The sequence below is a fragment of the Takifugu flavidus genome, chromosome 5, assembly GCF_003711565.1.
Source record: "Takifugu flavidus isolate HTHZ2018 chromosome 5, ASM371156v2, whole genome shotgun sequence".
In the NCBI taxonomy this organism is placed as follows: Eukaryota; Metazoa; Chordata; class Actinopteri; order Tetraodontiformes; family Tetraodontidae; genus Takifugu; species Takifugu flavidus.
In genome coordinates this window covers 6,736,294-7,288,910 of record NC_079524.1, presented here as the reverse complement: position 1 = coordinate 7,288,910, position 552,617 = coordinate 6,736,294, and the positions used below count along the sequence as shown (strand labels likewise).

Below are 552,617 nucleotides of genomic sequence, written 5' to 3'. Positions count from 1 at the left end.
GGTTCGCCTGCTCCGACAGCCAACTCCGCAAAAAAAAAAAAAAACAGGGTGGGGGGATTTGGAATTAAATGTATTTTCTACTTTATTCAAAAAGAAGTGAAAAAAACGTGACAAGCCATGTTTATGTGTCTTCTGAAAACCCAGGTGACGGACCGACACATTTCAGCATATTTAAATGAGCACTGGCCAACATTTGGACAACATTTTGGCGTGTGTCTCATGTCCCCCAGACTCTGACACGGCCTTTGCGTCTGCAGCCTCATTAGAAATGCATATCTCACTGTTAGCGCTGGCCCATTCGTGACCGAACTGCTTTAATTGATCGGCTCGGTCGAGCTCGTTGATTGACAGCTCAGCAGAATGTAAACATCCCGAAATTCCGTTCAGACAAGCTGCGCATTGACGATTCTTATCAGAACTGTGGCTGTAAAACCTATTACTGGAAGATCTCTGATTAAAATGCAGAGAACTATTACTCAGGGTCTAATTAATATGGACGTCGCAGCAGTAATTTCCGTAATTGTTCGTGATATCAGACACTGAGCTTCTCACAGATTCAGAGCAGATTAGCCCCGCCCACAGAGATTGTGGTTGCCATTATGAAAATGAAATCAAGAGCTTGTCACTTGTGCAGCGGGGTGAGATGAGGAGCAGCATCGAGCCCAGGAGAAGATGTCTAGCTTGATTATTAAAGTCTTCTTCTGTCTATATTGATTGGTCCCCCTGCCCTTGAGGGAGTCAGGCTGTTTAGTGGTGTGACGAGCGTAGTGAGTCATAAACATGGAGACAGAACGTCAATGAGCCATAAAAACTGTCACCCTGATACTACTGAATTTGTTTCCTATCACATATAAATGGGGCTGAACTCGGCATTTCACTAAATGTGTTTTTTCGGGGAAGGGGGGGGGGGGGGGGTTACATTTTCATTTGGCTTCAATAATATTTCTAATGTTTGTTCATCATAGTTTTCTGTTCGTGGCCAATTTGGGAGGGAGAAAACTGGAGAACATGTAAATTCCACAGTGGAAGATCTGAGCTGGAACCGAACCCACGACCTTCTTAATGAAATGACCACGCTAACAACCACAGCAGCAATTTATTAGCTAATATGTGATAGCAAATATAGCTATCGTGAGTTAGAGAACAAACAAGAAAAACAAAGCTTAGCCATACGAAGTCAGGGCAAAGAGACGATCGAGACACCATTTATTAATTATCCCAAATATGAATCATTTAATCAACTGTTACTTAGTAACTGGAGTTCATTTACACACAATCTCTCATGTTGGAGACTCACCCTGACTCCAATAAAAATTCAGAAGTGAAAAAGGACACAATGTGTCTGAAAACATGCTTAGTTTTTGATTGTCTCACCTCTTCTAGTGTTTTTTTGACCCCTAATTTGAAGTCAAATGGCTGTGAAAACAGTTAAGCAACACAGTGTCTGGGCTTTTGATTTCAGCAAATTCTTAATACCAACTAAGCAACACAAACCTCTGTGATGAGACATTTGCCGCCTGTTGCTAATGAGATTAGCTCAAACGCTGGTCACCAGCACCACAGTGACACAGGATTAGGCCAATTTCACCAGCCTAATCACGACCCTCTGCCATGATATTTGTGTGCTCTACTCTAATCCATGTGCTGCCCTCCAGGATTAGGAAACACACATTAGTTAATTAAGATTTAACGGCATGCACACACCAGCTGTGTTCACCTCTGTTAACCAGAAAGTGAATCGCAACGCACGTTTTTCTTACATACTTTGATCTTTGATGCTTTGATTCAGTAGAGATATGATGCTGCTCTGAAATGTGGGTTTTTTTTTTTTTTTTTATGGTTTTAACCCACAATTGTGAGTCTTTTTAAACCCAGCACTATAAAAAAAAATCTATATGTAGCAGAAAAGTTAGCATCTGCTTGAGCCAGCTTGGGCTACGTCAGGTTTATTATCTGTTGGTGTTTAATTTTTGTTTCTGTGTTTGAGTCACACCTGCAACGGTTCAACACTGTCTCAAGGAGCAGCTGCGCGCTGAAACCAACCCAAGGAATTAAAGATGTTAACAAGGACAACAGTCTGGAGGAGACAGCACAACAGGAACACGGAGAACAACGGTTCAAACACAACCAACTGAAAGAACAATGTGTCTTCATCTGTTATATGCTCGGAGTTAGAAGCCTGGCCAAGACGCGTGCTGTTGGAGAGGGAGAGGGTCTTGGCAGACATCGGAGTGACAGAAGGTGTCCCGGACCGCTGTCTTCCCTTCCCTTTCTTCTTTTTCCCTGTCTGTCTGGAACAGGAGTGGGCAGGAATCGTCATCGTTCCCCACCTGAGACAGTGATCCAGCTGAGACTGGGCAGCAAATCCAAATGCGCACTTTTGGTCGGCAGTGTTTGCTAATATCGCACATGGAGGAGAAGCTACGACTGATCCAAAGCGCGAGATGCAGAGCGAAACAATGACCAGCGACGTACGTGGTCACTGTGTCGGGTTTAAATGTAGTCAGATTTATGTGAATAACACAAAACCGCAACTTCTACTGGTCAAAAATGAGAAAGCAAAGGAAGAAAGGAACATGCTGAGGAACAGAACATGCTCATGTAGCTATTAAAATCAAAGGATTGATTCAGGAAGGAAAAAGGATTTTTGAACTATCTTCATTAACAAACAATACATATGCCTTCATCACCATTTTGGTTGATTTGTTCTGACTTATTGTAAATATTAAGGGAGATAATTAACACAACAAGAGGATTATGTCAGTTCAAGAAGGAAGACGTGTGGAATTAAGTTCAGATTAAAAACATGAAACTCCTTCTCAGTGATCTAAAGACAGTAAATAATGAAACGAGTCCTCAGTTTTCCAGTGGATAATTAATAGACCAACTCCTGATATAGTGTGTGTGTGTGTGTGTGTGTGTGTGTTGTGTGTGTGTGTGTGTGTTGTGTGTGTGTGTGTGTGTGTGTGTGTGTGTGTGTGTGTGTGTGTGTGTGTGTGCGATAATAACATTTGTTTCCTGTGGTCGATCAGAGACGATGGAGCTTTAATGGATCCTATAATAACACCAATGTGCACTCATGAGGGATTTTGACAGGAACCATAAAAGAAACAGTAATTAAAGGAATTGTTTGGAGTCATGAAAAGAGCCTGGCTTCATTTGGATGTTGTTTTGTCATGAGGGGGTCAGACGTACGGGCTGACCCCTCTGTAATCATTAGAAAATGTCTGTGTGCTGACTAAGCAAATCACTGAACGAGCGCTTCCTCCCGGCCCAGACGGGTAGAGTCTACCCGGTAGACACCACTGGCCTCCTGCGCCACTTTGATCTCAGCCTCGTTTCCTCTTCTGCTTTATCTCATAGATACAGTTTCTCTCCAGCCGCCTCATCAGCGTTGCTGTTTTTAATCGGTCCATTACGCTCTTCGTCTCACACTCATCGATTGTAACACCCCCTCTTTTGTCCTCTCCATCAGTTTACTTGTCTCCCCTCTTCTTCCACCTTTCCTCCATTGTCATCCTCGTGCTCCCATTTGGTTTGCAGGTCTGTCGTCTGTTTTTTCTCCTTCTTTCATGCCAGGTCTGTGCTCGCCGTCGCCCCCATTTTCACATTGCACATTTTCAACCTGGATCAACATTGCATCTTATGTCTGGCTAAGCTGAGATCAGCTAACGACATGACAAATGTTGCTATGAACTTGATGTACCGCTAAAGAAATCCATATTCATTTAAATATTTATAGGTTGTTAAGCTATTATCCAGGGCAGGTAGCTGTTGGTTGGTCATGTTCTCCACGGTCTCTGTGATTCTGTTTCCTCTGCTGCAGGCCGAGCTTCATCTTTCTGAGCCTAGCAAAACGGCTCCTTCGCTAGAAACCAGCAGCTGTGGCGCTGAAGATGTCTGAACAAATTTAGCATCTTTCAGAACTTCGACCAGCACCAAAATTGTGTTTAATCACCTTTGAAGCCTCACTCACAGTATGCTATCATACTCATGGACATCGTTCACTCAAAAAAACCCGGAGGGGCGCAACAGTCAGCGCCATCATGCCTATAATTCATGCAAGGTATCATGGGAGCCAGGAAATAGGTTGCTGGGTTACAAATATGCATAATGTGGAAATCTATCAGTCTCAGCACTGTACAAGCTGTTAGCAGGAGCCAATGTTCAAAATTAGGCTAGCACTGTAGATTAAAAGGGGGGGAAACAGGTTTTTACAGGACGTGCCAGCGCCCCCTCCCCCAGAAACAGTGACAGAGTCTGGACTGGATCTGTCTGAGCAGATGGCTTCTCCTCATGAAAAGCCAACAACAGGCCACAAGTCTGACTCAACAGAGCAAATGCTAGCATACTAACGGTAGCGTCCTGTGTAAATATCTCTCTGCAGCTACTTCCTCCTCCATTGTTCATCCGTCCAAAGAGGTCACTGAGGGGACTGAGCTCTGGCGGTTACACTTTCAAAGGTTTGATGGGAAAAAGACTGTCGGTCGGTGAGGAGAAACTAAAGATTAAAATCTTTGGAAGCAGAACCAGCGACAGCATATGAAGCACACCCGGCAGGCGGCAAGAGGTCACTTGTTGGCCAGCTGACACGCTGGTTGCCATGGTTGTTATGAAAACCAGGGGCAGAGGTGACCAGGTCGCAGTCTCCACAGCAACCGCGTCGGTTGAGTTCCAGCGCCCGGGCAGATGGGCATCAGTGATGGGGGGGAAGGGGCACCTTGGTAATTCACCGCAAAAATAGATCAGTTTGAGAAGCCCTTTTTTTGAACAAGTTAAACTTGATGTAAAACAACCGGAAATAACCGATTGTTGATTTCTCGTCTCTCTCAGGAAGTCCTGACCTGAAGAACGCTCACCGCTGTCCAATCCGACGGCATTTGTTCGCTCCGCCACAGCTCTGACAACAACGATGCCTTTGAGAGGCCTATTCACACGCTCACTTCAGAGAATCTCCAGAGAACGCGTGCGTTCACACATGCTGCGAACAGCAGAAGAACGGACGCCCTCACAAACGTTGGGGACAATGAGACGCTTTAGCAGCAACACCTTCTCACAGAAGACACATTTGTCTTCTGCTGCATTCACACATGGGTCTCATCTGGAATGTGGAGGACGTGGGCAGCAACAGTCGTGGAAAAGCGTACCGAGGATTATGTTCGGGAAGCGCAGCTCTGCATACATGCATGTGTGATCTGAATGTAATCTTAATAATTAATACGATGAAATCAAACAAATTCAGAGTGTGTGTGTCCTGGGACTTTTTTTTTTCCATTTTAAGAAGTCGTCGGTCCTGTGAGGCTTGGTGGCGGACGAGGCTCATTTCTCTTTAATATGCAAATATATGGAAAGGCAGTTCTTTTCCATGCCCCCGAGCCTGAGCGTTACATGCTGAAATGGAGGAAGCTCAACCTGAAAATCAGTGACGAAGCAAAAAGGCCGAGTAAAAGGAAGACGGACAGGAGGGAAAAATGTGATGACTGATGTAGAAAAAGAAAACAGGACTCAAGCAGATCTCATGCTAAGCAAGGAACATTCTGTTATTGTTGGCATAATATTTTGTGGCTTTGAGGCTTGATGTCTTAACGCTGAGCGGATTTTCAGACGTCCAAGACCGAACGTTGATTTTTACTCAATATTTCAAGGTGAAAACTATCACATTCATTATGCGAATACACAAGGAAGCCAGTGTTTTTGTGCATGCTACATATTGAGCACCAGAACAGGTGTTTCACCAAAAAAGTGAGGACCTCAGAACTTAAAAGACGTGTTTAAAAGTTGGGATTTGGTTTGAAGTTTAAGATTGGAACCAGTTTAAAGGGTACAGTGAGTTCTGATAGGGTTTGGGTAACAGGCTGGGGAATGTGGTATGTCACTGACTGACTGACTGACTGACTGTCTGTCTGCCTGACTGCCTGCCTGCCTGCCTGCCTGCCTGCCTGCCTGCCTGTCTGTCTGTCTGTCTGCCTGCCTGTCTGTCTGTCTGTCTGCCTGCCTGTCTGTTGAGTGTGTAAGGAGCTCAGTACCAGTTTATCTATACATGAAGGGTATCACACCGTCTCCATCTGTCAGCCTAATCCAGGCGGTGTGAAGACAGAAGGGACAGAAGAGGAAAAATGTGGGAAACATGCGGATAAAACAGCAGAAGCACGAGGACACAGCAGGAAAACACCCTGCTGGTCGTTGGTGCGTAATAACGCAGTGGTGAACCTGATCTATTATACGATGAAGATCACATCAGAGATGTTAACCCAGCTCTAAGTCAGAATGTGTGTGTGGAGGTGGTGTGTGTGTGTGTGGGGGGGTGTCTTTAAACAAAGGGCTGTGTGGGAAGTTTGAATGCATTATATGTTTGAAAGTTTGAAAGTGTGAACATTTCTGCACCACTTTAGTATCACAGTTCTAGAGAATCTTTGAGGAGAGCGTCTTCTGTGCAGGATCGTTCCTGTGATCAGGAAACAAATCAGAAAGAACTCCTAACCATCCGTGTCAGCCTCTCCCCATGGGTTCTGGTGATCTGACAGAGCATAAAGACTAGATTTGTCTCCCTCCGGGCCTTCTGTCTCTGTCCTACAAAGCTAAACTCCCTCAGTTGTGCAGGGCAGGGAGTTAGCATCCGGCTTTGATGCAGCAACGTCAAACATATGTGACCGCGTCACGTGTCGCTTGGCTGTGAGTGAGCGCCATCGTCCCGCTCTCGTCCACAAATCCCCCTCTGAAGACTGCCGGTGCTTCTGTGGGCTCAACGGCCAAGAAGATAAAGGAGACGGGCCATTTTGCTCACATCGACATCTTAGTCAGAAGGTGATTTAGTCACAAACGTCGTCACCTCTTTTGAGGTAAAGGTTACTGCTTCTCCGCTTCTATAGGCGGGGAGGACGATATTGACTTTACGTTAATGACGGGAAGAGCTCCGGGGTCATTCCGAGACAGCCGGACTAGAACGATCAATGAAAGAGAAAAACATGCTACGTATGCTCGGTGTTCACGCACATCTCCGACAGCTTCCACACAACACTGAAACTCGCTCAGTGCTTTGAAATATAGTGAAGCGAACGCCATTTTCTTCGGTGTGAGGTCCTCCAGCCTCTACATCGCCCGTCAAACCTGGCGTTCGCTGACCTCTTGATCCAATACGGTGCCAGTTGTCAGGAACTCGCCTTCAGTTAGAAAGTCTATTCTGTCAATCACTCCTGCTGCTCTCCCGACCATAACTGGAGCCATGCTGCCCTTAAGATGCAGAACAGAAATGTCACAAGCATTTTATTGAAGGAATGTTGAAGGAACTTTGAAAAGGAAAGTCTGAGCGGGCCAGGTGATGTTCTGAAGGTTAACCTAGTCAAAGAGACTCTTCCTTCCCTTAAATTTGGGGGCGGGGCCTGTTCTCCTAACTGCTTATGTTCAATGTCCGTATATGTTCAATAATAATGTAACAAAATCATTGGCCCAGTGATAAACGTATGTTTTTTAACTCACACGAATATCAAAAAGATGAATCATGGTTAGTTTGATTCATATAAACTATTATTACAGTATGCGTTCCCTCGTAATTCATCAGTTATTAATTCAGATCTATAAAAACCCGCTCTTTGCCGCTTTCCTGCCCCCCACCACCCCTGGTTGCTTCCGTATAGATCTCAATAATGTTAGCGGTGACACTCCCTTCCACGGTCATTCATCTGAGACAGAATTACATAAGCCATTTACCACCCGCTCCCTGTGATTGATGGCAGGGCCGCCAGCCAAAGCGCCGGGGCCCGATGGCTCGCTGAAAAATATCAGCAGACAGACACGCGACATGTTGTGATTCCTTATTGTTTCAGATGAGAATACAGTCGTGATGGGAAAAGGCAGAGGGAACCGTTCAGAACGTGACTGGCAAGCTCAGCTTTACAACAGGTGCAGGCTCCGCCTCCGTCTCGCTCCTCGTGTCAAAACCTCTTTTTCGTTGCTGCCAGAGTTGCAGCTGATGGATTGATAAACTAATTGATGTCACACCGTGTCGTGTTTGTTTGCGCTGAAGAGAAGGCAAGTGCCTCTAATTGGATCAAGGTGAAGGCAGCTGATTTGAAATTAATGGCAGAATGTGGCCAAAGATCTTAGCTGCACGCCGTTGTCCATACGGGCACGTTAGGATTAAGGTTAGTTGGTTACAGATGCAGAAATCAATGCAGTTACGTGGCTGATGGTGCGTTTTTAACGTTGGAATTCTTGCTCAATGTCGTCAATCCGCCCTCGGATAAAAACGGCACATTTGATCCTTTGAGATGGACAAAATGGAGCCTGAAGTTTACGTTTTGAGCATTTGTCAGTCGGGAACTCAATTTAACAAACAGATCCATCCTGGGCAGCGGGCGCGCACGTGTGTGGTTACAGGAACATTTGAGCGCATGTATAGCTGGCAGATAGAATTTAAACCTGTCTGACGGATGATTTATAGGTGCAATTTCAGCCGGCTGTCATTGCCCTTTTGGCGGCCTCGTGTGCTGTTTGTGCGGACGTGTGCATGTGACCGTGCGCGTTCCTCCACACCTATATAGACGTAGAGGCCTGCAGTGCGTCTGGATCTGTGTTTGTTTACGTCTGTCACCTGGGACAGCTGAAGGAAAGCTGATATGAGCGGAGACGCAGTTTCTAAACTCATCACTGCGACACACAGAAATGGCTCCTGTCATGTACAGTACATCTCTATTAGATGCTTCCCCCTTCAATCGTACATCATCTCCCCTCTGTAATTCATTCTCGTTGTCAGGGAAATCGCACTCATTTTACTTAATGTGATGCTTTTATGTGCAATTTCCTTCCCCTCGTCCCATTATCATGCACGATGCTACAGTAGCGCATAATAAAACCATGGACAGTCTGAACCAACCACAACAGAGTAAATTAGAAGAAACGCTTCAATGAAGCCATTTATTAAAGCTTTGACGAATGTCTACCAGCAATTTTACACAAAGGACACTTTTGTTGCAGTTTCAGACAATTAGGGAATAAAACAGTTTATTAGGGAAAAGAACTATTAATTGAGTATCAGGCTGGTAAGAAACACAGACGCTTCTGGATTCTGTTGGATGTGGACTGAAAAGGTCAGAGTGTGTGTGTGTGTGTGTGTGTGTGTGTGTGTGTGTGTGTGTGTGTGTGTGTGTGTGTGCGTGTGTGTGTGTGTGTGTGTGTGTGTGTGTGTGTGTTTAGGGTTATGGGTTGTCATCCATCCATCGGTTTTGATCCGTCATATCCGTCTGTTATAGATCAGAAATCAAAGGGGGGCCGACCAGCTTCAGTCCCGTGTGTGGTGAATTTATGGGGAAGTGGCTCATAAAATTCAAAACCAGCATCTCTGAAACAGCACACTAGAGCACCCGAGTGTCCCCTCACCTCCTCCACTGTTATTTGGGGACTCGGAGCTTTTCTTTCATTGGTTCCTCCACACTAACAGGGGCCATAATGGCGCTCTCGGGGCCCTTCACACACTGAACCTTGCACCATTTACCCTATCTACTCAGTTTCCACATCTTCGCAGAGGGTCTGCCACATTAAGTGCCATCCCAAACCAATTACCCTGGAGTGGAGGTGGCTTATAAAACATCCCCACAGTGGCTCTGCAGCAGCGCTGGAAATGAAATGCTGTGTGAAAATAAACTGCACCCTCAAAAGGGCTGTGTTGATTCTTTTCCCCTTGCTTTTATACAAATCAAACAAATTGGGCAGCAACACTGTTGTGCTGCATTTCTTACATATTTTTGCTTTCAGAACGCAACAATTCCTCATAATGAACTGCGTGGTTGTGATTCGGTGTGTCTGTGAGTGTGCGCCTAAAAATAAATAGTTACACATTTGGGCCAGTATGAGAACATGGCTGTGCACTAATATGTGCAAATGATGACAAACTATCGCAATCTGCATGGCAGGAAACGACATAATCCTGTTACACACTCAAAGGATATATGAAAACAACTTCTGCACGTGTGGAGAGGACAAATACACACAAACAGTGGAATATTTATGCATTTAAATGTTTTCAAGTGTGAGATGGCACGACGGGGGATGTTACTGCGGAGACCGCAGAGCTGGGATTGTTCTGTGATCACGTCTGTGGACACGTGTGTCCGTGTGGTCTCTGAGTGGACGTGGTCTCTGAGCTCAGCTCTGCTGGTTGGGTGGACGACGTCCTGGATGATCGATTGAAGGCTCACAAAATTATCTGTCAGGATCAGAAAGCTGTTGAAGGAGGAAAATTGGCAGTGTTGTCAAAGACAGACTCTTCCCCACCCTCCATCATAGGAGAGTGTGTGTGTGCGTGTGTGCGTGTGTGTGTGTGTATACACACGACAGAGACAACCAGAATATGCATTTCACTGTCAAAGTGAGGACATTTGGAGAAATGAGGACAATTTGGCTCCAAAGGTCAGTTTGAAGACTTGGTTTAGAGGTTTAGAGTCAGGTTTAAGTTAAGGTTAGACTTGGGGGTTTCCTTTTGATGGCCAGGGTCGGGGTTTGGACCTACCTGTCTGTCAAAGGACTCACAACAACAGACGCTCAAATGTGTGTTTACATCTGTTTTTTGAGTATTTATTCAGTTTTTGTGTGAATTTGATTTGCATTCTCACATCTCAGTCATTTGTAAGAGCCGGTGTGCATGAGCGAGCTTGTGCGTGTGCACATCTGGGCCACTTCATAAACATTCAGCGACACGGCCGCCCAGCAGGTGGTTCATTACACGGCCCGTAATTAGGCTGACTTGACTTTCTGCTGCCCTGATTACAGATACAGTACATGTTGACTTCAGTGGAGCTGCCGAAGACGGGAAAACTTTTCCTCATTATTCGTATTTTATGAATTCGGTGATGCGCTTTCATTCGCCGCCTTGTGTGCAAATGTTATTTAAGACAACATCAAATACTAAAATGCTATGATGAGGCAACCTCCCAATGCCCTGCACGATGATTTCTACACACCTTTAGAATGTGTGTGTGCGTTTCCTCCCCCAGTTTAATTCAGTTTTATTCATAAGGCATCAAAAACAATAGATTGTCTCAAGATGCTTTACGGAACCCAGATCATACACAGATTTACATGCATACATTTATGGGGTTCAAGCTCTGGGTTACTAAGACAACCGTGGTAGTCACAGAGGCCATATGAATAAATAAAGCATACCTGCTGTACCTAAAGATGATACACACAAGGATGCAGTCACCTGGGGACTGTGTGATGCATGAAGGACTGATGACCGATGAATGGGTGGATCGAACCAGGTACAAAAGTGACAGTTACAGAAGATTACTGGGTCCATACTGTTCACTGGCTGACTATTAAGAAGCAGAGAAGCTGAAAACACCCACTGGGAGCTTTTCAAATCCACGTCCAGATTATTTTAGGGCAACAGTGGACACCAACACAAGTTCTAATTATTCTGTCCTGACCGTACGCATGTCATTTAAAAAGGAAAGCAGCGAGTGGCGCGGTCACACTGAGCTACCGTCTGTACATTTTCACATAAACAGTCATCAGCTGTCAAGCACCCGCTCACATCAGAGCCATTTCACAGCACCGTGCAGTGGAAAATGAGGATGGCAGACGACTTCCTTTTCCTCTGGCAGTCGTCAGCGTGAGGTGAGTCACAAAGTGCCGCCTGACCTAGATAGAGTTACAAGCAGGTTGTGATGGAGCGATAGATTACATTTAAGGGTGTGGAGAGAACATACAGTAGCTAGAGCCCGTTTATGAAGTCCCAAACATCTGACCGGCGATAGCAGCTTTGCAGCATGAAGAAGCCTTAAACCAAGGACCGGAACTGGACAGAAAAATAACTATACTTATTACCCATTTTATTTTAGGTCTTTTAAAGCCTACAAGGATGCCTGACAAGCCATTTCAAGTAAACAGGAAGTAACGCTAAGGAAAACAGTAGAGAGGGATAAACCGCTACGATCTGCAGCCAACTGAACTGCGGACTATTGCGCCCAGAAAGTGGCTAATTATATATCATCAAAGATGATGTTGCTATATCAAAGAAAATTCAATCTATCCACAAATTTACAAATTTGTGCAGATTATTTAAGTTTGGGTGGGGAGTCTATCCCAGCATTCACTGGGTGGGAGACAGGAATACACCCAGGACAGGTGACCAGTCAGTCACACACACAACACATTCACTCACCCACTGACACCAGTTCAGAGCCTCCAGTCAAACTATTGTGCCTGTTTTTGGACCGTGAGAGGAAACTGGAGGAAACCCACACAGACACTGTTCTCCAGGGCTTCAGAAGACCAGCCGACGGCCCCTCACAGCTGCAGAGAGGGCACAACTGGCGAGGGTGAGCAGCGAACTGTGGAAAAACAGCCAGTCGCTGATGCCATTTCCCAACCAGCATCATCAGAACGGAAGCACTGCTGACGCCGCTCCTCTCCGTCAGCCATTACTCTCTGGGCACGGGGCGAGTGAAAGGCTTCATTCCACACCTCAGTGGTCTGATAAACTCCGCTGTTTGCTTTCCTCGGCGCCGTCACTGCTGCGGGTCGTCACAACGCAGCCTTGATGGATGCATCGCAGCAACAATAAAAGACCTTGAAACTGTAGATGTCTGGTTCCATTACAGAAGTCCAGACAGGACTCGGGTTCATTTCTTTGATGGAACCTTTGTGTTCCTGTCTGAAAATCCTCTAATATGAACAAAAGTTGTAGCCGGGATTAAACATCTATATTTTTAAACACTGTGCACTCACACTCTGACCCAAGATCTGACAGATTGCTTCAAAATAGAGTTGAAAAGAGGGATCGGAGGGTAAAATAATAAAAGAAAAGGCTTTTAGAGAAAGGCTGAAAGCTACAGGCTTGATAATATTTTGCCGTCTGGATATATCTGAGTTGCATGGCAGAATTTGACTTCAGGCGTAGGAAAAGCACTTGAAATGTTTCTAAAAATGTCGAGCAAATTTATCACCTTAATTGGCTGGAGTCTAATAAGAATTTACATGAAATAGCTCTATAGAATATACGTCATATTTTATAGAAATGCATTATTTAGTTCACTTTGCTGCAGGGGTTTTCTCACACTTGACATTTAAAGAAATAGGCAATAAAAACATTTTTCTAATTGTGTACTTGCTGTAATTCCACTAAACATCGGACTTTAATGACTGTTTCATTTTACAGGTCGATAAAGCTGCAAAAAAGCTCTGAAGTTGTGGTTTTGTGGGTAAATGGAGGGAAGAAAAGAGCAAACCAGTATGGAGAGCAGGACGGAATTGCAAATAGGGAGAAGATGTGATAGCAGGGACTATATGTCCCCGACCCACACAACACATGAGAACCGAAGGGAGGAAGTGTGACTCAGCTGGAATAATGGCAGATGTTTTTCCAGTTTTATTCCTCTTTTTTCAGTGCTCACTTGACACGCATTGTGATTAGCCAGCCATAACATAAAAACCTGATTTAACGTGAGTCTCTGGTGTGTATAGATGCTCCATGAGATGCTCTGACTCAAAACGTCACGCACAAGAAACTTCCCAGCATGCTGCACTTTCACCAGACGACCATCGCCGTCCACTTGTCCGTTCGTTTGTGACTGTGTGGTTAATGTTGCGGCTGATGCGACAGGATTTATCTATAAATCACGCCTCCGCCGAGCCCAAGCCGCCGCTCGCCAACGCAACTGTTCTGTGCAGATGGACGCACGCCATTACCCTGCATAACATGAGCAGCATCTGAGGGGTCTCTGTGAAGGAACCCCCCCACTGGGGCGGAAGAGGTGGGCTTCTGTATGCAGTGGGCAACCATCATGTACAGTTAATGTGGCGATTTCTCTCCATTTGACCACACCGGTGGAAAAGAGTGGACGTTCAAATGCAGGGGAGGAGCGTTTAGTGAGTATAGAGTCAATTAAAACCGACATCAAGTCATGATGGCTGCGTTTTCATTGCGGAGACAGTGATTTATGATTCGGCGTGCCTGTATCATATAACGACGTGAAGTCGCCGTGAGATCGTTATTAACAGAGCACATGCATCACTACTTTAATCCCCGACATGATGGCCGAACTGAATAATTAACCACTTACATACGGTTACTTCAATTATAGCAAAGTGATCGCACGAGGAGGTTTGGAACGGAAGCGGAGCGATTGAATTTAAAGAGAAGAAAGGGTTCAGACAGGAAGTAGCATTGAATGCACACGCGCAGACCCCAACCTGCACGGATGTTGCCAAGCGCTCATGCACGGAGCTAAAACGGGGAAGAAAGTTGGAGCTAAACTTGCCCATGAGGGTGGAACGCCACTGAGAACAACAGGATGTGTGGAGGTCAGCGCCAGTGGCTCTCCACTGAAAACAAAATGTTCTGTGCACCAAAGCGAGAGAATACGCTCTGAGGTATGCAGGATTAGAAAATATACACACTGGTAGCATATAGTGAATTTTTATTAATAAGAAAAGGAAATCAAAGCTTGCTAAAACAGGAGAGTTTTCAGGGGAGTGAAACGAAGCCTCGGCTGGGATTTAAACAAAAGGCCTGGACCTGTTTTGACAAGGCAGGTGCTCCTTCATCTGCTCCTCATCCTGATGTTCCTTTATGTCCCTATTAGGGATCCAGTTAGATTTAGGATAAGGACCCGGGGACTGGATTGTGTCAAGGAAAGTCCTCACAAAGGCATACAAACAAGAATGTGTGTATGTGGGTGTATGCACATGTGTTGATGACCTTTAGACAGCTGGAACGTCACTGCTTTCATCGCGTTTTCTTTTCTGTCTTCATTAAATAACCGTGGCTGGTCAAGGTAATAATGCTTCGTGCGCTCTTGCTGTTGCCAAGACACTTTGAAAGGCTGAGGAATTACGGCCTGTCGGTTCACCATGAGATGCCCGGTGCCTCAGCACTGCTGCTTGCTCATTATCGCCTCTGTGTTTACAAGGTTCTAGAGTGAAAACTGAGTCCCATTTCTGATGCAGATGGAAATCAGCCGTCCACTGATGTTGAACGTACAGTCTCCTCATTATTACAAATTGGAATGTTGTATTTCATCTACTTTCTACCACAATAGTCATAAAAATATATGGAAACGTATAAAAACCTTTATATGATGACAAAAACTCAGGAAATGGGCTTGTAATATTAACAGTGTTTCCCCATTAAATCTCAATAAAATATCAAAAGTGGAGTTATTTAAAATGTTGCTAACAGCTCTAGGTAGATCTAAACTCTTTACTTCCCAACTAAATAAAAATACTGATGTCCATGAATATATCTGATGGTCGATAGGACGCCACAAAGATGGGCGGCAAAGTGCACCAGCCTCCACCGATTCTGCACAAGGCGACGATCCAAACGCACAACGCTGGTCCTTGTGTCGCGTTGATCTCAAAATCATTCAGAGGAAGAAAAGTGATTTTAAATGCTGATCTGGTGGGCTGAGCATCAGAGACAGGCATTATTAACGAAGGTCGGTGCATTTCAAGGGCGAATGTGAGACTTGATAAATGCAGTCTGTGTGTGTGTGTGTGTGTGTGTGTGTGTGTGTGTGTGTGTGTGTGTGTGGTGTGTGTGTGTGTGTGTGTGTGTGTGTGTGTGTGTGGTGTGTGTGTGTGTGCGCGCGTGCTCTTTTCAGCTCAGATCACATTCTGGTAATATAATGGCCTTTTCTGAGAAAATCACAGCTTCAATATCTGAGTGTAACGGCTGAATTATGAATTATAAACTTAATTACTAAAAGCTGGACAGGAAACAAAAGCCTTTTGTTTTACAATAAACTGTTGGCATTTTGCTGTGAATCATCTCCTTTGTAAATGTTACGCCGATTGCCACAAGTCGGTTTCGTCCCCGTGCAGTTTCCTCTTATCATCTAAAGAGCATCCTTCTGGTAAATATCACCGTCGGTCCTTTGTGAAGCCTTGGGAAGAGCTCAGATGTGCACTTGTGCCACCCGTCCTATCAAGTATGCATCAGACATGACTTGTTTGGACTCGGCATAGCCAGGTATCCCACAATGCATTTCACCTCGGTCAGTGAGGGCAGCAATGGCTGAAAGAGCATACTTCAGTCGTTAACAAGTCCCCGCCTGCGTACTCGTTGCTAGGGAAACAGCTTGGGCCTTCAAGAATACCAGAGTAAAAGCAGCACTGTTGTATCATTATACATGCTGTGTAAACAAAATTTTAATAAATTCTAATGGACAATGAAGAAAACAACTAAAAATACACATTCTACAGTGACCAGCTGACATTTATACAACATGTGACCAACTTCAGTTGTGGTCAGTGTGAGCCAACCAAAGTTTTTAATAACACAGCCGTCTAATTACAGGCACAGAACAATATCCCAGCTAATGGAGGAAAACTGTACGTTATCAAATCAGGCAATCGCTGCAGAAAATGAATCACTTCAAGTCTGGTGATTCTAATAATCTCCTGATTGTATTATCTTACACGGCCCAGTGGGAATCTGTGTGTATTATATTATAGTTATTATCATGTTTACTGTTGGGAGAGTATGTGTACCCCATTATCTTTGTCATTACCAACAATACTGTGGGTGCCCTGTAGGCTATGTTTGGAGGCTACATACACTCATCCACACACAGTTACAGCCTGCTTCTTAGGCTAATTGGAAGGGAAACCGTGGTGGTGTGGGCGATCACACCAAAGCCCCTAGCTCATTGACACAAGGTTAAAGACCCATTAACTTGCCTTGTCGAAATTGAATAGAGGGCAAAGGGAGGGCGAGTTAAGGAGAGGTGTGTGAGGAAAGGAGAGTGAAGGTAGCCGCGCACTAACCCAATTCAAGCCGCTCACGTTCCTTCTCGTTCTCGAGGACCGGCTGAATAACAGAGGTTGAGTGGTGAAACTGTAAAGGCCTCATTAATATGCTGCATCCTTTTAGCCTAAAAAGGTTCCTAAATAGATGCATTTCCTGTGGTTTGAACCAAAGACAAACATTTGTGAGATATCAATGGTCTCCTTCACAGCAAGAATACAGATCCCATCACAATCTGGACATGAAACCACTGGACATTAGCATCATTAGCACCAGAGAACTCTACACAAACTCTACACAATGTCTTCACTTCCGTGGTGCGTTCACTGACTGATGCACGTCTCAAAATCACCTTGACTGAGAAATTTCAGGGCCAAGTTGAAGGGACAACATAGACTTTTTGGTACTTCTCGGCAGCTGCAGACCTCATTTTACTGTACTTCAAAAAGTTTAAAAAAATTTAAAAAAAGATCCAGTCAGTGACTCTTGGTATTGGAACGCTAGGGTGAACGTACTCGCCGCCATTAGTGGACAACAAGTTCAACATCAAAGTGCAAGGACAAAGTTAATCAGTTATTTTGTAGCTCAGCTCTTGTTTATTATAAAAGTTGTATGTTTTTGCTATTGAAACTACATGAATGAGCTTGTTGAGGGTGTTTTTGAAGCGAGAATAATTAAGATGTGACTCCGCTTCTAAGAGAATCTTAATTTGGCCGATGTTGCTGATGCACGTGACAGTTGCTGAGTTTCTTGTGAAGTCCGCAGGAGGTCTTGCAGAAAGTGACACGGGGAGTTTCTGTGTTGTTTCACACCGAAATGAAAGAACAACGTAGTGTCTTTGTTTTAAAGCAATGCTTTTAAATCCCTGTTTTATCAGTCAAACGACTCATTTTTGCTGTCATGACGACAGTAGTCCCACAGGTCAGGCAGAAGTCCAGATAATACATATGTACGTGAAAAAGCAAACCTCAGGACTATAAATGGAAGTTTGAGCTCCCTTGTAGTGACACACGTCAATGACAGAGCGAATTCACATTTGATATGTGAACTGTCCACCTGTCTTGTTTTTGCATCCAAATGGATTGAACAAATGTGACGTAAAAGGAGGTAGAAGAGGAGAGGAGGACGGGCGTGGAACAGATGGCGCTCCGCTGCAGAGGAGGAGAGACGGTGGGAGGGAGCGGAGGGAGCTGGAAGATTTAGGGAGAGAGGAACAGTGTGGAATCAACCCACGGAGCTGCAGGCGTAGGCGCGTGTTGATGTGAGAGGAGGGAACTGGGTCTGAGGCTGAGGTGAGAGGCAGCGGGGCGCGAGGTGACCGGAGGAGATGAAAGGTAGGATTGGACGGACACAAAGTCAGATCCACTCATATCTCCACCACCGTAGGGAGCAGGAGGTCAGGATCGCAGATCAGGTTTTCACAAAAAGTCCTTCAAAGTCAGGGAGGTCAGAGGTCAGAGGGAGACCGACAGCCTCCGGTCTTCGTTTGGGGTGTGTTCAAAATCTTTCCCAACGCAGATGAAACTCTGGGCGTGAGCCTGAATCCTGGCTCAGAGCAGCAGGACGTGGGCTGAGGACAGCTGTCCCGTCTCATTAACATCTCCGTGTCGTTTAAACACGTGACAGACGCACACTTTCCCTGTGAGTTACCTCTGCGGCACTATTCTATTTTTTGCTCTTTCTAACTTCCGAAGCTTGACGCCATATTTGCAACAGTGTGAAGGAAAAACATTCCTTCGCTCGGCAGAAACCTCGGACGGACCCGCTCTCTTAAAACAGTCGCCACAGAGCCCCGATCATCCAAACACTGGTGTGGTGAATATGATGGGAAAGGAGTTGGCGTCGCCTTGGCGTCACGATTCGACAGCAAACGCAACAGTGACAGGAGCGAGTGGGCGGAGCATCTTACGTGACGCCCCCAAGGCTGGGGTGACGCAGAAGGTGACGCGAATTCACAGCCGTCAGTTGCGTATCATCATCGTTTGTGTAACTCGCAATCTAGCGTGTTCGTTGGGGGCTCGGCGCCGTTTTTGGCTCTCAGTGGTGTGACTTGGCTTACATGAGGTGGGGTAATTAGTGCAGCTGTTACCTGTTCTCTAATTACCCTCTTTCCTTCTTTGCCCGCTGTTGAAAACAGCTGAACTGAGACAGCTTCTTTGCCCGATATGGCAGCCGACGCGCTGCATCACTGGGGGAACTGTACACTTGGATGTTTGTGTAAACGCACCAGAAATTCCAAACCTTGTTTGTTCCTCCGGATCAGCGGAGCGTCTGCGTTTAGCCAGACACCAGTTAGCTTTGCTGGAGTGGTGCTGGAATGCATTCATGAAAGAGGGGTAGAGAGGCTTTACACCCCTGTATACGGAGTCCAGGGCATCCACGCCCCCCAGAGCACAACCTCCTCCTCTTCTTCTACATGTCCGGTTTATATCACTTTGACCTTACGCTTCAGGTCCCTCAATTTTGCAGGGCGTGAAGTGAGTCGGCAAAATGCTGATGTCTGCACAGCCTCGATTCTTCCTACACATTTGGATAAAGGCGTGGGGATAATGTGGGAGGGGTGGCAGGAGGGGGAGGGGGGGCGATATCTACACCAGCACTTTCAGTTCTTTAATTCATATAGATAGGACACATGAATGGCAAAGTAACTCCCTGGAGCATTTCTCTGCGCAGTTTGGCTCTTCATTGCACAATAGACTAATGCGAAAATAGATCTGCAGCTGGAAAATTGGTTTGTGTGTGTGTGTGTGTGTGTGTGTGTGTGTGTGTGTGTGTGTGTGTGTGTGTGTGTGTGTGTGTTTCCATTATATGACTCTGTGTGACTTACAAAGGCCTTCAGAAGGAGAGCTGCAGTATGATGTGTTTGTTTTTCCAGGTGTTATTTCTAATGTTGGTAAAAAATCGCATTACAATAGACTCATGATCAAAAGAAGGTCTGCTGCAGTGACCTTAAACCACACTGAGCGTGTTAGAATAGCCAAAATCTGATCTTTTTATGAACTGATACACCCGTAACCAAGTAGCGCTGCTACAACTAAAGGTCAGCCGTGGGTGGATGTTTTTCCTCTCATTTTTTTGGGCATGAAAACAGCTTTAAAATGTGGAAATAAATAGGCAAATGTGTTTTGGCCTCAGAAAGTTTCGTAAAAGCTCGCTAGCATCTGATGGAGAAAACGTCCCCGCATCGTTAATGGAGCAGGAACGAGGAGGACGAGGAACGCGGCTGTCTGAATCAATCTGTGTCACAGATGACTGTTCCTCAGTGTCCTTTGATTCACTGTCCTCTTTTCGCTCCTCTGGGGACAGGTTAGCACACTGGTGTGTGTCTGTGTGTGTGTGTGGGGGGGGGGGGTGACCCGGGGCAAGTGCCAGCTTCGGTGACCAAATTTCACCACCTCTGAGCATGACACATTAGCTGCTGGCTGCTGAGGGCAAGGACACTATCTGAGGGTTACATAAAGGTCCGTGTGTGTGTGTGTCTGTGTGTGTGTGTGTGTGTGTGTGTGTGTGTGTGTGCATATGTCAACATGACAAAAATTAGTGCCAGTCATTGCTTTAAGAACACTCCTGATGATTCTTGGATTCGGTGATTTGCTTCAAACAGCGTCACACAGCTAACAGTAACAGTTACAGTAAGACCAGTTCCATCACGTCAATGTAAGAGGGGGGAACCGGTTTATTATCCTTTTATAGAACATCAGAAAACAAACGTGATGAAGTCAAGTCCAAAGTCCTGCGAATATGGAGTGAACCATCAGAGTTATAGAAAAAGGGTAAAATAGAATACATGTTCAATATATATAAAAATATAGCGTCGAGCAAAACAAACTGGATATATAAAAGTGTTTCGTCATACATTCGTGGGACTGAGCTTGACTTTACTGTGACTTTCACACTCGGCAACAACGACCAGCTCAGACTAAAGGAATTCACCTCCGAGATCTCCGACACCATCGATAACGCCTGATCCATGTAACCACCGAGGATTGAACCCGTCCAACACCAGTGTGCAAGTGTGTGCATTGTTGCTGACACAAACAATACATATGATCTCACTCTCATGAATACACACATACCGGCTCGATCCGCACTCACCAACGCACTCAGAGTTACATAAAGGGCTTGTTTGCTGCCCTCACTCTGATCTGCTGCACTGCTAAAGTAAACAGCAGGAAAAACAGACTCCAGAGCAGAGAGACGGCGGCGAGAGCATCAGATGAGACAGAAGATGTGCTGCTCAATGGCCAATGTGGTCCGAGGACAAGGTATTCATCTTCAGCTCCCCTGTGAGAGCTACAGACAGCAGGAACTACAGACAGGAGGAGCAGCACACCTCCGGTCTTTGTCCTGCTCCCTGCTCCCATCACTTTTAATCTACGCTGCTTTTGCCCGTCTCTGTGTGCAGCAGAGCCGTCATCAGACGAGAATGGAAACACGTTGGCGTGTAAAGTAGGAAAGCCTGTATAGGTGTGGATTTATACTACTGTATTTTGACCTCTGTGTGCAAAACCTTAATCACCTCGAATCAGGCGACCAGTTGAGATGATGTCTAATAATAAGAGCAACGGCACTAGGAGTCAGTGTGCAGCTGGATAATCTAACAATTACAACGCGGATGTCGGTGAAATTCTGGTCTCGGGCTGCCTGTGTCAATGTGCTGTTGCATTGTTGAGGCCCTTGAAGCAGCACGCAGGTGAACCAACACTGTACCGATACCTGGGATTCCCAGATGGCCTGAAGCTCCGCCCCTCCGTTGCCAGGAGGACGTCGTCCATCAATCAAATTAATCTTTATTTATATAGCGTCTGTTACAATCAAAATTGTTTTGAGGCGCTTTACAGAATCCCAGGACTTGACCCCCAACAAGCAACAGTAGCAAGGAAAAACTCCCCTTTAACAGGAAGAAACCTTGAGCAGGACCAGGCTCATGTAGGGGGACCCTCCTGCTGATGGGGGAAGGGGGTAGAGAGGAGAAGAAATGTTCGACGAAGTCCAAGTCATGAAGGAGGAGCTGCTCCACACTAAATTTAAAACTGCTCACCTTTTGCGGATATAATAATGGGTTTTCTTATCTTATCAAACCATATTCTGATATGTTTTGTTTATTTTCTTTTCAGCAAACACACGATAAAACTAAAGTGGGATAAGTTCATTAAAATTAGTCTGTCATGACATGACTGCATAGATATTCCTTTTCCAAATCCCAGTGTCTCCCAGTGAACAAGGGGCAGTGAATGCCTCACAGGTGATGTCACCAGCAGTTTCTGGGGCTCTGTGAGGTCCTGTCACACATGGTGCCTCTCATTAGGAACCACTCATCCATATTTAATTTTTTTTTTAGATTATTAAAGGGAAGAATTATGTTTGGCTCCCAGTAAAATAGTGATCCGTCTCAGACGTACAGCTTGTTAACAACACTGGTATCGGATCACTCCTCCAAGTTGATGTTTCACTGCCAAGAAATGTCTCTATCCAGTGTAATAGTGGAGTTGGCCACCAACGGTGACAAAATTACAGAAAATATCAGGACGGCTTCTCTTCGAGAGATCGGAGCTAGCATATTTCTTCTTCTTTCCTCTACTTTTAGCAAACAAACCACATTTCATCATCAGTGTTTACTGTGAGGATGAGGATGAGGATGAAGATGAACGGCTTTTGGGGAGCGTTATCGTTTCTGAGGACAGGTTGTTGAATTTTGAATTGAAGTTAGGAAGTTTGAGGTGTAAAATGAACTGCTGCAGAGAAAAGATAAGGATCTGATCCTGACTAAATGCTTCATTTCCTGTCTGTGGTGTGTGTGTGTGTGTGCGTGCGTGCGTGCGTGCGTGTGTGTGTGTGTGTGTGTGGTGTGTGTGTGTGTGTGTGCATGTGCGTGTGCGTGTGTGTGTTTACTGTAGAGGGAAGCCATGTGACATAAATGTAGTGTGTCTGTCTTCTTTATCAGCTGTCACCACAGTTAATGGAGAGGACAGCTCCTTAAACACACACACACACACACACACACCACACACACACACACACCACACACACACACACACACACACACACACACACCAACACACACACACATGATGAAGCTAAGTCCTTGTGGCAACTTTTATTCCACTATCCACCTTGAATATCCTCCAGTCCACGCTGGACATGGGTTTTCATCGTTACTATTAGCTTGTTTGCACACAAAAAAAGACCTAGAAAAATAAGAAGTGGAAGAAGTTCCCTCAAGTTTCTTATCAAAGAAAAAGTTTGCTGGTAGAAGAGGAGAAAAGTGCCGCACCCTGGAGGACCGACACAAAACAGGCAGAGAACCACACACTGGCACAGCGACACACACACACACACACACACACACACACACACACACACACACACACACACACACACACACACACACACACACACACACGCTCTGATCAGAACAGCTTGTCGTAGTCAGTAATACACAAGTCTTCATGGACCATTAAGTTGCTCCAATTAAAACATGAAGCAATATGTTGTTTTCCTAGCAGGAGTTTGCAGACTCCTCCATCAGCCCTCGGGGATGACACCTTGAGCCCATTCCTGCGTCTCATCCCTCCAGTCCTTCACATATGTTGCTTGGTGGCTTCTCTCAGCTGACAATATGTTGAAGACAGATCTGGTTACTTCTTCCTTTGCACGTGTGAGGTTGTACACCTACTGGCAGGAGTAGAGGACAGCTTTACAGGGAAGTATTTGGATCGTATGAACCCTGTCAGAGGGAATCTGGTAAATTTAGTCACAAAATGGTGGGGGATTACCCTTGTGTTACAGATGCCTTCATCTGTCCTCTTTTTTGAGAAGAGGAAGTAATCATGCGCAGTGTTTTGGAGCCAGTGATGAGGTGCTTGCTGGTAACTGAAAGGTTAACGCAGCCTTCAGGTGTAGATTAAAGCACAAGCTGCTGCACCAGGTCCAAGGATTTCAAACCTTGAGCCCTGTCGGCCCACTGGAAAACACTGAAAACCCACAGGCCACGTGTGACACCTGCAGCCGGGCAGAGCAGCCCGGCTTGTGTGGGTAACAGGGAGCATCACTGACCCTATCAATCAAACGAAACCTTTCTGATGCCGGTAAATCCGATATTACTTTGGATTAACTGCACTGAAGCAAAGCCGCAGATATCTGGGTTGTATTATAGGAACAATTGTTGTAGTTTTGTTGTCCCGTGTTCCAAAAAGAGACTTGCAGATAAGCAATAAGTTTTGACTGTATCAAATAGTTGAGAGGAGCCCATGAAGGAAGCAGGATGCAGCCTCACTACCCATAATTCAGCTGCTGTATCCATTTGCTCCTGGCTCTGACCTGACATCTTTGGCGCCACCCAGTCCCTTCATCAAAAGCGTGTTCTAAATCAGCTGATTCCATCTGGTTGTCATGGCGACTGTACGCGATACCGGTGCCACGCCCCTTCTCAGGTGACGTGGCCACTTAAATGGCCCCGTTGTCCTTTCCTCACTGGTTCCTGACCTCCATGGGCACCACTCGAGCACAGACGGGGCAGGTTCAGGGTGAGGGCTGACAGTAGCAGAGGTTCCACTGGGGAAGTAGAGTGGTGCACGGGTTCACTCCTTTGCCCATGGAAGGTTCAGGGTCCGTCTGGCTGGAGCTTTCATATTCTTTTTTAGAGAAACTCTCGTGGCCGTTAAAGGTCTAAAAACATTTAAGGCAACCGAGAAAATGAACAAAACCACCGATTTCTGCTCGGTTGTATAATCGCTTTACCAAAGCACTCAGAATTTCAAGGTGCTTCTAAGAAAATGGAGCAGCGCGCAATATGCCGAGAGGGAGAAAGATGTGCTGCATAATCTAAATCTGAGACAGAGACGGCGAGATTAGCTCTGCTGGGGCTCACGGGGACCTCCAGTCAGCTGTGTCCCACCACAAAAGGACATAATTGGCCGTTGTTTTGCCTGTCCGACAGGTTACTGAACGTGGCGCTCAGCACATATAGGTCCAAACAAGAATTAAAAATGGGACACGGATGAAGAGAAATCCCCTTCAACTTGCAAAATATGCCCAATATAATTGCATTCTTTTGGGGGGAAAAGAAGGATCTACAAAGCTGGCTTTATTGTCGACCTCGTCTGGACATTTAGTTCAGATTAGGAATGCAGCAGCAGACGGCGTGGGGATACCAGTGGGAGGCTTATCTACTGCGCAGAAGAAAAACAACACGATAAAAGTAATAAAAAGAGATGAGAATCGCTTGTGTGGTTCGACCGTGACGGCTGGGAGGCTTCAGATTGTTGAAAGTGTTTTAAAAAACATATTTTGGGGGGGTTTGGTTTATTTTTGAATAAGACATTCAGAGTAAAGAGAAAGCAGGCGAGTATCTATTTAACGCAGTTTTCCATTCTCACCACTAGATGCCACCAACTCCTCCTGGGACCTTTAACCCCCAGAAATATTTTGTGTCGGCCGTTTCCAGGTTGTGTAAATGCACCGCGGCTTGTGTACAGTATAGGTGATACGGGAGGTAAGGCTGAAACAGACTGCTGCTCCAAATGTCAAAGGTCACGTCCCTGGTCAGATCATTAAGCATTGAGGTGCCCTGGAACACCTGGCTGGGGGGGAACAGTGGATGATCCCACATCAGATAAAACTAGTGCAAAGGCTGCGTTACAGCTGGTTGGGGCAGTAGAGGGCAGATCCCACCTCAGGTCATTAATGCCTTCCACAGAGGCGAACCACAGACGGGGGCAGAGAACAAAAGTAGAGGTGGAGAGCCACTTTTTCAAGACCCTTTCGAGATCCTCGAGGAATACTGGCCGCGTCTGCCACCAGGACGAGCGGGGGTGGGGCTGAAGCAGGAACTGTGACCAAACACTGGCGGCTGAATTAAGAGCCATAAACGATCATCTGTAGATGTAAATGAGAGGAGAACTCCGGTGTACGGCGAGGATGGAGAGAGGAAGCGGAAGCGGAGGGGGGTTGTGAAAGAGACATCAATCTTCTCAGCGTCCCCTGTGGTCTGGAGTACCTGTCCTGTTCCTGACATCAACAAAGCCAAGCCTTCTGGGTAGTAATCAATCAGTCAGAGTCCGACAAGATGGCGGAACTGAATGGTGTGCGCGCGTGCACGTGTGTGTGAGAGAGAGAGAGAGCGAGAGAGAACTTGCCTGTAATGCTTGAACTGGACTACAGGACAGATTTAGTGGGCGAGGTATGAGTCACTCCTGTAGCAGACAGCACTCAGGTGTGTTATATACTGCTCAAAGCACAAATGGAAAGGAGGGGGCCCTCGACAAGACAGGACCCATTAAGGAATGGTTTTGAAGGTGGTGGCGATAGAATGGCGACGTGCTCGTCTCTCCGTTGTTTGAATCTCCTCACCTAATTCTTTTATATTTTCAGCGGTAGCGCGTGATGCTGTCTGCTGCCCCCAGGCGTTGCTTAGCTCATACAGTCCCCTCAGGGGGCGCGTCCACACATGCTAGGGGCAGAAGCTTCCTGGCCAGGACACCAGGAGAGGTGAAGGGGGTAGTAGGACACTAAGCCGTTAGCAGGACCGTCATCTGCTCCGGTGGGGGTTCGTTTTCACCAATAGTTGTTTGAGTATTTTGTCCTCAACTAAACGCTCTATGTAAGGAAAAGTTTCAAATATTTCTTTGTCAGCTAGGATGTGCGTACGTGTTCCGAGCAGTAGCGGCTAAATGAGAGCGCGGTTCAGAGGATGATGTGGGCGGTTTGTGGCGTGCTGCTGAAGGATGTCGGTGAGGCTGCAGCTCTCATCATCATTCATCTCCAGCCTTTATCTTTCGGACCAGCAGACCTCCAGTCGCAGCACAATCAACTGCTCCTCATAAATTACCGAGCATCTTTATCGAATTAGCCCTGCAGCCCGATCAAATATAGGATAATAGGCTAAATGCATTATGTTGATGAAGCAGTTCTGCTGGCTGGAGGAACAAGCAGCACGAGGACAGCCGCTGTGACACAGCCACTGTTGTTGGCATCTTTCCTCATCTAGTCCTGACAAATCTTTACAAATCACCTGACAATTGAAAGTACCTTTACTTTCTGTTTCTTTATCTCTCACTCCGTAGCTTTGATTGTTCTTCCAATCTGTGTCTCGGGCACCTGGTAATATCACAAGCCGCTTCCAGCTCATTATCTTCCTCTCTGTCTCACGATGCACGAGCTTTTAGAATGAAAAGAAAAAAAACTTTGCCCAGGCAATAAAAGTGTCTGTTCTAATGAGGAAAATGGCGTTCTTCCATCTTATCGCAGCCGCTCCATCATTGAGTGCTCCTTACATGCCGCGTGCATCTTTAAAGAAAGCCATTGTGCGCTGAATAATGCCGTAATTACGGAGCACATTTTAGAGGCGCGGCCACCAGCTCTTTCATTCCAAAGATGTTAAACAAATTTCTGCTACAAAGGAGAAAACTGTCAGGCTGCACTTCAGCAAAATGGCTAAAAAGCTTCCCATTCTCCACTGTCTCCTCACCATATGTGCATTATATTCCATTCATTTTTCCTCTTCAGTGAGTGTGCAAGAGTCTTTTTTTAAAGCACAATATATTAACAAGCCAACCGTGGAGGATGTCACAAATACCAGTACTCATCAGAATTCCCATTCCAAACACGATTTCCTTCATGCAGGACTGACAGCAGATTGTCATCAGTGCTTCAATTAGAAGCGGCTGCCCGATGATGCCAAAGAGCCGCTGCCCCGTTTGCATTAGGCGCATTTGTAAAAGCAGCACGAGAGCTTGGACACACGAGAGCAGACCTTGTGAGTCCCGGCAGATAAGCAAAAAAAAAAACTTTGAGTCTTGGGTCAATCAAGCTTTCGATTTTTTTTTAGGAAAATCAATCAAAGCCTCTTTCAAATGAGGCTCGTGTTCTGTGGTGGTGGATCAACAGGCGATATAGGAGCTCAGGTCCCAGGAGGGCTACGTTTTAGCGAGCCTGTGCCAGGTGAATGCCAAGAGTCCTGGGTTAAAGCTGGCAGGAACGCTGCATGGCAAAATGGAGATATCTAAAACACACCATCTGTCATCATTACAAACCACCGTCCTGTTCTGAAGAACCACGAAGGTAACAGAGGCTGCACTCAAGGTCCACTGTTCAGTCAGTAAATACTTCTTATTGTTCTTTACAATCATTTTGATGATTGCACGTTACAATAGTTTCACAGATTTGTAGCAGTTGGTGCTGCTGAATATTCATTTTATAATAATCTAATGTAGCCCTCTGCTAATGCTAACAGTAGCAGGGTGTATCTGAAAACAGAGATCTGCATGATTCCATTGACCTGACAGACAAGAAGCATTGAGTCCCGCAGCTCTTTTATGGTGTCCTCCGACCGGTGTGGAGGGTCACCCTTTGGCCTAATTTTTCCACTGTTTCATGGTTTTAAACACACACACAAACTGTGATATTTTGCTAAACATTCACTCTCAGCCTCAAGGTCCTTTTTCCACACTCATGTGTGAATGGTGAAAATTTTATTTTAGTTCAGGTTCCATCTGCTGAAGAAAAGAAGAAAATAGAAAATAGAGAAAATTTTGAGGCAGATTTAGGAGCTTTCCTACATGTTCCCTGATGTAGCCTCTCCCATTAGAAGGAAAAAAAACACAATCAGTATTTCTTTGTTTATTTCATTTTTGGACAAGACGTCAGCTTTTTTTTTTTTTTAAAGAGAGTAAAAGCAATAAAGTCAATCATCTCTCAGAGCAGCAGCAGGGTACATTTACCGTTGTGTTCTGATACAGAACCAGAAAAATCCAACAAAGGAGGAAAAATCTTGTCAACCGCATGATTAAACAGCCAGCGAAGAATAGAAAAAAGCAACATCTCCAACCTTTGAATGTAAAATAATGAAATCCACTTGACCTTTCGTCTGTCTGGCATGTCAAAGCACTCCACGTTATCTCCGTCCATCAGTCTCTGCTGGAGGAATAGAAACATGGCTTCAATTCACATTTCTTTTCAAGTGTTTCCTGCCTTGTTTCCACAGCAGCATTATCATCCGACAGTCTGCCTTAAGCTCCAGAAAATGATAATACATTCATCTCTGGACTCGGTCCTGCCGCGACGCAGTGCGGACGTGGAATTAGCTAGCATGATTTAGGTTGTGTTGAGTCTGATCCTTACCCAGGCTGCTGTTTTCTCTCCTCTCACCCTCAGGTGATCACACTTTGAAGACATTTGAAGCTTTCTTTTCAAATTGTTCCCTAACCTTGTGCACTCGCCCTCGCTGATAACTCACTCCTGCTCATATTTCATTTTCCTTTCCACTAAACCGGCACCTCCTCTGATCTGCCTCCACATTCCACCGAGGAACCTGATGCACTCACCTCTGGATCCTTGATGGTCTGGATGGAGAAGATAACTGTTGTAAAATTTAAATTTTAAACTCCCCGTGTGTATTTTATCGACATCTTTCCTGTAGCCAAACAGAGCGCCGAGTTTTTTCCCCAAAGGAAAACTATGGCAGTTAAACTATAGATAAAATCAATGTATTTCAACTATTGTTATTTAAATAACACCCCTTTTTATCAAATATCCGTGTTGTTACATATTTGAATTAAGGAGTAAATGTATTCCTTACTCAAAAATTTAAATTTAAATTTACCTTTGAAATGTGCTCATTTCACTTTGTCACCAGGTGAACCAAACATTTTGGAAAAGCCACTTCCTGTTCCTGTCACATGACTGTCACATGATCACCAGGCCAGGAAGTTTGTTCAGGGACTAATCGAGTTAACCTCAAACCTAAAGCTGGATAAGGTAGATTTTATTGTGACACTGGTGTCATCACGGGTTCTTGTGGATTTTTTTTAAAACATCAAATTTACATTTAGGGCTTCACTGATGAACCAGGCCTGTTTATCTCTTGTGGGTAATGAGATATTTTAGAATATTCAAAGCAAACACCAATCAGCACGCACTAATCAGGACAGTGTTTTAGTCATTCCCTCCATAACAAGCCAGCTACAATCGCTCTGATTAGCCCGCCGAGATGAACAGATAAAATCAGACCTCCATTCTTTAACCACAATCTCTTGATGAGGAGAGCTCGATCAAGAAAAGGAGTGATGAAAACACCCAGAGGAGAACAGGAGCACGTTGGATGAGCAGCAGAACAGGACAGGTTATTCATCTGCTCCCAAACACAATCCAACAACCTGCCGGGTATTCGGAACCCTTCATTCCGACCACAGAGCTTGTAAACCTCCTGGGCAATTAAATAGGACATTATAGGGCTTTTGGAATAACACGAGGATTTTAAACATATATACAATGTACAATCCATCCATCTGATTTTATCTCTGATCCTTAACCATTATCATTATCGGGCTTCACAAATGTGGCGTTACGTAACTAAGCCGGCTTAGTTGCGTGCAGCCTCCTGATGTGTGCAAACAGAGAATAAATGGCTGCACACTGGCCACTGGATTATCAGGAGGTGACCAGGAGGAGGGTCAGGGAAGCGCCCGGCAGCAGTGCTGACTTTATTCTACCGGCTGCTTAAGAATTCCCCCCCCACCCCCACGTCATACAGGAAGTGGGCTAACCCCAACAACCCAATGAAGACTTAGACATGAAAAGAGAAATAAATGCTCCTGTGAGATGACACCCCGTCACAGTCCTCAGCAGTCGCTCCAGTCCTCAGCAGCTCCTCACAGCGATGTGGCCCAGACAAGCACGTCGGAGTTTTTCGCTCTTCATTACCATGTAAATACGGTTGTGATCCCGACCTAACCTGCTGACGCCTACAAGCGCGGCGTCGGTTCGACGATTCGCTGTTTTACATGATTTGCCACGATACCACGCTGGGATCAGGCCGACGGCCCCGATAATGAAGGATAAAAACAAAACGGAGAGACCAAATCAGACCCCCTTTCCTTGAGGCTCAGGCGCCTCAGATGAGAAAAGACAAGGAGGGAGGAAGGCGGAGGTAAGAGAAGAGGACAGGCAAGGATACGTGGAAGAAACAAATGTATGGAAGGAAGGCTGGGGGGGGCGCAGAGGGGGGGTGGGGGGTGCAGTCAGATGAAAAAAGGAGGCAGCAGGAGGGACCTTCAAGGAGGAAATCAGCTGCTTTCTAATAGGTGCTGATTACATCTCCTAAATGTCAAGTACATTTCCATTTAAAGTAGCTCGCAGCTTAAAAAATAGGAAGAACCCCCCCACACACACACACACATACACACAGAGAGAGAGACATACACACACACACACGTCATGTAAAGCCACAAAAACACACAATTGCCAGGCGGTAATTTAAAACCGCGTCTCTGTTGGCGTGTTTGGAGGAACATGCGTCCGCGTGGCCCCGTCCTGCACATCACTCTGGCAGGTAGCCAGAGCGCCGCCACAGCTCATCAATAAAGTCAGGGCACGTGCACGCACTTCTTTATCCTTCGTTTCAGACCGCCTCCAAATCTGCTCCGAACCAATGAGCCGTGTCCTCCCACCTGGGGGGTTTGGTGATGACTGCCAATCAGGATCACCGTGGCCGTGGCCGCCAGCAAAGACTGGGAAGATGGATGAACGCCCCCCAAGGTCTCCGCTGGAGCAAACAGAGCTCAGGGATGGATTCAATATGTCACAATAATGCACACGTGTGGCCACACACTCCCAGATGCGCGGAACGTTCCATGTGGAAGAACCTGTTGGAAAACATTGTCTGATATAACCAGCTGACAGTAGGAGGACGTATTGCAGACGGAAGCACGATATATTCAACTTCCTGTGGTATTTAAAGTTACTTCCTGTCTAGAAGACTCTCACTTGATTCAGGCAGGTTCAAGTGAACAAGTGAACTCCGGTCCACCCAAAAATACGGGTCCCCGTTCGCTTGCTCGCTCCAGATGTGGTTTGCTCACAGCAGGGAACAAAAGAGAGTAAAAACGAAGCCAATCAAAAACAAAATCCAAAGAACTGAACATCTGGGATGGAGATGGTGTATGGGCTTTATTAATATATAGATCTGAGGAATCGGGCAGGGGGCTGACAGAGAACAGAGTGGTTTCACGGGTCTGGGGGAACCAGGCTGATGGGGGGGGGGGCAGGAAATCAGTCTGAATAATAACGCTGGAAATTCAGGCATGAGACTCAAAGAATCTGGCAGAGAGTGTGTGTGACAGGGGAAACCGGCGTGCTAGTTTGGCTGTGGCGTGCTGGGGCAGACCGTAGCGGTCTTCCATTCCAGCTGATTCTACGATCTGCTGTCGCGTCCATGGGTTGATTTACAGGACAGCAGACATCTGGGTACAGTAAAGCCTTAATCCTCCTGCGTTCGCCTGTCGATGAAATAAAACTCACAACACGCGCGCAGCTCGGAGTTCTTTAAGCATCGCCCTCGGATTCTCAGCCGGCAGGCAGCCGACATTTGTGAGCACAAGAGTTTGAAACTTTTAATTAGGGAGACAGCTTCAGATGAAACCGGGTTTAATAATTTATTAGGAGCGGAGAGCCGCGGATGAAATGGAAGGAGAGAGCGAGGAAGTGCGAGGCATAATGAGGGGAAAAAGACGACTTGTTAAAAACAAGGTAGCTTGTTTGTGTGTTTGTTTGTGGGCGAGAAATCTACGGCGAGAGGGGGGTCGTCTGGAACTACACGGAGAATCGGCGGCGGCGGCTCCAGGCAGGAGTTTGGCAGCGAGTGCAACTCCTGTTTGCTTCTTCCTGCCGTGTCTAAATGAAGCCGCCGCGTCTCTTCTGCCCTTGTCAGCACTTGTTAACCTGCACATCGATTCTTCTCTCTTACTGTACATCTCCTTTAATTAAACACAGCCCAGAACCTGAATCCATCATCGTAGGACAAGTGTGACTATATATAAACCTTTACATTTACATGTATTGACAAAATATAAGTTAGAAGGTCGGCAGAAGCTTAAGAAAATGACCTCTGCTCTCTCTCTCTCTCTCTCTCTCTCGCCTCTCTCTCTCTCTCTCTCTCTCTCTCTAAAGTGGTGCATTCAATAACTGTTTTGAACACGTGAATTCTCCTTTGACATAAACTACCAGGTGCAAATCTCTCTTTCTACCGCAGCGCCTCCTAAATGCTGCACGCCGCAGCGTCCATCCGAATGTTTGTCTCAATCTGTGCACATTGTCTAAAAATAAAGGCTGCAAACCTCAGAGATCTGCAGGAAACGGGCTGAAGCCACAACGGTGCGCTAAATATTTCAAGGCGAAACACAACTCAACAGCTGTCCCTGCTGTAGCATTCATGCTCCTTCCTGTCCGAATCTCACGGACGAGGCACCGAAATCCAAAAGGATTCTTCTAAAAGGAACTGAAGAAGCCTTCTGGATAGGCGAAACGTCTTCAAGAGAAGAAACCCAGTCCAGTTGACAGAGAAAACTACCTTGGATTCTTCTAAAACACAAACTCTGTGTGGCTCAAACAATCAAAGACGTGATGAAAAGCCCAAGCAGGTCTGAGCAGACGGCCCATCAGCGGCCCGCTCTCCCTCACCAGACTCCAGTAAAACTACAGATGAAATTAAACTACCAGGACATGCGATCACTTCAGCGTTGGGGGGGAGATAATCGGACGTAACCCACGACGACGACGGCGGAGGAGGCACTAAAGACGTCCGTGAAATCACAGCATAAGGACACCAAATATTTATGGAAGCCACGTTGGACATCTGTAAGTGAAGGTTCCTGGTGCTGTGTGGGAGATGAAAGGCGAGAACAGGGAACAAGGGCCCATTTGAGCATCGATCACTTTTACGACCTCGGTCTGTTTGCATATTTTAGGCCTATAAACAACATGAATGATGTGCCGTGTAATGCACCATAATCGAGATTTATTCAGTCTTGGGTGGCGGGGTGGCGGGGAGAGGACGTTCACAACCCCACTGTGAGAGGACCGGCGAGGCTGTGCGCGCGCACACGTGCACATGCCGTGATTTATTTGATTTAATTAGATCGGCGATGTAAAACAGCTCGCAGGGAGAAGAAAGGTAAAGACGAGTGCCGAGGGAGGCATAAATAATGCCCGACTTTTCCTCCCTCCTTCCCGCCGTCTTTCCTCGCCGGCCTCCTGTTTTCTCTCTCGTCTTTTTTCCTGACGGTGTACAATCTCATTTTTTCATTTTTCTGGGCTTTCTTCTGGCTTTCTTCTGTCTCCATCTTGCTCTTTGCGACCCCCCCTCCCCGCCAACGTCCTCCACACTGCTCCCAGCTGAATAATGAGCAGGGGTAAACTCCTCATTAGGTTAAAAGGCCCACAGGAGGCATCAGGGAGGCATCAGGGTCTCTGGTGCCCTGAACACTCATGGAGACAGTTTGATATGATCAGACCACATCCAGTGATCACTGCGTGATCTCCAGAAGGGTTGCGCCTCCTTATTGCACTCGCAGGCACACGTGCACGTGTAGCCGCGGACAACAGATTTATGGTAAGTGATCAGAAGAGGAGAGGAGCATAAATCTACATTCTTCAGTGGTAACAGCCCGTGAAAGGGGTTGATCTGACAACCCGAGGCACCTACGCTCCGTCATCCGCGTCCTCGTCTCCGCCTCACAACAAGTATACAAGGTCGGGAACTTTTTAAATTGCGTTTACTGTAGCGACATGCTAATTATGACACCTTCCGGCACTTTTAGATATTAATGGCTACTTTTCCACCAACATTTCCAAGAACTTTTGTTTCCAGGAATTTATTAAACTGAGTCGTGTTGTGTGTGTGTGGAGGGGGGGGGGGGGGTCCTGGCGATCTGTGACATTTGTGTTTCCTCCAAACCTCAAAATTCTGGATGATGCTTTCAAACTGCACCCTATGGAGGGGTGCAGTCCTGAGCCTGGACCTCCTCATCCGTCCACTTTTCAAAACCACGAATAAGTGGCGTTTCATTTGTAAATGTAGACATCATAGCCGTATTGCCATGGCGTCCTGGTGCTGCTAACAACAGCAGCACGAATGCGAAGCGCTTCAGGGCGGCACCCTGCTGACCCTTAGACGAGGGTGGTTGTTTGGGGTTGTTTCTGGGTTTCTTTGGATAAATATGAATGCAATTCATGCGTTTTTGGAAGCATTCTAATGCTGCAACCTGGCAGCAACAGGTAAAAAGAACACGCTGACTTGGTCCGAAGGTGACAGTAATCTTCAAGGGGCTCAGTATCAAAGTCTTACAAACAGCACCAGCTCTTGTTTACATGGATTCGTATGATGACACTTCTGACTACGCGAGGCTGCTGGCGGGGCCTGAGATCAATCAGTCAATCATCTCTGCTCAACCCTTCCTCTTTCTCAGCTTCTCCCACCCTTTCCTTCAGGTTCCACAGTATGAGAACCTTCCACAGTGGATATTTCACACCAAAGACAAAAACAACTCTCCCACTATTCCTCCAGGGGAGGCGTGAGCCCGAGAACGCCGCTAAAGACTGGCTCATACATCTGGACTCATGAATGCATGTATGAGCAGAATATATGACCTGATTCGGGTACGTGCTCCTGCAGGATGGTGGCGGGTAATTCCATTAAGAAGCATAAACACAACAAAAGAAAATTTCCAGGGTTCTTTGACACCAGTTTTAGCACAGATGCATCAATGTGTTGAATGTTAGGAGCTTCTAATGCTGTTTTAATGTATACTCAGATATGCGGTTTTGCTCTTATTAATAAAACATACTTTCAGTTGGTGCTCCAAGTTAAGACAATAAAAGTCCACATAGAGCTGGAGGCAGGAGGTCCCTGGCTACCACTTAGCCAGCTTCCTGTCGTTAATCAGTGAGTTAGCGTTACGGTAAATTACTCACGAAAACATTCCCTTTATTCTAATCTTCTAATCTGTCGTATTTATGTCAGAATTGATTTTGAAATGGTTGCTTTAAGAAACAAAACCCCATTATAGATGCGATATCTGTTTTTGAGAGGCCTCGGGCAACATTCAGGATAACAGCTTTTTAATTGTTATTGATTAACAAAGTGGGTTTTACCGGGAGAAGTAATCGGCAGAAACAGCTGAGTCAGCGTGTCGAGCTTGTCATTACTGCCAGAAAGCAATAAGAAAACAATATGGTGTCGATGAAGAGTCCACACCACCAAATCGAATGAATCTTCCTCTAATGTGCTGCGGCGTGGCTGCCTTCATTTGTAGGATCGGTCTGAAAGCTAAATCCAACCCTCAAGAACCACATTAGCATAACAACAGCTGGAGGCGGCTGTACAGCACAGTGAAAACAAACACGACGCTTAAAGTAAACACTGAAGCGGCGAGTGGAAATAATGAAACAGGAATAAACTTGGAAATGTTTGAGCGGCAAGCGTCATTATCCCCACCAAATGAAACTGGTGCTCGCGCTAACTGGCGCTGTTGTAGTATTTAAATCTCATTTCTGCTCCCTTCATCAACCGTAAAGGTGGACCTCGCTCCCTATGTATTATACATAAACCATAAATATTCATGGGAAAAAATTGCTTTTAACAGAATAAAAAATGAAATCTGGCGACCTTGTGGGTGCCCTTTTCAAAGCGTCTCACCTGTGACCTTTGACCCATCAAGTGCCCTGAGAGGTGCTGGTGGTGATGAAGGGGCTGGTCGCGATGGCGCTAATGGTGGGGCGGGTCCTCGAAGGGACGGGTTCCTCCGAGGCAACCCTGCGGCACCCGGAGGGTCGCCAAGGGTCACGTTGAAGGTGCCTTTCATTACTGTGTTCATGACGCCCGGACTGAGCTGCGGAGACACAAACAGGAAGGAGGGATGACGATTTACGACGTCAGTAGCGACGACGTCTTCAGCACAGCGAGCCAGTCACACTTCAGGGGTCCTAAAAGGCCGTAATCAGCTATTTTACAGGGAACCGTGGACTCGGTCCAAAGGATGACTCACTTACGTTCGGAGGAGTAATGGCCCCTAATAACTCTTCTCCTGTCGCTTCCTCGGACCACAGATGATTGTGGCTTCTTTTAAGGACGTCACTTCACTCTTTCGGATGTTAGCTTATATACATTAGCAGATGTATTTCCTATTCAAGATCCCAGCTGGCATTATGTCCAGGGTATCGGGACTGCTTGATTTAGGTGCCTCTTGAGTATAAAAGTCTCTCTCCTCTCTCTCACCTCCTCTCCCAACCTCCCAGCATGCACGGATCAGTATTCCAGAGGTGCCAGAGAAGGATTTAGGCACACTGGTGGGGCTACTCAGATCTCAGTATTGATCTGGATGGGAAAAGGGTTGCGGGTTCAACTCCAGGTCACCCTCAGGGTTGCCCAGAAGGGTGGGGGTGATGAGGGAGAACTCTTGGAAGTGACGACACTCTCAGCATAGCAATGATGAAGGAGATTATGGGATGTTTTACTAGGTCAAAGAGGGGAGAGGAAAAAGGGGATGGAGACGGAGAGTCTGCCTGGCAGGAAGGAATGCGGGATCGGAGACTTTCCCACAGCACACATGACGAAAAAAGCGCCATGAGCATCATCCTCAACGGATGATGAAATCTGCACCTTCGGCCCCCCTCCGGCCCCCTCCGCGTATCACTGATTACACTAACTCTGATTTGGTTATCAACCGAGGCGCGAAACGTTTGCAGAGGAGTCGCTGTTGGTAAACCTGCTCGTTAGGACAATATCCCAAAACTCGGGCCCAGTCTCTCCACAAATTACCAACTCAGCGAGGCGGGAGGCCATAATTCTCACAGGCAGGTCGGTGCCGAGACAGAGAAGATAATTGGGCCATGAAAAATCCAGATGCTTGAGAATTAAATGGGAACTTCAGGTCATTACTGGCCATCAATCACAGGAACATTAGAAAGCTTCCTGTCACAATGGAAATGAGGGTAAAACGATACAGAATATAGAATAAATAGAAAGAAACTTAAGAGTTTCGCTGTCAACACTACCTAAGCAAGATTATTTACCTCACACACCTGTGATGCTAACAGAAATCCAATATATAATCAAATGGGAAAGGTTATAGGGAGTCCCAGGCACACGAACACACCATATTTACTTTGATTATTACTTCATAATAGGAGCCCAATAAAGCGGCGTGCTTGCAGGGACGTACCGTGCAGGCGAGGGCAGCACATGGAGTCCCGTAAACGCTGAAATGTCAGCCGAGTTTAAAACACCATCTGCTCCGATTTATAATAAATATCAAATAAACTGGGGCTTCTTGTCCTCTCTGTGCACGTGCCTCGCCATCAGCACGTTTATTTATTAGGGGAGAGGGGAGAGACGAGGAGTCGTTCTCTCTCTTACAGGTTGTGAAGCGTCCAAGTTGAACATCGTGACATGAAATCATGTTTCAGAGGTGAAAGTAACAGAAGGGCCGCTCATGTCCGTCAGGCGTGGCCGCCGCTACGTATGCGTACGTGGATTATACATCAAATACGGACCGAATACAGTTGAAATGGAGCCGACGGCAGCAGCTGAAGACACTCTCGCCTCTTCAACGGCCGCTTTTCCATTTCACAGCCGCGTTTCATGTTATCATCTATTGAATTTTACGGCCCTCTTCGGCTGCGATCTGTCTGCTCCCCCCCCCCCCCCAGGAGCTCTTCACTGTCTCACCTCTGCACCCTGTCTCCATCCTCTCTTTAGCCTTCTTGTCTCCCACTCTCGCTCCCTCTCCTCCTGCCCGTCCTCCATCCTCCCTGACCTGATTGCAATATTCTGACGATGTTGGACGGAGAACCGGAGGCAAAAGTGAAGGAATGAATTTGCGGAGATGAAAGCGAAGTGCAGCCGCAGCTCTGCGGGGAGGCCGCCCGACTCCCCGCCGAGAAATAATGTCCAATCATGCTGATGATCAAGTTCTGCAAATTAGTCTTTTGTGCCAAAATAGGTCTTGACAGCGGCAAGCAGAGAATCAGCTGAGTAGACCTGAACTTCAACCTGAGAGGAAGGAGCTCCGAAGACACGCGGAATGTGCTCGGGGCACGTTGGCCCCTTCGTTAGCATCAATTTGATCGAGCTGATTGCGTCTTTGGAGCTGCGTTTGATTAGCGATTAAACGCCACGCTGTTGCTCGAACCTGTTGAGGATCCACGGAGGACCTGGCCTTTTGTGCCAAAATGAAAGACCAAATCCGTCTGAAAGGTCAATTCCTCCACGCGTCTCTTCTGATGTAATTGCCTCATGCTTGACATTTTTGATAATTATGACTCCTGCTGCAGAATCAGTCCCACGTCCCTTTTGGTTGGAATAGTCTGATAGCTCGAGCGGCGAGGACAATGGGCAGGAGTGGGGGGGGAATAAGGTGGTCATTAAACGCAACACAGTCTGATCAACACCAAATGAGCCAGACAGCCATAAGAAATAGAGGCGAAGAGCACGGGAGGAGCCTAAACAGGCAGGACGGTGGTAACTGGAATCCAGCAGGTGAAATGAATCCAGGCAGAGAGCAGACGGACAGACGGACGGACGGGGGGGACGGCAGAAAGAGGCCGGTGGTCACACCCTTGGACACCAGCCTGGCGGTGAAATGTGTTTGATGTTCATCCCTCGCGGTCCGCGGGGACAGGGAACGGCAACATTGGCCGTTCCCATCATGCGTGACTCCCGTTAAAACACACCGGAGCCCAAACACAGTGTGTTGAAGTCCGTTAATCTCCGTCAGCCGTCCGCGATGGACCCGATAAACCCGTTCCCTCTCTTCAGACGTGATCTGTGTTGATGCCTGTTGGATTTAGTGAGGCAGGGATTAACTGAAACTGCAGAGTCCGACGCAGGTTGATTTTTTCCCGCTCTGTTCAACATTACACACATAAATTCTCTGCAGATGATGTGAGACTCTCGGTCAAGCAGGACACGATTAAAATCCAGCAATATGCAGGCAGACAGTCAGATCACATGACGTCTGCCTGCGGAGTTGTAGAGACATTTCTGGGTTGGATACCTGATAGGCAGCAGGTCCAGGGTTGGAATCTGTGGTGACTTTAAATCTGTCTTGTCTGGAGGTGATCAGGGCCATTTGTGGGTGAGAGTCCATCCTGACGTCGTACTGACCAGGGCCTGAGGACACAGCGCTAAAAAGAATCATGCTCGCCACACAATTCCAGCTGCAGATTCTGGATCCTTTTTTCCAGCCGTCTGTTCTTTGTAAGCGTATAGTTGTGAGGAGCTACGCTAAAGTGAGTCTGCTGGATCCAGGTTTGCCCACTTCTCCCCTTTGCAAAGCTAATATTCACTTTTATTTCAACCAGCATCGGGCGTATTTGGGGTCTTTTTCACGTGCGTTCATTAAAAATCGACCTTGTCTAAGTCAGCCGAGTGTCAACTTGCTCCTGACAGAGATGTGTTTTGAACAGTTTGAAGATCTTCACCATTATTCCAAACAGAAGAGGGTGGGGGCCGCATGATGGGGGCTATAAAGCTCCCTAATGCTCCGTGTACTGTAGGTCTATTCATAAATGCAAATGCAATAATGGGAAAAAGAGACTTTATATCAGTTTCTCTATGCACATATCAATGTGTTTGCTGCACTGTGCGTGCGCGCGCGTGCATGTGTGTGTGTGTGGGTGGGAAGTAGTAACACTATTGCAAACAGTCCAAATCTATTTATATGCAAATTAGATTTTGGTTAAACGGGTGGGGGCTCCTCACGGGTTGAGTCTCTTGGTGAAACCGAGCTGGTCATAAATTATCCAAGTAAGGCGTGAATCTATCTATCTTTGAAACAACAATCTTCAATGGGAGTGTAATTGAGGTAAATATTAGGTTAGAGTCCCCGCAGAGATGGAGCTAATTGGACCGGATGATTGTGAACGAGTGGAGATGGACAGTTCCCGCGTGTGTGAGGCTGCAGCTCACACGCCATCAAACGGTCATCAAACGTATGCATGTGTACATCAGTCTGGGTCCTGAAATGAAGGGTTCTGATAACATCCTGGCAGAGGAAACACATTTATTTAACAGCTTATCCATCTCCTAATTAAAGCACCCTCGCTGCCTTGACTAGATGGAGTTTCTGCACCACTGCCGTTTCAGGGTGTGTGTGTTTGGGGGGGGGGGGGGGGGGGGACGATACCTGGTACGCTGGGGTCACATGGGCGGAAGACTTTAGCCCGCGGCGCTGCAGACAGGAAGCAGCTCTGGCGCATCTTGGCTCCTTCGCTCCGAGGTTGAGGACAGGAACGACTGCCTTTATCGAATGTTTGGCTCAGATTATAAGAGTTGGGAGGAGGAGAGTCCTGGGGAGAGGAGAGGAGAGGAGAGGAGAGGAGAGGAGAGGAGAGGAGAGGAGAGGAGAGGAGAGGAGGGGGGGGGAGGGGAGGGGAGAGGGGAGGGGAGGAGAGGAGAGAGGAGAGGAGAGGAGAGGAGGAGGAGAGGAGAGGAGAGGAGAGGAGAGGAGAGGAGAGGAGAGAGAGGAGGAGAGGAGAGGAGAGGAGAGAGAGAGAGGAGAGGAGAGGAGAGGAGAGGAGAGGAGAGGAGAGGAGAGGAGAGGAGAGGAGCATGTGTTAGCCTGGTCAACTGCGAGGAAAGGAAACATCTGGATCGCTCTGGGTCAGGTATCGCCAGGTATCGCCAGGTATCGTCAGGTATCAGTCTGTCAGGCTCTTGTGACCTGTGTACTGAGCACCTCAGTGAAAGAACATGAGCACGTGAGGACAAGGACACGCAGGACACGTCCCACCATCTACATGCTAATGAGGAAGAACACACACGTACACAGATGTGTCACAGCTGTCATCGGAGCAGGGATCCAAACACGAGCGTCACGTCAAAGGTGATTTCAAATAAAGAGACTCTCTAATCAGGCGATTAATGAACTGGTAATTATCCACAGCTGAGTGACAGCTTAGCTGATAAGAACTGGGACTGATCCCAGTTTAGATGGTGACTGTGAGAAATGACGCGCCATCACTGGGGAGGAATCTGGAAATCGTCCCTCTTTGTTGGGTCCGTGAATAATTGATGCCCAAAGCCGATTGAGGCCTCTCGATCCATTTGTCCCGAACGCGGAAAAGCTGCCGCTCAACCTCAAACCCTCATTTTGTGACGCTGCTTCCTCCCGGGGTGGTGGTCCCACCCTTTAATCACAGCCAACCGCCTCCGTTTAGCTTTTCATTACAGATGCGGGGGGGGGAGACATGTGTGAGACAAACACATGCGTGAAAACATGGCTTTACACACACACACACACAACACACACACACACCTCGGCATGATTGTGCGATAGAACAAATGGAGTTTCTGCAGTGCTGCCCTGTGGTGGATTTTGAACACACACACACCCACACACACACACACAGAGGCATGCGTACACACACACACACACACACACACACACCATTATATGTCATAAATTTAATGGTGCAGAGCCGTCATTCACATCTTCAGCCCCACACACACATTGATACACACACACGCGTGCGAACAAACACACACCTGTCACACCTGCGGTCCGTAATTACACCTGAATACCTGAACATGGAGCAGACTGCTGCTCCCAGCAGCACTTATCATCTATTGACAGCACTCATGCTGTCTTTAATTACTCACTCTTGACATTTAGGCAGCTCGATACTCATCCTCACACACACGCACACACACACACAGACACACACACACACACACACACACACACACACACACACACACACAGACACAGTACACCTAAAGAATGCTTTTGTTTGCTAGCTAAGACACATGTGACGAGCAGGACATTGGAAATCTGATGATTAACGAAATGACCATTTAAACAATTACTGTTCAAAGAAAGATCGAAGGCCAAAGGGACGATTCACAAAGCTACAAACAATGAAAGCAACTACCAGGGAGCTGCTAAACGATGTGCAAACCGAGAGGCAACACTGCAGCCCATGATTCTGAGTGGTCAGTTGCTGTGGACAGTAGCCTCCCAGAAGAGACCAGATCCTCTAAATATTCCAGTGCCGATACTTTCCCTCAGAGCTCATTCGTGGCTGCAGCGTGACCAAGAGAGGCGCCTCGGTTTCATTTTCAGATGTTTCTCTGCACTTGGACCGTCACACTCCGACTCTCCCGGTCGGAATCCTCGCTAACGCTCCTCCTCTGATCTCCTGCTTGCCCTTCTGTTAAATAAACAACAGCAACTTACTGTTTGCGGCTCGTTTTAGGAAAAAGGGAGCGTTTGTTTGCCTGTTTTCCTTGCAGGAGCTGGCTGTCTGTGTCACCCGGTGTCATAAGCGCAGCTGGCGTCCCATCATGGAGCTTGATAACCATCTGTCTGATTTTAGCGGAGGAGGTGCGGCTGATGTCCTGAGGCTTTAATGAGGTTTTAGACAGGTCTTCAATATCGATGGAAAGGCAGAAGGAGACCATATGGGTCCCATTCGCCTCCTATTTGCAGCTTATAGGCAGCAGTTAGTTTAACAATTTGCTGACAGTTACAGTTTTCTGCTGCATTTTATTGCCGTGCATGTTGTGCTCACTCTGTTATTTCATTTGTTCCTTGCTTTATTCTTTATTATCAATCCTCCATCTGTTCCTATTTCCATATTCCTGGTCATCACTCCCGATGCCTACTTACTTCCTTAGTTTCTATTTATCAGTCTCTTTATATTTAACCCAACTTTGAGCACTTTCAGCTGTTTTCCTGGACACCAGAGCTTCCTGGTCCCTCTAAAGACGTTCAGTGGAGTTTGACGCCAGAGTGTCCAGGCTCTGAGGACCGGTCCAAGTCCAGAACCTCCTCAGACCCTCCTCAGGTCCCAGTCGGCTGCTGCTGGGAGGCTGCTCGCCTCTTAAAACATCACCTGCTGTACGACAGCTGTCCAAAACCAAACACATGAGTCCCACAGCTGCTGAGCAACACCCATACCGGCTTACATCTGTATATGAGCACACACACACACACACACACACACACGTGCGTAAGAGAACATATACACAGCTGCCTGTCCCAGATGTTGCCAACACCGTGTTTGGAAAACACTGTTGCAGGTCCAAAGAGGGCAAAAGCTAGGAATCAAACCCATGGATTTAAAAGTTGGAGAGATCAAACCGTTTAAAAAGGTTCAAATCGCTCACGTTGTCGAGCCGGAACAACCGTTTGATTTATTCAGACTAAAGTTGTTTGTGGAGTTTTTGGTTTGCATTTTTCATCCCGGTGTTAAAAGAGGACAACAGCGCGTGGGTGTTTCCTTTCAAGAGAAAAAAAAACCCAAATAAGTTTCAAGTTTCCTCCTTCACTTTTAACACTTTATTCAAATCAGTTTTCTCCCTCTGCGCTTCATCCTCGTGGACAGTCAGCGATGGCGGAGATGATTTGTGGACCTCTGGAACCTCCCGTATTTCTCTCTCTCTTCCATTTCAGTCCTTCCTGTGGATTATTCAGAAAATGAAGTTGCGGCAGGTCACGACGCGGCTCCTGTGGGTAAAAGCCCTGTAAATGTTATACAGTAACGCTTCGTACTGCGAGCTAATGAAGCGTGCGGTGGGCGCGGACCCTCCCCTGGCGTACGGAAGCCTTTTATTTTAAGTCACAGGCTGTTTTTGAGGAGGTGCCGTTTTTCTCTTGACTTGTTTTACAACAGCAAGACAGCAGGGAGGTAACAATAACCGGAACGGCGCAGCGAGACACCACGAGGAGGAAAGTGACAGCAAGAGTAACGTTGTGATCTTTTCCTCCGAGCAACGACGCCAGGATCAGCCACACATCACAAAGTCTGAAAGTGCCACGCAGCCACATTCTCCATCTGCTCCGTAATGCGCGTCTTAAAGCGCTCCTTCATTTCTCCGACGCTCCCCTTCCACATACTACGTGTGATTTCACTCATCCATTTACTTTACTGCCTTCTCCGCTCCCGTATGGCGTCTCTGCAAATCTATCTGGAACGCTTTGCTAATGCTAGCATAGCTTAGCGTCGTGATGATTTCATTCGACGCAGCTCGGCAGACAGGCCTCCGTTTTACTTAAGGCCAGAGATTTAGATAAGTGAAACCTAAATGGCGAATCAGAAATGACCGTCTGACCTTTGCCAGAACTGTTCTTTAACTTTGCACGTTAACTTTTACCTCCTCACGGCTATAGACATCATTTTGAGCATTAATCACGGGCATGAGAGAGCGGATTTGAGTCATTTTCTATTCCAATCAGTCGCCGCTCTTCAGGCTCCAATTTTCTGTCATATATTTAATGAGAAAGCTTTTTTTCTTCTGAGCACCACTGACAGGAACGTCCATCCAGTGAGCGGCGGGAGTCAAAAAGTCCGGGTTAACGAGGATGTAGATGGAGGAAAACCAGTTCAGACAACAGTTTAAACCAGTCCCCGAGTTATGCGCCTGAAAATGTTGTTTAATGTTGTTCATTCTCTTTCACCTCCCACTTTTGCGTCTGCGCCACAGGTTCTGCTGCGCTAACAGGTGAGCTAACAGGTGAGCCTGAAACACACACGATCAGCTCTGCTGGGGAGGACCAACGTTCCTCATTGGTCTTCAGGTGGAAGAGATCATCAAACCCTCACGCAGGGGCAAAAACTGCCCCTGCACGTCTTAAAAGCTGATGAAGGATGCGTTATGAAGACGAGCGGGTGTGCACGGAGGCACTCGGCAACACCGACGCACGAGGAAACCGACTGACTCGCCTGCTCAAAATCAATACGCCGCTCGTCCTTTCCTTTTGTTTTGGGTTTGCCGCCGTGAGCCGAAGGGGAAGAGAGCGGGCAGGAGGGGCGGCGGCAGACGGGAATGAAAGAAAATTGCTGTAAGAAGCTTTTGTCAGGAAGACTAGTCAATATGGCTACTGGCCATGACAGCTCCACTCCTCTGTTCCACCTCTCCTTTCCTGAAATCCATCCATCACGTGTATGAATTGTTCGGGCGAATATTGGCGGGACTGTTGCTGTCTGGAGCCTCGGGCTGGAGGTGTCGCTAAGTACCCCCGCCGCTCGCCTCGCCCGGTCACTTCCGTGAGCGTCGGCGGGCCTCCTCTGGGTCCGCCGGGCGCCTCCGTGAGCACATTAGCATGGCACGATATTTGTGCAGCGTATGCGGAGGAAGGGTTTCATAAATATGTGCGTACCTTCATTTGCGCGGCTCCCTTCACTCTTTGCAAGTCTCTCAGGGCCTCGCCTCATCATCATTACCCTGACAGCTGACAGTAAAATCCATACCCGATCCATAACCCCATTTTCCCATTTTGTTGCATTCTTTCATCAGCCGACTCCCTCGTCTCCCCTAAATACAGGCTGCGCCGCAACACGCCATTAGCTGTCCGCGGCTACGGCATAAAAACGCAATGAAACACGCCGGCAAAAAGTCAATAGGTGACAAATCCTGAACCACTGCACCCCCCCACCCTCCTCCGATGGTTACATCATTACCTTCACCCTCTGTGACTCAAATGCTTTTAATTTAGCAATAATTTCTCTGGAGAGACGCTAATGGCTCATTTCTTACTCCAGTCCTCAAAGCTGAGCTTTCTTTATCACTTTTATTGGAGACATCCCTCAATCTCACCCTGCTCTCTCACAAAAGTGCCATTGTTGCAGTTTGGCCAGGGCTGCTCCCAAGTTTGATGAATGTATGTTTAGCAAACACTGTAATTATCACAAGCAGAGCTAATAGGACAGATAATTACACATTATACACGGAGGCTCTCTCCCATCGTCTTTGTCCTTCCTTCACTCCCTCCCACTGCTTCTTCCATCCACTTGCGTCTCCTCTTTGTCTCCCTTAAGCCTGCCGTGTGTGGCGTCTGCTCCTGAGAGCGTCGTGGCGGTTTTCCGCTGCTAATTGACGTTAATGGGGTTTGAATCAGGGCTTCGAATGAAATAAACCATAGAATAGATCAGATTTTCCGCAGTAGATTACATTTATCTTGATAAAACTAAACCCAACCAAAGACAAAACCAGAGCCGGCTCCTCGCATCATTCCAGGTGACATGATAGGATCTGCAGAACAGAAATATCAGGGCTTTTCTTTGCATGAGTCAGCCACTCAGCACCACCGCCTGTGATTTACTGTCGCTGTGGAGTGCAGCATTAGCAATGCTGCTATCAGAACTGTAGGAAAGGAAAGCAACGCATGTCGGCGCAGTAATGGAAATGATTGCATTACCTCTGTCAGCGCGTAGGAAGCTGTTGTCAGGTGCATGCAGTCAGCGGGGACTGCAATGAACGCGCATTTTAATTGTGTCCGTCCGTTTCCGTCAAAGCAAAGCAATGGCAGAGGAAAGGCGAGCGTTGTTGATGGATTGGTGGAGCAGATAATAGCACAGATGAAGTCGAAGCTGACTTGCAGGGACATTATTGCTCACTTCCATCTCTTCCAAGAGTCGCAGACGTGAAGCAGCCCGGCTGGAGTTCATCATTCTGAGCCACAGGAAATAAATACAAATGCAAAACCAACCTACTGACACGACCACGTTGCTAACTTACTCTTCCAAAGCAGCAACTTAGCAACACGATGCAGCTCGGTGAGAGATCATCAAACTGGGTTCTAAAACAAATTTAGCTCATTGACGACAGTGGGAAGCCCTTGGGAACACATCACAATTGAACCGGTGCCCTTGCCATTGATTCCACCCTCAATTTCCCTGAGTATAACAATAACCATCAGGACCTCTATTAATCTCAGCATCATTGGCAAGAGAATCGACCTGGATGACAAATGGCAGAAACCTATTAGCAAAAACTGATTGACAGACAAAAGGGCGCGGGGCCTCCCTCCAGCTGCTAAAAGGACGGGGAAATATTTCATCCATCCCTACGACAGAGAAATTCCAGAGCCTCGGGGTGAGACGCGGGCACAAATTTAATTCTACAGTCTCGCAGCTCTGCCTGGGGGAGACCGGTGACCTCCAGAACAGAGGGGGTCATCGTTAGGACGGTGGAGAGGAGGGAACCTGAGGTGGGAGACGGTGGGTGGGGGGGAGCAAAACAAGGAAGTACAGAGGAATGAAAAGGAAATTCATATTTAACGTTGCTAAAGGAGAGAAGATAAGAGCTGTGATGTGTCTGGGCTGAACGTTCTTTCCACCCCCATCAGATCCACAACTGTGGCGTCTGATTTACATGATAGGAAAAGGACGTTTCTTAGATTTAACACCACAGACGACAACGGGATCACGAGTGGAGACACGGTGGACAGAAGACACGTCTGAACCTCCTCAGAATGTCAGCGTTTGATGCTCGATGCTGCTTTGAAGCCAAACTGCAGAAGACAAAAAAGGCTCAATATGAAGGGGTGAAGTTGTGTTTGGTGTCTTTTCTCCTTCTTTGTTCCTCCTCCCTCCTCACCATCACAACCGTTTCCCGATCAGACATTTAATATCCGCCCCGAGAGGGAGGGGGGCGTTTCCAAGGATACAGCCTTGGCCACGGCACTGCATGTGGCTAACTGATAGAGCTCAGAGATCCCCGGGTGGTTTTTTTATTAAGTGGTCATAAAGGGAACTCTGTGTGGAGCCATTTCAAAAGGCCCCAGTTATTCCCGGCGGAGCGTTCTGCGGACACACGGGAAAATAGGGAATTGCGCGGTGGACAGAAATATGGAGGTAATAGATCATTTCTCTCCGTTTTCTGCTCTGTTATCAAGTCCAACTCTTGTCACTCGGCGTCATTGCTAATGCTGCTCTCAGCCTGAGGAGGGGAGCGCAGCAGCGTGCGCCGGACGGCGCCGCCGGCTGCTTCGCTGCACCTCTGCTCTACCAAAACTCTGCTGCGATTAGGACCAATTATGTCGGTGGGAACACAAAACCACATTGCAAGTTGCGCCTGCGGTAAGCGAGCTAAGTTAAAGCCATTACAAAGACATTTACTGGCCTGTGTGTGAGGGAACGTCGCCGCTCCGCCGCCTAAAATCTACATGAGCCTATTCGTCAAATGCTTTTCCACAGAGATGCCAGCACGTCTCACCCACACCGCTCCTAACGGGGACATGTCCTCCTCCTCAACACTAGGTGGTGACATGAGTCTTTCAGGGGGTTGCTACAGCCCCTTTCCCGCCTGATCGACACACAATAAACAACTAGAGTCAAGCGGCAGAGCGGCATCTTGAACAGCAACCAGATGGATAATCGCAGATAAGATGCACACGGTCCCTCAGGGTCTTCGTCTTCCGCTCGCTTTTTTGAATATTCTGGTTCTGGGATCGTGCTTCAGTGTGGAGGTGTTGCAGCATCCACACGTGCGTTCAATTCTGATTTAAGGAGTATACATGCTGGATAAAGTCGATTCTCAATCGGTGTCTTAGTGGAATACGAAAAGCTCTGATATCAGTTGGACTAGCAGCACTTCAGTTGTCCAGTTATAGTTGGAATAAGGCAATAATTTGCTTTCCAAGCTTTTGGGAAGGCAGAGGCACAACACACGATGGAACTTGTGGCTCCATATTTCCTGTTAGCAATAAACATCAGCATTTCTCAGACTGCAGAAGCATTTTTTACCAGCTGGAGGCTTCTCAGAGAATTTCAGCCACACTGATAACAGCGAATGACTCAAAGCAACTAATGTGTGGACTCAACATGGGCCCTCCTCCATGTGCGCTAAAGGACAGAGGCTGCTGCTCGGAGCACTCCAAGAGTCCTCACAGCCCAGCTAGAGGCCAAAAAACTGCCATCCGGGGAGTTGACATCATCAGCTGAACTACTCCTGAGCAGTGCAGGACCAAACAGAGACCTTGATTTTGTCTGAATTAAATATATTGACCCAGCCGAGCGCCGTCCCTTTAACCCCAATGGTACGCTCCAGTGCGCCTCTGTGGCCCACGAAAGAAACAAGTCCCTTGTCTCAAGCTATTAAAAGCCATTTGTAACTTGGACAAGTGCTGTTTTTGAGGCGTGATGAGCTCTAAAACCTGGCTGACCTAAACCTAGCACGTCCTCATCAAGAGCCAGGAGCAAAATTAAGACAAACTAATATCTGGATTAACACGAGAGTCAAAACAGTCTGCACGCTCAAGGTGCAGAAGTGCATATGAACCACCTACTTATACCCCCCACACCACCACCAAGACGTGGGGATAACAAATAGAGTTCTGAATATAATACCTGTCTAATCTAGTAGTAATCTGCCAACATGCCCTTGAATGTTTTTGATCAGAGATAAACATGCATAGCTATTTCAGAAAAGCTGATGATCTTCAATAACAGGCGAGAGCGTGGTGATACCCATATTTCTGGTTTCCTTTTGATAAACGCAGCATCTTTACGTGTGAATCTAGCGAGAGGCTCTGATGAGGCAGGTGGCATCAGGAACTGTGTCATTATGCCGCAGGCAGTTAAAGGTAATGAAGGCAGATATTCTGGTCTGTTGTTGCACGATCATCCGAAAACACACCCGCGAATTAATGAAGGAGCTGGGGGACGGCTGATAAGTTTATACTGCGGCGCAGCAGGGACGGGCGGGGTGGGCCAGAGCGGGCTGAAACCAGCAGTGAATCCATTAGAGATGTGGCAGCTTGGTGAACCACAGTACCCTCAGGTGCGCCGCCTGGGCCGCACCTTCCATCTGCCCTCGCTTTAAGACCTTTCACAGGTTCTGGACATGTCCAGATCACAGCGAAATCACGCCTCTGACAGCTGTAAGACAGAAGGAGAGACGGCTGCAACCATTCATACGCCAGGACAATAAAATCCCAGTCACCAACACATCCATCGCAGACGCGTTTGCCAGTTCCAGGGCCTTGCTGGCCCAGTTCTGTTAGTGGAGGGGAAGAAAAATACCTGCTGTGATGTTCTTCTGAGGGTGTCAGTTAACATTAGCATCATATGTGCTGCGGGGAACACGGAAAACAAGTGGCGGTGCAGGAGTGCAGCGAGAGTGCTGACAGATATCGAGTTTTCCCAACCGTCACGTCTCCAAACGCAGCACCGGTTGGCTTATATCTATGTTGTGCTGTGTTTGCTATCACACACAGCCTGTGCGTTAATCACGCTAAAGAGCGAAGCCCAGCGACAATCATACTTCAACTCTCGGCATTGATTCAACCTTTAAAACTGACCTGGAGAAACGACACAGTGGCTTCAGTTGTCGTCTCCCTGTCAGCAGAGGGAAAAGTCGCTTTAAGGGAGCAGCTCTGGTCAGGAAATCACCATCGACCCAACACAATGCTAGCAGTGGAAATGAGGAGAACTATTTAAATCCGGGAACAGCAGAACGGCCGGGAACAGCGGAAGCAGAAGGGCCGGGAAAGAGCAGGGACCTTACTTTGGCCTCTAGCCGTAGACGTTCCGTGGCTGATCTGAAGACCGCTGTGCGCTGCTTTTTGTAGTTTTCCTCCATCTTCTTTTCTGCCTGAACCCACACACACATTTTTAAATACAATGTCGACAACTAACGGCGGGACGCTGTACTGATGGTTGTCCTTACTTCATACTGTGCTGGACCTGGGCTTTTCAACAGCTCCTTGTTGTAGATGAAGTCCCGCTGGACTGTGGAGCCGAAGCCTCCCTTTCTGCTCCGCGCGAAAAAGGCCTGTTTGAAACTTAGCTGGGCTAAACCCCGCTCGAACAGATCGTAGGACCCTGGACCTGAACACAACAGTGTGAGAACACTCACGCTGATGCTCAAAGGATCCTGCACAAACACACACACACACTGTTTCTCCCTCTGACCTGGTGAGGAGCGTTTTTCATGCTTCTGGCTGAAGCGGGAGGCTCTGACGCCGAACGGGATGCTTTTCGCCCCTGACGCCTTCTTCAGAAGCTCCAGCGCACAGCGCGGGTCATTATACGTTCCAACAGGGGGCGACACCTCCTTCGTCTGGCTAAATCTCTGAAGAAGAGAGAAAAAAGGGGATTCAGAGAAAAATAGAAGGAAACGAGGAGAATTTGAAGAAAAGGAAAAACGCTTCCCAAAAGGGGGCCAGATACGGTTTTAATTTCAAAAACTGGACAGAAGTGCTGAGAGATATACTGAATGCGTGTGTATTTATGTGCTGCGGCGGAGCGGCGAGCCTCTCCCCTGACACACAGATATGTGCACTTTGCATGTTTCATCTCACCACCCTCGGAGCAGGAAGGGGCCGGTGCACAAAGCTGAGAGTTCTGCTCAGGAGACACTGATAAAAGATCATCTGCTCGTGGGAAGAGAAGCGCTTCAGCTGGAGGCCGAGAGATCTTCTGAGAGGCCTGAGCTGTTCGCTGGCGGTCGCTGTGGTGGCACGCGCCTGTTTCTTCTGTTTACTTCATAACTCGAGCTTTCTTTCAATGAACCACCTCAGTCAGCGTTTTCTTTCTTTCCGATGGATAGACAGGTGATCACCAGGACTCGATCAATGAGAGACAGGGCCCAACAGCCACGGCTCGAGACCGTCCAATGAGGACAGATGGCCAACTGTCTGGTTAGTGTGCAGCGGCTTCAGAATGAGCATGAACGTGGTATAAACACTTTGGAACAATAGCATCCTGATTTGTCAATCATATGAATGAAACCGTAAGCTAGCCGTGCTGTAGCATTCCTAAATATTAATACTTTGCAGTCTGCATGCATCACTGACAACAATAATATAGATATGTTGGACTTTGCTGATGACAACTGGCCTATAGTTTACACACAGAAAGGCCTGAATGTAATAACCATTTTTATATATGATTATACACTGAATTATCACTATCACTAGTGTTCTTGCACTTATTGTGCGTGCCTGTAACACACATGCACGAGGCTGAGCTACAAAGGGCTTTGTAGTCTCCTGTTCTCTTGAGATGCCATAAAATCAAGAATGAGTCTTGCGTGAACTGAAATTTGCAATACAGATTTAAAACTGAGATGAGAAACAGACGAGCGTTACGCCCTGAATCCATGTCGGGATCAAAGGAAAATAGACTGCTGTCACATACACGCGCGCTGAAACGTCATGCTGAGGAATTTGTGTGTGGAAATGAGGACGAGAGGGGAAGAAAGGAGAAAGCTTGAGGTTTCCAGCTCCCCCCCCCCCCCCCCCCCCTTGTTTCATGGTAACAGTGTGAGATGGACACTGGCTCACAGGAAGAGGAAGATCTAAGACAACTGTCATTCCCAGTTCGTCTTCAGAGATGAGTGGCACACACACACACACACACACGCACACACACACACCACACACACACACACACACACACACACACACACACGTGACTGTGACAACACAGTATCAACGCAGCAAACAGCATGTGGCCATGGAAATTAGGTCAGAACTGGCTATCACCCCCCCAACACACTCAGAACTCCCCAATCTCGCACTTGTTATCACAAAGAAACAAGCTAGGTGTAAATCCGCTGTGCGTCCACGCACGCCGGCATGATGTTGCTCCGTGTCTGAGCGATGATTTAATCAGCGCTCAGATGGTTCCACAGGAGTAAATCTGCAGAGCGTGGCGGCGCCACAGAGGACTCGGGTTATTCCTGAGACACAACGCTCCATTTTTCGTCTCCTCTCCTTTGAGCCTCCCAATCAACTTGTTTTCGCCACCGTCGGCAGGAACCCTTTCCTCCCTGCGCATCAATTAAACAAAAAACAGCCCACTTAAGCGCCTTGGATCTTAAGTAGAGGTGCACAGTCTGTATTTAAGTATCACAGACGGTGTTAAAGAAGTCCCGTATCTCCTGCCTGGTTACGATAGTGCTGCTGATCTCAGCGAGGCTACAGATCTGTGACCACTGAAGGGCAAATCAAAGAAAGTGTCACCATCCCATCCCAGGTTTGGAGGCCTTGCTGGCTGCAGGTGGAGCGAGCTGCTGATTCACGCACCTCCGCCTGAGAGAGGAACGGACCTCGGCAATCCTGAGGCTCAAACTGTCTTCTGATGTCATACTGGCCTGGACCAGGAACCCCCTGTGTGGAAGCAGACACGTTTACATCAAGATGGGTTTTAGAGAGGACAGTTTGGTATGTAAGCATCGACAGATCAAAGGAAGCCCGCTTCACGTTTTAAATACATACATACATGCATGATAGGGATTTTTTTTCACACAGAAGAGAAACGAGCACATTCAGTGCCAACTGCCCCCAGCAAGATCCACAAGACGGACCTCCGCTGGAATCAAGAGCGGCTCTGACCTAATCGATCTTTCAGCTTGGCGAGAGGTCAGCTCAGAGTTTAACGCGGGTCTGAAAGACGTTTCAGATTGCAAATGTATGCCGGCGATGTCAGATGCTTCAGTTCGCAGCTTCCTTTGAGCTGCACATCAAATCCAAGTTATGCATACAGATGTGGGGTCTTTGGGAGATTAATAACCCCTTTTTTCGTCTCCTTTTGTGGCGGGATGAGCGGGGTCGGACTGATTTTCTATAGGAGTTCATGGGCACTGTTGAAGTTCACACAGAATTTCCACCTGAAATCTGCCTTTGAAACCAGGCTAGACTGAGCTTCAGCAACAACAATATCTCCAGGCACATTTTCCCAAGATGAGATGCACAATAGCCCTAATTCCAACATAATTAAGCGCAAACACACATACACATGTAATCAAGCCATTCAGAATTTGCATTTTGTTCAAACATTATGGTTCAAACGTCACCATAATCCTGCATTAGACATCTGTGCCGAGTTGTTTCCCCTGATTTTCACCCTATAGCAGCAGCCCTTTTCTCAGAATAATGCGCGAAAAACATTACATAATTAGGTTCACCGGAAAATCGTATTTTAAAAGTGAACTCTCGGTGAACCTACAGGTTATTCACAGCCATTCCACTGGTGCAGGATGTTCTTGATTGAGGAGACTGTCAGAACGCTTACGTAATGTTAACATTCTTAAAACACAATCTCGCAGGACAACAGCAGCTCCAAACGTCTGGAGGAGAAGGCATCAGGCTACATTGTGTCCTTATAGCTATAGGGGGTCTCTATAGTCTATAGGGTGACCCCAGCGCCCCTCGGAGGCTCCCGCAGTTTGAGGAGGAGGAAAACTGGCAACGGAGGTGCAGAACCTCGGAGCGAGCGGAGTGAATAATGATCATGACCGTGTTAAAGTGCAATTCTCTGCTGGGGAATCTCCTGTGGCAGAGACACACGCTGCCCTAATGTGGCTGATAGGTGAACATTTACATTTGCAGCAGGCAAAGCTGGAATAGCTGCCGCAGCAACGGTGGGCCCCATAGTGCGTTATTGCAGTCATTGCCACAGGTATCGTTACTCAGTGCACGCTGTTGCATGTAGGTGTGCACGTTTGTGTTAGCCCTGTGACAAAAGCTTGTGTTCTACTGCCCCCTGTGGGTACACATTAAAATCAAGGGGGGAGGGTGATACTGTATCCTTCACCTCTGTGTATCTCTGGTGTCATTGAAACTTTGAGGGAGGGCTGTTTCTTTGCCCCCTGATGCTCCAGGACAGGTTAAACCTCTGCGTCCTCAGGCTCACCTAGTCTCCTGCTGTGGAGGCACCATTCCCGGAGTCAGAAGCCTCTACCGCCCCCCCCCGCCCCTCCACCCCCCCCGCCCCCCATCCCGTCAGCCATGGATCCGGACTAGCTTCAGGGCTGTTAGGTCATCATTGCACTTTGTAATGAGGTGACCAGCAGTAGTGCCAGTATCTCTGTCCTTATCAAAGCTAACCTGTGACTATGAAGACTGAGTCTAAGAGCTGATGCAGCTCAGACGGGACCACACACACACACACACACACACACACACACACACACTTTCAATAGTACTCACCCTCTTCTCCGCTTGTTTGGGCACCAGCTCATGGTAGCGAGGAATGAGAAGCTCGTGTCGGCCTTTCCCGTCCTTCTGAAGGTTCACATTCTGATAGTGTGTTTTAAGATTTCTTTGAAAACAGTGATAAAAACACACACAAAGAGTCCAGAACTGAATAGAACTGAACAATGCAAGAATAAAATGGGAGTACGACTAAACAGGGAGCTCATGTGATCGACATATTCGGCACGGTTTTAAGGAAGGCACCATGGATTAGCCGCCAGTGTGAACCTGTCCGTCCGTCCACCTGCCTGCCTGCCTGTCTGCCTGCCTGTCTGTCCGTCTGTCCACCTGCCTGCCTGTCCGTCCGTCCGTCCGTCCACCTGCCTGCCTGCCTGCCTGTCTGTCTGTCCGTCTGTCCACCTGCCTGCCTGCCTGTCCGTCCGTCCGTCCGTCCACCTGCCTGCCTGCCTGTTTGTCCGTCTGTCCATCCGCCTGTCTGCCAGAGAACCAGAGGGATGAAGGCACGTCTCTGTCCACCAGGTTCAAGCGTGCTATTGCACCTTAAGTCTTCTATTGATTGTGTGTGTGTGTGTGTGTGTGTGTGTGTGTGTGTGTGTGTGTGTGTGTGTGTGGTGTGTGTGTGTGTGTGTGTGTGTGTGTGTGTGTGTGTGTGTGTGTTACTTCATAAGGGGAAAGAAGCGCCGATGAGGCCACAGGTCTCACATGTGAGGGTCGTAGTGTCCTGGACCTGGACGCTCCTCCACTCTCACCACACCTCTCTTCTCTGTCTTGTTGCCAAAGTGGACACCTTTGTATTTTTCTGCAGAAACGATCTCTGACTAAGGACAGGGGATTGAGAGGACAGAGGGAAAGGATTTGAGGGTGAAAGACAGGAAGGCGAGAAAGAGGAGAGAGAAAGCAGGAGTAAGATTCTCCTCTGTGGAAACATGAAGGAAGGAAGAAGCTGGAGGAAGAGTTGATGCTTCCAGGCTGCACAGGAGAGACCTGCACCCTCTCTTATCTCTTTCAGTCTTCTGCCGTCTCCCCTCTACCCCGGGGAAATGTTTTATCCTGCACCTTAACACCTCCACTGAGGCTACGCCTGCAAACGGGCTGGCCGCTATCAACAAACCCTGCTCACACGGGCTCTGAGCTGGGTTTTTCTTCTTTTTATACTCAACCAAAAAAGTTACACAAACTCCTGTGAGGACTCAAGTCCTGGCATGGATTACAGAAATCTTTATCGTGACCGCTGGACTGGTACATGTAAAATCTTTAAATCTTGTTCAACGTTGTTGGACTATCATTGTTTTCCCCTGATGATTTTAGCTTGAATGTGATCGTTGACATGAATATGAAGACTGACAACACTTCTGCCTGTAAGTCAAAAAGCCAAATATTGGATAGGGTGAAAAGGACGTTTTTCCTGACAAGTCCTCCATTCCGTTTTAACAACGTCCCCCTGGCCAGACCGACTGTCAATTATGCGAGGCAACATTTGAATATTCACACTGGAACCTTGACAACGTTCTAACACCATGTGGTGGCTGTCTCCTCCGTCTTCCTTTGAGAAAAGGAGATGAAATGTCTGCATCTTCCTATCATCCGAGGGAGGGAAAAAAGGAGATGAGACTTTTCAGATGCTAACAGTCAAAAAAGGGGAGTGTAACTCTGCACACAGAAGAACCGCGATGGCATTTTTTTGTAAAATAAAACCAGCATTAACCACCCAGACTGAAGTAAACTGTAAAACTCTTATAAAAAAGAGAAGAAGGACCCATCGAGACCAGAATGTTGATCATCAAAATGTGCACGAATAGAGCTCAGGTTGGCGTACCACAAGTCCACGGGCTAAAATGTGGGTGCTGGTGGATGAAAGCTGGTTACAGAGAGAAGGAAGTAGGACTACAAGGACAAGAAGAGCCAGCAGGAGTGGACACTGACTGGAGCCGGCCTTTGTTTCTGCATTCTGCAGAGCCGCTCAAGGCTCCTCTGTCCTCCCCTACCCCCTCTCCTCTTCCTCTACCCAGCCAGCCCTCAGCAGGAGGGGTCCTCTTTATCAGCCTGGTTCTCCTCCTGCCTGTTAAAGGGAGTTTTTCCTACTGCTGTTGCTTGTTCGAGGGTTCAGGCTCTGTAAAGAGACTCGATCGTCACAGATTCTGCAGAAAGAATTGAAAGTGTAATTGAATTAAATCAAGAGGGAGAGTCAAAGAACCTTAAGTAGCGTGAGCTGATGGATTTGCACGATAGAAAAGGATGTTAGACCAGAATGTATGTGAGGTGGTGCGATTTAATACAATCATAAAAAAAAACTGTAACTCAGGGACGCCTTTTTGTAACTGATTTTGGTTTGGGTTTTAAATAAATGAAGTGTGAATCAGCGCTAAGACGGGTGTGAAACGCCGACTCGCTACTGCTGCACATTAGTCTCAGTATCAGCCAATACAATAACCAAATTGTTCTGTCGATACAGATGAATGTGTGTCCCTCGGGAACATGCCTGGCTGATTCCTCCCTCACGTTTCATCATTCAAAGGCAGCCTAGGCCACTCTGAACTCGCGACCTCACACAAACACTTAATTCTGCCTCTCCAGACTGTTGAACCCAACCCGGGGAGCGTTTGAGCTTAAAGAAATGAGCGTCTCAGATGAAAAGACGGACGCAGGGCGGAAACAGAGGCTGAACTTTCAAAGGGAGTCACAGAAGTTGAGTGGGGAGGGAAGAGGAGCTGCGAATGGATGCGCCGCTGATGGTCTTAAATCACAGTGGGCCTCTGTGCCTGTGTTGACACAACCTTCGCCAGCACTCAAGGACGCCACTGACTTGATATCGCCCGATGAAAAATGACTTAATTGAGACACAGGCCAGCAGGAGTGAGCATTATTTTAAGTGATTATTGCCATATAGCTTGAAGAATAATTACTAATGGGTTTTGTTGATGGCATATCAAATGAATGGACATTGGCGTGTTGGATTTTTTTTTTTTTTAATTGGACCTGCATTCATTAGGTGCGTTAATGAGTTTTTAGATAAATGACTGGCTTTGTTGGTGAGGCAGGATCGGGGAGGAGGCGTCTACCTAATGGACTTTCCCTCGCAGACAGAGGAGGTGCACACAGATGTTGCCTCTGAGAAAGGCACAAGCACAAATGGACATGGGGGGAGTACATATGCTCACCAGCAGGGGGCGGTAATAGGCTGGTCCCAGGGTGGTATCGTAGGTCGGAGGTTGTTGCTTCCTGAGCACCCCCAGGGCGTCCTCCTCGTAGCCACAGGCCTGACCCGGGAAAGGAATGGATGGGATGTCTGACTGGTGGAGCGGGCGGAAGGCTTTACCCTGCAGAAACCAAGAAGTCACAGTTTGGAAAAGGAGTGCAAACTCTTCCAACTCTAAGATCTGGTGCAACGTTGTTGAAAGGTTTTCTGCCACTGCTGAGAGAGCCTTGTCTGCCATTTTCAACACATCCACAAAACATTCGTCGTGCCAAATGTGGAACGCGCCACAAGGATCTGTTTTATTTCCCTTTGATGAGTAGAACGTGTTTTTTTTATGATCGCCATCCATCCTCTGGACGCCGAACCTAAAACAGCGAGGGGATTCTTTTGCAAGAAAAAAGAAAGAACAAACAAACACATGGCTGTTTCCAGGCATCAAGCCAACGGTGGAAGAGCTGTCCCCAATACAATCAGGCCCAACGCTGCCACTGGTACAACTACTGAGACAGCGATACATAAACCAGCCCACTCAACATAACAGGACTTCTGTTTCACCGCCGTCGCCGCGGCACAAAGGAAAACAACAGGAGAGCACCGCTACATCCTCCTTAGGAGGCTGACAACAGGCTGCCAGAAGGTCAATACAGATGCTAATTAGGAGAGCCCTCACGCAGTCTGGGCCAAGGAAACTTGAGTAAAACTTTGGAGGATTTCGCCACTATCATCACCCTCCAGCAAAGCTGCCGGCTGTGTTTACAGGTGGAGGGTCGACAGACACATCATTGTGTATCGCGTGTGTATCTCGGTGAGGAGAGATTCCACCTCTCCTTTGTTTTGTGCTCTGCGCTCAGTCAGCCTGGCGCCCTGTGGTATTTAAATGTTAAACTGCACCAGGTGGCGGTCTTTTTGCAAGAACAATAGAGGCACAGTTGCCAAACTTCTAGAAAGTTTTAAAAATATCAGCCTTTAATTCTCATATATATATATATATATTGGCAGCAGGGCTGAGCGCCTGGCTCAGCATTGGCTGCAAAGCTTGGCAGTGACTGTATTTGTGGGAGCAGCTGCTATTCTTATCTGTTGTTGGGCAAATGGTAAATAAATGAGGATGTCACAGTCCTGAGGAGAGATTCACGCGCTCACCTCTGCGACGTTTCGTGTAGGGAGAGAGGGAACATTCACAGCAGGAAATCATCAAAAATTCACTTAAATTTGTGTGGCGAACCATCAGTGAGGCGGAACTGAGGCAGCGTAACATGACGGAGGCCCAGAGAATCGCAAATGATCCTCTTTAGCTCATCTTATCTTCATGCCCTCCCAACTCCAAGCATCAGCCACGTACCTACCATCTGTCTGTCTGGCTTCTCAGGAGCAGCCCCGGGTGTCTTCTCCAGAGCAGGAAGGACATCGTAGGCCCCGGGGCCCGGAACCTCTGACACCACCTCCTCAAAACGCTTGGAGCGGTTCTGGAGACTGCAGCCGCCGCGGATGTTCAGCTGAAGGAACAACAGGCATCCTCAAGCAGTCTGACATGAATGAAAATATATGCCTTTCTTTATTCTGCAAGACACAGATGTTATTGTACATACTAAGCACCAAAATCCACATTCTACTAGTAGAGTGAGGACATTTTAGGAATTGAGAACATTCTGGCTGGTTATAACAAGATCAAAGGACTGTCAGACGGTTAAAACATGGTTACAATTGGGTTTAGGTGTGGTTGAGGTCAGGGGATTAGCTATGTTGGTTTAGAGTTAGGAGCTGGGGAATGGATTAATGTATATGAAAGTCCTCACAAGTATAGAATTACAAGTGTGTGTGTGTGTGTGTGTGTGTGTGTGTGTGTGTGTGTGTGTGTGTGTGTGTGTTACCTTGACAGGTGTAGAGTCATACTGTCCAGGTCCTGGAAGCATCTCACTGGACTCATCGAACACCGACGGTCTGTTGCTCATGGACAGAAATGGCGCATAACCTCCCAAAATAATTAAAAAGTTGTGGTTTGGTATTATTGCGTTCATCAATATCACACCGTGGTGCCATTTATTCTCGACGTTCTTTAAAAAGGGGTGTTATCTCTGCTTCTCACCGGGTATCTTGGAGACGTGCCGGGTGACGTCGTAAGAACCGGGTCCGACAGCAGACGAGGTGCTGCCTGTGGGCCCGAACGTCGCTCTTGGGGCTCGGTCATACATTTCTTTTTCTTTTCTAACTTCTCAGGACTTCTGCTTGGAAGGAAAGACGAGTTCAACGCAGCGCGGAGGTTCTGGATGGTCGTTGGAGCGCATCGTTCCCGCAATAATGGAGCAGGAGTTGTCCTTCAAAGTGTTTCTGCGCCTTGTTGCGTGGTTACCGCATGATTACACAATCAGTGCTGTGGGGCAACGCCGCAGAATGTAGAAAGATTTTTAAAACGGCGACAAACTTTCAGTGCAACCATGGTTCAATTCTACCATCTAGTGGATGCTTCTCAACGGTTAAATAAGTGGTTGTTAGTGGTTATTAAAAGGGAACGTCTACTAATACTCCTGTTCACATGACTAAACATGTATCATCAATAATTATTTTTTAACCCCCTGTTCCAACACTGGGTCTGGTGGCAGCGTTTTTGTCGCCACTGCGGTTCATTATTTGTAATCTTGACCCACTTCTCTCTGCACCATTAGTCTGTCCTACAATATACTGGAGATTTGGATAATGAGAACTCAGGGGAATGTCATCAAAGTAACAAGTGCCTCTCCTGAACAGCAGTGAACTGCATCTTTATTTGGACATGCTGCATCTCATTCGCATGAGGTGCCTCCTGCATACTGCTGTTTGATTTGACAAATGTTAATACACCCCAGGAGGATGGCTTCATCACAAACGAGCCATCGGCAGCAATAGAGCAAGACATAAAAACAAAACCTAACAACTAAGCATAACATTGCCAGAAAATATATAATTTATTACATGTTTGCCGGGGCTTGTCACTATATTGGGTTTGGTTTAAATGTGCAATAGGTCTGAAAGGGCCAGTCCGTCACTTACAGTCACTTACAAATTCCTTCTGTTCTAGTTCTAGCAATATTTAGAAGTATGCTTAGTCCAATGACAATCGAACAAAACAGCTCTAACATCCTAAATATGTCAAATATTCAGATATTCTCTCAAGTGAACAGATTCAAATCCCATAAACCCTGCAGAGGACATCAGCGAGCAACAAAGCGCCTCTGCGTCCTTAAATTTACAAAAATTCAAATGATGCCTTCACGTGTCACCGGAAATATATCTTTATCGATTGGACTGACGCGAGTGGTTTTGTCAGATGGTGATAAATAATAAAAGAAAGTTAATAAGTAAATAAAGTTTAACGTCGTAAACCGTGGCAAGTTGTATTTGTTGACATATAGGTGTTAGTGTTAGCATTTTTTAATGCATAAAAGATATATCTAAGAAATATCTAAGTTAAAATGTGTTGTCATGTGTTGCTTATTTCTAGTCGCCACAATAAATAGTAATTGTCATTCATTTGGTTGGAGTTATACAGATTAAACAATAGTGATCAAAAGAATCTATTGCCCTTTATTATGTAACTTACTACAATAAATATTCACTACACGTGTATTGCGAAAACGAGGCGCAGTGAACGCACCACGGTCAATCGCGCAGTACCTCAGCCTGTAAACGCCAGCAAGGTGTCTCCTGCGGCAGCTAATATTGTTTATGCTTACACTCTCCTCCATCTGTTCTCATACATTCCTGCTTGACATCTTGGGACATTAGATATAATGAAGGGAATCAAGTATTTCATCGTGTTTTTGGTGCTCTCTGCGTCTCTGATGTGCACATCCGAAGCAGCAAGGAGCCGGACCAGCAACCAGAACAGCTTCCGACGGGCAGCTAATGGCATTTACCAGACTCTGAGCAGTGTTTTCGGGGAAGACAACATTAAAGGCTTATACAAGGTAAGACACGAGCTTGTATTTCCCAACGTTATAATTCTGGCTCGGAGAAACCAGCACGTTAGGCGGTCAATGGTTAATGGCGGAAAGGGAACCAGCTCAGGCCCGACCATCAATTTAACGGATGCCATTTTGGGTTATCGGGTTTATCCAGCTTCAAATGATATATCGACGTGGGTCATTCAACACAGTGGTTACTTTTCCCCGACATAACCTTGGAGATGTCGCTAAACGGCGGTCATTCGTTGTTAGCATGTGTAGCATCGGTGCACCGATGCAAATAGGCGCCGCTGGTCCAGCCAGTGTGTAGACCTAAAAAGACACGTTTTCTCAGGAAAACCACAAACTATGTTCATTTCTATGCACTCGACATCTGTCTTAGCTTGGACTTCCTCGTTGTGAGGCCGGTTGCTCTTCCTTCATTTTGAAACCAGGTCACATCCTTCCGAAACGCGTCGCCGATGACGTCATAAATGCGCGAAGTTTAATGGCTTTATTATTGTGATGGAACCTAAAGCAACCCGTAAAAGCAATTAATCAATGTTTTATATATTTTCTGTATAGTTTTTCTCCAAAACGACAGACCGGTTTGTCCACGGAGTCGACTCTTTTCTGGACACCGTCTGGAAGATCTGGTCCGACTTACTGGATGTTATGGGCATCGATTGTAAGTTTTAAAGTTGATGTCGAAATGTACAGTGACTTAACATGTATTAACTTTCTTCCCATGTGCTCTCCATAGCCTCAAACCTCAGCCACTACTTCAGCCTCGCGTCTCTCACCAACTCTCCTGCACGGTTCCTGCTCCTTGCTGCCGCCCTGTTCCTGGCCTACTGGTTCTTCTCCATGTTTCTGGGGGGCTTCTTTTACCTGTTGCACGTCCTGTTCGGCCGCTTCTTCTGGCTTGCCCGGGTCACCATCTTTGCCCTGTCTTGCTTGTACATCCTGCAGAAGTTTGAGGGTGACCCTGAGCGTGCTGTGCTGCCGTTGTGCTTCATCATGGCCGTCTACTTCATCACTGGACCCGTGGGGGCGTACTGGCGCCGAGGAGGTGGGTCGGGTTCTCTAGAAGAGAAAATTGACCACCTGGACACTCAGATCAGGCTGCTTAATATCAGGCTGAGCCGCGTCATTGACAGCCTGGAGCGTCCTGGAGATCAGTAGGTGACAAGCAGGAGGGCGGGGTTAATACAAGGGGGAGGGGTTTGTGTAAGGGGGAGGGGTTAATACTACTGCAGTGATGTCAGAATCCTCTCACCTGCACACAGCAACACAACTACTGGGTATTTACAACTGTATCAAAGAGGGGAAACAGATTTTAAAATGGTATTTGAACTGCTTGGGCCAATTTTTAGTTTATCCCAGGATCTTCTTGGCAAAAATCAACCAAATGTTTTCTTGTTTCCTCCTGAAGTTTTCCAGCATTTTTGCAGAGATGTCCGTGGTTTTCTAAATGTCACAAATGCTCGTACACAAATATTTTTGCCCCTTTTGAAACCGTTTAAAATGGGAGAAGGGTTAGGTGTCTAATGCAGGGGACCAGCGTGACCACTGTATTTCTATCCATTGTGTCAGAATTCCCCATCTCTTTGGGTGGGCCTTCAGCTGCGAGGCTGATTGATTCCGTTTTCCACGTCGTGATTTCAGTTGTTTGAACGGAAGCATGAGCAGACTGCAGCCGACCTGCCGCGCACAGCAGCATGTGTAGATGGATTTATTTGCGTCACTTTCAAGATTGTGAAGTGGAGGTGATGAAAGCCACACTCAGCTGTGAAGAAAAGGCCGAAATATCTCAGGGATTCAGCCGAGACACACACACACAAACGGAATATTTTAAACTCTTTACTTCAGCTTGTCAGATGTAGTGTTATGCTGCTCTATGGAGCAGGTTTAACATGCTTGTTAAGGGATTCTGCTCTGGAAAGTGAACTGTGGGTTTAACATTGCAATACTGAGACTTACAGGCAAATTATAACTGATATTGGTTTGGTTCAAGCTTGAAATGGTATTTATTGAAGGTTTTGTTGCGACGGGATCGCGGTCCACATCTAAACCTAAAATCAGTTGAAATTGGGACCAGTGCCTTCGACCGGGTGGCAAATCCGCGCTCGTGGCTGTTGGCAGAGTCGTTTCCTTCCCGTTGGCGCTCCATCTCCATGGTTGAAGGCGTAGGAGAAGCTGACCTGTGCATCAGTTCCAGTCTCACTTTCTTTGCATCATTTGACCCAGTGAAGAAAGCTCCCCCTCCTCCACAGAATATATAAACTAAGGATGCTCTTGCATGTTTTGACGCATTCACGTTTTTCAGTATTGTGGTAGAGAATCGCTCTGAAATGTTCGGTGTGTTGTGATGAATCTATCAAGGATTTGTGAGTCTTAATTTAATCCGTTCTGATTAATTGCACTGTGAATGACGACAGGACTAAAAACATTGACATTGAAATTTTTCTTCTGATGTCTTAAAGGTGCAACCTTTATTATTACTATTATTTTTTTATATGATTTGAGTCGGCGCTGATGCGAGCGTGTGCTGTGTGACGTAGTTGTGACTTCTCTTTGATCGTTTATGAAGAAGTTTTAAATCATGTGATGTTAAAGGAAATTTGCTCTCCGGGACTTTGCAGGTACTGAAAACTTGAAATTGAATAAATTAAAACACTAGCAGCCATTTCTGGAGAAATAAAACAGACAACCAGATTGTGATCAGATGGGATCTGTGATATTTTTAGTGGATCTTAGTGTCAGGACTGGATTAAATGATCAATTCAGCTCATTTATTACATTAATGCTCTGTGTCCCCTGTATTCTTCTCATTTCCATATAGCCAATTCAAAATCAGTAATATCTATTTTTCTTTAAAGAAGCTTTTTATGTTTGAATGATGGTTGTTTTTTTACTTTTTTTTTTAAAGAAAACATGGCAACTACTGCTGTTTTTATTGTCTGTACATGGATAATGTTTTTGTTTTTCATGTCAGGTGAAAATGAGGTCATGTTCTAAATAAACAAAACACATTATGACAAATTGTTCACATTTGATCATTTTATTATTATCAATGTTAATGCAGTGCGGTCAAAATGTTTCATATTTTAGATGGCGGCTTTATGCTAAAATAAAATATTTTCTGCTGGGTTTATACCCAACACAAGAAATGTTTGCAAGTATTAAAAATAACTAAGTTATTACATTGACATATCCCTGCCCTTTGCTGTGACATTTAAAATTGAGGCTCGTCTGTTTCTCGCCTGAATGAGCTTCATTCACAGTTACGCGTTTCTACCACTAGGTGGTGCTATAATGGACTTATACCGGGAGCGTTTTCGGTGGGATTGAATCAATTGTGGAATGTGACAATAAGTGTGAGACGGGGCTCAGAGAGTTACCTGCACCATGCATAGTGAAACAAATATATACATATCATATATAGTGGATCCTCTAAAGGTGCTTAAAAACATCCTAATTGGTGCCTTTTTTTTAAGTAAACATATACAGGGGTTCAGTAGGAGTTCACCTACATTTCTCAGTGTGACACCTTAAAGGACATATGCAGCTTTAAATGTCACGTTTTGGGGTTTTTCTTTTTTTTTTTAAAAAAAAAAAAAGGGTTTCACGAGCAGCTTTTGCTCCTAACACATTTATTACCTAACCACAATCTGTTACACTCGAAAGATAAAATTGGCTGCAGTCAAATCCTCACATTTAAGTCTGATCGTCCTGTTGCCTGCTTTATAGTTTCAAATGTAAAAATATGGGCGGAATCTTCAGCATCGTAGCCCAAAGCTACGCAGGTTTAACATCCAGTTTGGTAGATCTCTACAAATGCTGTTTAGGATTTGCTAAAACTGAAATCGTGAACAGGCTCGGCGTCCTGATAATGAGTTAAGGCCATTCATATAAAGATTAGCATCTCTCTGGTTCAAATACAAGATGCCAGTTTAATACCAGGTGTTTTGAAAAGGAAAACGCAAAATTTGAAATGGTTGCAATATGTTGAGTCCAGTTTGTTTTAAATAAAATCAACATAACAAAGAAAATGAATCTGATCCTTTTGCATAGTCAGCTTTAAAACCATTCTGTTCAAATGTGCAGACCAGAATAGTTTGGCCTAAACTGGTTTAGGACGTGTAAATACTGGACATCAGCACTAGTGCCAGGGAAATCCTATAAAAACCATACAAAACAATGCATGGATGCGTATGATGGCACCAGTGCATGTATTCATCGTAGCACGTTATAAAAATATCCCTGTGTTCCTCTTTAATCACACTGATGATAGATTTCATTCTGACTGGTAAAAAACCTGAGGAACAATGAGAAAAGGTGTTTCCGTTTTAATCTAAAGGCCTTCAAACCCGACTGTGATGTCACCATGGTTACGGCCGCAGCAAATCCCATGAACTTGTTTTGCTATTTTAGCTGTGTAGAAGTGGCAGGAACCTGATTCCGGGCTTTGACAGCCAGTCTGGCTGCACCGCGAGGACCGATCACATGACATTCCATTTGTCTTCCAGCTCCTTCGAGGAAAATTGGCCATCTGCTTATTTTGCTGCTGTGATGAACCGTTCTTTAGCACTGACGCTCCCTCTGCCAAGTGTGTGTGCTGCGGGCGCCTAATCTGGCCGGGTCCAGCAGCCGTGGGACGGTGACCCATTCATGGAGGTGAATCACAGTCAGAAGCGCGCCACCACTTTAATATCCAGGCCGACGGTGCCACCTGTGCCAGGGCCTTGAGCCTGGTTTAGAACCGGGCCCAGTTGAATTTGGTGGAGGCCGCAGCTGAAGCTGGCGCACAGCAGGCTGCTGCAGTCAGTGGGAGACAGAGACACCAGTGGGCCGGCACCATCCAGAGGTAACGTGGCTAAACAAACTGGAGAGGTTGAGAGTTACGTTTAAAAAAGGTGTTAATGGGTCTTGGCATGCAGGAGTGTCCAGACCCGGTCCTCAAGGGCTTCGTTCCAGCCGGGATTTCTGCCCCCCCACCTGGTACGGCTGGATTTAGGCTCTCGAGGACCGGATCTGGTGAGGTGTGGGTGGGTGTGTGCGCCACCTGCTGAGTTCTGATCCCAGATTCTGATGGTGCTGTCATGGGAGGACGTCGCGACCCGAACTGTGCCGTCAGCAAGCGCGGGGAGGAAGACGCAGCAGGCCGTGGTCTGCTGGTGACCTCTGTACTCCACAACTTTACAGCCGGGCTGCCGCAGGTCCCAGAGCTGAGAACACACGACCGGACCTCAGAACAGCCTGCTCGTAGCAGAACTCGTTTCAACCTTCCACAACAAGCTCGTTGAGAAGCTGCTTCATATTTAACTCTGACCGACATGTTCTCTAACTCACAGTGTGCTTAGTTATAAAGAAGCACAGAGAATATTGTACTGGCTGGCATTTGTCTGCTGTCGCCATGGCAGCGGTAACAATTCCTCCGCTGTCGGTCTGATTCATTCTCTGAACGAGTGTACAGGAACGTGGCTGAGGGTCTCACCGTGGCCTCACAGCCCTGGCCTCCAAAGCCGTTACTGCTGGATACCAAGTAGTTCCCGTTGGGAGACACGTCGCAGTGGGTCTGGATGTACTGCTTGGCTGGAAAAGTGTTGGTGACCTGCCATGAGCGGCTGTCCCACACCCTGCACACATGCAGGAGGAGACAGTGTGCAGGATGGATTGAGTTAAACTGGCCCCACACATGGCCCCCACTATGGATACCTTTGTTAAAAAAATGTAATTCAATGCACGTTCAAGAGCGCTTTATGGTTAAAATGAGAATAAATAAAAGGTAACTTGTAAAAATGCACATATGCATGTATACGTTATTTGAATTACTGTTATTAGTATCTTAATATAAAGCTAAGCTACATGACAGTGGTACACTACTGTCTGCAATCCAAATCTGTACCATAACACTAATAATAATAATAATCATGATGAGAATTTCATCTGACCTCACACAAGTGTTGTTGCTAGGCTACAGTCAAACTAGCAAGAGTTCATGGTGGTGTACCGTATCATTTTATCCTCAGAGGTCTGGGCTACAGAGGAGCTGCCTGGCACCCAACACACATGAGTGACCTGGACAAAGAGAAGCGATGATCTAAAGATGAAGTGTGCACTTTTTTACGTGGTCACGTACATGAAGCAATTCCTCCAGCTCCATCAAAGCAACACCGACCAGACCAGCTAACTCACCAGGTTTCTGGAAATGTTGCGTCTGTGTTCGCATTTGGCAGATTCGATGTCCCACAGGCACATCCAGTTGTCACGTGAACCGGTGCACAGCTTCCTCCCATCTGCAGAGAACCCAATAAACAGATCCACGTTCACATGGAGCAGATGGCAACACACAACATGATGTCATCGCAATTCAATTTAGGTGTGACTGTGGCAAACGGAGGAAATCTGTGTGTCCGTGTGTACCGGGACTGATAGCGACTCCGTTGACCACTAACTCATGACCGCAGAACTCCTGAATAGGTTCGTCCCCCTGGTTTAAGTCCCACATCAGAACCGTCTTGTCCCTCGATGCGCTGAAGATCCACGTACTTCCTGGGTAACACACCACCTGTCCGATAGTTGGGGGCAGAATTAACAGGGGGAATGTGTCACTGGCCACTCAGACACCTTTATCAGTGCGCACAGGCGTAATATTGACGTTACCTTGGTAACCTCTCGGTTGTGGCCCTGAAAGGACTGACACATCCGGCCTTGTTTCCAGTCATACACGACCACAGCCTGTAGGGACAATGACGCACGCCATAGTCACTGTTTGTGTTTGAACTTTGCTTCTTTAACTTTCACTTTTCCTTTCAAACAGCACAATGGTTGATTTATTATGTGTACTTGTCTTAAAGCCGGAGAGGTTTACCTGGTCACTCCCACCAGAAACGCACAGATCTGGGCTCAGATTTGTCACAGTGTTAATGGACCCTTGATGAGCAGGTTCATACTGCACCACCTGACTGTCAAAGGTGTTATCGGCCTTCTCTCCTTGAGATGCCCTAAACACAAATATTTCAGTGTGAGTCCATATTAGCAAGTGTTGTTGGCCTATGATCTGTGGCTGTTTGTCTTTCTGCAGATCTGCTGTTAAAACCGGCTGGAAATGAACTGAAAAGATTTTTGTTTATAGCGCAAGATTTGAAGATTCAGTTTTTCCGGGAATATCTATACAACGTATTGAATAAAATGTGAAATGAAGTCAAAACAGCCCTGCGAGCACTTTGAAACCCCCCATAAATATTCAGTTCTTCTTGAGAATGTTCAGGTATTGATGTCTACGTTTGTTTTATTCACCTCTTGAAGGAAAGTGATTCCATTGTAGGTGCACAACAGATACCAACCTGCTTACAGGTGGTCAAAGCAGGCCAAAATGGAGGGCGTCCTAATGTTTTCCACAACTGGAGGACTTTTATCAGTCGTATGAACTGTGTTCTGTACTTGCAGGCAGTCGAGGAGCATGCAGGGATGCAGAGGCTGTCTGAACTGTTTTCTCACCTGTACAGGTCAGACCTCTTGCGAAACTTGCTCTGTAGCTTTCCCATATCTGCTGGGAAACAGCACTCGCACTGACAGAGAGGAAAAATCTGTTAAAACAAAACTGTCTCCATGATAAATGTCTGTACTTCCTTTGAGATGAGGTGACTATATAATAGATGTCCAGTTCAAGCCAGGACTATTATTAAGTGTTAAACTGAAGATGTCATTAAAGCACACAAACTGAAGGCTGCCGTTTATTATTGTAACGAATCAAACACTAAAATTCAATTCTTATATATCTGTTATAATAAAAGTTGGCTACACAAGCTTAAACAAGAAAGGGGACTACAAATATAGCAGAAAAGTATTTACATATTTTATATCAAACGCATTAAGCTCATTAATAAAACCAAACAACACCAATAAGAACTCCAATGGTAGACGTTAAGACTCAACTAAAGTTAGATTAAACCTCACACTCTTACGCAAGCGCTACACACACACACACGCACACACGCACGCACGCACACACACACACACAGCCTCGTTATGTGGTATACAATAGACAGGAAGGAGAGAGCGCTGAAATCCTATTAGGGCGACATCATTACTGTCACAAGGAATTAACTTAGTCACCCGAAAACACCTGCTATGAGCTGTCCTACAAGGCATTACGCAACAAACCACAGACCATTTAACCGAAGGCACTAATGAAAATAATTCCTCCGTTTCTACATATGTGAAGCAGAATGTCTTACATGTCACAGGCAGTTCTGATCGCTGAGCGACGCCGAGGCTATCTCGCTAGCATGCTACTTTGGTTAGTCGGTGACGCTAAAATAATGTTCTAACAACCACAAAACACGGACATGCACACGGCTAAAATACGCAAACTCGTAGCTGAAACGTCCGAGAAGCCCGCCCTGTCAGACAGCTGTCCGAAGTGCACTGAAAGCGTAACATTTTTACTCCACGGTCCCATCCCTTCCTCCGTAGCGACCATGGAACGACGCTTTCTCTGGTAACTAGGAGAGTGTCATGTGACACGTGACAGGAAATAAACGATTTATGCTTTACAAAATAAAAGACAAACGTATATTTTGAAACGTTATTTATGTGTACTTTTCCGGTAGTAGTTATACATCAGCACTACTACTATACTACTACTACTACTACTTCTCTACTACTACTACTAATACTAATAATAAAAATAATATAATAATAATAATAATAATAATAATAATAATAATAATAATAGAATTTCGCTCAGCAGACTTGACACAGCACATATGAGGCCGAGCTGAATTTCAGGTTTCGTTTTAATATGAACCGTAACAATAGACTTGTATCCGGGATGTAGGTTCTTAGACTGAACACTGCTCATTTTAAGGTAAAAGATGACTTCCTATAAAGACCACACTGAGCAGCAGATGACACCCTAGCAACAACCACGTGAATCAAGCACTGGACACTACAGTGGAGATGAACCACCAGGACAGGCCTACTGGTATTGAGCGCTTTAGTCATTCTTTTAGTTTATGGGCTCAAATTTAAAATTCCCAGTGCTTGAAGACATATAGGTTATATACTTCAGTATAGTCAATAACAATGATCCCAAGAGTTCTGGCAACAACGCAAAAGCAGGACAGGGTGCATGTCTGAGAACAAAAACAAGACCAAGCCAACTGACAATTAACTGACTGACAATTAGTTTCCAAATTATTGTGTGATATTAAAACTAGGTGTAGCTAAATATACATATATATGCTAATCATCCTCACTGTGGTTTAAAGTTCTGATAGACACAACACGTGAGCACCCCTGATGTTAGTATGGGCAATAATGCATGCACTCACAATCACCTTCACCATCAACACTTCCATTGGTGACAGAAGGCCAGCAAGCCAGACTCAAAGAGTCAAAACTGGACAAAATGCCAAATTGTCCTTTGATTAAATCTTTCCAATTTAAATATGAATGTAATTATTTTTGACTGACTTTTTGAAATGGGAGTCTTGATTATGCTGAGGATCACACCGGCTGAACATGCTCCTGACCTGTGCCTGGATGTCCCTCTACAGGGAGCGACTGTCTTTCATTAGACACAGGTTAGATCCCTGAGCTAAAAAAAATATGGGACAAATGAGACAGGTCCCTGCAGAAAACTGAATTCGACTAGAACCAATTTTTCTTTTCATAGCATATTTCCCTGGAGTTTAGTCTGGTCATATTATCTTTTCCATAGATAAAAAGAACCAAATAGAAATCATCATGAGAGCATCCCTGATGAGCTGGATTTAGACAAAAGCATTACATGCACTTAAGCCTACAGTCAGTTGAATGATGTCATTTAAATGGCCTAAATTGGGCACTTAGTTAGAATGCAATCAGCACTGCTCAATACCTGTGTGAGATGACCTTGATTCCAACTACATGCAGCGAAAGGATAAAGTGAGTCAATGCAGAGGCTCCCCAACTTCACACACCACAATAAAAGTTATGCTAAACCAAACAGCAACGTTATTTGTCCTCACTAACTTATAAACGTGTGCTCAGTGTCCAATTATCCTCCCCTACAACAAACTCACTCAACCTGTTGGAACCGGTTGATTCACATTGAATATTAACTTTGGCTAGCTAGCTAACTGAGGGCTTTTTGCATGTTTGGATGGGTTGTTTGTTTGTTGTTTTTCTAAGAGCAACATGCGTCTGTTCTTTCACCACCACACAATACGTGACCCGTTTCTTCCGGTTTGTTTACACCCACAATAGCCGAGTGCGTAGTTTGTACACGAATATGTGTTAACATTTATGCAAATTCGATTTGGAATCGGAGGAATTTAAGTTCAGGTGTGAGTCACAGGAATCCGTCACAGCGGGTCCAGTGAAAATGGCGTCCGAGTCGATCACTCCTATCATTGGTTCCGTTTACATTTTAAACAACCGATTTATACAAAAATTCAATTTTTAGAAAGGGGGGGATCGATTAACAGTTGGACGAAGCACTTGATAAATAAAAACACAACTGCTTCTTCTTGTGCCTGGAAAAAAAAACGGTTTCATCTTTATTGATAAAGACGAGGCTGCACAAACATCCCCATTCATAAACATCCATTCCACAGGTTGGGGTGTAAATCCTAGTGTGGCGTTTGTTTGACGTGACACTCCCCCCACCCTCCCTGGTCAGTCGATGGGAGGCCGACGTCACCCAGCCAGCGGAGGAGTGGACGGCCTTTGTAATAAAAATACATGAAGAGAAGCGAGGAAAAGAAGATTGGCAGCGGGGAAGCAGCAGCGGCAGCGCGGGGACTGGCTCCGACTCACCCCGCTCAACAGCCTCGGTCGCTTTTTGGAAAGAAAATTTAAAGGGAAAAAACAAGCAACGCAAGCTGGGATATACCTCCGTCGAGAGCTCCGGCCGAGCTACTACATTTTATGCGCTTTCCTTGCTTTTTTTGGAGGGGGGGACAGACCCAGGGAGATAACTGTACTGTATCCCAGCCTAGCGGATTGGAGTGAAAGTCCGCCATATTCTGCCTTACCACGCCCGGGAGTCGAGCCACTGGAAAATAACCCACAGTTCTACGCATGTGTTTTTCACGTTGCCAACACCCACGGACCATAAGTTGAAGGCAGGAGATTTTCTGGTGTTTTTGTTCTAATTGGGGGGGTGGGGGGGATATAACACCGTCGGGCCGTTTTAAGAGCCGCCGTCCGGCCGCGGACGGGAACGCTTAACGAGATCAGACGGAGCAGCGCGGAGGATGTGTCTTAACCGGATCCGCTGATCGCATTCAGAAGGAAAAGCACATAATACCAATCAAGACTGCACCGATGTTCGTGGACGCTGTCTGGAAGCTGTGGGGAGGCCCATAAAGCGTGCAAGAGCTGGGGGTCGGTCATTTGCCAAGTATCTATTTTTCCTTCCCCAGCACAATCTGCTGTTGGTTCTTATTTGGGGTGGTGGGGGGGGGTTTAAAAGGGGCGATCGCACGTTGTTCCACCCCAGCCGGGGCCTGTATGAGGACGTTATTTGGCTCCCAAAAGGCCCGTTTTCTCTTTTGTTCTACTCCGGTGACTCCCGACATCTGAATGAGCCATTGAAGGAAGAAAGGGCGTAAAGTCTGTGCTTCTAAAGGAGAGAGAATGACCCTGGAATCCATAATGGCGTGTTGCCTCAGCGAGGAGGCGAAAGAAGCCAGGCGGATCAACGACGAGATCGAGAGGCAGCTCCGCCGGGATAAGAGGGATGCACGCCGGGAGCTGAAACTGTTGCTTCTCGGTAAGCTCGACGGGGAGAAAAGGGGGTCAGGAGCAAATTCCCCCCGGTAGAAGTGTCACAGGGGTGGGGTGAGATTGACAAATGAGCATCTATTAAATGGACTTCCACCTGAGTGGAGTTGGGGAGTGGGTGGTTGAAATCTCAGCGTTTGGCTCAACCCCCCCCCTGCCCCCAGCTGTGGGTGAAATAAAAACACCTGATTTAAATAGCTGTGACAGGTCAGGAACATTCTAATGCCCAGACACTCTGAGGGCCTGCAGTCTTGACCCTTCCCCTCTCCAGGACCTCCTGGGCCCTTTTATTGGTCCCATCCTGACGGTGTGACCAAAGTCTAGCGTTTTATTGGAACTGAGCAAAGCTTTGCTGCTGCTCAACACCTACTAACCCTGGCAATGATTGTGTGTGAGAGGCAGACTAGGGACTGTTTCAGCATGTATGGAAGCTTGTGTGATGGTATGCCCACCTAGAAACTCTCATGTGTGTTTTGAATCATCTGTAGCCGTCCCACTGTGAATCAGCGTGTTGACACCAATCCCATAATTAATGATTCATAATGTCTTAATCCTTTGTGTATATTGGCTCCTGTGTATGTTCGCACGGTGGGATTGAACATGCCTATCAGGATGTATTAGTCACGCCGGAGAAAATCTAGGAGGAAAACAGGTTGTCCTGTTTTTTTTAAATGTAACCGGGGTGATGACCACAGTTGGCGGCGCCAGAGACCTTTGCCCCCCTCCCCGCTACTCCGAGAATGTGCTGAGGAGATGGTGGTTCATAGCAGCCAGACGCTGAGTCTGGAAACACGTAGGACGGTAGTCTCGGACCTCTGGCTGGCCTGAACTGTGTAACGAATCCTCCCTAACAGGATATGATGGAGCCAGCTGGCATCTCCTTTGTTAACAAGGAGCAAAATATTATGTTCTGGTCACACTCCAGTTGATTTTAATACACAGTGACTTTGTCGTTAGGCCTGCGCAAACATCCATCCCTGACTTTTCTGCTAACTTTTGTTATTCCCTCTAATACGTCAAACCTTCTACTCCTGTGCACAATTAACCGTATGGTAATTTGACAGACGTAGTCCTCGTGTTTGATGGCTCATAGACAAGAATGATTCTATTTACATGCAAATTCTTTATGGTCTCTGCCTAATGGATCCTGTTGCTATAGGGCGCCATCGTTTAAGGTGGACTGGTTGCGTCAGCGTGTTGTAATCAGTTTCCTGCATGTGGCGAGCATATGTGTGACTTTTGGATGGAGAAATGAAACTGAAAGGTGATGGGAGTGCTGTCCTACGGTCGGTGTACGGTCAGTAAATGACTTTAGATTGCCAACAAAGTTAATTATTACTGCATTTTTCATTGAACCCTCTCTCTGCCAAGAGTGGAGCTCAGCAGACGAAGCCGTAACTCTCCAAAGGACCGGACTCTTAAAACGGCCCGACGGTGCGGAAGCTTCTCTTTGCACTCTTTTTCCTTAAGATAATGGAACACTTGGGTTTTGATAACCGTCAGTCACGTGGATTTAATCAGCGAAGCAGGCCACTAAACTCACTAGTCTGGTTAAGGTGGAACTCCTTTCTAGTGCTTGTTTTCATGAATGGAAGAACTTTAGTCGAAATGATCCAAAAAGGCTGAATCGTAAATGGGCAAACCTCTATAATAAAATGTAATTTAATTTTATAGATTCACCACAGGCTCCATTTAAATCAGACTGCCTTTCCACCAGGCTTCTGTGGAGAAGTGTGTGCGTGCGTGCGTGCGTGTGTGTGTGTGTTTAGTCAGCAAGTGATCATTTTCACAGTCCGCTGCCTGATCTGTTCCTCCACAGTGTCGTATGAAATATGAAAAGGTTGGAGGCACTTGGCTCAAGATGAGATAAAGTGGAGCCCCTCATTCACCCTTCCAGAAAGAGCTCAGTGTGAACATTTACAAAAAGAAAATCCAAATATTCCAAATGAAAATGAAAGTACAATGTATTGTTGGGCAATAAAGCGGAAACTAGGGACGTGACCTTGATGAACTAGTTGAAACGTCTCGTCCAGTAGCCTTATTGATTTAAAAGTTCAATCCCATCCTTCCAAATCCCAGACGACCATTTTGACTCTCCATTTAAATTCTTTCTAATAACTTTACGCTACGATAAGAGGTGTAAGGTGGCTCCTGGAGAGCCGATGGTTCAAACAGCCTGTCCGCTGACCTGTGTGCTGTGTTTGAGCTGCATCGCCGCCTCATGTCGCGCACGTCTGACCTCGTTTGCTAAATAGATTTTTGAAATTGCTACAAAAGTGGCACAGCACTGTTAGACCCTCCTGAGACATGAGGATCTAGTTTATGAGACAAACCTAGAAAAATTGAGGCGAATCGGTCCAAGACAACAAGTAGCGACGTCACGTGAGTGAAGGAGGCATCGTGTTGGAGGAGTCTCACATCTATATAGTTCAGCTCTAACCTCTGCCCTGATGCTTGTTCAAACATCTGCAGCGGCTCTTTACGGTTTTATCGGGCGAACGAAAGCTGTGCGAACTCTTTTGTAAAGTTCTAACAAACGCATGTGTTTGAGAGGAAGCCCTGAAGAGTCGTATGATCCTTCTATGAACGCAGCCCAGTTAGCAGAGCGGCGATACGAAGCGCGGAATTATCTCATCTTGCAGCGCAGACAGGACGCAAACTGCATCTCGCCGCTGTTGCGCAACACGAGAAGACGGCGCTGCACATGTGCACGTATTTACATTGCGAGTGCATGAGTGGATGCCCGGCTGCAACGGGTTTTTATTAAAATCGTGCCTCTGCATTTGACTCGGGAGCGCTGGTGCTTGCACGAAGCTGCACACTGAATTGATTTAACACGCGCAGGAATGACGTGTCTAATGAAAGGAAGGAGGAGGCGTGACCGCCTTTACGCTCAATTTACAGCTCTGAGGAGCTGGAAGAGAAGAATTGCCATGTGGAATTTCATACATCCAGACCTCAGTGAATGAATCACGGGCCTGCCCAGCAGCAACGCCCCAAACCCCTTTAGACGGATAGAACCGTCCAAAACGGTGTGTGGTTACGAAGTCAGTTCATCGAATAACGTCAATATACACATCGAGTCCCTTATTAGAAGAAAGGATTAGTATTCCTGAGCCAGTGATTTGTTTAATCAGTAGATGAGTCTGTTTGATTAAGTCACAGGAGAATCCTGGACTCCTTTTTCAGGGGTTGTGATTTGCAGGGAGGCGGCCTCTAGATCTGACTGACACACACATCATGATGGCGCTCTGCAGTAATCACATTGGGGTCCGGGTGAAGTATTTTGGGACCCCTGTATGGGGGCCCTCTGCTCTCCTCACGGGTCAGCAGCCCGCTCTTCTGTGCCGGGACCGAAATGCGGTGGTGTGTTCCAGAGTCTTGGGAAATGGGCCATTTTTAGACATACTTTCTGAAAGCCAAATTTAAAAAAAATATATATGTTGACTTGGTCTGTGTGGTTCACCTCTGTTTGGCCACTTAACGTGCAGTTTTTGCCTCTGTAGGTCCACATAGTTGATTTAAAATGAAGATCTCGCCATTGTGGAGACACATTTAGCTTACCAATGTTAGATTTTGATGAATATCTTCTGCTTTGGCGAAACATTTCTGACATTTTAGCCGAGTTACATCATGGGCTTAGTCCCGTATGGTGTCCATGCCGTTACATCCAGAATGTGCTCCACATTTGTTCTCCATTAAATCCAGTCAGAAACATTTGCTTCTTCACAGATTAGTAGCATTTTTGTTGTTGCTTGCTCAGAAAGCCAGATGGTTTGAATTGTTATACTGCCCCCGGAGCATGGGAGGAGCCGTGTGTGCGTCCAAAATTCAAATGCAATAGTGGGTCGTAATAGGCAAAACTTTTTCCACCGTCTCATGACAGTCTAGAGTCCACCGGCGTCCACAGAGGTTGCGTCTGGTCTGGAACTCCTCTTCTGATGGTACCAGATGCCACAGCCCGTAACTTATCTGCCTGATTTGGAGGCGTCTACGTTGCATCTTCACGTTCTGGCGTCCCTCCGAATTCATGTGTTTGTCAAGACGTTTCTATACCTGCCATATTGCATCGCGCCCGCTAGAGAGAAACCTGGTAGTCGGGTGACATCCCAAGACCCAAAGAACGATCTGTTTCCGCTCTCTAGCAGCGATCAGAGGCACAGCCCCTCAACCACCTTTACCGACATGTGAAACACGTGTAGCCCAGCAAAATCTCACATCCCCGTCAGATATTTTGATTTCCATCTACACTCGCCTTGAATTTTAACGGACTCTTCGTACAGAATCGGTCGGCTCCACTTCACACGTGTGCGTTGCAGAGCTGAATATTAAAATGCTTTGAGTTTCCAGGCTTAAATCCTCCCAGAGGTTTGATCAGACTGTCCTTATATTTGGACTGTATAATCTAAAGACACTGGGGATTGCTCACAGCTCAGGGCTCAGCTTCCTTTGGCTGTGGTCACCTGTTCTGAGCTGGACCAGACATGTTTACCTCTAATGAGTCATGCCAACCAGGCCCACCTCAGATACCTGGTTAATCCAGCTGTGACGCAGCACCTCATGGGAAGACTTGGCCGTCTGCTGCCATGTTACCTCATTTCTAATAATTGTGGGGCTGGAAGGCAGCTCATTGATTCATCTTGCCAAATGAACGTGTCTCCAGAGGACGCATGTCAAATACACCTTCCGCCTCTGACAGCATCTGTTTTGTGATTCATCTCGTCGAGTTTCGCAGCCTAAAACTCAGCAGCAGCATCGCAGCACCGGTTTATTTAATGTGTTATTGGACATCCCACCATTTCTCCGTCAGGATCTCAGGTTTGTTGTTTGTTTTGCCGCGATTGAGCGGCGGCGACATCAGAACCACACAAATCCAAAAACACACCGGCACAGTTGATTGGAAGTTTGCGCTTTGCTTGTTTGAAAAATAGAATGTGTCTATTTTTAGCGTGGATGCTGTAAGTCATTAACTCTTGTGCAACATCACTGGCAGCGCGCGGTGACTAAGCGCCAGCCGTCGCCGGGGTTAATTCAATAGTTGATTATAGGTGGACGGAGCGTGTGGGGGCGTGAAGCAGGCAGCCATGTGACCCCCCCGCCTTTACTGGCTCAGGTGGATGTTTCACATCCATGTTGTTGGGCATCCCAACAAAATGTGTAGCGTTTTCTACTGTGTGCAGTTATTTGTCATTGATTTCAGCTCAAGAATATAAATATAAATTATCTCACATGCAGACATTGTAATAATGTGCATGTAATAAATGTGCATTTCTGCTACTCTTTTCTGTTACAGCTTTATAACAGAGCTGAGACCATCTTTTTATATTTAAGTGTTCTATATGTGCCACAACATCAAATAACAAATGCAGGTGTTCAGGCTTTTCATGCCAAACACTTGTGGAAAGTTCCAGCGGGAGCATGATTAATTTCCATAGCAACCTGCGACACCACCACTAATGCGGCATTTTTAAAAAGCTCATATTAGCCAACGCTAACATGGCAGCCTCATAGAAAGGAACAGCAAAACAGTTCAGTTCACACTGGAAATGTGTTTACTTTTGGATCTACAACGGGAGGTGAAATGAGCAACAACATCTATTACTGTAAATCACATGATCACAGTGTTCCAACAGTGGACACTCCTGTTATTATTTAAAGGAGTTTTGGCTAAAAGAGCACAGATAAATGATGGTTTCCTGCTTCTAAATGGATCATTCTACTTTAAAAGTGGGATTTGATGTTGCAGCGGTGCTGTTTGGGTGGTAAAGTGCAGAGGAGTGTGTGTGTGTGTGTGTGTGTGTGTGTGTGTGTGTCTGTGTGTGTGTGTGTGTGTGTGTGTGTGACCCTGGTATGCGGCGGCTGCTGTGTAAAACAATCGCTCACTCCCTCCTGCCAGAGTTAGAGGTGAGGTAAAGTCAGACCGCTGCCAAGAGTTTCAGTGAAGCAGAGAGCAGCAAATATACACTCCCTTTGGAAGTTTAGAAACATTTAATTCTGCATTTTGTCAGTGGTCCCTGCCCATGTTGCCACTTGGTCCCAGATATAGTTTTATTTTTTTACAGAACTGTGGCAGAGTTGCCTCAGTTTTATTTCCCTTTTTTAATTCCAAAGAGTTGTTTGGCAGTTGGAAGGAAAGCATCCGTTTATCGACGCAGGCCTCTCAGATCCTGGCAGCTGTAATTAATGTTTAATGCTGTATTATTGGGGGGGTGTTTTTAAATCCTCAGTTAGACCCACAGATTCTGACACAGGGGGATGCGTGTGTTGCTTTGTTTTCAGTGAATAACCCAGACTGCCCGTTTGTCTGCAGGCACCGGGGAAAGTGGGAAGAGCACCTTCATCAAACAGATGAGGATTATCCACGGCGCCGGCTACTCAGACGAGGACAAAAGGGGTTTCACCAAACTGGTCTATCAGAACATCTTCACGTCCATGCAGGCGATGATCCGCGCCGCCGAGACGCTCAAGATCCCCTACAAATACGAGCACAATAAGGTAAACCGGCCGTTGGACACAGAAATAACCACAGTGGTGAAGAGTGACAGCCAGTCGTCCTTGTTTATCTTTGCTGCGCCGTCTATCACTGGGAGCAGCCGGCCGTAACCGTTTCCTGTCCCTATTTGACACTTCCTGTGTCCGTTTTATCCGGCACGTTTCCACACGAACGCGAGTCGACTGTTGCTTCACCTTTCTCGTGCGCGGTCGGTCACGCGCGGCTTCAACAAAGAGTCCTCTGTGGACGCCCGAAGTGACAAATGAAAGGAAGTGGGCGCAGCTTTCAGCGCCATCACGGTCCATTACAGCTGACAGCCGACGGCCTCGCTCCAAACGGTGCTGCTGAAACCTTTCTGAGAGGTGGGGGGTCGCCCGGAGGGGACTTGGTAGATGCAGCGCGGCGCCCTGGCACGCAAGACAAGGAGAACCTTCGGAAATGGCCCATGGTTTGATCCCAGGAGAGCGGTCAGAGTCGGTGGATTCCCGGGCTCGTTCCGTTAGTCAGGAACGGGGTGGCAGTGAAAGCAGAGCAGCGGGGGTTCGGCGCGGCTGCAGGAGCAGCTTCACAGCGTTGGGCGTGTGCTCAGCGGCGTGCACGTGTGCTCTGGCTGCCTGAAGGAAAGGGAGACGCAGAGATTTCCCCCAGTTCGTGACACGCTGGTAAGCCCCATCCGAAGCGTAGCCAGCTCCCAATAATCTGCTGCGGCGTCAGTGGGTCTACAGCTGGAGCGGGAGCAGGCCTCTTCACTGCTACAGAGGAAGTGAAAATGAAACCTGTCAATCATGGCCACAGCTACAGACGGCACGGGGCCCAGCAGGGGAACAGAGACGTAACCCAGAGTGGACAGACACTCGGTCTTCACCAGTTCTTCATTTCTGGAAAACCGCAACGTCGTCATTTTGTTCTCTATATCCAGTGCAACACTGGCGGCTTTGTTTTAGTTCATTTAGGTCCCGGCGAGCAGATATTTATCTTTTGTTGTGGGACACGGGGGAGTTTTAATGGGAATCTGGGACAGCAGAACTTCCCCTTTAATGGAGCCACTGGGAATCAGATAATAGGTCTGTGTGGAGCCTGAGGGGCCAAGATATAAAAGTGATAACTAGATCTACACAACTTGTATTGATTTTAGGAAGGAAAGTTTGAGGGTTCATTAAATCAGCGTGTTTGTGTCTCGCGCGTTGACTCGGTCCGCCTCTGTCTCCCCTCAGGCCAACGCCAACATCGTGAGAGAGGTGGATGTCGAGAAGATCAGCATGTTCCAGAATCCTTATGTGGACGCAATCAAAAGCTTATGGAATGACCCGGGAATCCAGGAGTGCTACGATCGGAGGAGGGAGTACCAGTTGTCTGACTCCACTAAGTAGTGAGTAGATGCACGTGGAGCTGTGGTTGTGGTTTAAGGACACAAAGATAAAGCACCTCTAGTGGGCGCTGATCTGTCCTCTCTGTCCTGCAGCTACCTGAACGCTCTGGACCGGATCGCTGACTCGGGCTACCTGCCCACCCAGCAGGACGTGCTGAGGGTTCGAGTCCCGACCACGGGCATCATCGAGTACCCGTTTGACCTGCAGAGCGTTGTGTTCAGGTTTCTATCTGCTGCTGTTGGTCTACAGTTTCCAGGGTTGATCATGTGACGCCAGCATTAACGGACTCGCCGGGACTGGTTTCTCTTCCCCTTGACAGGATGGTGGACGTGGGAGGTCAGAGGTCAGAGAGGAGGAAGTGGATCCACTGCTTTGAGAACGTCACCTCCATCATGTTCCTGGTGGCCCTCAGCGAGTACGACCAGGTCTTGGTGGAATCGGACAACGAGGTGAATGAAACGCCCACGTGAAGTCAGAGGAGTTCGCGAGGAAACTCGCCAAAATATTTATGAGCATTTAGTCAAAGCGTCGTGTCGGATTATCAAAGTCCTGTCTGGGGCTTGATCCCAGAAGGCTTAGGCAGAACTCCTGGAGCTGCGTTAGTCAGCCTTTTCCTCTCTGCTGCACTAAAATATACATTAATGTATTCAGAAGTTCTCCCTGAGTGATAAAGGAGTGCATTTATTGACGTGATTAACTGGTTCTGACTCGCCCTCTTCTGCAGAATCGAATGGAGGAGAGCAAAGCTCTGTTCAGGACGATAATCACCTACCCCTGGTTCCAGAACTCCTCCGTCATCCTCTTCCTCAACAAGAAGGACCTGCTGGAGGAGAAGATCATGTACTCTCATCTGGTCGACTACTTTCCGGAGTATGACGGTGAGTAAAATCGAAAACGCCAGCGGAAAAAAACGTCTCACAGAGTGTGGGAAATTGCAGTTTCCCCGGCCCGGCCCGGCCCGGCCCGGCCCGGCCCGGCCCGGCCCGCGTTGCTTACGTCAGCTGAACATCGAGCGATACTACAGAACACATGCGTCTTCACCTATTTTTCAGCGTTCCTTTCTGATTTAAAGCGTTTAAAGCCTGGCCTCTGCCCTCGTGACGAGCGCGCCCTTCTTTCCCGCCCCACAGGACCGCAGAGGGATGCCCAGGCGGGCCGCGAGTTCATCCTGAAGATGTTTGTGGACCTGAACCCGGACAGCGATAAGATCATCTACTCCCACTTCACCTGCGCCACCGACACGGAGAACATCCGCTTCGTCTTCGCCGCCGTCAAAGACACCATCCTGCAGCTCAATCTCAAGGAGTACAACCTGGTGTAGAGCCAGGCCGTGCACGGACCCGTGCACGGACCCGTGTGGGACGGTGCACCGGAAAACACACAGGAAAAGAAAATCGGAAAAAAAAAATTCAGTGGTTGCGTAAATCCTAATTTATTTGCTATTTGTGGACCTCCTGGGTCTGGAGCGGAGCAACGTCGATGTTGTCTTGCTATTTAATGAGTTAATGAAATCTGCAGAGGAGTTTGGGGGGGGAGGAGGGGCTGCTGCCCTCCCCGTCTCCCAGCTTTGTGCATCGTGACGTTTTATTCCTTTATTTTCCAACCTAATGAACGGAGCTCCGACGTGCACAAGAGTTGAGGGCTTTTTTTCCTCCCTCGTTCTTCTCGGTCACACTGATACACAAGAGGTGGAATGAAGGCCACGTTCTCACCCCTCCCTTTTCTAAACGAGGAGGATTTTAATTTGTTTCTTTCGTATCCTCATCCCACCTGCCAGGTCGGTTTTTGGTGTTTTGACGTGGCGGTCTTGACCCGGTGGCTTATACCGGGCCTACACTGACCCCGTTTCTTTGGGCTGATTCCGAATAGGTTCCAGTCCGGGACCCGACGCTGCACTGACCTCTTAAAATTGAGCACGTGTGACGAGGTCTGTCCCAGCCTGTTGGGGGGGAGGGCGTCCACGCCGTGCGTGTTTGGGGGGAGGTTCTGGAGCTCTCCTGCGTCCAGGTCCAGGAACTGTCTTATAGGAGTGTTGACCTGTTGCAGAGCTAGTGGGGGGGGGACTTAAATGTTCAACGGTGCCACTCTGATGAGTTCATCCTGGGAGGACGTGTATTTATTATCGATGCCAAAACAACGGAAGCGCCCGACTCCGCTGTTTTTTCCCCTCTGCTGGAAAGTGCCGAGGGCCTGAGGCCCGATGCATCGACGGACCGGCTCGCTCCGGCGGGGCTCGAGGTACTCAACGCCCCCCACAGCTCGGACTGACGCCGGGAGGTCAGAGAGGAGGTGGCCGCCCCCGCTCAGACTGTCTGACCACGCCCGCAGGTGCGGCCGCAGGCTCCTCCCACTGGAGGCCGGCTGGCGGTGGAGATGTGAATGATTTAAGGGTACGCGCCGTCACCGCGCCGGTGGGACGGAACCACACACTCGCAGTGTTGATGTTTGTACCAAAGTTAGCCCTTCTGCTCTCTGATTGGTCCCTCTGATTTACACCCATTCCCATGGCAACATTAAGTATTTTTTCAACTATTCCTGAAAACGTAAGCCTGTAATTTCCATTTATTGAGGCATAGTGCAATTATGGATGCTATAATCATTGTACATACATCTCTATATATATGGCAGCAACTTTGTTGGCTTTGTAATCATTACTTTTTGGGCAGACTGAATGTGCAGTATTGAAAATATGTATCTATGTAATTGTATTGTACGTCTAATGGCTAATTCAGTTTTGGAAGAAAAGATATTCTTAACTTGTTTGTTTATGGCTTCTTTTTTTAAGAGGAGAATGTAAATTTTGAGTTTCCCTCTTGGCAAAGAACCATTGTTCGGCTGCAGGAAGAGGAACGTGGTGCGACGATGATGGAGCAGTGCATAAATGAGCAGATCATTCCATTTTAAAGATATATATTTAAAGTCAGATATTTAATTGTGATGGTTTAGTTCTTAACTGGCCTCAGAGGTGTGACCACGCCACCCACTCATGTGTACATCTATATTTTTAAATTCCCTCGTGATTCTTCTCCCCCTCTTCACCGGTTGTTGCTGCAGCCCCTGCGTGTAACCCCCCCCCCCATTCTTCTCTTTAACTCCACGCCACATGATGTCTGGCCTCATTAGAATGGTACATTTCCAGGTGCTTTCTTTTCACCGACCCCCCCCCCCCCCCCCCCCCCCCCCCCCGCCCCGCCCCATCGTGATCGCCACCACTCTGTTAGAATGTACAGTATTACTTTATTTATGAAGCGACCACGTAGACATTACGCAACACTTCACGTGTACATATTGCCTTATTGAAATAAGCTGTGCCTCTGGAGCTCCGTGCACGGCGTGCGTGTTTTTATGAGAAGTGCAGCCAATAACGCCCCTTTGGTCGCCCAGAAGCTCGTTTGGAGGCTCTGTGCCCCGGCGAGCCCCGCAGGAACACACGGGGAGACGTGGGAGGCCTCGGAACGCCTCGGAACGCCGCTGATGATGGCGCGGTCTGGGCCGAGGCCTGGCGGGTAACCAGCCCTCAGTGGGGAGCCAGCTGCTTCAGCTCCAGTCCTGTTCGCAGTGGTGGGGGCGATTTAAGATCACTTTGCTAAGAGGGTTCGCTGCCAGGTGTTTGGAAGCTGGACGTTCACACTTCTCGGGGTTAAATAGAATATCGCCTGTCTGCAGTTGCATTAATCAGTAACTCGCCGCCACGCCCTGGTCGGAAGGCCGGTTGCACCGTTCCTGCTTTGATTAAAGGGAAAATCCTGCCGCAGACGCAGCTCTGAGCCCAGTGTGGAGAGAGGAGCCGAAACATTGAGTCGGCTCAGAGACCAGAAATGTCTGCTCCTGTTGGGCCGGGTTTGAGTCTCGGCTGCTCTCCTGGCAGGACCTTCAGGAACGTGAGCTGTTGGATCCAGTAACTCCGGAACTGGAGGACTGCAGTCAGCCTGGGGAGTAAAGAAACAAAAAAAAGGCTTTGCATATTCGGGCTTTTTGACCTCCAGACTCTGGAAACATCTGCATTTCAACTGATGATAGTATTATTAACATGCTGTCATGTATTTCCAACCCTGGTTTTGTTTTTCCAACATGATTCTAGTCAAAAGTACTTGGATTTTTCTCTCTTTTTTTAAAGTCAGGTGACATATTAAGACGATGCGTTTGTGTGCTGCCTGTCGGAGGTGCGTCACTTGTTTTAATTGCTTGATGAATGCTTTTTTCCAGACAAACCTGCCGTGTTTGTATTTAAAAGTGTAAATCTTTTACAGCGGGACACCGATCCGATCTTTGCGTTATGTTCCAACACCAGTTTCCCCGGGCGTATCGCCAAGCAGCCTGCTGGGTGAAGTCGCTTCTGAGAGGGGATCCGAGTGTTTTTAAATATGCAAAGCCTTTTGAAACATTTGAAACGGAGTGGCGAAACTTGGCCGGCGCAGAGCTGGGTTGTTTACATTCATGAAATTACCTTTATTACATATTTGCCATTGTTGTCGTAAGTAGAAGCAACACCCACAGACGCCCATCACCCCCTCCCCTTTTTTTCATTAATTCTCTGTTTTTCCGCCATTGACGTGTTGACCTTCTGATCTCTGAAAGGTCGATCGGGTTTTTCATAAGCCAGACCTTCTCTGACCTTCAATTCAACTCCAGAGAAAGGTGAAATCTTTGTTATAACTGTTTCTGCTGATGAGAACATGTTGAGTCTTACTGTTTTTGTAAATGTTGCAAAGCAATCATGATGATAGTCTGGACTTCTCAAACATGTATGTACTGAGAATGCTGTTCAAAGAGAGGACACCAGTGTGGATAAATAGAAAGTAAATTGCACAAAAAAGCCCCCAAGCTGTGTGTCATTTCTTGTAACCTTGTCACATTATCTATCCTAATAATTTAAGGCTCCATTGGCACAAACTGACATCTTTTATGTTTTTAAACAATATTCTTTCTGAAGATCAGGTAGTTAACGGTGTAACTATATTAGTCTAGCAGGCATTCACAATAGTGATTAATTTGCAGACTGAAACACATGAACTTTTATGTAGGTATCGTTATTTTCGTATTTTATTAACGTGTTTTTCAGATTTTATTAATAGTTTTCATTCTTTTTGTAATTATGAAATATTCTGCCCTCTAGCGGCTTCGTTTAGTAATTGCGCCACACCGCGACCAAAGCAGGATTTTAATTTTTCTTCCTTGTAGCCCAGGACTCGTTTTACTGGGATTGAATTGATGTACTCCGGTCATATTGGTTCCATATTGCGCACGCACGCACACACGGGCCTGGTTGCTTCTTGCATCCATCTGTCGCCCTTCGTTGATTTCCTCATTACGGCCGTGTGGAATAATCACCGCCTGCTTCCCAATTTCCCAGTGGATCCCGTGTGTCCAGCTCTGGCCGCGCCCTCCTGGAACACCTGGAGGATATATTCCAACCAGATCGCGCGCACTTCATATCAAGCGCGGAGCTTTATCCAGGACAGCTGCACCGTTTGGACCCGCATCCGTCAGCTGCTGTATCTATTTAGCCATTAATTAATCTCTCAATAAACTTCCCTTTCTTCTTCTTTTGAAGATTGCCTCCTTCTCCCCCTTTATTTTATTCATTCATTTATTTTAAAGATGCTCTGTGACACCTGCCCTCTGTGAATTTGGAGCCAGGCAACAGGTGAAGCGGCGCGGCGCTGAGAGCAGGCGGAGGGGGAACCATGGCCGGGTGTTGCGCGTCTGCGGAGGACAGAGAGAACCAGAGGATCAACGAGGAGATCGAGAAGCAGCTGCGGAAGGACAAGAAGGATTCCCGCAGGGAGCTGAAGCTGCTGCTCTTAGGTGAGCATCCTCAAGGCCCACACCAGTGACGCCAGGTCATAAAGGGGTTAAACTGGTTTGAAGCCCCCCTCTTAGGCTTTAACGTTCCCATACAGGCACATTTAACTATTGTTCTAAGTAACTAAATAAGTCAGGTCCTTTGTAAACAGCGCTTCCTGGACTAGTCCTGGTCTGGAAGTGAAGACACAGAACAGGTGAAATAACAGACCAAGCTTGAGCAAATGTACCATATTTTGAGAAGATGTGAGGTGGCCGGACCTGTGGTCCTTCCATGACCCATCTCCACTCGCTCCTTCTGAGCGTGGGGCCGTGCAGCCGTCCGTTTAACGCTAGGAAATACTTGTTGACGTGGGGAATGGCACATATACTGAAGATGCCGCGTTTGTTGGATGTTTTTGGTTCCATAATTAATAAAAATGCCCTGTTTAAGTGGAGCACTGGGAGAGACTAAGGTGAAGAGGGGATCCACTGCTAGTTCTGCTTGTCCTGGGGTTTTTATTCCCTGTTTATTTCTTTTAACTGTGTATTCTGTGCACACAAATCTCTGAACGTAGAGGGAGACACCACGGACTCCCTGAGTCATTTATTTTAAACCCACATCAACACCGGTAACGCTCCGCCGTATCTGAAAGCCAGAACTAGCTGGTGCGGCTTCACCTCATGCAAATGTGATGCAAATGGTGCCAGTGCAGGACGGCAGCTGTGGGTCCGTCTCCGCCAGAGCTTTTCCAGGGTCAGATTGCTGCCCACAGCCGCAACCCTCCTCCTCTTCGGTGGCAGATGGCAGACGTGTGGCAGATATTAAACTTCACAGATGACTCGAGTCAGAGCGCCTCCTTGGATCTCCTCCACAGCCTGGGAGGGAGAGTGGGAGTGTGAGAAAGGTCACTTCCTGCCTCTTCAGCCTGACCGGATTTAAAGTGTCGTAGGGAAATGTTGCACTAGAGATCATGTAGCAGAGCTCTAGAGAGCAAAAGGAACAGGAATACTGAACGCAGACGAGTGTGTGTAGGAGCCTCAGAGCTACAGGAACAGTGTGACAGAAAAAGTCAAAAACAAGAGAAACACTAAGGTGGCGAGGTGAGAGCCCTGCGGCTCTCCCGTTTTCCCATTGCTTTCTTCAGTGCAACGGCTGCAGGGAATCGTGACGTCTCAGGGTTCCTCTCGTGGCCGGGCCTCCCAGAACCTTGACTTGTAAACCAGATGCATTCAAATGCAGCAGGTTCGTAGGAGCCGCGCTGCCGAGATGCAAAGACGAGGAGTCGGGATGTAAAACAGGCAGCCCTGCGAGGGTCAGCCGGGTCGGGGGGAAGATGCAGGCCCACGTTCGCCATCATTTGTTAAACAAATATCGTCCGCATGGCTGGATTTTGTTTTTTCTGTTGGTGAAAATCCCTCCAGGATGTTTTTAGTTTGGAATCACAGTAAGCGATTCAAACCATGATGGGAGCCTTGTTGGGAAGACCAAACCTGCCTTTATTACCCTAAAAATTAAAAAGATAAAAATATTGTTGTCACACTAACCAGAACGGTGTTTTTCTGGGTGCAACAGGTACCGGAGAGAGCGGGAAAAGCACCTTTATCAAACAGATGAGGATCATCCACGGAGGCGGATACACGGATGAGGACAAACGGAGCTACGCCAAACTGGTCTACCAGAACATCTACATGTCCATGCAGACCATGGTGCGAGCCATGGTGCCGCTCAGCCTGTCCTTCTCTGATCCTCAGAACCAGGTAGAGGGACAATGGGTGCTGTGCCCCCCGGGGCCAGGACGGATGGGTTCTGATGGGTTCTGTTCTGGGTTGTCAACAGGGACACGCGGACGAAGTCCTGAAGGTGGAGGTGGACAAAGTAGAGGAGTTGGACCCAGACCACGCGTCCGCCATCGGCAGTCTGTGGAAGGACGAGGGAATCCAGGAGTGCTACAACCGGCGCCGGGAATACCAGCTGTCGGACTCCACCAAGTAGTGGGTGGATGGATGGATGATGGGTGGATGGATGGATGATGGATGATGGATGATGGATGGATGGATGGATGAGTGGGAGGATGGATGGATGGATGGATGAGGGGAGGATGGATGGATGGATGATGGATGGATGGATCGATGGATGATGGATGGGTGGATGGATGGATGAGTGGGAGGATGGATGATGGATGGATGAGTGGGAGGATGGATGGATGGATGGATGGTGGGTGGATGGATGGATGGCTGGCTGGCTGGCTGGCTGGATGGATGATGGGTGGATGGCTGGCTGGATGAGTGGGAGGATGGATGGATGGATGGATGAGTGGGAGGATGGATGGATGGATGGATGAGTGGGAGGATGGATGGATGGATGATGGATGGATGGATCGATGGATGATGGATGGGTGGATGGATGATGGGTGGGTGGATGATGGATGATGGATGGATGGGTGGTGGATGGATGATGGATGGATGGGTGGATGGATGATGGATGGATGGGTGGATGATGGATGGATGGATGGGTGGGTGGATGATGGATGGATGGGTGGATGGAGGATGGGTGGATGGATGGGTGGGTGGATGATGGATGGATGGGTGGATGGATGATGGATGATGGATGGATGGATGGATGGATGGATGATGGATGGGTGGAGGATGGATGGATGGATGGGTGGATGGATGAATGGATGGATGGATGGGTGGATGGATGATGGATGGGTGGTGGATGGATGATGGGTGGATGGGTGGATGGATGGATGGATGGATGGATGGATGAATGGATGGATGGGTGGATGGATGGATGGGTGGTGGATGGATGATGGATGGGTGGATGGATGATGGGTGGATGGGTGGATGGATGGATGGATGGGTGGATGGATGGATGGATGGATGGGTGGATGGATGGATGGATGGATGGGTGGATGGATGGATGGATGGATGGATGGATGGTGGATGGATGGATGAGGGTGGATGGATGGATGGATGGATGGATGGATGGATGGATGGATGGATGGATGGATGGATGAATGGGTGGATGGATGGATGATGGATGGATGGGTGGGTGGATGATGGATGGATGGGTGGATGGATGATGGATGGATGGGTGGATGGATGATGGATGATGGATGGATGGGTGGGGATGGATGGATGGATGGATGGATGGGTGGATGGATGGGTGGATGGATGATGGATGGATGGGTGGGTGGATGATGGATGGATGGGTGGATGGATGATGGATGATGGATGGTGGATGGATGGATGGATGGATGGATGGATGGATGAATGGATGGATGGATGGGTGGATGGATGAGGATGGATGGATGGATGGATGGATGGATGGGGGATGGATGGATGGATGGGTGGATGGATGGATGGATGGATGATGGATGGATGGGTGGATGGATGGATGGATGGAGGATGGATGGATGGATGGATGGATGATGGGTGGATGGATGATGGATGGGTGGATGGATGGATGGATGGGTGGATGGATGGAGGATGGGTGGGTGGGTGGATGGATGGATGGATGGGTGGAGGATGGATGGATGGATGGGTGGATGGATGGATGGATGGATGGATGATGGATGGATGGATGGATGGATGGATGGATGGATGGGGATGGATGGATGGATGGATGGATGGATGGATGGATGGGTGGATGGATGGATGGGTGGGTGGGGGGTGGATGGATGGGTGGGTGGATGGGTGGGTGGGTGGGTGGATGATGGATGGGTGGATGGGTGGGTGGAGGATGGATGGATGGATGGGTGGATGGGTGGGTGGATGGATGGATGGGTGGATGGGTGGGTGGATGGATGGGGATGGATGGATGGATGGATGGATGGATGGATGGGTGGATGGATGGGTGGGTGGATGGATGGATGGATGGGTGGATGGGTGGATCGATGGATGATGATGGATGGATGGATGGGTGGATGGATGATGGATGGATGGATGGGTGGATGGGTGGATCGATGGATGATGATGATGGATGGATGGGTGGATGGATGATGGATGGATGGATGGGTGGATGGATGGATGGTGGATGGATGGATGGATGGGTGATGGATGGATGGTGGATGATGGATGGATGGGTGGGTGGATGGATGGCTGGCTGGATGGCTGGATGGCTGGATGGGTGGCTGGCTGGCTGGATGGCTGGCTGGATGGGTGGGTGGCTGGATGGATGGATGGCTGGCTGGCTGGATGGGTGGGTGGGTGGCTGGCTGGATGGATGGATGGATGGATGGGTGGATGGATGGATGATGATGATGTAACCACCTCTGCTCCTTCAGCTATCTGACCGACCTGGATCGGATCGCCCAGCCGTCTTACCTTCCGGACCTGCAGGACATCCTCAGAGTGCGAGTGCCAACCACCGGAATCATCGAGTACCCGTTTGACATGGAGAACGTCATCTTCAGGTGGGATGGGACGCCCCGGTGGGTGGGGGGTGGGGGGCGGGGGGGGTAGACCGAAATCTGACACATCTGTGACGGCAGGATGGTGGACGTGGGAGGTCAGAGGTCAGAGAGGAGGAAGTGGATCCACTGCTTCGAGAACGTCACCTCCATCATCTTCCTGGTGGCCCTCAGCGAGTACGACCAGGTCTTGTCCGAGTGCGACGACGAGGTGCGAGTCCCGGTGGGCGACACTCCAGTTTGGTTAAATGGCGCTTTAATAAGTGGGTGTGCTTTCAGAACCGTATGGAGGAGAGCAAGGCCTTGTTCAAAACCATCATCACCTACCCCTGGTTCCAACGCTCCTCCGTCATCCTCTTCCTCAACAAGACGGACATCCTGAAGGAGAAGATCCTGTACTCTCACCTGGCCACGTACTTCCCAGAGTTCACAGGTTGGTGAGTTTGGTCCGACGCCGCCATCGCCGCTTTGATTCCTAACGCCGCGACCTCTGACCTCTGCAGGACCCCAGCAGGATCCTGGCGCCGCTCAAGAATTCATCCTGAAGATGTACCAGGAACAAAACCCGGACAAAGAGAAGACGCTGTACGCCCATTTCACCTGCGCCACCGACACGGAGAACATCCGCTTCGTGTTTGTGGCCGTCAAAGACACCATCCTCAGACACAACCTGAAGGAGTTCAACCTGGTGTGAGGAGCAGCAGCACCGCTCCGACGCCGTGGGAGGCCCAAGAGAGAACATCTGGTTCCTACAGACATCTGGATCATCCTGTCATCTGGATTAGTGGTTGATATTAGTGGTTCTGGTGTTCCTCTGTGACCCACCTGTAGCTGTTTTACTGTGGAGAGATTTGAGTGTTTGACCCATTGACCCTGTTCCCCAATAAACCACCTCTGTAGCATCAGTCCAGCGCTTCCTTAACAAATAAAAAGGTTGTCGGATTTTGAGACATTTCAATTTTTATTTTTCTGAAAACAGCAGGGGGCGCTCTCCTGACAAACGTCAATTACAGACAAATATTCCTTGGTAGAGACCTGCCCATCCCGTCCTCCCGTAGGAGCGAGCGTCGGTCTCCCATTCTCTGGCATTTCCCATAGTTTCTCTGCATATTTGGCATTGCATACGTGTGATATAAAACATAAAAAAAAAATCTAAAAATTACACCCTTTGATGCCCTCACCCAGTGTGACTGAGATGTACAGGCGTTGCATTCATGTACAGCAGTGACGGACGCCAATCCCGTAGTGAGCAACAGGCGTGTCGGAGTGACACGGAACAGTCTCCGACGGCAGAGACGTTCTGAAGGCCTAGAATTTCCCTTTCATATAATCCAGTGCGGCGTGACGGGCGCTACAGTGTTCTCGTCTGATAGCACCTCAGTAGTCGGGGGGGGGGGGGGGCTAAAGGTGTGGATGCTGTCCGGTTAAATGATTCTATTCCATTCAGTCCTCTTCTCGAGCGACTCATACTGTTGTAAACTCCATGTAAATGCACTTAAGTCGGCATGCAGGCATCAACGCTCCGCCGCTCATCTCCACCTACACTAAAGCAGCATGCAATGTACAAAGGCACTGTTGTCCCGCTCTGGTGGACGAGCTATTTGGGCAGATTCTCTCTGGCGTCGTCCAGTTTGGCGAGGACCCACTGAGGGAGAGACGAGAGGCATTTAATGGCGAGTGTGCGGCGAGGGGCTGGCGGAGGCTCACGGGCTGAACTTACCTTGGCTATCTCGGGGGTTCGGAAGTTGATGATCTTCCCAAACTCTTTTGCGTGGAAGACGGACTTGACTCTCTCCTTCAAAAGGAAACATAAGTCCACAGGTGAGCGGCAGATTTTGACAGATTTCGACAGCATTATGGACGGCGGGAGGGTTTCTACTTTGGCTTCAATGCGAAGTCGGCGGTGCTCGACGATCATGGGTGGATGGATGGATGGGTGGGTGGATGGATGAGTGGATGGATGGATGGATGGATGAGTGGGAGGATGGATGGATGATGGGTGGATGGATGATGGGTGGATGGATGGATGGATGAGTGGATGGATGGATGGATGGATGAGTGGGGATGATGGATGAGTGGATGGATGGATGGATGGATGGATGGATGGATGATGGGTGGATGGATGGATGGATGGATGATGGTGGAGGGGATGATGGGTGGATGGATGGATGGATGGATGATGGAATGGGTGGATGATGGATGGATGGATGGATGGATGGGGATGAAGGATGGATGGATATGGGGTGGATGGAGATGGATGGGTGGAGGATGGATGGATGGATGGATGGATGGATGGATGGATGGTGGAGGGATGGATGGATGGGTGGATGGATGGATGATGGATGGGTGGATGGATGGGTGGATGGATGGGTGGAGGATGGATGGATGGGTGGGATGGATGGGTGGATGGATGGGATGGGAGTGGATGGATGGGTGGATGGATGGTGATGAGGATGAGTGGATGGATGGATGGATGGATGGGGATGGATGGATGGATGGATGGATGGATGGGTGGAGGATGGAGGGTGATGGATGGGTGGATGGATGGATGGATGGATGGATGGGTGGATGGATGATGGATGGATGGAGGTGGATGGATGATGTGGATGGATGGATGGATGGGTGGATGGATGGGTGGATGGATGGATGGATGATGGTGGATGGATGGATGGGTGGATGGATGGATGATGGATGGATGGATGGATGGATGATGGATGGATGGATGGATGATGGATGGATGGATGGGTGGGTGGATGGATGGATGATGGATGGATGGGTGGATGGATGATGGATGGATGGATGGGTGGATGGATGGTGGATGGATGATGATGGATGGATGGGTGGAGGATGGATGGATGGATGGATGATGGATGGATGGATGATGGATGGATGGATGGGTGGATGGATGGGTGGATGGATGGATGGATGGATGGATGGATGGATGGATGGATGGGTGGATGGATGGATGGATGGGTGGATGGATGGGTGGATGGATGGGTGGATGGATGGGTGGATGGATGGATGGATGGGTGGATGGATGGATGGATGGGTGGATGGATGGGTGGATGGATGATGGATGGATGGATGGATGGTGGATGGATGGATGGGTGGATGGATGGATGGATGATGGTGGATGGATGGATGGATGATGATGATGTAACCACCTCTGCTCCTTCAGCTATCTGACCGACCTGGATCGGATCGCCCAGCCGTCTTACCTTCCGGACCTGCAGGACATCCTCCGAGTGCGAGTGCCAACCACCGGAATCATCGAGTACCCGTTTGACATGGAGAACGTCATCTTCAGGTGGGATGGGATGGGACGCCCGGTCGGTGGGGGTGGGTTAGACCGAAATCTGACACATCTGTGACGGCAGGATGGTGGACGTGGGAGGTCAGAGGTCAGAGAGGAGGAAGTGGATCCACTGCTTCGAGAACGTCACCTCCATCATCTTCCTGGTGGCCCTCAGCGAGTACGACCAGGTCTTGTCCGAGTGCGACGACGAGGTGCGAGTCCCGGTGGGCGACACTCCAGTTTGGTTAAATGGCGCTTTAATAAGTGGGTGTGCTTTCAGAACCGTATGGAGGAGAGCAAGGCCTTGTTCAAAACCATCATCACCTACCCCTGGTTCCAACGCTCCTCCGTCATCCTCTTCCTCAACAAGACGGACATCCTGAAGGAGAAGATCCTGTACTCTCACCTGGCCACGTACTTCCCAGAGTTCACAGGTTGGTGAGTTTGGTCCGACGCCGCCATCGCCGCTTTGATTCCTAACGCCGCGACCTCTGACCTCTGCAGGACCCCAGCAGGATCCAGGCGCCGCTCAAGAATTCATCCTGAAGATGTACCAGGAACAAAACCCGGACAAAGAGAAGACGCTGTACGCCCACTTCACCTGCGCCACCGACACGGAGAACATCCGCTTCGTGTTTGTGGCCGTCAAAGACACCATCCTCAGACACAACCTGAAGGAGTTCAACCTGGTGTGAGGAGCAGCAGCACCGCTCCGACGCCGTGGGAGGCCCAAGAGAGAACATCTGGTTCCTACAGACATCTGGATCATCCTGTCATCTGGATTAGTGGTTGATATTAGTGGTTCTGGTGTTCCTCTGTGACCCACCTGTAGCTGTTTTACTGTGGAGAGATTTGAGTGTTTGACCCATTGACCCTGTTCCCCAATAAACCACCTCTGTAGCATCAGTCCAGCGCTTCCTTAACAAATAAAAAGGTTGTCGGATTTTGAGACATTTCAATTTTTATTTTTCTGAAAACAGCAGGGGGCGCTCTCCTGACAAACGTCAATTACAGACAAATATTCCTTAGTAGAGACCTGCCCATCCCGTCCTCCCGTAGGAGCGAGCGTCGGTCTTCCATTCTCTGGCGTTTCCCATAGTTTCTCTGCATATTTGGCATTGCATACGTGTGATATAAAACATAAAAAAAAATCTAAAAATTACACCCTTTGATGCCCTCACCCAGTGTGACTGAGATGTACAGGCGTTGCTTTCATGTACAGCAGTGACGGACGCCAATCCCGTAGTGAGCAACAGGCGTGTCGGAGTGACACGGAACAGTCTCCGACGGCAGAGACGTTCTGAAGGCCTAGAATTTCCCTTTCATATAATCCAGTGCGGCGTGACGGGCGCTACAGTGTTCTCGTCTGATAGCACCTCAGTAGTCGGGGGGGGGGGGGGGGGGTAAGGTGTGGATGCTGTCCGGTTAAATGATTCTATTCCATTCAGTCCTCTTCTCGAGCGACTCATACTGTTGTAAACTCCATGTAAATGCACTTAAGTCGGCATGCAGGCATCAACGCTCCGCCGCTCATCTCCACCTACACTAAAGCAGCATGCAATGTACAAAGGCACTGTTGTCCCGCTCTGGTGGACGAGCTATTTGGGCAGATTCTCTCTGGCGTCGTCCAGTTTGGCGAGGACCCACTGAGGGAGAGACGAGAGGCATTTAATGGCGAGTGTGCGGCGAGGGGCTGGCGGAGGCCCACGGGCTGAACTTACCTTGGCTATCTCGGGGGTTCGGAAGTTGATGATCTTCCCAAACTCTTTTGCGTGGAAGACGGACTTGACTCTCTCCTTCAAAAGGAAACACAAGTCCACAGGTGAGCGCAGATTTTGACAGATTTCGACAGCATTATGGACGGCGGGAGGGTTTCTACTTTGGCTTCAATGCGAAGTCGGCGGTGCTCGACGATCATGGGGTCCTTGGTGAACTCTTCAAACAGGTACTGCCACTCACAGGTGAGCTGGCCAAACGTACCTTTGGTCACAAAAAAGATTCCACTGGAAGCAGAGAAATCTCTCAACACATTGAGGATTAGCACCAAAATGTCTGGGATTCCAGGTGTGGCGACACTCACCGCTTGGTGATCATGAGGATGTCGGACTCATTGACCTTCGCGTGGGCAAAATATTTGTACTTGGCGTAACGTCCGTTCTCGATTTTCTGAGGAAAGAGGAATGAGGGATATTTTAGGCAGGACGGTCTGAGGACTGGCCAGAGGTCCCACGGCTGGAGAGACACAGTAATATGGCAGCGATGAAATGAAACGAAATGAAATGAAATGAAGACTAAAACAGGTAAAAGTTGTGAAATGTGAATCTTTTATTAGACAGGATGGAGTGACACAATGATAAAACGACAACAAATGACAATAAAATGTTTAAAACAATGGAAAAAGTAAAGAGAAGTGTGTGTGTGGGTGTGTGTGTGTTTGTGGGGGGGGGGTGTATTGATGTAATGATGAAGGAGAAACTTTATTGTCCCTAAACAAATTGAACAGCGGACGTTGGAGGCCAGTTTGAGGGTCTGGAGCCGCTGCAGCTTTGGCCTGTTTGCTCTGAGGCGCTGGGGAAACTGGAGCAGCCACACACACACACACACACACACACGCAGAGGGAGAGAACACTAACTCTTGCGTAACTAAATGGATTTCCGCTAATGGCCAGATATTACCAGTTACTAGAAGACAGAAATTACACACACTCAATAAAAGAATACCAAAACCATGCTTTTCTTATGTCCAGTAAAGAGTCGAGCTCGTGGAATTCCTCAGAGGGGCTTTGGCTTGTTTAAAATGTCTGGGCTGAAAGACGCCGCTACACATCGACCTAAAGGCTAAACTACGGGGGCCGTTATTGCTCCTCACACTCATCCTCCCAGTCACTTCTGCCACTTTCACTGTGGGTCAAATTCCTCTGTGGACACCAGGACAAAAGGAGACAGGAGAGACAGAATCAGCGAACAGAGAGGAGAGAACCCTTCATGTGGAGCTAACTACAGACCCGCGCTGCACCACGGCCTCAACACCATCTACTGATGCTGATGAATGTTGCCGTAGAGACCGTTTTTACAGCCAATAAGGTGTGAGGCGCTTCATTTAGCAACGTTAGCGAGCGTGGAGCCGCGCTCATCCCCGTAAAGGTGTCGCTCCCTGAAACGGGCCGACGCTGTTGATGCAGCGATTTCTGCCTGTCAGTTACTGCGCAGGTAAAGTTTGGCTGACGACAGCGGCGTCGGGGGCTCCTCTATGAAAGCCAGCTCAACACAAGGAGCTACGACGACCAGAGCGTGCAGAACGGAGGCACCGGTTCGAGCCTCACTATCAAGATAATGAGTGTTCCACAGATGAGGTTAACGTCCATGTGAAGACCAGATGTCCACATGGATGCCACTTTAGAACCGAAGACGCCTCAAATTTCTTCAAAGGTGCTTAATTTCCGGTGGGATTTTGTCAATTGAATTAACATAAAAAGATGATTGAATCCGGGTGAAGTCCAACCCTACGTCCTTATAGACTGACAGGAAGGGCGTTTAAACAAAATTTGAAAGAACACAGGCAGCGAGACACACAGAGACAATATTCAGCTGTATGTGAACAATGTCAAAATGTTAAACCTGCAGTCTGTGTTCTCACCTGGAGCATCTGACTGCCGAGCCCCTCCCTCTCCTTATACGGGCGTATGACGCCGTCCTCGTGGATGAAGCGAGGGGGACGCAGGGACTCGACATCTTGTGACGTCTCTGCTGCCCTAAAATGGAGACAAGACGCACTTCATTGAGACACAGGTGCAGTGAGAATGTAGGAGCCCTTTGGGTACATCAGCATCTACCTGCAGCGTCCCGCGCACCTGTGCACGTACACGCGCGCACACACCAGCTCAACATACCTCTTGATTCCCTGGAAAGTACTGCTGGCCATGTCGATGATGCCTCCGGTGGGTCTGGCTACTGCACCCACCAGACCTTTTCCAAACCCTTTGAAGAAGCCGGCTGCGCCCTCCCGCTGCGCTCCTGCAGACCAACGTTAGCATAAGTCAGGGGAACATCACCAGGGCCGAGCGACAGGTGGCGTAATACCTTTGATTGGTTTGGTGACGATCCCTGTGATCCCACTGACAAAACCCTGAAAGGAGAACACATCCACACTATCACAGAGCTGACGATTCATTCAGTATTGCAGAGTTCCTCTCTTCCCGGTCATGTCCTCTCATGCTAAAGCCGACGGTATGGTTTCTCTACATTTACACAAGTCTCAACACGTACAGACACCAGTCCCTTTCCACCCCTGGCCAGCCCCTCTCTGAGGCCACTGGGCTGTCTGTTCATAGCCTCTCGTCTCTTCTGCTGGTATTCCTCATCCATCGTTATGGCTGCTACACCCTTCGCCATGGCGCCTGTGATGCGGGAGGCCGCGCCCGCTATACCCCCTGGGAGACAGATGAATACAGACAGAAAACAAGTGAGAACCTTGAGAATGCAGACCAAGATTTCTCTGTTTGTTACTGCTGATCCATTTATGATGAAGCCTGAACTTACCTACGGCCCCTCCCACCAGAGCTTTCACCCCAAGTGCCATTCCTTCAACAAACTCCTCAGGTCCCTGGATGGCTCCCTGGAACAGTGGTCAGAGTTACACAGCTGGACAAGAACAAAACCCAGCTGCTAATCTGCATTTTTCCTACATCACAAATCTGTCAGAGAGGTCGTGCAGAGATCAAACTAAGGCTCTTGCATTCACCTGTGTTTCATTTCAACATTCCTACCTGATACGGCTCATAGAAGAAAGCTTCGAATCCTTCTGACAGCCCCCTGATCAGGCCAAAAGGATTCCCAAGTACGTCCAAGCCAAGCACCAGCACGTACATCTGTTTAATAGCCTGGAATATTAATGCACAAAAGCAGATGAGTCCGCCAGCATCCTTTGCCTTCACTGTTGTCTGCTCCCCCAGCAGGACCAGTCCACTCCCTGCCTTTGTGACTGTGGATGTGTTACCTGCTTAGAATAATGTCTGATCACCTCCCACTGGAGCTGCTGAGTGGTGTAAAATTGGAAATTCAACTCAAAGAAGGCCAACCTGGAATGCAGAAAAGAATTAGGAGAGCGCGACTACACCAGGGCCTTTTGAGATTCAGTCCTACTTGAAGACAACGTCCTGCACGTCCGTGAGCGTGGCACCGATGCTCTTCAGCAGCAGGTTGAGCGACTGCACAGGAATGAGCTCCGTGTCTCGCTCCTGCTTCATCCCGTCCTCCCCTCCGGTGCTCAGGGAGAGACTCAGGTGCAGCTGCACAACCACAGACACAGCTGAGCAACAGAACTCTTGCTCTGCAGGAGGTTGGAATTTGGACCGTTTTATCACTCTAGTCTGGACAAACCTTGATGGGGGAAATGTGAAAATACTCGTAGAGGCTGATGGGAGAGGTGTCAGCGGCAGAGACACTGTTCAGGACCATCTTTATGTTTTCCAAATCTGTCTCAAACAGCTCCGCCTACAGAAGCACAAGGGTGAAGTTTACGTTACTGTAGCACAGATGCTCCAGAAATCAGAAAAGTGTCTGCAAACCTCCTGTTCCGGGCTCATGACGCTGGCGTTCTCGGGTGAGAACAGGTCCAGTATGGCGTAGAGGAAGCCAAGATCCAGCTTCAGGTCCATCTCTTGGATCAACACCTTGAAATACCTGAGAAGGCGTTTGCATCACGTCGAGGTTAATGGAGGGTTTTTTTTTAAATGATTGTATTTTTGTTTGGGGAAAAAAAGTGTTTTTTACTTAATGCGAGAGATGTTAGAGTGTCCGGCTGTTCTGGTGACGATGCTGATGTCAGTAAGAGGTTTGGGTTCTGTGGAAAGAAACAGCAATCCCAACTGTTAGTCAGAAACACAGCAAACAGCCAGCACATGCAGGACGTCAGAGACCTGAGTCCATGGTGATGGATTTAGGTAGCTTTACAGGGTAGAACACATAGGGGAAGATGGCTCCGGGAAGCTGATTCTGGATCTGTCAGATGAGAGGACAAACGCTCAAAGTCTTGGGATGCAACAAATCCTGCACTCATAGTGGAGGGGGGGGGTGATTCTCTTAAATACAACGGCTACACAGTTGATAGATGTGGCATCTCTTACCTGAATTCGGTGGATTTGGACACGGTAGGCACTCTGTCGCGGTGACACGCTGTATTCCACCTTCACTGCTGGCAGGAAGTGCCTCCTGAGGGGAGCGCTGCACGGCTGCAGCATCCGCATGTCCACACCGTTCGGTGTGAAAGACACCTGCCAGACCGTCAAATTAAACCAACATGTGCATGATGAAACCCTCATTTGTGTTCCAGCGTTACAAGCAGTGATTGCTGCCACACCTGGTAGCCGTTTTCCAGGTCGACGATGCCGTTGTCCAAGGGTTCAGTGTCCACGTAGTGTTTGTAGCTGTTCTCCAGCATCTCAGTTTCTTTGGTGCTCAGAGTCTTCCAACGGTTCTTTTTCTTCGGCTTCAGTTCCCAAACCACATCAGAGCTGAGACAACAAAAGGGTGCAAAAAGATGTTACAGACTTCAATGTGAACCCAGGAGGATGCACAAATACACAGAGCCCTGCCCGGCTATGGGAAGCAGGTGTAAGTGCCAGGTTTTTGTTGTTTGTTTGCAAAAATGTAGGTCTTAATTTCAGTCTGGGCTGCTATTTCCTCAAATCTGAATATATGTTAGAGTCCAGGCGTGGGCGTGGCGTCTGCGCTCCACAATGAAAGTGGAGCCGAGTGCGGAACAGGGAGTCGGTGCAAAGAGAAAGTAAAACAGAATTTATCATCCAGTAATGTCCAGTAATGGTGTGGTTTAGGGGAAGGCAGAGAATGGAGCGGACACACAACGCAGCTGTTCTGCACACAAACACACTCAGAGTATTATTTGGGTTGTGGCCACTGATGCAGAGTCCAGGACTTTAGGCTGAAGTCAATTCAGCATCACCTCAAGGCTTGTGCCGCATACAGTGAACGCTCTAGCTACCTTGTGATCCCAATAAAGGAGACTTCCTGGCTGCTGTTGTTGTTGACTAGGGACACGCCCATGTTCTGTAGCGACAGGAGGATTTCCTGCTCAGCCAGCTGCACCTTCTCGCTCTCACAGAGCAGCTTGTAGGTGTGTTGGTCCTCCGTGAACAGCACCACACGCTGGAGACCTTCAGATCAACGGTCAGTACATACTGATTTAACATTTAATCATTCCATATAGAAATGTATATTGTGAGCTGTGTCTTTAGCAGCAGCTGTGATTTAAAGAGGATTTAGGTTCCACTAGTTTACCTTCATAGAAGGAGAGCACAAACAGTTTCTTTTCACTGTTGATGTCTAGACACACATCCTATAGGAGCAGACACATTAACAATATGTTCATTTAAACATCTTCGTTAAACTCTACAGACATTTATCTAAACTGTTTAAGTTTCCATATATAAAAATGATGAATAAATATGATGAAACAAAGTCCTTCAGCAAAAGACAACAAAAAGCATAAATAACAAGAAAGCAAATCTAGCATCAATCACTGGTATGTGAGGGGTGGCCCAGTACCTCCTCGCTCTTGAGCTTCCCACTGTATGTCCCACACTTCCAACACAGCTCTCTGGACCCAGTGGATTCAGCCCAGGTGTAATACACAGCTTTCCCAGGCTCCAGCTCATCCTTCTCTTCCTCCTTCTGAGAACTGCAAACAAAGATGAAATCAACCAACACTCATCTGTCAGCAACAATTCCACAGGTGGAAACTCGGTCAAGGAGTGAATTATGAAATATTGAGATGGAAAAAGGCACAAAAAGGCAGTACAGCATCATCATAAAAGAGAAGGCAACGTAACAGAGCCGTCACCAAGACCCTCTCACTATCAGCACCCATCAAGACATCCCTGCACAAACCACCAAACTACAGCAGAAGCATGCAGATATATATGAAGGAAAAATATCAAAACAGAAACGTCTGCAGTATCTCCTGGAGAGGTAGATTCAGCCCTTGGAAAGCGGACGGTAGAATTCAGAAAGTCTTAACCTACAAAAGGGAAAACAAGCAGAACCACTGAAAGAAGCAGGTGGTGCGATTCCGCTGGCAGAATCCCACCCGGTCAAAGCAGTCAAAGCTAGTTTAAGGAGTAAAGAGGAATCAACAACAGCTCAAAAGACAATAATCCTCACTAATCTGGTTTAGAAGATGCCTGACCTGCATCTATCACTCAGCTGAAATGGTGATAAAATGTCTTAGATTGTTTCAATTGATGTGCTCTTTAAGTTTTACATAAAAAAGAATAAATTCAGTAGTTGAAAAAGATGAATGCATGATTAATGTGTTGTGTTTTGGTCAGGCGTTTAACACAATCACTTGTCATCAATAAGAGTGAGGAGCAGATCACACACAAACCAGAATTGACCCATTACCTGCACTCTTCACGTGATCACCCTGCACTCAGTACGGCTGTTTGTGAAAGTGTACGTGCACATTTTTGTACCAAAAACAGACTGACTATGTCTTCAGTTTTTACAGTGCTGAGTTTTCTGCTTCGTACTGAGTTCAGAGTTTATCAGGAGAGGTTTCAGCGGTCACTTTTTTTCTACCTGTCCTCCTCCATTGAGAAGGAGAGGTCGAGCAGGTCGTTAGCAACCCAGGCGGAGTCTGTCCGGGCACTGCACAACGATAAATCACTATCAGCAACACAAAAACCCAACAATAAAACTTGTTCTATGAGGGAAAAGAATTATAAAACTAATATATGAATGAAATTTGAATAAAGTGCAGGAGAAATGTGGAAAATAAAGATGTACAAAATAACAAGACAGATGTGGAGCGGTCCAAGTTACTTTTAAGTGTAAACTGGATTGTGAGAATGGCCGTCATAGTGTTACATGTTAATGTTATGCTACATAAGCTCTGATTGCTCCTTAGAGGAATCATAACCAACAATGTATAATTGTTGAAACTGGGACCCGGACTGACAGCAGCATAATTCAGCAAAACTCTATACAACCTAAAACATGATAGAATATTTTAGTTTTTAGTTGAATATTTATGTTGCTCATGTCATGTTTGGCCCATCTGAAACTATACCTTTAAAGTAAATGCTCCGTCTGTGACATATATGGACTATTCACAAAGAATAAAACAAGGAAACGTTATATTCCAGGAAAACGGTGGAGATATCTGTGATACAGATCTTGACATTTCAAATCAAACAGAATCGTTTTGCTGAAATCATTAAAATGCAACTTGTCCACTCAACATTTCACTCGGTCAGATCTCTGACCAACAGTATTTAATCACTAGGATTATCTCTGTTGACATTACAAGTTCTTTTCTCTCTGTCCTCTCACCTCTGATAGAACTGCAGAGTCTGTCCTTTGGTGTGGTTGATTAAGAGGAACGGGGCGGCACCGTCGTGGTACTCCGAGAATCGGATCGTGGCCGAGTGCTCCGACAGGTTTACGTCAACGATGATCCCGCCAAGCTGCAGAAAGGGAACAAAACAGGCGAGCAGTTGTAATACATCATCACAATCTCCTTTGTTTCCGATGGTGACGGGATCTTGTAACTCTTAATATTTGACACTTGAACGTGAACGTCTACTTACAGAGTTGTCCATATGGAGCAACAGACAGTTTTCTTGTCTTGTGAAATCGATGGAGCAGGGAGGCAGGGTGCAGCCTTCCACCTTAATCTTGAGCCGTTTGGTGTCATTCTCAGGCCAGAATGGAATACCCGACTGAATACAGGACAAAATCAAATATTGGAAGTCTATACAACATTGCTTGGAAATGTTAGCACGTTACTCTGAAAAATCCAACCCGATACAAGAATTCTGACCAAAAAATTTCAACACTTGAGTCATGTCAGTGATCAGTAACGTGACATGTCTCACGTTTAAGCATATCTCTGTAAAAACAAGAAGATGTGTGAGGCATCGCAAATACAAACATTAACTGTTTTTGTTCTCTGACCTCTTCTGGTTGAGCCTCGGTCCAGTTGTCCAACCCGTCCTCGCATATGAACACGCTTTCCTTAGTTTTGTTCACCAGCGTGTAAAACGGCACAAAGGTCACGATGCGGGTCAGCGTGAAGCTGCTGGCTTCAATCTTCACGCCGACCTGAAATCAAACACAACTCAGTACAGAATTAAATTGTCTATATGAACTTGGGGACATAAAGTGTGCGGGTAGCAGCATCTTACCAGGTAATCTTTGTACCGGCCTTTACATTTGACATCTCCGTGGCTTCCAACTGTATCCAGAGAAAATTCGTCAGACAGTTCGCTGTCTGAGATCATGAGACGAACCTGTGGAGCGACTGTATTAGTCTAAAAGCACTTTGATGAGTCATGTTTAATTTAGCTTTCATCCTAAAATGTTGCCATCAATACCGGTAATAGAAGGATGTGTTAGCATGCCAGACGTTATCAGGTCAATTTCTTTTTACCTTGTTGTTTTTCAGGAAGTATCGGGGCTTGAAGGAGAAGAGCAGGGGCATGTCATAGTCCAGGGGGTGTTTGCGGTGAATATCATCAGCTTTGTACTGCAGCAGCCTGTTTGTCTTGTTCACCATCCAGTAAGGCGAGTGAATAGCAACCACCATCTGTCCCAGGTCATATTTGACGTGCACAGCTATGTCCAACTCGGCTCTCTTCATCTCTGGGCCTTCGTCGTCTTCATTAGGATCTCGCACAGACTGGAATACTATGAAGGTGATTTCTTCTTGGTCACTGAGGAAACTGTTTGACGAGATCATTTGTTTATTCCACGATAGGGAACATTTTGTTTTCCTGCCCTGGTCTAATTGATGTGAAGTTATTAGTGAGCGCCAATGAGAGTAAACAAGTGAAATCCAAATAAAATCATCCCAACCTGTACACAGAAGACCAGTCCTGAGACAGGTAGTTTAGAAGACAAAGATCAACACTGGACTGGTTGATGACAGCAGTGTACAGCTGAGCAGAGTGGCCTGGGTTCAGAGTGGCCTCAGGAGCAGAGACTCCGCTGTCCTATTGAGCAATAAACAGGAGACTGAGCATGGCGGTCTGTAATACGGTAGCCTAGAATTAATGAAGATGAGTCTAGCAATTATCGACAGAGGATTTTCTTATTAGAAGGCCATTTACTTGTACAGACATGGAAATGTGTTCTTTCAATATTGGATGCTGGCAAACGGGCAAAATGACCTAAAGGAGCAGTGAAGACCAGACACATCCTACCTTTAGTTTGTAAGAGATGGGGTATGGAAGGAGGTTCCGTAGCAGGATGGAGGGCCACAAGTGCACCACAAAAGGTACATCAAAGTTCTCTCCAACATCTCCAGTGTGTTTGAATGTCACAGCATCCTTAACCGGCACCATATTGACCATTAGCACTCCTCCCTCACCACTACGGCGACGGCAGGTCTGCTCGAGGCGTTTGGTGGGCGGCTCGATGCTGACATCTTCATAACTGAAGCCTTCCGAGCACTCAAACTGCTCACCCTGATCGTCATCTACTAGGACTGGCTGTAGACTCAGTTCAGACCTGAAGGGACAGCAGAGAGACAAGAATGAACAAAAGGCCAATGTGGAAACTCAGGAGGAGACATAAATAATTTTACAGTGCATTTATTCACCTATATGAATCCAGTGGAACGCAGAACTCTTCATTAGGGAGAGCTTTACCCAGACATGTGGATCCTTCAAAAACTTTAAAAGGAATTTGAAAATGATTGATGATCTGTGGGAAAGTAGAAGCATAAGAAAGGTTTATTTTTGGCATTTCATCTTGATTTGTAATCCAGTTGTGTTTTAATATACAAGTTAACCTTTAGAGTTTATATGTATAATTCAGGTGCCAGACAAAAATGTATATAATATGGCCTTAATTTGTCTGGAGCAGCTTGCCTGAATGAACATGCATGACCATCTAGAAGAATGAGGTACCTGGAAAGGTGAGCGGATCTTGATGTATTTGCTGCCCTCCACAGAGGAAATCTGACAGACCAGGAAACAGGTGACTCCTGACTCTGTGTGCACAACACTGTACATCCCCTTGCCCACCTTGATCAGGGGGATCACACTGGCTGAGGTGTGACCCATTGGAGCTGCAAAGAGCCAAAAGAAATGAAACTCTTTATTTTTATCTCCTAATTTAAAAAAAAACAAACCTCGTGTTTCTTTCTTTTTTTTCTTTAAACGGTGACCAAATAAATAAATAAAATTTCTAGTACTAGTCTTGAGATATTGAGACACATATCAGAAGACTGGTCAAGACTATTTAATTTGTTGGATCACTGTACATCTGTAAATCTCCAAACTATTAATGTTTATTAATGACAGCAGTTCAAAAATAATGTTTCATTTCTTCCAATTAGTTTCAAGCAAATGCCAAAATTAGATATTAAACATTTCAGTATTAAAGTATGTCAGCTTACTTGGCTGAATGTAGTACTCCTTTCCGGATAATGAGATCATTGCAGAGAACTGGTCAGACTCTGTCTTAGTGGAATAGTCCATGCCAAGTGTTTCACCATCCTGTAGCTTCACAGTGAATGTGGTGCTCTGTTGGCCGATGGGAGAAAACATTTCACTGTAGCGGACAGAGACTGGAAGGCCCAGGCGGTTTTTGACTACAAACGGAGCCTCTTCCTTCTGGAAAGAGTCTGATGTCTGTTTGGCAGCCTCCGCAAATGCCTGGAAAGAGGAAGAGGATTGAGGTTACAGACGACCTTATCACCTCTCTTGGCCAACAGTTAAAGCTGCTACAGCCCGCCTCTTACCTGGCCCAGGTGACTGAGCATAGTTAGTCCACATTTAGAAAGTGTGATGTTGAGCTGGTCTTTACTGCTGATGACAATGACTGTTTTATAGTCTGGGATTTGGTAATCCACCTCATCAGACAGTCCTGGGAAACTCACTGGTTTCTTTTTCATCTAGTTATATAATGGTATAAACTGTGAATACACAAATAAGCATATATTATACAATAAATGTATGTGTGGTGTAAGTACCTTTAAAACCAGTCTCCAGGGTCTGAAACCCTCTCCTGTCTCATCTTCTAATGGCTCCAGCAGCGGTTCCCACACTCCCATGATCTCATTGTAATAGTGAACCTAGCACAGACAGGTTTAATTGCAATAAAATCAAAGGAAATGTGGCAAAAAAAAACCAAAAAGACCTCCAGTAAATAAATATTTTGATCGATTATTATGATCATTATGTATATTAACTTTGCTTTACCTCCAGGTCAAGCTTGCTATGTAAATTAATTAATGTGGACCAGTTTTTCACATCTCCGTTGAACGATGACTTGGCAAGAAGCATGGGGATGGTGCGGTGTCCCACTCCAGCTTCCAGAGTCAGACAGATAGATTTAATATTCATCTGCAAGGACAGAGAGTCAACTTTTAATATGCCAAACTATAGAAGAAACCATTACCACATTAAACAAGTCAAGTTTTTGAGGTAAATTTAATTTAAATGCAGTGCAATACCTGCAATGACTCCCCCTGGGGTACCAGTGGAGTTAATGATTTTGTGTCTTCATCTCCACCCTCTTCTAGGAACCAGAATTTTAGGTCCTTCCAACTTCGTTTCTCCCACAGATCTACGGGAACTGGGCTATCAAGCTCCTCTGGGGTCTCTGCGGCGGGGCTCAATACTGAAAGAATTGTGATCACCGTGTTGATGATGAGTGGGGATACCTGCCACATAAACATAAAAAAGTTTTTAGTCTGGTTTTTGGGCAACACAAGTCACTCCTGAATTCATGTATCCATATGAAAACAATTACCTTTAGTGTGAGGGCATTCATGGAGACCTCCATAGCCTGTGGAGATGTTGGGGTCTGAGTACTTTGGAAGAACACCTGACATGGCTGCAGCACAGTGGTCATATTATTTTTCCTCTTCTCTGATAAAAAGGGGCATGCCATAACCTACACAAAAAGGGGGGGGGGTTGAGCTCAGTGACTGAGGAAATATTTTATTCAAGCTTTTTTTCCTCAGAATGATATATTTGCCATTCCTAACCTTTAGATCGTTGATAACGGCGGTGATCTGTGACCCCTCTGCACAACTCTTCATTAACAACTCACACTGCGTAGACAGGACCAGGGCTGGGGCATCAGCACGTGTCAAGTCAGCCACAAACACGATATCCGGGTTACGGAGCAAAAGACTGATCTCTGTCTTTGACATTACGTCTGCAGAAAATAAACTTACCAAGTCACTACGGCATCATGCTATGCCCATCCAAGCAGTTAAAACAACAGGCAGGTATAGCATGACATAAAGGTGTGACATTAATCACAACACATTAGAAACAACAGCTACTGTAAGGAGAAGTTAGTGCTGACTCACTGGGCTCCTTAGATGTGACAGTGGAGTTGACCTGCTTTTTCTCCCCTGCTCCAGCAGAGGTCTTTGGTTGTGGCACTTGGGCAAAACCGTGTTGGGTAGCTTTAAGAAAAACATCTGCGACCGTGAGCAGGAACTCCATGCTGGCACACAGATAGACATCTTGTACCACTGTTTCCACACTGATGCCTTCACGGCCCTGGCGGTAGTGCACCTCAACCATCTTGTTCTGTTCTCCTCCAGGCCTCAGGCCCATCATCCTGGAGAAGACATTATCAAATATTTCTTTATCATCACAGAGCAAGATTCCTTTTCTTATTTATTAAGTCAAATGCACACAAGAACGTATGTGATGTGTTGCCCTTGTACCTTGGGGTGACTGTCTTGATCTTGGGTCTCTTGTCATCCAGAAGGCAGGTAGCGAGCTGGACAGAGGCCTTCATGGAGCTATCTGAGAACCTGTTAACGGAGGTAGAGATTGTCCCCAGAGTAAACTCTGCCAACTTCAGTTGCTCGTCACGTGAATCCACCAGGTGCACCTATGTAACGAGAAATAAAAGGTTAGATTAGTCATAAAGAGGAAAAATGCATGTCAAGTTATCAAGTATGTCCCAAATGCTTTGAGTGAACATGAGCCTTACCACATTCTCATCAGGGCTGTACAAGCTCAGCGTCATTGAGTCAAACTTGAAGTCTAATTTAAGCGTGGTCTTCATCTTGATGTTTTGCTGGGTCTCCACCACAGCAGCTGTCACCACTGTGTTACCTATGAAGCGATCACAGCACAAATCCACACCTCCTATTTGTGTACGTAGCATTTACAAATTCCGTTCAATTCTGCAGATCTGCCACCTTCATTTGTCAAAGTCAATCATTCCACTTTAGTGGAGAAAAAAACTCAAGCAACAAAACAAGTAAAATCAAAATCTTACTACTGGCTGGTCCAGTGGAGCCCTGTGACTCTTTGTTTGATGCAGCATCAGAGGAAGCTGCACCAGTGGATGGAAGAGCTGGAGGGGGGACATCGGAGTTCTCTGACAGATTCTCACTCAGAGTTCGCAGGATCACTGTCATGTCAGACTGACTCAGGATCAGCTGTTTTGGACAATCATGATAAAGTCTTATGTGATAATTGGGACGTTTAACGATAAACCAATAGGGACAAACAGCTAAATAAGATTAATAAAAAAGTAGAAATCAAAAATAAATAGAAAAATAAAATATTTCCCAAGCTACTCCATTTTCTCCCAAACCGTGATTCCTTACACTAATTGGTTTAAGATGAGCAGTGATCCCAATGTCAGGGATGCTGTGGTACCAGTTGGAGGAAAGATTTCTCTGGATTTCCAAGTCCAGGTTGACGGGCTCCAGCAACTGTATCTCTCCCTGAAAGCCCCCATTTATATATGTGGTCCTGAAACACAGGCAGAGAGCGTTTTAATGAAACCAAACCACATTTTTACTGTTCTCCCATGATGCTCAGTTTCTGACCTGTACATTTTGAGGTTTGTCAGTCTTACAGTCATTATGTCCACAACAGGCGGAATCTTAACAATACTTTTAAAGGGCTGCTTGGCAAAACGGTTCTTGACAGACAGAAGACCGAGATCAGCTACGATGACATTGGAGGAAGAAGAGGACTGCGGCAGGAAGATGACAGGAGCATTAAAGTGGACATTTAAACGAATCCGACTGCTCCTCTCTGCCAGCTCTTTTACACCAGTGGCTGCCTTTTCAGCAGCTTGGGCTGTCACCACAACCAAAGCTTCTTTAGCCTCCTGGAAGTTGTTAATAAAGGCCTGCGATGGAAAAAAAAAAAATTGAAGTGACAAATTCCAGAAAAATACACAATATTAAATCAGATTCAAACAAAATGTGAAATGGAGTATGCATCTGATAAGTGCTAATATGGGATATAATCTTGAACAAGAAATTTTTCATCTTACCAAAATGGTGGAAACAAATTTGTTGAGGAAGATGACCTGAATGCATCCCACATTCAGGGTGACGGCAGTATCAACTTGAGACATGTCCAAATAGGCGTCTCCTTCTGTTGCATCTGTATAATTTACCATTTGAAAGGCAAACACCTCTTTATCTGCTATCGACACAGCCTAAACAACGAAACACAGAACATCAGCTGCACTGTGTCAAGCAATATCAATAAGGACTCATCAAAAATAAATGATACACTTTACAAGGGTATAGAAGAAAAAGACATGAGTACATTAATAATACCGTTCATTAATGGATTACATGTACATTAACACAGGAGGAAGGACAAATGCTGCTGATACCTTCTTGTACATTGCATCTTGGGCACAGTCTAAGATGACAATGCTCTTCAGGTTTGCCTGTACCTCCATCTCCTTCTTCTTCATCAGTACTTGGGAAACTAGACCTGGATGTTGGGAAGTTGAGAAATTAAGAAACATTCTTTCCATTTCTTAACAGTATGCTCTTGCATCCTTGCTAGTTAATACCATTGAAAAGGACCAAACACTGTGCTCACATGTATTAGACATTCATTTAACAGCACTTACATACCTTCAATAATGATTTCAGAGATCCTAGCTTTCTGCCCTCGAATGAAAACCTTCAGACATCGGAGATCTGCTCTGATATGCAGATTTACCACATCTGCAAACTTTGTAATCTTTGATGCTGTAAAAAAAAAGTGTCCATTAAAAAACAGTGAGTTCGTAGTGCAAAAACAGTATGAAGACTGCAACATTTGGAAAGAAAACCAACTTTTTTTCTTGGTGACAACAGTTTCCATTGTCTTCTCTTCCTCCTTTTCTGTCTCATCCTCCTCTAGGATGGTGGGGAGCTCCTCCTGCCCTCCTTCTCCTTCCTCCTCCTTCTTAGCAGGAGGAGGAAGGAGGTTGTTTAGGAAGTTCATGGCATTGAGTAGGGCCTCAGTATGTAGATGGACATCCAGGGATGAAAAGGTCACCTGTAGGATTCCAACATCGCAATATTAAAAAACTGGCACTGAAGAAACATAAAGGGCATGCTTACTTTTTAGGCACTAGACATCTTTACTGATGTCAAGTAATTGTCAGCTTTAATTATATGGCACAAAACCTATATTATTACAATAAAACACAACTGTCATTCATTCAGACTATTAGGCATGCTAATTGTTAATTAACCATTTACCTTAATGAGCTGCTCTGTATTTTTGTGCTGAGTCTTGAACTCTGGGCCAGTTTTATCAGCCTAAAAGAAACATAATCCACAATGAGGGGTGATTTCAAATTTAAAATAGAAAAATATTTATCAATAGGTATGGAATTTGTGCATACTTTAATATACTCCAGGATGAGCAAGTCAACCTCTGAGTTGTCTAAGGTAGTGAGTAACTGAACCGGCTTGTTTTCAGAATCTACAGGAGATTAAAACATAAAAACATGGCAAAAAAAACAGCTATGATGAAGCAGACAAATAATCTTTGGAGCGTTAATTGTAAAATCAATATCAAACATTTAGGCTAAGATATGGAAGTAAAATTGTGTATTAGCAAACACTGACCCATGTACTCGGGGCACTTCAGGCAGATCTCTCGCAGATAAGTGTTTGATGTCATGTCAAAAGTGTTAATTTTCAACTCAGTGCCCAGAGTTTCTATGTCTAAGTGCAGTACGGTGATCTCCTGATCTTCTGACAGGCGGCACAACTCGACAGAAAACTAGATGACCAGAAAAAAGAGCAGGACGGAAAAAACACAAAAAGAAAATAATCAGGTGAGAAAAGTGGGACAACAGGAGAATTACTAAGCTCAGGAAAGCTGAAAACAACTTTTCTATACCGTGTTGATGACAAACGTCATGATAAAGTCAGTCATGTTCTTTGGAATGTCTTCTTTGACAAGACTTCTTTTGTGTAGGTCTGCGTAGCGTAGCGGCAGCGGATTATCAGAAAAGAAGGCTCGATCACCGATGGGAGAGCTGGGAGCATCATAGAACAAATCCTCCTCTGATCCTAACGCAGACATTTAAAAAAATGCAAGAGTGAAATGTAATCCTGCACCTGTAAAAGGATTTTTTTAACATTGTTTGTCCGTATGATCATTATGTGAGTGGAAACGAGGCAGGTAAAGTCAGAGTTGGTACCCAATGAGGTGATGCTGATGGCATCACAGGACTCAAACATGAGCGATGAGCGCTGGTCCGGTAGGTTCAGGAATTTTCTGGGAGTGAGCTGAGGAGTGGATTTTAGCTGAGGAGAAAAGGAAACCAGGGTGAGAACCACACTAGCCAAAATGTACTTTTGAATCTCTTCAGTCGTTATTATCGTGTTATTTCCTCATCTTAATTAATGTGTATTATAACATTATAACTGCACAACTTTTTAAATTTGGCTCAAGATATTTGTCTTACCTTTAACACAGGGGCTTGAAGACTGCCAGGGGAAGGGCCAGTGCTCTTTGGCAGAGGTATGCTGTATATCAACCCCAAAATACTTCGTAGTTTATCATCAGAAATGCGAAGTGACAACAGAGGCAGCGTTCCAGACATTTTGTACCTGGAACATAGATACACACAAAAGTATCATTTTGAATTTAAGTCTGACAGCATCTATTTCCTATAGTCAATTAGGAAAAAAACGTACTTTGCCATGCGGGAGTCTTTTACAACCATCGCTCTGCTGAAAGTGACTGTCAAATCGACCGGCTCTAAGATGTGTAGGGGTGACTCTCTCTGTTTACGTGCCACTTTCCAATCGCTTTCTGCCACACACAGAAATTGTTCATTAAGTGACATCACAGGGGGGTTGTTTGTGCAAGAAATATGGTTTTATCTATAACACCAAAGTCTAGTGTGCATGGTCCCAGAAGCACTTTGAAAAAATGGATTTATAACTCAAAAGTAATAAATCATGATTGGAAATTCAACCACTATAAAAAAAAATCTATTTACTTTTTTCATGTGTAAATTATGTTGACATATAAATATGCATAAAAATGTTAAACCGCCTCTTCTATATTTCTCTGAGTTCAGGGGAGTAATAAATACACTTTGAGCCTGGATGTAGTATTTATAGTATTTGCATCAGTGGAGGGACCTGGTTTGCTGTACAGGAGCTGCAGGTTGCTGAGCTGCACGTCAAAGCTGTCGTAGGCTCTGGACATGATTTCTTCAAGGTTGCTCGTGTTCACGGTCAGTTGAGGAAGATCTTTCTTGCTTAGACTTGTTATCTGAAAATAAATCAAATAGGTCGGCTTTTTATTTAGATGTCCGTTTCAGAGCTAAAGATCAGCATCATTCCTCATCATCTTTGCACAATATTCCCTCAATGTTTATATTTTAAAAAAAGACCAGATACAAAGTATGGACAAATCTTTTGTAACACTAACTACAAACTGACTTAACAACTTCCTTTCTGACCTTGAAATGACCAAGATCCAACAGCAGGATGTTCTGAGTACCACTGTAGAAACCAGTCTCAGGAACAATGACATAGGAGGCCATTAGGTCCACTTTCAGGTCAAGAACTTTCTGTGTTTCAATCACATACAGTAGACCTAGAAAACAATTAAACAGCCTTTAAACAATTACAAAAGTATAGATAAATATGTAGCAAGGTCTCAAGGTCTTTTCACAAAAAAGCCCAAAAGAATATTCTAGAAAAATATAGTTTTATTATGTGTTATAACAATCTATATGGGGGGGGGGGACTTTGGGGGAAAAAAGTGCAATTTTATGTGAACTGCAGCCATCAACTTTCAGAGGAAATAATCAGTCAGAGAGATAAACAGGAACTCCAGACTCCGGCTGGGTGGATGAGATAATGACTGATATGTAAACACAGAGGAATGTGAGCATTTGCTCATCAGAGAACCAATAGCAGAGTTAAACTGACCAGTGGCTGTACGATCTCGAAACTGCTCCAGTTTCATTAGTGTTGCGTTGGTGAGCTCATCCAGCTGCACGTCTCCTGGAGCCTTGAAGAACTCCGACATGGTGTTCACTGTAATCTACACAGCATCACAAACAAACTTTTTTTCCTTTTCTTTTTCCCTCTGTAATTTGTCATGGTTGAACGTGCAGCGTGACAGGCAGCACTCACAGCATCGTAGATGATTTCTAAGGGCTGCGACTGCACATGTAACTTCTGGTTGGAGGTTTCGTCTATTGGGTTGGTCTCAAATAAGAAGGACAAGAGCGGGGTCCCAGCTGTAGCCGCCTTCCTCGATGACAGGAGGGTAGGGGCAGATCTTTGGCTGGCCAGGCCTGTCACCTCAAACAAACTGAGCTCTGCTGTGACTCTTAGAAAAAGACAAGAGGGGTAACAATGATAGGATTCACAGTAGGAAATGTTACATTCACACTGAATTCCAGGATTTTAAACACCTAGACTTATAGACAGCTATAACATACTTGATGGCTTCTGCCCCAGACCGCTGTGTGAGTGTGGACTTGAGCTCGCCTACAGTAACCTTCATGATCTCGTTTTTGTCCTTGTCCTTGTCTTTGAGGGACAGCGACAGCCTTTCCATGTGAAAATTGATCTTTGTGTCCTCAAACTAGAACAAAGACACAACATAGTGTGAATTTAACATCAAGTATATAATTTTTCTGTTCTTTGAAGAACTATTTCTGTTCTAGCAGCACTGGATCATGAATAGAGAGACAAATAAAAATGCATGACTAAGGAGGTGGGAGTCAGGAAGGAAGTGACTCACATTCTTTGGCAGGTTGTGATTGACATCTGTCTCACTGTATCCAATGGCAGTGTACAGCTTATCCTTCTCAGCAGGCGTCAACAGCTCATCAAAGCCTAAGATACAGACGGAGAGCAACGGGGAAGAGAAATGCTAAGAAAAGTGAACTAAAATGCCCACTTTCCTGACTTTTGATCCAGCACATTATTCGTATTACTCATTTCTAAAGGTCGTCGACGATCATAGATGTAGTCACAGAAAAAGTCAGTGGAAGATGCAATTGCCAAAAACCTAAAAACTACATCAAGATTTCAAGCCATATTAAAGTGCTCACTGAGACAATGGACTCTTTCTGTAATCACAAACATCCATGCAGGTGTTTTGGATTTTTGTCCTTCATGTCATACCTCCACTTTTGACATCTTTTGGTTTTTCAGCCTCTCCTCCCCAGTTCCACATCCAGCTAAGCCATCCCTGAGACTGCTCTTCCTCCATCTTCATGCCCGGACGGTAAATGCACAACCCTGCCTTGCTGGCCTGGGGAGGAGAATAATATGACTTATGAGAAACGTGGAATTTATTTTTATCTTGTGACTTCTTCATTTATTTAAATTCATGCTACAATGACAGAACAAATTGTGACAGTGAAGATACTCATTTTTTTGGGGGGGGGGACTGAAAACCCACCTCCACCTCAGCCTGCTGTCGAGCCAGAGTGATGTTAAAAATATCCAATGTCTTTTCCGGTTCCTGAAATTAGATATAACACAAATTGATTACAGCTTTCAGCGGCTCCTTGTTTCATGTCACCGTTAATGACATCAGGAGAGGATGGTGCTGTGCAGAGCAGAGACTGAAACCCCCCAGTCTCTTACATCAAAGGCTTCATTGAGAACTGAACGAGAATCAAGCAGAAACAGCTGGACAGAGGTTCAATTTGCATTAGCAGTAATGTTTCTCTGGATCAATAATTGGACAAAAAGAATGGAAGACAAGAGTACGGAGATCAATGCTTCACAATAGGCAACAAATCCTTGGTGGTAAAGTAGGAAATGGACAAGCCTAAATGCAGGTGCAGTGGTAAGTGGACATGTCTTCAGTTTAGCCAAATTAATTGCACAGGGTTATAAAACAGACTATTTTAAAATGTGGTCTCACTTCGAGGGCCTTCAGTAACTCCTCAGTTGGTTTCTTGCTGGTGATTTTGGTCTTGAACAACTCTTTGTAAGACTTCACCATCTGCCGATGGCAGCGGATGTGCCACCATGACCACATGTGTAGCCGAGGCTTCACATCGACCTCAAGAACGCTTGTGATCGCATAATTCCACCTACAACAGGCAACAGAGCAGAATGTCACTATGCAGTCATCACTGTGTGGCCTTTTAAAATCGAAGGGGCTTGCTGACCATATGGAGGCATTCCTGTGAACCTGGACTACGGGTCTGTACTTCCTGTACGGCAGGTTGCGTGACATCATGTACACGGATCCCAGCAGCTCCAGGACACTAACATACTGGAAAGACAGGAAATCAGCAAATAAGAGGGATTCTGTAAATATTCATCTTTTCACTATTTACATTATTTCCATTCTCTCGCTCTTTTCACAACTCATGTACGCGTACTTGTGATCTGTTGAGCTCAATGGCCACCTCACTCAGATTGACCGTGAGGTCTGTTTTGGGAGAGGAGAAGTCCACATCTGACCTCGGATTCATCTGCAGTTTAGCATCCACTGATATTGGACGAAAAACTGCAACACAGATTAAAAAGATGTTAAATTTACACCATAAAACTCGTGATATGAGGCCATACGTGGCTTTCTGCTTGTATGAGATCACAAATCTGTGATATCGGATGACACACCGCACTCGCACGCTAGAAATGTGTTGGTGGTGAATCACGTTGTGTGATATCTATTTTTCACAGAAATTACAGTGCAAAATATATATCCACATGTACTTTGTATGCAAAAATAATGACGTGCGTAGAAATAAAGATGTTATACCGCGTGGATTTAGGTTGTTTTTAGGGAAAACGTGCAGAAATGAGGTGTGAGACACTCACTGAAGTCGTGATTGCTAGAATCCGAATCGTAAACTTCCATACTCCTCTGGAGGCATTGCTGCAAACACAAGGACACAAGGTTCATTTTCCTGTATTTTCTTTTTTCTGTTTCATAATCCAGTATTTTCCTAAACTCGTTTACACGACTTTATAATACATTTAAATGGTTCTTTTCCCAACGGTTCCCATGGCATTTGAATACTGAGACATCACAGAACACTGCTTTTCATATTGTGAATCCTTAAATTGCAAATTCTTCTATAGAAATTATTTTTTTTAACTTTACAGTGTTTTGGATGCAATTTTGTGAGTCTGTGTCTCAAAAGTGGTTATCAGACTCAAAATAAATCTATGTTGGCAGAGACAACGGGTCATTTTAGCAGTGTGACTCACCAAAGCCTCCTCTGTGCTATAATCGGAGAAGAGTACGGAGTTGACGTTCAAATACGAAAATAAGTTGTCAAGACGAACAAGCTGGGGAAACAGAAAAAGAAAGCAATGTGAGGAGGAAGAGAAGGACAAATAGGAAGAGTAGTTTACAATCATCACTCTGGTACTGACTGTTCACAGCAGAGAACAAAGGAAACTGCTGAGACCAGAGACAAGATCACTATCACACGGCATTAATGTGAACTACCGATGAAAGCAGCACTCTCGCGTCCATGAGTAGACATTGTTTACCGTGAGATGACCAGTAATACAAGTAGCTGAAACTACTAGAAAAGACAATGATTCCAGTTCATTTTACTCTGAAGTGGTTGAATTTTTTTACCTTGAAAAACAGCCTGGAATTCTCATCCAAAAGGCTGGGGGTCCAGTTCTCATCAGCCGTCTGTGAGTCAAACAAAGAGTTACGGGGGGCCTTGAAGAGCCCGATTTAAGGTTTAACATCTGTTACATGTGAAGCTGATTTTAGACCAGGAGAATGGAGCTATTTTCCATGTGAAAGCGTTTGCTACTGAATCTCAGTGGCTGCACTTTGCACCGTCCCGGAACATTAGAGGTCTGCATTATCGAAGCGCAAGGTTGCAGAAAAAGAAACATTAAGACAGAAGACGTGCAAACGCATCCACAGACCAGGTTCTATATAATGGAACAGGCCTGTATATTTACAGTCATATCTACTTATTTCATATTGATGCAGCACTGACATTAAGTTTATTGATTTAGCATTCGCAAAGTAATTTATTGGCAGCTGACTTCGCAGCATTTGGCAGCTGCAGCTTTATTTATATTCACTTCAAAAGATTATCCATCAATTGTAAATTTGGTTGGTGTAAGGAATCAGATGTCCAGTTAATAAAAGCGTAAGAGCTTCATTCTGAGCCAACTGGACGTCTTCTCATGTATAAAGATGTTTTATATCTCTATAGTTTTCCAGGTCTGATTAACAAAAAGCGGTCCTTTAGAGAAAACTGGGACATTTTAATGGAGTTAATCACCAGGTTACAGAACATTAATGTTGGTGGTTAAATTGAAGGGGGGGCAGAATAAATACTTGATGGACAACCCATCCATACCTGAAGACTGAGGTTTTTCAGTGACACTCCGATAGACAAAGGCGAGTTTGGATTCGTGACCTGTGAAAAAACGGAGGCGCTCACTCGTTTTGCTGATTACCTTACGGCCCAAATTTGAGCTGTACTGATTCGATATGGCAAACACAAACTTGCACGATACTCACGTTGTCTTCATAGCGCACGTGGATGTTGGAGATCTGCACCTGCAGGTTTTTGATGATCTGAGTGACAAGCTTTTCCACAAAGGTGTCCTGCTTTTCCAATGTAGAATTTTCTGTTACAATCAAACACAAAGTGATTTCATGATCTGTTACCACTATAAAACAAATACGTGTTTAGTGTGTGTGAGAGTTTGGGGGGGAAAATGTTTTTCTCCTTGTAAAATCAGCCACTTAACAAGCACATTATGACCTTCAAAGGACCTATCAACATTCATGTACATCCTATTTTATATGAGAACATTGTTCCCCAAACTAATTAACCATTTAAGTGCATTTGTTGGGACGTCAACGCATGACAGTGCACAAAACACGACAATAAAGTTCAGGCTCAGCAGTGCTAAATGTCAGAAAATAAAAAGTGTGAACATTTGGGTTCTCCGACATCACAGGAAGTCACAACCATGAAACCACAAGCAGATGCCTTGAATCTCTGCTTTAGCAAATTTTCATACCACAAATCCAGTTTTGCATACTTTTCATATATTTAACAAATGTACTGCCCCACCACCTGAAAAGAACAATTCTTCCTCCCGCTAGTTGCATCTTACAGTTTGACCAAGAGGACGACTGAAGCACCCCTAAGTAACATGATCTCCACTTGGGCAGCTAAACAAACAAAAAGATTCACCAGACTCGCACACGTTCCCCTTTTAAATCAGAGCTGAACCCTGACCTTGGTCATCAGCAGTCAACTTTGTCTCTATCTGCTGTAGTTTTCTCTGACGAGCCTCTTGAAGTTGTTTTTCCTCTTTTTCTGCATCGTACTTTATGCCTGGAAATAAAAGATACTCAATGTTTTGTATATTTGTGAAAAATGGTTCGCAAGCTTTGCTCATTTTTTGTGCTCTTACTTGCTAAGGGGACTATGAGGAGATAGACACCATCCAATGTCGCCTCTACTGACTGTGTGTAGAGGTTCTTCCATGGGATCTTCAGCTCCAACCGTCCTGTCAAAATAGACGCAAAGTGAGAAACCTGCTTCTGCACAAATAAGACAGCTAAGAGTAACGACACTCACCTATATGACCAGCTTTCACTTTAAAAGGAATGTCAAGCTGACTCTGCAAAAAGAAAAGGGCAAAATCTGATGAAAATCCAAAACGCGTGACTTATTTGGCTTATTTATACAATTACTGGATACCTACCAAAGCATTTTCATTTATCTCAAGATTAGTGAGAACTGCATCACCTGTGATGGAGGGAAAAGTGCTTGGTGATGAATGCTGCCATAAACACAACAGGATGCATTTAAGGCAGACCGCACTTGTTACATGTCTTTCACGACAACTTGTCTTTTTATGATAGTTAAAAATAATGAGCGTGACACGAAAAGTCAGAATTTTGTAATGATTTGGATCCTTGCAACAAGTCAGTACACGTTAGAAGCGGCTTCAAACCCTTCTCTGCTCTCGTGCTACGTGTTTACGAATTTTTTTTGTTATCTTGAAGCTCATAAAAAAGAGCTAATGTAGTAGAAAAGTGTTCAGTCATAATGGCAGTAGTCTGGAAGGGTGTGACCCTGCGTTCTCTCAATCTGAAATGTTGAGGGGAAAACGCCAGGGCTCGAGGAGAGCTGTTTTTAACATGTTCAGCGTTCTTTTCTATCTACAAATTAAGCTTAACTGCATTGGCTTGCTCATTCTGGTCAGTAAAGCTGAACAAACCCGCAAAACTGACACTGACAGCTGAGGGAGACTGTCACAGTGCTGCCTGCTAGCGTTATTAGCTTTAGCTAGCTAGCTAGCTCGGCGAGCCAGTCCAAGTAGTTAGTTCGTCTTACCTCCCCAGATGCCGAGCTTTAACTGAGAGCTGTCAAGGTTGACAACATAGTCTCCTAAAAACCGGTTGAGGACATCGACCACCAAGCTTTCGAAAACCATTGTGCTTCTATTTATTTCATCTGTCTATCACCATGTTTACATTCAGAGGTGTCGCCTGCTTGGAAGGTGACAGGTACCAGATCGGCTCGCGGACCTGCGCTTCTAGATGACGTCACGTATTGCGATCGCCTACACGGTTTAGTTGACGTCACGTTCTATGGCGACGGGGAATGTTTGTAACTGGCAGCTTTGAAGAATCCAACTATGTATGACACGGAGTAGAGGATTTGGCTGCTAATGTCAAAATTAAGAATAAATGTAGTGCCTCGTTTCTGTGGGCGTGGTGTGAAAGGATCAAAAGGATTAATAATTGATGATTTTGTTCTTTGATGATCAAAAATTGAACTTGGTATTTGACTTATTTTTCCATTTTCTCCTAGATTAATGGATTTTCGGATCGTTGCAGCCGTTCCAAATTGACAACTGACAAGTACTTAATAAAAATCACGATACACTGTTGAATGTTTTCCCTGCGTGCACATTTTATGCGTGACTGTGTAAAAGGTTTGACAATTAAAATAAGGTTTAAGGGGCGGGGGGGGGGGCGTGTACGTGACGTCATCTGGAAGCGCGGGATCCCGTTCGCCGTTCCCGAGTCCAAGTGAAGTGAAGTTTGAGCACAACAAAAACTGAAGAAAAAACTGCGATTTCATGGTTTTCATGCACTTAAACAAGTTAATATAATTTTGAAATGTATCGAAAAGATGTATTAAATATGGTCCAATGTTTTGAAACGCACATAAATGAACAAGTTGCCACATAATTTGAAAGCAAGCAGGAGCCCGTGCGGTTATTTAAATATATTTTATTATCATATTTCAATAACATGATCAACTTTGGCAGGATGTCAAATAAGTTGAGTTGTCACATAAAATGCCCCAGTTCTTTTCATTTTTAGGTTACCGACGTCACCAGTGTCCTGTGGCGTCTTTGAAATTTTCATTTTAAATTGTTAATTAACCAGTAACTGTTTTACAGACCATACAAACACCCTTAAACATTTTCCTTTAGAATATGCTTTTTTTGCAAAATGCCGGCCACAACCATAGTTCTGTAACTAGTGCGTTTATTACATAGGTATTGCACATTTATTATTTCCATCCATGTACAGGTATTAATGACTTAATGGTATAACCCTACACATGATCATCTTAGACTGAACCAAACTGAGTCACTCCTGTGTTTGTTTTAATATTCAGTAACTGAGATAATGGTTTGGTGATCACACCAATAACTTTCCTTTTACTGAATGTTCCAGCTGCTGGCTTGTTCAGGACTCGTATTCTGAGCTGTAGCTCCAGCACGTCTTCTCCGCTGAGCCCCGTAAAGAAGAAATCTTCATTAAAGACAGAATCCGTGCTTGTTGCACTCTCCCTTTGCTGTATTTTCCCCGGGATCAGACACAGATGCACTGCACAGTTTAATGTTTGCTGGTCATCATCGTCCCTTTTCACGGACTCCACGTGCACTCTGACTGTGGAGAGTGAGGAGACGGGGTTGGCAGAGATGATTCTCTCAGCCACGAGATGCACTTTGATGCGGCCCTGCAGGGCGAGGCTGTGCTTCTGCTGGAGGCTCTCCTGGGACCGCAGAACGTCCAGAGGGAAAAAGACGGACGGAACTAAAGTGAGAGAACTTCCCTGCAAGCTCGGGGGGCAACTCGGAGAGCTTATCAAACTTAAACTATCCAGCTTCCTCTTTCCGATATCCCCTCTGCTGTCGATTAATGAAGGGCAGGAAGACGCACCTCTAAGAAATCCTTTACCTGATGAGCTACAAGGGAATGATTTAGCACAATGGGGAGAGGATGGTTTTTTAGCCTCCCGCGAGGCTCTGGACGCTGCAGCAGCATTGCCTCTATCAAATACGTACACGGGGCACTTGGAGAGAAACAGAGACTCCTTCCTTCGAGTATTGGCGCTCCCAGACATCCCAGCGAGGCCATAGGCCTCTGCAGAGAACGGCAGAGGTTTCTTTGAAGGCTTCACTGCGTCGCCGTTCTTCATCTCTGGATCTTCCAGGGTTGTGTTTGAAGAGGCACCGATCCTGGATGAACGGTTCTGATCCTGCAGGCAGGACGCCATCGCATCAGCTCTCAACGGGCTTCTCTTGCAAAGCCGCGGGGGCAGGCAGAACTCTGGGATTTTGTCGGGGGTGAGGACGTTGCTATGCAACCTGTAACGGAAACTGGCATCGGAAGAGGGAAACATCTCCTCCGTGCTTCTCCCCATACGACTCAGCTCCAGAGGAAGCTTGTCCACGCTTTCCTTGATCTTCTCAAGGACCCACATTTTTATCTCCCAAATGCTGTCGGCTTCCTCCACACATCCAAAATTAGCTTACTGCTGCAAGAAAATAAAAACGAAGAAGGCAGATCAATGCTAAAAGGCATCTAAGACACCTAAATTCACATTAAATAGAAAAATATAGTCCTCACCTGATGGGGTCTCGATGCGTCCGCCTCCAAAGAGAGTCCTGTGTGAGAGTAACAGCTGAGCCGCTGATGTAAAGGTCAGTGCCTGGCTCAGCATCATCGCTCTTCCGCCCCCATCTGCGTGTCAGGGGAGAGGCCACGCATCACCGGCCACGCATCACCGGTGCACCAGGGTGCAGTTATTTGCATTATGAGGATGTGATGTCAGCATCTACGGTTTAGCTCATTTTATACGGAAATGCGCCTTTCTCTTATAACCAGTTTGTTATATGCAGTTAATTATAAAGTTCAACGTAGATTCTGTTATTACAGGATCTATGAGAATACTGACGATGGTTGCGTGATCAGTCGGTTTAAATGCCTCAAGTCTTCATCTCCCGTGAAGAGCTGACCTCGTGTTCAAAGGTAGGTCAAAACAGGGAACGCTCCAGAGCTCCAGAGACCACCGACCACCAGCTCCGTCATCAGTGACATTTAAAAAGCCACCTCACCCGAGGACAGGCGCACCACGGAGGAGGATAAACCCCGAGACGGCCGTTTGATGTTTCATAACTTCCTCCCGTTGGTGGACTTTTGTGGATTGATTTAAGTGCCACTAAAGGTTTTGATTAATTTAAATGACAGATTATTCTCATCGCTTGTCCCGGGTGGTAATAATCACAGTTTCTTATTCATATGGAGGAATCTGCTGATGGAATACCACCTAAAATATATTTCCACTTCAAGAATCTAATTCCACGTCCTTGGCTTAATCTACATTTGACATAATTCATTTATGACGATGTGCTCATGGTGCAAGGAAATGATCTAGATCCATATTATCTTTTCGTGAAGATTACATCCAATGTCCTCCGTAAAATAAAGCAGACACAGATCAAAGAACATTACAAACGTGTTGATGTTGATGTTGATTATCCTATTTCATATCAGCTATAACAAACAATGCAGAGAAGTCTGCTCACCATCCATATCGAGGTTTTATGAGCAATACTTTAATCAACCACAAGAGAGCATACTGTACATGGTAGATGCAGTCTCATTTGTCATCCTGAAGATATTAGTGGGATGTAGTTAATGTTTTATGGTTCTATAGTTTATACAGTTTGCAAGGATTTATTGCAAATAAATGGAAATCCAACAGTTATTCAAATCTGATGCAGTCTGCTCGAAAAAGCACAACAGATAAGCACCAATGGAGGGAACTAACCACCTGTTTTGATATGTGTGTGTGTCCGTGTGTGTGTGTGAGCGTGCGTGAGAGAGAGAGAGAGAGAGAGAGAGAGAGAGAGAGAGAGAGAGAGAGAGAGAGAGAGAGAGAGAGAGAATGGTGAATAGAATGAAGAGGATTCAAAGCACCCAGGGGTCAGGGGGTATTTTGTGGTAGTGGAGATCATTTTTATTACACTAATAAAAACCCAGAGTGCTCTCTGTAACAGAGAGATAAATGACCTGGAGTCAGAATGGGACCTCTGTCTTTAACTCTTGCTGCAATTCCAATTAAGACTAACAAGAGAACTGGGCATTGTTGCCAAATGCAATTAAGTGCATTAGAGTGAAAACTTTTTTGTTCTGAACTATATTTTTGGTTCCGAATGGAGGCGCCGAATATATGAACAAAATATCTCCCATTGGCCATGTTCTCTAATTCTAACATGAGCCAGTGCTAGACCCTCAATATCATGCAGGTTTACAAGTAAAACTCTCTTTTACTAAATCATTTTGGCAGCATGTATTGTTTTTTCCTGCACTTTGAAATTCCTCATCCTTAGAACAAACACAAATGGGAATAGATCATTTTCAGGACTTGTGGTTTAGGCTCTTGGTAGCATTCATTCACATGTTTGTCAGGTAACCTCTGTTTAGTTTGAGCAACTGGGACTGAGGACGTGAACTCCTCACTGGTGCCACAATGAGCAGGTTGGTGGAGGGTTGTGGGGCTCGAACCAACAAGGCAAAATGTGAATTCTTAAAATCCACCGTCCACTTCTTTACCTGGGTACATTATAATTGATGTATTACAATTTGTAACTTCATCCCTCCAACCACCTGCCTGGAGCTAGAAATGACCCTGTAGCCTTAATTCATCATAAGAGAGGAACAATAGAAAGACCGTCTCTCATTTCATGGAAGTTTATTTCTCGCCCTACCTCAGTTCAGTCGGACAGGAAGTGTCTTTGCTGCTTTGTGATCAGATTTCAAAGGGAAAAATCTTTTCCTCTATTGTAAAATCCCCAATCCAAACATCTGCTTACAGAGGGAAAAAAAAATAAATGAATGTGATTTAGATGCACAGCAGGAACAAAACTTTAAACCTACACAAAGCAGATCGTTCTTCATCCACCGGACCTCTGCTACCTTGTTAGAATTGACTAAAGGCAGTTTTGTTAAAGGTTTTCCTTGGTTTGCTCTGTAACTGTCAGGTCTCAACAGTTTTATGTGAGAGTTTGGTCTCCAAAGAACTTCTCAGAGAAAAGAAAGAAGTCAGAGAGGAGAAAGGATGGGAAGGAGGCCAAAATGACTGAACCAACGACCCATATTGAATTGATAGTAAAATGTAATAATGGCTAATAAGGTGTAATAATTTGGGTCAATAAAGATGGCTGGCAGATTGAAGATGATTCAGAAGACCTTTCTTGAAATGGCGATGGCGAGACAATACACTCCAGCCAGGAGGGGGCTGATGGAATTTGACCTCGGACAAGTGAATCATTGTCTAATTACTAAAGAGAAAGTAAAAGACTCGGGGGAGGAGGGGGGGGCTGGAGATAAATCTACAAAAGAAGGTAAGCGATGATTAGAGTAGCTTTTAGAGGAAAATCGCAGAAGAAGAATCCTCTATGAAGAAGGAAGTCAGTGGGGAAGATGGGGGGGGGGGGGTCATCAGAAATCTTAGAAGTGTGACATTGATGTGGAACAGGACAGATGATTTACTCTAATGCGCTGCTGTCCAGGATGACCTGTCGTAAGGACTCTCACTCCTGACAGCTTTTCCCTGTCTCCAGGCCTGATGCCAATATGCTAATTCCTCTCAGATGGCCTTTTCATTGGTGGTGGCTGTGCCACCATTAAGGACCACCGCCCCGGTGACCATTACCAGGATGAGAGCGGTTGCAGCCGTATGCCTGCTGCCGCTGCCACTCCATCATGTCCCAATGACTTAGAGGCCTGCTGCCCACACTGAGAGCAGACGTCCATAACTCCACGTGCGCGACATCCGCAACCACAGCAAATATTTGCTGCAGCGTGTATCTAAGTGCAACTTTAGGAGTCTTTAGAAAGGCCCATCATGACCAGGTGCTTGGATAAGTGGCGCAGATATTCTCTGTTCTTTCATTATTTGCTGAATTACATTTGTTCTGCTATCTCAGGATAAATCCCAGTTGTTAATCAGTTTGAAACTAATGTCTTCTGCAACTATTTTACGTCTAACTGGAATTATAATTAGAATTTTGTCACCATAGCTTGTCTTATATTTTCATGCAGTAGTTAAAATGTTAATTAAACCAGTTGTATTTAAGAGTATATAACATATGAACTGATAACAGAATAAATTAAATTTTCAGGTCGTTGCTATTTCAAAATAAATGAGCATCTTTTAGCCCTAAATGTAAATAAAGACTATACAAACTCCATGCACCAGAGTGCTGCGTTATTCCGTTCATCTGTCCGTCTGTCAGTCTGTCCTCTCTGCTCAGCATCTCTTCCTGTAATCTAACTAATTTAGAAAAAGAAGAAACCTCTTAAGAATATTACACTTTCATTAGTTCTGTGGGAGGACACAAAGGCTGAGTGACCTTGTGGAGCTGTATCTCTGTCAACACTCCCTCCTTTCTTTCTTTCTTTCTTTCTTACTTTCTTTCTTTCTTTCTTCTTTCTTTCTTTCTTTCTTTCTTTCTTTCTTTCTTTCTTTCTCAAGAAAGGATATTGAAAGTCATTCTTTCTATATTTTTAATCCTGATTTTGTAAAATGTAAAGCTATTTGAAGCATTTAATCTTCCAGTTAAAACATATTTATTGAGTCGATAAGATTTCTTAGATTTGGCATCGTTGAAAGTTTAACAGTTAATTTAATGTGGATTCATGCCTCATTTTAATGTTGAAATGGCTCCACTAATGTATTTAATCATCACTCAAAATGTGACTGAAGAAGGAATTCTTGTACAGCAATTATAGGTTTAAAGAAATTAGAACAAATTTATTTTGCAAGGTTGCAGCCGTCGGACAAAAGACTGCCGTCTGGAACAGAGAATAATATTTAGGGTTGTTTTTTTTCCACGTTTGTGTGTGTGAATATGTGCACACATGTCAGCACGCTTTAGTTAGTGCGAACAGATCCGATCAATGAATTAAGTTGCTCATTATGATGTCCTGCTCTTGCTGGTCATTAAAAAAATGCATGTAAAATTTGCCACCCTGGCCCCTCTGAAGTGTGGGTAATTACCACTAATGTATCATCGTCTATTCAGGAGCGCAATGTTTCGATTCAGAGGGCTGACAGTGAAACACCTCTGACCTGAATGTTTTATTCATTCATATAAATCAGATTATTCATTTCTGGCTCATATTTCACCTAATGAACAGACTTCTATTACTTTAATGTTTCAGACTGTTTTATCAGCAATAACAGTTTTCCCTAATGACAAAACTGTTGGTTCATGAAATCAAACATCAGCTCCTCTAAATCCAGAACCGTCTTGACATAAACAGTACTGATTTATTTCCATTTCTCCAGGATTAATTATATTGGCTGGTTGAAGACTTTTTAATAACTGAAAAGTGGAAATGAGTTTCAATGTCATTTCTTTCTTGGCTTTTTTGATTATTGTTATTGTCACTATTAAATGTGTCCTGTAAGCAGTTGTGATGTCTGCAGGCTCCTGTTGGCTCGTCAACAGTTTTGAGAAAAAGAAATAAAAAATCAATAAACTGCTGAGTAAAATCAAATATATTTTCTACATATGTATCTGACACCAACAAGCCAGCCGAGTAGGTTCATATTTACTAAAGGAAAAGATAAATATAGATAAAGATAAGATAATATATGCTGTCTGTGTGTGTGGGTGTGCATGCGTGTGTGTGTGTCTGCGGCGCGCACGTGTTTGTGTTTATATATAGTGATTAAAAACATTTATATATAAAGACATAATTAACCTCTTACACAAACCTGAAGAGGAGATTTATTGTTGTTATTGTCTTCATAAGGATATAAACAAAACATATAAACTGTGCCCCCTCCTCCAAAACATTGCATAAACACATATGCACTTTAGGATGTGCACGTGTGTTATTATGATTCCACAGGCATCTAATGCCAGTGTTGGGAGGACAAGGAATCATGGAGGGTAATAATGGCTGTATTATTACCCCTCTTATTGTGTTAATTAGTGGCATTTAATTATGCACTTATGCAGTGAGGGCTATTAAAGACACTGATGCCTGCTGATTAGGGAATTAAAGCACGCACACACACACACACACACTCACACACACACATCACTGCTTCCTTTAACTAGGAATCACAGACACCCTGCAGCAAAAAATATGGGTGAAGCGTGTAGATGACAAAAAGTGTAGTAAGAGATCACCTCTGGCTGTCTATTTGTGTTAAAGCATCTACACTAAAAGGTTGTTAAGATCTATATGTTGGAAGAACATCAGGGCCATCACGATGCTTTGCAGCCTGCTCGTTAACGGTGACACCCAAATTGGTTTTAAGATGCCACGCCTCTCCTCCAGCAGTGCAGTGGTTTGTTCAGAGGCTGGTGTGACGGCTGCGTCAGGTGTGTGTGGCTGAGGTGGTGAACAGAGGAGCAGGTCCCGCGTAAGTTATCTCCAGCACGCTGAGACCTTTGCTTCATGATGCCGGAGAGGTGGAACTTCAAAAGCTCGACTTAAAGAGAGGAAACAAAAGAGCAAAACCTGATCCAGTCACTTTGAAGTGGAGCAGCATCCACTTATCCATCGACTGAGGACAATGTCCATGCTTTAACACACAATACACACACTTCTTAGAATGATTGAATGATATAGTCATGATTTACTGTAGCAGAGATGGTGCCCTTGGAGCGTAACCTCTCAGTGTGGAGAGTTTTTCCCTCAAATGGAGGGCACCCATTATTCTGGCATGGTCAGCCTTTTTAAAGTTAGTCATTCTCCTGAATTAAAATATTCAATAATATTTTGCTTGTAACAAATTCATCGCTTTCCAAGGAGATTCTTGAATTTGGCCCTCATTAGCAGGTTTTATGTTACTGGATTCAGTTACAATAGACAAATTACTGCACAGTCACGTTGCACTTGTCATTTTATCACTAAGATAAAGAAAAAAGTAATAAAATAACCTGCTGCATTTCTAACAAAAAATAAAATTACTGATCTGAAAGTTTAAAAAAATGACATCATCCTGTGACAAATGTAATGATTTTCCCTATTATTCCTCACTATCATATAATTATTTTAAAAAAATCAAAAATATATTTCAGTTCTAAATCTCAGGTCCAAATAATCAAATATTACACAAATTCTTCTGATATCTGAAAGAAAAGTGGAATTTAAATTTGGTGCTGGGGGTGGGGGGGGCGGAGAAACATTAAGTGCGCAAATAACTACGACAACAGAGATGGTTTTAAATTCTTTATAAATATTCTCAGATAAATAGTATTATGATGCAAGCAGAACGATTTCAATAGAGCGCTGTAAGACACAAAAAGGTGCAACCAACAGGCCAAAAAACCCCAAAACAAATACAAAAAAACAGCATGGAGGCCTCAAACTGTTCGGCCACTGCAATTAGATAAAATAAATAGAATCAGGCCAAAAACGATGAGAGTTGTTGATTTACATTTCGGGGGAAACTTTAAGTCTCTTAAAGCGTTCTTTGGGTTCAGCTAATTCTTGTCTGATTGTATTTATCAGTGCCACATTATAGTATGTGGTAAATGCCCTCACAAATTGTGCAAATAAATTCAGGTTTTGATTTTTTTTTCTTTTCAATCACCGGGAATCTAACTAAAATAAAAGTGTTACATATAACAACGTTCTCACTTTATACATTTTTCCTATAGCTGCTCAAAATTATTACTACGTATTTTGATGCAATAATGTCTTCCTTGTTTGCGTAACGTTTCCCCAAAAAACGACCCGTTAATTACCGGGTTAGGACAGAAGGAGTGCCGGGTGTAGTGAGTTGTTTTTCCCTTCAAGCAGATCACTTTTCTCCATAACTGCAGACGGCGAGCAGAGTTGGGTCGGGCCGGACTGCAGCCCTGTCAAAGTGGGCACGGGACCCAGCGATGGGGTGGGTTTTATTGGCACCGGGACGGCTGGCAAGCTCTGCGCATTGGCGTACAGGCCCTTTGCTGACATGCCGAAGGGTGCATAGTCGGATGTGGCGGGCACTGGCATGCCGCTCATGGACTCCGAAAGCATCCCGACGTGCGGCCACATAGAGTTGACCACGCTGTTGAGCTGCGGGGGGACCGGGTAACCCAGGTGGTGCATGACCGAGGTGAGTGGGAGCCCGCTGGCCATCACACCTTTATAATCCCGTCCTATTATGTTCTCAATGGCAAACGGGTGTTTAAAGCCACCGGGCTGCGCGCAGGTAATGCCCCCGTAACCCTGAAAGTGAGGAAGGCGGCCCACCGTACTGACCGGCGCCACGGAGCTGTCATGGTGGCCCGATGTCGCACCCAGCTTGCTGCCGGTATGATGGTGGTGGTGGTGGTGAAAATAATGCATCATCTGGGAGCTCTTACAGGTCATGTGCTCTGCCCGCTGCACCTTGAAGCGTTTCCTCCTCCTCAGGAAGCTGCCGTTCTCAAACATGTCACCGCAGTCCGGGTGGAGAGCCCAGAAGCTGCCCTTCCCCGGTTGGTCGGGCCGTCGGGGGATCTTGATGAAGCAGTCGTTAAAGGAGAGATTGTGTCGCAAGGAGTTCTGCCACCGCTGGGTATTCTCACGGTAGTATGGAAAGCGGTCCATGATGAACTTATAAATGTCACTCAGAGGCAGCATCTTGTCGCTTGAGTTCTGAATAGCCATCGCTGTCAGTGAGATGTATGAATATGGGGGCTTCTGGTCGCTGTAAGAGTTTTTCCCGGGACGTGGCATGACTTCTTTAAGTTGTAAAGTCTGGATAATTTAAAAGACGGTTGTTTTTCAAGTATTTAAAGGGCTAACAAAGTTGTGAGCCATTCGATCAATACTGTTTTGAGTCTATAAAGGAATAGAATACAATAAAAATGCTTCCTAAAGAGCCGCTGCTGTCATTTAAAAATCCCGAAGAAGTCCCTGCATCCCGGGAGAATATCTTCTGAAGACTTTTCTCAGCCAGATCGGGCTCTTGCGCTGTGCGTCAAAAGAAGGTCTGTGCGTAAAAGTTGAATGTTCGTTCCAGTTCCTTCCCCGTTCCACTCTCGGTTGGAAGATGTGAATGGGACCAATTTGCTCCACCATCTGTGTGTGGTGTCCGCTCCTCTGTTCTTTTCTGGCGTGGTGCTCCGACGCACTGTTTTTGTAAGACCCCCGCAGGTTGCAGAGTGTGATCCGGGCACTTAAGCATGCATCAGGGACGGTGGGAGAGAGGGGGCAGAGAGAGAGAGAGGGAGAAAGAAACAGGGAGAGAGAGAGAGAGAAAGAGGGGGAGAAAGAGAGAGAGAGAAAGAGAGGGAAAGAGAGAAAGAAAGAGAGAGAGAGAGATGGGGCGTTTAAATGTGTCAAAATTAGCGGTGGGAGGTGCATTTATTTCACCTCTAATCTGTTTGTCAATCAAGAAACAAGCAAACAAACAGGAAATGCATTAAAATTGCTTTAAACTGCTGACATTAATTTAGAGTGACATTCAACAGCCTCAGAGAGCTCATGATGACCTTTGACCTCTTATTGAAAGGCTGCCTTTCTTTTTAAGTTTGAGCCCATAGTGTCCATGATGATTCCTTACTACATAGCGAAAACATTCTGAGAAAAAAAAGATACAGTTTATTTCAAAGATTCTAAAATGACTCCTGGGAAAGTAAATAAAATTAATATAAAATTGGCTCATGATTGTTGTATTTGTTCCACTTTGAAGACAAACAATAATTCATATATGGCACAATCAGAGAGAAAGAGAGAGAGAGAAACGTAGGGAGAGAGAGAAAGAGACAGAGAGAGAGTTGTTGATTAATTGTTGAGAGGGGAGTCCAGCGGCTGTCTATCTGTTCAAATACTCTCTGGTGACTCCTACAAGGATGTAAACAAACTTCCTTCCCCGAATGCTGCTCAGGAGAGAACAACAGTTGCTCCTTCCCCCGTTTATTTTGTTCTCCAGCCAGGTGTCACGGCTGGGTCCTTGACGGCTTCTGTCTTCCAAGGTGCCCCGATGGGCCCCCGAATACATTAAAATAATTAAACCTTGGGTGATTTAGCCTCCTAGGAGAGAAGTCCAACAATGTAATTAAAGACAAGCTCGCTGTATTAAGTATGAATATTCAAAACTGTGTCAATTAATTAGCTGTATTCTTTCCTGTTACGTCTCAGTCCTTCAAGCTCACTCGAAAGGTCGGCCGTACCCACGCAGAGCATAATTTAAAGACGCGCGATTGCACTGAAGTCAGTTTCAGTGCTGCCTCCTTTCTAATCTTCGGCTTACTAAAGACATCCGCGCGCGTGTGTTGTTTTCCTGCGTGCAGTTGTTTTTTTAGGGGCCTGAAAAATTTGTTTTTGCGGGAGTGAGGCCCTCAGAGGCCAACATGGGCAACAGCATCGTCTTTAAATGCCCGGGAAAGATCAATATTATATCTGTTTTCACAAAGGGGGCCGTTAAATAGACACCGTGGCTGATATGCATAACAAAATTAATTAGGTAGTCTTCGGCTGCGCCCAACTCGTGGACAAATAAGAAGTTGTAAAGTGCACCTTCTGGGCATACGGAACATATGCTGGAATTACCCTTAATTGACTAATTACATAAATTACTCATTAGGTTTACAGCACATCAATTATAAAAGATGTATCAATTAATTTTGCATAAATTACAAGCAGCACTCTGCATGAAGGGGGCAGAGGGAATTATGGGTCGACAGGAGGGGGTCTAAGGTAGTGTGTGTGCGTGCGTCTGTGCGTGCACGTGTGTGCATGCATGTGAGTGAATGACGGCCGTCTGTTTGTTTCACATCTCTAATAATTATTTGCTCGGCTTAGGGGCAACAATATCTTTTCTGCCCGTCTCCCTGGTAAAGTGTGGGGTAATGACAATTACACTGATAATAATAATCTTACAGATCTCTCTCTGAGTCATAACAGGCTCAATCACTGCAGCGAGAGCCATTAAAATCAATTAAAGCTGTTTATTGTTTTCAATGGAAAACAGCTTTTGGTACTTTAACATAAGCGGTTTTTGTGACGGGGATGTACAGATTTTTCTAGTCGGTCATTTAAAGAACAGGTGAAACAGCAATAGTCAGGCTGCCGTCTCAGGTTTGTCAAACCTGGTCAATTTTGCCTGGTTAACGTGTACAATGATATTAAACGTTCTCTAAGTAATGAATCACAAACATGCACACTGCTGTGATGAGCAGTGATCCATTGGTTCCTGTTCCAGGGTAGAAACAACAAGTCCAAATTCATGGATGACAGCAGCACGTTAACACATTGTGGCACCAGTTTTAGGATTTTTGGTGACAGTTCTTTGAATAACGCTGCCTGTGGAGGGTCTGCTGCGCCTTTGCAGCACTGACCATGAGGAATTGAAGCTCAGATAACCTCGATGATCTCCAACAGACGATTGGAGGGACGTTCCTTTAACGCATAACGTGCTCATTTAAGATTGATGAAAGTCCCTGTCTAATAGAATATTTATAACTAAATATTACTCACACCTCTTCTGAATTTCCCTTTGGTCTCATGCTTACAAAAGCCTAAATAATGTGTTTTCTAAGCTCTACCGTTGCCCTTCAGACATTCACCGGGATAGTCCAAATTATGTTTGTTCTTTTGAAATGATGCCTCTACATTGTCCTTTTCAACCTCATCAAGCAAAGTTTGGTCATGTTTGACAAGCCAGATTCGCTAGATGTTGCTAAAACTTACAGTGTGAATTGACCTTTTTCCCCTAAACCCATCAGTTAATTATGATGATGATGATGATGATGATGATTATTATTAATATTATTATTATTCCACTGTTTGTTGACCCATCACTATCAGAAACCATAGAGGAAAATGAGGAGATAGAAATGTCAGTAATGATGGCAGGTAAAAAACACATCAGATAAATAGGATCGTGTTTACCTTGTTTACTGTTGCTGTGCAATCACTTTCCTCTGTATTTTAAAAAGATCAATTAGGTATTGACGACAGAGACAGGAAGATGTTGTGTTTCCTTCACTCAGCTGCTCCACAAACCCAACTCAGCCATTTAGGACTTAAAGACCAGAGGAGGAAGAGGAGAAACTCAGCATGAGATGCTCCTGGTGCTCCACTGCTGTAACAAGAGTGTTCCGTTATCTCCATAGATAGATAGATAGATAGATAGATAGATAGATAGATAGATAGATGGATGGATGGATGGATGGATGGATGATGGATGGATGGATGGATGGATGGATGGATGGATGGATGGATGGATGGATAGATAGATAGATAGATAGATAGATAGATAGATAGATAGATAGATAGATAGATAGATAGATAGATAGATAGATAGATAGATAGATAGATAGATAGATGGATGGATGGATGGATGGATGGATGGATGGATGGATGGATGGATGGATAGATAGATCGATCGATAGATCGATGGATAGATAGATAGATAGATGATAGATAGATAGATAGATAGATAGATAGATAGATAGATAGATAGATAGATAGATAGATGGGCGGACAGACAGACAGACAGATAGATAGGGAAGGATTGGTCAGATGAATATTCATTTTCCATGTATGTTTATACATAAGGCCCTGTGGTGCAGGGCCTATTATCCAGTCTTGCTCATATATTAGCAGAACAGAAAGGGAAACAGCAGGATAACCTAAAGCTAACGTGTTTTCCGCGCACCTTTGAGCCTCTGCAGCTGTTCTATCCGCGGTGTTAAAGCGCCGCTATTCATCATTCACGCACATTTCGCTGCGCTTTTTCATTGGGTGACGCTGCTGGTGTAAAGCAGGTATGCATGCGTGCGTGCACGTGTGTGCGTGCATGTGCTGTGTGTGTCCCTTCTACCGCAGGGAGCGCGGTTGAACCATGGAGCGCGCCTCCGCCGGAGCTCCTCTCTCTACCGTCACACCCACTGCTCGGCGCGGCTTCACCCCAGAGAGGCGGACCGACGGCGCGCACAGCAGCACGGTGCTGCAGTGCGAGCGCAGCGGGGGATCCGGGAGCTGAGGGAAAAACGCACGCGCGCGCGGACGCACGCGCCCGCACATCAACGCGCGCGCGCACACACACACACACGCATCCTTTCGTCGAAACTTGGTCCATGGAGAGATCTGCGGCGACAGTGTAGCGACGCAGGCTGGGATGGAGGCGTTTCTGCGGAGGGTCCGGCGCAGACTGGGGGTGAGTTAAAGAGCCTTCAGCGACAATATGAGCAGATTGCGGGTGTTCATGAATGAGACCATGACGCTGTGCTACAGGCTGCGTTCCTGTTGCTGATAAAGCTCACAGCACCGAAAAAAAGGAGAGACTCTCACATCATCGGTGCCCACAAGCACCTGTAGATCGACGATGCGACCATATAGATGCACAGGGAGGTGTGTTCGGGCCCCCGGATAATAGACTCAGTGTGTTTACAGCAGCATTAGGGAGCGAATCTGAACGAGGAGCTGATTTTTAATGAGGGGGAGGCGTGACATCGACAACTTTAGCCAGAGGCTGTGCTTCCCTGCTATCACTGCAGATACTGGGGAAATTTGCATTCAATCAGGCACTGCCTGTGTCCTCATATCAGTCATCATGGAAATACTGATCTATATCGCCCACACTGTGAGGCGGAGGGCACACCTGCTACACTGTTGACGGTTCTGTGTCCAACCATAGCCCGTGTCCATGCTGAAAAGCCTGCAGAGCAGTCGGTCATATCCTGACATGAAGGGTGTGTATGTCTCAAGGCCGTAGAGTTGAGAACTGCTCCTCATGCATGTGCTTGTTAAAATGGGATGGCCATGTCCTCGGTTCACGGTCGTGGCTGTGCCGTCTCAAGGTTTGGAGCTGTGGAGAATCGCAGCTCTAAAGCTTCTGTTACCATGGTCGACAGTCACGATATGATGAAACCGTGTGTTTTAATGGTACCGGTTGTTCAATTACTTAAATGGAATCACTCCAACACACACCAAATCTGTCTCTCCCATCATCAGTTTACTCTCCAAACATGTCAGTTTTCCTCTTTAACCCAAGCAGGATGTTTTAAAGAATGCACGATGACTCTAATCCAAGTTGTTGACTCTCTCACTTCAAAGGCCGCGCCGTGGAACTTCTCATGCTCTTCATCAGCAGCTTGGAATGACCAATATTTAGTTTCGTTGGCAAATATTGGGCTGCGGCGTTCATCCTCTCACCTTAAAGCTCCAGATTAAGTTTGCGTGTGCGTGCACCCATTTGCTAGCTGCACATCTCACCGGTTCATTCTCGTCACGTTTCCGGTCGGACCAGCGGGAGTTACAGGTCAGCACAAGCGTGCAACAGCCAGTAAGTAACATCATTCAATGGCATTAGAGAATCGGATGTGCTAATCCACATATCGGAGCACAGCGGGGGGGAATGGAAGCATAACTGGTGAGTGGTGCGGGGGCCGCAGATAAACCGATTACCGTCCTCATTTTTCTCACGCGCTCATGTGTCGTCTCTGATGTGCCTCAAACCTTGATGAGTCACGTTCATCCCCCCCCCACCTCCCCTCCGCCTGCCATCTTTACCCTCTCCATGGCCTCCGTCCAGCACATCCATACCGCTAATTGGCCCTGGCTCTCAGCGTTTGCTGAACTTTCTCTTGGTTTTTGTGCGTAAAGCTCCACTCAGCTCGCAGCATAAGAAAATGCTGAGTGTACTTCCTGCATCTGTCCACACACACACACACACACACACACACACTGCTCTGCATATTTAATGTTTCTAGTTGCTATAATTTCTCTCCCTTTCATGCAAGATGGGCACAGATTGATTGAGTGGCTAATAGGGGATTGGCAGTGACATTGTTTGACATTACTGGGCAGGAAGTTACAACAAAGGGTTCTTCCTGTAAACGGCTTCTCTGCTTTAACGTTTTCCCAATTTCAGCAGCCTGAATGGAGAGTTTCCTCTTCCACCCTTTAACCGTGAATTTGAACTGCACGCCGGCCTTCAAAGCAGGAGAGGAGCATGTAGCTTTGCTTCTGGAGTGGCGGCTGATTGCTGGGAAAGTAAATGACATTTAGAGGAGAGGAGAAAGGAAGAGGAGAGGAGAGAGGGAGGGAGGGAGGAGAGGAGAGAGGAGGTGAATGTAGTTAGATGGGGAGATAGAGCTCAGAGCACTCAGATTGAAGGATATCAGATAGCTGATGTGCACACACACACACACACACACACACACCTACATACACACTCTCTCTCTCTCACACTGGCCTTTTCTCCTGCTAATGTATCCCTTCGTTTCTAGTATTGATTTATCCTGCTTCTCTCTCTCTCTCATTTTCTCTCTCTCACTCACATACACACTTCCTCTCTGATCACTTCATTCCTTATTGTCTCCTATCTTCCCATTCCCACCTCTTCCCTCCACATTTTCGCTCCCTTATCAGATTTCTCCCTCTTTGACTTTTCTTTTCTTTCACTCCCACATTTTTCCACCCAACCCTCCTTCCGTCTTTCTTCTTCTCTTTGCCTTCAGTCCGTCCTTGTCCGACCTATCAAGCCACTGCCCATTTCGAAATCTGTGGCTTGGCTTCCCTTTTTATAAGCCTCTTTGAACCCATCACCCTTCTTCCTGCTCCTTCCTTTTACATTTTCAGTCTAATCAACGGGCTCTAACCTCATTCCCTCCCTGCGCTTTCTTCTCCCATTTCCACTCCCCTCATTTCATTTATCCATTTGATTAGCTGAGCTTTCAAGGTGATGATTCGTGGATGCACTCTAAATCAGCCCGATTAATCGAAAGTGTGGGATTAGATTATATTTTCAGATAAAATAACCTATATTGGCTGGACTCGAACTTTCCCTTGGAGTCGTTAATAAAGGCAGATTTTGATGTTTCTGACTGCATTACGCTCAGATTGATTGGTTACTTCTGCCATCCAGTAATTACAGCAGAGACGTCTGGGGGGGAACGTAGATCGCAGACTCTTTTTTTTTAGTTTTGTTTGTTAGAATGTTTTTCAGCCTGGGGGTCCCTCAGTCATTTTTTCCACTATTCTGTTCCTCTGCTAGTTCTCGATGCAGATATATAAGTGATGAGCAGCTCAGGCTGCAGGGCTTCAATCAGCTTTCACATGAAACAGTACACATGAACACCCAGAGAACCTGCGTTTATAGCAACACTATAGAATCAGGCTTTTACACCCAGACAGTTTCTATCCTAGATTAATTTTCTGCCCGTTTCACTCAGAAATGGTCTAATCCCATAATTGAGCTGACATTAATGCATACTTAACCTAAATGAGATGTGTTTTCTGGATTGTTTGGTAAAGATAATGGAGCTCATCGCTTGTTTGATAAAGGGTCTCACTTTGTACGTCATTAATAATGAAAAGGACCATCCCAACTGTTGCTGCCCTTTAGTGCACGTTGATTACAACTCTCTTTTAAGGACAGAAGCTGATCTCGCAGCACTTTCATTATTAATGCATGCTGCTGTTGCGAAGCAGTCCTCTAACGCGGCCGTGCTAGCTCAGGTTTCAAGCGATGCATCCGTATGAGCTATTAAATCAAACCTTAACCCTCATGTCCCAGCCTGTCAGACAGTGTGCTGGATCAGAAGGAGTCAGCCAGCCAGGACCATCATGTTATATTTGTGTTTCTGCAGGAAGGTGACGCTCTGGTCCACGTGGTCCTGGGCGGCCCAGAGCCCGACGTCGACACTGTAGCTGCAACACTGTGCTTGGCGCTACACCTCTGCCAGGTAGAATTATTGCGTTTGTTTATGTGCTGGTCTTTGCTGTGTGTTCATAAAATGCAGCTCTGACCACTTTACGTCTTCCGTTTGCTCTGCGCGTGCGTGTGGTCTATTTAACAGCAATCTCTACACCTACTCTAAAAGGGATGTGTTGCAGTGCCTCTGCGGCCCACGAGGGATTCAGATTCTTCTCTTTGACAACTGGACTTGTCACCTGAAAAACAGCTTTTTTAAGGAAATAATGAAAATCAAAAGCAACAGGTGTCCTGTAGCAACCAATGCTTCTTATGCTAAACAGTACAGTGGGGAGGAAAGATTCCTTTATGTGCAGCTCTCAGTGAAACCGAATACATTAAACAACATTAAATACAGCCGAGTGCTCGGAGAAAGTTTTACCCACCTTGTTTCCCTGCAGGATACTTAATAGTTCCGGTTTTTTGAAACGTTATCCATAACCTTCTTTATGCCTTCCCGCCGTTCTGCGCTTATATTTCTTTTGCTAGTCTTTTTCTCTGCCACCCATTTATAAACAGATGTGTTATTCTGGTGCAGAAGGAACCGTCGAGCGAGGTGTGTGTGCCGGTGCTGAGCAGGCGCCCGTGCGATGCGGCGTTGCCCCAGGAGACAGTCAGGTATCTGCGACGGTTGGAGATCTGCGAGGACTCGCTGCTGTGGAGGGAGGACGTTGACCTCATGAAGCTGCACCGCGCCAAAAGACTCTCGCTCACGCTGCTGAGAGAAGGGCTGCTCCCGAGGTAAACACGCAAAGCCGGCCGAAGCCCGAGCGGCAGCCGGGTCGCCCGGGCAGATTCTCTTAGGGACGAAATAAAAGATCCCGCTGAATCTAAGGTCAAAGGCAAATACGGCGCTCGACGCCAACGGAAGGAGAAGCTGCTGATGTAAAGATGACACGGGCGGTTTGAGCCGTCTGTTTTAACCCCGCGTGAAAGTGGTGCTTATGCAGATCTTCTCCACAATCATCTCCCCTTCCCCTGCAGCCACCCGTATCTCCTTATCTGCTCCCTCTCCCAGCTCTGAGTGCCACTCTCTGGAGCCCAGCATCCAGCGAGTGGTCCATCACGGCGGGCAGCAGGACGCGGCGGATGATGGCTCATCGTCCGCGGTGACAACAGTCACCAGGGAGCTTCTTCAAGAGGCAGCGGAGCACATCAGAGCAGCGCTATGGGAGACTCTCGGAGGTGAGGGAGGCGCAGGCAGCCCCCGTAGGGGGAAGTAATGGGGCAGTGAAGGAGGACACACAAATCCGCTGACATGACTCGCTTAACACCCACCAGGAGAGATGGAGAAGAGGTGGTGGCGAGCGTGAGTAAGGGAGAGGGCAGAAAAGGCACACAGAGTCCTGTAATGTCATTTTTTTCTCCCCCTGCAACTTTAGTTTGTTAAGATGTTTTTGTTCCGTGAAGTCTGGAGAAAAGTCGGGAACTCTCTGGGGGGAGAGGTGAGCAGCAGATAATGAAGAGCCGAGCGCAGGCAGGGACAGAGACGCGTGTGTGCTTTAGCGGAATCAGCTGGTGGGACGCTGATGGCGAGGCGGGCAGGGGACGTGATTTATGGCTGTTCAATAATGGGCGCGCTGTTTTCTTCCCATAAGGACGGACAGCCATCGCCTGTCTGGGGGGGGGAATTAAATTGTTCTGAGAGAAGTCCAGTCGAACTGCTGCTTGACGGCGCATTTTCAGGTTCATTGATTACTTCAGCAGGGCCGGCCGTCCAGCCCCCCCCCACACACACACACACACACACACACACACAACCCCTCCAAACTCTCACAGAACACAGAATTACCGGCAACACAATCGCAGGGTCTTCAACAACTGGTTATGACCCAGGTTTGGGTTTCCATCTCCTTCGGTCACAATGTTGTGACTTCTCTAACTTTATTAATGACTTCTCTAACTTTATTAATGACTTCTATAACTTTATTAATGACTTCTATAACTCTATTAATAACTTCTATAACTTTATTAATGACCAACGTTGATGGATTCTCGTCCGTGCAAAAGCTCCCAGGGGATTCAGGAGTTAGCTCTTCCTATCAAATATACGCTGATCATTCCGGCCTCTGGACATAAAATGATCCAAATGCTGTGGAGTGTCTGGTTTCCGCAGCTTTTCAAAAGCCAAAATTCTCCAAATTTTCAAATTTGCTCCCGTCAGTGAACCCTGAAGAGCGCTTCAGAGCGCAAATGTTGTCATTTTGTTCCTCTACAGAGGCCTTGCGGCTACAAAGCGAAGCCTTCCGGAGCAAACACGGCCATCGGTCTGCACAGCTGGAAGAGCTCCAGAATTCCCTGGAGCAATGGAATGGCGTCACCGTGGGTCAGCAGGGCGACGCAGAGCCACAAGGTGTGTATTTACACACACACACCGCAGTGTGGCTTTGACTGAGCTAGCAGGGATTACACAGGCAGCAGTGGAGAATGACGCACGCCGCGTTTCTCTGCGGTCGGGATTTTCGAACTTTGTAACCAAACTAAGTTAATTTCCAAAAGTTCATCAGGAGCTTCACTTCATCTGCTTCGTTTAGATCTGAGTGTTTCCAGCAACACCAATAAATGTACTTGAATCATGACTTGAGGCACTAATAAGATTATCTGCCACCGTTTACAAAACGAATATTATGTCATTATTTTCTCATCTCTGGAAATTAAAGTCCACAAAACATTTCACTGGGAAAAACCATTCCGCTGAATTTCCAGACAAAGAAATCAAGATGCAATTAACTCGAATGATTTAAATTTCCTTTCATTTCTTTTTTTTTTTTTTTTAATTCAGCGTTTACAATTTGAATAATGCTAAAAGAGTTTGAGGGGAAAAGTAGCGTGTGCATGTAAAATAAATGTTACATCTATTTTTACATTTTCCAAGTGGGACGTCTTATCGTTCCGGACATATTTTTCCCTTGTTTTTGTTATTTGGGTCAGACATCAGATCTGCCGGTCACATTGTGACTGCCCCATCTGATGGTCCCAGTGTCCCAGGTACTGCCCCATCTGATGGTCCCAGTGTCCCAGGTACTGTCCCATCTGATGGTCCCAGTGTCCCAGGGACTGTCCCATCTGATGGTCCCAGTGTCCCATTGACTGCCCCATCTGATGGTCCCAGTGTCCCAGGGACTGTCCCATCTGATGGTCCCAGTATCCCAGGTACTGCCCCATCTGATGGTCCCAGTGTCCCATTGACTGTCCCATCTGATGGTCCCAGTGTCCCAGGTACGGTCCCATCTGATGGTCCCAGTGTCCCAGTGACTGTCCCATCTGATGGTCCCAGTGTCCCAGGTACGGTCCCATCTGATGGTCCCAGTGTCCCAGGGACTGTCCCATCTGATGGTCCCAGTGTCCCAGGGACTGTCCCATCTGATGGTCCCAGTGCCCCAGGGACTGTCCCATCTGATGGTTGCCTGGACAACCCCCCCACCATCGCACACTGGCTCCCTGTTGTCTTGTCCCACGACCGTTGTCATGTGTTCCGTTGCGTGTGCCTGTTTTAACTGTTGTTGTGCTTGTGTGTGTTGTACGGGACCGGATGTAGACTTGGAGCAGCTGCTGAGTGTGGAGCTGAAGGAGTTCTCTGATGGAGAGACGACGGTAGCACTCACCTCAGTCACCACAGATGTGGAGGTATGGTCTTTACCATACAAGAGCTCATCAATGCTGCTTCGCTTTTAGCTAAACATCATGCTAACGGGGAGAGTTCTCACAGCGGGGAACTTGATTAAATACATTTAACTATAAAACATTTAAACATGTGACGTTTGTCTGTAAAAGAAAAGCCAGCGAGGCGCTTAAGAGTAGAGGGAGATTATAATTCACTCTTCAAAAAGTTACTTTTGAAGCCTCTAATGCGTTCGATGCGATAAAACCTGGGCTGTAAAACACTATATCATTCTGGGGAGGTGTTGCGGGCGTCTAAAGGAGCCCCCTCTGATGTTGTGATGCTCTGCATTTGGATGAGATGCTGATGAAGGACGCCTCACACACAACCAGGTACACCCCCCGAAACAACGCTTTCAAAACACACACACACGCACACACACACATATTTGGGATATTTGTGTTGCAATCGAAGTCAGTTTTTTTTTTTCTCCTTGTACCTAACACACACAAACACGCACACACACACACTTTTCTCCCCGCTGAAACTTCTAATGTGTTTTTGCCCCCTTCTACCACCCCACCCCCCCAAAAATAAAAATCATTCATTATTTCTTTTATATCTTCTTCTCACTTCCAAAGCCCATTTTTCTCAGCAGCTGCCTAGCGTGCGGTATTAGGCTATGTGTAAAATAAATGATGTCTGTAGCCGTGGGGGTATGGCTCTGCCTCCCCCAGAAAACTACCTAACGTCCAAGGAACATTAAACACCCAGATCCTCGTTTAGCGAATAAATAACCATTCATTTGAATGGCTTTGTCTGCGTGTGTGCGCCGGACTTTCTGTGCATATTTTACCATCGCTGCGTCTGCATGCTGTGTGTCAGGCGAGCGAGAGAGAGAAAGAGAGACAGATAGAGAGAGAGAAAGAGAGACAGATAGAGAGAGAGAAAGAGAGACAGATAGAGAGAGAGAAAGAGAGAGAGGGGGCCCATTAGAGACTTAATATAGAATAAATGGCCAGGGGCCTCTGTGTCGCCAGCGGACCCTCCAACTCTGCAGCCTCATGTTGGGTTACTAATGACCTGAGATCAGCTCCAAAATGAACTCCTTTTATGCATGTCATTTGCAGTGTGTGTATATTTATATATTATTTTTTAATTGTGTTTGAGAAGAGAGTAAAACGGTATGAAAGTGTCATTTATTGAGGGGGCTTAGGGAAGTTCTGCCTTAAATGATTCTTTTGCGAAAACTAAATAAATTAGATTCAATTAGTCTTAATGGTCTATGTGCTATGTGTGTTTTTGCCTGTGTCCCTGTATGTGTGTGTGTGCGTGTGTGTGCATGTGTGTGTTTGGTGACAGTCAAAGAAGACACAGTTAGATTACAGTTAAAAAAAAGCCTGTTATTGCCTCGTTAGCTAAAAGAATGAGCTGTAGTGTACGTATCGTATAGATTCGAGGAATCTGTGGATATTGGATCACTTTTCCTATCAGTGGTTTTGCGTCATTGTTCTGTTTAACATCTCAATACATCAGCTGACATTCTAGATTTTATAAGTTGCATTCAAACATATAGAAATAAGCAATGCGTTTTAAGTCCAGACCTGTAACGTTAGCGCGCGCACACCATCTGACATCTGTTTTATTAGCTTTTATGGAAAATTACGTAAAAGAAATGTAACTGAGTACGTACGTTGATCCTACGTTTCTCCAATTAGATGGTGAAACGGCATCAAAGCTATTAAAATTTGTGAACATATTTGGAAAAAAGAAAATTTGCATTACGAAAACGCAAACATATTGACAGTGTGTGTGTGTGTGTGTGTGTGTGTGTGTTGTGTGTGTGTGTGTGTGTGTGTGTGTGTGTGTGTGTGTGTGTGTGTGTGTGTGTGTGTGATGCCTTGGTAATTAGCACCAGCAGATGAAGTGCTGGTCGAGTAAAGCGTTACCATGCTGTGGAGTTGATGATCCTTACGAAGGACAGGCGTGAACCCACTCTTCCTTGGTTTTGCATGTTATTAGAGATGTTTTGGGGGGGTTGTTTGTTTTTACTTCTTTTAGCTCTTTGAGGCGGCCAAGTTTTGTTTTTTATAACCGCTGATATAACTTCTGCAATTGTGGTGTGAACGTTTGAGAACCCTCTTGCACGCTAATATACAGCGACTTGATTATTGTGGGAGCGCCAGTGTCCATCTCTCTGTCCACGTTATGTTTTAAGTTTCATTTGGCCCACGTTGATTGTGCTCTAATGTGTTGTTTGTTCACAGTCCTCCGGCCCTCCTGTTTGTTTATGCGGGGCCAGTTTTGCCCTACGCCACTTGCACAAATAATTACGTTCACTAATGAAAGGGCCCGAAGCAACGGCACTCTGTAAATGCCTCTCTGATGAGAGGCACAAGGAGACAGCAGGTGCAGTGTTGGCCTCCCAGGGACTAAGATTGAAGACCAGGAAAGCAGGGCGTCCCGCCTATCCATCCTTCCTTCTCTCCACTGACTTCCTGGTTGGTGGTTGTGAGGTCCCTGTTCTTCATTTATTTGCAAAAATGCGAAATTTTACCTGTTCTAAGGCCGTCAGGACCCCGCTCACATTCCTCTTAATGCAGTTATGCTGTGTACAAAGATGCTAGTAATTTGTTTGGCTGCAACAGATGTAATAGGATTTGTTCTGTACACAAAAAGAAGTCATTTATTTAAATAGGTTTAGAGAAGTGCTGCAGGAGACGTCTTAATGCAGCGTCCTCAGCAGCTTTCGCTGATGTTTTTGTCTCATCATCACACTGCTGAAACTCATTCTTTCTGGCCTCCGATCTGCATTCTCTCCCCATGGTTTCCCATGGGCTTTGAGGGCAAACAAATAAACAAAACAAAACATTTATAGACCCAGCGCTTGCATCTATAGCCCCTAAATCCCTGCACTCAGATCTAAGTGAAGGAAGCATGTGGAGAGGGTCCATATGAGAGAGGCACAAAGACATTTGGGCTTCTTTTTCTAACTTTTACCCCCTCTCATATTTCTCTCTCCCTCCAAAAACTTCATAAGCTGTTACTGCTGTGTGTGTGTGTGTGTGTGTGTGTGTGTGGTGTGTGTGTGTGGGGAAGGGGGGGTTAGCGGTATATGTTGCACATGCGTGCGCGCATTTGCATGCATGCGTGTTTGAGCTGGGTGGTGTCAGCTCGCTCCTTGCCACCCCATTTGCTGTAGCTGTACCGCTGTGATCACAGACAGATGTATAAATCAAACCTCGCTTGATGGATTCATCAGGGTGGCGAAACGATCGCCTGAGAAGAACTCGCAACTCACTTAGCATTCTGTGTTCTGACGGAAAGGGTATGCAAAGAGCCTAAATGGATGAACGCTTGATTAATTCTTTGCCAGAGACGGTGGCGACAGCAGGAAATGTGTTTTTGCTTTGACTGTGTTTGCACGGGAATTTACGCGCACGGGGCGTGAGTTATGAGGCCCGAGTTTTGTACCTTAGGCTATTGTGCATAATGACGGCAGGTTGGGAGAACTGCAAGCCGCCGCTAAAGACTTGCTACCTGTGGAGCAAAGACAACCAAAGCGCGCGTGTGTGTGTGTGTGTGTGTGTGCGCGCGTGTGTGTGTGTGTGTGTCGGGGCTTTGTGCAGGAGAAAAGTGAATCAAGCGTATGAAAGCAGGAGTTGCAAAGGCAAAGTGTGAGGGGAGAACAGAGCCAGGTGAGGCAGGGGAAAGATGATGAATGGAGATATACAAGAGAAGAAGAAAACGCTGCAGCACGAAAAAGCCACGAGTCATTTCATGCAATTTGTGTTTAAATGTCTTTGAGTTTGGATAATGGCAGAGACTGTTGCTAAAGCAGCCGCCAAACCCCTTAAATTGGTGTGAACTCTTGTACTCCTGTTCAAAATAGCTCCAATATTGCCAGTTGTCCTAAACTGTCCTGAGTGTGTTCCTCCCCGATCATCAATTACTGGACCTCCCCTGTCAGTCGCATTTATTTATAGTAAAGGATCTTACTCGCAATCTTTGTGACTTACCACAGACCCAACAATAAAGAAGCGCTATAGTGTACTTGGAGGCTGTTAGCAAGTGGATTTTCGCAGCGATCGTGTTGGTAATTTATAAGAAAAGGCAATCTGTGTATCTGAGGGTGGCAGAAAGAGGGAGGAAGCGGAGGGGTGTGCAATATGAGTAGTAATTTACGCTGTTAAGAGCCAAATGGCAGACAGACTGTCGCCCTGCGTGTTATCAGGGAGATTTGCACTCTGCTCATTTTCTGACTACATTTCCCTGTGTGTGTGTGTGTGTGTAGTCAGTATATCAGCATTATTTTAGGATTTCCTTGCATGTTCAATTGTAAATCACAAAGGTTTTATTGCCTCATCCCACAATTTTACATATAAACATAATTATTGGTGCAGCTCGCCCGCGGTCGGTACCGTCGTGCACACGTGTTTGTGTCTAGAGCCTCCTCGTTTTTGTGTGTTTGCACTTATGTGAGTGAATATGTATGTTTTAACAAATCTCGGGAGGCTTCATTGCACTCATCAGGGTATCAGCGATGAGAAATGGGAGTGTCAGTGGAGACACGAGTGTGAGTTGGTGTTTGAGCGTGCGCGGGTGAGGATGGATGGGGCCCAGTCTGACAGCAGCCATATTGTGCAGGGAGAGAAAACTGAAAGGGTGGAGGGAGGATCAGAGGAAGAGCGCTGCAGCCCGACATCCTCCCAGGTTAATATTGACACAGCCTTGGAGGATACGGCGCCTGCGGCGCTCATCACTCACTTCCAGTAGACCTAAACATATACATATACATCACACACACACAGGCCAGACCAACAAGGGGCAACACACACATTCCAAGCGAGTGTAACCACGCAGAAAAGAGTCTCCTAAACTTCCTGCGCTTGCTTCGTTTCACTTTTGTTTAAAAGTTCCTCTTAAATAAACTTGACAACATCGATTCGGAAAACCTGACAAAATAAACAGTCGCACAACAGCTCTGCATTAATCAAGCAAACATGTTTTCCAAAGTACAGCTCTGCGCGCTGTATATGTAAGCCGGCGTTGCAAATGATGGCTTTCCCAGCGCTCGTTGTTAATCATTCCCGAAAGAAAAGAAGAGGGAAAAAACAAGTTCGCTTGACAAACAAAACAATTAATTAATGCAACTTTCTCTCCATCAATCATCGCGCCTGGCATTGAATTACCATAATCTGTGCATGGTGGCACTTTTAAGAGCAAACAGTTAATTTCCAAACAATAAATCACAAATTGTCTCTCTACCCCTCTGTGCGTCTTGACAACTTCGTCTTTCATTGCCACAGATGAAGGCTTATGGGAGAGAAGAGATTGCGTGTGCAGTAAACGTCTGACAAAGTTTCTACAAAAGCCGTAACCGCAATATTGCCATGTCAGTGGAAGTTAGGATGTTCAGAACTATCGTTGTATCGTACAGTAAATGCCGTGTAACTGGATTTTTTTCCCAGGACTGGTACGATGATGTGAAATCCTTCAGTGAACAACACGACTATGACGGGCTGGTGGTTCTGTTGTCCATCACTGCTAAACATCCTCCTGACCAGCAGGTGGCAGTCTTCTCATACCACACAGATCTCCTGAACCAGGTACTAATTGTAATTAGGGACACTCTGACCCTCATACTCGTACCTCATATGTAAAATTCGGTGACATTTCCCCGATGACAATCAGCATTTCCAGAGCCATATGTTGTTTACATATTCAGCCTTTTTAAAGTTCATCATCTATATTTGGTATTACTAATCAGGGTCACTGGCTTTGCTGGTTTATCCCAGACGTCACTGGGTGAGAGGCAGGAATAAACCCTGGCCAGGACACACATACACACACGCACACACACACACACACACACACACACACACACACCAAGGGTTTTTTTTCAGTCTACAATCAAACTAATAGGCATTTTGTGATTAAAAGGAAGAATAAGCAAACTCGTTGAAAAAGATATCAAAGCATATTTCTTTAACATTACGGTTCACCTGCTAACAAGTGCAAAATCTGGCCAATGATGGATGGATGGATGGATGGATGGGTGGGTGGATGGATGGATGGATGGATGGATGGGTGGGTGGGTGGGTGGATGGATGATGGATGGATGGGTGGGTGGGTGGATGGATGATGGATGGGTGGGTGGGTGGATGGATGGATGGATGGATGGATGGATGGATGATGGATGGATGATGGGTGGGTGGGTGGATGGATGGATGGATGGATGGATGGATGGATGGATGGATGGATGAGTAAAAACTTGCACTTTTGTGGCTTTGATTACAGATCTGCTGTGAGTTGGAAGAATCTTCCAGCTGGTGTCTTTCTGGTGCACTGGAGGCCAGAGACAGTCTTCAGGTGTATCACATACCTTTAAACACCCCCCTGTCCTTTGGATCTCCTCCTCCGCTTGTAGAGGACATAGAGGAACTTCTGAAGGGCTTCGTCAACAGGCGGAGCTCGGTGTTATCCTGCCACCCCAGCAGTAGGACCTCATCCACAGAAGGAGTAGCGGGAAGCGTAGAGTTCTCCCAGGGGTCATCTGGTATTAATGACATGGACGGCTCTGACATGGAGCGACTTGAAGGAGGCACCGCAGATATGGCGGCGTTACCTAAGTAATTAAATGCATCTCTTTGATTTTCCCTCTCGCCTAAAAATGTAGCAACTGTCATTAGTTTTTATCGGTATTTTGAGGTGATTACATTTTAAAACCTTTTTCTCCCTTATTTAGTAGAGCCACAGCAGAAGATGACACAGGAGGTGAGGTGGGGGCCGTGGTGGAGCTTGTGAGCCCCGACAGCGGCATGACCACCATCCGTAGCAGCCGCTCCTCCAAAGCGAGCTCCGTGTTCCTCAGTGATGAGAGCCCAGTAGGCGACATTACAGCAGGAGGGGTGACACCTGGGGTCTTAGTAAGAAACCAGTCTCCGGTGGTTTTCTCTTGTCTCTCCCCTCCTGTCCCACCTGAGAGGAAGAAGCATCGCCACAGCAGAAATAAAAGTGAAAACCTTGACTTGTTAAGCTTTGATCCTCTACGCGGCAACGATAACTCAGCGGGAAAGGAAATGACAAGCTGTAAATCAAGAGGAGCAAAAAGAGAAGAGAGCTCCAGCTTTTCAGAACTTGAAGAACTGAACTTGGTGGACTTCTCTGGTTCCAGTGCTGTGGAGGGGCTCCAAAGAAGGATTTCCTCGGTTGACCAGCACGATCAAATCCAGAGGAATGACACGATGGACACTGTGGTTCCTCCAACTCCGGTCAACAGCGTGGTAGGTAGCCGTCCGCCCAGCAGTTGTGGCGTCAGGTTCTTCCCAGAAGATGTTGTTGAGAGGATCAACAGCTTACAACACAAGGACAGCATGTCCTCGTCTCTGTCGGAGACCTGGGATGAGCTTGACACGCAAGGCGCATCAACCTCCAGCGACAGCACTGCCTGGAACCTGACCATGGATACCGAAAGTCCGATAAATATCATGGAGGAAGTCAGTGGGAGAGAACTGACAGAAAAACGAAATGAAGATGAGTCTTTACACTCAAGGGGGAGATTTCAAACCCTCGAACCCCAGCTTAGTCTGGTCATAGAGCCAACTGAATCATATGACACCTGGAACCCAGATTCTATAGCTAAAGATCAATGGAATCCCGTTTCTTTGTCATATCTGCAGTTGACTCCACCGGAGGAGGACGAAACTGGAAAAAGCAGACTTGGTGTGATTGGAGTGAAAGAAAAGACATCTTCACTGTCCAGGAAGAAAGCCGTGTTCAACACTTTGACACCAGATACATCAAAAGAAGAGGATGAAGGGACGCAAGGGAAAAAAGGAGACAGACAGATGGAGCTCCTGGACTTCTGGACATACACAGCTCAGAAGGGATTTCTCAAATCCGACAGCGGCACGACCACATCATACCCTGATTCATTAGATATGTGGAATATGACCATCCGGGATGACAGCCTTTCACCTCTCACCACCCCTGACAACGCATCTGAGACTTATGGTTCTTTCTGTACACTGAGCCCCACTGCTGGTGCTGAAGCCACTGTGGACAGTCCACAAGGATTCACTGATAGTGGGATGGCAATGTGGAACACGACCATACAGGAAGACAGCTCCTCTTCTCTAACAACCCCAGAAGCATCTGAAAACGGAAACGTAAATTACATGGCAGCACTGGAGGGTATTGTTTCTCCCGAGCCACGTGAAAATAAAGAGAAAGTTACAGAGAAGGACATAGATACACACAAAGGGCTTCAGCAGACTCTCCATAAAGTGGAACCTGACTACAATGTGAAAATAGTCATTGAGTCAGTTGAGGATGGAACACTGGACGAAGATAAACATCCACATATTCAGAGCCAAAAGGATGATCTGCAAGAGCTGCGCAGTGCTGACATGAGCATACCTGTTCCTGGTATGGTCACCTCTACTTCAGAATATGACAATGTAGGTTCTAGCAATTGGAGCCTCGCCTCCTCACCCGAGGCCTACGTCAGCCCTGTTATAGACCTTATACAGCTGGAGCAACAGACCAGCCCCTTTGTAGCCGTGACCAAACCCAATCAGATCAATGAAGAGCATTATCAATCCCAACAGGAGGATTATCTGGGGAAGACCGCATACACAGCAGGGCAACAACAGGAAAGCCAGGTGTTCCAGTTTGGAGGAACTAGTGAGTCTGGTCATTTAAGCAGGGGAAGTTCAGTTGAAAGTAAATATGACAACAAAAGTGGAGAAAGGTCAGAGGAAGATGCCGATTGGAGTGAGCAAACCAGTAATCACTCCCCATTTCTTCTGGTAGACATCCCCGTAATCAGTCATGACACCTCAGCCGACCACCAGTCGAGTCCAGGGATGATGGATCTGACCGGAATAACGACTATCCTGGCGGCGGGCAGTGGCAGTGGTGATCACAAACACGATGGAATCGGGTCAGCTTTGTCGCCACCTGACTTTCAGATCGCAATAAGTCATCAAGACGATGGGTCTATCCATGATCTTCAAAATAAACCTACCAGTAAGAGTACAGGGGGTGGGACAGGTATAGAAACAGAAGCCACTTCTCTTCATTCCAGCAAGTGGGGAGAACAGGAAACACTGAGGTGCAGCCGTGAGAGTCTTCATCCCGGTAGTCAAGATGACCTCAGGTCCAATTCTGATGGGGACTCATCCGGCCTGGAAATGGAATACATCATTGTGTCCGGCACAGTAAAAGAGGCTGAGAGAGAAGGCTGCAGTAGGCGCAAGCAGGTTCACAGGCAATCAGATGAAACAGGAAAGGTAACCGAGATGTTTAGCAGGGTCTCCTATGCTGCCAGAGTACAGCAAGACCAGCTTCAAGCTGTGCATCGTGATCAAGAGAACTCTGGAAGTGCTACCAGCAGGCATCCAATGATGGAAGTAACTAGTTACACCCAACCAAGTCATTCTATTCAGCCACTGGTAGAAGATGGAAACCATGATGGAAACTCCAGCAGCCTGTCCAGCAGCCTTTCTCCATCTTTAAGGTACCCATCAGATCACTTCCTGAAAGCCAGAGAGGAGGTTTATGTTCATTCACAAATCTCAATGGAAGACTCAGACGAAGGTGGGCAGTCCCCCTCTGCACCCCCCACTTCTTTGGGTGACATTCAGACATGGAAAGGCCAGTTAGCAAGGACGGAAACACCTCAGACCACATCTGAACCACAGTCCCCCATCATTAGCCACAGTTCCCTGTCCCGCACCAGCTCCTCTGGTACCCCACTAAGTGAATCAGGTGTTTCAACGGACAGAGGTCTTGGTTTGCCATTTTCTGGAGATCTAATGGAAGAGGAGAACGATCAGGCGGAACATGAAGAAGACATTAATCCAACACCGGATATTCTGGGACAGTGGAGCTCAGAAGGACGGAATGGAAGGATGGAAGAAGGACACCAGTCTGGATCTGCTCAGCTCTTACATTATGCTGAAGAGCTTAACGAGGGTTCTCTGCTTCCAGAAAGGGACAAATTCCAACAGAATGCAGCTGATTACTGCGGCGGACAGCTCGTCAGTTCTGTCCTTGTTCAAGACAAATGGTCAATCAAACAACAAATCAGTGACCAGGAAGCTTCTCGGGACACCTACCCTTTCGATTTAAGGTAGAGTAATAACGCTGAACACATGCTTTCGGGAGTAGCACATTAGAGATAAAGCTACTAAAGCATAACATGATGAACGTATATAAGCAGATCAAATTTATACCTAATCTAATTAAGTTCTTTCTCCCAACTCTTTCTCTCTCTGCTCTAACTCTCCCTCTTATTCTCTCCATATGATCATGTTTCTGAAATGTGTGAACGAGGGACTATTTTATTAGCGTGACAGAAACGGATTACGCGTGAGAAATGGTGCATGTGCACGTTAGAGGATTTCATGCATAGGCACCCTAAAAGTGCGATGGGCGTTCATCTGCGCTTCTCTGCGTGTGTTTATAAATCTGTTCACGCCTCATTAAATATGCATTACCTGCCTCATTACAGCCGTAGCTTCACCACAGCTAATAGCAACTGCTCCCCTAATGCTACAAGGTGTGTTTGTGTTTGCGTGCACGCTAGGAAGTGAGGGCCAGAATACACTTTTCATGTGATACGTGAGGAAATGTCTGTGGTGGGCTGACAGTTGCCAAGTCCTCTCAATTTTAAATTGCTCTTCGAGTGTTAAGACCTTAAGTTAGGGTAATTAGAGTTAGGCATTTAGTGGTGACGGGGTTAAGATAAGGGGCTGCAGAATGTATTATGTCTATGAATGTCCTAACAAGGATAGAATTATCAACATCTATTCCAACATCCATCTATTCCATACAACTGTTGAATAGAAGTCTAAATTTCTTTTGTCTCTGCCTCAACTTTCCTAAATGAAGGCAACGAAAAGGCGGATCTCAGTTTCCCGCCCAATCAACCAACCGCAATGCTGCACTCCAGTGGACGGGAAGTGACAGTGAAACTCAAGGTCACACCCAATATGGCTACAATTACCATCATATTGACCAAAGAACAGAAAACCAAGGTGCAAGCTCAGCCTGTCTAGATATCAAGCCCAATTACCAATCAAACAATTCAGACGTTTATGCTGAGTTTACTTCTGATGCCTCAGTCATGCAGTATGGACCTGAGCAGGCTGAGCACTATTATGATTCTGGAGTCCCTGCTGATTACAGCTTGGATGAGCCTGGTTCCAGGTGTAATTACATGTCTGGAAGCCAGTATGGAGACTCTAACAGCAGGTACACTTCTGGGCTACCGCTCTCTCAGGATCAAGCTGATGGCCAATGTCAATATGAGCCCAATCACACTCAGTACCAGTTTGACGGTCATCCGTGCAGATTAAACGTCTACCCAGAGAGAGACGTTCATCCACAGTACAGGCCAGAGGAATATGTTGACTTTCTCCTGCAAAGGTAAGCCTCAGTTGTGCTCCAACAGCACTACACGATTGTCGTCACAAGGGGGCAGAAGATATCCTTTAGATAGGTCACCATTTTATTCCCGTACCAAAGAATTTGACAGCTTACATCTTTTTTTTTTACATGTTTTTCATAGCTTAATTAATGCCATCATTTAATTCTAGTATGTTGCCTCCACAAGGAATATTTGTGCCACTGTACATGCCTGTATATATTAATCTGAGTGTTTTAGATGATCTTTAGTTGCAACACTGTTCACTATTGTCAGCACAACCCACACACTGCCTAGGAATGAAGGAGTGACATAATTTCCTTCTGTCTGCTTGTCGTCTCTTATCTTTTACAGAGTCACCATATTTCCCTCGCACCCTCTCATGAAAAGACTTAGATTGATTGGCTTGATAAATGTTTGTCCTTGGTGTGTTTGGCCCAGTATTATTTGTGGCCGTGACTATGCTAGCAGCAACGATAGCAATGTTTATTTATGCAGTGGCTCATTACTGTGTTTCTGTGCCTTTGCGCAGGCAGACCCAACAGGGAGAGGGTTCAGCAGGGATGAAGATGATGATGAAAATGGTGCCCAGTGAAGAGGTTGCTGAGCACATGGACAACAGCGCAGGTAAATAAACAGAAAATTCAGCTTGTACTGTTAAACATCAGAATGTGAGTTGTTGTTTTGGTATACTGTATTAATATTTCGATTCACACTTACAGTTTTATTTCAGGTGATCAGATTTTGAATATTAAGATAAAATATTTGGACTCAGAATAGAATTAAGTGGGGAAATTACATATTCAGAAATAGCATTTTCAGTTTAAATGAAAAAGAGCCAAAGAGAAGCAAATGTAAGAATGGGAACATGTTTGTGATAGCAGTCCTCTCAGCCTCTCTCCTGTAATGAGATGGCAACATGAGTAGAGCACTAGTGCTCTGCTTTTATCAAACTGACACAGTCCACTAGACTAGATCCAAAAACATCCATTTAAAATGAACTAAGGGATGGACGACAGCTCTGTGAGCTGACAAGTATAATTCCTCCTCTGCAGATCTGCCCGCTGGGTCCCACCAGAGCAGAAAGTGGTTTTCTCCACAAGCGGACGTGTCGCTGGAGCAAAGTGAGGGTTCTGTCCTGTCAGAAGATGCTCTCGACACAGAGGACGATGCTCTGGACACCGGTGACGACCTGGATGTCAGCGCCGATGAGCTGGACACTCCGGATGAAGCCGACCGACACGGTCATTTCACCAATAGAACAAACAAGTGTATCATCAAAAACGTGGAGCATAACTTTAGGAACTGTAATAAAAGTCTGTTAATGTCTTCCTGTGGCAAACAGGGGAGTTAGAAGAGTCGAACCTGGGTGCAGGAGCAGAACCAAGTGGAGCCGAGAACGGCGACGACAGGATGTGGAGGAGCATCGCGATGGGAGAGCAAGAGCATCGCATTGACATGAAAAGCATTGAGCCATACAAAAGAGTCATTTCTCACGGAGGTATTCAAACGAAAATGATGAAATTTCATGCAAATTCTCCTGCCTGTCTCATCGATTTAAGATAAAGTTAAGCTAAAATGGTGTCCCCCCCCCAGACAGGCCTGGGCCTCTTAAAATTGTACAAGTTCTGAGCACTGGTAAATCCAGTGTTGCCAGATTGTGTCGTATGCGTTAGTTTGAAAGCGCACAAGTCTGCCCTCTACTGGATGCGTGCGGTGCTCACAGTCAAGGGTCCGTCTGGGTTTATGTGGTGCGTTTTCAGTGTTTTCTCTCTCGTTTACAGGCTTTTACGCCGAGCGAAACGCCATCATTGTGTTTTCAGCATGCTTCCTGCCAGACAGCAACTGTGACAATTACAGTTATGTCATGGAAAACCTTTTTCTGTAAGTAGACGCCACATGGAGCAGTATCCTCCAACAACGTTCATTTGGTCTGTTTTTGCCAGTTGTGTTTTTTTTTTGTTTCTTTGGTGTCAGACACCAAAAGTGTCCAAGAGTGAAGCTCAATAGTAGACAGATTTGAGCTCAACGGGGGCATGGAATTATGTTACAGTGACACAAACGGCTGTTTTCAAATTGTGAGCAGAGAGAGTGTGAGTTACCCTGGTTTATGCAGGTACGTCATAAACACCTTGGAGTTAATGGTGGCAGAAGATTATATGATTGTGTACCTGAATGGCGCCACACCACGCAGGAGACTACCAGGATTTTCATGGATGAAAAAGTGCTATCAGATGATTGATCGAAGGTAAGATTCACACATGCTGCCATCAAGGCCTGTTCTTCTGCATTCCTGTTTGCTACTAAGAGGCAGCAGTCAGGCTCTGAACGTAAACAACATTTATGTTTTTCTGGGACGATTGTGTGTTTTATGTTTGTTTTAATTCTTCTTTGATTCTCCTCTTTTCCCGCAGGCTGAAGAAAAACCTTAAAATGTTCATCATTGTCCATCCTTCCTGGTTTATACGGACTTTGCTGGGGATCACAAGGCCCTTTATTAGGTTCCAGCCCGCTTTTTTAACTTTTAACGTTCCTTATAACCACTGACGTGCGGTCATGCTGACCAAAAAAGAAGAAAGAAAGTGTACATAATTAAATAATAATATTTTCCACTGATATGTGTTAAAAATGCATTTGGAGTATGACTACACATTTCTGCCATTTTATTGAGTAAAAATTGCTGAATTTGAGTTTTTCCGATCAAATCCAGGGCAGAAACCGCGGGTGAGGCAGGGGCGAATTGTGCCTCACGTCTGACTGCATGATCCAATACAAACTGGGTTGCATGAGGTGTGCCAGTTATTGTTCCTCAGCATATCGCTAATATGAACTTTACAGAAATAGTCGTTATACACCATGACTTTCTGCAGTCTATGTAATGTCTTTTATGCATGTGTGAGAGAACTTTTCCTGCTGATCGCACAATAAAGTGCAGAGAAAAGTCAGCAGGTGAGGCAGGCAGTACTCTGGCTCACCTCAAGGGGGCGTGCGCAGGTTGGCAGGTGCTTTCTTGCTGCAGCGCTGGCTCATTTTAATAGGCAAACTTTATTAAAATTTATTGAAGCACCAGAATTTAAAGTTTGAAAAATAACAAAAATTCAATTCGTGCTGCAAACATCTCTGCACTTTAATTTGTTTACAGTTTATATGAATTTCTTAAAACACAAGGTGGGTGCTCTATCCATAGCTATAAAAGAAAGTTCTTTATAGGACAAATATGTTCCTGTCTATATGTTTGCGTTGGTTTGTGAGTGTAATTGAAAGAGGAATGCTGATGGGATATGAAGCATTATCAGTAGTTGTATGCTGTTGGAAAAATAAGATGCTTTTTTCAGTTCTTACAATCATAAATCTGACTCTTGAGGAGTCAGTGCCTCACCAGCCATGAACCTCACCGCACGTGACTGCTTATAACTTATAAGGTTACTTCCTCGTAAATCCGTTGATCTAGTAAACTCCACGTCCCTTCCTCAGAGTGGCATCATTACCAAAATATGGAAACATTTCACAAGAAAATAAAGATCAAGATTTTGAATTTCAGAATGTTAAAAGAAAAGCAATTTTGGTGATTCAAAAAAATGGATTTATTAAAACTGAAATGAAACATTTAGAGGAAATGTTCCACCCATACTCTGAAATGTACGTCGGTAATGTTGGAGCAGCTCACCTGACAGTTCACCTGAGTTTGTAGCAACTTTGTGACGGCACATTTTACATACGTGACGTGACGCTTTTGTGTTTTTCTTCAGCACAAAGTTCAGCAGTAAGATCAAATATGTGAACAGCCTCCAGGAGCTGGGACGGATCATTCCGATGGAGTATGTCAACATTCCAGCCAGCATCATCCGGTCAGTCAGTCTGTGTTTGCTATAAAGACAGAATGAAACATGTATGCTATGACAACAAACCGCTGTCATTTTATTTTATAACAGAGTGAAAGGTGTCACATCAGAGCAGCATTAAAGCTTGTTTGAGAAGCAGGTGTAGATGGAGCTGCCTTCCAAATCTGTCGCTCCGATTTAAAGCACAAAGTTCAGCACAAATTTAATTTCAAATGTAATTATTTGCATTCTGCCGGTAACCCGTTAAGCTGATTGGCTGTGTCTCAGGCTCTCAGGGCGCAATCACCCTGTTAAATACAGCAGGTAAAAATTCCTTCCTGTACAAACCAGACACCTGGATGTTTCCCACAGAAGAAGCTGTCTAACCTGTCGCACTGGTTTGCTTAATCTGGGCGTATATCGAAGAGGTACGCACCCAGGATCTGTGTGCCAAACTGAAATCAGAACAAATAGAAATCTGTGTGTGGGGAACAAAATGAGAAAACAGAGAAAAAAGAGCCCCAGTTGACCTTTGCTGATCCTTGCCCACCTCTCTCCTATCTTCTCTCCAACCCAGAGTTGACAAGAAGAAGACCTGGGATCTTTGACAGCCAGCGTGCCGCCCACACCTACACACTATTGTACTTATGTGTTAAGCAGATGTAAATTGTGCAGCATGGTGTGACTACGTGGAAACGGGGAGCCAGGCATCGAGCAGAGGGTGTCACCATGCTGGAGTTGTTCAGCGAGGAAAATAAAACTGCACTGACAACATAACTGGCTTAGTGGTGTGGACATTTGGAACTGACTGTTACAAGGTCGAATGTGCTTTAAACTATACTGATGTATGTCAGTCAGTCTGCTCTCTTTTATTCTTGGAGTTCAACTTAATTCAGTTTTTTTATTCACACAAAGGAAAGGCAGTGGTGTCATCCCCCCGTCGTCTAACACACCAGAACGCTTGCTTGGTCTTTTCTTCTCCCTCAGCGCCGCAAAAAAAACTTGCTAATTTGTATATCCAGTGTAGCACGACCCAGTTATGAGTTGAGTTTTCCGTGTGTGTGTGTGTGATAATACCGAATGACCACAGCGCAGGAGTTAGTCTACTTTTTAAATTTACATTTGTATCCCTTTTGGCCTGAGGTGGGATTCCTTTATTGTAAAATATGCCAAGTACTTCATTAAAAGGAGATTCTATTCAAAACTGCCCATTCAAAGAGTCCCAATGTGGTTGTTTTGTGTGTGTGTGTGTGTGTGTGTGTGTGTGTGTGTGGTTGTGAGACCATGTACGGCATCAGCTTTTCCCTTTTCTCTCTCATTTTCTCTCCTTTATTTTATGTGGCACCAGCAGCTGTGCACGCTGGCAGATGTGCCCAGATGTTGCCCTGTGATGGAGACACCTGAGTGGAACGCGCTCATTTGATGCAACACAGCAGCACTGGCGTCACATTCTGTCCTTCAGTAAATGTGTGGATGCCAAAAAAAATACTGATGTACTGATTCAACTTTTCTACTCAAGTAAAAGTAAGAAAGTAAAGCCTCTGAGATGATTAAGCTAAATAAGTAACAAGGATTGATTGATTGATTGATTGATTGATTGATTGATTGATTGATTGATTGATTGATTGATTGATTGATTGATTGATTGATTGATTGATTGATTGATTGTTTGGTTGATTGATTGATTGAGAAACAACACATCCTTTGATCATCTCAAAAAAAGACTAAAGTTCAGACAGAATAATCCTGCTTGGAGCTGCCAACAGCCCTTAAAGAGTCTTCTTGACCTCAGCCACATATGTGGATCGTCTTGCTTCTCCACATGCTTTGAGGCCATGAAGTGCAGCCCTGAAGCGTTTGTACATCCCACCTTAGTGTGGGTGTATCACAGTATTAGTCAAAACAAGATTTAGTGCCTTTTAATCCCTGGCTTATTTTATAAAGCAATGGGTTTGCTTGGTGTCAACACTCATTGCTGGACCTGTGAGGAGATCAAATACCTTCTGCTTTATTTCAAATATTTCTCCGTCTCTGCGGACTCAGTGTTTCAAGCGTCTAAAGATGGCTGAGGGGAGCTTTCAAAAGGTTTGTGCCTGTGGTCTTCCAGTTTCTCCATTGTAGGTCCTTTTAGTGGCGTGGGCATTTGTAAATGAGGCTGCCTTACCGGACCGGTGTTAACGGGCCTTTGGGAGTTTTCAGAGTTGTGTGTGTGGTTCTGCTACTGTGTTGGTATTTTTCTCAACCTGCATTGCATCGGTCCAGTTACCTGGTTCTTGTTCGTGGGTGAATTGTGTGTTGTCCGTGCTGTCTGTGGTGGTGAGAGGGGTTCCTGGGTTTGTCCAGACTTTTCTATTTCTAGTGATCCTCTACCTGATGCCTCAAGAGTGTTGGTCTGTATCGTGCAGGTGAAACCTGCATTATTACAGCTATCATTGCATTATTGCAGCTATCATTGCATTATTACAGCTATCATTGCATTATTACAGCTATCATTGCATTATTGCAGCTATTGTTTGCAGCTATAACAGATCCATGTGGAAGGAGCGACCAGATCACAGACGGGGACGAAGGGAAAGTCATCACAACTGTAACTAACAAATCTAGAAGATGGAGCGAGGAGTCTACCGAGCGGAGGAAGTGGGACCATCAACCGGGTTGAGGGGATGTTCATTCCAAGGACGGAGTGAGGGGTGGGAGGAGGGACTGTGTCAGCATCCAATGGGACTGGAAGAAGAAGACGAGGTCATCCAAGAAGAAGGACTGGATTGGACTGAATTAGCATCTGTTGGATTGCAATATCTCTCGTGTGTCACTGCCATTCCGTGTGTTCTTTGAATGAAGACTTCAAGATGAATAATGCCAATTTCAAAATGTATTTAACAATAGAACCAATTCAAGATACAAATATTACAGAGCTCCGGGCCAGTTCATAACCCTACAATAACAGAGTCAATTGCCAGGGCATGAAGTCTGACAACCTAACTATCCCTTGGCCCAATCTTTTATAGAAACACATATGTAAATTATTGATGCTAATTCAGTCCAATCCAGTCCTTCTTCTTGGATGACCTCGTCTTCTTCTTCCAGGCCCATTGGATGCTTACACAGTCCTTGCTCTCCGTTGTCTCCCAAATGGCCAGTTCAAAGTTCACCTTCTTGCAGAGGAACCTATCAACACCAGTAAACTATTCTGTCACGTTTTACGATGGGGGTTTAAACCTTTCCGTCTGACTGTCTCCTCGTGCCTCCAACTGTCTAAACAACATTCATGTCAAGGAAGAGTCAACTGACTGCTTATCTTTATTCCACTTACTAAACATTCTACCATTCCTAACTTCTAAAGTGCTTCTAACAGAAAACAGAAACATATGGTACAACACATGATAATAAAATAAAGACAATTCTCTTCACATCAATACTTTACATATGGGTTTCTATGAAAGACTGGGTCGAGGGATAGTTAGGTTGTCAGACTTCATGCCCTGGCAATTGACTCTGTTATTGTAGGGTTATGAACAGACCGCTCGGTTATGAACCGAGCGCTGTAATATTTGTATCTTGAATTGGCTCTATTTGTGAAATACATTTTTAAAAAGTCTTCATTCAGAGAACAGGCGGATTGGCAGTGGCACGTCATATATCAATCCAACAATGAACATGCCCGGAAAATCTGTTTGACAGAATGTCATGCAGTGTCATGTTGCACTTGTCTGCACCTGCAACTACAGAATATTGTTGTTTTGCTCATTATGTCCTTTTTTTAAAACACACAAACACACACACACACACGCTAGTGACTCCTCACAAGGCTCTTCGAGTTTCTTCGAGTGACATCATGTCGACGAACTGCTCGAGCCACAAAGGGGCGGGGCTTCGCTCAGGAGTTACGGCAGCGCGCATCGAAGGACAGGTGAGGGAGAGGCTGGCGGCCCCAAAACGGAGGTAAAGTTCTTTATCCTGTCGAAGTTTAACGCTTAGTTTTATTAAAATGGCTTTGGGAGGCGGCTCGAGCCCGCAGCATGGATGTGTTTCCGGTGGCTAAAGCGACTATTCCTGTTTCTAGGGTCCATCATGACCGTCCTCAGCACGGGCGTGTTGCGAAATCTGACGCTGGTGATCCTCATCCTGTCCGCACTCACGGTTCTGTTATTAATGTACTTCAAGTCGTCCCCCTTCCCCAAATGTCATCCTTCCCCGGTCGAGTGGTCAGAGACTGAGAAGTCGGGGAACGCGTCGGCAAAGACCCGCCGGAAAAAACCCGTGTTGCTCGTCTGGTTCTGGCCCGAGAACAAAAAGTTCGATCTGCAGGATTGCAAGACGCTCCTGGGGATTGGCGACTGCCAGCTGTCGGATGATAAATCGTTGGCCTCCGAAGTGGACGGGGTTTTGATATATCACAAAGCAATCAGCCAGGACCTGTCCAACCTGCCCACCTCCCGCACCAGAACTCAGAGGTGGATCTGGTTCAACCCAGACCCCCCCTTGGTCTCCCAGCAGATCCCGGGCATACAAGCGCTTTTCAATCTGACCATGACTTACAGGAAGGACGCCGACATCCAGGTACGGTGGAAGGTCTCCGCCAGGAAAACCCCGGAAAAAGGCTTCACGCCTCCGCCGAAGCGGCGTTTGGTCTGCTGGATCGTGGACAGCAAAGAGATGACCAACACCTTCAATCAGACCTACAACGCCTACGTGGACCTCCTCAAGCACATCGCGGTGGACCTCATCGACAAGATGGAGGGCGAGGACTACCTGTCCACCATCAAAAGCTGCAAGTTCTACCTGTCCTTCGAGAGCTCCATTCACAGAGATTACATCACCGAGAAGTTCACCACGCCTCTGGCCCTCGGGACCGTCCCGGTGGCCCTGGGCCCCCCGAGGAGAAACTACGAGAGTTTTGTCCCGGGTTCTTCCTTCATTCACGTGAACGATTTTGCCGATTCCGCAGCCCTGGCCGCGCACCTCCAGAGCCTCGACCAGGACGAGGAGGCCTACCTGAGATACTTCGACTGGCGGAAGTTTTACACCATCGGGACCCCGTTTGCTGACGAAAAGTACCGGTTCCTGCACCCCATCTGCCAGGCCTGCCACCACCTGAGCGTGAGCAGGGTCTTCAGATACGTCCCTGACCTGTACAAGTGGTTTTTAGTGGCGACGTAAACACGCGCACACACACACACACACCACACACACGTGTGTAGCTGCACTTAAGAAGAATAATTTGTTTTTACTAAATTAAAAAAACCACCACATTCTCTTTCCCACTCTCACTTCATAATGAGGCCCGGCTCTGACCCAGGACTGTTGATAGGAACGTTTTCCTCTTTCCTGAGCCTGTTGGGGGGGGGGGGGGGGGGGGGGGTTTGTTTTTCTATTTAGCTCTGTGGTTTGATGCAAATGTTCCCGACTGTTCGTGAACAGTCCAGTCCCACCGTAATCAGTGACCAAGTGAAGTACAGGTTTAGCTGGGTAGATTCTCAGGTTAGGTGGGTAGATTCTCAGGTTAGGTGTGTAGATTCTCAGGTTAGGTGTGTAGATTCTCAGGTTAGGTGTGTAGACTCTCAGGTTTAGGTGGGTAGATTCTCAGGTTAGGTGGGTAGATTCTCAGGTTAGGGGGGTAGATTCTCAGGTTAGGTGGGTAGATTCTCAGGTTTAGGTGGGTAGATTCTCAGGTTAGGTGGGTAGATTCTCAGGTTAGGTGGGTAGATTCTCAGGTTAGGTGGGTAGATTCTCAGGTTTAGGTGGGTAGATTCTCAGGTTTAGGTGGGTAGATTCTCAGGTTTAGGTGGGTAGATTCTCAGGTTTAGCTGTATAGATTCTCAGGTTCAGGTGGGTAGATTCTCAGGTTTAGGTGGGTAGATTCTCAGGTTTAGCTGTATAGATTCTCAGGTTTAGCTGGGTAGATTCTCAGGTTTAGGTGGGTAGATTCTCAGGTTTAGCTGTATAGATTCTCAGGTTTAGGTGGGTAGATTCTCAGGTTTAGCTGTATAGATTCTCAGGTTTAGGTGGGTAGATTCTCAGGTTTAGGTGGGTAGATTCTCAGGTTAAGGTGCCACTAAACAGCTACTTTGCGTTACAGATTGAAATGTTCTATAATGATTTTGCTGCATACGGGCGTTGGATATTTTGCCCTTCACTCCAGCCGTGCAGGGTGTGTACTAAATGAAGTGTTTTACAGCTCTGTTCCTTATTTTATCAGTTTTATGTTGCTGGACTAAACTGGCATGTGTTTGACCCTGACTGCTAATGATTAACACACAATCAAATAATAACACACAATTATTTTTTGTGTACCGGTACTCAATAGAAAATCTGTTTTGTTGTGTTTCTTTGCAACTAGGTCTTTTATAGAGTTAAATAGAAGAAACAAATGGATTGATTTTTTAAAATTATTTTTTCTTAATAATTATTCGTGCATTTTAGGGTCAGAACGGACAAAAATTTCAGCTTTAAAATTCCGTTTGTTGTTGTTGCTGCTGCTCCTCATATATTCATCCAAAATCGGCAACTTTAATCATCACAGCTATGATCCGTGTAAGTACGTCCTGCTGTGTTCTTTCATTGAATGTTCTTATTCAGTTATCATCTGGCACCTGACTGTTGAATGACACATTTTGCAAAGATAAGTTGTCTGCTCGGCCTCCGGTGCCTCGTGTCTTAATCGGAAGATGCTGGAAGTCCGAAGCCTGGAGAGGTACAGTGGCCGGTGAGCGTTCAGGTACCTTGGGGACCGGAGGCGGTGCAGCCAGTTGACTGATTTTTGGGTTTTGATTCACAACAAGGTTTTTGTTCTGTGGATCTTCTTTTATTTTTGACTCATTGGCTGCATGAAATACATGAAATACAAGAACTAGAGACAATTTATCATTTGAAATAAGTAAAACCATGGTGGTGATAAGACACGAGCTTAGAGGGGGTTCAGTGATAAAAGAACAGTACACCACTGACTTTCACATGTTCACATGACTTTCATCTTTCTGTTAAGAAGCCGAAGGCAGCAAATGGAACCCTGGATTTACATTTTGGGTCCTAAGAGAGTGAAAAGCCCCAAATGTATACAAATGCCCTCGTCCTTTAGCATACATCGTATCAAATTACCATCAAAAACCTTCCAAGACTGCAGCTGTGCTTAGGTGGAGCAGTTACCAACAAAGTTCATCTAGCAGTCAATCAACTTTTACTGGATCAACAAGTTTGCCTGACTTATTGTGAGCAGTCTTTGTCAGTGTTCATAAATGATTGGGTGTTGGCATGTATGCATAGCCGGGCTGCAACATTGCGTGTCGGTCCATTGTTGCCCTACTGACAGTGACCTGTGTTGGTAGGGGAGTCGACACAGGAGCAGGATGAGCCAAACTAATGCAAACATTTCTATTTCTTGAGTATTTGTTTGGCTTTTCTATTGTTTTCCTCATGGTGTCAGTAAAAATGTTCCCCCTTCAATTTTTGTTTGCATATGACACCTGTTGGTGTAACTTTAAGCACCAAGTTACTAGTTCTGTTTGAGATCTTGACGGCAGACACCATGTTAATTGAAATAACTGTGGGCACAAAAAGTTCTTAAAAAAAATCTTAAATCCTTGGGTTTATATGTTAATCCCTGTGGAGCACTTTGGTAAACTTTTATGTATTTGGACACGTGTTGAGAAAAAGTGAATTGTATTGTCTTGTCAATCACCTTAAAACAAAACTTCATTTCCTTTTATTCTCTTGTTGTAAAGACTATCACTTAGGCTAGAAATACTTAAATTAGGAGTTTGCTGTTGGTGGTCGGGTGCGTTGTGATATCAAGCACAACTGTGGTACACCTTTATTACACTGCAGATAAGAACCATTCATTGCATTTCACCTTTCCGTTTAAAAAAAAAAGAGCTACATCCAGTTTTGATTTTATTAGTTCTGTTTTTTGAAGATGGTGCGTTAAAGAGGAAGTTGACTACACCAACGTTAATAGTGTTAATCAGGTGGTGGTGGTGTGGTAAATTTCTTCTGGTGATATTTCAGATGTGCTGATGAAAAAGGAATCTTCGTAGACACCGACTTGGTTATGACAGATGTTTATTGGAGAGAGCAGTCAGGCTTCAATCGGACGCTGAAGCTTGTCCGAGGGAGGTTTCGTGGTCCCGATGGTGAAGATCTACGAAGTGCTTTGTTCGGTAGACCCTTATATATGGTCAAGTAAACGTATTCCTTTCTTGTGACCTCGTGACACAATATAAGCAACCAAATGGTATAGAGTCCAAGAGCCCAAGAGCCTGCGGACCCCTGTACTCCTTCACAGCAATTCCACTTAGGGAATAACAAGACATTAAATCACGAGCACAGAAAAGCATAGGTGACAGGACACAGATGGAACATGCTGAGATGGTGAAGATAAGATCTCCAACGCTAGGATCCTCAAAGGTCAAAAGTAAGGATCTGCTAGGGACAATACACATTCTTCAGACACTACAGTGGCAAATGAATTCGGCCCCAAATCATTGGTTTGTGGGTCATGATTCTAGTTTTGCATCTGACCACGGTTAAAGATCAATTTCGCAAAACTTTCCCAGTCCTGGTAAACGTCAGGTGGTGGGCAGGCCAAACCATGTGCCACCAGTTTCTGTGTGGGAGCGTTGCCAAAAACAAACTCAGGTCACTATTGTCTGAGTGACCTCTGGATGAGGTGTAACATTAATGCATAGCTGTTCTTCCTAGGGTCTTATGGAGGTGAAAACATATATCAGTCAACAATGTAACATTTTTACCATTGAGTGATTGGCTGGTTGGACATGACTGAGTATATTTACAAAGCTTTCAAGCTTTTTCTTTCTGGGCAAGTGCTGGGCAAGTGCAATTCACTGTTTTTCACTGAATGGGCCATTACAGGGGGTTCTGTTCACAGTTTCTTCCTGTTCACTTTTTTTTTTTCCTTTGTCACTGTGGCAAGCAGCTACATTTTGCTCTGGACTTCTTCAATAATGCATTTTGGATTGTCCTTCAAGGTTTAAATCTCACATAAAGTTGAACAACAGCCATTATTTAAATAAAAAAATCCTTTTAATGTATATTATATCCCCCTCCAAAAAACTGATAAAATAATAAAGTAAATCTAAAATCCTTCCTATTCCTGAAACACATTTATCTTAAACCATTAGAGAAGCTTCTGCTGGGGTAAGTCTCCATTGATATAGTGCCACAGAGGGTGGAAAACTCCAGTAAAACTCAGATCCTGACCAGAATAAAAACATACAACCTTGAATTCCCTCAAAATATGAACCTATAAATCCAGAAAGCGAACACATCTAGTGTATTTCAGCCAGTGCCTTTCGTCTCAGATACTTTTCCAGGCAGTAGATTGCGAACGGATCGATTTCGGTGTCAAACTTGTTGGCAAACAGATGGCGATGTTCAAGGACCCACCAAAGGTCTCCCACGCCGTATACGCAAATCCCCCTAACATGTCTGCCTTCACATCGGGGGTACACGGCATCCCGTGAGTTGTCGACCCCTTCGTGTCCTGCCCACTTCACCAGTCTGGCAATGGCGTTGAGGTCTGTCATGTCGAATTTGGCGTGCGGGCGCCTCGAACCAGGGACACCAGGCATGCGTTGAATGGTTGCCCAGAGGAACTCATCAGGACTGTAGGTGTCTTTGGCCCACTCGATCAGTACCTGCACCCGTTTGTCCTCCAACACGCTGCGGATGTAGCCCCGGCTGACCACTATGTAAGCATTTCCTGACAGAATAGGCAGGTCGAAGGGGGGAGGCTCTTTGATTCTTCCAGTACCCTGAAACAGTTGAGACAGAAAATGAATGTGATGTTTGAGCAGAAGCCCCAAATAAGATTGCAATTTGATGTGTCAAGATGGAAGAGACAAACACCTGAATTGTCCCATTGATCACCTCGTGAACCTTCGTCACCCTCCACTTCTTTCCCTCGGGCATTTTTTCAGATTCCATGCTGTTTTCGCCCTTTAGATAACGCAACAATTGTACCATCTCCCAGTTTGTTTTCAGCGGAAAATCCTGGCCACAAACGTTAAGAAAGTATTTCCATTTGGTGCTGGAGTTATAAAGATCAGCCATACAGTTAATGTCAGCTTGAACGCGGGACCAGCTGGCATAGACCACATCCACAGGCCGGCTGACGATGAAAACGTTGGGGAAGCAGGAGACAATGGCCCTGACGGCAGACTGATAGGAGGGCTTGGATTTTTTGTCCACATGAACACAGTAAATGTTTTGAGGAGCATAAATGGCCCTCAGAAGTCTCTCAAAGTTCTGCACCTAAAGTGTAAGCAAAAAAAATATTATCACCAACTTCTCTCATGCATCTCTCCAACAAAGCTTTAAAAGGCGTCAGCATTCAAACTGCAGATATTCTGACTCTATAACGTATGGCTCCTCCACCTTGTAAAACCCAGTAAAGACTTATTGGATTCCCATACTTTATGATGCACCACCATTGAGTAGGCCAGTGGAAATTCCTCTTCTTCTTTGCTCAGTGGGTATTGTAAATACTTCCTCATTATCTTGAAATTCCTGCAAATAAATAGAGAAATAAGATCAGGAATACGGTATATGGAAAGACTGATATTTCAAGCTGTGACAGACCTACAGTCCTGAGTTGCATTAACATAATATTCATCTGGGACCTGGATGGTCTTCTGGAAGTCACGCCTGATTGCCAGAATTTTGACCTTTTCGATTTCCTCCTGGTCTCGGAGCAGGATTGCCGAACAGTTGCACACCGCATCCATGTTAACGTCATCATCGGTGATTTCTAGCCAGCTGTAACTAAACATGTGGGTGGTTCTCCAGCTGGTTGTGTGTCTGAGGACCACGAGGATCCCCAGGGACGCGACCACAACAGTCAGCTTCAGCATCAGCTTCAGTTTGATGTATTTCAGGAGCCACATTTTTGTGACCTGGTCAGAAACACGCACAAAAGCATGAAACAAAAGTAGAATTTGCACAAACCTGTTGTGAACTATATGCAAAAAGAACTGGAGATTAGCTTTTGGTTTTTTTACGTGACATTCACACCACCTGTAGAAACTATGAAGACCCCTTCTTTTCTTTGTCCTATGTGGCTGTCGATTAACATCCCATTAACCTAAATTTCACGTGAATAAGAAACGTACAATAGACATGAGTGCTGATCAAATGTGAAAGGGAGCTCATCCCTTGACACTGCTCCGCACATTCTGTGAAGCAAGTCCTAAGTGTTGGAATTAAGTTAGTCCTGATGACTGAGCAAACCTGATGGTTTACAGAACTGGTGGCACTGGTGACACTGGTGTCAGTGGTTGGGGTGAGTTAAAGGAGAGCGTGTCATCGAACAATAGATTCTTATTAAAAGACAGAGCCTCAAACTGTGCTGTAGCATTGGAGCTCCACCAATATTTGAAAAACAGCGAAGCCAAATAGTGACCCGGATAAAAGAACAAGCCACCAGAAAAATGAGTAAAGTTGATGTATAGATCACGTCTGCTGTGCAAGCTCAAAAAAATGGTTTTAGCAAACAATTTGGTTCGTCCTCCTCATCTAAATACAGCCTCCCTACTCACCCCCCCTCCCTCTCCTATTCTGCAAGTGAACAGGTGAATTTATTAACTTCTTTCTCCCAAACTACCTGCTGCACCACACCCACCTCACAAGATAACATGTTTGCACTTGTGGCGACCGGCTCCAACACGTCCTCTTTTAAAAAACTATGAATACTAAATATTATTATTATAAAACTATATTAATGAGTGTGTGTGTGTGTGTGTGTGTGTGTGTGTGTGTGTGTGTGTGTGTGTGTGTGTGTGAGTGAGATAGAGAGAGTGAAAGTGATCTTTACTCAATTTGTATCACTTGTTGCCCCCCTCACAACATTTCTTTAGTTATCTATACATTATTATACAAACATGGGCAAACTGTTCATTATTCAAAGTAGAACTACAACTCAAGTAATACACAGTAGTTATAAGGCCACGTTTATATATCATCTATACACGTTTTTCTTATCATTTGTCTACTATCAGTGAGTTGAAGTTGACTCCTAGTGACTAAAGTACTTACTACCGATAGCGACGTAACACTGTGTAGCCTATAACAGGAAGCAAGTACTTTACTTTCAAGGTGTTTTCTTGTTTGGTTTTTCATATTCAAAATTTGATTGGCAAATATCAGTATTTGGAAATAAAATGTATTCTTCTATATAATATAGCCAAAACCATATAAATTAAATATAACAACAATCAAGTGTTTTTGGGTTTTGTGTAATTAGATTATTGAACACTCGGAATAATCTTTCATAACTAACTAAAATCAAAAGTTTTTTTAAAGTTTTTTTTTTAAAAGATATTTAGTAAACTATAAACTTGGGTCGGGAAAATATTTAGTCTGTTAAGTTGTCGACAATGTTTTGAGATATGATATCAGAACACCAATCAGTGTCTTGCACGAAGTGTTTGATTTGTATAAAGTTACACATCATCATATTGTAGTGTCCCCTTATGATTTGATCTAAACCTGATAAGGAGAATGGCACACCAGGGTTCACGCAGATTATGTGGATTGTATAGTCACAGGGAAGTTGGGTATTCTTTATTCTACTGAGCACACACACACCCATTTATACAACAGGATATTTGCGTTCTAGATTACATGAATCGAACTATCCATCAACATCAGACAGCAGCTTGCATTACAGAGTCATTTGTCTGTTTTTCCTGAAGCCACAAATTTGTCTTGAGCTGCACTGGCATTGATTTTACTTCCTGGTAGATGAGACTGGCTCATTTGTATTGAACAGCTGATTTTAAAGAGTTGGTTGTTCTCCTCATCTAAATACAGCCTCCCTACTCACCCCCCCTCCCTCTCCTATTCTGCAAGTGAACAGGTGAATTTATTAACTTCTTTCTCCCAAACTACCTGCTGCACCACACCCACCTCACAAGATAACATGTTTGCACTTGTGGCAACCGGCCCCAACACGTCCTCTTTTAAAAAACTATGAATTCTAAATGTTATTATTTATATAATATTATTATAAAACTATATTAATGAGTGTGCGTGTGTGTGTGTATAGAATTCAAAATTCATTCACCGTGGAATCAGTAACTATAAGAGGCTAGAATACTTTAACTCTTAAACTGCTATTGCTTAATATACACCGCTGAGAAAGTGCTCTTGTATTCAGGGATTTAACAAATGAATTAATGAGTTCATCTCAGAATTAAAATCAACAGTCAGACAGCAACAACAATTCACGAGCAATATTTTAATCACCTTCTCAAACGCAGCAGCTTCACAGATCAAGGAAATGAAGCATTTATAATTGGATAAGGCTCCGACCATGCCTTAAGAAGGAAAGGTTTCAAATACAATACAATATTCTAGTTCTTGATAGAATTATCAGCAAGTGTGATCAACTGTGTGTGTGTGTGTGTGTGTGTGTGTGTGTGTGTGTGTGTGTGTGTGTGTGTGTGTGTGTGAGTGAGATAGAGAGAGTAAAAGTGATCGTTACTCAATTTGTATCACTTGTTGCCCCCCTCACAACATTTCTTTAGTTATCTATACATTATTATACAAACATGGGCAAACTGTTCATTATTCAAAGTAGAACTACAACTCAAGTAATACACAGTAGTTATAAGGCCACGTTTATATATAATCTATACACATTTTTCTTTTCATTTGTCTACTATCAGTGAGTTGAAGTTGACTCCTAGTGACTAAAGTACTTAGTACCGATAGCGACGTAACACTGTGTAGCCTATAACAGGAAGCAAGTACTTTACTTTCAAGGTGTTTTCTTGTTTGGTTTTTCATATTCAAAATTTGATTGGCAAATATCAGTATTTGGAAATAAAATGTATTCTTCTATATAATATAGCCAAAACCATATAAATTAAATATAACAACAATCAAGTGTTTTTGGGTTTTGTGTAATTAGATTATTGAACACTCGGAATAATCTTTCATAACTAACTAAAATCAAAAGTTTTTTTAAAGTTTTTTTTTTAAAAGATATTTAGTAAACTATAAACTTGGGTCGGGAAAATATTTAGTCTGTTAAGTTGTCGACAATGTTTTGAGATATGATATCAGAACACCAATCAGTGTCTTGCACGAAGTGTTTGATTTGTATAAAGTTACACATCATCATATTGTAGTGTCCCCTTATGATTTGATCTAAACCTGATAAGGAGAATGGCACACCAGGGTTCACGCAGATTATGTGGATTGTATAGTCACAGGGAAGTTGGGTATTCTTTATTCTACTGAGCACACACACACCCATTTATACAACAGGATATTTGCGTTCTAGATTACATGAATCGAACTATCCATCAACATCAGACAGCAGCTTGCATTACAGAGTCATTTGTCTGTTTTTCCTGAAGCCACAAATTTGTCTTGAGCTGCACTGGCATTGATTTTACTTCCTGGTAGATGAGACTGGCTCATTTGTATTGAACAGCTGATTTTAAAGAGTTGGTTGTTCTCCTCATCTAAATACAGCCTCCCTACTCACCCCCCCTCCCTCTCCTATTCTGCAAGTGAACAGGTGAATTTATTAACTTCTTTCTCCCAAACTACCTGCTGCACCACACCCACCTCACAAGATAACATGTTTGCACTTGTGGCGACCGGCCCCAACACGTCCTCTTTTAAAAAACTATGAATTCTAAATGTTATTATTTATATAATATTATTATAAAACTATATTAATGAGTGTGCGTGTGTGTGTGTATAGAATTCAAAATTCATTCACCGTGGAATCAGTAACTATAAGAGGCTAGAATACTTTAACTCTTAAACTGCTATTGCTTAATATACACCGCTGAGAAAGTGCTCTTGTATTCAGGGATTTAACAAATGAATTAATGAGTTCATCTCAGAATTAAAATCAACAGTCAGACAGCAACAACAATTCACGAGCAATATTTTAATCACCTTCTCAAACGCAGCAGCTTCACAGATCAAGGAAATGAAGCATTTATAATTGGATAAGGCTCCGACCATGCCTTAAGAAGGAAAGGTTTCAAATACAATACAATATTCTAGTTCTTGATAGAATTATCAGCAAGTGTGATCAACTGTGTGTGTGTGTGTGTGTGTGTGGTGTGTGTGTGTGTGTGTGTGTGTGTGTGTGTGTGTGAGTGAGATAGAGAGAGTGAAAGTGATCTTTACTCAATTTGTATCACTTGTTGCCCCCCTCACAACATTTCTTTAGTTATCTATACATTATTATACAAACATGGGCAAACTGTTCATTATTCAAAGTAGAACTACAACTCAAGTAATACACAGTAGTTATAAGGCCACGTTTATATATCATCTATACACATTTTTGACTAAAGTACTTGGTACCGATAGCGACGTAACACTGTGTAGCCTATAACAGGAAGCAAGTACTTTACTTTCAAGGTGTTTTCTTGTTTGGTTTTTCATATACAATATTTGATTGGCAAATATCAGCATTTGGAAATAAAATGTATTCTTCTACATACTTTAGCCAAAACCACATAAATTAAATATAACAATAATCAATTGGTTTTTTTGTTTTTTTTTAACATGTGTAATTAGATTATTGAACACTTGGAATAATCTTTCATGTATTTTTAAAGTTGAATAATCTTTTATAACTAACCAAAATCAAAAATATTTTTTAAGTTCGTTTTTTTTTAAAAAAGTATAAACGTGAACTGAGCAAACATGTGCCTGAGTTGCTTCCTACCTTTGCCTGTATCCGCAGAAGACACTTTTAGAAGACTACAATTGAGACACCTTCCGTGCATATATTCCTCGGCACAAACCCCCTCCTAACAGCAGGAATTCTTTCAAAATAATAGCACGTTGAATTGTTTGTCGCATGAGGTATTAAAGAACGTTCACATGTCTTTTACAGGTATTACACAATGTGATGATCTTCAGCCCATTAGGTGTTGGTTTCAAACTTTTAAAAACTCTCAGCATAGACTATACTTTATATTAAATCTAATACTGATAATACGAAAGAATGAGTGAATGTCGGCCACCTTGTGGCATGCTCAGGTAAAATTAGACAGACGTTCCCCAGTTTTCTCTGCTCAGTATCAACATAGATTTATAGGGGTGACATTAGTCACAGCATATAGTGGCTTTCAGAAGTAGTTTTTTTTTGTTCACTTGAATCAAAATATTACTTTTTATTTCACATACACCCTGTAATATGAATATTTAAATATGCCGATAAAACAGCACTGTAGACTGTTACCATGCATAAATCATCATCCTGCAATATCAAGGTTTTCGTGGAAAGATTCTAATTTAGTGTCATTCATGTTCTATAATTTTGATTAACTTAAAAACGAGGAAAAAATGATTATTGGCGAACGGGCGACTGACCGCGTCCTTTTTACGGCACGTAAAAGCAACACGTGATGCTTTTTGGTCACGTGATCAGTGACGTTAGAAACATTTACGGACGTGGTTGTGTGTAACACATGCATCCACCGGCATTCAATTTTTTTTTTTTTTAACCATAGTGACCCAGAGGACGTCATTTATTATTTTAGAACTATCATTATTCGCTTAACATTCAACTTCTCTGGATAAATCTCACAGGAAGGTGGGATCTTTCATGCCGCTAACAGTCGCTAGCTTAAAACTAGCATACAATTAGCTGAAGACATTATGTCATTGCTACCCGGGGAATATTGGGAAACTTTTAACTCGGGCATTTAGTCTGGACGTTGACGCTACAAGAGATCAGGACGCTTTGGGAATAAAACCTTCTGTGTTAGCTGCCATAGAAGTGTTAGCCGCCGGGGAGCGGTTGGTTAATCAGCTAGTTTGACTTCCTGGTATCCTTTCGAGGTCGTTCTGCCATCCATCTAATACTAATAGGCAGCGTTACTGTGTGGCCGATATGAAGAGTCTCCCATACTTTTGTCGGGGAGAAGTGATTAGAGGCTTCGGGAGAGGAAGCAAAGAACTGGGAATTCCTACAGGTGAGTTTATGAGGGCTTAACAAAGCATTGCGTAATATCTCCAGCCCTTATATACAGTGGTGGTCAAAAGTTTACATACACTTGTAAAGAACATAATGTCATGGCTGTCTTGAGTTTCCAGTTATTTCTACAACTCTGATTTTTCTCTGATATAGTGATTGGAACAGATCATTCTTTGTCACAAAAAACATTCATGAAGTTTGGTTCTTTTATGATTTTATTATGGGTAAACTGAAAGTGTGACCAAATCTGCTGGGTCAAAAATATACATACAGCAACATGAATGAGCAATTTTGGAGACTTAGAAAGTTGTGTCAATGACATGAGCTTCATAGCATGGCCTCTTAACTTCTTGTGAGTGGTCATGAGCGACTACAGCTGGTGACTTCTCTGAGGCCATTTAAAAAGGGCTCATTGGATAAAAACACCCACAAACGCTACAATGGGAAAGTCAAAGGAGCTCAGCACAGATCTGAAAAAGAGAATCATTGACTTGAACAAGTCAGGAAAGTCACTTGGAGCCATTTCAAAGCAGCTGCAGGTTCCAAGAGCGCAAGTGCAAAACAATTGTTTGGAAGTATAAAGTGCATGGCGCTGTTTTGTCACTGCCACGATCAGGAAGAAAATGCAAGCTGTCACCTGCTGCTGAGAGAAAACTGGTCAGGAGGGTGAAGAGTCAACCCAGGAGCACCAAAAAGCACATCTGCCAAAAATTAGAAGCTGCTGGAACACAGGTGTCAGTGTCCACAGTCAAGCGTGCTTTGCATCGCCATGGACCGAGAGGCTGCCATGCAAGAAGGAAGCCCTTGCTCCAAAAGCGGCACCTTAAGGCTCGACTAAAGTTTGCTGCTGATCACATGGACAAAGATAAGACCTTCTGGAGGAAAGTTCTGTGGTCAGATGAAACAAAAATTGAGCTGTTTGGCCACAATGCCCAGCAATATGTTTGGAGGAGAAAAGGTGAGGCCTTTAACCCCAAGAACACCATGCCTACCATCAAGCACGGTGGTGGTAGTATTATGCTGTGGGCCTGTTTTGCTGCCAATGGAACTGGTGCTTTACAGAGAGTCAATGGGACAATGAAGAAGGAGGATTACCTTCAAATTATTCAAGAAAACCTAAAGTCCTCAGCCCGAAGGTTGGGTCTTGGGCGCAGTTGGGTGTTCCAACAGGACAATGACCCCAAACACACATCAAAAGTGGTAATGGAATGGCTAAATCAGGCTAGAATTAAGGTTTTAGAATGGCCTTCCCAAAGTCCTGACTTAAATGACATTATGTTCTTTACAAGTGTATGTAAACCTTTGACCACCACTGTACATCGTGTGGCGGACTTAGGACGCATTAGGTTAAATGAAGTGTTTATAGCTAGAGTATACAGTATATTTTGTGTTGTAATTTCAGCCTTCCCCTATCGTGTGTATCACCACGTTTTAAATCATGTGAATGAACTGAAATGAAGCAACATCCACGCTGTTAGTGGACAGATGTTATGTGTTCAGGGTTTCCAGGAAGAAGATGATGTGTAAATAAGAGGCCCTGGTGCTCAGATATCAGATGTGTTGCAATATATGAACCTTTGACGCACAGGAAGAAGCATTTGCTCTAGTCAAGGTTACACATTGACAGCTTTTACGATTGTAGCTGAAGTAATGGTGAATGTCAAATATCACATTTCATTTCATTTCTGTAATCATTCCCCCTTCCCGTGTCCCTTCTCCAGCCAACTTCCCAGACTCGGTGGTGGACAATCTTCCAGCCGACATCAGCACTGGGATCTACTATGGCTGGGCGAGCCTCGGTAATGGGGACGTGTACAAAATGGTGATGAGCATTGGCTGGAACCCTTACTACAAGAACACCAAGAAATCCATGGTGAGCAGCAGAGCGTGTCAATTTACTAAATGGGAGAGAAAAGAAGTGCACATTGTAGTTTAGTTAAATTTACACATGTCACATGGTCCAAATAAATGGTGGCGCTCTTGGGATCTAGAGCAGCTGAATAGGCTCTCTTTCTTCACATGAGAAGTTTAGTACATTAGAATGTATGATGACACTGGTTTTTGTCTGTAGGAGACCCATGTGATTCACACATTCAAAGAGGACTTTTATGGGGAAATTCTCAGTGTTGTCATGGTGGGTTACATCCGTCCCGAGAGAAGCTACGACTCACTCGGTAAGATGCTCATTTCTGTCCGTCCATATGACGTTATTGTGATTCAGGGAGTGGACTCCCAGTTTTCTGCCCGTCATGACCACATGAGACCAGAGTAATCACTCTGCTGCGTCTCTCCACACGCTCTGTGGTAGTGCAAGCAGCCAGGAGAGATTTGGGGAAACGACCTCTGTGATTCGATAGTAACACTAGGGTAAAGATTCCAGACATTTAGTGTTTAGGCGTTCCACACGTGCAGTTCACATTATTGAGAAACCAATATTCAGAGTTTTCAGTCTGCTTGACCTTGTGTTCACACACACTGTGCATCTGCCCAATGGGAGGCGTGTGAACGGTGTGTGCTCTGGCTGCGTGTGCGGAGCATAATCCAAATTTCCTCAGCTTCTTTAGAAAGGCCAGTCTCTGTTGAGCCTTCTTGCCGTGCGGTGAGTCCAGGTGAGATTAGGGTTCTCCACCCCCCCACACCTGAATGTCATCAGGTGCCATCGTGCTCTGGTCTTTTCCTTCAGCCATTAGTCTTTCTCGTGTTCTTCTCGGCATTTAAGCAGAGATTATTATCCCAGTATGCAGATCACAGGGGGACAAGTGTGCACAGGACGGACTCTTGTCTTTTTTATTTTTTTGATTTTGTTGAGTCTTCTGCAAACTTTGTGTGTTCTCACTCACTTATTTCTGACCCTTTTCTCACTTTTCACGCTTGTGTTTTCCTTTGCAAAGACGCCCTTGTCACGGCCATCAACGACGACATCGAGGAGGCCAAGGTCAAGCTGGACCACCCAGAGCACCTCAAATTCAAAGAAGACAACTTTTTCACCAGTGGCCCCAGTTTATCTTCAGCTCCGCCCTCCACCACCTCAACAGTATCACAGACTATAATGAACGGTCACTGACTGCTGGCTTCAGAACGTGTGTATATATGTCCTTATTCAAATGCACAACCTCCTCCTCAGACAAGCATGTTGCTGCTTTGACCCATCGTGGACATTGTCATCAGTCCGCCGTGTTTGGAATATATTTCTTTGAGCGGTCTGTGGTCAAAAGGCTTAACACATTCTGGAACGCAGGATAAGTTCCTCACATTAACTCTACTTCATAATTTGCCTTTGTACACGTTGCTTCGAGTAAATATTTTTATGGAACCTGTTGGTTTGTCGTCTCAAGATAACGTACCCACTGATATAGATTTTTGATGTGGACGACATTACCTGTGCATAAAGCTTAAGATGTTTATTGAAGTTTAAGGCTGAAGCTGAAACAGCGGTCCAGTCTTTCCTGTTTTGAGAGATCTGGGGAATAACTAAACTCAAACATTGGTTTCAGGGTTAGTTGACTTTATGCAACAATAAATCAGAAATCATTGGGTCAATGAAAGTTTAAGTGTCCTTGCGTTCCTGTTTTATTCCTCTGCTGCTTTGATGTGATACAAGCACTTATTTGGACTGTCCCGCTGTACTATGTCATTTATGTGATAATACCACACGTATAAAGTCGTCAGAGGTTTGAAGGCAGCGTCAATAAATCCTATATCTTTATTGAAGTGCTATTGTTTTAGTTCTCATTCTTGGTTTGAAATTAATTGGAAAAGAACGTTGGGACGTACACATCTTCCACGGTGACACGCTGCAAACCAACACTGATATTTTCTTTAAATAAATATTATCAGGCCTCATTTATTTCAAATTGGACCTCCAATCAAGGCTGGGCTCAATCATTCTACAATTTCATGAAGTAAATCGCTGTAAAGGTGTTTTGAAAATACATTTTTAAAAATCATTTGTAGGAGTAACTTTCATCATCATAGTCCAGCTCAATCTCCTCTTCATCCGTTAAAAGTCCGTACTTGAACTTCCTGTAGACTGTCCCATCATTCGACATGTACACGATGTCCACGTCCTCCTCATCATCCTCGCACTCCACGACCCGGTCTCTGTAGTCCCCAGAGAAGGAGGAGGAGGAGGTGTCGGGTTTGGAAGCAGCCTGGCCATTAGACTCCACCTTCTTGTAGCCTCCGGCTTTGGGTCTGGGCGCGATGGCGAGCGATCTGGCCCGAATGCTGAGGAAGATGAAAACCCCAAAGCCCACCGAGAGGCTCAACAGAACGCAGATGGTGGCGACCCGCTTGGCGGCGCTGCCTTGAGCCTCCAAATCTTCAATCGGGTCAAAAACAAAGTTGACCCCCAGGATGCATTCATCTGAAAAACAGGTGAGATATGTGATGAGCCACGTCTTCAGAGCCTGGAGGGCATCAGCGGGCCGCCTGCTCGCCCACCTAACGCTGCCGAGCAGTTGCAGCACTCCCGGGAGATGGCTCTGTCGCCGTGGCGCATGTCATTTCCACAGCAGCTGAGGCAGCGTCCGTCATCAGACAGTAGCTGCAGCGCCGGGCACACGTTGCAGTTCCACGCACCGGGACCTCTGCAGTCGAGGCAGGACGGGTGGCATGCGGCGCAGGTCGGCTCGGGGGACTGGGGGCCCTGCGGCGAGAGGAGAGAGAGTTCATCTGATGGGCCCCTGAAGTGTGGGGAGGGTGAAGCAACACACGAGCTGTTTGTCACCTGTGGGATGGGATAGTAACCAGTCAGACACGGGGAGTTGCAGATGCCGCTGGAGTATGTGAAGCCGTCAAAACAGGACTGACAGAAAAGGGCGCCCTCATCTGGACGGACGGAGAATTACACAACCCATTTTATTTGGTCCTTCATGTGTATTTAAAGTGTTCTACTCTCATATATCTATTTAATTTCATCCTTTTATTTTTTTTCTTCTTTACTCAGTGTCTAATTCTGTTGGGATATTTTTTTTCTTCTTTACTCAGTGTCTAATTCTGTTGGGATTCGTGCTCATCGTGATGGGTTGTCTTTACCGCTGCAGGTCTTGCAGGTCGGGTGACATTTGTGACAAGTCCTGGACCTCTCTACCAGAAAGAAACCAGTGGGGCAGCTCTGCAGACATTGGCCCCGCTTCTTCACCAGGACAAAATCCTTCCGGCAGCTCAGGCACTTCTTGTTGCCGCGACCCCAACACTGGTTACAGGAGGGGTCGCACGTCTCACAAACCATGGTGATGGTGTTGCCAAAGTGACTGAAACGAGGAGAGGAAGATTAGCGAGAATAGATGGGGAGACGTTGAGCGTCCCTGTGCTCCGCGGACCTTTCCGAACAATGCTCGACACAGCTGGACCCCTGTCTGAAGAATCCAGATTTACAGGTGACACACTTCACGCTGTGACGGCCGGTGCAGGACTGACAGCTGAAGTGACAGCGCTCGCACTCTCGTTCGTCCCTGTCCACGCTGTAGTAGCCCACAGGACAGCTCAGCACACAGGTGCTGTCTGAGGGAAACAGCAACAGGAAACAGGAACCTAACTGTGTTAACTAGCATGGCTACATTTCAAACTCTGCTTTTTAAAAGAAAAAAAACATACTCAGGAGGAAACTGGGCTTGTTACAGCTCAGGCACTGGTTTTCAGCTGGTCCTGAACAACGATGACAGGTCTTGTGACACTGGTGGCACTGACCATCCTGGTCCATGTATGACGTCAGGTCGCACTGGTTTAACCACACGCAGTGTCCGCTGGCGTCTCTTTGCTTGTTGGCGTCACAGCTGAGGCAGGAGGAGGGTCCGTGTCCAGAGCAGGTCAGACACGACCTGTCACAGTCTAGGAAAACCAAGACATGTCAGAGTTCCTCTTTATTCCTTTTGCACCAGTAAACATCAACCAGTGGAGGTGCACATTCCCCACCTCTGCATTCGTTGGTGGTCTTGTCATGGTAAGTGTTGCTGTGGCACTGGGACAAGCACTCTCCGTTGTAACGGACGGCTCGCGGGTTGCGACACACGTCGCAGTCGTCAGAGCCCGGGCCGTCGCACGAGGCGCAATCAGAGTGGCAGCGCACGCACTCCTGCTGCTGCTGGCTGGCAAAGTACCCGTCAGGACAGTCGTCCACACACTGACCAGCCTGGAGGAAGTAGAACTGGTCGCAGTCTGGGCGAGAGAAAAGGTGGTTAAGGTCCACTGATGATCTCACGTCTCACACCGACTACTGAGAAACAGTGCAGGAAACAGTGCAGCTCAGGTTGGGCTCCCAAAAACAAAAAGAGACAAATCAGTGGCAGCTTCGATCCATGGTGCTGTTCTTAACTACACCCACATGCTAGGGTAAAGCTGTGTGATGATAACAATGGGTTTGTCTGTTTGAAGGTTGTGGTTTCCATCTTTTCTCCTCATCTTTTATTTTAAATAAGCCATTTTAAGCCAGTATTATATGTAATGCACTTCTCCATTTATCCAGCTAACCTGTTCTACCGACTCTACCTCCTTCACCACCCTCACCTGTACAGAGGCCATCTTGGGTGCAGGTGGTGCAGTGAGCCGGGCAGCGGTGGCATTCTCCCTCTGAGGGATAATACCCTTTCAGACACTGTGATCTGCAGGAGTTGTCCTGCAGCAGGTACTGCTGCTCACAGCTCAGACAGTGAGAGGAATCCCCCTGACAGGACGCACACTCAGGGGAACACGGCTTACATAGTCCACCTTCAGGAAACCCTCTGAAATATGAAAACATTAGCGGGAGCTGCTGCTGACGTGCAATCACGGTGCGCCGGGATGGGATGAAAAGTGTTGCACCTCTGACAAGCCTCCACACATGCCCCGTTGTCCAAGTAGAGGCCGCTGCGACAGTGCTGGCACTGCTGGTCGGTCTGACACACAACACAGCCCTGGGAACATTCTGCACAGCGGGCAGACGTCTTATTGGCAAAGGTAGCAGAGGGACAGTGAGCTGTGCAGCTCTGCTGGGCAGTCAAAAAAAGACCTGAAGACAGAAACACAAACACACTTAACATTTTAGTGAGAGAGTGAGCGACACAACCGTGCAATTGAGACCAATGTGAGTAAAATACTCCTTTACAGTCCTCAACTAGCTAGCTCAAGCGCTTCTACCAACTAACAGTGCAGAGCTATGGAGAGGGAGGGAAGAGGGATATAAAGAGGAGAGGAGAGAGGCGGTGAGAGGGGATAGGAGGACAAAGATAAGTGCTGGTCAGGAAAAGCAGGAGCTCAGTTTTTGAAAGGTTAAGTTGGAGGTGGCAGTCCTGCATTTAGGCAGATATGTCCAGGAGACAGTTTGAGATCTTGTCTATGACTGAAGGCTCATCCAGGGGAGACAACAGGTACAGCTGGGCTGCGTCTGCATAGCAGTGGCATGAAGAACCATGAGAGGGGAAGACCGTCCTCAGCGAGGTCCTGTCAAGAGCAGCGGCCCTAGCACTGGTCCTCGGAGGACCGACAGCTGACCTTGCCACAGGGTGAACGAACACCCAGAGCGGTAAGATTCAACCCAGGAAAGAGCCAGAAGCATGACTGCAGTTTATGCAGAAAAAACAGAAAAAACTCCTCTTTCTGAAGGTCCCATCTTTACCTGCATCACAGCTGCTGCAGTTCTCCTTAAATGCACCAAAGCAAGTCTTACAGGAAGGGTGGCACGGCTCACAGTCCCCCTGAACTACACAGGACAAAACAAATCACACATCCAGGCAAACCCAGTTAGAGACAACATGGCTAATGTCGTTGTGCAAGCACGCGCACACGTGTGCGCTTATTGGGAACAGCGTCATTCCGTACATTTGCTAAAACACCCGCAAAACAAAGTGTTCACCGAGGCTTTGTGACCTACCGGCGGGGAAGTGCTTCTCAGGACACAGGGTCAATTGTCGTTGATCTAGGCACTCCCCATCCTTCAGCTTTAACCCGTCCCTGCAGGAGTCGCAGTCTTCGTATCGTGGCCCTCCGCAGGCGCGACAGGAGGCGTGACAGGGCTCACAGTCCCGGCTCTCCTGGTCCGCGAAGAATCCCTCACCGCAGTCTTCCACGCAATCTCCATCTGGACGCGCACACCCTGAGGTCATTTACCGTCTCACACGCATTGGGAAGAGCACAGAGAAGAAAGGGCCCCGATTACCCAGAGCATAGAAGCCGTCTTCACACCAGTAGCACTGGGACGGGTCACAGGTCACACATTTAACATCTTCACAGGGAGCGCACGTCATGGTGGTGTCCACACTGTAGGTCCGGTCAGGACACGATCGGTGGCAGTCTGTGCCAAACCTGACAGACAGACAGACAGACGGAGGGACGGACGGACAGACAGATGGAGGGATGGACGGGCAGACAGATGGATGGATGGTGTCAGCATGACAGCAGAACTTTGGGGGACGGTCTGTTTATGAAGGAGACTCACTGGTAAAAATCCTTTTCACATGTCAGGCAAACTGTTCTCCTCGAATCGTCCGGTGACTCTTCTGCGGTGAAGACCAGACAATAAAATCATGAAGAGAATGAGCAGAAATACCTCCAGACCAGCCTCAGTTTTTGTTGTTTCGTCTTCTGATCTAATCGTGTCCCGTCAGGAGCAGTGAATGAACAAAGGACTAAAGGCGTGGAATAAAGGTACTATTACAGTGCTATTTGACTTCAATAAAACAAATAAATTAATAAAAATAATAAGGTATGGAAAATCACTTTTCACATAGCCAAAACTGTGGTTTCCTAGGTGACCAACAGGGGGCACTGTGTCACCACTCAATGGACATCTTTGTGTGTGTGTGTGTGTGTGTGTGGTGTGTGTGTGTGTGTGTGTGTGTGTGTGTGTGTGTTGTGTGTGTGTGTGTTTGTTTGGGGGGGTATTATACCAGTGTCAATACTATCAGATATATTTACACTACAAAAACGTTATTCTTGTGTCATAATTAATTCACATCATTGAAAACCATTAAAAATGGATGCTGATCAATGTCGCTGAGGTCATCTTTTAGTGGAACACTGTCCAAGGACGGCAAAGCCAAGCGGGAAGTGTGTGTGTGTGTGTGTGGGGGGGGGCTAAAAGGGAAGGATTAGAAATGAAGGAAGAGATCAAGGTAAAGGAGATTTAAAAAAGAGATGGAAATAACCACTGAAAGGACCTTCTGCAGATTTTCCCCAGGGATATTTTGAAGCAAGAAAATTCTCTATCGAGGCCCCCCCTCCCTCCTTCAGGTTGCTTCCTGCGCCCACAACTTAACACTGCACTGGTTTGCACTTCAATGCAGCCAACAAGCCTCTACCTGTGAAAGCAATTACTCACAGATGGGGGGGAAGGGGGGATACTGGGAGAAAGGAGTGGTGGGAGGGACAGAAGAGCTGAAAAATCATAGCTCTAGGCTGTGCCTGTATGGAGGGAGAAAATAGTGCCCGCATAAATATTAACTGAAACTGGAAGGGAAGAGATGAGGGATTTCCACAGAATTCAAACCGGCATAGGTGTCCTGAGGCGTGCACTTGTGGAATGTGCCGGCAGTGACCGACCAACGCAGCTCTGGTGGGACGACTATATCGACTATATTTGTGCTCCACGATGGAACACAGACAAAACATCTGGTGTTGAAAAGTGCACAAAATGAAGTCTCAACGATGCGGCGGAACCATTACATTTAACTAAATTACGTTGGCGGGAGTAAAGGCACGGGTTCCCCCTGAGAAAGGACCCGAGAACATCGCTGCTGAGCGCCAGACGAGGCCAAATTTTAGTGCCGCCCCACCGCAGAGAGAGAAAAAAAAAAGAGAGGGCTTATTTAGCCACACGCTGCTCACCGTTTTGGTTAATCACACAGGGCAGGAGCATATCTGCACACACAGAGACCAGGAACGGGCATAGAACTGGGCAGAAGCCCGCCCTCCATTGGCGAGGGAGGGATACTTTGGGACAGAGTGAGAGCTGCTGCGTCTTATCGAACACAGTCAGAAAGACGCTCAATTAAAGACGTGCAAGAGGCAAGGCTGACATAAATGTGTCAGATCTCCGATCTGCTCACAGGCGTGCTGGGCTTGCAGAGCAACGATTAGAGGTAGCAGGTGGGTGGGGGCGAGGCTCGGGGGTGGGGGGCAGGATGTGGTGATGACGTAATAACAGCTGTCTGCACCTCGGACTTTATAAGTACTTTCTAAGGATGCGAGGAATCATCTCAGGTGAGGGAATTGAGAGTTCACGCCTCTGAAGAAAGTGTCTCGGTGATCGTGGTCGCGGGACAGAGGAAAAGATCTGCCGCCTGTAACGTGGTGGGCGTGTCCTCCCAGAGGAGGACGCAGCAAAGAGCAGAGAGGGGCAGCAAGGTCCACACAGAAACAACCACAGCCTCATTTTCTGGTCACATGGTTGACCTCTTGACCTCTGATGGGCAACACCAAGGAGCACTTGGAAGGGATGCAAGTGCCTGTGCACATCAGGCGACATTTACCAGTTCAGCTGTTAATAAAATGTGACTCATTTTGTCAAGCACGGATGAGGTTATGGTAGCGGCGGCGGATAGCCCTCCAGCCCGCTTGGTGTTACGCTGCGGTTTCTTTGACGATGAAGGCGAACGGAGCAGGAAGAGACGAAGTGAACGGAGGGAAAGGTGATCTGCTCACTCTGTTTGCATTGCTGGCAGCCTTCATCACAGTGGAGGCAGTCCACCTCACCGGCGTCCACCACCTCGCCTGGCGAAATAGGCAAACAAGCAGAGAAAAACAGGTAGGTTACGGAGCTTTGCGTTGGAACGCCAACTCCTAAATCCCTCATTTTTGTGATAACTGAAACAAAAGTGAACCCAGAGCTTTTCCCCAAATGCTGCTGGAGGTGATTGTGCAGCGCGCTGAGACCTGCTCGCCTCAGATGTTTGTCTTCAAGGACACTTACAGGAGTGTCACAACTCGGCCTTGTAACACTGCGGAACATTTTCAAATCTTAAAATCCCAATGCTGCAAAATAGTGACAGTGCATTTTAAAAAAATAAAAAAAAAGGAACTCAACAGTCGTGAATCCGTGCTGTTACTAGTCTGACTATGGTGAAGGGGTGAATTCACCAGCGCGCGTGGGGCTGGTTCAGGGTTTCGGAGGTGGGTCATGTCTCTCACCCTCGCTGCACACCAGAGGGACGCACTGGTCGTCTCTCAGTTTGTGTCCCGGGCTGCAGCTCAGGCACCGGTCTGCCGCCGCACAGGCGCCACAGTCAGCAGGACAGGGGTCGCAGCTTTTTCCCGCGGAGTGGAAGAATCCTTCTGGACAGACATCCCGACACTGACCCTGGAACAGGTATCGGGCCACCCCAAATTTATCTGAACATGAGAAATGAAAGACAGGACAAGATGCACACATCAGGCCTATGGGAGGGCGACACTCAACCCACACGTTTGCACGGGCAGCGTGATGTATGCAGGGACACGCTTACAACCCCACCCTGCTTCATCAGCTCCTCCACGATCGCACATCTTTGATTATCCCTTAATCTCATCACCCGCACACGGCGAAATCATGAGGAAAGCTCAGCGGGGAGAAATGGTCTGCTGTCGGACGCATCAGTACACGTTTGTGTGTGTGTGTATGTGTGTGTGTGTGTGTGTGAGGGAGACAGAGAGAGAGAGAGAGAGGGAGAGGGAGAGAGCGAGAGAGAGCATTCACAGCCGACCAGCTCAGGTGGGGGCAATTGTTGTTTGAGAGAAATGATACAGAAACTCTGTGGTATCATTGTTGGGTCTCATTATGTCTTATGCTGTGTCTCATTGAGAGACAGAGACGGGGACAGAGTGTATGAAAAGGAAAAATGAAATCTAGCATTAATCCTCTCACTGGTTGTGTGTTGTCGTCTAGTGTGTGTGTGTGTGGTGTGTGTGTGTGTGGTGTGTGTGTGTGTGAGGGAGACAGAGAGAGAGAGAGAGAGAGAGAGGGAGAGGGAGAGAGAGAGAGCATTCATAGCCGACCAGCCCAGGTGGGGGCAATTGTTGTTTGAGAGAAATGATACAGAAACTCTGTGGTATCATTGTTGGGTCTCATTATGTCTTATGCTGTGTCTCATTGAGAGACAGAGATGGGGACAGAGTGTATGAAAAGGAAAAATGAAATCTAGCATTAATCCTCTCACTGGTTGTGTGTTGTCGTCTAGTGTGTGTGTGTGTGTGTGTGTGTGGTGTGTGTGTGTGTGTGTGGTGTGTGTGTGTGTGAGGCTCATCAGAGTAACAGGGCCATGCTGACAGCCACATTATTACCTGACACTGTGATAAACACAGTTATTAATAACAGCAATCACCAGCCCGCCGCTGCCTCGGCTCCAGCCCAATAATGAGGACGTTTGTTGAAAACAATCGCTGTTCATCACGCCGATTGTTTCCACACAGGGTTGGCTGGAGCGGGCTGTGTTGGCAGGCGAGGTTTCATCTTCACAGGGTCTTCTTGAGAAGCATCTTTCACCCCCCCACCCCAAAAAAAAGAATTGCTAAAAACCAAAAAGAAAGCCACTATGCTGATTCTGACTATTCCCTGAAATAAGATGTAAAAGATCATCAAACTGTCATTTGGAAGAAAAAAAGATAATAATCAATATTTGCACAGGGGTCTCTTGCAGGAGGAGACAAACAGCCGGATTTCCCTTAAACGCATCCATCAGTCTGAATCAGCACTTTAATTAGCCCGGTTTTATTCCAGAGGATTAATAGGTTGAGTTTGGCACTAATGAGCTTCGGTTTGATCCATGTGACGTTGGGAAAAAGCTTGATTTCACTTGACTCCTGCGTGCAGGTGGATAGAGGTTCTATTAATCCAGCACGCTGAGCGGAAGCAGGACTTCCAGAACCGAGACCGGGCTGGTTATAGAAGGTGGGTGAGAACAAATGTGCTAAAAGAAAATAAATAAAAATAAAGCACACGATTCTGCTCATTAGTGCAGCAGTGTTTACTCCAAACGACCCGATCGTGAATCTTTAGTTTACTGGAAATATGAGAATCTGAATGGAATAATTAGCCAAATGTTGCTAAAGAATTAAAAACTTTCTGTGGATCTGACTTTCAGCCCGGCGCCTGCGCCCCTGGTCACCTGTGTCACAGCTGGTGCAGTTGTCGGGGCCGTCGTCGGTGCACTCCTGACAGGTGTGGTGGCAGAAGGAGCACTGGTTCCCCTCTGCGAAACGCCCCCTCTGACACCGGACGCCACAGCGGCCCTCGTCGAAGAACCTGCAGGTTTGAGGGGCGGGGTTCGAAATAAATACAGGAAATGGACGTGCGTGTTTGGAGTGCAGGTGCCGGTGCGTCACCATGATGTTGCGCAGCTGGTGCAGTCCTCTCTTTCCGGGCCCGTGCACTGCAGACACGTGATGTCACACAGGTGGCAAGTTCCATGCGGACTCAAGTACTCTCCTGCAGATGGTGAGAAGACAAGAGCGCCCTTAAATCATCTACGACCATTTCAAACGAAATGCCACGTCCTGCAGGCCAGAACAGCATGAGCAGGTTCTACTGTCAATTCCTTTTCAAACTAGCCTGTTAGCACGCGTTCCGTAGGCCCAATTTGTGGTTTAAGTGATGTCCTGATACCCCCACCTCCCCTTTTTAAAATGATTTCAGCTACTTGGTTCTGCACCAGTTAGTCAGTGTTTCCTCACCTGTGTTGTTTAGGTCGCTGTGTAGTCCTGCACTGGTAACTGAACCTGGAGTTTTATTCTAACATTTGCCTTTGAACCCCCCCCCCCCCCCCCCCCCACACACACACACACACACACACACACACACACACACACACACCATCTGGGAACCTCCTGGAAAATAAAACCACCCCATTTATTGTAGACAGCAGAGATGCTGCGGCTGCCCTCAGCATGAATTTAATAACACTGAAGGTTGACACCTGCCTTCACCCAGACTCCTGCACCCTCCACGCTTGCACGTGTGCACGAGGGTTTGACAGGTCAGGAGGTTTTTGTGGTGGGAGCGAAGAAATTGTTTTTCAATTTCTGCGATTCTAAAAAAAAAAAAAGAAAGAAAACGGCAGCAGTCGGCTGTGGTGACTGCCAACGTCACAGCGAACCATCGCCCAACAACATGCAGCGGTACAAAAACCACACTAGCCTTCAGTGAAGAGGCGGGACAATGAGATCTCCCGGAGCTTTCTCTCCCGGGGCGACGGATACAAACCCAGGCGATAAGGACCGATACTTGTGCGTGAACGTCCTTCAGGGCGGCAGCAAGGTTGTCCGGACTCTCTGAGAACCCCTCGATCCTTCTGCTCTGAAACAAAAGGGCTCCTGTGCAAACAGGAGAGGACGGAGCGTCCCAGTCACGGACGCTCGGCTGAAACCGTTCAGAGCGCCGTCGCCCCCTCTCTACACCCCCCTGGCTGTCTGTCACCCGGACAGAGACACAGGTCAAGGCTCTCCGCGGACAGAAAGACAGAGCAGAAGCCATTTTGACTCCAACTGTCAGGAGGGAGGAGAGGCGAGCAGAGAGAACAGCCGTCACTCCCGGGAGGAAAACTTTTCCCTGCTATGGTTGACCTTGTGAGGACGTCAGAGGCCTCCTGTGAGAGGAGAGACAGATTTCACGCTCGCACCCAGCGCACCTGCTCCTGAATCCCAATCCCCCCCCGCCCCCCCGCACCACCATCCGCTGATACCTGCACAAGCACGGTTCAACAAAGCGGACGGGCCACTAAACCCTGCAGGTGGTCCAGAGAATATTAAACACACCCATCTGATATCTCAGACCCGTCACCGCATACATGATTCAGTAGAACAGGTTGAAAATGTTTGACCCAGCCTGGATTTGCTTCTTTTCTTTTTTTTTTAAAAGCACCAGCTGGTGGCAAATTGTTCCCAAAGAGTCATAAAATCCAGGTGTAAGCGAAGCAGTCATGAGGCCCATTGTTGCATTTTCAGCTGCTTTTCTTTTCAACTGGGTTGATGGTCAAATTCAAACTGCTCGTTTAGGTACGGAACTTGCACCCTCATCTCGTTATTTTTTTAACTTCTGTCAATCAACCGACTTAAAAGTTTAAACCAAGTGCTTGTTTATGGCACTTCACACCATAAGAACTACCTTTATTAACCCAATACAGTACAGTTACATACTTAAAATGTGCATCACATTTTTCTTTCATTATTGCAAAAATGGCTCCGATCTTTGTGTGTGTGTGTGTGTGTATATATAAAAGCACCATTTTAATATTTCAAAATAATCTATTCACATGGTGAAGACTCTGGGTCAAAGGTTACGGACCATGTGCACTCAAAAGGCAGGTGGAAATACTCCGAGCTGGTTATGATGCTTGTCATTATTATGCTAATGTTGGCCATTAATGCAACAAACCTTTGCCAACGGATTGTTACTGAACACGTTTGGAATCCTCATTCTAATCAAGTCCTAATTTAAAATCAAATAAAAAGCTAAACGCAAAGACCTGTGGTTTAATAATTCCCTTTCACACATCTGTGGAGTTTTCAAAAGACTCAATGTAACTTAAACATGCACGTAGAGGTAACGTGACTAGGCTACGCTGTCTACAACATTAGTGTCCAGCTGAAAAGATCAACTGAAACGGGGAAAAAGAGGAACAGATTAAACATTTTAATAAGAACACTTAAGTAAAAAAAAAAGAAAAGAAAATTCAAAACTAGGACTTTTGAGTAACATTAATTATGCATGGTCACAGATATGTCACAGGTACACAATAAAAACAGCTTTTATACGAGGGGTGTGTGCAAGTCTACTAACACGCAATCTAAACTTACTTTAAGTCATTTTAAACAATGACCAAAAAGAAGTTTTTGTTAACCAAAAAAGGGGAGTCATCAATCTTTATTACAAACCATCAAGAACCATAACCAGGTGACAATACAACAATTTATCTAATACTGTAAATGCTCAAGCTGCAGGTTGGAAAAACCCACACGAAAGAATTTTAAACATTAAAGTTGCTGTTGGACAGCGGCGCCGGCGGAGTCTCGTCGGGACGACTTGGCGGCTTTTCCCGCCTGCTAACTGATTGGTTTTTCACGCCCTCCTGAGCCCGCCGCCATGCCGCCTGCTCGCTTCCAGTTCTAATGGCAAAAGCGGGCCGAGCCGGGGGAGGGGGGGGTTCTACCGCCATACGCGCTCGCGTCTGAACACCGCGATCAAACAGGAATCCCTTCTTGTGAAGTAAGCGAACGCAGCCCGGACGTGCGCTCCGCTGCGCCTCGGGCGCCGTCACCTGCAAATGAGACGCAGCGTTGCAATATTTCCCTCCACGGTCGGCGACCTCGTGTGGCCCGATGGAACGATGGAGTCTAGAAACATCTACGCCTCCTTTCTGGAATGCAAACCGAGATGTGAAGGGATCCCGTATCCCGTGACTGCGATTTGCTAATGTGGATGCACGACCAACACAGAAGAAATATAACTTATATGGGTTTATCCAGTGACATCAGGTTTTACACAGTTCGGACAGAGTGATGGATGGAATCGGGATGGAAGTGTGGCCAAAAGGTGGAGCATCTCCGTACCGTGAACTGAAGCTTTCTACAGAAGGAACGACTATCGACTCATCCAGTTGTACCTCTGGAATGAGCCGACGCCGTCTGGGCTTACATTAAGAATTAATGCCGTTCTCCTACGCACATACACACAGAGACACACACGTTCCATTAAAGACAAACACGCAATCTATTCAGAGGGCAGGTCTGTGGTTTTAAATAAAATGAGCTGAGGTGGTTTTGGTCAGTCATGTGCATCAGGCTTGGGTTATGGTGACACCGTAGCATCTTCAAGTGGTGGCCGACTGGTGTGTCCACTTCGTGTTTCAAAGCGCATAAGAGTGTGTGTGTGTGTGTCTGTGCTGTGCAGATTAATAAGGTGTGTTTGTGGGTGTGTGAATCATCTTCCCGCTCTGAGCCCAGATATTGTTTTCACATTACTAAGAGAGCTTTAGTTTTTGTTGTTGTCTACTTCCAGGCAGGAAAAGTCAGCCATTCCTACAACATGGCCACCTTCCCTCTGTTTATCGTTAACATTGCAAAGAGAGGAGGAAGAGGAGCCAGAAATTTTTTTTTGTTTGTTTGTTTTTTTTAAAAATGCACACAGACTTATTTATAGATTCACAAGCAGAGCGGCTCCTGGTTTATGCTATGTTTCCTACACTGGCAAGAAAAAAAAAAAAAAAAAAAAAAAGAAGGTTCAACTATTTTGGCATCGATGCTTTGGTCACAAAATACCGACCCTTTTATTCTTTTTTGTTTTCACTTATGTTTTCATTTGCTTGTGTAATAAGTCCCAGTCCTTTAAACCCTGACCACGTGTGTGTGTCCCAGTACAGAAAAAAAGGTAGGTTTGTTGTAGTCCTGCCATCACACCTCCGATGCAGTCCCTTTAAGAGGCACAGATTATTTTATAAATTATGTGACTGTGAATGAGTGGGCGGGGGGCTTTGAGACGGAAGGGTGCCCGCTGTGCCCCATGTTCCTCCCCCCCTCCCGTGCTCCCGCTACGCCCAGCGAACACGTCCCGTCAACCCTTTTGCGAGCACGTCCTGCAGCACAGCTGCTGCAGCACCTTCCTCTGGCAGAGATTGTTCTTTTTAACGAGCACGCAGAAGCTGCCCTCCGCCCAAGATTCTTCATTTGCTTTCCACAGACCAGGAAGAAGAAGTTCAGGGGTTGGGGTGGAGGGGTGGGGTTTGAAAAGAGGGGAAGGGGGAGACACACACACACACATGCAGAGACACGCAGGGGACCAGAGCCACGTGATTGGTCAGGAGAGGTTTCAGATGACAGGAAGAGGAGTTTTTTGATCCAATCACAGGTGATGTTCATCGAGGCGGAAATGATTGCGGTCCAGTGGAGTGATTGGTTCCACGTCAGGAGAGACAGAAGATAGATTTGACAGAAAACAACAAAGAGAGAGAGAGAGAGGAGAGATCACACAATTAGCAATTTGAAGATACTTGAAATTCAACACTTCAAAGCATTTTACATCAGAGAAAAAAACTTAAAGTTGACCCAAAGTCTTGTAAAACCTTTAAGCCAATTCTCCATAATATGGCAAAAGTAGCCAGTCCCCCCCACCTCCCTTTTCAAATGGAGCTTGATAAAATGACTGAGTGTGCACTTTAGGTGTAGGACTCATCGATAAAAGGTCACACAGTAAAGACGCATTTTTCTTGACAGTTTTATCTCAACCCATGTTTTTCCAGACAATCTCCACCCTCAGAGGAGAGTCTAAAGGATTTCAGCAGGAAGTGAGGCCAGCAGAAAATGGAAAATGAAGCGACTAAGGTAGAGGGGGAAAGCATTCAGGAAAGCCAGGAGCAGCGTGCTGCACAAACGTTGGTAGCTTATGCAAAATGTAGTCTAACAATCAGGACAAAAAAAAAAAAAATATCACAAAGAAGGTTAGATTTGAATCCTGCGGATGTAATATTAGTCGCCATCAGAACACAAATTAAGCCATTTGACAAAAAGCACAGGAGTACAAAGCAAGGATGAGCTGCCCTTCTGCTTTCAGGAGTTAGTACAAGAGCTGAAAAAAAATGAATCCCAAAGGTGAACTGAATAAATCTGCCTTGTGCATCGAATTTCCGCATTCATTTTCAGGCATTCGCAAGAGTTGTGAGTGAGAGTTAAGTGGTAAAAGCTGCACCTCAAAGGACTTTTCCTCTGTGGTTTGTATGGGAATTTTAGTGAAAACCACCATCATTTCTTCACATCTAGACACACACACACACACACACACACACACTAGACAAGTGGACGACTCACCATCTTTGCAGATAGTGCTGACCACACAGGCTCCGGCCTCCAGGTTGTAACCGCTCACACAGCTGCTGCAGTTTCTTTCACCGGGGCCCAAACACTCGTAGCAGCTATGGTCGCACCTGTGGACGACAAGGTGGATCAGAAACACGCCACCCTTAAATCGTAGTTTGGCTGCCGTGCACTAAGGGCGAAAGAGAGGCTGACTCACTTCCTACAGGAGCGCTGCACCTGGCCGCTGTCTGAAGTCTGCTCCGACAAGTAGTAGCCGCTGCTGCAGGTGGACACGCAGCGCCAGTCCTCCAGTAAGTAGCCCACTGCACATTTGGTGCACGCCTCGACCCCCGTGCCTGAAAAGTGCACGGACAAGGGGGAGGTTTAAAAAAGGAAAAAGGGGGGAAGTACCCCCCCCCCCAATGAAACGGCGGCAATAATTTTGAGGTACCTGCACAGGTGGCACATGCAGGATGGCAGGCTTCACAGGTCTTTCTATGGCCGTTATAATAACTCCCCAGGTCACAGGTCAGCTGACACCTGTTTCCTTGAAGACTGGAACCGAAACAGAAAATACTTGGTCATAAATCCCAAAGTACAAGTGACTGAAAAAAATGAGCCACGCCGTTAATAATAATAATAAAAAAAGGCGACAGTTGTGCCTGTGTATTAATGAGATGCTGCGTTCACAAACGTGGAACGGAAAGTCACCTGACCTTTGACCTCCAAAATCTAATGAGTTTCTCCAATGAGTCCTTTGTTCAAAGTTGGAAGAAAATCCCTCAAAGCATTCCTGAGATGTCTTACTCTGAAGGACGGACCAGACAGACAGACGGACGGACGGACGGACAGCCGGAAAACACAATGTCCCGGGCCCCGGTGTTCGCAGCAGCGGCGATATTGTGTTATGGAATTCCAAAAGATTAAGCAAGTGTCCAACGTGGGAGCTGAAGTAAGCTTGGAACTTGTTTTTGAGACGTCTGTGAAGTCACTCTGAGGACACTTGGTCAGACTGCTGTGCTAAACTGCAGAACAGCTGGTCGGTGTTAGCGAACGTTTCCCAGAAACAATCTCATCTGGTCTTCTCCTTCTCTTTGGCACTTAACTGCTGAAGTGTGTGTGTGTGCGTGCGTGCGTGCGTGCGTGCGTGTGTGCGTGTCCTCGCTGGTGTTCAGAAGAAATTACAGCTTACAATCGTCCCCATCTCTGACAATAATCAACACTTAAGAGTCAGGTTCAAGACCACAATGTGTTTTACAAGTGTTTCCTCTTGGACCCAGCAGAAATTACAGCACTTTAAAACCCCCTGACCTCAAACAGGTCGAGTGCAATTGGTGAAGTTTAAACAGACTTGTGGGGATGTGCCAGAATGTGTCTGCATAGAATCCCAAAATGTTAAAAACAGGTTATGCAAAGCCCATTTCATAGTTCCAAATCTAGCAGGTCATTTGAATTTGTGTAAAAACTTGGGCTTTATAACGGAACGTGTGTGGGATTAAGATATAACGGGTGCTAACAGATGCTTTGGTTGACAGCAATCGTACAAGGTGCTTTAAATCGAACAGGATCTACATGCAAAATACAACATGGCTGGAAATGGCTACGAGCAGATTCTCAGCATGGCTCCCACCTCACCTCAACCCGGGTTTACATTCCGTGCAGATACTGGCGGTGGTGCACCTCTTACAGTTCTCTGGACATCTCCTGCAAGTGTTGGAGTCTGAAAGAGACGGAAGCAGTCGGTTATAGTGGGAGGCTAGTGGGAAGCAGAAGTGGAGATGCTTTTGAAATAAATATGGGGGCAGAGGAGGAGGACAATGATGAAGAGCAGACAAAAGGGCGAGAGTGAAAGTGGAAGCCCTGTAGGAGAAAAACAGGAGGGGGAGGAAGAGAAATGAGCCGGAGATGGGGCTGATGAACAAAGCAGGAGGACAAAAGGCCACAAGGAAGAGATGGCAAAAGAGATGGAGAGCGCCATAAGCTAAAAGCTACGTGGAGTCGTTGAGAGAGGACAAGAATGTAGATGGAGATTTCAAAAGGCAATAACACGCTCTGATAAAATGCACATGGGCATTTCTGCCTCCGGCACTCAATATTGCCTCGGAAGACATGTGAATAATGTGTTTTGTTTTTCCATAAAGTGGAAAATGACCATTAATCAAAAGTGCTGTTTTTCAAAATTTGGGAAAAGAAGCCTTTGCTTATGTATGACACAAGCTTTATGGTTCCCTCTGTAATTCATACGGACAGAGTTAAGAATAGGAGACTATGAGTAAGGGAGCATTGTTTAAACTTAAGAAAATCTGAAAATCATTACAGGGTGGAATCCAGACAGTCACGAACACATTTCCAAGAAAGGAAAATGAATCTGTGTTATATTTCCTTTAAAACTACAGAACCTGTGGGCAAAATAAGAAGGGAGGAAAAGGGGATCGGAAACAATAGTTTGATGGGTTTTCTGGTTGGTACGCGCCAAGACTTCAGAGTTGGATTTTACTTTTACTTTGAAAACTCGATAAAAACACAATATTCCACTAAAAAAAAAAGTTACTACTCATCACAAATAATGAATAAGAGTGAATAATGAGTGAATAAGATGCTGCAGCTGCAATCTGGCACCCTCATTACACGTTATACGGACGAAAAATAAGAAGTCAACAAGGGGACAGACATCATATCCAGGCTCCACCGTTTCCTTCCTTAAATCCAGCCTTGATGTTATTTTCATGTCAGGCTCCAGGCTTGGAGAGCTCGAGCGTGGGCAGGCAGCAGTGAACCGAGTCTTAATTTAGGGTTAAAAATGGTACAAAACCTCAAAATGACACGAAAACGTACCGTGGTCGAGGTAGGAGCTCTCAGCACAGCTGCTCACACACATGTTGGTGCCCTCGCTCAGATGGTAACCAGCCCGGCACGACGTGCACTGGTCGCTGCGGCTGCCGACGCAGGTCTCGCACACCGACGAGCACTTCTTGCAGCGCTTCTTATCGTCGCGGAAAAAGCCGCTGGGGCACTCAGACACGCAGGTCCTGGCGAGGAAGGAAATTAAAGAGAGAGGAGAGGGGGAAACATCAAAAGCAGTTGATAAACTGTACAGAAGTGTGTGTGTGTGTGTGTGTGTGTGTGTGTGTGTGTGTGTGTGTGTGTGTATGTGGATGCCAAACAGGCGCAACATCTGTCAGACAACTTCACAGCCCTCCATCACAGTACATGCAAACACACACACACACACACACACACACATAACATAATATTCACATACTGTGGCCTTCTGCCAAGAAACCCAACATTAATGCATGTTTATGTACAGGCTGCCACCTCCTCCACCCTTACCTTGACTCTTCTCTGCCATGCGGAAATATTTATGCAAGTCACAAAAAAGAATAGAAAAAAAAAAAGTAGCAGGAACTGGACCACAGACCAGCCGTTTCCAGACCGCACAGCCAAGCAAGATGTCAGCATTTAGGATTATAGAGATGTGAAATCACAGTATAATATAGAAATAAGGGGAGAACTTTTTCTTTCTATAAAATCAATGGTGCCGATTGTCGGGACAAATACATTCTGCAAGTTGCTCAGGTCAGGGTTAAACGAGATGGTTTCTGTTGAGACGGGAACAAATAGAGAACCTGGACACGTTCTCAATAAATCAGTGAACATCTAACAAACGCCACAGCTGCAGAGACGGGTTTAGTCGGGTTTCAAAGACCTGCGCCGTCTTTGGGCGAGTCTCGAGCATCAAACACGGATGTAGCCATGTAATTATCTCAACATTAAACACCACCACCAGCATCCCTCCTTCCTCTCTCAACTCCCCTGGTCCTCATTCATCAATTGCTCCCTGTGGCGGCAGAAAAGGGCAACACACCCCTAAAGTGGGCTAATGATAAGGAACATCCAAAGCTTGCACATCTCATGCACCTTCATTGGTTTGTCTTTTATTAGTGCAGAGACCCACAGACACAAAGGCAATTAGAGCAGACTTTGAACCTAATGGGATCTTAAGGGCGCGCACACACACACACACACACACACACACACACAAACACACACACTTAACAGGAGGAAGGAAGAGGTGGAACACGATATGACTGACGGTATCCGTTTTTATGAATCACTAACCGACGTGTCACGTAGTCATAGAAGAAAGGCAGCATCCAACTGGTACCGCCGTTCTTTTCTAACCATTAAACACAGCTGAAACACCGAACTTGTCCGACGTTCTGTAACACTCCTCCGCACTCAGAATGTTTACATTCACAGTTTAATTGAGCCATGTTCAAAATTAGACTGAGACTAAGTTGCATAACTGACCACCTCCTCCTCAACGCTAGGTGGCGATATGAGTCTTTTCAGTGGGTTAATGCGGCCCCTTCTTTCTGTCGACATATTACGTCACGCAATAAATAAATCACTGACGTCCGGTGGCAGACTGACATTTTTAACAACAGCGAGATGGATAATTGCACATTCGTCTCATACGTAATGTACACGTGCCTGATCTAGATATCATTCACCCCATCTCTCTGGGTCAATTTTTTTATTCCAGGGTCACATGCCAATGTGAGCATGGTGGAGCATGTGCACAAATGTTGATGTCCAATCACTATCTGGGTGTCTTAATCTGGTAAAGAAGACTCTGATATTAGTCAGACTAACTTGATGTCCAGTTATAATGGGAATAATTGGGTTTTGCAAGTGCCATATAAACGTGTTGAGTGATTAATTATCACCCTCTGACCTGGTGTTGTTTTTGAACTTGAGGAAATAATGGAGGCAGTTGATGCAGTGATGGGGTCCAGGACCTTCACAGCCACGCTCGTTGCACTCTGGATCGCAGGGTCCTACAAAGGCAACCTTTAATGATTTTACCTGCAGCAGCGAAACGGAAGCTTCCAAAACGATGGTTGTACTCTGGAAAGCTGCGACAGTGGCTACGCGTGTGGAGATTTATCACATACCGTTGTACTCCTCTGTGAACTCCTCGTTGGTGTGCGTCATTATTTCTGCAGAGCGAGTCTTTTCACTTCGCAGGATGTACGGGTGCACAGAGGTGCCATACAGCACCAGCGACCACTCCTTCAGTTTGCCTGTGGCAACAGGAGCAATGAGATTGTAGAAGATCCACAGCAAGCCTTGTTAGTCGGCCTTTTTATGTGTCTGATTCTTTAAAATAGTGCATTTGATGGCTATGACATGATAGATTTTGTTCCCCTCAAAAAAAAGAAACAGTCACAACCTCCTACTTTAAATCCTGATACTCTCAGCTTCATAAGTAATGCAGGATTAAAACTGTATGGTACGCACAAGAACCTCAATCAAATGAAAGAAACCAAAAAAACTAAAAGCAATTAATAACAATCTCACCACCTACCTGGGACTTTCTGGCTTCGCAGTTGAGAAGGTGAGTCGTAGATCTCCAGGACCCAATCGCCTGCTGCCTTCTCGCCCCAGCAGTGGGTGGTCATAAACTCCCAGTTCTTAAATCCCTCCATGGAGTGATCGAACAACCTACACGCACAAACATCCGAGAGGGCACAACTCAAGTAGGAATAAATGCAACTCAGTTGAGTGTCTAAACACCGTAGAACCGGTATCCATCATGTACCTGTTGGCGAGCAGCTGAGACTTGGTCCCTGAGGGGGAGGTCAGGTTGATTGACAGGTCACCACGGCGGGGGTGTGTTATTGTTATTCGTACGACCACATGCTCCAGGTAGATCACATGGTTGGGGTTATCGGTGCATCCCGTGGCCTTGTACACAGACCGGACCACGTGTTCTGGGCGGATAGTTCTGAGACAGGAGGGGTAACAAAAGTACATGTGATGAGAAAAGAAAAAAAAAAAGCTTCTTAAAGAGCAATTTTGTGATGCTAATTTGACGGGTTTGTATTTGTAATAGGGATCATTTCTGGTGAGGATCAGTAGCTCTCATAGGTCTCACATTCAATATTTGGTGTTGGGTTCAGGGACCGGACAAAGCCAAGTTAGTTGATTTCCTAATAAGGTGCTGTGTAAACCCACAGCCGTTCTGACAGTCTGGCCAAATTAAATACAACGTGATAAAAATTGTTGTTTCACTGTGATTAATGTAGTCGGGTCTACATATTTGGCAATAAAGTCACCTACTATCTAATAGTAAATAATAGCAAATCCTAAAACATTCTCGTGGTGAGCCACATTATGCGTCATTTTGTATTAGAGACTTGTTTTTTTTAGTATTAACACAGCTAAAATGAATTTAAAATTCATCATATTGCCACACATCACTGACTATCTTCTTAGTTTTGAAGGGAGTCATGCTCAAGAGCTTCTAGGGTGACGTAGAGGAGAGTGTAAAGAGTCAGCGTTCTGAAAGGTGAGGGGACTAATACGAGTCTGATGGCGATGAGTTAACACATGGGCCATAGGAGAGCAGATCCACTTCTGAGGTGAACCCACCTCAGAAGTTCTCCTGGTGTGCGCTTCAAGTGGAGTGAGGCGAACAACGCGGAACACCCATTACCAAATCAAACACCATAAGAGAGGCCAGCCAGGGAGGGGGGAGGGGTGTGTGTGTGTGTGTGTGTGTGTGTGTGGTGTGTGTGTGTGTGCGTGTGTGTGTGTGTGTGTGTGCTGGAGCACAACTATGAGGTAGTCCACTCACGTAGTAGCTCGGGAGCCTGCAGCACACGTAGAAACACTCCCAAAAACACAATCACCCCCCCCATAACAAAAACAACAACCGCACAATCACAAGCTCTGTTTTCAAACAGTGCTTCGCGGAAACTTTCACGATTCTTTGCCTGGCTTCCAAAAACCAAACAAAGCCTTTTGTTTCCCGACGACTGCCTATTTGCAAGCCTGTTATTTGGCCCGGATGGACTCTGTATTCTGTTTGTAAACGAGGCTTCAGCCGCCAGGCACCGACCGCTGCGAACAGCTCGGAAAGCTACTTGCATCGAAAAGGAACTGCGCGCACTTTGACGCAACGGCAGCGGAAACCTCTCCAGAAGATAACGCGTGCAGCATGTCTATGGGGTGACTCCCTCTAGCATAAGCCGGGCTTCCCATAAGCCCCCGTTATGGGCCGACTTGTGCGCTGGAGCAGAACAGACAGAATGACACTGACAATGCTGCGGTCGCTGGCCACCGAGACTTGGGCTGAAAGCAAACCAGTGGAGAGAGCCCGGGATCAGCCAGCCAGCCAGCCCCACACAGAACAGCGCTCAGGCTTCCAGCTGCATCAAGAATAACAAGCTGTGAAGCCTTGGCTCCGTCTGGGTGTGTGTGCGTGTGTGTATGTGTGTGGAAAAGGTCTTATGTGAGAACCACCCTGCCAGAACTAATGCTTGGCCCCTATCAAGGTACGGCTTGCACAACGGCGGCCTCAACCACATGTCTGTGCATAAAACACCAGGGAAATAAAGGAAACAGAGAAAAAAGTCAGAAAGCCATTCATGGTCTGGACATCAGACAGCATCCGATTCCTATATGAGAGCAGCAGGAGACTAAGAAATGTATAGTTCTAGAATTATAACGGCAGGAAATATGAGGGCAAATCCAAGGGTGTGGTAGAGGAAACTGGCAACGCAGTGATGATTCCAGAGCCCTACATTTATTTATTATTTCGGTTGACTAGGAATAGGATGTTGGGGTGATTATAGGTCCCCCCCCCCCCACTGAACCTGAACCAGTGCATGGTTCCTACCTGATTTGGCGGTCTGCGCTCTCGACACAGACGTGCTGAGCAGGAACTTGCTTCCATCGCTCCGCCTCCTTCACCATCGCCTCCGCGTCCATTAGGCCGAAGCCGTACAGGTGGCTGACTGCAGGAAATGGCGACAGGATATGACAAAATTCTTATTCACATTTATAGTTTTTGTCCACAGTTGACTAAAAAAAAAAAAAAAAATCATTTATTTAGTTGAGCAGCAGAAACACAAATTCCTTCCATACTTCTGTTGCCCCCACCGTCCTCATTCTGTTTCTCTTTAGTTCCTCTTTGAAAAACCTGGACAGTCTCCAGACACACTGGGCCTGCAGCCCGACTGACCCCGAGTTTTCATTCTTTCACTCGCACACGCACAGATGCAGGTATGCACGCACGCTTCAGCAGACAGTCGCAAAGTCAGACAACAAGGCGACCAGCACGCAGACCCTGACCCCCGGCGGCTGGCACAGAAGAATGCTTAAAGAACCAATCTCAACAGGAACACGAAACCCTCCGTATCAGACTAACATATCGCTATTAATCAGAAATGCAGCTTCATTTTCTCTGCTGAGGAAATGCCCATAGAATATTTAGCGCTTCAAAGCCAAAATAAATAAAAGTGAAGTGCAGCCGCTCAGAGAGTTTATGGAAAGCTAAAATGTGTGTTTGTACCATTATAGCCAGCGGCGTTGGTCTTCCAGTCAGGCGCGCTGAGATGTCCGGCTTTGGAGGTCTTCACTATGATGTGCTGAACATCTCTCCATGTTAGAAGAGAACTAAAAGAAGAGAGCGCACAAAACAGGCAAAAACACATTTATTAATTTAGCGTGTAGCAGAACCTCCGAGGAGGATGTCGTAACTGATGGAGGGTGAACAGAAATCTGGCAGGAACGCTCGCGTTGCCGAGCAGAAAAATACATTTAATCTGTACATCCGCGCTGATAAACTGGACAGCGGCGATGACAGGAAGCTGAATAAAGCTTAGAAAGGAAGAAAGAGAGCGAAATGCAAAACATGGAAAAGGTCATGAAGCTGCGAGGGAACATGCCAGAGAGACCTAAATGGAGCGCCCGATCACTGGGCCCTCGCCTCCCAGATCTCATGTGAGATCCATTACGAGATGGCAGCCATGTGTCTCTGCTTCTTTGATGTCAAAAATGCTACATTAGAGAGAGAAAAACCAGGAAGAAGTGGGTCACTAAGTTTCCTGGGATTCCCTTTCAATCTCATATGCCGACCAGATGCTCCATTCCCTTCCCATCACGTCCCTCAACATCTGCACTCCACATCGGCCGACCTAAAACCATTAAGGGTATGCTAACCAACGTTCAAAGATTCCAAATTTTAGGAAGATGCATTGATATGATGGCGTCCAGGACTAGAATGAGCCTGGTGTCGTCGTCACACATCAGCTGCCGTCACCTTAAAGTCATCGCTCATCGCCAACCACTTCTGTGCAGATCAATGCATCTTTTATTAAAAATAAACTTCCCGCACGTTCGCTCGGGAGCAGAATGTCGATCTGCTTGTGCGACGCTCCACAAAAGACAGAGGTGTCTTCGGTAGAAGCTCAGATAGCGCCTAGAATGGTCACCAGGTTATTAGCCGCGCTGCAGGTGTCACATGTGCAGGAGAGATATATTTTCTGTCGCTTGGCTCATGCTGATCAGATCTGGCTGGATATGAAATGTTAAGTGCTCTAAATAATGATCAAAAGGTTGGTGGCACTCAGAAATACTATAAAAAGTAAATTAATGTCGCAATCAATATTGAATGTCAAGCCGCTACCCTGTCATTATGGTTCCATGAATGTTTTAAGGTCATTAATTAAAAGTGGTTTTGGCGTCGTTATCTGGGCCGCAACAGCCGTCTCATAAACAAGCCAATACTAATTAATAGAGTAGCTCGCATACTGGGGAAAAACCAGCCCAGTCAGATCACTGGGTCTGGAGTCAAATGTGGGTTTACTGGTGCATCTCCAAAAGCTAATTATGGATGAAAAACCAGGAAGCAGCAGTAAGAGCCAAAGACGGAAAACATTTCAACACCCTATGATACCTTATTTCAGGGCAGCAATGTGAGATTACAGTGGGGGGGTGACAGTAACAGATAAAAGTGAAGTGTGTTTGGAGGAGGAGAAAAAGCCCCCCCTGACGCTACTGGAGGCACAGTTAGCATGTCAAGGAGGACGCGATGGCCACCAGAGGAGAAGATGGCAGTTGGCAGAGCGTGATAATCTTGTTACCGGAACAGGTTTACGCGCCCGGTTCTGCCTGGAACCGGAGAATATTTTGTGCTGGATTGGATTATCCGGGTTAAACGAAGTGACCTCCATCAAGTGAGCGGCTCAACGTGTGGCGATCGGGGGAAAGCCCAGTTCAGCCAAGTGTGTGAAAGTTTCAGTCAGGACGGATGCAACACTACTTTTCTTGCTTAATCTTTATTCCCCGATGCAGCAGAGATGCTGATATGTGCTGCAGTGGCCACATAAAAGGATAAAACACTGAACGGCTGCGTTTCAGCCACAGTTTGGTGCATTGCTGTCTGAAAACAGCTTTCTGTACACAAGCAGCTTCCTTCCTGAAACCTTTACAACGATTGTGAGGCATCACCACATTCTGCACCTGAGGGAAGACAGCAGGAGGTCTGGAAACATGCAGTTCTCCAGCTGCCCACCAGGGAGAGCATCCAAAACAGAGCAAACCTCACTTAAGAAATGCGTTTTCACACCATAATACCAAAACATGGCAGCACTCTTATTTTGATATCACTATAGTGTGATAGCGTCAGCTCATACATGTGATATAACACGTACATTATTTCATACGTATTACTGCTGAGCAAGATGCGAGAACAAATCCAGAGGGCATTGAAAGGCAAGCAAGAGAGCAACAAGAGGAGGTTAAGTGGATCTTACTTTGCCTCCAGGGCCAGGGCAATAATAGCAGCAGCCATGGGAGCTGACGCTGATGTCCCTGTGTGACTGTCTGTGCAGCGGTGTCGCAGGTCCGTTGTGATCTGTAAACAGAAGAGAGAGGAGTCACAGATGCCGGAAGAGAGGGATGAGAGGGTGGTAGGAGAAAACAGCAATAAAAACAGGGGTTGGAGTTTGAGAAAGAGGAGAAAATGGCGATGGCAGCAGGAAGCAGCAGGAGAGGGAGGAAGATGAATGAACAGAGGGGATTTGGGGATCACAAGGATTTAGGCACACCTGAAACACACATTCCAGCTTTGATGCCAAAATGTGGATAAAGCACACACACAAACCCAAGACACAAATGATTGGCTACCCCAGGAACTCAAAGAATCAATTACACAAGGTATATAAAGCATGTCCTATATGTTGTTTGTGCGGTATAGTGTTGATATTCCACCATTCTCTGGGAAAACACGCACCCCATTGATGCAATGCTAACCCTAACCCCACAACAAATTCTTAACCCTAAAGCAGCAAAGACACACACACACACACGAGAGAAAATCAAAGTATTGGCTCCAGTAAATAGGACCAATAAAGACACACATCCTACTGTGTGTATATTAAGCCAGAAGGAAACGATAAACATTGTGTTAGGGTGTAGCATCAATATGGGGAATGTAGCAAGACGGTTCCAGTCAAACTAGCTCATAGTGTCACAGCCCATTACACAAGACCAAATCAACGCCAACAACAGCGAGAAAAAAGTCTGGAAACCATCAGATAATTTTGCCGATGGTGTGAGAGAAATGGAATGACTTGGCTTGGGCTGAGAGATGGCATCTGTTCTGGTGAATGGCTGCATCACAGACACACGCGCACGCACGCACGCACGCACGCACGCACACACGCACGCACGCACGCACACACTCTTACAATCTTGCGGTCGTAGTTCTCCCCGCTGCTGTAGGTGGTGGTCAGCGTGGAGGAGCACTCCTCCAGGTACCACGGCTTGCGTCCGCTCTCGGCCGTGCTGGAGATGGAGATGGTGTAGATGGAGTTGGTGTAACCGTCGCAGGAGCAATGGTCCCTGCTGCGCCCGCCGTTACCTGAAGCCCACACGAAAATGGAGCCTCGGCCCTTCCTCCCCTGACAAGAAAAGATGCAGAGAGGTTCCAGTAAGCGGCTGCACATCTGTCTCACCGCTGCTGGCCAGACCACCGCGCCTTATTGGTCCAAAATGTAACAGGAGCGGCAGCGGCGTGTGTCGCAATGATGAGGATTAAGGTTTCCAGCAGCTGTAATGTAATCTGATCTGAATTCACTTATCGTCGTCTTTAACACAGCGAGTCAATATTTCGTGCTCCTGGGGGGGGGAAAGGCATTTGTTTACGAGAAGCCCTTTACCGATTCTCATCCCGTTTAATGTAACTACACCCAAAGCTGTCTAATTAGGTTTCCATTTTGGTGCCTAGCACAGCCGCTTGCTCAAGCAGGTTTTTTTTTTTTACATTTGTAAGTTTGAAGTGTGGAGCGCTCTGTATTTTACAGACAGAAAAAGAACCAAAAAAAGAACCAAAAAACCGCAAAGAGCTACTGTTGAAATCGAAGGAATTGTACACAAACGTGAAAGCGAGCAGCGCGGTGAGGCCAGACTAAGCATCGCAGAAAGACGTCTCGTTCATCTAAACTCCAAACTGAACAGAATTTGTCCAACATTCTCTGTGGGTGAGGAACATGGAGACATTTCTAGCAAGTGATTTGTGGAAAAACTCAGCTCAGCATGAGATATACATCCCAGTTATTCCATATGTATCGCTCTACCCTGATTCCAGGCCAAACGACTGCGATTATTCACTGCGTTTCCAGAAATGAAGCAAAGTTCTTTAGAAATGATCTAAACAGGCGGAGCTTAACACACGACGCTGATGAAGACCGGCCGTCAAGCGAAGGCAAAGTTCAGCCAGCAGTCAGCAAACTGACCGAAACAGTAAATCACACACCCAGAAATACAAGATGAAAGGTGGTACGGAATCCTCCAAACACAGGGCTGCACATCAGGTCCGAGCAACAAGTTTAAGTCTCGGTTTTTAGGCCTGTGGGGCACCAAGACTGAACTCCCCCTTCACATAGAGCAGCACCAGCCAGAATAGAAACTGTTCCACAGCTGTGAGTGGTTTCCGTGACGCCTCATCTGTGATAAACGCTTCAGACACGGCGCCGCGCTCGCCAGCCTGCCACCCTGACTCGGATACAAACGTGCGGCAGCGAAAGGTCGTGTGTAGCCACGCTCAGATATCAGCTCCAGCTCTGTCGACATAAAAGGCTAATCTGTCAGGAACAAACACTCGTTCACTCACTCCATCTCCCCCCCGTAACATGCAACACTTTCTCTTTCTGCGCTCTTCATTTTCTCTGTGGAAGAAAACCAGTAGCAGCACGGGCTGCGTCTGTGTCCATGTGTGTGTTCTAAACACATCCAGTAAGTGACTTCGCCCCTCTTAGCTGGGAAATTTAGCCTCCTCACTCCACTCATGGAGCGTCACAGACGCGCCTTTTCAATATGCAAAATGATCTATGAATATGTAAATGAATCTATGCTAATACAACGCTGATCCCTCATCTCTGCAGGTAGAAACCACCGGGTCGGCCTGTGGAGCATATAGATATGCTTGAATCGCACATCACATTTGTGCGTCTCCCCCGCTTAGCATCTGCATACCAGCCGAGCAATGAACGATATGTTCGGCTGGACTTGTTTCTGTCTCTCATCGTGCCCGCCCGCGTGCACATGCTCACCAGGCGGATGCCATTCTCAAAGGCCTGTCTGGCCAGGGATGCTGGCCCGTCCACGGTCTTCCCGTCATCGTCCGGCCCCCAGCTGGCGCTGTAGATGTCGATGTGCTGCGGGTGAAGGCTCAGAGACTTGGCTTCCACCATATCGGTGACATCTCCATCCAGCATTCGCACACCTGGAAGACAGAGACAGAACACATCATTAGAGTCGATGAATGCAAACATAAACAAGTATGTTCAGGGTAGTGTGACTGTTTCACAGTGGACAAGGTTGCTGAGCTGGAATGTATGCGTATAATTCATATAAAGCAACAACTGTTTCTTTTTTTGGTCAGATCTGATGTCAACTCTTTCGCTGCCATTTAGCATTTTAGCATTTGTAGCAGCTCCTGCCAGCAATCAGCCTTTTTCTACATGGAGCCAATGTTCAAGTCACTTGACAACATCAGCTTTTCGTCTAAACTAGTGGAAGAAGTCTGACATCAAGAGTGGACAAGTAAGGAAAGTGGATTCACTGGGATTATCGGGAGGTTTCTGAAGTAGTCTGAAGTACATCCAGCCCAGATGGATGCTCAGCATCAGTCCAGTGATGACATGGTTCCATTAAAAACAAACTTCCAAGACACCACAGAACAACTTACCTCCTATTCTGGCATTGTAGGCAATTCCCACAATGCAATGTGAATTGTTTGCCGATGCAGCAACTTCTCCTGCACAACGTGTCCCGTGTCTGTGGAAAGAGCAGGGGGAAAAAAACACTTTTACAATTCACACATCGGCCAGAGGTGGAATTTACGATCCACGTTTCACTGATGATTCTCACGAATGACCGACTGATGCCTTGTATTTAAAACATTGCAACTTCTGTCACTATCTTTGCAATTCTTGAGAAAACGGGGACGTTCCTGATGTCGCAACAATCAAGTTCGGCGTTCGCAGCCAACAGAGGCGCACGCAGCCTGGCGCATTAACCGCTGCAGATATCAGTGATCCTTTAATCACCTCTGCTCAACACATTTGTGGATATTCTAGCACACCCACACAGCGAGGTAGCATTGTACCAGTAACTGCAGTGGTGCCAATCAGCCTGGGTCAGCAGCCGGCATAAACAAACGCCGCCTCCCTAAAACACCATCATCAGAATCAGCACGCACCACATACAGGGAACACCTGCATCGAGACACCCATGGAAAAAAAATCTGACCGCTACCATGGAAACCCTGCATCTATTATCCCCCCCACCCCCGAGAAGATCTTGGGACGATTCACAGTGCAGGGAAGCACTTACTGTGAGAAAAATACCGACCTACAGCTTTCAGGTGAACATTTATTGACTGGACAACCTGATCAAAGGCTTAAAAGAAATCCATCCTGAGACTTAACAGTTTTGGTACATTTTAGGGCAACATCCGTACTGGGCCGCTGGCCTGGATAGGTTTGCACGTGAGCCCAGACTCACTCAACCCTGAATCTCCTACTTTGACAAAACTGATTCAGGAGTAGAAAACTAATCCGGACTGACGTCCAGATCCAGATCCAACAGATGTTGGATGTGCTGTCAAACCAAACCACCTAGAAACCTTCCAATTTCTTACCAAATGGAACATGTTTGCCATTACAGTCTGCATCTGCTGTCCACACTTTCAAAACATTTTCTTTCTTAGCTCTTTTAATTCACCGCGAAAAAACAAAAAAAAGAATCAAACAAAATGGTGGAAAAAAAGCCTTTTTTTTTTAACCACAGTTAATAAACCGCTGGCTTGGCTCCCTTTCCCAAAATGCTTCAACAGTCTGCTAATCCATAAAATTGTCTGTCTGGCCTGATTCCAGTCTTCGTGTTTGGCTGCAGTGGTAGTTTTTCAACACATCTGTGTCACAGTCACTCAGGGATTTCTCTGTGTTTGAGCCAAAGTTTTTGCAAGGGATAATAGAGGGAACGGCTGCAACACCAACTAACAACTCATCCTTCCTCATATGCTGTGTAGGTTTGAGTTTGCACCCTCGTGCCCACCGCTGCCCTGCCATGACGTCTCCAAAACGGCTTGTACCCTCAGTCTGATACAGTGAACCTGTAAGGAGGAATTTAAGTGAAAGGAGAGTTGAAAGAATAAAAAAAAAAATACCTTTGGGAATTCGAGCAGATAAGCTCGTCAGTGCTTGGCATTACCCCTGCCAAGGAGGTAATGTGATAGCCAATGTTTATCTGTCCGCCTGTTAGCAAAATAACTCGGAAAGTTATGAACGGATTTTAATGAAATCTTCAGAACATGTTGATAACGGGCCAGGGAACAGATGATTAAATTCTAGTGATTTTCCAGAGGGACTGTGGAGGGACCCTTGATCTTTCATGGATCGAGGCCGAGGCCGTTGATCATAAGGCAACCTACTATGGTATTATGTAACCTTGTATTGTTGCTTGTCCGACTGCAATTCTAGTTTAAAAAACATGTGGGCCCAAGTGACCTGTGGACAGATGTTGCTGTGCAACATATACCCACATGTGCGACTCCAGAGATGCTTCAAACACGATTAGCTGATGTGACTTCCTCCGTCTAAAAATCCAGACATCATGTCATTTCAGCTGCTAACCAAGACAAAGTTTAACGGCGTGCCAGGTGTTTTTGTTTAACTCTTCCCTCCACGTGATAACGCCTACCAGTGATTTCCTGCAGTAAGACAGAAAGTTAAAAATATTCAACACACGTGACTGGAGTCTGCATAAGACGCATTCGTTTGCATCCGCAGGCCTCGTGTCTCTTTAAGACAATACACCGCCAGGATTCCGCCAGGATTGCGCCACCTTTAAAGCACACGTGCACACACATATCAACGCCAAACGGGCGCTAAACAAGTGCCAAGCGAGACAAGCGAGGCTGCTTCTCTCCTGCTGCCCCCCCCCACCAAACACACACACACACACCAACGCTTCCCATCACAGAAACCACAGTGTGGCCGCGAATGTCACAATCAAACCACTAATGTCACTTGTTGCACCCACAACAATGTCGAGACGCAGCTAAATACCAGCAGAGCACAACACAGAGCTTCTGGAAACAATCAATCAGGAAGTCACGGATGCAAGAGCGCTTGGCAGACTGTTGCTTCCAGACACTAAAGCCACATCCTAAATTTAACTTTGGCTTTAAATTACAGCTCTCTTTGATGCAGGATGGATTTTCGTCCTTACTTGTTCTCGTTGCTCGCATCGTATCGCGGCATGGGATCCATGTCGTTGCCGTTGACATCGTAACTGGCCTGAGGGTCCTGGAGAAAATGCAAAAGCAGAGAAATCTCAAAATGACAGAGTGTAATCATTATCAGAACAGAGGAAACATCCAAAAGGTAAATTCATTAGAAAAGGACGCCCGACAGGAGCCATTTGTAGGTGACATATGCAATAGACCTGTGGAATGCCAAAAGCTCCTCTAATCCAATCAAACAGTTCACATTAGCATCACTCATGACAGTTTCGCAAATCGAATGCAATCAGAGCTAACTGGAGCTGCAGCTGTGGACGGCCTTCGGCATAAACAATTCCAGCAATAAGAGTAGCTAATAACAGGGACGCCGGCCTTGTCAAACAAAGAGTAAATCATTTTATCTGCACAGCTGATTGATGACCTCTTTAGCCGCCTGAGGATGAGAAGTTGCTCAAATGATCTGGTCTCAGTCGCCTGTGGGTGCACATTCAAGGCATGACTGTTGAGGTCAAATCAAGCTCTGCAAAGTTTAAGTAAACATAGCAGAGTTGGGAGGGTTTTTTTAACAACAGTTAATAAAGTGTTGACAAAGTTGCCAACTACTATGCAACCAAAGGCCCACTAATCATCATCTCTGGGTTTGACTTCAAGTCCTGGAGGTTTGATTCTATTCTATAAATAGTTTAAGATATATCTCGCGGTTAAATTTAATTTGACTGATGACTATCTGAGGATTCACAGCTCTCACACAATCCCGGTCGTGTCCAGAGCGCACATGCATACATACACACTCACGTAGTTCTGAAGGAGGTCCGGGTGGTTTCTTTCGATGCCGTCATCTAGTATGGTCACAACCACATTTTTACCCGTGAAGCCCCTCTTCCAGGCGCCCACGATGTTCATGTCTGACTGGCAGTTATGAACGTCATCGTTGCAGTGCTGGAGAGACCATGGTGGAAACGAGGAAAAGAAAGGTGAGTCCGGGTTGCAAAAAGGTAACAGATGATTTGGGTTTTTTCATTTATCTACTTAAATCAATGTGAAAATTTATCAACTGGGGGAATGTTTTTGATTTCTGCATGAGCCTTAGGGCACAAGGTTCAAAGAGTTCTGGTTTCAGGCTAAATAAAATCTGTTTAAATCCTCTGGTCAAAGTATTGGGTATTATCTATAGGAGGTTAATGATCGACAGATCTGAGGACGTTCAACGAACTACTCCCATGCAAACTAAAGGAGCAACGATCTGAGGGTGTGTGCAAACACTCACGATAAGCCTGCAAATCTGTGTAAAATAACGTTAATGTGTCTACGTTAGTGAGTGTGCACATACGAGAGCATGAGCACGCAAACGCACCGCTGCAAATCTCAGTGGAAAGATTTTGCAATGCAGCAAAATGAAAAATGTTTCAAATATAAACTACCTCTTTTAAAGCCAAAGAAGGTCCAAAACACACACACGGCTCCCTCATTGAATGTGCAGTCATCAGGATCCTGCTAAGACCTCCAATGACCTTTGACCTACAACCTCACTAAATGTGGGCACGGGCCTCTGAGATGAAAAAGGCCCTTAAAGCGACGTGATAATTGTGAGCGTGTGGGACATTTGTTGGGTTTCAGTGAAATGCTGCGAATAGGCAAAGGGAAACAGAGATTCCCTGATAGGACGTGCACTCACAATGTACCACATACTGCTCCACTTGGCATCATTATAGAAGATGTTGCCCTGGGCGGGACTGATGTGGGCGGGGCTAGACAGGGAGCGGGGCGGGGCCGGCTTGTAATCCCTCTTGATCCTCCTCTTCACCACCTGCTGCTGGATCCACTCCACCTGAGACACACGCAGACACAACCCGAGTGTGCGTCACACAACGCGTAAAGCTTCATTTGATACACAGTGGAAATTTTGATTCCGTCCCACCATCTTTTTTTTTTAAAAACATATTCCATGACACCAGAAATAGAGATGGTGGAATTTTCTTTATCAGGCAAGAGAAAATGTCCTGTTTTTGTGTCAAGTTTTAATGAAAAACTTTCTCAAAAGATTTCAAATAACAGGGATAACAGGAATCCCCAGAGTCCTGGAATATTCAAGATATCCTGGTCAGTGTGGAAGAGCAACTTTTCACTCAAATTCTTTTCACCCTGTGTGCAAAAAAAAATAAAAAGACAGGCCGACGTGCGCATGTGCTCCGATGACATATACGCCTCATGTGTAACATCAATCTCTCAAACGTTACGAGCCTGCTTCAAGGCTCAAGGCATTCCTTGGCAAGGACCTCGCTCCATTTTCAGACGGAATTTTTCCGATTTTCAAAAATCAGCATTGTTGGACGTGAACGTGAGGGCTGGACGCACGCGCTTGGCTCTGGCCACGTCCTTTAAAAACCTTGGAAACTTGTGTTTAGTCTGTCTAAACTCAGAGGACTTCACCCGGCTGAAAGCTAAAACCTCGATGAAAGGCTGGGCCGCTCCAGAACGACCACATGTGCAGACACAAAGGTAACACAGCACATGGGGGGAACATGTGTGACGGCGATGAATCATTTGATCTAATTCCTGGATTCTTTACCCCACCTCTGCTGTCTGCACAAATTTAGCCCGTCTACCTTTGAAATTACTGCCCCCAAAAAAAGTAGGGATACATCAAATGGCTTTTGGTGAACAAGGTCCAAATTTAAACGGATTCAAGTAGGATTTCTTCACATCAGGACAACTCGAGCAGACAGGGAGCAAGAAAAAAAAAAAAAAGCTGGCAGGAAACGCTGCCGAGCGATTATCGGGTGTCATGCACTCAGACTTTCCTGAGAGTTGCAGTGAGATGCAACAGGACAAGAAAGGAGGAGAGAATGACGGACACAAGCACCACCAGGGGCAATAAAAAAAGAGGAAAGAATGAGGGAGTTTAAACTAATAGCAAGATGGAGCAAGAGACAGCGAGAAAGGAGAGGAGGACTGATCGTATAAATAACACTGATTTAATAACTGAAGTATGAAGCTGTCCAGGCTTAATGAGGAAGGAAGAAGAAAACAATGCCTCGGGTGGTGTAATTTAATAAAGAATTCACACCTCTGGTTCAAAGAACAGAATATCCGATATAAAGAGAGTAAACCAAAATGAGGCATCAGCACAGGGCTCAGCTCATTTCACTCCAGTTCTGATCAGATTTGGCTTTGAAGGGACAATTTACTCGCACCATTAGACTCAAAGCAACACAGCCATGCACACTTTTATCATAGACTGGACTTGTAGTCTTTGATAGGGAACGAAACGCATAAATGCTGCCCTTTTTAACCTTTTCCTTGATTTTTGGCGTCACCGTCATCATTAACCATTAAATCCTCCTCCAGGTTCGAGCGCTTTTGCCCCCACCTGGGTCACCGCTGGGGAATTCTGGCTCCGATACGTCCAGATACTCTGCAGCCAGACCTCTCACCTGAACACAACCCTGGAAGCACATCACCCTAACCCTTATCCACCGCTGGCTTTCTGTCAAGACGTGACTTACTGCCAAATCCTCCCGCTCACTTACAAATGCTGCAGCTATAAGCTAGCTCATCATCGCCACCGTTATACGGGTTGTGCTCGTTGCCTTTCAGCACCCGTTCGACACCTCCCCGAGAAATGGGTAATAAGTGGTGTTTTTCTTATTACTAAGAGGAGGATTTAATGATAAAGTGAAAGCAAGGGAGCCCTCCTCCTCCTCCTCCTCCTCCTCCTCACGGTGTCAGGAGACTCATATAATAGTTTGATCACAAAAGACAATGAAACAAATGCAGGTATGAGGATGGACCAGGCTGCGCGGCTACTTGGGTTGTCGTCAGTAGCAGTTCAGACCAGGAGGTTACAGCAAGTATCGAAATACTGATTGGCTGGAAAACATTTTCCGTCTCACACATAGCACCGACTTCTTATACGATCGTATCGAAGGCCGTTAAAAACAAATTTGAGGAGAGTATATTCAAATCTGAAGGTAACAACGCTGCCCCCTCCCACACACACACACACACACACACACACACACACACACACACTCTAACTGGTCTTAAAAGCTTAAGTGTTTAGACTCCACTCTCCCTGCTCAGTGCTCGCAGATTTGGATCTGTGCACCGTCTGTGGCAATGCATCATGGGATGATTTCATTTCAGTACCTGTAACACAGCAGCCAGGCCGCTTCTGATACAAATATTTGCATCTCCCACTTGGCACCTTTACAGTTAAATCTCTGAAAACTGAGCCAGTTTCTCCTTTTTCCTCAAAGGAAAATATCATTAAGATGTTCTATCCTCCATATTGATTCATCATTTGGAAATAACAGTTAGGACAACTACCCTCATTTGTCATTATTGTGCTGGTCTCCAAAGCTCATGTGTTTAGACTCCACTTTTCCTCCCCGGTGCTTTCAGGCTTGGATCTGTGCACCAAACGTTGCAGTGCATTATGGGAATACATCATTTTAGTACTGCATTTCAGGCCAATAAATAGATAATGTCAGGGTCCGGTAGTACCTTGAGCCAGGTGTGCTCCTTGCACCCTGAGGTTGATAGCAGTCATGATTTATGATAAGATACAGTAGTTTAACGGAATGTGGGATAAAAGTGAGTGTAAGGGCTCTCATTATATACTGCATATCCATTCATTAATAATGTGACTCTTTGTATTCAGAAAAAAAACTATAATTTCTGGTCAAATCATTCGTTTCATAATCTGCATCCTTGAGACGTCTGCTGCGTGTTCCACGTGTCTGCAGGAAATTCCTCGGTTATTGACGCCACCCTCGCCATCAAAAGTAATTCACAGTAACAGCCGCCGGTTATCCAGATCAGCTGTGTCACGTTTGGGCGTCTCTGTCCAAACAACAATATTGCCTCTATAACGGCTCATGTATCACAGCCTTTGTTTCGGTGCCAACTCTCTGGGAGGCTCCGGCGCACTGGGTCGGCTCTAGGATGGGCTCTACTATTTAAACTCCAGCTGTAAACACCTGTACCAGCATCATTCATACCTTTCCTCCAACTCCACCCCCCCCCTTTCGCAGCGTGTCGGGTCTTCCTCTCCACAGACGCCCACTTTTCACTGACACCGATTGTCTTTTTCCCTTTCTCTCTCTCTCCCCCCCCCCTCTCTCTTCCACTCCAGTCCTCTCCCTCCTCCCCCTTTCTCCCTTCTCTGTGTAAGGGTTTGCAGGTGGCCGTCACTGGCTGGGTCAGTAACCAGGGGAAACTGGGGAAGAGTTCATTTCCATAGAACAAATGGGAACAAATTGATCTGCTTTCACTGCTGTGTTTTGGAGATGGTGTTTTGAGGTTGAGGTTAAAGAGCCAAAAGCAGCATTTTTTTTTAAAGGGTTGTGAAAGACTAATGCAGCAAAACACCCAGAACAATCCTCCGACAACACCGAAAAGTTTAGAGACTGAGCACAACTTTTCTCTGCCAAATCCCATCACCGCCGTGCTCAGACAGATTTTGCATCACATTTGCATCTAAGAACACCCGAGTTTGCAAACCAGTTATTCTGGCCTAGGTTCTGCCAGGTGACCTGAACGACCATGTACCTGTAACGTTGTCTGTTACTATAGTAATGCTGTCCATGTACAGCATATTCTGTTTAAAGTCCATATTCTAGTACAGTGCTCCAAATGGCATGTTTACACAAGAAAGTTCCCATTTACATCCACCAGCAGATCCCAAACAAGCAGGCACCCTGTGAGGCAATCTGACATCATGGCACCGAGCTTCAGTTGTTGGAAAACAACACTAAAATAACTGAAGCTCGGGGCCTTGCGATACTTTCAAAGCTGTGGAAATGATCCACTACAGAACCCTGTTTCTGCTTTTCCAGAGAGCTTAAAATGACTGGGAGTCCGTTTGAAACGAAGCATGGCTACACTCTTTCACAACAAAAGCTAATATCACTGCACAGCTCCGGCCAAGAAACAAACCCAAAAAGAATCCTTCCACAAAACCCATCCAAATGTTTCTGGAACTCCCAATTTACTTGAGTCATGAGTCCACATCAGCTCAGCAGTGTAGAGGTGCAGGTTTGTCCGCACCATTTAAACCGTCACATCAGTTTCAACTTTGTGTTTACGGGGACCACGACATGTAAAAGGCAGGAAAAAAAAAACATACGATTGCACCAAGTTCTGTAAATGTAACAGCTTAAGAAAACCCAACAATGCTTTCTGTAAAAACTGACTAAAGCCAAAGGATGCAGCGAAGACATGTTTGTGTTCCTCCTGGGCCGAGCGCCTTGGCAGAGTCATCTGACAGCCTGGAGGGAAAAGTAGCCTTTGGCCCGAGAGGCAAGTGACACTGCAGTTTGGCAGATGCCATTAAGCAATAATATGTGCTGGGCTGCATCACCATGGTAATAAGCATGCCAATAAATACTGTGGATGGTAGGGTGCGTCTTTCATGGCACCGCTACGCCCATCTGACTCACACAGACACACACACAGCTGTCATTATTATAAAACCTGATTGCAAAACATCATTAGCGGCGTGCCAGACCGAGCCGGTGCCAAACTAGCCATCGAGTGGATCCAAAACCCACAGACAGGTCTGCAGATTACGCTGAACAGAGCCGCTCTTGTCTTTATTTGGATTTTCTGATCCATCCTCCCTCTTTCCCCCTTCTCTTCTCGGTTTGTCTTCGCTCTCCTCTTTTGACAATGGCTTCTTTTCACTTTTCTCTCCTCAACCTCTCCTCCCTGAGCCACTCTTCTGAAACCTCGGTCCCTCCACTGGTTGGCATCAGGACATAAAGCTTCTTTGCGATTCACTGCCCGGCCCAAGAGAGTGACAGAACCAAAGGAGCGTGCGGGCCGGGTCGGTTGGATTGAAAACCGTCCCGATGAACTCTGGCGCTGTGCGGCACCGTGCTGGATCAACGCTGGCCGTGTATCAGATCGCGGGCAGGCTTTCATTTTTGTAGGATTACCAAAAAGCTGAATAACGTAAGCTTGCAGTTCTGTATGATTGATGCACAAAACCTCCGAGACCCGGCCAATCAAAACGCTCCCCAGCAGCTGCAGCACTGCTCCATTTCCAAACTCCAAATCATTTCCAAATCATTGACAGTGACAGATACGAGACAGATAACAAGCATTATAAAGAAAGCACCAGGATGACGAGCACCCTGCGTCGGCCAGGAGGTCAAACTGTCCAAACTCAAATCTCCCACTCGGCAACTTTCAGCTGAGCCAGTTGTGTTTTGTACAACTTCTGAGATCCAGCAGTGTAAATTAAATGCTGGCAAGAGCTGTGTTTGCTTTTTTTTTTTTTTTCTTCTTCAAGGAAAATATTAAGAGATGTTTTATCCTCCCTATTTAACAGCCATTCGTCACTTTGGAAATAATATTTAGGACAGCTACCCTCATTTATCACTGTTGTACTGAAGTTGTGAGCGTTAGCAAAATATTCCAGCAATATAATATTTTCTGTAATAATAGACTGTCAGACACTAACGCAAAGTCTTCTAAAAAGAAAGAGAAAAGATGAGTCAACGGGTCAATACTGCACTTTATACATCTAAATGTGCAATTTCTGAACCAGCGCAAGTTTAAAACGTCATGAAATACAAGTAAATCAGGCAACTGTCATTGAAAAAACAATTTTAATCAGAAAGTAAACCACATTCGCTGCTGTCGAGTCATCCACAACGGCTGCAGCATCTTCAACCCAATAATTGCCCTTCAAATCTTCAAATTAATGTGTGGTTTGCATGTGTGCCAGACTACGGGATGGAAGCCGAGGGCAGTTATTTCTACATTCCAGCACATCCACAAACAAGCGCCTGAAGTCTGCACAAAGTATTTTCAGGGCGGCCACTAATAAAAATACACTTAGAATATATCGTGAAAATAGTTTAACACGATCAATCAGTACACCTTAAAGTAAATGACCCCTCCAGCTACAGTGTAAATATTACACAGGGAGGCAAACGAGTGACCTCCACGAGCAGCGAGCAAACCCGACCCACTCAATACCCCCGGGTATCCTGGAAAAGTATGAGAACTCTGACTTATCTTGGATTATTAGGATAGTTGTGCATTATCCTGCCTTCTAGGCTGGATAAGTACCATTGAAATTCACAGACTCAAAGGAAGGTCAAGAGTCTCACCTTGGGCTCCATGGAGATGAAGCTGTGACGCCCACGGCTGGACAGGGTCGACCTTTTGATGGTCCTACTATGGAAGAAGTGATAGTGGTCTTTGAGATCGCCGATCTGCAGAACACAGAAACAATTATTACCTTCGACAAAACCTTCCACATTTGTTTTGACTTTCTATTCTTGGTCTTTCTATTCTTGGTTATCGAGTCAACGTTCCGCCGACTCCACAGGCGCCACGAGAGGCTTCGTTCCGTCCACACGCCCAGTGGGCCATGTGAGTGACCATCGCTTTACGTGAGCGGTGGTGGAGGTCGTGTCAGATGGGGTCTGAAGTCATATTTAGATGCGTGTCGAGTCTGAACATTTTCAAAACAGCCCCGAGAATTAAAAGTCTAATGGTGAGCGAGTAACAGACTGGCTGCAGGTCGGTGATTAGTTTTAATAATTGATTAAGACCACATAGTGCCTCAAATGATCAGACCGTCATGGCTGCCAAGGATCTGATGGTATGTCACTGATCCACGGCTGGGCTCCGGCTCCCCAGAGCCCATTAGATCAGCTTTCAGCTCAGCACACACGCACTTACACACATTCTGCAACATCCAGAATAATAAAATTAGATACCCGAAAGCGGCGGTGTTGCCGAATCACCTCGCCACACAATTAGTAATCGGACTAAGGAGCATTCTCCTGCCTTGTAAAGGTGCTGCTGTGAAGCACTGGGAATGCTTCTCATAGTGTAAACAGGTCTCAACATATCGTGCCGCCAATCCTCATTTAATATGAGCAACATCTCAGCTATTAAGGCAGGAAGCTCTTCCCTAACTGCTGGTAAAGATCCAGACACAGAAATGAATAAAATGAGGTCGTTTTTCTCCATCCACCTTAAAGAAACGATTAAAGAGCATCTGAATAGAGATGAAAATGATGTTGACTATAAACAACATTCTGGGTCACAGGCAGCCGCGGTGGGGTAGATTATGTTTACGTCTGTCAACAGCTGCTGCTACTGTACTCTACAATCTACTCTACCCACTCTGGCATCAGGTATTTATCTCCAGAAAGTGCTTCAAAGTGACGCACACGCATCACAGATAGCGATTGCTTTTCATTCTTAGCATAGCCGTCATTCAGGAGCGTGTTGGATTTACTGTATAGTCCAGATCTGAACATTTTATTTGTCTTGCTGCTCTCGCGGACCCATTTTAAATATTTATGCTGCGCCTCGGATAAAGCATTTGTCAATATTGCCGGACTTCCGCTGGCTGGACTGACCGAGAGAAGAGGGATGCGGCGTTGGCAACCTTTTGCTGAGTCTGCAGCGGTTTACCACACATCAGTTTCACTTCAGCATATCTGGGACGCCACAGAGACCCCGCAGCCACCAAGCACGGCGCACGCTTACCGGGGCGAAGTGATAAGCGTGGAAAGGTTTCTTTCTTTGCCACACGGAGCTGTAACCGGCTGCACTGTCACAGTCCTCGTTCGAATCTCTGCCACCCAGCAAAGACGCAGGAGAACCACACAGTCAATCTGGGCCCTGGAGCGTTAGCGCTGATGTTACTGGCATAAATATCGAACATTCTGATAGCGCCCAGCTATCTTGGTGTTTCTTTACAAGTCGTTATCAATGGAAGCACCTCTAGTTCACACAGGCCAGGAGGATCAACACCACCCTTACTCTCCATGGCTCCTGAGGCCTTGTCAGCTGATTTTGACTCAATTTGGACCAGTGTCTCGGTCTGGAAAGGGGGCTCCATGGTTAAGAGGATTACCCAGAATTCCCCAATGAGGTGCTCGGAAACTCCATGCCAGTTCTTTTCATCTATCCCTCCATCTATCCTCCCTTCTTTCGCTCGCTCCTCCTTCCATCTCCCAGTGTGTGGTTATCTTTGTCCGTTCTTACCCCCGTCAAGACGATATTGTCCTTCTGTCGCATGTTTTCCCCACCCATCCCCCCTTTCACTCCGCCAGCCGCCCATCGCGATTTCAAACCTGCATTTAGGCACATAACACGCCCGTGTGAAGCGCTTCCAAATTACTTTTACTTCCAAGCAAGTTCAGGTTAGAGACGCGTCCCGCAGCGACTGCATTTACAGCGGTGTCAAACAGCCAACTTCCCAAATATCTGCCCTCCATTTGCTAACTAATGTGGCGTAAGAGGCAACAGGTGACGGCGGAGGTGTCAAAGTTCACAGTGACAGAGCGCGTACCGTTATCGCTCCCAGAGGAGCAGCTTTCAGATGACCCCACAACCAGGAAGTGAAGCAAACCTCATCTATGAGGTGTCAAAGTCCAATGAACGCTCCATATTGAGATGGAAATTAGGGCGAACAGTGGGGGTTGGGGGCAACACTGGGAAATTCCAATTGGGGGCTGGTATGGAAAAGGAAGGAGGGGGGCTCTACACATTAGTTCCTGTCAAAGAGAGGGGATAAACGAGGCCATTAAGGCTGTCTCTCTGAGGAGTATAGTGGGTGGGCGGGCTGGATAAGGCGAGGAGGAAGAGGGGGGGGTTCAATAGCTGTTGACTAGGCTACCCCACAACAACCTGTCAGAATGCCCCCCTCTGTTCCGTGCCGTCTTCACGCTGAGGGCTGGCAAGTGCAGGCATGAACCAACCACGTATTTCATTCATGATGCTCCAGAGTATGTGTGGGGTCCAAGTTTGTGTTTCGTATTTCTTTTGTTCAGAGGGGACACAGATTTTCTCTTTGAACTCTGTCAACACACAAATTCAACCTACAGAACCGACCCCCCCTCCCCACGTCAGCCCAATTCTAGGCTGACGTGTAATTTTTGGTTTGTTTGGTTGGTCGTTTGTGGCTGCTGCAGTTGTAAATTCTAAATTCTTAGACTGGGATTATTCTAATATGTTTTTCAAAGGTATCTGCTGTATTTTTTTTTGCAAGTTTGGTAATCTTTGGTTTTTAGGGAGAGAAGCATGACACACATGTAACACTTCTGTCGTTGGGCTGTCAATCATCCGTTTCGAATGCGTGTTTAGTTTGGAACTCTCAGCCCAGGGGGAGAGAAGCGTCCCCGCACCTCAGACCCATCTGGATCAGCAGTGAGACCTTTAGATGGGAAACCCAAAAGCGGGCAGCACCCGGGGGCTGTGGGGAGCTCCGAACCCAGCATGATCTGCTCGAAGCAGGCACCTGTTGTGCCGCCGTGTGGCGACTCTTTGTTTCCGAATGGCTTTGAACGGTGGAGAACTCGGGACAGCACCAAGTCAGACCATCCGGGAGACGGTTCCTCACTTTGGTTTGAACTTCAGACGTTTGACCGGCGAGATCACCGCGACGCGACCTTCTCAAAGAGTTGATTAACACCACATGATCATGACACACGAACGAGAGGTTTACTTTCCATGGAGCGGACTTACCTGTCCCATGTTCCTATAGCCGTATTTCTCCGCTATCCGCTCGGCCACGTCGGGTCCACCGCCTATCCTTACTGCCCAGTGGTTGGTGTAAATCCGAGCTTTGCATGGCGGGGACGCCAAGCCGAGGCTGAGCGCCAGGACGCACAGCAAGCTCCTTCTCCAAGCGGCGCTGCGGACCATCTTCTCCCACTTTTAACCCGACTCTTCTCCTCCTCCTCCTCCTCAGCCGACAGCCAAACAACCAAACTTCTCTTCTCGCCGAGCAAGACTTTCATAGAAACACAACTATCCGGACAGAGACGCCGAAGAGAGAAGAAAAGGGAAATATGTACCTTATCCTAAAACCTCTGCGTGCCACATGGGAGAGTTGCAAGTTTGCGTTCCGTGTGCCCCGTCTCTGATCCCCCCTCTCCTTTTTTTTTCCTCCACGGCGGAGGAGGAGGAAGTCTATCGAAGTGGACGTGTCCACGCGCCGTGCGTCCTTGCGCGCGAGTTTGCGGACGACCGTGTGCACGCGGAGCTCCTCGAGGCTGCTCTCTGTTCTCCGCGGACAACTCGGATGTCGCTCCGCTCCGCTCGTCGGGCGTTCATGTGGCGAAATGGCCACAGCGCCTCCCCGCAAATAACTCGCCGACGCTCGGAGGAGTAGAAACGAGCCAAGCCGCGGGGTTTCCCGGCGAGTTCCGCTGGGTCTTAAAGACACCCTGCCGGCTGGCACCGCGCGGGTGGGGGTGGGGGTGGGGGTGGGGTGGGAGGCCGGGAGGGCACCAGACAACAGGCCTCTATCTATCTATCTATCTATCTATCTATCTATCTATCTATCTATCTATCTGTCTGTCTGTCTGTCTGTCTGTCTGTCTGTCTGTCTGCCTTGAACAACTCTGACCCCCTCTTGGTGCCGTTTGGGCCCTCCGCCCTTGGCCTTGTTGCAGGCTTCCCCTCGTCAGCGGGGCTCCATACGTCAGGCTCCTCCATGGCAACACGGGCCACTAAATGCTGTCTTGACGGAACCCATCTTTTATTGTCTGCAGTTGAGCCGTTCGCTCAAAACCGTTTTGTTGATTGATTGAGTTCTTTTTTTTGTTTTGTGTTGCAGCAGTCTCTCCCCCCCCCCCCCCCCCCCCCCCCCCCCCCCCCCCCCCCCCCCCCACCACCACCACCACCACCACCACCACCACCACCGGGAAGGTCTGCCCGCTGGACACAATTGGGCTAATTGCAGGCAATTTCTCATTGAATAGAGCCCAGAGTCAGCAGGACAAAAATATCTCATGGTAAAGGGCAGATGACGTAAAAAAGAATTGAGAGATGGCCGCACGTGCGTGTGCAGGAGGGATGGAGTGTCATGTGACAAAACCACCTTGTGCACCACGGGACGCCGATTTCTATTGATGTTATGTTAAAATATAAAATACCCCGCATGAACCGACTGAACCCAACAGAATATCCTTGTCCACATGTGAGGGCCCGGATCACGGGTGTCAACAAACACGCCAAGGGGCATTCCTACGAGCATTCCAGCACCTCTCCACTGAAATAACAGGGTACATCTTGTGTTCAGGCCAAGTACAACCAGGAAAAGAAGAGGAAACTTTTCATTGGACACAATGTAAGGGCCCATAGAGAAGTCGCAGTCAACAAGCTTTATTCACCGAGGGCACAGCTAATTTGTCCTTTCAGTATCGAGCCCAACATTTTCAAGGAGGGACCCTCCCACATGATTCCCCTGTCCCATCAAGACAAGAGCTTTATCAAACATGCGCGCCTGTCTTGCATTCGAATGCCGCAGGCTATTCCCTGTCCACCGCCGCTTCCTCGCCTGTGTTTGCTCATCAAGTCCTTCTTGTTTAATCCTTTCATCTTCGTTCAAGGTGTTCTGTTTGTCTACGTCTTGTTTTTTTAATGAATCTGGATCCTTCTCTTCCACTCATAGTTCTACTAAGTGCTGCTTTCTCTCCACTTGGTCAAGGCTGCCTCTTCGCTCCAGTTGTTTCCTAAAGCCAGTCACCTCTGACACCCCCTCCCATCTTTTATCTCTCGGTGGGTGGCTTTCTCACGAGTTAAGGTTGACCTTTCAACTTCACTTTGACCCCTGACCTTGTTGTTGTAGGCTTTTCAGCCGCAATACCACTTGCCACTCTCTGACGTGGCGTCCTCTCTACACTGCATCCCGCCCTCCCATCGTCGCCCTTCACGTCCTCTCCTCACGCTCTCTTTTGTCGGTCACATACCAGGGTTATACAGCCTATTTTCAAAGCACACACTAAATTCAATGGCAAGAGGTGAAAGGACGCGTTGACAGAGAGTTTTCTAAAGCCCAGAAAAGGCATTTGAGAAAGTGAAGTTAAATCAAATTCAGCAGCTGGTAAGCAATGAGAAACAGAGCAGCACAGACACGCTGTCAGGGCAGATTATTCAGGCACTCTCAGACAGACAAGTAGCTGAAACTTTATTTTCCTCAAAATTTCTGGATACTTTTGACAACCTAACATTTGTCACAGATGTGCAGGACACTGCTTGCGTATTCAATAAACTATGAAATGTAATATTTTTAAACATCAGGCATCCCGTCCTGTCAAGCAAATAAAGTTGGTACCTTGGCTTTATATCGCCACCTCGTGGTGATGGGTACGATTACACCTGTAGTTCCTCTCGTTTGGATGGTTTCAAATTATTCCTTTACTCACTGCATATTTATAACATCCTCTGAAGATAAGGTTTCAGGTTAAAGCACTTAAACCAAGATGATGTCATGTGTTTCTTACTTAAAATGTAATGAGTAAATTAAAAGCATTCTCAAACAGCTTCTTCAGTGACATGAGAACATTCTAAAGTTTCATTTTTTAAACAATCCAAGCAAATCAACAGTTGTGTTAAGGTGCTCTTCCAGTTTGTTGCATCTCATATTGAATATGCATTGAAGGTGGTTTCGTGTTGGACTCCTTTAGTTTGGAGAACAACCTGTGTCCAACTCACGCTGGGCCACCATATGGCACATGGCTTAAAGCAAGAACACATTTTTGTGTAAATCCCTTGTCAAACAGGTCCGCAACACCTACCTTTTACAAATTTCACCCCCACATTAATTTAAAACAAAGAACCTTTTGTTTTTTTTAAATCAGAGCGTAAATGAGAAAAATCGCAGCACCTCTAAAAGCGTGAACATCAGAAATCAGCTATTGGACACATCTTAAAATGAGACCTCCTGACGGACAAAACTTAAACATCCCGTAGGACGGCCACCTGACCCCCGCTCAGCAAACTCCAAACAGCGAGACGCACGTGTGAAAAACCAGCCCAGCTGCGCACACAAACACAAAACACGGAATTCCAACTGCTCAGAACTTTTTATTTCAGCGGGAAATTTGGATTAAAATTAAATTAAACATAAAAAATTTAAATGGGTAAAGATGTCTTTAAAGGAAAGTTGTTGGCCAAAGAAAAAGTAGGCAGCCCCCCCAGTAGGAGGAGAGACGGGGAAAGGCCAGAAGTTACAAAAATAAAGTTCAGGGGCAGAGCCAAGTCATTCAGGAAGGTATGTATAAAAAAGAAAAGATGATAGATGCAGTTAGTTATTATAAACCCCACCCCCATCTAAAATGTCCTCATATGTATTCAGTGCTAAAGCTCTCTCCCAGTCCAGGTTTCTTAAAGAAGATTTAGATCTTTTCACTTTTTCCACTTGCTCTCGCCATCATCACATTAATGTAACATTTTCCTGCAGTTTTGAAAAAGTAAACAAAAGTCCTTCAAAAATAAAATGTAGCAACCACATTTCATGATCTACTATTACATATACAGTATATATATATTTATATAAATACATACATAAATATCTTACATGTACAACCAATTTTGAAAAGGGGGGAAGAGAGAACCTAAAAGACTTAATGAGGACTTGTGGAGGTGGTGGAAGGTGGGACGGGGTGAGGGGCCCAATGTTGCCCGCTGGAGGGTATCGGGCCTTTCCGTTTTAGCTTAACACACTCGTGCACACACAGCCTTTCAGGGAGGGGGTCGTTTCAATTGGCCCAGTAGGGGGAGCTGCCATAGTTGGACTTGCTGCCTTGGGTCTTCTGCTGCATGCTGTTGGACTGACTGCGCTGACCTGGACCCCCCTGTAAGAAAAGAGTAAGTTCAGCTATCGAGCTCAAGACTCCAAATTCACATTGATCAAATAGAAATTCCAAACAAATATCCAAACTTCTGTGTTCACATTAGTTATTGTGTAAAAGGTATAAATCTAAGGTTAGACCCGTTTTGTCATTTAGCTCCAATAAAAAAATGGAAATCCAAAATCCAATTTTTGACCATGAAAAAAAATACCGTCCACATTGTTTACCTGTCCGTCCTGTGTGAGATGATGGTGCAGCAGTTGGGAGTGGGGCTGTTGGTGTGGTGGTAGGATATGTAGGAAGGGAGCAGGGGCATAACCAGGAGCACCTCCCGGGTTCAAGGGCCCCGTTCCTCCCAACGCTGAGGGCAGGCTAAAAGGAGGTGGAGTCCCTGTGTGGAAGCCCTGCTTGTCAAATGACTACAAAGAAAGAAAAGAGATCAAGGTGTTACCCAACAGAACACTATACAAACTTAATTTGGACTGCAAGTAAATCCAGAATTTAAAAAGCAGTTATAATTTTATGACAGGTGCACTCACCTGAGTTTTGTTGTAAATCGACCCTCCCAAGTCAGGAACTCCACCACTGTTCCCCGACCCCGAGAGTCCTGGTGCTGACAAGCGAAAGAAGAGAGAAATGAGTTATGATGAAAGCAAGAACGCGCGGTGGCCACAGACAGGGCACTGTGGTAAAATGCACGCGTACCTTTCCCTGGGCCGCTGCCCCCTGACTTGGCCTGTGCCTGGGCAGAGCCTCCGTAACCCCCTTTACTGTACTCCCCGTGGGCTTGTGACAGGTCATCAAAGGCTGGACCAGGAGGATGAGTTGTGGAGGAGAGAGATAGCAAAGGACAGGACAGGAGTGAGAGGGACAGGACGGGCAGAACTATGTCCAACTTCAGCAGCGCCTGTTAGCGCCTTCACATGCTGTGACATCACACTGTTCAGCATCATTTCAACACAGATTGGGACTCAGGACTGGTCTTTTACCTGTGCCATAAGCATGCTGTCCATAACTGGGCTGATGTTGCTGGTGGTACTGATTGGATGGGTTTGCCAAGCCCATTGCAGGCTGCTTGGCAGAGGCAGGAGGGACAAACACAGTAGGCCCATACTGGAAAGCAGAGGGAACCCCTGGCACACCAGCATAATATGGCAGCCCTGCAACAGGGTAACAAGGAAATATTTTAACGACTAAAAGTATTTTAAAAAAAGTCCCACACAGGATGATTAACTACAAAGAATGTGTTAATTTAAAATAAATAGAATACATTAGGGTAAATATATAAATAATGAGATTCACTAGAGCCGAATTTTTTATTTATTTTAAACGATTTGTTCATCCTCACCGGTGTATCCATAACCAGGGGGCAGTGGGGGGTTGAGGAAGGCTTGATTCTGTGTTTGCTGGGCCTGGTTCTGTCCCTGGGTCCCTGACTGTGGTGCCTGCTGGGGCTGTGACTGCACACCAGCTGTTGACAGGCTGGTCGGGGGAGCTGGAGATGAAGAGTCATTCCTGCCAAACTTTGTTGGCTCACCTGAACAAATAAGTAAATAACACAAAAGAACTTAAATATTCATCTCACAAAGCTTTGCTGACACAGCCGTCATATCAAGAACAGACCAACATCAGCAGGTAATTAATAACCTAAAGCTAAAGAGGAAATCTGTTCGGTAAAGGAAAAGAGTACGAACAAATCTGTTTTTCATGAAACTGGAAAACACTGTCAAAAAGCAGCTGTCTTTAAAGATAACACAAGGTTAACCAAATATAAACAGGCAAATGGGATTTACTGGAATATGGGTTATTTCCTAGGCCATCTCTTCCAGGTAAAGTAGCCGCCGTTCCAGGGAATGGTACCCCATAATAGTCCTGTGGAAAAGAGAAAGCGAAACCTTTATCTACTTGAAAAAGCAGCAACACTGTCATAAAGGGAAATAATGTCAATGACCTTTTTGGATTATTTTTTTAAATAATAATGTCAAAAGAAAAGACAATGTGTATTTGATGACAAATGCTCACCATGGGAAGCCGAGACTGCAGCATTTGCAGGTCCTCGTAGCCATAGATCTGCTGTTGACATGAACAAAATAGTACGGGGTTTAACCACTGGAGCTCTTTAAACCTACAAATACGCTGAAAGTGACTGAGGAACTGAAGCATCAATTTAAAGACGGACAAGTCCTTTAATAAGAATACTATCAGCAATATAATGAGCTAATGAACATAAACACACCGGGTAAGCAGGAAGCAGACCACCAGGGCCCATGATGTACTGGTTGGCAAGGAGAGGAGGGACCCCTTGAGCCAAATTTGGAGGGGTCTTCCCTGCAGGAGAGAAAAATAAATTTCAATTAAGTTATAAGTCATCCCTTCTGATAGAATTACTTGGATATAACTCAAATTTTAGCTATTTTATACGGTGATAATTGATGATAAGTGCATTGCTTCAAATAGGCTTTAATGGGATATGAAAATGAAAAGCTACAACTTAACAAAATAACATCATGCAGATGATCTTTGTTTTAAAATGCTTGATTGGGGAAAAACCAACAAAAAAAACCAACAACCCTAAACTAGCAGTGCTGTTGCTCTTATTCTTTTTACCAGATGTGGTGGTCAGCAGGGGTGCAGTACGGCTGCCTGCTGACAGCGAGGCGTTTGTGCCGTTAGGAGTCAAGCCCGGGGCTCCAGCTGCGTGTAAGCCATTGGTGGCTGAGCTACCACCAGCCTGGGGGGCGGAAGGACTGGCGCTGACAGCCTGGCCGGTCGATGACGAGGACAGGGTATGATGGGTACTACTGCTGCTGCTGCCAGCCTCGTTATTCACCTTGTCAGACGATACAAAAGCAGGCAAGGAAAATAAACCAAATTGTTCAAGAGTCGACTCTTCCGGAACTCTTCCTAAACTTACGGTGTAGGATGAACTTGAGGTGAGAGTTGATCCAGACGTGTGAGCACTGGTGATGTGACTACAAAACAAGAGCCAATCTGTCAGCTACCCCATGTTTGATGAAGCAACAATACAGCGATTATTGAGAGATTCAGTGAAAAGATGTCTCTACATTAAGAATCGAGATATGTGCTTCATCATCATAATTTTCTGAATTAAGAACGTGTCAAAACCCTATTTAGTCCGTGGAAGAGGTGAATACATCCACTTACCTGCTGAGTGATGAGATGGGGGCTGAATGTGAGGGGGTAACAACAGGGGAGGGGGCGTGGTGGTTTGTTCCACTATCACTTGTCAGAACAGGAGACTCAGTTTTCACCGTTCTTGATGCCGACGTCGCTGATTTTAAAGAGGGTGAAAATATAAATACATTTTTGTGTACAACATATTAAAATAGACTTTTACTCATAAACAGATTACACTGGATTATAATGTATTTCGGAACAATACTGAAGAATTGGCGATGCCGGGAGTACTTACGGTCCTGGTTGCCCTGTGTCTTCAAGCCATTATATCCATTCTGCAGAGATAAAGATAAGTCCCAAGAATTGTTTATCACTGTCAAGTATAAAGCAGACGACAAGCTCTGCGGAAGCAGTGGAGAGAATTTATGACTTTGTACTTACTGTAAGAGCAGATGAGGGAACATCTTTGCCTTGAGGGAATCCCAGATGAGGTGCCAAGGACCTTGGCCCGCTGCTTTCCCCACGACTGGCTGCGGTAGGGGCAGTGGAAGAGGCTGGACTGGCAGCGCTGGGAAGACCAATGGAGGGGGAGGGTGTTGCACTCGGTAGGCCCAAAGATGGTGAAGGGAATTTGGAATCCGAGACGGCCGAGGGTAAGCTGCTCATGTGCTCACTGTTCACAGGAGAGGGAAAAAGATGGTAGAAACAAGGGGGCAGTTTTACAAGATACAAAGGTGGAAAAGTCTACAGAGATACTGTAACGCTGTCAATATGGATTACAATCAAGGAAAAATGCATCAGAGTACGACAGTGAGAGTCTCTGCAACAACAGGGTCACAGGAAAGTCCCATATACCCACCTGATAGACCCTGGCTTGGGGAAAAGGCTGCTCTGTGGCTGTTGTGTAGAAACAGCAGCAGGAACGGGCAGAGATGCTGAAGCTGGGATTTGTGCTGGACGTTGATCCCTGCCGGCCTCGGACTGTGCCATATCTGCCATTCCACTACTGGTCTCAGACCCAAAGTCTAATGCTCCAAACTGGACATTCAGTCCAGGCACATCTGCCGAGCCCGGCATCTCCACGGCCGATGATGGGATCTGAGTAGACAATCAGAGGATTTCTCACACTAAGTAGGTCACATTTTCACTAAACTGTGCAATCTATTAGCAAAACAACCAGAATTATTTTGAATGATATGAACAATTTCCCCCCATCAGTAAGAAAAATAAAATAAAAAAAAGCTGCTAAAGTAAATGAATTGTCAAGCAAATAATTATAAAAATTTAGTTTCAGAGGATCTTGAGTTTCCTGATTTTCAAATGTTCAGTTGCGCATTTCTTAAAGATTAAGAACTTAGATTTCCTACCTTTGAAGGGGGAGGTCCTCTGCGTTTCTGTGCCTTGAGCTGTCTCTGGGGGGCCTCTGCACCTTGGAGCTCCAAGCCAGACAGCTTCCCTCCAGGAGAACCTCCATCTCTTAGAGGAGGGAGGGATGACTCGTGACCTGAAGATAGGACACATCCTTTAAATAAAATCAACATAAGTATAGTTTCAATTACTTCAGAGATAAAAAAAAAACATTCCAATGTGACGCAATGTGGTCATAATTTATTAATGAGACTGAGCCGTGTCAAAGTGCCCTGTCGGACCAATATCCAACGTTTTATATGATAGTTAAGTGTTGGCCATCTATGATGACACTGAACAACTGTTCCAAAAGATTGATGCGTGTGATTTATTTAGCATCTGCTGGAGTTGCCTTTCCTTTTTTGGCCATTATGTCAAATCATTTTTTTATTCTTTCAAGCAAAAAAATTTGGGTATCACAACTTGCCAACAGTCACCACCACAGTAAATTTAGCTCGTTGGATCTGTTATGTAAATCAGGCACGAGAATACTGAGCGTGCATTTTTCTTCATGGGCACAGGTGCTTAACATTTCATAGTTAATTGCAAAGATGTTTTGCTGTGTTACAAACATGCTGGCAACAGCATTACGGTACAACACTAGTCCAACCTGGGGGTGTGGGGACCTGTGGAGCATGCAACTGAGACAGGCCCAAAGGCTCTGTGGAGGGTAGACTAGAGGACTGTTGCTGCCTCGGAGCCAGCTGGCTGAGCACCGCTGATGGTTCTGGCTGAAGCTTTATTTCCACTGTAGAGAATGAGAATTAGAGTCAACATGTGCAGCTCAGTGTTTAGAATATTAATTCTTAAAATTACTGTATTTGGTTTATTCTTTTAACTTACTGTGAGGGGCTATAAGGCCATTTTCAACTCTCTGTGCCTTGACTTCTACAGAGGTAGAGGAAGCAGGAACTGGATTCTGTAGCAGATGTTGCCCTGCGTCTTTGGAGACACTGCTGTTGCTGGAGGTGACCAATGTCTGACTGGCTCTTTGAGAATGCCGAGGTCCACTGAGCTGCTCTGGCGTCCTTATGTCAGAGGTGGGTGCTGATTTTTGAGCATTAAATGATCCAAATCCAGAGCCCAAAACTGAGGACTGAAAAGATGAAAGACTGATGAAATATACAGATATATCACATAAAAGGTTGAGAAGTGTTTACACAAGGGTGAAGGCATGTATGTGTGGCTATATGTACCAGGGCAGCATGTGCATAGGTGGTACCACCAGAAGCTGCATGAGCGTAGCTGTTGGCTGTGGCATGTGCGTAGCTGTGTGTTGCCGTGTGTCCATTGCGATGAGAATTGGTAAACACCAGACTTTGGCCAAGATCTTCAGCTGAGGGTCCATCAACGATCAAGCCCAATTCAGAGTCCAAAGAACTTCCGATGCCCACTCCAGCCTTGGGCAGCAGGCTAGCCAGGTTCACACTATGAACATGAGGTAGGAGAAGGAGTTGAAGAAAATGGGTTAAGGAACAAAGAACAAATACATCAAATGTTGCAAATGTAATGAATTTAGTAAAATGGAGCTTACTTGTGTTTAGATGTGATGTGGGCAGAAGAGGCAGTAAAAACTTTGGTCTCAGACAACTGTGAAAAAGAACAGGAAATGCTAAAGTGTCTTAATGCAAGTCAATAAACAGCATTATTAACAGTCAACTCTCAACAAACAATAAAACCAGACAGGAAACAGACAAAGGAATTATTACAATATCAACTTTTAATTGTTTTCTTACATCCTCATTCCAGTCCTCTGAGGTCCAGTCTTCTGTGGGGCCTCCCCATGTTCCTGTAAGCAGCAGACAATCACATTATGATATATAAAATTACAGATTAAATATAGCTCAAATATTTTGCTAAGCAAAAGACATCGGACAATTTATTTCCTTTTCCTACCAGTTTCCTCAGCAGTATCTTTGCCCTCTCCATCCCATGCTTCCTGGCGATTTCCAGGGTTAGCTGTGTACTCGGTAGGATTGAAGGTACTGAAATAGAGCAAAAGACAAAAATAATGAAACGGGCTGGACTATAATAAGCAAGGAAATTGAGGCAGCAAAAATCTGAAGAGATTCAGAATATTTGATTTTCACCATGGTTGGTTTTAAGATATGTGCTTGTAAACACCATCATAATCTCCCCACCCTACTTCATAATTCAGATTTACGCTCATCATGTGTTCTTACCCCATTCCCTGGGGTCTGTTACCAGCAGCTGCTCGTCCTCGACCACGACCCCCTGCAGACAGAAAAAACAATCAGTTGACCTCTGCTGATTAGACCTCTTCATCTAAAGCTTTTCAAGGACTTGTTATTAAGTTTAAACCTCAACACAAAGTTTAAGGAGAGTTATATTTGCTCTCAGAATATACCACTTACACCAGAAATGGTACAGTGAGGTGAACTGATACTGAGCACGTTCTATTCTGGCTGAATAACACATATTTCTCAATGATTCCAGACACTCTTCACCTCACCTAACCTCCTTTCTCTATTAACAACTCAGTAAACCCAATATACTTGAGCAGCTGCAGGGATTGAGAACCTTCCACAGATGGAGGGCGAAACAGCACATCAAATATACACCGTACAACATGAAAGCCAAATCATATAAGAATATAAAAATTTGATGTTATTGGCAAATCCTAATTAAACGCAATCAAGTATTGGCTGGGGTTAGTGTGTCATTTGCCTTAATCTTAAAAAACTAATAATCTTTTTATTATAAACCAATATGCTAAAAATAGTGCATTCATAAACCACTCACCTCTCCCTCGGCCTCTACGGCCACGATCTCCTCCTCTCTCTCCAGGTGTAACCTCAAACCCATTTTCTTCTGCGCGACCTGAAAATAATTAAGAAACAAAGTGACAATAACGCCAACTAAACCTCAAACAATAATCAACCTGGCAGGATGTTTCAACGTTGCAAAAACAATCCTCGAGTTTTAAGATTTTTTACCCTCACGACCTCTGCTGATGCCTCTGCCTCTCCTGTTGGACCCCCCACGTCCCCGACTGGTCTCCCTGTCTCCACCTTTCTTCTCATTAATCTCCTTGATTTCTGAGGATCCCCCTTCTTTACCAAGGTTTCGCTTCTTTCCCACCGTCTCCCAGGAGGTCTGTGACAGAAGAAATAAATAAATAAAATCATAGACTTACAACTGACAATAGTTATGGTTTGTTTTATTAAAATAGTCTGCCATATTGGTTATTGCATTATCGTTTAAAAAGCACTGCTTGTGCCACATATAAAATTAGATGGAGTGTGCTGTATTTCTATTCAGTGTTTTGCTTAACATCTGATTACTATCTCAAATTATATCGTCCTATCATGCCTTACTCTCATACTATGAGACACAAGAACAAAGATCGCGGGCTTAGTAACCAAACTGTTGACACTGCATGCATGTCAAGTCAGAGCCTTACGGTGTCAGAGGTGCTCTCCAGAAGGAAATTGATGGCTCTGTTTACATCCTCGTTGCAGTCATGCAGGGCTACCATGCACTCATCTTGGGTTTTCCCAGAGACTTCAATCAGCTAACAAAAACACAAGCAGACAGCTTAAGGTTAAAATACCATTTAACAGGATGTGATAGAGGAAAAAGGCAGCCATCCTGACTTGTCAGGAAACAATTTTGTTGTACCATACTTTAAGAAAGGAGTTCATATTTATTGACTAACACTCAAAAGACGGACTTCAACTGACCTGTTTGACCTTGTCTTCAAAGTCAGCATCGTTTTTGTCGTAGATCACTTGGGCTAAACGAATCTGTTCTGCTGTGGCCTGGGGGGGAAAAAAAAGGAGTAATGACAAACAATACTAACTACACTAACATGTTCATCACTGCATTAGTCACCATCTCATATTAATATTGTAAAACAATACAATAGAGTATATGTAATGTTGAAAACCAACCTGTATCTGTTTTTGTGGCTGTGTAGTCTGTGTGGTGGTGGGCAATGTTTTATCCCGAGTCCCCCGGGACTGATTGCTGACCACTGATGTCATCATATACAGTATATACAAAACAATGTATGTACAAAATAGAAAAATCTGTGGAAGAGACACAAAATTTAAAACATTCCCCAGTTAGTAGTTATATTGCGCAATACTTCCCAATATATACATTATCCTGAATATAGGCAGCCTGTGTCACTGTTGTCAAGTATACCATGTAAGACTATAAGCCCATCTGTTGCCCTTACCTCCCCGGTTATATTTAGCCAGCCAAGAGGTGACTGTACTAGTGTCAGTTTACAACCACTGCCGTCTCACATAAACACACAGAGGAAAAAGGAGCGTCCGTAAACACGGTTTCACTAGTAGGAATAGTAAGTTTACCCTCCCGATGGTGGCAGGATACGAAAATCGTTTTGTTCAATGGCGTCAGCTACAGTCCGACGACCCTTATTCTCAACAATGTCGAAATTAAACGCACAACGAGCAGTTTAACCGACTGTTATCTAATAACCACGACGTTTTTCAAACCCTCAGTTGAAAATCGTTGGCATGGAACGACAACAATCCAGCCGCGCTACTGCTGCCCACATTTACTATTGTTCGACAATATAATCACCTTTACATAAAATGATGACTAGGTAACGTAACCGTAAATAGGAAAACACCCAAGTCACTGAAAAATGTCAAAAGGAAGTTCCAGAAAATAACCCGTGCAGGGTTATGTGGTATTATTATTAGCGGTAGTTTGCCTTAGCTCAGGCTAGCGTGGCTAGCTGCTTGTCTTTGTTCCCTGTGCTCAACAACATACATTTGGTTTACGGCTGCAGTGCCCGATTTTGCTGACGAGATTTGAAAATAAAAAGGGACAAACAACAGTGGAACCACTCCAATCATCGGTGTATGTATCGACAAAAAATACCAAATGAGAAAACAGCAGTAAAAAATGAGTTAATAAACAAACAAAAACAAAAAAACACTAAAGTGCCCTTTACGTAAACCAGCAGGAAAGCTAACGTTAGTCACTCCGAGCTAATAGTCACAAAAACAGACGGGAGTAGGCAAAATACTGTTCTGTAAGAATACTATTAACACCAGTCGCTCGGCAACATTGAATTACCAGTGAATCTGGAAATTTTCAGAGAAGTAAATGGTGTCGAAATCGAGTGGTCCGTCAACGGTGAGCTACTGCCAGCAGCATGCTATGCTAACTGCCCGGCATGTGAACGGCCTATCCCCGTACAATGCGACGCCAGACTACGCGCACAATGCCGAAAAGCTAAATACCGCGCCAATAAAAAAACTCCGCGAGTCAACCTATATTTTATTAAACAACTAATCGTTGAAATATGAAATAATACAACAAGGGTATAACACTGGCATTTACAATTACACCATTGGTAAAACGTATTTTATTCCTTCTTTTACCTACTAACACGCTTCCCTCAGCCAGCAGCAGCAGTTGCTGTCACGTGACCCCCACCGCACCGTTCTTCAGTGTAGTGAAGCCGCGCCAGCCAATCAAAGCGCAACAAACTGGCCACGTGGTTCTACTCACGCTTCCTGGGCGTGCGCATTCCCACCCGGAAACGGGCATCGCTGAATTCCGCTTGAGGGAATGAACTTGAAAACTTCAATCTGATAATGTGTGGCCTCATCGTGCGCAAAGCTCGGTGCCAAGGTTGTTTAGACCACAGCGAATCCTCCTAAAATTAATCCAGAATTCCTTCCAGAAAAGTAGCCTTTGATTCAACCACAAGACTATTTTCCTAAATAATTGAGCAGTAAATTAATATATGCAGTGCAACTCAAGTTACTCTTTAAGGCTCTATACAAAAATACGAACGTGGGTTTGTTTTCCCAAGTAAAACATAGTTTGCTGAAGTAATGAGAAAAAATTCTTTATTGCAAAGAAAACATTCCAAATTGATTCATAAAACGTGAACAAAACGAATATTTGTACTTAGTTTAAAAAATATTTTTCACATTTTACTTTTTTAATCAAGTAATGTTCAGTAACACAATACAGACATCATACATCAACAAAAATTTGAGGAAAAGTACCAAAAAAATGAGCGATGCATCTACCTAATACAAACATTTTCATAATCAGCAATGTTGCGTGTAATGTTCAAATAAATAAACCCATTTAGGTAGATTGGTAATTTGACTATTCATTTAGATTATTAATGACTTCTTTGTGTTTGTTTCCTTGATTAGAATGGATGCCTTTAAGATATGGCTGCAGTTGGACTAGCATACCGTGAATACATGTCGCCTTTCTCACCATTATCTCTCCCAGCTTGTGGATATACTCCCCAAATTCCTGTTCAGACAGAGAAAGACATGGTAATGTAAAACATGTTAAGGATCGACATCCACTGTAGCTTCCAGAATTCTGACCATGTCGGGTTGCTGGTACAAAAGTTTCCCTTCTTTACGAAATAAGGTTTCCATCTCCTCCATCTGGTCCCAGTGAGCCTGAACAACCCGACACCTACAATTAGAGTAGTGCAGCAAGAACTTGATTTATTTCATATAAGAATCTTTAGAAGTATTTTACACTAGCATGTATCAACAAACAATGATGTTTTATGACAATTCCAAGACTTGTGTACTTACTGGGCATGATACATGTCACCCAATGTAGACGGATGGACAGATGGTCTGATTTGGAATTCACAGTTGCTTTCGTCAACATGCGTCTCAGCTAAAGTGTTTGGCTGGACTGAGATGTCGCTGGGATGGTTCGAACGCCCTTCACAATGCCAGTTGGGTAAAGCGTTTCGGACACTCTCTGATGTGGATTGTGAAATGGAAAATTCAAAGTTGTTGCACGCGTCTCTCTGAACTCCTCCACTCCCAAAATGACTTGAGTTGCTCTCTTTGCCATGAAGAAAGGAGGCTGTAGCAACCTGTTGATCCACTTCAAGCAAGGAGATGCTGAGGGGGTCCATGATGGCACTGGCACAATCTGCCTTTCCTTGAGATGAAAGAGACATTTTTCCAGCTGTATCAGGATGGCTGCCGACCTGATTGCAAGCTGAATCTTCTGTGGAACAGAACACGCTGAAGGCTTCGGCAGTATCTTTATATTCATTATGGATGTTGGGTGTATTGTGAGGGAGTGTTTGACTGTCACTGACAACCACCCATGATTCTTTCACTCCGGAGTTTGTTGACGTCGCAAGGTTTGAGGCGCACGTTCTGCCTTTTAATTCATGGGGAAGCTCAGCTCGTCCTTTAGTGGCCTTGAGAGTGTCTGTATCTCCACAGGGTGGTGAAAACAAGTGTTCTGCTGATGAACAGTAATAGGCCGACTCAGTATCAGCAGTATCAGCAGTACAAGCTTCAAACAGTGGGGTCTCCATGTCCTCTCGCCTTGCACTGGTCACTGCATTGATCTGGGGACTCCCTGCTGGTGTCTCCCAAGCCCTCCTTCTCTTCCCTCCCGATTCCATCCCGGCTGACCTCCTGTATTCCTGTGTTAAGATGAACTGTCCTTCACCTGTTGGTGTTTTTGTCCTCTCCTTTTCAACATAACCTGTTTTTTTCCCATATTTTGTTTTCCTGTCTTCCATCAGTACCCTCACATCTTTGCTGGTATCAGCTAGAGTGCCATGGCCGAGCTCGTGCTGACCTTTATTGTGGATGCGAAGCCCTTCCTGAGTGAGGGACGACAAGGGTCCCCTGTAAGAGCTCTCAAAGTCAACCTTGGTTCCCAATGGAGCCGAATCTGTTTCTAAATCAAAGGAATCTCGAGCAGAAACTGAGTTTTGGGACACATGCTGAGATGTAGAAACCTGAGGAACCTGATGGGAGCAGGAGAACGATTGACATGGAGAGGATGACAAAAGATGTTTGGGTGTTGGCTCAAATGATGGCATAAGTTGCTGGAGCTGTTGATGATATTCTCTCAGGTGCCTCTCCTTCTCCTTTTGTTCAGTATTTTGTGAGCTTAATTCTGTTGGCCTATGTATTTCAGGGCTTGTGTCTCTGTTTTCTGAATGTCCTCCCTGACATTTACACCCTGTGACCCTGTTGGAAATTCCTAGTTCCTTCTCCAGTTCCCTGTCAGAAAATTCCAGTTTCTTCCGTGCGTCCCGTAGGTGAAGTTTCCCCAAGTTTGCCCCTGCCCTTATGCTTTGGTCAGGTTCACCATTGTTCTTTTCTTTTCTACCACCGTTTCTATCTGCGCTCTCCCTCTGAACAGAAATTCCCAATGACCCTCTGATGGGTGTCAGCTGTTCCACTCTGGTCCCAAAACGGGCTCTTGCACAGCTGCTGTTCTTGGGTGTGGAGCAGAAAACTGTATCATCTGTGGTCAAGGTCGATGTGGAAGAAATAGGGACAAAATTTTCACTTTCTCTTCCAATCTTGGGCCTTTTGGGAGGACTTTTACCCCGGGCTGCGACACTGGTTTTATTACAGCCGATGTTGACAGATAAGTCGTATTTAGAAGACATTGTCTTGCTTCTTCTTCCTCCTTGTCCTTCTTGTCTCCTTAACTCCTTCACCCTTTTCAAAACAAAGAAGGTGTGACCATTTCTATATTTACATGCACATAAACACACAGTTTATTATACACAATGGACATACCGGTCTGCATATCTGAGAGTATTAAGTGTATGTTCAGTCGCTGCTTGACCGGGTGAGATATTGGCGATCATACATGTCATTGAGTCCCCAAGAAAAGAGTCTTTTAAAACCTACCATAAACATACAGGAAACAAAAACAATTTAAACTGAACAAGAACAAAAAAAACTTGGAAAAGGTCCAAAGTTGTGAAGCACTAATTACGACTAACGAGTACCTGAGTGAGTTTACTTTGTCTGAAAGGCGTGTGCGACTGGGCTTGATCAAGGGAACGGATGCATTCCTTAAGCTGTAAAGAAAAAAAATACATATGAGAAATGATCCTAAAAATGTGTTTCATGCTCTCTTACTCCTGTTCTGTCCACTGAAATGACTGATCTCCTAGAAATATCCAGTTTCCAAATTTGAGGGTATATTCAACAAAATAGCCACAAATTATGAATTTCAATTAAATGGGTGCTTGACAGCCAAAATAAATACCTTTTTAATGTCAAAGTTTAAGAAACGCGGACTGCTATTATAACTGCAGATTAAAGCAATTTACACTGGGCTTTGAGGGGTCTCAGAGACCCCCCATCATCATCCCTGCACTTAATGTATGAGCATAATATATGTGCACATCTTACTGCCAATAAACTCTGATTAATCTCAGCTCCCTCCATACGACTCTGCCTGTCTGGGTCTTTGGTATCCGACGCCCTCTCGCTTCCCGCAAGGTCCACAAACCACATTCTACACACACACACACACACACACACACACACACACACATTTGCAATACAATAGCCATAAAATATGTGAATAGATAAGAGGCAAACCTTTGCACACCACAATAAAGCTTATATAACATATATTCTTCCTCACCTGCCAGCCATCTGCTGATTTTGACCTCTTAACTGAATCTGGAGCATGGCATGGGAGCGGGAGGAATGTGCGTTTACTCCGCTCGTCCCCTGAGTACGCTCAGCCATACCGTGTGATACCACCTTAGTCAAAGAATGAAGTAGGAGGGATGAAAAGAAAGATTCATTTGATTGATTGGTTAAGTTGAATTGAGAGTTGTATGAAAACAATAGCGGAGTGTTTTATGTGGCTGAAATAATGAGCAAACCTCCAACAGTGAGCCGACTGACTCCACTCTGACTTCATGCAGACCAGCAATGTGAACCACCTTCTGTTGGTCTTCTCTGGCAAACAACCTTATAGGGGCGGGACAAGGAAAGCTCTTCAGAATAAGAGGGGGAAAGAATTTTTTTTTAAAAATTGCAGATGCAAACATATACCTTTTCCTACCGCCCAAAAGGTCATAAAGTTGCCCACAATAGATTTCAAAGAAGCTGACAAACACCAGCAAAGATGGGTGGGTCTGTGCTTTGGAGAGGTGAGCGAAAATATCCCGGACCGCCAGAGCATATAACCCCGGCCTGCCTGGAGAGGAACCCAGCATGGTGTGAGTCTTCCCTGATCCTGTCTGGCCATAGGCAAAACAGGTGGCGCTGCCTCTATGGGTGCACACAACATTGATACTGATGGTCACAGAGCACGGATGGATGGATGGATGGATGGATGGATGGATGGATGGATGGATGGATGGATGGATGGATGGATGGATGGATGGATGGATGGATGGATGGATGGATGGATGGATGGATGGATGGATGGATGGATGGATGGATGGATGGATGGATGGATGGATGGAACAACAACCACCCATCCATAAGTATAAGCCTACCTATGGAGCATGTGCTGCACCAGAGGATACGCAGTTCTTTGATACACTTCTTCGTTGGTGCTTTCCCCCCCAAAAACATGATCAAAGTAAAACCTGTGCTGCAGAAACATAAGGATATTTACCACATCGATATTTCGATATAATTGAGGCTTTGACTAGATTACCAATGTGAGTGCCTTCTCCCTGAATATCAGTGTATGCAAGAAGATAAATGATATACCTGTAGCACATACTGGGAGAGATCTACAGCCTCTTTTCTTTCATTTACTGTCACACACGCTTTATTCAAAGTTGCCACGACGTCTGCTTCCCCTCTCCTGCACTCTGTATAAGTCAGAGGTCTTTTCCTCACGCATACGCTGATTCGCTGTTTCCTCGGTTGCCTGGAAATCACACAGGGCAATCACACCAAAGAAGAAAAATCCTGAATCATTTGGTTGGAAGAGAAATGGTGCGCCACATGTTGGTGCAGTACCATGTTAAACGTTTTTCAAAAACACAATGGTAATGACATCTTCTTGTTCTTGTAGCAGATATTTTGAGAGTTGATGGAAATGGGGAGCATTCCCCCGCTGATATTCACCTTTTGTTTGGGGCAGGAGGAGAACTCAGGGGCAGTCCATAGTTGTAGCCAGCTGTCCTTGATTCATAGACAAGCGTTGTCACAGCCTTCTTTTCCGAAGCCTTTTTCCTGCTTTTTTCCATGCAGGGTTTTTCCTTCTTTGAAATTCCTTTTCTTTCTTTGTGCCAAACCTGTCCGTTGCTAGGCTGCACGGATGGCACTGTATCCGACCTGAGCCTGTGGGGTAAATCACGTGGTGGCCTGTGACAGCTGTGTGTGGACGTTTCCTCTGCGTCTATCTTGGTGTTATGATCACGGTGGTTATGATGATTGATCCCGCTGTTGCTTTTTCCTGTTAGCTCAAGACATCCAGTGACAAACTGAGCATGCAGTGGTCTGGCTGCCTCTTTGTGCTGAGGCAGGGCAGCACTGAAAGCTTTACCACCACAATTAAGGCGCTTGCCCTCACCTGACAGGTCATATACATCTCCATCAGGACCTAAACAACTACAGTGAGTCAGGCCATCATCAGCTACATGATAGTTTTCCTCACTATCACTACTGTTGCATTCACTATCATGAGCCTCACACCAAAGATCGAGAGATTTGATCATTTGCACCAGCCGGAAGAGTTGAGTCCTGTCCTCCATTGAGGAGATTCCGAGGATGGGATAATCCTCCATTCTCAGCCCTGAAAGATGGGCTGCAGAGTGAACCCCCACCGCAGTAAACCTGCACAGGAGGCAGAGTAACAGATGGTCCATGGAGGCAAGGACAGGATAGAGGGGACTTTGAATGTGCAGCGAGTGGATGAGCTTACCTGGCATAGTGCTGCTGAAGCCCAACCGCTTCTAAACACTCGTACAAGAAAAAGTCATTTTCCTCACCATCCATGTCTTATTCCGTTGGTCGTGTCGCACTTGTCCTGTAGGCAACAGACATCTCATTTTAATCACTCCATCACTTATTTGTATGAAGCACATCCATATAAAAATGACTGTACAGAGACAGTAATTCACTAACGATGACTTAAAATAACCAATTGTAACTGCACGTACCCCAAACTTGTTTTATTTCTACTTCCTTTTCGTCTGTGCAGCAGTAATTGCCAGTGCTGCGAGCAGAAAAAGCCAGGTCCCCTGTATGATTCTGAAACCTGACACACGATTAGGATGGGGTCCGGTGGGGGTACGGCCCAGTTATGTCACACATTTCTGTAATGTGGCAAATATGATAAATATAGAAGGCACATGCATGCAACTGTTGCTTTGACAGCTGCAGGAGTGCTGGTAATTTGGTGAATCCATCTAACCATTGACCCTAAACAGTTCTAAATCATCTATCAGATCTTGTAGTCTTTTAGACTAGGAGACGTGGAGTGTCACTTTTATGGAGAGAGGACGACAACTAGATAACTACAGAGATTATCTTTAAAACACCCTAAATATAGCAACAAAGTTGGTATTTTGTCATTAAAAGAACCATACACACCTTTAACAGTCAGGTGCATGTGTAAAACACATAGAAAGATTAATAGATTATTCAAGAAATATAAATAGACTAACCTCACATTTTAACAACAGAAGACAAGTCCACGTGTCCGGTGGTCTAAAAGTGCAGCCAGGACTGAAAAATGCTCCCCCCCCAGAAAGTTGAGAGGAGCACCACCATTTCCGTACACAACCCGGGTCTCCATAACGACAGGGACGGTTAGGGGAGCGCGCTTTTGCGCGTTCTTTTACCCTCCCCTGAACCCGATCAGAACAAACAGCCTTCGGATGGTCGAAGTGCAGAAATGAATTATTTAAACTCGATCATTTTAACCTTACCGATACATACAAGATTGGATCGAGCACAATTCAAAATGAAAGACACAGATAATCCTTCGGAAGGCTAATGCTCACCAGCAAATCTGTTAAGCCAACAACCCCCTCAGACTACATGACTGAGACATTTGTGCACGGGCATTACATTAGAAGATAAATGTAATGAAAATTATGTTACAGTTAGAAAAAATCCACTAGTTATTAATCACTAGTTATTCTATTTAGTAGCAGAATATTATAATAATAAAAGTCATCACACAGAACTTTGAAATGCTACACAATTTTATCTTTGCCATTAACAGACAATTCCATACCAAGCCGCTGTTTTTCTTTTTGATTGGCTTCAATCATGGTTGCGTGATGGTTTAATCATGGTGGTTTGGTGGATGGTGGTTTGGTTGGTGGTTTGGTGAATCATGGTGGATGGTTTAATCATGGTGGGTGAACGAAAAACACCCATATGTCGAATTTAAAGTGTGTAAATTAATTAAATAAATGTTTATTCTGTGTTGGTTGACTGTTGATAAGTTATTAAACTGTCAGTTTTTATGTCTTCCATCAGTGTGTCGTCAAAGTTGACAAACAATCATCCTCCCACTGAGACACTAGGGGCAGCATTGCACCACGAATGAATAGAACCGTATCAGGTCGCAGTCTGATGACGCACCAAGAAGTTCGTGCAATCGGTGCGTCAATTTACTGTAGAATTGCAATTCTTTTTACATTTTGTTTTCAGGTATATACCCTAATATCAAGCACAAGACTTAAATTGTTGATACGAATTTTTAATTTAGCATGGAAGCTTAATGTCTACTGGGGTGACGAATGTTAGCATTTCTTTCCTTTACTTCTCCAAATGATACATTGCTTTGATGGCTTCAGGTATGTTTTCATCCTGTTTTCTTTGGCTGTTACATAAAAATATGCTCGTTTTTATTCACTTGATGTGTACGAGTCCGTTGCCGTTTTATACATATATAATTATGTTTGCAGACGATGAAATCAGCCTACTGGTTATTGTCGTGGATGTAAATCCGATATGGTGGGGGCAGCAAGCGCAACGCGAATCAGAGGTAGAACCCTCAAGTCTTATTATTTTATAGAATTAATGTTTTCCAAGATTTTTTATTAATTTTTTTTTTCTGTGCATTAAGTTCACACTTTCGAAGTGCCTGGACTCAGTGATGGTGTTGGGAAACTCGCACATGGCGATGGCCAGGACGAATAAACTAGCTGTCATCGCCAGCCATTGTCAGGACAGGTGATATATATGCACTTTATATCTCTCCAGATGGGAAAAGCACTTTATAATTGACTTAATTGACAGTAGATTCATTTAATGATTATGCTAAAGTTTGAACTGTAGATGTACTCACTGATCTTAATGTTGCACCTGTTCATACATAAACTGGCTACAGCAAAAATTATTTTAAAAAGAAAAAGTAAACTGGTAGTCATCTAATGATGGCATTAACGCATGTATCAGGCCTGACCTTTCTGCAACCCTGTCCCCTGTTTAATGCAGTTCTACTTTATTTCAGTCACTTCTTGTACCCCAGTAATAAGTTGCAAGGCGGTGAAAATGGGGAGGAAAATACATCTTGCAGCGGAGATGGGAAATATGAACTCTTGTCCATCGCCAATAACAGTATCGCTGAAGAGATGAGGAATCTTATGCTAAAAAGTAAGCCTTAGCTATTATTGTCTTGCCAAGAGTAATAAACTAATCATTATAGCAGATTATAAGAGAGATTTTTAGCAACCTAAAAGTTGGGGGCAAGTCTTTGCAATTAAATAATTCTGTAGTTTGTTTTATTTTCACATATGTGATCAATTTTAACATTCATGCATAGAAATGAATGTGTTGTGTGATTGCAGCCGAGGTGAGGGGGAATTCAAATGACACCTTGCTGGCTGGATCCCTCGCCAAGGCTCTCTGTTGTATCCTCAAGCCTGAAAGTGTGTACGGAATCATGTTTAAGTGACGTTATTCGACGCTCGACTAAAGTGAAAATAAATTCAGTAGTACAACACAGGACCTTAACTTCATGAATGACAGATTTTCTTATACGCTTAAGTGTTTTCCTTGACTCGTTTAATATAAAGATATAAACAGGGTCTCGAAAGAGATGGAAGGTAAGAATTTCCTTATCATTTAGCTCATTCATACTTAATTGATGTATTTCTTTAGGCAAACCTTTTAATTTTTTTTTATTTCTAAGTTGGACAAGAGACAAAATCAAGAATACTGGTGAGTCCTACTCAGCCTGTTGTGCCGTTATAGACCAGTTCTTTTCCCCTGATTGACAGCACGTTTGTAATTCTCTGAATAGGTGATAAAAGCTGCTGAGGACTGTGCTCTCCAGTATATGAACTTCATGAATGTCATTTTTGCTGCGCAGAAGCAGGTAACATCCCTGCATGTCAACGAGTTCTCTTTATATTGTAGGACGCGTAAGAACGTTTTCTTTTTAAATACAGAACATCCTGATAGACGCGTGTGTCTTGGACATGGACTCAGGTCTTCTTCAGCAGGTATTTGGTTTTCCACTCGTTTCTCCAAGCAGAATCATTGAAGACACCACACTGGGGAACCAACCCTCTGTTTTACAGGCTTGTGATATTACTGGAGGATTGTACCTCAAGATACCACAGAAAGCTGCCCTGGCACAGTACCTCTTGGTAAAGTCTTTCTGTGCTCGCTTTACCTCGTCTTTGTCCTGAAGATTCTTGTGCTGACCGTTGTTTTTTTCCAACAGTGGGTGTTCCTGCCTGACACCGAGCAGCGCTCGCAGCTGCTGCTGCCGCCACGCGCACACGTGGACTACAGGGCTGCGTGTTTCTGCCATCGAAACCTCATCGAGATCGGTTACGTGTGCTCCGTTTGTCTATCAAGTAAGTTCTAATCCCAGTTTAGATAAGCAAATGTGAGCCAAAGGCCGTATTTAACCCGTCCTTGCTGACGTGTTTGCCTTGTAGTTTTCTGCAACTTCAGCCCCATCTGCACCACCTGCGAGTAAGTCTTCTATCAGCAGGTAGAATTTTAATCCAGACTAATTTCTGAATCTTCATTATGAGCCTTAATCTTTTGCTTTTAGGACTGCCTTCAAAATCCAGCTACCTCAGATGGTCAAGCCCAAAAAGAAAAAAGTCAAACTGTGACGCGGTTTTATAAAAATGACACATTTTGTAAATTTGAGTTTCTCTTTTGATATTCTGACTATTATTTTGTTTGGATTTGTGTCATGTTTGACCTTTTACGCCGACCAACCCTGTTTAGGTTCAGTATTACGCTCTACTAAAGTCCTAATTCGTTATTTAGCTGTTAAATGAATTTTCTGGTAATCCTTCACCCAAAAATGTACATTTTGATGCTTTAATAAAACTGTTCATATGTCAGTTTTTTCTGCCGTGTTGAACAGAACTCTGTTGATCGTGGTTGCTAAGACTAAACGTCTCGTGCAGACCATATTTAAAATGTAATCGCAGCAATGAAAGTGGCTGTTTTTATTTATTTATTTGCCATTTGAAGACGGAGCCTGTAATGAATCCAGCAGAAGCAGATTTGCTTTGAGACCTAGAAAAATAAACAAATGAAAGCACAGAGTTTCTGGTGTATCATAGGTGGAGTAAGGGATGTCAGTGGTGAACTTGGGCTAAACCTGGTGATCATCGATGAATTGGAACAATGTTGCATCTGAAAGACAGAATAGGGAATGACGAGTTCACACAAATGAACTATACCAACAGAAACCAACATAAATGCTATGCAATTCCATTATAGCCGTGTTAAAATGAGTGATTGATGCAACCATGTTTACATCTAATTTCTTTTGGTCTCATCCTCAGTCATGAATAGCAGTGAGAATATTTGGAATCAAGAGGAGAGTGGGGGAAGACCATCTTCTATGTTTAGATGTAAACACTGACGGAAAAGTTAGCAGATACAGTCCAATATGACCAAAATTATAACGAGGCTTAGATTTCAGTCTTATTACCAAGAAACAAATCAGATTCAAATCAATTCAACGCTCACCCTAGCAAACCTCTGCCAGACCATCGCTGTGGAGTCAGGCTCATCGCAGCTTTCTGCCCCTCTCGGATAACTACCACCCGCAGGGGCTTCTGCAAAAAAACCAAACCAAACCACCTCATAAACATGCAAAATCAGACCGACATAGAATTTTGATCACTAGAGATAATCAAAATGCTATCTGAATGTTAAACTAATGTCAATAATAAAATTCCAAGTGCATTACAAAGGTCAGTGGCTTACCCCTTCGCTGTGCTGCACAACAGAAGCAATGTTTTGAAGGTTCTGAAAGTTTGCTGCCGTCACAGACCCAAACTCAATAACCTCATCGCCAACGTGGAGTCCCTGTAGAATTGTTGGCGATAACCAGAAGGTCAACCACCACACCCAACATTAAACGTGGCAACGTTAGGTGGTGTCAAAGTTACTCACGGCTCCACTGGCGGGGGAGCCTTGGGTCACAGCGTCCACCAGTGCAAACGGAGGCGGAAGACTTGTCTGTTGTTCCATCGCCTCCTCCTGAGCTTCGGTCTCATCCTTTTCCCTCTTGGCTTTCTCACTGGCGTGCAGCCTGTGCAAGGCCTGTTCAATCTCCACCATGATCGCCTTATGATCATTCTGGAGACCTGAGAGACAAGATAACGACTACATTTTACTGAAGAAGTCCCTTGCATTCAATGTCTATGAATATATTGACAGCATACTGCACAAACCCTGGCTGCATCCTTTTATCAGTTTATTTCATCATTAAGATCACCATCTTGGTATTTTGCAAACCGTGTAATGCAACTACTTCAATTAAAAACAAAGAATATCTATATCTTTGTCTTGGGCAGGTGATTTAAACTTAAATATGCCACCTTATCATTACATCACATTGGAGTTACTTTGTAATATGACAGTTAAGATTGCCCCAAATGACTGACTATACCTTTTACATGACATTAAAACAAACTACTGCTTGTATATGCCGTCACTTACATGAAATACTGTGTCTTGCTGTCCTGATTTGGTATAGATTTACATCTGCTCGGGGGTAGCCCTCTTCATCAACTAAAGAGTCTTCGATTCCGACACCTTGCTGTAAAAAATAGCAATATACGTGCGACACGTTTTAAATTAATTTAAATCGACCGATATTTGGCTATAGCGTTGATCCGCGTATACGTCATAATGAATATCTGTCACACTTACATCTTCCAGAACATCAAAATAAGCTTTTATCTGTTCTTCGATGTTATCTTTCTTTTTAATGAGACTTCTCACATCATCCATTGTTATTTCTGACTCTCCAGCACTGTTTTCCATCGTCACTTTCATGTTCGCGTGTTTTCTTCCGATCATGTGATTCCTCCCGCACATGCGCAGACGCGTCTATGGGATTTAGGTGACCGCACATGTGCCTGTGAAATTCTATTATAAAACTTTTCTTGGGAGAAACTGCATGCGGGTATACTTATAAAAAAATACAAAAATAAAAACCGAAGAAAAATGAGGTTTAATGAACTTTAATAATTTATAGGTCGTGTCATTTCAACAGAAACCTTTTTACAGTTGTAAACAATTCACCCCTTGCACATGTAGTGTTATTTAACGATTAAATGTACCCATTGTAAAAACAACTTGACAATGTTCTAACGTGTAAAGATCAACAACTGCCATTCCACCTGCAGCACATAAGGTAAATTCACAGTGATCTTCATGAAGGCACAGTGGTGTGTAAGGTACAGGTTGTCTTCAGTTTTTTGTTTGTTTTTTGGGGGGGTTAAATACGAAAGGTGTTGGACATCGCCCTGAGTCTAAATTATTTGCATAGAAGATAGTATTCTAAATATACAATAGACTGCTCTTCACCCTAAGGATGGCCCAAAGTGCAGATTATTCTTCTAACAAACTATGACCCACAGACTGTAAACACAAAAAACAAAACAAAAAAAACCTTCCATAATGTAATCCTTCATATTCAAGTGGAAGTGACATTGGCAAAAAATAAATCAGATTTGCAGCCTGTAAGTTGGAAAGGATAATCAAGTAACACCAGCTTTCTTCTTTAGATAATAAAACAGTCTATTATTCCTGAACTACACCTTGAGCTGTTACCACAGAATGGTCTTCGCTATTTTCTTGAAGTGACACTTCATCAGATAAGGATGAAACATCTTGTGAGTTCTCAGCCTGAGAGGATAGTTCCTGCTGTACCAGGGAAAACTGGGTTGTTACTTCTTCGAACTGGGAATGAACTGCTTGGACCCACTGATGTAGCTCCACTTTGAGGGCATCCACCCCTTGGTCGAGCCTCTCCTGTCTCCCTTTCAGCTCGTCCAGCAGTTGTTGTGTGTCACTGGCAACCTGTTGCCTTCTGCTCCCAACACCAGGAGTGTAACGACGCTGCATGTAGCCCTCAAATTCCTCTGGAGTGAGATTGAGAGCTGGTCCATCCAGTTTTTCAATAAATGCCACAGCACAAGACTAAAACAGAAGAAGGTTGCAGAAGCTTGAGCAAGGGAACTTCCTCATTAGCTACTCACTAAAATTCCAATAACCTACCAAATTTGTGAAATAGTAGCCGCTCTCTCCTGCCATCAGACTGTGAGGGAGACCAAAACGAATCACATACTGCATATTAGAATGTAGGCGAGGTGGATTGGCTTTTAGGACCACGTATATCAAGCCTGACAGGAAGTCATCAGCGTTAGCAGGCTCACTGTTGGATGTGGACAGAGCTTCAAATATGTGCTGACTGCACTTGGACACGCAAGCAAGTTTGTCCTGAGGTGCTCGTTTTGCATCCATCTCAATTATGGCTAGTAAAAAAAGAAATAAAAAAAAAATGGCAAGATGAAATGTCAAAGAATAAGATAACACGTGGTTTTATGGATCCGAACAAGAAAATGGCGATACAAAAATAAATACACAAATTTAAGACACATCAGAGGAATGATGGTGACAAAATGTGATTCCATCCTGAAACTCACCTGTTATAGCAGGAAGGAATGGGTCACCTGAAGCAGAAGTCTTTTTATTTGGAAAAGGTACAGCGAGCATCTCGGGAGTAACCCAGTTTAAGGAACTGCAAAGCAAAAAAAAAAACCCACAGGTCTAAAACTGGGCTTTTGCCTAAAGATGACAATTTATGAAACCTGAGGGGGTTTTTGGCAATGCGGGCTACTAATACCGAATCCTCCTCTGTAGAGCCAGGTCCTTCTGCTCATCATCGCAGCTGTCATGGCAAAAAACCCACTTGTGCAGCCGCGTCATCATTAACTTCTCCAGATGCTCCATTAACTGTGTGATCTGAGCCTCATGAAAACCTGAGGTGCCCCCCCCTGAAAAGACAAGTTATATATTACATCATCTTTCAGCTTAACTGGCCAACAATTATTAAACTGCTCTGTACTCACTGCTAAAGTATTCTGCAAAGGACTGGTAGAAATCTTGCACTAAATCAGACTGTTTCTGTACGGGCAGATCCTGTAAAGGTGGTGACTGTTATCTGGATAGCTCTGATACTTCAACGTAAAATTATAGGAGTTTTAGATGTAGGTAAATAAAAAGCAGAGGTGGTTACATGATTAGTCTCCATTGTGTCAAGGAAAGTTGTGCATCGAGACTGCAAGCGGCGGGATGCAGGACTCTTCAGCAACTTCAGGAAGCCAGTGAAATCTCCAGGCTCAAGGTTTTGGTAGGCTTTCAATACAGCTGCAAAGCTCTCAGAGGGTTCTAGAAACCAAACCAAAAGGTGTGATTGCTGCACATGCATTCCATTTTTAATAGGAAAACTCATTCAAACAAGGCACAAGCTTTTGTTACAAGGAGATAGGGTCCTTAAACTGGTCATGACCCAACTGGTCATTTTACTTGATACTGAGTTGAAAGACCTGGTAACAAGAAAATCTTCCAAAAATTGTAAGATATATTCTGCTTTTGAAGCAGGACTGCAAAGTTGTGTAGCTGGAAGGGTTTAACAACAGTAGAAGACATCATTTAAGCAAAAATGATTCATTATTAATACATGTCTATGACAAATACAAACCACCACACAGGCCAGCAGGGCTGAATTGTAAACCCTGCAAAGCAACATCTTGAAGGCAACGTGAAATGATTTCTAAATCTGTGGATTTGATCATGTAAAAGTGCCTTACCTGGTCCTTTTGGGGGAGGAGATGGGGTACCCCAGAAGAGCCTCCTAACAGTATTGATTCTACGACCTTTTTCAGCATTTTTCTTCTCCTCAAACTTGGTGAAGGTGACGGGAGAACCGTCACCGGTCATTCTACAAAGGGCGGCAACAAACAAACATTTAATCTGAACCCAAAAGCAAATATTTTCCTCCAAACCCAAAGCAGAGATATGCCGAAGCCTCTTTGAGCCCAACAGACTTAACAGTTTTGAGCCACGTTACCTTGTGTCTTGTCTTGGGGTTCCACTTGTACGTGACTTCTCTCTCCAGCACTTGGAGCAGAAACCTTGCCATGCAGGGTTTCCATAATACCCGCACGCATTTTTACATAATAGTTCCTCTTGAGAAACTCGAATTCCTCTTTGCTTATCTGTCCACATTGTAGAGATTTATCACAGTTCCTCCTATTATTTCAACCACAGAGAGGGGTTTAAATGTCTCAAGAACGTTAAGCAAAGTCACTTTAATAAAGTTTGCCTCTAATACCGGACCTACAATGCTGTTTAAAACACCCCTATAGAAGATTAACAGCTTTATATAAGATTAGAAGGTTAGGAGTTCAGTAAATACTAACGTTGTTAGCTAACAGACCCAAAGCTAAAGATTGGCTGACTGTCACCTGACGGGTTCGGACCCTACAGGATTCTTCATGACACATCTCACACGTTCGTAAACAAATCCATCTGTCTCCGATATATCCGAAATATTTTACCAGACTGTTTCCTCAGCTGCTAAAACCAGTACTATCCGCTTTTACATTCAAACAGGTGTAATTATCAGCGACTCGACAGATTTGAAACTGCGACAGCACAAATCCTCAAAGACATGATGCTAGAACCGAAAATAAACCGATGTAAGTTAAATGTAAGAAAAAAATAAATAACCTAAATAAAATAATCTATACTTGGGTGTTTTTTTCAAACCTGTGCAATTCGGAAGCACTTGTTGAAGCCGGCTGGAAACTAGTCGGAAAATTCTCTGACGTTTTAGTTCCTGTAAAAGTCACGTGGGTCCGAAGGCGCCCACCCCTTTGGGAATCAGGAAGGAGTACTGCCATCTAGTGGATGCAATGGAGAATTAAAACTAAACTTTGTTTTTCTTAATTTAGCTTCAACTTTATAATTTTACCACGAAAAATGCAATTGAGAAAATAATTACAATGAATAAGTAACAATAAAAATAGCTGTGAAGGTCGGACTGAATAAATGTATATACAGTTTGGAAGAGATCTAGCCAAAATATTGGTTGCTACGCCACAAAATGTGATCCACCACTAAGATGTTTTCTTATTTGATATTACCATGGAAATATTGTGCACAATAAATCAATGAAAAGAAAGATAAACTGGAGACAGCTGTAACCAGATGAGTTGGGGATCAGATAAGATGGATTTATTTGATACATAATATTGTGATATGCTAATGATTTTCCAACAATTTGCATTAATGTCAAATAACGAGAACCATATATTATTGCTTATGCTTCAATGCATATTTTAAATCTTATATTCCAACTAAATGAGCAATCGGCTGTGGCGGAAGATGGTAACTAGGCAACGAAACTCCTCATTCGTCATAGGGTTTCGTTTCACCTTCTCCATGGTAACGGTGGAAATTCCAAATCGATTCCTGCATCAGCTGTGGTTGAAAAAACAAGCAAAGCATTTGTTCCACAGTGAAGGTCGACTTAAAACTAAGGTCGCGGGTGGGAAGAATCCTGGGAATATTTCTCCCGTTAAACACGTCATGTCTGAAGAGGAGCAACAGCGCCAGACCGCTGCAGCTGCGGACCTGCTGTCCATGAACGGACAGTCTCAAATATACACTGCTACTGAAGACACACTCTTCACGCAAACGGCTCCAGTCTTATCTAAAACACATTCGTTGGTAAGCATGGTACATTAGATATATCCCATCCAAAGCTGAGAATTCACTTAATTTTGTTTTTACGCAGACTTCAATCTTAGCGCAAATATTCAAATAAGTCCCCAGAATTTGCCGTAATTTTATTTTGCTGAATTGTGGGCCCCTGTAAATGACTTTGGCGAGGTCAGTTTACTTTTCTAAGATTAAAGAAGCTTTGATTAAAAGTAACTTGCTATATGACAAGTATTATAAATTGCCTCCTCCATCACTGCTGCCTCATCCACGGTCAGCAACTATGACAATAAATATACAATAGAAAGAGGTTATATTCTGTAAATAAAAAAACCCAATCCATTTTCTGTGCCTCTATAAGAAATGCAAGGACAAAACATGGTAATTTGGGATTTAACTGATTTTTGTATTTTGTTGAGACGCAAACAAAAAAAATAGACCAATAAGTTAGTAATGACAGGAAAGGATAGGAAAAATGGTTGAACAGTGTTTGTTATTCTGTTTGCCTCTATGTGACATGCAAGACGATGAAATATTACGCTGGCGATGGATGATGATGCACATTCTGTGGGATTGTCAGTTAACAACATGGCGAATTTGCTTTTCAGTCGCTAGAATGGGTATTTGGGATGAATCCTGCTCTTCCTGCGCTCTGTCAACAAGATGCTGATCAGCTGGTGATCCTCTATGCTGGAGCTCATTTTGGGGTCATCTACAATCACACCTTGAATTCCCAATATATGCTTCAGGTGTGGAAACAGGATAAAAACACCCCGATATGAGCAGTAGGTGATGCCGTGTTGGATTCAAGAGGCTTTTGTGTTTCCAATCTTTCCAGGGTCATTGTCATTCCATCTCTTGCATGTGCGTGAGTAGAGACAGGCGCTGGATCGCAACAGCAGACCAGGGGCCAAAGTGCATGGTGGTCATGTGGGACTCCTACTCTGGGTAAAAGTCTCCATGTCTCCATGTTGTTATATTTATTGTTGTTGTTGTTGTTGTTTGGTCAATACTGCAACCGTGGAGCTGATACGTGTTGCAGAATTCCTGTTCAAACGTTGTTCAACTGCCACCCCGCGGGAGGGGTCACTGCGATGGCGTTTTCAAGCGACACACAACAGCTCGTGACCCTCGGTGCCGAGGAAATTCAAGTGAGTGCGACAGTGACGGAGCGAAGGATCACGTTAAGCATTTTTCTTTGAATGCAGATATTAAATGATGCTCAGTTAAGATGAGGAAAACAAAATGCAACATGTTGGTTTGTGGTTTCAGGTGAAAGTTAGTAGTTAATATTTTCCTTCTACGGTGGATTCAATTAACACAGTTTAGCGTTAGTTTTTTATGCGGAATTTCACGTTGTAACTCTTTATCACAGCGTGTGTGTATCTGGAAATGGATGGATGAAGCAGAAAAACCTCTGTGGTGCACTGACCTCGACCCAAAACACGGTTTTCAAGTACGTCAGCGCAATATTTCATTTCACCTGAATTTACCGATGTGAAGTTTATGAGATTATTGATTCAACTGTATTCCCAGGTCAACATCATTTTCAACCCAAGTGATAACACACGGTTGCTCAGCAGCAGTGACACTCACGTATTATTTTACAACACCGTGAGTCTCATTTTGCATCTTTGTTGGCAGATACGGCAGAAGTGTGATCTGCTGTTGTCATAATGCAGTGTTTCTTTTTTTTTTTCAGGTCCTGAAACATCAAGTCTTTGCTCTGGCCCATAAGAAGGTAAATCTCACAGGGAAAACGGACCACGGCACATGTCACATATATTTCTGTCAAATAGGATGTTATTTATCGTTTTGATAAGTATTGAAGTGTTTACTCATATCCAGCTCTGCAAATCAGCTCCCAGAGGATGTGACACTGCTCCGGACCGCTCTGAGATTGTCAACCTGGCTGCAGGATCGCTCAGCACGTCTGTGTTTCACTATAAACTGCCCCTCATCCTAACAGCAACCGCAGCAGGCAGCCTCCTGATATGGGATGTGAGCGCTTACTTAACTGCAACTGAGAAGCACCCCAAGGTGAAATGCAAGATCTTACCCTTGCAGAACGCCCCTATCACTTGTCTCGCTGCAACAGACAGGTAATGAAAGCCAGGGATTTACATATGTATTATGTATATACAGTAAGAATGAGGTTTGTTTGTCTCTGTTACAGCTATTTTGTAACTGGCGACACTGAAGGACATATCAAATTTTATGATGAAGAGTTCAAACTTCTCATCAGATACACTGAATTCAGCCTGGACACCATCGTTTTCATCTCCTTCTCCAAAGAGTGCACAGAGAGGCCTCTCGACAGCTGCGGCCTGCGGGCAGAACCGCGCATTGTCAGGTAGAAAGAAGGGATGATATACTGTCATTGATGCTATAATGTGAGGACAACCAAAATAGGACTGTAAAAGAAAAACACCTCCATCCCTTCAATGATCTCCTTAACAGCCTTGAATGGTATAAAAATGCAGCGTTCGAGGTGTCATTAAGCCTATTATCAGCTCAAACGTCAGTGTTTGGGAGGGTATGTTGGTTTATTCCTGTGCATTACTGATTTACAATAAGGATTTATTTGGCATTACAACAATGGCAGATCATATTACGTGTGCAATAAAAACATCTGGGTCCTACCGGTCGGACTACACTCTTCATATGCTGCTGCGACCTTAAATGTGAGAGAGGGGACTTTAAAGTGTTGGTTAGCTGAACTTTCACAACATTAGTGATTAAAAAAGCTTTTGAAATCACAACATTAAGTCTCTTCAGGTTTTCTTGTTACGATGCAGTCAAGAGATGAGCTGGAGCAACCATGGGTAATGACCCCTCCAGACCTTAAATGACTTTTTCTCCCGCAGGAACTTCGTTGTGACCACTGTCAGCTCCATAGTGCACGTGAAGGCTTTGGAAAGCAAGACAGAAATGCTGCTACAAAAGGAATGCGAGCCTCTACGCGCAGTGGACTGTCACCCGAAACAGTCGACCGTGGCCATGGGGAATGGAAACGGTGTTTTGAAAGTTTGGGACTACAACAGTAAAACGATTGTTTGCAGCAGAACGTTTGAGAATTCAGATATTCGGTGCATCGCTTTTGATTCCCAGGGTAAGCCAACGCTCACAGACTGGCTGCTTTATGAAGCGTGTCCTTTTCCGCAGAAGTAGAGGGATAGATTTGTTCCCTCTTTTTTAACAGGACAAAACTTAGCAGTTGGCTTTGAGAGTGGAGCTGTTCACATTCTGGATCCACAGACTCTAGAAAGTGGTCCGGATGACTGTTTCCATTACAGTAAAGACAGAATTCATCTACTGGCTTTCTCGTCAGACTCAAACTATCTTGCTACAGCAGTAAGAAAGCTCTTTTTGAACTTATTGTTGAAGTAACCGCCGGTGAACCATGTGCAAATTGTCTTATTTAAATGTATTATGGCATATATACACACCTCAGAATCAGCTCTTGTTTCTAAAATCCACTAATGACAGCCTCGGGTGTATGCAATACAAAATGAAGTAATTTGATAATAATGAGGTTGGAGCTGTAAGAAGGCATGTTTTAATAACGTGCTACGATCTCAAAATTGAAATGTCCTATTTTTTTAAAATAAATTTTGCCTGTATATGATTCTATAAGGCTATCTTTAATATTTGCTAACTTCAAGCATGACGTAAAGTGTTTTTTGTCTCCTGTCAGGATGCTGGAAATGCCGTGACTGTGTTCCGCCTGCAGGCTGATGAAGAATCTCTTCATCACTGGACATACGTGGGCAGGTACCGCTCCCATTACAAGCCCATCAGAGACCTTCTTTTTGGTGTTCACCCGAAGAGCGGCCAACCCAGACTGCTCTCTCTGGGAATGGACCGCCAGCTGGTGAGCCAGACTACGTCAGTATGGTAACTGCAACATATTTAACGTGCACCTTTAATTTGGGGGCTGACTTGTAGGTAGAGTATGACCTGAAGAAGAGTACCGTGGATAATCTTCTCATTCTGAGCTCTGTGCGCATCGAGCAAACTGCTGTGCCAATGTGCATGGCGTGGTACCCTCCACTCACTGCAGAACAGTTCCTCCTGACCGCCTCGGACCAGTACAAGATGAAGCTTTTTGACAGCACCTCCATGATGTGCAGGTTTGTTAAAATGTAGAGAGAGAGTCAACGGTCTATGCCAACAGCCTGGAGAACAGCGTACATGTGTGTTTCAACAGAAAGACCATCCTGGGCCCAAGATATGGCTCTCCTGTTGAGAAAGTGTTGGTCCTTCCCATGTCAGCGGACACAAACAAATATTACCTGGCATTTATCACGGAAGACAAGGTCAGTGCTGGACTCTGGGGACAGAATTATTTGGTTTTTTTACAGTCAGGAAGTTCTGTGTTCAACCTGAAGTGTATTATTTTGATTAGCAACGATCAGAAAAGCTTTTAATCTTCTCAGGGTTGATGTCTTTTGTGTATTTCCAGCTGGGGCTCCAGATTTTGCCTCTGGATGGGAACCCCTTCAAGTCCAACGCGTTGATTTGCCACCCGTCAGGAACGTCTACTCTCACCTGTTCTTACGACGGCCGGTTTGTTTTCACTTCAGGCAGATTTGACTGTACTGTCCTGTCATGGGAGCTCAATTTAAAGTGAGGAGCAATAATGCAGACAATCGAGGACCGCGGTGACGGTGTTTCATGAACTCACCCTGTCGTTATGAATGCAGTGCGCTGGAGGCAGCAGCAGCTCTGGGCGGAGACGGCATGCTGCCCTTTTACACCATGCTAGAGGGAGGCAAAGACGGAGCCTTCAGTGTGAGTGAGACCATTTCCCTCATACAAGGGGGTCTTCCAGCTTTGAAACAATCTTACATTTTTAATTTAACTTGTGTCTGCACACGTTTTCAATTGTTACATCAGCTATGTGGACAAATGTAGGAAGCTAATTATAAATAAATATCAACATGGAATCAAGGATGAAATGGTTCAGTTGAAGCCAAATATCAACTATTAGGACAAAAACAAAATCAGTTTTCTGCCCTACTTGATTAACTCCACAGTCCTTATCTTTATCATCTTTACTGTCTGAGGACACCCATTCATTTCAGTTGAAGTTTCATTCCATAAATATTTAGATTTATACAGTTGCAGTTTTTCCTCTCATTGTTTAAGTCACATATTGTCATTTGATTCCTTTGCTATCTTTAGAAGATGGAGCAGTTATTTTTTTACTGCCAAATACGCAGCCAAGGCATTGACACAATGGAGAAGCGACAAATTTCCACCAAAATCCCCCTGTCAGAAGTTTCTTCTCTAATGCAAGCTTTGGCCTACTTTCCCACACACAAAGAGGTGAGGTTTGTTAATGTGATTTGTAATGACAAATCAAAGGTGTTTGAAAACCAGACTTACACTTGTGGTTTTTCATTTTTGACCAGGTCAAAGATATCGAAAATGAGATCAGGTTCAGTAAGTTTGCTGAGACAGGAAAGTACGTCACCAACATCGATCTGGAGGAGTTCATCAAACTTTACATCAACCACCGACCAGCTTTCGGTATCTGCGATGAGTTTATGCAAGCTTTTCACGTCCTTGGTATCCATGATAGTACAGGACAGCTCGCTCTAAAGAAAGAGGAATTGCTGAAAATGCTGAAGAACCGAGGTCTGTCTCATCATATATTCATCATGTATAACAATCTCACGTTTTATCTTCACATTTATATTTGCCATTTTCTTTAACAGGCGAAGCCATGACTAACAAAGAAGTGAGGCAGTGCTTTGCATCACTTTTAGTCTTGGATGGGAAGGAAGAGGGAGAAAAACCAGGTGGGGAAACAGAGCGGCTTCCCGAGCATGCCCTTGATACACCCGAGGGCATATTTAATATACCTTAATGTAACCCTAATTATACATAACAAATGAAAAACATCATCATACATTGATGTGTGTTTCCAGGTCGACAGTCAGAATATTCTCTGGAGCTTAAGATGCCAGAGTGGATACCTATGGAGGCTTTTGCCTGTGGCCTCCCGGGCCTTCCATCTTCAGCAGAACTGAATAGATCACCAACATCTCAGGAGTGAAAAAGACACTCTTTTGTGTTGATATTGCTCTCATGGTTGCCCTATATATTGTGTTCCAATGGAGATCTAAACATAAGCACAATTGAACAGGTCTATGTGGCCCTGAATTTTCTTGAATTTCTCTATTAAATAAACAGTGAAATGTAAATGAATCACCAAGTGTGTTTCTTTCTATCAGCAGATGACACACATTGTCCTGGACTGAACTGAGGGTGTAAGGTGTGTAATCATGAGTAATGTGGTGCAGGACAGATAAGCTTCAATGTCTTAACTACACTGTGACAGATAGTCACAGTAGACATAGACTTGTAGGGGAGGAGAGGAGAGGAGAGGAGAGGAGAGGAGAGAGAGGAGAGGAGAGGAGAGGAGAGGAGAGGAGAGGAGAGAGAGGAGAGGAGAGGAGAGGAGAGGAGAGGAATCAAAAGATTCCTCACAGAGAGATTAGATGCTAAGGAGATACCATCTAGTGATCATGTGATCTAATCTATCCATGAGAGGTTCAGGACCAAACACCATGACCTCAGTTTTTCCTGAGTTAAGGAGGAGGAAATTTGAAGACATCCAAGACTTTAAGACAGGTCTGAAGCTTCACTAACTGCTCTGCCTCCTCTGGTTTCATGGATAAATAAAGCTGAGTGTCATCAGCATAACAATGAAAATTTATCCCATGCTGCCGAATAATGTTCCCTAAGGGAAGCATGTACAAGGTGAAAAGGATTGGTCCAAGTACAGAACCTTGTGGAACTCCATGGCTAACCCTACTGTATGAGGAGGGAACACCATGGACATGAGCAAACTGGTATCTATCTGATAAATATGATCTAAACCAGTCTAGTGCTGTCCCTTTAATCCCAATCACATGTTCCAGTCTATGTAACAGGATGCTGTGATCAACTGTATCAAAAGCAGCACCGAGGTCCAGCAGAACCAGCATAGAGACCAGTCCATGATCTGAAGCTATGAGAAGATCATTAGTAGCATTAATAAGTGCTGTTTCTGTGCTGCGATGAGCTCTAAAGCCTGACTGAAACATCTCAAACAGGCTGTTCCTCTGCAGGTGCTCCAGTAACTGAGTCACCACCACCTTCTCAAGAATTTTAGAGATAAAAGGAAGGTTGGATATCGGCCTATAATTTGCTAATACATCAGGATCAGATGGTTTTTTAAGCAACGGCTTAATCACTGCCACCTTGTAGGACCGGGGTACATAACCTGTCACTAAAGAACAATTGACCTGATCCAGGATAGAACTGCCTATCATTGGTAAAACATCCTTCAACAGTATACAGTATACAGATAACCAGGGTTAAGGCTAATACTATTATAAGGTCACTGAAATATTTTTTTTTCTAAAATGTTGTTCAAAATATTTAACAAATGAGTCTTGTCTCCATCAATTGACCACTCAGTCGTTTAAAAAAAATGGTTTTAACTCTGATTTATAGCGACCCCATTATGGTGTAGTTTATTTCTTTACATGTTGAGAAACACAAAATTCTTTGGTTTGACCATCCAGCCTTTGAAATCGCTTCTGTCGCCATGGCAGCGCCGTTGGGGGAGTGGCTTTGGCCTGACCAATCAGAGACGTTCTAAAGCAGGAACTTCCTGCCCCAGACTCGGGGGCCTGGGTCTTGCTTTTTGTCAGCTGCTCATTCCTACTTTTAGTTACGTCAACTACCGAGACGGATTAACTCCTGGTTAAAATAATCGACGAGGAGTTTCCAAAATGGCGAAAGCGAGGAGTTTGTGTGCGCGCCGCAAAGTTGTCAAACTTTAACCGTGTTTTTTTCCCCTGCGCACTCGGCCGCCCTAATGAAAAAACAAGAGTTGCTGTCCTAGCTTGCTGGCTAACGTTAGCTATTTGTCTGCACACGAGAGATGTTCTCACGGCAAGAGTACCGTCATCCGCCGGCGATCATAAAGCAGGAGAATGAAGACGACTCGGACATCGACGAGACAAACCTGGTCCTGAGGAGGTCAGATGGGATGGAGTGTCAGATCATCCACAGCGGACACTTCATGGTGTCTTCGCCCCACAGCGAGCACCCTCCCAAGAAAGGCTACGACTTCTACACTGTAAACAAACAGACCTGTCAGACCTACCATTTCGGAAAGGCCAGCATGTCGCACATCTCTATCGACGCCTCGCTGACAAAACTTTTTGAATGCATGACTTTAGCGTACAGGTAAGTTGTCTACAATGGCGACAGGTTGGAAGCTGTTACTGGTGTGTGAATGCAGTCAGGAGCACCCATTTCTTTAACTTCCTATTAATCCGGTCAGAGTAATCTGTTCTTTTTATTATACCGAGCAGAGGAAACACAAATCGGCTTATATTTCTAGTTTTCTTCCTCCAGCACAGCATCCGCAGCAACACGACATCCTTGGAAACGATCAATAATATGTCAATATATTCCTGCACGTTTGGAGATTTGTCTGGAGAGGGTCAGCAGATTTAAAGAAAGGCTCAGATAGTCCTGTTTTTGAATGCACACTTTACACACTCATGGGAGGAAAAGAAAACATGGCAAATCACTGGGATTGGTGATGCGAAGCCTTTATTTTGAAAAATAACTAGATTCTGCAAAAAACCACTGTGCTTACATTTGAATGTCTTGTAAATTAGTGAAATGTGTGGAGTAAAAAAATGCTTCTAGCATTTGAAGTTAAATTGTGTTATTAAATTTATTTTGTAGTGTTTGAGCTGCCACAAGCTGAAGTGACTGGAATGTTGGCTCTGCTTATCAGCTCATGAAAGGGTGTTTTATGTTTTTACTGGGTGTGGAACAAATAGAACACATAACCTGGAGCAGGAGCAAGTTATGTTCTTTTGGTTGACAAAAACATGTCTTGTCACAGCTTAAAAATGTGTGGATCCTAAGGGTCCGAACTGGCTTTAACCTAGTTGGTACACCTCCCCCCCCCACACACACACACACATGTCTTCATGCTTAATCTATTTCAACTTTGCATCTATATAAAAGAGAATGTTGAATTTGGGGGATTTGACAACTATTCATTACAAAGCTCATGATTAAAATAAGTAAAAGATTTAAATCCGTGAAAACAAACAAAAAAACAAGCACAAATCTAACCCAGATTAGTCAAAAGTAATGGATTTTAGGTCAAAATCAATTGAACGGACTCCTGTTAGTTCTGTGTCCACAACTGCAGCGTGTGTTTCTTTGCCAAATGCTTCGAGGATTCCCTCTGGCTTGGCAAGTGACACCCGCACATGTATTTATAGACCACCCGTTACTCTTCTGCTGTTGCCATTCATCTGAAAACGAGAAGTTCATTATTGGAGAGACTTATCTCAAAACACCAACGCATGGATCTAGAGTAAAGAGCGCACTGTCGCAGCCATCACATAACCACCTGTCACGAACACAAAGTCAACTTTATGAGTTTTTATCCATGTTTATTGTGAACCTCATACACTCCATAAATCCTAACAGCTGTTGAAAGTGGTTCACAGTCCATCCTGCTCAGGAAGTCATTTATTTCCTCACTTCCTTGTTTATGACGGGGTTGTTATTCAACTCCTATCCTGACCTCTCGAGATTTCTTTGTGTATTTTTGCCGTGCTAAAATAAAATGCAAATATTTACCATTACTCATTAGATGTGTGGATAGGGAATCAGTCAGTGTCTCTGAAAACTCAAGTCTATTTTTGCCCAGCTGCCCAAGAACATTACATTCAAAACAACGGGAGGAGAGGAGGGGGGAGGGGGGCAGGAAGCCTGAAACATAATGACTCACAATCCAAATATGAACAGACATTATTATCTGTACATTTGGAACCTCCAGAAAAACTAATGAAATCGGGATTTTCTGGGATGGAAAAACAGGCATCGGCGCACAACACAGATGATCTGAGCTGCACATCCAAGCCGAGCTTCCGGTCCTCATCTATAGGACGTATTGAACCGCCGATTGTTTATAGCAGCAATAACTTTAGTTTATTTCCAGCGGCAAGTTGGTGTCTCCAAAATGGAAGAACTTCAAAGGGCTGAAACTGCTGTGGAGAGACAAGATACGCCTGAACAACGCTATATGGAGAGCCTGGTACATACAGTGTAAGAGACGCCCATTTTTTATGACAACATGTAAATTCCTATTAAGCTGAGATATGTTATTTTGATGTTTCTACCGCCAGATGTGGAAAAGAGAGATAACCCCGTGTGCCACTTTGTGACTCCGCTCGACGGTAACGTGGACGCAGACGTCCACCCACCCGCTGAAGTGAGCCCGCTGATCGTCTACAGGCGATGTTGCTGCACTGCAATTATCTGCCCCTGTCACCACGTGTTTACGTTTGTTTCCCTCTACGCGTCCCCACGTTGTCCTCTCCCTCTCGCTTCTGCAGGCTACAGAGAGCCAATGTTGGAAGACCAGGATTAAAATAGTCATAAGAGAATACCACAAGTGGAGAACATACTTCAAGAAACGGGTACGCTCTTTCAGTCAAATAATGCCCGTTGGTCTCATATATGTAACTAAATGGGGGTGAACATAGATGTTTATTTAATGATGGATATTTAGTTACAGAAACACAAAGATGACGACCTCTCAGTCCTGCTTGAGGTATGTTGCAGTGCATCATGCTCCACTCACAGAACTGCTATTAATATCACCATTAATTCAACCATCTGTTGATACCAAAGGAATTAACTTGCACTTATCCAGTTTTACACCCACTACTTGTGATTTTCTTTACTTAATCTGTGAATATAGTCAAAAGTGCATACAAAATAGTGTCCATTTTATTCTTATGTGTGTTTAATTTGAATGCATGAAGCATGCATGCAGAGCACTGCATGTTTGCGTGTAAATTATTGGCTTGCTTGTTTGCATTTTGAACATCCCAAGGACCCAGCGGAGCAGTTTTTGCTGTTTGGGGAAATCTCTCCAGACAAGCTTCGTGTCCCCCTTTATCAGGATGAAGAGACCACGGCGCGACGCGTGTCTCGCCGTAGCAACGATACGCCCACTCCGATGGAGATGGACCCCATCTTTGACATGGATTTGCTGATGTCTGAGTTTTCAGACACGCTTTTCTCCACTTTGGCCTCGCACCAGCCCATATCGTGGCCCAATCTCAAGGATGTCGGTGAGGAAATGCTCAGCCTTCTTTGGACTTAATTTTAAGAGCAGCTTTCAACTTTTATGTGTATCTTTGTGAACAAACTTCTAAGATCTGATTAAAGGTCAGGCCGTGTTCCCTATCTCTGCCCCTCCAAAGCTCACGCAGGGAATGCTGACATGATCCAGCCTGGACTCATCCCTTTACAACCCAACTTGGACTTTATGGACTCCTTCGATCCACTACAAGGTAACAGCACGGGACCAGCCGTGTCCGCAGTAGTTCAGCTCGCCCTCATTTTGAGCACTTTAGTGTAATCAAAAGCACATATTCCTGTCACGCTACTGCAGCAGTTGGCTTAAACCTAACGCAAAATAGTAGCTTGGATTTACTAACCTCTAGCTAACATAGAGACTCTTGTTCCAGACTTATTTCACAGCCTCCGCCCGCCCATCTTCCCCTCTGTTTCCCCCACTGCATCGTCTGTCTCCCCTCTACCCAGCAGCAGCTCTCAGTCACAGGTAAACACCGACCCGAGGCACAGTCCCCAACACACACCACTGCCGCGAGAGCGTATGCAAGGCCTGTGTTTTTACCGTCAGATGATTTATTGCACCCATTTCAAAGAAGTTTTACCACACCTTTTAGCACCTTTGTTTAGCTCTCCTAAGAAATCCGTATAACAAAATAATAATAATAATAATAATAATAATAATACTAAACAATTGCATAGCATTTTCCTTATGAATCAAGTTTTTGGACTTTTTAACGCAAGGACACTAAATGATTTTCTTCTCCTTCATGCCACCATCCTCTCTGAACATCCTCTTGAAGTCAGTTCAAATGTTGTCAATTTAACATTTCCAATCTTATTTTTTGCTCCACTGGTGCAGGACTTGAGGGTGAGAAAAAGTGTTTGTAAGGTTTCCAGCGGAGGAGGTGCTTCCAGTTGAAGATAAAGCTCCTGGTGTATTTTATGCTGTAGGTTGTTATAATAGGGCTTCCATGAGTAGGAAGAGAAAAAAAAGTGTTTAATTTGAGGCAAAAGGAGCCTCTGGTCCATGTTTAAAGAAGGACTGTTCCCTCTTTTGTCGTCCTGTTTCAGGCCCAGTTAATGCCTCCCATGCCCCTCCCGAGCAACCACATGTCAGCTCCTTCCCCCGCCCCCCCCTCGATGACTGGCCAGACCAGTCGGACTGTTGGCAGCGATGGAGATGCTGCCTTTGTACAAACCTACATACCTCTGTTTTCTGCGCCCGTGGCGGCCCCTGATCACACGGTTCCTCAGCCGTTGTCCCAGGTTCCTCTGGCACAGTGCCTTTCAGATCAGGATGCCGCTGCCTCGGCGCTGACCGACCCCTCCCAAGGAGGCGAGGCCGCCGCGCCGTCCGTGATAACGCACACCGCCACCTCAACCGTCACGCCCAGCGATGCGGCCACCACCTTCTGCCACGGCCCCAATTATGGCTCCTTGTCCACCCCAGTTCCACCTCCGCCTTCACCACTCCAACACCTTGTTTCAATGCCGGGGGCCACAGTTCAGCAGGCGCACAGTTTCACTGTCCCTCACCCCATACGGCCGTCCAGCAAGAACCCCTCCGTCCAAAGGATCGCTCTTTCCAACGCCGTCCCCTCACCCCACCTCATCCTCACAGGTCTGTCATTTTCCCTCTCAGGTTTGAATTCAAGGTTTTTCCAGGGGTTTTATTTTAACTTCTTAAACTACTACGAGGTCGTGTTTAGCCACCCTGGAGATTAAGCTTTTCTCTTTCTAGATATAATGATTTAGCTACAGATATGAATCTGTATCTAAACCCGTTTACTTCCCTAGCCCCTTTCTCTGGTCCCGCTAATGCCGTGATTGTCACACCACCATTGAAAGCGGACGCGGCCCCCAACACAGGATTGGTTATCGCTCCTCGTCTCGGTGGGGTACGTTTTCACAATCCATTTGAACAAATGACCCTGGTGTTGGTCTTTATTAAATGAAGATTCTTGATTCTCATAACTCAGGCCACCGGGTTCCGCGTTGTGTCTCGGTCACAGAAGACTCCCCAGCCAATCGTCCCTAAGGAAAGCCGCAAAAGTCCAAAACATTCGTCAAGTGCCGGTGAGTGCTGGCCTGATCCGCAGAGAGCAGGTGGAAGTCCAAACGAGCGTAGCTTTAAAAAAAGAACCTTTTTGTTATGCAGTTCAGGGTCAGCCAGGATCGGATGAAGGCTCTCCGTGCGGGTTAGATCAAGTCCCAAGTCCAGGATCGCTGATCAGCAGCAGCTCGACACCTTTGGTGAAGAATGAACAAAAGCAGGTTGGTTCACTTCCCTGCATACACGTTTGGGCAGTTTCTGAACAGACTGGATTTAATAAGACCGACTCTCTGTTCACGTTTGTGTCTGTTCCACTGTGGCTGCGTGACAGAGCCGCAGATCAACACACATATCTGCCGAGCAAAAGAGACGGTCCCACATCAACATTGGCTTTAAAACGCTCTGCAGCCTGGTTCCCACCCTGAAGACCCAATCGAATGTGAGTGTGTGCGTTTGCCTGTGTGAATCATGGGGGTGGGGCGCTGCTGTGGTATACCCCATGTCTTTGCTTCACCTTCTCTCTTTCCAATTCCACCTCGGTGCGTTCAGATCAGCAACGCGGTCACCTTACAGAAGACGGTGGAGCACATCGGGAAGCTCCAGCAGGAGAGGCAGCAGTTGCAGGAGGAGGTTAAGAGACTGCGAGAGGAAATCGAGGAGCTCAACTCCTCCATTAAGTAGGTCCACTCTTGTGCGGCGTAGAATCAGCCGCCAACATTATTAGAGCGGTTAGAAACTCTTGGCGCTCTCTCGCAGCTCGTGCCAAGAACAGCTGCCTGCTACAGGGGTTCCCGTCAGACAACAGTACTTCGACCACACGCAAGAGTTCAACGACTACATCAAGGCCCGCACGCTTCAGAACTGGAAGTTCTGGATCGTATCCTTCTGCCAAAGGGCCAGCCTTCGTCTTTTTATTCCGTCTTGATATCCATGTTACACTCTGGAGCTGTTGTGATTGGCCTTTGACCTCAGTCTGTGCCAGTTCAGCATCATTATCAAGCCCCTCTTTGACTCATTCAATCGAATGGTGTCAACCACCAGCAGGGAAGAGTTGTGTCAGACCACCATGCGGTGGCTCGATCGGTATTGCTCCCTCCCGGTACTCCGGCCCAGTAAGTAAATGACTGCTTTCCTTTAAAAGTTATGGAACTATTCACTATATTTGGATCAGCAGGCTAGGACGCACAACGTTCAACTGAAATATCTTATATAAGGGCACTTCATCCCTGAAATAATAAAAATGACCCCCGCTTCAGGGGCCCTGAAGCAATTCTTTAAAAAAAATCCAAATTTGACATTTAGGTTTAGGTTTCTGATGAATATTGTGGTTGCTTGATGTTTGCAGTGGTGCTGTCCAGTCTGCTACAGCTCAGCACAGCCACTTCCATCCTGAACAACCCGTCCATGCTGCCTGAAGAAGCCACCCAGGCCGTCACGCGGAGAGACTCCTGAGCATCGCTGTCAGGGCTCGACTGGCTGACCCAAACACATCGTAAATGTACCTTCTCGGTATAGAAAGGTCCGATTATGGGGATAAAATCAAGGATTTGCAATGGTTGTATATTTCTTTTGTTGCATATTTGTTCATGTGATTTATTCAAAGAAAGATGCCCAGGAACGTTGTATCATGTATAATTTACATGGATTTGTGTTTTTATTTCCAAAAAAAAGATAACTACGATTTTTGGGGGACTGTTTGGGAGCGGGTAGCTTGGTAAGATTTAAGGTTGTTTGCCGTGTTTTTCCGTCCACGATAAACATCTTCGGCTGTTTTGGGATGTTTAACCTGTTTCTGACCTGTTGGAATGCAAACTGTGTGAAGAAGCCCTCATCTTTTGTCCTGTGTACGGTGTGTTACATGTGTCCTTGTCTCCTGACGGGTCAGAACAAAACGCGTACTGTTACAGAAACTAGCAGTAGGGGTTCCAGTCGCAGCTGTGGGTTCTCTGCTGCCTCGGTCTCTCAGGGCTGCTTGGGTCACTTATTTTTAATTCAGCTTTGACCTCATCAAGCACGACCGAGACGATGACTCTTAGAGTGACTTTATATCTCCTGGTTTGATTCAGCTTCCACCCATTTATGGTGTAAAAAGGCCGCACACAGGAATGGATAAAAGCCATACCCTCGTCGTTTAGCTGGTTCTGGTCCACACCAGGATCAGAGCTGGAGACGTTGGGCCGAGAGCCCGATGGGAGTCGGTTAGAGCACTGAGGCCAGCAAAGGGCTCTTTATTTGGGGTTTTGGTGTCTCTTCAGGCACGACTTTATTTATCTTGCTCAGCAGAGCGACTTTAAAAGTTTACTCTATGTATTTGATGAATGTATATATTTTTGTGTGCAGTGTTATACTGATGTCAGACGTATTGAATGGCAGGTTTTGCGTCTCCACATGTCAGAGGTGATCGAACAGGCCTGTTTTCTCACCTGTGCAAAATCAAATGCATTTATACAAAATAACTTATCAACCGCCTCTGAATGCAGGTCAACATTTTTGTCCTTTGTGCTTCCTTTCTACCTTTTAAACTTTGAAAAATTCCTTTCAGCTGCAGCTGTGTGTCTGCGGTGGTATTTTAGTTTCTGGCTGGGTTTAAAACTTTATCTAGCATTTCTGTATGGCAGAGAATGTTGTACAATATTTCAGTGTAGATTATATTTTCCAGACTTGGTTCTCCGCAAATGTACAATACTTCCCTTGCTGGAAGAATTAAAACTATTTTCTTATACTGACTTTGAGCGCTTCTTTCCTGCTAAAATTCCATAAATCCTCGCTAAAACAGGCCTGCAATACATATATATTTTAACATAATTGTCAAATAACATCAACAGTAACATCCTTGGTTGTGTAAAAGTATGTGGTATTTATTTTATTCAGAATAAGTTAGTACATGTGTATAAATATATCTTTGAATGCGACAATGGTGGTTAAATAAATAAAGTTAATCTTAATCTTAAATAAAGCGCGTTGCTTTGCTGAGGACCTGGTCCAGAAGCTTCAGCAGACATTGGGCAAACTCAAAACTGTCCTTGACTTGCTCGAAGGGAGGCAGGTTGCAGTTGCTGTGACTGACGTATCCAGGCATCTCTGCCGCTAGAGTCTCACAGTGCTGGCCCATCTCCGTCAGGTTGTCCTTCAGTTCGGGGATGACCGCGGACGCCTTCATCATGTGGCAGCGGAACAGGGAGAGATTTTGGGCGCTGAGAGGCTGCTCATCTAATCCAGCCAGCTCTGTCTCATTCAGAGAGGAGCAGGAGTTTGTGGAAAGGTGTCCGGTCTCCGCCTGCAGGAAAGAAAAAGGTAAAAGCTTTTTGATGGATTTACTAAAGCATCAAATCAGGCGGCAACATGACACATGCTGAAAATAATGTAACTCATAAAGGAGCAAAGAAAACTTCATACAATCGCTTTCAGAGACGCATTTATCCTCTTTTGCATCAGAGAGATGGTCGATTTGAACGGGTTGCCATGAGGTCTGCACGACACGTGTGATGTGAGCACACACATGAGGAGTGCCGCAACTGTGGAGAAGAATACAGCGGAGACTCGGTCAAACAGACACGGGATAACAATTCTGTCCTTGGAAAAAGTACAAGAGCGCTTCTACAGACCTGCACTTATTTTTAAACTGCATTTCAACCAATGAGCAGGATGATCCATGACAACTACTGGCTGTTGATTGCAGGAGTCCCTGAGACACTTTGACTAATCCATGTGTCAGGAGGTCACTTTTATACAAACTCACGAGATTAAGATCTACCCTTGGTTTTTCCCCGTAACGTTTTAGGTGGAAAGAAACGCTAAATGAAAAAAAAGAAAAAGCATCGAAGGTCCCTGCGTGAGATACATGATCAGGGACGTATGAATGAACTGTAGCTGCGTGATTTTAATCTATAAGTTACGCGAGGCGACTTATCACAGACGTGTCATCTCGGCACGTTTTACATTGGTTATTTCTATAAACCACAAAACTCATCTTTAAAATTATTATTATTGGCCTGGAAGTGGAAGGATGGTGATTATTGCTCAGCATTTCTCTTTTGCTGTCTCATCCCCACGACCCCCTGCTGAAGGATACAGGGGTAGAAGAAGGATGGATGGGGTTTTATTGTGGTGTTCAGGTACGGTGACGGTGGTGGAGGTTGCGACATTCCTGGTATGAGACAAGTTCAAAGGCCCACCCAGGATGAGCAGGTGGGATTCCACTCCGCTATCTGGTTGACCACCTGCCCTGGCTGATTATCTGCTCTCCTATTATCTCATCATCAACAGGGGAACCAATGCTCCCTGTTTGGGCAATTGTGCCGTTTCGTAAGTGGGAAACCGACTTGGAAGAATATCAATCAACCAGAGTAGGAAAAACCTTCAGATGAGAACTTCCACGCCCCCAGTTTACTCCGGGAGGAACAGCTCTGCAACAGTTACATGTTCCACACGAACAGGGAAATTCGGTGGGTTTCATGGGCAAGAGGGCTTAAGCGTCTGTTTTCCAGCCGTTGCCTAGCAACACACACAGCTAGTCGCCAACTCTAGGCACAGGGACCTTTTCTGGGACTGACAATGAGCCCCAACTCAGTTTCTGCTGTGTTAGAGAAGCTGATCCGTCGTCAGGATCACGCATGGAGTCCTCAAGCTGCATCCTTGAGAGAGCTGGCCGTGCACGCTCCTGGACGCCTCCACGCCAACGTGGCGTACACCTACTTCACCACACTACAGATCATGGGAAAAGATGTGAGCGTCTCAGTTTTCATTCTTACTTTCACCTACATGATTAAAGTAAATCTTGAGTCTCGAATGATGTGTCGGGGAGCAGGTGGGAAGGGGAACTGGTAGCCGTGTAACTCCACGCTATGAATGTGGAGCTTCTGAATTTAGACATCAGGTTTTATGAACAAAAAACACCGTGATTATAATAATTCTGTCATTTGGAAGGGTTTGTCTGGATGTTTTATTCAGTTTAAAAAGCCTTGATGCTCGGTGTGCTCAGGTGTCAGTCATTGACGAGGGGCTGCTGAGGTTCTCCAAGTTGGAGGAACTGGTGCTGAGCGCCAACAAAATAACAGAAGTCCCTGCGGAACACCTGCCCGGCACACTGAAGGCGAGTTTATTGGAACAAGAGAACAGTCCCGTTTCCTTTGCTTTCACGAGATGTTCTCCAACAAAAGGTCCTGGAGCTCCGGTCCAACCTTCTGGGTTCCCTCGACAGGCTCGTCAGCCAAACCGCTTCCACACCTGGAGTCCCTCAGCCTGGCCTCCAACGCTCTGGGTTCCTGTGAAGACACATCTCGTCTTACTGGAACACATTGGTCAGTCGTCTCTACAGAACTAGATAACATCGCACACACACACACACACACAGATTTAACAGATATTTGATGACAAAGAAATGGAAGAGATTAACACTGATGAGGGGAAGGTTTGTACATCAGTGGTTTCAGTGGGAGTAAAAGACGTTTTTGTCCATAAGTTATGAATTGTCTTATCCGTCAATAGGATCTTGAGACAGTCAGGCAGCATTTGTGAAAGACAATTGACCTGGTAGTGTCACAAAATAATAATGAAGTTAAATAAAATGTATCAAGGTTAAAAATAAGGCACGGGACACAGTATCATATTTAATTTAATATTTTTTCCAGGCCTCAGTTGGTGTGTCTGGACCTGGGTGACTGTGAGTTCCAGGACCAGCGGGCCCTCCTGGACGCCCTGAGCACGCTCCCCCGCCTCAGAACTCTGGTGCTGGAGGGAAACCCCTTCCGTCTTGCTTCCTGTTACCCCGGCTTCACCGTGGACAGGCTCCCGAAGCTCTTTTATCTGGACTCCACATGGATCTCCCCCCAGGAGAGAGACTGTTTCCGGGGTCTGGCCCAGATGAGCGGTGAGACTCGAGACTATTTATCGCCTTCATGTCATTCCAGCGACAAAAATCGACTTCAATTTTATACATTCCATCATTTTTCTTCCTCTGTGAAGGTTTGACCTTTGACTGGACATCAGCTATTGTGAGGGTGGGGAAGTTAAAGGGAATCCCGGATCCACTCATCGGGACAGAGAACAACACATCCAGTTTCCCTGCTGCCTCGTACCACTACTATGTCACATACTGTATACCTTTTTGACTCATCAAGTGGCTCGTCCTGCCCAAACCCTGTCACTTCACGGGTATTGCGCAATTGCAGCGCACACCAGGGGAAAAGGAAATGCAGGGTTATCTTTTCTGTCTTTTCCTTTTACAGATATCAGACGGAATCTAACTCAGCAGCCAAACACAACCTAGAAGATGAAGACGTCACATCCAGCCATTCCAAACCCGAGTGGAACCATGAGCACGACACATCCACCCCCGATAGAAACGCCCTGATGGCGGGGGCGGATGTCGGATGCGGTAATAATTGAAGTAGCAAATCCTGATTTTACGAAACACTTCCTCTGTACCAGTTAAAACATTCATCATGTTCATCACGTGTGACGTCAAATTTAGTTTGAAAGACAATCTAGGGACAAATCTCTATGAAAACACTTACAACCTCTTTTCTACAGTGTCCACATGCAGCACGTCTAAGGTCACATGGTCAGAGGAGATGAATTTCAGGGACACACAGACGCACGCCGTTCTTGATCTGGACGGCTGAAAGAGATTCTGCCTTCGAGGCCTTGACCTGAGGATCGTGGAGGAAAAGGTAGAGAGAGACTTTGAGGTCTCGAGACTCTTTGAGGTCTCTAGGACTCCGTCTAGACTGTAAATTCTGAAGAGCCGACATCAGTCAAACCTGGCATCACTGTGAAAGTAGATAAGGTGCAGGAAAGCGGTGAACCTCATTTGTCTCTTACACTCAGATACGTTTACAGTTAAAAGAATTCCCCAACATAAGGTCACCGCTTTGATTCAGGACTTATCAGATCAAAGTTACCTTCATAGAAAGAGGTTTCACGCCCAGTCAGATGATGAAAGATTTCCAATCAGCACACTCGATCTCACACATTAATTCATGCGTTAAATCCAACCAAGGTTTATTGTCAACCAAGCGATTAAACGCCTATCGTTTGTTAGATTTGGTTTAGATTATCAGTTCCTGGGTGAGCTTCACTTCTTCTTCTTTTCAGTCTCCAGTCAAACCCGGGTCCATCAAGGACAGATCCAAAAACAAGAAAAAACCTGCCCCGCAGCTGCTCCAGGACACCCCCATCAGGAGAGTGCTGGGCTCTGTCCATGTCCCTCTGCAGAGCCTCCTAAGGAGACCTCAGAAGGTTGATGTTCTCTGTAACTTTGGGCATCTGCGAGGAGTCCGCGGCGGAAGCGACGCCACAAGAACCCGCAAGTGAACCCAGGAGTCCCAGATCAATACAGGGTGGATATCTTTGTAACAGTTGTCAAATTTCAGCTGTTCTTCGGCCACTTTTAGGTTCTTAAAACCCAAAAGGACCAGGATGGTGGCAGAGAGAAGCCTTCTACACCTCAAGGTCTGTTTCCTGTCTTAAACAGCAAAAACAAAGATATTGCCGTTGTAAAATCTGACGAGCTCTGCGACGTCGTGCTCTGCACATGAAGGAAAGAGCAGAGAGGAGCGGGGGGCAGAGCCGTCGGCAGAGGCGTCCGCCAGCGTCCAGACAGAACCGGCGACTGTGGAGTTCAGCGTGGCGCTGGAGAAGCGGAGGTCTGCAGCCGACGCTCACCATCTCTCAGCCTGCGGCCACATCAGACTCATTTGAACTGAAGATTTCAGCGTTCAAACGCACCAAAACCTGTGGAAATTGGAGGTTTTCATTGGGTCGTCGCATGTGGTGTTCTGAATGTTCTGGGAATAAAAGACGGCAAAGCGCACAAACTGCGCACAGTACTGTAAACTGGACGAACACGGGAGTTTTTAATACGTAAAATTTATTTATATACAGATATTCAAAACCCTTTTAAAGAATGCATTTCACAAATCATACAAATGAGCTTTGGAAAGACCCTTTCGCTGGAACAAAGAAGTTCTTGATTTTGAATCATTCCTCCGCGTGAGAAGTTCCCTCGTGAAGAGCACTGGTGAACAAACGGGCTTTCACCGCCCCACAGCAGGAAAGAGTTCACAAGCGTCTCACGACATCGACCCTCACACGCTTACAAACATACTATCAAACGATTCACCATAGAAAAATAAACTATCGCCCACCGTCACGTCGCGACTCCCTCCAATACTCGTCTTTGCCCCCCCCACCAGCTGTGCAAACTGTGAGGATGGTGATTAAATTAAGTGACCTCCAATAATATCAACATCAATACAGCATCTTCTCACCCCCCCAAATCTTTGACAAATACAGTTGTTACACCACCTTTCTGTTAGATGGAGATATTCTGAGATTTAAAACAACAACAAACAAACAAACAACATTCTTGCGCTTTAAAGGACCGACGAGGACAACACAGACGCCACACAACAACGCACAAATAGAAAGCAACACCCCGAAAAACACCCTATACCGTCGTCTAGCGTGTGCAAATGTACTGATTGTGCAGGCGGGGGGGGGGGGGGCGGGGCTTTAAAAGGTCTGGTCATCGTTACAGGAGTCGGTCCAGTGACCGAAGACCTCGCAGATGTCGCAGTAGGGTCGCTCCTCTCCTTTACTGCCGTGGTAGGTGGTGTGCGGGGGGGAGTCGGGCGTCTGCGTCTGGGTCGGGCAGTCCTCCGTGTCGTGGAGGTCGAAGCAATCGCAGATGTCACAGAAAAGCCTCGGGGGGAGCTTCTTCTTCACGGGTTCCTTGTCGTGGCTGCAATGAAGAGGAGACGTCAGCCGTTCAGCGCCGCCACGGCTGCTCTCGTTTAGGAGGGAACGGACATAAAGGGACTCACTCGTCATAGTTATTCTGGTCACTCGAATTATTTCCGTTCAGCGCCGCGGCGGCCATTTTCTCCAGCTTGTCCTTGAGCTCCTCGTTCTTTCTCTGGAGTTCGACGATGACTGAATTCAGAAACTCTTTCTGTGAAAGAGACGCACGAGGTCAGCACCGGAGCGGGGGAACCATTATTTTATAATGACAAGACAATTTCTACCAAAGTTCCTCTACAGTGACGGAGCCCAACAGGGGTCCTCAACTATGTGAGCGCTATAAAAGACCCTCTTTTGAGGACCGTTCTCTGTAAACATCTACAGCAAACACCAACGTGATTTACCACGGTCATCGTGACTTTGGATCGTCTGGGGTTCTGACGTCACCTCTAATGTGACCCAACACCCCCAAATGTCCCAGGGACAGAGACAGACACACATGCACGAGTGAAGCTGATGAAAAACATGAACAAACCGCTGCCTGATGGTGGTGTAGCATTGCCAACATCAGAGACAGGGCAAAGGCGGGTGGAGATTTAAGAAAGAGGAGAGAGGGACATGAGATTCCAGTTAGGACCCACTTCATGTTAGACAGTGCACTCAATTCATCACAAAGAATACAGCATAACATCCTGGGAGGAACGAGAATGACGACACAACTCAACATCCCGCCACCGCTGGACAAAAGGCTGCAAGAGGATAAAAGAAACCAGACCGAGGTCAGACAGACGTACCTCATTCTCCGCAGTCTCCTTGTCCTCTCTGAGCTGGTCCACCGCCGCATCACCTGGATTACAGGGGTAAAAGGGGTTGTTGAAGCCAGTGGAGGAGAACGGGGGCACATACGAAGCGCCTCATAGTTTACCCGAGGGCAGGATGAGCGTGTTTTTTGCTGCAGCCAGTTCCTTCTCCAGCCTCTGAGCGCGCTCCTCTAGGGCCGCCTTGTCCTGCTCCAGGGCCTGAACGGCCTCCTGCAGGGATCGAACCGAAGCACCTTCGCTGTGCAGCCCGGCCAGCTGTGAGGAACACACACTTTCTTCAGGATGCAGCAAGGAAAACCAGCAGCAGCCACGGCTGTGATGCCTTTGACTCCCACCTCGCTCCTCAGGTTTTGTACCAGCTGCTCCTTCTCTGCAGTTAAGGCACTGTTTTTATGGACGGACCGTTGGAGGGCGGCCTTCTCGCCATCAAACTGCTCCTTTAAGGTGCTCGTGCTGCCAAATACACACCAGTGACTATCAACACTTAAGTATGTAAAAAAATACACGTGGACACAGGCTAAATGGCAAAAACAACAAAAAGATGGATGACAAAAACGTGGTCATGCGTGCTTGTTGTTTTGCCTCGATTGTTCCGTGACGCTTCTAATTAAACTGTTTCGTGGGGAAAATGTTTATAGAGGTTGAAAAAAGGTTAACCGAAATGACTGTGGTTTATCTAGTTATGGGGATGAACCATATTACTGTAATAGAAATACCTTAAGGCACTATGTGGGAGGCTTTGTGGGGAGAAACGACAGAATGGAAAAGGTGAGAGTTTCAGCTAATAAATTGCTTCAATACACACTTCAATACGATTTGAATTAAATGAGGGGGGAAATAACCTTTTTTGACTCTCTTCCAACTGATTCTGGAGTTCTGAGTTTTCATTCCTGAGCTGTGGTGGAAAAAAAGAAATGCAAAGTGAGCAGGTTCAGTTTCTGCATCGCTATGACGACGTCAGCGCGCGGTTGACCTTGAGGAGTTCACTTTGGCCTTGGCGGCTGCTGTCAAGCTCTTGTGTCAGCTTGTCGTTTTCATCCTTCAGCACCTGGAGGGACCGCGTCTTCGCACAATCCTCCTCTTTAAGGATCTCGCTGAAAGAAACGACTGAATTAAAATTCACAACCTGATAATTCACAGAAACAACCCAGCTGTTAGATTTAATACTCATGGACAAGAAATGAAGAAATACTCACATTTCCTGGCACAGACTCTTTGTCCTCTCAGTTTCTGTGCAAAGTTGCTCTTTGGACACATTCAGGTCTTCGTGGTACTTGGAATTTTCATCCCTCAGCCTTTTCAGCTAAACCCAGTTAAAAAAAAACAACAACCCAAAAACCTCTGGTTATTGAACATGGATTAAACCAAAAATCCTTTTCCCCACATTGCTCAAGGGCGGCTTCATTGAGATGCCAGGACAGATTCCTCTCACCTCATTCTGCATCTCCTGCTTGGAATTCTTGAGCTCTTCCAGCAGTGTCTGGGCCTCCCTCTTCTCCTTTATCAGTCCGTCTTTTTCTTTTGTCAGCTGTTCAAGAGCCTCGGCAGTTTTGCCAGAGGTCTCTGTGGCCTAAAATTTGCCGAAAAAACAGCACTTTCTTAGATCAAGTTCAAAATAATGTCAGCGAAAAGGTTGTTTGATGTCACTCTTTATTTGACATCAACCAACCACCAACCAGAATTAAGATTACAGGCCTTGTAATCATCGAAATTATCTTTTATTAAGCATTTATTGAATTCCTTCCATGCTTAAAGGTGCAATCTGTAAAATATGGATGGAACTTGAACCCCCCCCCCCCCACACACACACACACACACACACACACACGTTTTTCCACATCCTGCTCCATCAAATCAGAGACAGACAGACAGGGAATAAACTTTGCTTCAGAACATCTAAATTAAGTGTGTAAGATCAATCTTTTGTGATATTTTTGGGTTATATTTAAGCTTGGGGAGGGGGGGGGGGGTGATTACATCACCATTCTAATGGCAGATGTCTGTTAATCACGTCTACGAGTACATCTGTGGTAACACCGAGGTGGCCAAAGGGATTGTAGCGCTATTCTAACCTTAGCATGTAGCTTAAACCAAAATTATGTCCAAATTTCACACATTGCACCTTTAGCGTGGCACTTTTTAATTATTAGAAATTATTCATATGTCTACATGCAGTTTCCAAGAAGATACAATTCTGGTTGGTAAACATGAACAGGTAGAATAAAATTAGTATAAACTCTTTAACCGTCTATGACCTGTGGCCTCAGAACGGATCCTGACAACCCATCACCTAGGTAACGTGTCAGACAGTAGATCACTGCCAATTATCATTATAACCAGGTTAGCTGCTTTCCATTAACTGTAATTATCTAGTTTTTACCACGACGATCGACCCGATTATCATTCTACAAAATCCCACCAGCCAACAGAGGCTCCCACAGGTGAGGTCACGTTATAAACCCACAGGCAAAGGCTGGGAGCTAAAGACAATTAGCAACCGTTAGCAAATGACAGGTGAAAGTTAATAGTGATAAAAACAATTTTTTAAAAAAAGGCAGGGGAAAATAGAATTAAACCAAGAAGCATGCGGTGATGAGGTGACATAGCTCCAGCCACTCTACGGGTGTGTGCAACAGTGATTAGCGGTGGGGGAGGAATACCTCAACCTGTTTGGCAAAGGCATTTTTCAGCTGCAGCTCAAGCTGCCTGATCTGTTGGGCTGCTTGGTCTCTCTCCACCTGCAGAGCGCTCTTCTGGGCCGTCAGGGCTACGATGCTGGAGCTACACTCTTCTCTCGCAACGGCAGCGGCCGAAATCTCCTCAACAACATTCTTATACTGGCTTTCCAGCAGCGCTTTATCCGTTTGAAGACCCTGAATGTTGACCTCCAGCTTCTTCTGGAGGCCCCGCAGCTCTTGGAGCTCGGCGAGGAGATGCGAGCGCTCGGTGAGCCAGTCCTCTTGGCTTGAGCGGAGAGAGGAAACCTCCGCCTCCAGCTTACCACGTCCGTCTAATAGCTCTTCCTGCTCCGTGGTCAGGGAGGTCATCCGCTTCTCCGTCTCTTGGAGTTCAAGCAATCGCCGTTCCTTTTCTTCCGTCATCTGACAGACGTCTTGCTCTTGTTGCCTCAGCTGTTCTCTCAACACCTCTATATCCGCGACGGAGGACTTGTTTTGCTCGGTCACGTTCTTAAAGTTTGAAGAAAGCTCTTGGTTCTCTCGTGTAACTTGGACCAGTTTTTCCCGCAGCTCTTCGATTCGTTCGGCGAGCTCGTCCCTGTCCGACACCGCCGTGCTCCGCTGGCTGGATTCCGCCTGTAGCTTAGTCTGGAGGAGATCCTTGGCCTCCGACAGGGATCCGGTCTGGTGTTTTAGTTCCTGGATCTGCTGGAACATCTCCTGCTTCTCTTGTTGCAGCGCCTGAAGCTTTGCTTCGGTCTCAGAGTGCAAACGCTGGCGATCATTTCTGAGCTGTTCGGTCTCCTGAACAAAACCCGCGGCGCTCTTCTCCAACTCCAGTTTTAGTCCATCGCGCTCCTGTGCGAGTTCGGTCTTTTGCTTTTGGAGAAATTCCATGTCCCCCTTGTGTCTCTGCAGTTCAGCTTCTAGCTCGGCCTTTTCCCGTTTCAGGGAGGCCACATCTGCCTCAGCCGCAGCCTCTCGCCGCCCGCTTTCCTCGAGTTTTGCCGTTAAGTCCGATGTTTCTTGAGCGCCGTCTCGGCAGCTTCTGTCCAACTGATCTCTGAAGGACCGCACGTCGCCAGCCAACTTATCGCACTCCAGAGACAGAGCATTTTTCTCCGCTGCGGTTTTCGTGTACCTATTTTCCAATTCTCCCTTCTCCTCCAATAAAGACTCATAATCTATTTTCTGTTGCTCAAGTGTCGACTCCAGGCTCATCTTCTCCTTGCGTAGAGCGTGAAGGGCCATCTCGGCTTCAGAAGCCTGCAGGGAAAAGGCTTTCTTTTCGTCCTCGAATGATGATAAAGTGTGCTTGAATTTTTCTTTGGACTGAGAGAGCTGCTCCGTGGTGACTTGGAGCTTCTCCTTTAGCTCTTCCATCTCCCCCTGGAGCTCTTCCTTCTCGCTGCAGACTTTCCTTTGGTTTGCCAGCAGCTCTTCCTGCTGCTGCAGAAGGTTCATCCTTTCAGAATCCGTCACTTGACTGTTCTTCTTGAACTCTTCCAACATCTGGGCCAAGCTGACTTTTGAGGCTTTCAGTTCTTCGCATTCACGGACGGAGCTCTCCAAGTCTTTCTTGGTCCCGCTGAGCTTATTCTGGAGCTCTTCCTTTGCCGCCTCCAGACTCTTTTTATCCTGGAGCGCGGCGCTGATTTCTGAGGACATCTCCACCTTCTCTTTTGTTAGTGTCTCTGTGAGGGCCTGCAGTTGGCTGTTCTTCATTGTCAGGTCTTCTTTTTCTAGGTTTAAGGATTTTAGTTTTGCCTGCAGCTCTGCATTTTTAGCATCTAGAGACTTTTTGGCATTCCTGGCAGAGTCTCTCTCTAGAACCAAACTGTCCTTCTCACATGTGAGTTTCGATCTGCTTTCACTGAGTTCACCTTCAAGCTGCTTGTGCCGACTGCAGACACTTTCATAATCTTGGAGCAGCTGCTTGTATTTCCCTTCAGTTTGCTCGATTTGCTCCCGATGCTTCAGCAACGAATCGTCCTTCTCTGCACTTTGTGTCTGAAGCTCCTCCACTTCCATCTTGTGCTCGCCGTTAATCTGCTTGAGGGTTTGGTTTTCGCTCTGCATTTCCAGAAGACCGTCTCTGAGCTTCTCCAGCTCCACGTTGAGTTTCACTCTGTCTTCATCTGAGCACTTCAGCTTGGCGAGTAGCTCCTCTTGACTTTTGGAAAGCTCGTCTTTGACTACCTGCAATTCTTCTTTCTGGCCCGACAGCTCTGCCCGAGCGGTCTCGAGGGCCGAGAGCTTACTCTGCACATCTGAAAGCTCTTTTTCCAGTTTGCCTTTCTCTGCCTTAACACAGTCCCTTTCTTTACACATGTTATCCAGATCTAGACTCTGCTTCTCCAGATTTCTGGACAATTGTTCAACATCATGCTTGTGGGAGTCAAGCTCAGCAGAAAGACACTGGGGGAAATAAAGTTGAAAAGGAGGGGAATATATACAGGGAAAAGTGAGATGAATCCAAAAATAAACCAAGCAGATATGGACATGTTATATGCAATTGGAAAGGTTAGGCTGCAGAAGCACCAAAATGGATCCAAAAAACCACCACAACGTACACACAAATGATTTTCAAAATAAAAGCTTAGTAGAACATTTTCCCTTTGATATGTAATCAAAGTATATAAATGTAGTATAGCTAATCAAATAAATGAAAATAACTCTACATTTGCAAGGTTTAACAACAGATAATAACAATCTTGATTTTTTTCCTTTTTCCAGCTATTTTTTTTTTAAAGTTTTTTTTTTTTAAAAGTGAATAATCAAATATTAACAGTAAATACACAAAGAGAAAATGCTCTATTTCAGTGAAATGTATGGCTAATATGGAGCTGGCAGGGGTACGTAGCCAAAGTGGATATTATTTTATGATAAATGATGCGAGTAAGATATAAAAAAATAAATTCAGGTCGCTTTGTTTGTTCCCTTTCTTAAATGAGTTTAGATATTAGATTACGCTTTATAAAATACCATCGCCGTGCATACATGTTTTTAAAAATGTTGCAATTGTAATCTCATTTGGAGTACCCCTCCAAGCATGAAGCACCTTCAAATATTGAGTGAAAAGGATATGGAAAACCAAGGTATCTGAAAGTTGGGGAACGATGATCAACAAACGTTAGAGGGGTTATGCTGTTATGGGTGAAAGTGTTGAGGGATCCATCTAGACTGGGTTACTGCCACTCTCCTTTACAGCTAACTAGGTGGCTTTAGGCTTCGGCATTCTTTTTGAGTCCAATTAAAAATTAAAATAACATACCTAGACGGATGGCTGTGCCTTGGAAATAATAAAGTAAAAATACACAAATGGGAGTGAACTTTGAAGGTTCTTACCTGAGCCTGTTCCTTGTACGCCTGTAGTTCAGATACAGACTTCGCCAACTCCTCGGATTTGTCTTTGGAGGAAGAAAGTTCCTGCTTCAACTTGTCTACCTGATTTTGAAGCACCTCAACTTCCTTAGCATGAAGCTCGGAGGCCTGAGAGGCGGATTTCTCCTGTGAAGCCGTCAGCTCCTCGGCCAGGGTCTCCCCCCGTTTAACCTTCTGCTCCTGCAACACACGGATCAAAGCAACGACTGCTCACACAGAATTCTTGACCCAGTTATTGGAATGGCCGAAGAATGGCACCAAGTCCAACACTACCAGGCCGCTGATCTTTTCCTGAAGGTCATTTATTTGAGAATGATGCGTCTCCCTGGCTTCTTTCAGCTCCCGCTCTTTGTGGGATTTTTCTTGTTGAACTTGCTCGTTCAAATGTGCCACCTTATCCTTCTCCTCCGCTAACTGACCCTGCAACTCCTCAAGCCTCCTATTGGAAAACAGAGTCAAACAGACACTTCAGGACAGATCTCCTGTTCTTCAGTCATATTACTGAATAACGCTTCACAAATGTAGCAGTGCACTAGTACAGTGTTGTACCTTTCTTTCTGTATCAGGTCTTCATTCATTTTGGTTAGCTGAGCAGAACTGTCACCAGACTGCTTCATCATTTCTGATATGTCCGTTTCCAGTTTGCATTTGTCCTTAGAAAGCTGTTCGAGTGCTTCAGCTGCAGTCTTCAGCTTTCTCTCCAGGCCTGAGTCAAAGCACGGCAACTCTCATTTAGGCTCTTTTCAGCAGACGCAGAAAGGCAGACAAACTATGGGACATTGAACATGGAAGAGTTCAGCTATTCTCACCAGCGAGCTGACTTCGGAGAGTCTCTGATTCTGTAGTCAAAGACGTACATTCCTCCTCTTTCTTACTGAGCTTGTCAAGAGTTTCTATAAATGAAAAAATGTTGGGAAAAATGAACGTGACCGTGGAGGAGAAAAAAGCCGCAGTGGAAAGCTCAGGTTGTTTACCTTGCATAGTTTTTGCTGACTTTGTTTTCTCCTCTGTGCTTTCAGATAAATTCTGTTTCTGTTTGAAAAAAAAAACCATTTATTTAATATTACAGATTTACTGAAAAAATTCAGACTTTTATTCCAGATATTTACGATAAAGCGTGACGTAATTGATTAATTTATCCTTCAAATGCCCTGAAAATGGATCACATATTCCATATTCCAGTAAAAAGCTCACCACACATCCAAGTTCTTTCTCCAGGGTCTCCTTCTCTTGCTGTGATGCAGTGAGACTCTTCTGTAAAGAAAGAACTTCTTGCTGTCGGCTCTCCAACTGAGAACTCAATTCTGCGACCTATCACACACACGGAGTTCAAGACAAACAACATAGAGATCAAAAAATTCAATCCAAACAGGAGTCTGAATTTGAAGGGGAGAAGACGGGAGGCTCACTTTAGCACCCTGGTCACTGCCTTGGCTCTGAACCGAGTCCAATTGCTTCTTCAGGGTAACCATCTCCTCTTTATTTTGCCCTACTTGGCTACGAAGCGCCACCATTTCTGCCATCTGCTCTTTGGTTTCTCTGTCTTTGTCTTCAGCCTGCCGTGTTAACTCTGTTTCTTTCTCTTCCAGCTCTTTCACCCGAATTTCTGCAGCATGAAGTTTTCCCAGAACGTCCTCCATCTCCACCAGGTGCTGCTCCTCTGCTCTTTCTACGCTAGAACGTAGGGAATCCTCCAGCCTTTCCTTATCCTCTGTCAAAGACAGCAGCTGCGCGTCCATTGCCTGTTTCTCCGTGGCCCAAACTCTGGCTTCAGCTTCACGTTTTGCTCCAGCCTCTTCCAAAGCTAGCGTGTGCTCCAACTTCAGTCTTTCTAGAGCACTTTTGGTTTCCAAGAGTTCTTCTGTCTGTGCACCTGCACCTTTACTAAAGGACACTTTCAGGTCTTCTATGGCTTCTTTATGAGAGGCGACGGCAGACTCCAGTTTGGATCGCCAAAGTTCAATGTTCTCAGCGTTTTCTTTCTCGGCATGGCTTAAACGCATCTGCATCTGCTCATTTTCACCAGAGAGCCTCACAGATGTTGCCTGGAGTTGAGCGACAGCGTCACTGTGGGATTTTTCTTCGGTTTCCAACTTTTCTTTGTATTGTGCCACCTCTTCTTGATGCTTAGCCTGCTGGGATGCTAACTGTTCCCTTAAAGAGTTTATTTCTTCCAAGACGGTGGTAAGAGCGGCATCCCCCTCAGAGCCCTGTTGGCTACCCAGACGCAGCTTCAGGTCGGATACTTCTCTTGTTCGCTGCGAAAGGTCTTTCTCAAGCTCCATAATACGGGATCTTTCTGAGACAGTAGCAACCTTTAAAAAGCATAAATTAAAATATGAATCAATTGTGCACTATGGTTACAGCGTTAATCATGCCATATCATGCTAAATTAGAGGCTAAATAATAAAACACGATGCATCGATACAAAAGTCTGTTTACTGAAAAACTGTTTGCTTAATGACGAAATTGTTTCCCCCAAAAAGGTGTTTTGCTCGCCTCGTGTGGTTTTAAAGGTTAAGGTCCAAATAATGGAAACAGAATTCCGTGACCTTCATACAGGTATTCTAAAAACAAAGGTTTTAAAGGAGCAGTATGTAAGAAATGCTTTTAAATGAATCAGAAAATGGCCTGACACGATACTAAGGAATCATGGTGATTTCAACTACTGACAGCACTGACGACAGTAGTGCAGGCAGAATATTCTCCTTTCAAAAGCAAAGTGTTAAGCCCTGACATGAGGTTTTCTAAATTTAGCATTTTCCAAGTTGCCAGGTACCACTGATCCGCAGCGACCAACGTTTTGGTTCGCACATATGACGTTACTACACCTAAAAGGCCTCGTTATGATGCCGAACAACGTCAAGACAAAGTCAGAAAGACAACAAGGATCTGTACAGGAGATGCCTTTGACAGATGAGACGGCTGAAAGATGAGATGAAATTATGACCGACAGGTTATTGAATGGAATAGTTAGCGTTGCTAACATTAGCATTGTATTATCACAGCCCGTTTCTCTGGCATAATGCGCTGTGGACATAGTTAGAACATTAGGACGACAATATGGTGATAAGAAAGGTAAATAATGACAGTACAATGACAGTTGTAGCATCAGCCACAAACTTACATACTGCTCCTTTAACTTCCAAAAGATATAAACTTGGGGGAAAAAAATCATAGTTACATGTTCAGTCTCTAACTAAGCATAGCCTTTTATTAAGTCTGGCAATATTAGACATGAACATAATTATCTGTTCGACAACTCCTCTTAACTATTTCCAATTATACAGGACTTTTCTTGGTAAAATAATCCATAGAAAAATAACAGTGTCGATACTCCTTTTAATATTATCCATGCTGCATCCATGTCTTTGCATAGTCTGAGGGTGGGAATGGGACTGGACTAAAACACAAAGGCACCAAATAAGTTTGACAATGTTTGGGAAGGACTGTGGAAGGGCTGAATCTGGAGATAATGTAGGCAGGACTGGGAACAAAACGTCAAATAAAAATACAAAAACTTATGACAGGGATGAGTCTATCGTGTTGTACAACGATAGAATTAAAGTTTACGTTCAGGCTCAATATATAATATGGAAAAAAAAGCTTCGCTTAAAGACTGCTGAAAGATTCTTGACATTTTTAGGGAATCTTAATTTTCAAAGTAAAGGAATTTAAATCCTAATAAATATCTGAGTATTCATGACTACAAGTACTAACTAAATAAAAGATGGTGTCTTGGATACAGACAACGAAGCTGAAAACGCTCCAGTTGCTGTTTGGCACCTCTCTGTACTCCTGGAAAAAAACTCTTTTTGGCCACTTTTCCCCAGCCCAGGCCCTCCTTTTCCAAGGCAGCACATGGCAGAGGTGAATTCATTACCCTAGTGTCTTCTAACTCTCTTTGGAGTTTCTCAGCTTTGGTCTTTTCAAAGAGCAGGCTCTGTTCAAGCTCCTTAATGTGGACATGCTCCAGTCTGGTCTGCGTCTGTTAGTAAACAAGGGGGAGAGGAAGAGAACACACCAGTGCCACCATCACATGCCAGCCATATGCAGACAGAGAGGAAGGGAGACAGGAGAGAGGACAGTGAGGTCTGAACGCTGGTAAAGGTGACGGTGCACTTATATCTTAACACAGGAGACAGAAAGGACTGGGTGAGGGTGGGGAGTGGTGGAGGACAGGACATGGGAGGATACATGCAGTATTTATGCCGCACAGTGGAAATGTTGGGAAACAATGTTGGGAAACATCAGGTGAGCAAAAAAAAGAAAAGAAAGGAGAGCATGGGCGATGCATGTAGAGGAAGTATTGATAGATTAATGGTGACCATGCAGCTGACACCTGGTGAATAAAGCGAACTGACAGTTAACAGACATTTTGGTAGCGTATCAAGCCAACAGTCGTTTCAGTAAACTTCACCACCTCAGTGAGAGAAAGCAGTGATGGTCGCCCCCGACACAAAGCCGGGGTCTGGAGGTTTCCAGCGTTTGACACGTCACGTCGGCGTGATTGTGGAAGAATTAGGGGAAAAGAATTCCTGCATTATCACACGTTCACGTGATTTGTTTTTGCTGTAAACTGGTAAAATGTGTTGTTGCTTTAAAGCCAAAACTGTTTTCTCTCTCGTTACCATGCCCGACCCTGAGAGGCATTCATAAGAACCCACCAGCAGTTATTAGACCACCATGTGCAGGATTTGTGACCAGCTTAACCAAAATGAGTCAGTGCACAGAACCATGTTGGGCTCAAGGAACAAGTGTTCTCTATTAAAAGGGAGGGTTTGATGCCAAAGTAATAAGCCATTTTCTGGCATGATTTGCTATCTTTTTGGAAGTGCAAAGTAAGTCAAAAGACTGCATCTTGAAGGAGCTCGCTAAAGAATAATGAAACTGAAACCCATTCTCTGTCAACCGAATGTCTGAATTGTAAAGTTGAGAGTTATGCACCTTAAAGCAGAGCTACTGAACTAAGTGAGTTAAGGTCTGTGACTGTGCAGTGAAATGACAACGAGCATTTCCAGTGGTTCCATGCTGAGCACTGGACCAACACATGAGACGAGAATAACAAGAAAAAGAGGCGATAATGTCACATCACTGACCACACAGGAACTGAAGGTTACAGCAAAACATCAGCTTTGAAGTCAGTACAGCCGTTTTTAAGGGTGAGATTTTGTCACTGCGTGCAGCTTTAACATCCCCAACGGAGTAAGAAGGGAACACGTTAGTTTTGGTGGTTAAAAAGAAGATAAAGTGCTATCCAAACCCTGTGGCCCTCAACTTGAAACACCTCTTTAAGCTCAAATGCCCTCAGGGTATTTGAGGTGTCTTCTTCCTTATTAAACAGTGATACAGGATTAACATTATTTTTTTTATCTTTGCATCATGGACTACATTCTCAAAGACTTCAATTTGAATTTTCAATTAAACAATAGAGGTTTAGTCACCTCCTGGATAACAGGCTTGGGAAAGTATTGATATCCTACGTGTAATTAGGACTTTTACAGTACCGGTACCCCATGTGATGCAACGTGAAGGCAGGGTCAAACTATCCATGCAAACATGGAGCCTAACATGATGTAGTGAGTTATTCTTAGCTCAAAATGACAGACAAGGCAATTTCCCTGCGTGGGCTCAACTGTAGTTGAGACTCATCATTAGGAGAAAGAAAATGCTCTCACGTCAGTAATTTTGTGACCAGCTCTAATTTGAGTTAGTAGTAGTAGTAGACTAGATCACGTTAAATCTCATGTTATATTTACCTAATTGAAGAAAGAAAAATGATTTGCATTCTGCTTAAATCAAAATATTTCTAATAATAAATTTGACCGCCTGTCAAGACACCCAAGGAGGCTTAATTGATGGTTGCAGAAAACACAACTTACTTTTTACTGTGTTTATTAGCTGCACTAATGCTTCACACTTACCTCCAGGTCTCCTTTGGTAATGCAAGCTTCCTCCACACGGAACTGAAGGTCCTCCACCTTCCTGTTCAACAAAAATATACATCCCCTGTAGAACTTTGTTCCCGTTTTTAACCTGATCATAACAACATAAAGTTTTAATCACGTCTCACCTTCTCTCCTCCTCCAGCTGGTTCAGCAAGTCAACTTTGTCCTTGTCTGCAGCTTCCACCAGGGTCCGCAACTGGTCCATTTTAGCCTCCATCTTCAACACACAAAACAGTGTCCCTCGTGACTTAATAGCTAGCAAACACAGCTTTAGCACCTTAAGCTTTATTTCCAATTCATACGACATGCTAATCTTTAAAGTTGTGACCAGCGGGAGGTTCTTTCAGTGAGAACAGTGGATGATCTGACCTGTTCTTGTTCCTCCCTCAGCAACCTTAGCTCTACTTCCATCTCCCCAGCATAGCCAGTGGCTTTGGCCACCTCAGCCCTCTCCATGTCCCTCTCGGCCATTAGCTGTTCAATATGCTGCTGCTTCTCCTTCAGGGCCTCCTGCAAGGCCGTGGTGCCGGAGATTTTACGGTTATATCGCGACGATGTCTCCGTTAGCTATAAGAGGAAGAATAGAGGAGCAGGAGACCGATGAGAGAGGGCAGCACCAACATATACTGGGTCCATTTACTGACTATGAACGGGTCGGCACGTCTCACCAGGCCTGTGCGACTGGGCTTGGCACTGACGGAAGACGCGACGGAGCTCATGGTGCTGATGGAGGACGAACTGGGGCTCCGCTTCATCCCGGATGGCGTGGCCACCGTTTTCCGAACTGTTGTTTTTGCTTTGGCTGGCGTTGTGGATGGAAAGCCAATGCGTGTGACTTTGTGCACTGGAGCGAATAACCCGTACTTGGGTTGGCACTGGAAATATCTGGGAGCAAACGTCACAATAATGAGGTACAAACACAAACCGTAGCGCAGTACAACCGGCGACCTGAGTACCTCGTGCCCGCCACTGCCCCGTCATTCTTTCCTAAAGGTTCATCCAGTTCCACGCCACACCATTCCCCTTTGGCGAAATCGGTTTCCCCAAGAAAACGAACCACTCCGGCTTTGGTGCCGCCAACCTGCGAAGGAGAGGGGATGTCATCAAAGTAAGGCGATTCTTTAAACGCACAAATACCGTGTCGACGTGTAATGAAGTTAAGGATACATTGTACTGAGATCAGGAAGAATTACCAGAACACGGTCACCGATCTTCAGCTCTCTTTCGCCCTTTTTGACCGATCCGCTCTCCGAGAGGTTGGAGACGGACTCGCTGTTTGTGCGTGCCAGGTTGGAGGGCGGAGTGGCCGGTGGCGCTGGTGCAGTGGACGGGGTCTTCTTGGCTGCTGCGGTAGTCGAGGGCAACGCTGACTTTGCGTTCGCTGCTTGAGAGGCTCCGGTCCCGACCGAGGGAGTGGGTGATGCCGCTCGGGAGGGCGGCGCCGTCTGATTTCCATTTGCTTCCCCTTCGGTGAGAGACAACTTGGACGGGCGGGTGAATATTCCTCGCAGCGCCTCACACTGGAAGTAGCGCACCCCTGCCACCGAGCCGTCGTTCTTCCCGATGGGCTCATCCAAAACGATCCCTGCCCACTGTCCCGGGGCAAACTGTGTCTCTCCCAAAAACTGTATGTAGCCCGGCTTGTTGCCGTTCACCCACACACGGTCTCCAATCTGGAAGTTCTCCCCGGCGCCCTGGGCGTCTCCACTGGCACTCGAAGCCGACTTGTCAGCTGCAGCAGCTTTGGATCCAGCTGAAAAATAACATTTGTTATTTCTGTCCTTTCATTTATGAATTTGAGAGAGAGGCAAAAGAGCATGAGGAGGGAACGTATGAGAAAAATGTTACCTGTACTGGGGTTGGTCTTGGGGGCTGTGGTCCCAGAAGGTTTAGCTATCTTGCTGGGCCCCTTCATCCCAGTGGACTTGGCTGCACTCATGGTTCCTCTTGTGCTTTCTCAGACCCAGAAGCCTCGTGTCCGCTAGCGGGTTCAGACTGAGCCCAGACCATGAAAACCCTCCTGAGCCGAGAGATCCAAAATCCAAATCCAAAATGAAATGAATGAGAAATGAATGCAAAAATAAATAAATAAATAAAAAAGGTTAACCAAAAGAAAAAAAAAATAGGAAAAAGGGAGGAGGGAGAAATGGGGCTGCCCAAAACGAACCCTGAAAACAAGCAAAAAATCCCATTACTGGACAAAATTGTGTTAAAATCACGATGACTAAATAAAATATACGGGGGTGCAGACCAAACTACTGCCTTTTGACACCAAAGCTTCACTGGCAAACCTCACTCTGTTGGGGTTTTGGCCTCATTTATTCCACCCTCTGCTAATTTCCCCAAGTACCAGAGCCAGGATTTGGACAACCCGGTTGCCAAAAAAGGTACCAGCACCACACTGCAGCCGTGGAAGCAGATAAATGAACATGACCTTTCATATAATCTGCCAACGAGCGTCACTACGAATAGATTTAGTGTTTTATCTACGTGTTACAGAAACCTCCGGAGAATAGAACAACTCCGAACAGTTTCTGCCTCCCATGTGGAGAGAAATAACAGGACAAACTTACTTTATGGATGAGCTTTAAGGCATATTGGCAATAATTGTGTGCAGCGTTCTGTTAATAGAGGCATTTTGCTTCTGTTATGACAACACGGTCCCTACACTCACGCACACGATGTCACGGTCACATCTAAATATACCCTGACAAACACCAGCCAAAATGCAACCTCCCGAAAGGTCACGTTTTCAGGCTCATGTGATCTTAAGCGTGTCTGGGTCATGCTGTACATTGTATTCTGGTGTGGGAATAGCATAAATCTGGTGGAAATTAGGATGAGTGCAGAGCGAGACGACCTCCAGCAGCAGATTATTGGGCTCATCAGATTATCTGAGTGGATGGTGGATGTAGAAATGAAGCCTGAATTATGGCATCCAGCGCCGGTTTATAGACCTCTGACCTGAACTACAGGAAACTGGATGTCACCAGACCAGTAAAATAGACTGAAACCCTGTGTACGCAGCGTCCCCTCCGAGATCTTCCTCAGAGGAAAGTGAAGGATGGCCGTCTGACAGCTCTGACCTAGTTGAAATGCAGCGTTCCAGTTTGCTCAACTGATTTGTTCCTTCAGGTCTGGAGGAGGCCAGAGGAAGCAAAAAACATCCAAGGTCGGCAACGTTGACTGTTGGGAGTAATGTTGCAGCGACACAGCCTGAATAGCAGTCGGGAGGACCGTGATGGTTCGGCTGACTGGAGAGATGAAGCAGTCAGCTACAAATGATCCCGAGGCTGGAGAATTTCCCTCCGCAGTAATCTTAAGCTCGTCTGCTAATGACTATGGCTCTAATCAGGACTTTGGACATGAGTCGAATATGAGCGAAAAAGAAATTATTCAATATATGTTCTGTAACATAACAAAAAGCTTTAGACTCAGGGAGAGTCATTCAGGACTCCAGCCTGTCTGCAGGCTGCTGTTTATGAACCCAGTCAAACAGAGATAGATGGGCACAATCAGCTTCCTTGTTAGTGCTGAAAGGACCAGTGTGTCCAAGAATTAGATATGAAGAGTAAACGCCTCCAAAAAGACAGTAGCTGATGATGTGGAAGCTCCCAGAGGCAACGTGATTCAAGATTACTGGTGAAATAAATGAAACCACACGTGACGACAGAAGCAAATTTAACTGAAACCACACCTGGATGGACATATCCACAGAACAACCAACCACGGACAAATTTGAGGTTGACCAACTGCGTCAACACAAAACAGACAGCAGCGTCGACTGAATAAACTCCTGAAGACAGCAGAATCGGCTTCTTTGCAATTTCCTGTGTGAATTTTGAGAGGCTGAATAATGGCACCACCCTGCAGGTTATGCTATAATTTCTTTAATAAGTTTCTAACGTCAGCCAGTCAATTACAGGCCGTTTTGCAGTTGGCCAAACAAGCTTGTCAGGAATGCATTTGCATCAGGGACACAGAGGGAACAGCTAACCTGAAACTTGTAAGCCATGCATGGTATTATCTGGTGTCACACGCCTGCTCAAATTTGTATCCAGGTGTGTTCGGCCGCTGACGTCACCCACATACACACAGGTTCAAGTGCTTTATTTTGGTGTGAGACGCCTGTAATATGTGGTTAACCTCAGACATGCACCCTCAAAGGCTGTGTTTACAGATTCTCCTGCTTTGCTCTAAAAGCGGCTGTAATCCTGTTTTTGCACCCACTGCATGTCAACATGGTCCTGTCTCCTTCAGGTGTCACATCTCTACCAGGACACAGGGAAGAAGTTACACAAGTATCAATCAAATGTCATATAAGCGAACTCGGAAACCAGCAATGGCTTCCCTGTACTGCACAATCTAGGAACTATCACGGCTCATTTTAGGAAGTCCAAAGGAAAGTCGGCGTCAGCTGCTCGCAAAGTTTCGACCGAGGCGTCTCTGCAACGTCAGACAATCCGAAGCAAGTGAAGCCGCCTGGTGTCGGGGACAAATGTCTCACCTCGGAGCCGCAGCACGCAGGAAAACTGCAGCTCCTTCGCTTCAAACAGCGAAGCTACGCGGATTAACACTTATTGAACGACCGGGCCTGCTTCGCCTGGTCACCTTTAACTCCAGCCAAAGGCTTTGGAGCGGTCGATGAGGTGGCACAGGGTGAGTGTGAAGAGCAACCATTAAAAAACAATCTAATAAACCCCCCCTGACCACGTCAGACAACTTACCTTAGCGGCTAGCGGTGCTACGTTCGAGGTGACACAAGCTACCTGCTCGACCAACGCAACCTCCACATGCTTTAATATCCGGATAACCCCGCGATCGACCGCTGCCGTCAGCGTTTGCTAGTTCCACAAGTGCAAAAGTGTCGGCAATGCCGCCGGATCTCCGGCAGGGTTCACTACTGCTAACCCTCCAAGTTAGGAGTCGGTGACACGGGAGGTTCAGGACCAATTCGGCTGAGACGATAACTTGGTAGACAACGTCGGGGGAGGGTGAACCTTTCATTTAGCGGACGCTCGCCCAATCTGGTTAACACCTGGCGTGGTTAGTTGCTAAGTAACGTTAGCGGCGAGGCCCGGGCAAGTCGGCTGGTTAACGGTAACAAGCTAGCTTAACTACACCTCAAGTAACGTCGCTGCCACCTGAATAAGTTTTACCGCGCCCCTTAATTTCCCGGTTTGTCACGGGCAAAAATGGCCGCAAAAATGACCGATACACACGGCGCTGAGTTCCAGTAACACTGACCTGATATGTGTGTGTGGCGTCTACGTCCCGGGAGGTGGTGGGGGGGGGGATCCACAGCTAGCGACCTAAGAGCGGAGCACGACGGCACTACGGTAGGATCGAACCAGGCAGCCACAGCCCGGCGCACGCGCTGCTCGTCCGACGAAAGAGGCGGACGTCAACGGAAGGTGCCGAGCAAAGATCGTACAAGCGTTGAGATGCTCCGCTCCCTTTGAAAGCGCGTCCCGATTGTCAAACAAGTGCAGGCTCCTGTCGTGAATCGATGCCCTGGTATTGTTGAATGGCGCTTTTGTAATGCGGATCCGGGCATGTCGCATTATATTGAACTATAGGACATTGAAAGGATAGTGTAGTTTTATTCTATGGTTTTGTTTTAAAGGGGTCAATTACGTCAGTGAAACCTACAATAGAATTTTTTCACTTTGCTCCATTTTTCTTGCGTATGTAGTTTTTTTTAACCGACCTTTCTCCATAATGTATACATTAAATAAGTCACTTTAATAGTTGGAACAACACAGGGATATGTTTATTGCTTGATTTTGTATTTTTCATTACTTTATTCAGACAACAGATCGCATTGATAATAAATTATCAAAAGTGCAGATGGATCACAACATTATTGTCGCCCTCACCTGCACCCGAGTCCACATTTTTCACCGTACAAGGTTAAACACCAAAGTAACTAATCCAGACATGGTGCAGACGTAAAATTCCCAACAGCTAAAATGGCCGGTTTTGTTTTCCGTTCCGTTTTCAATCATTAAAATCCTCATTATCAGAGGTAGACAGGCTTGGTCCCACTAAATATGGACATTATGCTTCCTGGCAGCCTGACCTCATAGTGTCAGGCTGATGCTAATTGAAAGAACAAAACAGAAATGCTCAGACAGTGGTTTTTCTTTTTTTTACATATTTGTGGGGGAAGGGAATAAAAAAAAAAAAAAACACCAGGATAAGTTTGAACAATTCATTGCCAAATTATGTCTAAAAACATAAGCGATCAAAACAAATGATCACTTCCAATATTTATCAATGTCTGTCCCTAACTGCTGACACAGCAATTTTTCCTGTACAGACACTTCACTAAAGACAACATAGCTTTAAAAAAAACAAAAAAAACACACAATTTAGGTAACTGCTGTTCAAAATGTTGCTTAAAAATATGAATGCATCTTTCTCATGTAATTCCAGTTATTTTTTCTTTCCCAAACTTCGAGGGGAACTTTTGAGCAGGTCTCTGATCTTAAGGTAGGTTCCTGTGGCTTCAGCGACTTCAGTGTATTCTGGAGTGTCTTCGAATGGAACGATGCCTGTGGCAAAATAGCTCCGATGAGGAACAGCTTTCACCTTTCTGACATCCTGAGAGGAAGAATCTGACACCTCCTCAGGATCTGTAACAGGGAGCTGCGCTTCATCTTCTTGGCTGCTCTCAGGCTTTCTCACCTGGCATTCAACTGGATCAGGGCTCTGTGGAGAGTCTTCTTCAGTGACGACTTGACCAGGACTGCGAGGTGCCTCTTCCTGAGCTTGGACCGGTATGGGGCTGTGGGGGCCGTCATTCTCGCCTTTAGCTGGCCTGAGTTCCTGTGGAGTCGTTTCCTGAGGCTCTGGCTGCTCTTCATTTTTGTGGCAGGGTTCTACAGGTTCTGTTGGAACTGGTACTTCCTCAGTGTCTTCCATTTCTGTGTCTACATGGACAGGTGTGGACACACATGGTGACACAGGTGTCTCACAGTCGCTGCTGGGGGTTGTGTCAGCATTCTCTAAAGCCGCCCATATCATTCTTTGCTGCTCTTCCAGTTCCTCAAGCGTTAACTCGTCCTCTGTTTTCTCCCCGATCTCATCAACCACCTTCCAGTTTTGCCCTCTTAGAGCTGGAGAGCCATTTCTGGGTGTGACTGGAGGGGTTTCTTTTGGTAAAGGTGGGGGAGTGGGTGTAGCAGGAGGAGTACCCTGGGGTAGAGGTGGTGGTGAGCTAAAGCAAGGTGAGCCGGGGGGCAGAGGAGGCTGGAACTGGAAATTATTGGCATATGGTGCTCCTGGGTCTAAAAGAAGAATCAGCAGTCATGAAAAGTTCTGAAATAACCAAGGACCTAACCAAGGACCTTCTAACCTTAACTTAACTGCTGCTCTTGCACATTATAGGAATACACATTACCTATTCCTTACTATTTATATATATATATATATATATGTCTTATTTTATTTATCTTATCCTAGTGTTGTCTTCTCTATGTTGAATGTTGCAGTGTCACACCGAGACAAATTCCTAGCTTGTGTAATACTGTGTACTACATGAACAATGGCAATAAATAAATCTGAATCTGAATCTGAACATCAACTCATTTAAGTGTTATTGGATTTGTTCAAAATGAAAAAGATCAAGAGCCAAACAAAATGGCTTCCACTTATATTATTCCTGTGAAAATGAAGTGTGTCAGTTGATTAACAGTAGGGTGAACCCATACCTGACTCAATGTCCATGTCGGAACTTTCATTAGGACTCCGTCGTGTCTTCTTTCTGGGCTTTGGGGACGAGACATTTTCATGGGGTCTCTTGTTGCAGGTTTCACCAGGCTGTCAGCAAGAAAGGAGCATTTGGATATTTATACAGCTTTAAAGGAATAGTTCAACAGGTTTCTGATTAACCTCCCCATGATGAAAGAAACCCAGGGATGAGTTTACTAAACAAGTAATTAATGTTCAATTGGGATACATATAGTCCTCTCTTCAAAAATACAGTTACTGCATTACCTATTAATCACATTATCTAATATTAAAAGTAAATCCAAACTGCTTTAATTTGTAGGACGCCTCAACTAGATGGCCTATGTTACAAGTAACGCCCGAGTCACTGTTTGTAGTCAAACATTTTTATGAGGTGTGAGCATTTCAGAAAGGAAACTGGAAAAGGAAGCAGATGTGGGCTTTATTTGTAGAGAGGAAAAGCCCAACCACTTGGGTTTTTAAGATGATTACCTCAGGGAAGTTGTTCGACAGATAGGCTGAGAAGTTTTGCTTCATGTGGCTATGCTGCATGGGGATTGAACCGTACTGCAAGAACTCCTGTAAAAAAAATAAAAGAAGGAAAAATGTGTCAATTTGACCAGTTGCCAAAGTCTTTAATTATGTCAAGACAGAATGCTGAACTTTTTACAGTTTTAGATTCTGAAGCCAAAAGTAAACTGAACCATGTCTTCCATACACTACTGGAATAAAATGAATGTATAGTAAAGCACAACATTATATAGGTTAACCTGACTTACATCTCTCATTCCACGTGGTGCAGGTACATTAAACCCTGGGAAGTCCACCAGTTTAGACACATCATAGGAGATGTTTTGGGAACTGGTGTGATCTGTTATATTCCCATCATTTGAAACTAAGGGAGGGGAAATAACAGATTTAATATTACTGTGTTAGTTACACCCATAACAGCTTTGTGGTATTTTGGATAGCGCAAATTAAATAGAATCCAAAGGTTTTGAAGTAATTTAAAACAGACCATTTCCATCGTAGAGTGTTAATCCAGAGTTTTCCATCTCTGCCTCTTTGAGCCAACCTGGTGGGTAGCCCAGTCGTCGCATGCGATAAATCAGAGGTGGGATGGTGTGGCCATCGATTCCAAGTGCAGACAACAATTCATCACTGCATAAACGTACAACACAAACAACATTATGCAATGTTTCATGTAGTATCCATTGCTAAATGTTGGGTAATGTTACCTTATGATCCCTGGTCTGTATTTGGAAAACCTTTCCTCCACTTCATCAGCGTGGTATCGCTGGTTACTCAGTGTGACCTGGTTGTTGTTTTGATTGAACTCCTTTCTTCTTTCATTAATTGCAGCCATATTTTTAGGCTAAAAGTTGATGTGGTAAATCAACTGAATTAGTGCTGATTCAATATACTGTATTAAAAAATTAAGTTTTCATTTTCAAGTGCAGTTCTCATTGCACCAGTAGGAGGTGCTGTTGAACCTTAACCTGAAGGACTCTCGCAATACTATTATTAATAATTTGGACAAATGGGTTTACTTGTCTGTACCTTGGGACAATCTCTCAGCTGATGGCCACTCAGTCCACAGTTGAAACATACAGACTTAGATCTACAAAAAAATGGATGTTGAAGAGCTCATAAAGTATTAAAAATTCTAATTTGTAAGTTTTATTTAAAACCACAAGCATACCTTTTGTCTTTCATTTCTAGTTCTACTCCTTCCGCACCAATGACTTGTTGGAAAGTTTGGTGATACCTTTGCAGAAATTCATGTTCATTAATAACAAATTCAACAAGTAGCATACTGTTTTGTCAAAGGTTCTACTTCTAAGATGGATTATTATGGATAGTGTTTAGCCCCATTTAAAAAAAATATATAATTGCAACAATATGTTAAATCTTATGATGTGTGAGTGGATCCAGGGTATGATAAACATACAGGGGAGTGTCCCATCCATCTGTCGTCTGGGGATTTTCATTTAGCAGAGGCTGTCCAAGTTTGTCGAGACAGAAAGTTGTAAAATATGAAACACTTCCTACGACCTATATCAGAGAAATGAAATATAACGATGAAGCACCTCGACTAAAGTCCCATTATTTGTTAACATAGAGAAACTACTTACTTTAAAGGCTTCTGCTGTTGATTTTACAGCACAGGTTGAAGAAGGATCTTCATCCAAAACAAAAGCTGAATGCTTTGTAAAAGGGTGAAAAGAGTTGCATGTAAATTATACCAGTTTTATGCCAATTGTAATTCATCATCATAGAAGAAATTCTGGTACTAACCTGTGGTTTTATGTGAAAACTAGATTTTATCATTTCTTTGCGTGGAAAATGGTGCTTTGCAATCACATTACAAATACAATCCTCAATTTCTTGACGACAGCTCCTTAAGAAAGAATACTCGTTATTTAGCCATTGTAATCAACCAATATAAGATCAACAAATCATTAACACAAGTAAAATGCTTACTTTGAAATCACGTTGTTTGCATAAAGAATTTGAAGAACTGGCCCGTCAAAATTAACATCTTCAACGATGATGCCGCTATCAAGTCAAAAGATAATTTTAAAAAACAATTTCGGTTTCACTTATGCATCCTTTTTGTATTTACCTCGGTCGCGTCAAAATGCTCTGTTTGCGTTTCAAGCATTTATGTATTCTGTGAGTTAAAGGCGTAAATAAAACATGAAATGTATATTTTCAGATCGTACATTTACTGTTTTGATAAATAGCTAGCAGCCATTAGCTACTGCCAAGGCTAATGACTGCCCACAGTAAGGATATTTTCTTCGATAAGTCTCTGGTTGCAGTCCTCACATTCCTCCAATCTGCTCCTGAGCTGGCGGATCTCATCACAATCGTCTTCGTCATCTGTGAAGCGAATGTGTTGGGACACTGGCGGAGGGGAATCGCCGAGTTGTTCAAAAAGCTCGCTATCGCCAAAATCAACTTCAGCCATTTTTACGTTACATTAGAGGTCAGAGGTTAAAGAGACCAATCTTTCGTTTGATTGGGCGTTCACAACCCACGTGACAGGAAACAGGAAATAGTTTCTCCAGGGAAATTTGCGATGTTTACATGTTACGTACTTCGTTGCAACTCAGATGTTTTTTTTGTTTTTGTTTTTTAAAGCACAATGTAATTTATTTAACTTGCAAGTCACTATCATCTAGTAATATTAATCAAGACTCTTTCATTTAGTCTCAATTTCAAGTTTCAACGTTCCAACAAAAATGTCAAGTTGTGCGACCATTTACTTAAATTTACCGCAGTGGGATGGCGGCTCCTGGAAAATCCGTTTTATTTACTTGGTGAATCAAACATCGTTTAGGCTGACAGAATGCCCCGACAAGGTGAGTGTTGCTTGTAATTTCCCATAGCTCGTCAAAGCATCCTCGGCCATCTTAATCCAATTATGCTTTAAACATCAACTCCACCAGACTCAACCAAAGAAAAGGATTTGGATAAATCCTGGGATGAAAGTGATTAGTTTGAGTGCGATCTGTTTTTACTTGCTACACTGTTGTTGTTTTTTGTTTGTTTGTTGATTGCTACATCAGTTCTTCCTGTAACGTTTGGACTCAGGGAACAGTCTAGGCCGGCTTTTCTAAACTGTTGAGAAAGTAACATACCTATATCCTGTGTTTCAGATTCCAGCAGTTCCTCTTTATTTGGGAGCTGATCTCCTTTCCAAAACTAATGTTCGCACAGAGAATCATCCCAGATACCATGCCAAATTTGCAAAGAAAGGATTGGCAACCAAAATAAAGTTTTCTCCTGGTAATACACTGAACACTAAATCATTTGGAAAAATATCTTTTACTCCCATTAACTTTGCTACTGTATTGGACTTTATCAAACTAAACAATACGGCATGATTGTCAATGTACTGCAGCTTTTAGATTTCACGGCTTGAAAGTGCCAACAGCAAACAACAGCCTGTGGTTCTACAGCATTCAAGGACTTTTTCGAGTAGCCTTTGAAATGTACAGTAAAGAAGGGCAGCTTGCTGTGCTGGAGAACTTTCAGGTATAATTTACATCAATATAATGTCAACATGATCAATTGGGGTGTGTTCCTCCTGTACCCAAATGAACTATTTGATGTGAATAATCTTTTCTTTAAAGGATGTTTGGAAATCACAGTTACATGACAACTCTCTGAAGAGGAGCTATATCCTTAGTGTACAGCTCGATTCTGCACCAGCCAGCCGTTTGCAAGATCCTGAATCCACTAAAAAAGTGTCAGGTCTCCAGGACTGCCAGATGGAAGGAGAAACGTTTGAGACTTCTGCAGCTCAAGATTATTTCTGTTCCTTTCAAAACCCGAGATTGGAAGCGGAGCAAAGCCAATCCACTGTAGGCACAATAAAACAAAAACTACTGGGTATTAGCGACAAACTCTGCAAGAGTCAAAGCTGCTCGAACCTTAAGATCGTCTTGCTGCTTTTGAGGAACATTGAACAGTGCATGAGTGACAATCTGGAGGAAAAGGCTGTGACAGAAACTGTATTAGCCTTGTTGAAGGCCAAGGACTGGGGCTGCTTGTATTCCAGTTCCCTACTCAATTGTATTGGACAATGGCTCGGCCAGCAGTTTCACACAGCCAACAGCAAAATCAGCCAGAAAGTGGAGGGCTTTAAAGTCCATCATATTGATCGAATCACTGACTTGCCACCTGCAGAGGAACTTGCAACAGACCTGTTCCCTGAAGCCATGCAGACGCTGCTGCTCCACTGGATGGGCTTGAGTGAGGACTCCGCCCTGGAGAAGAGACGTACGGAGTACCCGATCCTTCTCCTCATCCTGGAGTTTGCCAACCATAACCTCATCACTGGGGTAGCCCATGTTCTCTACTCCAGTCTTATTTGCAAATGACATGTGTCATGTTTTCGTTGCTAGTCACTTCATCTGCCTTTGGTCGGCCATATTTTTGGCCAGTTTGAACCAGGTATAACTTTGGGACCACTGTAAAATGTTATTGAAAGAAAAATATTCTCTATTCAACTAGAGCTGTCTAAATTGCACTATGGCCATTTTTAATTTGCACTGTTAAAATGAGTTTTGGACTAACATTAAAGATTGTGAAACATTTTCTAAAATAATTCTGCCCATGAGCAGAGAAATTGCCCGTTTCTCACCGGGCAGTAAAAAAGCAGGGTCAAGTAGAAATAAAAATTCAACACAAAACTAATTTATTTCAAAGAACATCTGAAATGTTATTTCTAAATCCCATCTTTATCCAAGCAAGCCTGATGACATAGTTTACAACCCCCTTCAACTTTCCTCTGGTTGATTTTTAAAAAAAGACTAAGATGACACCAGAGTCCTTCTGCTCAGTTGATGTAAATAATGTTCACTTGAAACTTCACATCAGTTTATGGTTGAACAATCACATCAAAGATACATCATTCAAACAAATATCTAATTTCAACTGGTAAAACTGAGCATCCTTTTGTGAGGATGAACAGAGTAACACTGAGACAAACTCAGCATCTAGTTATTTACAATGCAATATAACAACAGGTGAGATGGCCGTCTATAAATAAATTGCAGTTTTAGAGCAGAGTAACCATGCACGCTTGAAGGCTGGCGATGTGGTCCTCAATGAACAGATGATTGGCAAAGATGTCCAATATGTGGCGCTAGATGGAATCCATTCCACGAGAGAAAGAAGAGGAGAAGCCGAGGCCCATTCCTCTCTGGGTGTGCGTCTGAGACCGAGCCATCTCGTACTGAACGTCAAGGTTCCTGAACATCTCCTCCTGCTTCTGAAGAGTCCTCAGGTCTTCATCATTGACTGGTTTAGAAACTTCTGCTTCATCATCATCACCCTGCAAAAAAACAATCCCATTTACCTTCAAAGATAAACATCAGAGTATTTCAGGGCTGACTATCACCCATTATACTTACTTTAATACCCATTAATTTGCGAAATTTAACATTTTGGTCCTTGTTTCCAAAGTTAAGCTTCTCCCACAACTCTGCTGTCTGAGATTTGTCCTTAAAAAACAAAACAAAATTAGAATTCAACAATAGGACAATGCAGCACCCTTTCTAATGTGTGGAAAGATGTTTGAAATGGTACATGGAATATATTTTGTCAATTGAGCGCCTGTTTATGTGAGTATATGCAATAGAAGAATATTCTTACCCCATCCTTCTTTCCCTGCCACAGCTTTTTCCTCTTCTTCTCCTGCTCTGCAAACTTCATGGGGTTTACTGAAGATGGGTTATAGTAGCTGGGCACAGCGATACCAGTTTCTGCCAGTGTCTTTGCCTGTAGTGCTGCCATCTGAGCTGCCACAGCGATCTGAGGTGTCACCTGGGTGCCAGAGGCCAGAAGGGCTGCCACATTGAGCCCAGGATTTGAGGCAACTGCCGCAGCCGCCACAGCAGCTGTGAGGGCAGCAAGAGAAAAATGAATACACACACCAGCCTGTGGGCAAGTTCCATTTCAGAATGTGACAGTCAGCGACTCTTGCCTGCAGCTATCTCCTGCTGTTGTTGCTGCTGTTTCTCAAACAGTTCTTTTTCCTTTTGTTCCTGTAATTTCTTAGCCCTCTCCAACCTGTGGAAAGACATTTTATTCCCACAGTGTATCTTAACACCTTTAGAGTAAAAAAATAAATAAAATAAACCTCAACATATATGTAGAAAGAATAAGGTGAAATTGTCTAAACATTTTTCATGTTTCATAAAGTCTGGTATTAAGAATATTACTATACTATAAGACATTTTATAAATGCCGTCATGTATTCCCTTGCCTTCTGGCCAGAGCCTCTTGTGCATCCATAGCTGTATTTCTGCCCCTGAAAGCAGGTGGACTAGGAGACACACTATGACTCCTCCTGTGTATTTTCTCAATCCTTTTCTTTCGTTCTCTGGTGACAAAGCAAACAAGGAAAAAATCTAGTTAACTCAAAGTTTATGACAGTTTTTAAAGAAAATAAACACTTACACCCACCTGCTCTTACTACGACTTTTACTGTGATGACGGTGCTTGGTCCGTGAAAGCGAGCGAGACCTCGCCTTCTTCTTCCTGTCTCTGCTACGTGATCGACGTTTGTCCTTACTTTTGCTGTGATGATGCCTAAAAGCAAATATATCGTCATCAATATAATTTAAATATAATCTTTGCTTAAAAAAGGCTCTTAGCGGCCCTAACTACAGCTGCTGTACACATTGTAAAGCACTTTATTGACAAACCTTTCGCGGGAATGCGACCTGGATGAGCTTCGGCCCTCCTTTGAAGACCTCCCATCTCTGCGTCTGGACCGCTCCTCTCCACGCTCTGTCGAAAGTCTCTCTGTGTCTTCATACTCTTCTGTTTTTCTGTTTGATTTGGAGGGCTTCTGAGAATCTCTTTTACGTGCCTGTTTTAAGAAGAAGTTGTCTCTTTCAGGAAAATAGTGCAACAAAAAGAGTTAGTACCATGGCTTATAGCAGAAGGTACATCATGAAATCAAACTACTTTCCCGTTTTTGATTCATTTTTAACAACATGATAGATTTTCTTTTGTGTGACAGCTTCTGATCGAGACATTTCTCGGATGTGATCTAATCTTTTTATTAATTGTCGAACCATGTTCACTCTGCATGCAAACCATTGTTTCTTGTTTCAGAACAGTGATGCCTTCAATTTTATATAAATGACTGAATGGACATCCTAAAGCCAACAGTTAACTCACAGAGATAACGTTGCATAAAACGAATATATTACTCATTTGCCCCCAAAATGAATAAAAACATTGATTTTTTTATAGTCAATCCTTGAATTACCTTGTGAAAAATAGTTTGAAAATCAGCAACACATACATCTTGTGGTATTTAAGAAGTAGAAAGATGTTTTTATACCTTATTTTATGCACTAGAAAAAAACCACGTTTGGCATCACTGAATGCTTAAATAGTACATGCCCATCTTGAGCTGTAAGAAATCCAAATGTTTTCTTCTACAGAAATGTGAAACAAAGAGTTTGAATGGCAGATAGTTACCTTTCCCAGTAGAAGACATATAATTTTGCTATGTCAGCAGGGTCTTCAGTTCAGTCTCTTCGTGCATTAGCACGCTGAGTATGATTTATTGTAGAAATGTTATCATGCGATCTACACAGATGTTTTATCAAAAAATAAAATAAAAAGGAAAAAAGAAATCTAAAATTGACTATTAATAGCTCTTACAACCATTGAGAGATACCAGAAAATAGGAACCTTTCAATGTCAGTATCCCCATTTAGTACAAACTGCTTTGCAATTTGTACTTTTTTTCTTTTTTCTAGCATAAAACATACTCACCTTCGAATACATTAAAAAGGACTACATATCAAGCCTGGAAAATCACAAACAAGTTTCTAGTCACAGAAATTAATTACCTCTTTGCTCCTGCTTCGACTCCGTCGGTGCTTCCTGTCACCTGGCAACAGCAAAAAGCAAAGTGCTGACACAGCTGTGGTACGCATTCATAGGCCATTGAAATTGCAGAGTTTTGCAGAGATCTTGATAGATGATAGAAGAGTGGGTGTATCAAACTATCTGTGGGACTGCTGAAGAACACTTACGTTTTCTGGAGCGCGAGCGTGACCGCGAATGGTGGTGTTTGGAGCTTCTGGGAGATCTTGACGACTCCATCGTGTGTTTTCTGTGATGAACCGGGGACCCTGTTCTGGTCAGTTTCACCGAGTCACTATCGCTTCCCTAAAAGAAGACAAAAATTGTGCACCCTTACTAATGCATCAAAGCATTCCTGTACCTGGGGGGCAGTGTGAACAATAGCCTACATTCAAAATTAACTGTATTACAGAGTGAGATTATTGAGATCTTCTTAAATTGTTCTTAATCCTCACATTTCATATGAGACCTACATCAATGATGTTTCCCCTCTCAAAAGCCTACAAATATAATCGTCCTACTACCTTATAAACGTTACCATTAGTAGTTTAACACTACTGTTACGAAATTCTAACAATTAAAGTGCCTAAAATTAATATAACCTTGCAAAAAAACACCTCATATTACAACAGAGTTATATATAGGAACAGGAGTCCTTCATTCGTTTTATATGAACTGTTGTCGACTTTAATGCATCGGTGAATTTCCCTAAAGATTCAACTGGAGATCCCTCATTTCATTAAGGGTAGACTGCAGTGTCATCATTCATTGTTTAAAAGGGGAAATTATCCTGCTAGAACGTACTTAAAACACTTCAATGATGCGCCGAAGGTGCAATAAATAATAACAATAATAACGTTAGAACCATAAAGTTGTTCCCATCCTCGGGGTTACAGCAATCGCCGGAGTAAGGTGCTTTAATGTGGAGGCCAAAAGAGAATGGCAGAAGCTACAACAAAGCTTAAAACTACGGGTGAAATGGTTTAAAATAGGCATTAACGAAGGGCGAAGAAGTCTCTCCATGTAAGCGTTACCTGATACAAGAAGTGATCGATAAATCCAATAAACCCTGTCCAAACACATACAACGCACCCTCCTATTTGATGGTACCGTCAGAAATTCTTAGCATTAGGCCGCTGAACACACTGACGCCATCTTTACAGCGTTATTATCCAGAATCAAAATCCCGTGGAAACGATGCGTCTACGTTGTTGCAGTCATACGTGACACTACTACGGTGATCCAATCTTACTTACCGACATAATCCAGAACCTATATATATATTTTTTTTCGTATAGACGTAATTTAATCAAACGAAGACGGAGGTAGCTAGCTAGCTACGTGCCTCTCGTTGTCGAGCTCGGTTGAATTTTTTTTTAATCTTGAGTTGCCAGTTCAGGCTTCACACCCCCTTGTTTTCAATAACGCTATCAATCGAGGTGTGGGGGTACGGTGATTATTGTATATGTGTAGACAAAGAAGTAGTATAACTCATCAATCATTTAAAAACATAATATAAATACCAACATATATAGTCAATTTATAAACATGTTAAAGTACATTTTCAAACGGACTGTACAATGGTCTGACAAATATCCAACCTGGCAACAAAAAGTCAGATTTCCGGATAATCTTGCGGAGCCTCTCCCCTTTGTTAAATGGATGTTTTGTGTCCTGAACTAGGTCTGCGAGGCAGTCGTTTCTGTGACTGCACCGACTCACTAAGGGTTGTTCATAAAATAATAACATAGACAGCGTAAATATAAACATAATATCATAAGATATGGTTATTTTAAAAAATATATAAGTCCCAACCTATAAATTATAATGTACTTGCAACCCAGTAGAGCGCTGTCTTGTATCTTAAAGACAAAGCCCTGGGAAATAAATACTCGCTTTCCTTTTTTTTTTCCTTTTTGACGTCGTTACCGTATAATAACCCGCCAAATTCTAAAACGAACGCTGTCGAGTCTTGCGAGTTAATCGTGTCGTAATTTTCTAATTATTACACTCTGATCGAGTTACAGCTTCTAGAGTTTCATATTTCCATCGAGTTTGTTTTGGCAATCTTTAAAGCGCAACTGAAATTAACAGCTGTCATCGATGGTACAACAGTAGGGCCGGTAGCTAAATGTAAGCGGAGGCTAACATTTAGTTGAGATCCTCACTTTCCTGCAATAAAGCTGCACGAAATGGCGACGTGGACCGACGTTGAACTTCTAACTAACGAGGATACAAACACTGTCCGTTGGAGCAATGTGTCAAAGGAGGAAAACGGCAGTGGGCTTTATCAGGTGGATACCCTGGTCAAAATCTCAGCCAATGAGGTAATAATGCATCTTTTTACTGATAGAAGACGGACCTGCACGTCTTCTTTTGTGACTCTCGATCCTTTTATATTTTGTTATTTCTATAGCCTAGATGTTGCTAAAAGTTAAGTTAATGTCACCTTTTGCAGGTTCAATCAGATCCTCATCTGTCCTCCTGCAGTGGTTCAACTTGGAGTGTTGTTGCTATTGACAAGACTGTGATCCTGTTTGACCAAAGTTATCAAAGCATCCTGCTCCTCCTTCACTTTGGTACACATCTCAATCTGCATCTTTTGTTTATCGTAACAGCATCTTAATTCAGAAAGAATGTAATTGAATGAATTCTCTCGGTTGAATCTAAAGTAAGACGCTAAAAAAGCTGCAGTAAAACATCCACATTTGCATGAATTCGTTTTGATTTCCTGCACATGTGTTTATTCATTGTTTTTTTTCTGTTTTTTTTTTTTTAAAGAAACTGATGTGGATGTTATTGATGTATGCCTGGGTGGACAGTTTTTGGTGGTCTGTGAAAGAAATGGAAATTTCCATCTGATATATGTTCCACAGAAGAGAATTCTGCTCACCAGGGTAGGATTTTTCCTATCATAATGTAGCCTAGTATTATGAAATAATTTTATTTTGTTCAGTCTCTGCAATAAAGCAGGTTTTGTAGAAAGCAATTGACAACAAGTGATGTTATAACCTCTACATTTTTGGCTTTACTCTTTTTTGGGGGGATATCTTAGGCTCTGTTGGAGGGACCCTCCAGTAAAGATAAGAAAACATACCACTGTCTTATCACAAAGGAGGACAAGGACAGCATAGGTAAATTGTAGCTTAAGTTAGTATGGAAATTTAATGAAGGAATAAGATTTGTTTTTATGTCTCCTAAGTTTTTATTTTATTTCTTTCAACAGGAATCTTCCATGTGTTTCTTATTGTAAAGGATGGTTTTTTCCACATTAAAAACCTTGATCTGGCAAAGCTCGAGACAGGTATGAAAATATAATATGTTTTCTCATAAGTATTCTTAAGGCACTTGAAAAAACTTAAATGATTGTTATTTATGTTCTCACAGCCATAGAAAAAATGGATCTGGCTAAATTAAAAGAGGTAGGATACAAATCATTCTTTTTGCATTATCCAAATGATTACTTTGCAGATGAGTGATCACATGTTTTCTCAAATCAGCTCCAGTCTTTCATCAAGATAGATTTCTGCTCCACCAGAGATTACCATGAAGAGGGTTGCAGCACAGCAGTGATGTTCAATCTAGGCCATCAAATCCATTTAATGATCGGGGTTTGTATCTGGAAAAGGTTTCTACCCACTGTTTTGTTTGTGCTCTTTACACAGGAAGTTAATGCTGAAGCAGACCAAAATTTACAAATTGTAAATTATTTTATTTTGGATATTCATATTTTTGAGAATAAACCTTTTCAAGGCAAATCTATAGTTGTTAATTTTGAAACGAGTGATATTTTTTGAAAAACTAGAGTATCCTTGGAACAAATGGTATGCAAATATATTATTTTAAAAAAATGACTACTCATTTAAAAATAATGAAACATGTTTGCTTTAGATGTCTCCAGTCATCACTGTCTTTTTCCTCACAGGGGGACAAAGAAAATGTTTTGACTCTGTGGAAGATGGACCCTCATCAGGCCAGAATGAGCTTTGCTCGGGCTGTTGACAACAGCTTAATTCCAGGTAATCCCGTGTACAGCATATGCTGTTTGAAAGCTTTAGTAATATCAATTTTAGCATGCTTTAATTAAAGTATGAATGGTGGTAGGGTGTTTTAGAACCATGCTGCAACATTTCCTAACAAGGAAAATTCTAAACTTCTCCTTAGAATATTTTTGTGATATTTATGATTATAATGTTAAATCCTTAATGTTTAAAGGTGTTAAGAAGATGGTGGTGGTGGACAACCTCCTGTATGTTCTCGACACCGAGGTGAGCTTTATGATTCCACCCGTTGATACTGTGTCAAACACTACTGAATGACTTTTACATAAGTTTATTTGACAGGACACTCTGAGTCTTTGGGACCTCCATTTTCTTGTCGTGATTCACTGCTGGCCAGATCTTACCATCCATGACTTTGAACTCATCACAGAATGTGGCTCTGCCTCCATGGTGTCGTGAGTGTCACTGTCTTATATTTCAGCTGTCCACAACATACCGAATGATGTGTATCAAAATAAACTTAATCTGTGTCACAGCCAAGACAAGGGAAACATGAAGATAATTCTGTTAACAAAGCAAGACACCAGTCAGGTAAGTGTATGAAAAATCAGATAGTGATAATATTCCTCACCAAGTCTGCTTGTGAAGTCCACCTTCTGCACTCTTTAAAAAAAATCCCCCTAATTTCTCTCAGGTCGATTTTCTGCAAATCAGATGTCTGCCGTCAATGAGTGTTTGCTATTCTCTGGACGTCTCCTCTGTGTCCTGTCTTGTCCAAACAAGACTAAACATGGTACGCATCCCCTTGTTATTAAAGTGATGTTTGGTTTTGCATGTATCATTTCTAGATTTTAATATTTTAATCGTTTCCTATTTTTTCAGGACACCATTTATTTAGTTGAAGGGATTTGTGAGAACCCAGAGAGGTAAGAAGCTCTGTGTAATAATTACTTTGAATATTTGCCAAGATTTAAGTGTAATGCAACTTAGACTTGTCACTTTTTTAATACAGTCGGGGAGAGCCCATATCCTCTGTAGTTGTCAGATGTTTCACAGAGGCTTTGCCTGAGAACAGGTACCTGCAGTCATTTCAGCTGCCTCCATTTCTGTATAAATGTAGTTTGTGTGACTGTCTGATTTTTTTTTATTGTCTTCATTTGAATTACTTTTCAGATTAAGCAGACTTCTTCACAAACACATGTTTGAAGAGGCTGAAAAGTTTGCAATCACATTTGAACTGGACTTAGAGGCAAGTATTAGCCACTATCCCATTTTGCTCTGCTTTTATTTTTGAAATGAGGGTGTTTATAGTGCCCCACTTTCTAATAAGCTCTTTGAATTGTTGTTAACAAGAACATGTACGATATATCTGGTGTGTAGTCTATCCTACTTTCCTACCTTCTAGTCACCATCTGGTATACACCCAACATTGGCATCCCTTTTTCCAAATTGTCTGTTTGTTGGAGCTGCTCTGAGTATCTTTCAGCTATAGATTTTATGCACTGTACACATACATCCTATGCAAGTTCAGTCAGAGGCTTTTTGAGTGTTGCAATAAGAGAGCAGCAGAAGTAAGATTGATTCCAGCGTTTATACCTTTTGGAACTCTAGCTGATTTTTAGTTTATATTTACTGCTTTATTGCACATAGCATCACTCAATCTCCAAAAATAAACAGGTGAAATGTTACAATCATGTGTGAGTTTCTTTGATTTGTGTGTAAATAGCTTTATTGAAATGATTTGAGAAGCTTTAGCTGAACACAGTGAGGTCTGTATTTTCATTAATTATGTGATAAGTTCTGCACAGCTAACAAATCTCTGTGGTTTTTTCAGCTTGTTTATAAGGTGAAGCTTGACTTTGTGCTGGAGCAGCTGGCCTCTGCATCAGTGGGCGGCTATGGACACGATGTGTGGTCAGAACTTGTGGAAGAGGCCAAAACCAACCTGATGAAAATCACAGTCAGTGTGGCTATGTTCTGCTTGTAAATTATTTTAATTTTTAAATTCACCAGATGATCTTGTTCATTTTAAAAGCGCATTAGGAGAAGGAGTATGATCTAAAGTAGTGACATGGGCTAGAGAGAGTTTTCAGATTTTAGGACTATAGAGCCAATTCAGCTAAATGTATGTAAATCAAAAAGTAGAAACAAATTAACATAATTGTTAGAATAGAAAAATGGCTTGATAGATGGGAAGTACAATACACAACAGCAAATTCCAGGGCGTGGTGAGATTTTGTGCAGAATTTGACTTGCGCATCATGTAATTGCACCTTGAATAGACAGTAAAGAAACTGGTGCTCAGACAGGTTATCTTAACGCTCTATCGAAAAAGGCCACCAAGAAAGGCTCTCACCCAGACTGTGTTGTGTAGGATGAACAATATGTGGTGGACTACTGCCTCAAAGCTCCGTGGCCAACATTTGAGACAGCAGAGAAGATGCTGAATTACGCACTCACACAAAATTCATCCCTACAAATCCAAGAGGCCTTGACGAGACTGGCAACATTCTGCAGCCTCCACAACACGGAACATTTCAAGCAAGTTTTATTGGTCTTATTTTTGGCCAGCTCAGGTTCTGTATTATGGTCGGAATGTTTTCATATATAACCTAAAACATTTTCTCTTTCATCCATAGTGCTATAGCCTGGATAGAGTTTCTGAACAATAATGATAATTTAGGAGAAATTCTCACCCACCTGAGAGAGGGAGATATGAGGGGAGCACAACTTCTCTGGCTCAGATATGAGGTATGAATGAGTGAAGAATCCACGACGTTGTTATTTTTGGCCAGACTTTTCTGGTGCCGAAATTTATAAGAAGAGCGAGAACTGGGAATAGCATTGTCTCCTGCCATTATTATGTCTAATGTGTGTGACAGGGCCAGATAGCAGCACAGTTTGATAAGCGCAAGCTTGAAGCTGTGCTCGGTGCCATTCCAGAGGACCTGCCATCCCAAGACCTCTGTCCTTGGTTCAAGACCGTTTTTGTTCCATTTGTGAGGAGAGTGATTCCATCAGGACAGGTAGAATCCAAAATCCCCACTCAGCATATGCTTGTATGTTGAGGTTTTTAGCTGTAGAAGCCTTTTTGTCTTTTCACATTAGAAATTATTGGCAAGATGGCTGGAGCAGAGAGCGAGGAACCTGGAATTAACAGAAAAGGTAACGCAGTATGGGTACATGACCATCATGTGGGAATTGATTAAAAAGTGTGATACTATGCATTGGTTTAGGCTGCTTGGCCCCAGAACGGCCTGGATATGGCAGTGCTCGGGCTGCCCTCTCAATGGACTTGGATGAGATCTGTAAGTTGGCCCACAAACTCTTCACAGACTCCCTGTGGTTGTTGATTGTAACTTCTTTGCGACATGCAATAACCCATTTGTTATTTGTGTTCCTATGAAGGATGATAATTATGGCGCCGAAGAAATGCAGAGCCTCCAATCGCTGGTGTTGAATCTCCGTCAGCTTCTGGGCCTCCATCAAAAATACAACTGCAGGCTTTCGCTTTCTGTCTTTGAGAAGGTTTTTGTGACTCATCAAACATGCACCCTTGAGCATCATATGAGTCTTTTATTACTTATTTATTAATTATTTTTGAGAAATCATTTAAAACCAAGTAAACATACACATATTGGGGCTGTGTTTATCTTTGCTGGTTGGCTTTCATGTTTGATTTTTTTTTTTTTCTGCTTTGTCTATATGGGGATAATGTTTAATGTACAGTATATGATCATCTTCATTCTTTTTCACAGGGAAGTGTACGTAGTGTTGCCTTCTTTATGCTGGATAAAGTGCCAGCTCCAGAGCTGATTGCAGCTACAGTGGAAGGCAGCATCCAGCCCTATGCTGAAGAGCATGAAATTCCATTCGAGGAGCTGCTCCTCCAGTACATCAAGGTGATATTTGGACTGCTATAAAGCCTACTGGGCCCAGTGAATTTTCTGAACATGTGTCTGCATCTAAACTCGTATAGGATCTGCTGGCTCGCTGCAGTTCTCAGACCACAACACTCTTCACAGAATGGGAAGCCAAGGCGATAGCTGTGCTGGGTTGCATGACTGATACCGATGTAGGTTACTATAACATTAACATTATGAAGAGGGTTATCAATAGGCATTATTGTCAAGCTCTTAAATTAGAATTAAATATAAAGCCATTCAAGATTTAACGCAGATTGTTGTGTTTTATAACAGCTGGTGGTTGATGCCGTGCTAGAGATCATGCAGAAAGCTGTAGTGCCCTGGAGCAACATGGTAGAGAAGCTGGTTCAGCAGTACTTGCAGATGGATGGACCAAAGTATGCTTGCTTCCACTGTTTTCAGTTTGATTGGGAAGTTTGCAGATGTTATCAATACCTGCTCTATTTAATCTCTTGCATCTCTCAGGCAAGAGCTTTTAAAGGAGAGTTACCGTCTGATGGAGATTAGGAACCTTCTGAGGAACTATGGGATCCGCAATTTCAACCTCTCCAACACCACTCAGATTATGGTGATTTTGTCTGTGCAATATGACCTTTATTGTGTCACCGATATATACATTCATCGTTTTTTTTCTTCTCCAGACATTGATAAGATACATCCTAAAGCAAGACTTGCCAATGTCTTTAGATGACTCCTTGACATTGGCTGATGCTTACAAACTTCCAACCTCACACATACATTATTTGTATCTCATTCAACTTATAGCTCAAAGCAAGGTAGAGTACGGCATCAAAATGCACAGTATTTAAATCAATTCAAGTATGAATATCATTGACACACTTAAGAAGCGTCTTTTGCTTTCAGTCTGAAGAATGCATGAGCCTCTTGAAGAAACTACCAACCTCAGAGGCAGAGTGTGTCATTGAGCGTCTCACGTCATGGGCTCGACTGCAACTGGAGGACAAAGAACATATATCTGATGAGGTAGAATGGACTTTCACATCAAGCATGTGATATCATTAATGTTTCAAACTATTTTTGATAGAGAGAACAGCTTTTGGAACAGGTGGTGGGTGGGGCTAAACCAGACTCCAAAACTTGCAGCAATGTTTTGTGTTTTTGTATCCAGAACTACGGTTTAGTAGCAGTAGTAGTAGTAATGTCATTGATTTTTGTCCGTACAGAGGTTGGGAACTCCTGATACAACGCATACCTTGTATTTCTTCATGTTTAGCATCTAACTCAATTATTATTTTTTTGGATAGCACAAGAAACATCAGATGATTATGTCTCAGGTGATGGTAGAGGCTCTAAAATATCTGCATAAAATTCAGAAATGTAAGTACACACTGCTGATGGCACAATTACAACCGGCGAGATGTTTTATCGAGCCATTTTGAAACAACTATATCACTTTGCTGCTTTTGATTGACTTCTTTCCTTCTCCAGACGATGCTCTCAAAAGCATGGACTGTGAAAACAACCTCAGCATGTTCAAGGCTATTTCCAATCTACAGGTGAATTTCTTATAAGTTCTTAGCTCTCCCGTGCTCTGGCCTTCACATTTATTGTCTAAAACTCCCTCAACTTTCATTTCTTCAGGAGGATTTTGATGTTTTCTTCACCCCCTCCAACTATGAGGATCCAAACATCAGAAAACAGATCCAGGAGCGTCACATCACAGCTTATGAAAACACCCGTGCCCGTCATTCTTCCAAGGGCAAATCTATGGCAACTCTAGTGGTAGCCAATGATCCCGATGGTAAGACCAAGACCATTTCCACTGAAGCTGGATTGCGCCGTTTAGGAAGGCAGCTGCAGCGAACAGAACAGGAGCTGTGGTCTGATTTGGCTCTGCGGGCTCTGCGCGTGGGAAAAGTGGAAAAGGCTCTTAAGATCCTCAGGTTTGCACATGCCAATGTCATCTTTAGACTTAATTAAATTTAGTTTTTAGATGTATTTTTAATTGATTTAATCCAACATCAACAATGTATGTTTTCCTTCTTATATCCAGTGAGCTTTACGAACATCACTGCAACACCAGCACAGGAAAGGTTTTATTCACATCTGCCAAGATGTTATGTCAGATGCTGGAGGCTGATGATCCCATGGTGCTTACTCAAGACACAGATCTGCCTGCAGTTATTCATGATCTGGCCTGTCAGGCCATTACTGTGTGCAACTCAGGTGGGGGGAAAGTCCACATTTTGCCAAAGTTTCATTATGGTTATTTTTGATTATTAACACACAAGCTGTGTGAAGTCATTGTGCTGAAGTCATTTCCTGTATTCTTGTGTTTAATATCTAATTCCAGCTCATTTAAACTTAATTGCAAATGATTCAAATAGACAAACAATGACTGGTGACGTCACAACAGCATTTTTTCACATCCGAAAGACCATTGAAGCTTCATGTTTTGGTGTGTAATTTATTCTTTGTGTTGTGATTTTCTTGACTGTTGCAGATCTTCTTCTGGATTGTTTGGAGCTTTGCAAGAGCACACGGATGGCTATGGATGTCTACCATCAGTGTCAACTGTCTGACACCTATGGATTTATTGGCAAAGTCAGTGTCACTTTATCAACATTGCTTGATGTGTCATTTCTTATGACTAATCTTCCATCTCCTGATGGTAGCTTATTCAGCTTTAATTGTCAGAATATAAACTAGAAACCAGTATAAACCAAAGTAATGTCAGCAACCTTTATGTGACATTAAATGTTCTACACTTGTGTAATTGTAGGATTTGACTTTGGGGGCAGAAAAAGATCAGTATTCTGAGTGCAGTTTTCAGGATATTTTCAGTGAAGATTGCATTGTACTGGACCCAGTGTCTGTGCTCCCAGTTCAGTATGAAATTACAAACTGCTTGCTCCCCATTTCTCAGGGTAAGATGCTCCAAGATTTCATATACTGTATTGAATGTGTTTAATGTTTATTAGGAGGTTACCAACATTCTAATTCAAATATAATCCTGCAGATACTAAACTGTATCCACTGGACTGTTCCTGTTTGTCACACTGCTCATTTGAAGATGGTATGAAATTCACATTAATGTGCATATAAATATATTGCATCTGTCCTTCTGTGAATTGTACAGTATTATTTTAGAGTTTACTTAGTGTGTTACCTTGGACACATGCAGGCTCAAACTACCTGCAGCCCCTCCTGGGTCCCCTGTCCAACATGTTACAGATGTTACAGGAGTGCAGTCAGCTGGAGCTGGCCCTCAGGGTGCTGGTCAACTCATATGGCAGCTGTCTACAGCACGTCACTTCCAATGTTATGGACATCAAGTTGAGCATGCAGGTATGGCTGCAGCATCAAGTGTTGCTGCTGGTATTTCCCAGAACAATTATACTGTAAATACATTATAGTAATGTTTGTGATGAAATTACCACTAAAAACTGTTAACTCGTTCAGCTTTTTGATGCTCAAGAACTTAAAAAGTACAATGGATGGCTGAGCACACTTCAGAAAAACACTGCCTCAACTCTAAATGCTGTTGCTGTGGCTCTCCTGAACAAGGTCAGTCTGGTGACATGAGACTTTATGGTCAAATCTTTCCAATTTTAGTGTTTTTGAAACGCTGTATCTTTGGGCTGCAGGTGTTCAACTGGAGGGTGGTCGATTGTGAGTTGGCTATTGGCCTCTGTACTCTACTTTCCAGAGCAGAAGTCCTCAAAATACTGTGGAAGGTTATTGACAACACCTGGCAAAACTATGACAAAATCTTGGTAGGCAAGAGGAAGATGTCTTTACATGTGACACCAGTTTTACAATATGCAACCTCCGCATATTGTTTTGACCAGGAAGTTCCCTCAATTGCTCAGTGATAACTTTTATTTTTTTTATTTTTTTTATTTCAGGCTTTAGCCAGGATTGGGGCCAATCTCTGTTGTTTGTATGGTGAAGTAGATGAACGGAAGAGGTTTCTGTCTGTCATCACTGATGCTGAATGGGGCATCAAGCTCGGGAAACTAGAGGTATGTGAATTAAAATCATTTCATATGTAAATCAGATTTACCGTACATCCCTCACTACCCCAGTGTAACTGCAAATTAAAAGTGACCCAATCTTCCCACAGATATCCATCCAGCCAGTTTTCCGTCAGCGGCCTGAGCTGAAGAGTAGTCTGATCCCTGACATGGTGAAAAACTCAAGGATCACTCCTGACATTATTCTCGAGTACTGCAGGTAATGTGAAGTTTCAGTCTGAGCCTTTTTTTTTTTTTTTTTTCTGAATTTTTTTTTTCTCTTCTAAAAGAGTTGCTCTGTTTGCAGAACCTTTGGTCTAGATCATGACCGTGTGATCAATCAGTATATCACCACTTTACTCCTGCTTCAAGAGGATGAGGAAGGGGCGGGTGATCATAGCGGGGACCAGGAAGAAGCGCAGCCTCTGTGCCACGCAGATACACTGGAGCGTGTGCTGCAGGTCATCCCCATGTTACACAGCATCAGTGAACTCACCGACAGTCTCTGTGCAGCCATGCTGAAGGTTTGTCTGCAGAAGACAAATAGAAGTCAAAGTTTCAGCCCATAACGGAAAATTTGAATTTCTGATTTATCATAGCTACTTCAAAACTGCACGTATCCTTAATTGTAAAGGGAAAATCAAGTAACGATGATGCTACATGTTGATTAATGCTTTCAGAATCTAGGATTAAAGTCACTGGTTCTATCCTAAAGGTTTGGGTAATATTAACATTTCCTTTCTCGTGCAGCTCAGCCCTTACAATTACGAGAGGATCGAAGTAGTGCTAAAAATCTTACAGGCTGCAGATGAAAATGTGGCAAGCTTTTCTGTTGTTCAGGTACGAAAAAGAGGCAATTTTTCATTACTTAGTAGATTATCTTGTAAACCTACGCAGCACCATCTGTTCTGTGTTGTTCCGCAGGCAATGGGCCTACTTCAGCATCTCATGTCCTATAAGAGAATCTCTCCAGCCTCTGATGTTGAAAACACATATCTTTTGGAGAACGGCCTTCTGCCAAACCCTCTGTCCAACAGAAGGCTGCCTTTCCACCTACTTATGCAGAACAAACATTATTGGAAGATTATCTGTAAGTTTTACCAGTATGATTAATCATTTTTTCAATCTTCACTTTTATTGACTGGACCACAGCTGTTTCTCCATTGTTAAGATGTGGCTGGTTTATTTTCTATATTTCCTGTGTTTAGCTCCTGAGCTCAGTGAAGAAACCTTTCCTACACTACTTCTAATAAGTAAACTGATGAAGGTAAAACATAAAATGAATTGAAGTGCACTTTTAATCCCAAATAAAACTACTTATCTATTGATAATGGCTGTTGCAGTAATGTACCAACTCTGTGTCCAGGTGAGCCTCGACAAGCTGTATATGTCAGCAGCAAACCACGTGTTTGAGAAGAAGATGAAGCCTTTACTCCTAGAGCAGAGGAAAAAGGGTCACGGTCATTTCTACAATAAGGAGACTTTGAAGGTTGCCAAGGCCATGATGACGTACATTCACTGCATCCAGAGCGCCGAGTGGGCGGCTGCAACGGCGCACAGAATCACACAGGAGCTGCCCCCAGGTCAGATTTTGCCCTGAGACTCGTCCGCTATCCTGATCTTGTGTTTGTGTGCACGTACTGAAGTGTTTTTGTGCTTCACAGGTTATGAGAAGACACAGTCGCTGAGATTCTGTTTGGCTCTTGGGGATGCCTGGCTGAAAGATCCAAATCTAGAGGTCAGTATACAGTATGTGACAGCGTAAAATCTCGATCCCTCGCATTTTATTTTGGCTTTTCATGGTTGACCCTTGTGTGTGAGCAGGAGGCAGCACGGGCAAGAGGAGAAACCTTTCTGTCGAAGTTGAAGCTGCAGTTCCAGCGTTCTGCCACTGAAAACGCTCTGATATCCAGCCAGCTGAACAGCCCAGAACTTTTGAAACTGACTGGGCTGCCAGCCAGACTCATCGTGGCTCTGTATGAGCACAGTCGTTTGGAGCAGTATTACAGAGACAGCGGAGGTCAGATCTGTCCTGGTGAGCATTCATTGATTTCTATGTAAAGCTTTTAAATGTATGCTAATATTGCTTGATATGATAGAAGTTAAGAGCAAATATCCTCAATTTTAAGTTTTTTTTTTAATGGATTGTTCATTTCTCAACAGATATACATGCAGTAGTTAAAGAAATAGCCACCATCAACAATGTGGATCTATTAAAAATCCGCAACATGATGTTGGAAAAATGGATCTGCAAAACTGGCCCTGCAGTCACCAAGGTTTGTCCCTCTAAGTGGTCCTTTATTTTAGTTTGTCATTGTTTCCCAGTATCATGTTTACATTGTGTTTTAACATCTTTGGGACACTAATTCTATAGTTTATGTTCTTCTCTGAAGGATGCTGGTAATTATGAAAGTGTCAGCAATATTGAGGAAGATCCAGATTTAATGAGGTACAGAAACTTTTACTATTTTGGATGGAATGTTTCTTCTCTTTTCTTTTCTTTTCTTTTTTTTAACCTTATTTTACACTTTCTATTAAAACATTGATGTATTAGGACCTTGTTGTAGTTTGAGTAGAGAGCAGATTTTGAAATGTAATCATTAGGTTGTTTTTTAATTGTTACTATTGTGATCATTTGATTCTCCCAGGGTGGTCTACATACTACAGCCTTACCCCATGGATGATGCTGTCTGTCTCCTCAAGCCCATCTTATCTGCAGAAACCTGGGTCAGTAACACTTGAGCAGCACTTGAGACCGACTTGTTGGCTCAATGGACAAAAAGTTGCTCACCTCAGTGTTCTTCAGCCTCTCAGCAGTTCTGGGCCTCGTCTGACCTTCTGCCACCGGACTCGAGCTCTGCTCTGTCTTGTCCGGCTTGCTGATGCTGCCACTCTGGATACTCAGTTTCACATTTCCAGGAATAAAATTCAGTAAGACACCTGTAAAATTAGTTTATTATTCAGAGAATGTTTAATTTCATCGTTTATAAAGAAGCTGTATCATGTTGCCATGCAGGTATTACCTGAAGTGCTACATCTTCATCTCTCGACTGGAGGCCTTAAACATCCCTTACACAGTGCAGTCATTCCTCAGTAGCCCCAAAGAGGGTTTGGTTAAAGGATTGTGGAAGAACCACAGTCATGAGCCACAGGTAACCAGAAACATGAGCTCACTGCTGGAGCTGTAGCGACAGCGTACCGATGAGGCAGCCTTTGTGTTTCACAGGCAGTGCGGTTGGTGGCAGATCTGTGTTTAGAATATCAGGTGTACGACCCTCAGCTGTGGAACAGTCTGCTTCAGAAGCTGCTGAGCTTCAACTTGGTGAGCACAAGTTAAGAATTATTGTGCATTTTCTTGTTTTCAAATGTAAACTTGACACGCGTCTGTCGCTCCGCTCAGATCAGTCACCTTCAGGGGGTGCTAGAGGCAGTAGTATCTGTGCCTGCTCTGTGGGAGGTAATGCTACACTTCATGCTTTTTAATGTCTGAATTGAATGAAATGTGGAATGATTTGTAGGTTGAGGCTTTGCTGGAGCAGCACAAACTGTTTATCGTTTTTATTTTCTCCAGATTCCTAGTTTCTCTCGGACCTGGAGGAGTACGATACTGGCGCCTTTCGTCTCAGGTATGTGTGTAATTGAAACAGAATCTCTTTATCCAGTTTTAACAGATATATTTATGCAACATTTTGCTTCCTCTTGTAATAGTATTCTTACTTGAGATTTTCTTTATTTTCCTGAGAATAATAAATACTGACTGGTCAGAAATAAACTGCTAAACTCAAGACATGACCACAGGGTGGTTTTACTTTTCTGAAGGTCTTTGATGTAAAAAATAAAAATGACTCATGCGGATGTTGACACAAAAAGGTGCCATGGAATTACCTTATCTCTGTATCAAGTGTCATTTTCATTGCTGTGGTTTGAACCCAGCAGTCAAAGCAAGAATGATCATGATGATAAAGTCAATAATTCTGATAATGTAGCGCCGCATAAACACGCCAGCAATGCTTCCTCATTTTATTATCAATAATAACCATAACTAGTTGTTATTCTGAAGAGGAGTGGCAGCAGTAGTGGTAATATAAAAGCTGTGGAGGTTTTCTTTGTTCATTTACTGCACAGCCACACAAAGAGAAAAACAATTTCTTCCTGTATTCACGAGAACATTCTAATAGGTGCAGGTAAAAACTACATAATTATCTAATAATTCATTATTTATCAGTCTTTATTTTATTTTTTCCCATCAGCTTCTCTCCCTCTGAGCCCTGATCAACAGAAGACTCTCTACAGGAGCTTTGTTCTTCTCCTCAAGTCAGTTTCACTTCAACCATTTACCACCTTCTCTTCTTTATATTGTTCATATTGATGGGAGAAAAACTATTCCCTACTCATTACCACTTTTCCCTACTCCCCTGACTCATACCTTTGTTCTCAAGGTGCCCCTTCCTGCTTGATTTAGATCTGGTAGGAATTGCTAATCGCTTTGCACAGTTCAATCTACCAGCGTTTGCCCTGGGAACCCTCCTGCTCATCCCATCTGCTCAGAAGAAGGCCCAACAGATCCAAGTGAGTCTTCCCACGTTTGCAAGATCAAAGCCCCTCGGCATTGTTCCTTGAATTAAAATTTCATGAGAATCTTTTCAGAACTTTTCAAGGTATTTTATTTTAGATAAACAGCTATTTTCTAAACTCCTTGGGCGGTGAATGTGTCAGCCTTGGCCGACAAAGTGGTGTCACACAGTCTTTTGTTGTCTGCCACATTTCCTTCTCTTTTTTTTTGGTCCTGGGAAGGTTTTTAACAGCAAGAAAAACAGAAAATTGCAGAAATTAGATTTACCAGGAATAGGCAGCATCAGTAGAATCAAGGCCTTGATGAATGGATTACAAAATAACATGAGCGATTGTCAGTGCAGCCACATCATTAGCATTCAATGCTAATCGTGGTCGTGGTGTTTCCAGGGCTTCCTGTCTGTTTGCAACCCCGTAGCTGTGCTCGAGCAGGTGGATGAGCTCATGAACACTGGTGAACTGGCTGGAATTCCCTCCCAGGTTAGATTTCTTCGGCTGGATGTGGCTACAGCCCTTTTTTTAAATCTACAAAATTATGATAAAACAGAAGTGGCAGCTGTACTACGTGCCATATAAAATGTGTTGCCCTATTTTCTACATCTGTGAATGCAACCTATGGTGAGAGCTGCAGCCAAAGGTGTTAAAAAGGAAACTGAGTTGAGATAAGTTACATATCTTAAGTTAAAAAACAAGCTGCACTTTCTGGAAGTTAAAAAAACTCATCCTATAGGTGATATGGGGGAAGATTACTAGGGGTAAATGGTCATCAGTAATCAAATTAAAACTATCAGACATGACTGGTGACTCATTTAGACTCGGGGTATTACCAGTACTTTCTTTTTTTTCACGTAGGTGTCCTGATTCTTCTGAGGCTGCAGCAACAAACCTAAAATATTAGATGTTTGTAATCCTTTAATAAATCATTCTGATCTAAATGAACTGCAGTAATCACTCATAAACACTCAAACCTTCTGCCACTGAAATGTTTGCTTTGTTTGAACTGGTGTTAGTTGGTTTTATTTCTTGCTTTTGTCATTTATTAGATGGTTTGACAGTATTTTTCCCCTGGTTTCTCAGATCAGTAAGACTGTATTAACCTTCGTTAGCAACACTGGAGCGCATCAGAAACTGCTGAAGACCCAATACTTCAAGCATCTGAAGCAGCTGGTTGTGTTGGATGCTCAACCTCACCAGCTGAAGGACCTGATGGACTGTTTGATTAGTCACAACCGGTAGGTCAAAGCCCTAAAGCAAATTCATTTGTCATTCTCCTTTAAAAAAAACAAGGGAAAGAGGTGGCAAAACTGCAAAATCAGATATTTGTAAGATCCCAAAACAAGCGTTGGAAGATGCGTTCAAACCGAAAAGGGAAGTACAGACGTGCCTGTAAATGTCATCTCGGAATACCTCCGAAACCGCCGGTGTCTTCAGTTAAAAATTGTCACCGGGTAAATTTTTAAAAACTTTCTTCAGTCATGAAGACGCTGAGTCGCTCGTCGGCGACTACGTGAAACACAGGCAGCATGTCGGAGGGAAACCCCTGACGGACGGCTCCAGCTCACCTGGCTGCATGAAGGTGGGTGAGGCCCAAGTCCTGAACTTAACATTGATCCTTTTCTATCTGCCCTGTTGCTGTTCTGGTCAGCAGCAGTATTCAGAAATGTCCTATTTAACCTGTTTTTCAGGAGTTTCTGAAGATGCCAAACGGAGTTTAAGATGAACTGATCCCGTTCCTGCAGCTCTGCCTGTGGACTTTTGCTTCAACTGTCTAATCTGTAATGCAACATTTGCACTTGACGGCAATCATTCATCTTTGTTTCATATTTAATCAATTTCTATATTGGGTGTCTTCAGTAAATCCTTAGAATCAACTGTATTTATAGTTATTTAGTTCCTTCAATTGATAACAAAAGAGGCAGTTCTCACAAATGAATAGAACATTTTAACCCACAAAACAACCTAACAGAATTATACTAATGTACTTATTTTTCCTCTTTGGACTGTTTGGAACTTCTTTGTTGGACTGAATTTGCAAAATAAAAGGATGGTTTTATACTAATTTCCTCAGTGTTTTCTTGCTTTCTTTAGTCAGAATACCTCCTGATGATTTGGGTTTGCCCTGATAGGACAGACAGCCATTCACAGCCGGCTGCAGATATTTATACATCAGACGACTCAGCAGGGAAACTTTCGTCTAAACATGTATTATTATGTATTTTTATTAATAACATTGAGCATCAGCACATTTTCCCTTTGCACGAACCGATCTGCTGAGGAGCAAGTGGAACTACATGGTTTTTAGGAGACATTTGAGGACATTGACTTTGACAAGAGGGCGTTGTTAGAAAAGGTTTTATTTGGCTGAAAAAGGTCTTAAATCTGTGAATACATTATGCAACATAACGGAGCATCTCATGAGTGAAACACACATGCATACGTGCATTTTTCCCCAGCGTGAAGGACCGAGAAGGTGAAGCTGCAGATGTGGAAAAGCACTCGCAAAGTTCATTTACTACTTAAGAAAAGAAGCAAATTTTGTGTTTCTAAGAGGTACAAAAGGCACGGTGCACTTTGGAGGGAAAAATGAAGTCCAAATGGAACAAATGTCCTTTAGTTGGAGGTTGTGATCACAGCTGGCTGAGAGACAGGGAGCCTGTTTCACGGGTTCTCCTCTCGGTGCTTTCAGCAGTGTCGGTCTGGGGCAGGTGAAAGGTTTTACGGAAGAGGTTTTGGATGGCGGGGCTGGAGAAGTAGTAGATGATGGGATCCAGGACGCTGTTGAAATAGGTCAGACTGATGGAGAGGAAAAATCCGTTGGTCACACCTTCCAGGGCAGGACAGAACTCCGACACGGGCAGGTCGGCATATTTGTGGGTCTTGATCCAGATCAGCACCTGCATCAAGTTGCTCGGGAAGAAGCAGATGGTGAAGAGCACCACCACCACCATGAGGAGCCACAGGGCTTTCTTGATCTTTGCGTGCTGACCCAACTGCCCCCTCCTCAACTTGCTGACGATGCACACGGTGCAGTAAAGAATCATGACCAGGGGAACGAGGAAGGAAAAGAGAAATACGAACTTGTGCCAGGACAGGTTATGGTGCGGTTCGGTGTCCACCATGAAGCTCTCGCAGTAGGTTGTGTTGGCGTGTTCCAGAGAGAACACGTGAGCTGTCATTGCAATGGTAATCAGCCAGAGTCCCAGCGCCGCGCACGCGGCCTTGGGGACGCTCAGAGAGTTGATGGGGTGATGAGGGTGCACCACGCGCATGTACCTGTCGCCGGCGATGGCCATCAAGAAGACGGTGCTCCCGGTGCGGTTCATCGCCAGCATGAAGAGACAAATGTTACACATCGCTTCTCCGAACCTCCATGTCAGCCTGGCGTAGTAGTAGCTGGCGCGGAGAGGCAGCACGGTGATGAGCAGGAAGTCGGCCACCGCCAGGTTAAAGATCAGCACCGTGCTGCTCTTCCAGGGCTTCAGGTGGCAGCAGAAGATCCAGAGCGCCAAACCGTTCGCAAGACTTCCCAAAACGAACTCCACTCCCAAAAGTGAAGGCAGCACATTGATCAGGAGGGTGCCGTTGAAATGGCACTTTGTGTCGTGCATGTTGGCTGCAGATGAGAGAAATAACCCCATGGGGCTCTTCACTTACTTATGAAAGATTTTTTCTTTTTTTTTCTTTTTTTTACATTTTGCGGTCAGAGCATTTGACAGGAAACTGACAACTTCTGCTTTTAATGTTGCCTGATCAAAACAGAAATGCTATATTAGGTTTGCTAAATCCATTACTGTGGGTGGGGAGTGTTAATTAAAGTGATAAAACATACTTCAAATGACTTAAGAGGGCCTGGAGATGTTAATATTGGGTGGTATTAAAAAAATGACGTTGATTATTTGGTCTGAATCAGGATATTTAAATGCAGTTCATTCACCTGTTGCAGAACTAACACTTCCCAAAATATTTAATTGGCAGCATTTCATGATTTTATCGGAGCACTTTTCCTTTTTTTTCTTCAGCTGAAGATGTTATTTTGGTTTCTCTCACTCACTGCATGAGAAAACTCAGCGTGAAGCCACATGTGTTTGCACTAAGGATACTTTAGAGCTAAACGCTCACGAGAGCAGCTGTAGCTGGGAATTGAAGCTTATTGTGTTCTTTATTTGGGTCGTACAGGAGAAAAAAGACCAATCTCAAAGATATAAGGAGGAAATTTGCACACACACACACATAAACCAGACCTGAAGTTTTGAGGACGAGTCAAAAGTCCCTCGTTTTGCAAGTTAAATTTATAATTTGGCCCTCACATTGTGTCATTAACAAGAACAGGGGCAGACATGCACAAAGTCTAAAGGCACCTTTCAGAACATCCAGGAAATGTAACACCGACTTTCAGTTTGAGTGAAGTTTCCGTATCATCTGGGCCAAAATGAGGGGGTGAAAAAGCTCGACACATCAAAGGGTGTGTGGATCGCTTCACACATGGAAGAAACTGTGATGCTTATGTTTTACATCAGTCATTGAGCAGACACTCTTGTCCAAAGACCAATGTGAGTAAAATACTACCTTACAGTCCTAAACTAGCTAGCCCAAGCACCTCTACCAGCTAACAGTGCAGAGCTATGGAGAGGGATGGAAGAGGGATATAAAGAGGGGATGAGAGGTGGTGAGAGGGGATAGGAGGACAAAGATAAGTGCTGATAGGAGAGCAGGTGCTCTTGGAACAGCTGCTTGAAAGAAGACGGTTGTCCCTGCTCTAATGGACCTCAGGAGGTTGTTCCACCATTGTGGGACGAGGGATGAGTCCTGGGATGAGCAACTGAGTGAGTGAAATTGTTAAAGTTTGAACAGAACAATGTCAGAGGGTCATAACGGTGAGTTTGTCCATTGAAATTGTATTTCCTGGCTGAGACAGCCCTGCTGAATGGTCTGGTGATTGATGCAAAATAGAATCAACTCATTCATGGTGAGAATGTGAGAAGAAGCTCACATTCTGCCCTGAGCTTCCTTCTTCTTTATTTTGAAAGCTCTCTTCTTGGCAGCCTGGCTATTCTTGCAGACCTCCAGCTCAGTGCCCACACACACACACACACGCACACACGCACACGCACACACACACACGCACACAGAGTTTTCGAGCCTCTGCTGCCGCCTGGTGGACAACGTCTGAAAATGCTGCTTCATCTCTTAGAATTGCAGTCATTCACCAAAGCAATGGACCTCGGTGTAAGAACGTAGCAATAATAACACGACTTATCATTTGTTCCTTTCCGGTTCAGAGACAGAAAAGGGTGTAAGACAAGACGGGAAGAATTGTTATGCAACCAGTTTAACCTGCAGGACAAACACCCTTTTGTGCTTGCCTCCCGCTGTCCCATCTAGTTTTGCGCCTTCCTTTAGCTGCACGCCACAAAACACCAGGTCTCTGCTCCACCCAGTACAACAAACTTGTGATTCCAGTCTTGCGACCTTGTGAAGTCAATTGTAGCAGACAGGGCATCTAATGAGCACATGACACGTTTTTCCTCCACTATGAATGCAGTCAAATTGCACATAAACACCACAGAAATAAAACCCACTCTATAAATGAACATTGGCAACCTGTCACTGTTGAATAGGAAAAGAATAACTACTGTGTTTGATAAATGATGGACGTGAGCTTTAAATGACTCGATTTGTGAAAAGTTTGGACTGAACCTGTGAAATGAAACTGATGGAGGCAAACTGGTCGGGCTGGATGCGGAAGTTCAATTACTTTTTCATGTGGAAAACCTCAAACATGTCACTGATGTAAAAGGGGGGAAAGGAGATGGAATGATAACTTGATAACTGAAGAGTTGATTTGATTCCGTTAATTAGTCGTGATACAGATGAAAAAACAGATGACGTCACACCCCAGAAATAACCCAAATATAAGGAAGGGTGCAGCTTTTCAGAGGTGGAAGACCTGACTGTGAAGATTTATGACGATGAGGAGGATGATGGTGGCGAGGACGGTGACCACATCGGGGGAGGTCTTACGCAACGACACAAGGCAACCTAAAATGGGAATCCCAACTACTCCAAGTGAGCCGGATCATTTGGCTCGCTTCAACGGAAAGGGTCGCGTCTGTATTGTGGCACTTTTTGCCGCACAAATTAACTGTGTAAATTAGTCACGTTTGTTGTTTTTACCCGAAACGGAAATATATTGTTAGTTTTGCTATAATTTTTTTTTTAGTTGCATTGCAATTTTGTTTTAGTCAGTGTTGTAGCAAACATGATCGAACTAAAGATTTGAGGGAAATAAATTACCTTTAATCAGTGCCAGAGCTGCAGAAAAATCATTTAAAAACCTCTGATTATTAGAATATCAAAATCGTTATAAATATACACCATTGGCTGATTTTAGACTATAAAAGTAAAGAAATACAGTGCAATAATAGATTATCTCCCAGATAGGTTTATTATAAACTCACCACTTTGTCATTGAAGTGAATACGATGGCTGGATCCAAAAAGAGATCATTAAAAATATTTTTTTTTGAAGTTCTTGGGGAAGGTACTGATAGCAATGCAAATAATTCATGTGCCCATTAAGTGTAAAAAACAATATGCAAAGTGCCAAGCCATTCAAGTAAGACTAAAAACGAGTTAATACGGCATGTTGGCAGCAATATCCACAGGGATGTGTCCTGTAGTACCATGTTCACGTTCATGTTTGCTGTAATCACACTGATCACACCCCAGTGACATGAAAACAATAGCAAATATGGGCACTGGGTATATAAAAAAAAGCTCTATATCTAGAAGACAAAAAGAAAAAAATGTATAATACAGTTAAAAGATGGGTCTGAATGATACAGCTTGTGGACAACACACCAGTTTGTTTTCTGCTTTTCCACACAGTGGAAAATTTACTTCAGGATTTTGTCAAATGATGCTTCTCTCTAACTCTTCAAGTTGTAGGTACAAGAATCTTTTATTAGATAAATAACCCCTTTAAAGTCTTGATTCAGTTGTTTTGACATAGTAACTTGTAACTGCACCATCGCCTCTATAGTCAATTTTTGTGTCCCTTAAATTGTTGTGGCTCCACAACCGGAAACCCACTTCCCATAGCGGAAGTGGGTACCGGAAGTGGGTTTGGTAGACGTCACAGAGGTGGTTCAATGAGGCGGCTCTTTCTCCGACAGCCCACGGTGATAGGCGACAGTTTGGGTTCGCTCTTCCTCCTTCAGCTGCAGTGATGAAGCCGGGGTCAGAAGTGGAACCGAGCTCATTCCCACATATACTCCGGCCTCTAGACAGCGAAAGACACCTTTAACTGACCTTCTGTGAGGCCGCAACTTTTCTGCGTCCTTTTTTGTTTGCTAGTGTCCCTGGATAAAGGCGTCGACATCTACCCGGGAGAATGAACAGCATTAAACAGGTGCCCACTCGGGTGAGAAGCCGCCGGGTTGAAGCCAACCTCGGGGCGGAGAGGGAACATTTTGAAAAACAGCAGGTAAATGCCGAAAATCGGGGCTGCTCGGCTCCTCTTTTGTGTGTTTTATGAGAAAACGTCCGCTGTTTTTACGCCCGCGGTGGCTGCGCCACTGTAGGCGCGCGCCGCGCCACCGCGCGCGTCACTGCAATCACAAAACTGCGACTTTTGTGTCTGAATTCACTATACTGGCATTAAAAAATGAAGCAAAATACGCTTTTGAGCGAAGCTGCGCGCAACTTTTAACTTAGTAGGGAGATGAGCTACATTAAGAAAGCGAACGCGTCGCGTTTATTGCACCATGAAAGCCGTCTGACGCGTGATGTAATGTGTCGCACCACTCATTCCTGACTTAAATCTGTCCATCATGCTCATCTCGTCCTTCCTGTTTGGCCACCTTTTCCCACATTTAGTTCATTTAACAGTTGAGGTGTTGCGGGCTATCAGGGGACCTCAGGGGCCGGGTCAGAACAGATCTGGCCCTTGTGTGGTAGTCTGAGCTGGTTCTTTCTAAATATGCACCTGACAGAATGATGTTTCTTTATGCAGCTACGGGTTTTTGGTTTGTCCCTCATTACAACTTCAGTCACACCCTACTGTCAAAGATGTGGTTATTTTAATGTGGGGTGTGTACAGACGATAGAGGGGTTTGTTCTGTTGTTTCATAAAGGAAAGGCAGGTTTGAGGTTGTAACCTGATTCAAAACGGTATCAGGAGACTAAACAAGCTGCCTTGGAAGCTTTTCCTTATTTGTGTTTGTATGTTATCTCTGTTAATATTTTATCTGGCCCTCGTACACCATCCAGGACAAATAAATAGATTTACACAACACATTTATTGTGTGTTTGTTCTCTTATTATCACATATAATGGGCTTATTTCTCCTGACCCCCTTGCATTTAAGAGTCCCCCCCCCCCCCCAATGAAGACCATTGTTGGGGATTTCCCCTTTTCATTCTAAATCTTCCCACTTTACTGGGGAATCATTCTTTCCGGTGCACATTCTTTACACAAATTGCACCAAAAATGGCACCAAGAAGTCCCCTTTTTTTTTTTTTTTTTTTTACCAGCCAAGCAGCCAAAGCTGCTGGGTGCTGAAAACGTGCAGGTGTGATTTGCTCATACGGCGCCGCTCAGCTGAAGGGAACCTTTGGATGATATGCAAATAAAGTCGCCAGCACAAGGAGGTATCTCGATCGCTGGTTGGCTGTTGCTGTCGTCAACCACCTGTTGATCAGGACCACAGCAGGCACTTTTTAAAAGGTTTGCACCGTGTAGGAGAAAGGAAGGTTGTTATCTTTAATGGGAGTGATATTTTCTTTTTGTCGATCAGGGAGTACTGCTGATTCACCCACTCCTCTCTGACGCCTCACACTCTCCTGCACTCCCTCCTCTCTGTGTCAACACGGTACCAAGGTGAAACGTCTCATGCAGCGTCCTCTGTGTGCATGAGTGTGCACACTTGCAGTGTTTGCTTTCCCTTGACTCTGTTGCCTGAGCGAGAAGGTATGGGGCAGGGTGGGGGATGGGAGTCCATGAGAGCAAACACAGCTACAGAATGGAAACCAAAAGACAGTCTGAATAACATCGGTGACAGTTTCAGGATGGAGTACAGCCACAGCCTATTGGCTATAACGACTGGTGTAAAATGACAGCCGACGCTAATGTATATTATTTTTGAGGAAAGCAACATAAGTTGTAATGTGGTGTTTTCACGCTTTGTAGTATCATGGGTTCAGTGTGGGTGACCCCTGGCTCCTGAAAATAGATGTGCGATCTCTGTGAAATTGCATATGTCGCAACATACAGCTCTATATAATGCATATGTTCATAGTCCAAGAAAAGAGGCGGTGGTGGTTGGTGCATACATCCCAATGAAACTGATAGAAGACTTTAGTGCATCAGCTCCAGTCATACTGCAATGTACTGGGCTGTCACTGGTCTTCAGTATTGGCTATGCATTCTTAACAGAAGCATCAGAATATTAGACTTTGAAGATGAGAAATTAGAACCTCTTTTGCACTAAGTGACTTTAAGCCAGCTCCCAGGCTATTGATTAGAAACGTATTACCACTGAAAATGCTCGCTGCTTATATAACTAAGTGGGAAAGTAAACTATCGCAGACATCCTGCGTAACTTATTGATTTGCCGGATACTTTGAGCACTAATTATAGTCCGAGGTGTATCTAAACTGGACTAATAGCCGTGAGCTGTGTTTGTGACCTTGTTAACCAGATCGGCGACAGTCGTCCGTTGAATTAAGCTGATAAGAATGTACAAACGGCGCTCTTGCCTCTGAGCTGCACAATAAATGAGAAGCAGCTCAGGTGTAGCCTTGATGCTTTCACTCCATTGACTCAAATTGTGCAAGGACAGGGTGTCGGAGCCCATGGACGTGCTGCTGAAAAGCATAGACAAGGTATGTGAGGTCACCTGGAGGCAGGGGCTTTCCGTGTGGCGTGCACCAAGCCTGTGGCTACGCTGCTGTCAGCCGGCAGCAGACATCACCGCAAACCTCGGGGATTAGACCAGGCTTTCCTCCCCTCTCGCTTGTCTCTGCTGGTCAGGGGGATTTAGCCTCACTTAAGGCAGATGCAGTTAACATTTGTCACTCGTTGCCACACAGTTTAGCCTGTCTAAGAAGCTCAGGCAAAAAGTGCTGGTTTGCCTGAGGAGCAGACCTCCCTCAGCATGTCCTAATGAAGTGCTCCCTGTAGGAGTGTGTGACCTCTGTGTAGGCTATGACATAATAACCATCAGGGTGCGTATGAGCCAGTTCGGGCTTTTAGTGTGAAGTACTTTGAATAGCGTGGAGGCTAAGTGCAGTGCAGTTGTGCCTCTAAAATAAATGCGGTCTCTCCTCCCGCCGACATGCTGCTCTGTGACAGCCATTCTTAATGTACTGTATGAGTCTCCCCGCAGCCTCTCTGCTCCATGGCCATCTGTTGAAGCCTCTGTGCCAGCCTGCGTGTGCCAGATCACAGCCCCCATCCAACAGAGCCTTCTCCCCCAGCTGTCGGCCTTCCTCTTCCTAAACAAGCCCCTCATTGTCACACAGGCACCCACGCTCGCCCACTGCACTTTCGCTGTGTAAACCAGAGGCTCACAGCTCATTTGCGTCAGAAGCAGGGGGCAGGAGGGGGAGGTGGTCTCCCGATAACCACTACACCCCTCTCTCACGAAGCAACGCCACAGTAGCCCCTCTATGCTTTGTGCTGTAGTCATGCATGCATTGGCATGGCGTGTTAAAGGAAGATTGGTCACTACTGGGCTTCTGTATCAAAATCAAAATCAGCTTATGCAGCCACAGAGTCGTTCATGTTAAATGTTTGGTGTCAAGTTCTGATTCACGTCTAATTTGGCAGGTTTTTATAAGGCTCTACTTCAGGGCTGAGATGATGGCGGCCGACGTTATTAGAAAATAATGTGTGAGAAAACAATTTCTAATCAAAAGAGAAGGAACCAGAACCTCAGTCCCTTGACAGATAAGACCAAAACCAGTTCATGCATGTTTTTAGAATCTTGGACCTGTGTTTTGGTGTAGATAAGACATTGGTATATTTAACCTGAATACAGTTGTGGGTGTTGTGGTAGTCAACTCCCCGGGTATTTGCGCTGTCTGAGGATTTAGGGGTTACATAATCGTCATGTGTCGCTCAGTGACCGGCTGAAATCTCTCATAGACAATGCTAAAAAGATGCCTGATGCTCCAGGATCTGCACCCAGCATCAGTGGATATTTAGTAGATGATGTTGGTTGTAAAAGACAAAAACGAGGGGGGAGGATGATACTGACATAATAGAAATGACCGATCTAGGTTAACATGTCTAATGAAAAATGAGAAAAAACAGAAAACCCAGCTGCTGCTTTTATATTCCCATAAGCAACATTGGCTTCCTCCAGCCTGTTTCATGTGCTAAATCCCTTTTTTTTTTCTCTTTTAAATAAACTGGAATTGATCACAGCGCATTGACAGTGGTTGAAGTAATCTGCAGCTCCCGTTTGTGTGTTTTTCCTTTCCTGGAACACTTGTCTTTCCTGATGAACTGGTTTCAGAGCACCTCGCTGATTGTTGTCGCTCCTCAAGTTCAGGAAGGACTTTTCAAATGTTAAACTATTTTTAACTTGGGCATTTGGAAAAATAAAGATAACAAAACTCAAATGTTTGTGGTTGAGGAGTTTCTGATTGTTTTGGATCGCGCCTGCCTGTGAGGTCACTGTCAGTCTGTTCTGTATGTGTTCACGCTGCAGAGTCAGCCTCTCTGATTCATCCCCGTCAATGCTGTGCAGCCTGACATCTATTCACTGACTCACCGCTTATTTTTACCTTTTCACCACTTGTGAATTTGCTGTTGTCATGTCTGTAAGTGGGCGGAGAAGCAGGCAAGCCGCCCCAGACTCATTCCTGTCATGTGCTCTCCACGCAGCTGAGCAGCATCAGTAAAGCCATCAACTCTACCGAGACGCCTGTGAAGGAGAAACATGCTCGACGTATCCTTTACAAATACAAACAGAAAATCACGTTTCCAAACTGAGGTCACCTGTTCGGTCCACAGTGTTGGTATCCATAACACGCTTTATAGAGTCTAAGATGATCCGACCTATCAGTGACGGCTTACAGTGAATCACACGGGAGTAACCGAAAGTATAATGCTGTGCAGCAGCTGCTGAAGCTATAAATCACTGTGGGAAAACACTCACGTTTCATCACACCAATGTGACAGATGTGTTGTTACTATGTATCACCAGTGCAGCCCTCATAATCCTGACAGGTTAGGATCCAAGTATGAATAACATGGTTAAGACCGGGGCATACATTGCTATGTACAGTAACTCCATGACCTTGTAGGTAGAATAGCCATCCATGCTTTGAGAGTTTGGTTCGTTAACAATGCGACTTCAGGAATCATCCTGGGGACTCATAGGGAGAAAGGAGCTCACACCTTTTGGTCCTACGCTCTGGGTCTCCCTCTGGCCAGCAGCTCCGTTCTCAGCTGGAAGTTCTGCCACGTGGTACACAAAGTCCTGCGGGATGGACATGCAAATGTGAGAAGACACTTGTTTTTGTTCCTCAGAAGTATTGATGTTAATTCAGCCTGAAAGTGACTCTCTATACCATGGTTGGGCTTAATTTCTGACTTTTATGTGAAGGCGTGTCCCCATTGTTGGTTTTGTCACCTTTACAGGTTCTACAAGACTGCATGAGACACCACAGTTCTATTGTTGAAGTGGGGAAACTCTGGGTGAGTCCATTCATCCTTCTGTAAATTTGAAAATTATTTTAGAGAAATTCTAAACTTATTTTTGGGCTCAACTCTTTCTTTTCTGTGTTCAGGGCAACCTCCATGACAGGTATGGACAGCTGGTGGGTCTCTACACCAAGCTGCTCTGTACAAAGATGGAGTTTCACACAAAGGTAATGGCCTCTTTTGTCATAATAGCAACACACTGTCTGCTTTGTGGTTAAAAATGTCCTGAAACCCCAAATGTTTCACAGCACCGACAAATCCCACCAAACCTGGAGGTAACAGATGAAGTCCTGGAACGCACTGCAGGAACTGACATCAATAATGTGTGAGTTTCCCAGGAATAGTTTTTTTCTTCCTCATTTCAGTGCAGACATATGCCGCTCTCCTTTTTGCTGCCTGGAGAGTATCACCTTTTCTCCTGCAGGTTCCAGCTCACCGTGGAGGTGTTCGATTACATGGATGCAGAGCTGAAGCTGGCCGACACAGGTGAAAAACAAACCCTCCTCCCTCCTTTCTAACACTGGCTTTTTCAATGACGGGAAACCTGAGCTTCTTTTTAAGGCTGCAGCTCGGTGACATTATCTATTAATGTTCAAACGCAAGGAAGCACTAAAGGGGGTCAACGTCTGCAACTCTTTTCCTGCCTCAGACTTCCTGAAGTCGGCCCAGACCCATTTTCCTTTTTGGCCAAACTTGTTTTAGCTCACGAGGAAATGCCAGCAATCACAGATCATTAAGATGATTTCCTCTGATTACAATGGTATGCTGCTTCAAGACCCGGGGTGGAAGCACATGATTACAAATCAACAATATACGATTTTTTCCTTTAAATGGACTCTACTTATAGTCACTGGCATCTGAATTATTTTCTGGAAATGACAAAAGTGCTGGCTGGAAGGAGTTAATTCAGTAATGTGTAGGAAGGGTCAGAGAGTCTGTCCCTGTTTCCAGGATGGACAAAAGTGCAGCATATGTTATCCATCACAAGATGTCTCTGTTGGTTATCTTATTAGAGTCCTATCTTCTGCAGCACAGATGCCTAACACAGGATGTACGTTCCTTTTTTGATCTCTGTCCTAGTGATTCGCCAGCTCAACAGCTCCATCGCCATCACCTCGCTCACATCAGGCCAGTGTCGGCTCGCACCGCTCATCCAAGTCATTCAGGACAGCAGTCACCTCTATCACTTCACTGTCAAGCTCCTCTTCAAGCTGCATGCCTGTAAGATATATAAAATCTTTAAAAAAAAACAAAAAAAAACAACTATTTTCCAAGCCTTGACTCATTTCATATTTCTGAAGGTACTGTGTGATAACAAAAAGTGCTGCTTTGGGTATTTCAGGTCTGCCTGCTGACACTTTACAAGGACATCGTGAACGTTTCCACGAGCAGTTCCGCAGGTGCGTCATCCAGTCACAGACTGTAAAGGAATGTTTCTGTTCTGTTACAGCGAAGATGTTTTCACTAAAGGGTGTTGCATAACAGCAGCTTTAAACAATGCAGATCATTTCCCCCATCTCCCAGCATATGTACCAGCTGCTGCGTTGCTTTCACGCAGCCACAGTTTCACTGATTATATCTTTGTTGTTAAAGGCCTTTTATGATGGTGAAACAGCACAGTACTAAACTGTGAAAATGGCTTTGGTCGTGGGTATGAAATTATCATTACTGTCCTTTTCTCCACAGCCTCAAGACTTTCTTCAATAAAGCCAGAGATATGCTGTACTTCAAGAGACTGATCCAGATCCCCAAATTACCTGATGTAAGAGAGCAAGGGGCTGGAACACACTAGTTGCACAGTTTTTTGTTGTTTTTTAGAAAAAATCTATATATTGCATTATGCATGTGTTATTAATTTTTTTCTGTGACTCCACCTGATTACAGGACCTTAAAGACTTTTTGATCAGACACAGTCTTTTCTTTGTCTCTGATCAGGCCCCACCTAATTTTCTGCATGCAGCTGCACTTGCGAAACACGTGAAGCCAGTGGTGGTCATCCCCGATGAGGATGAACCGGAGCAACAGGACGATGATGACGACGACCCGGAGCCGCTCATCGAGATTAGCGACGCCTCGACATCCAGTGTCCAGACACAGCCACAAGTATGGCACATGATGATTAAATGCACACAACCCAGCTCAGTATAATCATGATGTATTTTATCTTTGCAGCAAATGGATATATTTGATCAGACATTCGGACCCCCAAATGGAGGATTTGACGACAGGTGAGAAACCCCAATTTATGAGTATTACCCCCGTTTTGATCCATATTCCTATATACATTTAAAATAATGCTGTCTGTTTATTTATGCTGTTAATTGAAATGTTTGCCCAATTAAAGCAACCAAAGAAGAAAAAGCACAGCAAATATTATATATTGGGATAAGCCATTTTCCTGGTTTCTGAAACCTGGAGATCTGAGTCAGACTAGGCAGTATCAGACTGTTGTCCACTCCACTGCATCCACTGTTATTATTGTCTGGCAGGGATCTTCAGATAGAGAGTCTGAAGCGGGACCTTGAACTCTTGAGAGCAGAGCTGGAGAGAATCAAAGCAGAGGTAAGGGACTTTAAGCATACTGTTGGTTTCAGACAGGAGAAGGATCGATTATAGTTCTGTTCCTTTTGTAAAGGCTCAGCGATACGTCACGCAACTGAAGTCCCAAATCAACAGTTTGGAGGCAGAATTAGAGGAACAGCGTGCACAAAAACAACGTGCGCTTGTGGAAAATGAACAGCTGCGTATGGAGCTGGAAGCTTTGCACCGGCGTAATGTCGATCATGAGAGCGTGCAGATGTCCTACATCGAAGCAGAAAGTACGTCATGCAGTCTGATGGTTTTTCTGATTATTTTGATTATCCTTTGACGCGGTGCTGCTGCAGTCATGCTGTCATCATTGTGCAGAAAGATCACAGGCCACCGAGCAGCGGTACAATAAACTAAAGGAGAAGCACACGGAGCTGGTGGCCAGCCATGCTGAACTACTTCGTAAGGTGTGAACAGATTGAGATGTTTGTTTTAAATGAGATTTGTCCCAATGGACATCTGTAGTTACGGTAATTAATGTGCTAACAGAGTGCGGACACTGTGAGGATGCTCTCAGCCACGCAGCAGACTCAGGATGAGGTGGAGAGGACCAAACAGCAGCTGTCATTTGAGATTGATCGTGTAAAGCAGGAATCTGATATGAAGGTTGGTGCTCAGTTATTTCATTTTACATCAGAGCCATGGTGCAGGCCTGTGTGACGGTGGATTTTGTTGTTGCTGTAGCTGGAGGAGCAAAAGTTTGAAATGGAGAAACTGAGAAGAGAGCTGGAGGAGAAGATGGCTGAAGTGACAAGGATCAAGGCAAACCTGCAGAGCAGCGAGAAGGTGACCTGTCAAAGCAGGAAGGATTTTTATATTTCATCACTTCAGCGTTCAGACTTGTGAGGCAAACGTCTGTCTTTGTCTGCCAGGTGTCGGAGCAGGCGAGCAGCTCAATGACAGCTCTGCAGGCAGAGAAGGAGCGACTCATGCGATCTGTGAGCGAGAAGGAAGCGGAGCTGTCGTCTCTGCGGCAGGCAACGCAAGTGCAGCAGTCATCACTCCAGCAGGAGCGAGAGAAAAACACCAGGGAGCTTGGAGAGCTTCAGGGCAAGCTGAAGGACAAGGTCAGCGGTTGCCGACAGCAGGGTCCCCAGCACAGTTTCTCCTGAAAAATAGTTAATGTTTGACATTTAAATCGTCTGTTAATCTGTGTGTAGGCCAGTCAGGAGGAGCAGCTCAAACAGAAGCTCCTGGACGAGCAGTTTGCGCTGCTGCAGGGCACTATTACAGAAGCTGAGGACATCATCCAAGATGCTGTCGCCAAGTTGGACGATCCCCTGCATGTACGCTGCACCAGTTCTCCAGGTCAGACTTCAACAAAACAAAATTAAAAAAAAAAAAAAAAATCAATGTCAAGGTGAACTATGATCGTTTGAAAGTTAAGCGAGGGCAAATATGACGACAACTCGTGAAGCATCTGGGTTAAAATTGTACTCGGACTTTTTTGTGGTTCAAGCTTTAATTCTGTTTTCTTAACACAGATTACCTCATCAGTCGGGCAGAGGCCACACTGAGCTCCATAGACAAAGTGAAAAAAGGCCATGCAGATTATCTGAGGAATATGGGGGGTAGGTTTACTTCCAATTTGTTTCACCGTCATCCTGTTAACCTGAGCCCAGCTTTGCTGATATGGCAGATCTCTTGCTGTCTGCTCTTGTATCCAGAGGCTGGAGGGCTGCTGAGGGCACTGACTCAGTTCTCCCACTTGGCTGCGGACACAATAATCAATGGCAGCGCCACTGCACACATGGCACCCACTGACCATGCGGACCGTAAGCAATATGCGCCCTTCATACATTTCTAACTTGGCATTCCTTCTACCATGTGTCCCGGGGTGTAACTTGATGATAATGGTGACTCTCTTTCATCCTGTAGGTCTGACAGAGAACTGCAGAGGTTGTGCCACCCAGAGTCTGCAGTATCTAAAGGACCTAAAGACCAAGACCACCCTTCAGAGGGCAGACCCAGCCTCCATACGCATAGTCGTTCAGAAGATCCTTCACTTGGGCCAGGTGAGATACATCAGTATCTCTGGATTCTGTGCCCGTTCAGAACACGTTGCTGCTTGTGAATACAAAGATTATATGATTGATTGTTGTTTTCTTGTTTGTCTTCAACAGGAGCTCAGGCCCAAAGGCATGGACGTTCGTCAGGAAGAACTGGGAGATTTGGTGGATAAAGAAATGGCCGCAACCTCGGCAGCTATCGAGGAGGCCGTCCGCAGAATTGATGTTAGTGCCTTGAATCAACGACGCTGTAATAAGTGTTATAATATCCAGCACGCAAGAACTGTGGTATTTGCTTCTGTTTTTAGGAAATGATGAATCAGGCGCGAAAAGATACAACAGGAATAAAACTGGAGGTGAATGAAAGGTTTGTGCTTTTTCTTTTTTACGTTTAAAGCTTGTTATGTACCTGTTTGTATCCTGTATCTGCCTGAATGTTCACGCCATCGCTCATATCATCCTACCATCGGTGTTTGATGTTTTTCAGGATTCTCAACAGCTGCACAGACTTGATGAAGGTAGTAGACTTGAATATGTAAAGAAATAATACGACTGTAGCACCAATGCTGACCAAATCCAACTTCTTTTCTTCTGCTGATTGGAATCTAGTGAAAATGTGTGTTTTTCTTTCTCTGTGTTTTCTGTCCTGCAGGCTATCCGTATGTTGATTATCGCCTCCACAGACTTGCAAAAGGAGATTGTGGAGGGTGGCAGGGTGAGTCACTGTTCTAAGTTTAAAAAGCTGCCTGCTTTGTTTTTCTTTACTTTTTTAAAGATCAATTGCTTTTCTAAGATGGACAACAAACAGGTCTGAGAGCACTATTTTTTCCTATTAAGGGTGCAGCAACCATTAAGGAGTTCTACGCCAAGAATTCTCGCTGGACTGAGGGACTCATCTCTGCTGCCAAGGCTGTAGGATGGGGAGCCACAGAGATGGTGTAAGTTATAACTGCAAGAGCAGCAAAAGATGCCTATCCGAACCATTAAAACCCCGTTTGTCCCTCGGTGTGTTCTGCAGGTGAGCTCACGCCATGGCCACATCCAGCCACCTGTCTTGTTTCATGCAGTAGTAATAGCGTTTCCTACCAATGTCATTTTTAAAAAAAACAAAAACAGATTTTTGGACAATAGGCAGTCACTGAATTGTTACTAACACTCGCTTGCACAAATGCAGATTAATTCAACAAATAAAGCAAAATAGCACCAAATTAGTGTTGAATTGAAATCAGATGCTCCACATGTTCACTTGAGGTCATATGCAGGAAATATTGGTTGTGCCCTGAATTGGTCAGTAAGGATTCTTTGATTTATAATGTAACACTCGGGAAGATTGAAATGTTACTTAGAGGTCAGAACTGCATCCTTATCAAGTCAGTTGGAATGATAAAATGTCGTCACCTGCTTCCTTACAGGGAGTCTGCTGATAAGGTGGTGCTCCACACGGGCAAATATGAGGAATTGATTGTTTGCTCCCATGAGATCGCTGCTAGCACAGCTCAGCTTGTTGCTGCCTCAAAGGTGAGAGGCTAATAAAGAAGAAATATATGTCACAGCGTTGGTCTGTCATCATTATCTATTGCCACAATGAAGCCTGTTTGAGTGTGTATCGTCTAATCTGGGCTCTGGGCTCCTCTGATCAGGTTAAAGCTGACCGTCACAGTAAGAAGCTCTCAGTCCTCCAGCACGCTTCACGCAATGTGAACGAAATGGCAGCTAACGTGGTGGGTTCCACCAGGACTGGCCAGGAGAACCTGGAGGAAAAAGGCGAGTACAGACTAACGTGTGTGTACACTCTGAGGAGCGTCTCTTCTATAACTCTGAAACGTGTACCTTACAGATACCATGGACTTTTCTGGGCTGTCTCTCATCAAGTTGAGGAGGGAAGAGATGGAGTCACAGGTGAGTCGTGGAGATGGTTTCAACTGCAAAAATTTTTACTTTTTCTATTCAAATGATCTAAATCATCAAGTCAGAGAATAAAGAGATTTTTCAGCAGCGTCTAAAACCACCTCTTGATATCCCCCTCCTCAGGTGAAGGTGCTGGAATTAGAAAATCACTTGGAAAACGAGCGTCTGCGTTTAGGCGAGCTGAGGAAAAAGCATTACGAGTTGGCCGGAGTTCCCCTGGAGCAGATTTCCGAAGGAAACGGTGACGCACCTTCGGCTGATCCTGCAACCATGTCACCGAAATCCAGAAAGCCTGCGCTCATGAAGAAACCTGCACTGGCCCAGAAACCCAGCATAGCAGCAAAAACAATAGTGAGTGACGGGAGCATGTTGGGATTTTGAGAGATGTTAAGGTTTGAATTAAAATCATTTCTGTGTCTGTGTTTCTGTTGCAGTTTAAGTGATATCTGAGCAACAGAAGACGCGGCTTCACTGCTGGACCAAGTTATGATTCATACCTTAACTCCCATTATTTTTACGCCAAAATTATCCAGAATCCAAGTTTTTTTCCCCGTTACCTGTAAGAAAAATGTTTTATTTCTGGCCACAAGAGCAAAAATATGTATAATTTAATGTTGTCATTTTTGAGGAAATTTTGAGATGATCTAGAATTGTTGCTGCTTTTAGTTTTCAGACCAAGTTAATAATCATTCAAGGAAATGTGTTAATGCTTAATTTTGGTGTCTTATAAATCACACCAGTTTTTTTTTTTTTTAAATCTTCTGTTATTTATGATGTGGTGGGTGCTAATGGAAACTGGGACTCGTGTTACTGGTGTGTCCATGTTACTGCAAAGATTTTATGTACCTTTGGTTTTGCCTTTCCGACGGACGGCTTTCTTTGTCAACAGTACGTGTCTCAGAGGCCTTAATGTACTGTGATAATGGACTTAATAAAACCGTCTGAGTAAAGACACTTTCTGTATAGGGATGTGAAACATACCGTAATATAATTTATTTCTAGATTCATTGCCCTTAAGTTAAGATTTAAATGGTAAAGCACACCAGTAGACTTGAATGTAATGCTTGTCCACCAGTGACAGATGTAGTCAACCATAATTATTGAATGCCTGTTTCAGGATGAAAACATTTAGGGTTCTAATAATGTGAATGTTTTCCATGTTCACGATGCCTCCGGGAATTCTTCGTACAGGGTCTTAAAATGCTTTTCTGTTCTCTATCCTCTGAATATAATTGTCTTTATACACTCAGATCTTTTAATATATTTTAGTGAAGATGATGGTGGTTGCTCTTTGTAAGAAGTGTAAATGTAAAACTAACAATAAACGTTTGATTTTATTTCCTGTACTCATTTTCAGCCCATTTTAAAAAAAAGCAACACATATCTTTCTAGGTACAGGTTGGTAGTGTGCAATTTTAGTTATATATAATTAACGTCAAGTTTCATTTGCAGCTAATTAAAGACCGTGCTGTATTTAAATTTATTTTAGTCACACTGATATACATGGTGATAAATGCTGAATGTCACTTCCAAAGACTACCGTCCGCACATGCGCAGTATAACTTCAGCATAACGCCAAGGCTGCTGCGACGTTTGGGAAAAATCGGGATCATATTTTGTTTTCTATCCACGTTGAATATCCACTGTCATGATAACGCAATATTCGAGTTAAATCTGTTTGCCATGGCACAAATCGTACTTGCAGTTTATATTTGATCAATAAAACACCAGGTAACGTTCACCTAATATATGTTTAGGTATTCTACACAGCTGCGACGTGCCAGAGTTTTAGCACAGGTGAGTGGTACGAGTTTTCAGTGTGTGCTTGAACGCAGCAGTGACAGTACATTTGACACTTGGAGATCGCGTTTTTACTGTCAACAAACTAAACCAGGCCCTTGTGTTTCCATACCCTTCAACTGGGACATGAAAACTACATTTTTTACAGGGAATATCACTGCAGTTGGGATGTGATCGGGAATACGGACTATGCTGAATGTCGGATGTTTTAATAAAAGCAAGAACAGATATGGAAACGCACGTTTCTACGCCGCTGGACAGAGCGGCGACCGAGCTGACCATTATGGACGTCTACGACATCGCTGCTGTGCTCGGACACGAGTTTGAACGAGTCATTGACAGGTTCGGCTGTGAGCCGCTGGTCGGCCTGGTGCACAAAGTTGTGAGAGTTCTGGAGTTGCTGGAGGCGCTGGTGAGCCGCGGAGGCGCCGCGCAGGAGGCGGACGAGCTGCGCAGGGAGCTGGACCGGCTGCGGCAGGAGCGGAGCGACAGATTCAGGCATGAAAGGAAGCACCAAAAGGTGTGTGTGTGTGTGTGTGTGTGTGTGTGTGTGTGTGTGTGTGGTGTGTGTGTGTGTGTGTGTGTGTGTGTGTGGGTGTGTGTGAATAGATAATGCATTTCAATGGGATTTTTTTGGGGAAGCGAAGACATTGACAAGACATTTGTTTAGGTCAGGTTAAGGTCAGATTCGGGTAAAGGTTAAGACTAGGGTTTGGTTAGGGTCAGTATAAGCGGCTGGGCTATTCAGTATGTTAGTAGAGGTCTTCAGTACCGACATGTCTCTGGTGCACTTGTGCTAAAATCAGGAAAAACATCGATGTTGAGGTCCTGTCATATATTGATGCAACTCCAGTTGATCCACTCTTTCCCAGTGAATACCAGTTCTCTGCACACTGGTGTTTTTCTCCCTCCCTCAGAATTGTTTTTCTGTTATGTTTAGGAATTAGAATCAGTGGAGGATGTGTGGAGAGGGGAAGTTCAGGACCTGCTCTCCCAAATCTCTCAGCTACAAGCGGAGAACAAGAGGCTGCTGAAGACCCCTCCTCTCAAAGAGCCCCCAATCCACGAGGAAGAGCCAGAGAAGCAGGAGGGTGGGTTGTCTGCAGCTTTTCCTCAGAATTGGATTTTTGACCTTTTTTCTGTAGATTTTTCCGTGTGTAATGACACAAAACATGTTTGCTTGTCAGTGAGAATCTCTATATGGGTATTTATCCATTCTGTAGGTGTTCCTATATGTTGCAAAACAGCATGTAATAACATGTAACAGCGGTGGTGAAGAGTGCAGGAGCTTGTAATTTAGGCTATTTTTGAAGCAGACCAAAATATACCGTAGCCCTTGTTCAGACTTTTACAGTAGTGGCAGACAGAATTACTGTCTGTACAGTTTCTTTCTTTAAATAAAATACAGAATTCTAAGACTAAAACAGAGTTCTAAAACTAATTCATAGTAGCCTCTATTTAGATTGCAATCATGTGGTTGTGAGTTAAGTGCTTTTTATGATACACACAGGAAGTTTAGAGAAGGAACAGCAGATTATGAAGACGCTCAAAGATTTAGTGGATAAGCAGAGGGACGAAATCCGGGCTAAGGACCACGAGCTGACCAGCAGAAATGAAGATGTGGAGGCGGTGAGAATTAAGGCCCAACACACATGTATCTGAGGGAACGTTGCACTTCAGGGTGACCCTTCTCCACTGTAGCTCCAGATGCAGCAGAGTCGTCTGATTAGGGTCAACCAGGACCTTCGACACAGGGTCGGAGCGATGGAGGCGCGGGGGAAAGTGCTGATCCAGCAGAAGGCCGATCTGGAAGCTGCAGCTCAAGCGCAGCAGCAGGAACTGGGGACGCTGCAGCAGCAGGTGACCAGACTGAGAAAGGAGCTCCAGGGGTGGGAACTGGAGAGAGAGGTCGCCAATGTTCTGCAGCCCTCTCCCGCCGTACCTGAACCACCAGTGGCTCCATCACCTGAGACGCAGGTAAAAACATTTAAAGTAGCTGCAGGTATAAATGATGTAAAACTGTGACTGACAGGATCCTTTGCTTTATTTGTTATAAATCTAGTCCCCAGCAGCAGCAGCAGAATCTAACTCACCAATCCAAGCACGCTCAGTGTGGGTGGAGTGTGGCTCCGATCCCAGCTTTGTGGCTAACTGCTATGAGCCCAACAAAACTCTTTATCTGTTACCCAACGGAGACGCCACAGCAGAACGGCTTCTGGTAAAACCTGCCGAACATTCTCCCGTAAAGAGCCGCCCTCTTGCAACGCCCTGTTGTCTAAGTCCTGCCAATTCATTGCTACTGTTGCCTTGTTTGAAGTGAGGAAAGGCCACATGGTAGAGAAGCAGTTAAGAGTGACTCTGCAGTAATGGAAGAGGACCAACCCAATAGCTCTTCTGTGTCGGACCGCTCATGTCATGCAGGTCAAAATGCCGATTCTGTATTTTGCACACAGAACAGGTCGACTGGAGGGGAGCAGGAGGAGGATAAAGACAGCCTAGAGGAGGAGGAGTCCGGCAAAGCCCGCTTCACCCTGCAGGAGCTGCGGGATGTCCTGCATGAGAGGAACGAGCTCAAGGCTCAAGTGTTTGTGCTCCAGGAAGAGCTGATGTATTACAAAAGGTACGTTCACGACTGAAATAGCCTCAACAATCCTGACCGGACAATGACGGTGATGCACTCTTGTTACGCCTTAGCGAGGAGGCCGAAGAGGAGCTCAACTTTGGTTTCCGTGCCCCCTCTCCTCCGCCGTGCACCACGTCTACCGACCGCCCCGAATCAGGAATCAGACGCTTGTGAGTCATGAAAGAGTCAGTATTTTATTTACAACTCTGTAAAGCTGCAGCTACGTGTGTGTGGCCAGTTTCCTCAAAGAAGGACAAGGTCTGGGATGTTTCCTTCCTGTTTTACCTTCTATACCACCATTACACCATTTATCTTTGTGAAAATGATCCCTTTGATTGGTGGGAAATCCGATCATGCTCATGGCCAATATTGAGTGACAAAGATGGTCATAAATGCAGTTTCTCTCCGTTTCCATCTCCGTGCAGGCTCTTCACCGCCATAATGCCGATGGTGGCAGCTGGTTGGATCGCTGATGATCCCACGTTGTTGCCGATCAGGAGACTTCTTTCATCTGTATGATGTTTTCAACACACCGTGTCAGCACCAACGCACTTGGCCAAAGTTTAAATACCTGAATTATTGCCATCGTTGCTCCTTGTCCAGAGCTTTTATCTGTTTTCTACATTTTGTAGCATTTAAATATATCAGAGCTTTTTAAGACCTGAATTAAAGTGAGGGATAGCTGCTCAGAGGTGGGCCGACTGAGGCACTGTATCAAGGATTTTAGTTTCTTTTTAAGTTATCAGCTGTTACTCTGACTTTTCTGCAACATCCGGTTTCAGGTTTCTTCATTGTTTAATCCTACGTTCTAAATAAAAGCTGCTTTATAGAGGGAAAGGGATCTGCCCAGTATCAAGGTTGTTGAAATGATATCAGGAACCCATCATCTCATAGTACATTTCTCTGAATTTCCTTCTAGGTTATTCTGTTAAAGTGATTGCAGTTTAATGACAAAAACGCCATCTGGAATTGTGGCATTGCAAAAAGGATGTCTTAATAACCAACCTGTGCCATGTTGTATTTTGTAAAATGAGAATGTTTTGATTAAATGTAATAAAGCTTAGTTTCCATCATTTGAGTATGTCTTAATATACTGTCGTTGTGTTTCCCAATGGAAAATAAACTATTTTGAAGATCCAAGTAAATAAAAAAAGAATTTGATTATTTAGACTTTTTCTAAATCCCCAAATTTTCTTTTTTCCCCGTGTCTCAGTAGTTTCAAATGACATCATTTTATTACAATCAAAGGTAAATATTCCAATACATCTAATATTTAAGTTGTTTATTGGTAAACTGAATAAAAGACAAATAGGTAAATAACTGATATAGAAAAAATAAACAGCAAGTATGACATTTTAAACCATGACTAGCACTATGATAGATGTGGAAATGGTGTTTTATGTGGAATTTACACGTGCCCATTGAAATAATGTATCGCCGGGATAAGCGTCCCCTGACTCCTCTGAGAGTGAGCTCTCTTGACTCATATACGATCTCTGTCCCCACCTGTTGCTAGGATACTCGGCCCTCCTCCCGCTGTCCGCCATTGGTGGGCGAGTGATGAAGGAAGTACAGCGCTTTCTGCCTGGTTACCTTCTGCTTGTAAAGTCTTCAAACTAGGGCAAAAACGAAGAATGCGCTTTTGTAACCTTTTCCGATAGGAGCGGAGCGGGAAAAGTGGACTTTTGTTGGCAGCTTGAAGGTTTGTCGCTCCGCCATGGAGTTCGGTGAAGAGTCATCGCCCGCTTTGGCTTTTGAGAAGGACGTGTTCGAGCTGACTGTGGAAGATGTTTATGACATTTCCTATGTGATCGGGCGAGATTTGCTGAAAATCCGCTGCAAAGGTGAAGAAGTGTCTGATCTGCAGTTCAAAATAGTGCGCGTTTTGGAAATGTTCGAGTCTCTGGTCACCAAGTACAACTTGTCCATTGAGGAGCTGAAAATGGAGCGGGACAATTTAAAGGGTGAACTGGACAGAATCCTCGCGGAGAGATCTTCTGGACAGGACACGGTGAGTTTGGGTGTGTGGTGGCAACCGTGGAAGCTTTAGCTTAGATGGAAACGTGCATATAGATACACGTATTTAAATGTGACCAAAGCAGACACCGGGGCCGAACCAGATGGTGGTGGACCTGACAGACCCCAACAGGCCACGCTTCACCATGCAGGAGCTGAAGGAGGTCCTGCAGGAGAGAAACCAGCTAAAGGCTCAGCTCATGGTGGCTCAGGAGGAGCTCCAGCTGTTTAAGAGGTGAGTCTGGACAATGCCATCATTGTCAGCCATCACGCATTCGTGTCAACGTCTGGGATTCTAATTGTCCTGTCTGCAGCGGGATTCTGCCACAAGCTGAGCCACCCCTGGTGGAAGTGGACCTGGAGACGCCAGAATCCACAGAGCACAATTCAGCCAAGATAAGTGAGATGAAAGAGGAGAGGACCACCATTGGGAGACTGTGAGTATGGACCTGGTCATTAGCCGAATGCAGCAATCAAACGTTCAAATGTTCTCCAGTGGAATGATTGATTTCAGCTTTTCCAGGGTGATGTGGTGTTATTTTGGCAGCAGTTCTAGCTGCTAGTTTGCTCTCACAGCCTCCCCCCCCGTCTCCTAATGATATACATGTGACCCAGTGAATGTGTGCTGATTCAGTGGACGTTTGCATGAGCAGACAAATGAGAAAAAGCCTGAAATTGTTGCCACGTCTGCCAGAATGCTGCTTGGTGTCAGTAACACGGACTTGCAGGAGAAAGAACTACCATCAGTCAGTCGGGGGGGCTTAACTCTCGACTGTTTCTCTTTGTAGATTTTCATTCAAGCGAAAATGAGGACCGAACCATGCCGGGAGATGGACGGCGTTCATCTGCTCATCACTTTTATCCCAAGTTTTATTTTTTTAAAATAACGGTCGGTTTGACGAGGATTGTTTTCTACCACTCGTTTTAGCTTTGATATATCAAAAAGTAGAGTTGTTACAGTGTGAATCACGAGTCTTTCCTGGAAGTTATCCAGGAATTGGAAGGTTTTATCACCCACTGATGTTTGTTTATTGCTCTTAAAAGATATATATATTTTTTGTAGATTGAAATGGACTTCATGAAGGAAAAAAGGCACAACCCCCAATGTTGTTTGATTTTTTTTGTTTTGTTTTCAGCTAGAATGGACTTTAATGTGTTGCAGCAGGTGCTACATTTTAACTCGTGACAGGGACGTGGATATTTAAACCATATATGTAAAAATGAGGTTATGAGGCTGAAGTTCCACCTTCAATCCCACTGCAGAATTATGACTCTATAAAGCTACAGAGCAAATAGGGACACAGTCAAACTCATGTGAATTTAAACCTCAACAATGTTTTATTTCCAGACTTAAAGAGCAGGAATTACCCAGAAGCGATTAATTCATTCAAAAAAGGAAATCATTTTGACGTTAAATATTGATTATTAAGGCGGAATACAATTAAAAGGTTGTTTTTAAAAAAAAACCCTGTTCAAAAACAAATAGATTCTTCATGAATTGAAGGTTTAGTTTATTTTAAAGAGAGTTTATTAGTATACTTACATGGACATGAAGGAAAGTTCCTGAGGCATTTTTGTTTTAAAAAAAACTATATTCCAAAAAAATAATAATAACAAATGAGTTCATCAAACGAGCTGCATTGGTGGGTTCAGTATTTGAGCCAAGGATGAGCCAAAACCGAGGCCTTACTGCGGTCGCCATAGTCATACAGCAGTTCCTCGTCTGCTCTGATGTCTCTGGAAGCCACCAAGATCAGATGAGGGCTTCCGTTAATGGGGTGCAGCTTCGTCTGGCAGTTTCCAGCTTTACTGTGGTTGACGAGCCTCCCGAGACGGCCCGTTTCCTTTGTAGCGTCCACACTGTTGATGTAAACGAATAAACGCTTCATTTATTAACATTCTGGACATTAAAGAAAAGGTCAGCCTGGCAAAAGAAAACTGACAACTCTAACTAGATGCTAAATGATGTATAAAACCAGCTGTGACTCCGATTGAATGGTCACAGCTGAACTTACCAGTAGGTTTTAGTCTGATATTGGAAGTAATACATGTAACAGCCTGTTTTAGGGTCCTCGGCGTACTGGGCTTCTCTTTTCTTGGCCTCAGACAGTTCCAGTAGGTCTCCATGGTACTCCACAACAAAATCTCCCTTCTGGAAGCCATTGAGAGCAAACACCCCTCTTCCTTTTCCTTCTATGTGTCTGACCTGGAAGCATTCAGAGCCCACAAACCGAATCCCAAGAAAATGTTGAGTAAATGAAATACTTTAATTGTTTAATTTGTGTATCAGCTATTATAACAACGTGCACAAAATGCAAAACACATTGAAAGTCTTCACTTTTAAATTACCCTCAATCCTTCTTCAGTGCCACTCTTGATTATGCCGTCGAGGTGTCTATGTTCTTCACTCTGTTGGTCATTTGGGAACTGAGTCAAACTTTTTGTGTATACTTTAATAAAAACATAGAATTTTTTTTTTTTTTTTTTTTAAATACACACCTTTAACTCCGACTTGGTTTTTCTGTTACTTCGTCTCACGGGGAAAAAGTCTGTCACTTTTCTATTTTGGGAAACCTTATTATCTGTTCTAAAAAAAAACAAAAAAAAAGTCATGATTTTTCAACTTTTAATGAAAGTTGGAACGAAACTTAGAGAAAACGCATATACCCAACTTTTTCCCAGTTTTGCGACTAGTTTTACTCCCAGTTTTGGGAGTTGAAACTTTGCTGTGTGCCACCTGTCTGGCATCCGTTTGTGTTGTCGGGTCGACCTGGTCACTATTTTGCTCTCTCATCCCATGACTCTGACAAGCCGTCTCGGTTTTCTGCTCCTGGGACTCGCTCTGAGACTTCTCACTGTGTATTTCTAGAATGAGGAGGAGAAAAAGCAGAGTCGTTAATGGTTAAGTAGTGTCATAAGATTTCGGGTCAGTGAACACTGCGGTCATTTACGCAGCGAAGATCTGGTGACCACACCATGACACAGGCAGATCACGTAATACAAATGTATGGACCCGATCATTTAATGACTTGCCTTTTCTCAGCTTTATGATGTCAGGATTCCTTGCATCGGTGTCAGTTCCTTCCTGAATCGTCAAACTTGAGTTCTCACTGAGGGGGGACTTTGGTTTGTTTAGATGCAGCACAGTTTGGACAGCTGACTGCCCTTTACCTGTGCGATCCTGTAGAGTTCACACGCACATTAGGCCCTGTAGCGTTCACACACATTTACTGAGCACGAGTTTATGGCAAGATGCAAGTCGGCAGGACGTTAGAATAAAAAGCGCACTTGTGCAGACCACAAATCAATCTACATACGGTTCCTTAACCAAACTATGTGCAACAGATTGGGTAGAACAATGTTTAGCTTTGCATTAGTCAGAAAGCATTCCTGACAGCTTTCTATAGACATAAGTATTTTTTTTCATCTTATGAATTACTCAATGATGTGGTTGTGGTTCATATGTAAAACCAAATATTGTAGGTGTCCAAGCTTGACAGGTATTCTCGGAGAATTATTAACTGGGTACTATGGGAATAAATCCCACCTCCTTTCTGACAGAAATATGTTCTCTTTGAGAAATCCATGTGTAACAGCTACAACACGATGTATCTGAATGGATTCCGTTACGGATTTTAACGTATTGAAATTTTGCTATATGCCAAACTAATCAAAGTGGATTCAGAAAACGTCCCGTTCAAAATTAGACGGCTAGATTTAAACTGTAAAGAAGACATTATTTTTGGAAAACCCCCCTCCGTGTTTCAACTATAATGGTGCCATATGTGACGGCCCCTATTCCCTGTTGCACAGGTATTCTACGTGGATGCTGCACATCCGGTGAGTTGGAGCGACAGCTGGGAAGCTTCCTTATTCTATAGATACAGAATAACAGTAACTCCTGGGGACTGTTTCTCTATTTAATACGAAAAGGGGGAAAGTTTTGTGCCGACCTGCTTTTGGGTGGTGTTAAATAGACACCTATTTTCCTACTGTAAATGTTTAGAACAGAACATACCTGTTCACGAGATGGTTTGTTTTCCTTTGTCTTAGTTTGTGCGTCGACCTTTTGTACAGCGGTGTTTTTGGTTCTCAGCAGGTCTTTCCTTCCTTTAAATTAAAAACGTGCACACAAATAAACTAGCACGCTACTGTTAAAACACTGTACAAAACATGTTACTTGCGCGTTTTGACACCAGCTGTTTATAAATGAGGTCCTCTGAAGTCATTTTACGATGCATGTTTGCTTTGTGCCGAGTTACAGTAAACAAATTACATCACGTAAACAAGTTTACCTTTTGCCATGATTCTTTCTCTAATAAAATATGAAGTCGACGGGCTTTTTTCAGTTGTTCTCTTTATCGGCCGACTTTAACTTTGCTAACTTGACTCACGAGAGCGTGGTGGATTTAAAAAGATCACCTTAGGCGTCATTGGCTATTTCGTGCACGTGGGAGGGGCTCGAGCATGAAAACGTGCCCTGTCATTGGCTGCAACTCTCATGTCCCACAGCGACCCCATCGGGCAGACTGGCGCCACAACAGCAGTTCTATTGCGAGGCAAGTTCATAGATTTTAAAGAACATCATGTTCTGGTACAATTGTGTAGGACAGCTGTCCAAGTACAAAAAGATACTTGAGGCATTTTTGTCAGGTGGTTTGTTATTGGGAAAAAATCCTCTATGCGCATTTTGTTAAAAACATTATGTGTTCTTTTGCCATGGGGATCATAACAGCCCTATTCAGTGTCTTCATTCTCTTCTATCACGTCACAGAATCACCTTCGGGTTTGGGGTCTGCAGCCAGTGCTTCCTTAAACAGTCTTTTTCTCTCAAGGTTCTCATTCACTTTCCTCCTTTTGTCTTGTTTCCTCAGTTCAGACTCTTTTTTCTTTAAAATAACTTCACTGAGTTCCCCCTTTTGCAAAACATCCAGCTTCTCTTTCATGATTTCCCGGGCACGCTTCCTATTGATGTCCACAGATCGGGTTTGATGGCACTGCAGGGATTATACATCAAAGACATAATAATAACTCAAATTCCATTTATAAACTGTAGGAAATCATTCATCATTACCTTTTCAAATGTTATTTTAATCTTTGAGAGGGTTTACAAAAAAATCAATTTTTTAAGTTGCTCGTTTTTATCCATTTGAACCACATAGGATTTCTGTATTTGTATACACTATTTTAAACACATTTCTATAAGTAAATATCTCCGTGAAACATTTTAACACAATTAAAATCTTAGCATTGTTGGTGGGGAACCACACGACTGAAAACACTAGAAGGGCTAAATTATACAGCTTTGTCTAACTATTTTAGAAACGAACAAATATTAACCTTCACAACAACCCCACTGGGAATGTGTTTGAGCACCACGCAGTTGCTGGTTTTGTTGGTCGCTTGTCCTCCAGGTCCAGATCCTCTCACAAACTGCTCCTCAAGGTCGTCCTCGTTCAAGACAGGGAGATCTATCAACCCCTTTTTACTGGCTGCGAAAAGACACGGAAGCCCAGATGGATGCGGCCTTAGCAGCAGGAGAATATTGGAAGAACCTGTGAATGCGACACGACTGGTCACCCTGTACATGATCGGGAGGAGACGTGACATCGCCATCCTCAAAATAAGTAAAATAAAAAAATAAAAAAATCCAACGATGTTGTAGATATTAATCTGTTGTGGGCGTCATGACAGAGGAAAAATAAATTTCTAAAAGAGGAGACATTGTTTTTGAATTTTCTCTGTGGTTCACGACCCCATCTTTAGCTCATGTTTTGTTTTGGGGTTCCTGACTTCCGGTATTTTATTCATCAGCCAATCAGCAACCGCTTTTTTTTTCTTCTTGGCCAGAATAACATGTTGGTGCGACTCTCTGCTGCCGCCACATGTCGAGTCTTTGAACCAAAAAGTGTGATTTTGATCAATTCGATCGATTTAAGTTTCTTAGAATTTTCCAAAATTTCCTACGCAAAAACGGCAATGTAAAGATAAACCTAATACCCCCCCTTCACCAAAAAAGAACATTCAAAGTGAACATTTTAGAATTGTTTACATAATTGTTTAAAGACGATGGGTTGAGATGTATCTGCAAGTGACGCTATAATTTGGACTTTAGACCCTGTCCTTCAGGAAACGTGACAGTGGTGAGAACTCTTTCAAATCGACCTTTTGATTTATGCAGGCAGACAAATGTTAACCACATCTTTATTAGTCAAATTGTGTGTTAGGTAAATATCTTCTGTGGGCTAAGGCTAATCGGTAAAAAGAGTCATATTTTAATGACAGACCTTTTCAAAGAAACAAAGCTAGTTTGTATCTGCAAATCATATTTGCTGAAATATTTTGATTCTTTTCCTTCAGTTAAAATTCAATTCAAATGAAAGTAACTATTACGTTGAACCTAAGCAGAATGCATCAACTATCTTTAATATGTATATATATATTTAACATAAATGATTTCAAGTACAGATTTTATTTATTTTTCAAACTAGAATTTGGTATGAAAACGTGACGTGGCACGAAGGCAATATTTTTGCAGGAATGTTGAGCAAAAGAAAAAAAGCAACCTTTCAAGCGGTCGTTACAAGTCGGCATGCGGAATTGCGCAACCTCTTGTCAAACGAGAAGTGATGGATTACATATGTAATTGCCAGCAGGGTGCGCCACACTGCCAAAACTCCTGTAGTTTGACTCATAGTTTGGTAAAACTCTCGGAAAGAGAGCCAAACACCGGAAACGATTGAGGTTTTTAGATTTAAGCCATAAATCAATTCTGTCGCTTGTTAATGGTCTTTTACAGGTCATTTAATTTGTAAAATGCTGACACGTCTAGTCCTAAAATGAGTTGGGTATGGCACAGGTTCGATGTCTTTAACGTTTCAAACCTTTCACCTCCCCAAATCGGTGTCGCGCCATGCTTTTATTTTGAAAGGCAAACCGGAAGCTAGGCTCTACTTGACCGTAACTTTAGGGTTCCGCGTCGTGCTTGAAGGACTGTGAAGTCTTGCAGCGGCTTCAGACTTTAGGAGAGACAACTTACGATGGCGACTGCTCTCCATTTAGCGTCTCTTCGCTCTTTCTGGTTCTCCGGACGGCCACGACAAGGCCCGCAGTGAACTTACAGACGAGCACCTTCCCTTTGTTATCCAGAGCGAGCCACATCGCGCACCCCTGACAGGATACTGGTTATTCAAGGACATTTTAACGTAACCAGTGCCTCCTTTGCTTTTTCTGACGTTCGTGGAAATACGGCGTGTGTGCCTCGGTGCAGTGATGTGGCCGGATTCTCTAAACACTGACAGAGACGGCGTTTGGCACTATGCAAATTAACACGCCCGACATGATGAGGTTTCTCTACGCGTCATATTTACATGTCGCAGCCCTTCCTCCGCCGAAGGGCCAACAGCCAGCGACGTGAGGGGTAATCTTCCTGGCACTGTTTACTCGTCCATTCTCATCATGGCATCGTTTTCGGACTCGGTCGCCTCGCTGGATTTTTAGTGCCAGAAGAGGAAAAAACAGGAAAAGAGAGAGGAACCGCGTCGCTTGTGAAGGCGGTGACTCTTAAAGGTGGAGAGAAGGCCAGTGAACTTTGATTTGCAGAGTGCACAGAAGTGGCGGAGCCCGAGTTGCATCACTGGCGTGCATCAGGTCCAGGTATGTGACGAGCATTGTAAAGCATCAATTTGACATTACCGTGCTGCCATGTTGCTAGGTAACTAACTGGATTCTGGTTCAGTTTTGGTCATCCCGCTTCTGGAGACGCGCCACGTCAATAAAGGCTTCCTTCACAGGTTCTGGCACCGCGCTCATCGCTGCTATGACTGTCCGAATTTGTGGAAGCGTTTGGTGCGTCTAGAAAACTGCAACCTGTTTCAAGCCCCGACGCCTGGCAGCTTCTTCTTTTTGCAATGTTTGCCTCCATGCTGACGTCTTTAAGTTATTACAATAATATAATAGAAGCACGAGAACTATGTGCAGTAACCTGAATCATCATATTTTACTGCAACGATGGGGGTGCTGTCATTCCAGATTTTTTTTCCTTTTGTCACCCCACTGGTGCATTTAAATGTGATTTTATGACTTTCAACACCGAGTGACTCCAGTTGACTCAGCATTGCCAGGTTGAGTCACGCTGGCCTCCATCGCCCAGAGGAGCTGACCCACTCCCTACCTTCCTGTAAACACATTATGACTTGGTAATAACAGTTAACAACAGGACAGATTTGTAGTGTCGTGTTCCCAGAGACGGAGCCTTACGAGAGCAAGGCTGCCGACAACTATTTCCACAAACAAAAGATTCTATCAAGCGCTCGGATTTCGCTGCATGTTGTTTTCGGGCTGAGGAACGCTGGAATAGTAACACAGCAACCCTGGCGTGTTGCAACTTGTGTCTGGCTTCCTGCTGGTGAGGGTTGTCTCAACTGCTCTACGAACTAGTTATCATTGGTTTGGCACTATTGAAGGAACATAATGCGGAAGTGGTGAACTTCAGCAGCTCCTCATTAGGTTATTTCTCAGGGCAGTCGTGCTTTGCCCCCTTTACTTGCATCAAACTTTTGTTTACTGAGCGTAGAAAATGCGTGAGGATAAGACCTTTTCTGGTGACGCTCATCTGTGAGGAAACGCACCCCGTCTGGTGCTGCTGCTCTTCAGTCACTGGAGGGCTCTTCTAAAGATAAAGGACTCGAAGCGAAGGCCATCGATCATAACATCGCTGTTTACCCAGAATTCAAGTCTTCCTTGGTGCTGCCTCAGACTCTTAAGACTTTTCATATAAACGCGGGAGCTCCTGAAGACACTCGCCTAACCTGTTTTTCTGTTGTGAAACTAGCCCATACCAGAGACGGGGGAAAAAACTTACACAACACATGAGGGAGACAGATTTACGTAGAAAGCATAGAGTTGAACATAAGAGGCAGCAGTTTGTTCAGCTCCAGAAGGCGTTGAGGCTGTATAGTTAAGACAGGTTTTTGCCCTCACGCTCTCTCTTTAATCTACGTTGGATCTTGTTTGTGCCGAGGAAGCAGCCCTGATGTCCTTTAAAAGCTATCGCAGAGAGGAAAGTGCAGACGTAGGACCCTGCTTGATAGAAAAAGAGGAGGCATTTCCAGCTGCATCTCTTTGTTTTGGGCTGTTGAGCTGGAGAAGGTTGTCTATGCCCGAGTACAAACATTACCATCAGTGTGAGAGAGAATATGCAAATCCAGGTTGTGTATTTGTTTGAATGGAAAATTCCTCACAGAGGATTCTGTCCTTGTGTGCTTTATTCTGTGGCTTTGTTTAAGTATTCATAGCAGAGCGACTGTTTAGTTGTTGTCTTTTTATCCTGACATGCGACAGGTCCTCGCTCTGCTACAGCTCACAGTGTGCTCATGATAATCCAATAGCTTGTGCCAAACGTCCCTTCGCTGTTCTGACATAAGGAACGCACAGCGATGCTGTCGCCGAGGAAGTGAGACGGGCGCTCTTCCTGTTTGAATGACGGGCGCTGCTGCTCACCACATCTCTTGGTTTGGCGTCTGTGCTTGAGCTACTTATTGGAGATGAGTTTGCCGTTGCAGGAAGAGAAACCGCGCTCAAAAGAACGGCTTTGATGTAGCAGCAGCAGCACAATGGGCTCTAAGTCACTGATTCAGCTCTACCTTCCTGTATTTAAGAGCCCCCCCCATCATTTAAATCATGTTGTTTAAGCAGAAGTGCAGCTTAATCTTTAATGAAACCAAGCTGCTGTATGTTGATCCCCCTTTAATATCCTGCCACCACACAGCATTACACCCTGACGTTACACCCACCCAAGGCAAAGGTGACGGTGTATTTGGTTGCCAGGAAAAGCTGATAGGATGTTGTTGATAGCGTTAATGAGCAGTTGTACAGTTGTGACACAAATGTACAGGGAAGATTTATTGTGTCGTGCTCATTAATAAATGAGATAAACGGAGCTAATGGGTTATTAGAGACTTTGACAACTAATTATCGGCACAGATTTAGATTTTTATGAAAGAAATGCAAAGAGTAAAGATCTTAACTTGCACTTTGAACTCATCTGACGTTGTCAACAGCAAAAAAGGAATATTATCCATCACTGCTCCCTCGAGGGTACAGAAATATGAGGTTCATGCAATCTTATCAGCCACAACAGGCCAATAACGTTTGCTTATCAATCAGATTTACAGCGGCCACAAAGAAAAGGCTGAATAATCAATTTACTGCTGCCTTGCAGAGACTTTTGTCGTCTTTGGGGCAGACTCTTCTGAGGGGTTTTAGCAGCGATTGCATTTTCTGTCATGAATTTTTAACCCAACACGGAAGTCTTGTGTTTGACCGTTGGCTCTGGACTCTTACGCATTATCTGTTGGAGCACGTTATCGTTATCGTTATCGTTTGTCGTCAGTTTGCAACGCTCAGATGGGGACCGCTGCAACGGTCACCAGTGACTGATTCCGGCGTGACAGTGTGAAATGTAAATATCTTCTTTTTTTTTCACCAACAGTCAGCATTTTTTAACTTGGAGGTCGGAAGCAGGACTAATATCTTCTGTTGTGCCGGGCCTTACTCAACCTTATCGGTGCACCTCAGCCATCCAGGTCATGGTCATCTGATCTGGCTGCTTTTTTTAATTCTTGAAGAATTTTCTAAAGTTGCCTTTGACTTCAGAGGACGGTTAAAATGAAGACCTCAATGACTGCCTGTTTTAATCATTCCAGCAGCTTTAGGAGTTGAACACAAGTCCCGGGTAGACAATTCATAATGTTCTCGAGGCACGGCCACTGACGCGTTGCCAACTGGGTAATTGGGTGAGCATCTGATTTGTCTTTAATTAATTGAAAAACGAGGCATCCGTGTTTCAGTTGAGCCTTCGTCTTGCACCTGGATGCCAGCCAGCTGGGCCTGAACGGAACGTTTTGACTCCTCCATCGTCACGGAGCCCCTTCGCTCTCAGAGCAGGTGATGTCGACGACGGGGACGAGGACGATGACGCTGGGGGACAAACTGTTCTCTTGCTGTTCCTAATGAGCCGACTGATGAATGGCACATCCTCACTAATGTTCCAGCACTTGTGTTGTCTGGGTAATGAGACGAAGACAAAACACTTTGTTCAGGATCCGCTGGCGCCTCGTCTGTTAGGACGCCGGTCCCTGTGACGATGTGGGTGAACCCCAGGGAAAAGCCCAGGTCAACCACCATCCCCCATCCCTACATGAGTTTAATTAAAAAAAAAAAAAATCTGTGGATTTTTTGGGTTAAAAATGAGGTGGAAAATACCGTCCAGTGTGTTTTCTCTCACCAAAAGCTTTATCTCCATCTGTTTCTGTCAGGATGTGCTGAATCCCTGGAACTCTCCTATTGGCTAATCTAATTTGGAAGGCCCATTGACTGATATGAATGTGAAATTCCGCTTGCACCACCCTGTAATTCACCACTACCGATTAGCGGAGTGCATCGTCTCCATCTTTCAAGCGTGCACATGAATTTCCAGTCTATGCGTTTCCCACTGCGGTCCATATCACTACATATGCCGTTTTCTGTTTAGATTCTGTTTTGTTTCCTCACATCCTGGGCCCTGAAGCGCCCGCTGACTCACATGCATCACGCAAAATGAAAACGACAGCGTTGTTTCACGTCACGTGACCTCCACACTCCACTTTTTCCAGTAACTCAGAATACCTGATTTCTCTGGGTCTAAAAAAAGACTTCCGCAGACTTCCCTTAGTCCCGCTCCTTCACCCTTTTTCCTTTTGTTCCTCTTTGTATACAGGCTTTTACTGGCATGCCTCACTGCGTCATGGCCAGCCGAAGCCCCTTGTCTTCACTGGAAGTGGGTTGTCTCTGTGAGAGAGATGCCAGAATATTTTGATGGAGAGTATCTGGTTTTACCCAGGCTCTGGGGTTGTTAATGAAATCCCAGGGTGATAAAGCCCGCCTTTCCACAGAGAAGCAAACCTGACCTCAGAGCCCATTGAAATGTTAGCCAAAGTCACAGGGCCACGAGCATCTTTGAAAATGACCTTTTATGGTCAGTCTGAGAGACAGCTTCTGTCTTTGGTCACTGGGTAGAAAGCTGTTGGAAAAGCCTGCGTTGTTCAGGCTGCTCAAGAGGGTTGATTCACCAAAGGTCAGCAGATGGCTTCGGCTCTTTACAAGCAGCTCCCTTATCTTTGATAGCTAATTTACCCCGATGCACGTCCTCCTCTAATTGAACACAGGCCCGCTCGTTGAAATGATGACTCCGTAATCCAATTTGCTTTTAATCAATGTAGCAGTGCATTTATGAAACGCTGGCAGAGGCCATGGTAAACATGATTTAAAGGGTTGTTCCTACATCCGTCCTTTGTCAACATTTTTGAGCTGAACAGCTTTATTGCCGCACCTGGGTAGGGTTTCTCTGCTCTGAGCAGGATTGGACAGGCTGGTATGCATCCAGAACCATTTTAGACGTGGAAAGTTATTCAGTTACACATGCACACGTACACACTCTCTCACTCGCTCTCTGGGTTTCTCACTTCTTTAATATACTTTTTATCTGACGCTTGAATGCCAGATTTATCCTGTGCCTCTGCACAATAATATGACTTGTAGCTATGAGAAATATAGCCTGTATAAACTATTTATAACCTCCTTTAAAGCTTCCGATAAAGCTGTGATAAACCCTGCAATTCACAGCAACCTGTTTTTTTTTAGTTGTTTTTTTTTATTGCAATAAATATCGAAGCGGTTCATGGGGACACTGGAGTTTCCAAGAGACGGTGTTGGAATCTGGATGTTGTCGTTTGGAAAGGATAAAGGTGCAGTGCTGGAGAAGCTGTGAGATCAGATTCACAGGAGGAGAGTATCAGTCCCTTCAGCATCTGGGCTCCACTTTAATAGCCACTCTGACTTCATCTTGGCACCCGCTAAGGAAAGGCCTCTCAGTGTCTCCATGGTAACTTCCTATTTAAACAGCGATGAGATGAAATTATTAAAGTGGCAAGAAAGGGAATACAGGGAAAACATTTCTTTTATTCTTAGTGGTAAAGCAACCACTTGATGTTTTCTGGAGGTCCTGCTTTTTGATTTGGCAAGCTTTTTTTCATCCTTAAATCACACGAGGTGTATTCTGGTTTGGAAGATCTTCATAAATACTCTCATCACATTTGAAAGCCTTTGCACAAATGTGTGTGATTAATAGGAGCAGAGATCCAGGGAACTCTTTAAGCTTTTATTTTTGCAGCAGTAAGGTCTGCAGTGATCTGAATCCACACCTAAAGGTGAAAGGCAGAGATGATTGAGAGAGTTTGTCAAAATCTACAAAGCATTTCATGCTCCCGGGCCTGTAGGGTGCAGGAGTCAGTTAATGGGATGGATAAATGGGATGGAGTTATGTATGCTCCCCCTTTCTCTGTCTGCCCAGGTTACATAAGACTGATTCAGCTGATTCGGTGCGTCTGAGCACTTGGAGGGAATGACGGCCAGCGCAGATCCTCATTTAACCTCGGCGCATAACTGATTAATCCAAGTGTAATTTGCATGTAAGGTCGTCTAATTTTGGATTTCAGAGTGAAGCATGGTCTCAATTAGAGCCAGTGTTGGTATGTTTTCAGTAAATTACAGGCTGAGCAACGCTGAGGCTTTATAAAGCAGTGGGTCCATTAATTAAATCAGCTTAAAGTTATTGGACATCAAATATATTTAGGTGCAATTTTAATTACATGCGGGTGCGAGGCGGTGGGGGTTTAAAGGGGCGATCATCCACAGCGCAACTTTTTAGTCACACTATATATACCGAAGGAGTGAATCCGAGTTGCTCTGCTGTCTTCATAACACCTTATTCCTGGCAGTTGCCGTGCACGGTTCTTGTTCGCCCTCTCTCCGGGTAAACGAGGATCTTTTTTAGAAGCAGCTCTACTGTAGGAGGATGTGGGGAAGGAGGAGGAACACAATGGAGGAGATGCTCACGGGGTGTTGAGTATTTTTAGCGATTCCTTATGCTGGAATGATGAGTAAAAGCACAAGGGCAGGTTGTGCATCCCACGTCCTCATCCCGGTGGAGGAGAATACAGCCCTAAGGGACAGAAAGGGATGGCCTTGTTTTAAGGTGCATCGTGGGAATATGTTATCAATTTTGTATGCAGATCACACTGTGATCGTCTTCATTTCTTGTGTTTCTCCCTTGGAGATATTTATTAGGACGTATCTATGTATCTGTTTGGTAGGAACCACTCAGGAAGTTTCCCCACGCTCCCACTTCACTTCAGTTCGTCGCCCCATGCGGGACAGCTCATAAAACCACTGGGTGGCTTTTTTATTATGGAAACAAGAGCAATGTTTGCTCTTCCTTCGGCTTTATTGTCAAGTCAAACAATTTCCTCCATCCCAGCTGCACATATATTGTAAAGAAATACTGTTGTCAGTGCCCCCATCCAGCCTGTAAAAGGTGAAACCTTCCCCCCATCAGGGGGAAATGTGTTTGTCTGAGGCCCTTCAGATTCATACTGTAGCAGCAGCTTCCCAGGTTTTCATCCAAGGGCTTAGTATTGATTTCAGGAGATGGATGAAGGCAGGAATAAAGGATGGAATGCAGTTTGTATCGGCAAAATGAATTTCATTTTCAGCATCCGTTGTCTGAAACGTGCTCCTCGTTGTCTTCGATCGCTGCAGGTGGCTGCTAACTCTCTCGCTATTGACAGGGAGCGCGCTGGCTCCAGCACCGAGCGCATTGTCTTAAGCTTTTTGACATTTTAAATGGATTGGCGGGTAAGCCCATCAACTCAATCAAGGCCTCCTGTCACGCGCCGTAACTGCCGCCCGCAGCTGTCGCAGACGGAGTTACAGTTTCAAGGTGGCGCAACGTGAGACCGATACGTGGTATTTCAGGCAGTCTGGGGTGAATATTTTCCATGTGTAATTTAAAGGTTGTCACTCATGGGGGAACCCTCGCTCCCTGCGCACCGGCTTCTCTATTGCTAAATTTAAAGAAGCACTTTGATTGTGGTAAACCCCTCCTGTTAGTCGGCACCTCCCTCCTCGTCTTCAGAGCTGTTGTGTCAGTAACAGAGCCCAGCTGTCCCGCGGTTGAATTTACTGGTGAACATATGGCCTTCAGTCTTAAGGTATATGTTGCACTTTCCATTATAGTCATCTCCACAGTGTATAGAGTGCTGGTCAGATGCAGCATGTGTGCCAACACTGCTGTGCGCTGCAGTATAAAAGAGCTGGCTGGATGCACAGCACTAATATTTGCTGATAACAACCCTGTTGCGGTGTTTTATTTAGAGGCTGTGATTGCCCAAACATGTGGTAAAGCCAGATCAGATAGAACTAAAATGAAAATGCTAAATCCAGATTATGCTCGGGTGTGTAATTTATTAAATAATTCGAACACGGCTAACACAAAAGGTGCCTCAGGGGTCTGTTTGTCCAGCCGCGTAAACATCTGGATGAAAATGGGAAAATTAACCTGGGTCCGGTTTAGTCCGACTGCTCCTGTTTACATCTGTGAGGCTTTAGGGTGTGGAGCATAATCCAGTCTTTGCTTTGTGAAGTAGCCGCTCTCATCCCTCCTTGCCGAAAGGTTGTGCAGGTGTGCGCGTCCTCATTCATGCAGGTTCTACGGCTCAGCATCACGTCGAGTTGGACTGACCCTAAATAGTTCTCATTGTACACCATAATTTGATGATTTTTATGAGATTCTGAATGGATGGGAATGTAAATAACGTGGTTATAAATATGCTCCACACCGCTGCTGCTGCTTCACTGCTTTTTCTGGGAAACAGAAGAGAGTTCCCAGTGCTTCTGCATTCCTACTGCTGGCCGCGGTTCACGCGCGAAGAAGCAAAACATAAATGTTGTTCATTGTGAATCATTTCGGATCCTCCCCGGTCGATACCGACGCAGGAACATTGGAGGCTGCATTGTCATGAGCGCTGTGCAGCAGCGTGTGCTGCTATTGCGTCATTGCCTAGAGGAGGAGGGGGGTAGCGGCTGTATTTTTAGAAGGGAATGGGCATATTCTCTGAACGAGCAACGTCAAGCTTGCGTATGCTATGATTATTGTGACCGAGCTATTTTTATGCTGCGAGAGAGGGAGGGAGGGCTTTTTTTTCTGGGTCAAGCACTGTGCAAGTAGTCTCTCGAGCCTGCAGGTGGATGGAGTGTTACAGGTCCTATCCTGCGACCATCGTCTGCACACGTTATACAGAAAGGATTGGGGAGAGGCTTAATGGGGGTTTTTAGTGGACGATCTTTTAAAGATGTGATCAACAAATTCAACAGTGATTGAAATGTTCTGAGGAAAAACCTAAATAGTTGTGAATTGAGAGTAATGGTGTCCTGCCACTTGTTTGGATGCTATGTACACAGATGTCAAAGTAGTATTTAATGTTTTTAAATCGGAAAACTAATAATCCTGCTATGCAGCTGGTCTCATAATTTACATGAATCAACGTCACTCAAATCCCCGCACTGCATAATCTTTTCTAGGCTCCTAATACTTCCTGCTGGAGTGCCAGGTTATGACTATGCAAGTCTCTGCGTAGCTCTTGGTTACAGTTTTTTCCCATCCTTGATGTCTTAATATTCCCCGTAGTGCGTATGTCATTATTGCCAGTTTGTGACATCTTGCTATAAATATATACATTCATATGATACGTATAGAGACTAGAAAAGATCACTTTGACCTTCCCATTGACATGCAATGACATGTACGGGTCTCTCTGGTTCTTCCCCTCCCGGCTTTTCTCCGGACCGCTGCAGGTTAGCCCAGTTTAATCCCTGCTTTTCCCAACTGTGCAGTTATTTTTACGTGGCTTTCTGCTCTGAATTTTTTTTTTCTGTCTGCGTAGGCAAAAGATACGACCTAAAAATGTATAGAAGGCAACGCTCAGTTGAGTTATCCAGAGCACGTCCCTGTTGGACGGGGGAGAGGCAGATTAACCTGACTGCATCTCTGCACTGGCTCCGCTTCAGTAAGCTTCGCAGCTAAACATGTCTTCAGAGGGGAGCGTTTTTAGCTAGCGACTCAGTACAGACGTAAGTGTGGATATGTGAGATTACACCGAATGAGCCGATGCCAGATATTACGCTGGTGCTATCCTGTTGTAAATGTTATCTCATCCTGAACTCTGCACTCCGCTTTCACCAGGACCATCTGAAAACAAGCTCAATAGCAACTGCGAAGCCGTTTATTTAGACTTTAATGGTCCATCAAAAGCGTGTGCTGCTGTGATGACTGAGGTCACCAATACATAAATGTTAAAATAAATGTTATTGCACTCGTCGTGGTCTCGCTCAGTGTTTTGGAAACCTGTGGTTTGTGGTGCAGCTCCAGAACACCGACATGTTGATAATGTACGTATATCCCACGCCCACCCCCTATCTGCCCAGTGGTGTGGAAACAATGCACCACGCATTTCTTAGGCTGCTATTTGTGAAGCCTCGATTGTGCACAGGGGGGCTCTTGCGATGTTGCGTAATGTTCCCCACTCAGCCGTAATCCTTCTTATGCTGGGTGAGCCCCTCATGTGATGGTGCTGAAGGGCCGGGAGAAACTGGGTGGTTATAGAGGCGTCAGCAGGCTGCTTTCTGTGGACCCCACCCACCCACACACACACACACACACACACACACACACACACACACACACACACACACACACACACACACAAAGCTTTGTCCTGCGTATAAGAAGAGAAACTTATCCTAGAAAGTACCTAACTTGTACCTGAGACGCTGGATGGAGAGTTGACGCCGGTGCTTGTCCTGCGATGGTTCGGACCAGATGTATGCTAAGTTATCCAAGCCTGAGTCCAGCCCTTCTTTTCTCTTCGGTTGTCTGTGAGCCATGAGAAGGGCTGTTTGTCTTCAGATTTGTATTGCGGAATGTGACAGCTAAGTGTTGACGTGTTACCTGTTAGCATTGATTGATGTGTTTTTTTGACAGCTTCCATCAGGGTGGAATTTGTTTTGAATAAAAAACAATACATGTCGGATTTCTTGTTCTTTTAAAAAATCTGTTCATCTTTTGTGTGCTTTTCTTTTGTTTTCCCTACAGGAACCATCAATGTAGGCTTCAGCCGGCTGTTTGACAAGTCACACATAGGAGTGTCCCCGTGCCTCTGTGGTCCTGTCACCTTTCCCCTTCCTTCCCGTCCCCGCTCCCCTTATCGGTCTTCTCCCCGACCCTCTTGATCCCTTTTTTCTCGCCACTAACGCGTCACAATGCTCATCAAAGAGTACCGCATCCCCATGCCCATGAGTGTGGAGGAGTACCGCATCGCCCAGCTCTACATGATCCAGGTGAGGCTACATCGAGAGCCAATAACTTTCAATGTCCGTGTGACCAATCATGAAATTAAATGATTGGTCATGGGGCATCTCATGCCTGCACACAAACAGGGAGAGCTTGTGCGCTGAGCCGATATAAATTCTGTGATGCAGGCTTTTTCCACTCGTCATTGCCTGTGTTTCTTTCATATGTGTGGGGAGGTTAGGGTGGGGGTGGGGGGCTGCTCTCACTTTAACTGTCCCGCACACAGACGCTGCCATTGTAGGCATTAGACTTAGCCGTTTTTAAAGCTTCATTTGTTTAACTAGGCATTTAAAAGAGGAAAAAACCCTGAAAACCCCCCCGCGTCAACAGATTTTCTTCTTGCGACTCGTGTAAGGAGGATTTAGTTCATGCAGAAATATGCCGTACAGATAGGAAGTGTGGGGAAGAAAATATTCTGATGTATTTTTTACATGTGTGTGTTCAGGTATTTAGGTGTGCTTGGCCCCATTTACAGGGGTTTATCATTCCAGGCAGACTCTGAATAAACATTAAGCAGTTGTTTTGGGATTTGAACTGGGTTGTTACATAACAGGAACCATAAGTGGTTTCACATTTGAAGAACACGTTGAGATTAGAGGCTCATGCGATCAGTTTAAGGCATTTTTCGAGAATTTTGGTGCGCGTTGCTACTTCAGCCGCCTCTCATGCATTTCCCCTCATGTTAGAAACACTTTGAATATTTAAATTTCTGATAGAGACTAAATGAGAGCTTTTGAGAATAAAACTGGGTCAGCAAGTGTTTGATAGCTAGCTGTCTGTCTGTAGCACAATTGATTTCCCTCCTTGAATAAGATTTCTTGTGATTTTCTGAACTTCTTCAAAGTTGTCAAAGCCTGAGTTAAATCACAGGATGTGTTATTCACGTGATACCTTCGGGAGTCTGAATTTCTGGCATCTGGGTGGAAAACAGCCAGTCTGTGTTTTGCTGACACGGTGCTGATCATGAAGAAGCACTTTTGTCCAAAATTGCTCATCACAAGATCTGCTTGAATGACTATAGATCTATATTTAGACAGATAAAGGGGAACTACTCTACGTATGCTCCCGTAAATGATGCCCCCAGTAGGGACTTAAATCAATAACTTTACCTTAGAAAGGAATCTCATAATGTAGGTTTATGATAATAAAAGTCTGCCTGTGGATGTCATCTTGCATCACGAGTGACAGGCACACAGATGTTGCATCATCGTCTTTAGAGGCGGCATCTCCTGTGACATGTTGGGAAAAACCTTTTATCGCATCAGCAGTGTTACCACCACCGCCGCCGCCACCTCCTCCTCCTCCTCCTCCTCCTCAGTTGTCTATAAACCAGACAGGTAATCCAATCGTAGATTTTGGAGAACAGGAATCAGCCCAACAAATCATTTTCGACCAACAAAAGCTATTAAGCTGCTACTATGGCCACTTGATCATTGCTTCTGTAATGTTATTTACTCTTTGATGCACTGTTGCATGTTTTTCTTTAAATATGCAAATATGTGCCGCAAGCTGGTTTCACGTGAGCAAGACTGTGGAACCTTTTCATATGGTGGTAGCACACCTTTGACCTACAGTTACCCTTTCCCCTAACCTCACCCTAACTCCACAGCCTTGTTGCTGCGAAGCTTCTGTCGCCATGGCAATCGTGACATCAAGCGAATGCCGGTGGTCAGGTTTTGTTCAAGAAGGCAGCGAATGAAAAGAGGAAATGGAGGATAAAAAAGAGTCTATGAAAGAGGGAGGGTAAGAAATCAGAGTGGGAGTGGAAGGGAAGGAGAACGATTGAGCTGGTGTCTGTAGATACCCATGCTTCATTGCTGTGTGTTACCAGGGCAACTGCAGCATGTAGGCCTGCCTGCTGGCCTGTGATCCATCCTTGTGCGAGTCTCAGAGATGAAGTCAGGGCCGCAGAATAGCTCGGCCGTATCTGCACCTCGGCAGCCCGCTTCCCGCCGTGCCCCCCCCCCTCGTCCCTGCTCCGCCTCTGCTGCTGGGATCGCCCATGCGGTTTTGCTGCAGCACGCAAAGCAACGGAGGAAAGTGTGAAAAATGAAATGAGAGAATGTTGCCGCGCCTCATATGTTCGCGCACATCCGTCACGCTCTGCCTTAGCTGCTGTATCTGTATCAGGAAATGAAAAGCAGCATCTCAAACAGGAAACATGCCTCGCTAACTTAATAGGAGAGGAAAAATATCAGGATGTGACTCTCTTCCTGTCAGATCAGTTGGATGTAGCGGGTTTAATGGTACTGGCCTTTTTTTTTTATTATTTCAGGAGCATTTCGCTGCTGCATAAGAAAGGTGGGTGAGAAAAAGCGAGCGTTAATATGGCAGCGTTGTAAGGGTAGACGTTGGACCCACAAATGGTATTTTTATTCCATATAGGTTTTCACTACTCTAAGATCTACGCTCTTTCATGGCCTTTTGACAAATGTCTCTTCATTTCTGTTCCTCCCCATTAATTGAATAAATACTGTTCCATTAAGGGCATAACATCGCACACACTGGTGAATTCATCTGGTTCCTGCCATGCCTATTTGAATGTGCTTTGTGTCCATGTTCCCGGTAAACTGGAAAGAATCATCTGTCGCTCCAGGGGGGAGAAGAAGTGACACTGCTTTTGGCACACTGCGTTCACTTGCCTAATTAAAAGATCAGTCTAGCGGTTCATCCATTTAAAATGAATGCTAATAGTACTCACAGTAATTCTTTTTTCTGCCTGGTGCAATTGAATAGCCAAATGATAGCTATCTGTTTATATAGAAACGTGCTTTATGTTACCCATTTCCAGGTCACACACTGGATTTGGTAGGTGATTAATGCATAGGCTTGGATCTATTTGATAGATTTTTTTGCTAACTGTGTTTATTGCCTGTGATGCACTGTAGGTCAGATGGCCCTGTGGCATCTGTGTTGTGTCTTTGGAGCTGTTGAGAGAAGACTGGGTGGCTAATGAATGACCTGTCATAGGTAATGAGGTCTGGATTGCTAGATGCCTCATGGCTTCCTCCTTTACTAGCCCTCTGCTCATTGGCTGGGCTGGATCCCTTAGACTCATTAAATGAGTGACTGGTAACCAACATTAACAGTTGTTACTCTCAGTGTTTTTAATTATCAGCACTTGGACTTTGATCTTTGGTGAGAGGTTCTCATTTATCTGTTTTTATTTCTCATTTTCTCAAGTGCTATTTTTAGGTGTGACTCATGTAAAGAAAACTCCACCCAGCCCGTTTGCATGAACTTTGAGATCGTGATTGAACAAACCTTTATAAAACCTGTTATTGTTGTTGGTCATTCTGTTTGGTGCATTTTTGCAGCCAACTCAGCTTATTTTATGTAAACGTGTCAGCAGAACATTTACACTTTGTTCTTCTTGCAGAAAAAGAGCAGAGAGGAGAGCTGCGGTGAAGGTAGCGGCGTGGAGATATTAGAAAACAAGCCCTACAAAGATGGACCTGGTGGCTCAGGCCAGTACACCCACAAGGTCTACCACATTGGCATGCACATTCCCAGCTGGTTCCGCTCAATTTTGCCAAAAGCAGCTCTGAGGGTTGAAGAGGAGTCGTGGAACGCCTACCCTTACACCCGCACCAGGTGAAGTTTGCCGCTGCTCTGAAGGCCTCCTCCACAGCCCTTCAGAGCAGGAGTGAGGGTGTTTTAAACCCTGCCAAAAAGAACTCAAAAATAAAAGTTTTTGCACTAAGTAGGTGGAGACACTGTTAAAAGCAGTGAAAAAGTTAAACCCCATCACCTGATTCAGATCTCGTGAGGGATGAATGTGGTGAGGGGGTCTTGACGGTGGCCACAAAGCCAAAGAATAGCAGAGCTCAGTGTGTGGCCTGTAGCGCCTCCAGGCTCTTGGGCGTCGTCACTCTCAGGGTGACTGTATAACCCCCGACAATTATAGATGCAGAAATGTTAAAAATCCATCCACATTTACCAGATGCTCCAGTGTGTTGCTACTAACACGTTATTACCCAGAGGCCTGCATCTGTCTCTTTGTTGCAGTGGTCTTTTCTAAACCTTTGATTGCATTTTGACCTCCAGATACACCTGCCCCTTTGTTGAGAAGTTCTCCATTGACATTGAGACCTATTACAAACCAGACACTGGTGACCAAGTCGACGTCTTCAATCTTTCCACTGCAGACAAGAGACAGAGGACTATTGGTGAGAAAACCTGGCTTTCACTTTGATTCCCTGGGAAAATAAAAACAGTTATGAAACTGTCTGGCGGCATGTTTAGACTTCTGTAAAATTGAAATTGATTTATTTTGCGCACGTGGAACCGCTAAAATAGACAAATATACCAATAAAAATGATGTGTTTATTCTGAGGCGTTCCAAACTTTAGCAGCAGGTAATGCCCACCTGTGGCAGTTTAGGGGTACTGCATGTGTTTGTTGCATTTTAGCTGAACATGAAACCGGTTTAAGGGCAGGCGGTGACCCAGTTACAACCCTGATTGTAATCATTTTAATCAATAATTTATTCCCGTGCGTTCACAGCCAGAAATATAGTCTAAAGAATGCTGGATTACATGATATAGTAATTAATAATCAAATATCTTTGCAGATCCGATTGATATAGTGACAGATCCAATCCCGCCTCATGAATACAAAGCAGAGGAGGATACGCGGCTCTACAAGTCGGATAAGACACAGAGGGGTCCCCTGCGGGATGACTGGATCGAAGAATACAAAAATAACCCAGGGAAAACTCCCATTATGTGTGCCTACAAACTCTGCAAGGTGGAGTTTCGCTACTGGGGCATGCAGACTAAGATTGAACGCTTCATCCACGATGTTGGTGAGTACACAAAAAAAAACGGGTCACACGCTACCAAAAATGCAGTGCACTCTATAATTGTAAATCCAGGAGTTGTTTCTCAAGTCTTTCTATTATCACTTTCCAGGTCTGAGAAAAGTGATGGTTCGTGCCCACCGGCAGGCCTGGTGTTGGCAGGACGAGTGGTACGGTCTGACCATGGAGGATATTAGGCAGCTGGAACTGGAAACCCAGCTGGCCCTGGCCATGAAGATGGCCCAGTTCAGTCAAGCAGAAGAGGCCACAGAGGCCAACGGAGCCGCTCCGTCCCAGGATAAGAACGAGGAGGTTAAAGAGGCAATCAGTTCCATTGAGGCAGAGGAAGTGGTTGTCAGCTCAGGAGAGACCCTCCAGCCTCGAGGCGTACTCACAAAGCAGTGGTCCACCTCGTCTCGGTCCTCCCGCTCATCCAAGAGAGGAGGTGAGGAGCAACACTTCCTTACACATTCATCCCCATCGCCACTTTATGCTTTATTAAAAATATTATAGAAACACTCATCCCCTATTTACATATATAACTTCTATCCAGGTTTTTAGTTCCTCTCGTAGTACCGGCATTTTTCTCTCTTATAGTCTTGAAACAACAAGATTATGGATTAATCCTGATTAATTACACAGTTCAAAAATGTGCCTTATAAATTAAAAACTTCCCTAATCATAATTATGGAAATGGCAAGTTAAGTGACAGAGGGTGTCCATATTATATACATTAACCAGATGTGGCTGAACATGCACGCTTGGCAAGCTTCTCTGCATTGTGTGCAGTTTCTTTTTATTCTTATTAACTTCCTGCTTTGTTCTTCTTGTACCCACTGAGCAGGCCGGAGTTTCCTTGTTGTTTCCTTGTAATATGAAGGTTTTAATCCGCCTGCCTCCAGGTTTGCTCTATTACCCACCTCGTCTCATCTTTCCCAAGCAAACAGAACTTCACAGGGATTATTTTCCCACTAAACCACAGACGTTTCCAGCGTCTTCCACGTGACACCGTTCACTGCAGTATGCCCCCATAACTCCCCCATGTGGCTCTCTCCTGGACTATTTTTAGCAGTTGTGTTGACATCACAGACCAGAGGACACCCCCCATTGAAGACAAATAATAACAGCCGAGACCTGATTGCTGTTTTCTTCAAAATGCATTTGTCAGTCGATGCTTTTAGCTTGTCTGTCAGAACGGACCACGCGTTTTGTGCACCCCTCGACCATGAAGCGCTCCATCTGTGGTGAAGCCATGCACCGCGGTGACTGTTACATGTTTATATAACACTCTCCGTGTGTGGGCCGGGGGATTTTTTGCAGCATTTCTTTGTCACAGTGACTGTGTGTTATAAAAAGGAAGAGGGAGGCTAAAACACATGTCCAAAAATAACAACTTTTTTTTCCCGCTTTCGTGTCATTTTGCAGCGAGTCCGTCACGTCACAGCATCTCAGAGTGGAGGATGCAGAGCATAGCACGAGACTCGGACGACAGCTCGGATGAGGAATTCTTTGATGCCCATGGTAACCAAAGATTTGCGTTATCCTCTTAATTCCAGACAAAACATTGTTTTTGTGGTCAGTCTTGCGAGCAGCTGCTTGCTTCCCTTTCCCTTGACTCTGCATGCGTTTCTTTAACCACAGATCAATTCTTAAGCTTCCCAGATACCCAGCATGCTTTGGGGCTGCAGTTGAAATAAGTGGGTGTGTTACCTTACCTAGGCTGTCTCTGCTGGATGAGCTTGGCCAAGGACATGTGCCAGGTGTCTCACCCTGACGCCCAGTCCAGAAATCACACTCTTCTCCCCCCAGCAGTCACCAGCTCACCCACGCCCTTGTTTACACACTCCCCACACACACACACACACCACCAAGCAATAAATGAATCCGTGCAAAATGATTCATCAATATTTTGTGTTTAAAGTGTTTCCTTTCTGTCACAATGCTAAATAAAAATCATCTTGTTTATTTTATTGTTCCACATTACAAGTTTACACCCGTTCCAGCATAAATAAATCCTGTGGACATCAGTTTTTTTAAGTGGGAATCATTGAAATTAGTCAGATATTAGTCAGTAATTGAATAGTGCAGCGTGCAGGGGGAGACAAGCTGGGGACTGATTCTTTAACAGAAATGTAAGCACGTTTACATTCATGACATACATAACATTTTCTGGAAGAAAACATGAGGTTTGCAGAGATTAAAGTTGATATTTGATGCTTTGTATGAACACAGAAGAAGTCAAAGGTTAGTGTCCACGGGGTCCCTGAATAATCTGAATATTACTGAGCTGCATTTTCCCCATATTTGTTTGGTACAGTAGCATTAGAATTAATCAACGTGAAGCGAGTTTTTAATTAGTTTAATTCTTAAAGCATAAAATCTAAGGTATTCAGATTTACTGTAGTGCCACAATCACACTACTTTCAAATAATACTGAAATTGAACATCAGTATATGACTGGATTAGAGTTTAACAAATATGAAACTATTTTATTTCCATTGACCTTCTCTCCCTTAAGGATTATGTTAGCAAGTGGGGGAGAGGAAAACAAAGAATAGACTTCCGTCATTGATCCAAGGACCCGTGTCTCTGGCTCTGAATGCCGTCAATAAACAAATTAAAAATTAGTCTGGTTTCTTTTTTTTACTAGAAAAAATGTAAAAACTGTTAGTATTTTCTTCCAAAGGACAACAGCGAAATAAATTAGGCAATTCTATTATTTTAAGAATAAGAGCAGCTTAATTCCTTTTAATTACGTCACGCATTGTTTTGAAAATCAGATTGGGATTCCTGCCAACACCAGATTCCTGTTCACCCAGCCCCCTCAGTGGTGACAAATTTAACCTTAAATAAAAGAGGGTTCAGTGATGGCAGTGAAAGAATAAAAATGCGCTGTTATTTGCAAGTAATGTGAAGACTTGTGGCATTGTGGTTTTTTCAACCTGTTAATTTGGTGACTTCGTGTTTTTTCACTGCAGAGGATTTTTCCGACAACGAGGATTCCCTCCCAAAGGAAATCACCAAATGGAACTCCAATGACCTCATGGATAAAATCGAGGCTGCGGACACGGACGAAGCTTCGGGTGTGATGCTGATCCTCAGAATTATTAAGGATGTGATTAAGTGGCCTCAGAATCTAACGGGACTCCTGTGTTTGTAGGGGAGCTGCTGAAGGACATGACGGTGGATTATGAGAGATCAGTCAGCGAGGACCGACTAGATGAGGTAAACGTGTCCCAGTGACGACACCAAATCTGATCTTCCTTCACTGCAAGCTCTTTTTTTGTTTATGAGTCCACCCTAAAGGAATACTGAGGTGTTTATGTGTCGAGGACCCAGAAATGTCAGTTGAGCTAACTGAACCCTTGCTGCATCAGGCTTTTCACGTTGGATAAGACTGATGAGAGGAGGGATGCTTGTCCCTGAGCCTTTCTGTCCTCTTGTATTCAGATGCGTGGCTCACTTAGAGGCCAGGCTGATAGCTCTCCCATTCCCACCATCATGGTTACAAGGCACCAGTCAGTAAGTAAACGTTGTTGGCCCGCGTGCACTGTGGTATGCCTCAGCTCCACAGAGACCCCACTTCTAAAGTCCCCTGAACAAACCCAGTACTGACAACCCCCCCCCCCCCAGCCCTGTTATTCCTCCCATTGCCTGATTCGTTGTGTAAAAGCAGGCGTGCGTTCAACTCCGATGTACTGGTGTTGCAGCTGTGGTGTGAAGGAAGCGTTGTTGTTGTTTTCGTTGTGTTGTCCATGTGGCGTGGAGGTTGGTTCTCTGCACATTTCTGTGCAAATCTGAAAACAATAAAACACTAAAAATCGGAGGGCATTGTCTGCCGCTGCCCACACTCTGCAAATGTCTTTAAACACCACTTCTTTTTTTAAACATTATTTTCTCAGGAGAGTTCATCACAGCAGTGTCTGCAGCCCTCCAAAATCCACGTGCTCATCTTGGTCCTGCATGGGGGGAACATCCTGGACACGGGAGTCGGGGATCCGAGCAGCAAGCAGGCGGACGTCAACACCATTAGCACAGTTTTTGAAACGGTCATGCGCGTCCACTACCCCGCCGCGTTGGGACGCATCGCCATCCGCTTGGTACCCTGCCCTGCCATCTGCACCGAGGCCTTCTCTCTGGTGTCCAAGTAAGGCGGCACGCGCCCCTGCACGTTTCAAGCACTGTTGATTATGACCAAGGATTCAATGTATTTATTTGGAAAAGTTTCAGTGGCCTCCTGTGACCTTCGCCCCGTGTGTTTCTTTCTGTCTTCTGTGCAGCCTGAGTCCATATAGCTACGATGAGGGCTGCCTGTCCAGTATCCAAGACCACATCCCCCTGGCCGCTCTCCCTCTTCTGGCCACCTCTTCCCTGCAGTACCAGGAGGCCATGTCCACCGCCATCGTGCGTGCCAACCAGGTGTACACAGACTTTATAAAGTCTCTTGACGGGGCAGCCTTCTCAGGCCAGGTCAGTCCTCATCTTCTGTATTGTTGTGTGTTTCCGTTGTCAGTCACTAGTTACTCTGGTTTGATCTTTTGGTTTCAACATTTATGCTCATGTCAAAGAAATATATCGTTTTATTAAATACTCCTCTGGAATTGAACCTCTTTAGGTCTGTCTCATTGGAGACTGCGTGGGAGGAATCTTGGGATTTGATGCGCTATGCAGCAGCACTCAAACAGTAAATGAAAGTCAAAACAGCAGTCGCAGGGGCAGCATTGTCAGTGTGCAGGTGCGTGTTTTACAACACAACCGTGACTTTATTGAAGATGAAGCTGTCATCTTTGTGCCTACATGAACAGTTCTGTTCAAATTTCTTGTTTCCTGTTAGGACCAGGACCTCCTCTCTCCTGGAATTACTGTTAACAGCGGCCACGGGTCAGCCTCACCAACCCTGGAGGGCAGCCGCCATCTCAGCCGCAGTAACATCGACATCCCTCGTGCCGGTGCAAGCGAAGACACCAGAAAGCAAATGCCGCGTAAAAGAAGCGACTCCTCCACCTACGAACTGGACACGATCAAGCAACACCAGGCCTTCCTCTCAAGGTGCGTTGCCTGCGGCGAGACATGAAAACCCGCCAGTCTTTGTTTTTGTGTGTTTCGTATCGCCCGTCTGTGATGACTTGGCGCTCTCCTTGTAGTTTACACTCCAGCATCTTGCACAACGACGCAGCCTCACGCAGGTCGAGCAGCAGCACCATGCTGGACGGAAGCTCCCTGGGGAAGTTTGACTTTGAAGTGTCCGACTTTTTCCTGTTTGGTTCTCCCCTGGGATTGGTTCTGGCACTGAGAAAGACAGTGATTCCCATGCTTGACAGTAAGTGAACTTATACAGAGGAATGCTTGGGACCATTTAACGGTCGTCCCATCCATGTCAATTATCTGTTTCATCAGAAGCAGGCAATTCTTGCCTCTTATCTCATCTTCGATTTGATCTTTTGCCAGTTGCCCAGCTACGGCCTGCCTGTCAGCAGGTCTACAACCTGTTCCATCCAGCCGATCCCTCAGCTTGCCGCCTGGAGCCTCTTTTGGAGAGGAAATTTCACCTCCTGCCTCCCTTCAACGTGCCCCGCTACCAGCGTTTTCCCCTCGGAGACGGAAACTCTGCCCTGCTGGGTGAGTACTCGGCAACAACAATGTCCAAATATAATCAAATTAATAGAAATATGTTGTCTTTGATTAGATTACAGATTAAATAATTTTAAACCTCAAATGGAAACAGCATCTTCTGACATCTGAAACCCTGATATTAACCTACTGTCCTACTTCCCATGAATGCATCGTATAATCAATACATGGTTAAGAAACACATTGTGATTTCCCGCGTAAATCCTCTGGATACTGGAAAGCTTTTGGTGCTTCGATGTGTTTTGTGAATTACTTTATTCATCTATATGTGCTTAAAGTCCTGTTGGTGGTTTCTGTGGTTTTATACTGGAGTGACCCTTAAGCCTCACTCTCTTTTTTTACATGAACATTGTCTTTATCGACAGACATAGAAATGATGCTGGTAAGGTTACTCCTGAACCGAGTTTTTATAGCTTTTCAAAAAAATATAGCCATCGTTAAATAAACAATCAACAAAATACAGTAAGTGTTGTTTGTGTAGTCATGAACGCTAAAAAGGGCAAAGTTTAACTGCGTTATCTTTAGGCGGGAGTACCGTACTTAACTGACTAGCAGATTCAGTAACACAAACGCAGGCTCAGTTTAATGCTTGACTTTCCTTTCTTGTCTCATGCTCAGCTCTTCTTGCTTCACATGTTTTTGTGTCTTCCCTTCCTTCCTCCTTTGGTGTCCTGTCCCCATATCTACACACATGACCCTTTCCTTTCTTCTGCCCACCCCCACCGCCTCCCTCTGTAGTGGAGACTGTCCAGAGCAACGTTCAGGTGATTCTTGACAGTGGGCCCACCGTGACCTTTCGCTGTCAGGAGACCATCAGTGAGACCTGCATCCCCGTGCCTGTGCTAAACTGGCAGGAGGGCTGCCTCAAAGCCACCCCCATCACTCTGGAGTGTGTGTAGCCACCCTTTCTCTTTCATCCCTCCACTGTGTTTCTTTGGTCTGTTCATTGTGTCACTAATACACACATTTAAACAAACTAAACGTGCTTTCTGAGTATTCCCATTGCTCTGGTTGCATCATCTGTCCAGCTTCTGCTGAGGACATTTACCCTCTAATGCCTTAATTAAAGTGTCTGAATTGAAATACAGCATATCATAGTTATGTATATTCAAGTAAATGAAAATGATGCATTTTGAGTAGGTTTTTGCCATGGAAATACTTCTGGTGATGTTGCCGGTGTGTTTTAATTTCACGTGCAGTGGTTTTAAGGATGCAAGCATTTGTCTTTGTGCTGGCTTCAGTTTGAGGGATTATTTCTAATTCTGAGGGAATTTATGGGAACATTTAAATGAAGCCACTTCAAACACATCTGCAATTTTACGTTTGCATTGAATTCTGTCTTGATATTCCATTTTATGTGTTTCTATTATTGTCTGCATTCTCACCTCAACAATAAGGATCTCAAAATTACCTTTTATTTACCTTTATCAGATACACATCGCCTACAGAAGCAACAGTACCGTGTGCGTGTGTGTGTGTGTGTGTGGTGTGTGTGTGTGTGTGTGTGTGTGTGTGTGTGTGTGTGTGTGTGTGTGTGTGTGTGTGTGTGACATTTGTGGGTAAACTAAATGTAGTTTTACAGTGTTTTCCGTCTCCATGTACTTGTTTTCCCGGTCATTTTACAGAAATCTGACCGTGGCAGCTGCGGTTTCACTCATCCTGTGAAACCATGGCGCCCGCCGTCGCACATCTCTCCCGCCACCCAAACCTGCACCACCCCCCTCTCCCACCCCATTGCCACAAGTACCCCCCTGCCCATGTGTCTGTCTAATGAGATCTCCTTGTTTCGACTCAATAGCAGATGTTGTTCAGTCTCATGGTGGTGTCTTCATGGACAGTTCGTACCCATCTTCCCCCGTAACGGGCCCCCTCTCCCGGGGCCAGCGGAGGGCCAGTGAGGTCAGCATTGCCAGCCAGGTCTCAGGAATGGCAGACAGTTACACTGCTACCAGCATAGCCAACAGTAAGTGTTCTCAATACCAACGACCCACTTTCTCTTCACTCACACACAATCTGGTCCACTCATTCCCCTCTTTGTCTTTTCCTCCAGATCTCTCCGTCTCTCCTCTTTCTCTTCTTTATTATTCTGACTCTAAACACACCCCCATTCAAACTAGAGCATCTTAGTCAGCTAGTCAGAAATAAACACCCTCCTCTGTTTCTCTACTGATGCTCAGCCTCATGAAATTCCTCTTCTAACTAATTTGAAAACCCGAATTCCAGAAAAAACGAGTTCAGGTCCACTTCTCACTGTGTGTCTCACTCTTACCCACCGTCTAAATGTAAATGCAATAACCAAGTGCTGCATTTATCTGATGTTGCAATGCATGTAGACACCTGCCCCCCTCAGCCATTCTCGCATTGTGCAGTCGGTGTTTGCTGAAATGACCGGTACTCTGTTGCGTTAAATGTGAGATTGTCCTTCAGAGTCTCTTTCACTTTTTATTTCAGAACATTTATTTTGGACCTCACACTGTGTTATAATGTTGTTGCAATGATGTTCAGACCTGTCAGACACCTTAAATTGTACTAACATTTTCTTTCCAGCTTTAACATTCCTTGTCTATTGCACCCTGGACACGACATTCTTTATTGTGCATAGAAAAAAAAAAGTTTTCCTGTTGCACCATCTGTCATTTTTACACATTTTTCCCTTTGTTTTCTCCTTATAGCCAAATCATGTCAAATTAGCCAGTCCAAAAAGTTTGGCCTTTTGTCCGAACTCGCCCTTTCTTCGCAAACCAAATTCTTCCTGAAAAGTCCGCCAAAGTTCCGTAAAAAAGCCAAGGCTGACCAGGCCATGGAATTACCCAATGCAGATCTAGGGGCAGAGCTGGACGGTGAGGCAGAGGCTAGTGAAGGTCAGAGTCCGATTGGTCAGTACGAGAACTGCCTGTCCGCCGGTCTGGACTGCGCTTTATCTGATCTGGTCTCGCTGGACTCCCAGGCTGAAGTGGAGCAAGGTACTTTACTGTGAGAGGGGACGGATAAAAATCAACATTCAAGCTTTGGTGCTGTTTCTGACTCAATGCCCCTTTGTCTTAACATTCATTCCTACTTGATCTTTGATATTTTAAGTGACCGAATAATGTAAAAATGTACAGCTTCTGCCTTCTTGTCGTGCCGACACTGACGCGAATGACCATGTTACCTGCTCGTATGGTCTAATTCTCTTTTCCCTTCTGCCCTTCAATCTTATTTTCCGCTGCTGGTTTCCATCTTTTAGCCGGAGATCTGCTGGGGACGATGCTGGTTGTGATTTAAGAGCAAAAGTGTCACCTTTTCACAGATAGAAATGCCGTTTCTGCAGAGTATTTACTCCGTTCCCATCACAGTTGCAGCACGCTGGTGGGGCACCAAGCGGCTGGATTTTGCCCTGTACTGCCCCGATGCTCTCACAGCTTTCCCAACCGTGGCTTTACCACATCTCTTCCACGCATCATACTGGGAGTCTACTGACGTGGTGTCTTTTCTTCTGAGACAGGCGAGTCAAGATTTAAATACCCTCTTCTCTTTTTGGACTTGTCTGTACTGCCTGCAGGCACCAGGCCTAAATAACCCAGAAATTCCTTCCTGTAGGTGATGAGGCATGAAAACTCCAGCATTCTGGAGCTCGATGGGAAAGAAGTGAGTGAATTCACTCCGTCTAAGCCTCGAGAGAAGTGGCTCCGCAAGAGGACTCATGTGAAGATTAGAGTAGGTGTCTTGTTTACAAAAGTGGGAAGTGGTGTGACGGTGTCTCTTTAGTGGCCATTGTTCGCTTCCTGGATTGACAGAATGTGACCGCAAACCATCGGATGAACGATGCGGTGTTCACGGAGGACTGCCAGCAGGTCGTGACAGGTCGCTTTATGTACGGCCCTCTGGACATGGTGACTCTGGCTGGAGAGAAGGTGAGCTCTTATCTGCCCCAGCTTCACACACACACACACACACACACGCAACGGCTGCTTCTGTGTGTGCACATTTTGCTGAGTGTTTGACGCTCCTCTGCAGATTGACCTGCACATCATGACGCAGCCTCCGTCCGGTGAATGGGTGTACTTCAACACGGAGGTGACTAACAGCAGCGGCCGCGTCTCGTTTGTCGTCCCCGAAGATAAACGTCTGGGCATCGGGGTCTACCCAGTCAAAATGGTGGTCAGGTGAGATTTTTTTTTTTTTTTAGACTTTTCAGCCTTTTTCTCCAGATTTGAATGTAATGCGTACGCTGCTCATGTCCTGGTCTGACTGTTCTCCAGGGGTGACCACACATTTGCAGACAGCTACCTGACTGTCGTTCCGCGAGGCACAGAGTTTGTGGTGTTCAGCATCGACGGATCCTTTGCTGCCAGCGTGTCGATCATGGGCAGTGACCCCAAAGTGCGAGCAGGAGCCGTGGATGTCGTCAGGTATCAGGATTTACTTCCCTGTGTCGTGGTGGTAGGATGATTGGATGAGCATGTTCACACGTTTGTTTTGTTCCCCTGTTCTCGCCGTTTCAGGCACTGGCAGGATTTGGGCTATCTGATCATCTACGTGACAGGACGACCAGACATGCAGAAGCAGCGGGTGGTGGCTTGGTTGTCACAGCACAATTTCCCTCACGGCATCGTCTCGTTCTGCGACGGCCTGGTCCACGACCCTCTGAGACACAAGGCGAACTTCCTCAAGTCCCTAACGGAGGTCAGATCATGAGGGAACGATAGAATCTGATGCTGTATGCAGTTTATGTTTGTGTACTGTGCTCTGAATCTGTGTAGGGTCAAGAAAAAGAAAACAAAAGTTCTATCAATACTTGAGAAATATTAATCCCAATGCAAACGATTCCAGGCTCACATGAAGATTTTCGCTGGCTACGGCTCAACCAAAGATATCTCAGTCTACACCTCGATTGGTCTCCCTCCATCCCAAATATATATCGTTGGAAGAGCCTCCAAAAAGATGCAGCACCAGTGCCAGGTGCCGTCGAACTTGCGATTTTAGAGGAAAAGTAGCTGTAACCAATTATAATAACTAGATAATAATGACGTGCTTTTTTTTTCCTCCCCAAAGTTCATCACCGAAGGATATGCAGCTCACCTGTCGCAGTTGGAGTACAACCACCGCTCTCGCCCAGCCAAGTCCAGCAGCGCGCGCATGGTGTTGCGCAAAAGCAGCTTTGGTTTGGGCGCCAACGGTGATTTCCTGAGGAAGAGGAACCACCTGTTGCGCACCATCTCCTCTCAACCGGCCCCGACTTCCCCGACAGGCGGCATCCACAACAGGCCGGAACGCACGCAGAGCCAATCCGACGGCGAGCGGCTGGAGTTTACCCACAGCCACAGCCAGGCGGCAGCACAACGCAGCATGAGCATCACAGCCAGCTGTTGGGGCCGCAGCAGCAGCACCAAGCTGGATCCGGGGATTTTCAGCCCCAAATGACCTTAGGAGTGGATGGTACAAACACAGAGCAAAAAAACTGCCACAATAAAATGCAAAGTGTGAAACAGATGGCTGAATACAACAATAACAGGTGCTACAAACCATTCTTTACTAAGCTAACGCCGTTCATAGTTAAATTTATGTACAGCAGCCGAAGCATCTACCTGACGGAGACATGCAGGCAAGTTCACATCATTTTTAGGACAGGAAGTCAGACTGTTTCTGTAGTAACAGTTTATTAATCTTGAATACAAGCTTTTAGATTGAAGTTGTTAGCTCCAGGCGTGACGAGAAAAGAGCAGTTAAAGACACGATACGGTGGCTGTATTATGTCCAAATACTGACGCTGTATTGTAACTGATTGATGAGATCTCTGCAAGCACAACTCTCCCCACAGAGATCGACCTTGGGCGTCAACATTTTTGAGATGCTTCCTTGTTTTCAGATACCCTGAGTCCACTTGTGGGAGCAGAGCTGATTGGGAGAAAATGGTTTAGACAGCAGAGGTATTTGCATAAGGGGGGACGGAGGTGTTCTGAAAGTCAACGTGAAGAGGTTTTATTTAAGTAATAAAATGTTAAAGGCAGCATTTAAAAAGCAGGAGGCAGCCAATGCCTTCAGTCCTGGTTTTCTTGATTTTATTTGCCCTTAGACCAAAGAACAATCCAGCTATCACACGGAGCTGCAAACTGCAAAATTACCCTTTATCACGGTTGCAGCTGAACCGATTTGACCAAATTGAACTCGAGCGTGTTGCCGTAGCTTCCTGAATCAGTACTCTGTCTCAGCCATCAGGAGGACTCGGGCTGCCGTCTGCATAAATGTGCCAAAGTAGAAACTGATGAATGATGCGTTGTACACGAAGAGAGGGGAAAGGAATGAGCTCTTCTGTGCAAGATGGAACAGATTGTGTAATTATGTATGTATCTCAATGCCTTAAATGGCTTGTACATAATTGTTAAATCACAATGCAGATCTGGTATCTGGTCCTCTGAAGACCAGTTTTAAGTGTCTTCTTTGCTCTGGGAGGTAAAAACCACCTCATTCAGGGTACAATCTGTTGTCTGATGATCATTATTGTTATTTAAGAATATATATATATATACTATATTTTAAAATGCATTGATTTTTTTGTGGGCAAGACATGTTTTAAATATTACTTCAGCTATATTTTGTTTCATTATTTTTAAATATTCAGTTGCAGCAGAAACTCAGAGGTCTTTTACTGGCACGGTATTGTATTTTGATTATTTTATGTTGCAAATCACCACAGTTGTTTCAGAGGAATTGCTTTTTCATGTCACTTTTGTCTGTTTTTTTAAACGGGATACAGCTTCCCTCTTTATATGGTGAAACTGTAAATGGGATGCTAGGCGTGCTGATAGACACTCCATCTTAGGTAAAGGCCTCTTTTCTCTGTTCGGATGCAACTTTTGAGGAGGACAAATGTTCACATTGTAAATTCTGTACCATATGCTGTTCAATATTTGTTCCTGAAAAGGGTAAACATAGGATTTGTCAATTTATAGTGACGTGTTTTCGTCCCTATGATAGGCACCTGTGGGGCTGAATGCAATGGACCAACTTGGGCTCATGTAAGGGGAAGTGTGCAATATGACAACACCAGATCAAACCGGCCGTGCTGAGTGAACGTCAGCACAGTGACAATCGCCACAACAGCCACTTAATTTACAGACGCTAATAGTAGGAGCTCCCACACGCCTCCGGTTAAGAGAATCTTTACAAAAACAACCACGATGCCATTTATTCAATCGTTGCATTAAATTGCATTGTAGAATTTCCGGCCTTGATACGTTCAGTGTTGTTTCCCTTTCCGCTCCAGCGCTCAAAGGTCCAGTCAGCTCACTTCTCAATTTACTAGGGCTACTTATCTCTCAACAAACACAACCTCCCTGAAGGCTTTTGGGATCTTTCAACTCTGGTTTTTCGTAAAAAGGGTCGTTTTTAAAGCGGGATCTGTCACTGCTGAAAACAAAACTGCCTGAACTCTTCTTAATCAGGATTTGTATCACTCTCCCTCTGCATTTTGACTACCGTATTTTATAGATTTGGTTTGCCTGGAAATGCTGTCAAGTACGAGCTCAGAGTTCTGAAAGATCCGATCAGTGGAGTCCAGAGAATGTAGGAGCAGAGTGCTGTGGTTACCGATGGAGTGAGGATACCTCTGGGCCGACAATCGCTTTTGCTCCTGACGCACAGGTGCACCAGAGGCCTTATATTTCCCTTTTCTGACCATTGTGTTGCGAGGCCGAAGATGAACTCTGCCCCCTCCCCAGCTGACTTCACAGAAACGGATAGACTGTTGAAGACTCTTAATTAACGGACTGTGCGATAGGAAAATGCCATATTTTTGGATCGTTTTCTTTCCGAAGGTAATGTACAAAGAATTCTCACTAAGATTAGGAACTTTCTGTCCCGTTTTGATCTTCTGAGTTGCCGGCGAATGTCCCAACAGTTGCATATATAACATAAAGTAGTGCTTTGAAGTTTACATAGGCTATACTTGTGAAGATGGTGTTTGTCACGGCAGTACCGAGTTCCAGTAGTTCACACATTTGAAATTTTCCTGAGGGAATGAATGGAATACAGCTCTTTCACAACAAAATGATCATTAAATTTGCTTCAGTGGTAAAATTATTGGTGGTGTGGCACGATTTTATATTTGGTGACATGACTTTACCATTGTTGCTTCCATGTAAGTGTTTAGGTAACGTTTTCCTTCCTTCCAGTCCAAAAGGATTCAAGTCACAACGGTGTAAACATTCCATAATGCTCATTATGACAAGATTTAGCCATTTTTTCATCACTTTGAGGTGAGGTGGTATCCAAGACTCTCCACCTGGTGACTTAAACATACTTTTGTAATGATTTTGTTTGTGTCTCTAAAATATAACCAAATCATTCATACCTCCAACACATTAGACACTAGTTACAGTGGGCTGTGGGTTAATGGTCAGCAAGTAACCTATGTTTGCCTTTGACAGGACCCCAAAACTTTCCGCCAGACATTTTTCCCACCTGTCAGATAAAAGCCTGTGCAACTGGATCAAGTTTGCTGCTAGCTTACATGAGTTAATGTTCATGTAAATAGTTTTTTTTGGGGGGGGGCTCAAAATGCTGATAATGAACACTTGTACAATTCAAGGCTAAATATCTAAAAATGTTTCAGAAATATCCAATTACCGTAGCTTTATTTAAAAAAAAAAAAAACACCATGCACAAATGCCCAACATTAGGTAGTATGTGAAGCTGCTTCATCAGAAGATGAAGTGGACCCACAAAGTAACAAACGTGATCAAAAGGTGAGAAAATGTGTATGTAAAGTAGAGCTAGGGGCAAAAAATATTGCCATGCTTTAAAATGCGGATATTCTAAATAAGCATGAATTAGTTCATCATTCTATTGTTGCAAGTGTGGAAACGCTACAACAGTGATCTCAAAAGATTTTTTTTAATCAATTTCATGCCATTTCTCCTTTCAGCACTTTAAATAAAGCACATTTACACATTTGAAATGATGAAACACATCAGCGTTGAGTAGACATGGCCAGCTTCTACCTGTTGATTCCCAGTTTTTTCTGAAAGGTGTTTCCATCTCCCTTGGTGGCTTGCTAATGGGATAAATAGTGGTTAAATGTTAAAATTAAAGATTTATTTCACACAAATATTGCAAATGTACCTTGTTGATGTCTTTGTGTTGTTCTCGGCTGACAATCTCCTCTATGATCTCTCCTTCTCCTCTTATCAATCTCAAATAAAGCACACATTATCTTTTTTTCCCAAGAATGAAAGAATAGAACAGTTTATGAGTATATTTTCAGTCGAAAGCTAATCCATCCCTGAAAAGTCCATTGGAAAAACTCGGCTTACCTGGTGCGTCCAGTTTCTGGGTCGACCACCCTGCGGATCACACTCTGTCTGGCCTCGTACTCCTCTTTGGTGAGCGGTCTCTTCGTGGAGAGTCGAGCCTTCTGCTCATCTGTCATAACTACACGGAAAAACACTATTCAACTAAATTCCTGACCCCTCACAAACATCTAAGTTGGGGTCTTATGATGATAAATACTGACGAATGCAGGTGCATTATCTTCATTCACCACATGTTTAGAGTATAACTGACAGGTCAACACAGTTGAGCCGTGTTGACCTTATTTCTCACCAGGTCCGAGCTCCACCTCATCACTCTGCCACAATTCCGGATAAGAAGGAGGTTTAACGGCTGCAGGAGATGGCAACGATGGCAGCACCGCCATCGCCGCAGCCGCTGCGGCGGCCGCTGCCGCCGCCGCTTTAGTCTTCTTTTTTAACTTCTGTTTCTTCTTTTTCTCCTTCTTGTTCTGTTTCTTCAGCTTAGCCTTTTTCTTCTTGGCTTTACTTTTCTTACTTTTCTTCCTCTTTGTCTTTTCATTGCTGGATGAAGACGAAGACGAGGAGGAAGACGTGGATGATGATGATGATGATCGTCTGCGTTTCTTTTTTGTTTTCACATCTGTTAAAAAAGCAAGAAAGAATCGACAAAAGTTCATTAGAAGTAAGTTTTCTGTCAAAACTTTCTAATCCAATGTTCCAAACCTTTATTCTTATGCGACGATTTCTTGGACGATTTACTTTGACTCCTACTACTGGATGATGACGAAGAAGATGATGAAGAGGATCGACGGCGTTTCTTCGGTTCCGTTTTATTCTCTCTGATGGATCTGTCGTGTGATCTGCTACGATTCATTATCGCGGCGATAAATCCCAACAGAATCCTCACGCAAGATCTTGGTTGTGAAATATTCGAAAGCTCCGTTCTTGTGATTTACGGAAGTATGTCCGTTGCGAATTCCCTTCCGCCAAACAAGTATAATATTTTAGTTCCTAGGCGAGATCCGTAATTTTAATGTATTTACTTTGTCATTTAACCCTTTATGTTTAATGCATAGCTTATATGTGACATTTTAAAAATATGTAGTGTTAATCTTATTCCTAAAATTTATTTATACTCTGAAAATAGTCACCACAGATCATTCCATCATTTAACAGAATACCTAGACCAGGGGTCGGCAACCCGCGGCTCTGGAGCCGCATGTGGCTCTTTGGCGCCGCCCTAGTGGCTCCTTGGAGCTTTTTCAAAAATATGAAATTGGAAATTGTTTTAATATAATTTCTGTAGGAGGAATAACGTGACAATCATTCTTAAAGTTTTCCAATGCTGTATAAATGTGTATAATAAATATTTAATTTCAACATCTCATTATAATGGAAGTTAAACTTAAAGCGTCATCGTACAGCAGAGCGGCCACGTGGTGCCTCATTCTCTCCAGGATGCTGCAGGGAAAATAAACATTTCATCATGAATGCTCATTATGTATTTGTAGCCTACTTATCATTTGGAAAGTAGGCTAATGCAGCTAATATAGACACTTACAGCAAGTGTTGCCTTTATTATGAGCCCTATATAAGGCTTTTAATTTTTTGCGGCTCCAGACAGATTTGTTTCTTGTTTTTTGGTCCAATATGGCTCTTCCAACATTTTGGGTTGCCGACCCCTGACCTAGACTGATTGTAAAATCTGTAAATGTACTTTAAATTATATGCCTAAAAAGTAAACACTCAGTGTCCTGACATAGTCTGAATACAAAGAATGACCCAGAAACTATATAAAGAATCAAATTTATCAGTAGAGACAGCTTAAGCATTGAAACAGTTTATTTCAAAGATTTGCAAAGGCAATAGTGAATTCTTAAAGCTTGTATATTGATAAATAATTTCCTGACTGTTAGCCCTTATTGTTCTCTGTACAAAAGGCCAATCCAATCCAAAAAAAAATCAGTCTGTTGCACAAAATGCACTTAATGCCAGTACTCCAAGACCTTTAACGTCAGAATTCTAATGGAATAGTGTCCTCCATTTATGGATTCTTGTTTAAATACTGCAACTGTAGCAATAAATAAATTGATTTTTTTCACATTCTTATGTCCTCACAGACATACAATAGAGTTGTAAAGACAGGCAGCTGTCAGAGAAAATAGAAAACTGCAAGAGTGAATGTAACAGTATTCAAACATAAGTATTCTTGACGCTGTAAGTTGTTTGCAGGAGGTTCAGCAATAAAGCTACCATCTTTTCCAGTCAGTGTGCAAGTTGAGCCAGTGGAGCTCGTCGTCAGGGCTAAAGGCGATGGAATGTGTCGGTGATGTATTTTCCTCTCTCCATTAAGATGCAGCTGCCATGCGCACCCTTTCTGGTGGGTACAGCAAAACGTTCTTTGCTGCTTTTATCGTGTTTTTCATAAGCATTGCTACAGTCATGGGCCCCACACCTCCAGGTACAGGGGTGATAAAGCCAGCCTTCTTTTTTACACCTGTTTTAAAAAAAAAAAAAATAAAAGGATAAACTTTAAGATATGCGGCACACAAGCGACATAGCAATAAGTAAGACATTTACAGTTAAACCTTACCCTCAAAATCCACATCTCCAACAAGTTTGCCCTTTCCGGTGACTGGATCCTGCACTCGGTTTATACCCACATCAATCACTGCTGCTCCCTCTTTGACCATGTCTGCAGTTATGAGGTTTGGGATCCCTGATGTTCAGCAGACACACATTGGAGTTAGAACCACCAAGAGACAACTCAACTTCCGCACATTTTCTTAATGCCACAGACACAAGACGGAATTTGTTTAATCACATTCAAAACAAATATCCGTGTTCTACTTAAAAAAAAGATTAGACTTAAAATATTAAAATTCAAAAATCCGGTATACAGACCTGCTGCAGCTATAATAATATCAGCTATTTTTGTGTGTTGGCGAAGTTGCTCCTTTGGAGTGTAACGGTGAGAAATGGTGACAGTTGCATCACCTGCAACAGACATCATTCTTAGCACTGGATCTCATACAGATATTTATACCCAAAGACAACCTACATGCCCTGCAACCAACCTCCAGGCCTCTCATGACGACCATCTGTATGCAGTAACATAGCGATGGGCATTCCCACGTTCTTGGACCGCCCGGCAACCACGACATTCTTCCCAAGTGTAGGAATACCTGGAATCATTTTCTTAATGTTAGTTGAGCTGGATCTAACCCTCTAAACAAGAGGAGGTAAACACTGACTCCTCCTACCCGTGCGATTAATGATCTCCCAGACTCCCCAGGGGGTCGCAGGAAGCATGGTGGACTGATCCAGGCACATGCGGCCCACGTTTACCACATGGAATCCATCCACATCCTTGGTAGGCGCAACTGCATTGCAGATGGTGCGCTCATCTATATGATCTGCCAGAAGACATAAATGCAGTTCAGGAAAAAGTGTAACAAACCAGCCAACCCATTAAAACAGTGTATGTTTACCTGGCAAAGGCAGCTGCACCAGAAGGCCATCAACACGATGGTCTGTGTTGAGCTTATCTATAAGATCCAATAACTCCTCCTCACTGATGTCTGAATGCTTGAGGATTGTTTCACTGCTGATTCCTGTAGGAGGTTGTGAAAGTGTGAAAACAATCCGCACCGGGTGTCTGAATAGGTGTTTTTGACGCACATGCGAGAAGCCGAAGTGTTTCCCGTCTTACCAACGTCAGCCGCAGCTCGTGTCTTATTCAGGACGTAAGAGTGACTGGCAGGATTGTCTCCTACCAGGATCACACTCAGATGGGGTCTCCTGTGACCGGCCAACACCCACTTCTCCACATCGGCCCTAGCCTCCTCCCGGATCTGCCGTGCTAGTTTCTTTCCCGAGATGACCACAGCCTCTTGCCTGGGAGATGGCAGCAGAGCCAACATTAAAAATCAATGTCAATCAGGACAGCAACAAAACAAACAAGCAGACAAAATATTTCCTGTACCAAATTATCAGTCTCCTGGACACCACGTGTTAATCTTACTGAATAGGACTAATGACACCGGACACCACCTGTATATACTGTATATCCAATCTCAAACTTTGCACATGAGCAAAGCCTTCTAAAATTAGCGCTGACATTTTAAGGGCAACTATAACATGAGAACTTGCACAATCAAGCACACTAGACTTGCAATAACTTATGTGAACTTGGCAAAATTTAAAATGAAATGCAGCTAAAAACAAAAATACATTAATAATAATGCAAATGTGGCACAGCGTCCCACTTTCAGGACCAACAAGAAGGTCACTTGTTACATAACAGCAAACAAAAATAATAACTGAGGAGTAATGAGCCAGTAACAGTGATGTAACCACCCTTTTCACTTTGTCCGAACAAATTAAACCTTGTAGAAAAAGTGCCACATCATGGGGCAAAATGAGGTGATGACAGGGCCAAATACAACCGGTGTAATTGTGTCAAGGCAACAGGACAGCACCGCTAATAATTGTAGATTATAGGTAAATGTAGAACTATGTTTTACGTGTGTGAAGTATCCTTTCCCAAAAGAAAACCATTTCCCATTTATTCAACTAACCACATTCCTTTGTACATGCAACGTTTTTTCATGTAAAACCAAATCAGATTTTGAAGGTTTCACAGTGTGTGCTCAATTAATTCATTACCTGCATCACGGCCATGGTACATTCAGCACGTTTCCAATAAAGCAGCAGCACGAGATGCTGCAAATGCTTTATCAATATCATGGGACGTCCTCTACCCCTCTGATCATGGCCACTTCAAATAATATGCATACGCATTCCGTTGCATTGGCGCCGACCGCAACATAAATAGACCTACAGCTAAAATTGCTTGCAAAGCGCAGCCTGCAAGCGCTCAGCCCGATTTCATCATCCAGCAAGCCGCTGCCATACCGCCGACAAACGGCTGGGGGCGCACCCAACCTCCTCGCCGCTACGAATATTGGTAGAAATAAAAAATCTTCCTAAACGTGAGAAAGCTTAGCAACAGGCGGCATCGTATTCAGCAGATGATACTGTGTAGATCCACGCAAGAAATGTGTATTTCCCGGGTTATCAGTCTCTCGTGAAAATTCGTTAAAAGTGGCATTAAAACGGATGAATTACATTCAAGACGGCGGACGCACTAACCTTGAGGCGGACGTGTGCAGTTTACAGACTTGTTGCTGGGAATGTTGACAGAGTTTCCTGAGAGTCCTGATGGCTGCCATTCTGACCGGCTGAGGGGAGCGAAGAGGAGGATAAGGCCGATAAGGAACCACACCGCGGAGCGAAGCGCCGAGCGAGTGGAGGGGGCCGCCGGAGACACGGGAGGCTTTAAAGCAAGCCCCGCCCCTTTGACCGGCGATTGCGTAACTGGTGCGTGCGTCCACACGACCGCGGAGATAGCGACGACGGACCCTCCCTGACTAAATCGCACGCTACCATGCGCAACCGTGAAGTGTGTATATTATTTTTAATCTTTTTTTTTTTTTTTTTATCTTTTTAGTGCACACTGCATATGAAAACGAGTTTTTTGCGATGAGTGCAGCACTTGGGTTTCCCCCCCCCCCCACGACCTGTATATACCGCATTGGGTAGTCATCTCTGGAAAGTGTGTCATGTATTGTAGACAGTCTTTAGAAATCATACTGGAAGCAGTGGAAAAATACAGAATGCGGGCTGTTCTTTTTTTAATGAGTTGTCAAAAGTTAAATGTATCTTGCAAGTTTTTCTTTTTTTTAACAAAGATACGTGACACATTTTAAGACACTGACACATTTTATCGACCCTTAGACGAGAATAATCTGATGCAGAATGTGACCTTTATAGTTTGTATTTTAATTATCCTGCAGAAACTCATGTTACACTTTTTTTTTATGCTGGACTGGTGCTGTAGCACATACAAACGACAGTCGACAGGGGGCGACAGAACCCCTGGGGGGCCACTTCGGGGACCGTTACAGGAAGTCTGTGGGTGCCGTTCACGTTAGCTTCACCGCTTCTGGAAGCTGCAATCGCCATTGAGAAACAGTTGTTTTTTTCCCCCCCAAGTGTCGCATATTTTTGTCAAGTAATTCATACTACAGACGTTTAAACGGCGCCTCTCCACCGACTGCGTCGCCAAGATGAGCTTCCTGTTGTAAGTAAAGTTAGCAGTCTGTTGCTAAAGTTGTCGGTGCGGTCAAGGCTAGCTGCATACGCCTATTTAACACAAAACACCACCGAACTTCTTTCGTATTACACACATGAATATATCATTATGTGCTTAGTAGCTGTCGGCTTTTGGCGACTTAAAGGCTTATGCTTCCGATACCAGGACTTCTTAACCATAATAAGTTGACTAACTTCTGAAACTCTGCAATTACGTAAATCGTGAACCGGATTAATGGTTCTTTGGGGACGGCTAGACATGAGAGCGACTCACAATCCTCTCTTCAATCTTCTGGAGTAAGATTTGGCGTTAGATTTTCGTGTTGTGTTGTGATAAACGCCTTTATAGTTTAAAGTTTAGCAAATGGGGCTGTTTTAGACTCATGTGGGTGAGGAACTATCTGGGCAAATAGGCAATTTTCTTAACTTTGTTAACTCATGACACATGACACATGTGCTACAGTCAGACATTAGTCAATCCAAACAAAAAAAAAACCCAAAAACCCATCTTGTCATGCTTTAAGTACAGTTCCTGAAGCCCCCCCTCATCCATGTGTATCTATGGCAGCCCAAGTGTTGTGGATCTTGCACTGGATTGATAAATGCTGAGCCTCCACCTTTGAATTCCTACAGTGGTAGTCGCTCATCTAAAACCTTCAAGCCTAAGAAGAATATCCCAGAAGGATCCCACCAGTACGAACTTCTGAAACATGCGGAGGCAACATTGGGCAGTGGAAACCTGAGGCAGGCAGTGATGCTGCCCGAGGGAGAGGATCTCAATGAATGGATTGCTGTTAACAGTGAGTGCATTAATATGTGACATTTTTCTATACATACATGTGTTTATGACTCTCCCAGGGGTGTAACCCACCTTTGTCTGGATGCCAGTTTGGATACATCCACAAAGTAAACCTGTCCTTTCTTTCAGCGGTGGATTTCTTCAACCAGATCAACATGCTTTATGGGACCATCACGGAGTTTTGTACCGAGCCCAGCTGCCCTGTGATGTCTGCAGGACCAAGGTAATCTCTGCCGATTCTGTCTGTGGTTGTAGTTCTATATGTGTGCATGTTTTACTGATGTGGCATTGCTTTGGTTATGCCTGTGTCTGGTGGAATGGAGACACGAATTTTAACATTATCTCAGATTCTGTCTTCACGTATTAAACAGAGGAAGCCCTGGATATTTGCTGAACACATCATTTTTGGCTAATGACCTAAATCTGCTGAGACGCAGGGTGCGTCATGTTAAACCAACTTCAAAGAATCAGCATGACAAATACATGTCTCCAAGGATATTGTACTATGTAATAAGTCATCTTTTTCAAAATCATATTTCAAGGGCATGTACTGTTACTGTTCCGGCCCTTATTTTAATCATTCCTGTAAGGATAAACTCAAATACTCCGAGTGCCCTAAAATGCAAATCTTCAGTATAATTTAATCTATCTAATGAAACCTTTTTTTTTTAAATTTTGTCCATAATTAAGATGATTTCTCTGTGTGTACCGTAGATCATCTGAGTGTCACATGGACAAAAAACGGGAATCAGACCTTGCATGTGATCTTTTTACACACCATTAAGCTAACGTTACTTCCTCATTCTATTTATGTTTTCGATGCTGAGAAGCAATCAGCTACAAGCATTCCTTTAATTTTCTCACCCGCTGTATCAACTAATGACAGAAGCTAATGTCCTTTAACGTTACTCTGTAGATATGAGTATCACTGGGCCGACGGCACGAACATTAAGAAGCCCATCAAATGTTCCGCACCAAAGTACATCGACTACCTGATGACCTGGGTGCAGGATCAGCTGGATGATGAGACGCTCTTTCCTTCCAAGATAGGTAAGGTTAACAGTTGGTGAAGTTATTCATTTTGGATGATAACTCGCCTTTTGCCATAGACTTTTTGGCATGTTGATGCACAGTGAGCCTAAACAGACAGTAAGTGCTGTGTTTCTCATAGTTCAGGTTAGTCATATGACATGAGTTTAGGTCACGGTGTGTCTAACGAGTGGAGCAGCCCTCCAGAAAGAAGGAAATGCTTAAGAATGTTGATTAATTGTCCAGGAATGTAGACTGAGTTTTCAAACCACGCTGTTTTTTTGGATTTTTGCACTTTTTTGATCATTTGATTCTTAAATTGTATGTGTCACATGAGCCATGACTAGATAAAAAGCAAAATAAACCTTGATGGGACAACTTTGGAAAATATATTGACTGTTACAAAAGACAAGGGTAACCTTGTTTGTCGGCATCGTAGCCCTAAAAGTAGGCCAAGCGCGATGTCATGGTCTAATGAAAGACTGAAGCAGTCGTGTTGTAACTTGTCTTGAGGCGCCAGATCAATATCTGATTTGCACCCGCATGCATTGATCTGAAACAACCTTGACCATTCAAACAATAGCTTCAAAATCCAATCTAGGGTCTACAGCTTCTGAAGAATGTCTCTTATTATCTTTTGTGAGATGCTGGTGTGCTTGTGACAGCATTCAGAGCCAAGCAATAAGCTGATGCTGGTAACTGATGATGACTGACACTGATACTGTTTTGTTCACATTTTTACTGGTACGATGAGAAATCTTTGGTGACGTTTAAGAGGAATTCTATTAAAACCTAGTGTTTTTTTCCTGTTTTTGTGGTATTTTACCCTGTTATTCTCCTGGAAATGGTGAAAAATGGTCACTCTCCTCACCACTTTGCTTATTTCCTCACTAACAACGTTGAAATGTGAAAGAGTTTTTTTTCTATCAGCAAAAATTGTACGATAAGATAAAATACAGTCCTTAAAATGTTCTCATTATTGGGGGATAAATTACCGGACCGATAAATATCGTGCCTGTAGTTTTTTGTCAGCGCTGTTATAATCATCACTGAAACTACACTCACCGATTTTTCCATCTTTGGATTCTGTTCATGTTTAACACTCTTGGTTTCACTTTGTGACGTCTTCTGTTCTCGATTCTGTCTGTTTCATATTTGCAGGTTCACCATCTATTGGGTTACCTGCAAATATAGAAGTTTAATAACAAACATCCTTCTACCCTGAGCACAAAATATTATTTGAAAATAACATTATATAATTTCATTTTTATTTTTTACTGTTCCACAGGAGTCCCTTTTCCAAAGAACTTCATGTCTGTGGCCAAAACCATCCTGAAGCGTCTGTTCAGGGTCTACGCTCACATCTACCACCAACACTTTGACTCTGTGATGCAGCTGCAGGAGGAGGCTCACCTCAACACTTCCTTCAAGCATTTCATTTTCTTTGTTCAGGTGAGAATCTTTTCTTCCCCAACTCGTTAACACCCAGTTAATGCAAGTCGTCATGTATTTACCAGGAATCCATACGATAAGATACATGACTGCAAAGTTTACCACAGTGAGTAAATCCATAGAACTGTTTCAAAGCTAACATTTTTCTTCTCCTTTTGTTAGGAGTTCAATCTCATTGACAGGCGAGAGCTTGCCCCCTTGCAGGAACTGATCGAGAAGCTTGGATCAAAGGACAGATAGACCTTTGATTTCACACTGAAGTCTGTTAAAATTTCTTTTTCCTCATGTGTTCGTCATTTTCACCTTCGCTACCTCTCTGACGCGTAGTTGCAGCTTTTCCTATCTGTGCCTTCTCTTTTTATCATTGTACATTTCTTTTCTTTTTCTTCTTTCCTCATTCTTAGTTAAGTTAATTTCAAATAGTATTTAAGTTTCTTACCACTCAACTGGGTTTGAAGCAATTGCTTAATTTCAAATTGGACCAAGGACACAAGTTAAAGTGGAAGCCAGTTTACCCCTGGCAGGTTTTAAATATTGTTTTAATTTTCCAATATATTTTTTAATTAGTAATTGGAAATGGGGTTATTTTCTGCGGTTTACTGTAATTATATTGGCTGCTCATTACCTTCAAAATTTCCATTAGAGTAGAAAGAGCGTCAATATGTATTGGTGTGTAGATGGTATCCTCAGTTTATCATGCAGGCAGTGGTATAACCCCCCACTCCCCCAAAAAAACAAACAAACCATAACAAACCCTAATTTTGTAAGATTAAATCTGATCACACCAACATTCCTCATACTGAGCTGCAATCTGAAGGTTTAAATGTCTGAAGGTTATGAGGAGCTGCGGTTGGAAAAGGTCATTTACTGGACACCAAAACACCACCAGCAACTGCATTATTGCAACTCCACTTAATGCAATATTGTACTTTGCACTTTTTTTTTACTATTTCAATTGTATCAGTAGATTTCAAGGTCTGGTCTTTCCAGCGATGTGTTTACTATGCTTGATAGTTTACTGAGTAATCACTTCAGGTTTTTGTGAGCTGAACCTTATAGAGGAGCTGTGCTGGTGAAATCATCCTGGTAATGGTAAAAAAAAAAGTCTATATGAGAAGTTTTAGTTTTGCTGTCATTTTAGTTCATTTATGTGGTGCAGAGAAAATTTAAGAGACTTGCATGTACAGTATCTAAGCCTTCATTGCTGGATTTAAAAACACTCCCATTTAGAAAAAAATAGCCTTGCACTGATTAGTGACAATGTTTTTAATAACTAATCCCTCTATAAATTCATATATTATGTTCATTCCCTGAGTTCCTCTGGCTACAACAGCTGGGCTGTTGGTACTGCCAACCTTTTACAAGTCAGTGCAGCTCTCATCATTCCCGAGTTCTATTTGGTAAACTGTGGATAAAGGAAGTGGTCCTCCACCCCTTTCCTGTTGATCCAGACAACAAGAGATAACAGGATGCCTCGCAATGATCCAACTGATTTCATTTCTATACAGCAGAGTGTGTTGCTTTTTTCAATGATGCGACACTTAATGCGACCTTTCCATAATGTGAAGACCTGCTATTTTGAATCGCATTAGCTGCAGGTCATTCAAAGTTTAAGGTGTACCTCCGGAACTTTATGATCTATAAGAAAATCGGTTGATTTTGCAGCTGTCGTTTTTTAAAAATTCATTTCTATATGTCACTTGTAATTTCTTTTTCGACTTGTGACCTTTTTAAGATTTGTGGGGGTTTTAATGTTTTCTTTATTCAATTGCTGAACTTACCATTTCAAATAAGGAACAGGGGCCTTCAGATGAATTCATTCTTTTATATATGCATAGTTAATGGTTCAAACATTGTAAAGGTTTGTTTACAGTGATGATATATGGGGATTTATGTTCGGTGTCCAAACATTTGCTGTAAATAAGATTGGTAATTTACTATATCTGAACAAAACTGTGCCTTACACAAATGTCTAATATGACAGTATTGGTAGTTTACAAATGTCAATAAACAACAAAAGTATGATGCAGTGTACATTTTTTTTATTTTATCTGTAGTCTTCCAGATGTTTTTAAATTTTTGCACATATGACAGCTTGATCACACTCCAATATTAACATTGCCGTTCCATCCATTTTGGTATTTATCTATTATTTTCTGTTATTTCTACTGTTAAGAGATTAAACATACTGTTTTGACGAAGTAAAGACATTACTCATTAATTTCCTGAAATAGAAACTAAAAGTTCCTTGTTCCTACCCGAATCATTTTAACGCACGTACAATGTCACGTGGTTTATTTGACCAACCATCTGCGAGTTTTAAGAGTTTATTGTTACCCTGTGCTTGGACTTACGGTGGCATCTCCTGATCTCGGACCGTGATGGTAACTGACCTCTTAAAAAAATACAGATCACATTGTATTTACTGTTCGTTAGGAAAGTGAAGTGTTGTACAATATATGATACAGGTTTCGTTTTAATATGCTTATGTTAAGGACGGCAGCAACACCCTGAAAGTCCAATCGCGGGGTACCAAATTTTTCAGCTGTGAACAAAGTTAAAAGGAAACGAACTAATTTACCAACGCTATCAGCAGGTTGCTGTTGATCTTCTAATTTCTTCTTGATTCCGCGTTAATCAGCTGATAAACAACCGGTAAATGTTGCGATATAAACGTCTTTATTTGTGTTGCCTGCTGGTAGGAATCCAAAATGGGACCTCGTTTGAATTCCATGCCAAATTTAAACAGCTAAAGTTGGCTAATTAAAAGCCTTCACACTACGTGATATCTTGAACCTAAAGTAAAGTAAAAGTTAACTCTGTAGTTTTTCCTCCAAGTTTCACTAAATATTTCTGTATGGCTATCTTTTGCTAGCTAAAGTTGAGCTACCTGCGTGAATGTATTTATTCGAGAGTGTATGATGACCGATTGCTGCTTGGGGCGGTAGATTATGGATTTGCATGGACTGCTTGGATGAATTTGGCTGGGATTTTTGTGTATATATTCACAAGTTGAGATTGGGTAGGAAGCTTAAAGCGTTATAGGTTGCAGAGGTGATGGACTTATCGTTGCTATCTGGCGTTGCGTACATACAGATGTACATATTCTATAGTTGTAGGGCTCATATAGTTGTACGTATATGCATCTGTTGGTAAGGTAAGTTACAGTCGTAAATAGTGGTTAATCAAAAGATAGTAGGAGGTTCCTTGTCCTAATCAGGCCTCTGGCCTTGGTTCCTTGAAGTTAAAGGGTCGGAGTCTGCAGGTATTTGAACACCCGGCCCCCCTTGCAGAGGCACTGGACCTCAACTGGGCTTTCGTATTTAGTTTTCTCCACTTTGGTTTGGTCGGAACCCCTGTTTTTGAGTCCCCTATGTATTCCGAGCATGCATAACCGGTTGTGTCAAAGGGAATAACCAAAGCACCATCGCAAATTGTGCACAGACTTTTGTTATGGTGTGATCGATAATTTGGGAGTTTCTTTCCTTGTTTCAGTGTCAACTCATGTTACAGTGAGACTACACAAAAGCAATGGCTGACGAGAGCACACAGTTCTGTGGAAACTGGTGAGTATGGTCAATGATCTGCCTGAAGTCAGTGCTAAGAAAGGAAACGGGTTTTAATGGATTTGTTGACCTTCTTAGCAAACGTAACATCCCAGTGGCTAACTTTACCACCCATGAGATCCACTGTCGAAGAAACATCGCACTTTGCAGTGTTTGCCACGAGCCAGTTCCACGGGCCGATCTTCAGGAACACAAACAGCAGGAGCACACTCGGGTATTGGACACAAAACTAACAACACTGAACTAATTTTTAGTCCTGTGGAAATGCCCACAAGAAGAGCCTTGAAATGCATTTTTACTGATTTCAGATAACGTGCAAGTGTGGTTTGAAGTTTGAAAAACATCAGATTGGCGCTCATCAGGTATCCATTAAGAGCCTATCTCGTGCATGTTTCTAATAATTTTCTATAATAAGTTTCTAATTGATCCTTGTGTTAAATTGTGCTCATTTATTGTCTTTGTCAGAAGTCAGAATGCCCTCAGCGGCTGGTTCCCTGTCAGTACTGTGACCTGGAAATCGCATACAGTCAGTGCAAAGAACATGAAGATTACTGTGGCACACGCACTGAGCCCTGCATTCACTGCAAGGGCAATGTAATGCTGAGGGAAAAAGCAGTGCACCCACTTTTATGTGGAAGCCTCACCCCCGAAGAGAGGAACAACAGCCGAGCAACTGGAAACCCAACAGGCCCACTGACCCGGGGATCGTGGTTCGAAGCCCACGCCACCCGAAACGTTCTACAATCACAGGACAGGGGAGCAAAGAATAATAACGTCTGCGCTACAAAACAACAGGACCTTCCGTGGTCATTTGATCAAAAGGTCCATAACACTTCCAGAGAGCATGGTTCAAAAGAATGGAAGAACACTTCGCTGAGAAATACAGCACCCAGACATGGTGAGTTTATTACTAGTCTGAGTAGTTTTCACTATTAAACTGAAGCTTTTTTCTTTGTTATTAAAGATTGTTGCAATACATTTATTTAGTGGGTTCTAGTATACTGCGCTTTCCCCTGAGGCGTCTTGAATCCGTTGACTCACCAGGTCCCTTTTTAATTTTTCCTCTGAAACGGGAGGAAAATGGTTGCAGTTGACTGTTCTGAATGTCTGTTGAATAACAACTTTTTCTCTTGATAGTGCACAATCAGAGTGACTTCCTGACTAGCAGCGGCTGCGGTAACGTGTGGTCGAATAGGGATGTCACACCAGATGCCGATTTGTTACATCTGGACTACATGCTGGCTCTCAGTCTGCAGAGTGATGGGGACTCGGTGGCGGGAAGCGTAGAAGCCACCCGAGCGTTACAGGAGACGTTTAGTACCACTGTAAATGAAAACTTCACTCCAGACATGAGTCCAGTGGACAGCCCTGGTCAAATGGGTAAACATATTGTTCAGTAAACTTTAACTGTATCTGTAAGTATTTCAATAATTATTGAGGTTTTTTTTTTTTTTTACTAGGTATCATGCTACCATGTGAGTTTTGTGAAGAGCTGTTTCCTGAAGACGACCTTATTTTGCATCAGGTTTGTCCGGAGATTGTGTTTTAATGTGATATATCATCATCATCAGTATCTGGTTTGGTCTGGTGCAACTGCAGCCATCGGAAATGAGAAGCAGACATGACCACTCTGCTTTACCTCCTTTCTCTTCATGATCTGTAGCGCCACCTACAGGATTGCAGTGATATGCAGCAATTTACTTCATTTACTGCCTTTTTTTGGTCATTCATCCCCACTCTGACCACAACTATGCATTTCTTCATGTTCCTGCCATTCCTTCATGTTTGCTACTGTATTTCCCTGACTTTATACTCACTGTTTTGTTTGTGTGTTTCAGACTGGCTGCAGTCCCGCCTCTGCTTTTGCATCCTTCAGTAAGCACCCAGCATCTCCACCTAAAGCAGGTGGAATGAACAGGAGTACTTCAGGGGTGTCGGACACCAGCTCTGACACAATGGCTTCAAACATACTCTCAGCCCCACAGTCAGTCTGCCTGTCCTCCGAAAGTCCCCCGAGGAGTCCTCTAGATGGCGACGTGGTTATTCCCTGTGAATTCTGTGGGGTTGCTCTAGAAGAGGCTGTGGTCTTCCACCATCAGGTCTGTCAAAAAGAAAAAGGTCTTAAAGTTGTCATTGCTAGTTAAAATAATGATTCGCATTTTGTCAATGATGTTCAACAATAGTGTCATTTGTTGTTTTGTTTTTTTGCTGTTTTTGTGCTTTTAGGACAAATGTGATATGCGTCCCCAGTTGGCCCTCCCACTGAACAATGTAACAAAGACACCACTCAAAAGTCATGGAAATGAAACCTTTGGGTGGATGTCTTCAGAGAGTCAGAGGAGAAAGAAGCGTCAAGGTGCCTCATGAATTAAACTCTAAATGAATATGGAATAGATAAGATGTGATGAGAGGTGACTTAGCTGGTTTATTTAAACTCAAATGGGTTTAAGCTGCACAGCAAGCCAAACTAGATATAAAACCGGCCCCAGTGGCCAGATCATATCTCAAAATAATGTCTCCAAAAGGTGAACAAAATTGAATTGCATTGTTTTAGTCAAGTAGGAGATATTTAAAAGTAAAAGGTTCTAGCATCAGAATAGAAACAGTTTTTATCATCATTAGAAACCAGAGATTTTAGGAGCAAATACTAGTAGAACTTATGTTGTGACCTCTAATATTGACGTGCGCGTCGTTGTACTTGCAGATGAATTGTGGGCGGATTTGAAATGTGATGGAGATGTAACGTCTGGATATGCTGGAGAGGAATGGCACCAAGACAACCCCGGCCCACCGATTCAAAGGAAAACTTACAACAATAATGTCTCGGTCAAAGACGGACCCAGTGGGAGTGGCGCGGATGTGGAAGGGCTTCACCCGTATTTTAGTACCGCCGAGAGGTCCGTGTCTCCGTCACTACATGGTTAAAAGCGCTGATCAAGCTGCCAGGAAAGTCATGTTTGACATTCATTAGAATGTTTACACTTTGTTCTAATTTCTTTTGTTAACCAGGCCAAATGAACCAGGAGATAAAGGCAGAGAGAGAAAAGGCAACCCGGCAACAATGGTACGTCATTTTTCCCGTTGTTATGAAGCTTTACTAAAAGTTACCTGTATTGTCACCTCTGATTAACCAAGTCAGAAAATGTTTCCCCAATTTGCAGTTGCCCAAGAAGCAGAATGAAGAGCAGGATGAGGACTGAGGGTGGGAACATGTGGACACAAGCAAAACCCATTTACTAATGTGCTTTTCTCTAATGTTTAACCTTTTTTTTTTTTTTATTTTTTATAGCTTTTCCCAAAATGAAATGTACTCCGTTCGTGCTCATAAGTGAATGTTCTGGTAGAGATCTTCCATATCAGCTGTCAGTTCCAGTAATCCCCACAGGTGCCATTATTCTTTGAAGATTCAAAGAAGATCCACAACAGCCTTTCTTGATGTACACCTGCAGTGGCATATAGCAACTTTCTGACTTGTCATTGGCACTAGTAGAAAAGTTGTCGGTTGAATTTCCTTTCCTGTTAACTTGTTTTTATTCAGCGTGATGAGTAGGATGTGTGGATTTGTGTTGTCACAATCTGAGAAAACAGGAATACATCAATTATTGTTATGACACATCAAGACACACATCAGTTATTGTTAATCAAGACAGATCTTGACAAAAAAAACCACATTTGTGTATCTAATGAGTGCCTGTCCAGTTTTTTGAGTGTCTCTCCTAAGACCTAGTTTCCAACCTGTTTTTATGTCCTTTAATTTATATGTAATGTGATTTATTATTGTGTAATGTGTATATCTTTTGCATCTCCACATTTGTTACTTTCCTTAAGGGCATTTTGAATTTTCTTTCTGATCTTTGAGGAATATTCTCTGATAAATTTAGATGTTATCCAAAGCACTTTGATAATTTTATTTAAAAGGGCTTGAGGAACAAATAACATAAAACCGTGACCAGAAAAAAATATATATAATGAGCAGTAGCATTCAAGGTTCTTCAACTCTTACCTGTTACTTTATAAAGCAGCACCTCCTGTACTCTAAGTGAAAATTCATTAAATCTTTTATGGGTAAATTTGTGGTGCCTTTTTTTTTAAAAAAAAAACCATTATTATCTTGTTCCTATAAATTAGCTTCAAAAGAGAATTTCTCAGTGTGATTTATATTCTTATGTTCACTTACTGGGTCAGTCAGGATAAATGACTGTAACCGTCGAGTCAAAACTCCTGACAGATAGTCGTGGGTTTGCTTCAGGTCAGTTGAGTGTGCCGATAGCCTCGGGATAAAAACTGTTCATTACTCTTTTGGCGTGTGTTCTGATGGACCTGTAGCGGTTCCCGGAGGGCAACAGTTCAAACAGATAATTACCAGGATGGAAAGAGTCTTAGAATGTTGTTTGCCCTCTGAAAGCACCGAGGGTTGAAGGTGGTGTCCTGAGAGCGATTAGCTCTCCTGATATAGTCACAGCTGTGCTCTTTTCACTATTGCTGTGATGCTTGTTGTCCATGTAGAGAGGTAGAGAGTGTCCAGCTCCATGAGAATTTGGAGCTGGACACTCTCCACCCTCCCGGCATTGATGTGTAGAGGTGTGTGGGTGTCCTGCTTCTTCCTGTCAGCCTTGGCATCTCCTGCCTGTAAGCTCTCGTCGGCATTGCTGATCAGTTCCTTGAGTCACCTCCGTATGTCCTTGTGATGGTGGAGTGCAGTTGTATGTACAGAGAGTAGAGAAAAGGGCTCTGCACACAGCCCTGTGGTGGCCCCTGCATGTATGTAAGAGTGGAGGAGAGGTGCAGGCCCATTTTGACTGACTGGGGCTTGTTTGTCAAGACGTTCTTAATCCAAAGGCAGAAGTTGGGCATTATATCCAGGTTGGACATCTGCTGCCGGTGTGGATGGTTTTAAATGCAGATTAGCCAGTCATATAGTATGTCCTCTGTAGCTCCAGATGGTCTGTGGACCTGTTGGCTCGGTATGCAAACTTGTCAGGATCCAGGTGTAGTAGGTCTAGGCCCGCTGCTTTCCCTGTGCTGAGCATGTGACATCTGCAGGATGAAGGATGAGGGTCTGGCTTCTGGTGTCTGGAGCCAGACGGATGGTTCACGTTCCCACCGACTCAAATCGGGCTAAGAACCGGTTCAGCAGCACCTCAAAGCAGAGGCAGAACCAGTTCAGCTGCAATTTTGGTCTGAGAAACGTAAAGTGGAGTTAACAAACCGGTGATTAACGCATTGGTTTATTTATCCACGGCTGATTTGTATCAATGTTAATCAAAATAAAGTTGCCTTTCGCGTCATCGAATTGGAAAAATTAAAGCGCTTGACCCGGGCGCAGGTCAACATGTCTCCGCACGGTGGCGCCCGTTGACCCCGGGAGAAGGGGCGGGGCTACACCTTTCAATGGGAATCCTCTTTTCAAAAAGCTGCCAACGTTCCCCTGGAAGAAAGTGTGGGTCAGTTGACTGCTGTCATCGCCGGAATTGAGACAAAAGGAGGTCGGAGCATGCTGTCTTCAGGCGGGAGACGAATGTACGTGTGAGTCAGGCCAGACACCCAGGTTTACTGCGCAGGAGTCTGAGGCAACGTGCGTTTAACCGAAAAAGAAGAAGAAGAAGCCAACAAACCGGCTCGAGGCTCGCAGGTGGCAGTGCGCACGCGGACGGAAGATCTCATCAAGGAGCACCGACCGAACCTTCGGCCCGCAGCTGCGTCCGGCACCGCTCACCATGTCCGTGGAAAGTTACTCTTCGCTGGATGAGTCCTCTCTCCGAGCCCTGGTGAGTGCGTGCATGGAGATGCAACTGGACCACTGGTGCTCCCCGACTGGGAACAGTGGGACAGTAGACACTTATCCGGCATCCACAGGAAAAATGGAAATTCAGGAAAATCTTGTCGGCACATCCAGTGAAGCTCACCGTAGCCTCCACTAGTTTGACATAATTAATTACATTAATTACGATTCAATTCAATTCTAAATTCAGCGTTTTCACAATTAGAGCATCATTATTATTGTTTATCCACTCTTAGATCTTAACATTTTCAAATAAATTTGACTTACAATAACTTTCATTCAAAAATATGCATTCAGGTGAATAAATGTGTGTTGGAGATTTAGTTAATATTCCTTTTATTTTATTGTATTGCTTGTGAATTGACATATTGTTAAACTTTGTATTGTCTGCACTATTGAGAAAAGAATCCATGAAGCCAAACCTGAGTTTACAAATGCAGAAGTGACTTTGGTCATTCATTTATCATGAGTTTGTAGAAACATGTCACACTTGTTTCTATTATGAAACACTAAAAAGATTGTAATGCGTGTTCCCTCAAGACAGGATGATGAAGTGCATTTTAGTCATCGTGAAACATTATGACACAGGTGTGATGGTGTATCAATCTTAAAAGGTGAACGTGTTCCAGGGGCAGAAATTCCGTTAGTCATGCCTTAATTATTTCCTGAAGCGGAGGACGTCTGACAGCCACACATCATGACACCTGTAACACAGACGCCTTTACAAGCGTGCATGAGTCAGCCTGTCTGCTGCACATCGTCACACGCCATCTTTTGCAAGTCAACATTAGGAATGTGCAAAAGTCGTGTCCCACAGTTGCACTTGCAGGCTTTTGTGTAATAACATAATACACTGAGCACAGCGTTGGAAATCAGGGCCAGTTATGCTTGTGCAGTGAAAAATTAGTGCTGTCAATCTTCAATCAGCCTGAAGTGCACTTGGTGTTTTTTTTTTTTTTCAAACGTCTGTGGACGTTAAACTCACAATTTACGTTCCCGAGCTCCTTCTGGAAGAGGCCATGTCAGAATCACAGATCGCCAAATGGACTGTTTACTTTGGAGAGCGCTGGCGTATGAATGTGATGGTTTGTTGACCTGTTGGAGACTTTTTAAACAGCATGCAGACAGACAGTTTGCACTTTTTTTCTTTTCTTTTTTTTTTTTTTTTTTTTTTTTACAAAAGGTTTCAACTTGTCTGGACAGGGACTTTATTCTCATAAAACACTTGACTTATGATAATGGCAAAAATAGAGGAATAATTTGGAAATCATAATTTAGTGTCAACATAATGGCTTACATTTAACGAAAGGAACGGCTGAGTTCAGTTAATTTATACAGCAACAATGTGAGAAAATAGACATAAAAGGATACCATATGGGATCCTGTGCCACCAGGTGCTGTGGACAGATACAGACGCTGGAATTTGAGGGCTTTATCATCATGTGACACTCAGTACAAGAGTAAAGTGGATCTAAAAATGCCCCTGCTGCCCTGTGCTGAGGCTCTTCCTCACAGCTTCCCTCCAGTGATAAGGTCACCAAAATCCCACGTTTCCACCGATGATGTCTGCAGTGACTCGAGTGTCGGGGTTTTCCACAGTGAACCGGAGTTAAAACTCTGCTGATTAAACTCCGACGGGTTTGTGGCTCCGCTCTGATTTGTGTGGAGGTTGCAAACGGAGGATCACTTTTCTGCGCATCGGTACAGGATGATGAATATTCAGACGTGCAGGCTCCGTTAACGTGGGCGTCGCTGGGGTTTGGGTTTAAACAATTGAATGATGAATACCAACCCCAGACCTTTGTTGTATTTAATGGCCCAAACAGTCAGAAGGTCAAACGGCGGCCTCTTTAACGCTGCTAATCCCGTCTCTACACTACTATTCAGAGCCCAGACTCCCTTTTGTATTACCCATCTAATCCATTCCATAGAAACCAGGAAAAGCGTTTCTCTCTTACTCTGGACCACCCCAGTTATTTACGCATCCACGGTGTATCAGCTGGCGTTCCACTTTCTTCGGGGGGTGGTTGTTGTAGGTCATCAGCCTGCTCCTTGTGGGACAAAGAGTCTTCTGCCATCCAAATCACTCCAACCTGTTGATTAGTGATTGATTTATTCATCTGATTTGAAGGTAGCTGATTATCAGCGGTTGTGTCTCTGTCTTCTGGTGGATTCCAACATTCCCGTTTCAAACCTGCATCCTGATCCACTCCCGCTGTCTGGACGCCGGCTTTGACTGTCGGCTCTGATTATCTCCCCTCTGTCATCTCACCTGCGCAGTCCAAAATCTAACATGCTACAAATATCACAATAGCATTTTTTAGAAACGTGTTTTGGCCTTCACAGTGTGATTTATTATTACATCTTAGTCTTGTCTTTTTGAAATTGAATTCAACCGGGGGGAAACTTTTCCGCCGTTGGCGCCAGTCTGGACCCATTTCACATACTGCAAGTCTGAGATGCTGATTTGTGACTCGCCTTGTCAGGTCTGTGAGCCTCCATTTTCCCTGGTGATCAGCAAGCATTCACCCATGTTTAAAATAGGGCAGTTTCACTCTGTGGACCCTGGTCCCTGTGAAATACAGGACCCCTGGGGTATGCTTTTGTTGTGATCTGGACCCTTTGTGACTTGAGGCCTCGCATGGTTGCAGTTGGAAAAGAAATAAACAGTCCCAGGTTCTCCTCATTTTCCCTAGTGACATCCTAAATGTCATCATCTGGAGCAAATACACCAGAAAAATCTGCTGCAATATGAAGCAACGACCGCATCTTAATTGAACTTAGCTGTTGGGGGATTTTTTTAGTGTAAAATAGGACAAAAGAATCGAATCGAGTGCTGCGAAAGTTAATATTGCTGCTGTTCGTTGCTCAATTGTTTCAGCTTTGAAAAACAAAAAAGACACGACTACAGGAAACGTAACGCTTCTCAGACGGACGAAGAACCGGGAAAATGTTTGCACAATGTTGCAAGGCCTGTCCCGAGTTTTGTCTGCCGTCACAAAACATTTCATTTCATTCAAAGAAGCGTTTGGCATACGAGCCGTCGCACGCACCAGGTCCCTTTGAAAGCTCTCTGCTGCAAAGCAAACCATCACGGAGAAGTGTTTCATTATTCCCGACCACTGGCGCCCACTGCTTCAGCGTTTACATACTGTTGTTGACCGTTGTGATTGTTTATGGGGTGTTTCCCTGACAGGATTGCTAAAATGGAGAAAATGCTGCCTCCAGTGAATACCTGTTTTTGTTTTTCTGCCGAGCCTGTCATCTTTCTCACAGGTATACATCCTCCCCTCGCATTTCCATAAAGCATTTCCTGTGTGATTAAGTTTCAAAGTTGCTGACGAGGAGGTAATGAAGACGCAGGTTGTGAACTGTTTGCAGGCCGAGGCAGTTTTTCCTTTGAAGCTGACATCTTAGAAGCTATTATCTGTAGCTGATTTACAGCCTCTGCCTGTACAACTCAGCCTGTGATGGGTTCTATCCAAACACATGACGGCAGATAAGACTTAAACGAAAAAAGACCAACGTCTCAGGATACAGCTATAAATGACACACTGAGTTGGGCTCTGAAGCAATGAGGAAAAAACAAGCCGTGCACGTGATGCCTGCATAAAGGCCACCAAAGTTTACTTTTGGACTTTTTTACATTTATTCCACTGGGACAATAATTCACTAAACGGACACTTCCTGATGCATTTCAACAAACATTTATTTCCTATTAAAAGTTGAAACTCAGTTCAGTGTGTCACCCTTTCTGAAAGAGGATTGTTTGGTCTTGTTTTGAAATGGACCCAACAAATATAATATAGTTAAAATTATACAATAAAAGAAGTATAAAGTGCTCACAACAGGTCATATTTTGTCTATTTGAAATAAAGTCATACTAATGTTGCACTTAACCTTTAGTGTAATAGAAATATTTGTGTTGAGAATGCTTTTGTGAGGGAATTAATGACTGTACGGGAGTTTGCTTGATAAAGTCATTAATGTCTGGAATCACTCTATTTATACTCTGTGAACACATCATCAGTCAAATTCAAACAAAATCAACTATTTCATTTTTATTATCATTTGTGCTTAATTTAAAAGAAAACATTTATGCTTAGCGTTTGCCAATTGTACAAACCAGCGCCCCCTACAGTTTTAAGTGTGTAAGAACACATCATACGGTTGATGACGCAGTGACAAAACCTTCCAGCATTTCCATTGATGTTTTCTTTAACTTTGCATATTATCACTAAATGTGTACAGTTGTGTTTCTTTCCATTGAGCTTTAACCCCTTGAGCCACCTGCAGATGTTTCCAGTTATAATCTGTTTATAAAATGTGGAATTAGCAGATGGAATGAGCAAATTCCTCAACAGGGGATCAGCCCTTCGCGGGAAACGTATTTAAAAGTTTATTAAGAATGTGATTAGTGATGATGTGTAACGATCCTCAACGTCTGCACCAGCTGCTTGGAACCCTGTTGAAACCCTCACCCTAAGTGATCTGACAGAGTTGGCCTCTGATATCGCTGGTTCATCAGGCTGCAGAATGGAAAAGGTCTGGATAAGGGATTGGACTTTTTCCTCTCTCCAGTCTCCAGTTAGCAACATCCCACTCTCAATTTTCCCAATGTCATCCAGCCGCATCTCATCTAAGGTGATTGAAGAAATGTGATTTTGGAGCGGCTCGTTAAGATGCTTGTGGTCACCCAACGCATCCCGGCAAATGTCACTTATCCCTGCAGTCTTTGGATCTAATCCCAGCTTTTTATTCCACTATGGAGCTGGGGGGTGTCATTAGAAATGAAATCAGCCCGCAGCAGTACAGAATGTTGTATTAGCTCTTATGCTAAACCTGAAGTATTTATCTAGTTCACCAGCTTCAGAAATTAGTTCATTTTCTGAAAAATTAAACAAATACAGAGGATCAGAGCTGCAGAAATACTGCAATTTGGGAGTTTTCTCTAATAACTCCCCAAAGGAAGGAGCCATTTCCTGTGATCCACTCAAAGCTGTCCAGCGGATGTTGGTGTTTTGTTTTCCAGCACAATGTTGTTAGCATCGTAGCATTTTAAAGATGTCAGCTCATTTGTGGAAGGTTTCCCCCCCCCCCCCCCCTCTGTTCTCTAGTGGGACATCTCTGTCAATGTCCTTCTCTTCTCTCTTTAGACCAAAATAGACAGTCATGTACAGTTGGGCTTCAGCTCGACCTCTAATGTTTAATATTATTTATATTGATAAAAAGCAAACACACATATGGGCACAAGTTAAAGGACCGTTTCTACACGGGGGCAGCTCCACAAAGGAGGGCCCTGTTCTCCAGATTAGACTGTAACTGACCTTGATCTCCCAGTGACCTGACCTGCACCTCCGGGAGAACAAATGTCTAAAACGGCCAGCTGAAATGTTCCAGAACATCTCAGTTATCAAGCAGACGGCTATGCACCAAAGCTGTAAGGTGCATATTTCACCTGTGCACGATTAGCCCACCAGTGTGTGCAGTCTAAGGCACTAATGTAGAACTTGAGTCAGAACACCTGACTTCAGATCTGTCTTCAGGGCATCAATTTATTCCTATAGAACATTCCTCGTGCCCGTAACCCCTCTGACCTACATGCATTCCTTGTGTGTGCTCTTTGTGTGTGACCTCGAGTGTAAAGAGGACACTGTTTCCCTGGTCTGCCCTGGGCCTCTGTCCCGCCATCCAATTATTAGCAACAGTTAAGCCTCACCGCACGTGTAGGCACACTCACAAAGAGCACGTAGCTGCATGTACGGTAATCTTTCTTTCCCCTCTTTTTTTTTTTAAAAAAAAAAAAAAGAGACTCAATGAGCGCTGCAGGACAATAAGTTTCGACCTTGGATCTAGTTTGTTTCTTTGTTCATTTTTGAGGGCGAAGGGCATTGAAACGGTTTTTTTAAAACTTTAACTTGAATACAAGTCTTGCCTTGCGGGGCTCTCGTCTATGCAGATTAGGTTTCTTTTTGTGTGTGTGTGTGTGTGTGCGTGTGTGTGTGTGTGTGTGTACACTCTGGCCTACTGTATGCATTTCAGAAGTTAGGCTGAAGCTTATAAATCATTACATCAGAGTCTTGGCCCCAAATTAAGGCAGTAACGGTTTTGAACCGATGCCCTTGTTTCTGAACCTTCTCACCCTCAGGTTCTTGTTTGTTTGTGTCTGCCACGGTCCGGCTTTCTCAGTGGCAGCTGGTAATCCGCCTCAGCCCTGCTACCAGGAGGGTCTTATGTGTCCTTATAAGGGCAAGCTCACTTTGTGGGCCCGACACAAGTGTGTTTAAAGCACTGATCCGATCTGCTGCCTGGCTGCACTTTAACCTCACTCCGCTGGAAATTATTTCATTTCACACACAACACACGTTACCAGTGCATGAGTGCACATTTCTCATGGAAGGTATACATATGCCTTTGTCTGAGGGGATTTGCTCAGCATGTTAGAGTTCACAAGGTAGAAAATAATGTTCAAGCACATGCGCACCCGCTGGGAGTCAAAAGGTCAGGACTCGGGTCCTAGATGAGCCTGGGTGTGTCTGGGAGCCACTGCAAACCACATTATAATGGAAAAATACATGAATTATTTTAAGGTTGGGTGGAAAAATAAAAAAACAGAACAGAAAATGTGGTAATGAGTGTACATAACTAAGGCATTAGACTTCAGTCCTGCGTGGAGAGCCGTATCTTGACACACAGCATTTAAACACTCGTTCATCAATTTCTGTTAGCCAATGTTCTAACGATGAGTCAAGACATTATTTATATATTCGTTATCTCAGCCTTCCTGCTTGTTTAGCTTAGTTGTGGACATCAAACACCACTTAAGCTCTTTTATTTAGGAGTATGGTGATACACAAGAGTAACCTGGATAACGATACCATATATATATACTATAAGTTTCTGTGATGTGTAGCAGTTGAGGGTGTTTTTATCCTCAGTCGTGAAACACCAGCTGGCTGGGATTAGAGCTTAAACCACAAGCACTCTCTAATTGGCTGTGATTGATTGAACTGCGTCAGTAAGTTGCCTTTGCAAAGGTTTGAGGTTTTGACTCCGTATCAGGAAGTGACTCAAGGTGACAGCGCAAGCCTTCGCAGGCCCGCTTATTATAGCAATTCTCTGTATGTTTGTGGAAAAACAATGAAATACTTTGCTTAATAGCACCGAGTGAGTAAATCTAAATGGGAATAATTAGCTCCAGATTCTACAGGTTTTTGTTTATCCTTCGTAGACTGTCAATCACAAGTTCCCTCTCCATCGTGTTCCCCATCAGCCCCATCCAGAGCCAACGCAAACACCCCTGTCATTAAAGGTGCTGACAGCTCCGTAAAGCCTCGCCGACCGTGTCATTTTCAGTAAAGACAATCTGTGTTTTGTACACTCCTGAGTCATACGCCTGTTGGCGGTGGAGTCAAATTCAATAGAAACCTTTCCATCTGGGCATAACGGCAGCTCTGTTTCTGTTGTTTTGAGCCGCAGTTGACGGTTGGTAAACCAGAGGTCGATGGCGTGGTTTGAAAAATGCCCCTGCAGAGGTCAGTAGTGGTGTTAATGTGTAACTGGGTGAACTCATTCCCCCCCCCCCCCCCCTCGTGTAACGTCCAAACTGTGCATGTTTTATCAAATGGACTCTGTTTCTGCTTAAGTGTGTTTCCGTTGCTGCTACAGTGATTCCATTTTTCCTTGACAGGATGCCAATTTTAAGGTGTGTTTTATTGGCTCAGGTGACGCCCACTCGTATAACCTTCTACGCAGCTATTGGTCGACTGGCTTATTTTCTCCTCTTTTCAAACTAAGAAGGAAACGTCAGTTGCAGTCACCGACCTTTTGTTGGCACGTGCAGTGCAGATGATTCAAATGACTCCGGATGAGGCTGTGCCCTGATTGGTCCGTTTAAACCTTTGTTATCCACATTTATAATGACCATGTTGTTGTTTTCCTCTATTTTCCTTTAAAGGGCATGTCATGAGTGAGTGTGCACAATTTCAGTAATTTGATCCGGTGCTACGGCCAGAAAATGTAGTGAAGTGCCTAAAAATGAGAGGGAGTCTGCTTTTATTTCCTCTTTTTCCGGTGAATGCTGTTTATTATGTTATCGCACTGCTGAATCGAACCCAGGCCCGGTTCCTGTTTCGCAGAATTCACGACCATCTCTTTCCCTGTGAGTCAGCAGGAATGTGAGGAATGACCTATGCGATGACTGAGTCTTTCCCACCCAGCTCCCATCTGCCCATTTTTAGGCATACCCAGGTTCAGCTCCACTTTAATTTCTTCAGTTTGTCATCCTTTTCCCCCTTTTTTTTCTTCTGGCACATTTCTTTCCAAATGCTTTCTTCTCTTTAGTCAGCTCACTACTTTAAATTGCCACAAATTATAGCAACATATGAGTTAGAGTAGGGAGGAGAGCATGCAGCACAGTATTTCATCAGGCCACAGCAAGCTTTCAAAAGAATGAGCGGTCATCATCTCTCATGAGATCTGCCCCCTCCTCCTCCAGGACCAACTGGGAGGGTTACATCAATCTTCTTTTCAAAACCCTCTTGTTTGGTTAACAGGATTCTTTGTGTTGGAATAAAAAGACACGCAAAGTGTATAAACTCTGCATGTCTTAACGGGTGCAGCAGGAAGAGCTTCAAGTGTGCGCTTGTGCGTAAAGTGGATCAGAAAGGGCAGCGCGAGGAGCCGCTTATCTCTGCGTGTGCTGACAAGATCCTGCTGTCGTCTCAAGGAGACGCCTGTCTCTTATTTGACAGGCGTCTTATACCCTGTTACACACGCAGCTGTCAGGGACATGAATGCGTCTGTGTCAGTGACTGCAGGTGTTCCTTTTCTACACACGCTCGCACGTCTTAATTAGTCTTCTCGCTTCAAAAATGCTTTTGATCTATTAGTTGCCCCTGAAGTGGATCAGCGAGCGTTTCAGTGGGCCTCCTTGTCATCTCCATCATTGCCTCCTGCTGACTTGCCAGGTTAAATTACCGCCAGAGTGGAGGGGACACCTGGGTCTCGACCTGGACGGATCAGCACGCGTCTTTCTTTGAGCACCAACTGTTGTCGTAGCTGTTTCTCATCATCTGCTCAGGACCAGGCCCTCCCGTCTCCATATGAGTGGCTTCACAGCTCTTGTCATCACCAGACTATTAGCTGTCCGTTGGTCCTGCTGACCCTCGTCCACCGTATCACACACGAGCAGAGCTGAGCAGGGTCTTTTTAGTACCTGTGAAGCTATATTTCCAGGATTGTGACCCAGCTTATTAACAGCCAAATGTGACAGTAGTGAAGAGAACAGTTCTATTTTTTTTTAAAAAACCCAATCTGAATGATTGTGGGGGTTTCCATAAAACAAAATAATTCTTCAAGCATCATAACCTGTAATGATGATTTAATGGTGGTTTTAAGTTTTTTCTTCTACTCATTTAGTCGCATTGTATTTGACTATAACCAATCGACTATAACCAGGTTGTTTGTTGTGCATTTCCTGCCTTTTATTTTGGGGATTTATTGTTTTATTGAGTGTTGTATTTCTTGTGCAGCTGGATGGGACTGTGGATCTGGACGAGAGGCGTCTTATCCGTTCAGCAATCCGTGAATTAAGGAGGAGGGAGATCGAGGACATGGAGGCCGCTCTGGCCACTAAGAGATTTCGTCCCACACGGCTCAAACTGCAGGAGGACAAGGAGAACCAGCACAGGTATACAAGCTCTGATGTCAACTTATACGATTCAAGTAATGGTCCTTTCCTGATTTAAATTTGCCACTTTGTTTAGGAAACAGTGAAAATCCATTCTCAGTTTTTCAAGGGCAGACCTTAAGCTCAGTCACATCCAGAAAGTTTTAACTCAGCTTCGATTCTGTTTTGTCAATAAATACGTTTTTTGCTGGGTAGGCTAAAAGAAAGCCGGTTACCTTAATATGACTGTTAACATGAGATTATTTATATTTAAGAAGCCCAAGCATGCAGCAAATCTCAAAGTAGAGATTGATAAACTTGTGAAAGTTATATTTTCCACTTTATACCTTTTAGTCATAGAAGTGTTTGTTTCACACCACACATCAGATAATAAACTATGACTACTGGCTAGCTTCAAACTAAAGTAAAAATACATTTTATTCAGAAATATCAAGTGTCTACTGTACTCTATTTGAATACATTAGTATTCCCAAAGTGGTATTTCTCACTGGTGTGATGTAGAGTTTCTCATCCTGTGAGTCATGTGTCCCTTCAATGTGAACAATTGTAGGAAACTGCAGATTATTAGGGAACTGTGTCAGTCTATGAGTAAAGGCAAAGGTAATAAAATGAGCATTACAATGAAAACGTGAGCCAATTCTGTCCAATCGCTAACAGGTCTCTCTATTTCTGCACTAGTGTTTCCTCTGATGGGCTTTTACTCATCCAGGAAAGTTGTGTTATCTTGGAATTGTCTTTCTCTGTGTGACAGTAACAGAAGGGCCTCAGGATGCAGCCTGTTCTGTTGTGCTGAGATAATGAGCCCACTTTCATTGTTCTTCATTGTTGCGACATACAAATAAAGTAAAACTGGTCCTTAGAGGAACATTCCTCCAGTGGAAATAAAAAATATTTCTTACAGTATTTCTAAAAAAAAACCCTCTGGTTTTGGGTTTGAGGTTGATTGTTTTCAAAGTATCCGTCCAATAACCACAACTACCGCTAAATAAAATAAATTGAAGTATTCGTATTAAGTGGGAATGATCCATCATCAGATTTTCATTTCAGTGATTCCCTGATTGATGACACCATTAAGGATAAGGATAAAAATGACCACTATGACCATTATGACCACTTCACTGTCGTTATTTCAGGTCCGAATCTGCAGAGAAGTTGGACGTCCTTTCAAAAAAGTTGCAGTCAGTCCAGGACATTGATGAGCTCACCAAAATGGTATTAAGAGGGGGAAAAAAGCATGAAATGTGGCGATTCTTCTTACACGCGTCCCCTGGTGACTAATTTCTCGGTTTCTCTGTGAAGCTCCGTGCAGCCAGCGAGTACGAGGAGAGGAAGATGATCCGAGCAGCCATCCGAAAGATCCGAGACGAGCAGCAGCAAGGCGAGTGCAGCTGTTTGACGGCGCCGAGGGAGTCCGTCCCACTGAGCGATGCACCTTCTCACCCATTCGATCAACATGTGGCAGCAGTTGTTTGTGAAATGCAGCATGTTTCTCTCCCTGTTTTCTGGCATCTTAAATGCAGATTTTGAACAGGAAGCTCTCAGCATCCATAATTACACAGTTGTTTACAGAAATCCTCCGTGTTGTTCATGCCTCGGAAATTTGGGACAAAGCCAGTCTCTCTGGTCGAGAATCCTGACAGAACCGTAATCAGTTTTGGGATGATTAAGTAATTCTGCTTATTTTCCTGCTGTGTGTCAAATGGGCATGTAAATGCTGTTAAGTGGCGTTGCAGTTTGTCGATGGTCACCATGGGAACAGTAGTAGATTTACCTATGATGCTGGATCAGATAGTGGATTCCTGTCATTCTTTAGTGCTGTCCGGTCTGGATGAGGCCCCTGTCACCCCGGAGCCGCTCCAGGCCACCTATGACAGATCCATCCCGCGTCTGGTCACGTCTGTAAAAGTGTGTGTCTGATCCGTCCCTGCTCCTTCTTTTAGGAAATGCAGAGAAGAGTAAAGCTACAGTTCGCTGTCTGGACCCTGAGAACGTGGAGCCCCAAAGCAGCTTGGGAACTGTGGTGAGTAGCGCAGAGAGTGATCGGTGTGGTTTTTCCGAGGTTATCCTGATGGACTCCAAATGTCACATTACAACTGGTGGGAAAAACTGTCTCAAATGAGATATTTGGTTGTGACGACCGTCCTTGCGCAATACAATCAAAATTTCAAGATGACGGAGAGCATAAAGTTCAATTTCACTCGCTAAAGTGTAGAGGTGCCGAGACGTTCTGATCTAAATGAAATAAATTACCGGTAGTTGTGACTTAAGAGCAGAAAACACCTCAATGTGTAATATTCTGAAGCCAAATGTTTTTTTATGATATCAATTTTTGGTTGGGTTTTGTGCTGGTGTGTAAATTAAATTCCTCTTTTGTAGGTTCACATAAAATAAGTCAAGTGATAGTATCTGAGGTATTTAACATAACGTATTTAACATATGGTAGACTGACGCTCATGACAGCAAAAATAAGTTAAGGACCGACTACATTGCGGGCGGAGCGTTGTTTTCATGGCAACAGAGACCATTGAGGTTTCCTGGTTGCCACAATGAAGAATGCAACAAACAACAACAGGCATTGTGACAGCAGTCACACACCACGTCAGGACGCTCATCTGGTTGCCACAGAGTGAGGAACGCATTATTGCTTTTGTTTTTTATGTTCTTTACTAAATATGAAAACAAGGTAGTTAGTGCTTGTTGTTCAGTTCAGATAATAACCTGTCACACTGAGACACTTTAATTTTAACCTTATATTTAAGGCAAACGTGGTGATTCACATATTTCAAAGATATTTTCATATTTTGGTTTGATTTCATACTTTACCAGCGCTGTTGTGTGTTTATCTGTGGTTTCCCTCTACTGCTTGGCCCTCTAGTGGACAATGGTGGATATAGTCATAGTAAAAACCTTAGTCTCAGCATGGAAAATAAAATTAGAGTGCTGCTGGAAAGAAGCTGTGAAAACAAATTCTGACTGTGGATCTGACAGTAGCCGACTCTTATCTTATCTGCTGTGTTTGATCAGAGTATCTTATTCTGACAAATGGTTTGTTTCCACTGGACTGAGATTTCGCAGGCTTGCTCGGGTTTAAGACCGCTGTTGCTTTACCGTAATCATTTTGATGAATGGAGATGCACTTTAACCACACTTTTAAAGAAATATGCTATTTATATGAGTTACCTCAGAAATATGAAGGGGGGAGGAATTCAAAGGTTGTTGGTGTCGGTTCCTTTGTGTGTGCCTGTGTGCACGTGTGCGTGTGTTTGCATTGTCCTCACATAGGAAGTGACGATAGCACAATGTTGACGTCACAGGATGCGCTAACATTTAAGACTTATTCCATCACTTCCTGCCAGCTGAGCGCTAGCTGCGTCAACAGACCTGTCAGCCTCTGGGGGGGAGGGGGGGGAGACTCAGCGCTCTCAGCAGGGGGGCATCAGACAGACGGACAGACGGACAGGCAGGCAGGCATGTGGCCCACCAGCAGTCTCTGAGGAGTTTAGTCTGTGCTGGAATGGGGATGCCGCCAAAAACAACATCAAGAGGCAGCAGCAGCAGGGCTCCTTCCTCTCACATCAGAGCAGCGGATCTCTTTGAGCTGAGAGCAATTGTCCCGGGGCAGATGGGGGTCTTCGATTAGGCAGGCAGCGACACACAAACGCTCACAAGCAATATTTTGGACTCCCAAATCCCAGCTGTTTGAAACAAACATGCAAATTGGATATACATGTCCCATATTTGACTGTTTTTAATAATTTGGGTTTTACAGTACTCTTTAATGGCTGTCTTAATAGTAAATTTTACAGGGCTAGGAGACCTGAGAGAAAGGCATATGGAAAAGTTTTTCTCATGCATATAGATACACATTATTTAAGATAGAAATACATAGAACGGGGAATTCACAAAAATTAAAAGCATTCAAAATTTTAGTCATTTTCCATCAATATGGAAGAAATTTGGGGAGAAAATAGGTCAAAACAGAGTCTTAGAAGTTAATGGGTCAACCAGCCAACCCTGGAAAAACGTGTGTATTTATGGGGGGTTCAGATCCCTATGGAGAGAGAATGGGAGGGTAGGGAAGTCAGGGGAGTGGCCTGCTGGTATTATGTGTGGTGTTGGTGTTGGTGGTGTGTGTGGTTGTGTGTGTGCAGATGTGAGTGTGTGTGATGTGAGTGAGAGAGAAAAGCACCAGTCAGAGTAACGGACGTCCTGACTTCAAGAGGCTTACAGCTGAGAGAGAGGGGGGCAGTCGGTCAAGTGAAGCGAAGGTAAATGCCATTCAGATTTTTCTGTCCTTTGTCACAGATCAAAGTTTCTTTTTAAACTTTTGCATTTGTTGTTTTATCTACATTTTGGATCTCACATTTTATTCCACTGAACAGAGAGACTGGACTTTTATTTTACTCATCTCCCAGAAGGAATTGCTTTTTAGATTATTTTCTTTAGTCTTAATAATTATAGTAATTAGGGAATACTGACATTGACACTATGCTTGACCTGAACCTGGATCATTATTTTCCTCAGGAGTCAGCACAATAACTTGCCTCACCTCAAACACAGGTGAGTTGTTGGGTGAGCAACTGGTGTAGTTGTGATCTCATCACAAACAAGTAAGAGTCTTGGGTTAACTGTCTAAAAACTGTATTAAATAATACAGAAGATTTAAAGACTTTTGGGGGGGAAATGGTGTGGAAAGATGGCTTGGATGCATAAACTTGGAGTTAAATGGAAGGGAGGCTGAGGGCTCAGCAGAGTGCGTGTGTGAGTGTGATTGCTCCCCCCTTTCTGCTACTGTATTTCATTTATTGGAGGTAAGCCGAGCATGTGGTTCCTCCGTCTGCAGTCATGGAAAATGAGCCACCGGGTTTCTTCCCGGTTCCACGTGGAGACTTGGGAGACCCTGAAATGTTGAGACTTTGCAACTTCAGCACTGAATTTAAGCTTTATGGAAAACTGGAGGTTGTAAAGCAGGAGTGTCGATCAGTAGCTGATCTCATTGTTGGCTCAGTCTTTCCCTCATTGTTATTTTTTTGAAAGTTGAGGAATCAGAGGAATCCAGATGGCCCACGCCTTGCTGTGGTCACAGGAGAGGACAGTTGTTTTTTGTGTTTACTGGTTTGTGCTTTTGCAATTATGGTTCCAACACAAAATGGGCCTTTGAGGTCAGATGGGAAGAGTGGTCCGGGCGAAGCACTGGAGCAGGACAACATTACTCTCGGTTTCACTCTACCAGGTTTGAACTGCTTAGGCCAGATGGAAGCCGCTAATGACAGCACGGTGGCTGGCAGCAGGTCTGCAGCTCTGGCCTCCATCTCCAGTTCCACTTTATCTTCCCTTCTTTTTTTCCCTCCTTCTGCCTGACTGTCTGTGAGAAATATGTTCCCTGTGGTTTAGTGGGAGCTGTGAAATGATGGCTTTCTGTCTGGAAGAGGAGGGCGAGTGAACAGAGACTTGTCCTCTCTAATTGTGTTTATAGCTCAAACACAATTATCTCCCCCTGTGACTCTTTGATTGAGTGACTCCACTTAGAGAGTGCCCTTTGTGTGTGACCTCTCGCATTATTACACTGTAGTGTCTTCAGTCTAGTCTTATTGTTGCTGTGGACAGAGTGTCCACTTCACCAAGACACATAAAGCATTTCATATGTTTTATGTGACATCTTGTCACACCTATTTTTATTTTGGATTGTGGCTGGGCATATATCAGTGGAGAAAGTTTGACACTGGAGCCACATAAGGGCTACAAAACCATATTTTACTTGTGTTTGTTTAATCTTATCTTGACTACATTATGTGAAAAGATTAGGTTCAGTTCTTCCTGTTGGCGCCTGCGTCTCCTGGCTGATCTGATCAGCTCTGCAATCAGCCTGGAAGCAAGGGAATGTTTCTCAGTTCCCAGCTTTCCAGCTTGTGTTTGATCAGTTCTCTGGCTATTCATTGTGTTGATTTGTTTTTTTTCCTTATAAATTGTTATTTATCAAATCATGTAATCAGATTAAATATAGAATCAGCTATTAGTGCCAAAGATTTTTCCCTTACAGTTGGACTCAGAGTGTCATGTATTAAGGAAATATATGGTACTGAGTTGAAGAACGTGTGTTTGGGCTCTGAGGAGCCATTCTTTTAGTAAAGGTAGCCAAGCAAAGAACATAGTGCTGCCTTGCGCGACGGCAGTCTTTACTCCTGTGGCACACAAGGCGCTCCTCTTCCCCTCTCAAATGTATACAACAGAAGAGTAAACATATCTCTGCTTTTTCAGCTGTTAGGATGGTCCTCATGGCCAGAGCCTTTGACCTGACCTCTTGTAAACTCATTATAGCCTGATCTCGAGCAGATGATGGCTGAACGAATCTAGGTTTTTTCGAGTTAACTGATTAACTAAATGTAGTGACCTGTATTCTGTTTCTGTTGTTTTGTGCAGGAGACAGAGAAAGAGAGCAGGGAGCAGGATTTGCTCAGCCACCAGGCAAAACAAAGCAGGGAACTGCAGAGAAGAGGTGAGTTGCCAAGCCAGGAGGAGAAATGCTCTTAGAACCTGGAGCCAACACTGACCATCTCTCTGAAGCTGCATTCATTAGGCCTCTTTGCAATTTCCTCTTTGCTGCCTGTTAAAAAAAAGTCAGTTCAAGGAGGCATTCTCCTGAGGTGGCGATCAGGAGGTCATATTAGTCCAGACTCTTTAAGCTCCTTTATTGAAGTTTTTTAACTGTTGCTCAAAGCCAGAGGCTCAACAACTTTGTTTTTTTTAAAGTGTGAGGTAATTTTGTTAACCCCACCATTAATGAAGTAGCATGAATGCAAGCCTTCAGGGTCAATGAATGTGTTCGGTTCACTTGTGTATTTTAACCTTGCAGGCACAGGGCTGACGATAAATGGCTTATAAACTGTGAAAAGTACACGCTAGAGGTGTCATGAATGTTACAAATGATCCTATAGTGTGTGTCCAACCTCAGCAAAAACAGTTAATTAAACAGGCTTATCTTTGGCTATGTTTTTTTTCTTCATCTTAATCTCTGGTCAGCTGGCCTAAGCTTGGCTGTCATAACAATATCATTCTGTGTGGCCTGGAGCACCTTGGACATGCTTCCCAATGTGCTCCTCCTGGACCAGGACGTGGTGGTTGGTGGTTATGAGAAGAAACAGAATGGGGAAACTCGGCGACCACACCTCTACTAAATAAAGCAGATGGCAAAAAAGCAATAATGCTTATATATAACCCGTCTTGGCATAGAAACCATCTGGTGTTCTTATTTTGTCTCTGCCTTACAATTTAAGCCAGGGTAAAACCTGGGTCAACACATAAAGACCACCATAGAAAAGCAAAGGCGGAAATTTCCTTTTAAAGTGGACACCATTCAACAACGATGCAAAGCGTGGTGGCTGGGAAACGACAGAGTAGCCGGGCTGGGCCATTGTTTTTGTTTTTTTTAAGTAATGCACAGTAGCGACAGTAAAAGTGGCTGGAAATACGAGACCAAGTAAGACGGTCACTGGTGGGTTATTTTTGCTGTGAGTGCGGCAGAATCGTGCCTATACATTTCAAACAATGAAAAACACTTAAAGTACAGTTACCACAATGACCATTTGTCCAGCTGTACTACGTTCTAATCTGAGCTGTAACTGGAGGGGCTGTGTTTTTGGAAATTGAATGTTTGCAGAGACTCTAAGGAATGTGTGTCTCATGTCCTGAAAAAGAGAAAAACTTGCATACGTTGGAGTCTAGACCGTAACTCCGGTTCACACTCAACCTTTTGAAACACAAGGAGAAATTCCAGGATACCAGGACACGAGTCATGCGAAACTATCAGCTCATTCACACCAGAACTGCAACTGTAACAGCTGGAATATGGAGGCATGTTTGAAAGTCTGCTGATGTGTCATGAGATAATCCTAAGGATGGAACCAAGGAAAACTACCTTCAACATCTTTAAAGGCTTTTCTTCTTTATTAGCTTTTATTGCATTTGGGTGCATAAACATGTTACATTACAAGCTAGATCAAATATTGTAATCATCTGTAGTAAGTGTGTTCTATAGGGAACTTCCTCTGAAAACCTGTCCCCTGTCTCTATCACCAAAGTGTGAGAGCCTATCTTGACCTGTTGAGGGCAAAGACAAACACATCTTTGTCAGATCATCTCTTCCCTGGGAAAGAAGGATGGTCGGCTTTTGTTTATGGGGTAGATATTGATTGATTGATGTGGACACATGAGAGCAAAAATACAAACTGTTGTTACAGGGAAAGTGGGGGATTTTCCCAGAAATCTGTTCACAATGGGCATGGCAGCTGCCCATTTTCTATAGTGCGAGGGTTTATAGAAGGGCTGATGGACTTTGGCTGTTACTTTAGCCACAGTTGAGCGGTAATTGAGTTCGGCTTGATTGCATCATTAGATAGACGCTGCTGTCCATCGGACCATTTTAGACAAACACATGGCAGCCAGTTATTGTCCTAATTGTGTTTCTCAATCATGGTTTTTATTCAAGCCATATTACGTAATCACCTGGTTTGTTAGTAGATTAGTTATTGTACAGCATTTATAAAAAAATCTTTGAAGGAAGGAGTGAAAATCCAAATCAGCCTTGTTTAAATGTGGAAAAATTCTGTCAAAAGAGTCGCCTGTCAGACCCAGAATAACTTGTGACTTTGCTATTTAGTCTAATTTTGTCGGACTGCAAATCTGGATCTTGTGTTTCTTCATTCTTTATTCCATTGTGGGGGCCCATGGCCTTAGACATTCATAGTGGCCCTTGCTATAGTATCTCAGGGGCCAGATGTGGGCAGAAGGCCTTGTTTTGAATGTGTTTCTCTGAGACAAAAGGAAAAGAGGACAAATCCATCAACCCTCTTTTCAACCACATTTCCTTCTTTTAACTTTCGTACCACCAACCGTTCGGACCACTCTCTTTAATGTGCGCTCGCTTACGCAATCTCACACATCTTGCTCAGGAACTGAGGCCGGTCTGGAGGAAATGCCCACATCCCCTCATGTCTCCACGTGCCTGCTCTCTGATTGCAGGAGAGATTTTTTGGGCTGACTTCTCGTGGGGCGCCACTGAACTAAAGTATTCCATTTACATCATCTCGATCTAAACCCCCCACCATCCTCACTCATTCGGGAATGTGTCTCCATTTTAAAATAATGATGATAGACTGAGATTTAGCATCAGAAAACAATAACACGGCAGTTATAATAAAGAGAGACTTGTTTATTCTTGTTTTTTTTCTGTTGCAGGTTCCAACTCAAGCATGGTGTTGGTTCTTGATCACCTGGTGAAAGATGATGGGCCTGGATCTCTTCTGATCCATCCTCAGACAGAGGCCATAACTGCAGAGCCGGACCTCCTTTCTCACTGCCAAAAGTCTGAAGCTTCTGCTTCAGATCCAAGCATGAGCTCTGTGCTTTCCACGTCTAGTTTGGATTGTGTGGCTACGGAGAAAAGCCTTGGCTCAGCCTACCGAGCCCGACTAGACTCCGCTGCCTCAGACAAGAGTCAAAGTTCCTCACAGCGTAGTCGGGTCAACTCCGGGGCATCGGAGCAAAGTGTCGACTCCTACATAAGGGCAAGGTTGGGCTCAGATGTCTTAGGCTCCAATATTGCACCTGGATTTGATTCTGACACTTCAATTAATCTGATCGGTTTGTCCAGGAAACGAAGCGACTCAGGAGCATCCAGCCACAGTGGGAGTACGACTTCAGAAGAGAAGGGCCCAACACAGGAGGTGGAGGTAGCGCGAAGTGGTTCCACTTGCAGCTCGGATTCAGAAGCTGAGAGCAGAAGCATCCAGACACAGCCCAACGAGGATCAAGTCACGATTCAAGAGCAGCCCGCTGGTGCCGTTTTCTCTCTGAGACATCGTCCTAATGGCCTTCTCAATGGCGGCGCCAAAGAAAAAACTGATTTGCTTAAGCAAAAGGTGGCGTATACAACCTTTCTGTCATACTATTGGCTGTTATTTTTGCATCTGCAACATAAAGACAGGGAGCTCAGATGCCAAATTCAGTTATGATAAGATAGATTGTTATGTTATTTGTTCTAAGACTTTTTAATTATAGGGTTTATCAGAACTGCACCACTAGAGTGGGCTGTTGAGCCACGCAGCAACCTATGTTCCGTCATCTCCTTAGTATCTCTGACAAGGGGAGCACAGGCTACGTTCTTGGGTGAAACCAGGTCGCATCGGCATCCATAAACACATCCTACCGAGGTTCTCTGAGAACTTGTTACTTAGCTACACAAATAAACCCTGCACCTGATGGACTCTGCTTCACCTCAGCAGCGTGTCAGTTCTACCTGCTGCCAGAGAGGCAAAGACACACTGTAATGGGCCAGAGGTTCTGCGACTCTTCATCCTACAGAACAAGGAAGGCTTGGAGCTGCTGCTTCGGCACCAGCAGTTAACTGTTGAGCAACATTTCCTTCTCAGGGGCTCCGGTCGCCATGACGCCACCATGTCACTTTACTAAATGTGTTTATCCAAGGCTGGCCCCGGGCTTCTTTTATTGTTCAGTGCAATATATGCTCATGCTTGCTCTCCTGGAAATAATGTAAACACTCTGGGGCCCATTTTGACCTTCACGCCAAAAAAAGAACGGGGACCACTGCTTCACTCCAAACACAACAGTTACATAATGAAAACACAACCGGTTCATTCTGTATTTCGGATCACATTGGGGACTGTGTGTGTGTGTGTGTGTGTGTGTGTGCGTGTGTGTGGTGACCCTGCAGCCATCCATGTAGCGTCTGATCCCCTCATGAATGTGGTTTTCTGCCTTGTTAGACACAGAGCTGGTAAAACACTCCTGTTTCTATGTTGATGTACTTGTCATGTTTCTTTTCTCCTTCATTTTAGCTCCCAGCTAACGGCGATCTGCCTGCTTCTAATGGCAAAGCAAAGGATTCTGGTAAGAAAATTCTGACCTAATATCCCAACAGATATTTTTTATAGGACTTGTTAAACAGAGAATTGATTAGAGAATTTAAGTTTCTTTAGTATTTGGACAAAATTGTCTGTCAGTGTCATGTTGTTAAAAATGTAGGAACTGTGAGACAGTGAAGCGTCGGAGATGGATGCATCCTGTAAAATAAAGGGGATGGAGAGATCTGGAGAGGGAGGGAAAATGAGAAATGGAAGTTTGTCTTGGAGAAGATGAAAGGAAGAGATTAAATGTTCTAAATTTAAAGAGTGGAAGAGATCTAAGCTTGGTGTCTTTCCCTCTTTGATTTAAAATTCACATTTAGGTTGTGACTCTACAGCAGAGAAGAAAAACGGTGTTCTGGAACAATTCAACCGCACCAACTCTGTTCGAGATCGAATGCGCAAGTTCACAGAAGCCACACAGAGTCCAAATGTCCCAGCTTTGAAGAAGGCTCCTCTGAAGAATGGTACCGTATCCAGCAAAGGAGGCCAGGCCAATCTGTCAAGAGCTACTGAGCTGTTTACACCAAAAACAGCATCCTGGAGCACATCTGGTGACAGACCGACAAAACCACATATGGATTCCACGTCTCACACCTCCGCCACATCCCAGAATCACACTACACCTCAGCCAAGAGGTGTGGCTAACAAACCTCTGTCTTCTGCTGGCCAATGGCACAACTCCGTGGGTGGGACAAGGCATCCAGCTGAAAAAGATGCTCACGCCTCCAGTCAGTCAAAGGAAGACGAGGCCCCAGGGAGAGCAGCTGGACAACAGGTCACCCAGGGAGAGGCAACAGACCAAGACATGAAGACTTTCCTTACAGTCGAGATCAAGGATGGGCGAGCTGGAGCCTCCTCTACACCTTCTACTAGAGGCAATATTGTCCCCATCACCAACATGACGCCGCGCATCACCACTAATGCTCTGGGACAAAGAGCAGGTAAGATCACTCAACATATTACGCAGTCATCGCTTGAAAACAGCCTTTAGTTTTGTGTGCTTATGCACCCGATGCAGGGGAAATTTTGTTATATTAACCTATGACTCAATGTCAGGAGCTTTACCCCACTGGGTTAAATCTAAATATGGAAAATGTGGATCATTACTTATCTGATATCATCAACCTGGTGTCCTCTGGTGGAATCCCGGATTCTGTGGGAGGCGTATGAACACTGAGGAATCTGAAACAAGTGGGATGTGATAAAGAATTTGGACAGAAAGAAAAGCCCCTGCACAAGTGAATATGGAGCAGCATGGTTGCACTGAAGCTTGTTTGTTGTGGTGTGTGGTGATGGAGGGGCCAGGGTACGCAGCAGAATAGAGTATATTAGGACAATGTAGAAAGCAGCTGGTTGTCTCCGCACAATATGAATAAAGGTTCTGTGAAATGTCTAACTGAATCAGCTTGCAGTAAAAAAAACAAAAACAAATGGTGTTTTATTCAGTAAGTGATGTAAAGATTCTCTGTCAAATTATGGAAGCTAATTTTTCCTTCAAGAAAATCTGCTAGTTTTTAAATTAGTTGTAACTCTGTATAATGTCAAGTACATCAAAGCGGAGCAGTGAAAGCAGCACCGGCTGGGATTCAGTCATTGCATTAACTGAGAACATGAAGAGCGCGAGCCTTGGCTGCCTCCGAACTTCTGTTGTGAGCAGAGAAGCAGCTGCGGTTACAGTCTGTCCAAACAAGACATCGTGCGTTTCAAATTTTCTCACCAACTGGGACTTCCAACCCAAACAGTTTCTTTCAGACCAAAGTTGGACCTCTTGCAGTCCACAGCGTCCTAACCTATGGGGCGTTTTAAAGCTCCACTGGGCTCGTACACAATTTACATGCCTTTCAGCTCAGTTAAATTTAATAGTTTTGGGCTTCTTTTTGGGGAGTATGCGCATCCCTCTGTGACTTAGAGCACACACCTTTCTAATTTCTCTCAGACACCCAGAGTCTTGAATTGTGGTCCGCCGGTGTGATTTCTGTCCTGAGTTTTATGGCCAGAGGTGTGTGCGGTGAGATTGTGGGGTGTTTGACAGCATGTCTTTGGATAATGACTTGCAGGCAAATAAAAAGGCCTGTTTATTTTAGAGGTGGTGACATTTACGTTTCCCTGTACGCTTATGTACCGGACTGCTGCCAACAAGATCATGCACAAATGGTCACATTATTTTGGCATTATTGTTGTCATTCACTCCGTAAAAGTGACATTATGATAATATGACATCAGACTAGCTAGATTAGAATAATACTAATAAAACAAATCCTGTATTTTTTCCAGAGTTGACCCTTGGCCTCAGAGCAACGCCATTCAAAACCACATCATCCAGTCTGTCCTCCGGTTCCTCCATCAAGGTACAATCAGCCTTTGCAAATGAACAATCATAGATGTGATTCAAATCAGCTCCTCATTTCAATCCCACCGCGCTTTTGCTGCATCCATCGCTGCAATCACCTATAAAGGCTTTAAAAGTGAGTGAGCCGGGACAGCCAGAGTGTACGAGAAGGAGGGTGAGAAGGGAAGAACAATGTTTATCAAACACAGAGTGGGTAGATGGTCACATCTGTCCTTGTAGGGTATGTGAAGGAGAGAGAGAGAGACAGCGAGAGGGAGGTGCTCAGGCCATACCCCCTGAGATTTATCTAGGAAATGTTTCCTAAATTACACCTGTCTGTCTCCATACACATTATTTATTTCTCAGCTCTATGAAAATACATGTTGACATGAGGTTTTCTTTGACCCCAAGAACCCACAGAGGCAACTCTCACTGCTATATTTAGGCATTTTTAATAAGTATAACGTGGTCGCTAAGTGTGTCAACCCAAAGGGGGAGTTCATAACACTCCTCACCCGTCTTACCTCTGAAGAGCTGAACTCCCAATTGCTTCATTTTATATCTGACATGCTCCACCATGAAAGGAAATATCTTCATGAGGATGGGATTCAGAGCGTGAGGTGAAGGGATGTTCTGTTTACTTTTTAATGGATGCGTGCTTGTATGCTTTAGTCTGCTCATGGAATCGGGGAGTTTCTTATTTGGAACTCGGAGGAAGATCCGCACGGCTGTGGGTTTGATACAACCCTTGAATTACCTTTTCGCCATTAGTCAGACCTCTGTGTATCAGATATAGACATTTAATGTACAATAGAGATGTGAATGTTCCAATTTTCAGGTTTTATATACAAACACCCACTGACCACATTTCTCTTTAAATTAATTTGAATCACATTTCAGTGCTGCATGAGATAGTAACCACCCTGTACATTTTAGCATAGAGTAGATGTAATTATGTATCTTATGCAAATGAATCTTAATATCAAGGCAACAGTGCGCAACCTGAGCTGTTATGATCTCTTCCTGTTTGGTGTTGTTTACTGTTTTCTTTAGAGCATTAATATCCCTTCCTGGGGTCCTTCGTCTGTTTGGGTGGCCTGGCACTTTCTTTGGTGGTCTATTTTCAGCTCTTAAAACTTCCACAGTTTCCTTAAGAGGTATGCTTTTAGTTCCAGTAAAACATGTTGGTGCTGATAGCATCAGTTTTGCAAAGTGGACTACCTATAAATACCAGCGGTTCTGAGAGACTACTGGGTAAAGAAGACAACAGCAACCTCTAAATGCTGTTAGCTTTACAGAGAGAAGTCATTGTTACAACTGCAGGGGCAATAGCTGGTCGATGCCTAGGTGAGATTGAAGGCCGATTATCCCAGAGATCACAGCTGCTCCCGTCTTTCCTTGCTGACCTCTGAGCTCGGCCTTGAGCGCAGATATAAATAATGCCTCCGTTCTGTAACTGCGGAGATGACAGCTCAGTCAGTCGCTTTTCTGTGGTCAGAGATTTCCACTGCCAACCCCTGTGTCACGCTGGTAAAGTGCCCACAGCCATTGACATAGTTTTTCCTGCGGATGGATACAGACCTCATTGTTAACATAGTGCTGATCCACAACACATGCTGGCTCCCCAACCAACCCTCTGGGTGTCAAAGATTTCACACAGGTCCGCAGCACATGGTGCCAGCTGGTTGGAAAAGATACCAAGGAATGCACCCTGCTGCACATAGTTCAGAAAAAATCTGAAATTTGGATTGCAATTCTCCATCCTTTCTTAAATGACCCTTAACTTTCCCCCTCACTTCCTGTTACTGTGGGTAAAGTGCTCCAGCCATGTCGCACGCGGTAAGACGAGATCCGTGTCCTCGCTGGCTTTAACGCATGATTCCTCTGCGAAACCGACGCGCTTACCTGGAAATAAATGAAGCATCTGAGAATCTTACACCCGGTGTAAATTAAATTCTGAAATCGTAACAGCAGGGCAAGTGAACAGACCTTTTGTCAGTACTCGCAGAATTTTACATTTATCAAAAATTTAACTAAGAGCTTTTTGCTTCTTTAGTAAATCTAGAACTACATGTACCCTGTCATCTTTTAAACTATTTATCCATCATGATCCGATCATTAATCACACAAACCCTCCTGGTCATACCTTGGATGGTTTTTGGCAGAAGGCAGTTTGAATAGGGCAGTAATGTATTATGCCTCTTAGAGCCACATGTAAACCTTTGCTGTCTGCCAGCCCAAGTGTGAAGGACAGGGCTCTAAATAAAAGGAAATCTGTCAGAGGGAGGGGGAAGTTTTCTAAATTGTTGTGGTAACCACTCCCTTGCTGGCCTCTGCCGGTGCCCCAGAGCTGACCAGCTCAGTGGAATGAAAAGGAGATAAATAGATCCGCGGCACCTGGAAATAAGGGGTGGAGCAATCACTGTCTTGGAAACAGAATTCCCTGAACGCTCATTGGCTGTTTGGGGTTTGATTACTTAAGAGGGGAGATTTGCTAAGAGTATAAAGCACCCGCAGTGTTTTGTCTGTGCAGACAGAGGGACAGAAAGAGCCACAACTGTTAGACTTTGCGTATCCCTTTGGCCATGCCTGGAGTGAACCTGGACTTCCTGCCAGCCACAGAGGCTGCTGACGCTCTGGGCAGCCCAGACAGTGCCTGTGCTGAGTCTGGTCTGGAGGAGATGATTGGTGATTTACTCACTCAAGATGAGGCAGAGGATGAAGAGGAGCCTTTATGCAAGAGGAAGTTTGAATTGATGCTACAGTGTGCAGTGAGTGAGATTCATGGTGATCTGCAGGCCTTTGGGAAGCAGGTAGATTCCCGTTTGCTGGAGACAGCGACTCAGGTGGCTCCTCTGGCTGAAGCTTTTGCCAAGCTTCAGGAGGAGAACGCAAGGCTCAGGATTCAGCAAGAAACCCTTGTGAGACAAGTGGAGACACTTTGCCAAGTCATGGGGTTAACCAATCCCTCATTTAGTTCCCTGGCCGGCGAGGAAAGCTCACCAAGTCAATGTGAAACTATAATTGTTTCCAATGATTTTCCAAATCTACCCGCTAATATTTCACCCTGCACCTCACAGAGTGCTGCCTTGGAAGAAACACATGATAATTCATCCTGCAGCCAGCAAGATTCCCCAGCCAGTTCACCGCAGGACCCTCCAGCGCGTACTCTTGTAGAGATTCCATCAAGTTCACATCAGGAGTCTATATCCCACTCCCAGGAGTCAGACTCTGTGTCTGCCGAGACAAACGAACTGGAGAATCCAGCACCTTCACCTGTCCCTCACCCACCTACCTTTGCATCCCTGCGCTCTCTCTCTGCTCCCTCACTGATGGCAAGCTCTTCTTGTAAAGACGGCACGGTAGTGTTCTCTGCTACTGTTAGTTTTACCTGCAGACATTAAGATCCAGTTTGCATCCTCCAATAGCAATATTAGTTGATTATATCTTCCTGGCTAACTTTTGGTATGTGCCTGCTTTGTTAAATGACCTTCAGGTGAGGGAACGCTTTTACGTCCCTCAGTGCAAAGATATGCACTATAGACTGATTGGAGACTAGGGTGAATCACTACCTGATGATGTCCTCTGTGATGGGCTGTAACTCCTAAAATACAGAGGGGGCGGTTGTGGTGCATCTTCGCTCTGAAATGTTGGCGGTGCTAATTCGTTTCCATTCAAAGCAAATCCCACGTGTTTAGAGCGAGTAATTTTCAGCTATTCCAAAGGGAGCCGTACTTTTGAAATATATTTGCATGAAAAAAGAAACCTTAGAAACAATAGATAATCTGTCAATTCGACATTTGAGTTTAAATAATGGAATTATGCAGATTAGAGGCGCACAAATCTGAACAGAAACAAATGTGTATCCTCCTCTTCTGGATAGAGAAAATATTTGAAATAATGTCTCCTTTTGTGGCTTGTTTTATACAGTACAAAGTGGTAATATTACGTGATCCTAGACAAAATTGTATTTTGGCGAAGGATGGAGCGGACATGCAGCGAAGCCGCTCCGGACCACATTCACATCCAGTATATTATCGGCATAACACCCTGACTGATACACGCTCATGTTTTATAACTCCTAGTAACTGCTAGTATAGCATATTTAGCCTAGTTATCACGTTAGGCTATTGAGTATCCTGCTGACATTTTAAAGGATAATGAGCATTTGTGTCATGATCTTCTATTATCTGGCAGTCAAAGGTTCATGTTGCCATTTAATCCTGCAAAAACAGCTGGATCTGCCAGTCAATACCTCACCATGTCTTCATAGATTACCATTGCAGTATAAATATGATTTATGTTTTATTTACATAAGAATTCCCACATCCATTTATGCTGTGCCCTATTTTTAAGCCTACTTGAAGAATTAATCCTATACCCATCAGAGGAAAATCTAAACAAAAGAACATTCTCACCACACATGCATTACCCCCTCAGTGCCTGACTGAGAGCCCTTGTTTGGCCTGTGTCGGGTCCCAAAACATTCCTTGTCGGTCAAGTGCCTCTCAGTCCAATTTGTTCCATGTCCAGAAAGTTCTTTAAACCAGTGACCACCCATAATCTCCCAGCACTGTGGTCATGCTGGGTACCAGCCCTACCCAGTGAGACCTGTCCTGGTGGGAGCCTAGGGAGAGGAGTACTGGCCAGTAGTGGATAGAATCAGAGCCAAATGTTGGAGCTAAAATTGGACTCAGGCTCAGTGAAACAAAAGCATGAAGTGCACATGCAGAGCCTCTAGTGTCGGCACCATCTTTACATCATCAACTCTTCAGGCAGCTCCTTCACTCTTTTGTTCTGCTCACAACTCAGAGATCCGGAGATGGATTGAATGTTTTTCCTTGAAGTTTATATCAGCTAATGCATGTGTCTGACTCTTTAAGCCAGAGCGATGGAACATACCCATCACATAAACACTTATTTCACATCATTTCAATATGGTTTAGACAGTGCGCCTCAGTCACACTCCATGAACAGAAACTTGGCAGCAGCAAACACACGTGCTTACTGTCACCCTCTGAGAGGACAGGAGGGAATGGAAGAAACGAGATATGATGAGTGGGCCGTAAAAAGGGATTATTTGAGAGCCTATGACTCTCATTATGTTCGCAGCGTGAGGAACAATGCGCTTTTGTTCACATCTCCAAAGGCCAGTTGATGCATTAGTTTGTGTTTCTGCTCCCAGATGGAGACGGAACCCGTCGTGGCGTCTGAGCCGGTATTTTCAGTGGCACCCTCTGTCCAGGTGCCGCGTCACGTCCCCGCTATTCCCAATGGCTCCAACACCCAGACAAAACCTGATGAGCACCCTGGAAAAATGACAATGGAACAGCTGGCTGCAATAGAGGATGAGGAGCTCCTTGACAAAATGGTACTTTGCACCCAAGATTTAAAAGCACCACTCCATGATACTAAAGGTTTAGAAAGTTAGTGTATTAGCAGTAAATCTTGACAGTTATTTATATTTATATTCATCCCAGCTCATGTTAGGAGTGCATGCATAAATAAAGCAGTGCCACTTTGGGTTTTTGCGAGCTATGACCTCTTTGTTTGCATTCGTGACTTTTCTTTTTTTCTTTTCGCGACACAGCTTGATGAGTCAAAAGACTTTGAAGAGAGGAAGATGATCCGTGCAGCAATGAGAGACCTACGCAAGAGGAAGAGAGGTAACAGCAAAGGCTCTCCTTTTACTTGGACCACATGAAACAGATGTGCATTTTGTGTTTTTGTGACGTTGCGGTATTTTTTTCCTCTGTGATCTTTTTCCTACTCATTCTTTAAATCATGTGCAAATGTGCGGTTTCCACATTTTTTCCCGTCTGTTTTGCTCTCAGAGGCCAGGCTGGGATGTACTCAAGAGGAAATAGGTAGGGGGAGGTTGGCATACAGAGTGCATTAACAGCTGATGTTCTCTTTTTTCACGCACCAGCCTGTTGTTACTGAATCACTGCAGATGGATTATGAGAGTTTTGCAAATGTGCATGTGTGTGTGTTTTGTGTGAAGACTTTGACAAGTCACTGCACATTCTACCATGTTTAGCACGTTAAGTTTTGCAGTGTTTTAACATTTTGTGGAGTTTTCTTACTGCCTTCATTGAGGATGATATATTTTCAAGGCCATTTGTTTCATTTTTTTATGTTCTGAAATGTTTCCTATAAATACCTTAAACTGACAATTTATTAATCCTTTCAGCTTTTGCTTCAATTGTACGTCACATTCCGATACAATATATAAGTAATTGCTGTATAAGTAATATATGTAGGCACTGAAAGGATACTTTTTTAGGGAAGATATTGCACTGAAAGTGATGAGAACTAGCAAAATTAAAGAAAATGCACCGCATCTACTGTATAAACACAGTCTGATTAAAATGGAGGTAGTGGTGCAGATGGTGACATAGAATTCTGAATGTAATTAAAAACAGGGGTTGATAGCCGTCTGTTGACTCTCTTTATTTGTACAGTTCGTATTATTTGACAGTTATAGCTTTAGCTCCATAATCCTCCACCTTTACCCTACTGCGGCAGTCAGATGAGGTGCTGGCAGTGTGTTTTAGGACATCTTGTCCTCTAGTTTTTCCACTGACATCATCTGTGCTCTGCTCTCTTCCACCCCAGATCAGAGAGAAAAAGAGCGCGACACCCGTCTGCAAGAGCTCCGGCAACAGAGAGAAGAACGATCACAGAAGGGCCGCGCTGGTGCCGGAGCAGGCGAGATGGTGATGAGGAAGGTGGAGAAGTCGGCAGATGGCTCCAGCCTCAGTCAGATCACTAAGACAGACCGCTTCACACACTGTGGTAGTTACTTTTAAAAACAGAAAATAAATTGAGGACGTAGCCATTAGCTCTGTTCATAATCCCTGATAAAACTGATTAATGAATTTGTGTGTTTAGATGATGGGAGCAGATCATCACGCAGCACTGTTGTGGAGGCCAGTTACATACAGAAAACAGACAGTAAGTGGGCATCAGTTAATTTATTTTTAAGTAAAAATCAGTTACAATAGTTGGATCACCAGTGTGCGCATGTTTGTGTTATTGTTTCAGGAGGGACGGTCCAGTCAAAGTCATACAGTTTCACCTCTTCATCCTCCTCCTCCTCCTCCTTTAACACAAGCAAAAAAGTGGGCAGGTAGGCGTAAAAAAAAGACTATAATTTTCCCACATTTTCATGTTTGTACTTACTCTTCGGAGTCTCGCCACAGCGTGTTTGATCGCGAGGATGACACATCTTCTCGTGGCGGCGGCGGCGGGCTGGCCGCCATCGAACGACGGCAGGCAGAGAGGCGCAAGGAGCTGATGAGGGCTCAGACTTTGCCCAAGACGTCCGCCATGCAGGCCCGCAAAGCCATGATAGAGAAGCTGGAGAAGGAGGGCGGCGGGTATGAATAAACAGATGACCACCAAAAAAAGAAAAGCGGCAGGTCAAAGCGGGTAAATGTTAATACATACCCAACTTTGTTTTCAGCCCTGGAAATCAGGCCGTCGCCAAGGTAAACAAAGTTCAGCGTTCCACCAGCTTCGGAGTACCCAACGCAAACTCCATCAAGCAGATGCTGCTTGACTGGTGTCGTGCCAAAACCCGATCATATGAGGTGAGCCGAGCGCCCGCGGCTTAGCGTCTAATGTCAGCCACTGATCCTTCAGCTAATCATATACTCCTGCTTTGGGAATGTTTCCATAACTTAGCGCTGCCTCCGTTTTGATTCTGTTTTCCTTCTCAGCATGTGGATATTCAGAATTTCTCATCCAGCTGGAGTAATGGCATGGCATTTTGTGCCCTGGTGCACAACTTTTTCCCCGACGCCTTCGACTACAGCTCCCTGAGCCCCAGCAACCGCCGGCAAAACTTTGAGGTGGCTTTCAGCGCTGCAGAGTGAGTACGCTCGAGACGTTTGACAGGCCGTCGGCCTCAACTAACCGTATCATTCCTGAGAGTGTTGAGCGACTTCGCAGGAGAAACTGCAACATTTTGCCAGAGGATGTGAAGAATATCAAGAGAAACAGAAAGATGCTGATATTTCTTCTCTCAATCTTTTATTAAAAAAAAAATCCATTCCAAGCTTTTATTCAGTTTGGCTCTTTGCCGGCTCAAGCTCGAGTCTCAGAGACGCATCAGAAACATGTGAAAGCTGTTCCAGTCATGTTCCAGAGTTAATTCTGCCTGTTTCTCCCAGGTGTGTCATTTCCACCTAATGGCTGAGAAAGCCCCGTTACTACCGCTCCTCTAATTACTCCACCTTTTAACCTCCAGTCTACGTTTGTCCTGAATTATGAGTAACTCCTGCGACAACATCCACCTGCTCTAAACCAGCCATCAAACCCCTCCCCAGGCCAACAGGTTAAAAAGGACACCGTTCCTCCACCAGTATTTTCCCTCTTTTCTGAACTCTATCTTGTTGTCTCCACCTTCTTTTGTGCATCACCCCGTTCACACCCGTGATGCCCCCACCCACCTGTGTCAGGTTTACTATATAAACTAGTATCACCCGGCTACAGCCCCACTTTCCAGTTTTGTGTTGCACCATCACCCACTTCACTATTGCACTCGTGACGCTCAGTTATCCCGATGTCCCACACGCACAAAAACACCCAGTTCTGCACACCAGTGTTTTTCTCCCCACAGTGATTGGTTGTCTCTGTTTTTCTTGCAGATTAATTGCCGTTTTATTCATCATCCTGTTGTAGCTGAACAGTTTTTGAAAGCTTTGTGTCATTAGGAGCACAGAAAAACGGCAACAAACAAAAAGGCTAAATGAGCTTCGCCTGTCGCTCATTTGACCTTTTGTTCTTGTGTGTGTTTGCCACATACTGTCAATATAATGTTCATGAAGCATGTCAACTCATGGATATGTATATATGTACGGTATATATATATATATATGTGAACACAGAGAATGTAATGCAATTGTTTCTTTTCGTGTTTCTTTTTGTCTCACCCTCATTTTTATTTGGTTGCTCACTGCTTCAACTGTTTTTTCCCCTCCTCTTTCCTCTCTTTGTCCATAATTTGTGTGCTCTTCTCTCTTTTCACCACTCCTATCTACCCCCCCATTCCCAACTGTGTTTGGGGCTTCTTTTCCTTCCTCTCCTCCCACCTCCCCCTCCACCTGCCCGGGTGCGGGGGTCAGGAAACTATTGGACTGTCCGCAGCTGTTGGATGTGGACGATATGGTGAAGATGAGGGAGCCAGACTGGAAGTGTGTGTATACGTACCTGCAGGAGTTCTACAGGGGTCTGGTGACAAAAGGCCTGGTTAAAACCAAAAACTCCTCCTAGAGTCGCGTCCCCATCTAAATTTGAACCCATGGTGAGAGACGGGAGGGGAATCTACATAGGAACCACACTCTGGTTCTGGGGTGTATTATAATAATAAACAGGGTGGGGTTGGGATGGAGGGGGGGGGTCTGAATGTGTGTTTTTGAAAGCAGATAGACCTTAAAACAAATATAGCATTTCTGGAAACTTCTTTATGGGCTACTTTTGGGCATTTGATCCTCAGCGTTAATGAAACTTAAGCTACTTAAGTCCAAAACACCAAACATGGTGCGTGCATGCGTGCGTGCGTGCGTGCATGCACGCGTGTGTGGCTGTGTCCAGGCAGAAAGCCAGGATGATCTGCAGCTCAACACTTTAAAAGGAACTGCTGCATCACAACGTTTCAAACCGGGGAATAAGGAAATAAAGCAGAGTGGAAAGCCTGCGCTGGAAGCTCATCCGTTGACTTTTTAACCAAGCGTGTGTTTACAGGTGTTTATGCACTTGGCTTGTAAAAGCTTTTAAAGATATTGCACAGCAATATTTACAGGCCAAATGACACGGGGCCTTAGATGACAAAAGAGACTTTATGACGCTGACATTTATTTCTTATGCCAAAAGATTTATACTGGTGCCGTCCCAGTTACTGCAGTCCCTGTGCAGGATGATTACAGCATATGGAGATGGTGCCACCATGTGGTCGTTTGCTGCATAACTCCCGCAGCACATCAGTCCTCTTAAACTGTTTAGACTTTTCTTTGTTATTTGTAGGAAGCATTTAAGAGTATTAAGTAGAAAAGTAGAGTTTGAATCGGACATAGAAAGCGATTAACTGGAACATAAATTCAGCAGAGCTTTGCAGAAGTTTGTTGGTGCCAATGTTAAAATATGTACATTTGTGTTCCCGTAAACACGATCTCGCTCTGCTTTACAGGACTTACGCCAAGTGCATGCCTCTGCTGGAGGTGGAGGACATGATGATCATGGGGAATAAACCCGACTCCAAGTGTGTCTTCACCTACGTACAGTCTCTGATCAACCACCTGCGCAGACACGAGATGTCCATGGGTCGGCCGTGCGACCTCTGACCTGTGCTCATTCAAGCCTTCGGTCCCTTCGCGGCGTCCCCTTCCCCACTCCTCTTCATAATGTCGTGACTGGTCACATAGGTTCACATCCCTGATAGACGGGGTGGGGATCGTGTGTATGTGCACGTGTGTGCCCGTCTACCAGTTTGCTTATTATCTCTGTCGGCGTTGGTGACGTGTGTAATTTACTGTATCTCAGTTGTGTTTTGTAACACAAGGTCCACTTTTGTCTACGGTTTTTACGAGTTACCTTTTCAGGTTCTAAATATTACTTTTATATACTCCAGCTCATCAAGCTTTGAAGTCGGTGGTACGTGCACCTACTGTCACTAAAAAAGAGCAGCGAGAGAAAGGAAAAATATTTTAGCATTTCCCCTTTTAATTTATTAATACCTACAACTTTATATGCTACACTTGCGTAATTCTGATTTCTTAATGATGCTGTAATTTTCACTAAATCTGGTCTTTATTTAGGTACTTTTTCCAACTTTGGTTGCTTGAAGAACTTTCTGTAAGTTATTCTTTTTATGGTGATTTATTACGAGTTGGTATCTGTACCGTATTAGCACAGGAATATTGTTTTGCTGTTGAAATGGAAACAACAAAGGTCTGTTTTTGCAGTCCAACTCAAAATCTTTTCACTGTTCTCTAATCTACAGAGCTACTGAGAACATATTTAGACTTAAAAAAAAACAAACAAACAAGTACACGTCCTGTATACCTCTTATATATATACATGCAGAGAATTCTGTTTTACACAACTGGCCCCACGTTTGCAAAGACTCACAGCACCAGCGTCTTGCCCTGCTAATCTCACAGCTCTTTCAGAGGGCTCCTTATTTATGGTTGAGTAAATGTCTTAGAAATGTCTAATTGTTTGTTCTCTGCTTTTACGCGTGAGCTCTGCTGTCTCGGAGGAAAATTGAGTCTTATATATAATAATAATCTGCTAATTGTAAATTTACCAACACATGGCTAAGATTATTTTTATTGTTATTACTGATTAATTTTATTGCATTTGTAAAAGTGGGTGATCTGATTTTAAGGAAATGCATTTCCGGAGTTGTGTACTGATAAGTAGAAATTAAGATTCATTATACTGCCGCCCTCTGAAAGACCTACTTTCTACAGAACAGTGAGTGATGTATATAAGAGCTTAAACGCGTTCATGAGTTCATGTTTCTGTTTACCACAGGTAAATGTGAATTAAAGCAGTTTGATAAACGAGTTTAAGGAATCGCCATTTATCTAAAAACCTTAAAAAAAACGACCTCCTCGTGATCTTCCAATGTGTTTTTACTCATTCACTAAAATGCCCTTAAAAGCAAATATTCAACACATTGGGGTTTTTTCCACCCACTCTTTATTGATTTGAAACACTTCCACTTGAATCCTCCTGCGTGTTTGTTCGACCCACCGGAACAGCGAGCATCAGCCTCAGGCCTGGCAGGTTTCAGCGCGAGGCTTCATTTAGTTTCACAGCAGGTAGGGAACAACTCAACACACACGAAAGGTCAAGTGGGGGCGAGAAGGCAGAAGATGCGACACGCGATGGTACAAAATGCCAATATTTCCTGTCTTTCCATTTACAATGAGGACACATGACAAATTAATGCTGAATAAAAATAACAGACTATCGGGACGATTTTAGGGAGCTTGTGCTGACTTGAGGAGCTAATCTACAATCTGCTGGCCTCGTTTTAACATGGCAGAAATTTCTAACTTCAATAATCAGCTGGTCATGTGTGAGAGATTTACTTCTCTCTTGTTGACTGGTTATAGGTCAATGTGCTTCTCTTCTGTTTTGGGGTCAGAGGAGGCGTTTTCCGTGACAGGAGAGGAGGTGGCGGGTTTGTAGGCTTCCTCGTCTTTAAACGGGCTGTCCTTGGCAGGAGAGAAGCGGAACTCTTCTGGCACTTCATCCTCTGGTTGAGCCCTCTTGTAGAAACCCAGTTCCCCCAACAAAGCGTTGATTTCTGAGCGAGTCATGTCGGAGAGGGCGATCCTCTGTGAGCACACACACACGCAAACAAACACATGTTTATTTGACGGCTGCAGTGAGCCAGATCTTATGTACTGGAGCCTTTCTGATACAACTTGAAGCTCTGGTACTTCTACAAACTTTGATAATATTAAAGAGGATAATACAGAGCAGCACTGAGTGAACAGACTCATTTAAAATAAGTATGATCTTGAAAACAAATTTCTCCATTATAAATTTGTAGACTACTGCCCCCGTGTGGTCAAATGTATAATGCATTAGAATTCTATTGTAGTTCACAGCATCTGGTATGTGAATCGATGCATTCAGTAATTTTGGAGAGAACCTTGATCATTAAATGTATAAAGTAATATAAAAAGGACAAAACCAGCACAAAACTGAATCTCACATCAAGCTCTTCATAGTAGTGGTTCAGGAGGACAAGCTCAGGGTCGGCCCCAGGAATGTGCTTCATCACCAGGTTGTGGCTGAGGTTGCGATCAAGGATTTGTGCAGAAAGAAAACGCTGAAATATTTCTCGAAACATCCTGTGAATATTCTCTAGAGCAGCCTTAAATCGTTCAGTATCAAGTTTGAAAGGATACTAAAGAGGAATGTCCTGGGTCACAAAGGCTTTGACCTGCACACAGACGACAGTCAGTCCCAGCATGTGAAAATATACATACAAAGATGGTGTTTTATTGTTTTTCGCTCCCATGGGTCACATAACAGATGGTAACCTGCCTCTCTGAGCCTGTTCAGCTGTCATCCACCACATGTCTGGGGAGAAAAACCAACAATCAAACGTTGCATTCTTACATTTCTATTAATATTTCCCCCCCCTTGAATGTTTAACTGCTATTTGTGCCGAAGAGTTTGCACATGATGATTTCACGCCCTGGATATGTTATTCTGGCATATTGAGTATCATGTATGGCTGTAATAGTAAACTCAGAGCTTTTCTTTTGTGGGGGGAGAGAGATTTGATGACACCCTGAAGAGAAGAACCACTTTTTTTAACAAAGAGAAGCATAACGTTACAGCCTCATTTGTGCGCTAACCCCCCCTCCCCCCAGTCCCCAGGGACTTGAAAATAGAGAATATCTGTCTGTACATTCTCCTCTTTTTCAATCCGAGGTGTGAAAAGCTGCGAGTGCATGTGAAGCGGTCTATACGCATGCGTCATGCACAGACACGTAAGACATTTAAAACCATCTATTTCCCCAATTGTCGAAGAGAGACGGCAGACTCACGCCCATGTCCTAATACTCGCAGTCAGTATTAATAAGGCGGTTAATGATCTTTTCCGTAATGAACACTGTGTTACCTCCACTCTGGCTTTGGCGAGTCCGTCCAGTTTCTTCAGATCCACTTGGTATGCTGAGACGCAGTGGAGGAAACTTGCCAACACGATCAGCCACATTGTTCCACGCTGTTCCGCTTCGGTTCGGGGGACGCGGACCTGTGCTCGGCTCCGGAACCAAAGCCTGGAGATGTTTGGAAGCAGGCCTGAGAGGTGGCTGGATCTGAGGAGAGGCGGAGAGATGATGCGCTCGGATGTTACGTCCGGACCTCTTGCCACGTCAAATGTTGCTTTGTTAGAGGCGTGGAGAGGCCGCTCATTGGTTATCTGCCGCGATCGCAATCAACACCACGATTATTATGACATTTTTGAAACCCAATTGTAGGTAATAAAACGAAACCAAGGCAATGCGATATTGCATCAAACCAGAAGAAAATGTCAAGGTTTTATTTGCCTTTATTTTACCTGATCGTCTTTAGCTAGAGCTGCTGACGTAATTGTGAGGCTGGGGATGTGGACTTTTACAGACTTCTACGTTGTCATGGTTTTATAGGTTGCAAAGGCTGCACAATAAAGTCTAAACCGCTGTAAAGGAAGGAAAAACCGAGGGGCTGGAATGTTTAAAAAAGAGAGCGAGAACTGATCAGATTACGGTCTCCAACTAATAGCATACTTTTAATTAATACTGTTAGTGGGTGCATGGTTGTATCGCGCGTTCAAGACCCTGACTTTTATAAGTCAACAATTTCCCATTTACCGTCCACAGCGTACGGGACACTTCATCGTACCAGCCACTAGGCGGCGGTCACTCACTCAGTGGACTTCATAGCATAGCCTCACTAACCTACACCGTGAATGACCACACAACCTTCGACCTAATTTATGATTTAATTCGCTCCGCAGTCACGTTGCCATGTAAACGACTGTCGAGACTGTGCGCGCCAGTGGACGGGTAGGGGGGGGCAGACTCCATGCAGCTCAGATGGAAGCCATGTTAGCGGCGGATTGAATGTTTTTAGTCCACCCGATGTAGTTCCATGATCGGACTCGCGTAATCATCGGCTAGTATCGCTGACTGATTAACGGCCGCCTGTTTACGGAAGCGCACCCACTTCCTCCCCCTCTCCCTCGCGCCGTCCCGGACGTTCACGATTTGTAGGGCACGAGGAGCGAGCGTGCTGCAGACTCAGCTCGCGCTGCCGAGCGCTTCCGCACTGTGTCTTTAAAAGCAGCGGCGGCGGAGGAGGAGGAGGAGGAGGAGGTTCGTGCCTCTGACATGTAGCCTGCCCGCCGTTATCTGCGCCTGGGTCCGCTCCCAAAAACACCTGCTTGCTGTCATCGCCGCACGGAGAAGGGAAGGAAGGCAGCCGGGGAATGGTTTGAGCTGGGAGGCGACAGGAAGGGAAACTTCACCCGTGTCACATCCTCCAGGCTCCGGACTAACCGCCCCCCCCCCCCCCCCCATCTGCACCAACGCTTGGCTGGTCATCCATCACCTGTTTAAGCCGTTAACAAGAACAGGTAAATCATGAAAAATCAGCTACAGGCGGGTGTTGCGTCAAAACCTGTGGAGGAATGCATAACGGGAGATCACAACCGGTCTTTTTTAATCCTTGGTAGTAGTGACGGGGTAAAGATCTTTACCAAAAATAAAATGTTGTTTACCTTTACTTTTACTTAACGGCTGCTCAGGGTGCTGCGGATCGGGTGATAGCAGACATGCAGGTGAAAGTTGAGCCTTACACCATTTTGTTTGGCGTAGACATCCTTGTAATTTAAAATGATTAACACCTTTCTCAGAGCTGGAAAGATGAATCATTGTCTGTGTCTGTCCCGCTCCCTGTGTCACACACACACACACACACACACACACACACACACCACACACACACACACACACACACACTTACACTTACACACACCTGCACCAAAACAATTTATTGTATCTGATGATGGCATAACACTGAGTAATGACCTTGATCCTCTTGTTTCCAAAAGCTGGAGCTTTATCATCTTATGCCATATTTGGTATTGTTCCCTGACCTTTTCTCAACGGACGCACCATTCATTTGTCTTGCAAATGATTCTAAAATGTATTACACTCTATCCTGTCGTTGGCTGAGTGCGAGTGTCTGCAGGAACTGGACTACTTGCCCTGTTCTGTTTATGTAACATGGTATTTAACAGCACAATGCATCGGTAGCCTTTTTGTTAAAGGTTACTGGTCAGTTGTTTCTGCACAGACGACACAGTAATACAATAATCGCACATTTGTTTCTCACGCAGGTCTGTAATACAACATGACAAAAGTACCGAGGGAGGTTTTACCTGGTCCGCTGTGTTGTATCGCAAAGCCTGCAATTGAATGGAACATGCATTTAGATTTTCATTAATAACTTATTTGGGACGCAATCGCATAAATGGCCACTCAATGGGCCTGTCGCACTTGGGAGTTCAAGGACAGAGCGTTATTGAATAAAATTAAAATCTCCGTCCTTCTTAAGTGTCATTCACAGTTTGTGTCAGCTGAACTCATCTTACAGTTTAATTTTAGAAATCGTACGCTTAATATTGTCAGAATGTGTCTTCAGCATTTGATTCTGAGGGTTTGGCCGCCACAACGTGTGAATAAACGGAAGTGATGGAAGTCTGTGACACTGTCGGAAACCAAATGTAACTTCTGCACGGGTCATAATTATTATCACAGGGTTTGAGATTCAGCTCACTACCTGGCTGTGAGTTCATTAGACACTGAGGAAGTGATGAACATTATGGTTTATCATCAGTTAGATCACCATATTGCGGTTGTGTCACTAAAAATGCCATTCGGGGCAAGAGACGAAGGCATAAAACTCTGATTCAGTCATCAAAATGTTCCCATCTGATGAGCAAAATCTTGCTGTTTGGGACACGCCGCATGGCCGCTGGCGCTCTCAGCTTTCACACCCTGGAGTGGGTGCACATAAACACCATGACACATTTGTTTTTATCACATCCTTCCACTCTCTGCTCTGTAAATGTGAGAAGAATCGGAATGGGTCGTGGAACTCGGCTGTTTCCAGGAGAAAAGGACGGACCAGGCTTTCCCTGTCTGTGTTATTTTTGGCCGCATGTATTCATGGTTTAGGTTGGGATCTGTGTGCGCTCGGTTGTGACTCTGGCATGTTGACGATGTCAGGGGCTGAAGGGAACGATGCCGTGCACGTGGCTGGAGGAACACAAATGTCGACTCTGAGCACAAGGGTAACAGGACGAGTAAGAAATCTGATGGTTTTGGGTCAGGGTGGTGCAAAAAAGGGCAAAGTTAATTGGTGGGGTGAGTGATTCAGTGCAGTGAAGGTGTTGGAGTGTGAGAGAAGATGGTAGAGGAAGGATTATAGAAATAGGACGGTAAAATGAAGGGGAGGGGGCGGATTAGTGCTTGGGAAAAATAGACGGTGCCAGAGGGAAACGTGTGAAGATCAATTTAGAGACAGTCTGCAAAGACACGGTGTTTGCCACTGAATGGACCGTCTCCCTCCGCTCTCCCTTCCTCGCCTCCCTCATCTCGTTTTGCACCCACCCACTCCCACGTGTGTCCAACGGTCCTCCCGCCTCTCCTCAGAACACCCCCTCCTAAATGCCATACATGGACCATAGGGAAGAGCCATGTCCAGCCAGACACCCGTTTATTGGTGGACTGAATGACCAACATGTTACCGGGTCTACGCTGCAGCGGCAGCTCTTTACACTACAATGGGGAAGGGGGGGGGGGGGGGGGGGGGGGGGGTCTCCATCAGTCAAGGTCATGTGAATAATTGTCACTTAGTGTCTTGTGTCCGTTAAAGCTTCACTGTTTTTGATTGCTTTGTTGTTGTTTTGTCTTTGAGGGTTCCCATCTGACCAGTGTTATTGATATTTGCCATTCATCATGAGGTCTTCGTTACCTGTGTGGCCATTTCTCCAGCCACGCTGCCCGTTTCAGACAGTTGTCAGGGTCAGGCTGCACTGCAGCTTTAACATTGTTTCATCGTCTGCACCACACATACAACATGTTCACACAATAATTGACTGAGCACTCCGATTACTCCGGTCTTGCCCTCTTCCTCTGCACTCTCTGCTGCTCCCGGTTTGTATGTTGTTTATTCCATGCTGTCTGTTGAATTGTTGTTGTTCTGAACCGCGCAGCGTGTCCTCGTGTTAGCATGGAGCGAGACGGTTTGAGCTAATCTGAACTGACTGAGCATTTCCGTGGTTACTGGAAGACTGGCAGGAAGAGCCGAGCCGCAATCAAAGAGGATGATAAACTGTTATTTTTCTCTTATCATTTTTTAATGTAAATGCGTTGAGGGTTGGAAAATGAATTCATTATTGTCTCTGTGTTATGTCTGTATTTTTATGCTGTTTTCTCATGAATTTGTTCATTCGTTTCAAGCAACGAAGGCAGGTAATGGAAGAGTCATGGCGGGCGCCGGAATGACTCACAGAGTCGTCTTTAGTGTCCCATGATTCATCATCTGAACGTACCTGTCATTTTGTTGGTGCACATTAATATTTGAGTGGCAGTAATCTCTTTGTGTGCTCTGGTCTCTGTTGTCTTTGTTAGAGAATTCCTGTGAAATGGACCAAGATATTTCAGACCAAAGTCAGGCCCAGCAGGACGACCCAAATGGAGCTGCAGCGGCGGTCGCTCAGGCGGCAGCAGACACCTCCAGCACCCACCCTCCAGCCACAGCAAGGCCTCGGCGGCCTCAGAGAAGTGCCAAAGTTGAGGGTTCTATTGATATCTCTGAACCTAAGGGTGAGGCCAAAGAACAACCTGCAGCTGTGGCCAACGAGGAGGAGTCCGCTCCTGATGGCACTGGTGCAAGTCACCCAAAACCCCCTCGTACTGCCGGTCCTAAAGGTCCAGGGCACCACCCAGTGAGGGCTGCCTCGGTCCCTCACCCACCCACTAGCAGGCCCTTACCTCCTCACCTGAACCCTCATGCTCTGAGAGCTCTGTCTGTCGCAGGTACTGCCGATACTCCAGCTCAGGCCATGGAGGACTTCAGGCAAGTTCCCACGAGCTGCGTGTGTCCCAACTCCTGTGTCTCTTCATGTCTCAGCTGGGAACGATAAGACTGGCATAGCATTTATTTTTAGACACTGACACTCCACACTGAAGGGCGCCTGCAAGTCCAAACACGACCAAATCAAATTTAAAAGCAGCTTTTCATTTCATTTTGAGGTCTTCCTAAACTGAGACTACAGATCCCACATTCGATGTAGCGTTTTAAATGTCTCTATTCTGTTAACAGTTCTCATCTCTTTCTGTTCGGGACTGATCTGTCCTAATCTGCTGTACATCCGCTTGGGTTTCTGATGCCGAGGTGTGCTGGACACCGATGCTCATAACTCACGTTATATAACATCCGTTTGTAACAGGGTGCACATCATCACTTGGAACGTGGGTTCAGCCACACCGCCTGATGACATCACCTCCTTGCTGGGGCTGAATGTGGGTGATGGAAACACAGATATGTACATTATTGGGTGAGTGTTTTGTGGCGCACTAGATGTCCACTCCAGACACTGAAGTGTCCATTTACTGTTTGTCTCCTTTTAACCCGTCCCTTCATTAGCGGTCTTGCTCAATCCTGAAGCGCAGTGGTTCTTCCATTTATTATGCCTCTGTTGAATTGCCCACTCATCAGCTCCTGAATCTCATTGTTGCGTCTCATTTATCTCCCAGGCTGCAGGAAGTGAACTCTATGATTAACAAAAGACTGAAGGATGTCCTTTTCACAGACCAGTGGAGCGAGGTCTGCATGGAGAGACTCAGCCCCTTCGGTTACGTGCTGGTCAGTCATGGCTTCCTACCATCAACACATATGCATCCTCTCCCAGTGAAATGCTCAGACAAACGCAGATTCATCCCTGACGATATCTCTGCTCCCTGCTGCAAATTAGGCTCATTTTGTTGCCCCGAGCAATGGACAGAGGGATTGTTTCTAACAGGCACTATCTGTTATCTTCTCACTCTGCATTATCTCTCCTCTCAGTGTTTCACCAACGTATTTGGAGTCGAGACACACCCTCCAACATATATGTTTTAATATATATACGAAAGATCTGAAAACTCCAGTATTTACACAAAAATGATCTTCAGTTTAGTTCAAATATTTAGGGAAACGATGGTTTGATTGTTATTCTCTCTGTAACAGTTTCCCTTGTTTTCCATATCTAAGGACACAGCATGGCTGAAGTAGTTCCCTGTCTGGCTCTTGGCTCTGTTGGCGCTGTGAGCCAGAAAGTGAATCAGCTGTTGAGCTGAGAGAGCTGGACAAATGTCTCCTAGGATGCTGTTTTATTTTTGGATCATGTCGTTGTCAGTGTTGATGGTCCCCTGACAGTGACACTGATGCTGTCCTCCAGCTATCTCGTGCTCCGCTACGCTAGTTAAAACCTTGAAGTCGCTGCCGTTTGACTGTTTTTGTGCTTCATGATAGTGCCAGGTCCTGTCCACTGCTCTCCAAGAGTCGGCTCTAAACTGGAACTGCTGAAAGCACAACAGACTTCTCTGCAATCGGCACTTTAGCGCAGCAACGCAGTGCTAAACAGACACTTTGTCCATCTATTTATACGTTGCTGATCATCTCTGTCACGTCTTTTCGTGTCAGCAACAAATTAGCAAAGTGCTCAATGTGTTTTTGGCTCTAATCTCTCATTGCCATTTGGCACATTATATTGAATTTGCTCCAAGACTTTTCATGTGGTTTGTAAGTGATGATTGTGCAGTAAAAAAGGACGATAGTTAGAGATTAAAAGGGACACTGCTTGTTTTGCACTGAACTTCTTCCAGTTTTTGAAGCTAGCCACAAACATCACACTTGTTATTTCCAGTTCGTTTCTTCATTCGTGCGTGCCATACAAGGTCAAACACACAGATAATTATAAGACACAAGTCTCTCACTCTTTTCACATTCTCGCTCTGCCTCTCTCTCTCTCTCTCACACACACACACACACACGCACACGCACGCACTTGTCTTTAGGATTAAATATCTTTTCTGCAGAGACAAAATGTACTATGGCAGCCTTCAGGAGCTCTTTTAATGTTCAGTGATGCTGATAAGTAAGGCTTGTCCACTATAGTAGATTCAGTCAAAGGTATATGCTTTAGACATGTGCACGTATGCGCGCACACACACACACACGCACATATGTACCAAAACACACTTACTCTGTCTATGCAAGAGTCTATTACACAACAAAGTTACTCAAATTTGTAGTTTGTACACAAGCGAGGGTCACGTGGATTTGTTACTGCCTATAGGGCATTTCAGAGTAGAGAGTGATCATGCTTGTTGGGCCAGCAGTTGGGGGTTGGGATGTGTAGATCAACAGCGGGGGAGCGTACAGAAATATCTGGGGAGGGGCTTGATGTTGCAGACAAATGCCTCATCACGTTTGAACAGACCGCTGGTGTCTGATATGAGTGGTGCAAAAATGTCTAAATCTGCATCCTGATGCACGAGCTGAAGCTAATTATTAAGATGATGGTGAAAGAATGGGAGAAAAGAACGGTCCGACCATCAAGTGCCTGCAGTGGGAACATCATGTTTTCTCTGGAGAGTGGTACGTTTCCAGAGAGAGGGCGGACCACAAACTATGACCTCCTTAAAGTGCAGGACATAATGTAGAGGGAAAGCTAAAATGGAGGATCCTCCAGGGGAAAGTGTGGAAATGTTAGTGGGTCGAGAGGGAAACTGAAGCAGGGGTGCACAGCAAATCTGGGTTTGGAGCGTTGGTTTACTGGAAAGTTTCCTGCAAGTTAAAACACCAACTATAAGCATGTTGCTGTAACTGTGTGTATTTCATTCATCCCGTCTGTCCTGCAGGTTGCTTCCCAGCGGATGCAAGGGTTGCTGCTGCTGATCTTCGCCAAATATTTCCATCTGCCCTTCCTACGCGGGGTCCAGACTGAAACCACTCGCACTGGCCTGGGGGGTTACTGGGTGAGATGACAGCTGGCACCAGTCTGTGACCAAAACACCAGTAAACTTAGCAACTACTGTCATTTTAATCCCTCGACTATGTTGGAGCAGACGGCCACCAGTCACGCCATCATCTCTTGTTCTCATTTACTTATTACCCTTATGTTGTTTCATATACTTTTACCATATTGGGGAAAATAAAGTTATGGAATTTAGGTTGACCATAGCGAACGTATCAGGGCTCAAGTATATAAAACACATTAAGGTAGAAACGAAGGAATCTGAGATCACGTCTGCAGAAACTTTTCTTGGTTTTTTTTGGGGCACAGCGGTAGATAGAAGTCACAGTAGGAGGCATTTCACAGGTTCGATCTGCCCCTGGCTGTGTACTCTCCCATTGGCATTAAGTATTAATGTGTGTGTGATGAGTGAACTTCCTGTTATGCTGCAGCAGGGGCAGACACTTTTCAATCTAACCATGGGAAACATTCAAATGATATGATTAAATGCAATCCCTTTTATTTATTTGACCTTAGATTAATGGTTGATGTTCCAGGGGAATAAAGGTGGGGTGAGTGCGCGCATGTCAGTGTTCGGTCACACCATCTGCTTCCTCAACTGCCACCTGCCGGCTCACATGGAAAACTCCGATCAGCGCATGGAGGATTTTGAGAGCATCCTGCAGCAGCAGCAGTTCGAGGGTCAGGCTGCCTCTGGGGTCCTTGACCACGAGTACGTCGGCAATACGTGCACCATCATCACAAGCGTAATTACAGAAGTAATGGTGTCATTACAGAAGTTATTATACACTTGACTTTCTTCATTTAATAACGTTTCTCACAGTGTGGTGTTCTGGTTTGGAGATCTAAATTTCCGCATTGAAGATCTGGATATGCAAGTGGTGAAATCTGCCATTGATAACAACAAGTATTCAATTTTGTGGGAAAAGGATCAGGTAAGAATAAATCCTCCTGTGGCCTGCCTTGAAATATCTGCTGACCTGCTGCAGCTGATTGCATCTTTTCTTGAATATAAAGAGTGTTCAATGAAGGTTCATCCGTAGTATTCCATGTTGATATTGCTCCTTTTTTTAACTTTCAATACATCATCTTTATTGCCACTAGAGGGCGACATTCTCAAAGAGTGACTGATTAAATAAGAATTCTGCTTTTTACAGCTCAACATGGCGAAAGACAGTGAGACAGTGTTAGAGGGTTTCCAGGAAGGCCCACTTAAATTTCCGCCAACCTACAAGTTTGATGTTGGAACAGATACATATGACACCAGGTCAGTGAAGTTATCCACATCAGGAAAGTGACGTATTGCAGAACCGAGCCCCGGTAATTCTGAAGAAGAGGAACACCAAAGAGCCGTTTTGTCTACTAAGTTGTCTCTCTCTTTTCTCTTTCTCTTTCTCATCCAGTGGGAAAAAGCGTAAACCAGCTTGGACCGATAGGATCCTGTGGCGCCTGAGGGCTACTGCACCTGCTAACGCAGCTCTGAACGCAGGGAAGCGTGGCTCCATTTCAGGGTTGACCAGCGGGACCAAAGTGACGCAGCACTGCTACCGGAGTCACATGGAGTACACAGTCAGTGACCACAAACCTGTGTCCTCCATCTTCACCCTGCAGGTGAGACACCTCAGGAAGGTGTTTACTTTTTACAGTTTGCTTTTGTAAATGGTTTTTTAAATTGGGCGGGTGTAAATGATTTAAACAAAGTTGTCAGTCATGCAGTTTTGGATGATTCTACTAGTTTGCGATGATGATGAGGGTGACATTCACGTTCTTTTGAGGGTTTCTAGTATTTTTTCAGTATAATAAAGAGTGTTTCTATAGTTCCCGTACAAGGTGGATATTCCGCTTGTCACGCTCTTGGTGGAGGATGAGTGGAACAGTATCGCTGATGCAACGACCAAATTCAGAGTTGCGCCCAACTTTGCTCGCAGCTCCTGGGACTGGATTGGACTGTACAAGGTTAATAACTGCTGGAGAAGACTACACAGAATAAACTTTCACTTCTGATTTGTAAAGAAAAAATAAATTTATTGGCATAGTAAATGTTTTGCCCGTCCTGCTGTCCCTCAGGTGGGCTTCAAACACCACAAAGACTATGTGGGATATGTGTGGGCCAAGCAAGAGGAAGCTGATTTCCATCGACAAGAACATCAGGTAATTTGGACCCAGCCTGGAGCCTACTGAGGGATGGGTTTTTCCTCATATTTCGCAACCGCCTGACTTGTGTGTTCCAGGTAACCTTTCCTGAAGAGGAATTGCCCAAAGGCTCAGGGGACTTCATCCTGGGTTACTATAGCAACAACATGAGCACCCTTGTTGGTGTCACGGAGCCATTCCAGGTAACGCTAACATAGGCACTTCTTTGTTAAGCACATGACCTCGTAGAAGGGAGCTTTTTATAGTTCTGTCGTTTTGATTACTCATTAATCATTACCCTCATTATCCCTCATTACCCTCGGTCCATCTTATCTGTATTTGTTCTTCCGGATTCAGATCCAGCTTCCCACTACAGTTGCCGAGCACAGCTCTTCAGACAGTTCTGATTTCAGCTCAGAGGATGACAGCACCGTCGTGCTCACAAAGACCAGATCCCGCAGCCCCAGCCCACGCAGGACCAAACACCGCCACCGTCGCAGCCACAGCCGCAGCCGGTCGAGCAGCCCGGATCAGGCCAAAATGAAGGCCCCAAACGCTACTGACGTCAGCGCCTCTGCAACAGCGAAAAGCGACTCCACAAGTCAACCGACAGGGGGCAGCAGCGGTCAGGGCTCTGCTTCTGAGGATAAGGAAAAAGGGCAGTGAGGTGCATCTGAGTCGGATCTTGTGTCTTTTATTCCGTATTTCTACAACAGAGTATTTTTTGTTGTGGAAATGTACAACTTCGGTTGCCATTCTTTTCAGGAATAACCATCTGGTGTAACCAGAAGGATTACTTTGCCTTCAGTTGTTGTGCACATTATATATTAGTTAATTTTCTAAAGCTTTCACTGTGCAGTGTTTCCTCTACCTTTGTCAGTTCTCAGGTGTGAACCAGACAGGGAGGGCGGATAACCTTGGAAGGACTCAATGATTTTTGTCTATGCAGGATCAAAGAGTACCTTCTTAATTTTCTAAAAACAAACTTGTCATTTCCTGGTGGGGGGGTTGAAACACTGCACTGCTGGACAAGTACTATCAGCGAAGGAGATTCAGGCAATTTAAATGCACTTCAGACAAAGTATTATTGACATAGACACCTCACGAACAATAGATTACTTTGAGAAACCATCAGAAAACCGATCACCCAGGTGATTAGCATGGAATGTGTTTCAAAACACATTTAAACACGAACACATCACTAGCTCGATCGACATTCACTCCGTTTCTAGTAAAATATTCCTGATGTTTGATGTAGAGGTGTGGCTTTGCTCATATACCGCTCTTGCTCTGAAAGGCCACATGGATTACATAGCAACACTCGATGGCATTTCAAAAGATTTACCAATCAGAATGGCGTGGAGTGGGTGGAGACGACACTCCAGGGGGCGTGGCCAATACCAATGGCCACAGCATGATCACGTGTAAGCGTGGAGGGTAAATGTGAGGGTATAAAATGGACTTCCTGTGTGGTAGTTGGCAGTGGGTGAGGGTCAGCTGACACTGCATAGCCGTCTAATCAGCTTGTCAAACTTCAGTGGTCCAATCTACAACGAGACATGACCCAGGAGACGCGTGCAGTCTCGTTTTCCTGTATTCGGTCATTTGAAATGATTTTTCCACCAGTTCTCTGTTTATTCTTCTCCCAATCTCATTGATTCTGGTGATTAGCTGCCTGTGAAAATCATTGTGTTGCATTGTTAGTGTGACCACGGCTGCACCATCTTAGGCATTTTGTACTTTGGGGAGTAGGACAGCGTGTACGGTGGTAGCTACAACATTAGTGTGTGTCTGTAGCCTATAAACCTTGTGTGTGTTTGCGTATGCGAGTGATTAAGGACATGTTTGTGTTGGACCGTGTGCCTGTGTGCTTACTGTGAATGGGATGTGGCTGCATTTGCATGGTTTGGTGCAAAACATACTCTACATTCCAGTACTGTGATATTTTGTCCTGTAAAGTGCTGTTTTTGACTCTAGCAAAATTGTGGGAGTGAAAATTATTTTAATAATGCAGGTAAGGACTGAACAAAAGTGAGATGCTCAAAATATTGTTATAAAATAGTTTGAATGATTTCATAGGGCATTTTTAAATGAAAGAATTATTAGATCTTTGTGTAGCGTGTTTAGAACATGTTAAAGATTGTATCACTTTGTCCTACTTTAGTTTATTTAGATGAATAGGATCAGTTCTGCAGTCTTGATGATCTGTCGTGAAATGTTTATGAAAATTATGCTGTCTACAGAATGTTAATGTTTGTAATGATGTGGAATAATTAAAAGAAAATTATAGGCTTATATTTAAAAAAAAATACAATGTATTTAAGAAAATATACAGTAGGAGACAATCTATGCCACAAAGATGATGTTAATCATGATTTTATTTTCTTATTTAACTGTTAAATGAGCCTGAATTCTGCTGGCCAGTGAGGGAACATTGAGTAGAAATGTTGAAATTATGAATACTGATAGATTTCCTGTTCTACTCGAAACATTTGTTTCTCTTTTAAAAACTTCAGATCAAATGTTTTGTTTATTGTCTCTACTGTAGCGAGTTTTCAGGTCTTTGTAAAACTGTGAATGAAAGTGAAATCATATAGCAGACCTGTGACAGACAATAAATGGAGAAACGGATCGCCGAGACAAGAACCTTTTTTTCATGCACCATTGCTTTTTACAATGTACCAAAAGGATTTCAATACTGTCCAAAGAATTAATATCACATTCAAATAAATGGAGGGTTCATAAGGGCAACATATTCTAACAACACATCATGCAGGAGGCAACAGCAGGTGCATCTTGCATCATGCTTTTGACCTCTGAAAAGAAAGTGTCCACCCTGCAAATTCACAATAACAAATGACTGTTCTGCCCTGATGCAACATTGGTCATGGGTTTGGTTGCTTGTTTAGAGACTGTAAAGGTACAGGCTGTCAATAATAATGGCTTAGTAGGTTTGAGGAGGCTACTGCACTTTTAAAATAAACTGCTCCTCAAAACAAGAGAATTAAAGAATACATACACATGATTTTTTTAAAAAACGCTTGTAATAATAATTCACCTTAAATGTTACAGTTGTATTTGTTATTCACTGTGACTTTTCAAAAGCTTGATGAGTACGAGCAGGAATTCCGAGTCACAATGACACAGACACAGCGTGTACGTGAGAGGAATCAAAGGTTTGGTTTTTTCCACAAACACTGACTCAAAAGTGCCCAAGGTTAAACATGTTCAACATAAAAATAATTGAGCGAAAGGACAGGGACCTGTGTGAAACCTAATTAACTTATTTGTTTCAGACATCTGCCTCTCTCAAAGAGAACCAATTACTCTGCTTTAAACCATTGTAAATCAGCTCGGGTATAGATAAACTATCTGCCTAGTTCTTGCCATCAAATGGAACCCTTGCACTATTATTGTTTTGGATTAAATTACACGACAACGCCTGAGGGGTTAGAGAAGGCAAGAGCTTTCTTTTAGGAAAGAATAATTAAGTTACATTGAGATAATATCCCTAGTATCTGCTTTAATCCAGTAAATGATGTTTTTGTTTGTTTGTACCAAGGAAGCGTGCGTTAATAACAGTTAAACAATACTACAGTTTGAAACAATGTCCAACAAGCGCTTATAGCAGCAATGCGCTTAGGTTTGTGTGTGTGTGTGTGTGTGTGTGTGTGTGTGTGTGTGTGTGTGTGTGTGTTCGCGGGCATGTACTCTAGCACACTGATGTGCGTATGGTCGCAATGCGATTATGTGATATACAGTATGTTCCTGTTTGAAAGTTCTACCCCCCCCCCCCCCCTCCTTAATAATGGTATGGTCCAGCTGATGACGTCAGAGCGTTTGACCTTCTACTATAAATACAGGAGCTCTGCGCCATGCGGTTCAGGCTTCAGGTTGACTACTAGCAAAAATATCAAGTCCCGCAAAATACTGCAAGCTAGTCCAACCATAGCTAGTTCTAACGGCTTTATTTAACCTTGTAGAATTTTTCACTATGAACGGGCAAGTAAATGGTTTCCATAACTCCATCATCGACGAGGACTGCTTCTTGTTCACCTCCGAGTCTGTGGGAGAAGGACACCCCGGTAAGACCGGCTAACCTTCCTCCCCCCCCTCCATCAACGTATGAAAAAAGCTAAACGTGTAATTGTCGCGCCGTCATTAGTGTTATACAAGTTCTGGTTATTTTCAGGAATTATCGATCGTCTATTCATGCTAGCGCCTTTTTCTTCCCTAGCTGGGCCGGTCCTAAGGACACGCGCTGTTCGCTAACCGAAGCTAGCTAATCTTGCTGAATAGGTGATGCGATCGCGTGTCTGGCCTGTCAGCAAACTTATCAGTCGTTTTCCTTAAAATACACGCATATATTTCCTAAATTTCAAAATGTAGATGTATAAAACGCGTTTTTTTAAAAAAAAAAAAAATTTCCTTTTATTCCGAACGTGTTTGGGAGTAGCCGTCTTGGAGACACGTGCACCGCATCGCCTTAAAACGTGTTGGAACACACGGTCCGACATTGAGCGCCTTTGTTGTGGATTTTTTTTTCTTTGAAGTTTTTTTTTTTGGCGTTTTCTCATTGGTCATTGGTTGCCTGCGCGCGCGAGGCCGTCTTTTTTATCACAAGTCATGGTGAACCGGCAACTGTGACTTTAAGTTCCGTATGGGCGTGCCAATTGGTCTCACTTTTACTCTCACCATGCATTTTCTTTTGTTTTATTCGCAGTTTTCACAGTAGCTTTTTTTTTTTTTGTCTAAATGTTGTTCTAGACAAGATTTGTGATCAGATCAGCGATGCAGTTCTGGATGCCCACCTCAAGCAGGATCCTGATGCCAAAGTTGCTTGTGGTAAGAAACGGACCATGTTCTGTTGACCCCAGACAAGGGTTTATGTTAAATTCTTCTTTTCTCCCCTGTTCAGAGACTGTCGCCAAAACTGGGATGATCCTTTTGGCCGGAGAGGTGACATCACACGCAACCGTGGACTATCAGAAAGTAGTCCGCGAAACAATCCGTCAAATTGGATACGATGACTCCCGCAAAGGTGTGTATACGTGCATATATAGAGACATTTTTAGCTTTGCAATGTTTGAAAATGGTGATTTGAGCTGCTTCTTTTTGTAGGTTTTGACTACAAGACCTGCAATGTTCTTGTGGCCTTGGAGCAACAATCTCCTGATATTGCTCAGGGTGTTCATGTTGATCGCAATGAAGAGGATATTGGAGCAGGGGACCAGGTCTGTAGTTGGTTTATTTAAGTTAGTTTTGATTTGACCGTCTTGGGGGTAAATAATGTAACTTTTCTTCCGTTGCAGGGTTTGATGTTTGGATATGCGACCAATGAGACGGAGGAATGCATGCCTCTCACTATTGTCCTTGCACACAAGTTGAATGCCAAGATGGCCGAGTTGCGTCGGAACGGCACTCTTCCATGGCTCCGGCCGGACTCGAAGACGCAGGTAGATCCATCACACCGGTCATCAAATGGCCAACCACCTGAAATATGCAGCAGTGTTTTTGTATATACACATATACTCTGCTCTTAGGTCACTGTCCAGTACCGCCAGGACCGCGGCGCCATGCTGCCAGTGCGCGTGCACACAATTGTCATCTCTGTCCAGCATGATGAGGACATCTGCTTGGAGGAGATGAGAGAGGCCCTGAAAGAGAAGGTTATCAAAGCTGTGGTCCCCTGCATCTATCTGGATGACGACACCGTTTACCACTTGCAGCCCAGTGGGCGTTTTGTTATCGGGGGGCCACAGGTAAGTAGCAGAGGGTCAAATTTTAGATTGACTCCTAAGCAATGATGTGATAATGATGTACCCTGCGGTTACCACAGGGGGACGCTGGCCTGACGGGACGTAAAATCATTGTCGACACATATGGTGGTTGGGGTGCCCATGGAGGAGGGGCCTTCTCTGGGAAGGATTATACCAAGGTGGACCGATCTGCTGCATATGCTGCACGCTGGGTGGCCAAGTCCCTGGTGAAGGCTGGCCTCTGCAAGAGAGTGCTGGTGCAGGTGTGTAGATGTGGCAACCATGCACGTGTACAGGAGTAGGAAGATGTGGGCTTCTTTAATAGTTTTAGTACAGATTTATTTTAAATGCAAACCTTGTGCATCAGGTGTCCTACGCTATTGGTGTTGCCCACCCACTGTCCATCTCCATCTTCCATTATGGAACCTCCCACAAGAGTGAGAGAGAGCTGCTGGACATTGTGAAGAGGAATTTTGATCTGCGCCCTGGAGTCATTGTCAGGTAATGTATAACCTGACCCAGTCTGCTGCCTCGGTCGTGTTCGACTCGTTCAGTGTTTGTCGTTACCTTCTAATGCCAGCCCGTAGCGTTGAATCGGGCTATTGTTTGACATTTTCTTTTTTTCAATTTTAGTCGCATGAATAACAGGGAAGAGTTTTATGGGTTTTTTTTTTTTTTTTTTAAACTTGCATAGACGTGTCAGTTGTATAACTGAGTCTTGTAGTGTTTCCGTCAACGAAGTGCTGTCAACCCACAGCTCTGGGTTGACAGGGTAAGTATTTCGTGTAGATGGCGTCCTTGAAGGTCCCGTTTGTAAATGTGATCGTTTGACCTTCGGGTGCGACTGCTGCTAAATATTTTGATTATGTATTCTAGGGAGCTGGATCTGAAGAAGCCCCTCTATCAGAGGACTGCCGCCTATGGCCACTTTGGCCGAGACTCCTTCCCATGGGAGACTCCCAAAAAACTTAAATACTAAACTTGTTAAGCTTTTTCCCCCCAGGCCTGTTGGTGTATACTACAGAGAAGCCTCCAGGGTTCCGGGGGTGAAATGCACTTGTCTCTCCATAATATTGGCATATTTTATAACTGTCCCCCCCCCACCCCCACCCTCCACTCTGCCTTCTCACTCCTTCGTCTTGTTGCTGTCTTCTGTTGCTTGCAGTATCCCACTGGGTCATTGACGGCATGCTTTAGAAAGTGTCTGGGTGGGTTCCATGAACTCGTACTCACCATACGTACACTGGTGTTGTCATGTGGTGAGGTTCCCCTGTTTATTTAGATGCCCCCTGTTTACCGGTTCACCTCAACGGTCATTGTTCATCAGTGCGTCGGTCTGTCTTGTGTCATGCTGGTGGAACATTAGGGTAAAGGCCCACACCCTGTTACTTTCTTGGTGCTACTGATGTAAGGAACTGTACAGCCTTTATGTCCTTGCTAGAAACATGTCATAGCTAACCGGTGTCACCTGATCAATCACCTTAACCAAGTGGAGAGTCTGAACATTCCTCCATCGTCAGACTAGTTACTTGGTCATTGACCCAGCATCCTTTTATCCCTTTTTTAGCTTTGTTCTCTTTGGAGGATGCTAGAATGGCACAGTTAAAGTTAAGGGTTGTTGCCGTTTCTGTGACGAAAAATGCTATGCATTGAAGGGTAAAGGGAGAGCCAAATCCTAACTTGAGCTCTGGGACGAGCGCAAATCTTCAGTCGCCTCTACGGACCTTTGCCGTTTTCTGACGTAATACAGAAAAGTCAGAAGCTGCTATGTCGCTGCTCTGGTCCGTAGATGAATTGGCTATACTTGATGGGGAAAAATTGGATGTGCTGAAATTAAATTTTAGGAGTACTTTTTTAAGCGTCATTGACGGGCTTTTTTTTAATGGTTTGTGTCTGGGGCCTTTTGCTCTGCGTGTGTGTTGGTGGTGGGTGTAGCTACAGAGAAACCCACCTCCAAGCTTTGCAGAGTGCAAGTCTTACTGGCTAGGACTCCAACCTCAGCATTATTTATTTGTTCTGAGGCCCGGCGTGGATACAGAGAAGTCGGGCTGTCAGGCGGCAGCTTTACACAAACCTGGTAAATGAATAATTCCTTAAACTTGACCCTTTTTCGGTGTTCTGCTGGGGGAGCCGGGGTGTTGTACAGAAAAGCTCTGGTCAACCTCGGCAGCCTACTGTTGACGGCAATGATACAATCATTAATCTGTGGACTGTAGATCACTTAGGTTGGATGGTTTAGCATATTGAAATATCTGGTGCAGTTTATTTTTTATTTTATTTTTTAACTCCCCTGTCATCACTCGTGGAATGGCAACATTTGGTTGGTGTAGTACAGAGAAACCAGCCGTGTTTACATGACCATCTCGTGTGAGGGGCAGTTGAGTTGCACAGTACCCCCCCCCCCCCCCCCCATACTTCGAGGTCACCCAGTTGGCTACAGTAAGTTAAGAGTGCCTTTTCTATTTCCTCTTTAGTCCCCTTTGCTTTTTCTCCCTGCTACTGACCTGCATTGACTCTCCAGAGGAGCTGGGAGCTCCCACTGTAACACTTCATGTCTAGTCTGGGTAGTTTCGTTATGTTCTGTAATAAACTACTCCTTCAAACATCATAACCGTGTTTGTTCTATTCATTTTACTGTCTCAAAGCAACATCACAAAGGAACCATTACCAGAAAATGAGTTTCAGAACGGTTGTAAAAAAGATTTTGGGCTCATAAGAGGGCAGGAAATGAGAGTAAGTGGTCACCTTATATTGAATTTAGTTACTCCCAGTGACTGAAACGATAACCAAGGACTAGTTTGGGGTTTTCTTGGTTGACTATTCTCATGCTGGGAGCCATTTTCTCCCCTGGAGACGGTAACTATCCTGCATCATTCCACCAATCAGTAAATGGACTTTAGAAGCGCTAATCCTCCCAGATGTGGCGCTGACTGTCCCCTAAACAGGAATTCTAACTACTTTATTTGACGCAGTGTCGTCTGACTGCATTGACGTTTAGTTGGTGTAAAGGGAAAAGAAGGTATTAAAAGCATGTTCGGACAGGAAAATACTGCCTTTGGATTTGAAAACATTCTTTGTTTTGAAAAATGAGCAGCTATGATAGTTCACTCAATAGAGCTGCGTAACTTTTGACTGATTTAAGGTTCCAGAAACTTGTCAGACGACCTTCGGGGAGTGGAAGCATAGGCGTCGAGTTGGTCTGGAACCATTTTGTTTACAGCCTCCGCTCTTTGGTAAATAATTCCGTGATGATCGTAGCTCTGCAACACATTTTCATTTCCGTTCTTGTTTTCCAGCAGATCTCTTCTGCACTTCCTGTTTAGTTTAGAGATATTTTTGTTTTCCTCGTCCAGAGGGGTTTTTGTGATCAAATCCCGTCTCGGTTAAGGATTAGAGGGCTGCTCTGTTGATCCACACAGCTCTTTGGCTCTGATTGGCTTGGTTACTGCGCGACCCAAATCCGGCCAACTTTGTTATTTAGCAACCGGATTCTGGGGAGCGCGCACGTGGTTGGTGTTGTGAATCCCCAACTGTGTGTTTGGATTTCAGGTGGGTTTTTTTCCCATGTCTGAAATGTGGGGGTTATTAAACCGTAATGACGCGTCTGCGCGGAGGTTTGTGCACATGATTGGACTCGGGAGGTTCACGGCTGCTGTGTCCAGACGCTCGGAGGTGGCGGTCAGCCTTCTTCCTGGGCCTCGCACTGCTTCAGTGAACCCAGCTGTCTAAACCCAATAGTTTTAAATAAATTCCATATTTCCCCCATTTCCGCCCGGTGGTCTTACTGGAGGACCGAGCGTCACTTTGAGCATCAAGATCCCCCCATTTCTGACCTGTTTTTACCTCCTTCACCTTCTTTACTTTGTAGGTTTTTACAGTTTGGATTCAAGGTAGCTCAGGTGCATAAAAAGCTCTTTCACCCACAGTGACCGGCGTCACGCCCGAGGACCTGAGCTCATTGCTGGAATCCAAACAGATCAGCCAGAAGCTAAAGTTTGAGATCCAACAAAGGGCGAGTCCTTCCATGATTAAACATGTTGAGAGTACCTGCAGGCTTCAGACTGACAGGGGATTAAGCCCTTTGTGGAGAAAATAAGACAACAAAGTCAACAAATGTGCCATAAATTCAAATTTTTAAGTCTAATAAACCTGTATTTTCACCTCCCACGTGGATGGTGCTGTTTACAACAGCAGAAAATGACATTTCTTTGACTCCATTCGCTGAAAGAGTCATGTGGGCCCAGATAAGCCTTAATGTTCTTATTTTCTTACTACAATCAAAGAAATGGCTGCAGAGTTGTGATTGGGAGCATGTGAGTACTGTACGGCTCCAGCTCAGCTCTCAAAGTGCGTCACTAAAGTTACAGTATGTCAAGGAGTCATAATGCTCAAATAACCCGGGAGTGAGGGTCGCGTGTCCGGTCTGACCGCAGCAGCTGCGCTTTTCCTCCACAGCTTTGACTCGGGGGTCTATATTTAACTTCTTTTTTTTAAGCTGGGTTACATTTCCTCATCCATGAATGGGCAAGTCACCGGTGAACCAGCGAGCGAGCCGCTTCAACACGAAATCAGGAAGCTCCTGGCCCTCGACACCTTCAGCCCGGATTCCCGTTGAACTTTGACACTCAACAGTCTGCTGACAGAGCTCCAGATTGCAGTGGGCACCACTGCAGTATTACATCATTGCTTCTCTATTCTTCCCATGAGATCAGCACCTTTGCTCCTGCATGACCCAACAAAGAGCGCTCGCTTAGGCAGAACACTAGCATGGCATCAAAGACGAGGCCTCAGGTGAATTTCACAATGACATTAACGAGAGGAGCAGCTGCCAAACAGGCTGCTGAAGACCAGCTGATGCAATGTCTGCAGGAGTGAACTGCTGCTCCACCTTCAGCTGTTGTAATAAACCCACACTCAGACAATAGACATTTTTTTGCATAATCCCTTATTTCATCATGAACATTAGACACTTAATAAAACCAGACGCAACACACATTCAAGCACTGGGAAAATGTATTTGAAGCTAGAAAAGTGAGAAATTCTTTCTTTTTTTTTCTTTAAAAAAAAAAAAGGCCAGATCCTCATTGTAAGAGGCAAAGCACACCCAATAATAATAATATTGATGATAGTGTTATCTCTGTGTAAGAGAACAATCACTGTCTGGTCGACCCTGTGGCCTTTGCTACAGGAGGCTCTAAATGACCTTTGTTCAAGGATCTGTTGAGACAAGTATAAGGAAGATGCAGCATAAACAGTCTGAGAAGTAATCAATCAATCAATCAATCACAGCCTGGGATGAGAATGGACGGAGAAGGATTTGACTTGGTTTTATACTGAAGTGTGTAAAAGTTTCTCCATCTTGTCCGTCACTGACGAACGACCATTTCAGAGACGTCGGGCCGTTGGAACCATCAGGTAAAGAGAGAAATCCTTATCACAGGTTTTATTTTTGCACATTTTTAAGTGATTACAAGTTCTTAAGCCTGTCCTATTTTCATTTTCATGATATTGAGGTTGGAAATTCTAACCAGACCTTTTTGTATTAGGGTTATGAAGCAGCTGCCTGGGCGTTATGCGATCGTGGCGAGGAGCCTAAAGAGCCAGCACATAAGGCGTGAACGTTTGGGAGGTGACTGGTTCGTGTTCAGCCCGCTGAAGTTTCAAGATAAATCAGGTGATGAGCCGGTGCACAGTGGTGCGAATACTGCAGGAATGTTTCCCCTCAGCACTTCTGACATGCTGAACTGAGGATGAGGGGCAGGGCGAAAAGATGTGGAAGTGGGCGCTGACAGAGCTGGAGGAGTGTTTGTGCTCCACCAATAGAGGAGCAGGGGGCTCGCCTCTCCGCCAGGCCTTTGCGTAACACTTGGCCCGCCAAAAGTTGAGCATATTTTCATGCGCTAAAGAAAACAGTGAATGGATCACCTGCTATTATGTGAATAAACAGCTTGTCGGTCCAAATACGACAGCAGCTTTGTGACGTGCCACGGGGACGACAGGGGAGAGTTGACCCCGCCGAAAATATCCCTGTCACACTTTTGCTGTAATGTGCTCATAAATTTTAAGTATTGTATGATTATCTTTGCCCTGCCATATTTATAGGGTGATAAAACGGGTCACAAACTTGTATGCTGCAGAGCACCACAGCCTGCAGCATCTCGTGTGCTAAACTTGTAACACTTTTAATCACTTATTTTACTCTATTAATATTAGTTTGAGCTCTTTCCTGCACAAAGGGAACTCGGATCCATACTGCCCCCTGTCGATCCCACATATTATTGCATATCTGGCCTTGAAAGCACACTTGCGTATTTCAACAGCAAAAAATGGCTTTTATTCGTTTCACTGTACATTAAACTGTTGGAAAATATTACAAAAATAAAAGTCTTTCAAAAATAAATTAGAGCAACGACAATACAAAACTACATATCAACAAACTATATACAATGGTTCACTTCAAAAAGAAGATTTTTTTTTTTAATAAAGTAGACCAAAATAAAACAAGAAACCTGAAACATGACGGCAGTTACTCAGGCCCTCTGGTAAAAAAAAAGATTCCTCTTTTTGACTGTTAGCTGAGTACTGAGATCAATGTGTGGGTCCAGTCAACTGGTCCCAAAGCTGAGACTTTAGATTGAAATCCAGCGTAACAGGGTGACGAAGTCGACCCCGACACCTGTGACACTAAGCTGCACCGTCTTTCTCAGCTATTCCTTATCCTTGAAACAAATTAGAATGCTTTGATTCAGTCAACATCTTGCCTGTGCCTCAAAACCCTGTTGGCAACACGCGCACAGCCCAACAAATGTGAATTTGCTCCCGTCTGTCATCATAACGAGCTTCCAGAACGCGTCATCGCTTCTTTAGTCTTTTGTTGATTTCTTTTTGAATCCGAGCCTCCAGAGCGGCCCTCATGGCTGAATCCAGGACGTTATTCTCTGCGACGTGTTCCACTATCTTCTCGGGATTATCGCCCTGCGGAGACGGAAAGACAATGACGGGATGATGAAATTGAGACTGAGGCGAAGGAAAATGAATCAAAGGCAGAGAAAATTCGCTGATATGAAGACAACCTTGTGCACAAGGAAGGAAGTGACGTCTCCAGAATCCGCTTGATAGTCAAGCCAGAACAGTTCGATTCCCTGGGTCTCAGCTTCTGTACTCGACCCGCTTTCGTTCCATTCTTCCGCCTCAACGGTGCCTCCGGGCTCCGATCCATCTGCCAATAGAAACCGAACATCAACATTTTATTGACAGGATCTGGTGGCTTCATCAAACGCAAAGCAAGGAAACGTATGTGACTCACGTCTACATCGAGGGTGGTACACCTGGATATCGGGCCGCCGGGGTCGCCGCGGCGTCGTGGTGTGCCTCCGCCGCTGAAGCTCTTTGGCTTGCTTCACCTCCTTATCATAGTCGTCTCTTGAAGGTACGAAAAATGAACATTAGTCTTGTGCTCAGTAATAAACCATAACTTTAAGTACTGTGAAAACGTTCAGCATGTGCTTCAGCTGAGTAGATCATATATGTATAAAATCTGTCACAGACGCTCGGGGTGACGCAAACATCAGGTCTTTACAGCCGTTGTTCATTCTGCAGAAAGGAGCTATCAGAACAATTCACACAACTACAACTACCGGGATTTAAACATCATCTTAGTTGCTGTGGGAAAACTCTGGGACAGTTTGAACACAGAGCTTAAACCACGTCCAAATACAAGTAGAAACTAAAGAGAAACAGTTTAACATTCACCACTCATCAGTTTGGGGATTTCTACTACGCCTGTTGTTGCTGTTTCTACCGTCTTTGTGGAGGTCATCAGCCTCATTATCAATGTCACCATGACTACCGAAATGATTATTACCAATGTTGATCTATTGCTGGTGTTCTCTGTGTCTGTGGCGTCTCCTGCACGCCTGTCCGTTCCAGGGATCCCTCATCTGTGGCTCTCCTTCACGTTTCCCTGAACGGGGTTTTAAAGTTTCTCCTGACCCGGTTTAAGGACAGAGGGTGTCACAACTGTGCAGACGGAACCGACTGATATGGGTCAGATACCAATGGAGATCAAAAAAGCGCATTTGGAACCTTCACTTATTCTTTCTTAGTGGACTGTGTTAGTCTTATTTCACTGTCTTTATTTTCACTAACTTTCCTAATAAAAGCTAATAAGTCAATATCAACTTATATGAAATGTGTTGGCATCGGTGGTTGTTATGAACAAGTTAGCACGTTTTGGAGATGAAGTTGAGGAAATCACCTAGCAATCTGGTTCCTCCGGATATGGTGCAGGAACCCATGGCTCATATCCAAACGGCCACCTGGCTTGTATTTCAGCTCATGAGCTTCGTCGTCCCTCAATATATCCATTTTAACGTACAGTTACAGTAAGATGACAGTGTTTTTTCCGCTAATGAATGCAACCAGTGTACACCAATTCGCGGACAAAAAGCTAACCAATGTATGCTAGCGGATCTGAATTTGTGGTCCAATTATACACTCCCGGAGTTTAAACTCGATGGCACCATGAGACATACTTATTTTAAAACTCTCCATTCGGATCCGTATGGAAACGGGCATATATCACATGACATTAAAACTTTGTGACATATTCGCTAGATACAATTTGATTGTGGCTCCTAGAAGGTCAATCGTGGGTCTCATATTAAACTCTGGGTTAGGTCTTGATGATCTTTTGGCCAGTACAACCACCCCGCGTCTCCAGTCAAGGTGCTTTGCCATTCATTTTTTACTTAACAAAGTTGCACTTCTGTGGTGTTTTACTTTAGGGTCTCTAGCAATCCATAATGATGGTTTCTCTAAAGAGAGAAAGAGAAGATGAGGTGGATGATGATGACAACGAAGAAACAGGCAAGTGTATGTTTACTTACGGATGTCCGACGTTTCATGCCCGGTTGCTAATGTTGCTAGAAATCAGGAGAAAAGCGTGTATACTACTGAGGCCACAATAATTACTATGTGTATCATCTCTACTATAAATATGCAGTTTTAACTTATTTAAGTGCGTCTCTATTGATTCATACAGCGTAAAATCCCTAATGTTGTATAAATGCTAAGATGGCTAATTCCTAGCATGTTTAGCTAATAACATTCATGTGGTTGAAAACAAAATAAAAAACTTTCTTCTTCCTGTTTCATTTAATGCTTCAGTGTCATCCAAAGTACGACGAGGACGTGTTGTAGAAGACAAGAGAAGTCGCCATTGCCCATACCTTGACACTATAAACAGGTAAGAGGTGTCTGTAACTTATAATGCTAGCCGAAATTAGCTTTTTTTCCCTTCTGTATCTGATTCCTGGTGGTGTTTGTACATCAGGAGTGTCCTGGATTTTGACTTTGAGAAACTCTGCTCCATCTCGCTCTCCCACATCAACGTCTATGCTTGCTTGATATGTGGAAAATACTTTCAAGGTTGGTAGATCGAGAGTCCAGTCAATCACATATTGTGATGATCGATCTGATATTTCTGCTTTATTATTGTAGGTAGAGGTCTGAAGTCCCATGCTTACACGCACAGCGTGCAGTTCACCCATCACGTCTTTCTGAATTTAAATACTCTCAAGTTCTATTGTCTGCCAGACAATTACGAGATCATTGACTCTTCCTTAGAAGACATCACCGTAAGTGAAAGACTCAGAGCATTTTAACATACAACAAATCTAAAAGTTAAAACAGAAACAAGCCCGATCGTGACATCAAGAGTGAATCACCTAGAGCTGTGGCAGAGACTCACTGTAACTCTGTGGTAAACCCTTTGATAAACTATAGTGTTTCTGTCTGTCTCTACAGTATGTGTTGAAGCCAACCTTTACGAAGCAGCACATCGCAGGGCTGGACAAGCAAGGGAAACTGTACCGAGCCTATGACGGTACAACGTACCTGCCAGGAATTGTAGGGCTCAATAATATCAAAGCAAATGACTATGCCAATGTGGTGCTGCAGGTACTAAAATGCCAGAACTGGGCCTTACACAAATGCATTTATTATTAAATATTCAGTTACTACTTTTTCACCCTTTTAATCTTTTTTTAAGGCTTTTTGCAACGTTCCACCTTTGCGAAACTTCTTTCTGGAGGAGGAGAACTACAAGGGGATCCGCAGGCCACCTGGAGATATTATGTTCCTTCTGGTGCAGAGGTTTGGCGAACTTATGCGCAAGCTTTGGAATCCCAGAAACTTCAAGGCCCACGTTTCTCCACACGAGATGCTGCAGGCTGTGGTGCTCTGCAGCAAGAAGAACTTCCAAATTACCAAGCAAGGTAATGCCATGAGTTTATATGTTTATATTACATATGTAGGATGAGTGCAGGGACAGTTCACTGATGGGGTAAGTCTGCTGTCAATAAATGTTGTTATTCATGTTATTATATTTGGAATGACTTTAAAGAAAATGTAATTACATTGGGGTCTTTCTGTAAAGTAATAACGTAGTTAACAGTTAATAACAGGAGCTATTACGGTTTCCTGATAAAACGAATGCAGATATGCACAAATAACCAGTGAAAGTTTAACTTTGAGATTCTTAACCATAAATATTGAAACAAACATGTAAATAATAAAACTAACTATATCAAACTAAATCAAATAACATACAATTCATAATTGATCTGTAAATGCAGTAGTTTAAACCTGTCATCTGTTTTGTGACCTGCAGGAGATGCTGTGGACTTCATGACGTGGTTCTTGAATGCTCTCCACGGAGCTCTCGGAGGCACCAAGAAAAAACCATGTGAGCAGATTAGGATTTGTTTATAATGCCAGATGATGGAATATGAATTTGTAACCTATTTTTATTTCCAAACTTTAAAGCCAACCTTTTTTGAATGAAACTTTTCTCTTTCTTCGCCTTTTTTAAGCAATCCTTACCAAAGTTTTTCAAGGCTCGATGCGGATCTTCACCAAGAAACTTCCACACCCGGATTTAGTGAGTTCCTGGATTATGATGAAAGTTCATTCTTTCTCGTATTTGTTACTTTTGATTTACACGTTTCACTTTTTGAAAAACACAGATGCCAGAAGAGAAGGAGGCATTGCTGGTTACAGAGGAGTACCAGGAGCAGATGTCTGAGTCCACTTTCCTGTTTCTGACCCTTGACCTGCCAACAGCTCCTCTGTATAAGGATGAAAAAGAGCAGCTGATCATCCCACAAGTTCCGCTGTTCAACATCCTGGCCAAGTTCAATGGCAACACTGAGAAGGTACCAGATACCTGCAAATCAAAGAAGTGAAGCCATATTAATGTACATAAATGTACCCAGGGACGTTGTAGTAGAGATGGACAACATTTAGCCTCATTTTAAATGTTCTGTTGCCTCAAAAATACAAAATGACACACGGCGTCTCGCTCTCTTGCAGGAGTACAAAACCTACAAGGAGAATTTTCTCAAAAGGTTTCAGCTGACCAAACTTCCTCCATACCTCGTTTTCTGCATTAAAAGATTCACCAAGAATAACTTCTTTGTGGAGAAGAACCCCACAATCGTCAACTTCCCCATCACGTGCGTTACGTTTGTGTTTAATAAGAACAAATCCGGGTGACTCGGTGCATTTGAAGGCCACGTAATCAATATTCATCTTTTCCATTTAATAGCAATGTCGACCTTCGGGAGTACCTGACAGAAGAAGCCCAAGTTTCAGAGAAGAACACGACTTATGACCTCGTTGCTAACATAGTGCATGATGGGAAACCAACCGAGGGAGCGTACCGAATACATGTTCTCCACCACGTATGTTACAGCAAGTTTCTTTTTTTTTAAAAACATTTCCTCATGTCCTCTATCATCACCCTCAATCTCTGAGCTTTTTACGTTGACCGATCTGTGTTTTTAATGAAATCAGGGAACCGGGAAGTGGTATGAGATGCAGGACCTGCAGGTGATTGACATCCTGCCCCAGATGATTACACTGTCGGAGGCCTACATCCAGGTGAGTTCTCCTGATACGCCTGTGTGCCGCGAAACTACGATCACATCAGAGTTCTAACAGTTCAAGTTTTTGCCATAAAGTGGGGATCACCTGCAGCTGGTTTAGATCTTATGAAGACCATTTTAAAAAAGCGTGTTTAATTTCTTCTAGATCTGGAAGAGGCAAGAAAGAGATGTGACGAACAACCACGCAGCCGTTTAAGTGAGTCAGGAATAGAAATCACAACAGAATCTGTCACCCTTTTGAATTCGGTATTTAAGTTGCAACCACAGAATGAAACATGCTAGAAAACATCAGGGACTTTTTCTCAATAGGCACAAAAATAAGTGTCAGGTTTTCCCCCATCTTACTTTTTTATGTGGAAGTGTATAAATAAACACAATTCAGGAGGTGTGTCTGTATGTTGGTAGTGTTTCACATACCTTTTTGTATTAAATGTAATTTTTGGATTTTATTTTAACTGTGGTTGTTTGTGATTTACACCAACATTGCTTAAATCCCTCCAGAACATTTTACATAAATAAGCTAACAGACAATAGAAACTGTAACAGTGACTTTCTTGTTATGGGTTTATGAGAATCTAAAAATGTAGTGGGAGATCGACCACTAAACCAAACACTGGTCGAAGAGATAAAACTTGATTAAATTGTAGTTTGTAAATGCATATGGAGAAAGAAAATCAGCACAGGAGCAATGATTGAAACAGCTTTGAGTTTGTATTGATGGTCTTTTAATACATGCTAACACCTCAGATCATATCAGCCCCTTTTCCAGTGCAGAAACTTTTGTCATTGATGCAGGATTTTAAGAACCTTCAGCGTTTATGTCAAAATTATCAGGAGAAAAGTTGCCAGTCGGGGAGGTCGGACCTTTCAGAGGTGCAGTGGGAATGCAAATGAGAGATTTATTTTTCCATCCTCAGTAAAATAATTCCTGGAAATAAAAATTCTGAAAAATGTTGGTGCAACATAAGTTAATTTTTAAGTCACTTTCCAGTTTTAATGCATACATATACATATATACTATACACAAATCTGATCATTCAGACTGGTCTCAGCCTCAGTCCACTCACACTTAATGCATTATGTTATAGACGGTTACAGCTGATTTAAAGAAAATTCAATCAGTTTCCACAAATGCAAAAAAAGCAATTATATTTACAAAACAGCCGAGTGGTATAAAGCACGAACAGCGATTATTTGTGGCGCTGCAACCATTTTGTGACGGTTTTTGTCCCTTTGGATTTGGCTCGTCAAATAAAGAGCACTGATAAGACATTTACCGTTAAATTTCATGTAATTTTGGGACAAATTGTGTAAATGTAACAGGATTTTATGGAACGAGGACGGATGATTAGTTGCAGCCCTTTTGTCCTTGAAATGCAGCAGTTTGTTCCAGTTTACTCCTTCCACATAAACTTCTCACAAAAGGCCAGATTCTGCAGAACAAAGAAGCAATTCATCACACCACGAGCTCCATATGGATGTTGAAATGTTGTGAGCGAGTTAAAAAGGTTAAAAATAATCATGCAAAGAAGAGAGACGTTAGTCACGCGTGAGAATCTGAAAGTAAAAGCTCATCAGCTTAACTTACACCACATCTCTGAGCGGTTTGAACGTCCTTGCACCAGTAACTCGGTCCCCATGTGCAGCGCTCCTTCCCCAGCGGCTCCACCTTTTGCTGTGGGACACACAGCTCTGCTGTCTGAGGTGGAGGAGAGAACAGAGTGAGCACACGTCACATTCAGCGCCCTGACTCGCTGTATTTTATCGTGCTAGAACGTTCTTCTTACTTCACAGACATGTTTGCTGCCCATCTGGTTCCCGAAAACCTTTTGCAGTTGGGGACCGTAGATCTTGGTGAAGGCCTCGCACTGAAAGAGACGAGGGTGGCGCATTTGTTGGTAACAACAGCTGACTAAAGGGGCGTGCAGAGGTGGTTGAAGGTCAGACCTTGGGGATGGCGTTGGGGTAATGGACACACACAGATTGGAGGAAAGAGGAGGTCTCGGGCTGGGTAGAGTTGGGGCCGTTGTTAAGTCGGCTTAGGACGGCCAACGTGCGGCAGGACTCGCAATCCGAGGGGAGAGACGGCTCTGCGATGTCAGGTGAAGGTTGGCAATGTGAGATTGAGGTCGAGCCGATAACACACTGACTGCTGGGTGGGACTGACCTGGAACCGCCTGCTCCTCGTACAAGCAGACATGCAACAGCATGCAGATAGTGTGGGGCGCCGCAGACGATAGGAGGAATTCCACTATCTGTGTGCCATACTTGGCAATGAAGTCATCACACTGGTCCTTATAGCTCTCAGGAAGGAGGTCACACACCTCCCCCATCAGCTTTATCAAAGCATCCTGCAGGGAAGAAAAATAAACCAAAGACGGTGACCTTTACATCATGTGACGTGATGAAGGATGTTTACCACAAAGGTCACCTCGGTCACATTGGTGGGCAACAGGCTCTCTAGTTTCTTGATGACAAACAAGCACAGCGCACAGGCTGGGTTGAACAGCGCCTAAAGAGAACAACAAGTCATTTATAGAGTTTGAACTAGTTTCAGTTCTCTTTAAGGGTTGACTTTAACACACTTGGCTTCTGTCAGCCGAGCCAAGAGCAGAACTGGGAGTGTCCTCATGGGTAGCACGGTGAGGAAGCGTTAGCGGTTCCTCTTTGTGGGCGCCACAGAGCCCAAAAGCCATACAGGAGTCTCCTGGCTGCTGTGGGAAGACACGATACAGTCAGTACATTACATTTAAGGTGCAGATGGAGCGACATGGTGTCACAGCTGTGATTGGTGCTTGAACTCACCAGCTGTCCAGGTGTTTGCTGCAGGATTTTAGGCAAAAACATCTTCACCTGCAAGTCACAATTAGACGCTTGATCCTGTGGTAGGCGTTGGCACAAAGCATGGAGAGTTCTGTAGACGGTCTCCTGCAAACGAAAAGCCGTGATATCACTGCGTGTGCAGAAAAGTCATCAGAAACATGTCATAGCAAGTGCATTAATCTGGTGACGCAGGCAGATTCTTACCTTTGTATCTCTGCTGGGGATCATGTTGGCAGACAGCTTCACAATCTGGCTGCATTCTGAACACGGATCAAAATCCTGAAGAAAAAGAATCAGTTGTGACTGCACACTCACGCGTGCATGGCTGAAGCTGTGGCTCGCAAAAACCCCACCCTTAAATAACGACATTACAATACAATTAACAGGAAATAGAAATTACCAGAGGAACCTTTTTAACCAGGTCTGGAATGAAGCTGCAGTGTCCTTCGAATCAACAGGGAAAAATAGAGAAAATGATCAGACTCAAATAACATGAATATTTCAGCATCACTCGGAGAACACCCGCAGTCAGATGAGTCTAAGCATCCCACAATAGACCCCAAAAGCCGTAACGACCAACAATCATTTGGACAAACAGTAAATCTTTATCTTACCGGAATACACAGACGCCGCGAACACTGTCAGAAGGAGACACAAGGCAGACATAGTGGGACGGATCCAAGACAAAATGGACAGTGATTTTTGGACTCACAACAACCAGGACGACGCTAGAAACAAACCGGAAACACAGGTTGGCTATTTCCTCCAATCAGAGCAGCGAGTGTGTTGCGCATGCGCCATTGAGGAAGAACGTCATCGTCTCATTTAAACTGGGAAATGCCACCAAATAAACCCGTTTTGGGTTATCACGCACCTTATGATATAATAAAATGACCAAAAAATATATAACCAAAGAGACCCGCTTAGGTAATGCAAAATTTACAAGTGGTTTGCAACACTTAATTTAATAAAAATTGTTAAATAATCGTGTACAGGTAGTAAGATTAAGATTAAGATGAACTTTATTCATCCCCGTGGGGAAATTGAATTGTAATAGCACCCTATACAAAGTATAGAAACAGAATAAATAAATACAGATAAGATTCGAACGTTATAAGCATATATACAGCATATATTATAAGCATATATATAAAGAGCAATATGCGGAAATTCGATATTGTATATATGTCCGTGAAGGTTCTCAGTCAACAAGGCCATGGGTATTCTGGTAGTTGAACCATAGCAAGTGGACTGTTTGAGTTCCATGAAGACGCTTCACCTCTCATCCAAGAGGCTGCATCAGTTCTAACTGACTGTTGGGGGTTCAGATACTTGCACGCTTCAGGGGTAATTAACACATTTGGAGCCTGATTGTCGGTTGCTCCACCCTCATTATGCAGATCGTTGAAACTTCCCGTGGAGGTTTTTCAAGACTGTATTGTAAACAGGTGAGAGGTGATGTCTCATACCCCCACCTCTGTTTAAGGATGTCTTTCCAGTTTGACATAGACGGCTTCTTTCACTCCTCTCTCGAACTATCTATCTTCCCGAGTGTCCTGCGGAGTCCTGGCCTGGCCTAAGGAGTTGCCTCTTTTATTTTATTTTACTCAAGCACAGAAATACAGTAAATGCGACCTGTTTTGTATTCAAAACAATGAAAACATGCCGGAACCTTGTTATACCCCCAAATCACCAACAGGTGGCGGTAGAGCAAAAGAAACAGGTTTGGGCACACACACACACACACACACACACACCACACACACACACACACACACACACACACACACACACACACTACGTTATAGTCAATGGGTTGGTCCAATGGGTTGGACACTTTTGGTTTTTAACCCACACCACATACAACAATGTACTCAAGCGTAATTATAATATTCTTTTCAAAGCCTAAAAGATTTAGGGTTGCAATAACACAAAAGAAGTCTGATTTTACAGCATGTATACCATATAGATGACTGTCTCATTGTCTTTCTGTCAAGGACGCGTCAGTCAAAAATTGACATGAAATACATGAGATGATTGAAGAACTCAATCCTTAAATGTCACGGTCATATAAGAGTAAAATACAATAGCTCAGGACTGTGAGAACTGGGTCCCGAACACACATGCCGCTCCGGCTCAAAGAACATCTTTGAGAACATGTCAAGACTCCCACTGAGATAAAGATGAGACGTTCAACCGAGTCTTCAGAGCTAATCTATGGGTGTGTGTGGAATCTTGTTCTAAATCTTGTTCCAGTACAGTGACAATCAACAGAGTATCTGCACCCAAACAGCATTTCTCTGCGTGTCAATGGAGATGCTGCAAAAACCTGTGTCTGACGGGAAGTGTGTGGCTTTGTCCGCATCATTTACCAGACAGTCGCACCCAACAGAATAACTCCAGGTGGCACGAAGATGATCCCCACACATGGATTAAAATTAGATTAGACCCGAGGTGTTCCTTGGATGACAGAATTGTTTATGCCATCAGCATTACTGGTACATAAGAGGACCTGGAATGGAGGTGGTTTCCACTGAGGCCTCCAGGGGAAACAGGAAGCACATTTTAGTATTGTGCAGCGTAAATGTTGCACCTGTGGGAAGAGTTGGTCTGCTGTGTTGCAGGCCAGAGTTTAGAGTTTAGAGTTTTAAGCTCTGTCCTGAATAGTTATTCTCAAATGGAATCACAAATGGCATCAATGGTATAGCTTGGCTAAGAGCAGTTAGGAATTCTTCAGAGGTCTAACACCTTGGATCCCTCAGAAATGAATAATTAAAGCAATTCCCAGAACTCCATGAACTTAACATGGGCACAATTGTATTCCACGGTTGGCTGATGGAGATCTGGTGATGATTTGGGGGATTTTTTCCTCACACTGTTGATGTGTGTTGTGTTGAAGATGTCATTCTACACACCTGCTAGCGGTTTTGCACAGGCCCTCATATGACACTGAATTGTAGCTGTTGGCTTTATGACATCTTAAATGTTGACATCTTTTATATAAAAGCTGCAACACCAATGTTGAAATATTCCAGTTACAGTAAACCTTTAAAATAAAGTACGTGAATACAAGATTAAAGGAAAGACCCCGTGGGCTCCTCAGGAGGGAAATATATCCCATCATTTAACAACAAACTGAGAAAGGAATCTAATGAATCAATGTAAATCACTAAAAACTTTTAATGTTGACATTTGCTACATTAAAGAGCTGCTGCTAACTGTCTTTTTTTTTGTTTCACAGGGGCATAAACTGGTAAAGAAGGACAGATTGGATTTGAGTGTAATGACTAAAGTAATTATTATTTAAACCTGAAAATGTGTATTAAAAAGTTATAAATGTGCAGTCATATGTGTCTGTTTTACAGATGTTCCATTCATGCCCTGCAGAACATTTCATGTCCTGGTGCCGCGTCCTTACACTTAAAAACATTCAAAAAGACTCTCATTAAGGGTTGAAGGCCAAACTTTGTTGCTTTTTCTGGAATATATTTCTCTCAAACCTAAATTTTGGACATGATGCTGAAGGAAATGAGCAGTGATTAGATTCAATTGTCCACACATTATTATTAAACTATTATCATTATATTCTCTTACATTACATTCATGCCGTATGTTTATCTTGTGTTTGCGTGCACAAGCAGGTTTTAACTGAAAACAAGCTCCGCTCACCTGCAGAGTATCTGGACAGCACTTCCTTTAAGGCAGAAACAAAAGATCTTTCTTCCTTGAATGTGCGTCGTACTCCCGAAAAGGAAAGAGAACATATTATTAGTGCAGTATGCAGAGTACTGCACCTTCAGGAAATGCAGGATGCACAGTATAGTTCTGTGCATCCTGCTCCTTTTGCAGTTCTATCACAGTGCTTTGCTTGCTAACAGCAGGGGGATCGTCAGCGCACGTGTACTGGGGCGCTGTGAAGGTCATTTGGATGTACGGTGAGATTTCAAAGAGCGTGTTTCATTTTATTTGCAAAACCTACATTGTCAAACTTCCAATCAACACATTCCAGTCTCATTAGTATGTGATGTGTTATTACAACAGGTATGCAGGGCTTTTGATGCTGTAACAGCACACTGGTATTTCAAAGGACATTCCTCCTGCACTACTGTTTTCTCGGCACCTGTCCTGCAAAAACAAACCTGAATAGCTGCTGACAAATCACAAACATGGCAGATGAGTAATGACAGTGATCGATAAAGGTGAGCGAATGCGGTTGACGCATCAGCTGTCATCACTCATAAAACTGGATGATTTATGACTCAGATCTGTTTGTTCCTTGCAGACGTTGACTGTGTTTCCTCATAGTTGGCACATGATGTTGTTCGTCCAAGTAAAGGGAATAGTGAGCAGATTTCTGTGTGACCTGCATTCCAGAGTGATTATTTAGGGAACCCTTTCCCACCAGACTCCACTGGTGGGGTTTTCCAACCGCTCTGTTGGCTCTCAAAGATGAGGGACTAATATTTCCCAAACATGCGCTCATGTCCCCCACTCAGGCCTCTCTCAGCTCTATTAGGGCCACTTGCTTTGAGGCTTGGGATCAAAGCAAGGTATTTTGGTCAGAAGCTGGTAATGGCGATCTCCTCTGGAATCTTGAGTTGCCTTCTGAGGTCAACTCTCATTTCTCAGTCCTTTAACTTACCAAGGATCCCTGTACATTTGTCCTCCATGCCGCCAAAAACCAATAAACGGGGGCTGGTGTCTCGGGCCTTGGCTTCTGTCCACTTCTCTCCTCCAGTCCAGCAGAGACGCCACTATTTTAGCAGACACTTTTAAATGTGGCCTGCTCTCCTTAAAGGAGCACATCATGCTAAATTTTTAATTTTTTTTGTTTATTTATATATATACAGTTGTTGTTGTTAAGACTATTATTGTTGTTATTTTGGAATACTTAATCAATGTATTCTCCGCTCTGAATGTAATTTATAATTAATACTCAAGCACAGAAATAAATGCGACTTCTTTCGCGTTTATTCCAATGCCTTAGATGCAGTTTCGAACAAACTTTGTTGCGTGACCGATGCGGGAATTAGTAACGCAAGAGCGGGAATAAACCGGCATGTTTGGTTTTTCCAGTTGGTCTATGGCGCTGGTTTATTTACCAAACGCGATATAATAATACTATAATAATCGTTTACATTAAATCAGAATATTTTTTAAGTAGTGTGGCTCACTGAGCACTATATCTGAAATAATCTGTGGCTATGAAAGGTAAAATAATCTCTAATTGATTGCTGATTTTACAAAAGCGTCTTTTTTGAGGTGCTGCAGGAATTCAGTCATTAATTATAAAAATCCTCCGTTAAACAAAAAATGACCAGTGCGGTGTTAAAGGGCTTCTTTTAGGGCTACTGGAGGCAAATAAACCTGTGCAGTGTGTTTCTATTTACTAAAAGGATGCGGAAGAAGGAACAAAATCAACTGTTTTTAAAAAAGAAGGGTTTTATGAGGGGAAAATTCCTCGCATTAAAGCTGGTTGACGCCAAGAGCCACGCCACTCGTCCGGGGCTATAAATAGTCTCTGATCATCGCCGGCTTCACACCGGGACTTTTCTCTGCTGTAAAGGACTGAAGCTGTTTCACAGGTTCCTTTTAATCCCTTTTCATTTGTTTAATTTTTTAAAATGAGACTTGCTTTTTGTATTTGTTCTTATTGCTCACTGACAATGTTTTTTCTGCGTCTTTTTTTTTTAGAGATGAACTGGCCTCTGCACCTGCTGGTTGCAGGTCTTCTCCTGTGCTTTCATTCGCAGGCGAATGCCGGTAAGTTTAAATTTGATCACTCAAGAATATTAATTGATTTTTGCTGTTACAAAAACTATGCCGTCACTAATACAATAATTAGCAAATTGTTTGAACGAAATATTAAGCGCACGTTTTTACTCTTCCGTTGTCATAAAAAACAAATATAAAATGATCTAATAAATCAGACCTGTTAAAAAATCATCTTCAGTAATGCAAAACCGGAAAACCCAATCTATTAATTAATTTATTTTTTATCTAGGATCCCGTTTGAGCCGCAGCGTTATTGAAAGAGCCGTGGCCAAAGCCAAGGCCAACGTGGACGCCGCTTATCAATACTCCAGAACCCAGTGAGTCATGATTTTATTATATTTTTCATTAAACTGTGTTCCACATGACATTGAATATATCATTACTTTATTTTATTATCATTTAGGCCTTCACTTGTGGGGAAAAAACATTCCCATGACTTTAATATAATACACAGATTTTTATTTTTTTACAGCCCCTTCCTGAAAATGAATTCACATCAACTGTATTTCAAATTAAATGTGTGCTGCTTTTTGCCTATTTTTTTAAAAAAAGATAACATCTCTTTGTGTTTAAGGAATTTTAGTCATGCATGACAGCTGATGAAGCTCAGGTTCATAGCACAAAAAAAAAAGTTAACGAGAGCAAAGTTCAACATTGCCAGAAAATATGAAGAGCTGTTATTAAAGAGTCAGTCACATTTCTCGACTTCTGCACATGACTCAGGAGCATCGACCGTGTGAAGAGGCAGACAGCCAGTCCTGCAGACATCCTGCGGCTGCTGAAACAGCCTGTCGGACCCACACGCGTCGCCGTGCGTGCTGCCGACTACATGAACAACGCCCTGATGTTCATTTCGTCTATGACAAGGAGAAAGAAGCGCTCCATCAATGCCACAGGTCCGTCATCTGGGCAGATGTGCAGCACAGTGCACTCAAACATTCCTCACTCCATATTGGTGTTTTTTAATCATCAGACCTGATCTCTGAAGAGGACCTGGAGGTCATTGCTGAACTGACTGGTTGTACCCCCCAACATCGGGCCCCTTCCTGCAAAACCACCCCCAATTTAAATAGGTTCCGCACTGCGAGCAGCGTCTGCAACAACAGGTGAGACAACCAAAAGGTGACGCTCGCTTATTACGTTTTAAGAAGTGAGGTGTGAAATGAGGTAAAGGACGCGTATGCTGTCCCAGATCACAGCAGATTTACGTCTCTTACACAGGCAGAACACCCGCTGGGGATCCTCCAACACACCTTTCACTCGCTGGCTACCTGCAGAGTACCAGGATAATGCCACTCTGCCTAAAGGCTGGGACCGTAATCTGAGAGTCAACAATGAAATGCTGCCCCTGGTAATACAGTTCAGGATACGCTCACGATATGAGCATATGAGAAGAAATGACCTGTGCACTCAGGTCCCAGGTCGTCTCCAATCAGATGTCCATTTGCTGCGCTGCAGGTGCGGGAGGTGTCCAACCATATTCTCAGAGCTGCCAACTCTCGGGTGGACAGCGACCCTCTCTACACTCACCTGGTGACCATCTTCGGGCAGTGGACCGACCACGACCTGTCCTTTACCCCTCACTCCCCCGTCATCCGCTCCTTCAGCAACGGCATTGACTGTGAGAAGAGCTGCGAGCACACGGAGCCCTGCTTCCCCATCGAGGTAACCTCGAATGCAACTCTCGCACGTGCCCGAAAGCTAAGCCTGCACACAGGAAACACTCCCGCTCTGTCCACAGGTCCCCAGGAACGATTCACGCTTCACCCAGCACTCCGAGAAGTGCATGCCTTTCTTCCGCTCGGCGCCGGCTTGCGGTTCTGGCAACACGGGCTACATGTTCGGTCAACGCAACGTGCGGCAGCAGATGAACACCCTCACGGCCTTCATCGATGTGGGTCAGGTGTACGGCGCGGACGACGTCAAGGCCCGCTTTCTCCGAGACCTCACCTCCGATAAGGGCCTGTTGAAGGTGAACCCCGAGCACACCGACAACGGCCGTGAGCTCCTGCCCTTCGCCACCATGGACGCCAACCTGTGCGCCACCAGAGGTCGCATTACCAACGACAGCAATGCCAGAGAGGTGCCCTGCTTCCTGGCTGGTGAGTCGCGCTGTCACTGTTACCACGGCGGCACACAGTCACCTTACGGGTATTGTCATTTCTCCTTTTGACCTGTAGGTGACGATCGAGTCAACGAGAACATCGCTCTGACCTCTTTGCACACGCTGCTGCTGCGCGAACACAACCGGCTGGCGCGAGCTTTAGCCAAACTTAACCCTCTCTGGGACGGCGAGAGGCTCTACCAGGAGGCGCGAAAGATCATGGGCGGATACTTTCAGGTTGGAAATGAGCTCCGGTTCGCGTTGCCGTAGCGACTCGTGGTGTGCCTTCAGGTAACGCACCTAACTAAACTACTTTTTCTGTCTTCCAGGTTATCACATTCAGAGACTATTTGTTCCATATTGTTGGTCCGGACTTCATCGCCAGGCAACTGTCCACCTACCCGGGTTATGATGAAGCTGTGGACCCCAGCATCTCCAATGTCTTTGCTACAGCCGCGTACCGTTTTGCCCATCTGATGGTTCAGCCTACCATTTCTCGTCTTGATGAGAACTACAGGGAGAACCAGGAGTTTCCCTCTGTCCTGCTGCACAAAGCCTTCTTCACCCCATGGAGAATCATCCATGAAGGCACGACCCAGTTTGTTGACCTGTTGACCTTCGCGGCAGAAATGATGAATTTAGCCTAAGACTTCTGTGTTTTCCTGAATCCCGCAGGTGGTTTGGACCCCATTTTGAGGGGGCTTGTGAGCCGTAAAGCCAAGCTGAAGACGCAGGAGCACATGATGCACGATGAGCTGAGAGAGAGGCTCTTCAAATTCTCCTCCGAGATGGCTCTGGATCTGGCCGCTCTTAACCTGCAGAGGGGCAGAGATCATGGTCTCCCCGGTACACAATTACTCACGTTTAATATATCGCCACGATCTGTTTCCATGTTATCATGGGCACAAATCTTCAACTGCGCCTTTTCTTAGGCTACAACGAATGGCGGAAGTTCTGCGGGCTGTCACAACCACGCAACCTGAAGGAGTTAGCTGCAGTAATGAACAGCACGGTCATGGCGGAGAAGCTGTTGAGCCTCTACAAGACACCTGACAACATCGATGTGTGGCTGGGAGGAGTAGCTGAGCCGTTTGTCCACGGGGGAAGGGTCGGACCCTTGCACGCCTGCTTGATTTCCACCCAGTTCCAGAAGATTCGCCAAGGCGACCGGTACTCTATATGGCATAAATACGATTTTTGATGTCCTGGAGTCATTTGTGCTATGATTATATTCCCATTCACCTGATTTTAATCACCCTCAGACTGTGGTGGGAGAACCCCGGAGTCTTTACTGAGGCTCAGAGGGCTTCTCTGAGGGAAACATCACTGGCCCGCATCATTTGTGACAACACTAACATTACTGAGATACCTCAGCTGCCGTTCCAGTATCGACCTCGAGGGTCTGGTTACAAAAACTGCAGAGACATTCCTGCCTTTGACCTCGCTCCATGGAAGGACGGTGAGTTTGTGCCTAAAAGTCCTGTCTGATACGATCATTTGATGGGTTTGTGTAAACCTTCTGCCCTCTCTGATCTCTCTCAGGTGCAGAAGGGCAAACAGCAGGTAAAAAGGCTGCAAAAACACTTCAAATAATATTTTAAAACAGCAATATCAGGATTTTTCTGATGTGTTTTTCTGCGTGTTTGTTTTTCCCCTCGCAGTGACCACTACACCACGTGTTCCCCAAGCTCCTCTTGAAACTCCCACTGGAAGAGTTGCCTTCTCTGTGCGACTGGGCAACAACTTCCCTAAAGGAGACAAGCCCATTGCTTTCAAAGAGGTCATCTACAATGGACAGAACAGTTATAACACGCGGACAGGATATTTTACGTGCAAGATTCCAGGTGTGTACGAGTTCAGCTTCTACGCCTCCGTGAACCTCAACGACGCCAGTCTGGATCTGTACCATAACCAAAAGCTGATTCTGCACTCATTCACCACCAAGCAGCAGGGTTTCATCGTAGCCAGTGGCAACGTATACGTTAAGCTGAACAAAAAGGACAGAGTTTATTTGGTGGCGAGGAGTGGTCATAACGGCCTGACCAAAGACAGCATCTTTTCAGGCCATCTGCTGTTCACCGAGTAAGAGAGTAGAATTAACCACAACTGCTGCAAAAATCTGCACCCAGTGATCATATAAAAAAGCTACCTCACAGAAATAAGGAATCTATAAGATGACAGCTTATTTAAAACACAATGAGCTGCAGCACAGTGGAGCACAGAGGTCAGGCGGGCACACATTCACCTGCCTGGGTTAGATAAATGAAACCACTGTTTTATTAATTAAAACTGGCAACGTACGTCAAGACAGACAGTGTAGGTACACTTGTAGGGGACATGTGAATTTACCACACTTTTATCCCCAAACGGAAAATCACTTATGTCTAATATTCTCTTTTTTTGACTATGACCCCAAATTGACCAACTGCACCCCCCCCCCCCCCACACACACACACACGTGCACATAAACACCTGAGTATGAAATTCTATATATATTACTGTAAATAATTCTTTGTTATGCATGTTAAGCTTTGTCACTGTTACGACGGCGCGGGTATAAAAAAAATCCATATTTAAATTACTTCAAACGACAGTTGATGGTACATAGTTTTACCGCGAGATGGCACTAAAATACAAATTTTATTTAAGAAAAGCTGAACCAAACCAGTAAAACCCAGTAGACGCTGCACAGAGAACCAGTTCTGCTGCAGAAGCTATTTGAAAAAGTGAAAATAAATACAGATAACCATTTTCCCTAATAAGTATGTTTACTGATCCATGTAATCTAATAAGTTTTCCATTTAATGTCCCGAATTAAACACATCACTTAGTGAATCTTTCCAGAAATTGATAGTAGACTTTAGAGAATAATGCATTTCAGAAAATAGAAATCACACAGACCAAACACGTGGTCTTAATATTCAGTTATTTTAGGGGTAACAAGGAAGAATAAACAAAACATTTTAGACGAATAATGAACCAGAAACGAATTCTTGTACAGCTGTTTTGCTATCTGTTCTTAAATCAGATATTTTGTTCGTCAATATGCTGAAATGAATCTTTCCAACAACATATGTTCTTTGTCAGGAGAATGTTTAAAGTCTTGGAGGGCTGATGATGAGAATAGAAAACATTTAAATTCCCAGTCTGGAATAAATACAACTGATGGAACATTGTGACTCTTTTCCTGTTTGGCAGCAGTTCCAACTTCAATGTGACATTTCTTTAATATGTTGATTGCAGTACAAAAACATCATAAATACATTCACAATAAAATAAGAGACTAGACCAAGTGGTTTGCAGCGTGATTTGCTGTCGATATAAAAGCGACTTTAAGTAAAAGTCATTCAGATACTTTAGGATCTAAGTTTAAGGATGGTGGTGTGGCCTCTACTGTGGACGCCATTTTCACATTACAACAAACCCAAATGTGACGATCGAGGCGACGGCGTGTCCGTGCCTTGTTTTCTGCAGTGATGAGGAGGGACGAGAACCAGCTGCTGCGTCCACACACGCACGCGCACGCCACGCCCCCCTTGACCTCGGACGCAGTGCCATCCACAGAGAGTGGCTGAGGGCTCTCCCCTGGGAGCAGGGGAATGCCGGAGAGGACGAGCGGCACACGATACCCCATTGTTTGGTTTAGCAGTCACTGACTCCCCCCGCTGCTACCGCCGCCACCCGCATCACCCCCCCGCAACAACACGGGCTGACCGTCTCAGCGGGTTAAACTGATTAGAAAGACGTTTGCGGTCCGACTAATCCTCCGTCCTCGCACCGATTCCCGGCTCCTCCAGCCTGGGAAGTGAGTTTTCATTTCCTGATCATCATCGTCATCATCATCATCATAGAACCGGATCCCAACAACAGGTTAAACTCATCACACCTTGTAATAAACCACTAAGATAAAATCGATTAAGCCCTCAGATTTATAGCGATACTTAAATCTGTAGGCACAATTCCGTCTTTCACGGGCCCTTTTACTTAAAAGCACGCGAGGGTGCGTTAGATAAACACCTATGGGACTGCACACATCAATGCTTCTGTGAATATACTGCAGTACAAATAAACCCAATTCCTAGAGTGACGCGCTGATAGAAAATCCAAACTTTACACGCAACTTTTGAGGAAAAAATGCCAGAAAAATCAATGTCCCGCATTCAATTCAGCCCTCCCCGGATTGATTGATCAATCATCCAATCAGTGATGATTTGCACGGCTGTGACGACGGTTCCAGCAGAACCACAACAGCCGACACTTGTATCTGGAAGCTCTTTTCCAGCCAGTGTCGGAATGTGATCCCAGAGTGTCATCGCGTGTTGGTTTTTCGAGGTGAGGGAGAGCTGCCAGTCACGTTAGGGGAAGCGTGCGAGGGGGGACACGGCGACAGGGCGGAGACTGCAGCAGGATTCCCCAAGACTGCTCTCATAATTGAGCGAACATCTGACTTTGTCCCGCGCTGGCAGATGGTGGGTTGAGGCGCGATCCAAGGGGGGAGATTTACATCCATTGTCCGGGCGCACAAACTCCACAAAGAGACAATAGTATCGGTAAAGGGCAAAAGAGAGCAGGGCTGGAAAAAAAATCCTTTCAAAGCCAAACCAATAGCAGCGGAAATTAAGCCGGTCTGCAAGAAATAATCAAGCACATAGAACATTTTAATGCTGTTGGGCCGGAAAACGTTAAAAAGAAAACTGGTGCTGAAGAAGCATCCAGGAGAGAATGTTTAAACCGGAACGGAATGGTTGAAACTTTAACCTGCGCTGTCAGCTGTGTTCGGAAGATGAGTTCACTCTGCATTTGATTAGACCGTCTGCAGAACTGATTAAGAACTAATTTCGGGTGCTGTCAGGCAGGAGTCCGACGCCAATCAGAGCGCAGCCCTGCGCGCTGCAGGAGGAGATTGATGGACCAACCAGACGCCCATTGTGGCTGCTGACACTGATGCGATACCTCCTCAGCAGAGTCGCTGCGCTCAAAGCGACAGACGCTCGGGCTGCTGGATCAGGCCGGATGTCAATGCTTGCTTTATTCACACTGAAAGAACACAATAAACAGGACTGGCTGTTCGGGGTGTTTATTAAAACTGGGAAATATTTTGTGCAGGAAAAAGTCTGTTAACGTTGGACCGTACATTACTGGACCCCCCCCCCCCCCCCCACCCCCCGTTATCCACACACTAATGCGCTAAATGTTTCAAATGACATTTTCGCTCTTCTCATTTCTTTTCCTTTTCAAAGTCAAACGAGGTGCGCGGCTCCTCTCTTCGCCATGTGCAACTCAGTGTGAGTAAAACTTTGTTTGGTTGGATGCTGATTTTGGCAGAGGTCCAAACTGCGGATGCACTTTACACCAATGAGAGCATCCATTTCAACAATCGGTCCCCCATATGGCACCGAGGCCCCTCCTCCACGCTCCATCCCGGCAGAGGGTCTCATTCATGCTTCCAGACAGCGGTTCACTACGAGCCTCCTGGCCCTCGGATCAACTGTTCTGATCTGATCTGGCCCCGCGACAAAGGGAAGACTTTTATGTTAAAGATTATTTTTTTCTCTCTGGACTGCCTGAGGAGTTGAGTCCTCTGGGCAGGTGACCGTTTGCGTTCGCCCGAGATTTGCGCTTGGACAATACTTGCAGTAAGAGGGGGAATTTATCTGTCACCATCGTTTAAGCCTTAAACAAAAGTGTGAGTGGATTCTTATTGAGGCGACCTCTGAAACACCACAGGGACGTTCGTCCAGTGTTCAAAGCTGTGTGAAAGCTCAGTGGTTTTGTGGCGCTCTGGAGGAGCGCAGCGCCTTGCGGTGGACCTTCTGTTGTTTGCCAAAGTGCTTTAGCTTTTTCCACTAATTATTCCCCATTGAAGTTTTTCTATAAAAAGTGCACTGAAACGAACAAGACGGGGCTTAAATGTTCGGGATCCAAGAGCACCTGATAAGAGAAGTGAGCGGATTAAAAGAGCGAAGTCTTGGAGAGGAGATGGATCCAGTCCGGTCGTGGGTGCGTAATGTCGGGGTTGTGGATGCGAACGTAGCGGCGCAGAGGTACAGTACAAACACAGCTGTTCCGCTGACATTAACTCAGTATTTTTCAGCTACACTCGTTGATTTTTATTCAAATGTCATTATTATTTTTCATGATGAAGGATTATGTGTTCACCGATGTGTTATATTGAAGGTGCGGTCTTTCTGTTAGAAACTACTTGTTGCAAAAGATGGCGAGGTTTAGGTCTATATTATTAATATTAATAATAATAATTTTCTTATTAGTAGCAAAAGCATTAATCGTAGAAGTGTTTCTTTACGTCTTGCACTTTGGTTCCTGTGCATTAAACCGTAACTTGTAACTTTAAATAAATCATTTTTTTATACGCAAAGCAGAACTTTGCAAAAATAGTCTCATACTTTTTATTCATAACCCAAATATCTAATATATATCCCCCCAAAATTATGATACAACCTATTTGTTTTCATAGAATAGATATTATATCTGATATAGTTTTCATTGGTTATACTTCATTCAGAAACATCGGGGCCACGCAGTTTAGATGCTCAGAAATGTTAATGTTGTTCAAAACTCTTCGCAGATTATTCCCATGTCTTTCTTACTTTTCATTTATGGATTTGCGTTTTAATTTTGTTTGGAGACCGGAAAACAAAACAATGGGTGGAATTTCCCTAAAAACGCAAATAATTATGTTTCAAGGGCGCACGTCAAAAAATACTTTAATAATCTCAACGCAAAAATCATAGTTAAAATCCCTTGTTTAACTGTTTGTTTTTTTTAAATATTTAAACCCAATTCATTGTGACTAATTCAACTACCTTCTTATTTTAAAAAAAGTCACATCTCACATTAGGTGGAAATGTTTGAGTTTTGTTTTAAAGAAATTTAAAGTAAAAGATGAAACGTACCGCGACGTTTGAGGTGAAATAGATCACAGCGGGGAAATTATCAGCTCATCGATTTTTCAACTTCTTTATTTTCAGTCTGGATCAAAGTCCTTTATAATTTTTTTTTTTTTTTTAATGCATAAATTCAACAGTTAAGCTTCTCTGTATTCTGTATTCTTTATCAATTTCAATTATTCAAATTATTCTTGGACACAATTGATAATTATATTCTTAAGCCTTAAAACGTTATAATGATAATAATGATAATAATTATTGCTATTTACCCATTAGTCCTTTTAGAGTATTACAAAAGCCACAGGCAATTTGTAATTCTATAGAATTAATATATATTTCCCAATAACACACATTAAAGTGCCTGAAAATCAAACATAATTTATCTTCACACATTTTAAGCTTGATGATTCTCATGTCCTGTCTATGCCAAGGTGGATTTTAGAGATTGTAAACCAGCTTCTTCAAGATATTTTGTTGTCTGAATGAGATGTGTTGGAGGATGAAGCTGAGTGTCTCGTCCTCTCTGCGTCCTCAGTGGGGTCGCTCTGTCCAGGGCCCATTTCGAGAAGCAGCCGCCCTCGAACCTCCGCAAGTCCAACTTTTTCCACTTTGTCCTGGCGCTCTACGACAGGCACGGCCAACCTGTGGAGGTGGAGAGGACCTCGTTTGTCGACTTCGTTGAGCATGACAAGGTGTGTGAGCATCTCTGCTGAAAGGTTTTCAGCAACCCTAAACCATAAATGTTATCACAAACGGCCGAAAAACAGTGAATAATACCTGTGGAAGGGAAGCGGAGTCTCCCAGCCCTGACCAGGTGCTCATCCTGAGCTCCTCCATTAAAGCTGAACATATTGAACAGCTGATGGCAACATGTTTACACAAGTTTTACCCTCAATGAGCTGATGATGGGAGTTTGAAATAGAATATCTAATGACTAATTAGCAGCTTGCCTCATTAGGAGGACATCACTACTTTTAAAATGCAAATTATGCTTGCTGCTGTTACATAGAGAACTCATCATCAAAGTCTCCATTCCTTTGTGCCCCCCCCCCCCCCATATTTCAAATACAGCTGTGGGGGGAGCGTGATTCCTCAGGTTGGACAAGACCAAAATAAGGAAGCGTGCAATGTGAAGTTAAAAGGAGACGAGAAAGCAACGTCTGCAGGCCTTATGCCCGGTGTTGACGGATGTCTCTGCCTCGTGGCGAGGGGAGTTCTCCCCATCCTGTCAGCCACAGTTCACACGTAGTTTTGTCGTGAACTGGAAGTGAGGCAGCAGTGACTGATGCCAGGGCTGAAAGCTGTCAGTATGCTCCTTCCTGTGCCATCCGGCGCAGCGTAATTTGACGGCTGTGGAGGGCTTTATTTTCTGCATGGTTACCCTGGCATCTGTTTTTGCTTTGTAATTATGCAGAGGTAGAGAGGTGGCGCGGCGAAATGAACGTTCAAAAGTTGCCATGCAGAGCATCGTTCTGATGTGGAAGGCCCATCGCCACGTTTGATGCACTCTTTTACTTTCTGGTTCTTCCCGATGCATCTTAATTCCCACACATGCGCTTCCCCTCCATGCAACTGTCTCCCTTTTCTCCTTCCACACTTTCTCTACCTCCCTAACCTTCCTGGTTCCCTCTCCTCCTCTCAGACTCCCGTCTCAGTGATGCCAACCTCCTGGGTTATTGGACCAGAGAGCAATCCTTTGAGACCACTTAGAAAGACCAGTCGAGGTAGAGGAAGTGAAAGGAAGGGAAGGAACAAGGAATGGAGAAAGTGTGTGGAACTGTACGTGTGTCTGTGTCTGTATGCGGTGGTAGTGGTGGGGGTGGCGGTGTGAGGCTGAGAGCCTGGGGGGAGGGAGGGTTAGTGGAAAGGAAGTTTTTCTGTCAAGGTCGAGTGCTGCTCCGTTTCGCACACAGTTCTTTCAACTCTCCGAGACGCACTTTGCGCACACTCGCGTGCGCATGTATCCGTGCCAGTGCTGAGAAGAGAACAATTACAAGTGATCTCAGGGTTTTAGGTGTTGATATCCAACATGCTGGTTCAGACTCTGCAAAGATCCCTGGGTAAGCGCTCATCCTTCGAGTCCCACGTGGGGCAGAGCCTACAATACACTTTGATCTTGACGCTGCTCCAAAAAGAGGATGAGCTACAGGATTAAGTGATGCTCTGCTGTATTTATCTGTTTCCCAAATGTGCTTAACTGCATGTTCCATTTTTTGTGTGTGTGTGTGTGTGTGTGTCCTCTCTTTTCCAAGGAGCAGTCAGGAGAAAAGACCAACAACGGTACTCACTACAAGCTGCAACTCCTCTACAGCAATGGTGAGTAGACTCCGACGTGGCGCCAAGGCCTACAGCCCAACACATGCACATTTTCCCACATCTTTGCTGCCTCCTTTCCTGACTCACCTCGCCTATCTGAGCTCATAAATAACCTCCTGCTCATCCTTTAATCAATGGGTTTGTACTGCTCGACGTGCAGCTCTGCACGTCTGGGCCCACGTATGGCGAAATGATGTCGCTACCCCGGCCCAATTCCCCTGTCCCTCATTCACTCCCAGCTTCCCATACCTCCCTCCCCCCATGGCGCTTCCACATCAGATCCCGAGAAATACACAGAGAAATTTGGTTCCCATGAGCCACTGCTGCCCCTGCTCTGCCATCATGGTGGCACCCATGGGAGAGAAGATAAAAGAGATGCTCCAGAGCAACCCCCTTGTAGATGCTCCAACACACACAAACACACACACACAAGTGCGTACTTACACACCAAACACACTCCTCCACATCCTCTCGTCTCACCCCCCTCCCCCAAGCGATATCAAAGGCATCTCAATTGAGACTTTGATGAGGCGAATGGGTCTTTAAATGCAACGCTCTCCATAAAAATCCTTTGGATGATGAATTCTTTAAAGAAACGATTTGATGCATGCCTCTGCTTCATCACGTGCCATCGACAACACCAGTTCTGCATCAACCACAGGTTTGTGTGTTCTCCAAAGAGCCCAAATCAGAGCCACACCTGGGTGAACTGATGTGAAGAACACACTTACTTCCTTAACTCACCAACTGCTGCTGGCAAATGATCTATCAAACGTTAGGAATTTATGACATGTTAACTGCAGGGGAATCATAGGGAACCATTGTGAGAATGGCACTGGGAATTCTGTAGAATATGACAAATCGGTATCAAACACGATTCCCAATCCCCTCAGAGACCATCAGAGAAAACATGGACTTCTTGCCAATCTTATTTCTCCATGTTGGCTGGCCTGTGTTCAACGCTTCCTCTGAGAACGTATCCACCATATTTTGACTAAAAAAAAGGGACATAAAGTCATAAATCTTTCCATTTTATTCTGCGAGTCCTGCTGTGTTCCTTTAAAGCAATTGGTTCTGGTGGGTTTAGCGGTCTCATTCCAGCTCGATTGATTCATTTCACAATTGCAATGTTTTAAAAATATACTGGTGGGGGTTTCCCCCCCCCATTCTTTTCCTAAAATCAATCATTTCAGTCATGTGATCACAGCCAGGATCATTTTTTGCAGGTGTTCGCACAGAGCAGGACCTCTACGCACGACTTATCGACTCCGTCACTAAACAGGTTGGTGAGCTTTCCAAAAATCTGCTCTAAAGGAATTTAACCCCCTCCTGAAGGTAACAGTTTAAATCTGTGGAACTCAATCTGTTGCTCTTCATCTCCTCCCCTCAGCCCATATCCTACGAGGGACAAAACAAAAACCCAGAAATGTGCAGAGTTCTCCTCACACATGAAGTCATGTGCAGGTGAGTTTTTACATGTGCAGCCCCCAACGGGCACAACTTTCACCCATTATAATCATCCAGTGGGTTGTGTCATAGTCAGGTTTAAATGTAAGTTTAGGGCCACGCTAAGAGCCTTTTTTTTTTTTAAACAAAAACCAAACTGTGGTTTCAAATGTAAGTCTGGCCTGTCATCCTCACTGTTTCCGTGGTGACCCCCGCTGCTTTCTGCTGTATTGCAGCATGTTATCAGCCAGCTTCTGTTTCTTCTTGGGGCTTGTGCCAGTGTTGGGAGACAATCCACCGTCCCCAATGAGAGGTGACCCCCCCAGCTCCTATACAAGTTATTGTGTTTGAACTATTTCAATGAGAAAAACAAGATCTGGGCTTTGGTTATTATTTTACAGCTGAAAAACAAACAAACACAAAACAGGTGAAGATGTGTTCCAGAGAGGTAGGGAACTGGGACACTGACCCAGGACCCATGTGGTAGCAGGAGGAAAGACAGGGGGCTGGAACATGGAGAGAGGGGCTAACAGAGTGGGGTTTGCCATTGTGCAGCCAGCAGATGCCCGAATGTGACTCACAGCTGGCTAATAACAGAGCCGGAGAGGCAGAGGGCAAGCGTCACAGCTGGGGAGTGAGGCCGTCTGACAGGGGGGCGGAGGGGGGCAGGGCAGGGCCAAGCTGGGACACGAGAGGGGTAAGGCGAGGTGTAGGGGTGGCAGATGGTTAGGGGTGGGGGCACCTTTGTTATTCAGTGAAGGGGACTTTGTGGGGGCGGTGGCCAGCAGGCTCCTCAGACAGGACTGCTGACGAATGGTAAGATGCCGTGTGTGTTTGTGTGCGTGTGTGAGTGTGTGTCTGTGTCTGTGTATGAGTGTGTGTGAGCGTGCGTGAGCCTGCATGGGGGTAGAGTTTGATTTTGAAATCAATGTGACAGATTGCCTGGCTGGCTTTTCACTTCTGAATGGTCTCTCACTGTTTGTAGGGTGTGTTGTTGTACCTTTTCTTCCTCTTTTATTCCTTTGTCTCTTCTTCCCCTCCCCTCTCATGCGTCCTTTGTGTGATCCCGGGCCTTGGCCGACTGCAGGGCTCAGTAGTCTGGGTTATAGTGGATGTGGAGGGTCCTGACAAATGATGCCTCCTCCTTTTTAATTAGTTTTTTCCCCAAACCGACTGACTTTTTTTTGTCTTTTCTGTCTCTTTAACTGCTCACCCAGCCGCTGTTGTGAGAAGAAAAGTTGCGGCAACAGAAACGAGACCCCCTCTGACCCAGTCATCATTGACAGGTAATGAGATCAAATCACATCCACTCTATTGCACTCCACCTCAGGCAGACAAACAGGTACTGTAAGAATCCCCTCTGAGTCCCGATACAACCAACTTCTGGGCAAAGTTGCACAGTTTCGTCCACGTGTCTGACTTCCATGTGTTCCAGTTGCTTTGATCCAAACTGATGGCCTGTTTTCAAGCTGAGATCTTTCACTTCTATCACTCATTACATTTAACGTCTGGCATCACACCTGAAACCTTCCAGAATTATACATTTGCTTTCATCAGAAGCATGTGGCTCTTTTATACCTCCAGTCAACCCCACATATGTAGTGAATGTTCACCCTGACGGGCATTTATCAGGCTTAAAAGCAGATGACCGACGCCATGATCAGCATGTGTGAGCGCTTTCACGCGTGTGTGGCTCCTGAGGTCCTGCCTGGCATTAACCAGCGTGATGAAGGCTCATGAGCAGAACGCACAGAAAATACTTTCTCTGTGATGCTGAGGATGCAACCCTCATCTCCTGAATCCATCCGGTACCCCCCAGTCTCTCCTTTTCCATCTCCCTTTCTTTCTACCCTTCTCACAAACAGTCTGTCGAGAAAACACTCTTCATATATGTCAAGGACCCTTCTTCCCCCTCCTCAGTTCAAGTTGGCTGGCTGTTGACAGCATGTCTCCAAGGATCTTTGCCGAAGATAGTTTTCATATAATGGAAAAATCGGGCTGTTGTCTTTTGAGTTTTCCCATAATTCCTTGGAGCAGCTGCTTTTCTCATTTACTCTAGCACACTGGTCTCCCAAACTTTTTTTTGTACATCCTCCTTACATGGCTAAAATGCATGAAAGTTTGTTTGCGTGTCTTCCTGGAGGAGCAACTCCTGCCCCACTGTGCGCATTTGTGTGCAGGCCGATATCTGTCTGCAGGGATTGATTTAAATGGAATCATTGACCTACTGTACTCACTAATCACACTGGGCATATCCCGTCCTGATGGGAGCTTCTTCCTCTTGACTGGCCTGTGAAATCCACTCCTTGGGGAGTATAGAGTACTAGCAGCAGTTAATTTCTGATAAGCCAATGGAATTTTGCGTGGCCCTGTGCCCTTATGTTCACACTGTCAGTAAAGTAAAGAGATTTACAGGACAAAGAGTGTATGTGAGGTTGTGGTACACACTTGTACGGCGTTCACAAACAGAGGTATTTTAATGCAAGTGTGTGTGTGGAGATCCTTACATGTTTATTTATGTATGTATATAGATGTTTGTGCAATTGTGTATGTGTCTTTGTGACCCCTACGCTGACCTTTTTTGCTCAATGCTTGGGTCTTAAATTATTCATGGCTGTGTGTGTGTGTGTGTGCGCGTGTACGTGTGCATTTGTGTGTGTGAATCTGTGGTTCCAATAATCAGCCTCCTGCTCCCAACCCCAACACCTGTTCTCCAATTAACATGCAGCGTGCTGGGGCCCACTTGCTCACATCGCCCAGCTTCTGCTTTCTACCCATTTTTTATTTTTCCTGCTCCCTTCCTCCACTTCTCGCCCCCTATCAGGACGACTGCGCGGCCTACTCCGCCCTTTCCACTCACATCTACCCGGCGTTTACCATTTTACTTTTCTGCTGCTTAATAACTCAGTTCCTGTTCGTTTCCTTCCCTTTAGCCTGTCTAATTTTTCCATAATTAGGTGGTGTCATTAGGACACCTACCCAAGCACAGGGGACTCAGCAATTCCCCAAACAGTCCAAACCCCCTCTTTTCTAATCTCCTTTCCATATTGTTTCAGTTTTTTTCACCCCTTCTCCTGCTGCTGCTGCTGTAGTCCCCCCCCCCCCCCCACACACACACACCATTCCCACCTCCTCTTCCCCCTAATCCTTATTTGAGTGAAAGGAAAGAGAGGAGATCACAGCTGATCCACAGGGAGGGGTGAAGGGATTGGGTTGGGGGGATGGGGGGTTTGAGGCTCAGGGATGAAGGGGGCAAGGGTAGTGACAAAGAGATGACTCTTGAGTTTCCAGCGAGAGAGCATTATCTGATGTCCTGCACCCCGCCGCGTCTAATAGTTTTACAATTGTGTAATAGTAACATTGGAGAGCTGCTGTACTCACAGACCTCTTTGACTCCTCCGTTTAGACGCTGTCTTGTCGTTGACTGATGAGCTGACTTGTTGTCTCAATGGTTAGATGATTGATCAGCGGCCAAACAGATCCATTCCTGTGAGAACCATCACCATTAACCACTTCACCTCCAAGCTCACTGCACTGATTGTTCCTGCTAGTTTGGGCTTAGCTTCATGGATGTTGGTGCTCTCGTGTGAATTTGATCAGCCCCCCAACAATTTTTTGGGGGGCTGATCAAATTCAAACATGAGACTTAAGAAAAGTAGATCCCAAAACCTTGTGCACCGTTTATCTGGGACGAAAGACACCTTTTCAGATTTATTTACCGGGTCCCTTTACCAATGACAAGCCTGTCAGTTAAATTAAAGACAGGATTATCCTCATGACTGATTCTGGCAGTGCTTTTTCACTGATATTCTTTCTGTCATTATCTAGAGGTCTTCTTCTCAGAGACATTCCCAATATTAACTCAGGTAGATCTGTTAATGGTGGGATTATTGCCACTCTGACCTCTGACCTCTGGGAAAACTATATTGGTTCTGGGCCAAAGCTGGCCCCTGTATTTATGAGTAAACCATGGGTTTACAATGGAGACAAGCAGATGTCAGTATTAGAATTAGGCACTGTGTGTTTTTGGATTGGCGCAGCGCTCGGTGGGAGTGCATGCTTTTATATTTGGCTAAGAAGGTGGGATCAATATTCGGTCATAAGGACTGTGAGGAGGGATCCATGGTATGGCAGGAGCCTTGTGAGGATGGGGGAGGGTGGTGATGAGGGGGGTGATCAATGGCAAGCACTATCTCACTAATTGATCGTGTTTCCAAGAGGGGGCTTTTTTAACAAGCCTATGCTCTGAGAAAAGGAGAATAATCAATAGGAATTTTCCAATGTTGTCAATACGGCTTCTCCCCCTCTCACATCCAAAATGAGCTTGGCAAGATTTACACACACTCATATATGTCAAGGTTTAATAAGCAAGTCCTCCACCTGGAAGGCACCAGTGCTGTCGTTTTTCACGTATGAGGTTCAAGCAATTTCAGATGATCATTTTACAGTTTGAGAAATGATTAGTTGTCCGAGCTGTTAGCTCCACTTCAGATACTTGGTCTCCAAGAGGAATCCATTACTCTTAATCTAAGGTTGTGGGTCGTATCGATCTGTTTGTGGTCTTGGTTCTAGTTACGTGCATGTACCACAGCTTTGTTTTCAACTAGTCCGGCCAGTTTCTTTTTCCAGCGCTAATCAATATGTAGTAGATAGCTTTACAGTATTCTCAGCTCAATTACAAAATTCCCCCGTGGAACATTTATAATTTGTTAATACCTTGTACTCTTGCAAATCCTGGAGGGCGTCCCAAATTAAAGAAGATTGCAAAGATAAAGCCACGCCTTCAGTTTCCTCTCTCTCAGACTAGTGAAACAGTTTGACAATAGAAATATTCATAAATGATTTGCTGCTGTATGTAATTATCTGGTTTTGCAGTGAATCCGAGCAGTAGTTTGGCCATCCTATCATATCCACCTTCCAGTGCCTGCTCATTTTTGTATCAGGATAATCGCGGTGTATGCTGGCAGGTGGGATTAAAATTTACAAGCTTCTGATGCTGTTTTCACCTTCGCATTTATTTCACTGTTCCTGCAGCTGGAACCATACTGTAGTTTCTGCCTGTACTGTAAAAGTAAGGAACACAACCTTCCATATTCTGCAGCAAAAGAAAACACAAGCTCTGGAAAACAACATTTAACTATCGACCAAAGAATAAAAGCATTTGTAACATTTGTTGGACCGTGTCAGGGGTCAAATTCCTCCCCTTTCCCAGATGCATACTCGCATGCTGCTGCCAAGTTGCCTCTTTCAGTCATCACGTATGTGCACGCACACAAGTTGAAATATTTCTTTTTGTTGTAAATAACTTCCATAAAAGCTGAAAACTGCAGGGCAGTGCTACTCCTCAAATAAAATCCAGAAAATTGAGTTTCTGACGTGTAGCAGATTAAGAAAATCCATTTCCTCCATCTCTCACACTGAGATGAAATGTGTTTTCTGTTTTGGTCTTACAGCAAATGTAAATGCTCAAAATCTGTCACAACCTCGCACAGTAACTAATATGCTAATCACACCCACCTATCACACACACTTTACATGGATACACACAGAGTTCGACACTTTGGCCCCTCCAGTTTTCTGTCAAGGGCCCCCAGTGCTGTCCAGTCCCTCCAGACCCCCTGTCAGTGAACCCCTCAGGCTCAGGGGCCTGGCAGCGTGGCGACAAGGCCTTGAGGCTCCAGTGCACACTGGCTTACATTGCAGAGCAATATGCAGGTTGGACCACTGAGCAGCTGGCACAAGACCATGGGGATGGATCCCCCCTTGGGGCAATTCAGGAGGGAGAATGACACAAAGACAGACAGGGAGAGACGATGCGATGTCTGGAATATCAAATTCACTGACAGGTTGTGCTTCAAACTGCAAGGGAATTAGACTGGCAAAAATAAAAAAGAGAACACTTTGTAGAAACTTTCTGGTCTGATGTGAACCAGGACGATCCTGGACTCCAGTGTGCACAGGAAGTGTGTAATGAGTAGTAGGTTATGAGCCGAGTTTGTGTTTGGTCACCTTTGCTCCGCTTCAGGCAGTGTTAGCTGTTGAGGCTTGAACCCTGACACGAGGAGTAGGCCCAGTTTGTTTTCTTTTAGAGAGCCTACAGAGGGGGCAGTCGGAAACAGAGCGGGGAGAGATGTTTTCGCAGGAAATGGGAATGGACTACCAATAAGCTAATGTGGAGTAACTGCAGGGGGGAGGTTTTGAGTGGGTAGGATGCAAAGAAGAGGAGAGAAAGGGATTAAAATATCTGAACTGCTGCTCAAAGGCTCCCAAAGGCTCTGAAATTAGTCTCTCGGCAAAGTGGCGAGGGCAAACCCGACCATTTGTCTGGTCAATAATAACGTTCACCTTTGATTGAGCCTGGAGAGATTAAGAAGGGGCACTCAGAGGATCAGAAGAGGTTAGATTAGTGTGAATTAGAGGTACTTCAAGCCATAAAGTGAGCAACTTGTGATTATCATGGTGAGTTGAGGTTGGTTGCCTTGTTTTGGATTGAACTGTAGAACTAGTGTAGTTGCCACTGTAACGGTACCAGTTTAATCAGGTGTGTGAGATGGGCGACAATCAGTCACCGTATCAAAGAACAAGGGTGTTTTTTTTGGTTGATGTCACTGCTGTTGGGCCCTGAGCGAGTGTGGTTGTGCACATGCGTGTGTGCGTGACCATCGTCCTGTTAAGGTCTTAAATTTCACTAATGACTTAACGATGCCCCCTGGTGCCGGCGCGGCCCCGCTAGACACTTTTGTTTGTTTGTCTCCTTATCTGGAATCTGTTCCAAGAGTCATAATTCTGAGAGCGCCCCAGTCTCGCTGTTTTTGAAAACACACGTCACTTTTGAAAGCACAACACTAATATTTACACATCTGAGGCATTTATAAAACTGATTTACTCTCGAACGAATTGTTTTAGCCAGAAATGCAAACAAGTGAAAGCAAACAAGCACTATAAATGTAGTTTTTGTAAGATGGAGCTGATAACATCGTGCAGATAGCACGGGAGCGCAGGGGAGAGATTTACATGCAAGCAGAAACGATCGCGAGTGCTGCAGCTTTTCTTTTTCCCCCTCCTCACGGGAAGAAGTAAGCCAGGCTTAGGGAAACAGGAGTATAATGGCTGTAATGTCAGTAGAATGTTTTGGATGCGGGCGTGTGTCATCGCGTGTGTGCGGAGGTACTGATGAATCTGTCAGGTCTCAGGGCAGGGGGTGATGTGACTGCTGACAGGCTCCCAGCAGGCCTGCTGAGAGCTCCAACAGTCTGTGTGCCCTCCCTGCAGCACCCCCACCCCGCCATCACTTGACTCCCCCCTCCTCTCCCAGTCCTCGGCTCCACACATTTGTTGTGTATTAGCCACGGACAGTAAATTACAGCCGCCTGGACCTCTGCCTGATTCCATACCCATGTCTTCACGCGTTCCTCTCCTGCCTCCCTCACCCCAACGTGCTATTAACTCACCTTCCCTGCGTACGTCTGTCTGTCTGTCTTCCTCCTTTTCTCTCCTTTTTCTCTCCCTGCGTCTGTCATATTCGCCTTGGCTCTTCAACTCCTTCAACCCCTGTCAGACTTCACTCCTCTTTCCTGTCTTTCTTTCACTTCTGTTATAGTTTTGTGTTCTTCCATTGTGTCACGTTACAGTACACTCCTCCACTCCCCCCCTTTACTTTCTTACAGGCAGGTCCCTGTTGTCTAAGCTTCACAGGTTTCATAGCCTCTCCTTTTTTTCTGTCTTTCTCTCTCTCTCTCTCTCTCTCTCTCTCTCTCTCTCTCTCTCTCTCTCCCCTTCTCTCACACACACCTACACACGCACACACTCGCACACACACCTCCCCAACCATCCGCACCCTCTCTTTCTGGAAACAGATGTTGTTTGTCAGATCTTATCATTACTGGCTAATTAAGAAGACATCTCTTCTCCTTCTGTTGTTGCGTCTCTCTTTCCTCTTCTCTTCCTCTCAGTGGCACCCATCCCAGATTCATTGGTCTTGTCAGAGAAAGGTTCAGGTCGAGCTTTGATAGCCAGATTATCGGTCAATCTAATTGATGATTGATTGAAAGGGTACGGACGCAGCAAGATTAGTGTTGTTGCATGGCAGGTGACCTCCTGGTATCCCTGAAATCTATTCAGCTTCAGCTTCGGAGCTCAGTGTCTTCATTCGACAGTTGAGAGTATGTTTTGAATCCTTGTCCCTCAGGACTCAGCAAGCTTGCTGGGAGAGGTGAGGCTACTGATGGGACTTCTATTCCCTGTCCTGGTTGTGAATTCATGTTCTCAACACTTTGAATATCCATCCATTTGGCAGCCTGTCTGTAGTCTCGTGTGGCTGGGCTTTGTATGCAAACCCTAAGCTGAGACATCAACTCATTTCCCATCCCCGCTGCTCGTTTAGCAGCCAACGAGATGTAATGCCGTAAACCTCCGCGTGGAACGGCAGCCTTCCTATCACTTTCGCTTTCTTCCTCTCCAGCCGAGCTGCCGGGCCTCGTTTGTTTTTGCAGTGGCGCTGTTGAAGGTTTTACGGCAATGCTAAGCTCAGTAAATCAGCGCCGCTGCTTTAAACGTTCGACTTTGTCACAGCTCTCAAGTAGTTTTGGAGACGGCGTGGGGCTGGGGCCGAGGTTGCAGGGGTGAAACCAGCCTGGGAGGCTGTGGGGGAAGAGGCCAGAAGGGGCAAAACCAATCCAGCAGGCATTATGTTTTAGATATTTATATGTTCACTGTCTGGGATTGATTTGATCACAGTTTTAAGTTATTATTATTATTATTATTATTATGATTATTATTATTATTATTATTATTATTGTTGTTGTTGTTGTTGTTGTTAATATTATTATTATCATCATCATCTTTTTACAGACATTTCATTTTAATTGACTTTATTCATGCACAACAATATGTTTATCATTAGTTATACTACTAAACATTGATTGTGAATTATACTGATTAAAACATGACATTTTGCCAACTTCAGAGTTTATAATGTGGAGTCAACATCAGGTTTCACACACTGGTACTAATTCCACTGTGGTTAAAGCTGATTTCAACAACCAAAGAAGTTCGATTAGGAAAGCGGATAATTCCATTAATCACAAAACATACAAAGATTTCAATAAGTCATTTTAGGCTCTGGGCTGCTATTCTTACTGCTGGGTTGTTAATTGGCCCTCAGCTGTAACACTTGGGTTAAATTAAGACGCCATCTGTCTTTTCAGTGATGACTGACACATTTCAGAAACTGTTGCCAAAAGAGTTAGAAACTCTGACCTTGGATCCAAATAGCCAGTCAGATATTTGCTGGTGGGGCTGATGCCACATATACCCTGCATGTTTTTGGTGGTGGAGGGGAGGTCGGACTGAGGAGCGGGTGTGAAAGGTCCTGTGGTGGTATGTGACAGAGGGGGTATCAGTTCATGGAGGGTTTTCTGTGCCCCATTAGCAGTGTCAAAGGTCATGTGCCCCGGGTGTTAACCCTGGTGACCAGTCTAACTTCCAGTCTGCCAGGGGACCTGGGTCCAGGGGTATTTATTACTAACCCCCACCCCAGCTTTCCATCCCCCCCAAATGCTGCTCTCCCACTGGAGGAAAACAAAACACCCTGATCCCTCTCAGCCCAGCCATTCATGTACTAATTGGTTTCATATCCATACACTGATGCATGAGGACTAATTTGTATATTTGTGCCCTACATACACTTCAAAAAATACACTTCAACAATCCCCAAACAAACCTGGCGTTATTTCTACTGAAAAATCCGATCTCTGTTCTTACACGAGTGACTGTGCACACGCGGCTGCTTGCGAGTTGTTGGTTTCCCTGTGAGCTCATGCATGAACGTGTATGTTTTGTACAGCCAGGGTGACATATGCATGCGTCCACACAAGCATCTGGGCTTGCTGTATGAGTTAGTGCTCCAAGTGTGAGAGTGTGGCAGAAGAAGGCCCTTAGCGTGTCAATATGTTTTAATGCTTCACATCTGGTTTCCTAATTTTCCTCTCCCTGTTCGCCCTCCCTGTAGCTCCCCTCCACCGAGATGTCAGGACACTGTTTTGTTTTTTCAGGGTGATGGAGGGGATGTCGGATGAGTGATGGTCCCGAATGCAGGACATAACATTACCCCCTCTCCTTTCTTTTTTAGTTATCAGTTTCCTCCACTTTTTATTTTCTAGAGCATCAACGCAGACTTTGACCTTCTGTTTACTGAACACATGCCACAAAGCGCATCCACATCTGCCAAACAAAAATGACGACACCATCCTCCTCTCCGTTCTTCTTGCTGCTTCCTATTCCATGATGCTGTATCAAAGCATACATTTGTCATGTCTGGTGCTCTAACTCAAAAGGCCAAAGCAAAGCCCAGAAAGATGGGTGGAAAAAGTTTTCCAGCTGTGCCGCTAACTAACTTTAGACTTTGTGCATCACATGCTTCAAGAGTCGCTGCTACCAGTAAAGTTTCATTTACAATGAACACAGAGGGCGATGTGTTTTATGTCTATGTGAAAAGGCAGTTTGTGTCAACAGTGATTAGTGCTGATGAATGCCTATGAATTTTTTTAGAGGTCCTGTGCTGCTTGGGTGCTCGCTGCATGATTAAGGCCATATGTAAAGCAAAGTGTGTAACACTTATGCGTAACAGATGCCCCAGGGATCCGAGAAACATAAAACTTAAGGGCCACACCGATGGGGGAAATATGTACAAACGCCACATATTCACTATTGTTTTTAGTTTCACTAGTTGCCGACCAGTCTTGAATTAGTTTTAGTCGTGCACGTTGTCACCACCCGGATGGCCGCCTCATGCTGCGTGTGCCTGTGTTTAGTCTTGGGAACCGAAGCAGATGCAGACAAAAGGAATCGTAGACCTTGACAAAGAGGCAGAAGTGAAGACAGAGAAGAAAAAACAGACACCCTGCGGTGCCACAGTGGAAAATGATCCCGAGGTTTAAGACTTGGAGTCTATGGTTTGTTTGTGTTTCCTGTTTCAAGTGTGTCTGTGGAGGGTAGGTTCGTGGGGAGGGAAAAAAAAAACTCAGTTTCCATCGCTGCAACACCGTACACCTCTGTGAAAATTGTGATTTTTCATGCATACGTCGAAAAGATAAAGAGAAATAAAGCTCTGAGTGGAAATTGTTAGTTGCCTAACACCAAATTATCTATCACTGTTAGCATGTGCGACAGTTTCAAAGTGAAATGTGTTTCCCATTAACTGTGTTTAAACTGTGAGTGACTTAACAGTCTTCTAAACAAACGGAATCGCCACCGTTACGTCTGTGTTATTCAATCTAATCATCTGTGAGTGCAAAGAACAAGACAAATAGTAACACTAAACATGCCTGAGCTAGTGGAGTTTCTTTGAAAATAGCTGTTCTCTGCAATTTCCCTGTGACATGGAGATCACCTCCAACTCCTTGCTCGCACTCCTCATCCGCCCGCCCTGGATGGGGAGGTGTGTGGGTGTATTACATTACGAAAACAAAAACAAACAAGAGCAATATTAAACTTTTGCAACCACAATAGAGGAGGGGGATAAAAACAGAGGGTCTTCGACTTCTTATTAATTATGCAAGATTAGTCTAATTATAATTCAGCAAATGAATGTGTGGCAGAAGGTGCGAGGCGACGGGACTGGGAGATTTGCATGTTAAGTGGGCAGAGGGAAGCGGCTAATGCATGCTAATATATGCGTCAATGTCTCGCTTTAATTTCAGCATTTGCAGCTGTGTGCGTCCGAAACCGAGGGGGGTGAAAAGTTGACTCAATGGGTTTTATTTTTGGGGAGGGGGGCAAGTTACATAGGGGTGTTGGTGTATTAGAGTGTGAATGCACGCATGTGAACGCACGCGTCTGCGTGTGTGGCATCTGGTGTCATGCAAACAGGGAATGATGAGAAGAAGTCAACAAACAAGGTCAAGAACCCTTCAGAAAGTGCACGGAGCTTGAGATGGATGTAGACAACCGCTCAATTAGGGTTTTGATTTTGCTATCTGAGGCGTCGCTGCATTTTTTCTCATGTCAGTCAGTCAGATGAATGATGACCCCACGTTGGATAAACACTGCTTAAGTCCAAAGACTAAACATAGTTCCAAAAACAAAGATTCCGTCCCCTACTTATATATATATATAGGCTGTTAAAGTGGTCCAACGTCACTGTCCACTACATAATGCACAGTCCCCAGAAAGGTAGTAAACAGAGCTAAACAGGCCCATGTGGAATTTAACATATTACCACCCAAAACTCTGCTTGGAAGCTGGTGGTCCGGCTCTCACTAATAGATTATGGTCGCCCTTTGCCAAACAAAATATTGATTGTCCTCCACAGAAAGAGCTCAAATCAAGAATTACTGGACTCACTTTTGGAAGTGGGAGCTATTTTCAAGCCAGTTTCATTTCACAGGGGATGGAGCTGGAGCGAGCGATGGAAGAAAAGCTGACAAAACAAGGGAGAGACTGGTATTCACTGGGAGGGTTCAGGCATGTGAAGTTCCTCTCCCAACAACCGTTTTCCATTAGAATGACTTATATCTGCAGAGAGCGCCATGTGGGTGGGATAGTTGACCATGTGTCCAAATAACCACGGCCTCCATCTGAAGCATTTTTCTTCTCTGCCGTTGTCGCTCGTTTAATTGGAACATTAATTGATGCATTTTTAACAAGCGTGACGGAACGACGCTCCCCGAGATGTGACGTAGACATCTGGTCTAAGGGCTGGGCCGTTGTCAACCACCACAATTAACACAGCGCCGCTTCCAGGCCCACTTCTCTTCTGTTCCTCTGCAAATTCTGCAGATTTCTCCTGACTGAGTGATGTCCTGAGCCAGGTGCACCTGCTCTCGTGCACGTTCCTGCCTCTCACCTTGCAGAGGCTCCCTCTACCTCTACTCTCTATGTTTCCGTGATGGAATGTGTTCTTGTTGTTGCCTTCCCTTTCCCTCCACTGTCTTTGCCTCTCAGCATGGGGACTTTGGGATTGCGGCAGAGCTTCGTTGTCAAGGCAACGAGCTGTGTTGCCGAACTGCGTACACCTGGGATTTGGAGTCTCTCTCTCTCCCCCCCCCCCGTATTCTTTCCTCTCCTCTTTTTATTCCACCTTTCTCTCAGGTTTTCTTTGGTGTTGCAGAGGCTAGCCGAACCCTCCCGTTCTCTGTTTCTCTCGCTCTCCTCAGCCTATCACCCTCAAGTACTCACTCATGCATAATGAGACACATACAGTTGAAAACAAAATCCGTGTCCTGCGCTTCTATCACTGCCTTACATTTCCACCTCCTCATTTCACTTTCTCTGTAGATGTCTATACTCCGTTCCCTCTCCATTCCCATGTGGGGGTTCAAATATGGCTTTGCGGGATACCACAGTCCCCTGAGTCCCCGGGCATACATCACTGTCTCTGGTTTACTTTGAAACACAACAGCGCTGCTCACCGGACGACGCTTCAAATTCTCATCACTTGATTTAAAGTGTAATAACATTGACTTAATATGGAGCTAAACAGCTGTGATTGATGTCAGAACTGCAATCAAGCGCACGTGACAGCGGCATCCCGGGAAAAATAATGAACGTTTCCTCAGAGCGTTTCAAAGTCGCAAATGATCACAGGCGTGACTCCTTCATGATTTCTTTCATTACTGATCTGCAAACATGTGTCCTTTTATTTACCTTTGCAGGTTCTTCTTGAAGTTTTTCCTCAAATGTAACCAGAACTGTCTAAAGACGGCTGGAAACCCAAGAGATATGAGGAGATTCCAGGTATGAAATGATCGCTAATCTACGTTCTTGTTTTTCTTTGTCTTTCTTCTCTTTGATTTCATTTGTCCAACGTATGAGATGGTGTTTACACGTCATCAGTCAATTCAGAGATTGAGGTGAAAGTTAAAAATCAATGAGAAGTTAGTAAGAGAAAGCGAGTCAGATATGTGGGATCCATGATTTTTTTTTGGTGGGAGTGGGGGTGCAGGAAATGGGCTGAGGTGTTTCAGGAAGTTGTCAAGAATTGACTGATTGGGTCCAGATGGAGGAGGTCATGCTCTGTGACCCAGGAAGTGGTCACAGGGGACACTCCCGCCTCACTTCCTCCTCCGTCTTTCAGCAACAGCGGCTCCCCGTCTGGCATTCTCCTTCTCCCAGCAAACCTCCGTCCCTTCCTCATCTCCGTGCCTCCACTGTCTTCCACCTTGTTTGCTTTAACTCCTGCAATGGTAAAATTGTTGCAATACATAATATTTACTTTGGCAGAACTAACCAATTGGTCCTTTCTATCAGATTTCATAAAAATGGCAAAAAATATTAATGGGTGACATTTTTAAAATCCAAATCGCCCCATATCTAAAACATAAAAAACAAGCTCTTAAAATGCAATCTCATCATCACATTTCCATTGAGAGAAAACTTAACACGCAGCGTCCCATCATTTATTATGTCTGTCATCTGCGTAAAGTCGACCTGGGGAGGGACACACATGGTGAGCCCAGAAAATCAAATTAAGGCTACTACATATATCATCCCACGCTTTTAACGGCCAGCTGAAACGCAAGATTTGATCCATATGTTCGGATTGAAGGAGAACGGGATGAGCTCGCTGTGACCTTTATGAATCAAAGTTAGGCAAGAGTGTGAAGAACACATGGAGACCTGAGGGGGGCTGGAGGGGTGCACGAGCGGTGTCATCGCTAGAATGTCGACATATTACGATCCCGGGAATGTCCCATTACCTGCTGAGAAATGTCCCTTTCCCTGTATATGGAACCAGTTTACTGCTGTAACCCGACCTCGTGACTCGCAGCGCGCTGTCCAACCTCGACGTTCAAGCCTCTCCTGCCTTTCAGGTGGTCTTGTCCAGCACTGTGAGCGTCGACGGCCACGTCCTAGCCGTGTCTGACAACATGTTTGTTCACAACAACTCGAAACACGGCCGCAGAGCTCGCCGGCTGGAGCCGGGAGAGTCTGTGGAGAGCACAATGGAATATGGTGAGAAACTGGAAAACACTGCCGCGGTGCACGTATGCTGTTTTATTTTATTGCACATCCATTTAATCATTCACTCTCAAATACATGCATGATCACAGAAATTAACTGTAACAGCCGGAGCTGTCAAATATCCATTTCAATTAGCGTGATGTATTAGACATGACCAACAGTGGTGTGGAGGTCTTAAACTGCGCTAATTATTGCATTAACTGGTTAAATGTCTTCGCATAAATGTAGATCTGATTAATGTCTTAAATTCATACAATTAATAATTGTATGCACTTGCTTTGCCCCCAGTTTTTCCAGGCTGATTTTCAAGATTATTGCTTGTCATTCACACAAAGACTGATTTAAAGAATGAAGTTGTGCGTCAACATGCTGATTAATCCATGATTATTGGATAGATGCTTACAAACGATCACAACAAACAAGCACTTAGATTCCACAATGTTGAAGAAGGTGGGAACGTGCCGACCTCAGTCACTTATGATGACAAACTGCCATCAGGTGTCCACCGTGATGCAGACGAAGGGCTCACAGATGAGGCAGTTTCTGGGAGAGAAACATGTAATAGGAGCTTATCTGGTAACTTCGCTGAGGGGCTGCAGCTGGAAGCCCAGCTCAGTTGTTTGGAGACACCAGAGGGAGATTAGCCTAAAGAAATCAGCATTCAGAGTTCTTTTAGTCCCAATCGCAACAAAAGGTCTTTGTCATTCATGTGATGGAAACAAACCTTTAATGCAGTTAGAACTTAATAATAAAGTGCTCTTCCTTCAATACCATATGCTCGATAAAACTCACTGAATCAATATCATTGATCAAAGGCTCTTGGTTTACATAATGCTGTGAACATTCATCTTTCAGGATTTCATCCTCTGCTCTCGCAGTGACTCTGATTTTCCTTTGCTGTGCAGCGACTCCCTGTATTAAAGCCATCAGCCCCAGCGAGGGCTGGACCACCGGAGGCGCCATGGTCATTGTCATCGGGGAGAACTTCTTTGAGGGGCTACAGGTGGTGTTTGGCAGCATGCTGGTGTGGAGTGAGGTAGGACTTTTCTCTAGGATGTTTCGCTAACGGCGGTGCAGGATTCCACAGTTACATATGTGCCGAGGAGCTTTCCTACAGGCCTACAATGTTCTTTCCAAATATTCAAAATGAAGGAAGTAATTTGTTTCCCTTTTGCTGCTGTCTTCATTTCTCAGCTGATTACACCTCATGCCATCCGTGTTCAGACGCCTCCCCGGCACATCCCTGGAGTTGTCGAGGTCACGCTGTCATATAAATCTAAACAGTTCTGCAAAGGAGCACCTGGACGCTTCATCTACACGGGTATTTATAGAGAACACATGCTCCCTTTTTACATCACAAACATGAGGTTTTCGTCATCTTTGAGCACGGTTTGATGACCCCTGTGTAATGTCCTTTATTATTGCCTATATTTCAGCTCTAAATGAGCCAACCATAGACTACGGCTTCCAGCGTCTTCAAAAAGTAATTCCTCGACACCCCGGTGACCCAGAGAAACTTGCCAAGGTTAATGATTACATATACTGCACTCGCTCACGTGTTTTCCAGAAATAATTCTGAGCCGTGGACAGATGTTAAGATGCTATTCTTTGCAGGAGATTCTCCTGAAGAGAGCAGCAGATCTTGTGGAGGCTCTGTATGGAAATCCACACAGTAATCAGGTAAACGAGATGGATTATAAAAATAGATATTGTAAATTACATATTGATGTACAGCTTTATCTGTGAATTCCGTTTGCCAATGGTGTGCTAACCGATGTCTGACTGTTTTCAATTATCTGAGTAATAAAGCTGCGGCAACATGAACGTGCTCCAGATGGCGAAACCATCAGTGGATATATTTTGACGACTTCTCTGGTTGCATTATGATTGCATAATATGGTGCATTAGTGCTTCTAGAAGCTTCAACAGCTGTGCACAGTAGATTGATTGGACATGGTTTTGACTCTCCCCCCCCAAAAAAAAAGTCATACATGTTTACCAACATGCAACAGATGCATAGAGAAACAGCCCTAAGTGTATGACACTGTTGGCTAATTTCAACCTCTCTTTTGCAGGACATGCTGTTAAAGCGAGCAGCTGATATTGCTGAGGCACTCTACAGTGTTCCCCGCCCTCATAGTCAGCTGCAGGCCCTGCCCAGCTCACCAGCTCACGGCAGTGTCATGGGGCTGGGCTCCTATCCCTCCCAGCTAGGCGTCAGCATTGGGGAGCATGGACAGAGCAGTCAAGGTGCGCAGAGTGATTTTTAAAAATGTGATGCACATCCGTTCCCAGGCAGAACTTTACAATTGATGCAGCTTTGTTCTAATTTTGCCCGATAGGTTACATTAGGAATAGCAGCAGTTTGTCTCCGCGGGGCTACCCGTCAGCCTCTACTCCACAGCAATCAGGCTATGGGGGCAGCGGAGGGATGACTGGAGGCTATGGGACAGTTCCCATGACCAGTCTCGGAGTCCCAGGCTCTCCAGGGTTCAACAGTGCCTCCCCCACGGGCTCTCCCTACAGTAAGACTATTTTGTCTTGTGTAATTATCTTCACATTTACAATACTGTCAGCCATGATGTTGACCAGTATCCTCTCTCTGACAGTAATGCCCTCCAGCCCAACTGTACCAGGAAGCTCCAGCTCCTCATCATCTCTCTTGCCTTTCTCGTCCTTCCCATCTGCCTCTAAGCAGAAGAGTGCTTTTGCACCCGTCCTCCGGCCTCAGGGCTCTCCTTCCCCGGCCTGTCCCGCCTCAGGGGGGAACAGTTTTAGAGGTAGCCACCCGACTCACTATCTGACCCCACTGTCCGAACTTACAAACGCCGTTTAAAGCCGTCTACTACCCACTCAAAGGCTTTGGGAAAGAAGACCGTTGCTGGATGTACAATAATTCAACACCCGACTCTTTAGAATCAATCTATCTCTTTAGATTGTCTGTATTTTTTCCCCTCCAGCACTGTGGGGCCTGCCTGTCCCTCCGATGTAGCAGCTCACCCACTCCGATCTACCACAGACCAGGTCACATTGGCATTAGAAGGGCCGGGAAGAATGGAGAATTTGATAAGTAGTGACCGTGTTAAGTGTCCTCTCCTGAGCCAGCCGAGGTGAACTGTAAGGGGGATGAAAATATCCAAAGAGCAGTCATCTATTCCAGAGACACCTAACTCTCCATAGGGGACGGAGTCACACTGGACCATATATCACTGTGTGTCTGCATCAAGAAAGATCGCTATTAAACAAAAGGAAAGCTTGTCGTGAGGTCACCCAAAGCTTCTACATCTGCATATACCTCTGGTCTCTTATATGCAGTACTGGGTTCCCCCGAACCTTTTACCAGGGACTTACACGACCAGGAACGCTCAACTTTACTGGCGATGAACCGCTGAACTATGAAGTTGTGGCATGAAGAAGCAGGGTGTGATTTGTCTACTGTATGTATGGACTCATTAAACGGCATGTGTGTACACTGTCTGTGAGGTAGCGAGACTTTTGTAGTAGACTTTTTGAAGGCAATTTACATTCCAGAAAAACAGACCCTTTATTTTTTGTTCTGATATCTCTGCAGTCTTTTCAAGGGAGAACTCTTTTGTCTCAAGGGTTGTTATTAAAGGAATTCATATATTGATTTATTTAAAAACAAGCAATTTAACTTATTATAGTTAGTTTAGCGAATAATATAAGCTGTTTTTTTTATTGAAACACAGTAGTTCTTCTCCAGCTGTCAATTCTGTGAGGTGATGCCTAATGATGGTTTAATGATCACATGATGACCATTTTGGATTTTAGAGCTTTTCTCATATTGTTATGCGCTTATCGAAAGATGGTCACTGTCCTGGTATGTTTAAACTTTCACATAAAAAGCCATTCTGGACATTATATCATTCCAATTTCTAATTTACTTCAGGCCTCTAGTCTCTATGCAGTACGGTAAGTGAAAGCACAAGCTGCTCCAAAGAAAAGATCGGGGCACATTTGGCATTCATTTAACATTTACAATTAAAAACTAATGCCGCTCACTGAATTTCCTCCTCATATCTTGAGAACGTCATCCTCAGGATGTGAAAACAGCATTTACTTCTTTGTTTTTAGAAATTGGTTAATTTTATTTATTTAAAAGAAAATAGCAATTTATTATTTTTCGAAGCCATCTTTCTTTGAATTGTAATAAAATGGCGCAAATGTGATTTGTATATTTCAAGGTGTAATTTTATTTTGTGCTCCAAATAAAACACATGAGTCAACAATGTGGTGTGTTCTCGACCTTGTTTTGACACGTACACACGCGGACACAGGTTTTCCAACATCTCTGGGAATTGTTTTTGTCTGCGCTCCTCACCTGTGTGCTCCTGCAGCCTGCAATGCTGTTTTGTATATATAACTGATGAGCCGCAGCTTCTTAATTGTGAGGCACGCGTTAAAGACAGAGTAGAGCATGTCAAAATAAACAACAACACCCCCCATCCTTCTCCTCTTCAGTAAGCCAGCTTTTCTCTCAGGACCAAGCCTCTGGGGGCCTGAGCAAGAACCACATGAGTCTCCCTTCATTGTGGCCTCTCTCTCTCTCACTTTATAGAACATAAAGCCTCTCCCTCTCTCCAAACACACACACACGCATGCACACACACCTAGGCATGTGCCTCGCTAATTCTTTATTTTGTACTGCTTTATCTTGTCTTTCTCCCACTTCCCTCTTTTGCTCCTCTCAAATGGCCCTTCTCAGCTAATGTAATTAGCGCTGGTAAAGAAGGGCAGTTAATTACCCACTCTATTTTGATCGAGTAATTAATGTTATGCCAGGAAACAGCAACTGTTTCATTAACATATAGCGCTCAAAGCAGTGAGGGGGCAGGGGAGCACAAACTGGATGCACACAAGTATGTGTGTGTGTTTGTGTGATACTTATATGGACAAACACAGTAACGTGTCAACAGCTTCGTTTGGTAACTTGTATACTTGAAAAGATGGCTGACGCTCTCTTATCTGACCTCTAAGAGTCACCGTCAAGTGGTGCTCGTCAAAGGGGCTGCCGCTCCCTCCTCCCCGTCGCTCGCTCTTTTGATGTGCTGTTAATTTGACAAGTTAAAATCAGCTTTGTTGGCAGTATCTCAGCCTTCATCTCCATGAGTGCTCCTTCTGCCCAGTGGTTCAAGAGCCATATTTGTCTTCCACGCAACTGTTTTGTTGCTGTTGTTGCGATGACGGTGCTGCCTGTGTTCTGATCACAGTTTGGATAAAGACAGGATGAGATGCCACCTGCTGTCAAGTTGTTCCACATCACACTGTCCGCAAAGCTTTAGATGAGTGGATACATGAGTGCATAAAGCATGCCAGCGCCCATTTTCAATACTGATGAGTTCTGTGTTTAAGCTACAGGATTGTCTTCTTAACAATACAGTGAGCATATAGCAAAAAATGCACCCTTCCCCTCTTGCCTCTCAAGGGATGTGTTTGTGTTTATATACCCAATTAGCCCTCTGGCCACAGCATGGCCATGCATTAGGCTGACATTAGCCCCGGGTGTATGTAACGTCTGTGTGTGTGTAAAAGTGTGTGCACCCCTTCCTCATTTGAGGCATCATTTCAGGGGTGTGTGTGCCTTATTAGGCAGGCTGAAGCGGATCTTGACAGGAGTAGCCAACTGTTTTGTCAAAGAGATTGGTAGATTGGCTTCCACACGCCCAGCCGGTGTCCTTTGCATCTTGCCATCAGTAAAACCTACATTGTTGCCCATTAGGCCACTGGACCCCGATTCCTTTTTGCCAAAATGAATTCCCCATCCTTTCTGCCAGTCCCTTGGGTGTCAGCAGAGTGGGGTGGCAGATGGGACAGACACAGAGCTGGCCCCTGAGGACCCCACCACCACCACCTCCTCCCCCACGCACACACACACGTGAATGCACAAGCACACAAGCACATATACTGTAGCAGTGCAGGCACACACTCGGATATGCATGCATGCGCATATGCATCAGCACAAGACACTATATGCACACACATACTGTACACACACTGAGCAGCAGTAGCAACACATAGTTCCCGGCCCCCAGACGCCAACCTCATCTGTCACCATATTGCTTTTGTCCATTTTGAACGAATGTGTTCTGTGAACACAGACTGACATCTATGTCCTGACCTCACAACTGTCCTAGCTGTGTGTAAGGCTCTCTGTGTGTTTAAGGGCGAAAAACAACAAGAGTGTATTAGTATAAGAATTGAATTCAACCCATTAATCAGTGTTCTTGTATATGCATGTCCTGTTTGCGATCATTAAAGCCACCATTAAACTCACTTTATGAATTTTAATGCTGCTGCTTTATTTATTTTAAGGTATTTCCTTAAAACAAGACATTGTCCCAATCTCACATTCCAATTCCTACCAGTGATTCTGAGTATGACAAAAGCTGGCTTTTATTTTGCTGAATAGGGAAAAAAAAAACTTTTGTATTTGCCTCAGACTTCATTTTTATTAATTCCATACATACATGGATAGTTTATAGACTCTTGTTTGCAGAGTAGACTTTTTATGCCAACATGTTTCCATCTCTGTACATATTAATATTGACAATTACCCAGATTAGGAGAGAGAGGGTGCAATTTGGGCCGAAGGCATATATCGGCTGTTTGTGGGCGCGGCAGTGTGAGGTGAGAAGGCCCCGCACTGGTGATTAATTACACCCAAGCTCCGTGACAGTGGTGGGCTCTCTACGGGTGCTGTCTGCAGCCGACACAGAGGGAAACCCAGGCTGGCTAATTGACCTGGCTTCTGTAAGGCCATCCATCACACGTGGCCTGAGTGGCCCCGTAAGAAACACATTATTCCAAGGTAAGTTAACCAACTAGCGCATCGCCATGATTCAATTAGTGGTAGCAAAGACGCTACTGCTGCCGTGTGCCCAGAGCCGGTCAAAAAAAGAACTAAACTTTAATTTTAGTTTAACATATTTTGATACAATTTGAAGTATTTATTCTATACAATTTCTTTCTATAGACTGATATATACTAAACGATTACAGTTATTTTTATTTAATTATTATTATTATTTCAGGCAATTATTTAAACACAACACATTCCGCTAGGGGTCTCGCAATCAAAACATTGTGGTGTGGAATCATGGGAGTTGTTGTTTTCCTCCTGCAATATTTACGTTAGAGGTCGCGCTCTGTACTGTTGTTCTCATGGTCCCTCATCCCCTTGAAATCACACTGCAGGGCATGTAAGGATTAGTTTACGTTTTCCACCTATAAACATGTATCGGTTTATTTAATTTAATTTATTTATTTAAAAAAGCACTTACAGAGAGGGATGGTCGCTTCTATTTAGCCTACTAATTTGCATATTCGACAGAGGCAAATCAGGGAATTCTTCCACTCATGGGAAGAAACACTGAATGTCTAATAGAGAATTGAGAATTTCAACTATGAATTAAGTGTAACAATAATGTACATATATTTGGATTTAAAAATTTAACTGTGAACAATTTGAAATGATAGTTATTAAAAGTGCAACCTTTAATCGAAATCAGTTATAGTATGGCTAACCAGCTTTTCCCAGTTAACACGGTTTTTAATATGAAACCTATAATTAAGAAAAGTTGTAGTCACACACGTTACCTGTTTATGAAGCTACCCCCTAGCGCCACCTACCTGTGTAACAGCGCATTTTGTTTTTACTTTCCCTAAATGCCCTTCTTTAGGTGTGCATCACAATCATTTGCAAATATCTCTCTTTTCTCTAAGAATTAGAGTATGCATCTCTTTTTCATGCACTATTTTCAACCACTTTTATATGTGTCACTGCCCTGTTTACCAGCATGCATAAATATGCAGGAGGATATCTAATCAAATAAATCCATTCATTAGGAGAGGTGCTGGTATTTCTGCTTTTGCATTAATTACATAGTCATTACCATATCAATTAGAGAAATCAGAGATCATGTAATTAAGGTTTAACCAAAAGCACCTGCTGCCTCTGAGCTGCGTTGTGGTTTGTGTGCCTCAGTCTTAATCTAATCTCTGGCCTTTGACAGGACTCTCTCTCATCAATCCTGAGCTGTCAGCTTCCTTTTTGTGTTGTTTTTGTTTATAGGAGTGGTTCGTGACAGTGGTGGGGGTGGCGTTTGGCTAAATGTTGTCATGGTGGTCAGATTGATTGGCAGAGACGCCTGATTAGAAGGGAAGAATGGGAGACAGGTGGAAGGAGGCGTGCCTTACATAAGGAACAGATTGGGGATGAAGTGAGTGCTTGCTGGTGTGACGAGCAGAGTCGCGTTGTGTTTAGTGCCTACTAAAGATGACCAGTGACTTTGCAAGGAGGAAAAAAAAAAAAGCCCTCCCGAATGTTCCCGTTAATCACAAATAAACTTAGTGAAATATTTCAGAAATTTGCTTCAGTGACAGTTTAATGTCAACGAGTCTCAGAAGACTGGAAGTGCACGAGTGCAAAGAGAATTGGGAGTGTTCACACTGGCCACCTGTGAGCAAAAGATGAATGAAGCAGAGCAGGCTGGAATAATTTAATGGAAGGGTTGGAGGAAAGCACATGTAGGAATACACAGAGGAACAGAGACAGAAGGAGAGGAAATGAGGAATGAGAGAAGAGATGAGTGAGAGAAGAGGAATGAGACTGGGGGAGGGGGCAGACGCCACCTTCTCTTCCTCCTCCTCCCTCTCCTATGCACTTCCTCCATTTCCATTCTTACTTTAATGCTCCCACTTTGGCCTTTTTTGCTCCTGTAAGCAAGTGTGCTCACAGCAGCAGTCTGGTCCAGTTATTTAATCTTAAGTAATCTTTAAGACCATCGATCGCTGTCTTCTTCCTTTAGGATACAGTTGATATTTAAAAAGATTAAACGGAATATTTAGCCATGTTAGTTATATTATTCTTTCGGTTACAGTTGATGTAAATAAATGTGATTTAAAAATATATGGATATGTAATAGTAATGGTGATGTAGTCATTCTAATATGCAGTCAATTAAAATAGTGTTTTGCACTTTCCATAAGTGTTTATAGCATAACTAAAAAGCATAAATCTGTCATTATATCTTGACTTTAACTGCTCATGAGTTCACAAATGAAAAATTTGGCTCGAGTGATGTGAGATAGAATCTCCACTGGCTTATAATCAGTCAACAGGACAACATATCCCACAATCCCCTGTTTCTTTACAATATAATAAAACGGCTAAAGTCAGTAGGCTGTGGTGCAGATGAAATCATAGATTGCCTATAAAAAGCAGACTTGTATATCTGACATAAGGTGTGTGTTAAAGAGCCTGAGATCAAATAGGATGGATGGCAGCTGGAAACGCTCCAGCAGCCTCTTGTTACCGCCCCCTGTTGGTGCCGTCTGTTTCTCAGGTACGTTTCAAAGGAGCCCGAAATAGCTGGAGAGATAAATTTAATAGCTTCAATAACCATTGTCCTTTTTTGAATCAACTTCCCCATCACAGCCAGCTGAGCAATGAGATTATCTTTTTCCTCCCACCTATTTACTCTGTTGAGATATTAATCAGGGTATATTGGGATTAATGTGACAAAGGATGACTAGACCACTGTTCACTTACACTTTCCAGCGCTGTCAAGAAAAGCTGTTTTCATTTAATCATTTAATGTTCTTAAGAGATGTTTGGGCAGTATTTTATATCTCATTGCTTTTTGTACATCGTTGTTGTGCGCTTTGATACCGCTAGGTGGCAGACTTAACCTAACTTTAGTTCAGTGGAATAGTTTTTTTAGTCTTGAGAATACATTTATTTAGGAAACGGGATGAAAATAGGTCTGCATTGAGAATGCATCAGCTCAATCACATGCATTGCTATCTGCACTTGCTGTAGCTCAGACATTTCACATAGTTGTAAGTTATTTTTGTAGCTGGACCGCAAACGTCACCACATCTCTCCTTAAAGTCCAATAAGAGAAGCAGTTATCTAACTACTAGAACAACTGGCCAACTCAGCCTTTGAAAAAGCATCACTGTAGCTAACCACTGCTGGCCGGCGCTTTCACCGATCACTGTAAGGAAGAGCAGAAATTTTGAACCTCGCCTGAGGCTGCAACCGGTCCCAGCTGGTGTGACAGAAGCTGCTGAATGCTCTGAACTGCTGTTCACACCAACAAACTGCTTCAGAATCAGTAACACCTGTGGTAAGCAAACATAGCCGTGGAGGACATACATCCCCCAAAACACTCAGCCAAACCCGATGAGCCCTTTAAATGAGGTGGCAGGGTGCCTGAGCCGCGGCACAGTGTGCACACAATGCCTGCCCTTGGTTTGTCACCTGCCATATGGCTTTTCCAATCAGTCCTCTCAACTGGTGCAATGCCAGGAGAGAGATGGCGAAAGAGAGAAATTTCCGGTTGTTTTCTACCTCTTCATGCTCCACTATGGAGGTTAAATCTGAGATATATCTTTATAATAGATACCTGTAAAAGAAACATGGAAGCACAGGAAACCATGTCATTCCTTGGAGCAAGTTTGTATTGGAGCTAATTATAATTCTGTACATTACAAGTTCTATATAAGACCGAGGTCATGTTGTGATCGAAATAGTTTGACTGCAATTATTTAAGCATCAATTAACTGAACAGTGTGCTGACATATCGGCTGCATCGAACAGTGCAGCCCCATGCTGCTGCTCTGAGATCTGCTGCAGTGCAGTATTGAACGGTGCTGTTCCTTACAAAGATGCATCCAGAGGGATGCTGGAATCCATTGTGTAGTCCAGGTTAAGGATCTCTTACACTTGTTATAAAAGCCATTAATTTGACACATGTGTGAACACATTTCAACGGCAGGTTATTTGAATGATCCTTCATATTTAATTGTTTCTCATTCAGGCACTGTTTGCGTCTCAGTGTTGCAGTACCCGTATTGTGCAGTAGGGGGTGCTCCCTAACCTCTATTCCTTCCTGCGCAGTGTTTCTTGCATCTATTGATCCTGCGTGACGAAAGAAAAACCATAATCGGTTTCGCGTGGTTAAAAGGCCAGTATTATGATCCTTTGATCCACTGGAGATGACAAAATGCTCCGCCGTGTTGATCTATTCCAGCACAAACACAAGTGTTTTTATTTTTTATCATTTTCATCTGGTTTGGCTGACCAACATTGGTGATGCAGTGGAGCCTCCACAGATGATCATGGTGTAGAGGAGGATGCAGGCCTGTACAAATCTGTATCTGTAGGCTGTGGATTTCTGCCAGCAGCACACGAGAGACTGAAATATTGAGGGGGATTCAGCATGAGCTGCATAGTAAAACCAACCACGCATGATCTGCGTATCTGCACCTGCCGTTGGTCCTGATGTGTGATTAGGACTAACACAAAGCAGTCAGATATTGACTGTTACAGCTTTCTGATAGTGATAAACAAAGACCTTTAAGAGTGTTTGCTAGAGAGATATTCTCCAGGCCTTTGATGCTGCCTCATCTCTCCTGGATGAGTAGCAGAGGACTAAATTAGAGCAGGAGATGGGAATATTGTCCCAGGAGTTACACCTGCGTTGTGGGTTTTACTTGGTGTAAAACTGATCATTTACTTTTCACAGAAACTGTATATTATGAATCCAAAGTATCAGGCCAGTTTGTTCTCATTGCAAGTGTATCCTGGTCTTCTGTTTGTAAAATAACCATAAAACTACCGATGGAGTAGGCTCATCCGTCATTAAAGTATATACCTTACCTATGCTTTTCACCCAAACACTATTTCATTACTGTTCTCATTATTGGGTAGTTTGAAGGCAATGCTGTGGCCTGTTGTTTGTCCCTCCAGTGGTGTTGGTGGTGCCTAGAGAAGAGAAAAGGCACATTATAGACTGATGATTTAATAATGGCCCAGTGTAAGCTGGTGTGGAAACTCCACAGCACCCCTCTTAAATTAAATAATTAAAGAATTGGGATTTAAATCCATAACTTCGCTATCAGCGGACTAAATAATGTGCTGCCATCATAAGGACAAGTAAGTGATGCTGGACTAAAGCTCCGGCTGTTTTCTGATGAGATGAGTAGATGTTTGCCACTTTTCTGTATCTGACAGCTACAGACACTCGGCATTAGTACAACACATTAGCACCCCAGATGCTTTTTGTGTTGAAGATTTGTGCAGACAAATGAAAGTAAAGTGAAAATGGAGATGAACAAATAAAGTCTGTCATATATTGTAGTATTCCAGTTTTCTAAATTCTGCTTTTATAAATCTACAGTGTGGACATCAGAACAATCCCTCAAAGCAATCTTTGAGGGATGTAACATCAAGCCACTAAGCCAGAACATGCAATATAAAGCGCCTTTCTGAATTTAACACCAGGTTAAGACTTGTTCCTGGTTGGTGCAGCATGACTGGTGTGCTGTATATTCCAGGTCTACAGATGAATAGGTCGTCCCTCTATGTCATGGTCTGCAGTGGAGCGGCTAATGTGCTAGCTGGTGCTGGCCCAGTACGCTCGAGTCAAACTGTGTGTTTCTGTTCTCCCGGGTCCACACAACCTGTGCCCTTGTGTCCCAGGCTAAGACCTCTTGCAGTCACATGACCGCTATGACATCAGGATAGTGGATTCCGATGATACATTTAATTTAATGCCAAAAAAAGACAATCAACAGAGTTGTTGTTGTTGATTTAATTTTATGAATGCTTATTACTTGTGTTGCTTTTGTCAAAGACGTGAAATTGATGACACTGCTGTCTGTGAAAACATGAACCGGTGTTATTTGAGACATGTACTATGTTGTTGGTGCTTGCAAATGGCTTTCATTAGTCTCTGGAGCTTTAAGCATTTTTAACCACAAATGGAGTTTCCAGTTTTACTACGTTTGTTGTAACATTAAAGTTTTTGTACATTTTAAGAGGTGGTCATGTTCATTTCTGAGCTGTTGGTATTGTGAGAGTAAATTCATTAAACTGTAGAAAAATGGAAGATAGTGAAGGAAGAGCAGAGAGGGCAGAGAGGTTAAACCTGGTCTTCAGCCTCTGGAGATACGCGTTCAGCACTACAGGTGCACCTCTGTGTGACCCAGAGGAGCTCCACTGTTCCGAATTAAAATGGTAGATTTATGACTGCTTTCAGGACAACAAACTGTTTGTCCCCTTTAATCCAAAACTGTTTCTTTAATACTGGATACATCAAGATAAAATTGTTTTCTTTTTTTTCTTTTTTTTTACTCAAATCTAAATTATTTTTCTCCTTCAACCTTCGGAGAGATGGCGTGTTGTCAAGGTCCACGCTCAGATCATCCAGATACTATAAATGGTCCCAATGGCAGCGTTCATTTTCACTACAGGGTCGTTCCTCCTTTTGCTCGGCACACGCAGCACAAGACCGAACTGGCCAAGCCAAATAAAACCCCTCCATGTTACCAACACACTCGCTCCTGCTGGGGATTCATTTCGACTCACGGCCCCGGAGTTCAATACTGGGATGAATCTCTTGCCACCGAGCTGTCATGCTGTCATTATTTGTGTGTGTTTGTGTCAAAGAGGGGCCACGTGAGCCCGTGATTTGTTTATTAGCGGCACAGACAGAAGCCACAATGACCAGTCCGGATTATTAGCATGCTGCAGTGTGGAGAGTTGCTGTCAGAGCAGGAGAAGCTTTTGGCAAGACATCAGAGATGAACACATTAGTGGAGGGCTTTCAGACATAAAGCAATAGCGGTGACATGTATTTATAGTCACTTGAACTGATGAGGACTATTTCAGTTTGGCAGGATTTAAAAAAAAAAAAATATTCCATTGGATGCTAATTATTACCTTCATTTCTTTGAATAAATTTGTGCTTGATATTATCAATTATTAAACTGACAGGCTGTAGATAAATGCCTCCACCTGTCCAGTAAGTAGGATACTAATATTGATTGATAGACGCAGTTGTCCCTCCTACGACACGCATGTGTACTGAAACACGTGCTTAGGCTTCTCCGTTGGTGCCTGATGTATAGTGAGCGGTGCAAAGAGAGATGTTAAAGGATATTTTCTGCCTGCGTCAGCAGCATTGCGGGGTGGAGGAGGAGAAAGAGGGGATGGGAGAGGGGGGCGAGAGGGAGAGCAATGCCGGTAAACAGGTGCCTGCTCCATCAGCACCTACATATAGGAACCTTTCCCTTCTCCCTCATGTAATGGGCAAAGATATCATTTATGTTATCACCCATGATGGACGATCGGGACATGATATTAAGAACCTTTTCATGGCTCTCAGTGGTCCTCTAGTGTGCACACTGCACCAGTCCTCTGTACACGTGAATCAATCCTTTTTGCTGCAGAATCTTAGCAGAGTGACGGTCAGATTTCCCCCATGCATGTTTGCATATATTAATCGCTCTGTTATTCTGGCGTGTCACTATGGCGCTGTGGTCCTCTGCGTAGCTGAGCAGTCGTCCCCAGAAATGAAATACAGGAAAATGAAACAAAATCAATGCAATATGAGGAAGGTAAGCTGACTTTGTTTCAAAACAGCCCAGGCTATTCCCCAACGGACTGTCGGGTTATCTTTAATCTGCACTGATCGGGGTTTGAAAGAATTTCATAGGATGTTTAAGAGGAAAAGCCCATAAATTCACCATTATTTACCTTTTATCTTCACCACAGTGCGGAAGGCTGCATAAAAAATGAGCACTGGAAGTGAATGTGTGCGACTGAGAGAGGGAGCATGTGCTGCGACTGAAGGGAGAGGGAGGGAGAGAGAGCGAGAGCGCTGCGCCGCAGTAGCATCCCACAGCAGGCAGCCGAGGACTGTGTGTGACTGCTCTGCTAAACAGGAGGAGGAGGAGGAGGATCGCTCGCAGAGGAACGCACAGCAGCAGCGGCAGTGCTAGTGTCGGCTGGCACCAGGTAGGAGTCCCAGCACCGTCACCCCGCACACCACCGCAGGACCTGGACACGTCAGCGCGGCTCAGAGCGTGACCGGCGGCACCATGGCACAAGCAGCCAAGCAGCTCCGCAAGAACAAGGATTTAGAAGCCCAGGCAGAGCAGGAGCGCAAAGAGAAGGAGGAGGAGAAAGTCAAAAAGAGGAGTCGCTCCCGGGATAAAAAGCGCAAGGTACTGGGACCAGGTGGGGTGGTCGAGGGAAGGGTTCTCTGTCATGCTAAGCTGCTCAGGGGTGATGAGACACACATGGAAACTCGGTCACCAGCGTGTTTCCACTGTGTGCGTGCGGAGCACCCCTGGAACCACATGTATGTCCTGCGCATACAAACACGGGGAAACGGTAACACACTGCATGCTCTCCTCCTCTCGACTGTCCTGTCTTCCAGGGAAGACAGCACGGTGCCTCTCACTGTCTCTCTCTCTTCACATCCCTCTCTCCTCCTTTGCCTTCGCACTGCAGTATGGTCTTTTCACAACAGAATTTCCTCATTCATGGAGACAGCTTGTCAGTTTCTACAACGCCCCCCCCCCCCAATAACAACACGGCTTTTTCTCCGTTTGGTGCTACAATGACCGCAGAGCTGAACCCGCAGCCTCCTGTCTGACTGGGAAGTCCCAGGCAGAGCTTGCAAATGATCCGCCGCAGCTCCGCCGCTGGAGGACTGCAGGGATGTCTCATCCACTCTGGTTCCATTCTGATTTCTCTCCCGACCCTTTAATGAAAATGAGTCATCCGCAGATTGTGCTGCTGCGGATCGGAGGTAAATTGGTCATGAGCGAACGAGTGAGAGTCCAGCTGCCCCGTGATCCTGCACTGTGCCAGGCTGGCTGTAAACCAATCTGATGCTGATGCAGTAGAGACAGTGTTATGGACAGGAACCCAGTACAGCTCCCATTTTTCCACAGAGGTGAGCCAGAGCTGAGAAGGGTTGTTCATCGTGTTTGATTGCACAGTGCAGGAAGGCCAAATCTAGTTGAGTAAAGAGATGGAGAGGATGGCAGAGAGTCTGCAGCCACGGTCCAATAGGGTTTTTTTTTCTTCCGTGCAATCCCTCCGAGAGAGACTTTGTGCTCAATATGGTAAAAAGGTGTGCAGAGGAAAGACTGCAGCTCCTACAGTATGAGAGGAGTAATGCAGCCCAACTTTGACTGAAAGTATGTGGTTTCCGAGGATCCCATATCGCTTACGTAACCATGCAGCTTAAGTCTTCTAAATAAGCTTCCTGACTCTTCCATCTCCCCCTCCCTACCTCTCCTTTTTTTAACCAGTGGCTCACAGCCATTCCTGGTTTCTGGAGCAGATGCTAATGCTGGGGAATTCTCTCTTTTTATCCTTCTTACTCTCCAGTGCCCTCTTTGTCTCCTCTCCGGTGCCTGCAGCTCTGCAGTCAAGTTCTACAGTCATTCATAAGTTACCTGATTGTGCTTCTCTACATTGCAATCATCTCGGCTCTTTTCTTGGTCTTCCACGCAGCACCAGTTTTATGGTAGCTTTTTCCATCAGCTGTCTTTAAGAATTGCTCTGCACCCTTGGGACCCCCCTCCCCATCACTGTAGACAAGGTCAGCTCTTTGTGTCACAGTAGATCTTTTATTCAGCAAACCTGATTTTTTATTTTTTTTGCTCAAACGTGAAAACACTGACTCACCATTTATATTTTCAGAAGCAAACCAAGCTTCAGATGTGTTCCTGGTCACAGAACGGCTCAGCTGAGTAGTGAGGAATGAATCACAGCTGCAATTGCTGACATTTCACTGCTGTTTTCATCCATTGCTGATCTTTTATTTATGATAGCAGGAGCAGGTATTGTTAGTATAGCCATGCACACTTCTGACTGTACACAACTGACTGACTTTCATTTCCAGGCTGACTCAAGGAGGACCTGACTTGATTCGGTAGGTCACAGGTCAGCTAACCAATGACCTGATTACTACATACACTTGGACTCAAGGATGAAATGATTGATCACCTTGTTGAGTCATCTTTGTCTTTTACTACTGGTTTGGGTCATTCAGCCTCCAGGCAGCAAAAAACCCACCTTTTTCCTATTGAAACATGTGAGTTTGACATGATTTGAAGTCCCTGGTTTCATCCTGCCATCTCCTTTAATCCAGGCGTGGGGGGGCCTTTTTGCTGTTTGTTAGCTCACAGAAAGTAAATTCCCAGTTGAAATGCTCTGGGGGCCTTGGTGGTTTGCATGTTCTCCCTGGGTCTGTGTGGATTCTCTCCGGGTACTCCGGCTTCCCCCCCACAGTCCAAAAACATGCGTTTGGGGGATTAGAAGGAGGATAGATGTCCTTTAATCCTTTCTACTTCTGAACAGGCTGTTGGTTCCAGTCCTGAACAGTTTTGGTCCTCTGGTTGCCTCTGACTATTGTTGGGAAATGCAATGTAGGCAATTTGTCGGGTTAATGTACGACTCTAAGTGCCTTCATATAGTAGCTGTAACCAGACGTTGCAGCTGTCTTGAAATTGCTTTTATTGCCAGGTCTGCCTTTTTGTCTTTTTGTTGTCAATAGCTTTTTATGTTTATGCATGCCGTAATATGGACAGTATAAACATATTTGGTAATATAGTAAAAACATTTCCAAGGATAAATCCAATTCCCTGTCAATGAGCAAATGTTACCAAGACTCAGAAGATGCGTTCTAGAAGTTAACAATAAAGCATCTCAAACTAACTCTTGCTTATATAAGTAAATGCCATTTTTATGTTCTTTGAATTTTCTTGTGGCAAACAATACATGGCTTATCCAAAATGAAACTTTGTACAGTTTAATGCTGTGGAGCTGCAGCTATCAATGCATTAATCATGTCTGCTTTTCTGGAAAAAACTAATAAAAGAAACACCAATAATCCAATGTCCTAAAAAAAAGTTAATAAACAGTTAACATTTTATGGCCTTTATGTTTTGGGTAGATGTGTTGGAAATATGGAAACGGCCAGCAAGTTGTCATTCTTGCACATGTCAGAGTGTCACCTTTCTTTTACACCATGTTTGTCTATAATCAACACAATAAATTACGTGACCAAATCATTTGCAGTTCTGTATTCAAGATCCTCAATACGAGATAGTCGTGGCGAGTTGCTGCTGGTTATTATAAACTGTTAAGACTCTGCAACGATATGGTGAAAGAGTTATCTCTCATCTGTATTCAAAGCACACTGTAGCTGCAGTGAATTATTCTTTACTGTGGCTAAAATGTGAGCCAAACTGTTGCAGTGCTGCCTGTTCCCCATGTTTCTGTGTGTGCTCAGGTTTGGTGCAGTGGATTAGGGGTGCTGCAGCAGTGACTAAGCCCATCACAGACAATCCCAGTACCTTTGAGTTGATCGGCCTGTCTGTCAGCACCGGCTCAGGCCACCACGAGGAATTCAATCATGTACAGTCGCATCATTCGGATGTCGTCATTTCACTGCGACTCGTGATTGTTTTTCTCATCAACTGCTGTCTTCATCTTTAAAGTTTTTTGATGTATTTTACAGAGTATGGATGGTTTTAGATTTATTCATTCAAGCGTCTGTGTGTGGAAAAGCTCTACCTGAGAGCAGAGCGATGACGCGCACGATGACGAGTGTGTATTTTGGGAAAAGCGTCTGGGCTGTGGCTCAGGTGGACCAGCACAGCCCTCAAACACATGACTCAGCAGACATGGTCGAGGCATTCAGTCATGCTGATGGAGCCTTGGAATGAGCCTCAATCAGCCCAGCTCCCGCCTCTACAGTAAATGCTGCTGGTGCAGGTTGGCAGGGAGCTGCATCCTACTTTCCTTTTTAATTAAAGGGGGGAAGAAGGCTCGTGTGATGCCAGATCACCAACCCCCACTTCTTTTCCTCCTCCACTTCCTTTTATTGGGTCTTTGTGAGCTGTTAGTATCACCACACCCAGCTGATTTTTAGCTCAGAGATGAGACAAATCCTTTGCTGAAAAGGTGCTGTCTGATCTTTGTGAAAGAATCGAACCGAAGACGACAAAAATAACATCAAGCGTGCAGCGGCGGCTCCCTCTCTGCTTGGGTTCGGCTTCCCTGACTCTCCGAATCCTCGGGATGTTTTTAAACTGTGGAACGGCGATGAGGATTTTGGATCCTGACTGCGGCGATTCATTCTTTGGGTTGGAGCCCGATGCGACGTGCACCTGCGCCCCTTCACTGCATGCCGTTACCTCTGTATTAACAGAAGCAGCCTGCTATTACATGACTGCAGTCCTTCGGGAAGACCAGCCAGATTTTATATTAACAGCATCTGTTTGTGTTTGTCCTCCCCCCTGAAAGCTTAAATCTCTCAGATAGCATGTAGGGGATGTGTCATATTGTGAGGGGCTTCCTTGCGTTCCCACCCTGTCGCCGCCCTCCGTTCATCTTTCCCTCTATTGCTCTCCTCGCCCGAGTGCGCCACCGTCTCCTCCCAATTGTTGTCTAATGGTGCAGCTGTTACGTAACACCCTGGAACACGGATTGAGAGATCAGGGTTATTGCGATGGCTCCCCGTCACGTCTAAATCAAAAGAAGAGGCAAAAAAACCCAAAGTGCTGCACCAGAGAATTTTATTTGCCACGGCTGAATGGATGATTGTCAGAAACACAAGTTTGGGTGCCTGTTACAAAGGCTCTTTCCTCTAAGCCTGATCCGCGTGAGCATTGCAGGTGGTCTCCGTCCTGCCTCCATATCCTCGTCCTCTGCAGCATCTCATGCACTGATAGCTACAGTAGCTGTTTGCCTCTGCAGTGGGCAACCTACCACTTATAGTATTGATTGGCTATTTTTCAACATTTACAGAGAGGATTTACAGTATGTATCCTACGTGCCTTGCTCTGTACCAGTGGACATGCAGTTCATGCAGTAGGTGGCAGGCGAAATTTGCTGCATTTTTAGGGTGTTTTTTTTTGTTTGTTTGTTTGTATGTGTGTGGCTACATCTTATTCCCATTCAAAAATGGGATAGATTTTCGGTGCCACTGTTAAAAATTCTCACTATGGAGAATGCAAATGTAAATTTCTAATTGTGAGTTATGCACACTTCCACACCATTAACAGAGTTTGCATTGAAGTATCTATGGACCATTTGGGCTCCGGGACTTTTAGGTGTTACTGGGCTGTAGCCTTTTATCTGTTAAACAACCTCTAAATAGAATAGTAAAAACTAACCCACATACCTGACATGGTTGAAGGAGCAGGGATTTTACTGCCAAAACCTCAGTTGGAAACACGTTACTTTATTATTTTGGGGAGAAATGGAATCTCCAGGAGAACAGCAAGGAAATGCCCTATGTTCACTGTATAAAAACTGGAACTGTTCTTTGCAGCTGTTTATCGGCAATAAAGATAAGCAATATCGTACTGCCTTCACCGTACTAGTAAAAAATAGTTGTGCATGTTTTGCAGTTGTGTGTATTTTTGTGTTTGAAGTGGGTAGCTGCTGTGGATCTGCAGTCTCTGCCTGTGTGGGAAGAAAGTGAATACGAGTGTTCAGAGGAAAAGATGTGGCCCAGAGGTAGAGCTGGGCCCTCATGAGGCCTGTGGCCTTGTTTGGCTCTTTAGAGCATCACTCTTCTGACAGCTGATGACACATCTTCCATTTCTTAAGTCATCTAATCCTTGTGTCAAATGTCATCAGTCTGTCATAGAACCCTGCGCCTGCGATTAGAAGCTTAGTCATTTGTAAAGCCCCCTCATCTGAGCCTGCTGGTGGGAGAGGTGGCGTCATGTTGACATGATCCTCCTCACCTCTAACACAACCTGTGTTCATTTGATGGAGGTGTGTAATACCCAGAGCACATAACGATTCAGGACCTCATTTATTCATCTACATGTTGATACAAGTTTGGGCTTGTGTTGTTGCTATGACTGCAGTGTTTATTGTTCTCCTGTTTGTGACATTGACAGCAACAGAGAGCCTGTTGACTTGACCATAAATATCTGGCCATTATCTGACTTCTGGAGCTATCAGATTATTCAAGTGATCGTGTAAACAGCAAGTCCAGGAAGAGCCTCTTAAAGTGAAGAGGAGACAAATATTTAGCTTCTACATTAGGACCACTGACGACAGGACCGCCAATTCAGGTAAATGTGTGAATATAGTGTATTGCTACTACAAGTTAGTATTCACATCTCACCTTTGACCTTGGATCAAAATAAATCCATACCCACCCACTCACTGTCCGTAAACTTTTGATAACTGCATCTTCCCTGGGAGATGGAGTTTCCCACTTGCCATATAATACATGTAACACGATCAGATATCCATTTTTATCATTTCCTGTTTTCAAGGTCACATATGACCTCTAGAATCTTGAGAATCTCTAGAACACACATACACACAAAGGAAGAAGGACCATAAAAATGAATCTCCATGGTGATATGATTAAAATGTTTTAGAACCACATAATGAGTAAATCATATCCGACATGATTACGGGTGCCTGGATTTTCCTTCCAGCATGAGGATGTACTGCCACAGGTGGGACGGCTCTGGCAGTGATGTCGCCTCCTTCCATGATGAGTGGCGCGCACCATTGTTCCTAAACGGTTCGTGTTCGTACGTTTTGTGACTGCAAACCTGACGTCAGGCTTGCTCGCGTGCCTGTGTGTGAGCTCACGCCTTCATTTAGCATCGAGGCACGTGAGTTGTCATGTGGCACAGGATTTACTAGCTGAGAGGATAGCGGTGTCACCCAGCCTCTAATTGGCTGACCCCAGAGATTTTTCTTGCACAGATTCAGAGGCAGGTTCCCGCCCCCTCCCCTTCCTCCCCCCCCGCCCTACAGTGCATTCCTCCATCCCGCCCATAATCAATCCTCCTGCTACGGAATACAACTCCTCGCCTCTCTCTCTCTCCCTCTCTCACTGCCGCAGTTCCTCACTGCAACACTGTTGGATCAAACCTTTTATTCTCAACCTCTCAGTCTTCCCTTGTTTGCAAACATCGTAGAGTCTCATTTACTGAGAGGGAGCGAGGAGGGGAGATTATATAGTGAGCAGCAAAGATAAGCAGGCGTATCAGTGGTTTTCAGTGTTGCAGCAGGCTAATATTTTAGGCTGGCAGGGAAATAAAAACATGCGCCGTGTAGGTAGATAGAGGATAATCGACTTAACTCCACATTTAACACCCTAAACAGACATTTACTGTTTGCTTTCTGCCGCATTTTCCCTGACTGGGAGGAAGGGGCCGGTCCATGGGGACTGAATTGGTTTCCGTCCAGGAAGGAGAATCTGAGTGCAGGCAGCAGAGTTACAAGGTCAAGCGCACCTCGATCACATGTTAGCCCACATGCATGCAGACCTTCTCTGTCAGGCAGCTCTTACTCAGCACAGGCAGGTTCTCTGAGAAAGTTAGATGTTGCCATCTAGTGTTTACAGAGAAGACTCTCTGTATCATCACTGACATCATCTCTTTGTTTTTCTCTAATTTCCCCCCCTTTAGGATTAGTTATGATGCCCCTTTCTGTCCTCCCATTAGAGAGGGAAACACTATCCGTCACATGACCAGTCGCTCTTACTCGCATCCATATTTCATTTCCTGCACACATACGTGCTGCACTGAAAATCCATTTTAACCACATGGTTCATGGTCATGTCAGCATAACGCCCTGTTTTTCTCCTCCTTTTCCAGCAACATTTTGCAATGGAGGCACGGTGACACGTTACAAATGTCATTTTCTTCGCTAAATTATTGATTCAATCAAAGGTAGATCCCCGCTTCCAGATGAACATCTACATTTGCAATGCCCACATCCATTTTCTCTGCTTTTTCCAGTCTGCTCACATAGAAGCCTTTCTTCACCACTTGGCGGAGTTCCGTTGCCACGCTTCTTTTCTCCCATTTGCCCTGTCGTAGAGTGAAGATTCTAAGTGAAGAAGAAAATATAGCAGAGCTGGAGGCAGTGGAGGACAGTTAGTTTGCCAGTAATGGAGAAAATATTTGTTAGAGCATACAGCACCGGACTCGGGCCTCAGCATCCCTTTAGGGCACAGGCCTTTAATTGCCTCTCTCTCCCTCGTCCTCTCCTATTGCAGCTCTGCCCTGTGCGTTCTCTACCTGTTTTTATGTTGGTTGGTTTGGGTTTATGTTCCATGAAATTTCAAAATTTATTACAGATATTTTAATCCTACAACAATGTGGGCTTGGAAAGAAACCTCTTCTGGCATTAAGAGGGTTGTTTTTGTTGTTAAATAAATGTTTTTGCCATTCTGTCTTGTATTTTGATGTCACAATGTATCACCTACAGCAATGGTTTCCATTGTGATTTTAGAATGTGATCATACAGTATAAACACTGCTCACAGGACACATGAAGGGGTGGGTTGATCTCAGCTCCCTCTGCTGGTCAGAGTTATATCTGAACTCTGCAACATTACTGCAACGTTCAGCCGTACAAACCTGTCAGCAACAGTCAGAAAAGGTGTGACGGACCTGGTAGCGAGTGTGTGTTGATCTCACACACTTCCCACCTCTCTCTCACACATCCACGCATACAAAACCTCACAGCAGTTGTTCCGTAACAGCGTTCGGCAACACTGATGCGCACAATCATCAATTATTCATTAGGCATTTCTGCTCTTGGTTCAGCCATTGACAGAGGCGTGAGATGTAAGGATGAAGTAGTGAAATAATTATTTTTATAAAAAATGCTCGGATATGCTGTGGGAATGATAAAAGCTAATGATTATCGCTCCGCAGTTCCTCCTAAAGCACCTCTTCCTCTGCAGTTAAACACATACAGGCGTAACATATGATCAAGACCCTCTGATTTATTTTTCATTTGGGGAACATTTATCTCGCTGCCAGTAAAGGATCGGCGTCTCTCTGTGCATGCCTCATAAACCCCAAACATTGCTCAATCCTCTCTCTGTAAATAACTGGAGATTGTTCCTTTAACCCTTTAACGGCACAATCGTTTGGCAGAGGCTTGACCTGTCCTCTGACTTTATTGCTAGGCAACAGCAAACATTCCGGTGAACAATCGGGAACTCCCACTGGACTCCCCGTCTGGTTAAAACCTGAGCACATGGTCTCAACGGTGACTTTCTCTGTGAATAGTGATGATGACGGAGGAAGAGCAGCCTTGGATATCGTCATTACCATGTCCTGCCATTACATGAAGTGTCCCTGCAGGTGTTCTGTCCACATGAGACAACATGAACTGTGGTTGATTGTTTGCTCTGACATCCATCATCATGGTCTGAATCGGTCCGGGCTGAACTGCCCTCTGACTGAAGCGCCAGTTTTTGAGTATCAGTGAAAACAAAGAACATCTAATCAAAGCAGAAATTGAAAACCGTGTATGAAATACTGCCACACACTCTGTATTCTTGGTAAATATGGAAAATATTACTGCCATGCTAGCGGTTAACGGATATCTCGCTGAAATTGCAGTGGAACGGTGATCTTTCGTGAACTCTAGAGCTGAGATGGACGAGTCCTGGTCCGTCTTAGTCACGCTATCTGAAAGCATATTTTGCAACGTTATCAAAAAGCCACAACGGCAGGAAAGAAGAAGTCCAGAAGCTGCTGGGAGCGAAAGACAAATGATGCTGCATGGTTTCAACAGCAGCAGATCGCAGCAGTTGTGGTAAAATGTGAATATGATCACAGGCCCATTTCACATATTTGTGTTCTGTCAGAACCTGCCACAAGATCCAGCAGGTGAGAACTGATGACTCGCCGCTCATTCTTGCTGACGGCGGCGTTTCTGTCCCTGACTGCAGTGCAGCTTCAGTGGACTGAAATCAGACCAGTGCGAGGTAGAATTCCCTTCAGAACAGAACCTTAAAAAGTCGTTTCAGTTTTTAAATATGACAGAGGTCTACATGTGCAAACAGGCCCACGAGTCTGGGTGGCTCCTGGACCAGGGATTGTCTTTCAGCATATCCCACCAGACCCTCTGCAGAGCTCATGAATATGGACACTGAGGCTGATTGATGGTGCAGTAGGGTTGTGCTGAGGAGCAGACAGGCCGAGCGAGGAGGAGGTTTAGACTTATTTTATAGATCAATGCAGCCTCAGAGGATACATGGGTGCAGAACAGAACCAGGACCAGGGGGACACAAATATATGCTGAGTGCTTGTGAATCTGTGTGCCTGCCTGAACGAACATCTGTAATCGGTGTCTGCCGAGGCCGTTTTTTAGCGCAGGACCTAAAACACCGAACGCGGCGATGTGCGTGCTGACTGTTGGAGTGGAGACGCTGATCGGTGCAGGCAGGTCTGGTGCTGTGTGGTCCACAGCACTGCAGGGTCATGAATGATTTAACAGCAGGAGAGGTGAGCTCTGTCCTCCAGATACATGCAGACGGAAAATGATTCACTTCCATCCAGGGACGCACCGTTAAGTCCACGCTCTGAACTATAATAAATAATTTTAATAATGATAATCTCCGTTCAGATGCAACCCTGTGGATACTGCTCTCTCTTTGTAATACATCAGGAACTGATTGATACATATGAATATTATATTTCAGGACAGCACTTAGACTCATCACATCCAGAGTTTAACTATTGCTGTCAGTGAAAGGTTATTGGAACTTTAAATATAAACATGGATGGAATCTGAGGTGTCGCTATCAATGAACTTTACCTTTTATTTGAATTTGTGTTGTAAAAGCCACAATGTGCAGTGTGTGAAGGGAGAGGAGTTAGGCCGACGCTCCAATATGTCTCTCAGACAGCAAGGACATGGACACACGAAGGACACGTTCATCAGAGCTGGAAAGAATCCATGAGAAGACACGTTGGGCATCAGCGGAGGACGGGCTTGATGAAGATTAATGACGTGGCCGATGAAGCTGTGGCCATTTAAAGAAAAAAAAAGGAGGGAAACCATTTATGGTGTGGATGGAAGACTCGTCTGAGGTCTTATGAATAGGCTGGATGAGCTTTTTCCCAGAACTGCTGCTTGAGTATAGTATATCACCTATTTCACTGGTAGCTTTTTTCCCCTCCTCTTGACCCCGGCCGTCCCGTACAGCTCCAGTCAGACTGTTCCCTCTCATCACGTCTCTAACCCTCAATTCTTTTTGTTTCTTTTCTTCAGCTCCATTGTTTTTTTTTAAGCCACTTACATTCTTTTACTGTCCTTTTCTGTCCTTTTTTAGTCCTTGAATTGACCCCAGCTCCACTGTGTCTGCTTCTTCGTGTGTGTTCGGCTTTGACAGCCCCCTCGAGCCACTCCCACCCATCAAATCCTGATTCAAGTGCTCTCTTCCTTTTGCTTTGATGGATGTTGGTATGTTTTTCATTTGCCGGAAGAATACCTGCCTTATGAGGACGTGGTGAGTGTTTTTGTCCGGCCACAGGTGTGCTGAGTTGAGTTTATATTTGTTCCTGTTTCAATATTGGAGTGGAAATTTAATTTAGCTTTCACCTCAGTCATTGCAATTATTTCCAGATTAGCAGTTTAGCTACCCAAAAAAGGACAGGAAGATCTTTGGAGTTTGTTTAAGGCCAAAAGAAGCGAACCTAAATTCTTAAAAAGCCTTTTCAATTTATTCATTCAGCCTTGATCTGACATGTAATGTTCCCTATGTACGAAAAGTGGAGATGGCGGATATGTCGCCCTCTGGTGGATGACTGCAGTACAACGGAAGGCCTCATTTTAGGTATCGTCTGACATCTGCTTTTTCCATTTTTCTTTTGCTGCATTGACGTCTATAGTCTCAAATGATTGATTTCCTCAGACCCTCTAAATCTGTGGCTCTGTCCATGAAGATAGAAGATGAAGGATTTCCCTGGGTTCTGCCCTCCTCTTCATCCTCATCTCTACACTGTATTTGATCTCACTCATCAGTGCTTCCATAGAGGCAGGCAGATTAGGAGAGGAAAAAAATAGATGAGGAGGAGGAGGAGGGCCATAGAGGGGCGAGATGAACATACCATAGAAGGGAAGCAGAGGACAGGATTTGAAAAAAGGGAGGAAATGAGGGGGTAACTTGACGGCTGTGTGGATGGAGAGGCGTGAAAAGCTCCATGAAAGCATCTTGACTGTCCACCAACGGCATGAGCCCCACATGGCTGATAAGAATGATGAAAAGAAGAATGATGACAGTTGGGCTGCCAATCCAGGGCTATTTTTAGTTACTCTGAACTTGCCCGCTTTGTTTTTGCCAAAGGAATGTTTCAGGACAAGTAGCCATGGACCTGTCTGCAGCAATAGAAGGCGTGAGCATGTCTGTAGCCTAGCGCTTGTCCTAGTGTGCACGTGGATATGGATTTAAGCCACATGCCATTAGGGCTGACTACAGAATCAGTAAAGAGCTGCAGTGAGGTGTGTGTGCACGTGCCTGTGTGTGCCGGCGCTGCATGGAGCTTGATATCGGATGTATTTTGAAGCCTTGGAAACTGCGGTGTGCGCTGGTAAAACACCTTTATTACCAAAACCTCGGCTCCCTTTTAAGCTCTGCACCTGTTTGGGAGTGATTTCATGATTTCTGACGCTGAAACTTGTGGCAAATGCTGTCATTTCCTGTCGTAACCGGCGGTGCTGCATTCAGCAGTACAGCATATTTTTCCTGTACGTGTCGCGCAGGCTTCAGCAGCTGCAATCGGGCTGGGCTGTAACCAAGCCCGGCACCAGGGTCTCCCTGAGGCCTGAGTCAGCACCAGCAAGAGGAAAAAGAATAATAAATTGACTCACTCTCTCTGTCTGTCTGTCTGAGAGATAAATCGGAAAGTTATGAACAGATTTTAATGACATTTTCAGAAAATGTTGACAGTGGGCCAAAGAGCAGATGATTAATTTGTGGTGATGCTCCAGATTCTGGAGGGACTTTGACCTTGGAGCTTCCAAAGGTGAATGCCAAGGGCCTTGATCACAAAGCGACCACTGTTATGCAGCCTTGTATTACTACTGCCTATATTATAATAACTACTATACTATGGTGGGCAGTGGTAGCTCAGTCTGTTGGGAATTGAGCTGAGAAGCGGAGGGTTCACAGGTCAAGTCCCAGTGCAGGAAACACATGGAAGGTGTTCTGCTAGTAGGGGAAGGTGCCAGAACACCTTCAAAGTACTGCTGAGGGACCCTTGAGCAAGGCACCAAATCCACAACTGCTCATATAGGGCCCTGCCATGAACTGGCAACTCATCCAGGGGTGGACCCTGTCCTCGCCCACTGTGACCCTGAAAGGGATAAAGCAGTCTAGAAGATGAGGTACTACACTATAGGTGTAAGTCACAATATGTGGCAAAAGGAGCTGCTTGTTGGAGCTCTGCAATCTCCACGTTGCTATGGTGAGCACCTCTGACAGCCAACCTTCCGTTTGTGTGTTAAATTAACAAACTTGTCCCGTTCTCTTTATGTGTAATATGCACCAGTGGCATTGCACTGCACTCGTATTTGATTTCTTTCTTCTACTTTAGTTTTACATTCATTTCCAGACAGCTTTGCTATTGCTGTATACTGAGTTACTGTAGTTACAGCACCCTTTCATGTGTATCTGTGTCAGTACACATTTGCATCTACATAGCATGTGCACAAGCTGTGCTGGGAGAAAAGTCATGCGTGTTACATATTGGAGGTGTCTGCCGTGTCCCTGGAGAGAGCTGAAGGTGGCGAGCGCACGGCTTTGATAGATGACCGCTAAAAAAAACAACTGCTGAACACTAACATAAAACGTGTGTGTGCACACAAACAGCTGTACTAATGCAGCCAAGGACATCTGTGTGTGGGTGTGTGTGTTGTCTTGTGTGTGGGTGCTGTTTTGTGTGTGACCACTTGAGGGCAGCAGCAGTAGAAAGTGACAGCGTTAGCACTAGCGTAGCCTTCTGGATAACGTAGGTAACGTTCTCTGTTCGTGAACATGTGCTAAAATCTACATTCTACAGTGTCATTGAGTTTTTGCTCTGAATAAAACCAGACCAACCTAGAATTATGCTCATCACCCATGACTTTACTCAATGTAATTATGTTTACGTTTATATACATGTGTGTCGGGTGCATTAAAGCAGTGGTGTTGACATTAGTGGCGAGACAACACACTGGTTATGTCTGCACTGCAGCCTGTTCAGTCCAGTTCATTGACAGCCGTGACCTCAGTTTATAGACCGAGCTGCATTGTTCCTGATAATGTTTGCAATAAAGCAGCTGTAGGTTTAGTCTCCGCATGGCTCTGGGCTGCATGTATTAAAGCATTTTTCATGCACTTGGCAGGGGTGTGTGCCGGAGTGGTTGGTGTTGGAGTTTTGACGTGAGTCTGGGTAATCCACCGGCTGCCCCGCTATGCTTGTGCGTGGCTCTGGGCTCGCCCCACACAAAAGAGCAGACCTGAAAAGCACCATAATGAGGCACAGGCTGAAAGAAAAGGCATGTCGCTTTCTATTTCTCCGAGCCAAATGAAAAGAGCAACATAAAAGAGTAAAAGACAAGAATGAAAGATGAAAATAAGCCTCCCAAATCCAGATTTCTGGCTGCCCTGTCTCTTTGAGTTTATCTGTTTTTTCATGCATGTTTTATTATGGTAATGAAATGCTGGATAAAAATACTCTGGCGTGCAGGGTCGACACTGGAAAGTGGAGAAAACATGTGGGAGGGCTTTGTGGTCCCACTATAAATAGTGTCATTGACTTAAAAAAAGAAAGAAAAAAGTAGCTCTTCTCCATTTTTGGTTTGAATTTTTCCAACATATACATATGACAAAAAATATGATGTCCCATTTTCAAAGTGTAAATATCATCAATGCATCAAACCACAGTAGATGGCAGATTCATGGGAACTCAATACGGATAGAAACATAAATAGTAACACGGTGGCATTTCGGGTTGATGATAGAACATAAAGACGCCGACTGTGCAATCACCAACACAAGCGTGAGCAGAACACGGAGAGGATGAACGCGAGCAGCTGGGCAGTTAGACGGGGGCGAGAGGTAGAGGTGACTGCGTCGTCCGTCCTCTTCATCCCACCTGGTGGCTCCACCTGTACCCCTCCGGACTCAAACTCTCAAACTGCATCTGCTGATGGTGCCGCGGACGGCCGCCGCCCGCCACGGCCCAGGCAGCTCCCGGTTTTACATTATTTATCAGGCGGAGATCTGCAGAGTGTTTCTACTTTCCCTGCTCTCTTATGCCTCCTCACTTGCCTGGTGTTTTTTTTAATGCATGCACTCATTTACACCCGCATACACGTAAAACCTCTCATCCATCTAAATATATTTTGGCCCCGGTGTTTAATTTATTTGTATGTGATGGGGTTAGCAAAAAGTTAGTTTTGCAGTACAGTCTATTCATTCTATTCATAACAGTTTGAGACGTGTGTCCTGCTATATAATCAACAAATAAACTAATACATGTACAATTACAGTTAAATATTTTAAAAAAACACAACAAGAACGGAATAATGACCTTGCAGCGCACCAGAGCAGTAGCACTTAAGAAGAGGGTTCGATTACAGGCTTGGGGTCTCTATCTAGAATTTCTATGTTCTTCATGTTTTCTCCAGGTGTTCTGGTTTCCCACAGTCCATGAACATGCACAAGTTACCAGCAGCTGTGAGTGAATGGTGCGGAACCTGTTAAAAGTCTTGTTTAGGGATAATGTACCCTCTAATGTACCTCCAAGGTGAGCCAGCTCACCAACCAACAAATTAGGGTAAAAACACACACAAATCCATTCTATTAGCAAAGGCAAACCCTGATTACCAGTAAATTCCTTTTTTTTTCGCAGGCTGTTTTTCAACGTGCAGTTTTATCTTCCAATTACTTGCGTAATCTTTCACCCGTGATGCGTTCAGGTGCATTGAGGTGACAGCAGGAGCTAGGATAGATCAAATGATTTATTAGGTTCAGAGAAAGCTTTTTACAGTTCTGCTGCTGTTAGAATGGCAAATGATCCCTTTTTTCTTTTAGTAAATTAATAATTTAGTGACAGTCCACTTAGTTTAGATACTGTGTCAGCACTTCATGAGAAACTAGACAGGCAACAGCCTGGTTTGAGTCATGGAGTTAGCGCTTTATCATCCGATGTATCCTGAACCTCAGGATAACGGTGGGGCCGGAGAACGATGCCACAGGACTGCAACGAACTGATCTGACATGTCTGGAGGCAGGTGATTGATTCTCAGTGCTGCAGGCATTTTATTTTTTACCATTGTGTTCACTCTCAGCTGAGAGATGTATTACTCATTTTACTATAATTTATCGTGGTAGCCATATAAGAATGAACACCGTTTCAGTTTCTTTGCACATGTTCCACACCTCACGTTGACCACTGGGCTGCAGTTTAAGTCTGGTTTTGATCAAATGTCTTTCAGTGCTGAAAAGCAACATTAAATGATTTAGTAAACCAATATATTATTGCTGGAGGAGCTGAACGAAGGCTTGTCGTCTCTGTAGTTGCACTCCCATGTCAAGCAGTAGCGACCTCCGGTTGGGGCTACACACAAAAGAGCATCAGAAAAGGTGAAGAGGGCGTCGAACAGAGCCTAAACGATGCCACCAGTGTGACTCTGCCCCATGTTTGTCTTGGATTTTCATGTAAATTACACCCAAATGCCAAACAGCTGCAAGTTAGTCGTCCCAAGACTAGGAGTGTTATCCCTTTATCCCGTTAATCTACAGTGGAACGGTTTGGGCTCCCTGTGTGTCTGTTTGCTGCCCAGCGGCTCTGCAGAAACTCTTACTCTTATCAGCACCTCTCTCGCCCCTCAGCCCCCCCCCCTGCCACCCCATCACCCCTCTCTCCCTGTCATCACAAACCGTCTGCCACTTAATCCAATTATCCTTTAAAGCTGACACGCTCGGCAGCTCACCGCAGAACTCCGTTGCTGACACGCCGCGCGTCACGTCTGCAACCGTATGCAAAGTCAGGGCTTTTAAGCGCCATCGCTGCAAACGCTATGCATAGATGAAGGTCTGGGAGGGTGCAAATGCACACACGGAAGGTTCCGTCAGAAGGGTGAAACGTTGGTGTTTGCCACCCCACAGTGGAAAGGCCCTCCTCTATTTTCAGGTGTCCTCAGAGGGGCTCTGGCCTCTGCTGTCTCCCACTGATTCACTGTACCCTTGAGGGGACTCGGTCTCTTTCTGCATGCTGGCCTCCGCGTCCCTGCTACGTGTTTATCAACCACCTTCGCAGGCGCACCGCCTGACACAAAAGGTCCTGGGTAGCGAACGTGCGCAACCTGCTCGGCTGTGGGGTAGCTTATCAAGAGGTTTCCTTCAATCTACTTCTGTTGCTGTTGCGGCCCATCGCGATTGGACGACGGCACAAATGCTGCAGGAGTTTTTGGATAGAATAATCAGCAGAAGCACCTGCCATTCTGTGGCTTCCCCAGGTCAAAATCTTGACAAGTATTTGAGACAGCAGAGGGGCAGCAAGCGTCACTAAAAGGAGCTGTGTTAGCTTGTTTTTGGTGCTGACACAACAACAGTCAAAAGTAGCAGATGGTGTGTGTGTGTGTGTGTGTGTGTGTGTGTGTGTGTGTGTGTGTGTGTGTGTGTGTGTGTGAGATGGGTGACCAGGAATAGAGTTAGCTACCAACAAGGGACTGAGCGTATCTGACGTCTGTCTGGAGAAGCGTCGTTGCCTTCTGGAGCTCACAGACTTCTCTGAATTGTTGTTTTACCATTTCAAAATATCAAAGAGCGCCGTGATATCTGGATCAACACGGTCCCCTCTGTACCTCTCGGGTGGTCTTATCAAATAAATCACTTTTCTGTAGGTGTACTGCGGGTAAGTACTCCTCGAGGCGTGATGCCCCGCGTGACGTAAAGGAAACCCGAATTCCCGGCTTCCCACGGTGACACAGCAGATCCATGTATGAATCACGACCCATCCGTGCCAGATCCATTCGCCATCAGGGTGGCTTTACCCAGCATCCATCAGTGCGTGTGTAATGACCTCACATCATTTCGCTCCCCTCTCACCACGACTCATCCTGTCCTAACCTGTTTCCCACAGGGAGTTTTTATGTGCACACGGGGGGCTGGGACGGGTGGGATCGTTCCTCTTCCTCCTCCTCTCTCTCTCTCTCAGTAAATGTTCACCTGTTCCTCTTGAAGAACCTTTTCATTTCATTGTTCCCCGTGTTTCCCTGCTCTCCCCGCTCTCTCACCGATCCCGCCATCCAACCATTGTTGTGATTAACCAGGCTCTGTTTTTATGTCGTATGTTCTTTTAGGCCCACGCCGTGCATCGCTGGCTAATCGATCAGGACAGTAGTGTGAGCTCTGAGATGCCGGATGGCCAAGGAGTATGGCACTATGATGATGAAGTAAATATCTGCACCACGTATATCTGGCTTTTCCTATTTCTCTCTGTGTTTTTATTGTGTATTTATGACCATCTTGTATTTGTCACTTAAAGTGTGTGTCACTATTGTTGCTCTGCTGTTGTTATTTTTTATATTATCTCTTGTTTTGTTGTGTTGCTCATGGTATTGTAGTCCTGGTTCCTTTGACCTTCTGGTATTGCTGTTGTGCTGTGAGCTGATTCAGTTAGGTGTTGTGGGATCCGGCTGGAGCTTTTTCTTTGTTCCCGTCCCTGCTTGATTAGTTGTACTAACTTTTTTTTGTTTTTGATTTCGTTTGCTTTGTTTTCCGTTGGATTTTTTTTTTCCCGTTTAAGTTTTTAAAGGGGACGATGTATTTGTATAGATATTAACACACACATCGGTGTCTGTGGTTTCTCCAAGCAGAGCATATTACAATAGCAAGAACCCTCCGGAAAACGTGTCTGTGTCTGTTATTCATGTGCGTAACATGTCTATTCATGAGACCGTTCCGCAGTAGCGATAATCAGCAATGCTCTACGTATGTTTCCTGTGGGTTCTTCTGATTTATAGAATATGCTCGTGTCATTCGTACAACCGTGTTTGTGCTTTAAATCGAGACGTGTGAGTGAGTGAGTGTGTATGTGAGGCAGTGTATGCAGAGAAGTGTGTGTTGGGGGATCCGATCCCATCAGTCTTATCAGTGTTTGTGTGCATGCTTTATTTCCTTCCGTGCATGGCCCGAGTCTGTGTATTAGAAAGTGCATCTGTGTTGTGTCTGTGTTCTGTGTCCTCCGCTGTGCTGGAGATTTTGGAGCAGCGCCTGCCCACTGCTCGTGCTTTTGATGTGTCACTGTTGCTTGTGTATTGTGGCTGCACTGCACACGCCCGTCTAGATTGGACCAGTGTTAACAGTCGGGGACGGGTTTGCCAAAGGTGTTTATTGCACCCCTCTAATGCAGCAGATAATCTTGAATTCATCTCTGTTCGGTGGATAGGAGATTATCTCAGTGCAATAAGGCTGCTGGGAAACTTGTCCCTGACCCCACAATGATTTCCCCTCTCCTTGCTCCCCCTTGCTCTCATGTCCAATTCCTAAAGCTACTTTTCCGATCTCCATATTGCTCCCAAACTGGAGCAACATTCAATCATTGGGAAGTGTGGAGACATGATCAGATGAGATGGGGTGGGCACACTTATCACAGGAAGAAGATAACTCAACTGTCTCAGAATGAAAGTCACAGTTTCTCTGGCCTCTGGCCCGACAAACAATATGGAGTATTGTCTTTCCCTTGGTGATGCTCTTGAATGCTTGTGCATCGAAAATTTGTCTTTTTTCTTTTGTTTCCTTTTGAATCTTTTTGAATGCGTGACAGATATTTTCATTTTTCCTTTGCTCATCACTTAAAAGCGTGTTTACAGTGTTTATACAGCTGAAGCCAGACATTTTTTTTAATGTTCGTGACACTACTAGCATGTTAAATAGTGCAAGAACACCTGAACTGCCACAGACAGTCCAGAGACGGCAGCAGAGGAGAGGCGCTTTAGCGTCCTGCATTTAAATTAAAGGGGCGACAGTAGATCCAGATGGTCTGTTCACGTGACACAAACTGCGTCATATCGTCCTTCTAGTTTTCCTACCAATTCTTGGTTGGTGTGTTTATCGTCTGCTCTTTTCACACTTTTTCTGAGATTTCACACAAAACAAACACGCTGCCATTTAGTTGACAGCTCAATAACATAAAGCACTTTTTTTCTTTTTTTTTTACTTCACCCCAAAATATAATGCTTCATTAAACCTCCCCGCCCGGTGGAGGGAGTTGTAAGATGTCCAACGTCTGTGAAAAGTATCTGTCCCCACTGCCAATTTACAGGGTCTGAAGAATATCCCTCATCATCCCACAGCTCTAATTATCCCTCAGTGGGTCCGTAGAGACAGATGCTCGTGAGCCAAGCCACATTCGTCACAGTACGGCTGCATGGCAGACTCAATATATATGGAAAAAAAAGCTAACTGTCACACTTTACACTGTCACATAAATCCCCCACCATCCCAGTTTCTCTTTTCCAGCTGCTCCCCGGCCCACTGTAGATACAGGCCATTCATGTCCAGCTACCAGCAGTTGGCTGTAATTTGTTTCGGCTCGGGGGGCAGAGTTGAATTTACATGTGAAAGGCCACGGTTTATTCAAATATCGTAACTCTAATTTTTGTCCCAGGGTTACTGATATGGGGCGTCATATTCTAATCCAGATTAAAGCCAGAACTGCTGTTCAGACCCACAGATGTCTGTGCTAATGGCTCTGCCAGCTAGATACCAACTTTAGACGGATGACAGGAGCGCGGGATTTTCCTCGTCCTCCTGACCCATAAAGAACTGAGCTTTTTTGGCATTTTGCAGCAGAGAGACCTCGTGGGGATGATCTGGCCTACTAAGAAGACTTCACAGTGGAGACATCCCTATTATAATGTAGCATGAATGGCTTTGGAAATCCAGGTTGTAACCCCGGAGCCTGTTCACAATACTTGGGTCAACCTTTCTACAGGAACTACACGTGTATAAATGAACCTGAAATGCAAACAGTTGCAGCTGACAGGTCATAAATGTGTCATTTATGTTGTTTGTCTATGAGCCATATTTAAGTATAGACAGAACGCTGACAAAATTTCAGGGATGTTTTAATTTAAGAACTCTTTCTTTTATATACTTGAGCTTTTTTACTAAGTCTATCTACCTTTGTTATCATCTCCGAGTGTGTTTATTTTTATTTGCTTCTCGACAGGGAGCGTGAGAATCTGCTGACAATGTGCATGCATGCATGCATGTGCATGTATGAACGTGGGGAGAGCATGGTAACAGTACAAGTATACTCCAAAAGAAGTGCTGGTCAGAAAGTCCAGAGTACTTACAGCTAACATTCCAAATCAAACCGGTCGTTTAGTTTCACAGTTACAGTGTCAGTCACCTGACCAAGCCGACAGGTAGATGAGCTTTAATAAAAGAAATGTACATTTAAAATTCCTTTTGCTTGATTAACAACAAATTTCTGCACTAATGTCTACTTTATTTCCCAATTAGCGCATTTGGCTCGGCGAGTCAATATCATGTTTTCCATATAACATGTATTAACTTAAACAAAAGAAAAAGGGAGGACATAGATGTAAAGTATTAATTATTAACATTAGATTAATGTTCAATAAGAATAACAGCAGTAAAGGCGAAGAGTAGACGGACTGCAGCCCAACACAACCAGCATATTTGTAAAACTCGTGACATTTGAACTTCAGAATACGTTTACATCTTGAAGAAGAGTAACAATTTTTTTTGAAAAAAAGATAAATAAACAAATAACATGATCAGCATTTTAGGTGAGATTCTGTGACCTTGTTCAGTTTGAGTATACCACTGCCTGAACTGTGCGCCTGCTGGGACCTGCATACGTGCGTTGAGCGTGAGCAAGCGTGAGCATTATGAACCTGCATGTTCTGCACAGTAGGTGTGAGCGCATGCATGTGTGTGTGCCTGCGTGTACGAGAGTGTGCAGCAGTAGTTATTAATAATGAGGCAGTCAGAGAAGTCACTTCTATTGATCGTCCTTGACCCATCAGATGACAGCCTCTGGCTTAATAGTGTGTATTTAGTATGTATTTATTCAGTGAAGTTGGATCAACTTTGCGCCCCCGAGGAAGACGATATTAAAAGTTCTTATGGAAAGCAGTGTAATTTAATACTGTTTTATTAGGTATTGTAGAGCTGTCCATGCGTTGAGGGCCGTACGGTTCAGTCCCTGCTGCAGGCTGCCACTCCTTTACTTCCACGGAGGTGCAGCAAAAGAGAGAGATGAAGGAAAAATCAGGGTCTGACTCAGCAAAACTGGCCGACGCCATCATCAAGTCAGCAGGGCTTGTGAAGTAGACGATGTGTGAGCAATAAGAAAACTTATTTATTTCTTCACTGTAACCCCCTGAGATGTCATCGCCCCTTTCAGCCTTCCATCCATCCCTTCTTTTCATTTGCTAGGTGTCATCGTTCTTCTTTTATGGTGGGGTATGATAATGGTCGTGCAAAGGCCAAGACGGATGATTTTAAGAGCTGCTGTGCCTTTAAATGATGATAACGCTTTAAATGATAAGTGATCGTATTAACCCAGCCTTGGGGCAGCCTTGTGGACCTTGTGTTGTCAGAACAAGAACAATGGTGACATGCAACACATAGACAGTGTATAGAAACCAGGGGGCCCAGTGGGGGTTCTGTACCGATGCACAAGTGGCGGCACTGAAATATGCAGGTTCTTCAAAAATTAGTAGACTGAACAAAGAAATTTACTTATATCAGAACCCAAATCTTGGTAAATAAACTGCTGCCTTTTAGCCCCCTGTCAAAAGTAACAGGAGTTTGCAGTGATGTGGGTCTCGGTGCAGTCAAACTTCATCGTTTTTTTATTTTTACTGGACTGATAGATGGATCCTGTCAGATCCAGACTGGGGCTTTAGGGACTTGGTTTGGAGTCATTTGGTCCGTGCGCTCAGGAATTACTTAACAAACACAGTGGACAGTCAGGAGAGGTCAGGCCTGAGGAGCAGTGGCGATAGATATTTTTGTCTTTTAATCAGGTTTATCCTGCACTGTTTTCCTCCAACAATATGTCGCCACTTGAAGATGAATGGGAGCTCAGCGCTAGGCAGACATATCGCTGCCACCATTCTTCTCTGTCTCTTTCATCAGCTCTCCTCCCTCTAACTGCCTCTTTCTGGCTTTCCCAGGACTCTCTATCTTGTGCTTTTGCTTTCTGTACCCACATTATGTGTTTTAAAGTTACATGTCCATGTATCCGCGCCACGCGGTCTGTCTGCAAAGCTGGGGGCAGTTTTTGATGTACTAAACCAGTTGGTGAGCTTAGATTATAGGTGGATCTGAGGCTCAGTAAAGGAGTAGGTGTGTGCATGAGAGCTTTGTGCCAAGGCGGCAGTAATCAGCCCGACCCAGCCCAGACTGTCTCTGAAGCTGCTGCACACTGATACCACACAGTGTGACGCTGCCAATGGAGGGGCCAGTCTTCTCACATTAAGTCGGAGGCCCACTTGATCGGGGGAGGAAAACTTTTAACATTTAACCTTACATGTTGAGTATATTCATGTTATGTGTGTTTTGATTGCATGAGAGCAGGGGCCAGCCAGGGGCCAATTGTGTCTGACAGGCTGAAGAAAGACAGCCGACTGCAAACCTCCGTGTTGATTCCTCCCCCCACCTTTTCAGCTTTGGTCTGGGATCGCTGGGACTTCAGGACAGGGCAATAAACCACCAGAAGCAGCACACGTGGGCAGCCGTAACATTTTATTCCGGCAACAAGAGGAGCTCAAGTCAAGGTGCAGAAGGCACGTCTGTCCCTAACCCACATCCACACGCCGCTGGCTCTGACAACCTGCAAACGCCATGAGTGTCAGCATGTTTCCTGCTGATGGAGCCGTCTTCACTTCCTGTGGGACCTGAAGAAGTTTATATCAATCAGCTCTTCAGCTGAGCTCTGTTCAGCAGGCTGAACCAAAGCGGGTTTGTGTCATAAAGACAACAGGATAATTAGTCCTATCTTCATGGACATTAGCGTCTCTAGGCGCCTGTCCCACATTCTTTGTCACTGGAGTGCTCGTCACTGTCCAAATTTAATACCGTGGACAGGAGAGAAATCCCATGTGATGTTTTTGACCAGGTCACGGTCCAGTGGTACTGAGTAGTGCCCAGTCGTCTCTCTACGTCTCCCCCACTCTTCCCCTCTCCTACGAGCATTTATCTCTCTGCGTGGTTTTGGCAGCGATGTGCTTTTCCCAGCATTTAGCCAGGAGAGGGAGAGAGGAGGGGAGAGGCAGAGAAAAGGGGGCCTTTTTCTAGCAGCGAATGACGGACGCTTTATTAAAAGAACCAAGGCCTTTTGAGGGGCCGGCCCCTCCGCGCCGCCCCCACTCTGCGCGTCTGGCCCATTGTCACGGGGTGTTGGCAGCAACCCCCCCCCCCCCCCCCCAGCCAAGCGCTTTGTCACTGTAAGTCACCTCACAGACCGAAACAGACCCACTTTGGAAAAAAAAAAATCAACAACCATTCTCCACAGTTCCAGCTATTCTGGTATGGTCCAGGCCCTGGAAGAAAAGATTGTCTCGCTGTCACAAAACATACAGGAGACACAGATGGGCGTGACGTGTGGGCAAAGAGGGACAGCAGAAAGGAGGGATAAGGTTAGGGTGAGAGTGAGTTTCGGGGTGATACCACAACTGAAAGGTGGAGACGATCGGTGAAGGAGTACAGAGGAAAGAAGGAAGTTGAGAGAGAGTGCGAAGGTAGAGCTCGAGGGTAAAACGAGGTGGAGGGAAATATTTCGGGCGCCAACAGGATCAAGGACGTAGCACCCATTTGTTTTTGGCTGCATATGAAATGTGCGTCTCCAGAAACAAGCAGCATTCCTCCAGAGATAAACCCCTGGGCCCCCCGTCCCCTCGGCCTCCCCACTCTCTCCGCTCTCTCTCCACCCACCCGTGCTTGCTCAAGTGTGTTTGTGTGTGTGTGTCTGGGCGTGTGTGTATGTGTTCCTGTTTACACTGGGGCCGGCGGGCCCTGTACGGCAGCACTCGCAGGGGGTAACAGAAAAGACAGCTGTGCGTTCGAGAGATTCAGAAAAACATACGGACCGGAGAGAGCGGAGGGCCCACAGGCATGCCAGTCAAGACCGTCCCGTTTGGAGTGAGTACCACCATCTCTGTTCTCTCTTCACCGTCCTCCTCTTTCTTCACATCATCACCCTCTGCCTTCCACCCCTCTCCGATTTTACTGCTCTCCTCGCTGCAACGCTTAAGACGTTCATAAATCTTGTGTTTTATTTTCTCGTACTGCACCTGCCAGCGCTCCGTCTTCATCGTGTCAGACAGTAATGAGCTCGTCTTCGCTTTATCTCCTTTACACGCTTTGCTGTTGTATTGCTATTCGCTCCTTCGAGTTTATATTTTAATTCAGCTCCAAGTTGCTCCATTTGTCAGGTCGTGTTTTGTCTAAAGAAAATGTTTTCCACAGGCTTCTGCTTGTTTACCTTTATTAATTGTTTTTTTACACGCACTCATGTCAGCAGAGATAAATTAAGGAACAACGGCTGTGGGCCATGCTGATGTAAATACCGTTTTCGTATTGATAAGACAACGATTCGGCACTTTTCACTCGCAGCTACTGCGCTGAAGAATTAAGGGGACAAAAACAGGCTGAGATCAAACTCATCAGACTGAACTTGCCATAGCAACATGGGAGGGAGCTCGAGTATCTGTGACTTGGGATGCATGCAAGTTTAAGATTAGTGCGAGTGTGGGTGTGTATCGCAGCGTATTTCTCCTTAATCTTGTTTTTGACTTCATTTATTCCTCTGTTTTATGTTTGGATTGTAGGAGGTCAACCAGGATTAGTGGTGGCGAGTAAACTGAAGGTCAGCAGACTAATTAAAGGGTCAGTTAATAGGGTTCTTGAATGAGAACACCCTGGTCAGTCTAATGTACTGAACCAGCAGAACTGTTGGCAACATTGGGCTGCATGTACATCAGTGATCATCTAACTGGGGCAGAAATGAGGCTGTGTGCTTCCACTGTAGGTGATGAAACTTGTAGAAATCTTCTGTTGATGTGTCTGACGTCAAACTGGAGGCACTTTCACAATGATGTCAGGAGTTCTTTTTTCTCTTCTTGAAGCATTTCAACAGTTTTATCTTCTTCCAATGATACAAAACGGTTGTCAGTAAAGGGTAAGTTACAAAGAAGACTGAATTTTAGTTCATTAAAAACCATCCCTGCAAAAACCTGCAGTAACTGCAAAATGTATTCATACATGAACATTTAGGACAAACTAATTTGCATTTCTTTGCATGTAAAAATACCTCTAATTGAGTTCAAGTAATAACACGTGATTTGGACAACACAAACCTTATTTTTTAACACAAACTGGGCAGAAAATCCACAATCCTCACATACAGAACGCCATTAATGTATTCATAACTGTAGGATATACAGAGATATGTTCGTGACCTTCATTTTCAGAGCTTCCTTTCTGCTTTTGGACGTATTTGAAATGCTGTTAGGGACGCTTGTAGATGTAACATCAGATGACCCGCGATAAAACGATAATTATTCAGCTGCTTTTTCATCCATTAATTTGGTCTCTACAAAACAATTACAATCATTCACAGTACATTTTTACACACTTGCTATCAAATGTGTTGGAAAAGCACTTAGAAAGCTTTCATGCTTCATTCACTGGAACTGCTATAATGGGTTCTGCAGTTAGGGGAGGGTGTCATCATTAATATTATTATTAGAGCACATGCGTAGTTGTAATACAGCTTAAACCCATGGTGCCTCTGCTACAGTGCTGTGAAGCTCTGGGCATCAACCATATCATGATCCTATCTTCTATAGGATCCAAGGATGCTCCCGATGCTTTTCACACCCTTTGTCATCTTCATAAAAGATGACAATAACCATGACAATCTCATATTCAAGCACAGAGGCTGCAGCAGGGCCAGATATAAAGAGACAATCAACAAATGTGGCTGAGACAAGCAGTTGGATGCAGAATGGGGGGGGTTGGGACTGTGAGAAAGTAAATAATTGAAGAGCGAAGAGACGCTTACCACATATAGTGAACAGAAGCAGACAGTCAGATTTACATACAGACCGACGGAATTGAGCAGGGGACTGTAACGGCTTCCTGTAAATGTGCCAGTAGCTCCCAGAGGTCCCAGTCTCACTGACTCTACACTGGCGTCCCTGCAGCCGGAAACAGCCGCCTGCCTGCTCAACCCCTCAAGGAGCTGAAGGAAGAGATGGAGAGAGAAGAAAGGACAAAGTGGGAGAGAAAAAAATCAATTTCTAGAGTAAATGCAAGTCAGCAGAAAATGCCCGATCTAATGCCTGTTTAAGCACGCCACAGCGGCTTCCCATATCTGCTTCTGATGCCCCTGGAAAGACCTAAACCTGTTGGTTTAAATACATTGACAATGTGGGATCAGTTGCGAGCTTTCACATAACTTTTCCTCACAGAAAAGTGTGATGTTTATAACGTTGGTGCTGTGTCTGTATTGTGATTATAACTATTTTTTTTCCCCTTAAAATGACAATCCTCTGGGGCATTTTCAGCCATCACAGTGGAGCTTTGAGGCAGGGATGTTAAGATTTGGTCGCAATGCTTGATGTGCCCGATGGATTTTCAAACACTGCAATCCACTGTGGAGGGTGGTGACGTCATTCTGCCTGCTGCAGCACCAGAGCAACAAGACAGGGACTTAGAGAACTAGAAAGAAATGGATGAAGGAGGGGGGTGAAGGCTGCAGGAAAGAATATCTGAGCTGTAGAGCCAGGCAAGGGAGTTCAGGGCAGAAGATTTTCTCCGAATAATTCGACTTGGTAATTTCGAGCTTCATTATAAGGAGCTTTGCACTGTCAGCCTGAGGACAGTTGCCCGCACGTTATACAGCGGTGTGTGCTGATATTGCTGGTTATTATCTGTATTGCTTCAAACAGTATATGATTAAAGAGCTCGCCCCTTTTTTCCCTCTCTTGGTCCTGTCAGTTTTTCCTGATCTCTGCAGGATGAATAAGCCAAACACCTATTTATCAGCGTCCACCAGAACCATAGCAGAACTTTTAGGCTGACCTGATCTGCACCTGTTTACGTCAGCACGAGTCAAAGGGTGCGGCGCCTCTGCTGGCTTATCTCGCCGCGCCACACGCTCGCTTCTAGGTGCAACGCAGAGGCACACCGACGCAGACCTGCAAATGCAGTTTGCTCTGAGAGTCAGTGTTTTCCTTTAGAGTTCAGCATGCTTCTCTGTGGGTGGGGGGCAGTCAACAGAGCCGTGGGGGGGCCAGAGGGGCCTCCGGTGGGGGGGTTCACCTCGGCGTTACTATGCTGCCATGTGAGACCATGTGTATTGTGTTAGTAGTGTGTGTTTTTGCATCAGCTGTGTTTGCTCCTACTTTGATGAAGGGATTTCTCCAGAGTCACCATGGAAAAGGCTGCTCACGTTTCACAAAAGAGTGCAATCCTAAAACGCAGAATATTGCTTGCTGCGCTTGTGTGATCAAGGTTGAGGTCACTTTGAAGCTCTTTGTGTGTTTTAATTGCCTTGGAACAGCAATTAAATGGAAGAGTCAGTGGTAGAGACGGCAGTGTATCGATGGCCCACCAGGACTGATCTTTTCGCTGCCGTGTATGAATCCCTCTCAAAATCTTAAACCTGTTTACTAAACTCGAGAGCAGCAAGACTCATGAGTCGGTGTACACGCACAAAAGCCCCGGATTTATTTTCATACACACCCATCAACGCTGTGTGTTGAGGTAACGGGATGCAGTGGAAACTTTTCAGGTAAATCACAGGTCGGGGAAAAACTGCAGCGCCTGAACATTCGTGGGTTCTTTCTCTGTTTTTAAGTGACATCTCTCCGTGCACAGCTCGGTGCCGCTGGTGTCACGCTGAGGTTGTGTTGTGTCATTTGTTGCTATGCGTCCGCTTCAGGCATGTGGAGCCTTTCTCTGTTGCGTGCTCAAGCTTTTTCTTTGTGCGCAATGAGGGCCGGCAGCTCGCAGCCATCGACAACACGGCTTTAAAGAGCGTTTGGAAGTTGAGAGAAGATGTGTGCGCTTTCCTTTCGGATCACGACGTGCTGCCGTGACCCGACGTTGAGATGGTGGCGAGAGGAGATAAAGGGTTGCATAAACCCAATTATATAACTGCTGTTCTTCAGTTTCCTCTTCACTTCCCCACACTGCTGCCACTTGAGCGATCCAATTTCAGCAGCACTTTTGCCTCTCGAGAGGTGCGAAGCCCCCAGACACAAACCAAACCCTAACGGCGGAAGCGCCCTGTGCCAGCCCGTGAGCTGTAACTTTTCCCGTCTCTTTCTGTCTCACATTGGTGCACATACACACTCTAGACAGAATCTCCTGCGTCCTGCTCACTGCAGGAGGTACGATTCTGGCCATTAAAGACCTCAAGGGTGGAGTGACATGAGAGGAAATTATTACCACTGAAAAATCTCACACGGCTTTGAAATCTGAAAGAGATGTTTAACCACCTTTCTCTCTCTATTTTTCTTCTCCACTCCTCTGCTGTATGTGCCACTCTCTTACACCCTTTATCCCCCTTCCTCCGTCCCTCTCTCTTCTCCTCTTGCAGGCAGATGCAGGCAACAGTTTCCTCCGAGCGGCCCGATCTGGCAACCTGGACAAGGCCCTGGATCATATCAAAAATGGAATTGATATTAATACAGCCAATCAGGTGAGAGAATTCTCTATGAGCCATTTTTTTCCTTCATAAATTAAATTTCTTGTCCCCAGTTTTGCTGTTCTCCTCCATAATTGTACTGCATTTGATGGATAGTCAATATCCATATGGATATGACCGTATGCTGGGATTTACAATTATATTTTCCTCTCTGGTTTTATATGGTTTGATTTTAGTTTGCAGAGGCGAGTTAACTGTCTAGTTCTCCAAATCCATTAACGCAGTGCTGCTTTCATGAAAAATGCAGTACAATTTATCACATTTCTTGCATTTTATATCTCAAAGAAAGAAAACTACCTTCAGAAATAAGACAGTTCCAGTTCAGTCAGAGTATTGTGTAATTGTGTGGTTTTTTTTTTAAAAACAACTAAATGTTAATGTGTTGATTATCCTGTTTGCATGAAGGGTTGACTTGATCAGTGTTAACGTGTGCCTGTTTGTATCTGTCTGCACATTCACTACTGTACCTGCATGTTTGCATATGTTGACACGTATTCAGGACCAATGGCAACATTACAACACTCATGTATGCGTGAGGGTAGATGGGAAGGGTCCATGGCTCGTTGCTCTAAACTTGGGTATTTCTGCTCGCATCACTGTGGTGTGATTCGTTTTGTTGATGTTTTTGTCAGATTTTCTCTTATTCAACCTCCATAGAACACTTTTATTTATGTAAAATGAGACCGTACACATGGGGCTTAAGGTTAATTTCTTTCATATCTTGTTATGATTTTCACTATGTTGGTATTAAATGTGTTTAAGTGGCAATCTGCAATGGCCTTGACAGAGATTAAGTTTAATCGATTCAGCCTACACTGTTTTCTATAGGCTATTGTAATTACAAACACAGATGCATGTTAAAAGCTTGTGGATTGTCACTGAAACCTCTGTGGTCAACATTTTCTTTTTGCCATTGTTGGGTGGGTTTTGATATTCAGTCGTCGTTTGATCCCCTCACCAGGACCTTTTCTACTCCTCCCAGCCTAACGACTGCCCCCACACCTGTTTGTGTACTGTAATCTGACTCACCTCCTTTGTCGTCTCGCCTTTTTCTCTGAAACCTTGTGTCCCCACTGCCCGCCCTCTCTCCTCCGTCTGCAGTAGAGTGATGGTGTGCTGTGGTCTCCCCACTCAGAGGAATAATATCAGTGGTGTGGGAAAGGTCCAACCTCACATGTCCTGTGCGGCTGAAGGAAGGCTGTGTGAGGTCAGACCTATCCCACACGGCTCGTATTCTTCCCAGCCACGAGACTAGCGGCCTGCCATCCCCTCCCATCCTCCACCCCTTCCTCCTCAACATCCTCATCCAAATAAAAGTGCTTACCCATCGATTTGCATCCCTTTTGATGTTGTTTATGCTAACGACCACTCTGAGAATACTGCATGCATGCTGTCCAGTGTAAGTATTGGCCTGCTTTGGTTTGAGTGTCCTTCACTTGCTGTGATTTAGAAAGTCCAGTTTTGTGTCAGGTGTTTGTGAACACACATGGAAGTACTTGTGATCGCGGTGCGTTTAGGACCCATCAGTATGAGGTCTACTCTGCTCTCTCACTCAGAACGGGCTCAACGGGCTGCACCTAGCCTCGAAAGAAGGCCATGTAAAAATGGTGCTGGAACTGCTTCACAATGGAATCATCCTGGAAACGACAACAAAGGCAAGAGTCCCGCAATCCTCCCAACACAGACCATCGTAGATCTTACTTTCTGACACCGGTCCAGCAAGGACATACTCATAAGAGCCAAAACGTGGTGTGCACATGTATCAAATAGAAATACCGGTAGCTTCTTGTTTCTCACCCAGGCTAGTGTGAGCTGTTTTTTAACGCAGTGTTACCTCATTTTATCCGAATTATCTGTATTAAATGCCCTGAAAGGCCGTTAAGGTATGGTGAATGGTTACTTGTTACATCTAAACCTCTTAAAGAAAAGAAACAAGGTTTTAAAGCCTCATATTCTGTGCTAGGAGTGTTTCTTTGATTGGTAATGTTTTGATAGAGGTCTTCTGTCGAATTACACAAACATGTTCTTAATTTTTCAACATTTAAAAAGCTTGAAATTGTGTTTTAATCAGGATTTTTTACTGGCTGTCTAAATCAATTATCCTTTTTTAAGGCTGGAATATGTCTTTTAACACTGCAGATACCCAGGCAAACATGTTTGATTCCACGTTTAAACAGCACCGGCGCTCATTACACCAGTGCACTCTTGTTCATGTGTATCTGTGTTTGAACAGAAAGGGAACACGGCCCTGCACATTGCAGCCCTGGCAGGGCAGGAGCAGGTCGTCACAGAGCTGGTTAATTATGGGGCCAATGTCAACGCTCAGTCCCAGGTGAGACACACACCGCTCTCACTGTGGTGATTACAGGACACACTGCACGCTGCACTGTAAACCATTGTACTATCTATTGCAATTCCATCTGTTAACGTGTCTTTGTTCCTATATTTCTGTGTCCATTTTTCTTTCTCTGTACATCTGTGTGCGTGATTCTCTGTCCTCCTACGTCTTTGTTGCTGTGTTTGTGTCTGCTTTCCTGCTGCTCTGTGTACGTGTGCGTGGTGTGTGTGCGTCTTTCTGAGACAGAAGGGTTTCACTCCACTCTACATGGCTGCACAAGAAAACCATCTAGAGGTTGTGAAGTTTCTTCTGGAGAATGGAGCCAATCAGAGCATTCCAACAGAGGTACTGAAGAACTGAGAGAAGTTTCCAAAGGCAAATCTCCCCAAAATTCCTGAATCCCAGCCCCGCTGAACCAGACTCGCTTTGTTTCCATCCTGTTTCGTTGTCACGGGCCTCCCTTCTCCCATGTTTTCCTCCACATATTGGCCAGGTTTCTAACACTCTGTCTTGTGTGCCACAGGATGGATTC

At 44.7% G+C, this 552,617-nt stretch overlaps 47 protein-coding genes and 2 long non-coding RNA genes across 111 annotated transcripts in view; 26 read left to right on the top strand and 23 right to left on the bottom strand.

Moving 5' to 3' along the window:
- Window positions 1-28,351: 28,351 nt before the first annotated feature.
- stpg2 (sperm-tail PG-rich repeat containing 2) lies at window positions 28,352-62,102 on the bottom strand. Of its 6 annotated transcripts, XR_008950566.1 has the most exons (15): window positions 60,531-62,102; window positions 60,316-60,416; window positions 59,791-59,940; window positions 58,407-58,565; window positions 55,951-56,066; window positions 55,243-55,354; window positions 53,338-53,421; window positions 51,221-51,380; window positions 50,976-51,136; window positions 50,814-50,900; window positions 40,708-40,870; window positions 39,577-39,692; window positions 36,219-36,411; window positions 29,071-31,389; window positions 28,352-28,663 (listed from the first exon to the last, which is right to left on the bottom strand). XR_008950566.1 is itself a non-coding variant. In XM_057032877.1 (14 exons), the coding sequence occupies exons 1-14, from the start codon at window positions 60,634-60,636 to the stop codon at window positions 28,641-28,643; spliced, it is 1,731 nt and encodes a 576-aa protein (XP_056888857.1). In that variant the 5' UTR covers window positions 60,637-62,102; the 3' UTR covers window positions 28,352-28,640. The 6 variants fall into 6 exon arrangements, 5 of the variants coding, with proteins under 5 accessions (XP_056888857.1, XP_056888858.1, XP_056888859.1 ...); XM_057032877.1 differs by lacking the exon at window positions 29,071-31,389; XM_057032878.1 differs by lacking the exon at window positions 29,071-31,389 and having other exon boundaries at window positions 28,352-28,660.
- bri3bp (bri3 binding protein) lies at window positions 62,071-65,409 on the top strand. Its single transcript, XM_057032884.1, has 3 exons — window positions 62,071-62,388; window positions 62,950-63,052; window positions 63,128-65,409. Exons 1-3 carry the CDS (start codon window positions 62,212-62,214, stop codon window positions 63,547-63,549), a joined length of 702 nt encoding a protein of 233 aa, XP_056888864.1. The 5' UTR covers window positions 62,071-62,211; the 3' UTR covers window positions 63,550-65,409.
- wdr31 (WD repeat domain 31) lies at window positions 65,251-70,869 on the bottom strand. Its single transcript, XM_057032883.1, has 10 exons — window positions 70,611-70,869; window positions 69,871-69,941; window positions 69,242-69,374; window positions 69,034-69,108; window positions 68,794-68,938; window positions 68,566-68,666; window positions 68,381-68,448; window positions 67,865-68,006; window positions 67,433-67,595; window positions 65,251-67,252 (listed from the first exon to the last, which is right to left on the bottom strand). The coding sequence occupies exons 2-10, from the start codon at window positions 69,915-69,917 to the stop codon at window positions 67,056-67,058; spliced, it is 1,071 nt and encodes a 356-aa protein (XP_056888863.1). The 5' UTR covers window positions 69,918-69,941; window positions 70,611-70,869; the 3' UTR covers window positions 65,251-67,055.
- A 2,106-nt stretch (window positions 70,870-72,975) lies between these two features.
- Window positions 72,976-84,764, top strand: LOC130525942 (guanine nucleotide-binding protein G(q) subunit alpha). 2 transcript variants are annotated; one of them, XM_057033257.1, is made up of 7 exons: window positions 72,976-73,746; window positions 80,456-80,640; window positions 81,853-82,007; window positions 82,101-82,229; window positions 82,328-82,457; window positions 82,733-82,886; window positions 83,139-84,764. In XM_057033257.1, the coding sequence occupies exons 2-7, from the start codon at window positions 80,494-80,496 to the stop codon at window positions 83,327-83,329; spliced, it is 906 nt and encodes a 301-aa protein (XP_056889237.1). In that variant the 5' UTR covers window positions 72,976-73,746; window positions 80,456-80,493; the 3' UTR covers window positions 83,330-84,764. The 2 variants fall into 2 exon arrangements, with proteins under 2 accessions (XP_056889237.1, XP_056889236.1); XM_057033256.1 differs by having other exon boundaries at window positions 72,976-74,134.
- Window positions 84,765-85,189: 425 nt separating this feature from the next.
- On the top strand, window positions 85,190-96,408 carry LOC130525448 (guanine nucleotide-binding protein subunit alpha-14-like). Of its 3 annotated transcripts, none has more exons than XM_057032244.1 (8): window positions 85,190-87,503; window positions 87,610-87,816; window positions 89,369-89,553; window positions 89,633-89,787; window positions 95,386-95,514; window positions 95,585-95,714; window positions 95,783-95,936; window positions 96,007-96,408. In XM_057032244.1, exons 2-8 carry the CDS (start codon window positions 87,696-87,698, stop codon window positions 96,195-96,197), a joined length of 1,065 nt encoding a protein of 354 aa, XP_056888224.1. In that variant the 5' UTR covers window positions 85,190-87,503; window positions 87,610-87,695; the 3' UTR covers window positions 96,198-96,408. The 3 variants fall into 3 exon arrangements, with proteins under 3 accessions (XP_056888224.1, XP_056888223.1, XP_056888222.1); XM_057032243.1 differs by lacking the exons at window positions 95,386-95,514; window positions 95,585-95,714; window positions 95,783-95,936; window positions 96,007-96,408 and adding exons at window positions 92,082-92,210; window positions 92,289-92,418; window positions 92,487-92,640; window positions 92,711-93,112 and having other exon boundaries at window positions 87,649-87,816; XM_057032242.1 differs by lacking the exons at window positions 95,386-95,514; window positions 95,585-95,714; window positions 95,783-95,936; window positions 96,007-96,408 and adding exons at window positions 92,082-92,210; window positions 92,289-92,418; window positions 92,487-92,640; window positions 92,711-93,112.
- LOC130525449 (uncharacterized) lies at window positions 93,150-94,128 on the bottom strand. Its single transcript, XR_008950493.1, has 3 exons — window positions 94,087-94,128; window positions 93,928-94,002; window positions 93,150-93,852 (listed from the first exon to the last, which is right to left on the bottom strand). It is a non-coding gene; the product is annotated as an uncharacterized LOC130525449 (long non-coding RNA).
- Window positions 96,409-96,445: 37 nt separating the features above from the next.
- vps13a (vacuolar protein sorting 13 homolog A) lies at window positions 96,446-122,310 on the bottom strand. 5 transcript variants are annotated; one of them, XR_008950492.1, is made up of 76 exons: window positions 122,098-122,310; window positions 121,463-121,506; window positions 121,336-121,378; window positions 121,169-121,264; window positions 120,991-121,089; window positions 120,261-120,370; window positions 120,097-120,156; window positions 119,349-119,408; window positions 118,970-119,050; window positions 118,577-118,634; window positions 118,135-118,262; window positions 117,919-118,025; window positions 117,669-117,840; window positions 117,198-117,260; window positions 116,918-117,047; window positions 116,532-116,626; window positions 116,227-116,372; window positions 115,916-116,114; window positions 115,709-115,823; window positions 115,234-115,370; window positions 114,911-115,043; window positions 114,458-114,575; window positions 114,226-114,370; window positions 113,959-114,064; window positions 113,655-113,827; window positions 113,378-113,534; window positions 113,152-113,231; window positions 113,006-113,065; window positions 112,595-112,799; window positions 112,391-112,507; window positions 112,141-112,244; window positions 111,790-111,957; window positions 111,335-111,642; window positions 111,110-111,257; window positions 110,776-110,938; window positions 110,485-110,609; window positions 110,213-110,382; window positions 109,847-110,103; window positions 109,517-109,689; window positions 109,279-109,422; window positions 108,980-109,189; window positions 108,726-108,869; window positions 108,497-108,598; window positions 108,266-108,418; window positions 107,921-108,179; window positions 107,430-107,590; window positions 107,120-107,223; window positions 106,722-107,028; window positions 106,375-106,511; window positions 105,950-106,241; window positions 105,705-105,809; window positions 105,475-105,621; window positions 105,108-105,239; window positions 104,851-104,984; window positions 104,098-104,166; window positions 103,066-103,198; window positions 102,799-102,856; window positions 102,503-102,674; window positions 101,861-102,014; window positions 101,628-101,774; window positions 101,421-101,502; window positions 101,275-101,344; window positions 101,070-101,184; window positions 100,882-100,995; window positions 100,645-100,790; window positions 100,499-100,580; window positions 100,269-100,382; window positions 100,042-100,117; window positions 99,769-99,932; window positions 99,583-99,628; window positions 99,393-99,516; window positions 99,140-99,254; window positions 97,583-97,668; window positions 97,382-97,482; window positions 97,224-97,298; window positions 96,446-97,148 (listed from the first exon to the last, which is right to left on the bottom strand). XR_008950492.1 is itself a non-coding variant. In XM_057032238.1 (76 exons), exons 1-76 carry the CDS (start codon window positions 122,195-122,197, stop codon window positions 97,101-97,103), a joined length of 9,798 nt encoding a protein of 3,265 aa, XP_056888218.1. In that variant the 5' UTR covers window positions 122,198-122,309; the 3' UTR covers window positions 96,446-97,100. The 5 variants fall into 5 exon arrangements, 4 of the variants coding, with proteins under 4 accessions (XP_056888218.1, XP_056888219.1, XP_056888220.1 ...); XM_057032238.1 differs by having other exon boundaries at window positions 97,382-97,505; window positions 122,098-122,309; XM_057032239.1 differs by lacking the exon at window positions 104,098-104,166 and having other exon boundaries at window positions 97,382-97,505; window positions 122,098-122,309.
- Window positions 122,311-122,985: 675 nt separating this feature from the next.
- LOC130526357 (C2 calcium-dependent domain-containing protein 4C) lies at window positions 122,986-124,777 on the bottom strand. The gene is made up of 2 exons (XM_057033947.1): window positions 124,635-124,777; window positions 122,986-124,542 (listed from the first exon to the last, which is right to left on the bottom strand). The coding sequence occupies exon 2, from the start codon at window positions 124,486-124,488 to the stop codon at window positions 123,349-123,351; it is 1,140 nt and encodes a 379-aa protein (XP_056889927.1). The 5' UTR covers window positions 124,489-124,542; window positions 124,635-124,777; the 3' UTR covers window positions 122,986-123,348.
- Window positions 124,778-131,257: 6,480 nt separating this feature from the next.
- Window positions 131,258-133,515, bottom strand: foxb2 (forkhead box B2). Its single transcript, XM_057032974.1, has one exon. It carries the CDS (start codon window positions 132,741-132,743, stop codon window positions 131,787-131,789), a length of 957 nt encoding a protein of 318 aa, XP_056888954.1. The 5' UTR covers window positions 132,744-133,515; the 3' UTR covers window positions 131,258-131,786.
- Window positions 133,516-136,850: 3,335 nt separating this feature from the next.
- Window positions 136,851-160,785, top strand: LOC130525726 (protein prune homolog 2-like). 8 transcript variants are annotated; one of them, XR_008950555.1, is made up of 19 exons: window positions 136,852-137,172; window positions 140,609-140,704; window positions 141,251-141,453; window positions 141,731-141,897; window positions 142,931-143,065; window positions 144,251-144,339; window positions 149,785-149,922; window positions 150,614-150,945; window positions 151,062-154,451; window positions 155,213-155,749; window positions 156,280-156,374; window positions 156,803-156,991; window positions 157,093-157,248; window positions 157,532-157,631; window positions 157,864-157,995; window positions 158,162-158,248; window positions 158,458-158,537; window positions 159,497-159,595; window positions 160,146-160,184. XR_008950555.1 is itself a non-coding variant. In XM_057032792.1 (19 exons), the coding sequence occupies exons 1-18, from the start codon at window positions 137,134-137,136 to the stop codon at window positions 159,881-159,883; spliced, it is 6,003 nt and encodes a 2,000-aa protein (XP_056888772.1). In that variant the 5' UTR covers window positions 136,853-137,133; the 3' UTR covers window positions 159,884-159,892; window positions 160,146-160,785. The 8 variants fall into 8 exon arrangements, 5 of the variants coding, with proteins under 5 accessions (XP_056888773.1, XP_056888772.1, XP_056888771.1 ...); XR_008950554.1 differs by lacking the exon at window positions 160,146-160,184 and adding an exon at window positions 159,865-159,883; XM_057032792.1 differs by lacking the exon at window positions 158,458-158,537 and adding an exon at window positions 159,865-159,892 and having other exon boundaries at window positions 136,853-137,172; window positions 160,146-160,785.
- Window positions 160,786-163,361: 2,576 nt separating this feature from the next.
- Window positions 163,362-165,930, top strand: LOC130525728 (4-galactosyl-N-acetylglucosaminide 3-alpha-L-fucosyltransferase 9-like). 2 transcript variants are annotated; one of them, XR_008950557.1, is made up of 3 exons: window positions 163,518-164,794; window positions 164,968-165,049; window positions 165,304-165,930. XR_008950557.1 is itself a non-coding variant. In XM_057032798.1 (2 exons), the coding sequence occupies exon 2, from the start codon at window positions 163,640-163,642 to the stop codon at window positions 164,726-164,728; it is 1,089 nt and encodes a 362-aa protein (XP_056888778.1). In that variant the 5' UTR covers window positions 163,362-163,510; window positions 163,632-163,639; the 3' UTR covers window positions 164,729-164,925. The 2 variants fall into 2 exon arrangements, 1 of the variants encoding a protein (XP_056888778.1); XM_057032798.1 differs by lacking the exons at window positions 164,968-165,049; window positions 165,304-165,930 and adding an exon at window positions 163,362-163,510 and having other exon boundaries at window positions 163,632-164,925.
- Window positions 165,931-167,609: 1,679 nt separating this feature from the next.
- Window positions 167,610-175,437, bottom strand: LOC130525727 (beta-1,3-galactosyl-O-glycosyl-glycoprotein beta-1,6-N-acetylglucosaminyltransferase-like). Of its 2 annotated transcripts, none has more exons than XM_057032795.1 (5): window positions 175,284-175,437; window positions 170,165-170,478; window positions 169,999-170,092; window positions 169,433-169,837; window positions 167,610-169,338 (listed from the first exon to the last, which is right to left on the bottom strand). In XM_057032795.1, the coding sequence occupies exons 2-5, from the start codon at window positions 170,467-170,469 to the stop codon at window positions 168,853-168,855; spliced, it is 1,290 nt and encodes a 429-aa protein (XP_056888775.1). In that variant the 5' UTR covers window positions 170,470-170,478; window positions 175,284-175,437; the 3' UTR covers window positions 167,610-168,852. The 2 variants fall into 2 exon arrangements, with proteins under 2 accessions (XP_056888775.1, XP_056888776.1); XM_057032796.1 differs by having other exon boundaries at window positions 169,454-169,837.
- Window positions 175,438-175,989: 552 nt separating this feature from the next.
- rfk (riboflavin kinase) lies at window positions 175,990-180,251 on the top strand. Its single transcript, XM_057032457.1, has 4 exons — window positions 175,990-176,538; window positions 178,262-178,413; window positions 178,612-178,714; window positions 179,432-180,251. The coding sequence occupies exons 1-4, from the start codon at window positions 176,457-176,459 to the stop codon at window positions 179,602-179,604; spliced, it is 510 nt and encodes a 169-aa protein (XP_056888437.1). The 5' UTR covers window positions 175,990-176,456; the 3' UTR covers window positions 179,605-180,251.
- On the bottom strand, window positions 180,093-224,048 carry LOC130525564 (proprotein convertase subtilisin/kexin type 5-like). The gene is made up of 37 exons (XM_057032456.1): window positions 223,381-224,048; window positions 220,002-220,106; window positions 213,554-213,706; window positions 212,674-212,817; window positions 211,866-211,942; window positions 209,320-209,408; window positions 208,682-208,854; window positions 206,819-207,031; window positions 205,883-205,983; window positions 203,638-203,741; window positions 202,963-203,080; window positions 200,881-201,066; window positions 200,647-200,783; window positions 200,234-200,362; window positions 200,014-200,116; window positions 198,108-198,301; window positions 196,908-196,992; window positions 195,724-195,827; window positions 195,490-195,628; window positions 195,285-195,400; window positions 189,813-189,915; window positions 189,596-189,732; window positions 187,644-187,844; window positions 187,158-187,226; window positions 184,954-185,014; window positions 184,675-184,820; window positions 184,390-184,596; window positions 184,135-184,218; window positions 183,342-183,528; window positions 183,048-183,262; window positions 182,457-182,699; window positions 182,139-182,372; window positions 181,865-182,045; window positions 181,578-181,795; window positions 181,270-181,370; window positions 180,984-181,188; window positions 180,093-180,906 (listed from the first exon to the last, which is right to left on the bottom strand). The coding sequence occupies exons 1-37, from the start codon at window positions 223,558-223,560 to the stop codon at window positions 180,485-180,487; spliced, it is 5,664 nt and encodes a 1,887-aa protein (XP_056888436.1). The 5' UTR covers window positions 223,561-224,048; the 3' UTR covers window positions 180,093-180,484.
- Window positions 224,049-226,708: 2,660 nt separating this feature from the next.
- Window positions 226,709-237,537, bottom strand: LOC130525997 (ubiquitin-associated protein 2-like). 3 transcript variants are annotated; one of them, XM_057033310.1, is made up of 29 exons: window positions 237,425-237,537; window positions 235,955-236,092; window positions 235,745-235,822; window positions 235,465-235,575; window positions 234,998-235,157; window positions 234,804-234,881; window positions 234,224-234,275; window positions 233,937-234,025; window positions 233,777-233,829; window positions 233,575-233,630; window positions 233,237-233,468; window positions 232,884-233,136; window positions 232,651-232,788; window positions 232,001-232,155; window positions 231,493-231,731; window positions 231,075-231,306; window positions 230,929-230,968; window positions 230,661-230,787; window positions 230,410-230,467; window positions 230,103-230,325; window positions 229,732-229,823; window positions 229,518-229,568; window positions 229,289-229,367; window positions 228,844-229,032; window positions 228,485-228,655; window positions 228,201-228,302; window positions 228,035-228,108; window positions 227,723-227,914; window positions 226,709-227,498 (listed from the first exon to the last, which is right to left on the bottom strand). In XM_057033310.1, the coding sequence occupies exons 2-29, from the start codon at window positions 236,048-236,050 to the stop codon at window positions 227,403-227,405; spliced, it is 3,516 nt and encodes a 1,171-aa protein (XP_056889290.1). In that variant the 5' UTR covers window positions 236,051-236,092; window positions 237,425-237,537; the 3' UTR covers window positions 226,709-227,402. The 3 variants fall into 3 exon arrangements, with proteins under 3 accessions (XP_056889290.1, XP_056889293.1, XP_056889292.1); XM_057033313.1 differs by having other exon boundaries at window positions 232,001-232,137; XM_057033312.1 differs by lacking the exon at window positions 237,425-237,537 and adding an exon at window positions 237,117-237,364.
- A 362-nt stretch (window positions 237,538-237,899) lies between these two features.
- LOC130526402 (kinesin-like protein KIF24) lies at window positions 237,900-244,177 on the bottom strand. The gene is made up of 14 exons (XM_057034033.1): window positions 243,946-244,177; window positions 243,708-243,812; window positions 242,909-243,619; window positions 242,546-242,708; window positions 242,326-242,423; window positions 241,877-242,095; window positions 241,705-241,792; window positions 241,458-241,579; window positions 241,220-241,325; window positions 240,811-240,882; window positions 240,596-240,705; window positions 238,619-240,514; window positions 238,400-238,493; window positions 237,900-238,322 (listed from the first exon to the last, which is right to left on the bottom strand). Exons 2-14 carry the CDS (start codon window positions 243,779-243,781, stop codon window positions 238,167-238,169), a joined length of 3,909 nt encoding a protein of 1,302 aa, XP_056890013.1. The 5' UTR covers window positions 243,782-243,812; window positions 243,946-244,177; the 3' UTR covers window positions 237,900-238,166.
- Window positions 244,178-245,384: 1,207 nt separating this feature from the next.
- Window positions 245,385-248,112, top strand: gtf2h3 (general transcription factor IIH, polypeptide 3). Of its 3 annotated transcripts, XM_057033706.1 has the most exons (14): window positions 245,385-245,399; window positions 245,450-245,595; window positions 245,707-245,786; window positions 245,868-245,974; window positions 246,255-246,397; window positions 246,592-246,654; window positions 246,820-246,849; window positions 246,936-246,964; window positions 247,047-247,121; window positions 247,195-247,248; window positions 247,327-247,395; window positions 247,473-247,608; window positions 247,693-247,729; window positions 247,812-248,112. In XM_057033706.1, exons 2-14 carry the CDS (start codon window positions 245,586-245,588, stop codon window positions 247,873-247,875), a joined length of 897 nt encoding a protein of 298 aa, XP_056889686.1. In that variant the 5' UTR covers window positions 245,385-245,399; window positions 245,450-245,585; the 3' UTR covers window positions 247,876-248,112. The 3 variants fall into 3 exon arrangements, with proteins under 3 accessions (XP_056889686.1, XP_056889685.1, XP_056889684.1); XM_057033705.1 differs by lacking the exon at window positions 245,385-245,399 and having other exon boundaries at window positions 245,409-245,595; XM_057033704.1 differs by lacking the exons at window positions 245,385-245,399; window positions 245,450-245,595 and having other exon boundaries at window positions 245,682-245,786.
- Window positions 248,113-248,215: 103 nt separating this feature from the next.
- On the bottom strand, window positions 248,216-250,107 carry psmd9 (proteasome 26S subunit, non-ATPase 9). Its single transcript, XM_057033707.1, has 6 exons — window positions 249,941-250,107; window positions 249,728-249,827; window positions 249,179-249,372; window positions 248,990-249,091; window positions 248,750-248,838; window positions 248,216-248,410 (listed from the first exon to the last, which is right to left on the bottom strand). Exons 1-6 carry the CDS (start codon window positions 250,088-250,090, stop codon window positions 248,383-248,385), a joined length of 663 nt encoding a protein of 220 aa, XP_056889687.1. The 5' UTR covers window positions 250,091-250,107; the 3' UTR covers window positions 248,216-248,382.
- Window positions 250,108-250,393: 286 nt separating this feature from the next.
- LOC130525612 (rab5 GDP/GTP exchange factor-like) lies at window positions 250,394-253,998 on the bottom strand. Of its 3 annotated transcripts, none has more exons than XM_057032604.1 (9): window positions 253,850-253,998; window positions 253,149-253,330; window positions 252,889-253,019; window positions 252,315-252,466; window positions 252,148-252,217; window positions 251,922-252,072; window positions 251,722-251,816; window positions 251,294-251,550; window positions 250,394-251,215 (listed from the first exon to the last, which is right to left on the bottom strand). In XM_057032604.1, the coding sequence occupies exons 2-9, from the start codon at window positions 253,304-253,306 to the stop codon at window positions 250,817-250,819; spliced, it is 1,413 nt and encodes a 470-aa protein (XP_056888584.1). In that variant the 5' UTR covers window positions 253,307-253,330; window positions 253,850-253,998; the 3' UTR covers window positions 250,394-250,816. The 3 variants fall into 3 exon arrangements, with proteins under 3 accessions (XP_056888584.1, XP_056888586.1, XP_056888585.1); XM_057032606.1 differs by having other exon boundaries at window positions 253,149-253,296; window positions 253,850-253,934; XM_057032605.1 differs by lacking the exon at window positions 253,850-253,998 and adding an exon at window positions 253,546-253,843.
- Window positions 253,999-254,486: 488 nt separating this feature from the next.
- cfap251 (cilia and flagella associated protein 251) lies at window positions 254,487-261,019 on the top strand. Its single transcript, XM_057032684.1, has 19 exons — window positions 254,487-254,812; window positions 255,412-255,552; window positions 255,642-255,751; window positions 255,846-255,954; window positions 256,179-256,259; window positions 256,340-256,421; window positions 256,635-256,905; window positions 256,980-257,156; window positions 257,671-257,915; window positions 258,006-258,157; window positions 258,501-258,677; window positions 258,752-258,936; window positions 259,014-259,122; window positions 259,269-259,432; window positions 259,510-259,597; window positions 259,991-260,134; window positions 260,221-260,446; window positions 260,527-260,610; window positions 260,740-261,019. The coding sequence occupies exons 1-19, from the start codon at window positions 254,525-254,527 to the stop codon at window positions 260,865-260,867; spliced, it is 2,961 nt and encodes a 986-aa protein (XP_056888664.1). The 5' UTR covers window positions 254,487-254,524; the 3' UTR covers window positions 260,868-261,019.
- Window positions 261,020-262,465: 1,446 nt separating this feature from the next.
- mlxip (MLX interacting protein) lies at window positions 262,466-270,766 on the top strand. Of its 2 annotated transcripts, none has more exons than XM_057032524.1 (17): window positions 262,466-263,053; window positions 264,840-264,946; window positions 265,027-265,112; window positions 265,237-265,320; window positions 265,413-265,454; window positions 265,809-265,980; window positions 266,113-266,202; window positions 266,380-266,474; window positions 267,059-267,608; window positions 267,785-267,885; window positions 267,967-268,063; window positions 268,146-268,261; window positions 268,372-268,479; window positions 268,590-268,717; window positions 268,797-268,917; window positions 269,023-269,152; window positions 269,386-270,766. In XM_057032524.1, the coding sequence occupies exons 1-17, from the start codon at window positions 262,746-262,748 to the stop codon at window positions 269,490-269,492; spliced, it is 2,442 nt and encodes an 813-aa protein (XP_056888504.1). In that variant the 5' UTR covers window positions 262,466-262,745; the 3' UTR covers window positions 269,493-270,766. The 2 variants fall into 2 exon arrangements, with proteins under 2 accessions (XP_056888504.1, XP_056888503.1); XM_057032523.1 differs by having other exon boundaries at window positions 265,740-265,980.
- A 1,828-nt stretch (window positions 270,767-272,594) lies between these two features.
- Window positions 272,595-275,741, top strand: LOC130525958 (leucine-rich repeat-containing protein 43-like). Its single transcript, XM_057033274.1, is given in 11 exon segments — window positions 272,595-272,765; window positions 273,022-273,132; window positions 273,200-273,244; window positions 273,246-273,340; window positions 273,671-273,909; window positions 274,005-274,146; window positions 274,268-274,416; window positions 274,572-274,658; window positions 274,784-274,827; window positions 275,136-275,346; window positions 275,581-275,741. Coding segments are annotated over 11 exon segments (1,455 nt in total).
- Window positions 275,742-275,893: 152 nt separating this feature from the next.
- clip1a (CAP-GLY domain containing linker protein 1a) lies at window positions 275,894-295,011 on the bottom strand. 9 transcript variants are annotated; one of them, XM_057032463.1, is made up of 29 exons: window positions 294,861-295,011; window positions 291,462-291,781; window positions 290,807-291,366; window positions 290,570-290,694; window positions 290,282-290,498; window positions 289,983-290,180; window positions 289,739-289,830; window positions 289,590-289,650; window positions 288,929-288,997; window positions 287,549-287,653; window positions 285,075-285,980; window positions 284,860-284,976; window positions 284,640-284,697; window positions 284,475-284,558; window positions 284,215-284,371; window positions 283,939-284,104; window positions 283,630-283,845; window positions 280,264-282,699; window positions 279,036-279,173; window positions 278,800-278,906; window positions 278,577-278,697; window positions 278,446-278,498; window positions 278,320-278,340; window positions 277,939-278,056; window positions 277,708-277,858; window positions 277,577-277,629; window positions 277,318-277,323; window positions 276,866-276,993; window positions 275,894-276,783 (listed from the first exon to the last, which is right to left on the bottom strand). In XM_057032463.1, the coding sequence occupies exons 2-29, from the start codon at window positions 291,550-291,552 to the stop codon at window positions 276,555-276,557; spliced, it is 6,783 nt and encodes a 2,260-aa protein (XP_056888443.1). In that variant the 5' UTR covers window positions 291,553-291,781; window positions 294,861-295,011; the 3' UTR covers window positions 275,894-276,554. The 9 variants fall into 9 exon arrangements, 8 of the variants coding, with proteins under 8 accessions (XP_056888443.1, XP_056888440.1, XP_056888444.1 ...); XM_057032460.1 differs by lacking the exon at window positions 294,861-295,011 and adding an exon at window positions 294,341-294,821; XM_057032464.1 differs by lacking the exons at window positions 277,318-277,323; window positions 294,861-295,011 and adding an exon at window positions 294,341-294,821.
- A 345-nt stretch (window positions 295,012-295,356) lies between these two features.
- zcchc8 (zinc finger, CCHC domain containing 8) lies at window positions 295,357-300,400 on the bottom strand. Its single transcript, XM_057032543.1, has 14 exons — window positions 300,147-300,400; window positions 299,974-300,016; window positions 299,832-299,906; window positions 299,646-299,748; window positions 299,483-299,554; window positions 299,299-299,402; window positions 299,050-299,115; window positions 298,908-298,968; window positions 298,586-298,722; window positions 298,366-298,508; window positions 298,127-298,242; window positions 297,840-297,926; window positions 297,329-297,437; window positions 295,357-296,905 (listed from the first exon to the last, which is right to left on the bottom strand). The coding sequence occupies exons 1-14, from the start codon at window positions 300,319-300,321 to the stop codon at window positions 296,052-296,054; spliced, it is 2,145 nt and encodes a 714-aa protein (XP_056888523.1). The 5' UTR covers window positions 300,322-300,400; the 3' UTR covers window positions 295,357-296,051.
- Window positions 300,401-300,414: 14 nt separating this feature from the next.
- On the top strand, window positions 300,415-304,327 carry si:ch211-110p13.9 (uncharacterized protein LOC562347 homolog). Its single transcript, XM_057032627.1, has 4 exons — window positions 300,415-300,715; window positions 301,013-301,142; window positions 301,258-301,391; window positions 301,490-304,327. Exons 1-4 carry the CDS (start codon window positions 300,596-300,598, stop codon window positions 302,237-302,239), a joined length of 1,134 nt encoding a protein of 377 aa, XP_056888607.1. The 5' UTR covers window positions 300,415-300,595; the 3' UTR covers window positions 302,240-304,327.
- On the bottom strand, window positions 302,540-307,162 carry rsrc2 (arginine/serine-rich coiled-coil 2). Of its 2 annotated transcripts, none has more exons than XM_057032623.1 (10): window positions 307,007-307,162; window positions 305,921-306,056; window positions 305,735-305,775; window positions 304,571-304,737; window positions 304,329-304,454; window positions 304,129-304,245; window positions 303,847-303,932; window positions 303,516-303,760; window positions 303,275-303,364; window positions 302,540-303,195 (listed from the first exon to the last, which is right to left on the bottom strand). In XM_057032623.1, the coding sequence occupies exons 1-10, from the start codon at window positions 307,010-307,012 to the stop codon at window positions 303,007-303,009; spliced, it is 1,203 nt and encodes a 400-aa protein (XP_056888603.1). In that variant the 5' UTR covers window positions 307,013-307,162; the 3' UTR covers window positions 302,540-303,006. The 2 variants fall into 2 exon arrangements, with proteins under 2 accessions (XP_056888603.1, XP_056888604.1); XM_057032624.1 differs by having other exon boundaries at window positions 302,540-303,192.
- A 509-nt stretch (window positions 307,163-307,671) lies between these two features.
- Window positions 307,672-324,285, top strand: kntc1 (kinetochore associated 1). Its single transcript, XM_057032470.1, has 61 exons — window positions 307,672-308,077; window positions 308,209-308,329; window positions 308,532-308,647; window positions 308,806-308,884; window positions 308,977-309,054; window positions 309,138-309,172; window positions 309,251-309,361; window positions 309,676-309,769; window positions 309,966-310,018; window positions 310,094-310,206; window positions 310,288-310,342; window positions 310,446-310,544; window positions 310,634-310,677; window positions 310,764-310,826; window positions 310,925-311,000; window positions 311,586-311,711; window positions 312,126-312,292; window positions 312,391-312,502; window positions 312,634-312,777; window positions 312,860-312,916; window positions 312,988-313,059; window positions 313,160-313,279; window positions 313,510-313,653; window positions 313,731-313,826; window positions 313,951-314,054; window positions 314,143-314,245; window positions 314,319-314,453; window positions 314,542-314,661; window positions 314,943-315,015; window positions 315,127-315,194; window positions 315,280-315,581; window positions 315,692-315,864; window positions 316,142-316,242; window positions 316,421-316,565; window positions 316,658-316,714; window positions 316,823-316,986; window positions 317,101-317,205; window positions 317,286-317,414; window positions 317,547-317,663; window positions 317,765-317,874; window positions 317,962-318,178; window positions 318,405-318,494; window positions 318,579-318,744; window positions 318,863-318,921; window positions 319,021-319,237; window positions 319,319-319,392; window positions 319,479-319,689; window positions 319,818-319,930; window positions 320,048-320,103; window positions 320,303-320,381; window positions 320,461-320,585; window positions 320,671-320,806; window positions 320,881-320,976; window positions 321,055-321,111; window positions 321,226-321,280; window positions 321,905-321,968; window positions 322,094-322,223; window positions 322,617-322,706; window positions 323,304-323,458; window positions 323,700-323,802; window positions 323,912-324,285. Exons 1-61 carry the CDS (start codon window positions 307,943-307,945, stop codon window positions 323,939-323,941), a joined length of 6,639 nt encoding a protein of 2,212 aa, XP_056888450.1. The 5' UTR covers window positions 307,672-307,942; the 3' UTR covers window positions 323,942-324,285.
- Window positions 324,286-324,564: 279 nt separating this feature from the next.
- LOC130525628 (hydroxycarboxylic acid receptor 2-like) lies at window positions 324,565-325,888 on the bottom strand. Its single transcript, XM_057032639.1, has one exon. It carries the CDS (start codon window positions 325,862-325,864, stop codon window positions 324,854-324,856), a length of 1,011 nt encoding a protein of 336 aa, XP_056888619.1. The 5' UTR covers window positions 325,865-325,888; the 3' UTR covers window positions 324,565-324,853.
- A 3,496-nt stretch (window positions 325,889-329,384) lies between these two features.
- Window positions 329,385-342,782, top strand: hip1rb (huntingtin interacting protein 1 related b). Its single transcript, XM_057032497.1, has 32 exons — window positions 329,385-329,711; window positions 334,118-334,181; window positions 334,594-334,736; window positions 334,877-334,933; window positions 335,026-335,106; window positions 335,188-335,264; window positions 335,364-335,425; window positions 336,020-336,160; window positions 336,282-336,339; window positions 336,626-336,701; window positions 336,875-337,042; window positions 337,112-337,167; window positions 337,429-337,501; window positions 337,575-337,758; window positions 337,847-337,935; window positions 338,018-338,134; window positions 338,213-338,314; window positions 338,401-338,595; window positions 338,689-338,836; window positions 339,013-339,099; window positions 339,196-339,303; window positions 339,407-339,543; window positions 339,652-339,762; window positions 339,846-339,904; window positions 340,025-340,055; window positions 340,190-340,252; window positions 340,375-340,475; window positions 340,950-341,055; window positions 341,178-341,301; window positions 341,375-341,436; window positions 341,569-341,796; window positions 341,880-342,782. Exons 1-32 carry the CDS (start codon window positions 329,619-329,621, stop codon window positions 341,886-341,888), a joined length of 3,210 nt encoding a protein of 1,069 aa, XP_056888477.1. The 5' UTR covers window positions 329,385-329,618; the 3' UTR covers window positions 341,889-342,782.
- Window positions 342,783-342,998: 216 nt separating this feature from the next.
- LOC130525614 (RILP-like protein 1) lies at window positions 342,999-346,941 on the top strand. 2 transcript variants are annotated; one of them, XM_057032608.1, is made up of 9 exons: window positions 342,999-343,242; window positions 343,394-343,765; window positions 344,186-344,336; window positions 344,756-344,874; window positions 344,947-345,222; window positions 345,308-345,463; window positions 345,699-345,865; window positions 345,940-346,038; window positions 346,294-346,941. In XM_057032608.1, the coding sequence occupies exons 2-9, from the start codon at window positions 343,442-343,444 to the stop codon at window positions 346,385-346,387; spliced, it is 1,386 nt and encodes a 461-aa protein (XP_056888588.1). In that variant the 5' UTR covers window positions 342,999-343,242; window positions 343,394-343,441; the 3' UTR covers window positions 346,388-346,941. The 2 variants fall into 2 exon arrangements, with proteins under 2 accessions (XP_056888588.1, XP_056888589.1); XM_057032609.1 differs by lacking the exon at window positions 342,999-343,242 and having other exon boundaries at window positions 343,286-343,765; window positions 344,953-345,222.
- Window positions 346,942-347,403: 462 nt separating this feature from the next.
- Window positions 347,404-348,959, top strand: rilpl2 (Rab interacting lysosomal protein-like 2). Of its 2 annotated transcripts, none has more exons than XM_057032671.1 (4): window positions 347,404-347,879; window positions 347,968-348,119; window positions 348,199-348,321; window positions 348,673-348,959. In XM_057032671.1, the coding sequence occupies exons 1-4, from the start codon at window positions 347,586-347,588 to the stop codon at window positions 348,692-348,694; spliced, it is 591 nt and encodes a 196-aa protein (XP_056888651.1). In that variant the 5' UTR covers window positions 347,404-347,585; the 3' UTR covers window positions 348,695-348,959. The 2 variants fall into 2 exon arrangements, with proteins under 2 accessions (XP_056888651.1, XP_056888652.1); XM_057032672.1 differs by having other exon boundaries at window positions 347,406-347,879; window positions 347,971-348,119.
- Window positions 348,960-349,199: 240 nt separating this feature from the next.
- kmt5ab (lysine methyltransferase 5Ab) lies at window positions 349,200-352,398 on the bottom strand. Its single transcript, XM_057032640.1, has 8 exons — window positions 352,180-352,398; window positions 351,903-351,994; window positions 350,918-351,065; window positions 350,557-350,749; window positions 350,384-350,471; window positions 350,234-350,293; window positions 349,900-350,090; window positions 349,200-349,744 (listed from the first exon to the last, which is right to left on the bottom strand). Exons 1-8 carry the CDS (start codon window positions 352,187-352,189, stop codon window positions 349,534-349,536), a joined length of 993 nt encoding a protein of 330 aa, XP_056888620.1. The 5' UTR covers window positions 352,190-352,398; the 3' UTR covers window positions 349,200-349,533.
- A 129-nt stretch (window positions 352,399-352,527) lies between these two features.
- On the bottom strand, window positions 352,528-353,714 carry mtrfr (mitochondrial translation release factor in rescue). Its single transcript, XM_057032675.1, has 2 exons — window positions 353,225-353,714; window positions 352,528-352,881 (listed from the first exon to the last, which is right to left on the bottom strand). The coding sequence occupies exons 1-2, from the start codon at window positions 353,498-353,500 to the stop codon at window positions 352,648-352,650; spliced, it is 510 nt and encodes a 169-aa protein (XP_056888655.1). The 5' UTR covers window positions 353,501-353,714; the 3' UTR covers window positions 352,528-352,647.
- Window positions 353,715-354,852: 1,138 nt separating this feature from the next.
- LOC130525571 (membrane-associated phosphatidylinositol transfer protein 2-like) lies at window positions 354,853-384,663 on the top strand. Of its 7 annotated transcripts, none has more exons than XM_057032474.1 (26): window positions 354,853-355,540; window positions 365,913-366,157; window positions 369,550-369,764; window positions 370,218-370,339; window positions 370,744-370,977; window positions 371,084-371,416; window positions 372,397-372,492; window positions 373,950-374,054; window positions 374,132-374,196; window positions 374,874-375,118; window positions 375,252-375,441; window positions 375,587-375,706; window positions 375,806-376,020; window positions 376,116-376,291; window positions 376,420-376,590; window positions 377,341-377,493; window positions 378,404-378,565; window positions 379,275-379,565; window positions 379,938-380,086; window positions 380,182-380,298; window positions 380,379-380,495; window positions 380,599-380,747; window positions 380,844-380,993; window positions 381,087-381,267; window positions 381,415-381,543; window positions 381,637-384,663. In XM_057032474.1, the coding sequence occupies exons 2-26, from the start codon at window positions 366,080-366,082 to the stop codon at window positions 382,003-382,005; spliced, it is 4,332 nt and encodes a 1,443-aa protein (XP_056888454.1). In that variant the 5' UTR covers window positions 354,853-355,540; window positions 365,913-366,079; the 3' UTR covers window positions 382,006-384,663. The 7 variants fall into 7 exon arrangements, with proteins under 7 accessions (XP_056888454.1, XP_056888453.1, XP_056888456.1 ...); XM_057032473.1 differs by having other exon boundaries at window positions 354,854-355,540; window positions 378,401-378,565; XM_057032476.1 differs by lacking the exon at window positions 377,341-377,493 and having other exon boundaries at window positions 354,854-355,540.
- A 797-nt stretch (window positions 384,664-385,460) lies between these two features.
- Window positions 385,461-386,874, bottom strand: arl6ip4 (ADP-ribosylation factor-like 6 interacting protein 4). 2 transcript variants are annotated; one of them, XR_008950523.1, is made up of 5 exons: window positions 386,598-386,874; window positions 386,185-386,514; window positions 385,896-386,013; window positions 385,705-385,795; window positions 385,461-385,636 (listed from the first exon to the last, which is right to left on the bottom strand). XR_008950523.1 is itself a non-coding variant. In XM_057032664.1 (5 exons), the coding sequence occupies exons 1-5, from the start codon at window positions 386,746-386,748 to the stop codon at window positions 385,580-385,582; spliced, it is 726 nt and encodes a 241-aa protein (XP_056888644.1). In that variant the 5' UTR covers window positions 386,749-386,874; the 3' UTR covers window positions 385,461-385,579. The 2 variants fall into 2 exon arrangements, 1 of the variants encoding a protein (XP_056888644.1); XM_057032664.1 differs by having other exon boundaries at window positions 385,705-385,774.
- An 824-nt stretch (window positions 386,875-387,698) lies between these two features.
- Window positions 387,699-391,192, bottom strand: mthfd2 (methylenetetrahydrofolate dehydrogenase (NADP+ dependent) 2, methenyltetrahydrofolate cyclohydrolase). The gene is made up of 8 exons (XM_057032638.1): window positions 391,029-391,192; window positions 389,587-389,771; window positions 389,366-389,488; window positions 389,138-389,290; window positions 388,952-389,059; window positions 388,779-388,871; window positions 388,468-388,593; window positions 387,699-388,371 (listed from the first exon to the last, which is right to left on the bottom strand). The coding sequence occupies exons 1-8, from the start codon at window positions 391,106-391,108 to the stop codon at window positions 388,223-388,225; spliced, it is 1,017 nt and encodes a 338-aa protein (XP_056888618.1). The 5' UTR covers window positions 391,109-391,192; the 3' UTR covers window positions 387,699-388,222.
- Window positions 391,193-391,728: 536 nt separating this feature from the next.
- On the top strand, window positions 391,729-397,335 carry mob1a (MOB kinase activator 1A). The gene is made up of 6 exons (XM_057032666.1): window positions 391,729-392,019; window positions 392,664-392,830; window positions 392,959-393,052; window positions 393,746-393,879; window positions 395,147-395,310; window positions 395,473-397,335. Exons 1-6 carry the CDS (start codon window positions 392,006-392,008, stop codon window positions 395,548-395,550), a joined length of 651 nt encoding a protein of 216 aa, XP_056888646.1. The 5' UTR covers window positions 391,729-392,005; the 3' UTR covers window positions 395,551-397,335.
- A 274-nt stretch (window positions 397,336-397,609) lies between these two features.
- Window positions 397,610-402,946, top strand: trafd1 (TRAF-type zinc finger domain containing 1). Of its 3 annotated transcripts, XM_057032575.1 has the most exons (13): window positions 397,818-397,965; window positions 398,806-398,876; window positions 398,955-399,090; window positions 399,185-399,238; window positions 399,342-399,774; window positions 400,014-400,256; window positions 400,337-400,401; window positions 400,715-400,975; window positions 401,103-401,232; window positions 401,581-401,773; window positions 401,886-401,940; window positions 402,038-402,078; window positions 402,166-402,946. In XM_057032575.1, the coding sequence occupies exons 2-12, from the start codon at window positions 398,842-398,844 to the stop codon at window positions 402,074-402,076; spliced, it is 1,644 nt and encodes a 547-aa protein (XP_056888555.1). In that variant the 5' UTR covers window positions 397,818-397,965; window positions 398,806-398,841; the 3' UTR covers window positions 402,077-402,078; window positions 402,166-402,946. The 3 variants fall into 3 exon arrangements, with proteins under 3 accessions (XP_056888554.1, XP_056888555.1, XP_056888553.1); XM_057032574.1 differs by lacking the exon at window positions 397,818-397,965 and adding an exon at window positions 397,610-397,694 and having other exon boundaries at window positions 402,038-402,946; XM_057032573.1 differs by having other exon boundaries at window positions 402,038-402,946.
- Window positions 402,947-404,265: 1,319 nt separating this feature from the next.
- On the top strand, window positions 404,266-439,174 carry smtnb (smoothelin b). 8 transcript variants are annotated; one of them, XR_008950519.1, is made up of 21 exons: window positions 404,266-404,644; window positions 414,192-414,349; window positions 415,483-415,561; window positions 415,649-415,727; window positions 416,290-416,369; window positions 420,770-420,845; window positions 423,584-424,266; window positions 425,203-425,254; window positions 425,607-426,212; window positions 427,546-427,619; window positions 432,786-432,971; window positions 433,191-433,266; window positions 433,435-433,467; window positions 434,219-434,398; window positions 434,495-434,557; window positions 434,648-434,732; window positions 434,806-434,982; window positions 435,069-435,195; window positions 435,325-435,476; window positions 435,778-435,941; window positions 436,732-436,868. XR_008950519.1 is itself a non-coding variant. In XM_057032502.1 (21 exons), exons 1-20 carry the CDS (start codon window positions 404,594-404,596, stop codon window positions 436,877-436,879), a joined length of 3,165 nt encoding a protein of 1,054 aa, XP_056888482.1. In that variant the 5' UTR covers window positions 404,270-404,593; the 3' UTR covers window positions 436,880-436,910; window positions 437,793-439,174. The 8 variants fall into 8 exon arrangements, 7 of the variants coding, with proteins under 7 accessions (XP_056888481.1, XP_056888482.1, XP_056888483.1 ...); XM_057032502.1 differs by lacking the exon at window positions 435,778-435,941 and adding an exon at window positions 437,793-439,174 and having other exon boundaries at window positions 404,270-404,644; window positions 436,732-436,910; XM_057032504.1 differs by lacking the exons at window positions 435,778-435,941; window positions 436,732-436,868 and adding an exon at window positions 437,793-439,174 and having other exon boundaries at window positions 404,278-404,644; window positions 423,584-423,917; window positions 423,999-424,266; window positions 425,592-426,212.
- Window positions 439,175-439,286: 112 nt separating this feature from the next.
- selenom (selenoprotein M) lies at window positions 439,287-441,832 on the bottom strand. The gene is made up of 6 exons (XM_057032678.1): window positions 441,696-441,832; window positions 441,255-441,453; window positions 440,672-440,707; window positions 440,533-440,567; window positions 440,337-440,415; window positions 439,287-439,953 (listed from the first exon to the last, which is right to left on the bottom strand). The coding sequence occupies exons 2-6, from the start codon at window positions 441,348-441,350 to the stop codon at window positions 439,723-439,725; spliced, it is 477 nt and encodes a 158-aa protein (XP_056888658.1). The 5' UTR covers window positions 441,351-441,453; window positions 441,696-441,832; the 3' UTR covers window positions 439,287-439,722.
- A 386-nt stretch (window positions 441,833-442,218) lies between these two features.
- Window positions 442,219-453,971, top strand: inpp5jb (inositol polyphosphate-5-phosphatase Jb). 2 transcript variants are annotated; one of them, XM_057032546.1, is made up of 13 exons: window positions 442,219-442,751; window positions 445,816-446,263; window positions 446,637-446,744; window positions 446,944-447,052; window positions 449,092-449,208; window positions 449,744-449,919; window positions 450,031-450,142; window positions 450,365-450,474; window positions 450,611-450,818; window positions 451,026-451,163; window positions 451,275-451,358; window positions 451,439-451,543; window positions 451,698-453,971. In XM_057032546.1, the coding sequence occupies exons 2-13, from the start codon at window positions 445,830-445,832 to the stop codon at window positions 452,004-452,006; spliced, it is 2,010 nt and encodes a 669-aa protein (XP_056888526.1). In that variant the 5' UTR covers window positions 442,219-442,751; window positions 445,816-445,829; the 3' UTR covers window positions 452,007-453,971. The 2 variants fall into 2 exon arrangements, with proteins under 2 accessions (XP_056888526.1, XP_056888527.1); XM_057032547.1 differs by lacking the exon at window positions 442,219-442,751 and adding an exon at window positions 445,320-445,338.
- Window positions 453,972-455,208: 1,237 nt separating this feature from the next.
- Window positions 455,209-459,710, top strand: mat2ab (methionine adenosyltransferase II, alpha b). Of its 2 annotated transcripts, XM_057032625.1 has the most exons (9): window positions 455,209-455,425; window positions 456,108-456,185; window positions 456,259-456,381; window positions 456,462-456,574; window positions 456,653-456,796; window positions 456,884-457,102; window positions 457,180-457,362; window positions 457,467-457,600; window positions 457,976-459,710. In XM_057032625.1, exons 1-9 carry the CDS (start codon window positions 455,335-455,337, stop codon window positions 458,076-458,078), a joined length of 1,188 nt encoding a protein of 395 aa, XP_056888605.1. In that variant the 5' UTR covers window positions 455,209-455,334; the 3' UTR covers window positions 458,079-459,710. The 2 variants fall into 2 exon arrangements, with proteins under 2 accessions (XP_056888605.1, XP_056888606.1); XM_057032626.1 differs by having other exon boundaries at window positions 457,467-459,710.
- Window positions 459,711-460,340: 630 nt separating this feature from the next.
- Window positions 460,341-465,447, top strand: LOC130525660 (uncharacterized). The gene is made up of 4 exons (XR_008950541.1): window positions 460,341-460,648; window positions 461,026-462,773; window positions 464,357-464,528; window positions 465,029-465,447. It is a non-coding gene; the product is annotated as an uncharacterized LOC130525660 (long non-coding RNA).
- On the bottom strand, window positions 463,409-465,592 carry c5h2orf68 (chromosome 5 C2orf68 homolog). The gene is made up of 4 exons (XM_057032676.1): window positions 465,357-465,592; window positions 464,406-464,521; window positions 464,173-464,318; window positions 463,409-464,074 (listed from the first exon to the last, which is right to left on the bottom strand). Exons 1-4 carry the CDS (start codon window positions 465,464-465,466, stop codon window positions 463,952-463,954), a joined length of 495 nt encoding a protein of 164 aa, XP_056888656.1. The 5' UTR covers window positions 465,467-465,592; the 3' UTR covers window positions 463,409-463,951.
- A 188-nt stretch (window positions 465,593-465,780) lies between these two features.
- usp39 (ubiquitin specific peptidase 39) lies at window positions 465,781-469,496 on the top strand. 2 transcript variants are annotated; one of them, XM_057032587.1, is made up of 13 exons: window positions 465,781-465,967; window positions 466,268-466,346; window positions 466,434-466,528; window positions 466,601-466,737; window positions 466,907-467,059; window positions 467,151-467,376; window positions 467,772-467,846; window positions 467,974-468,041; window positions 468,127-468,315; window positions 468,473-468,615; window positions 468,708-468,843; window positions 468,956-469,042; window positions 469,193-469,496. In XM_057032587.1, exons 1-13 carry the CDS (start codon window positions 465,904-465,906, stop codon window positions 469,241-469,243), a joined length of 1,503 nt encoding a protein of 500 aa, XP_056888567.1. In that variant the 5' UTR covers window positions 465,781-465,903; the 3' UTR covers window positions 469,244-469,496. The 2 variants fall into 2 exon arrangements, with proteins under 2 accessions (XP_056888567.1, XP_056888566.1); XM_057032586.1 differs by having other exon boundaries at window positions 465,781-465,973.
- Window positions 469,497-469,749: 253 nt separating this feature from the next.
- Window positions 469,750-472,639, bottom strand: sftpbb (surfactant protein Bb). 2 transcript variants are annotated; one of them, XM_057032632.1, is made up of 11 exons: window positions 472,485-472,639; window positions 472,271-472,314; window positions 472,075-472,149; window positions 471,853-471,975; window positions 471,633-471,758; window positions 471,479-471,559; window positions 471,215-471,398; window positions 470,995-471,137; window positions 470,835-470,915; window positions 470,636-470,746; window positions 469,750-470,480 (listed from the first exon to the last, which is right to left on the bottom strand). In XM_057032632.1, the coding sequence occupies exons 1-11, from the start codon at window positions 472,534-472,536 to the stop codon at window positions 470,442-470,444; spliced, it is 1,059 nt and encodes a 352-aa protein (XP_056888612.1). In that variant the 5' UTR covers window positions 472,537-472,639; the 3' UTR covers window positions 469,750-470,441. The 2 variants fall into 2 exon arrangements, with proteins under 2 accessions (XP_056888612.1, XP_056888611.1); XM_057032631.1 differs by having other exon boundaries at window positions 471,633-471,761; window positions 472,485-472,638.
- A 4,725-nt stretch (window positions 472,640-477,364) lies between these two features.
- LOC130525584 (eosinophil peroxidase-like) lies at window positions 477,365-483,041 on the top strand. The gene is made up of 15 exons (XM_057032518.1): window positions 477,365-477,455; window positions 477,565-477,633; window positions 477,875-477,962; window positions 478,369-478,541; window positions 478,619-478,751; window positions 478,867-478,996; window positions 479,104-479,310; window positions 479,387-479,747; window positions 479,826-479,986; window positions 480,079-480,337; window positions 480,425-480,595; window positions 480,682-480,919; window positions 481,012-481,208; window positions 481,292-481,312; window positions 481,411-483,041. The coding sequence occupies exons 2-15, from the start codon at window positions 477,567-477,569 to the stop codon at window positions 481,833-481,835; spliced, it is 2,631 nt and encodes an 876-aa protein (XP_056888498.1). The 5' UTR covers window positions 477,365-477,455; window positions 477,565-477,566; the 3' UTR covers window positions 481,836-483,041.
- Window positions 483,042-483,326: 285 nt separating this feature from the next.
- Window positions 483,327-509,630, top strand: ebf2 (EBF transcription factor 2). Of its 4 annotated transcripts, none has more exons than XM_057032562.1 (16): window positions 483,327-485,793; window positions 487,193-487,349; window positions 488,916-488,973; window positions 490,200-490,255; window positions 490,364-490,437; window positions 491,637-491,705; window positions 504,072-504,153; window positions 505,230-505,371; window positions 506,286-506,416; window positions 506,575-506,701; window positions 506,817-506,905; window positions 506,995-507,060; window positions 507,456-507,630; window positions 507,723-507,905; window positions 507,990-508,160; window positions 508,341-509,630. In XM_057032562.1, exons 1-16 carry the CDS (start codon window positions 485,660-485,662, stop codon window positions 508,370-508,372), a joined length of 1,746 nt encoding a protein of 581 aa, XP_056888542.1. In that variant the 5' UTR covers window positions 483,327-485,659; the 3' UTR covers window positions 508,373-509,630. The 4 variants fall into 4 exon arrangements, with proteins under 4 accessions (XP_056888542.1, XP_056888540.1, XP_056888539.1 ...); XM_057032560.1 differs by having other exon boundaries at window positions 488,910-488,973; XM_057032559.1 differs by having other exon boundaries at window positions 507,990-509,630.
- Window positions 509,631-520,128: 10,498 nt separating this feature from the next.
- The window catches only part of ank1a (ankyrin 1, erythrocytic a), a 55,859-nt gene continuing 23,370 nt past the window's right edge, over window positions 520,129-552,617 (top strand). Inside the window, exons 1-7 of the mRNA XM_057032681.1 lie at window positions 520,129-520,414; window positions 538,352-538,444; window positions 549,640-549,741; window positions 551,304-551,402; window positions 551,981-552,079; window positions 552,332-552,430; window positions 552,609-552,617. The exon at window positions 552,609-552,617 is cut by the window's right edge and continues 177 nt beyond it. Coding sequence (XP_056888661.1) covers window positions 520,289-520,414; window positions 538,352-538,444; window positions 549,640-549,741; window positions 551,304-551,402; window positions 551,981-552,079; window positions 552,332-552,430; window positions 552,609-552,617 — 627 coding nt within the window. The 5' untranslated portion in view covers window positions 520,129-520,288. The remainder of the gene's footprint in view (window positions 520,415-538,351; window positions 538,445-549,639; window positions 549,742-551,303; window positions 551,403-551,980; window positions 552,080-552,331; window positions 552,431-552,608) is intronic.

Bases quoted from the DNA above. Each gene is read 5' to 3' on its own strand.
- stpg2 (XM_057032877.1), bottom strand. From the start codon at position 60,636: ATGTATGACCGAGCCCCAAGAGCGACGTTCGGGCCCACAGGCAGCACC. The intron at 60,417-60,530 runs GTGAGAAGCAGA...TTATTTTGGGAG, and splicing joins GCACGTCTCCAAGATACCCG to GTTATGCGCCATTTCTGTCC. The intron at 55,355-55,950 runs GTGAGACCTGTG...CTGTTTTCAAAG, and splicing joins GGACACTACGACCCTCACAT to AAATCTTAAAACACACTATC.
- bri3bp (XM_057032884.1), top strand. From the start codon at position 62,212: ATGAAGGGAATCAAGTATTTCATCGTGTTTTTGGTGCTCTCTGCGTCT. The intron at 62,389-62,949 runs GTAAGACACGAG...TTTTCTGTATAG, and splicing joins ACATTAAAGGCTTATACAAG to TTTTTCTCCAAAACGACAGA. The intron at 63,053-63,127 runs GTAAGTTTTAAA...TGCTCTCCATAG, and splicing joins GGATGTTATGGGCATCGATT to CCTCAAACCTCAGCCACTAC.
- wdr31 (XM_057032883.1), bottom strand. From the start codon at position 69,917: ATGGGAAAGCTACAGAGCAAGTTTCGCAAGAGGTCTGACCTGTACAG. The intron at 69,109-69,241 runs GTAAACCTCTCC...TTGTCCCTACAG, and splicing joins TTTCTGGTGGGAGTGACCAG to GCTGTGGTCGTGTATGACTG. The intron at 68,449-68,565 runs GTGAGTTAGCTG...CTCTTTGTCCAG, and splicing joins GCAACATTTCCAGAAACCTG to GTCACTCATGTGTGTTGGGT.
- LOC130525942 (XM_057033256.1), top strand. From the start codon at position 73,999: ATGACCCTGGAATCCATAATGGCGTGTTGCCTCAGCGAGGAGGCGAAA. The intron at 82,008-82,100 runs GTGAGTAGATGC...TCTGTCCTGCAG, and splicing joins TTGTCTGACTCCACTAAGTA to CTACCTGAACGCTCTGGACC. The intron at 82,230-82,327 runs GTTTCTATCTGC...TCCCCTTGACAG, and splicing joins CTGCAGAGCGTTGTGTTCAG to GATGGTGGACGTGGGAGGTC.
- LOC130525448 (XM_057032244.1), top strand. From the start codon at position 87,696: ATGGCCGGGTGTTGCGCGTCTGCGGAGGACAGAGAGAACCAGAGGATC. The intron at 89,554-89,632 runs GTAGAGGGACAA...GGTTGTCAACAG, and splicing joins TCTCTGATCCTCAGAACCAG to GGACACGCGGACGAAGTCCT. The intron at 89,788-95,385 runs GTGGGTGGATGG...CTGCTCCTTCAG, and splicing joins CTGTCGGACTCCACCAAGTA to CTATCTGACCGACCTGGATC.
- vps13a (XM_057032238.1), bottom strand. From the start codon at position 122,197: ATGGTTTTCGAAAGCTTGGTGGTCGATGTCCTCAACCGGTTTTTAGGA. The intron at 116,115-116,226 runs GTATGTTATAGC...TCTTTTTCTAAG, and splicing joins TCTGGGGCAGAAGCCATCAA to AGTCACAGCAGAGCTCAGTT. The intron at 113,828-113,958 runs GTACCAACTCTG...TGTCTGCGTTAG, and splicing joins CATCAGCATCACCTCATTGG to GATCAGAGGAGGATTTGTTC.
- LOC130526357 (XM_057033947.1), bottom strand. From the start codon at position 124,488: ATGTGGGTCCTTGAGAAGATCAAGGAAAGCGTGGACAAGCTTCCTCTG.
- foxb2 (XM_057032974.1), bottom strand. From the start codon at position 132,743: ATGCCACGTCCCGGGAAAAACTCTTACAGCGACCAGAAGCCCCCATAT.
- LOC130525726 (XM_057032790.1), top strand. From the start codon at position 137,134: ATGGAGGCGTTTCTGCGGAGGGTCCGGCGCAGACTGGGG. The intron at 144,340-149,784 runs GTATGGTCTTTA...TTTTTTTCCCAG, and splicing joins CAGTCACCACAGATGTGGAG to GACTGGTACGATGATGTGAA. The intron at 157,249-157,531 runs GTATTCAAACGA...TCTCGTTTACAG, and splicing joins AAGAGTCATTTCTCACGGAG to GCTTTTACGCCGAGCGAAAC.
- LOC130525728 (XM_057032798.1), top strand. From the start codon at position 163,640: ATGACCGTCCTCAGCACGGGCGTGTTGCGAAATCTGACGCTGGTGATC.
- LOC130525727 (XM_057032795.1), bottom strand. From the start codon at position 170,469: ATGTGGCTCCTGAAATACATCAAACTGAAGCTGATGCTGAAGCTGACT. The intron at 170,093-170,164 runs GTCTGTCACAGC...ATTTATTTGCAG, and splicing joins AATGCAACTCAGGACTGTAG to GAATTTCAAGATAATGAGGA. The intron at 169,838-169,998 runs GTATGGGAATCC...CTTACACTTTAG, and splicing joins CAATGGTGGTGCATCATAAA to GTGCAGAACTTTGAGAGACT.
- rfk (XM_057032457.1), top strand. From the start codon at position 176,457: ATGAAGAGTCTCCCATACTTTTGTCGGGGAGAAGTGATTAGAGGCTTC. The intron at 176,539-178,261 runs GTGAGTTTATGA...TCCCTTCTCCAG, and splicing joins AGAACTGGGAATTCCTACAG to CCAACTTCCCAGACTCGGTG. The intron at 178,715-179,431 runs GTAAGATGCTCA...TCCTTTGCAAAG, and splicing joins GAGAAGCTACGACTCACTCG to ACGCCCTTGTCACGGCCATC.
- LOC130525564 (XM_057032456.1), bottom strand. From the start codon at position 223,560: ATGGTCCGCAGCGCCGCTTGGAGAAGGAGCTTGCTGTGCGTCCTGGCG. The intron at 185,015-187,157 runs GTGAGCAGATCA...TCTTCACCGCAG, and splicing joins CTGCCAGCAATGCAAACAGA to AAGAGTCACCGGACGATTCG. The intron at 183,529-184,134 runs GTAAAGATGGGA...TTCTGTCTTCAG, and splicing joins CTGCAGCAGCTGTGATGCAG to GTCTTTTTTTGACTGCCCAG.
- LOC130525997 (XM_057033310.1), bottom strand. From the start codon at position 236,050: ATGATGACATCAGTGGTCAGCAATCAGTCCCGGGGGACTCGGGATAAA. The intron at 230,788-230,928 runs GTAAGTACTCCC...CTTTAAAATCAG, and splicing joins GACACAGGGCAACCAGGACC to CGACGTCGGCATCAAGAACG. The intron at 228,109-228,200 runs GTACGCGTGCAT...TTCGCTTGTCAG, and splicing joins GGGCAGCGGCCCAGGGAAAG to CACCAGGACTCTCGGGGTCG.
- LOC130526402 (XM_057034033.1), bottom strand. From the start codon at position 243,781: ATGGATGGTGAGGAAAATGACTTTTTCTTGTACGAGTGTTTAGAAGCG. The intron at 242,424-242,545 runs GTATATCATTTA...ATGTTTCTGCAG, and splicing joins TCTCCCAGTATGTGCTACAG to CACAGGTTTTACTTTGATCA. The intron at 238,494-238,618 runs GTAAGTACACAA...CTCTAATTGTAG, and splicing joins GGTGACATGTATCATGCCCA to GTGTCGGGTTGTTCAGGCTC.
- gtf2h3 (XM_057033706.1), top strand. The intron at 246,850-246,935 runs GTAAGAATTTCC...TTTATTTCTAAG, and splicing joins GGTCTCGAAAGAGATGGAAG to TTGGACAAGAGACAAAATCA. The intron at 247,609-247,692 runs GTAAGTTCTAAT...TTTGCCTTGTAG, and splicing joins GTGCTCCGTTTGTCTATCAA to TTTTCTGCAACTTCAGCCCC.
- psmd9 (XM_057033707.1), bottom strand. From the start codon at position 250,090: ATGATCGGAAGAAAACACGCGAACATGAAAGTGACGATGGAAAACAGT. The intron at 249,373-249,727 runs GTAAGTGACGGC...CTTGTCTCTCAG, and splicing joins AGCAAGACACAGTATTTCAT to GTCTCCAGAATGATCATAAG. The intron at 249,092-249,178 runs GTGAGTAACTTT...ACAATTCTACAG, and splicing joins GCTCCCCCGCCAGTGGAGCC to GGACTCCACGTTGGCGATGA.
- LOC130525612 (XM_057032604.1), bottom strand. From the start codon at position 253,306: ATGTGGACAGATAAGCAAAGAGGAATTCGAGTTTCTCAAGAGGAACTA. The intron at 251,551-251,721 runs GTGAGTTTCAGG...TTTTTTTACTAG, and splicing joins ATTCCTTCCTGCTATAACAG to CCATAATTGAGATGGATGCA. The intron at 251,216-251,293 runs GTAGGTTATTGG...CTTCTGTTTTAG, and splicing joins GCTACTATTTCACAAATTTG to TCTTGTGCTGTGGCATTTAT.
- cfap251 (XM_057032684.1), top strand. From the start codon at position 254,525: ATGGTAACGGTGGAAATTCCAAATCGATTCCTGCATCAGCTGTGGTTG. The intron at 256,422-256,634 runs GTCTCATTTTGC...TAAGTATTGAAG, and splicing joins ATTATTTTACAACACCGTGA to TGTTTACTCATATCCAGCTC. The intron at 259,123-259,268 runs GTCAGTGCTGGA...GTGTATTTCCAG, and splicing joins CATTTATCACGGAAGACAAG to CTGGGGCTCCAGATTTTGCC.
- mlxip (XM_057032523.1), top strand. From the start codon at position 262,746: ATGTTCTCACGGCAAGAGTACCGTCATCCGCCGGCGATCATAAAGCAG. The intron at 265,113-265,236 runs GTGAGCCCGCTG...TCGCTTCTGCAG, and splicing joins ACGTCCACCCACCCGCTGAA to GCTACAGAGAGCCAATGTTG. The intron at 268,918-269,022 runs GTATCCTTCTGC...AGTCTGTGCCAG, and splicing joins AGAACTGGAAGTTCTGGATC to TTCAGCATCATTATCAAGCC.
- clip1a (XM_057032463.1), bottom strand. From the start codon at position 291,552: ATGAGTGCAGCCAAGTCCACTGGGATGAAGGGGCCCAGCAAGATAGCT. The intron at 287,654-288,928 runs GTTTGGATAGCA...GTTTACTAACAG, and splicing joins TTCAAGTTGAGGGCCACAGG to ACGCAGACCAGACTGGAGCA. The intron at 284,977-285,074 runs GTGAGCCTCCCG...TGTGTGTGATAG, and splicing joins GCAGTGACCAGGGTGCTAAA to GTCGCAGAATTGAGTTCTCA.
- zcchc8 (XM_057032543.1), bottom strand. From the start codon at position 300,321: ATGGCTGAAGTTGATTTTGGCGATAGCGAGCTTTTTGAACAACTCGGC. The intron at 299,116-299,298 runs GTATGTTTATCA...ATTTCTGCAAAG, and splicing joins GATGGATGGGACACTCCCCT to GTATCACCAAACTTTCCAAC. The intron at 298,509-298,585 runs GTAACATTACCC...ACGTTTATGCAG, and splicing joins TACAGACCAGGGATCATAAG to TGATGAATTGTTGTCTGCAC.
- si:ch211-110p13.9 (XM_057032627.1), top strand. From the start codon at position 300,596: ATGTCAAGTTGTGCGACCATTTACTTAAATTTACCGCAGTGGGATGGC. The intron at 300,716-301,012 runs GTGAGTGTTGCT...CCTGTGTTTCAG, and splicing joins TGACAGAATGCCCCGACAAG to ATTCCAGCAGTTCCTCTTTA. The intron at 301,392-301,489 runs GTATAATTTACA...TTTTCTTTAAAG, and splicing joins CTGTGCTGGAGAACTTTCAG to GATGTTTGGAAATCACAGTT.
- rsrc2 (XM_057032623.1), bottom strand. The intron at 304,738-305,734 runs GTAATTAATTTC...TTCTTAAAACAG, and splicing joins GTCGAAGCAGGAGCAAAGAG to GCACGTAAAAGAGATTCTCA. The intron at 304,455-304,570 runs GTTTGTCAATAA...ATTTGCTTTTAG, and splicing joins AGGTCGCATTCCCGCGAAAG to GCATCATCACAGCAAAAGTA.
- kntc1 (XM_057032470.1), top strand. From the start codon at position 307,943: ATGGCGACGTGGACCGACGTTGAACTTCTAACTAACGAGGATACAAAC. The intron at 311,001-311,585 runs GCAAGTATTAGC...TGGTTTTTTCAG, and splicing joins CATTTGAACTGGACTTAGAG to CTTGTTTATAAGGTGAAGCT. The intron at 316,243-316,420 runs GTCAGTGTCACT...GTGTAATTGTAG, and splicing joins CCTATGGATTTATTGGCAAA to GATTTGACTTTGGGGGCAGA.
- LOC130525628 (XM_057032639.1), bottom strand. From the start codon at position 325,864: ATGGGGTTATTTCTCTCATCTGCAGCCAACATGCACGACACAAAGTGC.
- hip1rb (XM_057032497.1), top strand. From the start codon at position 329,619: ATGAACAGCATTAAACAGGTGCCCACTCGGGTGAGAAGCCGCCGGGTT. The intron at 336,702-336,874 runs GTAAGAGAGCAA...GTCTCTGATCAG, and splicing joins AGATCCCCAAATTACCTGAT to GCCCCACCTAATTTTCTGCA. The intron at 337,168-337,428 runs GTGAGAAACCCC...ATTGTCTGGCAG, and splicing joins AATGGAGGATTTGACGACAG to GGATCTTCAGATAGAGAGTC.
- LOC130525614 (XM_057032608.1), top strand. From the start codon at position 343,442: ATGTCGGATGTTTTAATAAAAGCAAGAACAGATATGGAAACGCACGTT. The intron at 345,464-345,698 runs GTAAAACCTGCC...TTTTGCACACAG, and splicing joins CCACAGCAGAACGGCTTCTG to AACAGGTCGACTGGAGGGGA. The intron at 345,866-345,939 runs GTACGTTCACGA...GTTACGCCTTAG, and splicing joins GAGCTGATGTATTACAAAAG to CGAGGAGGCCGAAGAGGAGC.
- rilpl2 (XM_057032671.1), top strand. From the start codon at position 347,586: ATGGAGTTCGGTGAAGAGTCATCGCCCGCTTTGGCTTTTGAGAAGGAC. The intron at 348,120-348,198 runs GTGAGTCTGGAC...TCCTGTCTGCAG, and splicing joins GAGCTCCAGCTGTTTAAGAG to CGGGATTCTGCCACAAGCTG. The intron at 348,322-348,672 runs GTGAGTATGGAC...TTCTCTTTGTAG, and splicing joins AGGACCACCATTGGGAGACT to ATTTTCATTCAAGCGAAAAT.
- kmt5ab (XM_057032640.1), bottom strand. The intron at 351,066-351,902 runs GTATGTTCTGTT...TGAACTCTACAG, and splicing joins ACAAACCATCTCGTGAACAG to GATCGCACAGGTAAAGGGCA. The intron at 349,745-349,899 runs GTAAGTTCAGCT...TTACATCAACAG, and splicing joins TATCAGACTAAAACCTACTG to TGTGGACGCTACAAAGGAAA.
- mtrfr (XM_057032675.1), bottom strand. From the start codon at position 353,500: ATGGCGATGTCACGTCTCCTCCCGATCATGTACAGGGTGACCAGTCGT. The intron at 352,882-353,224 runs GTTAATATTTGT...TAATCCCTGCAG, and splicing joins CCAGTGGGGTTGTTGTGAAG to TGCCATCAAACCCGATCTGT.
- LOC130525571 (XM_057032473.1), top strand. From the start codon at position 366,080: ATGCTCATCAAAGAGTACCGCATCCCCATGCCCATGAGTGTGGAGGAG. The intron at 376,021-376,115 runs GTGCGTTGCCTG...CTCTCCTTGTAG, and splicing joins CACCAGGCCTTCCTCTCAAG to TTTACACTCCAGCATCTTGC. The intron at 377,494-378,400 runs GTGTGTAGCCAC...TCGACTCAATAG, and splicing joins CACCCCCATCACTCTGGAGT to CAGATGTTGTTCAGTCTCAT.
- arl6ip4 (XM_057032664.1), bottom strand. From the start codon at position 386,748: ATGAATCGTAGCAGATCACACGACAGATCCATCAGAGAGAATAAAACG. The intron at 386,515-386,597 runs GTTTGGAACATT...CTTTTTTAACAG, and splicing joins ATCGTCGCATAAGAATAAAG to ATGTGAAAACAAAAAAGAAA. The intron at 385,775-385,895 runs GTAAGCCGAGTT...GCTTTATTTGAG, and splicing joins CCAGAAACTGGACGCACCAG to ATTGATAAGAGGAGAAGGAG.
- mthfd2 (XM_057032638.1), bottom strand. From the start codon at position 391,108: ATGGCAGCCATCAGGACTCTCAGGAAACTCTGTCAACATTCCCAGCAA. The intron at 389,291-389,365 runs GTAAACATACAC...GTCTTCTGGCAG, and splicing joins GGTGCAGCTGCCTTTGCCAG to ATCATATAGATGAGCGCACC. The intron at 388,372-388,467 runs GTAAGGTTTAAC...TTTTTAAAACAG, and splicing joins TGGAGATGTGGATTTTGAGG to GTGTAAAAAAGAAGGCTGGC.
- mob1a (XM_057032666.1), top strand. The intron at 393,880-395,146 runs GTAAGGTTAACA...ACTGTTCCACAG, and splicing joins GCTCTTTCCTTCCAAGATAG to GAGTCCCTTTTCCAAAGAAC. The intron at 395,311-395,472 runs GTGAGAATCTTT...TCCTTTTGTTAG, and splicing joins ATTTCATTTTCTTTGTTCAG to GAGTTCAATCTCATTGACAG.
- trafd1 (XM_057032574.1), top strand. From the start codon at position 398,842: ATGGCTGACGAGAGCACACAGTTCTGTGGAAACTG. The intron at 398,877-398,954 runs GTGAGTATGGTC...TGACCTTCTTAG, and splicing joins ACACAGTTCTGTGGAAACTG to CAAACGTAACATCCCAGTGG. The intron at 400,976-401,102 runs GTCTGTCAAAAA...TTGTGCTTTTAG, and splicing joins CTGTGGTCTTCCACCATCAG to GACAAATGTGATATGCGTCC.
- smtnb (XM_057032501.1), top strand. From the start codon at position 404,594: ATGTCCGTGGAAAGTTACTCTTCGCTGGATGAGTCCTCTCTCCGAGCC. The intron at 416,370-420,769 runs GTGAGTAGCGCA...TGTTTTGTGCAG, and splicing joins AAAGCAGCTTGGGAACTGTG to GAGACAGAGAAAGAGAGCAG. The intron at 427,620-432,785 runs GTACAATCAGCC...TTCTGCTCCCAG, and splicing joins CCTCCGGTTCCTCCATCAAG to ATGGAGACGGAACCCGTCGT.
- inpp5jb (XM_057032546.1), top strand. From the start codon at position 445,830: ATGGACCAAGATATTTCAGACCAAAGTCAGGCCCAGCAGGACGACCCA. The intron at 446,745-446,943 runs GTGAGTGTTTTG...TTTATCTCCCAG, and splicing joins ACAGATATGTACATTATTGG to GCTGCAGGAAGTGAACTCTA. The intron at 451,164-451,274 runs GTTAATAACTGC...GCTGTCCCTCAG, and splicing joins ACTGGATTGGACTGTACAAG to GTGGGCTTCAAACACCACAA.
- mat2ab (XM_057032625.1), top strand. From the start codon at position 455,335: ATGAACGGGCAAGTAAATGGTTTCCATAACTCCATCATCGACGAGGAC. The intron at 456,575-456,652 runs GTCTGTAGTTGG...CTTCCGTTGCAG, and splicing joins ATATTGGAGCAGGGGACCAG to GGTTTGATGTTTGGATATGC. The intron at 457,363-457,466 runs GTGTGTAGATGT...CTTGTGCATCAG, and splicing joins GCAAGAGAGTGCTGGTGCAG to GTGTCCTACGCTATTGGTGT.
- c5h2orf68 (XM_057032676.1), bottom strand. From the start codon at position 465,466: ATGGATATATTGAGGGACGACGAAGCTCATGAGCTGAAATACAAGCCA. The intron at 464,522-465,356 runs GTGATTTCCTCA...CGTACCTTCAAG, and splicing joins CGGAGGAACCAGATTGCTAG to AGACGACTATGATAAGGAGG. The intron at 464,319-464,405 runs GTGAGTCACATA...TTCTATTGGCAG, and splicing joins GTACCACCCTCGATGTAGAC to ATGGATCGGAGCCCGGAGGC.
- usp39 (XM_057032586.1), top strand. From the start codon at position 465,904: ATGATGGTTTCTCTAAAGAGAGAAAGAGAAGATGAGGTGGATGATGAT. The intron at 466,347-466,433 runs GTAAGAGGTGTC...TTTGTACATCAG, and splicing joins TACCTTGACACTATAAACAG to GAGTGTCCTGGATTTTGACT. The intron at 468,616-468,707 runs GTGCGTTACGTT...TCCATTTAATAG, and splicing joins ATCGTCAACTTCCCCATCAC to CAATGTCGACCTTCGGGAGT.
- sftpbb (XM_057032631.1), bottom strand. From the start codon at position 472,536: ATGTCTGCCTTGTGTCTCCTTCTGACAGTGTTCGCGGCGTCTGTGTAT. The intron at 471,560-471,632 runs GTGTGTTAAAGT...TGTTCTCTTTAG, and splicing joins GCTCGGCTGACAGAAGCCAA to GCGCTGTTCAACCCAGCCTG. The intron at 470,481-470,635 runs GTAAGTTAAGCT...TTTGTTCTGCAG, and splicing joins AAACCGCTCAGAGATGTGGT to AATCTGGCCTTTTGTGAGAA.
- LOC130525584 (XM_057032518.1), top strand. From the start codon at position 477,567: ATGAACTGGCCTCTGCACCTGCTGGTTGCAGGTCTTCTCCTGTGCTTT. The intron at 478,997-479,103 runs GTAATACAGTTC...GCTGCGCTGCAG, and splicing joins ACAATGAAATGCTGCCCCTG to GTGCGGGAGGTGTCCAACCA. The intron at 479,311-479,386 runs GTAACCTCGAAT...CTCTGTCCACAG, and splicing joins AGCCCTGCTTCCCCATCGAG to GTCCCCAGGAACGATTCACG.
- ebf2 (XM_057032558.1), top strand. From the start codon at position 485,660: ATGTTCGGGATCCAAGAGCACCTGATAAGAGAAGTGAGCGGATTAAAA. The intron at 488,974-490,199 runs GTGAGTAGACTC...CATTTTTTGCAG, and splicing joins GCAACTCCTCTACAGCAATG to GTGTTCGCACAGAGCAGGAC. The intron at 507,906-507,989 runs GTAAGACTATTT...TCTCTCTGACAG, and splicing joins CCCCACGGGCTCTCCCTACA to TAATGCCCTCCAGCCCAACT.